General features: G+C 41.2%; 37 protein-coding genes and 1 long non-coding RNA gene across 84 annotated transcripts in view; 20 read left to right on the top strand and 18 right to left on the bottom strand.

Annotated features, from left to right (window-relative positions):
• unc79 (unc-79 homolog, NALCN channel complex subunit) overlaps positions 1–8,964 on the bottom strand; it is a 33,214-nt gene extending 24,250 nt beyond the window's left edge. For 6 of the 9 annotated variants that reach the window (XM_019279529.2, XM_019279531.2, XM_019279532.2 and 3 more), the window contains exons 1-8: positions 8,624–8,963; positions 7,027–7,147; positions 3,575–3,888; positions 2,636–2,806; positions 2,329–2,424; positions 2,186–2,241; positions 1,078–1,207; positions 880–944 (exon numbers count right to left, since the gene is read on the bottom strand). In XM_019279529.2, the coding sequence (XP_019135074.2) occupies positions 880–944; positions 1,078–1,207; positions 2,186–2,241; positions 2,329–2,424; positions 2,636–2,806; positions 3,575–3,888; positions 7,027–7,147; positions 8,624–8,645 (975 nt within the window). In that variant the 5' untranslated portion in view covers positions 8,646–8,963. Of the gene's footprint in view, positions 1–879; positions 945–1,077; positions 1,208–2,185; positions 2,242–2,328; positions 2,425–2,635; positions 2,807–3,574; positions 3,889–7,026; positions 7,148–8,623 lie in introns of those variants that run through there. The other 3 variants (XM_019279534.2, XM_010748933.3, XM_027275196.1) reach the window with 3 other exon arrangements.
• A 4,499-nt stretch (positions 8,965–13,463) lies between these two features.
• btbd7 (BTB (POZ) domain containing 7) lies at positions 13,464–35,029 on the top strand. Of its 3 annotated transcripts, XM_027274657.1 has the most exons (12): positions 13,464–13,573; positions 13,748–13,827; positions 19,060–19,287; positions 21,102–22,238; positions 28,318–28,526; positions 29,090–29,165; positions 29,593–29,753; positions 29,872–30,015; positions 30,483–30,672; positions 30,810–30,988; positions 31,158–31,562; positions 31,704–35,029. In XM_027274657.1, the coding sequence occupies exons 3-12, from the start codon at positions 19,206–19,208 to the stop codon at positions 32,481–32,483; spliced, it is 3,363 nt and encodes a 1,120-aa protein (XP_027130458.1). In that variant the 5' UTR covers positions 13,464–13,573; positions 13,748–13,827; positions 19,060–19,205; the 3' UTR covers positions 32,484–35,029. The 3 variants fall into 3 exon arrangements, with proteins under 3 accessions (XP_027130458.1, XP_010747236.1, XP_027130459.1); XM_010748934.3 differs by having other exon boundaries at positions 13,470–13,827; XM_027274658.1 differs by lacking the exons at positions 13,464–13,573; positions 13,748–13,827 and adding an exon at positions 15,384–15,486.
• A 446-nt stretch (positions 35,030–35,475) lies between these two features.
• On the bottom strand, positions 35,476–40,969 carry LOC104933477 (putative E3 ubiquitin-protein ligase UBR7). Of its 2 annotated transcripts, none has more exons than XM_010748935.3 (12): positions 40,842–40,969; positions 39,324–39,444; positions 38,813–38,946; positions 38,652–38,712; positions 38,455–38,550; positions 38,292–38,351; positions 38,078–38,183; positions 37,810–37,958; positions 36,394–36,588; positions 36,066–36,222; positions 35,887–35,948; positions 35,476–35,665 (listed from the first exon to the last, which is right to left on the bottom strand). In XM_010748935.3, the coding sequence occupies exons 2-12, from the start codon at positions 39,435–39,437 to the stop codon at positions 35,582–35,584; spliced, it is 1,218 nt and encodes a 405-aa protein (XP_010747237.3). In that variant the 5' UTR covers positions 39,438–39,444; positions 40,842–40,969; the 3' UTR covers positions 35,476–35,581. The 2 variants fall into 2 exon arrangements, with proteins under 2 accessions (XP_010747237.3, XP_027130460.1); XM_027274659.1 differs by having other exon boundaries at positions 39,324–39,441; positions 40,842–40,910.
• Positions 40,970–43,147: 2,178 nt separating this feature from the next.
• On the top strand, positions 43,148–72,257 carry itpk1b (inositol-tetrakisphosphate 1-kinase b). Of its 2 annotated transcripts, none has more exons than XM_019277126.2 (11): positions 43,148–43,278; positions 43,876–44,042; positions 47,565–47,589; positions 55,331–55,456; positions 58,935–59,052; positions 66,430–66,528; positions 66,769–66,809; positions 67,141–67,306; positions 68,542–68,609; positions 68,696–68,858; positions 69,568–72,257. In XM_019277126.2, the coding sequence occupies exons 2-11, from the start codon at positions 43,948–43,950 to the stop codon at positions 69,885–69,887; spliced, it is 1,221 nt and encodes a 406-aa protein (XP_019132671.1). In that variant the 5' UTR covers positions 43,148–43,278; positions 43,876–43,947; the 3' UTR covers positions 69,888–72,257. The 2 variants fall into 2 exon arrangements, with proteins under 2 accessions (XP_019132671.1, XP_019132670.1); XM_019277125.2 differs by having other exon boundaries at positions 43,181–43,453.
• On the bottom strand, positions 72,198–78,754 carry plk4 (polo-like kinase 4 (Drosophila)). Of its 2 annotated transcripts, none has more exons than XM_019277084.2 (15): positions 78,534–78,754; positions 77,551–77,646; positions 77,114–77,209; positions 76,600–76,714; positions 75,513–76,494; positions 75,342–75,433; positions 74,757–75,094; positions 74,570–74,674; positions 74,327–74,429; positions 74,085–74,234; positions 73,762–73,990; positions 73,562–73,664; positions 73,346–73,483; positions 73,152–73,258; positions 72,198–73,017 (listed from the first exon to the last, which is right to left on the bottom strand). In XM_019277084.2, exons 1-15 carry the CDS (start codon positions 78,561–78,563, stop codon positions 72,906–72,908), a joined length of 2,796 nt encoding a protein of 931 aa, XP_019132629.2. In that variant the 5' UTR covers positions 78,564–78,754; the 3' UTR covers positions 72,198–72,905. The 2 variants fall into 2 exon arrangements, with proteins under 2 accessions (XP_019132629.2, XP_019132627.2); XM_019277082.2 differs by lacking the exon at positions 78,534–78,754 and adding an exon at positions 77,741–78,119.
• Positions 78,755–79,985: 1,231 nt separating this feature from the next.
• hspa4l (heat shock protein 4 like) lies at positions 79,986–87,742 on the bottom strand. The gene is made up of 19 exons (XM_019279519.2): positions 87,315–87,742; positions 86,217–86,274; positions 85,912–86,052; positions 85,515–85,637; positions 85,329–85,428; positions 85,051–85,184; positions 84,719–84,963; positions 84,541–84,617; positions 84,295–84,446; positions 84,044–84,150; positions 83,719–83,852; positions 83,143–83,339; positions 82,739–82,807; positions 82,179–82,322; positions 81,784–81,909; positions 81,567–81,674; positions 81,297–81,416; positions 80,976–81,137; positions 79,986–80,873 (listed from the first exon to the last, which is right to left on the bottom strand). Exons 1-19 carry the CDS (start codon positions 87,419–87,421, stop codon positions 80,685–80,687), a joined length of 2,493 nt encoding a protein of 830 aa, XP_019135064.1. The 5' UTR covers positions 87,422–87,742; the 3' UTR covers positions 79,986–80,684.
• A 3,064-nt stretch (positions 87,743–90,806) lies between these two features.
• On the top strand, positions 90,807–94,350 carry chmp3 (charged multivesicular body protein 3). Its single transcript, XM_019277087.2, has 6 exons — positions 90,807–90,973; positions 91,450–91,510; positions 92,487–92,666; positions 92,807–92,928; positions 93,089–93,203; positions 93,351–94,350. Exons 1-6 carry the CDS (start codon positions 90,929–90,931, stop codon positions 93,488–93,490), a joined length of 663 nt encoding a protein of 220 aa, XP_019132632.1. The 5' UTR covers positions 90,807–90,928; the 3' UTR covers positions 93,491–94,350.
• Positions 94,351–95,968: 1,618 nt separating this feature from the next.
• Positions 95,969–104,328, top strand: reep1 (receptor accessory protein 1). Of its 4 annotated transcripts, none has more exons than XM_019277144.2 (9): positions 95,969–96,105; positions 97,394–97,429; positions 97,666–97,738; positions 97,854–97,930; positions 98,065–98,185; positions 98,588–98,701; positions 98,963–99,125; positions 100,626–100,888; positions 102,103–104,328. In XM_019277144.2, the coding sequence occupies exons 1-9, from the start codon at positions 96,074–96,076 to the stop codon at positions 102,172–102,174; spliced, it is 951 nt and encodes a 316-aa protein (XP_019132689.1). In that variant the 5' UTR covers positions 95,969–96,073; the 3' UTR covers positions 102,175–104,328. The 4 variants fall into 4 exon arrangements, with proteins under 4 accessions (XP_019132689.1, XP_019132688.1, XP_019132690.1 ...); XM_019277143.2 differs by having other exon boundaries at positions 95,970–96,105; positions 100,620–100,888; XM_019277145.2 differs by lacking the exon at positions 97,394–97,429 and having other exon boundaries at positions 95,971–96,105; positions 100,620–100,888.
• Positions 104,329–104,376: 48 nt separating this feature from the next.
• On the bottom strand, positions 104,377–106,823 carry mrpl35 (mitochondrial ribosomal protein L35). The gene is made up of 4 exons (XM_019279517.2): positions 106,688–106,823; positions 106,314–106,479; positions 104,715–104,859; positions 104,377–104,624 (listed from the first exon to the last, which is right to left on the bottom strand). Exons 1-4 carry the CDS (start codon positions 106,716–106,718, stop codon positions 104,436–104,438), a joined length of 531 nt encoding a protein of 176 aa, XP_019135062.2. The 5' UTR covers positions 106,719–106,823; the 3' UTR covers positions 104,377–104,435.
• Positions 106,824–108,316: 1,493 nt separating this feature from the next.
• Positions 108,317–114,176, bottom strand: LOC104921597 (laminin subunit gamma-2). The gene is made up of 9 exons (XM_010734183.3): positions 113,928–114,176; positions 112,356–112,523; positions 111,997–112,135; positions 111,807–111,895; positions 111,510–111,573; positions 110,469–110,557; positions 110,255–110,367; positions 110,018–110,174; positions 108,317–109,075 (listed from the first exon to the last, which is right to left on the bottom strand). Exons 1-9 carry the CDS (start codon positions 113,983–113,985, stop codon positions 108,918–108,920), a joined length of 1,035 nt encoding a protein of 344 aa, XP_010732485.2. The 5' UTR covers positions 113,986–114,176; the 3' UTR covers positions 108,317–108,917.
• A 408-nt stretch (positions 114,177–114,584) lies between these two features.
• On the bottom strand, positions 114,585–119,557 carry cfap99 (cilia and flagella associated protein 99). Its single transcript, XM_027275262.1, has 16 exons — positions 119,542–119,557; positions 119,235–119,386; positions 118,898–119,042; positions 118,716–118,810; positions 118,508–118,614; positions 118,253–118,430; positions 118,018–118,098; positions 117,664–117,732; positions 117,208–117,294; positions 117,022–117,110; positions 116,616–116,820; positions 116,070–116,211; positions 115,838–115,989; positions 115,548–115,753; positions 115,234–115,426; positions 114,585–115,122 (listed from the first exon to the last, which is right to left on the bottom strand). Exons 2-16 carry the CDS (start codon positions 119,346–119,348, stop codon positions 115,012–115,014), a joined length of 1,974 nt encoding a protein of 657 aa, XP_027131063.1. The 5' UTR covers positions 119,349–119,386; positions 119,542–119,557; the 3' UTR covers positions 114,585–115,011.
• A 2,257-nt stretch (positions 119,558–121,814) lies between these two features.
• Positions 121,815–146,105, top strand: zfyve28 (zinc finger, FYVE domain containing 28). 3 transcript variants are annotated; one of them, XM_010734182.3, is made up of 14 exons: positions 121,816–122,285; positions 135,930–136,070; positions 138,674–138,811; positions 139,005–139,207; positions 139,352–139,441; positions 139,569–139,658; positions 139,755–139,856; positions 139,948–141,495; positions 141,770–141,865; positions 142,327–142,490; positions 142,579–142,695; positions 143,732–143,833; positions 143,969–144,072; positions 144,203–146,105. In XM_010734182.3, the coding sequence occupies exons 1-14, from the start codon at positions 122,250–122,252 to the stop codon at positions 144,332–144,334; spliced, it is 3,063 nt and encodes a 1,020-aa protein (XP_010732484.2). In that variant the 5' UTR covers positions 121,816–122,249; the 3' UTR covers positions 144,335–146,105. The 3 variants fall into 3 exon arrangements, with proteins under 3 accessions (XP_019132656.1, XP_010732484.2, XP_010732483.2); XM_010734181.3 differs by having other exon boundaries at positions 121,817–122,285; positions 143,729–143,833; XM_019277111.2 differs by lacking the exon at positions 141,770–141,865 and having other exon boundaries at positions 121,815–122,285; positions 143,729–143,833.
• A 1,968-nt stretch (positions 146,106–148,073) lies between these two features.
• LOC104921595 (fibroblast growth factor receptor-like 1) lies at positions 148,074–179,347 on the top strand. The gene is made up of 8 exons (XM_027274519.1): positions 148,074–148,099; positions 149,373–149,725; positions 150,499–150,594; positions 167,481–167,753; positions 174,156–174,242; positions 174,828–175,112; positions 175,819–176,172; positions 177,310–179,347. Exons 3-8 carry the CDS (start codon positions 150,513–150,515, stop codon positions 177,750–177,752), a joined length of 1,524 nt encoding a protein of 507 aa, XP_027130320.1. The 5' UTR covers positions 148,074–148,099; positions 149,373–149,725; positions 150,499–150,512; the 3' UTR covers positions 177,753–179,347.
• Positions 179,348–179,762: 415 nt separating this feature from the next.
• tacc3 (transforming, acidic coiled-coil containing protein 3) lies at positions 179,763–186,899 on the bottom strand. The gene is made up of 17 exons (XM_010734178.3): positions 186,748–186,899; positions 184,610–184,775; positions 184,119–184,243; positions 183,989–184,035; positions 182,828–183,902; positions 182,681–182,723; positions 182,426–182,582; positions 182,176–182,234; positions 181,939–182,069; positions 181,682–181,769; positions 181,421–181,549; positions 180,877–180,944; positions 180,755–180,798; positions 180,496–180,656; positions 180,281–180,387; positions 180,077–180,197; positions 179,763–179,984 (listed from the first exon to the last, which is right to left on the bottom strand). The coding sequence occupies exons 2-17, from the start codon at positions 184,772–184,774 to the stop codon at positions 179,919–179,921; spliced, it is 2,586 nt and encodes an 861-aa protein (XP_010732480.3). The 5' UTR covers position 184,775; positions 186,748–186,899; the 3' UTR covers positions 179,763–179,918.
• Positions 186,900–188,223: 1,324 nt separating this feature from the next.
• kif15 (kinesin family member 15) lies at positions 188,224–198,207 on the top strand. Of its 3 annotated transcripts, none has more exons than XM_019277089.2 (35): positions 188,226–188,378; positions 188,605–188,635; positions 189,361–189,547; positions 189,669–189,745; positions 189,846–189,883; positions 189,971–190,068; positions 190,171–190,350; positions 190,619–190,828; positions 190,926–191,051; positions 191,158–191,280; positions 191,399–191,546; positions 191,722–191,813; positions 191,901–192,110; positions 192,241–192,418; positions 192,505–192,637; positions 192,853–192,994; positions 193,083–193,250; positions 193,349–193,477; positions 193,612–193,717; positions 193,825–193,990; positions 194,078–194,228; positions 194,333–194,418; positions 194,508–194,586; positions 194,687–194,773; positions 194,864–194,968; positions 195,090–195,212; positions 195,336–195,482; positions 195,575–195,670; positions 195,773–195,937; positions 196,119–196,213; positions 196,300–196,366; positions 196,451–196,488; positions 196,612–196,744; positions 197,459–197,590; positions 197,683–198,207. In XM_019277089.2, exons 1-35 carry the CDS (start codon positions 188,360–188,362, stop codon positions 197,755–197,757), a joined length of 4,140 nt encoding a protein of 1,379 aa, XP_019132634.2. In that variant the 5' UTR covers positions 188,226–188,359; the 3' UTR covers positions 197,758–198,207. The 3 variants fall into 3 exon arrangements, 2 of the variants coding, with proteins under 2 accessions (XP_019132634.2, XP_019132633.2); XM_019277088.2 differs by having other exon boundaries at positions 192,502–192,637; XR_003461690.1 differs by lacking the exon at positions 197,683–198,207 and having other exon boundaries at positions 188,224–188,378; positions 192,502–192,637; positions 196,451–196,487; positions 196,610–196,744.
• Positions 198,208–199,516: 1,309 nt separating this feature from the next.
• On the top strand, positions 199,517–218,370 carry tdrd9 (tudor domain containing 9). 2 transcript variants are annotated; one of them, XM_027274687.1, is made up of 35 exons: positions 199,517–199,739; positions 205,654–205,724; positions 205,828–205,895; positions 206,359–206,580; positions 207,566–207,688; positions 207,994–208,074; positions 208,155–208,319; positions 208,446–208,549; positions 208,638–208,757; positions 208,905–208,989; positions 209,066–209,123; positions 209,263–209,367; positions 209,456–209,553; positions 209,638–209,769; positions 210,313–210,475; positions 210,649–210,712; positions 211,232–211,295; positions 211,405–211,432; positions 211,690–211,745; positions 212,101–212,217; positions 212,323–212,430; positions 212,592–212,692; positions 213,174–213,344; positions 214,027–214,135; positions 214,259–214,474; positions 214,615–214,704; positions 214,796–215,053; positions 215,662–215,829; positions 216,276–216,346; positions 216,444–216,553; positions 216,726–216,822; positions 216,900–217,038; positions 217,267–217,385; positions 217,473–217,545; positions 217,643–218,370. In XM_027274687.1, the coding sequence occupies exons 1-35, from the start codon at positions 199,612–199,614 to the stop codon at positions 217,739–217,741; spliced, it is 3,981 nt and encodes a 1,326-aa protein (XP_027130488.1). In that variant the 5' UTR covers positions 199,517–199,611; the 3' UTR covers positions 217,742–218,370. The 2 variants fall into 2 exon arrangements, with proteins under 2 accessions (XP_027130488.1, XP_019132644.1); XM_019277099.2 differs by having other exon boundaries at positions 199,518–199,739; positions 211,405–211,449; positions 211,692–211,745.
• Positions 200,356–204,483, bottom strand: rd3l (RD3 like). Its single transcript, XM_019277100.2, has 3 exons — positions 203,721–204,483; positions 202,662–203,004; positions 200,356–202,118 (listed from the first exon to the last, which is right to left on the bottom strand). Exons 2-3 carry the CDS (start codon positions 202,973–202,975, stop codon positions 201,752–201,754), a joined length of 681 nt encoding a protein of 226 aa, XP_019132645.2. The 5' UTR covers positions 202,976–203,004; positions 203,721–204,483; the 3' UTR covers positions 200,356–201,751.
• rtn1a (reticulon 1a) lies at positions 218,250–237,807 on the bottom strand. 3 transcript variants are annotated; one of them, XM_010734170.3, is made up of 9 exons: positions 237,208–237,807; positions 229,808–230,554; positions 228,513–229,196; positions 220,680–220,887; positions 220,443–220,581; positions 220,195–220,264; positions 219,825–219,871; positions 219,666–219,724; positions 218,250–219,101 (listed from the first exon to the last, which is right to left on the bottom strand). In XM_010734170.3, exons 1-9 carry the CDS (start codon positions 237,395–237,397, stop codon positions 219,059–219,061), a joined length of 2,187 nt encoding a protein of 728 aa, XP_010732472.3. In that variant the 5' UTR covers positions 237,398–237,807; the 3' UTR covers positions 218,250–219,058. The 3 variants fall into 3 exon arrangements, with proteins under 3 accessions (XP_010732472.3, XP_010732473.1, XP_010732474.1); XM_010734171.3 differs by lacking the exons at positions 228,513–229,196; positions 229,808–230,554; positions 237,208–237,807 and adding an exon at positions 225,773–226,078; XM_010734172.3 differs by lacking the exons at positions 228,513–229,196; positions 229,808–230,554; positions 237,208–237,807 and adding an exon at positions 222,674–222,774.
• Positions 226,314–228,412, top strand: LOC113744567 (uncharacterized). The gene is made up of 2 exons (XR_003461643.1): positions 226,314–227,889; positions 227,973–228,412. It is a non-coding gene; the product is annotated as an uncharacterized LOC113744567 (long non-coding RNA).
• A 283-nt stretch (positions 237,808–238,090) lies between the features above and the next one.
• lrrc9 (leucine rich repeat containing 9) lies at positions 238,091–252,405 on the top strand. 8 transcript variants are annotated; one of them, XM_019277107.2, is made up of 32 exons: positions 238,091–238,581; positions 238,695–238,913; positions 239,120–239,260; positions 239,484–239,547; positions 239,671–239,741; positions 240,749–240,931; positions 241,409–241,564; positions 241,718–241,926; positions 242,078–242,209; positions 242,291–242,470; positions 242,577–242,694; positions 242,910–243,045; positions 243,148–243,288; positions 243,378–243,502; positions 243,739–243,924; positions 244,013–244,132; positions 244,302–244,493; positions 244,586–244,711; positions 244,850–244,990; positions 245,192–245,369; positions 245,469–245,689; positions 245,785–245,907; positions 245,999–246,129; positions 246,211–246,319; positions 246,415–246,548; positions 247,019–247,155; positions 247,601–247,818; positions 248,614–248,682; positions 249,508–249,633; positions 250,711–250,900; positions 251,334–251,490; positions 251,580–252,405. In XM_019277107.2, the coding sequence occupies exons 1-32, from the start codon at positions 238,525–238,527 to the stop codon at positions 251,623–251,625; spliced, it is 4,536 nt and encodes a 1,511-aa protein (XP_019132652.2). In that variant the 5' UTR covers positions 238,091–238,524; the 3' UTR covers positions 251,626–252,405. The 8 variants fall into 8 exon arrangements, 6 of the variants coding, with proteins under 6 accessions (XP_019132652.2, XP_019132653.2, XP_019132651.2 ...); XM_019277108.2 differs by having other exon boundaries at positions 242,574–242,694; positions 251,592–252,405; XM_019277106.2 differs by having other exon boundaries at positions 242,574–242,694.
• A 3,319-nt stretch (positions 252,406–255,724) lies between these two features.
• On the top strand, positions 255,725–265,134 carry pcnx4 (pecanex 4). Its single transcript, XM_010734169.3, has 11 exons — positions 255,725–255,890; positions 257,029–257,803; positions 257,879–258,058; positions 258,445–258,986; positions 259,089–259,189; positions 259,418–259,540; positions 260,530–260,890; positions 262,388–262,491; positions 262,578–263,683; positions 263,774–263,960; positions 264,122–265,134. The coding sequence occupies exons 2-11, from the start codon at positions 257,106–257,108 to the stop codon at positions 264,371–264,373; spliced, it is 3,654 nt and encodes a 1,217-aa protein (XP_010732471.3). The 5' UTR covers positions 255,725–255,890; positions 257,029–257,105; the 3' UTR covers positions 264,374–265,134.
• A 9-nt stretch (positions 265,135–265,143) lies between these two features.
• dhrs7 (dehydrogenase/reductase (SDR family) member 7) lies at positions 265,144–269,341 on the bottom strand. Its single transcript, XM_010734167.3, has 7 exons — positions 269,072–269,341; positions 267,703–267,855; positions 267,426–267,532; positions 267,018–267,257; positions 266,788–266,910; positions 266,460–266,675; positions 265,144–265,522 (listed from the first exon to the last, which is right to left on the bottom strand). Exons 1-7 carry the CDS (start codon positions 269,199–269,201, stop codon positions 265,481–265,483), a joined length of 1,011 nt encoding a protein of 336 aa, XP_010732469.2. The 5' UTR covers positions 269,202–269,341; the 3' UTR covers positions 265,144–265,480.
• Positions 269,342–272,231: 2,890 nt separating this feature from the next.
• On the top strand, positions 272,232–292,858 carry ppm1aa (protein phosphatase, Mg2+/Mn2+ dependent, 1Aa). 4 transcript variants are annotated; one of them, XM_027274701.1, is made up of 7 exons: positions 272,232–272,730; positions 273,573–274,427; positions 274,536–274,653; positions 276,221–276,332; positions 276,438–276,495; positions 290,832–290,873; positions 291,169–292,858. In XM_027274701.1, the coding sequence occupies exons 2-7, from the start codon at positions 273,591–273,593 to the stop codon at positions 291,202–291,204; spliced, it is 1,203 nt and encodes a 400-aa protein (XP_027130502.1). In that variant the 5' UTR covers positions 272,232–272,730; positions 273,573–273,590; the 3' UTR covers positions 291,205–292,858. The 4 variants fall into 4 exon arrangements, with proteins under 4 accessions (XP_027130502.1, XP_027130503.1, XP_019132650.1 ...); XM_027274702.1 differs by having other exon boundaries at positions 290,832–290,929; XM_019277105.2 differs by lacking the exon at positions 290,832–290,873 and having other exon boundaries at positions 272,233–272,730.
• A 3,215-nt stretch (positions 292,859–296,073) lies between these two features.
• Positions 296,074–380,908, top strand: mnat1 (MNAT1 component of CDK activating kinase). The gene is made up of 10 exons (XM_010734160.3): positions 296,074–296,282; positions 324,671–324,755; positions 348,341–348,431; positions 356,024–356,176; positions 356,565–356,638; positions 357,923–358,026; positions 358,227–358,367; positions 359,581–359,712; positions 368,784–368,905; positions 380,463–380,908. Exons 2-10 carry the CDS (start codon positions 324,707–324,709, stop codon positions 380,581–380,583), a joined length of 987 nt encoding a protein of 328 aa, XP_010732462.2. The 5' UTR covers positions 296,074–296,282; positions 324,671–324,706; the 3' UTR covers positions 380,584–380,908.
• Positions 309,554–312,766, top strand: six6a (SIX homeobox 6a). The gene is made up of 2 exons (XM_010734163.3): positions 309,554–311,364; positions 312,278–312,766. The coding sequence occupies exons 1-2, from the start codon at positions 310,793–310,795 to the stop codon at positions 312,441–312,443; spliced, it is 738 nt and encodes a 245-aa protein (XP_010732465.1). The 5' UTR covers positions 309,554–310,792; the 3' UTR covers positions 312,444–312,766.
• Positions 332,035–334,466, bottom strand: LOC104921583 (homeobox protein six1b). The gene is made up of 2 exons (XM_010734162.3): positions 333,574–334,466; positions 332,035–332,762 (listed from the first exon to the last, which is right to left on the bottom strand). The coding sequence occupies exons 1-2, from the start codon at positions 334,131–334,133 to the stop codon at positions 332,468–332,470; spliced, it is 855 nt and encodes a 284-aa protein (XP_010732464.1). The 5' UTR covers positions 334,134–334,466; the 3' UTR covers positions 332,035–332,467.
• Positions 340,197–346,864, bottom strand: six4a (SIX homeobox 4a). Its single transcript, XM_010734161.3, has 3 exons — positions 345,949–346,864; positions 343,527–344,230; positions 340,197–342,542 (listed from the first exon to the last, which is right to left on the bottom strand). Exons 1-3 carry the CDS (start codon positions 346,680–346,682, stop codon positions 341,935–341,937), a joined length of 2,046 nt encoding a protein of 681 aa, XP_010732463.1. The 5' UTR covers positions 346,683–346,864; the 3' UTR covers positions 340,197–341,934.
• Positions 380,909–380,938: 30 nt separating the features above from the next.
• On the bottom strand, positions 380,939–386,026 carry trmt5 (tRNA methyltransferase 5). The gene is made up of 5 exons (XM_027275160.1): positions 385,951–386,026; positions 385,254–385,834; positions 383,625–383,749; positions 382,904–383,540; positions 380,939–381,005 (listed from the first exon to the last, which is right to left on the bottom strand). Exons 1-5 carry the CDS (start codon positions 385,956–385,958, stop codon positions 380,944–380,946), a joined length of 1,413 nt encoding a protein of 470 aa, XP_027130961.1. The 5' UTR covers positions 385,959–386,026; the 3' UTR covers positions 380,939–380,943.
• A 6-nt stretch (positions 386,027–386,032) lies between these two features.
• Positions 386,033–396,708, top strand: slc38a6 (solute carrier family 38 member 6). Of its 2 annotated transcripts, XM_019277102.2 has the most exons (16): positions 386,033–386,359; positions 387,934–388,064; positions 388,162–388,235; positions 388,989–389,041; positions 389,150–389,189; positions 391,135–391,213; positions 393,149–393,234; positions 393,320–393,378; positions 393,458–393,529; positions 393,972–394,028; positions 394,289–394,368; positions 394,447–394,547; positions 394,638–394,762; positions 395,084–395,228; positions 395,616–395,710; positions 395,800–396,708. In XM_019277102.2, the coding sequence occupies exons 1-16, from the start codon at positions 386,279–386,281 to the stop codon at positions 395,881–395,883; spliced, it is 1,362 nt and encodes a 453-aa protein (XP_019132647.1). In that variant the 5' UTR covers positions 386,033–386,278; the 3' UTR covers positions 395,884–396,708. The 2 variants fall into 2 exon arrangements, with proteins under 2 accessions (XP_019132647.1, XP_027130960.1); XM_027275159.1 differs by lacking the exons at positions 395,616–395,710; positions 395,800–396,708 and adding an exon at positions 394,977–394,983 and having other exon boundaries at positions 395,084–395,222.
• A 9,080-nt stretch (positions 396,709–405,788) lies between these two features.
• prkcha (protein kinase C, eta, a) lies at positions 405,789–426,453 on the top strand. Of its 2 annotated transcripts, XM_027274923.1 has the most exons (15): positions 405,789–406,063; positions 406,164–406,514; positions 410,492–410,555; positions 413,891–414,044; positions 414,139–414,173; positions 414,268–414,350; positions 414,982–415,111; positions 415,215–415,348; positions 415,450–415,584; positions 415,692–415,865; positions 418,377–418,531; positions 421,646–421,784; positions 422,406–422,594; positions 425,340–425,486; positions 425,572–426,453. In XM_027274923.1, the coding sequence occupies exons 1-15, from the start codon at positions 406,061–406,063 to the stop codon at positions 425,719–425,721; spliced, it is 2,043 nt and encodes a 680-aa protein (XP_027130724.1). In that variant the 5' UTR covers positions 405,789–406,060; the 3' UTR covers positions 425,722–426,453. The 2 variants fall into 2 exon arrangements, with proteins under 2 accessions (XP_027130724.1, XP_010732458.1); XM_010734156.3 differs by having other exon boundaries at positions 405,789–406,514.
• A 4,676-nt stretch (positions 426,454–431,129) lies between these two features.
• Positions 431,130–444,289, top strand: hif1aa (hypoxia inducible factor 1 subunit alpha a). Its single transcript, XM_027274652.1, has 15 exons — positions 431,130–431,429; positions 438,197–438,387; positions 438,698–438,849; positions 438,942–439,026; positions 439,736–439,845; positions 440,574–440,773; positions 440,947–441,053; positions 441,177–441,324; positions 441,462–441,775; positions 441,880–442,064; positions 442,151–442,273; positions 442,362–442,618; positions 442,698–442,797; positions 442,883–442,970; positions 443,067–444,289. Exons 1-15 carry the CDS (start codon positions 431,398–431,400, stop codon positions 443,228–443,230), a joined length of 2,256 nt encoding a protein of 751 aa, XP_027130453.1. The 5' UTR covers positions 431,130–431,397; the 3' UTR covers positions 443,231–444,289.
• A 114-nt stretch (positions 444,290–444,403) lies between these two features.
• Positions 444,404–450,901, bottom strand: LOC104921575 (serine protease HTRA2, mitochondrial). The gene is made up of 8 exons (XM_027274653.1): positions 450,233–450,901; positions 448,038–448,242; positions 447,116–447,310; positions 446,814–446,846; positions 446,433–446,541; positions 446,250–446,319; positions 446,059–446,154; positions 444,404–444,903 (listed from the first exon to the last, which is right to left on the bottom strand). The coding sequence occupies exons 1-8, from the start codon at positions 450,670–450,672 to the stop codon at positions 444,738–444,740; spliced, it is 1,314 nt and encodes a 437-aa protein (XP_027130454.1). The 5' UTR covers positions 450,673–450,901; the 3' UTR covers positions 444,404–444,737.
• A 737-nt stretch (positions 450,902–451,638) lies between these two features.
• Positions 451,639–457,541, top strand: mis18bp1 (MIS18 binding protein 1). The gene is made up of 16 exons (XM_010734153.3): positions 451,639–452,484; positions 452,568–452,702; positions 452,785–453,080; positions 453,235–453,308; positions 453,501–453,622; positions 453,768–453,858; positions 453,977–454,098; positions 454,556–454,716; positions 454,817–454,886; positions 454,972–455,707; positions 455,818–455,996; positions 456,237–456,376; positions 456,482–456,624; positions 456,713–456,800; positions 456,896–456,950; positions 457,208–457,541. Exons 1-16 carry the CDS (start codon positions 451,788–451,790, stop codon positions 457,303–457,305), a joined length of 3,207 nt encoding a protein of 1,068 aa, XP_010732455.3. The 5' UTR covers positions 451,639–451,787; the 3' UTR covers positions 457,306–457,541.
• Positions 457,542–458,497: 956 nt separating this feature from the next.
• On the top strand, positions 458,498–465,351 carry tpp1 (tripeptidyl peptidase I). Its single transcript, XM_027274777.1, has 13 exons — positions 458,498–458,583; positions 458,977–459,051; positions 459,507–459,646; positions 459,781–459,931; positions 460,683–460,804; positions 460,897–461,081; positions 461,185–461,383; positions 461,625–461,813; positions 462,393–462,465; positions 462,599–462,719; positions 462,813–462,974; positions 463,065–463,190; positions 464,035–465,351. The coding sequence occupies exons 1-13, from the start codon at positions 458,573–458,575 to the stop codon at positions 464,173–464,175; spliced, it is 1,695 nt and encodes a 564-aa protein (XP_027130578.1). The 5' UTR covers positions 458,498–458,572; the 3' UTR covers positions 464,176–465,351.
• Positions 465,352–467,025: 1,674 nt separating this feature from the next.
• yy1a (YY1 transcription factor a) lies at positions 467,026–471,674 on the bottom strand. Its single transcript, XM_019277081.2, has 5 exons — positions 471,009–471,674; positions 469,027–469,177; positions 468,708–468,768; positions 468,307–468,465; positions 467,026–468,065 (listed from the first exon to the last, which is right to left on the bottom strand). The coding sequence occupies exons 1-5, from the start codon at positions 471,505–471,507 to the stop codon at positions 467,883–467,885; spliced, it is 1,053 nt and encodes a 350-aa protein (XP_019132626.1). The 5' UTR covers positions 471,508–471,674; the 3' UTR covers positions 467,026–467,882.
• A 1,348-nt stretch (positions 471,675–473,022) lies between these two features.
• degs2 (delta(4)-desaturase, sphingolipid 2) lies at positions 473,023–478,351 on the top strand. Its single transcript, XM_010734149.3, has 3 exons — positions 473,023–473,177; positions 475,583–476,325; positions 477,042–478,351. The coding sequence occupies exons 1-3, from the start codon at positions 473,096–473,098 to the stop codon at positions 477,183–477,185; spliced, it is 969 nt and encodes a 322-aa protein (XP_010732451.1). The 5' UTR covers positions 473,023–473,095; the 3' UTR covers positions 477,186–478,351.
• Positions 478,352–478,814: 463 nt separating this feature from the next.
• Positions 478,815–512,923, bottom strand: evla (Enah/Vasp-like a). Of its 5 annotated transcripts, none has more exons than XM_019277130.2 (14): positions 512,434–512,923; positions 491,223–491,391; positions 489,864–490,044; positions 485,804–485,861; positions 485,602–485,663; positions 483,802–484,719; positions 482,305–482,558; positions 482,038–482,153; positions 481,785–481,812; positions 481,054–481,087; positions 480,896–480,956; positions 480,581–480,638; positions 480,434–480,491; positions 478,815–480,280 (listed from the first exon to the last, which is right to left on the bottom strand). In XM_019277130.2, the coding sequence occupies exons 1-14, from the start codon at positions 512,436–512,438 to the stop codon at positions 480,243–480,245; spliced, it is 2,040 nt and encodes a 679-aa protein (XP_019132675.2). In that variant the 5' UTR covers positions 512,439–512,923; the 3' UTR covers positions 478,815–480,242. The 5 variants fall into 5 exon arrangements, with proteins under 5 accessions (XP_019132675.2, XP_019132674.2, XP_019132673.2 ...); XM_019277129.2 differs by lacking the exon at positions 512,434–512,923 and adding an exon at positions 507,660–507,893; XM_019277128.2 differs by lacking the exon at positions 512,434–512,923 and adding an exon at positions 503,378–503,532.
• A 1,357-nt stretch (positions 512,924–514,280) lies between these two features.
• Positions 514,281–565,624, bottom strand: eml1 (EMAP like 1). 8 transcript variants are annotated; one of them, XM_019277116.2, is made up of 25 exons: positions 565,456–565,624; positions 533,687–533,869; positions 533,421–533,474; positions 531,232–531,370; positions 529,711–529,758; positions 528,120–528,248; positions 527,952–527,980; positions 526,292–526,318; positions 523,321–523,450; positions 522,297–522,446; positions 520,905–520,974; positions 520,610–520,720; positions 520,401–520,496; positions 520,171–520,305; positions 519,963–520,062; positions 519,658–519,809; positions 519,033–519,158; positions 518,453–518,584; positions 517,803–517,870; positions 517,534–517,622; positions 517,184–517,281; positions 516,798–516,885; positions 516,518–516,613; positions 516,308–516,438; positions 514,281–516,221 (listed from the first exon to the last, which is right to left on the bottom strand). In XM_019277116.2, exons 1-25 carry the CDS (start codon positions 565,481–565,483, stop codon positions 516,096–516,098), a joined length of 2,535 nt encoding a protein of 844 aa, XP_019132661.2. In that variant the 5' UTR covers positions 565,484–565,624; the 3' UTR covers positions 514,281–516,095. The 8 variants fall into 8 exon arrangements, with proteins under 8 accessions (XP_019132661.2, XP_019132657.2, XP_019132658.2 ...); XM_019277112.2 differs by lacking the exon at positions 565,456–565,624 and adding an exon at positions 552,671–553,353; XM_019277113.2 differs by lacking the exon at positions 565,456–565,624 and adding an exon at positions 552,671–553,353 and having other exon boundaries at positions 520,610–520,717.
• Between the last annotated feature and the right edge of the window lie 3,140 nt (positions 565,625–568,764).

The raw sequence follows: 568,764 nt of genomic DNA, 5'->3' as shown, positions 1-568,764 counted from the left end.
AAAAATGGTACCCCTTCCCCCTTCCCCCTTCTCCCTTCTTAATTAAATTAATACTTAATTCATAATTTTCTTACAGTTCCTTAGAATAGCATGCAAAACACTACATTTAATGCAGCTAACATTTTCCATTTGTCTCTCTCACGTACTACTAGTATATGAGGGTAGTACATCACAGTCTTGCCCAAGAAATCATGCCACACCTATACCTGTCTCCCCACGCCTCTGTGTGGATGGCTGCGTGCATATGCTGCGCTCTGTTCTCTTGCAACCTGTGCCTGGCCCTGTGCTAAACCTCAATGCTCATGGCCTCAATGTTCAGATGGCGCACTGTAATTTACTGCGCTCACTTGATGCCACCCTACCCTCAAGGGCTGCGTGGGGTCATCGCTTCCAATTAAGCCCCCCTCCCCCTGTGCCCCCCTCCCTGCTCCTGGTAATTGAAATCTGGCCCCTGTCCGTGCCCCTGTTCCTACTCTATTTGTCAGATTTGAACACAGTTGAGTAAAGGCAGGCGGAGCTGATAAAGCAGAGCAGCAGCAGCAGCAGGGTCCGGTGTAAAGACGCATAGAAGTTGATATCATTACTCCATTCCCACAGCTGCCTGGGCATGCACTGATTTATTTACAGAGGGGTTCACAAAAGTAAACAGGCCTATACGCTCGGTTGAACTCTGCAAGGCAATCTGGCACATGCCCCATGCATCCCAGTTGAAGCTCTCTAGGGATGCAGCTTTTATATACACAGAGCCCTACTAATCTATCCTCTTACGGTAACAAGGCATTGCAGACGGCATGTGGGATCTTTTTTTATGCAATCAACAGCCATAAATGCAGCAGTGATTTAAGAGTTAATGTTTAATATATTTAAGACTGAAGTCACCTTGACAGCAGGTTTATTGATGGCATTGTGGCACTCGATATGTTGACAGTGGATGGGGTTCCAGGCTGATCCAGGAAATTAAAAAGAGACAGAAGATTGGCAGTAGGGAATGGGAAAAAGGAGAAAATAGGGAATAGGTTAGACCTTTAGTCAGCTCAAGGACAGATCAAGCAGCAGATGTGACATTAAGAGTCTGACCTGTGTACTGTAGCCCCCTGTATTCACTGATGGCTCCTGGTGGTTTCAAGTTGGGCCAGTAATGAAACAGCATCTGTACTGCTGGAGGCTTTACTTGGGATGGGCCATAAGATATGACATAAAGAAGGTCCTGGACACAGTATGAAAACATCAACAGTAATTACAAATGCAATGATATTCAAATACATTTGCATACTAATAAAGGCAACAATTTAAAGTTTTTTATTTCATTTTTTATTATATCCATTAGGTAAAGACTAAATGTTGCCTGAGGACATTCATTGCTCAATATATATGAAACATTGAAGTCCATACTGCTCTCATGTCTCTAAATATGAAGCTAGCACCAGGAGACCTTTAACTTAGCTTAGAAGGTCATGTACAAACAAGTTCTGGATACTTCTGGGCTGTTTTTTTATACTTCAGTTTTTGTGTATGGGTTGATTAGCTTTTTATTTTTTACCTTTAAACACAGCCAGGGTAGCTGTTTCCTCCTCTCTCCAGTGTTTATACAAAGCTAAGCTCTTCTGACTCAAGCCTCATATTGAACACACATTTGTAAGATCTTCTGTTTCAGCAAGAAAGTGTGGATTTCTCCAAAAGTGAACATAGTTCACGTGAGCAATACGATATTGTGTAGAGAGTTTTTATATTTTGGCCAGGCAGTGTTTTCAAAGATATTTAACTAGTTAGTGAAAGCATGAAATTCCAGGTTTTGTTCCAGATGTAAGATCTCATTTAACTTCATTCAAAGTCTCGGTGATATTTGTTAGTACTCTAATAAGTAAAATATATTGCCCATGAAGACAGCCTTTCTTAATAGTAAGTAACGTAGCTTCCTTCATGTGTTTTTAGACAGTTATTTAAAACCTTTTTAAAACTTACTTCATTCCTTAAATGAAGTAGCCATGCAGACTTGCTTATAGTTCTTTCATTGGCGCTGTAGTTTTTTCTGGGCTCACATGGTAATCATTGTTTAACATTGTTAACCGTTTTAATTTCTCATAGCAACCGCTGCAATACACACATCAATATTTGTCTATAGAATATAGAAAGTAAATCCCAAGAACACAAATGACTGTATGTCTGCATTATGTGTTTAGAGTACCTTCCATACTTCCTGTTTGTGCTTCATTAGACACTCCAACAATTGACAGTGATATACTAGAAAGAAGTAGAGAAGAGAGCCGTTACTACACACCATTACAGTGTGGGGTGTATTTGTACACATGCTTCAAAACAATGGTTTACCTGGATTTGAGGTATACTGCATTGCAATCATGAGCATGGAGGAGGCAGACAGATTGACATAGGCTGGGACTCCACCCTCCCGCCGAGTGGAGCCCACTACAGACATGCAATGAAGAGAAGGAGAAAAAGAATGGTAATTACTAATGATTTACGATAGTAGTATAGATGCTAGAATTGATTTATGTAACTCATGTTTAAGTTTTGGGTTAAATATCAAAGCTTATTGCTTGATAACTTGATAGGACTTAATGGCATAACATTTTAATTGAATAAATCACCAACTATCTTTTTTTTCATTTATACTCACATATAGCCATGGGGAGGAAAGAGGTGCTCAGGTACTCAATGATGTCTTTGTGGAGGAAAGGGGGAAATGTGGCTAAAGTGGAGATCATAGTATAGGGCAAAGTGCTGAGAATATCATCACTGAGAAAGGGCAGGAGGCAAGTTGTTGTGTAAAATATGGACTGTCCCAGATCTGATGAGAAAGTGAAAAGGCAAAAAAAAAAAAAGGAAAAAAAAGACAAAGAGAGATACACAGACACTCATTCAATTAACGGTACATACAGTATTCACATACTGTATGCAGCCACAGATGTCAAAGTTACATGACATTTCAGCCATTTAACAGTATAACAGTGGAAAAAAAAGAGAACATCTGGAATATGAGGTTCAGTTAAGGGCGATGAGCTTTCTTTAAAAGCCACTGAAGTAAGGTTTGCCCTCAGGAAAAGTAGAGCATTCTAGTCAAGGAGATGGGTTTTCATGCTTTTGAGCTTTTTTTAACAGTGGTAAAATATTCATGAAAAACAAGAGCACTGACTGTGATGCAGCCTTGAGCCCGTGGAAAAACAGTGTGGAAATATGTCATTCTCAGCTCTATTCTAAATGTATTAAAAAAAAATAAAACATTACATTTGCCTATGTGTGCTTCTTCGTTTAACTTATATATTTGCACATGACAACATAATTAAAACATTTCTCCCACTTTACATAACAAACATGCAGTCAAGTATGATACACAGAAGAGAAGGCCTATATCTGGGGTATCCAATGGCTTATGAACGATTAAGTTGACAGGATCCAGCGTGCTCCCAATCACCCCCATGCATCCCTCAAGATCCTCAGCAGGACTTCTCTTCTCCAGTTACAAAAGAGGCCAAAAAAGCAGCAGTGGCTTCATGCAGAGGCCAGACGGCTCGGGGATGATGATGACAAACAGTGGTGCACTGGGGCCTTGACTCACCATGCTGACCGTGCTGCAGCAGGGGCACCAGGTCAAGCAGGGTCACGAGGGTCACATAGAGGCCCTGATAGTCCAGAGAGGGGTACTCTGAGAGCTGAGCGTCCCGACTCTGCTGCCCCTGCCCCCCGCGGTCTGACGGGGCATCGCGCAGAACGCTGTAAAGGAGGGAGCGAGTAACTGTAGGGTTGATGGAACTGACTTGTGGTCTTAGAGATGGGGTGAGTGGGAATGGCACAGGAAAAAGACACATGGTCATGGGCACGGCCAAATTGGAAGCTTCCTGGTTCTCCTTCCTGCCTGTGCGGGACAGAATGCTGCTCCGGGGCGGGAGGGGAGGGGAGGGAGGGTAGGGGAAGGGAACAAGGGAAAAAAAGAGACAACAAAGACACAAAAAAACAGCACATTACATTGAAATGGCACTACAGAGACAGCGTAAATAGAAAAAAACAAACCCAGATAAACCCCACATAGGATGCAGTGTCTCACTATTTGACTGTATCACTGAAGGCACGGGCAATTTTTCCCTGCTTTGTCTGTTCAGAGTGACTTTAAATCAATTTATCTTGTTTTGTCTATCTTTGCACTTGGAAAACAAAAAAAACATGAGCACAAACTGCAATGATCACTGCATCTCATGCGTATCTGGTGACAAGGAGCAAAAATATAAAAAATGGCATGTTTTCAGTGGCAACCCCATACTTCTCCAAAAAGGTACAGTGCAAATGACTGTCCCTCGATGGCTGCCATCTTCCAATCAGCAAGGTCAGAGGCTACCATGCGAAAAAGGCCAATGAGCCGTGGAATTTGAAAAAAATAAAAAATAAATTTCCTTGTCTTTAGTGGGGCTGTCAAGGATGGGCGTGACACCAAATTGGTTCGGGAAAATACAGAGGTGACACTTTTGAAACATGCTTCAGCCAGTAATAAACATGTGTGTGAGGTTAGATCAAGTGCTCCTAGGTCACAGCACATGTTTATTGCACCAGAGAAATAATGTCCGTATGCATACGTTATGATACTGTATCAGTATCATCAGGAGAAATAATGAGATCCAACAGGCATATGGATTCAGGTTTCTAAAATAAATGTAACAACTAATCTACGGTAGAGGAAAAACTATAATGACAAAGGAATAGGTTGTATCAGGGGGAGATGACTGGTAGCATTATGTTTGTGAGCTAATGCAGGATGGACAATTGTGTTTGCTGTCCCCTGGGAAAGGTGGTGGACATACTCAATTTTAAGAGAGGAAAAACAAAAGGAAAAAACTAGTTGGGTTGAGTGTGGAGCATCTAGGGTGGAGGAAGGGGAAGGGGGGGCCAGAGAGCATTGCTCTTTTTACTGCACATTATCAAAGAGCTAAGCTGTTCTATCAGGTAAATGATTGGGATTTATCGTGAGAGCCCAGATTATAAATGCTGATGTACTGTTTTGTTTTTTGTAGTTTTAATTTGAAAGGTCACTCAAAAAGTAGAGTTACAGCATTCTCGGCAAGTGAGAAAGGGGATTTCATTTCATTTCAAGATTTTTGAACATATCATTAGCTTAACAGTTTATACTGTCAACAGCAGAATGTAACATTTTCTGACTTATCCCCTCAAAGTTATACTCTGTAAGATTTTAGTCAGTGTAGATTCACTGATAAAAGCTGCGTTTATTATGCAGCTTAAACTCAAACAAGACTTATTCACAACAACAGACTGTATCTCAGAGTATGACTTTTTCACTGCCCATTTCTCATATAGAAAACATCATTCTTTTGAACAATGAACAGACATAAACAGACACACTCACACGCACACATTGAATATATACACACGAAAGACATACACATATGTGCACACATACATACATACATACAAACGACACAAAAATTTACAAACATATACGACACATAAAACACATGTAGAAATGCACTGATACAGACACATGACATACGTTGACTGTCAAACCCTGCGCTGTCAGTACAAAATCATTGACTATGTGTGTAGCAGTAATTCAAAGCATGATCACACTTTCTAAATTAGCAGATTTTCAGGTGTGTGAGGTGGAAACAAAACTGTGCCACATCTAAACCAATGTCAGACAACGCTACATATGATTTCTGATCCCTACAGTCAGTTCTTACAAGTGATACACAAAGTCAACGTGGCTCAGTCTGACTGACAAAAGCCTCTTCTTTAAGGAGGCATATATAATTGTCACTGAATAGAAAAACTGAACCCTAAAATCGGTGGTATGAATCAACAACAAGCTCCTTTGGCCAATTTAGTGTTTCTTTCCAGAAATATGACTCACTTTTCAAGGCTCACTACTCTCACTTCCTCTCTCTCTCTCTTTCACTCTCTCTGTCTTTCTTTTTCTCTCTCTCTTCACACCAAACTTCAGAAGGCACAAGCGTATGGATAATCCTAGAGTCCCTGCTGGGGAAACCAGACCCCTCTAATGGTGGGAGGGAATTATTTGCTTTGCATATCTAAAGCTAAGAGGCTCTGCTTCGGGGGGTGGGGAAATATCAAGGAACTGTTAAAAGTGCCATCATAGCGAGTGATTCCTTTCGCACTCAAATGACACCGAAAATCACTCGAGTTTACACAGATTTCCCACAGTCCTGCCATGCTCCAAGACATATGAGAGCCCATGTTTAAAACACTACTGGTGCTGTGCAGCTCTTCGGCAAAGCACAAAGTAACCAGGATACTCTGTGATCATCATTCAGCAGAGAAATAATCCTTCTGGAGCAGAGGCATAAAGTGTAGAATTGAGGCCGACTGCCAGTCTCAAATAGATTGCACCATAAGCTGATAATAATGATAAAAGTAGGACATACAAGTTCTGCCTGCAGTAATTCAAGCCTTTTTGTAAATTAGCTCGAATAAGTTAGGACACCGCTAAACCAAACCATTTTAAATACAGACGTATCCTTCCACCGCAGTGCATTTAAATATAGAAAGGGAAAAGACACATCATGAAATAAGATGTGTCCAAAATGGCTGCCTACTTGACCTGTGTTGGAGGAGGAAATAACATGCTGTTCCTTCCTTAGGCTTCCACAGCACCCAGGGGAGCAGGCTGACCCTGCAACAGCCGAGCTGGAGGAGCTTCCCTCTCCGTCAGCCCCTCTGGGAAGGACACAACAACAGGCTGCCCCAGGGAAATGTTTGTTCATCTAGCAGCCGTCCACTGAATCAATAAACACTGATCCATCTATCGCTGCTTTAACAAAACACCATACCTCCATCCTACAGTCTCTATGTTCTACTATCTGTCAGGCCACTTCACTAACTTCCTTTTGACATGCGTAATTCACATTATCCCTTTAATGGTGTCACTGTCCTTCCTTTCAGAAAGTGTGTCAGCTACTGTCAGTTTTCTGATCATGAAGGAGGCTAAAATATCAAACATTCTACAGTCTGTTACTTCACCTGTTGGCTCCAGAGCAGGGTACTTACCTGAGCAGGGTTTGGGAAAAGTATTTCAGTGTGTTTGCAATGTCTGTTCCGGAGGGCACAGGGTAAATATTGTGTTGCACACGGTTGTGATACTCTTGCAAGTATCGTATCTTAGAGGCAACTAGACAAAATAAAGAGCAGAGTAACAAGCAAAATCAACACTAGTGAGACTATCATCAAGGGTAAAAATATCTGAGCACAGAGACATGCATGAAGCTTCTGTTGTTGTTGCCTGGCTAAAATTAATCTAAGACACCGTGCAGCATATAACGCTCCAATTATCAAGTCAAACAAAGAGTCTGTGTTCCCATGGCTCTCTGGCCTTCACCAGGTGACCTTTTTGGTATACTAGTGAGGTCACAGGAAGCCCCAGAGGAGGCGGTGAACTATTGCTTACAGAAACAAGCTTGTGTACAAAAGGTTGCCAGTTCAAGTCCCAAGACAAGCTGGGAAACTCTGCTCAGGGGGGTGAATACAAGAGAGGGCTTACTCATCCCTTAACAGATAATGCTGAGGGACATTTTCAGCAATGAGTCCTTTGCTGCTTTCTATATTGAACCACTCCCTCAGGTCACCGGTTTAGGTATGAATGTGTTACTGGTTCTTTTTGCTTTGCTGAATGCAAGTTAAAATAAGTTGGAATGGGTGATCGCTGACCCAATTTCTGTGACTTTGGGCAGTAGTGTTTAGCTTCTTCCTTGACCTGTAAATGACAAACCCTAAAATAAAAAATAACAGCTGCAGGCTTTGTGTGGTAAAAGCCTGTGCTGCAATACACACTACAGCACACATGTTTCTATTTTTCTTACATTTACAGCTAAAAATTGTTATATTTTTAAACACATTGTGATGCCTAAACACATAACAGCTGTTGTAATGTGTTGTTTAACAGCAGAAGTGTAATCACACGAGCAGGGTTCATCCTTAGCCGGATTAATTCTTCCATATACTGACCACTAAACAAAATAAGCAACACACAACTTTTAGCCACTTGAGATGGAAGCCCCAAACACCAAGTTTGACCCCATATTTTATGTCTAAGATGATTGAGAAGTGTGCAGAAATCATTCAGTAACATGGAAGACAATCTGAACACATAGGCTGTATTCCACCTGTTCCAAAGCAATCGGAGGAAAGAGGAGCAAGGTGTGATTAATCCACATTATTGATCAATCTAATGCCACCATATTTGTTCGCTAAGAAAAATAAATAAATCTGCCAGGTCGACCTTGAATCCAGCAGCACACCTCGCTTTTCGCACGCACCTCATCCAACCACGTCAATCAAAAAAACAAATAATTAAATAACATGACGACTGTGCTATCTAACACATGGAATTGTCTCTCTAAATATGCCGAGAAATACACAGATATATAGCCTATACAGTGTGTTCCTCTGTGCTTTGAGCCCTCCAGCCATCCTCTGCAGTGAGAGGACGTGTTGCAACCTGCCATGGCAACCGCGGTTTCATCACCAAGGACAGCTCCCCTCATACGCTTTTCTTGGTTAAAACAAAAATCACATTTCCAGTTTCCAAACCCCTATGACAAGACAGGAGGAAAAACACACACACACACACTCACACAGCCGTACTTACACTGCTCTGCCTTCGTAGACATTTCGCAGACACTTGGTGACACATAAAACCCAGACTGTCAATTGTTTTAGTGTTTTTTTTTTCCTCCCCGGCGTTGTGTTTCCCTCAGTCGTGAAAAAGTGAATATACCCCCCTTGCAGCCCAGGCTCGGCTTGATTGTACCACTCTGCGCGATGGATTTATACGCTGTGGCTTTTTTAGCGGTGGTGCGGTCGTTTTGGCGAGCTTTTAGAGGAATTGAACCGAAGGAGACCCATTTTGAGAGTCGTTTTTTTAATTCTAAGAATTTGATTGCTCCGTGGCGGTAGAGAAATGTTCGTATACATCTGCCACAGTACACCTTTCCAAATGGACTGATCCGGCTTTGACAAATTGTCATTCAAGAAATCCAACAACCCTTTCAGCCCACTGTGAAGTGATTATAGGAGGGGAAAAAAACACCGACCTGAGTGTATTTATAGAGATATTCCTGCGCATTTGTGTATATGTGTTGCATATTTAAAAAAAAGGCTAAACATGCAACAGATGGTTGTCATTGTTATAATCGTAATCGTGACATATCCTGGATGACAAATATATCTTCACATACATTTTTGTTTTCATGTTTTAGGAATTTAGATTTTTTTCCTTTCCTTTTTCTTTTGTAAATATTATATTACATTTTCTAATTGTAATAACAAGCAGTGACTAAATTAATCCCCATGATCACCTGAAGGTCTTAAAGAATAAATTATCATTAAATGTATTTATTTATTATCTATAAAGTCACATATATTGCATTCTTTATGTCTGCTATAATAGCTGCCTTTTCTAAATTAGGTTCTGTATCATTTTCTAGGAGCAAAACTGAAAGATAAACAAAGTTCAGTGTCTTGAACACTGACAGACCCTTCCCATTATAGTTTCTGCCAAGAACTGTTGGAGTGTTTCCATTTCTTCTCCAGCTGACTGGGAGCAACATCATGTCACTGCAGTCAGGACCCAAAATGACCCCACTGTGCTACTGTTTGTGTTGAGGCAAATATTAAGCATTGTCCAAACATTTCAGTAATCAGATCAGTCAGCAATTGTTTTGTTAATTCACTTATTTTAGAAATAAAACATACCACAGCAGTTATCATATCAAAGTCTTTATACAGAGGGACATTTTCATCATGCTTCAGACTAATAAAACTTTACTTCTCTTTATAAAACTTTACACATTGGTGGGATATGTACACAATATTTGGTTGCACTGGTGTCTTCCTGAATGCAGAGTTCTTGCAGAAGTCATGGTCTGGGACTTGATCTCTGCCGGTACTCTGAGACGTTATGCATGATGCATCCAGCCGGGGCCAAGAGAGCCAGAGTGAACACACATAAGGCAAAGACAGATTGCTGTAAGAAAGTCCATCAGAAGATATATAAATAGAAAGAACATAAATGGTCAATTAATAGATATTATGTTTTTTTGTAACAGACTTAAACAACTGCACGAAGGATGACATATGGTGCACATTGAAAGGCACTGTAGCTCACTCCTGTCATCAGCTACACGTTAGATGGAGAGCACCAAACACCTGACTCCAGAACAGAGATGCCCCAATCTCAGTGACTCATCCAGTGATGTCACAGCAGTCACCATTTATATCTACCTACCATATTATTCCCTGCGTCCCTCTGCACTTTGATATTCCTCACTTGAGCCAGGCTTTGCAAAAGCCCCTGTGCATGTCCCAGAGGACAGATCAACAGATTTATATGGTATAAACACTAGCCGCTATGTTGCAGTTTCATCATGGGATCCCTTTACAGAGGCCAGAGCTTCATACTGACTTATAGATAAGAAATGAATAAACCATCTATTCCACTCTGCAGGCAGGGAAACACAGTTCGCTTGAATTCCTCACATTAGTGGCAGTACAGTGAAGTATCACAGATACTAGGCTAACTTTCTTGCACTGTTTGTATTATTTGTGTCCCAACATGGGCTTGACAGTTGGATTTACTGTAGTTTAGTTCCCAGTTAACACAAGAACATTATACATATACATGTTGATACAGTTAAACAACCTGAAGATGTCTGTCCATTCAACTTATGCTATACAAGTACTAACAAAGATATTGAGTCCTACCACTGCCCCGATCCTTTCCTTTGGTGGCTTGCTGTAGAGGGATGACCTTTGATTTTCTTGAATAGATTTTATCAACCTGGGCCGAGTCAGCTGGGTCAGTGTGGGTCTCCTTAGTACAGAGAACATCTTTCTGCTCACGCAGTCACTCTCCTCTACTGTACATAAATGTTTCTGTGGAAATATCTCCTCATATCCTGTGAGATGTAAACAGTCACAACTTTTATCTAATTCCCATCACTGTTCCTGGGAGGAGTTACCGCCACGGGCCAAAGACACTCATGTAAACACACTGACCAAGTTCTCATCAGGATAAAAAATCTGGCCTTGTCTGTGACAATACAGGTTAAAATGAACTGAATTGGAAAAACTATTGCCAAAAATAGTGATTCTACATTATGATGAAGTCTCTGTTGCAGTTTTTTGAAGAATGCAGTTGTACTTAAATTAATAGCAATCAACTGAGCTGACAGTTCTTAAAAATTACTGTTTTTAAAAGTCTATATGGATCAAGTAGTCAATGTAAGTTTTCAATAGATAGTCAGTATTTTTGACAATAATATAGAAATATTTGCGATAAAGAAACAGCTTTCAATAACTACATGAGTCACCACTCAGATCATGAAGAAACTAATTTTACTGAGAGATTTATCATCAGTGTCCAACATATTATAGATATCAAGTTTGCGCATAAACTACTGCACATAAAAATGGAAATAAAATGCCAAAACATTCAGGGTCTGAACTGAATTACTAGGCATGCCCGCCGACTTGTGAGGGACATGATTAAGGATAAAAACAGCTGAATTATCTGGGGAAAATGAGGCCATGTGTTCTAGATAGAAATATTTTTTTCAGGTTTGCACCAAACCTGAATACAAAGTGGAAAAACTTCCAAAGAAAAACTTTAGGTCCTTTATCATCCTATAATCTACAAAAACAATTAATATAAACATAGGGTCACTCAGTTCTCCAAATGAATGACTCATATGTTTCACTTAGTCTGTAGATGTTTCACTTAGTCTGAAGATGTTTAACAGATTATCTATGAAATATGTGATGTGTGACAATGAATGAACATAACCAGGATAGTTAACTAAACCTTAACCACAGTGGAATTATATGAGAAAGTGGTTTTATTTGTGAAGCTCAGCTTATTAGCTGTTGAAATATTACAAATACTCTATAAACTATCTGTCAGCGGACTATCTAAATAAGGTGTTACCCAACATTTGAGGCTTCTTTCAGGAGTTCTTATTTATTATCATAATTACACTGTATAAAATCATGACTTTTAGGCTTTTTTAAATGTATACATTTTCAGAATTCTGTTTATAGCAACTGCAAAAATTTACTTGAAGTCCATGATGATATGATTAAAAAGAAAAACCATACTTTACAGTGTGTGCCAAAGAGGCTTTGGCCTACATTAGATGTATTATGTCGCCCTCAACAGGACACCAAAGGAACTTCAATCAGCTGAAGAGCATCCAAAGTTTTGGCCTGAAAGCCTTTAGTAATAAAATAACTTCCAAAATCATGACCTCTGTAACAACTTAATGTGTTACTTCATTAAGAAACTCTCATAGCACATTACACTGCAAAAATCTTCTACATACTGCCCCTAGCTGCATGGAGTATATAAATTTGATGGTTTTAAGCTTCAGCATAAATGTTCATGGGCTAAATTCGTAAAATATCTTATAATTATAGTGATTTCACGCAGACAGACCTCTGAGAAAGAGATAAAAGCTGATAAATAATAAAGAAATATGATGTTTCATTAGGGAATTATGTGGGTTTTTTTTATTTTTTATTAAACTATACTTTACTTTCCACCATAGTAGTTCATCACTACAGTGTGACCGCTTAGCCCTCTATAAAATTAAAGATATTCTCATCTAAAGAAAAACGTAAAAGAAGTTTTTATAAAATATGACGTAAAAGTAGGCATCTCTCATAATTTCCACTGCCGCAAATACACCGCTAGAGGGCGTGCGCAAATGTATTATTGCACAAGATGCTCGGAGTACTGACGGGCCTCTTGACCAGTCGGCGCACAGCATTAAGAATCCATCAAGCTAACCAAAACACAGGAAACAGAGTTAATACACTTCCAAATTAATTAGATAGATAGATAGATAGATAGATAGATAGATAGATAGATAGATAGATAGATAGATAGATAGATAGATAGATACTTTATTTTTCTTTATACTTTATTTATCCCAAGTTGTGAAATTACAGTGCAGCAGCAGCATTACACACAGTGACGATAGACAACATGAGAATAAAAATATAAAGAACAAATTATACATAATAAAAAATATCAAAATAGCAATAGTAAATACAATATATTGTACAAAAGTATATACAGCAAATTGGCACTGTTGATTTAGTGCAAAGTAAGAAAGGTGAAAATGTGCAATGCGTGTTATTGTGTGAGGAAAAATACGCAGTGACTGTAAATTATGACGTGAGTTTTTAGCTGTTATTATACAGTGTGATGGCATGTGGCAGGAACGACTTCCCGTATCTGTCCCTTTGACAGCGGAGTTTATATCGTCGTGTGGGCTTATTTACCGAATGGTGGGTATTTACATCCTTTCACAACAACTCTTTATTGAAATTACTACCATACATGAGTCTGGAGCGGCTTTTATCGGACAAACGGAGAATTGTAATATCCCCACGACTTTATTTTGAAAGTCTCAACCGGAAGAGCGGTTCTTATTTTGGCGAGCTTGAAACGGTTTGCGTTGGGATAGGCCATAACAACCACCCAACAAGGCGTTGTGCTACTATGGGGAAATACCGAACCGAACCGAGACTAAAAAAGGTTTGGGTTTAGTTTTTAGTCGAGGTAAATGTTTGTAAATCCGCCGGAAAGTCGACGCAAGTGGAAACTATCGCACATTGGGGATCAAATGTGGACGTTGACGTCGAGCCGTGCGTAATGAGCAGAGTTGGAAAAAGAAGGTGTTGAGCTGCATTTTTTCTCTCTCTCTGCCAGGGACAACTTGGGTCGGAGTACCGCTTAAACTACGAGGCGATACGAAGAAAAATAATGCCCACGAAGCTCTCCACTTTCTGGTAAATGTTTTTCAAACGCTCGCTTTTTTCAACAGTTTGCGTCGCATCCTGCTCGAAGTAAATATCTGTTTCCGACGGGGGTAAAGTCAAAGCGACACAGCAGAGATAGCTTACCCTAGCCTCTTAGGATATGCTACTAATTACAGGGCTGTGGTGAATATGACTCCTCTTGCTTAGGCTGTCGGGAAATATTTGGATACTACTTCCCATTTTTATCAGCTGAGACAAACAACCTACTTGGTTTTTCCTCTTACAGGCACTTTTTCACCCAAAGCTTCCGCTGAGCAGCGATAGCCCACCAAGCCAGCCCCAAAGAGCAACAATAGCTCCGCGTTAACGTAAGGCTAACAAAGCCACTGCAAATGATTGATTTCTGTATGCACCGGGATGCAGATGGGATTACTTATTTTGGTATTTTCGTGGAGGCTGGATGGATAGAAAAAGTTCTGGATGAAAGTGCGTTTTCACTTTGCGGATGAGCCTACATGTTGCTGTTTATTGCCTCTGTGTCAGATAGTTGTTGATAGGTTGTGCTATGGCAACAATGTGGCCTGTCAGCAATCTATAGCTTATGTGTCGATTTGAGGCTATATCAAATTCATATAGTAATATCCAGTATAAATGCTCAGGTATCTTTTCTGTCATGTGTAGGCACCCAAAGAATCTTTTCTGTATCTCCATCCCAAGGAGATTTGTCCAACAATGTATATAACATTTGTTGGTTACACCATCTGTTTAAGTGGTGAGGAGCCACACTGCACACTGTGATAATCCTTAGGTAATCTCACTGAAATTCTGGTCGGACTCAGCATTTTGTACATCCTGCTTTTCCCTGTGAGTGTGTGTGTGTGTGTGGGTATCTTTCTGTCCTTTCATTTGGAAAAGATGCTTTCAAATCCCCCCCTCCCTCAGCATTTAAAGGTTGTCATTTGACCAGGTTAAGTATTTGTGTCAGTGCTCCAGGGTCGTATAATAACATGTAATTATTGGAGTTACATGCTCAGAAGTCCATGACTGGCATGAACTGGCCTGTGAGCTTGCAAGTACTTGCCACAAAGTAACTTGAATGAGCTGGACTTTGGCCTGGATGCTGTTTACTCTGGCTTGTTGGATGGAGAAGTCAACCAGGAGCATTGACAACTCACTTAAAATAAGCACTTATTGTTTCCTGGGCTGCCATTCATTCTCTGGAGATTGACTGCCAGCCTGTGTTTGTGCACACTTAACATTTCTTTATTGAAAAGATGGCCCTGTTCAGTGTTGTCTTGCGAGCAGAAGCTAGAGCGCTTCATTTTATCGTTCACTTTGGGTATCCTTGTGCTTTTACCCCCAGTTGATGCTGATGATTATGTTTGATATCCACGTTTTTTGTGTCTTCCAGAGTAAAAACAATCATCAGCTGACCGTATAGTGTGTCAAATGTCAAATATGCAGCACTAAGGTTCATATTGTTGACTAATCCAGAGGCTGCCTACCATGAGTCATCATTGTGGGCACTTTTGTTCCCTCTGTCTGTCTGTGTCATTTCAGTATGTTGCTGTTTCTAGCCTGTTCTGATTCCTGTAGTTTCCTGTAGCTCTCCTGGCAGAGTCTGCAATCAGTCGAATGGCCTGATTAACTGTTATACTGATTGACCTGATTGGCAAAAACACTGCAGAGGTAAGCAGTCTGCTCTGCCACTAAATTTTGTCTTTCCCGCTATCATGTCAGACAAAATATAACGTCGTTATTATTATTTTCGCGGGAGCCGTTTATTTTTCCACTTGCACATCTTGCTGTGCGATGGGTGCAGACACATCAGTACTGCAGAGGTCATTCTGTTAGCAAGTTCCGGTTTCTGCTCACTGCTGCATTGCTTATTATGACCCTTTTTAAGAGTGCCTCTGATTGTATCAAATATCCAAAGAGGCAAACAATCTATACATGCTGTCTGCAGTATTTTTTGCCCAGCTTGGTTAGCAAGGCACAGCAACTCTCCTCGTAGGTCGTTTTAACAGCTTTTGTGACAGCAGAATGTTTTTTTTAGTTATATCCTCCTAAAACCGATAACAAGCTGCAATTCTTACAGGATTAGTTCACATTATTTAATTGTATTTTTTAAAATTTTAATTGGACAAGGCCTGCATCTTTTTATTTTTGTATGCGAGTCAAGAAAGTAATTTATCTACATTTCTTCTGGGATCAGTGTGACTGGGACTTCATGCGATAATAACATGCCAGCAGTGCACTGATAAAAATTCCCTGTTGAAGAAATTAAATTGAAGAGCTGTATATTTGAGAGCTCTGACACATATAGAGCACTTTGCAGCTACTGTGTAATTTTAGACAGGGGTGTGTTAGGGGATGTGTTTTCTTTTCTTTTCTTTTTTTCTGTTTTGCTGTTTCTCGAGTTGCTGCCCTTTTATTCAGGACTGACTGTGATACTGGCACTGTGATTGCTCTTCAGAAGATTAGGGCCTGTGTCATTGAGCCTAACTAAAAGATAACTATCAAAAGGTGACGCTTTCATAAATTCATTCATAATATTCAGACTGGGACCAATAGAGAACACAACACTTGGGTTACTTTATACCAGAAATATGAATTTCTCAATCATTTGCTACACCACGCAAGTAATTATCCACATCACTTTTGATTGTTGCCGTCATGGCTTCACGGCCGTCACTTTGATTAAAAATGTTGACTGTGTGTGTTTCATCAGCAGAGCTTTGGTAAAAGAGAATGACCTGTAAAAACCTGCTTTAAAATAGTAAGAATGTGCTGTCGAAATTCAGGGTTGCTGACAGAAAAGGAAATCCAGATACCTACATCTTCCCCTTTTCTCTAGCCATGATGAGGAAATCCACATAAATGATTGATAAAGTGCCGTCATTTGAATAATACATCGGTCCTGTTCTTGTGCCAAGCATTTTTTGTATGGTAATGTTCTCTGGGAGGCAAGTGGCTGATTTAAATAAAATAAAATGATCCAAACGACTGAGGCAAGGTGAGCAGTTTGAAAGAGTGCGTATGTTCGTGTATGTGTGTGTCTGTAAGGAAAGAGAGAAAGATAGGTGGGGGCAGGGAGTGTCTCCTGTCACCTCTCATTAGGGACGTATAGTCCAGCTCGCCCGGCATCTGCCTCCCCTTCCTCCCCCCACGTCTGTGGCACTGCCCTCCTCTGCTCCCGGCCCGAGCACAACAGAGCAGCGCACTGTTTCAGCCTAAACTGCGGAAAAGTGTCTTAATGTTCGACATCATGAAGATTATGGCGGAGATGCTTCTTATTGAACGGTGTGAGTCAGGTCTCAAGGAAATAACTGTCCTAAATTATGCTTTTAGAATTCTGCACTGCAGCTGAAGTTAAATTTGGTTCACTCATTTGAGTTGAGTTAAAGCTGCGAGTCTGCCTAGCTGGGAGTCAGCGTATTGTTCAAATGATGTGTTGGTTGCTTTGTTTTTGTTTTTTCTGCCTCTGCTGTGCTCCTTTGAGGAACGGGTGGGTTAGGGGACCCACCCTTTGCCACCCCCCTCCCCCCCTTCCACACCTTCTTTTGTAAACAAGACAGTATCTCAAGGGCTTCCTCCTCTCTCCTCCATATTCAGATTCAGTTTCTAATTTTGTCCAAATGAATTCCCTATGAAGATGGGGCTTATTTAAAGCCGTCTAATGAAATAAAGATCAACCAACATTTTTATTGGAGTGGTCCAATGTGACTGCTTGTGTAGAGTAAGAGGCTGTGGTTTTCCATTGAACCCATGGGAGGTTATGGAGTGCTGCTCTACAGGGGCAGACACAATGATTTATTAGTATGGTAGGCAAACTAGCAGGCTGAGATAAAACGGATCTACCATCACACTCCAGTACTCAGTCTGGTCTCACAAAGAAAAGAGACAGAAAAATATAAATATAGATAAATATTGAGTTATTTTAAAGCTGCCAAGCAATTAGAAATACATTTCCAAGTCTCTCAAGATTGTTCGTAAGAAGGTATATTTATGCAAAGATATGTGAGTGCCATGGAAAATTGAGAAGTTGCTATAATCAGAATAATCTACTTGCTGGTAGAAATGAAGCCAGATATACTTAGTTTGTAATTAATAGCCTGATGGGTTGAAAGTATGCTTAATTAATGAGGTGCCCTGTTTTATGTTAGATCGTAGCCAGTGACAGTACAAAGGAGAGAGCACAAAAGTTAGTGAGGGTGCCTTGACTGGTGCCATAGCTGGCAACAAGAAGCTGAGAGGAAATGACTGTGTGGAGCTATTTGCAGTTTCTTACCTCTGTCACAAAGTGTTTTTTGTCTTGGAATAAAACATAAATTACCAGCCACCTAAAATAATCTCATTTTGTGTTCACCTTAGGAGTTTGTGATGGGAATTAAGTCCTCTATCAAAGTATATGTAATTTCATATCACGATATCTATATATCTGTAGGTATTGTACATTTTCTGGAGACTGTACGGCATTTTCACAGAGAACATTTTGACACTGCTGTTAACCACTGAAGTTATCACAGCTATAAAGCAGTATTTGGTATGACTGTACTGACATGAACTGAATAGAGAATCAAAGTTTAAGAATTTGAAATAAATTAGTATGTTTTACTAAGCTGCTTGGCTCTAAGTGGTTTGACCTTGGTCAAGGAATTGTCACTAAAATTGCAGTTTAATTATGCACGGCATAGATATATTCACACTGAACAAAAAGAAATATCAAAATTATTCACTGGACTACAAATGTTTAAACTATTAAAATGGACACGGTGTCTTCCGCCGAACATCACTGTACATCTGCATTAGATTTGTTGACTGCCAGTCAGTATTTCCTTAGGGCAGAACAGAGGAAGTCTCCTTTTAACCTAAGTCATCATTAAAGATTATAGATAAAAGCCTAAAGACTAAGTTTTCAGATAAAGACTGCTACTCTAAAATAAAACAAAACAAAACAAACACAATTTTTAGTACAAATTCTAGCAAATTGCCAAAGCGACAATGATTCATGATTGCACTGAAATCATTGTGCCTGAAACGGTGTGATTAGATTGTAATAGATGTCCCTCTGTTCAGCTTCCTTAACATTGAAGCCCCTGGCCATTCATTATCTTTGACAGAGTTCAAACAGCCCAGACTCATCATCAGTAATCCCTGTGAGATGTTGGTCAGCAGCATTTTAAAAAAGCATTGACTCTTTGACTTGAATATCTCTCTTATGTTCTTTCTGTCCTCTTTCATCCTTCTCCCTCCCTCCAGGCATGGCAGGCTGGCCTCGGGGCTCTGAGGATGCTTCAGAGGATCCGCGCCAGACCCACGACTGACGATTGAGAGGAATACGTTGTCTGAGCAGAATGACTCAGCAAGAGGGGGGACCCCCATATAGCAAGTGAAGAGAAGTGAGGATGGGTGCCAATGGATCCAGCTATCCACACTCATGCTCCCCGCGCATAGGGGGAAATTCACAGACACAGCAGACTTTTATAGGTAGGTATTCGATTTGTGAGTGTTGTGATGGGTAGCACAGTTAACACAAAGTCAGCTCTGATAGATGATTCTGTTTTTTTCAGTTAGCAAATGATAAAATACCTCTTTCCGGTGAACAAAGGTTCAGGAGCGTTTCCCACTCTATTCTGAGCTGAAGTGAAGTGTTCAAACTATATTTCTGAACCCATTTTGGCATTGCGCACCCCTGCTATGAACACAATGGGAGTCCAGCATGGCCAAACTCACACTTTAGATTACATTAACCCGCTTCCATGACAACTAATGTTACAAGAGGTGAACATTTTTGTGCCTGAGAGCTCTTGAACTGGGCCACTGACTCATGCAGTGGACACAAATACATTAAAAAGCAATCTGCATCTGCAAAACATCCACTTTTCTCTGCCATATGGATTTTATAAAGTATGAGAGGCAGATATGCAAAAAAAAAAAAAAAAAAACTTGTGTCCAACGTGGGCGGTAAACCAAAATCACATTAAGTATTTGCTATCAGAGTTTCAAAGTAACTCTTGTCCAAAAAAAAAAAAAAAAGTACCAGCCTTGCAGTCATTCTCTTCTTAGCTTTGTTGGTACTATGCTCTGGTGGTGTGATGTATTTTATGACAAGGCTGCTGGCTATCAGACAAGATAGTGTCATGGTTTTTGTCCCTCTGACCAGCTATATATGCTGCTTGTTAGACTGTCACTGACTGGCATGACAGCTACAGCCTGAGACCTTTCACTTTTGTTCCAGTTTCAGCAGATGTTGCTGCAGAGAACATTGCTCTGCTGTAGTTAGCATATCTCTGTAAAATGAACCTGACATATAGTTCTATTCGTATGTGTGTGTGTGTACATGAGCTCACTCTGTATTGTTTACATTTAGGTTTGATTGGTTGTACACTCTATGAATTATGTTCCTATTTGATTCTCCTAAATTATCATTGGAGCATTGGAGTTGTTCTGGTTTATGGTCTTTAAATCTTTCCCTGCAGCCCTCAGTGCCAGGGGGTTTGGAGAATTGCTTCAAAGATGAATTTAAATAAATCTTTCCTTAAAAAAACATTGTTTATTTCACTTTCAAAATGGTTTTGCCTCTGAGGTTTTTCATGGACTTCTCTTTGAAAGTGAAAGTATTGTTAGAGCCAAATTATCTCTATAGCCCCTGAGACCTCTATAGTTGCTTTGGTTGCTCTGGCTTGGGCCACAGCTGATTCACAGTGTTAGAATGATTACTATTTGGGTCACACTGATGGATGCTGAGAGAAGGGCAGGCAGAGAGGATCTCCTTGGCATAGCTTCGCCTGACGTACCAATCCTGTCTTTCAAGCCAAAGATAACTGCTATTCAGTATAATTGATTGGACCCAAGCATGCAAATGAACTGAAGTTCATTGAGAAGCACAAAGCAGGACATAGACTTCTGTGAGCTAATTGGTTCTTGGGCTGTGATGGACCATAGTTTGGTCTAAATCAAAGCAAAATTAAAGGACTCTGTCTGTTTTTTTCCACTGTTGAACTACATCCAAATACTTTGGTAGCTGGGTCAGGGTAGTGTGTGCTTGGCCTGACGAATCTGGCCACACCACAGGGGTGCTAGAGGCAGATTGTGTTTCTAGCAGTCTGCCCTCAAGAGTGAATTGGTGTTGGGGTTAGGAAATTAATGTCTCACCAGAACACCATTTTCAGGAAATGTCTAGGAAAAACTAATTTCATAGTTATTTAATAATGTTTATATCCAGAATATGTTAAGATTTCTATTTGTTAAAACACAAACCACGTCTTATGAAGCTAACCTGCATTGTGGGTTTATTCCAGGGACGTCATCCTACTCTCAGCAGGGATATGGCTGGGAGTCCAAGCTATACAGCCTGGAGCATGGCCATGAGAGGCCTACAGACAGAAAGAAGAAGAGCCTTGGCCTGGCGACCCTCAAACGGAGGTTCATCAAAAGGAGGAAGTCCAGCCGATCAGCAGATCATGCGCGGCAGATGCGGGAACTTCTGTCGGGTTGGGACGTCCGTGACACAAACGCCCTGGTGGAGGAATACGAGGGCACGGCAGCCCTCAAGGAGCTAAGCTTCCAGGCCAGCCTGGCACGTGCTGAGGCACCCAGCCTGCAGCGGGATCTAGCTGCTCTCTACCAGCATAAGTACTGCACTGATGTGGACCTCATCTTCCAAGGTACTTGCTTCCCAGCTCACCGGGCCATCCTAGCTGCCCGCTGCCCCTTTTTCAAGACTCTGCTGTCCTCATCCCCTGGCTATGGAGCAGAGGTTCTCATGGACATTGAGACGGCAGGCATTGATGTGCCGATGTTCTCTGCCCTACTTCACTACCTGTACACTGGGGAGTTTGGGGTGGGTGGAGTGGAGGATACCAGGCTGCAGAATGTGGATGTACTGGTGCAACTCAGTGAGGAGTTTGGCACACCCAACTCCCTGGAGGCTGATATGAAGGGCTTGTTTGACTACATGTGTTACTACGACGCTCTGCTCAGCTTCTCTTCGGACTCTGAGATGATAGAGAGCTGCAATGAGCGAGGGGCTGCAGCACCAACAGGGGGCTCGGGAGGCAACGGGTGCCCTGGGACTCCGGATGAGGACCTTAGGGCTCATAAGGCTATCCTCTCAGCACGTTCTCCTTTCTTTAGAAATCTCTTGCAGAGGCGCATCCGCACAGGCGAGGAAATGACAGAACGCACATTGCAGACTCCCACCCGCATAGTCCTGGATGAATCCATCATCCCCCGAAAATACGTGCAGGTCATCCTCCACTGTATGTACACGGATGTGGTGGAGCTGGGGCTGGTGCTGCGGGGCAGCCCTTCAGCAGGCAGCCTCGGCGAGGTGCAAGCCTTGGTGTCTGGGGGCCGTGGGGCTAGCACACGCACAGAGGAGGCTATGGAGCTGTATCATATCGCTCTGTTCTTGGAGTTTAGTATGCTGGCTCAAGGTGAGTCACAATTGCACACATTTTCAGAGCATACACTCACAAATCAATAGTAGTACATGATAAGATAAAAAGAAAGACATCTTTTGATTACAGCCACGTCATCAAGGCTTAGCGGTGCTTCTGAGAATATGACTGTAAATCTATATGAGGACATATTATCAGATTGACCTTCAGGCATAAATGCGATAGTATTATTTTTATACATCGGTGTATGTTTCCTCGCTCATGTTGGCCCACTTCTCATATGTATGTCCTGCTGTATTACAGTGAAGGATAACTTAAAGATTCTGGACTATTGGTTGAACTTATCTTTCATCTTATATGGCGTTTAATAAAATTTCAAAGACTTTATTTTATTGAACATCTACAGACAAAGTGAAACAGTTAGAATGTTACAGATACTGTATATAGGTAGGCAGACTATTCAAATAAAATGTTGGCAAATTTAGAACAAAGATTCATAATGTTTTTATCAGTGTGACATATTTGTTAAATTGTCCAGTCTGCCTCATAATTTAGTTTGCTTTCATTCTTTAATAATGTGTCCACTCATCATCGGCTTAGACAAATTGTTTTGTTTTTCTGCGATAATGTAGTTCGATAGCCTTTACCATAGATTTCAGTGATAATTTGTCAGTGCAGACTGTCATAATTATAGTGTCTGTTTCTGTGGATTCAATGATATGAATTGAATGATTTTGTCACAACTGGCTGGATTTTTGTTGAATTAATGCCTTGCAAGACTGAAACCTATTTTAATCTCTCCCGCTGGGCATTCATTTGATGTGTCTCACACCCATAGTCTTACTATTCCCTTTCGTGACACTAAATTGTGCATATGTTGGCATATGTAAAAAAAAGAAAAAAGAAAAAAAAAGGCTGTGGAGACCATGCAAGTGTTAAACAGCTTGGCTCACTGTGATGGGTAGCTGCGGCTGCCAGTAACAGATTGATATAGGCTGGAGGGTTTGTCTGTCTCCAGGGGCAGACGGCTTACTGTCTGATACATGAAGCACATCTGAGCTTCTGTCAGCAACTCGTCACTGGTTGTCTATTTCGTCACCGGTCTATCTTTACTCGGATGACACTGTCTTTTTGGCTCTTGCCACAGTTTCAGAATGACCTCAGTGACATACCAAAGGTTGCAGATATGGTTTAAAATGAGTCAGTCACTTTGTCACTCTCACCTCCTCACACATATCTGAGCGCTGTCCAGTTTCCAACACACCTAACAAAGCTCCTCTTTAATCAGAATGACCTTTTGTATTATGCAATACTTAAAGCAGTCTTTTACAAAATACACAGACAAAAAGTACTGCATTTGGTCATGTCATGACTGTGTGGATCCGGAGAAATTCTATGCCTGAACACGGTTTGTATCCTGTAACCATCTTAACTTCCATAGAGCAACAATTATGGGAATTAATTTGTCAAATATTGAAGTGGTGATTTGAGATGCTTTAAAAGATTTAAGCATACAATTTCACTGCCTCAGGCTGTGTAATGAAATCCAAACAGTATTATTTCAATATTATTAAAACGCCAAGTTACAATAATATTCAGTATATCCAAAATGTACGCTGTAGTTTGTTATGACTCAAAACCTTTTAGTGAAGCTGTTTTACAGTTAATATCATCTGGTGAGGGGTTGTCGGTTAGCTCAGTTGGTAGAGCATCCACCCTATGCACAAATGCCCAGTCCTTGCTGCAGCGGCCCAGGGTTCGGTCATTCCCCATCTCTCTCTACCCACATTCCTGTCACTCTTCAGCTGTCTCTATACAACAAAGCTTGAAAAAGCCAAAAAGAAAAATCATCTGGTGACACCTCCTTGCTCTGTGCCTTGCCTTCATCAGATTTTCTGTGAATTAAATGCTTATACCGTGAAGCAGCTGCAGTACGGTGTTCATTTTAGGACATCCTCAGATCTCAGACTCAAACGAAAAGGCATCAGAGTCGCCTAAAAGTCACTCAGTCTCAGAAAAAACCTTTGTCATCTTCAGATAAAACGGCGCCATCCTCACCCAAAACGGCGTCATCTAAAACGGCGTCATCCTCACATGAAACGATGTCATCCTCACATGAAACGATGTCATCCTCACATGAAACGACGTCATCCTCACATGAAACGGCGTCATCCTCACATGAAACGATGTCATCCAAAACGGCGTCATCCTCACATGAACCAAGAAACGAAACCGGAACCACACGTCTCATCAGTCAACTTAACGCACAAAATCATAGCTGGTTCCTAGTCTTCTTGCAAATTCACATGGATTGCTGAGAATAGCTACAATATTGTTGCTGTTTAGGCGTCGCGTGTTGATGGCGTATTTTGATTCTTCAGCTGAGTGTTTGTAGTCTCCAAGGCAACCGGAGGACTGGAGGATAGACGGCCGTGTTGATCAGAGACGGTTGATCATAGTAAAAAGTCTCTGCGGTTGATGAACTGTTTCTGAAAGTTTTCACGAGTGAAATAGCTTGCAGAAAATAACGATTTCCTATTATACCACAAATATGTTGGCTTGCTGTACCAGTTAACATAAACAACACCACAGTGTCACTGTAAAAGCTGTTGGCTACTTTTGCTAATTCATTAAGCTATTCAACAGCTCCCTCCTCTGGCCCATAAAGGGTTCTTACGAAAAGACACTGGCTCATAAAGGGTTCTTACGAAAAGACAAATGATTTTTTATTTTAAAATAAATAACCCTTAAATAAATTATTTAGTATTTATTTTGGTCTGTTAGCCTAAACAGCAACAATATTGTAGCTATTCTCAGCAATCCATGTGAAGGAACCAGCTATGATTTTGTGTGTTAAGTTGACTGACGAGACTTTTGGTTTTGGATGACGCCGTTTTGTGTGAGGATGAGGCAAAGGTTTTTCTGAGACTTAGTGACTTTTAGGCGACTCTGATGCCTTCTTGTTTGAGTCTGACACCTGAGTCTGAGATCTGAGGATGTCCTAAAATGAACACCGTACTGCAGACACACTACACACAAATCCTGGTTTGAATTCACAAATGTCTAGATTCATCTTTAAGCAGATACTGCAGCCCTTTACAAAGCATGTGTGTGCCAAATTTTGTACATTATGTGATCTTAATGGGTGTGAGTGTTTGACTATTTAAGCTCTACAACAACAAAATCCCGTCCATAGGAGGAAGCTATATGAGCAATGTAAGACATTTCTGGGACACAATACACTCTGCAGGGCAGTCGCTGAAATGACTGTATTGACTGAATGGCCAAAATCAATCACCATTTTAAGACCTGTGCAGCAATCTGTGTAGCACTGTACACACACACACACACACACACACACACACACACAGCTGGTCAGACACCACCTCCCACTCTCGAGCTCTAGTGTCACTCTCAGGGTCACTCTGGCAGCTTAAGCAGACGAGCAGGCAAATAGTGTCATCCCCACACACCATCACCGCCTCTTCCTTCCCATCCCCCATCTCAACAAGCCCCTACTTGAGGGTATTTTTATCCCCTCTTCTCCCTCTCCCACTGCGCTGCACCACTCTAATCAGTTCCCATGAAACCTCAATGTGGAATGTGGTTTAGATAGTTGAGGTTGACCCCGTGTCATTTTATCCCAAGTCCCCTTCTATTTGTCTATTTTGCAACTTCCTGTTATTATCCTTTTTAGAGGTCGCTCTTTATGCCCTTTTGACATTTAATTTCAAAAAATCTTACACTGTCAAGTCTATGAATTGATTATGAAATGAGTCCATCCCACCGGTGGAAACTTCAGTAGCTGCTAAGTCACTTCAGTAGGCAGCAGAGAGCTTAATGTCTGGGGTTTCAGATGGAGATAGCCCTCTCATCTGTCACACTGTCTCTTTCCCCTCGTGTGCTCTTCAATTGCTACCCCCGGGCTGTGTGAAGTTTTGGCCCATAGAGGTTTTTTGTGGAGCGCTTGAGCTCTCCGTCATTTGTCCTTATTAATTCTCAGGATGTGTATCCCTTTATGACTCCATCTCACTCAAACAGCAACCAATATTAAAAGCCTTATTAATTTTTCAAGTGCACCACAGAGATATTAGCCAGTTGGTGTTGTTTCATCGTGTGCACTGTAGTACCTCCTCTCTCTCTCTCCATGCTCACCGACTGACCAGAGCTTTCATTGCCCTATCTTGTATTTGCAGTATGTTGACTGTAGTCCTTGAGTGATCATCAGACATGATTTACATCCACGGGATTGTTTACAGGACATGGAGCGCAGTCGATGTTTTAAGTGGCTTTGGAGACTCTGTGCTCCATAAACACAGAGCTCCAAATAATAACAGCAAGACAAAATGCATACGTCCTCCAAAGTCAGTGTAGTGTAGAGCTGGCTGTTGCTGTCCCTGCTGTTATGTTGATATTCTTGTCAGCCGACTAAGCTTCAGTGAATGTGGTGTACCACCCGTGGAGAGAAGGGGAGGCGGGTTAGTATTAGATATAATGCTGATTCTAATCTCCAGCTCATAATAAAAAAGGGCTGCGTTTTTAAAAGACTGGCTGTCGCTGTGAATTCTAATGGGCTAACACAGAGCAGAGATGTTTGCTTTCCTGTGCCACTGGTCCCAAGTGGGGAAATTGTCTGCCTTTTGTGCCTGCGTGTCTGAGGGCAAAGATGCAAAGGTGAAAGACTGACGTGAGCAAAAGCACTTTCTAAGAAGACAGACAGCACAGGGACGAGTGTTAGAGACGGGAGGCACAGATGTCGGGAATCCATTCCCTCCTTTCAGTCTGTTTATAGGAGATAAAAAAAGACAAAGTGCCTGGATCCACATTTCAGTTTTATTGGTCTTCTTAATGATGCAGGATTTTCACCCTTCGTCTTAAACAAAGCAAGTCTCTGCTTTGCATTTCTCTGACTTGCTATCACAACTAAAATTGCCCAAAAGGGGAATTGCATCACAAATGTTGCATACATACATGAATGTCTGTATGCGTTTGCATTATTGCTTGTATGTGTGTGTATCTGTTAATCTTAAAAATGTGTGAGTCGTGCTTGGATGGATATGAAGCCTTGCTTTCAAAAGGAAAAGCATCGCTGGAGCCATCTCACTCAAGTCTGGTGTCCAGTTTCCTAGAGTGGATGTTTTAAAGTGGTGGTTTGGGGGCGGAAAGGCGGCTCAGATCTTCTAGTTTAAGATAAGAGTTTCCCAGAGGAGTGTCGCTACTGGCCTAGCCTTGAGCTGATGGACAGGGCAGTCTGGAATGAGGAAGTTGGCAAGCTTGCTTTTCAGTTCAGAGCAGCTTTAACTGGACGTCAGTCAGTCTGGCTTTATCTCTATGGATGTCCGTTCGGTATTAATCGTTATTGATCAAAAACAGTCTGAGAATAAGAGCCACTGACGCTCTGGCATGTCAACACTTGGCATAGATAGCTTGACCTAGTCGATAATAAGTTGATCTGAGACATTGTTAGGGAGTTAAATTCTGCCTAAAGAGATCTCTCCTAATATATGTGTGAGTTTGAGTGCCAGTGTTGGCTGACTTTTCAAAACTTAGCTCTTTTTTTAAATGGCTTGAGCAGCAGGTACACAATTCCCTAAGCCTTCTGAGAAATTTTAATGAATTACACGCACAAGTGTGTACACATTTGCAAAGCGTGTGTGTTTGTGCACCGGCAGCACATTTCCTCGGGCTGCTGTTTACTCATCACGGTTAAGAGAAGGCAGCTTGAGACTGAAACACATCAAGGTATCAAAGGCATTTCTGTGGGTTGGTGTGTTACAGAGTTAAACCACTGCCTGCTGTTCTGGTATGTGCTCTGATTTAGGAAACGCAGCAAGGAGGATGTGGGGGCTAGGGGGAGACTCCATGGGTCAGTGAATACGAGTCAAAACTACTGATGGTCTGGCGGTGGCTGCAGAATTACCTCTTGTATTTGAATAATAATTTAGTTAAATCATATTCAATTATAGTTATTTTCTTTCAGCGTTTTTTTTTAAAGATGTTATTTCTTCTGGCTTCAAAATATGTGCTTGTTTTTGGAATATGATACATTTCATACCCACAAATGTGATTTGATATCAAGGTGTAAATTCCTTGTCCGCCTCATTTGCTCTCCCAGGTTGTGAGGACATTGTTGTGGAAAGCCTGTCTCTGGACTCCCTCGTGCCCATCCTGAAGTGGAGCTCCCAACCTTACGGCTCCAAGTGGGTCCACAGGCAGGCCATGCACTTCCTCTGCGAGGAGTTCAGTCAGGTTGTCACCTCAGATGTTCTCTACGAGCTTAGCAAGGAGCACCTTCTCAGTGCGATTCAGTCCGACTACCTACAGGTATGGAAACTGAACATCACCTGTCAATCTGTAGTCACTCTATGGCATCTCACAATGTGGAAGATACATTTTCTGGTGTGAACTTTCACTAATGAGTGCCTGACTTGTTCATGCAGCATACACACACATATGCATTAATACAATCTCTGTCTCAATCACACACCATACACATGTACACATGCACACACCGGTGACACTCTGGGTTCTCCAGGGTTGAATAACACCATTCCCTGGAGGGAAATGTCTTCAAACCCAGAACCTAATCAAAGCTGAGCTGTCATCTGCACTGCCAAGCTACTCTGGCGTCAGACCAGATGGTTGAGGTGAAGTGTTGTAATCGAACTACACAAACAAACCAACCAGGCCGGAGCTGTGCTGGGACATCAGCTGAACATATTGCATTTTCACCTTATCCTCGTTTAACAGCTTCCCAGTTTTGTTCTCCACAATATCTAACCTTGTCCTAATAATACTTTTATGCCGTTCTTTCTCTGTCCTATATCGCTCTCTCTTTCGCTCTCTCTCTGTCTTTTTCTTTCTCTGTATCTTGGTCTCATTCACAGGCGAGTGAACAGGACATTCTCAAGTATGTTGTTAAGTGGGGCGAGCAGCAGCTTATTAAGAGGATGGCAGACAGGGGTAAGATAATACAGACTATAATTACCCTCTGAGCAGCCCCCATAATGGCTCTGAGGAAATTACCCACTTACCAAAGCCTCCAAAATACATTTAAAAGCATTACAAAAAGGAGCCAAAGTTTACCCAAGTCAGCAGAAAGTGGGGCCCCCTAGTGATTGGTTATGTCATTGTGTGTTCTGACCTTGTATGCAGTTGTCTTATGTTGGGTTTATGGTCAGCATTATTAGTCATAATATTGTAAGCTAGAGCTAGAAACCTGCAGGCGATGCAGTATTTATCCGTAATTTGTTCAATTTAATTGCCTGAACGATGTGAAGTATAGCCAGAAGGTTGATTTAAAAGCATAATCATAGTTTAATAATAAGTCATGGTTATATGCATTATATTAAAAAGCTGCTAATGGCTATTCTTGTCCTCATTTACCCAGAGCCCAACCTGTTGAGCGGCACAGCCCATAGCGTAAACAAGAGGGGCGTGAAAAGGAGAGACCTGGATGTGGAGGAGCTAAAGGAGATCCTGTCTCCCCTCCTGCCCTTCATCCGAACTGAGCACATCTTACCTCCCAACAGTGACGTCCTCGCTGACGCGGTCAGTACTCCTTGTCTGCCCTTTCTCTGCTGCTGTGTGTGTGTGTGTGTGTGAGCACCTGAGTCACTGTGACCTTCATAAACTGAGCATTGATTCACATTCTTCACCCTGTTCACAGCTTAAAAGGGGTTTGATAAGCACCCCTCCTTCAGACATGCTACCCACAGCTGAAGGAGGGAAAGCCAATGCCTGGTTAAGGCAGAAGAACGCCGGCATCTACGTGCGCCCCCGCCTCTTCTCTCCTTATGTGGAAGAGGCTAAGGTATGGCTCATTCACTTCTGATTAATGGAGCTTCCAGACAATGCAGGAAGCAGCGGATTATTTGTACCCCATATAGCTATCATCAAAGAGAGTAGAGGTTGTGTGAAGATGACAGGCTAAACATTAAGAGCCTCAGGGAAATTGGACCTGTTCATAGATGTACTAAAATAATCCATGCACAGTTGTTGCTATGCATACTCCCCATTTTTAATAGTTGCCTCCATCATCTTGACTGAAATTCAATTTATGTCCATTTGCACAGTTTTCCTAATAATTTATACAGTAGGCCTTCCCAGCGCCATGAATATTTATGAACATATCCCCAGACGAGAGAGAGTCATTATTAGATGAAGTGTCAATCAAGTGGAACTAATTTGCAAACCCTCCATGTCCTTGAGTTTCACATAGGACTTTTATTTTTTTAGAAGTTCTGGTCTAACTTGCCATCTCTGTCTACCTGTCTTTAGTCTGTGCTGGATGAAATGATGGTGGAGCAGACAGACTTGGTGCGTTTGCGGTTAGTGCGCATGTCCAACGTCCCTGACACACTCTACATGGTCAACAACGCTGTGCCTCAGTGTTGTCACATGATCAGCCACCAGCAAATGGCAAGCAACTCAACCACAGCTCCATCAGTTGTGGCCAATGAAATTCCAGGTAAGTAAATGGAAACTAGCATCATGTCAACAAATATCCAAATTGCTCAACATGATGCTGTTCTGTAGCTGAATTCTTGTTTCATCGGATCCTGATTAAGTGAAAAATCCATCTATGTACGTGTTTATATCTTCCAGTGCCTCAGCTGTCGGTGGTAAAGGACATGATCCGGAGGCTGCAGGAACTGAGGCACACAGAGCAGGTCCAGAGAGCTTATGCCCTTAACTGCGGCGAAGGAGCCACCGTCAGCTATGAGCTGCAGCTGCGTGTGCTGAGGGAGTTTGGTCTGGCAGACGGAGCCACTGAGCTACTGCAGGTTAGCAGAAAGCAGAGTTTTTTCCCCAGGGGTTAGAGGGAGATGAGGAGGCTAAGGCTGGGATACTAACAGGGATGGTACAACACACAGACCTCAGTAATGCAGAACATGCTGACCTTGAACAAGCCCAGGATGATAAATCTTAAGAAAACTGTTTCTTGTTTTCCAGAACCCATATAAGTTCTTCCCCGATGAACGGTTTGGAGATGAGAGTCCAATTCTGGCTCTGCGCCAGGTGGGTCGGTGTCGGGTAAACAGTAGCCCAGCCATGGATAGCATGTTCACAGAGCTGGAAGGGGTAGCAGGCTTCCACCCTCCCCTGCCTCCTCCACCTCCGCCCTACCACCCCCCTGCCACACCCAGCCATGCTCAGCTCAAGGGTGCCTGGCGACCTCGTGTGCCCATGCCGACCCCCACCCGATCCTTCTCCTACCCCTGCAACCGCACCCTGATCCAGCGCCATGTAGCCACCAAGCATGGCAGCACAGACTACTCCTCTGTGCCCAGGCAACAGCCTCCAGACTGCACCAACCCGCAGGCCAAGGGCCGAGCTTTGCTTTCAGACCGGCAAGCGGTGAGTGTGTGTGTTACTCCCTGGAGTCCTTGTGCTACTTTTTTTGTCTATTCAAATTCGGGCTTCATGGTCTGTACCTGGGATCATGAATAGCTCGATTGCCAGGTAACATCACACATTTGTATCTGTTTTCCGATGCAGATGAGCATGGAGCCTGTTATGAGGGAGTTCATGCCTGACATTGCACTGGGTGTCTCAGTCATGACCCTGAGGGAGCAGCACATGGCAGAGATGGACAGGGAAGGCCCTCACAGCCCAATGGGCCCCTCAGGCCACCATCTGCCCCATGGGCCTTGCCCTTCTGTCCGCCTCAGCCATGGCCACGGTCCTGGGCATGGCCACTCCTGCAAAAGACACGCTCCTGAACCCAAACTGGAGGCTCAAGCAGAGTTCCCTGACCTGTATGACTTCTCCTGCCGACCTGCAACCCCGACCTCCTCTCACCCTCTTCCCTCCTTTGCAGGACCAGACCTCTACAGCCACAGCTGCACCCCCTCTGGCTCTTATCCACCCCCATACATTTCTGACTCTCAGTCCCAGGGCCACCCGCAGGGACGGACTGCCCCAGACCCATTACGTCTGGATGTCCTCAGTATGACCTCTCAGAGGCATGATGGAGTCCTTGCCAGCCCCTCTGGGGCACAGCCTAGGATGGGACACATCCCAAGGGGGCGATCAAATGAGACAGACCTGACTCATGGCTTAGGCCATTTACGGTCGCCCAGTGGGAACATGGACAGCTATGAGGAGAGGCACACAGGACCTAGAGATGCTCCAGAGGAGATGGTTCTAGCTGGAGAATCATCATCAGGCCTGGGGCCTCTCCAGCAGCCTCACAGGAACAGTGTCGGTGAGGAGATCGCCAGAGACCGCAGGTCACCCAGCAAGCCTGACTACCCTTATAAGAAATCTGCACTTTAACCCCAGTTGAGGACCAGGGGTTGAGGAGTTAAGAAAAGGGAAAGCATGATGAGTCCATCACAGTGGATGGCAAAGCACTAAATGTGTGCCTGCATATATATGTGTGTGTGTTTGAGAGGAGCAGCGAAAAGGGGTGGTTGATGGTTGCTATTTATAGGATCTGTCCTTTTGTCCTACCTCTATCACACTGTGCTATCCATCACACAGTCAGAGTATGGAAAGAGTAAGTGATGTAGGTTAATTGTTGATGCTTGTAATTGATCTCTGCAAGCCTGCTTAGTCCTGCTGGTTTAGAGGATGACTCAGGCTCTACTGGGATGGATTGATCTTTTGAGTTTGATTGTAAAGAGGTTAGCTCTATGCTGTGTGAATCCCGCACGAGGAGGTCACAACTCTAGATGTAGCTCAGTTATAAACTGATGGTTTAACAAAGACTATATCCATAGGTTCTGTTGTCTCTTGATTTTTTTTTCAGCATAGAATGGGGACATGGCAGGATAGGGATCTCAGTTTACACAGGCATACAATGGCATCCAGTCTGGGACAGAGAGTATTGTGATAAAAATCATATGTAAATTTGTCTGGCTGCATTCTTTTTCCTCCATTTCAGTATTTCCATTTCTTCCTGTAGCATGCCTATAGCAACCTCCCTGACTAGTGTTCCCCTCCTGGTTCTGCAGTGCAGATGAGTAATGGGCCAAGGCTTGGTCACACAAAGCAGGAATTGGATCTGACAGGAAGTAGGTCATCAGAGCTCGTCATTCTCCTGTAACCCAGTCTGATAATTGTGTCAGGCTTTAACTATCACAGCCTCTGAGTGTCTAGCTTAGAGGCAGAAACCTGCCGTTTTCAGAGAGAGGGAAGGCGGGCAGGCAGGCAGGAGAATCACAGGTAGGTTCATTACTGAGATACAGTGGAAAATATAGGGGTGCCATGGCAACTGACATACAGTGATCAAGTGCTGGGGGTTTGTTGGTTTTTCAGCTGGAACAAGTGTGTGTGCGTGTGTCTGTGTGCGAGGATAACTTTGATACACACAGGTGTTTAGACAATCTCAGTACTGTACACTCCCATCTTTAGTCAGGTCTGTTTGTACATATCAGAGAGTCTGAGAGTGGCTGTGTGCTAGAGCTCCCTCTTGTTCTGTTTAATCCAATAGCATCAAGTAATCAAATCGAAAGCCTTAATCAGTGCTTGGAATATTCAGTTTTAGCTACCTTTTATTCAATTAAGTATGATGTCATTATATTGCAGCCCCTGTTAATTGCTTATTTGACTGTTCTGTTCAGTACGTAAACATTCACTACAGTTATTTTCTGCCTGATAGAGGTGGATTTCACTCAACCCGGATGCTAAAAACCATGTATATACATCAGGCTTCCATCTCGCCACCTCATGGGAAACCGTGGGCCTGCATAGGCAGTGTTGATACTGTTAAAATATACTGTTAAGGAGCCACAGCAGCTGTAGCTCCAGAACCCTGCAAGTACACATTTAAGCCTGTTACAGCCAACAGCTGGGATACAACCTAACATATGAGTATCACTGCACTGTAGGAGCCACCTGTCTGTTAGCTGAAGGGAAAAGAACAAATGAATTTCGAACAAAAGGAATCTTATATTGAAGAGAAGTTGGCGATTGCTGGCTCATATCTCCAATGGAAATTGTATATAATGAATTGCGTTCCACATGTTCTGATGAATTTTTAATGGTTTCTATCACATTTTAGTGGTCGTTGAAGGTTTGTGTTTTTACTGTAGTGGACAACACTGTGTACTTGTCTTTGTCATGAAATCTCACTAAGAATGTGTGGTATAAAACATAAAGATTGTGTCTCAAGATCTATTTTGTTCTTAAATGTTGTGCATTAGGGCAGTTTGTTCAATGTTGTAGGTGGTGTGGATTGGTTTGTAGAGATGTTTTTGTTTTGTTTTTTTTTCCTATCCCCTATTTTCCTTTTACTTTTAAAGTAACGGGAATATGTAGAGGATCTGAAGACATTAGCTCCCAGCTTAGCAGTGATGAAGTTGCCAAGCAGAAAAATCATTTTTCCATCTAGGTTGCTTCATGGGGAAAAAATGCAAAACTCAAGATTCCTCCCCATGTTCATGTTGGGTAGTTGTTTTATTTTCCAGGACAATGTTCCATTGAATAAAAGCCCTTGTTTTGCTCTTTGCTGTAGAGAAGTCAGTGCCTTCCCCCGCCTGCGGCTGGGCTTTTATTGGAGAAGTGACTTTGATGTCTATGCAAGCTCTTTTCTACCAGCTTACCAGCCTGCATCAAATAGTTCTCTGAAATCTCATGTAGCTCGTTTTGTGTACAGTGTTATTTAGCACCTTTTTTTGAAATTGAACCATCTGATTGCTTGTGTTGAATTATAACAGGTACATTGTACTTGTATGGTATCACAGAAAACATGTTTGTAGATTGATATTAAGTTGCATTTAGTTTCACTGAATCTATTTTTCTACTGTCACCTCAAAAGGTGCGTAACAGTGGTCAACTGGGCATCCTCAAAATAAACTGGTTTGATATTACGGAATTCATTTGATCTCGGCTGGGTCGTTTTGTGCATTAGAAACATGTGATAACTTTATTTTTAACATGATTCCACACAAACAGTAACATTTCTTCACATCAATTTTACAAAACAAGTTTGTCTTAACTGGTCGCCACCAGAAAACCACTTAAACAAAACAATGGCATTTAGTTCAGTCAAAATATCATACTGGACGCACATGTACATATGGCAGCATCGTGTTCGTGTCAAGTACTGCCATCAAGACAATTCAATCTATTGAAAGCATAAAGTGCTGAAACAAACTTTTTGTTCAAGTAAACTTTCATTAGAAGTTTCAAAGTTAAGGCATCATTTCTAAATCAATACAAATGAAACTAAACCCACAATCTTTTATCCTAGAAGAAAGTCTTTACAACAATAACTGAGTCAGTGTTCTCTGCACTAACTGTTCAAGCTTTAGAATCACATTGGTTGCAGCGAGAAGACCTTTATTCAACAAAGAAAAAAAGGATCATCTTCCAAGTTACACATACATTCAAAGCACCATATGAACCAGACACATGATATGGCATCCTTGCTACTGGTATTCTGCATTGGTTCTGCGTCTTTTTCTAGCCTTCAGCTCCTCGAACAACTGATAAACAGCTTCAACTGTGACCTCCTGAAAGAGACGGGTAAAGAATGGTTCAGATTTGGGGCTCGCACACACAGATATCAACCAAACATGATTCATGACTGTGAAATTGCACATTTTTGTGCATGTAAAATGAAACCAGCTTCAGTCATGGATAAATAATTAAATACTAATGGATCAAATTGCCTTATAGGTGTTATGTGTCATTTAAACTGTCCAGACTTTGCACTTTGACATTTGTTTCTCACCTTTTCTTCAGCAGCACACTGGTCTAAAAATGCACTGATCGTAGTTGTCAGCTCGTTGACACCTGCACGGGGGGGACAAAAAAACAAACATGATTAATCGCTCCCAATTGATTGCCTCTTCTACAAATTTCACTTTACAGGATTACATCCGAAGAGGAAAACTGACCCCATATGCTCACCATAAATGACCTCCAGCTGCTGTCTACGGTCCAAGGAGTTTGTCAGTGCCATTAGCGGGTGCTGTCCAAATGGCTCATCCAAGCCCTTGTTCTCGTAAGCCAGAATGGTGTCAGACTCATCCATGAGAAACTGCACCTCAGCAGCCACATAGGCTTTCTGTGCATGCAACACACAATTAAGAAGCATTCATTTAAAAAAAAAAAAAGAAGGAAGCCTGAGTACTTCATTACACGCTTACATGAACCAGGTTTACATACAAAGCCAACAACCGCAACGTCTTGGGCCAAAACCTACATTATAATCTGAGAGCTAGTACTTGTGAACTACCTTGCAGCTTATGCAGGTGCAGAGCTTGGCGCGCCAACTGTAAGGCCAGAACACAGCTCCCTGTCTCAGCCTCTCCAGCCCCTGGACCTGCAGCTCGTTCAGCCTGCACGCCACAGTTTTGGATGTGGCCTTCGCCATGCTGCCTGTCATTTCCTCATGGGTCCGTTTGCAAGGGGATCTCCGGTTTGCCCCTTCCTAAGATACAAATGACAACATATGATGGCAAGTGTTATTGTGTTTAAATGACAGGCAGGAATAGCAACTGATAACACCTGGGCTTTTATAAAACATCTCCACACACACACACACACACACACACACACACAGCACTGCAGATTCATCCGGGGAAGTCTCGAGGCGACTGACACGATGAGATGATTGGGCGATGAAAATCACCAGTTTACAGTAAGCTGTCCTGTGAAGCCTGGCCAAGGCAGTCTACAGAGCAGGAGAAGCAGTGCTTCATGGGTCATTTCTCCCCTAATTACCCAGAGGAGGGGAAAGCACGTTAACCAGAGATGTAGCCTGCTCTATAATCTGCCCATTACCCTCCAGCTCCATCTTGTGGCAATAAATAACACCAGCTGCTATGGAGGGATCATGCACAGTGAAGGACTTTTACTATGAAGAGGGTATGACTCAGGGGTGTCAAACGTCTTTTACTTCACAACTAAATTTGATCTCAAGTGGGCCGGACCAATAAAACCATTGCACAAGAACATACAGATAACACCAGCCCATGTTGTTCCCTTTCTTTGTGAAGAAGTCTGTCAACATTCACAGGCAATGAAGCTTCAGATGATAAACAACCTGAATCTGAAGAAAAATAATAATTCAGCAATATGTCAACATGTGAGTTCACACTGAGTCAGTGCACTGTCATTACTGTGTGCAGATCACAAGCACGTTTAGTCACATGGATTTTGGAGCTGAACAACAGTATTGCTTTTGTTTTTTACTTTTTTTTTGGAATAGTGATGCATTTTAATGAACATTTTTAATTAACGACTACTCTGCAATTTTCTCACTTTACAAAGGTCATGCAATGGGCCGGACTGGACACTATGGTGGGCCGGTTCTGGCCCACGGCTCATATGCTTGACACCTCTGGTATATATAATCAGATTAATTGTCTGAAGTACTCATCTTAAATAGGAAACATCTGTCAACACTGATACAGATAGACACAATGCCAAAACAAATAATTTAAATTAATTAAAAGATAAATAAAATGCATTGAAGAAATTTGAGCATACTGTAAATATTTTAGAAACCCCTCACACATTTAAAGGGAGCTCATGTCTTATTAAAAGGAGCCAAGCTCCCCCCTGGCTCACACCCTGCATATATTCAACAAACCAAACAAACATGGTGTTATATTATCAATCAATATGTCCTACAAACTCTGTTACTCACCTCCAGCTTTGTGTGCTCAGCACTGGTGGACGGCTCCTCATCTGTACTTTGACTGGGCCCAGAATCTTCCTCCTTTTCTGCTCCTTCCTCGACTTCTACCTCCTCCTCTTCGTCCTCCTCAGAGGGACTGACACTGATCACGGGTGGAACTACAGGGCAAAGACAAATGGAAAAATCATTCTCTAGATTTTACTGTTAAATGCTTGCAAAGTTAGACATCTGGGTTTGTCTTTTCTGTCTGTGACAACTGCTCAGGCTAAAGCATTACCTGCAAAGTGTGCGGCGTACGTCCACAAGAAGGAAGCCTTGTTCATGCAGGCCTCACACACCATCTCTAGCACCTCTTCTGGTTCCCCCACGGTGCAGCCAAGATGCTGTCAAAGACAGACAAAATGATAATGAAGATTTATAGCAGTGATAAAAATGTAAATCAGAATCAAAAGAAGAAAAATCTTTTATTTCAGTGACAAGATTTATCTTACTCTGCTGTGGAACCAGTCCTCACAGACAACACACTGAATCATCTCATCATCGTTGTTGTTCTATTGGGTAAATAAAAAGGTGTTTTATGTAGTGACAGACATCAACATCAACAGCAGATTTTCTGAATTACACGAGAGTTCAGAGATAAAATAAAAGTAGTACCGGAGTCTCTGTGTCTGGGTATGGCCGCTCACACGTGCAGTAGCAGCCACTGAAGTTATGATTGTAGATATTTCTAATGTTTTGCTCATCTTTGGCCTGTGAATACAAGAGATGGAGTAACTTTAATATTCAGGACATGAAGAGCAGAGCAATCTGGGGGACACAGATTCAGTTGGTATTGAAACCAGAGGACTCACAGGCATTAGTTGGCACTTGAACTCCCCAAACTTGCCATTTCCACAATCGCAACGAAAATTTCTACAGCAGGAAAACAGGAAAATTAGCAAATTATGAAAGGAAAGAAGGAAAATGTGTGAACCAGTGTACAGTCAATACACAAAACACTTGAATAACATACCTTTTGGTATACAGTTCAAAGACATCATGTCCATCGTGGCATTTATTGGCACAGGCAAGACAAACCCCTGCAGGCTCTGCAGTATTGGGTGTGCAAGTGTTGCAGGCAAACACAGCCTGCCTCTTCACATAGCCCTGTAACAATACACACAGGAGGTATAAATATACTGCAGTGCATATATATTATTGATGACACATCCCATGCAATAAAATAATACAGTTATTAGTCTCTGATCAGCTATCAGGGAAGATTAGAAATGCTGCAGTGATACCAAGCAGGATGACAATGATTGCACAGTAGTTTCACTCTTAAGTGGTCCCGTGCAGCTACAAACCCAGAGGGAGTCATCACAACAACACATTAACAATAGATTTTCTGCGCTTGTGGTACATGCAGTCACATAAACGCACAACATTACATCTAAAATTGCAGTGCTTGTATCCGTGAAAAAAAAAAAAAAAAAAAAAAAAGGCGATGGCTGCAGGGATGCGGTGCAGGAAGCCTTTCTTACCCGGGAGTAGGAACACTTTTCTGAGTCGCTTCCAGCCAGCACATAAAAAGCCTCGAGCTCCTCCCTGTTGGCGAAAGCATCGTCAATGTCGGCCTCGTTTTTTTCTGCTGCCATTCTGCTGCTAAAAGAGAGAGAGCGAAGAGGACACAAAGGCACACAGACAGACACACTGGGTGAGCAGCAACACAACAGTGTTGACAAATGACTGTTCCGGGCGGGAATTTGGGCCGAGACCACGTGGAGGAAGTGACGCGAGATACTGATGCGCGCGAAACACCTGCTTGCTATATATATATATATATATATATATATAATAAAAATATATATATATAGATATATAATATATATATATATATAATAAATATATAGATATATATAATATAAAGATAAACCCCACAGCCACACACTGACTGACAATGCAAAAACGTTTTGCTGCATGTTACTTGGTTACTGACATTTGAAAAATAAACAACAAAATACATTAAGACACGACAGTTAAATAACAGTACACATAAATAAGTCCTAGATAAATCTCATCTTCAGCTGTAAGTCTTTGACCTTATTCACAGTATGTCTATAGTGTGTGTATATATATTATATACTTTATTTTATAAAGCACCCTTTATTTAAAGAGAGAGAGCCACTAAGTAAAAGTTTTGGGTTGTCACTTAGTAACAATTTGTTAATGAATTTCCAACATTAATGTCTAATAAAATCAGAATCAGAATCAGAAATACTTTAATAACCCCAGGGGGAAAGTATTTAAAAGGAATAAATTATTATCTAAAAGTATTATCTAAAAGGATGAATAGCAACCAAATCAATACATTTTTACAACATAAAAACACAATATTTGCTATTATTGATTGATATTATTGGTTTGTAGGTGATCTATAGCGTAAAGTAAATGTATGACCCATTAACAAAATTATTTATTACAGCTAAGTGTAAAAACCTACAGAGGATGCCTTATTACAAAGTGGAACACCAGGGTCATTTGGGTGTTCATTTTTTAAAAATGGTATGTGCTGCACAAACCTTCTCCTGTAAAACTATATGACCAGGAGCACAAATTCAATATTTCAATATCCCAGTAGTTTCAATGTTCAATATTTTTCCAGCAATGATTTTGGTTCAAGGCTCCGTGACCCTGATGAGTAGTAAGTAGTTACAGATAATGCATGGGTCGATTTTAGGTCAAACACTATGTTTGACCTAAAATCGACCCAGGCTTCACCACCAAGACCACACAATTCAAAACTGCATCTGCATCCTTTTAGTAGACTACAATCACATGATGTGTCTGTATCAACATCCATCGCATGTTTCAACAGACACAGATCTTCTTATAGTGGCGTGCAGTTAACAGAAGTCATATTCTTACAAACATTTCTACCGGTGCAATACAGTGAATATTTACAATAAGAGAAAATCCATCAGTGTTTTTTTGGCGAACCCTGACACACATCATCAGACACGACAGCACACATGAAAAAGTCTCAAGTTTGAGGACGTTACCTGGATTGGAAACTCGTTGGTCTGTCCTGCCTGCAGACACTTACACAGCGTCTGTGCTGATGTTTATTTTTGATTTTTTGTTTGTTTTTGTTTATTTTTGTTTTTAAAAACTATATATATACACCCACACACTATAGACATACTGTGAATAAGGTCAAAGACTTAATACATCTGAAGATGAGCTTTATCTAGGACTTATTTATGTGTACTGTTATTATATATATAACTGTCGTGTCTTAATGTATTTTGTTGTTTATTTTTCAAATGTCAGTAACCAAGTAACATGCAGCAAAACGTTTTTGCATTGTCAGTCAGTGTGTGGCTGTGGGGTATTCTATATTTTTAAAAAGATGCACTTTTTAATTGATCCCACATCAATGGAATTTGTGTGTTACACCAGATTACACAAGATAGAGAAGAAACATACTCACGAATAAATATATAATATTTGAATAATTCATTTGTGGATCATGTTGGCTGTAGCTCTGGAAAGAAACTGCTGTATGTTGTATGTTGCAGTGTTGTTCCAGTGGATGGCGTCACTGTGACATGTTTCTCTGTGCTGCGTGCTCAGAGATGCGCTGAAGACAGCACACTTCTGCACGAGGCTGCTCTCATTATGCAAACTGCAACTGGCCTATAAATGGCAGATCCGTTAATTATGCAATCTTCTGTAGGCTTGGATACAAATTCACAAACCAGTTCCCTGTTCTACATTTTGTCTTGAACTTTAACTTTTCTGGTTTGCAGGGTGACTTGACAGACAGTCTGGCGGGTGCTCGTCGTGAGCACACTGAACTTCTCTGACCGCATCCCCGTTGCCTTCAGAGGCTGTCGGAAATATTCTCGAACCTTCACTCAGCCCAGAGTGGTCGTAAGTGTGCAGAGAAAACATGAGGAGTTCTGGATCCTGAGAGAAAAAGTAATAGTAGTGTTAGTTTGTAGGAGCCTTAACAGGTATCTTCCGTTAATTTATTATTAAAATGGTTATTTAACATTTATAAGTTTATATAAAAATGAATTACATGCCATGATTCATATCATCCATTCTCTGTTCAGCGGGACAAAATGCTTGCTTTACTTTTATAGAGCAGAGACTATGAGTTAATTAATCACTTAGTCAACAGACTAAAATAAATCATTTGCAGAATATATCTGATAATTGATAAGAAGTGTTTGAGTCATTTTTCAGCTACAAAGTTAAACTTTGATCATGAGGATTTGCTGCAAAACAAGATACTGTGATTGTGATGGACATGTGTTATATTTGACTGATCAATAACATTTGTATATAAAAATCTATTTCATGCCAGATTCATATCATCCATTCTCTGTTCAGCTGGCAATTTTGTGTCTTTCTTTACATATATAGACCAGAAACTATTAGTCAATTAATCAATTATTCAACAGACTAATAAAATAAATAATTTACAGAATATTTTGATAATAGATCATAAGTGTTTGAGTCATTTATCAGCAAATAAACTAAACATTTGCTCACCCCAGACTCTCCAATATGAGTATTTACCGCAAAACAAGATATCTGTGAAGAGTATATTTGATATTTCACAGGCAACTCGAATAACAATATTTTAAATATTTTTTAAAAACTGGTTACATGCCAGATGTCATATCCATTTTCTATTCAACTGGCCATTTTGTGCTTTTCCTTTCCTTATACAGGGCACATAGTATTAGTCAGTGAATCAAATATTTTGATAATTGTATTTGTGTTAAGTCGTTTTTCAGCCAAAGAGTTAAATGTTTGATAGTGAGAATTTGCTGAGATATCAGAATTTACAGAATATGTTGATAATAGATCTGCTGAGATATCAGAATTTACAGAATATGTTGATAATAGATCATAAGTGTTTGAGTCATTTATCAGCAAATAAACTAAACATTTGCTCACTCCAGACTCTCCAGTATGAGTATTTACAAAACAAGATATCTGTGAAGAGTATATCTGATATTTCACAGACAACTCGAATAGTAATATTTTAAATATTTTAAAGTTCATAAAGGTCATATGCATTTTATATTCAACTGGACATTGTATGCTTTTCCTTTCTTCATACAGGGCACAGATTATAAGTCAGTGAATCAATTATTTTGATAATTGTGTTTGTGTTGAGTCATTTCGCTTGATAGTAAGACTCTGCTGAGATATCTTTGAAGCTGTGATGGGCATATGTGGTATTACACAGAACACCTCGATTAATTGATAACCTGTGAACCTAATCTCTGAGTCAATATATAATGGAAAGCACGGCAGCACGTGAAAACCATGCGCGGGCTGTGATTCGTCAGTCGGTGGTTGGGTATTTTCCGAGGTGCTCCTGAAGGCAGCACCATTCTCCTGGATCCTGGGTGTGTGCGGGTCCGCTCAGCGTACAGAGACTGAGAGAGAGAGAGAAAACACCAGGAACATCTCAGCGTGAGTCCAGCTGTGCCTGTCACCTGTCACCTTGTTAGAAAAAAAAAAACTTCTTCTCCAGCGGGACGGGACCGAGAATGGGAAACTATCCGAGCTAGTTTCTGAAGAGGACATACATTCAGAAAGAGAAAGAGAGAGAGGAGGGAGGGGGGAAGACTGTGGCTAAAATTGCCAGGTTAGTTAATGGCTAGCTCACCACAGCTCTCTCGTTGACGTACTTCATCTGTTTGTTTTTGTAGCTAACTAGCTCGTTGTTGGTTTGATGTTTGTATCGCGGTGTGTGGACCTCTTATCTAACGGAGGTCAGGCTTGTTAGCAGGCTAGCTCCACGGGTTCATCATTGCATGCCATCGGCTTCCCAGGCTAGCCAGGCTAACGTTAGCAGCTGAGGGTTAGCAAAAGGGGGTCAGTGTGTGTTTGTGTTGATGCTGAGCCACAGCCACTGTGATATTACATTTAAAAAGTAGATAAAATGAAACATGAAGGGTTAGGCTAGTACAAACTTGAGTGTCCCTCCCTCATTCCTCATTGTCGGCTGTGCTGCGAGACTAACGTTGCACGGTGTGGTTTCCTGTTTTGTTTTTGTTTTTTTATCAGCCGGTTGCAGGTTTGAGACTTCTCAGTCAAGACTATATTATAAACCGGAGAAGGAACCGGAGCACGGTGGAGATGCAGACCTTCCTGAAAGGCCGGAGAGTCGGCTACTGGCTCAGCGAGAAGAAGATGAAGAAGCTGAATTTTCAGGCCTTTGCTGATTTGTGCAGGTATGTTTTTGGCTTTTGGACACCAATTTTTCTTTTCCAGTTTTCTTGACATGCGTTCACACAGTAGGCCTGCCATCATTAACTATTTATGTCTGAGTGAATTAGGAGGTGTGCTGGCACTGCACTTCCTCTTAATGACTCTGACAAAAGGGGCTATCACTCACCATCCTTCTCCTCTTACATTGAATAGCTCCTTTTTAGAGTTGAACTTTCTCTTTCATACTTACACACAGCGACTCAGGGACTCCCCTGCTCATGACTGTTAACTCTTCGAGGTTGACCTTAAAAGTACAGTTGATAAAACCCTTTTTTAATGTATGTATGCATGCCCCAAGGGAAGCTGTAGCTGGCTAAAGTCAATCCAGCGTAGTAGGTTTTGTTTGCTTGAGTATGTGCTTGTTGAGACACGGTGCGAGGAGTGTAAGTAGGATAATGTGAACAGCGTGGCCTCGAGTTGAATGTATTACAGATCGAAACTGTGAAAAATGCTGCTCTCATCTGAGTAATTGTCTTGAAGCGTGATGAGCCGGGTTTGTTTGGGCTGCAAAAATTTATCTACAAGAAAAAGACTCATCTATCCGAATGCATAGTCATAACAGGAATGTTCAAGGATGTATTCCCACCGTAGTTTGTGGAAGAGTGTTTTTATGTATGTTATCTTGTTGTAGCTTATTAATCTCAAGTAAAGCGTTATATAAGATGGTCTAAATTCCAAATCTGGTTTCACAATAGTTGTTATACTGCATGCTTGGATTGGGGAATTGCTCCAAGGTATGGCAGCAGCCTTATCATCTCTTGTTGCAACATTGCCGAGGTGGCTGCATTTATTCTGAAAACACAAACAATGGCAGCAGCCAAAAGTGAGAGAGAAAGAGAGAGAGAAAAAAAAAGAGAAACAGGCCAGGTGTGTTGTCAGTGTGCAGGCAATTGCTCAGCAACCATTTCACATTTTTTCTTTTTTTTTTTTTAAGAGGGTTGTTGCCTCACAAAGCTGCCCGGTTGCACCAGCGCAGATTACCACTGTAACTTTGTAATCCACAAACATTTTTTAATCCCTTCGCAAACCTAGTAACTCTAACCTAAACCCCCTTTTTTTTTTCTTAGTGTTGGACTGATGGCAGTTTCATATGAAGGGCGAGAGGCCAAGTGTTTAGAAGTGGTGCTTTTGACAAAGATCAAGCCACGTTAACAGCCTTTATACTCAACAACAAGTATCGGCACATTTAAATGGAAAAGAGCTACAAAGTGAACGTGGGTGTGTCATGTATATGATCACAGCATGACTGCTTTCCTCCAGTCAGTCACTGAAACTTTTGGTTCTCCTTTTCCTGGCGTGTTTCCCCTTATCATATACCATGTTAGAAAGCAAAAGGCTTGTTTTATTTATGAGGAAATGGTTTCCTCAGCAATGTGACGGCCTTTTGAATTTCATTTCACGCACCTCGTTTTTAAAATCAAACTTAAATGTTTCACTTTAACAGACTGTGTGCGTATCATTCTGTAATAGTGACCAGGTTTTCGCTCTCTTCATGTGGCATGCAGCTGACACTGTGAGTGCTTCAGTGTGGAGTATGCCCTGTCTCATGCAGCTGGACTTAAGGGATTCCTGCTGGTCAGATACACTTATGTTTGTGTCTCATAAGCTTGCACAACAATTTAGAGGCTTCCCACTGACTCACATATGCCCCATTTAGAAAAATTGCAATGCCCTTGAGAAATGCCAGCCTGAGCGTCATTTGGTATAATATGAAAATATTATCACTTCATTCTGTCAAGGCAAGGCCACTGCACTCGACAAGTCTGATGAGATTAAGTTGAGTTACACCCACTGTATACAGTCTTTCACCCAATGCAATTTACTACAGTGACTTGACGACCGTGATCATTTAAAAGCTGTGGCAAGTATCGCCTTACTTGTATGTTTTAACATGTAAAAAAAAAAAGATTGCTGTTTTTCAGGAACAGATAGAGAACGGTTTTAAGCCAAACTGGTAAAACGACTTCACCTGGTTGATCTACTTTATCTGTCTCTACCAGGTGTTGTCCATGAGAATGCTAAGTCATTCACAGTGTTCTAAATCAATCACCATAGTTACTTGTATTGATTGATTTAACTATAGTGCCACACCTAAAACAAATGTTTCCCCTCCAGATATCATATTGCACAATCTGCACGTCATCACAATCTCAAATACACCCACTTGTGAACTTTGTAATCACATCTATGGTGTCCCATAAATGCCACAGTTTAGGGTTAGAGTTCGTGGATATGTAATACTGTGTGATATGATGTGATAACCACCTCACATGTTCTTGTGTGTCAATCCTATTCAAAAAGTTCAGATCCTGGCCCGCTTTTCTGGTGGGTCTTGTCCATCTCATGGAATATAGGAGAGCAGACGATCTCCATATCTGAGATCGGATAAAATTAAAGGCCCCATTCACACCACATGAAACACACCAGCTGCAGTATTAAATATCCACATTGTTGTGAAGCAGTGAATGGCTGCACGGCTGTTACCATGGGGCCGTAACCTCAGAAACAACTGGGCTGGACAGGCTGAGTTGTTGGTAGCATTGAACTGTTTTGTTTTTTTGTTTTTTTTTTTGGTTATTGTTGCTATTGTATATATTCCCCCAGCTTGTTTGGGCCATTCAATTTCTATTTTTTGCTGAACTTCCCTAATTTGTGCCATGACGCAAGATAGGATAGTACTTAATAAGACAGTTTTCCCAGAAATGAGTGTTTTCATGTGACAGTCACCTCACATATGATCAGCTGTGTGATGACATAGATAAGGAGAAGATTGTCCACGTTATTCATGTGTACACTTTGGTGGTGCACTATGTTATAATACTCACCTCTACCAGCAGCTCCACTCTCTTGTAGTGGTCTGCTGGTTGCCAAGCAACAGTTTTTTTGTCTGTAGACTAGTATTTCGGTGCCATTTCTGAAAAGTACAATATTCTCCAGCTCTGGGAAGGTATTTTGGTATTGACAGTCACAGTGTCCCTACTTTTGCTATCAGAAAATGTACTGAATAATTCAGGTTCATTGTTTGTTTGTTTGTTTGTTTGTTTGTTTACATCCAGGCACAGGTAGTCCTGTGTCAGTAGCTCATATCTGTAAATGTTCTCTGAGAGTTTTTGTTTAAATGTTGTGGGCAAGAACAGTTTTGACATTAAAACTTGCTAGTGAGGGCAGCTGATGCAAATACATGTTTTACATAGCTTATATTTCATAACATGAAAATAAATAAGATGTCACTATTTTACTATGTAAGTCAAATATATTTGTTGCGTCAGCTTTGTGTTCTTTCTTCTTTCTCCTCTCTGGGTTCATTTGTTTTTTTCTGTTTTTGAATGCTGTAAACAGAGCACAGACATCCTCACCTACAGTACCTGATATACATTTACATAACATCTTTCCTCTTTTAGCTTTTAGGTCCTTTTGATACATTACATATTTAGAAGTGATATTTTTGGTCAAATTAATGACATTATTTTTGTCTTCTTTTTCAGGAAAAGAGGAATAGAAGTTGTTCAGGTAAGTGAATGCTGTTCTTGTTCTTGTAACGAGGCAAAATTTATTCAGAGTTATTCGTTGTTTTATTTGGGAAATCATAAATGTGTGACTTGAGTTGCACCGACCACTTCCTACATGTCAGTTTTTCAGAATTCTGTTGTGAGTTTGTTACCTCCTACATACCTAGTTGCTTCACAGCGTTTTGCTATTGCTATTTTTGTTTTGCTATCTTCAGTCTTTAAGCATTCATCAGCTGCAGTCTACCAGATCAGGCTATGTTCAATGTTAAGCTGTGATGCAACTCATCCGTGTAAGATATTTCAACACCTGGTCTCAACTCGAAAAACCGTGTCTTACATAAGAGGAACCTAATCGGGTTGAAAACACTCAAAAGCTTGGTGGTAAATAAGGTTGTCACAGTTTCTGACATGTCGACTACATGAAGAGAAATATTTGCTATAATATAAATAAGTCGGAGCAGCTCTTTACAGATCACTAATTACAGTCACTTTGAGAAATAATAGTGTATTTCCACTGAAGTAAAGGACAGGTGCTCTGTTACAGTATGTTCATTTAAATGGATGCCCCAGGGAAGTAAATGCTGTTGTCATTAATGGATATTGCACAGTACACAGCATTTAGTAAGTAAACGCAGCAGCATAGTCACAATTGTTACTAAGTCCTGGGAGCTCAGTGCCGAAAAGAGCTTGTCAGTTAAAGTGCTTTCTGCAGTTTAGGAGGAAATCGTCCAGCCTTTTCTGCTTTTTGCTGTTTTTTTAATGCTGTCTCTTGTCTTCTTGGGGGGTTCCTTTTTTCCCCCCCCTTTGCTTTGAGGTTATTTTTTTCCCTCTCACTGTGCTGACGATATGAGCACACCCAGAAGGAGCCTTGTCCTGGGAATAGTCCCAAAGTAAGCAGGGCTTTGTTTCCCACTGTGTTTTCAGCCCCTCCTGGGAGACAGCAGATCCTCACAGACCCTAGGTACCCAGGGACACGAACAGCCCTCTGGACTTCCCCATTTCTCTTTTTCCAGAACTACCTGTTGTCCTCTGAGTTATTCTCTTCCTGCAAATCTGCATAAACCCTCTTTATTTTTAGCTGGGCTGTCGCTGCCAATTGAGAAAGCTCAGTTTACCCAGATACCCAGAGGTCCTTTTTAAATTCACACCGGCTGCCTGAGATGCACCCAATGCCAGTCAGTGCCTGTACTGTCATGGCCGCATCACAAGTGCAGATAATGGTAGCCATTGTAATGCTCTGGCCTTATTATACTGTCTGTGTACGAAGCTGTCTTCTCCTATTGCACTAGTGAATTCTGAGCCCAGCAACCCTGAAGGCAGCTCCACATCATCAGCGGTAAAACCGCTCTGTGCTGGCCATGCCATTGTTTTCCTATGGACAGAGCGGGGACGCCCAACTAGGTGAAGCTCTATCTTGGCAATGCTCATACATATACGAGATACATCTACCTATGCAAGCAGAAGAGGTAGAGAGCAGAGAGTTAAGGAAATGAAACCTGGCTCAACATTATAGCACAACATTAAAGACCTACCACAATCTCATCAGGAAAAGTAAACCATAGCGAAATGTCAGTAGTCAAATGGGGCAACTCCCAGCTTTGTCAATGGGCACATACTATACAAACTTAAGTCTACACAGCAGCAGTGAATCACATGAAGTCGCTACATAGAAATTCTGATTTGTTTTTGGTGAAGAAGAATATATTTTCATTGAAGCGCCGCACTTTGTCTCTGCAAGCACAACCCTCTGTACTCGAGCAACTTTCTTATCGCGTGAAAGCCACTCTAGACGGTTATCAGTCATGCCGTTTCTAATGTATTTGAAGCATTATTATTCTATGTAGAGACGGAGATAAAGAGAAGAATGAGGAAGTGATAAACGACACAGAAAACATCTAACCATGAAACCTGACACGCTTCAAAAGGACAATCATTTTTCACTTAATATGAAGTGTTCGCCTTGAGTGTTGTTTATTTGTTAGTCTCTTATGTTTTTTAAGCCATGCGGGTGTGTGGGAGCATTGTTGTCATGTGGATATCGAGTCTATTTAACCTTCTCTAGAAGGCTGGAGTAGGACATAGCCGTAGACTTATCTATTGCAGCCAATTTATTAATCACCTAGCCTTGTCCCCGTCGTCTGGCAAGACTAGATGATCCTGATGATAACAGCTCAACCTTGGAAATCCAAATAAATGAATCCTAGGCTTAGCAGAATCATAGCGTGTATGTTAGAGCTGAAACAATTGGTTGATATCCAGAAAATTAATCTGCAACTATTTGATGGTCGATCAATCTATTCATGGTTCAGCTCCAGTGTGAGAATTTGCTGCTTTCTTTTTGTCTTATGTGATACTTAAAATAATCAGACGATTAAAAAGAATCGTCAGTTGCAGCCTCATAATCCACTAGTAAAAAAAAGACCTATTTCTTATTGTTATTCCACCTAGCTATATATTCTTTTTGTGACAAGAGGTTGGAACCGCCAGAGGGCTAGCAGTGGTTATGACGTCAACCTGTGTGAACAGATCTTTGCTAAATTTGGCATCCCTAGGGACTGAATTTTATATTTCCACTTCTAGTGTGGGAAAACCATCTACATGTATACCCATCTGGGCTGACAGAACTGAAAAAGAACATATGGTTTGTTTGCTCCTTTAGCCTCTAGCATCTTTCCACTCTAGCTCTTTTTCCAAGTAACCCATTATCACATTCACCTTGTCTTTACTTTTCATCCTCCCTCTCCTTGCTCTGAGTGATTTTTGCATCAGCTCATCAATACTGACCCTTTATCCCTGAGCTCATGAGAGCCATACTCTCGAGGCTCTGTACATTAGCCTCTCTGTATCACAGAGCTGATGAGATTAACTCACCAGCCTCAGCCTTGAGGAAGCCAATGTTCGCTTTCAGAGAGAGAGAACCTATCACAGCAAATGGCCTCGGTTTGAATCAGCTGTCCAGGAAAAGTTATTGATTTACCGTTTTTATTATATGATAAGTGCTTAGGAATTTAAAGTTAACGTCTGGCATGCTACTGTATCTCACATACATATTGAATTTGTGGAGACTGACATACAAGAGATGGTCTTAAATGGTATTTATTGGTACCGTAATCTGAAGAAAGCATCATTTGCAAATTTAGCATTTAGTATCATTAGCTAAGATGAAGCAGAACATTATACATCTGCAGAAGGCTGGAAATTTGTCTGTCAAATTAGTAAAAGGAAGTGTCTTAACAATTCTAACACAATTCTCAAGGAGTGTGTGGAGGTTTATTGTTTTATGAGTCTTGAAATCTGGGTGGGGATGATGACAATGAGATATTCATCAGATTAACTCCACAGTTTTCTCATTTAGACTTGGTAGTATTATGACGTCTCTTTCCATCTGAATCACCTCACTCACCTCAGGTATGGGAATCGAGAACCGGTTCTTGTTGAGAACCAGTTCCGTGTGTTTCAATTCCATGGGATCGTTTGGCAGTTTATCTAACGATTCTCTTTATCGATTCCAGAAAGCACAAATTACGTCGCGTAACTTCTGCAAGAAGTTATGCACGCTCGATTCCAGCACGACAAATTATGCCACGTAACTTACACAAGTTTCACACGTGCAGTGCAATCCGTAGTAAACAATGTCACCCACTCGGTTCAAACGCCCCAAAGTTTGGCTGCATTTTACCAAAACAGATGGCAACAAGACGACTTGCAATCATTGCAAAGTGGGGATAACAGCGTCGGGAGGGAACACGACGAACATGCAGAAACATTTGCGCACACAAACATGCAATATTTTTAAATGAATGTCGTGTTTTTGACACGCTTCAGACTGGAGATTAATCTCAACCTCGCAGCAGCCAGGCTATGACCACCTCTGCGGTTACTACAGAAGGTAAATAACACACTGCCTGCCATGTTAACGCGATGTGCTGCTTGGTAAAACATGCTATAACAGTTAACATTAAACGAATGCCTTCTGCATTACATTTAGAAGATGACCATGACGAGAGAGAGTCTGGCTGGCTCCGAGGCTGGCAGCTGTACTAGTACTCGCTCCAGTTCACTACCTCCTCTAGATGATGCTGATCAAACAGTTTGTTCTCCTTTTTTCCCCAAATGAGAATCGATAAGAGAATCGATAATGGAATCGATAATGAAATCGGAATCGTAAAAATCTTATCAATTCCCATCCCTAGTCTTGAGAAATGTTTTTTTATTTTTATTTAAATGTATTAATGGTTAACCTAATATTAACTTTATACTCAATAAAATATGTATTCATGTATTAATTGATAAAAGCTGCAAGTTGAACCCCTATGCTTCCAGTACACATCATAGTCACCAATGAGGACTCCAGGGATGCTGAGAGAATGGCAATTAGCCTAATGAGCTCCCAGTTTGACCCTCCATATGGTTTTCAGCTGTAGATTCAGAAATTTCATGTTGATCTCTTCTCATGTTTAGTCTTGTAATTCATGTGAGTTGTGGCAGTTTGTCTCAGACAAGTATGTTTCTTTTATGCCATGGTATCAACTGATTCACAGCGTACAAAATAAATCATTCATCATGTCTGTCTGCACCCTGCACGCAGTTTATCTCTGGGCTAGCCTGACAACAAAGTGAAAATGAGGGGAGATTCGATCCAGCTGAGGGCAACTAGAAAGAGACAGCCAAAGGGTGAAGCGGCTCCATGGCCAGGCACAGAGACAAATAACAACCTCAAATAACTGTTCATATAGTTTGTGTTTACCATACTTGTACACAACTATGTTGAGAACTGGTTTACACATATAAGCTCTGTTCATGCTGTTTGCTATAAATCATGGTTCTTAGAGCTCCCAGGAGAATAACTTGGATCTACTGTGACGCTACATCAAAGCTGAAAATATATTGCCCCTGACCCTCACTCTCCCTCCAGGATCCAGCGTGTTTTCTGTTCTGTCCATCACCACTGTGGCCCACTGCTAGCAATCAGTCCCAGAGGGACACGCAAAGACGTCAGCTGACATTTCTGCTTTTAGCATTTAGCAGGACATCAGTGACTTTACTGCTGGGTTTTTGGATGAGCTCTAAAGTGGGGTCATTCTATGCACTGGGAGAGGATAGCGTCATCCTCTGTGATGTGTCTTTGCCAGTGGGTGTTGACCCCCACGATGTTTAGTCCTGTTTTTGTGGAGGGGCCAGGCTGTGGATGGGTCCTCTGTGTTGTGTAAGAAAGAGATTAAAAGCCATGCCTCGGTGGAGTACAAATTCCCTTCACGCTGACACTGCTAGCTAGACAGAAAATTAGATCAACCGCTTCGGTTTTTACCGGCTTGTCATGGAAGCTACTGTTAAAGACCCAGTTTACCCACAGGTGACAGCCCATTTTATGAGTGTTGACTTACCAACACTGTGCAATTAAGGCTATGACAACATGTTTGTGTTTTTTTGCATATGCCATATGCTCACACCTCTGTCTACCACACCATTCCTGATAAACCAGCTGGACTGCCGAGATACTGAGTCACCGAAACCTCTTCAGTGTTTTTAAACCGGGGCTGTTTTACACCCATAATGGATTTTCTAGGTTTTGTAATATTCTGAGGCCATGTTAATAATTTTTATGTCCATTTTATATATCCAGATCCACACCTAACCATCCCTCCCACTCACTCGTACAGAAACTGACAGTGTTCTGAATGTGTAGAAAACATGCTGGAACAGCTGGATTCTTTCAGCCTCCATAGTTGTGTCGTTTTTTTCGAGGCTCGAGTTGGTATGTCACGTTTGAGCTGACGGGCGTGTTTCGACAGGCAGGAGGAATGGAGTGTGGAGGAGCAAAATATCCAACAGTGCTAAGATGGGCAAAGAAAGACATGCCGTGTTGATGTGGCATAATGAGCTCTTAAGAGAATACAGCATGACTTGAAGACTACAGGGTGTGCTGGAAGTTCTTTGCGTGTTTGTCGTATGGTGCCTGGAGTCTGCTATGTGTAGTATAGTTTGTGCTGTTTCCTCATAGAAAAGTATATATTTTCATGCCAAACTGAGATGAGAACAATGAACACAGCTCTGTCAACACAAGGTCTTACCTTGGACATTTTGTTCCTGACACAAGTGCACAGTACATGGTATATAAATCATCTGATATTTAACAGATTTACCACTCTGTGCAATTGACTTTTCAGGCCAGGACCAAGGCTACGCTAATTAGTCAACTATCCATCGCAACTCTTGCAATTATTAACCATGAAATGACTGGCTTCGACTGTGGCCAACCCTAAACTAACTGAAACTCGGTGCAGTTTTACAGTTCTTGCATTGATCCGCACCAGTGTGACTAAGATGTATTCACCCTCGGTTTGAGAACTGTGTGAACAGTACAAAGAACAGCGGGGTCCTGCCCGGCTATGGCATATTTGCACAGGTGTTGCTGAATTGTCTTTTGTCTGTGATGATCAGGTGATCCCTATATGACTTAGTGTACAACTGCATTACGCAACAGCAGCACTGCAAACAATTGAGCAGTTTCGACTCTGAGCATCCTTTGATTTTTTTATTTTATTTTATCTTTACTACAACAACTGAACACACTTGGCCAGAACAGAGGCCTTTTGTGAATTGAACTCGCATATTCATCCACATACCACTCAGCACTGGTAACTAAAGCCTAACTGCTCTCCTTCATCTCTTGTGTAATGTTGCTACATTTCTGTGTGTGTGTGTGTGTGTGTGTGTGTGTGTGTGTGTGTGTGTGTGTGTGTGTGTGTGTGTGTGTGTGTGTGTGTCCAAGCGCTGACCCACATACGCCTTATCACACTTGGAGAGCTGCTTTGACTACTTGTGAACTACTTGGCCAGTGCAGTCAGTGTTTCGGTTGCGATAAACTTCAAACGAATACTAATTTGGCATTTTTCTCAGAGGCTGTCGAATATGTTCAGCGAGACTGGAGGTCTGGCCAGAGGGAGAGAGCGTTTGTAACTCATGGTACAATAGATCGCAGAAATCCAGAAATAAATCCCAATGGTGTAATACAAAACAAATAAAACGTAAACTCTGGCTGCACCAAAGTTAGGAGCTATAAATAAAAGAGGGAGACGATGATTTAGAATCAGCCCTGATGCTGTTTTTAACCAAAAAATGCCATATGTCATGTTCAAAAAGCAATTCATGACACTGAAAAATAAACTTTAGGAGTAATTACTGCTCTAATGCTAGCTTTTGGTGAATGCTGCACTGTTACTTGTACACTAGTTGCTTTGGATAATAAGGCCTATGCAGCCATGATCCGTTCTCATACATATGGTAATTTCTTTATATCCTAGACTTCCTCGTCAGTTCCGCCTCCTACAGTATCTGAGCTGCCAGCTCACTGCACTAGTGCATGTATAAGTTGGTCTATAATAAAGCAGGCTGATACATATGATAAACCTCCCTCTTGCAGTTTTTTTCAACATGCATATAAGTTGTGTGTGTAATATATAGTTATAATTTTAGTGTGACAGCTGTTAAAAGAGAAACAATTCGCCCAAAGGTCCCACATAAAACTAGAATTCATATGACTTTGTTAATTAGTAAAGGAGACTGTGAGGAAAGTGGCACGTTCTGACGAGAAGCCTGAACAAACTAGCGTTGTTTTTAAATGAATCAAATGAATACTTTCACTTGTAATGGGGAAATAATATGTCATCATTTGTCATTATTTTACACATTTATTGTTTAAGAAGAATAACCGTAACCCATGGCTATCCTTCTTTCCTTAGCTGGACCTCAGCCAGCCTCTGGAGGAGCAGGGTCCACTGGACGTCATCATCCACAAACTGACTGACCTCATCCTGGAGGCTGACCAGAATGATTCACAGGCTGTGCTGCTGGTCCAAAGAGTACAGGTATGCATCTTTGTCTTCCCTTGTTTCCCCTAAGGAAGTAGAGAGGTCTTGAAAAGTGGGGCAAGTTAAATGAATCATTTTCACTTCTTGAAAAACTTGAAAATATTGTGCTCAACTCTCTCTAAACATTTACATGATTCTTGACCTTGGGAACAGTATGTGTACAGTATCTGCATCCCACAGCCTTGAGTAGGCATCAAATGAAAGATTGGCTTAACTCTTCAGATAGTTTTGAAATGAAGTGTGAAACTCTGCAGCACTGCTACAGGCAATAAACATTTATGGATAACAGAAATTCATGTTTACATATTTACAGATTCAGACAGACAGACCAAAGGTAACCATAGCGCCAGAGACATAAAGGACAGTAGCAGCTATATTTGGGCGTGTGGTGACTCATAAAAAACTTAAACGCTGTCACTAAAGGTACCTTAAGAGTTTTTTTTTTTTTTGTTCTTCCTTAAGTGAGAGAAATCTCACACGGACAGCAGGTCACAGCTCCAAATGTGGCAATGTGAACACACTTCAGAAGACTGCTGTGTCTGTCTGTGTATTCATTAATCTGGCAATGCATGCATGGTGTGAAAACTAATTTATTTTCCACCAGCTCCATTCCCTTTTTCTTTCTCTGTCTGTCTGTCTGTCTGTCGCTCTCTCTCTCTCTGTCTGTCTGTCTGTCGCTCTCTCTCTCTCTCTGTCTCTCTCTCTGTCTGTCTGTCTGTCTGTCTGACTATCCCTGTGAATGACTCAGAGGAGCTGTAATCATGAACGCCATGTAATTCTGTCAACATGCTCTTGACTGCCCATTAAGAAGGAGCAAACAGGATGTCAGTGTGGAGCAATCACTAAAACAGCAGAACCCAGTTAATATTAACTACTAATATTAACATTTGCGCACTTCTATGGTGCTCTAGGCCATTCTGAGCACTCTGGACAAAGTATAGATCCCCCACCTTCTACAAAGATGATCATGTGTGTCTTCAATGTGCTTCAGTATCATAATTTAAAGCTTTCCAACAACTCTTAAAGAGTTAAAATGGCACTCAGGAGAAAACTATGCACCAGTGCCAACTAGTTTAACTGGTGTCCATCCACAAGCAGCAATTTAATAAAGCCGTGTAGTAACTAAAAAGTGTTCCTGTTTGTGTCCAGCATCAGCCAGGTTTTCTCTCGGGCACACCCTACACTGACCCTTACACTCAAGGGCCTCACCCAGCACAAATAAGATATCTGAAGAAGCCACTTTGGTTGTCGTAAACAGTTAAAATTAATCTCAAGATTCATCAGAATGAAAATAATCGTTAGTTGAAGCACCATGTTTCTAGAGAACAGTGGAAACTTTCCTTCAAGGCCCTTTACTTCCTGTAAGACTTGCAGTTCATGAATCATGACCATTAATAGAGCTCCCTTGATTGATCTTTGAATCTTGATTAGACCTTTTTTATTCACAGCTATGTCGCTAAACTCTTTTAGGGAATCCCCAAGCACCCAGTGTGTCTGATCCTAAGCAAAGATTTCCTCCCACTCTGTGCTGTGTACATTACATCTCTAAAAGCTGGCACCCTGTAGCATGAATACCAAGTACCCAAATCGCCCAGGCAGGCTTTTTCTCAGAGAGGAAAAAGTGGTTTTAGTCTAACATTATCTTTCACTCACCATCTGATGCTTGTGAGTGTGGTTGAACTTTGGATCCACCTGGAAAATCAACAGCTCAGCTTTGTGCCTCAGTCCCATCTGTACCTGGACACAGCTGTCAAATGTGTTTACATTTTCGGTGAGATGTAAGCGTTGGTGCATTTCTAATATGACACAGATGTGATCGTAGATGACCTTTTGTGTGATAGGCTCCTCTTTAAAATACTTCTTATTTAAAAGAAGATGTGGGCTGAGATTCACCCCGATGACCTGAGGTGTGCAAACGTTAGAACTACTAGCATGATTATTGGAGCGTAGTGATGATCATATGATCTGTGTAGGAGGCTCTGGTTTAAGGAAGTAAATTAGTTGGCTGACCTTTGTATCCTTTTATTAGTATCTTTGGCTATTACATGTGGGAGTACTTTTTTTTTTGACTTGCTGCCATAAAGGTGTAGTTTAATGCAAATAGTTTGTAGTGTACTGGGCGTCTCTGTGATCGCCAGCTTATGTTACTCGAGCTGATGTGGTAAATCACATCCATCTCGTATTAGTGCTGAAAAAATATTTTACACTTCAGGTTTGATGCCTGTGGTGTCACAGGCATGGCTTACGTCTAGCAGTACAGATTAGATCCTCTGCTGACCATATTTTCTAAGACTTTAAACCTTTTTTTTTTCTCCTATGGAAACAAATCTGCCCAGCAAAGCGAACAGAAAATGTGCAGCCCCAACACCCACGCTCTTGCACCCACACTGACATGTCTGGCTCTTTTTCTCTCTAACACCTGCTAGCTGGTGCTCATCTCCTTCTCACCTTCCCCTCTTGTCTGTGTTTAAGTGTATTTTTTTTTTTCTTCTGAGGCACAGACATCAGCAAGTGACAGTCCTTATCAGTATAGGATTCCTCTGAACTCCTACAAGATTAATTTGGATTTATTTTTTTGGCAGCAGCATGTTTGAGTTACATAACCGCTCAACTGGCTTTGATCAGCACTGCCCGTTAGATCCCGGCAAATCCTACAGATGGGTCCTCCATGTCCTCCGAGGCGAAGGCATTTGTTTATATGCTGCCTGCGTCAGTATGCGTACATGTGTAATAAGATTCCTTTTCTAAATAGGCGTTTTTGTTCCGCTGTATGTGTTTCATTGGCCGTCATTACCGCATGTGTTTAATTTCATGCAAACGTGCGTGACAGTGGTGCTGTGGTGTTTTCTTTTTGTTGTTTTTTTTAAAGGGCTGCGATGTGAGCAGGCTGCCTGTCTGTGTAATGTACAAGGCAGCCTGCTCCACCTGACAGCGTTTGTGAGTTGGTAAAAATGGCTCGGAAGGAATGGTTGGCAGAGAAATCCACAGAAGCAGATATGGAAATGTGGAGAGCGTAGAGAGCGTGGAGAGGAGGTGATGTGGGGACAGAGCCAGAGGAGAGCAAACAAGAGAAGAGAAGATATGGGGATTGCAGTTATGTAAAATAGCAAACCTCACGCTGACCTAACAGCCGGCCATGCAGTGATGTAGTGATGTAACCTACACAGACCCGCTGGCATACATCTAATGCTCCCTCACATGTATACAGAGTGAGGCATGTTGACCTTTCAACTCACTATTTGTATTTGTAGTTTGCCTACTTCAATATATTTATTTAACATTTCTAATCTGTACGTATTTGCGTGTCATGTGTTGTTGCAGACAGTTGCACGTGGTTTGCAATCCTCCTTTTCACACACTATATTATGCTCTAGTAACATACCCGCATATTCCCATCATTTCTATTATTGATAAATCTTAGTGCCTTTTTAACAGTTAATTGTTTATGAGAAATTTTTGTGTCTCTGTGTTTCAGGACTACATTGACGCTCACCCTGAGACCATCGTCCTGGACCCCCTTCCTGCCATCCGGACTCTGCTGGACCGCTGCAAGTCCTACCAGCTCATCCACAGGATAGAGAGCTGTATGCAAGGTAAGATGTTTGATGTCAATTTGGTGACACTCGTTCACGGCAATCTCCCGCCGTTTCTTGTAATTATTGCAAAGTTGCAATTAGAAAATTGACTCACGGCGGGAAAGTAGATTTGTGTAGCTTTTACATCGAAGTCACATTTGGTGGAACAAATTAATATTATTGACCGCGCTGACCCTGTGGTGAACAACGGGAACTAGAAATCCAAAATGGAGGAAGCTGTTGAGTTCCATCCATTTGTGTATACTACTTCACAAAAGAGATTCAGCATGGTATGCCGTTAGCTGTGAGACAAGAGTGAATGGTACAAAAATATAATTAAAAATTAAACTAAAAATAATAGTTTTAAGGTATTCACTATGTCAACAAGTTTTTAGCACCACTTATTTTTGAAGACATGTAAGTTTACACAGTCGCCTTTTTATTTGATACCCATATCTAAAACTGTCTACTACAACAATCCTGCAATAAATCCAGCCTTCATGAAGTTTATAATATTCAGCCTTTTGTTGAAACCGTTTTCTCGAGTGGTTTTGATTCAACTTAATGGTCCTTTTGGCAGCTGCAGAATTATACCACGTAATGATGAGAGTTTTCTTCAATGTTTTCGACAGGTAGAGACTCAGTATAATGCTATACATTTTAACAGCACCACAAACTGCAGCCATCAAAATGTCCAGAAAGTTGAATTCAACAGTTTCAACAAAAACTAAATGTTAAAATATTAATGAAGGCAGAACTTACTGCTGCACCATGGAAGCATTCGTAGAATTTGTTTTTAGCTGGTTGTACCTGATAAACTGGCAACTCGGGTGTATTTTGCTCTGTCACTTGAAGTGTGACCAAGCTTTTAGTCTTTGTATAGAGTCAACACACACCCTGTCAAGGGTCCAAATTATGTAAACACAGTAGTGTCTTTTGTTCCTCTTCCACTCCTCGATATTCTATAAAAGCAGAAGTTGTCTTAAACAATAAAGGATGTGTTGATTCCATGGACGCTGCACTGTATCTTACTTAACATGTGTAGTGTTACTAAAAGGACGGAGTTATGATAACTGCAGGTTGTCTGTCTTTCCTCTTCACTTCCAGAGGGGACACGTGGAACAACATATGACGCCCTGTCACTCCGCGTTTGAATTATGTTACACAATGCTTCCGAGCAGATGTTTAATTCTTGCCGGTAGAGCACTACGCCGATATAATTCCTCTCCTCCCTTCACGCGACAAAAGCGCCTCTCCATTTCCTCCCGCTTGAACCCAGCGTGAACTTGCGCTCTGTGTGTTTCTCACCAGAACCAGAACTTGCCTTTTGAGTCAGTGCAGCAGCACCTTCCTCTGTCGATCAGCCCGTAAACGAATCAGCAAGCAGTGCCTTTTTAGCTGGAGGCAGACAAAATGTAATGACGACAGGAGCATATTCCCTACCCACGCACACTGTAAACACACCTGTGACTCATCCACATTTCCTTTACCCCCATACATGGCACGGAGCGTAAACCTTTTAAGTATTACTTCGCTGAGTGTCCATGACTCTGTGAGGGGATGCAGTGTTGTGTCAGAGCAGTGGATCAGAGGCATTTCAGCTTGTCGACTGTGTCCTGAATTTCTTAAAATAGAACCACAAGAAGATGTCTTTTTGTCCAAACAGACATGATGGCTGTTACGTAACAAGGTAATAAGCTGCGCTTACATTGTGTATTTCCTTTTGAAGAGGAAGATGACTTATTGGCTGAGTTTATAGATTTGCTCCCATTAATGGTGTTCCCTGCTCACACTTTGGCCTGCATACCAAACCGCCCTGACAATTGTGGTTGGTTTAGACACAAGCATTGAGTGTAAGCCATTATAATCCTACACCACACCACAACATGTGACAGAGGATAAATGTACTCTCAGAAAAAAGAAAAAAAAAGGTGACTGACTGACTGACTGGAAGAACTGGGTTAAGATTGGAGTAATTTAGAGGCTAGTGCAAGAGTGTGGAAAGTGTATTTTGCTTTCTTAGCAGCAGCCACTTCCTCCTCCTTATCAGCAGAGACCACGGAGTCCTGGAGCAGCTGCCAAGGCAACCCAGTACTAAAAGGCCATAGCAAGCCTGCCATGTTTCATAGTCTGCATGACTCAGAATAGTACTCAATAGGAGGAAACACTTGAGGTACACTTGTGCTTTCTCTGGAAAACCTTATTTTATCACTCAAGTGGTCGCTTGATGTTAAATGGCCCCAGTTACGGTACATTTACGTGCACTGCGCTGAGTTGTTTAAATTAAAATAAACTGAAGTACAAGAATTGGCTCAGCTTAATGTTATTTTTCATAGAAAAAATAGCTCGACAAGAGCCACACGAGTACTTATGGATCAGTGTCACTGATTCATAGTTGTGCTTATTGGGATTTCGGCTCTGCTCTGCTGTTGTCCAACACAGTTTTGTGTTTCCTGTGTGAGCAGAGCAAGGTAACTGTGTGTGTGTGTGTGTGTGTGTGTGTGTGTGTGTGTGTGTCTCTGTGTGTCTCTGTGTGTCTCTGTGTGTGTCTGTGTGTGTCTGTGTGTTTTGATATCTTGATATCTTCCACTGTTTTTATAGACAGAGACCGTCGTCAAGTTAAGTCTTCTATAAAACGAAAGCCTCTGTGTTTTTAAGCTTATTCCTCTCCAGCTCATGATAAAAGAATTCTCCTGAGCGGATTCCTCAGGGTCAAACTGAACCCTTCCTGGGTTTATTCGTAAATTAATCAGTCTGTGTTGAGGTCCCTGTGCTAATATTAATCCATGCCTCTGCAAGGACCAGCAGAACAAGTGTCCCGTTTATGCAAGTGATCAATATTTAATCATAGTTGCAGCATGAGAAAGACAAACACTGAGGCACTTTAAGACCCAAACACTCGTCCAAGTCCAGTGAGCCAAGCGGACTGAAAGAGTTGCTCCAACTTGAGTGCAAGATTTCCTGTCAGGTACGATGCTTTGTCATAATCATTAAAGGATTTATATCTTTTCTTTTCGCAATAAAACGACTCATAATTGCAATGAGAGCGTAAGCCTCTTAGGGCACGATATTGAGACTGGCATTGTTCTCAGGGCATAGCCGTGTTTGGAGTTCAATTTAAAATATTGAAAATCCTGCTGCTTTGCCTCGAGGGGTACGCAGTGCAAGCAGTGAGAGAGGATGCTGGGGTTTCTAGGAAACAAGCTCTAAATAGCAACAGGAGAGTTCAGCCTTCCGCCTAAGCAGCACTGCACTTTATGAAGCTTAATGTAACTCTGCTCAGTGTTGATGCCTCTACCCAGAGGGAAGATATGTGGTGTATGATAGGTGTTATAACAGGCCTATTGAGGAATTCCTTCTCTGGCACGCCAGTCATTGCCTACAAGTTCAAGTTCGGACAGAGAAGGAAATGCAGCGGATGTCCAGATAAGCTAAAACAAGAAAAGAAACAAAAAAAAGCAGTGTAACTGGATAATAACATTTAAAAAGCATCTCATCGTGGAGTCCTGTAAACGTCGTCCTCGGCTCCGCCGGGTCTGCTGTGAGCATGCAGTGTTTAGACAGAGCCAGAGATTGATCCTCCCCACCCGCCCCTCCACCCCCTCATCCCTAAAGTGTCAACCAGAGCCAAGCATGCACGCTATTACAAACTTGGCCACACTCATTTATCCACCATCCTCTGGTCTCTTTATTATAAATCCTTAACTTGGAGCTTTAAATGTTTTCCATTTGACAGGGTTTAGGTCTTTTGATGGTTTTTTGTTTGACAAAATTGAACGCCATCAGTCTTTGGGAACACTGTGATGTAATGGGGATATTTTCCCTATCAGACTGTATTCTGAAAGACATTATGGTCCTATTTTTGTCCTGGTAAAATAACAGCAGTACGACGAGCATGGCTGTAGACATGACTGATGGGTAACCGTCCAGGCTTCCCCCTTCCCCCCCAAAAATGACTGGTTGCAGAACCAAGACTGGAAAAGCTCTACAGAGAGAGGTTGTAGACCACAGAACAAGTATCTGCCTGTGACAAATAATAGGGGTGTAATCTAGTTCGGTTTTGGCCTGCTTGTGAAGATGATTTTTTTTCTTTTTGAGGTAAAAAAATAAAAGGATTCCTCCTTTTTAAGAAATTAGTTTTTGCTCAAATCACATTCAGATGCAGTGGATCAATTCTTTGCTGGAGGCCACATCATCAAGGTGGATACTTGAAAGATTATTCCAGCTTATCATGTCTTAGGTGTTATTTCCATTGCTGTGTTCATCATTTCAATCAAATGTGATTACATTGTACTCACCAAAGGCATTGACGGGATATCAAACATAGCAACATTGAGGTTAAACCAGAAAGAGCGTGTACGGTATCTGTTACTGTTCTATTGAACAGAAGCAGTTCAATGGTTTTAGTATTAACTTGACTGTTCCCCTTCATTTTCTCTTTCAAATAATTCAAATAATAAAATCTAACCTTTTTTTTGTTTTATTATTGTTTAAAACCTTTATGATCAGCTGACTGTTTATGGTCCAGTTGGAACATCGACCCATTCCCCGATCACAGCAGTTCACTACATGAGTACAATGTAGGGCTGAATCACTCATTATCAATATGGATATGTCAGTTATTTTCTCGCAGTTAATTATTTTGTCTATAAAACGCTGAAAAATCTTCAACTCTCCAGAACTGAATGGCACGTCTTCATGTTGCTTGTTTTATCCAACTCACAGTCCAAAACTAACCAAAACCGATCGAGTAGCACGTTGATATTCAGTTTATTGTCATAGAACAAAGAAAACCAGCAAATAGTCGCATTTTAAAGGACAATTAAACAATGATTAATCAGTGAAGCTGTTTTTCCCCAAAACGACTTTAAATCTAGTATCGAAATTGGTACCAATTAAGTTTTCTGTCAATTAATCAACTGACTGTTTGTATAATATTATTGTTACAAATAGGGCTGCCACAAACGATTATTTTGATAGTCGACTAATCACAGATTATTTTTTCGATTAGTCGACTAATCGGAGCCGCACTTTCGAGAGAAAAGCAAAGTAAAAAACAAAAACAAAAAAAAAACGATGCGTCGACTACTAAATTACTTGTCGACAATTTTGTTTGTCGACATAATCGTGACTAATCGACTAATCGTGGCAGCCCTAGTTACAAATATAAATATTATTTCTCCCGAGTCACTACACCATCCTGCACCACTATTACAGTAACAGGATCCTGTTGTATGTTCAGCTTCATCACATCACACAGCCTGGAACCTGCTCGGCAGCTTAATGTCACTAAAGAAGTTCCTCTGATAACCTTTGGGCTTTTAAAAATCTTTTTTTTTTTTTTTTCTCCTCGCGCATCAGCTTTCACTGTAGGATTTTCAAAAACTTATTGTGAGTATCTGCAGTGTCTGTCTGCTGTGGGAGCTGTAGTAGATATCTATGGGGCCCAGTGTACACACAGAGTTCAACACTCAGCACTGGAGTAAAATGTAGGCAAATGAGATTCTCCTGACCTCAGCACTCGCAGGGCTCTTTGCTCCTGCTAGTGCTGAGGCCCACAGCACACAAAGACCGGCGTGTTTCTATTGTGTTTTTTGTCATTAGCAATTTGCCAGCTCTTGGTTTGGCCCCCTCACTGATTTCCTGTGGTGATATCTCCAACCAGCTGCCTTATCGCCCCCATGTACCTAAAGTAGAGGGGAAATTACAGAAGGCAGAACATTTAATAAAGATGCGTCCTGAGCCCTGATGTGGTGAAGTATGATGCAGGATGTTTGTTATTTTCAGTCTTATCGGAACTGACTGAGCTGCCGCTACAGGATGTGACGTTAAAAATATGATGTAAACAAACATGATGTGATGTAAAAACATGGTGGAGATGAGTGAAGAGAGGCTGAATGTTTCTTGTGTTCAGTTATGGTAGATTTGGGTTAATATTGCGTCCTTGTTCCTTTTTTTGTCTGTGGCTTGTCAACTAGTGCTTTATCATGCCTGTCAGTCAGGTGATGTATCTGATGACTCTGTAGGTCCTCAGCTGGTTTGACTTGTCTGTAGTTCCTCGTAAGATTACCTTCCTGTATTTCAGCATTTTCCTGTGTGCGTGTGTTGTTTGGGAGGAGCAGAAGGGCCTGGCAGCCCTCTGCTTTATTTATTTGGACAGGAGTCATTTGTCCCCCCAGGCCTCAGATGGCCTCTGCTGTGTTTGTTGTCTAAACCCTGTCACAAGGATGACACATAAATATATAAATACGTGGCTAAATCAAGTTAAATAAGGTGTGTGCCTGTGTGAGAGACTCCTCTGCTGCTCAAAAACAGGTCCTGAGTCTTTTTGCTCACACTACAGTAGGATGTGTTGCCCTTTATTTTTCCTAAGTAGGCTACGGACGATAACAGAAAGAACAGCTCTGAGTGCTGCTATTTCAGGAAAAAACAAGGAACATTAATCACCATCTTGTAAAGCTGTTCACTTGGAAGCAAGGACTGACAATAAACCTGTTTTTTTTTTATGTTATACTAAAACAAGTTTTATCTTCTAAACCCCAGCAGTCGTGACTGTTCCAAATCAGAAATTTCACCTTTTTGTACAAATAGTGACTGTTCCAAATCAGAAATTTCACCTTTTTGTACAAATAGATTGTCGCATTTCTTTTTCTCCATCCACAAATGTAGCTGGAAAAACATCATGTCTAATGATTGATCATAGACATTCACCATTTCTTTTTCAATTTTATCAATACATTAGATTATATCAAAAATAATTATTAGTTGCAGCCCAAGCAACAAGTATATTTCCCTCTAGGCAAACATTTATTAACATTTATTTATTCTCTATTTTTATTTCTCCTTAGCTGAAACTTTTCAAGAGACATTGCGTATAAATTGGTAATTCTGCAATTTTTGTTTCATAAAGCTGTCGCCAACAACCACAAACATGTCCTCTCTGGTCTCTTCGCCCTTGTCAGGATGTCAGTAGAAGCTGCTAAGTCTGGTTATATTGCCCGGCTCCAGTTCTGGCACGGCACCGGCTCCGCTCTCCTTCAGCATTCTCCCATGCCCCAGACCTGAAAATCTCCTCTTCCCAGTGGTCCTAAACACCCGTTTTACAAACACTAACGCTCCCCCAGTGCTCAGAGCTCACAGCCCGGCTAACAAACTGAGTTAACATTGGCTAACAGCAGCTGTAGTTTCCAGCAGGACACTGTATGTCACAGATAGTTGATGCACAGCAGCCAGAGGACATCAACAGGAAAACCAGAAAAAAATTTCTCCGTTAAATATGATCCAGTTTCACCAAAATCAGTGAAATAGTTGGTGGTGTGCGACTTACTGCTGTAAAGTGTTACAAACTTCACTCTACCAATTCCCACCATGTTCTTTTGCTTCTCTTTTTATTAGATGAGAGGATTTGCTCTCCTCCATTCATGGTCCTTAACACGGATTGCAGCCCAGATATGCTTGAGCAGATTCAGAGGCAAGGACTCACATTCCCCTTCAGTAAGTATTCTTTACCTCAGTCATCTTCTAGTTAATGAGGGCTTAAATTTATATTCAACATTATTTAGTCCTGCACTCTTAGCCACTAGTTTGAAAATGCTGTATATTCGCTACCTATATTCATATTTCTGTGTTTACCGTCAAAGTGAGATGTTTGCTTCCCCTGCTGAAATGCCATCACTGCATTTCTGTATTGCACAAAGTTAGTTTACCTTGCTAACTCTTTTGTTTCTTCCTCAGTTTGCAAAACACGGGTGGCTCACGGAACCAACTCCCATGAGGTAAGAGGCCACAAGACTCAGAGGTCACTCACACCCTACACAGTTTGCTTTGTGTAAACTGTAACACTTGTCCTGTCACAGGATTGTCATTTAACTTAGGTCCAAACAACCAAATCAGATAAAGTGCCGTGCCTTTGTGTATCAGCTGAAATCAATACACCTGTCAGGCTGACCAAATAGTCTTCATTCCTCCACACTCGCTTTATTGAATTTTGTCATGATTTAACCAGACTTGGGTTTTTTTTTGGTTTAACAACGGCTTTGATTGATAAATATTTTCCTCTCTCTAAGTTTAACTTTTTTTTTTTCTGTGTCCTCCTCCTGTCGACAGATGGCCATTATCTTCAGTGAAGAGGACCTGAATGACGTGAAGCCTCCTTGTGTGATCCAGAGCTTCATCAACCACAACGCAGTGCTCTACAAGGTGTTTGTGGTGGGAGACTCCTACACCGTGGTGGAGAGACCTTCACTGAAGAACTTCCCTGCCGGACCGGCCGGTGAGGAGACAGACAGGCGGAGAGAGAGAGAGACGGGTGGGGAAGTCCAAGGGCTGCTAACAACCATATTGGCCAGAATGTACAAGTTGTGCAGCTCCTCCAAATTAGCCAATAAAAGCCCTCATAAAATGGCTTTATAGTCCCTGTGATTGGACCTATTCACCCTTTTAAGGGACGCAGCAGAGTGCAATTGTGTTTTGCCCTGTTGGTGCATGCTGTTGAAAATAAACAAGAGGAGTAGTGTTTTTCTCCATAAACATGTCAGAAGCCAGGGTTGTCCCCTGACACAAGTGACTCCAGTATTTGCATGTGATACAGTAGAGGCTCTCATGCAAACCAGGTTTCAGCATCAGCGCAGTAGTCTGCTTTGTGTAACCACGCCGAGAGAACAGTTGCTTTCAGCCTGGAATGCTGAGTGGTGCAGCAGAAAAGCACAACCCTTGTCAAACACATAAAGCCACATACCACTGTGTTACATCTGTACAGGATTTAGATGCGCAGCCCTTTTTAGCTTTACGCAATGTTCTTTGTGTTCATTGAGTGGATGGGGATAGGCTAGATGAAAGAGTGAGGTATGAACATAAAGGGAGGGTAGAAGGTTAGTGTTTGGAAAGAGCTTAAAAATAAAGGTGTGAGAGATGGTCGGTCCCGTCCAGTCTTTCCTTCCTGTGCTGCTGTCGAGTTAAACTTGTGTTTGTTCATCCAGCCTGGGAATGAACAAGCCCATCTGCGTAACACTTCATTACCACGACCCTCTACAAGCCAAGGGGCATATTTATTTGGACAATGGTGGAATTTACTTTTTCCCTCCGCCTCCCACCCGTCTTCCTTCCCTCCGACACGCTTGAATGTTAATCACTACAATGATGACAAAGAAAAAAGGGGCAATAGATTTTGTAATACATCCTGTCACGTGTATCACTGCTTCAAAGAGAATCCCTCGCAGGAGGAAAACAAATTACGCAGAAGTGCAAGTGAACACTCAGCACGACATGTTAAATGTTAAGACTTCACACCGAGCCGGTTTTGTTTCTTTATAACAGGTGTAAGACTAACAAATAAAGACATTAAGTCAGTGAAGCTCTGGCTGCCTCATTTCACTGTAACCAGTTGATCTTTGCTGCCACCTAGTGCCCAATATAAGAACTGTATATAGATCACTGGTGGAACAGTTCAAAATGTAGTCAAAGCTCGTTACAATTCAACCTCACCTTTTTCCTATGTTTCCTTTTCAGACAGGAAAGCAATTTTCTTCAACAGCCACAATGTCTCCAAACCAGAGTCGTCCTCAGACTTGACCACGGTACGTCCGAAATGTCACTGACTGCTTAATCTGTGTGATATTATTATGAGTATTTGTTGCTAATACTTTAAAATATTTGATGTTAGAGAGAGAACGTAGAGGGAGTGTCTCAGCCACCCAACGATGATGTCATCAGAGAGTTGTCCAGGTCATTGCGGCAGGCGCTGGGCGTGTCCCTGTTTGGCATCGACGTTATCATCAACAACCAAACAGGACAACATGCTGTCATTGACATCAATGCATTCCCTGGTAGGTCTCATTCACAGGGTTGGGTTGTGTTTTATTGATTTAAATAATTATTATTCATTCATTTAGCTTGTTTATTTTATCTGCACGTTAAGCAATTTCTTACCATGCTGACCTGGTTCTCAGGTGTCACTCCTCCTACTGCCTTTGTCTGAAAGCTGAGGGACGTAGTGATGACATTCCTTTGTGAAACCAGTTCTGTTTCCCTGTCACCTGTTTCCTTCTACTAACCATATTTTATGACTAAATTGAGACAAACAAGACAGTATTGCAGTTTTAGTCACACTGTAGAAGAAAACTGAATTAATGTGTAAAAAAAATCAGAATAACTTCACTTAGTAAAAACCAAGCCATGCCTTGATATTGCATGAAGACACATTGCTCTCAGTTTCTTCAATTGTTTTTGTCATTTACAAGTTTTGTTAGTTACACTTAGTTGTCTGATTTGACTGTTTATTGACTAAACATGTATAAAAAGCTTGTACAAAGCAGCAGTTCCACCGGAGAAATTTTCCTGCGTTTTTGGCTTTGGACCTCACTATTAATATACCATTTATATTTAAATCTGGACTAAAGCAGTATATATGTATAGAAAAAGACATAGTTACATAGCTTGTAAACAGGAATATCATTTAAATAGTCCCAGAAACCATCGTCAGCATTTAAATATGATCATAAGCTGAACTGGCTGACTGTCTCCCTCTGTTCTCAGGTTATGAAGGCGTCCCAGAGTTTTTTAATGACCTCCTGAACCACATCACCAGCGTGCTCCAGAGCCACAACCCAGATTTTGCCCCCACCAGCGAGCAGCCCAAAGGCCTGCCGGTGAGCACCACGGTACCCAACGCCGCCCCGCCAGCCCCCGGCTGCTGCAGCATGCTGGGAAAAGAGGCCGGCAGCAGCCCCTGGATAGTTGAGGGAGACGGAGGGCTGAAGGGCCCACGTCAGAGACTGGGCTGCAACTCGGCCATGTCCCCCAACTTCCAGCAGCACTGTGTCTCCACGATAGCTACCAAGGCTTCCTCCCAGTGACTGATCCCCCTGCCCCCACTCCGTTTGACCCCTGAACAAAAAAACGGATGATAATGGTGACAATAATAATGAATAATAATCATAATAATTATGATGTTAATGATGATAATATATCTAATCAAAAAACAGGCCTTTTCCTATATAGTTATTGAAAATGATGATGATTGGGTGTAAGCTTTTTTCTCTCTGCCTTTTTGTATTTTTCGTTTTGTCTAATGAGACTTAACAGTACTGTAATGTGAACTTTTGGGAACTTTTGCCTAATAGCTGATTTTATTTTTCTCTCTTGTGTGAGCTCTCTGTAATGAAAGGGTCCAGGTGAGGTAGCCAATGGGAATGGCCAAATCAGGACTGGAGAAAGATGTGCCACTAGATGTGCAATGTATGATCCCGTTGTATCTCACACAACACACACACTCATAAACACACACACACACACACATAGGTACGTTTACGTTGTGCCAGTGATGTGTGTTTGTATTCTGGTCAATACCACTGACTCCTCTGCACAAAGTGAGGGGGAGAAAATGTGGCTGGACATTTGAACACTACTCCACAGATCCCAGGCTGCTATGTGACAGTGGCCAACTGATGGCAGAGGACATGATGAGTCTGAACATGAAATGACGAAAAAGGTTGATTTAGGGTTTGTTAGTTTGAACAGTGCCATCAAATTTACTTCAAGAGTAGAAAGGACACCTGCAGAAAAAAAATCTTGAGAGGTTTAAAAAAAAAGGAAAGTAAATCTCCACAAACATGTGACCAAGTTTTTTTTTTTTTTAAATGATTGTTGTTGCACCAATGTTTATAGGTGTTTGAGTGTTTTACTGTATGTCAGATGCCGGATGTTAGGTGTTCAACAAACAGACCGCGTCCTTGTTTGAGTCGCTCCAGTTGCAGGAAGACGAGGATCACATTCCTTTTTGTGTTTGTGGATGTTTCCAGAGAATTCCATGATTTTTATTTTTTATTTTTTTTGTCAGAATTCCAGTGGGATTGTGTGAGATTTTCTCTCATTATTTCATGGGTTTGTAACCTCCTTAAACAGATTCTCCATGTATCTGTAAATGTGAGCAAACTACTCTCCAGAGGCCGACTTGACCCATCAACAGACTTTAGGCTGCTGTGTAGCTTGTCACTTTTTGAATTGAATTGTTAATCAGAAAATCAGTTATTCTACTAAAATGAAGGTTAACTGTGTGTTTAAATACCCACAGATTGGGTAATAATTATTTTGATACCATTAGATGACTAGATATTATTGCTCAACATGATTAAGTCTCTCATTTACAGTTAAAGAAACCTTAAGTCCAGTCATTCGCTTCAAGCTTAAATCCTCCGATCTGTCTTCTGTTCCAGCTGCTGTATTTGTGTCACATGTTAACATCATTTGGAGGGGAAGTGGGAGAGATGGTCCAGCTCTTGTTCCCAGTGTTCACTGTGAGATTTTTTTACTCCAATTTTGTTAATATCTTTGTCCTGATATCTACTAAGAGCAACTTTATTTTATTGAGATTTTATGGGGAAAAATGTTTTATATAAATGAAAATGAAAGCACGGGATGTTTTTGAACAAACGGTGGATATTTACTAGAGGTATAGTAAAAAAGAAAAAAAAATGCTGGGTCTGGTTGTACAGGTGGTGTCAAAGGGACAAATGAGCTTGTGGTTGACGCTGTTGTCTCCCTCTAGCATCTAGTGGGAAGGAGTGCCAACCTGCAGCGCATACAGATTATTGCATTCCTCTGAGCCTGCTTCGTCTTCTTTTGTCCCAGAGAGCTCCTCCTAGCTGTTTTATTTCCTCCATCGGTATCCGAGGGAACTGACTGTCCTCTTGCTCGCCCTGTGATCATAAATAATAGTGTCAGTGCAGCCATGCCACCAGAATCTCTCCGGGACAAAAGAACACCAGCGACAGTCTGACGCTAGACGCATCATATTGTGAGAATATTTCCATGGCACAGTTATTAAATAAAAAATGAATAAATAAAAGGTGCAGCAGGTTCATTGGAATCTTTCACATCCATCTAGAAGTAGGGGCAAAGTTGAGGGGAGTGTCCCTGGTTAGGCTGGTATCTGTGTACACCACTATATTGTGTGTCCTATGTTGTGTTCCTTATCGTGCTTCTAAATGGGAAATAAATGGTTAATCTTACCCGTGGTCATTTCTGCAACCCAGTGTCATGATGCTCCCAGCTTCCACCTGAATGTTTACGTCTTGGGTGTCTTGTACAGTACATGTATATATGCCTAGGCTTATATCCGTACAGTATGTTTTGTATCAGTGCTGTAATTGAGAGGAATCCACAAATTTTTGACCTTTTTTTAATTAAATGGCCAAAAAACAACAGGGCGAAATAAACATGTGAAATCGTATCTGGCTGTTTTAATTCAGCTTTGTTTCCCTATATGATCATTTGTGGATAAATGCTTTGTTTAACGTTATTTGTCTCTTTGAATTTAGGACCCTTAAATTCATGTATAACTCTGGAAAGCTGAAATGTCTTAAATTTTGCTCGACCTGTTCAGTTTAATTCTTACGGCCATTAGCACACAGCTGATGTTCTGCATGTGTAGCAGCTTCCTCGATGTATTACTGAAACCATAAGGTAGCTCTAAATACTTTAATTTCTTTCATTAATATATCAGGTGCAAAGAGAAGACTGCAAAACAGCTGTGCAGCATTTCTCCACTCAGCCTCCAGATGTTTATTGCCTCAGCATTTATGAATCACACATTTCATAGAATTGGAGATGAAGTAAAAATGACAGACACGTCATGACACAATCGTTTTCAACAAGGCCAACTGAGACTCTATACAAAATGGGACACTTATTAAAATAAAATATATCTTTTCATAATCTTAGTCTTCTGTACATGTAAAAAGGGAAAACAACACAAAGATATATTTACAATGACACCAGGCAAACAACGGTATAAAAAGGTTTCTAATGCTACTTTCTGTTCGCTGCCAATCCTCTGAGCTGCTTTCGAAGTTGTTGTTTTTAAACATGGAGTGTTAATGAGGTTGTAGATGATGTGCTGTCGGGTTGGCCAACAGTCCTAGGATGGTGGAGAGACAGTGCAGCTTTTCCTTGACATGTTCTGGTAACTTCTCGTTCTCTTTATACCTGTGAAGAAGAAAAACATCAGTGAGAGGCAGCTGGAAGTGTCACATCCACAGTTCTGCAAACATGAAAGGACAAAGCTGATAAATACAAAAGCATACGAAGTAACAGAAGAGATTTCTAAACAGGTTTTGTACCTGGTGATCCTCCCGTCTGGAAATGTGTAGGTGATGCAGGAAACTCCAGCTTGAACCACCAGCTGAGACCCGTCATTGAACTGCACCCACACCTCTCCGCTCGTCAGCTACACGTACAAAAGATTAAATTCTTTAATCACAAACAGAAATCCTGTGCGATTAGGGAATATTAGTTGAATTTATTTATTAATTACCTGGGATGCCCATCCAACATTAGGCACAAATATCGACTTGACCACTTTTCCTGTGCTTTGCACCAGGTCCTGTCGCACAGGGGAGCTTTTCTTACTCAGGCTGGCCGTGGTGAAATCAGACCCATCGTAGGAAATCATCTGGAAAATACATTTTGAAAAGTTCAACATAGCCCAGCTGTTCATATGACCTAAAGTGTACAGCTGTGAGACACTCACTGAAGGAGTGATTTGTGGAGGTTGAGGAGGTGAAGCTGCATCAGGAGGCACGGGGTGGGAGGGCAGTGACGATGAGCACAGGGAGTCTGGGTTGACGGGTTTCCTAGGAGAGGAGGGATACACAAAGTTAACATTAGCCACATAAGACATGGAACAACAATGAAACCAAGAACATACGAGTAACTGCCCGTTCTTCTCACCTTCCGATAGTTATGGGGAAGAAAGGGATGTTCTTGGTGCTGCGCTGCTCCTCTGCTGTGATGGCGGCCTCCAGGGAGCGACACATGTTGTGACCCTCGTCAGACAGCTCCACGTACATCCTGCTCTCTGGGCTCAAGCCGCTCAGCCCCACCTCACCCTTCACGGTGTACGACTTCCCGCTCTTCTCCACCACTCGCACCAGCTCTGATGTTTTGTGGGTCTTTGCCCCTGCAGGTGTTTATGGAGGCATTACATATTAACTCAAGAGCTTTTTTTCACCCTCCGTGGAATTCACATGTTTCAACACACACATTTCACTCACCGTCGTAAAAGCAAACTTCCAGGTCAGCACTGGGAGAGTTCTCCATCAGCATGACCTTGGCGTATTTGGTGTAAAGGGTCACTTTTGGAGTCTTGGATTTCACAAGCTGCACAAACTTGGAGGCGTATTGGTACTTCTTCCAGTATTTTTCTGTGAGATTTTTTTTTTTTTAATTATTTAACATACAACTTCTCATCTTACATAAGCTGAATTAACTTGATATGATGCATCCATCAGAATACCTGGAAGATCCTCGTAGCTACAAATCAGAATATCTTCTGGAGGAGCAGGAGGACAGTCCAGGACAGGGAAACCCTTTCCACCATTAGGCTGGTATATTGTCACCTACAATAAATGATAATAATAATTAGCTTTATATTGTATTATGTTGCAAGCCTGGTGTCATATTATGCTGTTATACTGCCCCCTACCAGTCACAAATGGAAGATGTAGAGAGGATGACAATAACAGTAGAGTGAGCTCACCATTGAACCATCGCAGGAAATCCGAAGGACTTCCTTGACCCTTTCTTGACCACTTTGGCATTTTAGCAGCTCCATACACACTTCACCTGTGTCCAGGATGCTCACCTGATACAAGTATACAAGCCATTTTAATTACACATCAATCTACACAGTGAAAATTAACAAATAACAACAAGTATGATCTTACAACAGCGTTTTTGGTCTTCTGTCTGATAGGCTTCAGTCTGGACGCACACAGGGGTGGGACAATGTCTCGGAGTGTTTTCTTCTCTTTGTCCATGCTTGGCTTGGCTGCAGGGAGCTTTAACTCTCTGCTGTGAGGAGGTTGGAAGTCTGCCCCGGATGTATTTTCCCTGTATGAGTCAGAGTTGGAAGGAAGGTTGTGGTGCATGTATTGGGGGTTCACACCTCGGCCTGTGGGCTTGTCTGTCCAGGAATTGTGAACCCCTAAAGGTCCTCTGCTGCTGTGGAAGCTGCCGCCGCTGCTGCTGTGGGCACTGCTGTCTGTAGGTCTGTGCCCAGAAGCTGAGAAAGAAAAGCAAATATTTGTTGATTTTCATTGTGTTCAGATAGTTTAAAATCCTTAATTTATATTCAGCTTCACCACGGTGGCTGGAGCCTATAGTGGACTCTATATCTAAGGATAAATCTGCTAATAACAACAGAGAATTTCAACCAAAAGTTGCTCTGAATGAGATCATTAGTCGAGTGATGCAACAGTGCTGAAATTCATCAGATACACGCAGATCATCAAATACAAAAAACTTTTTACCCTCATTGTTGAGCCAATTAGTAACTCCCTCTAGGTCTCGATATTGCAGGCTTGGTGGATTTGCAGTCTGTGTGGATAATGAATACCCAGAACTGAAACAGAAAGTTAGTCTCATTAAATTTGTAAAAAAAAAAAAAAATCATGAGGATCGTGACTAGAGAGAATTCTTACTTTGCTGACTGTTTGACGGGTGGAGAAGGGAGCCTTCCACGCTCTGAAAATGGGAGCTGAGTAGAGGACATGGGGAAGACTGATCCTCCTAAACCAGTCAGAGTCTCCTCTGAGTGACATCTACTCAGCTCAGTGTGGCTCAACCCTTGGCCCGATGCAGAAGAGCCAGAGCGGTCTGAAGAGTGAGCCCTCCTCAAGTAGCGGGAATGAGGCAGCACATTCTCTCCACCATGAACCCCCCTGCTCCTGCCCTCTCTGTGAAATCTGTCTGCTGGATGCTGCTGCTGCCACTGGTCTCCGTCTTCAAAACAGGCGCTGCTGGGCTGGTGTGGAAGACTCGGGATGGGTGCCATGCGATTAGGCAGGGTAGAGCCAATCATGTGCCTGGTTCTCCTCTGGAGGCGGCTGCTGCTGCTGGCTGAGGTGGAGGAGGTGCAGGCTGTGGAAATGGTGGCAATGCCGCTGTCAATGGATCCTTCATCGCCATGCCCCAGCTCCTTGGTCCTGACCAGCAGGCTCTTGGTCATAAACGGGTGGTCCAGCACGGCAGAGAGGCTGGGCCGCTGGGCGGGATCCCTCTGCAGAAGTTGATGGATGAGGTCCTGAGCCTCTAGAGAAACGTGGCTGGGCATTTCATATTCCCCGAGAACCACTTTAGACAGGGTGTGCTTGACTGTGTCTGTGTCAAACGGAGGGCGACCCATCAAGAAGGCGTAGAACATGCAGCCCAGTGACCAGACATCTGATTCAAGACCATGAGCGCTGCGAGTGGCCACCTCCGGGGAGATGTAGTTGGGTGTCCCACACATGGTGAAGTGCTTTTCATTTGGGAGTTTGAGCTGAGTGGCCAGGCCAAAGTCTGCTATCTTAATGTTCATGTTGCTGGTCAGCAAGAGGTTTGACAAAGTCAGATCTCGATGCAAGATGCCGTGGGTGTGTAAATACAGCATTCCTTTCACTATTTGATGCATGAAATGTCTCGCTGTAGAACAAAAACAGTTTTTTTTAAAAGTTCAGGACTGAACCGCATTAAATTTATTGCACGTTATTTTTATTTAATTCTCAGAGTAAATTAGTTCTGCCTGACCTTCATCCTCAGAGAAAGCCATCTTCCGCTCTTTAAGGTACCGACTCATCTCTCCATTGTGGCACATCTCCAACACCAAATACACATAGTTGCTGTCCTCAAAGTAGTTGTACAGCTTAAATAAAGACACGATATGGAACAATACTTATTAGCACATCGACGAAAGACATAAAAACATGAGTGCAATAATATCTAGAATACATGCGACTGACTGGAGTCTAAATGTATTGTATTGCTGTGGTCCAGAACTAAACAATTTAAAAAATCACACCGTGTCTGAACAAAAGAGAAGAGTCTGCTCTGAGTGAAGTGGAAAAAAAGAGGAAGACTGGCGATAACAGTGATCTCAAGTAATTACAGGAGGTAGGGACAAGTTCTCCACGTTACATAACCATGACAACGATAACACAAAGCCGTTATACACAGACGACACACACAGATTTTTGGGAGAAGCTGTAACACAGAAAAAAAAAGCACACCATCACAAGAAATGAATGGAAACTGCAAACGTTACCTCAAGTATTGAAGGGTGTTTCAGTCGGCACTGAATCTCCACCTCATTTGTCACACGCTGGACCATACCAGCTTTGTGCATCGCTTTCTTGTCAATCTGCAGATGGTAACAACAGAGATAATTATACACCTGCCATTCATGACATCAACACGTGATGTGGTACAGCGCTGCTGCACAGTGGTTTGAGTCTGGTGGCTAATAGTCAATCTGTCGGGCCACAAAGAAACGTTGGACTACTCAGATCTCATTTGTGGGGAGTCGAGGGACCACAAGAAGCCCCTGGGAGACAAGTGATAATCCACCAGGTCCAGAATACACATCAACTGCCAGTCGGTGGCAACAGCTTGGGTGTTGTTTAAATTTCTAGAGGTTAAGTGTGCTATAATTACCTCAAACACTGACATAAGAGAGAGAAACGGTTGTTGGGGGAGTCTTACCGTTTTGATGGCAACCTCCAGACCAGTCTTCTCTGACTTTGCCCGGTAAACACATGCAAAGGAGCCTTTACCCAGGAGGGTGAGGACCTTAAAATCCTACATGAGAAGAACAAATAAAGAAACATTGAGTCAGTATATATATTGCAGACAACATATTTAAAAATACCTCCCATGAAAGACAGCAGGGTACCTCGATGCTGAGCTCCTGAGCATAAGACAAACTTCTCTCCTCATCTCTGCAGGCTTGAGTATCAGCAGAAAGGTTTTGAAAGAAATAGTGAATGACTTGATCAAACATTGCCTGCGACATGCTGTGGCTGTGCGGACGGACCGATCCGGCATCTAACGACTTCACGTCGGACAAATCCTCCCACAACAAAACGTTAACTGTCAAACAAGCCACCAACACCTGACGCCGTCATATGGCCAACCAGAAACCTTCAATTATCCCGGCTCTCTTCCCGCTAATGAGGAGCACTTGTAACCACCGTTTCCAAGCAGCATGTTGGACTAACACAAGCAAAACTGAAGGAGAAGCAACAGTTTGTCCCGGGAGAGGCAGAGGTACACACCCAGCTACAACAACAATGCAGACAACAACAGACCAATAATAATAATAATAACACTAATAATAATAATAATACTAATAATAATAAGCAAGTTTAAATTTTAAAAAACAACAACTTTCAGAGCATATGAAGCAACAATAAAGACGATGAAGAAGCTATCTCATCGCTAATGTTATTGGCTAATTAAATGTCGTTGACTTATAATCGGAGCATAACTAAACGTTTGACACATTTCAGTTAAATGTATCGACCTGCATACTGTCTTAACGCTTTCTTAACTTAATTCCTGAAGCGACAAACACCGTTCAGCCCCTCAGCTTAACTTTTCTTTAACTCCTAAAAACCCTTTAAATGTTTTCAAACGTTGAGTTAGCTTGTGGGCGTTAGCCCGAACAAAACAAACAAGCCGCTCACCTCGATTTTATCTCCGATGGAAACACTCATCGTGCCTGTTTTTCCGCTTCAAAATGCATGCAGGTTTGTGGATAATATTCCTCTGTCGGCTGAGGGCATCGGTGGTCGGCACAGGAGTGCTCAAAGGGCAGATAAATGTTGTTTCCCCGTTACCCTCCAAAACTTTGCCATTTCTTCCATTTTGAAAATATCCGCCCGTTACTCCCGGACGCTACGTCACACGCCACGTCACATGACAACAACCTGGGTTTGCCACGCCCCCTTTAAGAGCTCTAATGCTGTCATTGATAAAAACTGTAAAAAAAAACTGTATTAAATCATTTATAAAAGTGTGATTAAAGGTCTTTGTACGCATTTAAAGCGTATATGTGTATTATTATTATTATTATTGGACTGTAGCATATGTACAATATACACCTCCAAGTCTGTTATACTGGTGTTTGTCAAATTGTTTTGTCTGAACATACTGCACTTTATATAGCTTTTTTGTATTGTGTGTTGTAATGTGTGTGCACTTTATTGTAGCCCTGTCTGCACAGTGTTTAATGTTTCATTTAGTACCATAGTCCTGTCTTGTTTCACTGTGTGCTGTTTATATGCTTGAAATGACAACAAACCCATATATTCATTTAGTTTAAATAAGTTTAAATTCAAAGTATGAACACAGGTTAAGCATTCATTCTATCGAGAACTCTACTCTTAATCTTTCAGCCTAATAAAATGTGTGGAAATGAAAAGTACTCACAGTTCAAAGTGAGGTCTTTAATTTCTAATGATATAAAACACAAATGCAGCAATTTCTAATATTAGAGGAGCTAAAGCCAGGTTAATGTTTGACATTGCTGCTTCAAATGATTAATAGACTATCAAAATATTAATTTGCTGTTTAATTTTCTGTCAGTCAACTAAATATGTCTTTTCTAATTTCCTAAATCACAATCGCATAACTGGCTCTGCCATGTTTGTCTTGATAGAAAAGTGGCATTATGATCCAAAGGAAAAAATGACTGTTAAATAATAACAGCCTTGGAAAATGTTGAAATAAAACTACTGGAAATAAAATAAACAGGATGAAATGAATTGTCATTATAACATGGGCTTTAAAAATGTATTGGGTCATATTATAATTTCCTGATTGTTATTTCTTATCATCTAATTTATTCGTTACATTTTTAACACTTTGGGGCTCCGTAAACATTATGGGTGTTCACAGTTGTGTGTATGCAGTCACAGTCTTCAGTTCTTCTCTGCAGTATAGTTTTGTCAGCAACAGCATAATCAAGGTCCCTTTCATTTTGTATTTTTTGGAAGAAAATCAATAGTAGTTAACGTCCACACTTCCTACAGTATCCTGATCTCATCCAAGGACTTCATTCACACGTCACAGTATAGATTTAACTAATTTCTATCAAGCTCAGTCACAGAAAATAAAAAAGAATTCAGACTAAAGAATTTTTGTCTGACAGACAAATGTGTTTATTTTTGCCATCTTTAAATCCCACTACTTAAATATGGAAAAAATGCAAGAAAACAAAAAAGGAAATAGGCAACCAATCACTTACTAAAGAGACTTGGTATATTAAGCATTGCCATTGTACCAGGAATATGTTCTTTATGTACATATATTATATATGTTGGCTGCTTTTATTTACTAAAATAGTATTTACAGTTTCTAGACATGGACATCATTTCAAACTCATTAAATACAAATATAAATAATTTGTATTATTGCATACAAACTAATAGTTCCGCAGTAGCAATTATTTGGACAGCACTATCTACTTCTCTTTTGAGTGATATTATTTACTGCTGATACAGGACGCTTATGAGACACATGGAATGCAAACACAAAGGGTACCTTCCTGTACGGTACAGTGGAAACAGTTTTACGTCAGAATCAGTTGAATCTATTGCATCATTCTTTCATTTATTAAGTATGTCAAACCTTTGAGAGTAAAGCACACCATTGCCACACAGAGGGATGAAAACAAAACCCTTAAAAGGTAAAGTCCAATGGGGGAAAGGGGCACAAAAAAAAAATCCACAAAAGTGGCTGGTGACAATGGAGAAATGGTCCCAGGTACTGATGTTTCTAATGTCTAAATGGTCAGTTGTAGTAAACGCTGTGATGGTTGCAGAGGTGCACTGATCTCAGTCCACCTCCATCTCTTTTGTGCCAGGCTTTGTCTGCTGGCTTCCCTTCGTGTCCCCCTTCCCTTCTGCTCCTTGCTTAGCTGTCGGACCATTATGAGCTCCACTGTTTTGGTCATTCACCTCAGGGGCCTCCTCCACTGTGGGCTTTGGCCTGTTGATGACTGGATTACATACATCCTCCAGTTCCTGGTGAGTAAGAGATAAAAAATGTGTTGGCAAAAGAAAAAACGCAGGTCTTGTCACTGCAATTGAAAGCAAGAATTAAATCTGAAATAGACCTTCACATACCTGTATTTTGGCTATGATGTCTGCTACTTTAACAATGGGATCTTGAGTAATACCAAGTTTGCTCTGTGCATTCATTTTGGTGTTCATCCAGCCCATGTTTTCACTCACACACTTCTCTACAGTGCTCATTTCCTCTACACTCAAATGCAGATATCGCTCATCCTAGGGAAAAGTTTGAGAAGAAGAAAGATGTAGTAAGAAAGTTACTACAATTACATAACAATTAAAAAAGAATTGTTATAAACTAAACTTAAAAAGGCAAAAATAAAAGATTTTGTTTATTAAAGAAAGTCATTGCTTCCCTACACCAAAAGTATTCACCTTCTGTTTAAAGCAGTCCACAAACTTCATGTAGAGTTGTAGTTTCTTTCCCAGCTCATCAAAAGCCCTCGGTCTGTCTTCGTGCTCTCTGTGCCTGTCCTGAATGGGTTGACCCAACCTCTGGAAAATAACCAAATTTATGATAATGTTGTTATACTCACTTTAATCTTAAAAACGTATTAGAGCTCAGCAGGTTGAAGGAGCAGTTCTCTAGTTGTTTGCAAAATTCCTTCTGGAACTGAAAATAGAAAATCTTCCTTGGAAACAAACCTTGAGTGCATCTAGCTTCTCCTCATAGATATGTTTTGGTTGGTCCTCTCCATCCTCATACAGCCAGTTCTCTGTATCTTCCAGCATCAGTGTCAGCCGGTGACTGTCCTGTTATAAGTAAATGCATAAATGTATCATTTGCTTGTCACTTATTCTCAACTCAACTACAATACTCTTTACAAAAATTAATAAAGGTATGTAAGAAAGCAGCACTCACGTCCTCAGTGATATACTTTTCATAGATACCACAAAGTTTGTCCCGCAGATCATATACATACTCCTCAACAGCATTTTTAGCATCGTTCAGCTCTTTCACCAGTTTGTCCTGGATAATCATCTGACGCTGTGAGGAAAGACCACACAAAAACTATAACAGCAATACCTTATATATAATATATCTTATTATTATTTTTCTTATTATCATTATTATTATTACTAATCACACAGACATACACTGGCACATTCAGCTCAAATCAAGACATTTAGTTAGGGGAGAATTAAACAAGGGGCTACATGTAGCAACAAGTCATTCCCCTAAAACAGATTAGACCAATCAGCACACATTAAGCAGACCATGACTCAGCCTTTCCAAAGGCCAGTAGAAGTACTCACCTCATACTCCACAAAGTTGTTAAGGACATCACTGTCGAGCTGTCGAATGTTGTTGGCCTTGATGGGAAGATCAATACTCTTCACCTTGACTTTGGGCTTGCTTCCCCCTGCTGCTGGGTCCTGCTTTTCACCTGCTGCCCCCTCCTGGATTTGGAAACCAGAAAACACAATTCAATCTTTCAGCTGTAGTGATTATAAGAATCATTTTGTAATTCTGCAGTTTTTAATTAAATGCTGATATATTCTACAGCATAATTAACATGATTTTGTTGTTCTTGTAGTGATGCATTAATATGCACTATTACTTCAGTCAGTATCTTAGAAGTTGCATTTTTGTGACATTTATTTCTGTTTCTTTTGAGAATGTTAGTTAATTTAAGTTAAGTAATCAGAATCATTTTTTTAGGAGAATTTTAAAACATCTAAAACACTCTCAAGATGTGTATGTTTAAAAGGCTTATAGTGTTTGGAATCTGTATCATACAAGCATGAACATACAGTATACTGGTATTGGCTTAAAAAAAAACTACAGCACATCCATAACTTTAAGTCTAACTGACATTGGGGCTGTTGTCCTCATTCTGCTGGTCCCCCTGGCTTTGACCTTCCTGGTCCACCTGCATTTTGGTCTGTAACACAACACACATTTAACAATTTTATGTAAGATTATATATAAATAACAAAATATTTCAAAAAGTTTATTATAATTAAAGGGACAATATAAAATGTTACTGTGCATTAGAGAAATGCAAATGTACTATAAACCAAATGGCAATAAAACAACACAGTCTGCAAATGATTCAATATAAGAGAAATGTTGATCAATAACTAATCTATAGGCTATATGACATCTCTGGAATCACCATATTTCTAAACCAGGTTGTTTAAAAGCACACATGATAGAGTCAAAGTTGAGCTACCAGGATGCCCGTAATAAACTTTTGTTGACGAAAAATCACCTCACCTGGTCCTCTGCCCTGCCTTCATTCTGCACCATTGGCTCTGAGTCAATTTGCATGTCCTCTCCCTCTCCTTTCTGCTTGTCGATCAGAGAGGCGCTGGACACGCTGAAGATGCCGTGGACATTAACTCGCACTTTGACCTTCACTTTAGAGCTGTCTCCATCTGGCTGGGGGACCACATTCTGGACCGAAAAACATCCTGGTGACAGATGGAAACAAAATGAGTGGTTTGTTAATGAGCTTTAATAATATGCCCTCTATATATTCCCCTAACAGACAGGTGGAAGTTACAAGCTGATATCCCACCTGAGAGTGCAACCCCACCCCCTGAGACACACATGCACAGACAGAAAATGATAGTGTTTAGCTTGCTTATTAGGACCCATCTGTGGAAGCCTCATTCCTAACTCCCATCCAGGCTGTAGATCCCTATAGGGACTCAGCCACAAATGGGCCACTCAAAAAACTACATGCACATGCATCACTGACCTCTTTTGCTGAAGACCAGATATCCACATGATGTTACATCCTAAAAATCTGTGGATTAGTCTCTCAAGGGATTCAGAGGGCAGACTTACCTATCCTGTGGTCTGGGTAGGGGAGCTCTTGAGGGCAGTTGTAGAAGGCTTCAAGGTCGAAGGGTTCCTTCTTGTGAAAGGTGATCACTTTGGAAAACGGGGCAGCATGATTCTTACTGAAGACCTCACACTCCCTGTGATAAAAATGCAGTGAGAGGAAAAAGCAAAGTCAGACTTTTGAAACAAAGTCAGCAAATACTGTGTCTCAGAGAGTGACCTAGCCTGATTTACCATAAAGAACAATGACTACAGAGAAATATAGTTCCTTGTTTGATGCAGTGTTATTGCCTCATATGGCTGATTAAAGATGTTAAAACATCCTCACCCCTGTCCATCCTCTGTTGGTGATTTCCAGCGAAGAGTAATAGGATAGGGAACCACGTCGGTGATGGAGAATTCACGCACCTTAAATGCTGGAGATAAAATCGCACACTACACCCAAACAATCAGCGCACGCACACACACACACACCACGCAAATGCATTCACTCCATTATATTTTATTCACTGCAAAACATTTCTGGAGTGTATCAACTTAAGAAGACATTATCTGTCAGTGTCAAGAGGAGAGTCACACCTGAAGTGCAGAGCCTCTAGCGACAGCTTCATCTGCGTTGAGTGTGGTGCTGATGTCTTTGCAGAAAAACTTGCTGATTCTCTCTTTGATCGATGGGATTCTTGTGGCTCCTCCGACTAGCTCCACTGCGTAGATGTCATCCCGGCTCAGCTCTGACAAAACACACACAGGACTGAGTGGATTCTTCCTTCATAGAGTCATAAAACAATATACCTTTATAGATGAAACCAAATTTGAGGGACATACTTGATTGTTCAAGGACTACTTTCAGTGGCATATCTACTCTCATCAGATATTGAGCACACATGTCTTCAAAATGGCCCCTGTGAGGAGCAAATAAACAAGAAAAATGCGTATTTATAAAAACCTTCATACAGCTAGATTTCAGTTTTATAGATGCAAGATTAAGGAGTTGAATTTGTACCTGTTCATCCTGCTGGTAACGTCAATGTCATTCATGAAGCACTCAATGTTCAGAGGCAGATCAGAGGAATTAGCACTCATGAGCTTCTTCAGTTTCTCACACTCTTGGTGCAGACGCAGCAGAGCCCTTGGGTTGTCCCTCACGTTAAGCTTGTACTTTCCCTTAAACTCCTCGCAGAAGTAATCTACCAATACCTCGTCAAAATTGCGCCCTCCAAGGTAGGGATCAAAAGCGGTGGCGAGGACCTGAAAGACCACAATTGGCATGGAGCTTGAGGTTTAAAGGTACGGTGGTAAGTGTGAATGAAGATTGGAAAGAGGTGAGAGACTAACCTTGAGCTTGCCTTTGTTGAAGGCAGTGATGGAGACCTGGAATGATGAATGTCCCATGTCCACAAATACCACATTTCTTGGCCTCTCTTCTAGAGTAGGAAGATCCTGTTTGTATATGCCATAGGCCAAAGCCACTGTTCAAAAGGGAGACATTTAAAGAGTTAAAACGTACACTGTTTGTACTAATTTCTTGTATTTTTGGAGAGTATATACTGTGTATATATTTTTAAAGTAACAGGCTCAGGTACTGTCTAAACTATGCATGACTGAACACTGACCTGCAGTAGTATCATTAATTAGCCGTAAACAATTCAGCCCTGCAATTTGAGTTGCATCAAACACTGATCGTCTTTCAGCATCTGTGAAAAAACTTGGAACCTGTTAAGAGAGCACAAATCAATATGTTTAACTGAACCGCTTGATGAATTACACTAACGGTCCTCCGTAATGTTTTCATCACTCACAGAGATGACACAATCCACCACCGGCTTCTTCAGGGCCATCTCTGATGTCTCCTTCAGCTTGTTGAGCAGCATCCCTGTGATCTGCTCAACTGTGAACACTTTGTCCTCGTCTAAATAACGCACCTGTAAACATGATACAGTTCAGACCTCCTGGGCTAATTAAAAACTAGGGAGTAAGGCATGTGAAGCATGAAGTCAATGTGTTGTTCTGGGGTGAGCTCCAGGAAAAAACAACATCATCCGTGCATCCCACTCACTTATCGGGGTCAGACATGGTTGAATTTAAAACACAAAGGTGTCCAATGACAGTAGAGAATGGTCGGGGTCAGAGGTAAAAAAGGGGGTAAAAACAGAAAGCAGTGAAGAAGAACATGCTGGAAGTTTGTACAGTGTTCACCTTAATTCCAGCGTTCCCATTGGCCAGTTTATGTAAGCTGTAAGGCAGTTTGGGCTTTTCCACTTGGACATATGGGTCATCAAACGCTCTGCCGTGGAACTTTTTGAAGCCATGGACTGTATTTTTGAAGTTTGTTATCATCTAAAATAAAAAAAGATGCTCATTATCATATTTATAGAAGCTATTTTGTAAATATGAATTGCAAAGATTATAATCAAAAACACAACAGTTACAATTTATGTCATCATTTTACTGTGTTTTGTTGCTTTTAGTAGAGGAATGAGACAAACTATCATGGATCTTACTTGACTTTTGGCTGCGTTTCCAATCATGCGGTTTTTGGAGGCCAAAGACACACAAGCCCTTGATGGAAGACAAACACATCAGCAAATTAGGCAGGCTACAACAGAAATAACCCAGTTAGCAGACGTGGCAGACAAGGCAGAACTGTAATTGACTGACTGTTGCAGACAGACTCAAACGTCGAGCGCAAAAGAGAGAGGCACATTTCGATTAAGGAAATTTCACAGGGGAGTCTGAGGACGAGCCACAAACTAGGGCAGTGAGACAGAGCGGTTCACCTTCAAAAGTAAGCTCATCCTGCCTGTCCAAGAAAACAAAAATCACCTTCCACGTTTAACTCTTCTTTTAGCAGACCAACAGCAAACCATTGTGTTTACTGACAAAGATGAATGCTTCTAGTCATACAAGGTTTAGAGGATCCATTTCACATTGGCTGGTGACAAGTCACTCCCCGGTTTCACCTTGCCACAGAAATATCCCCACTCACTTAAAGGTGCAATGCTCATTCTCCCCTTCCCTGCTGCACATCCCTGTTTGCAGGATGGATGCTGCAGCTAATGAACTCCAGAATCAGAAACCCACATGGACATTTGTTAGTATTGCAAGATTAGTGCATTCATTATATTTTATGGGAATAAAATATTATGATAAAACTGGGGTTGACTGCCCTGTCATCTCTGGGCTGTAGAGGTTTAGGATGTCGCGACAAAGGCACTGTCACCTATTTATTTCCCTTAAATCACACAGTACACTAACATATTAACATGCAATATCATCTCCTGTCTTCATTAAGTTGCGCATCACAGGAACTTTGCGGTGCACTGCGCAGCACTGTACTGCTTATCAGGAGATATGTCAACTGTCTCCTGATATGTAATAATAATAATAAATGATCATTTCAGACATATGCGACATTTTGACCTACGTTAACCTGCTGTGGCGTTGAATAAACCAATAGTTGCAGGCCTCATCACAGCCGACACCACCATCCCTGATGTGTCTCTGTACCGTCAGCGCTCATCCAGCGCGTCTCCGGTCGCAAACATTGCGTAACAAACTCACATCACACGGTGATGATGCCTGTCAATATTTATACTTACGGTGTGCATCTGTCACTGTAATCATTGGCAATGGTTTCAATGCCGCCGCTCCTGGCCACAGCGATGTAACAGTTTTGGAAACCCACATCAATGCCTACCACTGACATAATGAGCGCTCTAAAATTCACCTCTTGTAAGTTATCCTACCCGCAAAGACCGCACTTGACACCTATGAGGATAAAAAAAATATTTTTTTTTTCTAATGGCTGTTTCTTCCACACACACACACTCAAAAAAAAAATGCAATTTAAATTAAGCGTGTCCTCTCCTCTGGAAATATACGAGACACCAAGCTGAGGGTGCGCTAACTGAATTACTAGCTGTTATGTAAGTCAAGCTGTTTATAGCAAACTCATTCAGAGTAATCCCGGAGAGCAATGGTGTCCAGAGCGGATTCTCCCACTCCAAGGCGGCCCTAACAATCAGCCAGCGGCTCTGACAGACTGATGCGCTAAAGCCCGCCCCCTGGCCGTCCGTGATTGGCTGCGTCACACCCATTGTCCTTACGTGATTGGTGCCGCAACCAATCCATAACAGAAACATCTAGAACTCCCTGAAAGGGGACCGTGCACTACGTCACGGCCACCGAGCGGCAGGCACAGCAGCGGAAAACACGGACCGCTTACCCCTCAGTTTGACCTGTCAGGCGGAGACACACGTCACATTATTACATTATTACTGTAATATCCAAGAGGTTACAGTTTCAGATATCTCATTATTATCTGGAGACTGTATGAGGTGGCACGCAGCTCGAAAGCAAGATTGTCCTGAAAGACCTGAGAGAGGGAATTAAAGTCCCACTACAAGTGAGACAGGTGTGGTCTGGCCATAAGATGAACTATGCATCCATACTTTAATATTTATTAATCATCCTGAGCATAGGAAAGGATAGGATAGGATAGGTACACAAGGTTGATACCTATTTACTAATTATTATTTATAAATAAGAAATATATAGAAAGTCTGGCCAAAAGATGAACTGTGCATCCATAAATTAATATTTAATAATCACCCTGAGCATAGGAAAGGATAGGATAGGATAGGTACACAAGGTTGATACCTATTTACTACTTATTACTCATAAATAAGAAATATATAGAAAGTAAAAATTTATCAACAGTAAGACAAGCTTGTAAACAAAATCAGCTGTATTACATGTGGAGTAGAGAACGGCCTTAACACTTTCCAGGGACGGCTGACGAGCCTGTAGGGAGGGTGAAGAAATAACATGATGTCTAACAGCAAACAGCAAACAGAGGTATTCTTTAAACATTTGTTTATAATTGTTGACATTTTGTAATATAAAAAACAATAAAGAACGTATTATTATACTTAGAATAAATATAATATTACTGTAATATGTATATTCTTGAATTATTATTACTGAAACATTAATGTGTAAGCTATATTTTAGTGTTATTGAGTGCTGTTTAGTGTTGTTTTATTAATAACAACATTAAATTTGGGGAGGGAATATAAGTCTTGAGGAGTATAAAATGGTCCAAAAACACAGGTGTTTTTACTGAACCTGTTGTGTGGATGTGTACAGACTGTGTATGACTGTACTCTTCTGATACCTTTGTTGTATTAGTCAGGGCAGGGCCACTTGACATGTAACAGTGGGAAAAGCACTTGTGTAAAAATACAATGAGTGATGGTATTGTCCATGCTGGCTCACTGACAAACTGTCATGGCTTACTGGGGACACTTGAATAGAGCCAAAATGGCCTGTTATACTGGTACATGGAGTTTGGTGACTTTATGTTAATCCCAGCATAGCTCCACCCAACATCCATCCATGTAATCAGACAGACTAAGAGAAAACACCCGTGGGAGTGTGCAGGGTCTAAGTAAAAGTATCAATACCACACTAAAAGAATACTTATTATTATTATTATTATTATTGTAAAGAGCATTTTAATGTTGTTGTTGGTCAATGATGAGCTAATGTCAACTGTATCTGCTACTGGGTAGTGTAATTTTTATCAAGGCATCATATTTTATGAAGCTGATTAGATAATTATTATGTTTAGTAAAATCTACAAAATAACAAATAGTAGAAAGTGGAAACCCTCTAAACTTAATGGCCTGCACACCTACACCAACACCTACATGGGTGATTTCACTTTAGGCTGGTTACTGTAAGATACTACACGCTGATTGGCGTGTGGAACAAGTTACATCTTCATCATTAGTTGAAATAATTTGGTGACCTCACTCACTGTGTGCACCTGAGCAGAGCAATCAGCTAGAAAACATTTGTGGAGCTGAGCAAAGCCTTTAAGTGCTCGAGTAAATGTACCTATTAATTTAACAAGATGAATAAACATAACTTTTATTTATTTTTCATAAAGAAAATGAGAATTTGGTTCAGCTCAACTCAGGCAAAATGTTTTATTGACATACCTGACTCTTACTCGCTCAGAAATATGCTTTTTTCAAACAGAGAAAAATGTTTTTGGGTAACTCAAAAGCCTAGCAAGTAGTTTGACATAATCTATAACATGTTTGAATTGGCAATAACTGATTATAATATATTGTCATGGCTATTTATATTTTTTTTGTTGTGTGTATTATTTGTTTTGAAGATGTGATAACTTTTCTTTATTTACTTTTTAAAAAATAGTATTAACTGATTTACTTAATTTAGGTTTGATATTTGTTTGTTGGGTGTATTTTGTAAGAATTGGGCAGTACTAGGCAACTCCGACTTGCAGAAAGCTCCAGTAAGACACACAGCTTGCTTTCTAAAGATAAATAAACCCCAAGAAAACACAAACACTGTATGTATGATTGACTTCTTTTGTGCACAAAACATCCAGTGGCTTTTTGATTTCAGGTTTTATTGTGATTATGGATAAATAGCCACAGACTAGATCTCTTTAAAGGAACTTTGACTCATAAAGTTAGTATAAATGTTGTTAGGTATGTTGACTTTAGTTTTGACTAGTAACTACTACTAGTAGTAGACTAATTCCAATATCATTAAATGTGTTTTTATGATCATAATTTAAACATTTCAAGTCAGAATTTAATTAAATATACCTTAAATCTGAAGTTTGATTAAATGTCACTGTAGTGAGACATAACTTGAATTAAAGGCCTGACTGGTCGTATATAATCCTAAATATCTTGAATGTGAAATCCTTGAAAATGTTCATTGTTTTATTGGTTGTATGTCTGGTTTCAACTTCACTTGAACACTTGTTTCCTTGTCTCCTTGTCTCCTTGTTTTCTTGTCTCCTTGTCTCTTTGTTTCCTTGTCTCCTTGTCTCCTTGTTTTCTTGTCTCTTTGTTTCCTTGTCTCTTTGTTTCCTTGTCTTCTTGTCTCCTTATTTCCTTGTCTCCTTGTCTCTTTGTTTCCTTGTTTCCTTGTTTCCGTGTCTCCTTGTTTCCTTGTCTCCTTGTCCCCTTGTTTCCTTGTCTCCTTGTCTCCTTGTTTCCTTGTCTCCTTGTCTCCTTGTCTCCTTGAGGAGGATCACACGGAGGGACCTTCCCTTCATGTTCGTACGCAGCCCGGGTGAGAACAGGAAGCGCTAGTTGAACAAACTGAGCTAGCTCGCTAGTTTTAGGTCAGGGTAGGGTTAGCTTGCCATTTAACTCAGTAAATCACAATGGGGCTGTTCGGCAGGACACAAGAGAAACCACCGAAAGAGCTGGTGAGTGCTGACAGCTGAAGACGAGGACTGTCTTTGAGAGATTTGTCCGAAGTGAAGAAAAGAAAAGGACGTCGTCTTTTGCTAACCTCGCTAACGTTAGCCGTGAGCTCGTCCAATCTGTTGCTGCTTGTTGTTCGCTGAACAGCTGTTGTTAGTCCAGTTAGAAATAAAATAAGAGTGTCTGGTGTTGACCTGTATCTTTAGTGTTTTACATTTCTTTAAACGTCTCATGATCCGATGTTATTTTGGAGTCTGTACAAGTTAGCACGCAGGCTAATGCCAGCCTGCTTCAATGTAAACAAACCCTGATTTGTTTGAGCTGACACGGGGATCGGCTCACAGATGTCATACACACCTTTAGTCTGATGTTTTTCTCCTAATGCTGTATTTAAGTGCACATTGCAAACAGTAACAGTGACGGCTGCGTTAAGTGTTATAACGCAGTTTTGTATTAATAACTTCATGTGTCGTTTCAGATCACCGAGTGGTCTCAGAAAATCAGGAAGGAAATGAGAGTGATTGACAGACAAATACGAGGTAAGACACTGGACAGGTTTACACAATTAAACTTAAATATAAAATTAAGTCTCCTAAAGAAACAGAAAAAGTGGCACTTGGCTTTAAAAGAAAATCTTGCTACACATTTATTTGAGACTGCTGAAGATGCTCCACAGTCTTTCCTACCTGTGAGCATCAGTCTGTACAACTCCTCCCTCAAAATATCAGACACTTCAAGTCAAGTCCAGTAGCTATTGAACTGGCTACATAAGAGAAATCTGCCACACATGCATACTGCACTTTAACAATCAGTGTATTCTCTGTACAGTCTCTCAAAGACTAAATTCTTTATAAGGTTTTAGATTTACATACTGCATCGTTCACTGTTACTTGTTTTTTATTTTACTGTCACTGGTTTTATTTAACTGTTATTTATACATGTGTATATAGTGTCAAATTAGGATATCAGATAGGTGTATAGGGTTAAAGTTTTGTTTTCTCGCTATCATTTACTATCTCACTTACCGTTTAACAAAAACAATTTCCCGTAATTCAGATTCAACAGACTGTATGATTTTATAACACACCTAATGTAAGTCAGAAATAATAATATATACCTGTGTATACACTGTCCGGACTTACTATAAAATATGATCCAATACAACACCTCTGCCAGAAATCCTACTTTTATGAAGCTTATAATGTTTCAGTGTTTGTTGACACTGGTAGAGAGGTATTAATTGGACTACCATGTTTACTATTGAGGTTGTATTTCGCAGTAGTGTTAAACTGGAGGTGTTTCTAATGTTAGGGATCTCTCATGTCTGTAAATAGCCCTACTGGACACTATAACCTTCAGAGAAAACACAATAGGTGAATTTGTGCCCTAAATTATAAGCTAGTATAATTTATGGCAGAGTTGTTGTATTGGATCTCATTGGTACAAATGAACCTAATGAAATAGTCGGTTGGTGTGTATGTTTTGTGTAACGGCACTCTGTAACTTTTGTTTCAGATATTCAAAGGGAGCAAGAAAAAGTTAAAAGATCCATCAAAGACGCTGCCAAAAAGGGCCAGAAGGATGTGTGTGTTATTCTCGCAAAGGAGATGATTCAGTCAAAACGAGCCGTCACAAAACTTTACGCTTCCAAAGCCCAAATGAACTCTGTGCTACTCAGCATGAAGAATCAGCTCGGTGAGTTTGGGACTGCAGCAGCTGGGTCATTAGAGAGCGGAGATTTGTCTAAAATTCTTTATTGTCATCGGTTTGCTTATAGATCATTGAACTTCATGTTCTGCTGTGGAGTGTCAGTGACTGTATTTGTGTGTTTCTAGCCGTACTGCGTGTCGCTGGAGCCCTGCAGAAGAGCACAGAGGTGATGAAAGCCATGCAGAACCTAGTCAAAATCCCAGAGATCCAGGCCACCATGAGGGAACTATCAAAGGAGATGATGAAGGTCAGCAGCAATGTCCAACATAAATCATATACAATCACTAAAAAATACAAAATAAGATTTTACTTTCCATCAAGTACAGTAAAGAAGCCTGCGACTGACTGAACACCATCTACTATTATTTCTTTATGGTAAAAATCATGTGCACATATTTGTCTTTAAGGCTGGCATCATTGAGGAAATGCTGGAAGACACATTTGAGAGCATGGAAGATGGAGAGGAGATGGAGGAAGCAGCAGAGGAGGAAGTGGACAAGATCCTCTTTGAGATCACAGCAGGTGAAGAGATTTGTTCAGCTAGATCATCACAATATATTGTTACATTCCTGTGTCGATATCATTTAAATCTAAACCACCACAAAATGAATTATACTGCAAATTAGTGACGCCATACGTTGTGTTTCGTGGTTCTGTGTGCCTCATTAGGTGCCCTTGGCAAAGCGCCGAGCAAAGTCACAGATGCTCTGCCTGAAATGGAGCCCGCCGGAGCCACAGCAGCTTCGGACGAAGAGTCAGAGGAGGACATTGAAGCGATGCAGTCAAGACTGGCAGCTCTGAGGAGCTAAGGTGAACTGCCACTGTTCTGTCAGAGTCAGTTTGTTCACTCCAATAAGGACAATTCTGCTGCGGGTTTCACAGTACTGAGCATCGTCTCCGCTTCATATATAATTATTATTTCACATAATCAGTCGAGGTTAACGTTGTGCTATTGGCAGTTAATGTCTTTAAAAGGTTTTCTTTTCATAGAACGCTTGGTTTACTCAGCCAGAAGAGAGGGTGTTTCTGATTTTTGTCTTTTTATTATCAGGGTATCCCTAGGTAAGTCTTTATTATCCAAAATCAAACAGGAGGTTTAAGAAAGTGTATATAATGTAAGTATGAAAAGCCTGCTGTGCCTACAGTGCTTCATCATCTTCTTCTGTCCTAAGTTATGGACCGGTGGTGGGGGTACTATGGTATTTATAATCCAAACAAGGACTGATAATGAGAGCCACCCTGCACTTAAATCACATCTTAGATCGCTTCACTTCAGCAGTTGTTCTAATCTGTTTAGGGTACATTTTTGTAAGCGACAGCTTTTCTGTTTACTGGCAACCAGCCCACATTATCTGAAACACTAGGGGTGATGGGTGGTTTTCTCTTTTGATAGTTCATTTTCTGTACAGTTCGACATGTATGTATTCTATATGTGGTCATACACGTAAAGTACACTCGTCAAAAAAAAATGCGCATACTATCCTAACCCATTTTTTTGCATTAACATTCAGCTTGTTAAATGTTAAATGACTGAGTTTTCAGCAGTAAGATGCAGAGGAAATGGAAAAGGTTGGTTAGTGCAGAACATATGTATTGTGGAAGTATTGTGTGTATATTTTTTCTATGTGGATGGGAGTAAAAAGATAAAGAAATAAACTTTTAAGAACGACTGTTGCCAATGAGAAGAATGTATTAAACCTCTTTCGGCTCTCAGCATCTATCTCATTAACTGTATAACATTACAGTAAACACTAAATGCTCCTTCTTCTCAGGAATTTGGGGAACCTGCCGGCTTGCCACAGCCCCCTCAGCAGGCCAGAAACTTGTACTGCACAGAGAATCTAGAGCTGGTGACACAAAGAGTTAAATGACTGAGAGTGCTGCTTTTTATCACTCTGCACTTCAGGGACTCCAACTTCAACCCATGAGATGATGGGAGCATGAATACATGTTTATGTTGATGTGTAAAGTCTGGTGGTTCATTTTTGTCACCCTTGTTTTGAAGCCAAACCTTGGCTCCAGAATGGACAAAAGGATTAGATTTCGACCAGCCACGGCCCTCCCTCAGCAGCTTTTTGCTGTACTGTAACAAAACCTTGCCTCTGTTCTCTGGCTTCAGTATGTAGGCCAGAGCCTGGACGAAACAAAGGTGCTGTAGCGTCGAGGGAGCAGGTGTTCTCAGGTTTGGTGACCAGAGGTCGGGAAATTGCACGCCCGGGCAAAAACACTCTCTTTAACATTTTTTAATCCCGATTTCTGCAGATCTCCACGAGTCAGTAGTTTCTCCAGTACTCAAAAGAATAAGTGAAGCCTAAACTCAGCTGTTAAAGTTACTTTATTATGTAGAGTTAATGAAAACAAGTGGCTCAGTTGCAAAGGCCTGAATATTTCATTCACCTATAGGTTGTTTTGTTTTGGATAGCTGAAACAATTAGTTGATTTATTGTTTAATAAATCAACAGGAGATTAATCAGCGACTTATTTGATAACTAATCATCACACTCATCGAACAAACAGCAACAATTCTCTGGTTCCAGCTTCTCCAATGTGAGGATACGCTTCTTTTTGATAGCACTAAGCCAAATATTATGGTGTGTTTAGACTGTTGGCTGAACAAAACACTCAAGTCACTTGAGTTTTAGGGAGTTATGATGGATATTTTTCACTATTGTAGCAAATTTGCAGCAGATTTCTGATAATTCTGATAATGAAGACAATTGTTAGTTGTAGCCCTTCTTGCATGGTGCGTTTTTCTTAATAAAGTTGTGTTTCATCAACGTTACCACAGACTGGCTGACACAGAAATTTCACCTAGGAGTACTGGTTAGTTTGTGGATCTCTGGGCAAATAATAAGGCTGCCATGTAGCCTAGTCTGCTGGTACACTTAATGGAAACATAGAGGGATGGAGTACGTAGTGTCTGCAAAGAGGAAGGTGTGAGGGTATCAGTAGAGGCCCCAACAGAAGATAACAATCAAACTTTATTTATATAGGAGGAGTCAAATGTCAAAAACATTTAAATGAGTCAGATAAAGTAGAGATATAATATAGCAAAACTAATAAGAAGTGCAAGTCATAATAAACACAAAGTCAGGCTAAAAAGAGTGTTAGATTAAAATATTTTCTCCAGGATAACCAGGCAATGCAAACAATCTTATCACATCTGAACACACTTAGAGCCAGGAAAACTCATCTGAAACCACCCTGTATGCTGAGTATCTATCTGTGCAATGCAACACTGCCATCTATGGACAAGAGTTTCAGTCCGCTCGCTGTTTATCCTGCATCACGTTGCCGCCTGTGTGCGTTCAGACGCAGCCGCTCGGACGCGCCTGTCATCTGGAGGAAACTCCTCCCCGCAGTCAGCGCGTCCTGTCGCCTTTTCCAGCGCAATGGTCTCCTGGATCATCTCTAGACTTGTGGTGTAAGTCTTTTTTATTATTATTATTTATTATTATTAATCACAGAGTATGATAATAATGAAATGCGCTTTCTGGTTATTGCGGGTATTTGAGTCGCTCATTGACGGTGCAGGAGCGGCGCGCTTTAGAAGCCCCCGCAATTTGGGTAATATTTAATCAGAATCAGACGTCAGTGTTCAGGGACAGAGCAGATGTTGGTCTATTAATTTTTGACTGGAAAACAGTCTGAATTCATCCGGATTGTACTTTGCCATTTGAGCAGGAATGCTGAGCTCGGCCTGTATTTGTGAACAGGCTGGCAGCGCTCAGTAGGCTGACACTCTTTGTGTTTATCAAATGCCTTTTTTTTATATTACAGACAAAGAGGTGACGTGATGGGCTGAATAATCTATTACCATCTATGCAATGATTATATGAGTCAGATCCAGAAATCAGAGCCGCCTTTCATTGGCACAAGCCTAAATGTCACAGAGTGGCGAGGTGACTGAACAACAGGAGCGGTCTTTGAGTGGAGCTATATTCTCTGTTGATGTCCCATATTGGGAAAAAAAAACAACAAAAGGGATGGGTCAGCCTACTCAGGTTACAATGCAAGTGTTATTCATATATATCCTGATATATTCCCTTATAGCCATGCATTTAAAAGAGATTCAACAATAGGGCGACGTTTATTTCTGAAAGTTATGGCTATTTTTACATGCACAAAGTATGAATCAGCGGTATTGCAGACCGTGTGGAGTATACCAACAGCAGCAGGCCCAACCTCAAAATAGTGAGGCAATTAAATTTAGATTACAAGATCTTGTTGCAAAGATGGGGAGTGTTTCAGCCCTGCTTGTTTACAACCTGCTTATGTGGGGTCTTTTTTTTTTTGGGTCCACAATCCAACAGAAAGGCTTAGTTAGTCGGTCTCCCACGGATGATACAGGCTGCTCAGCCTATTTTTAGTGTCCTTGTGTTTCTACACCCTGTTGAAACACAGTTAGCTGGCCAAGCTAGAGAGGTGCAACATGATGTGGGTCAGTAATTTGATCAGGTCACACTCACAGCTGTTGCCAGGCTGTAGCACTTGAACAGAAACCTGTCTTTGGAAATGTCTTTACTAGAAATGTAAAGAAAAACAAAGGTGAGCTAATTTTACCCCATGTCTGTAAGTTTAGCACCTGGACAATGTCAGTCAAATCAGCCAGAGCAAAATCTTTAATTTAATAGTTTCTTTTAGGAAGGGAAAATGTGCTGCACCTTCTCTGATTTACCTTGATCTCACCTGACATCAATTTATTTATGCAGGCTGCAGCTCAAGAGGATCAGGGACAAAACTGTATTGTATGACTGCACAACTTTACATGGATTAATAAAGGCAGAGAAAATATATTTAAAATGCCAGTCTGGGTATTTTTCCAGAGCCTTATAAGAAATTTCTGTTTATCCCAGAATATATTATCCACAATCATGATTTATTACATTAAAATGTGTTATTACTGCACATTTTAAATATCTGTTGGACTGCGGTGTTAAATGTTTTGTTTTTGGAGTTAACAGGCTCTTTTTCTGTCTTCTAGACTTGTGTTTGGTACACTATATCCTGCATACTCATCTTATAAAGCTGTGAAGTCAAAAGATGTGAAAGAATATGTGAGTATATTATTTGTATTTTTAGTTATCAAATGGGATCAGGCAGTGTTGTCTCCATAAGTGTGATTCTACGAGGTGTTTTGTGTGGCCACTAACTATTTCTGTTATGTTTTAGGTGAAATGGATGATGTACTGGATAATATTTGCCCTATTCACGACTGTGGAAGTATTTACAGATATGTTTCTTTGTTGGTAAGTGACCTTTGTGATGATATTATTTGATGGAAAACTGGTGACTGTGGTTATATTACATATAATAATTTGTGTCTGACATGTGAAGCATGTGATTTTTTTGTTGGCTTTATCATTTTATGTCGTCAATGCAGGCTTCCGTTCTACTATGAACTGAAGATAGCCATTGTGGTGTGGCTGCTGTCCCCTTACACTAAAGGCTCCAGTGTGCTATACAGGAAATTTGTTCATCCCACGCTTTCCTCAAAAGAAAAGGTGAAAACCCTTCCTTTGTTGGACCTTCCTTTTACTTCCACTTATGCGGTTCAAGGAAAGGCTTACGTAGGCTCTATGTGTGGTTTTGTGCCTAATACAATTTGAACTTTCCAGAGGACAAAAGTTCCTTTGTGCCGAATCCACTTTTCCACTTTAGCTGTTAAAGATGTGTTTGCAGGACAGGACACAGGAAATGTTACGGTGTTCCTCTGTTTCTCCTTTCCATTTTCCTCCATGTCTCAGTCAGGAAACACATTAGAGAGTTGGCGAAGACAATAACAGATCCAGAATTCAATCAAAATGTAATCAAGAAATATGAGAAACACCATCAACAAAGTGCATAAAATGAGTTTGACTATGACAATCAGAGATTTTATGTGTTTATTTTTGTACTTGTCACAGGACATTGATGACTATATTGGACAAGCGAAGGACAAAAGCTATGACACACTGGTGCATTTTGGAAGAAAAGGGCTGAATGTTGCAGCCACAGCCGCAGTCATGGCTGCAACAAAGGTAATGCATGCTCTGGGTTTTTGTTTAGTATTGACCTGGGGGTAAAGAACAGGGTCATCAAGCCGGTTATGTTGTGTGCTACTCACATAATGAAGCAGGAATATTGAATAAAGCTTGGAATGTTTGCTTTTAAAGTAGAAGATCCAGTAGCTTACTGTAATGATTGTATCAAATGATTTATGCCGCTAAACATGAATCATCCTCCAACTGTCACACATTGCTGCTGACGCTAAAATTAATATCCGGTGTTACCTGTTCTAGAGCCAAGGGGTCCTGTCAGACAGACTGAGGAGTTTCAGCATGCAGGATCTGTCTTCCTATCAGTCTGACCCTGTTAACACCGGCCCCGGCGTTACACAGCCTGCACCAACGCAGCATCGGACCAAAACTATGATGCGCAGCAAATCAGAGAGCTACAACAAGGGTGAGTCGACATTACTCACGCCAGCACAGAAAACGAAAAGCCACTAAAGAGACTGACTTAATCCAGCAAGCTTATATAAGCATACTAAAACTCTTTGGTGCTGTTGAGAATATATTAGTTTAATAAAACACTGGGTGGGTAACAAACTGCCTGTTCACAGAGAACATTAGATATAATGGTGCCATTGCCAATGCAGTAACAATGACTAGTTCGTTTGTGTGAAACAGATTATCATGTAGATTTCTGTCTTCCTGTTAAAGCTTGTTTAAGCTGACAGATATTGTTCTGTACCTCAGCTTTCCTGACTGGCCCCCTAACCTCAATCCTGCCTTCCTGTTTGGAGCAGGTCAGGCTTTACAGGGCTGCCAGGCTAAAACCATCCTGTGATAAAACTCACATGTAGCTTGGGGGATATGTTCCCAGTTCAACATCATGTGCAAACACTTGATGTTTGTTGGATTGGGTTTTTTTTCCAGCTAATAATTATTCCATTGTATATAAATTTAGACACAACTATTTACACCGGACTGAAATATGTGTACAGATGTATGCACAATTAACCTTTATATCAAACAAGGTCACTTCTGTTAATATCTGTGTATAGATCTCAGCATAGCTGCTCTCATTTTATGAGTCATACTAACTCATAAGTCTGGTGTTATTTTATATGTCTCTTATTGTCAACAAATCCCAATAACAGACCAAAACAACCCATGTTTTAGTCCGTCTCTAAATACTTCCTGACTTCCACACCCTGTCTGTGGCTTTCAGCGCCAAGCCCATTGGTTCCTACTGAAGATGTGAATCTTGAAAAGCAGGTCACAAATATATTTTTTACACCAGCTGGTCACTGTAGTTTTGAGGTAACATAATACACAGGTGTAAACAGTACATTTGCTGGGGGACTATTTTCAGCTGTCGATTAATACACATTTGGTGCCCCAGTGAGTATTTATGGAAGCAGGATGGTGTATGTGGGACTGACTCAAAATAAACTACAGTGCCATGTTCATTATAATGAAGGGACATGTCGCAGAGTGCAGCTGTGTGGTTCACTTATGTATACGACAACCCTTGAAGGGCTCTTGTAAAGGATAAGCTATCGAGATCATTGTTAGTTTTGGTCTTTTCGGGGGATTTGTTGACAATTTGAAAAATATTATTGCATTAAATGACATAAAAATTTGCCTGAGTGGAGACAATTCTGCAGTTACTAAAATGAAGAACAGAGGAGGCTTCATAAAAACAAGCTTGTTAGGCTTATTTGTGCTGTAACAAATTGGTTCCTGCTTATCATAACTCCCTGCTTTGCCTCTGCTCTGTGGTCTAAAGAATGATAATGCATTACGATATGAATGTGCACAATCCCCAGTGGCCAAAATCTGATTCCACTACAGCTACAGCAATTACACAAAAAGTACATGGCTTTCAATCCAATAGACCAGAGATAAAAATGTTCATGTTGTTCATCCCTTCCACCGACCTTTCTTCAAGGTACAGGGCAGGATTTTGACATTGCTGACTATGAAGTGTTGGGGTTAAACCAATGGGACTCCACGGGGTTACTGTCCCAGGACATTTCACCATCTGAGTCTGAGTCCACACCCATTACGCTTTCACTGACACCCCAGTCTTCCCCACCTTCCACACCCTCTCCACCTCCCACTCCTCCAGCTCCGGAGAAGCTTGAGGAGATGGGTAAAGGGGTGCAGACAGCAACAAGCTCTCCACAGCTCAGGCTGATTAAGAGGAAGGCTCCTGAGGTATACCGCGCCGTCAACGTGGCTGCTCAGCTGCTGCCTGCCCTTGAGAGTGGTGATTTACTCACCGATTCACTAATTTCTATTGCTGTGTAGCTAAATAACTTGTCATGGTTCAGCACTTCTGCAACTGAGTCTAATCGGATTTCTGCACTGATGAAGCTGAATCATGCGTTAACGTTAGTGGAATTATTGTTTTGTTCGAATGAATGTGTTCTGGCTCTTGTATGATTGCAGTTACTCACTTGTTTGGAAATGTAGCATGGGAAAAAGTCCAAACATGACTGTTATGTTGGCGTAGGTAGACTTCTGGTGTATTTTACCTCTGATAATAGCTTCTGCTTTTGATGTAGTGTTTATGGAAATGATTCAGCATAATCAGGCTGTAATGAACGGGTATTTGTGAATAGATTTCAACATCTATTATCAGTTTGTTTGGCATGGCACTGTTTAAAGGATAATTGCAGTAAAATTCAACACCTTTGTTTTTGTCAACAAATCCCAAGGAAAAATAAACAAAACTAACAATGAACTAATCCTACCAACCAGTATTGTCCGTATAGCCTAATATAGTTTATTTCTGTGTGCCATTGATATCTATCTTTGTCCTGATACTACTAAAAGCACAGCATCCTGCTGCCATCAATACTTAACAGGGAGCCAAATGTGAATTAATCCGCACCTGAAAATAGTCCCCAACAAATACACCATTTATTCATGTTTTAGCAATGATTCCAAAAAACTACAGTGCCCGGCTGGTGTAAGAAATTGACTCATTTCTAAAAGTTATTTGTCACCCATTGGTTTGTAGACAATCACTTTCAAGCCTCAAGTTTGTCGTTGTCAATCACAAGGTAGCCACGCCCTAAAGCATTACCCTGCTTTATCATATATGTTACTCTAAATGGGACCATAATTTATAAACTGAACATCATGCAGTATGTAAGGAGATCTGAAACTACGGACCCAGAAGTTCTGTCCATTAATACTGCCCAGTACAGTCTAAAGTCCATTCAGAACAGGAAGCATTGAGACAGAGACAGAGTAAGACATTGTTAGTTTTGGTCTTAATCTTGGAATTTGCTGAAAATAAGAAAAATACAAACTAACTCCAGCCGCATTCTTTAGATACTGAGTAACTCATTGTAGCTATTAGCTAACTAAACTCTCGTCTCTCTCTTTGTCCTTGTCTAACATAATCTGTTCTCCCTTTCCAGCCACCTCTTAGAGTCTTAAGGCCTCTGACAAGATCCAGGAGTGCTCTTTCTTCGAACAATGAAGCCATGTGAAACTAGTCCTAAAGACTACTCCAGCTGCCTTTGCTGCAAGAAGTGAAAATACTGAATGGCCAAAATCTACATGACTGAAGCAGCCTTGCTTTGGAAAAAGGTATTACCAAAGTGACCTATGATGACCCCTCTATATTAGTATATAGCTCGTGGCTCACGATAAAAATAAAAATGAGGTTTGTGACATCGAGATAGATTGAGTTAAATGAATGAATGGGCTCCATGCTGATAATGACATTTTAAGTTTGTGGGTTATTGAATATGTATTTATGTACAGTTTGTGTGTACTTCATCTTTCTGATTTGTTTTTATATATCAGGTTTGGGTAGGCAATTGCATGTGTGTCTTCCTAGTCATTAGTCCGCTGGTTATTAAACAGAATGTACTCTCACTGAATACTACAGCTGGCATTGAGAGTGACAGAGAATGTGTTAAAAGCCAAGGATCGAAAGAAAAGGCATGGCTGTTTTCACCCCTCATTCAATCTGTTGTGGAGAAACGTGTGAGAATTCTGCACTGATTAATTATCATGTCATGGTATTGAGAAATCAGTCGATTCCCCAAAAAACATATTCTAGATATGAGATAAGACAACCTTCCTTTGTAGTAATGAAGTCAGACAGCAGTGGCAGACAACATTCTGTTATTTACCTCTTGATTAAAGCCTTAAAGAAAGACAGACACTAAAATATAAAATGTCTCCTCGTGTGATTCAAGTAACACAACTATGTTTTCATTAAACAATAATTTTGCACTATGTTTAAAATATAAAATCACTGCTCTCATTACTCTGAAATGTCCAAAAATGACTAAAATAAATAACAAACTAGTAGCTGAATATCATCACCACAATTTTTTTTTTATCATTACTGCATATTCCCTGTGTGGTAAAGAATGTCTTACTTGTGTAACAAGTAACAGCAGTCGCATCACAGATACATGAAATAAATCACAAGAGGTTGTCTCAGTGGAGCAGACTGTTTTTGACAATCTACTGTTCAGTTTGTATGCACAATTAATTGACATTTTATTTGGCAATTTAAAGCCAATTTGGAATATGTCACTTTCAGCTGTAGCAGAAATAAAATATAACACGAGTAAATATTTACTGTATATAAACATGGCTCTGTTTCCATGTTTGAAATCACTGTGTAATGCTCTGCTGTTAACTGAGCAACACTAAACCCAATGATCTTACCTTCTACTCGCTTCTTTTATTTTTTAGGAATTTCATTAGAGTGACTTTATTGGTTTACAAACTCACATTTAACTTAATATTGCGTGGCGATACACTGTATGTTTTCATCCTGTACTTTCATTCACTGAGCCTGAATTATAGCAACATTTTAAAAGTATCACACAAAATGTTGGCTGTCGATGGGTGGACTTGCGCAGTGGATTTATACTTTTCATCATTGTATCTGTATCATTTACGGCGGTTTGAAGTTTGAAACAAAAGCTTCTCAGGTACAACTGTTCTGTTTACACTGTCATTCACTCTGATGTTGTAGATAGACTTGTTATGCACATGAAATGTCCTTTAAGTGGATAAATGGTGAAAAAAATCAGATTGTGTTTCTGCGTTAGTAGTATCAGTGTTAGTGTTGGAGGTGATTTCCTTCTATTGAAATACATGCAAAGTAAAATGGAGAAAAAAAAACATGTTGCTAAGTAGCAGATTTGTATACTTGTATGTAGACTGATAAACTCATCACTGCATGATGTTTGTTATGAATTTGTATGAAATATGGATTTCTTAAATGATTCTGTGTGAAGCTGTCGGCCTCTTCATGATGCCTTGCTGGTAAACGATGAATTCTTTTTTGTCATTTGCAGTTGCTTTGTAGTGAGAATATAAAAATGTTATGATGATGCGTACATGTTGGCTATACAGATATATGAATAACATGTCTTATTTACTGATCAATTAACCACTTTGACTTATTCCATGAAGAGACACCACTTTACTAAGTTATCCTAAGAATTTTTGTTCTGGCAGGCCAGAATGTCAAATTAATTCAATCTCAACTTGATTGTGAATTATAAAACAAAAAGCGGTGAAGTGATGACATGATGGTTTATGGCAATTTATCGTCCTACTACGTTAAATATTTCTGTTTAAATCAATTTACATCCATTAAATATGAAGCAAAACTTTGGTTGTGTTTTTTTTGTCTTATCTAAAGAGCATGTCAAGACATATGACTTTGTTACATATATAACTTTATTACATTATATTTAAAACAGAAAACAAGGTGTCATTACAGTTTGAGGTTGACCCGATCGTGGTACTTCAGGTATGGATCATCAACATACCAGTTCCTCCTTCTCCAAAAAGAGGTTGTCATTTTATCCAAAAGCTTGCTTTGTGTTTTGTTACAAAATACATGCTCCCTCAGGCGCTTTCGTCTGGCAGGACTCTTCTTCCACAGTTTCTTCTTGTATCCGGCCTGTATACACCCAAGAACAAGAAGTCAGATTGGAAACACTGTGCTTTAAAAAAAGGTGAAAAAGACAGTAAAACAGTAAAAGGCTCGTACCTTGCGTCTGATCCAAAGGCCACAATGCAGCCTCATGAACCTATCCGTCACAGATTTTATGCTCTTTCTCTTTCCCTTCTTCACACTGTAGTACGTCAGACTTCTGCTTGGTTGCTGAGTCAGACTAGGAATAAGTGCCGACACCCTGCAACAGCACAGAAATGCAGAGTAGGGAAAGGGCAAAAAAAGGTTTTAGTCACGTGAAAATTACAAAACATTTTATCACCTAACACAAATATGAATCAATAACAGGTTTTGATATTTTCCTCTGATTTCTCACTCCAGATACAAAAAAACAGTGATTAAAATTACTTATTAAAGTACATATTCAATCATCACAATAAACTAGTTTTTAACTGACAGGAGGAAATGGATATTTAACAAAGTATCTTTTTTCTTGCACCTGACTTTAGCCACAACAATCCTAACCCTACACCTAATCCAGATTCCCAAAAACATGGAGGGGGAACTTGAGAGAGCTACAAGAGGATCACTACAAAAATTTAGCAAATAAAGAAGTTCAGTAGAAGTAAACAGTTAACTTCTACTAACAGTCTCTCGTGTAATAGGAGATCAGCATTTGATCCACTGCATCTCTCCTATTACTTTTCCCTTTAGTGCAAGATAATGTTTCACATAATGTTTATGGGAACAGTCAAATGGGTTCTGATCCGCTAATCCACATTACATGGACAAATGTGTTATGGAATTTTCTGTCCTTAGGTTACATGAGGTCATGTGTGGGCCTTGAGGTCCTCAGCAGTATTAGTTGTTTGACTTTGGTTGAGAAGAGTAGGTGCCAGTCTATCTCAACACTGTGGTGGCCAGAGTCGAAGAGACCTATTGCTGCCTTCCTAGACAGATAGCTTGCCGTTGACGTTCCAATCTGCGTAAACAGACATCTGTGTCTCCAGACTAGAATATGCTGACAATAAAAGACATTCTCTTTGACCAATTCTGGGCGTGTAGTATTTGTGGTGTGATCTTTGAGTTTAAAGTCTATCCACCAGGATGAATTGGGGCAGAATGTGAGACCGACTCAGGCACTTCTGATGAACTTTGACAGTGTCTCTAATTCTCCTTGATCAAGCGTCAATAAATAATACAGCATAAGACATCAGAGGCTCCTGAACACTTTCTTCCTTCCTGACCTCACCATTGACTTTTGACTTCAGCAATTTCTCCACAACAACATGTATGAACATTCATCTGCTGCTGTTAATAGTCTCCTCTCTTTTGGGAAGGCTTTCATTAAGATTACCATCGAGCATCGTTATCCATTTCAGCTGAGTTTTTATACACCAAAACTCTGAGATCTACTTCTTTATCAACTTCAAAATCACGTTAAAACAGACCAAACTGATGTCACAATATTGGAAGTGCACATTATATGAAATATTATGATTATATGTTGTAAACATTTAAAAAACAGCTCCAGACATAAGTAACACACTTCATAATTTGTGGTCCCTGACACGACAGGAGACTTATTAAATATGTTGATATTCATCTTGCTATCAAGTAGTTAAAATAAATATTGTTATAATATCCACTTGATAGTTTTAAAACCAGCAGCTTAGTCTCTTGGTGGCCTTTTACCGTTGCAGGATGTTGTACCGCGGTGCCTGGCACACTGCAGCCCGCAGAGGAGCGCGGACGGCGGCTGCGGCAGAGCTGCACAGAGGCGTGGGCTGGATGAGGCTGGAGAGCTGACAGAGCTGCGGCGTCCTGGCACACAGAGAGACAGACAGCGGCCTCAGGAGACCTGACAGTCAGACACAAGGACATCAATACAGACGACAGGAGGACACCTAGCACTGTGAGCTAAGCGAGCCCAGCTGATGTACTATTACACTAAATAACTACACAAATAAAACACTGATCGGTGCGTTAAGCGCGCATAAAATACTACAAATCAACAGAATGAAGAGAGTGAAATGAAAAAGTGTGAATGTCATTTTATGTGTACACACCGGACACCCTCCTCGCCAAGGCGGCCGCCATGCTTTCTGCTGAAGGCTGCAGACAGTACGGAGTCCTGTTGGGACAAACTTAATCTGGCGTTACACTGCACAGAGCATTACCGCCACCTAGCACCTGTCCCTGGACCTCTCTGTGAACAACATATCCGAGACTAATATCCACATAAATCCAAAATGATATAATAAAATACAGTTTTATGTTACGTGTGTTTACGTGCACACAAAGAATAATACACATACTGACTGATTTTTATTCTCTGCTGCACTAATTCTCATTATTTTACACTCCTCTGCAAAGTGCTGTGACTTTCATTCATTGTCTACTACAGCCTAATTTAATTCTATATAGTTTCTTTTTATCTATATTTGGAGTTCTACTCAGAAGGGCTACCTTTTTAATATTTTAAGGACTTTCACTTCCACTAAATGTATTTTAAAATGCAATATTGCCATTTATAGATTAATGCAGCCAGTCATTAAAATAAATAAAAATCATTGTAACTTTTCAGTCACAATAAATTCTGTTATGAACTCCAGTATCTACTTTCTGTGAGTCAGTCTTGAATGCAGCTTTTCGTCTGTCTTTGTACTGCGTAGTTGTGTAAATTTGTTTATCTGATCCTGAGGTTTGCCATTTGTCACAGACTCCTGTAGGATGTTTACATAACGTGGAAAGAATTGTTCACTGCTGTGGGACCTAACCTCAGTCTTATTCACCTATTCACTTCTCTCTTTTCTTTAGTCCTGCAAACCTAAAGCAGGAAATGCACAGGAGCAGCTAGTAATATGAATCCCTCTGAGTTTACAGTATGTGTACATATGATGGGAATATGAGTTAAATCTGCAGCCAAAATACCATAAAACCATACCACAAAAAATAAATACAAAAATAACACTACAGTGGCTATTTAACAATTTGACACTCTTGAGCGTCTTACTGCCTTCAAAGAATACTTCCAATGAACATCTATTCCAAAAACATTTTCTTATGTAACTATGTGGTAATTTGCCCAGCAATATAATCAAATTAATCAATTTAGTCATGAGTACTGCCACACCGAAAGAGCTTGTTAAATCAGTATGTAAATTTCCTTATCACCCTTGGTTGTGCCAGAATAAGTGTGTATCAACTGAGCTGTGTTGAAAGGGGGTAGAAAATAGTATACCAGACAGACATTATATTGGGTCCTGCCTACTCCTGGAATGGCATATAGCAGTAGACTCATCACAACAGTAACTAGGTCCAGTTTATCTGCATTGCAGATCCATGAATTCCCAGTATTTACTTCAGAAATGATTATTGATGATCAAAGTCCAACATGACTGTCCTGTTTTACTGAGGGCAGGCTTTGTTGGGACAAAGTGCACAACAACAGTCGTCACTACACATGTGGATCCTTCATATAGAGGCAATACTGTTGTTATGCTTGGCTAAATAACCACATATCTTCTATGCACAGTAACAACTTGGCATCCACAATTATTTGAGGGCAATAAAAAATACCAAAAAATTACCAATGTTATATTTTGTTGCATTGCTTTTTTAAACTCTTCTAATTTCAATTTAAGTTTGCAATACAAATTCAAATGTGATTAGGTACAAGAGAGTAAGAAACAAAGTTCACGTTAATCATTTTTATTTCTTTTCCTTTAAAACATACAAATAACCTTACAAAAGCAGATTAAATACATGAAGCAAATGTATCAATGTAACTTCAGACAACATGATGCACAGTAATCAAATGCATTAAAAAAAAGACAAGGCACCACCCACATCTTACAAGTCTCTGTAACCGTGGAACTACACGAGTTAATGGAGGCACCCACGTGTCTACCAACACGAGTGCAAAGTAAATCAATTACCTCTGTAAAAAAAAGTGCGTTTCATAAGCGAGAGAGAGGTTCCCACCCAGTCAAGGCATGCATCTCATTGCCATCGTTCCAGCATACTTCTCATAATCCAATAAACTAGTTCACAAAAGAAGAGTTGAAGAGAGAAGAGAGTGGAACGACTGTAACAGTGTCAAACTACGAGAATTCACAAAAGAGTGAAAGTCCATTTTTCAATAATATATTCAAATGTACCACATAAAAAAGTACTCTTAAGGCACAAGTTCAGGATTTTAGTTCTTCTTCTATCAGTTCTTTTGCCTTTAGTTGGGACCCATATGTACGTAGAATCAGTCCACCAAGCACTAAAGCTAATCTGAGGTCCTTTGGTTCACCAGCCAGCGTATACAGGTTCTGCATCACACGGGATCCCATAGTATCGACCTTGAGGTCGCTCTTTGTGTAATAATGGAGCTCGGGCGACAGTCAGCTCTCCGTCAGTGTCTCTCCGTCGTCGTAGTACCATCAAAATGATGAAGAGTAGAGCAACTGATGGGAGAGAGGAAAAACACCAGAGGATGTTACATGAAATGACCATGTACACAAGAGCTTATTACACACAATGATATGTGTTTTATGTCATTATGTCCCGTTTGTGCATGATGTGGTCTCGGTGTAAAGGAAAAAGAATTATCTGTTTCTAGTGTGCAAAAAGAAAAATGTTACTGTTTCCACAAGGCCAAATGACCCAAGAGTCAACAGTCTAAAAATTAAAGTGTCATACAGTTCAGGCATAAACTTTGTTCCCAACAAGACCTGGCTGATGTGTGAAATTTAAAGAGAAAAGTATATTATCAATTTAAATGCATACAGTAATAAACAAAAAAATTACATTACATTACGACAATAACACATCTCTATTTAATTAGTTATACCCACTGAGTGGACTTTATTCACAATATATAACATTTATTTATACAGTTATATAATTTTATAGTCCTTTCTGATCAAATATTGCTAAGTCAAGAGTGGAAAGTACCTCAGCGTTTCCTAAAGCTCCACTGCATATTCAGTTTGTCTGATCTTTGCTCATATCCTTTTATGAGTGGAAAATAACAAGCTCTGTTGAGCTATAGAAAATAAGCATGCCTAATATTATCCAAAGGGAGCTGTGAACCATTACTGTATCAAACATCAGCTATTAAAACTTTCAAGAAACTCTTCTGCCTGTAATCATATCAGCTAGAAGCGTGTCAACTTTAAAGGTAATCAGTCTGAAAAGCAGAACTAATAGTCCAGTGCCTTTAACGTGGTAAAGATAAGATGCATTACTAAAGAAGCTCTAACATATCAGAAAAAACATACTAAATAGCCAATACAGTAATAACTTTTAAACAAATATAGAGTAAGAGCAAGATTGTCTTTAAATATTTCTTCATTTAAATTAAAAACACAAAGGATTATTTTATATTTTCCAGCGTTGTTACTTACCTCCACCTCCAATGACTAAAAGAGCAATAGTAACCGGAGCCAATTCACAAGTGTCCCCTGCTTTGCGGAAGAAAGTCTCCATGCAGTAGCCTGGAGCCAAACTGCCCTCTGGACAAAACGCATCACTTGGACACCGAATGGGGTTCACGTCTGGACTCTGAGGGAACAACACACTCTGTCACCACATGTTTTCACACAGCTTCATTTCATACAGAGTCTGGAAGGTGCAGTACTCACAGGGCAGTAGTGATTCTCTGGGCATATATCACAGTTTTCTTGACCCCAGTGGATCTGGAAGTAGCCACTGCCGCAGATTTGACACATAGTATGATGGGGGGGCTTGTGCATGCCTGTTTAAAACAAGAATCATCACCTGAATGGATATTCACGCATCCCTGTTTACTGTACTTATCATGGGCCTGCAGCTTTAAGCTTGCATGATGTGAGTTACCTGGCCGACATGGTGTGCAGTCTTTGGCAGCGGATTGTAAAGATTCTGTTCCTCCAGGACACGTCTGGCACTGGGAACAACCAGAGGAGCTGTCAGAGAGAAAGAACACTTGTTTTGGGCTCCACATAAACAAACTATTATGAATTCAATGGTCGAGACAAGTATAAGTTGATTTATTTCTAAGCTGTTGTTGCAGCTTGGTTTCACTAACAGCCATAGGAGCAATACTTTGAATAATAGACGCACAACTTCATTATTATTAAAAATAACAATGTTTCACCTCCAAGTTAGGAAAGAATATGCAAATTGTTTTCAGTGTTTCAGTTGTGTGTACAATTAAAGCTATTTGGACATTTAAATAACCTAAAGATTTAATATGATGGCCCCGGAGAAGAGTTGTGGATTGGTTTCAAATAGTTACTGAACTGTCACAGTGAAGTTCTTGGTCTACCAGTAGATCCTTCCTTCCTATCCTCACGTGTGGACATTAGCTTTCAATCCCAGTTACCAGATTCCAAACTCATTTTCCTTTACAGCATGTGAGACACGAGGAAGTAACTGAGAGTTGCTGTCCTTACACTCTCCCCTCATTTTCTTTGATCAAGATGCCTCTAAGATATCTCCCTGTGGAGGAACTCTGGATACTTTAACTGGGACTAGAGCCCAGAGTAGACTGAGAACACACTGGAGGGACTGCATATCAAATCTAGCCTGGGAATCTTCAACCCAAAAGTCCAGTTCTATAAGCACCATTCATGTCTGCTGGGACATGATCATACATGCCACTTAAATTTCCATACCCTCTGCTGATTAATCAAAGCGACAACTGTGTAACCGAGCCTTGTGTGTGTGTGTGTGTGTGTGTGTGTGTGTGGGTGCATCTGTGCTGGCGAACAGAACCATGGGTTGAAAGCATGTGATGTTCGATTTGGTTGTTGGATGAAAGTCACACACTGATTCATGGGTCCTAGTTACAGGCAACAGAAATAAACAGAAACAGAAATAGAAACAGAAACCCAGTGTCATTAAAGTGCAGCTTACTTGCAAAAGCTTCCTAGTGCACAGGGTGTACATGAGGTGGAACTCTGCAGCGAAGAAAAGAAACCTGAAAGCAGCAGAAAATAACTCAACACACGTGATTTGTGTTTTCTCTCAAGCTTTAGATTACATAAAACTCTGTTGAGATTGTTGCATGTAAATTAGAAGTCATACATTTTGTAAATAGATAAAGTAAAGTCTGATTTCTGACTACAAGCATATTGCTGTTTTTGTCTGAAAGCATATCACTAGTTACTGATTTACAGCAGTGCTATGAGCTGAGTCTACAGTTAAACACACCTGGTAAACAACTTGTGCAACTCTCTCCACCAGTGATATTATTGAAGGATCCAGTCGGGCAGGGTTGACATAATGGACTTCCAGTGAAACTGTGGAGCAGTGTAAGACAAAAGAAATGCATCAGTGAAGTAGTCAGTAGAATAGCCAATATCATTAGAAGTACATTTACTGGCACACTCTATGTCCTTACTTTGTGTAGAAGCCACGGTTGCAGGGCAAACACTGCTGCTGTCCAGCTAGTGGCTGATAGAAACCTCTGTTGCACGGCAGGCAGGCTCCAGGAAATAGACACATCCCGGGGTCAGAACAGCATGCACACAGCAGGGTGTCTAAGGAGGGATAGACAGTTATTTCTTAACTTTAATGAACTTAATTGTCTGTTTTTGCTGTTTTAATCACTGCAGTATTAATTCGTAGAGGATATGTTTTTTTCTAAATAGAGAGAAGGATGAGTTAAGATCCCAAAACAAAAGTTTCAGTGATCTACTATCACACCCAAAAAAGAGTAAACTGGTGGCTCCATGTCAGATGACACGGTCATTGACTCACTGTTGTCATACTGTGATCCTGGTGCACAGGGCTCACAAGTGGAAGTGTTGAATGCAAAGCAGCCCGGGGTCGTGCTGCTAAGGATCACAGGAGTTGGAGTCAGAACAGTCGCATTCTCAATAAGAGTGGTCACAGCAGGAGTAAGTGTGGTCTGGCTCAGCACCATGCCTGGAGGAGAAGGACACTGGATGATTAAAATCTGACTTCTGGAATTGGACTGATACAGGTCTGCAAGCAAACTCACTAATTAAATTTGCCTAAAATTGTTAGTAAATAAAAACAATGATCTAGGTCGGTCTGGTAACTATGAGCTTCAATGTCCTAGTGTTGGGTGTTGTTCCCCATCTCTCTCTTTCTCCTCTCTGTCCTATCTAATATAGGAATAAAAGATCCCAAAATATGTTTTTTTTAAAAAGGGAGGAGAACTGGTGATTTGACCAGCAGCTATCTATCTATCTGAAAAAGATTTACAGGGCTGACCTGAGCTGTTTTGAGGACAAAGGTTATTTGCCTTAGGGGTCCTCCTTCACATTTTCAAATACATATGACCAAAGTAGATCTTCCTCTGTTGTGTTGTCAAGCAGATATTTTGTCTATGAGAGAGTGTTGTGTTATGCAGAAGTTACATTTATTAATTTAGTTATATTTTCAGTAAATAGTTGATCTAAGTAGATTCAATTCGTCTCCCCTTTTCTCAAACATAACAAAGATATGAAAAACCCTGCCCTGCATATTTGCCTCATAAAAAAGCTGTTACGGTGATATCTTAAATAGAAATCTTAAGTATACCAACCAACCATTCAACACGATCTAACCACTGAGGAAAGGGGAGAGGGCAGCAGGCATAAGCACAACAACCAAACAGAGCTCATATTGTTGTAGTAATCACATTAGCCATGTGCTTAAGTGCTTTCTTGAATATGAGCCATCCTCCTCATGAAATGTAATTATTCAGAAAGGAGGGGGTCATGTGATTTCTCTGGTTCAGTCTGTGCTGGCAACATTTCTCTCTCAAACTTTTTACACACAAGCCTCTGTTAAACTGGCAAAAACAAAAGCTGTAATCCTGAAAGTCTAGTAGGGTCAGGTTTAAATGTCCCTAAAGAAAGATTACTGCAAGATACAGTATTAATACCACTATTCAGTATCGCAATTCACAGAAACACTGCTTTATATCAATTTCTAGCAGTGATTTTCCATGTGGAAGAAGTTTGTCTGGAGGAAGTCTGGATGCCAAAAAAAAAGTGATACAACTCTTTAAACTTTGAATTAGATGACATTAAATTCCTGCTGAGCTAAGTTTGACAGGTAACTCATGAACTTAAAGGTTAGAAAGCATTTGTCACACAAATTTAAAATAATATGTAGTGTTTTACATAATCCACAACAAAACTCCACAGTAAAATTGATCATGAGCTATAACAGCTCATTCCACTTGGGACTGTTGTTTTTTAACTGATAAATTAACATTATGGTGTCTATTATATCTTAGTCATATATATAACTCTGTGCTCTGCCTGATGTTTTGTAGCATTACATCAGTTATTTTCAGGAATAAGAGTTTAAACTTACCTATGAAACAAGCGGCGCATATGGCAGACAGAACTCCCCGGCAGTCCATCCTCCACATATTATCGAGTACAACCACCGAGCAATGTCAGGCTACAGCATCTCATCCATGACAAGTGGTCGACTTGTCTTTGTTTTTCACAGAGGACGTCAGGGACGCTCGCTCCCTTTGCTCGGTCGCTGGCTGTGGAATCACTCCTCTCATCAGTATCATATGACAAAATACACATCATGTGATTTGGCTTTAGAGGGGAAAAAGTGAGCAAAAATGGGCTGGATACAGACAGATATGGTGCTGTTACACAAAGCAACCAGCAGGGACGCTACTGTCTGTTGTATGGTTCACATAGATAGATAGATAGATAGATAGATAGATAGATAGATAGATAGATAGATAGATAGATAGATAGATAGATAGATAGATAGATAGATAGATTAATGTTGCAGCTGATCAAGGTGGTGTTAATCATATATATGTCAATATAAAAGCTGGCTGTCAAATAAATGAAGTGGAATAAAAAGTACCAGTATTCCCTCTGAAATGTGGTAGGTTAGAAGTATACAGTAGTAAAAATAAAAGTTAATAGATAGATAGAAATATTACATTTATATCAAGACTTGTGTTGTGCAAGCTTGCCATAGTTCTGCTTTGCCATGGGTATTTCCTAACATGATATTGGTGCATCATTTTTATTCTTGAGTATTGATGATTCATATCATGTACAGTAACTTGTTACCAAAACATGCAAACCACAGAAATGACTCTAACAATGGTTTGGGGAAGGGACTTATTTTTTGTAAAAGTCACAAGTTGAAGATCTACTTCCCTTTAAAACAGGTGAGTGGAATTTACTTTGCAACACTTTGAAATAAACAACATTTAATGTTTTTATTATACATAGATTGAAGTCATAGGTCAAGATATGCAATCTTTGATAATGTAAATAAGTCACAGTGGTACTCAATCACCTTTACAGCTATTCTAAAATGCAAAATATGTCAAATGAAGACAATAAAAGATGATAACTAAAGATCCTCCTGATCTGAAATGAAACATTCACAGGCCTGTGGAGCATCTTGAACGTATTTATGTCTGAAGTGTTTCTGTCGGAGAAACAACATAAGGAGCGTCCTTCTGCTGGATATGATGCTGTAAGCTCAGCTCCAGTTCCTCCCAGCTTTTCTCCTTCAAGATTTTCTGGCAGAACAAGAAAATTATTTACTGCCACCAGCATGAAGAATCCCAACACTAACAAAAACAGTGAAAGCTTACAACTGTTAGAATTCAGTTCCTCTTTGTTGTACTCACATTGTTGTGTGTCTCTGTGTTTCTGACCGTGTGTGCTGCTGTCTGTTCACAGGTTTTGGCCTTCTTGCTTTTAATTTGCTTCAGTCTTTGGCGCTCTTGTTTTTTCTCTTCGAGCGTTCTCTGCAGAGCCAAAACTGTCTCATCCTGAGTCACTGCCTGCTGAAAACTCTGCCTGGCTCTGCTCTCCTCTTTCCTGCAACATGCCAACACTCTCATGAATGTGTGTGTAATACTTGTGTGTTTGTGTATGTATCTACTTCAGCCCACGTTTTCCTACTACCATCATCAAGTCAGTGCCAAACATTCTCTCTGACCTGATGGCAGCAGCCTGTGCCAGCACTCTCCTGTGGAGGTCGATGGTGTCCAGCTGCTCCAACAGCAGCTGCTTCTTGTACTGCTTCTCCTCCAGGATGTGCTCCCGTTTCTCCTGCTGCTCTGTTTGCTGTGCCTCCCGCAGGAGGGCCAGCCGCTCCTTCAGTTCAGCCAGGGACATCTCTCCCAGCAGCTCGTGGCCTGCAGTCTGACATGGGACAACATAATAACCATGACACAAGAAGCATGTGAAAGTATGTCAAAGGGGAGATGACATCCATACTCTGCTCACCTCGGTGTGGTCAAAATTCCTGATCCTAATATGAGGTAGCGATTCGATGGCACGGATTTCATAGATGATTTCAAATCTCCTGCTGAGCTCTGCCTGTGCCTCTTCTAGTGCTTGACGAAGGAGCTCTCGACTCTGCTCTGAGACTTCTTTCGCTGTGAAATTTCCATGAAATCGATGAGAACGGAGGTGAAATCAAGACAAAATCATCACTGTACCAAACGAGGAGGCCTACCTATGCTTTGCTTGAATTTCAGCAGCTTCTCTTTAGCTGCCTTTGAGTTCTTGTGGCCTTCTGCCACTTGTTGAACCAAGTCTCTCATTTCTTTTTCCTCCTGCAATCTCTTCTCAGCGTATCTCCGCATCAGCTGGGCTGTCTACAAGAAACAACAAAGCAACCATAAAAACACATTTTTCATGCATAATTGTAAACGTCTTTAAAAACAGCTAGTTGAGTCTGATTACCCGTCTTGTTACACACTATAAAATGCTGCGTAATCTTCTGTAAATGCTTTTAATCAGCTGTTGAGCAGGGGTGTAAATATAGACAGGCAGTGTGGTTGCACTAGGGCCCGTAGAGAGAACAGGCCCTCCAACAATGTGATAACAAGCACTAATGAGTGAATTAAATAAACAATTCCTTATTTTCTTTGGTATTTTTGTCATATACAGATATGCAGTGATGATTGCTGGGTAATTTGTTGATGTTATCATGTGACTATTTGATCATGTGAAGACAGCAAAGACCCATCATAACCAGATGCACTCAATCTTCACCCACCTCCTCTATCTGCAGCTGAGCAGTCCTCTGGTTGCGTTCCATTAAGTGTGTGCGGGCGATAGCTGCCTTCTCATAACTGATGCGTCCCTCCAAGCGCCTGCGCTCAATCATGGCCAGCTCCTCCTGCAGGTCCTTCTCACGCATTTCCTTCTGCCACTGTAGAAAAGACGATGGCTCACGCGTCCCCTCCACCAGACGCTCCACTCTGCGTGACAAATGCAAACATAAAGAATGACTCTTGGCTTGTGTAACCTGAAGTCTCACTGAGATCAACATCTTCTTTGCAAGAGAAGAAAAAAAGTACATGTAAGTATTTTAATGTTGCTCAGATTTAAAATGGTTTGCTGTTGATGCCACTACTGTCTTGTGCAGGACACTGATTGTGTTGAGATGTATAATAATCCACCTCTGCAGCTCCTCCTCCACCTGACGGTCATATAGTGCCCCCTGCCTCAGGATTGCTGCACTGTTAAGCTTGATGGGCCAGCTGTTAGTCTGAAACAAAAAAATACACTCATGCCAGTGAATATTATACCTACATGAGTGGATATGCATCACTGACGAATGATCTACAGAAATAATTAGATCTCACCTTATTAATGGAAGATGACCCAGAGGCATGAAATGAATTAAATTTGAGTTTTGAATCCAGATCCTCCTTAATCTGAGACATCACCTTCTGCAATACAAATGATGGTTCATTGGGAATGTGAACTGACTCTGAACTCTGTACTAACAGGGTGAATTTAGTTAACAACAGAGGAGAAATCAACATTACGCTAGTCAAGTGACAGTGAATTACTAAAAGGGGAAGAAATCACAGGAAGAGCAGCAGAGAGGAGATTCCTCTATTCCTATTTATACACATCAGATTAATTGTGGTTTTATTTTCACTGATATCTTTGGAAGAGATTGATTAATAAAAGTTTTGAGAAGGTACACTTTATTTTAAGAATAAATCACATTCTCACAATCATTTCATGAGAAGAGGTAAAAATATTTTATTCCAACTTTATGGGAAACAATGAATATATACAATGTAACCTACCTTGGTGTGTTCAGACTTGTGTGGATTTACACATCTGAACTGTTTCATATTTGCCTCGTACAGCAGTTCCTTTGGAGGAAAACAGACGGGATGTCATCACAGAGACATGTAATAAAGCCTGACAGTATAAGGTATAAGCCTGATGATAATAATGTGATAGTAATCATATATGGCAGAATTATTTCAAATGAGCAGTTCAGAATTAAACACACACATTAAAATTGTGTTTAATGCTCTGTAATTACCTGTCAAATATGCCAGATGTCCTTTTGTCTAACTTGTTTTCTTCTATATTAAATTAATATAACAGCCGTTTAAATATCATAGCAGATGAGAATATTACAGACATTGTACCTCAGTCTTTTTCTGGTTCTGTTGTTTGATCTTCTCCATGTTCTTCAACTCTTTTGGAGCCTTGTATGTACTATTTGGTACCTATAAAGTAAGTATGTGATGAGTCTTGCATCCATCGCAATTTCAACACAATACACGCAGCTGAATGGACGGTCTTAAGGTACAGCACACACATAAACTAACTGTGTGGACATGCTTGAAGGAAATATTGTTTATAACTGTAAATGAGGCTGACTGGTTTGCATTTTTCCTGCTGTGGAATGAGCTCAGGCTTAGGCACGGTTGGTGATTTAGGTTTGGTGAGCGAGAACTCCCGGGGCTTGGTGGTTTTAATTGGAGCTTTCTTGACCTGACTCCCATGAGATATTTTGACAGCAAGCTGCTCCAAGAGAATGTCGATTTCAGGGCGCCATCTAAAGGACAAACAGACAAAGGCTTTCACTTCTTGCCTGTGGACTAACATTAATTGCCTGAAAGATATTTTCCTCACCTCAGTAGAGGGCCAATCCACTGTTTCTCCACATAGGCAGCATCATATATATTATTCCACCCCTCTTGTATCCATGTGGTGAGGTTTGTGAAGAAGAAAGTCAGGAACTACAGCCAAACACAACAAACTCTTACACACAGAGCACAGACATAGATGATTGTTGGTTATTTCCAATGCAACAACTGTCATCAAACACTGGGTTTCTTACCATGTGCATCTTCTTTATGTCCAGTGATTTGACGACGGTGCTGAAACACTGAAGTCCAATGTCATCAAGAGCAAATGTGGCGAGGTAACAGATGACTAAAGAACAACATAACACCATAAATACATTAATAGTAATCTTGTTTTATTCAGAGTAATATTGAACAAGAGATTGCTTAGACTTACTGACAAACTGGCTGCGATCACGTCCGGATAAGCATTTCCCATTCTGTCCATAAAAGACACTGATAACTACGTCCAGTAACTTTTTGTACTCAGTACATCCAGAAACAACATCAAGTATGAACTTCTTATGCAGAGTATTCATGTCCTGCAATAACAAAAACAAGATGAGATAAGATAGACTTGAATGATCCCACACTGGGGAAATTCACTTATTATATCAGCTCACATAGAAAAGGTGGATTACTCACAAATAAGAAATATATATAAAAAGTCATTAAGTCATGCTGGTGTTAAAGTCTCTAACAGCACATATAGCATCTAATCTGAGCCCACCTACCTGCAGATCCTTTGAAACATCTTCAATGAAGTCATCCAAACACTGTCTGCCAGCGCTGAACTTATCGAGCAGCACACAGGCCTCCTTGACAAGCGATCCATAGTTTGATGTCATTTTATATCGACCTGCAGAAAGCTGCTGGGGATTGATAACTGGGCAGAAAAGAGAGAGATACTATTATCAATAGTAAGGTCTGCTTCTAAAGTGAGGCGGCAGAGTGTCTGCTTTTTTTTGAAACAAACAAATATTCAGAGTAAATTTAAAGTAAAGAAAATCCAGCGCGTTGTTTTTCAGCGCGAGTCGTTACCGTGTCCAGTCGTTGCTTAGCAACACACTAATGTAAACACAAAACAGTACCTGACAGAAACAGGAAACGTCAGCTTTTATTTGAATTAATGAGGCGTGTTGTTTTTTTTTATATCACTGTTATTGGACTGTTTTGTTCACCGTGTACCAAAAAAACATTCATGGTTTTAATCCGTCGGATGCAGATTAACAGTGTGACATCCTGATCCTTTGTTGGCTGCCATAACAATAATTATGACGTAGCATATTGTGACGTCTGTGCCAGCCGTGCGCTGCCTTCATGTGCGGTTGGGAAATTTGCAATGTGAACATCAACGAGATCAATACAATAATTATATTGTATTATGTATTACAAATTGTGATAGAAAGAAGAGACTATCTTTTGAAGGGTTAGTGGGGAAAAGCTGATTACTAAGCAAGTCACATGCCAACTGGGGTTTTAGAGTAGTCTCACAATGCATCGTCTGATTTCCTGCCATAATCTCATTAACATTAGTGGATTTTTGTGGGCCTGTAAACAAAGTTTTATTGAGCTGTCACTCTGCGGTCACAAATTCAGTTTTCAAAAAGATTAAAGAGGCTAAACATTTTAAGTATTTGTCAACTGTCAGCAGACAGAGAATGATCTACAGATGTAGTTGTAATGAGCGTCTACACAGTTTCATTACAACTGAGCAAACTCAGCTATCAGCCCTATGTCAATCAAGACTGTGTGATTGGGGTTGAAAGCTCCGGAACAAGACAGCACTTTGAGCCGAGATTGTTTTGCCAGGTCATGATTTTATGACATCATAACTAGTCTGGAAGCCAATCATGATTAAGTTACACATGTTTGATGTGAAACTTCCAGTGTACAATGTAACAATGTATGAGACATCTTGAGTAAAAAATAATTTTAACATTTTTCAGATTTTCGTCTTTTTATCTTATTATCATCTTTTTAATCCTTTTACCCTTAACCAGACCTGCCTTTTTAATGTCAGCCTTTCCCTTTCTATGTCCCCATCGTATACATGTTTATTACTGTGCTGCTATTCTTTTATTTCTATTTTTTTAGAAATCAAACAATATCCAGTTTTTAATTTTCTATCACTCTGACAGTTTCCTGTGATTACGACTACGACTTGTGTTTTACCATTTATTTTTCTCGATCCTAACTTGCTTGGTCTTTTATTGGATCCTCTGCTCTGTAAAGCACTTTGTAAACCTTGTTTTTAAAGGTCTAGTGTGTAGGATTTAGTTGCATCTAGTGGAATAACTGCATTGCTATTTCCTCACCTCCACACTTGAAAGGCCCTGGGCTACTGTAGAAACATGGCATGACAGTATAAAGTATGGACAGAGCATGAGTGTGGATGTGGATCATCGGTGGACCTGAGGTGAGCCAAATGATGCCTGGGTGCTCTAATAAGCCATATATAACAGCATATGTGTCAATCAAAGCGGCAATGCTGTTAATTATGCATAACTTTAAATCTTAATATAATTTGAACAAAACCATTTTCTGTACCAGGCATGTTTATTTCTGCTGTGAAGTTGGACATTTTAACATGGGTGCTTATGGAGATTGACTCACTTCTGCAGCCTGTCTCAAGCTGGCTGGTTGAGGAATTACAGTTTTTCAGCTATTCTGCACTGGCTTCATTTCCCAGCCGCTTCTTGGTTTGAACGTGGCTGCCTACATTCCCACTGTAGATATAAAAGGCTAAAACAACAATATTCTTATTTTCAGGCGATTATACAGACCTTTAAAGGTGCTATGTAAATGAAGTTGTTATTATTATGTTAATTACGTTATTCTTATATTCATATATTATTATTAGTATCTGGTGGCTCAGTAATCAGAATCAGAATTAGAAATACTTTAATAATCCCAGGGGGAAATTATTTTTGTTACAATACTCCAGGTTATGTTAAACAAGTAATCATCATTTAAGAACAAAATAGAAAATATATAAGCTATATATATACACACACACAAGGCATATACAAGAACAACAAAAAAACAGTAGTTAAATATTTGAAAAAGAAAAAGAAAAATGCATATCCACTGGATCTATACATAATTTTGAAACATTTCTAACTGAGTAACATTCTTTTGTGGAAGAAACATAAATACACCACATATCAACATTATTATTAAAAATGATTCAAGCATAACCCGAGTAAACATGCCTGCCTGGAGAGGATCACATGTATAACACTTACATGGTCCACATTCCTGACCTAAGGCGTGTGGGAGTCACGGTATTTGGGAGCAGCACTTGAAGGCATCACTCGCTGGGAAAGTGGGAGGTGAATGTTGTCAACGTGACTGTCATCGAGCAACGTTCGCGGGGCAGAGAACAGCGGAGCCGTCGCTGCTCCGCCAGTCTGTAGCGTCGGGACTTGGAAAGTGGCCGGGCGGGGAAGAGAGGGAGAAGAAGAGACAAGGCAAGCCGACCTCGGGGGGATTCAGGGAAGATGGAAATAAGCCGTCGTTTTCGAATATCGCCTTTCATAGACGCGTTGTAACGTTCAGGACAACTTATCGTGTTTTTTTTTATTATTATTTATTTTGTGGGGAGCCAACCAGCCGCTAGCTAGCGTTAGCAAAGCCAACGGCTGCTGCTCCTGTCAGACACGCACAGGTACAGGAGAGGAGGAGAGGAGGAGAGGAGGAGAGGAGGAGAGGAGGGGTCGGTGACAAAGGAAGGTGGCGAGATAACGATGAACCGCTTTCGAAAGTGGCTGTATAAGCCCAAGGTAAGTTATCTTGGATTCACATGCTGTGTCAGCTCATTTTTTTTTTTAAATATGCATAGCTTTGGAGATAGCTAGCAAAAAAAACAAAACAAAAAACCCAAAAACCGGATCACTTCACACAGCCACACATCTGCTAACGTTAGCCCGTGATCCTGATGTTGTACACTGTATGAACCAGCTGCAGCTCTCCCTTTGTTGTTGTTGTTGTTGATGCTTTTGTTTTCAAGCGCTAGTCAGGGCTAAACAATGCCACAGCTGGGCAGTTTACACTGAATTATGGTGACTGTCTCCAGCTGACATTGTCATTAAATGTGAGGTAAAGTGAGTTTATTTTAGGCGTTTTTAGTCTTAAAATCTTAATAATAACAATAAGATTAGTGATAACGAGAACAGCAACAGTGATATAATTAAATAAAAAAAATAATGGGGAGGAAATGAATGATAAAATCATTTTCAACAATAAGAGATTAAAATGAAAATAGGTATTAAGCATTTTTAGGGCTGCGACTAATTATTATTTTCATTATAAAATGATTTGCTGGTTACTTTCTCAATGAATTTTTAATGGTGCAAAGTACAAATATATTTACTATCACGTAAGACAAAGTAAAGCAGCAATACCTCACAGTTTAGAAGCTGTAACCAGATAATATGTCTGCCGTTTAAGCTTTATTGTCAACATTTTTGAATGATTTCATTAAATGACTAATTGTTTCAGCTCTGTAGCGTTTGAATGTGTTTAATTTGTTTATTGATATCACCCCCCAAAACTGGATAAATTGGTGTTAAAAGCATGAAATCAGCTGCAGCTCGGGCTCTGGACAGACAATTTGTAGGCAAAATCGTCACCTTTTTTGGAGGAGGGGTAGGGGGGGTTTGCTCGTAATGGATGTGCTGTGATTCTTTAAATCAAGCTCACAGTGTGGAAACATGCCTGACACAGCAGAGGGAGTATTGAAGGCTTGGTCGCTTTGTTAAATGAACAGTTTAATATGTGCCAACTGCAGCACTTTTTAGGATGAATATTTCTCCAGGGAGAGAATTATTGTCAACTTTTAGGTTTTGGGTAGAGGGATTGTCAAATACTGTGCTTAATGCGGCACAAAACTGCATAAATCTGAGGCATGTTGTCATTGATCGGTATATACACTCTTATAGTGCCGTCACAGATTTTGTGCTGAAGTTGGATACAATTGAGATCCTCCTACATGGTCTGCTTCTAGAGAATTCTGCTTTCAGTGTTGTCATATTTGACGTGGGTTCACAGTTGCTTGCTTCACAGGTGCTTCCTCATAACCATGTCCTGATTACTCATGCGCTCTTATGAAAAGTTTGTCGGGAAAAGATTGAGCAAAATATTCCATTGAAATGCACTTTGTGAAATGATACACACCACTTATACTACTCAGTATTCTAATGTCGCCTCTTGAATGGGTACAAGAAGGTTATTATTATTATCAGCTGTAGATTATATAAGAACATTATGGAATTAAAAAAAATGATTTCCTTTGACTTTTTGTACTCGATTAAAAACCCTGACTTTTGATAAAGCGGCTGAAGGTGTAAAGCTTTCTCCTCTAATCCGCAAATCAACATGCCTGACTAACATTTGATGACAGTGTGTTTAATGTATGGCGTCCTTTCAGTGTATTGGCATAATAGCTGCACATAAATGGTTGACCTTGCGACCATAACTGCTGTAGATTGTAAGTTACGAAAGCAGATTCTTCTACTGTGGAAAATATATTGAAGAAGCTTAAACAAGTTGAAGACAGTGGTGCGGTGTTATATAAAATCACAGTCTTTTGCTTTACTTAACTAATGTGTGTCAGCATGTATTTCTAATTGGCGGTATAAGATGATAAGTCAGTTTGTCTGGTAATAGAAGACGAGCGCCTTTCCATATCAAGCGATAACAGTGTTTGGAGTTTTTGCAGCAGTAATGTCAGACAGGGATCAAATAAAATGCCTGTGATTATATATTACCTACCTGCTCTTTACCACGTACACGCACCTGCGTCATTCTTCTTTTCTCTGTTTGACCATGTTTGCTGTCGCAGCATTTCGGTATTCCATTGTTGGGTTTAGGCCTAAGTGTTTGGGGTTCACCAGAGTATTGTCACATTCATGAATGACTACTGACTCTGAAATGCTGAGCTATTACATCGGTGCCTTTTCTGCCATATCACGGCCACGGTAGGAATTAGCAGAATTACACATAAGTCTGTGGGTTTTTTAAATGACCACTTCTTGCCTTAAAGGAGCCCATAGAAAAGTGCTAAAAGCCTCTGTAATTATGCCAATCGGCCTCAAAACACAACAGTAATGAAAGGAGGGTGCAGATCACTTTATGCTCCTGCTACTGAGCAGCTAAGCTCGCAAGTCTTTTCTCTCTTTTCGCACAGGGAGAAAATATATTTGTGTTAATTAAAATCTGTGCCCAACCCACATATTCTGGCATTTATAGTTGAACACTGCATAGCGTTGTCATTTTGCATCAACAGTAAGCCATTTATTATTGAACTATATTCTCCTGGAGACAGAAAAGTGTCGAATCAGCATGTTCCCTTGACTGAAGCGGAGCTATTGATATTTCCAGAGCTGCTTTTTACCTCCCCAGATAAGTCCCACTGAAGAGGACTTTCTTTTGCCCCCTGCTACACAATCCCTTCCTGGAATGTGCAGCTCTGTGCGGGACATAATGTACCTGTCTATTCTGCCTGACTCTGACATCAAAGTGCCAACTTATGGAAAAAGATGAACATGTAATCTACAGATTGTTCCGGGTTTCTGTAAAGCTGTTGAGGAAAAGTGTAATGGTTAACTCGCCCAACGTGAGGATATACCTCTGGAACACTTTCCAGAGGTATATCCTCACAGATTTTTTTTTTTACATTCCCCTGAGGCCTTTAAACTGGTTTGGCTGGTTTTCGTGTTAATAGTTAACCCTATTTTCCTTATCCTTCTGTAGGCAAAAGTTTGAAAGCAAAGAAGCTCTTGAGAGGGTGAAATCAGGGGAGAAGTATTCATAAAAATCTGCTTCATCACACGTCCCCGCAGTCTCAAACAAAGACGAGACCTGGCTCAGGTTTCCGAGCAGCCAAAATGGCCACTGTCTCCTCACCCCTCGTTCATCAGTGGCAAACTTGCAGAGTGACTGATGGCGTGAGAGAGAGAGATGTCAGGAGGCTAAACCAGTACACTTCCTCTGTAGCTCTGTGTTCCTCTCATGGTTGTTATTCCATCAGGCGTTCAGGAGCTGACCTTCAGCTCCACACCGCCTCATCTGTCAGTGTGACGGGCTCTCAGCTCACACCAGGCTGGGCACACTCGCCTCCATCTACAGGATGCAACTAATTTGCCTCTCATTCCCCGTTTCTCCCCACCGGACAGTTTAGTGCGATGGGAGCTCGCCTCCTCCTTATCGAAATGTCAAACAGATATCAGCGTGTAACAATGTAGGTAGGAACATATGTAATGTGAACGCCCGATTGCTTGGATAAGGTCATCCAGCATCTGACAGAACTAGGACAAAATGACATCTTCATTTTTGAACAATAGAATTGTAATTAATGGTCACGAAATCTTTAACAGATTAGATCATAAGAACAATTCTTTAACTTCTTAATTTTACCCTTTTATTTCGCTAAAAAAATCTAAAATCTATTTATTTATCACATCATTTTAATAGACGTTTTTCATAGAGTGTAGCTCAGTTGGTGGTGCCTTATCTCCACATGAAGTGCATGCTTATAGATTTGAAAGAATTTGCTTGTAACGCAGCTTTAGTATCTTCTATTTATCTTTTAGTATAGTAAAATTTGGAACGTATTGGCTCTTGGCTTGTAAAGGCAAACGTTTTTCCCGGCAGTACATATGACTGCACAGCACAGGAAAGTAATAAAAAGTTGTATATCAGTGAAGAGATAATAGAAACATTAAATCCATACTGTAGTGGACACAAAAACAAACCCTGTACAGTATAATGCAAACCGTACATACAGTAAGACAATATTGAATGATTTTTTAAATTATTAGTTAACCTGTAGATTACTTCCTCAGTTAATTAAATAATCAGATATTCTATGACATGTCAAAAATGTGGAAAATGCTGATCTCAATTCCATAAAACCCAAGAAAAGCAGTAAATACATACATTTGATGAGCAAGAACAAATGAATTTGTGTATTAAAAATAACTTAATCATGTAAGTTAATCATGTATTAAAAACCTTGTTGGGCTGATCATTTCAGCTCTAAACAAAAGCTTAATCTCCATATATTTACTATTTTAAGGCCTAATCACATCAAATCATCTGTTTTTGTTTAAAGAAACTAAGACATGAAATCATTTCGACACGTTACTGTAACACAACAAGGCGTGTAAGTATTCACTGTGGTCATAAATCATTGTCAAGCCACCATGAAAGATGCTTTAGTGATGTTTATCCACTGTCAGGGAGAAAACCTGACATGTTGACAGCTGATGGTCTTGACAAAGCAGCACATTTTTTATTTATCGTTCACTCAGGAGCCAGTTTTGCTCCTGTTTCCAGCTGTGTTGATGCTTAAAACAGTAAAGGAAACTGTAACTATATGTCTGATTATAAACTTACTAAAATCTGTACAGATGTGGAGACGGGGTTGTTAGATAATGCTTTTAAACAATCTGTGACAGTGCTAAGAATTTTAAATAAAATATTTTAAATAAAGGATTTTGGTCTGTTCTGACAGAATACTGTATGTCACTGTATAGAAAAAAATCTTCTTTACATTTAGGTTGATACACATTAATTCTACGACAATGAGTTAATTAATTGGTTAGTCAGTTCACAATCCACAATTAATTTGATTATCAATCAGTTTGGTAAATCCCCTGGTTCCAGCTGTGTGATTTACTTCTTATCTTTGTCTGTGTGATTTTAAAAAAACTGAGAAATCTTTGAGCAATTTTTAGATTTTAGATTTATTAATCTGCAGATTAATATGAAAATAGTCATTAGTTAGAGCCCCAATTGATTCAGTTTAGACTTGATGAATTTAAAATGAATTATTGTTGTCAATATTTAGGTACTTCTCCAAGTTAATAATATAAAATCTTTACAGAAATTTAAAATTATAGACGAATATCCTGGATCGTCATGTACATTTTCATCAGCGCTTTTTTGTCTGATATATTTTATCAGCTCTCAGGAACTGGTGAATCATGGCAGTTTGATTTCCTCAGTAATGATGCGCCACTACAGGGTATGACTGGCCTAGCTGTAGTCGGTTCTGCTGTTGTTTACATGATTTATCTTTTGTCCTTCATTTGTCATTTGTCATTACCCTGATTTGTTTGTGAATATTGCTAGGATGCAAGCAGAAGAGCCAAAACCAGATTCAATTAGGATCTTGTCTTTGCAGAGTTGGTTCTGCACAGCTGACACGTTGTGTTGACGGAAGAGAGAACAGCAAACTGCTGAGCAGTGGGCAGCGTGGCTTCATATTTAGCCCCGTTTCTGGAGTTCTTGGTGGATGCCCCATTCTGCTTACCCACCAGCCATGCGGTAATTGATTTGGTGTCAGCTGCCGGGATTTAGAGAGCTGACCGTAGTGCAGATCGAGACAGGCCAGGCGATTGAAGGCCTTTTTAAATTTATTGCAGGATTGGGGAATCAGGGCCCACTGTCCGAGGTGTGGGGAAGCGATGATTGAAGGAAAGTAGCTGTGGATGAAGAGGTGAGATTTAAAGGTACCACAGAGAATCAGCTAGTCCTGGTATCGACTGAGAGGCTACACTCATTATCTACACCTGGTAATAATTTATACCCTCCCTGATTTTAAAATCCTTCCTTTCCATTTTCACCAATGATAAACATAAAGCATGCACTCAAGGTGCCCTTTGTCTATATTATGAGTCTGACTGTTCCAGGAAAAGCCAGAGAATGAAACGCCACCCGTCCTGCTCTGGGCTCTGTCTTAGCAGCATGGGAGAATGGGAGGGAGAGGAGGAGAACAGTAGGCTTGTATTTTTGGGATTAGATTTTGGCCTTGCTTACAGTTGGCAGGGGATAAGATGAGAGGATGTCGCTTTTTAGCAGCTCTAGCGTTTCTCCGTACTGGATTCTAGGGCTGGGATATTAAGAAATCCTAAAGTACTGACAAATTGAAACAACATTTTTAAGAAACACTGATATTCTAGCTCACATTTTAATGGAAAACAGTGTGTGTTCAATAGGTGAACGTTAAAAGATGTCTGTTATTTCATCTTATAGTTTCATGTGCCAGAGAGAGGAGTGACAAACGTAAAGTCAGTAATGTCAAGCAATAACACAAGTGCCATCTTTAGAAAAAGACTGGCGTTTGCTGAAAGATTATATTTGGATTAGAGCTACGCAAAATATATCTTTGCTGTGGGTATAAACTTATTTGGACAGGTAAAAAGATCCATATATCCGTATCTGCTGCTACATGTTTAATAAATGTGTATTTATTTCTTTTACTACTACTGATTTTGCTACTCTGGTTGAGATGTTAACAGCGGTGCAAATTTAGGCGCAGTCCCAGTTGCACAAGCGTGTTGACATGCATGGATTTAATTTCCACAGATAACAATCATAGTTGCGTGTTTACTGTCCACGGCTGTCATCGTGTGTAATTTGAAAGAGCCTGGGCAACGCCAGCTCTCAGTCAGTGTTCATAACGATGAATGGTGGACAGAATAAGCCTGGCCTGTGAGTCATGCACTCAACCGTGAAATGGGGATGCAGGTCAAAATTGCACGTAGGAATCATGACAGCGCATAGGTGGGTTTGTTTTGAGTTTCATTTGATTCAGTAAGATGCCAGTATTTTCCATCACTGGAGTTTTTGGATAAAGACAGTCGACATGCGTCTCATACACTTCATGAAAAATGTCAAGTTGGTGATTTTGTAAATCAAAATTTCCCCTCATCCCCTCTGTAGCCAGCTCTGGATTGTATAACCAGATTATTCTTGCATAAGAACTTCCCTGTGGTTTGCTCGGAAGAGGGGTGTCCCCACGTGTCACCACAATACCATCAGGGGATCCTGGACACGCTTTGTACCCACCTAAATCCCCTGCGCCCTCCTGTGTCACCTCGGCCTGTCGTGCTAAACCATGTGCCAGGCACATGCACAGGTCATTGCTTAGTCCAAATGCCAGATCAGGGCATCACTCTGAGGAGACAAGCACACAGATTATACTATCAGTCCAGATGGGCAGACCACTCTGAATATATTGAGTCAGTGAGCTGAGTTAAGTCTGTAGTCTGCTGTGGATCCAACTTTGAGCTGGGTTGGTGCAGAAATGTTCCTCAACAGTCAGTGATTACTTACATTTATTTAATTGCACTTTTATCAAATATATCTGAATTAAAATGTGAACAGAGTGACTTTAAGACAGTTGGAGTTTATGCCTGAAAGGTCATCATCAATAACTTAGCTTAGTAGTTGCGGAAAACAGCACAGAGGTGAGGCGGGGAAAAAAACTCCTGATGCAAGCTGAACATGAAAGGAATGACTCAACACATCCGAAGCTACTTCAGCATAACACTGCATTCTTAGAGAGAGAATACTTTTTATTCTGCCAAATTTAATATAAATAATGGCCGAGGAAGTTTCCTTGTTTGTTACCAAAACGATTGGCTCGCTCATGCCAGGGCTTTTATGCTGAGTCCTGAATAATAAATAAGGTGATGAACTGTATCCGGCTGCTTTTTTGCCAGTCTGCCAACTGACTGGATGAGGCAGAGTAAACTGGTTTCCCCTCTACAATATTTGCCTCTGATCCTTGGAAAGCAGCCAGAAGGCAGCAAATTGAGCCTGCAATAGAGTATAGAGGGCAGAGGCAAGGTTTCTCATAAGTCCCTTAAGTGGGCTCAGTGTGCACGCACCGATGCTGTGGACGCTCATGAAGCATTAGCCTGACGGCCTCCATCATCTGCACAGTCTGAATAGAAATGAAGCCTAGAATCGGCGGCTCAAGGAGAAAGCTGAATGAGATGATGTTCATCGCAGCAGCAACGGGCAACTCTCTGTAACACGTTTCAATAAGAGTCACACTGTCATCGCCTGTTATTGATTTAACGTTAAACAAAAAGGGGCAGAAATCTCACCAAGTCACTGTGAAATGTTGTGATTGAGGGCGCTTAACAATAATTGTCACCCTGGATGAAGTGGTGGGAGCCTAATAGTCTGAAATGATGGGTTTGTGACTGTATTGGACAGAGTTTTTGAGTCATCTCAAAGCGAGGGCAGCCAGGACAACTGACAGCAGGAGTATAACAGGAGAGTGGCACACCACAGGGGACGAGAGCTGAATCTGCTGAATCATTTCCTCCCTTACGCAAGGTAGAACTGTCATTGGTGGTGATGACACAACTCGCAAGTTCAGGAGTCAGATTTCCAGATGTTCACACACTTACTTAAAACAATATAATCTGCTCGTAGGGAGGTAGGCTATTGTTTTTCAGTTTCTTCAATTGATTACTTGTTTTTTTTAGGGTTTTTTTTGACTTTTTCATTCTGTGAGTGTAGATGGAGTAGAGTTGAACTTTTTAATAGTTGCAAGTTATTGTAAGGCCATGTCTTCTTTTTTTTAAACCGTTGTCTGTATGTGTAAAGTAAATGTCAAGGCCCATACTTCACTCTTTGCCAACCCAGTGTTATGTAAGCAGATGAAAACAGGCACTTGTTTCAAAAGATAGCTTGCCTTTTTTGCTTTTCAGAGTCCAACATTATCAGTGACTCATAGTCCACGTAACAAGGTAAACATTAATGTTAAAGGCTTTACATTTGAATTTCAAACAAAGGATTAGGCTGTATCTTATCACATGCATGGCTTTATATCTAAGAGACAGTTATAGCCCTCATTATTTAGAGGCGTTAAGTGTGCTTAATTTGATTAGATAATAAAGTAGCATTACTGCTTTGACTTTTGCCGTGACCCAGGACACTTCGGCTTGTAGAGGCTTTTGTAACGTGTAAATCGGTTGCCAGGAAGCATCTGTAAGCGCTGTTGACTCAAAAACAATCAGCTACGTAAACAGGATGTCCCTGTAGTATTACAAGCTGTAACATACCTGCCAAATATAGCTTGTTGTAGGGGGCCAAACAATATATGACACGTTACTGTAAATGTAGGAATTACTTTGTTTTATTTATCTGTGCATACATGGAGAAATGTTTGCGTTTAAGAGTTGGAATGAGTGAGAAATATTTAAGTATGCTAACTTCTATTAAGTTATTTGGTATTTCAGTTAACCATGTTAAGTTGTTGCTATAACTTTTGCATAATACATAATGTAATAAACATTCTAAAACGATAAAGCGTTATAAAGTTGTGTTTATATATTGACCATTACCTCTGTTAGTCTTCACTTTAGATGCTAATGTTAGCTTTGTAACTAATCTCTGAGTAAGAACTAGTTTGTGTGGTTCAACCCGTTTTAAATCAAGTGACGTTAATCTTCACTTTATAACTAGGCCAAGGTTAAATTTATGAACAGCTGGTGCTATCGGCTCCTGGTTCCCACACTAGTGTCAGAAATAGAGGTGAGGTAGACATCTCCTGATCATCGCTGACTTATCTTTTCATGCCTTTTTTCTAATATTCGATGAATGACGATTCAGCTGTGCACCAAACTTGTCGACCAAACAGCTCAAGACATGCTATCTATAAGTAAAACAGCATGTCTCGAACATTGCCTGCCTTTGATTTTTTTTCCCCGTGATGCAATGCTGCAGGAATGTTCCCTCTCGTGTGAGGAATGCAGCAGGAGGAGGCTATAGGATGCCGTCTGTCTCAAATGCTTCTTTTCTTCCTCCGTCAGCTTTTGGCCTATATGCTTTCGGAAATCTCAAAATGAATGCCGCCACTCTTTGGACCGTGTTGTGCCTGGGCTAGAAAAAGGTCTTTCACTGTCTCCCCCTCCTGTTTCCTGTGTGGTCGTCATGACATTTGTATCATAGACTCACTCATTGTTGGGAAGTTGTGCAAAGTTCGGTCAAATCTGAGTCCTGACTGATGATATCATTGCTTTTTTCACTGTCCAGAGATTAAATATGGACATAAAGAGAAATAGATGATGTTGCAGTGTTTGTTTTTTGCTTCCTTGTATTTAATTAAGATTTCCTTTGTGCTCATTTCCCCATTCATAGAAACACACTTACGTTTATTCCTATTATTATAATACCAATGCAATTATCAATATTACTATTTACAGCCTTCTCTCTGCTGATTATTTGTTTTGGTCTTGTGTCTGTGTATTTCTTCACACATTATATATATACAGTATAGAGCATTTATTTGACCTTGTTAGGAAATAACTTAAGAAGAGTGTGAAAAACTTACTATATTTGCCTGCTGTAAAACTCAAGAGTTGCCTGCTTTAGTCTGGAATACATGCCTTTTCTGCATTGTTCTTCCAAGAGACATCAAAATTCACACACAAGCTAAATGTGCAGGAATATTATCGATTTTGCTCTGCGGGACACACTGGGTTTTATGTTGGCAAGTAGCTGCTCCACTGAAGTGTTTTTGGCCAAGAACAGAAATGGCAATCTGCTCTAATCCAGCGCTGCTGTAGCTCTGATTTACCAGTGGGAAAAAAATCACACATTAAAAGGACCATACTAGTTTTTTTTTTTTACAAATGACTAATTATCCCTCTTGCAACTGCATTAGCACCCAACAAAAATATGACAAAAAATAAAACTTCAGATATGTTGATTAGGCTTTAGTCCTGTGCTGTGACGTATCTCAGGCCTCTATATAACCTTTATTATATTCAAAATATGTTTTCCCCTTTACAGTAATAATGTGACAAGTACCCAAGCTGTAGTTTATATCTCTGTGTTTTCTCCTTGCTGTTTGTTTCATTATTAATGAGAGGGAGTGAGGGAACAGCACCATGTATCATATTCAGAGAGTGAAGGCGAGGGCCCACAGAGGGAGCATCACGCAACAGGAAGCACTGCAAACTTAAGGGAAAGAGTCCTGTGTAAGAGGTTTCGGTAAATACCAGTGTTCAGTTTTGACTTCACGAAAACCACTTCCAGACAGTCGACGTGAGGCAGCCAAACCAGCCTGTTTACCGGTGTAGCTCTCCTTTCTTCCAGTCTGTACAGTCATGCTGTCCTTTTAAGCTCCTGTACCGTCACTGGGTCCATGTGGTTTGTGATGATGCACGTCGGCATGTGGTCGCCATTTTCAAAACCATTAACCTTTCGATCAACGCAAGCCCTCCATGGTGTGTGTGTGTGTCTGTGTGTGTGTTTGTGAGAGAGTGCATAAAGTGTTTGGTATCTTGCTTGACCTGTAAAATTGTATCCAATTATGAATTGTTGTGTTCTTTTATGCATCACTGTCTCTTCCCTACCTTGTGTATTGTGAGGGGAGCATGGTGGGAGATAATCCTCCACCATAGCCAGGCTGTTTAATTGCACCTACAGTTCTGGGGAGCTTTCACGCTATATTAACCTTTGTTAACTCCTCTTGTGAGAATTAACGCCATTTATTTTCCTATACTTGTTGAAATTTTGTTCTGTATGAATGTAAATTTGTGTTAACCCACGTCTTGTCTTTGCCCATAAATCACCAGAGTACCTTGGCAAATGGGAGAGCAATCTGTTGTTAAGCTGGCCTATACAATGGCCTACTTACCTGATTTTATTTTTGTCCCTACAGATCGGCAGTATGTTGCTGTATTATGCAGCTTTGGTGTTTGTGCTGTATTGCCTTGACTTGACTGCTCTCTCTCAGTTGCGTGATTTATTTGCATGAGATTAAGGTTTATATCCCCAAAGCAGAAGATGACTAAAAGCATTAGACTCAGACTTTTGGTATATACAACTGGAGTAGGTGAAACCCTCCACCTGTTAGTGCTGCAGTAGCAGATTGTTGTTGTAACCAGGAGACTTCCTAAACATAATAGGAAATTCATGTGTTGACTTGCCCACAGTTAGAAAACCATGTCAAGCTGGCTTTCTGGAGACTACAACTCTCCATGCCTGACACTTTATTTCACTCATGCAGAGCTCTAAACAGCATACAGATCAGTTCCCCAAAGGACAACACATGGAAACTAGTGTAATGAATGAACACGAGTCGTTTTCCTGAGTAACTAGTTGACATAATGGTTAAAAAAAGAGCAGATGAAGAGTGTATTGTGTTGTACTCGCTCTGTGTTGTTGCTGGATGACATCAGTTACTAAATTTTGCAGCTGAAATTAATAATTGACTCACCGCATAAGATCAACAAACAGGATGGACACTGGGGAGTTTATTCACATCTCTCACAGTTAAACAAGACATGAGAGTTATCCTGGCTTAGCTTGGCCTAGACTCTGTTTATAGTTAAATAGAAGCCTTGTTTGCTTCTATATTCGGTCATTTCCTCTGTAAATATTGTGTTGTTTTGAAATATAAGTTTGGGTCATGTGATTTCACGGTCATTGATGCTTTGATATTTGTGGCCACAGCTTAAGAAGCACTTAGGAAAGCACACTAAACCTTTTTGTACCGCAGGGCTTTGCTGTGATCGGAATGAGGTTCACTAAATGAAAGATGTTCCGAGATGTTTTAAATTTGATGGCAGCCTACGGTCCAGGAACTAAACCTTTCGTATGTCTGTGACTGAGACTCACAGAGACTCGAGGCTAAAATTATGAGATGCTCACATTTCTATGAGTAGATACTCATTTATCTGTGGACAGAAAACCCCAATATCAAGTTTCATTTTTATTTTTTTTGTAAAGAATGATGAAAAGAAACCCAGAATGAGAACACAGACTGTCTGGCTGAGGCTACATGTATATTAAAGAGGGGTCAGGCTTTTGTTGTGGGATGATTCAAAGTCAAAGCAAAATGAAATACAACAAATAAGCTTAAGGATATTGTGGGATGGCAGTAGATCAGTCTGTAGGGATTTGGCTTGCGAACCGGAAAGGTGGCCCATTCGAGTCCAGCGTTGACCAAAGTATGTAGGGTATCTCTCCACATTTGCATTTTTATGAGCCCTTTGTGTGTGTAGTATATCGGGTAAAATGTAAAAACTTGAGTGAAAAAATAATTTCCCCTCGAGGGATTAATAAAGATTTTATTCTATTTGTGAAAACTAGGGCTGCAAACCAATTAATCACTTACTCATTTAACAGAAAATGAATTATTTTGATCATAAGTTAATATCTTTGAGCCATTTTTAAAAGAAAAAAAATCCAAATTTATTTGGTTTCAACTTCTCAAACATTCGTTTTGGACTGTTGCTCAGATAAAACATGACATTTGGATGTCATCTTTGATTTTAGGTTTGATTTTGTAGACATTTTAATCGATTCAGTTAATCCATCATGAACATAATCAACAAATAAAGTCATTATGAAAATAATGGTTAGTTGCAGCAAACTACTGTACGTTGTGGTACAGGATGTTAAGAAATAAGTCAATGAATGAGCAGAGCAAACATACAAACTTGGTCACACAAAACAAAGAGAGGAGGTAGACTATATTCAAACCCAATAATTCATCATCACTAATTTTAATTTGTAATGTGCTGTTTCTGTGCATTGCGTCATCTGTATCATAATCAGCTAACACCCGTGTTGAAAATGACCTCTTTGTGTCTCTTTGTGTTTCTGTGCAGAGGACGGACCCTCAGCTCCTGGCCCAGTTCTACTATGCTGATGAAGAGCTGAATCAGGTGGCCACTGAGCTGGACGGCCTCGATGGCAGGAAGGACCCTCAGAGATGTACCCTGCTGGTCAACCAGTTCAGATCCTGTCAGGTCAGCAGAGAGAAACCAACATGCTCAAAGTCAACATCTTTCTGTGCCTTTGATTTCACTGACAACACATTTCGTTCTGTTTGAATTACTGTTGATGTTTCATTAATTCCTTATAAATAATATATGAAAATAGCTCCTAAGTGAAGCACAGCTCCTCCTTTTATATTCTAACCATTAAGAGATCCATTCTTATATGCATTCAGTTGAAGTGATGGCAGGACAAAAGCCACACTTCAGATAAACTTTGTTTGAACTTTGAAGCGACTATGGAGTTTATAGATTATTTTTATTAACATAACCACCTGACTGGACCTTAATTTGGCCTGCAAGATTAAAATAGACAACGCCCTTCCTAGAAACAGGCGTGGTAAATATGACTGTTGCCTTACAATCATTTCTGGGTTCTTCTATTGAGCAGCTTTGCTGATAAGATAAGTAGACTTTGTGTATCATGTGGTCATTAGTAAATGGTTAAAAGAGCAGCTTCATCAAGAGGCATTTTATAACTGTAGCTTTAAATGAGATGAATGTTTGGAAGATGAACTGGTTCAAAGATTGCTTTCTGTGTTTTTTTTATCTTAAAGGTGCAATATGTATGAATTTAGGAGATTAAAGTGTTCAAACATTCAAAAGAAAATATGTAGAAATAATAAGTTTATATACTGTGTTGCAGAGATATCTACTGAAGTTAGCAGCTAGTGTCAGCCTGTCCTGTCTCATAGTACCTCAAGAGGCAATACTTAATAGTATAGCTCAGGCCTCCCCCTTATAGTTTCAGCTGGGAGATGTCTATGAGTGGTGAGTTCAAGTTACCCAGTTACAAAGTTTTAGTCTAATAAATAAACAAAATAAACTCACAAAATGTCAAGAAAGGAAATATTCTTACACATATTTTCCTTACAAACTTTGCTGTCACAGTTTCTGTTGCCTGCTCACCTGACTCCAGTCCAGAGCTGCACGGCTAACTGAGCTAACTGTTAGCAGCAGTTATGACCTGATATGTTTTCCTCTTATGTTTTTTGGAGTATGAATCCGACAGGTGGAGACTCTAGTCTCAATTTTTACATATTGCACCTTTTTTATGATGACTGTATGTTAAGTCTATGTGGTGATAAAAGTGATTGTTACGGGTCTTTACGTGGTCAGGGCTGAGAGAACCTTAGAAGGTGATGCTGTGTGCATGAGTGATGGCTGCCATGCTGTATCCTGCTGAGAGAGCTGGAGGTGGTGGAGGGGAGGTCGTCATGTGGCCCGTTGTGCCTTGGCCTCCCCCCACCGCCACAGCACACAGGGGAAAACCACTTAATAAGGTCATCACTTACCCCCCTCCATCCCTCCCTCTGCCAATCTGTCACCTTGTTTTTCTTCTCTATTTCTCTGCCTTTTTGTTGTTCTCATGCTCTTCATCCTCTTTCTGATTCCGAGTTTATTAAAAGGCTTTTTTTCAGCCCTTGTGAATGACTAGCTCTTGTTAGTTAGGATGTGTCCGTACCTCGGATTAGTCACACCCCACAAGTTGTCGTAAAAATGTTTAGCGGCAAACTCTCAGCCCTTACTTGTTCAGAGAGGAGTCTCTTCAGTGGCATGCCTCCTCACGAGTTTCAGAGAATGAATTAAGCAGCATGATACCCCACAGCTCCAAAGCCCCAAGAATAGAAGACAAGTGCACTCAAGCCAGAGTTTTGCACTTGAACCTGCCACTGCAGCTATCAGCTCTCATTCATGGGCCTCTGTGGGGGTTGCTGGCATGCTGCTCATATTATGTTGGCACGGCTGTTCTTACAGTGTGGCCTGCTGGAACAGGCGGGCAAGTATGTGTATGTGTGTGTGTGTTTATAGATGGACAAAGATTGAGTTAGACGGCATGCACAAGAGAGAGGAAGGGAAAGAGAGAACCTGAAAAAAAAAACAGAATTGAAGCCAGTTTTGTGACTCTGGCGTGTCAGGTATCACACTGGAGTCACTACCTCTGGATGATTTGAAACCAACAGTAGTGAAGGTTATCCCTGTCCCCTGCTGGGAGACGTTCGCAGACAGTGGGGTGATACTCAGACCGGGCCAAGACACACACATACAGCACACAGCCTTAAAAGAATCGGTGGTTAAGCTCTCCTTCTCAAAGCTTTTTAATCTTTCTCCTCGGGGCGAGCAGAGAAAGACGCAGTGCTGTGCCTGACAAGATTACAGTCTACAGTGCAGCTGTGGTTGAGTGAAAGGCTCATTGTAAGTCATTGTTATGGCTGTTGTACATGCCAGCGGCACATAAGCTCTTGATTAGCTCTTGCTGTGTGTGACACTGCATTTTCACTGCTGGAATTATGGGCTTAAGTTTAGTGTTTTTATTGAGGGAGAATGTAACTGCGAGTACCGTAATGGTCTTGTGTGCTTGTGTCAAATTGTGTTCATTCACTCCCTAATCAATGGACTTTAAACACTGCAATACAATGGCCTTCTTGAAAGAAGTGAAGCTTGGATCATTAACCAAACATTAACGTTAATCAAAGTAAACACTGAGAAAATTGCTTTCCATGGACTCACTCATGTTTATCCCTCTAACTAGTTTGTTCAATTTTGTTTTCTGTCACTCTTGTGCTCATCTGCAGGACAATGTGTTGAACATTATCAATCAGATCATGGATGAATGTATCCCCAACGACCGGGCCAACAGAGACTTCTCTGTCAAGTTCCCTGAGGAGATTCGTCATGACAACTTGGCTGGGCAGCTGTGGTTTGGGGCTGAGGTAGTGTATTCCCTCCAGTGTCAGTCTGGGAGCAAACAACCTTGCTATGTCCCACACATGTGCATAGAAATGCTGTATTTCATTTTTACAATTGTGGTGTTTTGTGATTGCCAAGTTTTCCATCGTAGGCCTAATTTTCTCAGTTTGATTTTCTCTACAAGGCGATATTATTCATGTACATGTTCTTTTGCAGTGTTTGGCTGCCGGTTCCATTATCATGAACAGGGAGATAGAGAGTATAGCAATGAGACCCTTGGCTAAGGACCTTACTCGCAGCTTGGAGGAAGTACGCAACATCACCAGAGACCAGGCCCTGAGAGACCTCAACTTGTACACGGACCGCATGAGGGACGCATTGCGACATTTCGACAGCCTTTTTGCTGAGTTTGAGCTCAGGTAAATGAAGGAGCAGACGTTATTGGCAATTGTAGCAACAAGATTAATCCACATTTATCATCCTCTCAAGGATTTGTTGGTGCAAGTTTGCCAAAAACTTTCAACAAAGCTGTGATTGTCATTACATTCCACTTTCTTTGCCAGTTATGTGTCAGCCATGGTGCCTGTGAAGTCTCCCAAAGAATACTATGTACAGCAGGAGGTGATCGTGCTCTTCTGTGAGACTGTGGAGAGGTCAGTTTACAGAAGAACAAACTAATTACAGCCTTTAGAGAAATGCTGACTTCATCTGAAATTTACCAGAATCTAACTAATATGTGGAGATGAAGGGGTTCATTTTTTTATTGTGCTGTTGTCTCAGGGCCCTGAAGCTGGGCTATCTCACACAAGACTTGATCGATGACTATGAACCTGCACTGATGTTTACAATTCCCAGACTAGCCATTGTGTGGTAAGTGTTGCCTGTCCTCTCTATTCTTTTGTCCAACTCTTTGCTTTCTAGTCCCTGCTGCCCTCTTACAGAACTTTAAACATGTTTGTTTTTTAGTGGGCTGGTTGTGTATTCAGATGGACCTCTCAACCTCGACCGAAAGTCAGAGGACATGTCTGAGCTCTTCCGGCCTTTTCGCACTTTATTGAAGAAAATCAGGTAACGTCTGTAAATATATTCTAAGAATATAGTTGAATCCTTCCTAAATGATCTTCCTCTTTCATCAGTATGTTACAATGATTTCTTGCAGAGACCTGCTTCAGACCCTGACTGAGGAGGAGTTGATTACACTGGAGAGAAACTTGTGTATCTCTCAGGACGGGGAGCTGTCCACAGAGCAGGAGCTGGCCACAAACAGCTCATCAGCTCCGGTCCAAGAGAATCACTCGTCCTGCAGCCCAGCTAATGACTCCTCCAAGGGGGAGAGTGGCGGGGAGCAGGAGCATCTGGCTGTGTTTGTCTGTCCCAACCAGGGGGATGAGCTGGCTGAAGTGGAAAAGGGGTGGGAGGAGGTGGAAACCGAGAGGGGGGAGGAGGAGCAGGAGCAGGGCCTGCTGTGTGAGGAGGCAGAGGAGGCCGAGTTGGCCTGCTCCATGCAGTACGATGAGGAGGAACTGGAGCAGCTCAACATGATGGTGTACCGCGTGGGAGACGAGATGTCCACCCTGCTGTCGCCTCCCAGCCAGGGTCAGTCCCCAGCGCACCAACCCCACAGAGGGGAGGCAGGAGGCTCAAGTGGGGCTTCCAGCACTGAGGCCTCTCCCCGCAGGCTCTTGGTGAGCCGGGGAAGGACAGGAATCTATGTAGAGGAGGAGGACAGGGTCTTCCTTATAGATGACCTGGACGCGGCAGGAGACAGCATAACCAGCATCTCAAGAGAGGCCTATAGTTGTGTCGCCTCTCCTTCCAAAGCACCAGAGTCTGTTCGTCCTATACACCGCAAGCCGGGACCACGGCCAGACTCTACCAGGAACGGCTGGTACCCTGAGGCCCAGTCAGAGCAGCCATATCCACAGCCACGCAGCCAGAACACACACTGTCCAAAGGCAAAGCACCCTCCTTGCACCTCTGCTCCTGGCTCTGAACCTCTGCCTTACACAAACGGGTGGGAGATGGGTTTGGAGGGGACAGCGTCTGAAACAGCTGAGGTCGTCGCTCACCGTATGGGTGGGATGAAGCTGTCTGCCACAGTCATCTTCAACCCTCGCTCCCCCAGCTTGACAGAGCTGGCCGTGGACAAGCTACTGCTGCCACGGCCCGCTCCCTCTGAGATTGAGCCCTGTGGCCCCCTGGTGGCCACTCACTGCCTGCTCAACTCCTGTGTCTGCTGTGGGAGCTGTGAGGATGGCCACGAGGATGCCATCACCACAGAGACCACGGGACTCGGATTAGGCATCACCCTAGGATTGGACAAACACTGTAAGACAGCAGCCCCCAGCTCTGTCATCCAATCTTCTGCTTGCCGGCTGCCCCCACGAGGCCACGAGCCTCGCAGTAAAGGTGAGCTCGCCCAGTTGACTCCCCCTTCTTCCCGCTGCTCTGCAGAGACCTTGGAAGAGGATTCAAACTTCCAGCTCTGTGAGAAGTGCCTGGTGGTGGCTCCAGGGCCAGGGCATCACTCTCAAGACTGTGGCTCCAGTGGAGAGGATGGACCCTCCTTGTGCAGCCACCAGCTGGGGACTGAAAAGAAGCAGCAGGCCAGCGGAGGTCGACAGAGGGACAAGGAGATGGAAAAGGAAAAGCCAGTAACTAAAGACTCGAAGAGGGACACCAAAGAGGACAGCAGGAGGAGCTCTAGGTGTGATGTCATTTCTTTGAGTCATTTTTCTAGCTTTATTTCATGTGATCTGTTTTCTTTTGCGGACATATGACCCTGACACAGTCTTGCATCAACAAAAACATCAACAAAATAATTTTATTTCACCAGATTTCATCATATATTGCGAATTATTCTGTTGCTTTCATCCAGTGTTTGCACGTCACCTTATGTGTTTTTTGTTTTTTTTTACCATTGTGTTTGTTGTGTTCTTCTTTCATTTCTCCATTTTTACTGTTTATTTGGTTGTTTTTAGTTTTCAGAACTCTCCTCTCAGCTCTGTGTCAGGTAGTGACTGTGAGAGTGTGTCGGTCACCACATGTAGTCTGTCAAGCAGTGCATACACTCCCAGGTAACCAATCATGCATGAAAGTGTGTGTTACTGTCATGTGTGTGAGTGGGTTTTTTTTCCTGCCAATGCTCTGTGATCGTAACTAAAATGTCTTTGTGTGATAGATGAAAAGATTGTCTTTATGCTGTCCTTTGTTCACATTCAGCAATTGATTGAAGTGTCATTCACTCACTCACTTTCTGTATGGGCTACAGATGACAGCATTAATTTGCCTCCTGGCGTAGACTGTAGATTTAATTAGTCAGATGTTGGCAAGTATATTTAATATATAACAGGAAATACCCGGCAAATTGTAATGTGCATACAAATAGTAAAGAAATGTGTGGTGAATGGATGAAAATCTTCATTTTATATCCTTCATTAGTCATGTTATCTTAAAGATTAAGATTAAATATGAATTGTAACTTGTATTTGAAGAGTTCGGAAAAAAATAATATTGATCTTGCCCTTGCTCCCTCCAGCCCTGTCAGCAGTTTGACTCCCAGCTCGGGGACGTCAGAAGATCTGGACCATCAAGAGATCCAGCTTGCCATCCAAGATGCTAAGATGGCAGCCAGGAATAAGATCCGATCACGCTTCCACAGCAGCAGCGACCTCATTCACCGCCTCTTTGTTTGCATATCAGGTAAAAGCTCTCACTCTGTACGTCGCTCTCCCTCCATCTCTTTGTCTCTCTCGTGCTGATATCCATTATGTGTTCTGGCATGATGCAGGTGTTGCTGATCAGCTCCAGACCAACTATGCTAGTGACCTTCGCAGCATCCTCAAAACTCTGTTTGAAGTCATGGCAACCAAGTGTGAGCAGGGTGACAACGATAAGCAAAAGAAAGGTGAGGAATATGTCTCGGGTTTACAATACGTCCTCTCTACCTGATTAATATAATGCAGAGAATTCAAAACTGCCTTTGTGTAACTAAGAGTGTTTTCATTGGCCCAGATACTGTACACAAATCGACCCTGTCGGTCAAAATATTTAATGTACTTGTAAAGATTTTATATTTGTCTGCAAACTTTATGTTCACTGTTATTGTTAAATCAGCTATGATGGATATTTTTATGATAGCGATGTAATAAATGACAATATGAATGGGGTCCCTCTTAGCGATGAACCCACAGAGAAATATTACCCGACTCTGCAGCCCCCATCAGTTTTATGGAGCTGTAATCAGTTTCACTTTTTTAGCTGTCTTTCAACTTTACTGTTTTGATTTATTCCCGTCACTTTCATTGTGTTGTTTTTGGCCACAGCAGGCAGCTGCAGCAAAAAAAAAAGCTCTCTAAAAACCCAGTGTACACTACCTGCTCATCACCAAACAGCAGAGAGACACCGTTAGGTGACTATATTGGAGCATTTAGCAGCTGAAGAGACAGATATTTTCCTCCGGAGTAGGCAGAAACCAAGAACAGAGCTAAAACAGTGACTCACATTTGCCCGATGGCAGAAACATCGCTCTAAATGGATGATAATATTGCCCTGTGTGTGCTGGATGTGTAAATAAACAACTGTTTTCTAACTTCACCACATTAACCTAAAAGGTTTTGATATGTCAGTGGTGTTTCTGCTGCCCCCAAGTGCCAAAAAATCAGTTATTGCAGGTTTAATTAAGTTATAAAGCTAAATACTAGCGTTTTGTTTGATAAAATAATTATCTGATTAGTTTTTGACTCTAGTTTAAATGAATGTAAAATCACTCATGCAGATGTTGCAAAATGTTCTACTATTGTAATGTCTCCTCGTCTGCCTCAGCTAGTCTGTACTACATTGTCTCTGACTAGTTTATAACTCTACTGTAACACAAACAGTAATCAGTCACACATTTTACACTGTTTATTGTGTTTTATGTCTTCTTCTGTGGTCTCCAGTAGGTCCTGTTCTGCGTAGTGCAGTGCTGGAGGACTGTGCTCTCTGCCAGGAGACCATTTCTTCATCGGAATTGGCAGCCAAGGCGCGGGAGGGCCAGTTCGAAGGTCAGCAAATCCACAAACAGACCCACTCAGAGTTTAGCTGAAATGTCAGCCTGTTCCTTTCCTCTGCAGCAGATGTACTGATGACTAGTGACAGGCCTACTTTGTGTTAACGCGTTTCTCGTTGGCTCTGTGCAGACCCTCCAGACTGGGTGCCTGATGAAGCCTGCAACTCCTGCATTGCCTGCAAGGCTCCTTTCACTGTCATCCGTAGGAAGCATCACTGTAGAAGCTGTGGAAAGGTACAATGACTGATGCAGCCCAGGTGGCAGAATTCTCAGTTTAATGCGTATTTGATGAAACTGTTGACTCATACATTGTGAATCGTCATTATAGGTAGTGACTAATACGTAGCATATTGTGTCATTTCAGATCTTCTGCTCTCGCTGCTCTTCCCATTCTGCTCCTTTGCCTCGATATGGCCAGGTGAAGCCTGTCAGGGTTTGCACACACTGCTACATGTTTCATGTCACGCCCTTCTACAGCGACAAGGCCGGCATCTGACCCCAGATCATCACCGAAAGCACACAGTCCGCCACGGCAAGAGCATATGCAACTGACAGATCCACAGCTGTGTACAAAGCAAATGCCACACTGCTCTGGTTAAATTTAATGGTCGCCATCATACCCGCTAAGCAAGGCTTCAGAGTAAGGCTGTTACAGATGACAGAGCAGAGAGACGACAAGAGACACGCAGCCACGAGCGATGATTCTGTTGCTTCAGAGAGACTGGTGCATCCCTGGGAACCAAAGGGTTTGATTTCAGTGCGCAGCCAACACACACAAATTATTCACAAATGCCTGCCTGACTACAGTGGTGAAATAGGGAGTGGGGATGAACAGGCAATAACTGATTTTGAACTGGCATTGTGCAACGGTCCTCTGTAGCAGTTTGCAGCACAAACTGAGAACAGGCCACCTTGTTTGTTTTGTTGCTTTACGTGTAAATGAAAGGACTTGTGACATATTTTCTTATGCTTTAGCGAGCTTCCTACGTTTGTGCCAGAGTTCCCACGGGACTCGGATTACTCAAAAGAATGTAAGTCATGATAACCATGTAAATAAGGATAATTCTGGTAATAGCTACACTGCAATGTCTTCAGTAAACGGTTACTGTTTATATGGGAGCTGGGAACGCAATGTCCACCAGGTTACCAGTCCCAGTAAAGCAAAAATGAAAAATGGACAGCTTTTATATTGGGATTCCTTCATGCTTTTAATGGCAATGAATGTGTAATTATCACTTGAAATGGGGTCTATGTTCCAACAAGTATGACTGTTCACCTCTTAATGGCAATGGGCTGTGCCCTTTGCTTCTACAGTTGCACCATAGCATGTTTAGTTTTCTCTGGGGACTCCGCTGCACTCTGAGATGGATAAAAGGGATTCCTTAGTCATCGCTGTCAGGTCTTTGAAGGCCCCCTAGTGGAGAGTTGACCTCTCTTCGCTCAGTGCTCTCATCAACATATTGTGAACAATTTGTTCTGAACTAGAGGCCTTCTCAGGTGCTGGCCTACAGACTACAGGCCGATTATTACCCACTGATTTCTCTTCTCTTTCAATATAGTGCAATATTGTGACTACTAACTGCAATGGTCCTGCACATTTTAGAGACAACCCTTTGCTATTTGGATTGTAGTTATATGCCATTTCTCAAGGGAGAAGTTTGATTGGGGTTTAACTAAATTATTTCTCTTTGGCTTTGGCAGTACCATCGGACAGGAACGTATATTTTGTTCTCGCACTGACTTCCTTTGTGCTCTTCAGTCTGCTTCCATTGCAACAACAACATACAAAGTATCTTCCATGCTCATTATATATTACAGTTTGTACATCTGAATGGTTTGAAGTGGTCGATCTGCATATATGGACCTTTGAGCGACATTAATGAACTATAACATTATGTCCATTCTGCTCTGACGTAAAGCAGTTTCTCAGGCATTACATAATCAAAATCACTCACCTACTGTTGGATCAATTTTATTTTCATCAAAGAACATATGAACTGACTTTGAAAAGGTATGTTTTTTTTTTCTTTTATAAAGAACAAAAATAATGTATGAAGCTATACTTACTTTTATGTAAAATACAAGGAATCATGCAGTAATTAAAGGGCGGGATATCCTATTATTGTTTCAGAGCTGCGTCTTATTTTGTAAAATTACAGGACATTTACATGATAAGAGCTGTGTGAAATATTCAAACAAACAAATGATGTTATATAGTTTTAAATGCGATGTATATTGAAATAAATTACTTTTTCCTGTTTAAAAAATGTCGACTGAAAACTTCTGTTACAGCAAAGTAACACCGAATTTCTGCCTTGAAATATGTCAATAGATTTGTGTCCTGGATTGTTTGACCCGTTTTTTTTCTGTCCTCTGCCCCTTTCAGCTGTAATGTCATACAGCTCCACATGCTATGAGCTTGAGACACTGAGCACAGATGGCTTAAAATTGTAATAGTTGAGTGTTGATTTGATTGATTTGAACAATTACTGACTGAATATTCTCCAAAGATGCATCACTCACAGCTATTTTAGTAACTATTTGTCAGTTGCCACTTGAGTAGGCAGTGTTAGCCTACTCATCAGATGAGCAACACCCTGCTTAACTGAATTTCTGAGTTTTACAGAGTCGGAGTGACGCATTATTGAAGCTGCATATTTTTCCACATAGCTAAAAGGGTGCTACGCTGATTAACAGAGAAAGATCAGTTTGCTTGTCATGAGAAACCACATCGTCCTGTGAGCACAGATGTTAAATGTATTGTGTGGCTCTGGAGGGAGGTTTTTAAATCTCTCTGCAAGAATTTGTAGGAGTCTTTACCAGGCATGGACGGTCTAATGAAACTAAGGTGTTGGTTACATTATGGGAAGTCTTGCATTTTTTAAGCTTGAGCCACATTGGAAACTAAAAGTCAGACTATACCTACTTTGAATTTGAATTTTTGCTTTTATCAGACTGTTGAAATACCTCAGCTTCATGGAAATGCAATACAAAACTGCCTTCCGAGTGAAATAAATAGGTCACCCGGAATTCCTTAATTTACAGATTTAGGCAAAAACAGTAGTATGCTGCTAACATACACTCATGGGCCACATCATTACAACAATCTGATGTGATCCAATACAACACTCTGCAAGGAATTCTACTTTAATGAAGCTCATAATTTGTCATTCTAGTTGTTTTTGTTGACAGTCATAAAGGTAATGATTCTACTTTACAGAGAAGAGTTAAATCTGGGTCAACTGGACATCTGTGAAGATGTTTCGCCTCTCATCTTCAGTTCTGACGTCTTCACGGATCTACAACGAAGTCCAGTTGCCCCAGATTCTCTTCCCAAGTAAGATGACCTTCATGACTGAGAACCTTTACGTAATTCTACTTTATGTTTATTATTTAGGTCATGGAGGGTGGTGGTGTTGACAGCAATATGTTGAGAGCTGTTTGTAATATCATGGCTCTCACATTTATGTAAATGTATAGGCCACAATATTAGAAACGCCTCTCAAAATAATGCAGTCAAGTTCAACAACACTGCAAACTACAACCTCAGTAATGAACATATAGTTAAATTATTACCTCTCTGACTGTGTAAGTCAAAAGTAAACATTATAGACATTGTAATGGGAGAATTTATAGCTGTTGTACTGTGTACCTAATGTAGGGGCTGGTGAGTGAAACAGTCTGCAGTGCATAGTGTTAAGAACTGATCTGATCACATAGGGACCACTAGGTGGCAGCAATTGTTTATATGGTGGCATTAAAATGGTACTTAACGGTCATATCCCAGTGAAATACAGCACTGAACCATATATTTTAATTTATTTACCCTTAAATATAGAAAATGATGTATTCCAGACGTGGTTTCAGAAACAACTTTTGAAGTTAATACCTTAATAATACTGTGTGGGGATTTGAGTTTGTGATGGCCAGCAGTAAGTTAATAAGTACTTTGTTAAAAGTGTTTAATCTCATGTGTAAGAATCATGGACATGGGAAGTAGGGGTGCTGAGAGGGCTGCAGCACCCCCTAAAACCAGACATAATCAGTTAAACGTATGATCTTTCTCTTTTTATAATTTTTTACTGGGATTTACTGTATAGGCAGTGTGTACTAGTATTTGTGGTAGAGGTTTTATTATTGTTTAGCAGTAATATGTCTATAATACTATCACAACCTTATCACAGAATCAAAGTGACCAAAGATGTCAGGGCACATGGTCAGACAGACCCGGAGAGTCCAACTCAGTGTCAGAGTACATAAGGTAACTGCAATTACTGTCATGCACAGTGACACATAAAGGCCATTAGTACAACAAGGTGTGTGATTTGGTTATAAATCTAAGTAATGAAATGTTTAGTAACTAGAGCTTGGCCATTTACAGGTGTTACAACAGGTCTCACATGAGCAGTCACGTCGCTGATTAAATTATTTAGCTTTGGTAGATCAGTAGTTGTTTTTTTAAATGCATTATTTCATGCATTGTTCCTGCCTGTGTTGTTATTTTGATATTCAGTATGTAGGTGTTCATGTTTGTTGTCTGCCCGTGAAACCTGTAAAATCATAAAACTCTCAGCACTCCCGAACGTCCCTGATTAGCAGTAAACTCTAACAATAACTTACCTTTAAAGGTCCAGTGTGTAGAGTTTTGTGGTTTTGTGAGTGGTGAAGTTGCGGATTGCAACCAATGGAATACCCCTTACCTCACCCTCTTGTTTCAAAAACTGCAGTTCCTCAAATGGCCACTTGAAGCTGGCTCTAGGACAAGTCAATCTCCATAAGCCCCCATGTTAAAGTGGCCAACTTCACAGCAGAAATAAACATGTTTGCAGCCTGGTACAAAAAACAGTTCTGGTCTCTATAGCTAGTTTCTGTTCTAGACTTATTAAGGCTTAAAGTTATGCATAGTTAATAGCATGGACGCTTTGACTGACAGGTGGGTGCCGTTACAGGTGGCTTGTTTGAGCACCGAGGTGTCATTCAGCCCACCTCAGGTCCGTCGATGAACCATGTCTTTGAAGTTTTTTTGATTTTTAGAAAGGGCTACCAAGATAGTGACGACCTGAGCCACCACACCCTAAGCTTAGGCATCCATTCTTTATACAGTCTATGTGACAAACATATAAGGTCCTATGTGGAGCCAGTGTTTGTGGTGGTTTGTCCCTTCTGGGCTGCTGTAGAAACATCGTGGTTCAACATGATGACTCCCTATGATGACTAATGTAAAAGCCTAATTTTAAAGTAACAAAGACATTGCTGATTACACCACTCATGAATACATAGTTCCAAATATTATATTCCCTTTCTGTCAACAGATCCTCTCAAATGTTACACACTGGACCTTTAATATAACCATAAGGACTTAATTTGGCAGTGATATTTGTATTGTATCCTGCTCCAAACTCTACAGCTGTTATCTGTTTTCTCATACATTAAGCTGACAGTGGTGAGATATAATGGCTTTGTGATGAAGAGGTTTGTGTGTGTGTGTGTGTGAGAGAGAGAGATAAAGAGTTAAACGTGTCCGGCCTCTGCAGGCTGTGATTGGCCCACAGCTGCAGCTCTGGGACGGGCAACAAGTCTCCGCTCTGTGCTCACTGGAAAAGTCACTTGGTGGACGAAGCGGACTACTGAAGAGGATTGGACTGAGTGTTTTTTTTTTTACATTTTTTTTTTTTAAATAAATGATAACAAATGGGACTTTTGTTGTGATTCCGGTTTTTTTGTTACCGACGTTTGAATCCGTTATTTTATCCCAGAGGCGAGCGCGTGCTGGTCCGTTAGAGGTCGGTTGAACAGTCGACCACTGACACTTTTGATTCATGGACTCAACACGGACTTTAGCTGAAAGCATTTCTGTCAAGATTGACTTCATTCATTGAATATCCAGGTATGTTATCGACACATTTATAATGTGCTTCCCTCCATCTTTTTATTTATTTATTTATTTAAATGTTTGCAGTGATATTTTACCAGTGCAGCCAAGATAGAACTAGCGAAAACAGATGTTTACATGCACAGTTGGTGTTATATCTATGAATATTCAGCATATATATATGTTATATACCTGTTAACTATTACATTAACTATGACTTCTTAAACTTTACGACACCCCTAAAAGAGCCCAATGTAAAGTCCCAGACAGACCCCGAAGTCTCTGACTGTACTTGGACTCACATTGTGTTACTAACTTATTGTGAATATATTATAATGGGATTTATATGGATTTCTTTTTGTAACACTGAGATTAAAGTGAGTCAATTTGGGATTCTTTAGAGCCTACAGACCCCAAACCTGAGTGTCTGGCTGTACTTGGACTCTGAATAATCACCCCACACATTGTGTGATTGTACTAACTTATTGTTAATATATTAAAATGAGATTTATATCTTCTTTTAAAAAAAATATTGACATTAAACTTACTTCATTTGGGGCTCTTTTAGACCCGACAGACCTTCCGATAACCCCAAAATGTCTTAGGAACTCACTAAAAGACCTTTATCCAGCCAGAAAGTGCCAGAAAGAGTCTTTTAGTGACATAAAAACTTGCATATAACTTGATGTTATGTTTCATATAAGAACAAAATTTTATTTTTGATCATATTGTCTGGAAATCCTCTGAAAGGTGGGTGTATAAACCCTGTATCACTGCATGTCTTTCAGATTAAGGGAACATCATGTTGTCTTTGGACAGTATGAGCGTCCTGAAGATTGTGCTGTTTATCTTTGAGGCTGTTTTATTGACCGACTGCGCAAGAGGTGAGAGCTGCTTCATGAGTCATCTTTCTTTCCCATTAATGTTGCGTGTTTTAAACCTGGACGGTAAAACCAAATCATTATAACTCAAGTTGACTGGCTGCGTTCTTGTGAGCATGAAGAAAGTCTCTTAGCGTTTTCACACCGAGAAGTAAGAGACGGAAAACTAAGAACTAAGAAATCTCTAAACGGAGCCCAAAATCAACACAGGGCAGAGGAACGAGAGAGGGCAAGCCAACCCCTACCCCCAGTTTGTGTGTTTCAGTCATGGCTGTGTGTGTGTGTGTGTGTGTGTGTGTGTGTGTGTGTGTGTGTGTGCGTGTGTGTGTGTGCGTGCACATTCACTACAGCTAAACCAAACAAACATCATCCATCAGCTTCCCAGGGTGAAAGAACACAAGTCAGTGTAAGAGTCCAGCTCTCCCGTGGCTGGCCAAGAGACTGTCTCACATAAGCCTGTGTATGTTTATGTGCATGCAAATGTGTGTTCCTGACCGAAACACTGAGTGGAGAGTGGGAGACCTCAGTCTGACCACAATTCACTGCAGTGTTTATTGTGCCAGTATCAATACTTTGCTTTATAAAGATAACTTACAGTGAGCTTGTCAACAGGTCATGAATAACTGTCCAAGCAATTTCTATGATTTCATCCACCATCACTGACTACTGAACCATGTCTGATGCAATCCAGCGCCGCGAGTCAAAGGACCGAGGCAAAACTTGAAACTACACTCCGGCTTTAATGAGAGAAATCTGAAAGCCAGACACATTTCCCCGGAAGACCATGCACTGGCAAAACAAGCAGGCTCCATAGCGCTCCTTTTATTCTCCAGCTCAGCGTGGAAGTGATTTCAGGAGGCGTCTGATAGCTACAATACCTGCATGTGGCTATCAGGGCTCAAGGTAGAGGGGGCAGGAGGAGGGCTGGCGGCAGTTTAGAGGGGGAGATTAGATCTGTGGGTCTGCAGACAATGCCTCATTCACAGCGTGGCAGCCGTGCCTTCACGGCACGACTAAACCAAAAAGTAAACAAGACGTGAAGGCTAAATAAGATTAGACAGGCAATTTTGTATGTTTACAGATTAACAGATGTCAGTGAAGGAGAAACCCAAAGGAGAATCCGGTGGGATGGTGGAGAAGCGGAGGTCCAATGGGCCTAAACAGATTTCATGTCAGACAAAAGGAGGAATTTACAGCCTGTTTTTCATAATTTGTCTGGGAGTGGTAACAGATGCACATCAGCAGATATGTAGTTGGCAGGCATGTGTGAGTGAGATGGTTTTGAATGATGCTTGACAATCTGTGAAGTGTAAATATCCCACAGTTCTCCCAGCAGAAGCAGCAATACAGTGAGTTCTGTGTTACAGTCCAAATGCAACAGCTTGACTCTGACATCCTGTGAAATACAGTCATGGGCTTTTTGACTCAAAACGTGTGCTTTTATAGTAAAGCCAAGGCCAGAAAAGCTGTAAAGCTGCCCCTGTAAAATTTAACAATGTATGATGACATCTTTGACAAATGTAAATTAAATTATAAAGGACATGCCGCCCCTTTGAGTTACGTGTGAGACAGTAAAAACACAGAGGAAGTGTTACTTTACTGCTCTTATCTAAACATTTCAAACAATACACCTGAGAAGACAGTAGGAAAGTTTGGGTGAACGATTTTAAGCCTGTTGCTGTCAGTCATCAGGCGACATCTGACCCTGGACCCCCTGCCCCTTGTGCCACACACACACACATATGGACCCTCCCTCTCTCCGCTACTTTGACTTTGCGACTGGCCAAGCAAGAATTATTTCTTAAGACCCCCCTACACCCGCCCTTCCCTTAGGAACCCCCTGCACTTCCTCCGTCCCAGCGCCTTCTTTCCTCCCCCTCCAGTGCTCCGCCACCCCCAGCAGCTGGAGGAGGTGCTCACTGATGTGTCCCAGCAGAGCCTCTAATGTGGTGACAGGCCCGGGGACCACTGGGCTCCACTAACAGAGGAATGCAGCAGCCTGGACATATGGATCTGCAGAAATGCACCCTGGGAGAAACAGAGAGGCACCAGGTGTCTCGGTTATGCACCAGGACTAGCTAACAATAAACACACACATTGAATGGTACTGTTTTGATGCATTTTAATTAGAAACAGGCATCAAATACAGTCAGGTCTTCTTGCACATGTATGTGGCTCTGATTTATTCCTGTTTTCTAACACCACACACATGTTTGCTTCACCTCTGCAGCCATCTGGTGAAGTTTAAAGCATGCAAAATGCTCTGCAACCCTGTTGGAAAATATACATTTTATAGCAGAGTTACATCATGGTTCCATAACAAGAAGGTACTATGAGATAAATTGTATGCCAAGGGCTTTTAAAATCACAAGGCCATTTGGCTCCCAGATAGTTTTCCATTTCCTTTTACCGTAATGAGGCTAGTTTCTCAGTAACCAAATGCCCCAAAGTCCTGTTATTTTTTAAATAGCTCCTGAATAGTAAGAAGGTGTAACAGTGGTGTTCTGACTCGTGGGCCAAGCTGGTGAGACCGCGGGGAGAGAAGAAAAGGAGAAAGAATTGTGCTGAAAAAGCTTGCCTGTGCTGCTGTGTACCACGGTTTTTAACGATCCGTGCACAAGTCACACTTTAATGCTCCATTTAGGTATTAGAAAATAAAAATCAGTTTCGTGTTACGTTTTGTTTTTCAGCCCACACCAAACAGTGGAACTCGAGGGAAGTCAAACATCTCTCGTCTTCTACTCCAATCTGTGCAACTCATCATGTTGAATTTTTCAGACAACCAGCACTGTCTGCCACCCTTCTGACACGTCCCCTTCGTCTTTCCCTGCATTTCCTCCTCTTTATTACCAGTGTAAAGTTGAAGGAAGTGAGTTAAGTTAATGTGCTGTCGTTAAAACAAGGCATGAGCTGACCTTTACTCCCACCCCAGCCTTTTCGCAACCCTCCATAGCCCCTTATTTACTGAGTCTGGGTCCATTTGCGGAGAACAATGGCTGGATTATTACGTGTGGCTGTCCCCCAGGTTGGACAGGGCAGCAGTGATTAATTTTAAGCACTCCTCATCCCCTGTAGACCACACTTATTTGCCATCTATTAGAGCTCACAGTAGACGGGGGACTTTCTTTACTGAGGCTCTGCCATTTAGAGGTGCGTGAGAAGAAGTTACGAGAGTGAACGAGCGCTGCTTTCGTGCGTCTGAATATATGCGTGGGTTTTATTAAGCAGGCTGAAATTACCCTGAGAAAAGTCATGATAATGAGACATCCAAAGGAGCACAGGGCAATTTAGAAAACCTCAGAGGTATACCAACAACTATTCAGCTCCACCTCGTTCTCCTCTAAACCAGGTGGAAATAATATTACTCCTGCTATGATCCCTCTGTTTCTATCACGGAAATAATGTTACCACCGCTATAACAACCCGTGTTCCCCATCTATCAGCACACACTGCTGAACCCTGTCAGTTCAGGAGGAAACATTCGGGGAGAGGAATGTGTCAGACTTCACCCCTGCGAAGGGAAAGAAAGAAAAGGGCCTGTAGCTGTGATAAGTAGTCATAATGGAGGTCAGTTGGTGTTTACTTTAGCAGGGTCATATAATCCCTGTGAGCAACACTGCCCTCATTGAGTGACTTTAATGGCCACTTCAATTAGCATTCATGTGGAATTTCAACAAGGCATTGTCCACTTTCAGTGTGTGTCACCGTCAGCTGTATGCTAATGCTAAGACGAGAGGAATTTCTTTTTTTGTTTAATATATAATATGAGTCATACGAAGGTTTGTGTGTGTGTGTGTGTGTGTACAATGCTCATTAGTTTGTTGGGGCAGTTGGCTCCGGCTGTGTTTTTCAGACCACACACACTCTTCCTGCTGGCTGAATGGATTTGGGTTCAGTTAAATAGAATTCCTTTTGCTCCTATTAACCTTCACAAAACTCATGTGGCTGCTTAAAGAGTGCACAGAGGTGCCAGACTGTCACCATTCAGATGATAATCAACTTTATGTGCCTCCCTGGTCTGACTTGCAAGAGTTACCAGACACATGAATAACAGATTGTTTTAGTTAATTGACAGCTGTTTGGTGTTAAATAAGCATCTGATGATACTGGACAGTGTTTAGACTCAACAGTTCGAGCTGCTGTGTTACACCCTCAGCCCCAGAGGAGAGAGAGAGCGAGACAATGGACTGAGTGACTGGAAGTGAGCCTGTAGGTGGGGGTGAGGGTCCACCTCACTGGAACCTTACAAGTGACCTTACAATAACATTTCAGCTCCACAGTGGGAAGTGTTTGTCTTGCGCAACCCCTGTTTCTAAGCCTCCTTCATTTCTCCAGTTGCTCTCTGTTTTCTCTTTTTCTTTCGAGGAGCCAAGTTGTGGAGAAAGGGAGATGCCCCCCTCCTCCTCCTCCTTCTCCTCCTCCTCCTCCTCCTTTATCCCCCCCTCCTCTTCATTTTGTGCTCCACAGATGTTCACATTAGTGAGTGAAATGATGAGATTCCAGTTGTTCTCCTCTCTCACCCCTCAACAGGATAGGCTGATTTTGTTTTCCTGCAGATTTCTAACTTTGAGATTTATGATTCGGACCTCGAGTCTGCATCCAGCTGCAGACGAGAGGTGCAGAAATCTGAACTTTTTTTTCTTCCACTGCTTCTTCATAGCTTTCATTCAGCACTGGCTCCTTGTTGCATATCCTGCCCTTTCCTTAAGCCTACTAAAACCTACAAAAAATGTGCCATGACAACCATTTGTTGTCTCCGGAAAACATATCTATACAGTATTTATGCCATAGTGGCCTTTGGGATGTTGCTGAGCAGGTTTGGACAAGTTCAACAGTTGTCATTGTGATGTTAGTGAATTTAAACAGCAGGAATATTATCTGGCCCATCGCACTGTACTTGCCACAGCCTGCTTGAATCTGTGCTGCCTCAGCCTCATACTGACTTATCAGAATACCAAATCAGGCAGCCAGGAGGTACCTGTTGCATGTACCATGATGATGAGCTTCCTCTTTTATTTTTTTTCCTTCTCCGCCATCAAGTTGTTCATTGTTTACCTTCTGTTTTTGATTTTGAGGAAGCAGTTTGATGCTAATCATCTTTGTAATCTGACATCTGCGCCTCACTTCGAAGCTTTCTCTGTCTTTCTTTTTCTTCCTCCTTTCTACCCCCTCCCCTCTCTGAGGGTTTTATTAGAAATCACTCTGTCCCCGACAAACCCTCACACACACACACAAACACACAAACACACATCAACCCCGCCGTTCTGCAGTTAAAAGGGTGATTGAAAGTTATGGTGGTGGCAACAGCGATGGCTGGCTGAGCCTGAAGAAAGCCGAGCCATGGGACAGCTGGGATAACAAGCTCTGAATGAGGCCTCCGCTGCCTTCGACACACACACACCCCAAGACCCTCCTTCCAGTTGCTTCCATCCTCCCCTTCTCGACCACCCCCCTCCTCTTTCAGTTCACCTCCGATGAGCTTCAATGAGACCCCACATGGCTTTGTGGCTTTTTCACTTCCACTTTGTTTTTCATTAGCGATTCTTTTGAGCGACCTCGGAAATTCTATGAGCATTGTCCCCATTGATTGAGCCCATAAAGGGTCCGGTTTGGGCGATCACTTGTCACAGTACATCAAAATAGGAGTTTTCATTGCGAGCGCATACGCTGTCATGATGGAATTTGTTTGCATCCATTTCGAGCAGCAGCAGTCTCTCTCGGCAAAGATGTGAGGAGGCAAAGAGGCCCTGATTTTTCATTCAGGAGACCTCTGTAATGAATGGAAAAATATGTCCCCGCTTTGACTTGAAGAGTGGAACGGGACAAGGGGAGGAAAAATCATTTCAGGAGCAAAGAGTATAATCTGTCATATTTTATAGCAAGGCTACTGCTATCCCAGACTGGAATTCTGCGCCATGCAGTGAAACTGATTTGATTTCCTCATGCACTGGGATGTGAGTTTGGACCTTGGATCAGCCCCCAGCTTGGATGTACTTGGAGTTAGAGGCTTGGCACTGGGCACTATTCTATTCATACAGCTATTCTGTGTCTGAGATTGAATATCGACTAAACTCACTGTTCTTTTTGTTTATTTTTAGCCATGCTAGCGGCATTGACTCTAGGGATGGCAGTGTCTGGCTTGTCTGTTGGTCAGCTGGTCCATCACTTTGATTCAGACTGAAATATCTCCACAACCAGTAGATGGATTTCCATGAAACATTGTATAGACATTCACAGTTCCCGGTGGATTTGATGATCCACTGACTTTTTCTGTAGCGCCACTAAAAGGCTGACATTTTTTGGTTTTCTCAACAACTATTGGATTGATTACCATAATTGTTTTCTGAGACATTCATGTTTCCCAGAGGATGATTTGTAAAATTCATCACTTTTCATCTATGGCCATCCTCAGGTCAATCTTTATCCAATATGCAAAACTAATGACATTCCCATCAGCCTCAGCTGTACTTTGTGTTTCATGCACTGACAGTATAAAGAATAGACGGCGTATGCGTCACCCATACATTTTGAAGCTCAGAGTGTGGTGGCTCTTGCCTTCTCTGTGTTGTACTTATTAGGAAAATATTAGCATGCTAACACGCTAAATTAAGATAAGAAACAATGCTAAACATCAACATGCGTTATCATTGGAAGTATATTAGCATTTTGATTAGCGAACACTGTTGTGCCAAAGTATAGACTCAAATAGGCTGATGGCACGACTGTAGACTCTGTTCTTGTTTGTTATTTTTAAGGCATTTTTACATTAAGTTGAAAATGAGATGCTTCATTGATGTAACAGACGTCTATTGTGGGCGTCAGCTGCCTGTTCCTGTGCAGGTCACCTTGATATAAAGGACTTTATGGCTCACTGTGGACAGTTGATTAACAAAGAGAGACAGCCAGACTGGCAGACAGAGATGGATAGAGGGCAGTGACCTTTGTACAGCGGAGTAGTAAGGTGAACTGAGAAAGCACTGAACAAATTGTCACTGTGAAAGGGCGAGTACCACATCGTAATGACAGGCTCAACAGCTCTATGATGACAGATTGATTTCAGACAATATTCCTGGATTGTCAAGAGGCCCCATTGCTGTCAGTGAGAGCTTTGCCAGTTCCTCCACCCCCTCCGTCTGTCTCGGCTTGCTTCTCCCCACTCTGTCTCATCTCTGTCTCACCCGCCTTTCTCTTTCCCTCACCCACTCCTCTACTAGCCTCTCCCTCCCTCCCGCTCTGGTCTGAATCGCTCCATTCTGCCCAAACACTCCTGCTACATCGCAGTCTGTCATTGGCCCTCTCCTGAAAAGATCTTGTTGACAAAGGCGCTGGTGTAAAGCGCTTCCCAGTGTCATGGTGATTGGCTGATCCTCGGACTGTACGCTGGTGTAGGGTTCCTGGAGACGGAGAAATGAGGGGCACTCATTGCCAGGCTCGGCCATCATCATCATCATCATCATCATCATCATCATCACGCAGATGTAACCACAACACACACTCTGGTTCGCCGGTGACAGCATGTCTGGCTCAAAACGGTCTTGTTTATAGCCTCTGTGCTTCTCTGCCAGTCAGGAGAACATCAGACCGACCCAGAGCGACAGTGGCTCGACTTAATGAGACATCTGTATCTCATTCAGCACCTCCAGACTGGACTCCGGCTGTGTCAGCTGTACACAGAGAGACAAACACAGGTTGGACAGATTTTTCCCACTATGGAATGCAGGAAGGGTGAAGGAAGAGGCATGCAGGGAGTGGCAGGATGCACCTCACTGTTGACTGACGGTGATGATGATGACCATGTAACAACATAAACAATGTTCTTGTTTATGTGGAGATGATATAATTTGCCCACCTGAGCAAATAGAGCTGCAACAATTAGTCGATTAACTATCAACTATTCAATTAATCGCCATTAGTTAATTGTTTTGAGTAATTTTCTCAAGAAAAAATGTCAAATTTTCCCTGATTTTAAGTTCTCAAACGTGAATATTTGCTGGTTTCTTTGAAGATGTCACATTGAGCATTGGGAAACAGTGACAAACATTTTTTTTGTACATTTTATAGACGAAAAAAGAGGGAGAGCTCAACTGGTGGAGTATGCACCTCATTTCCGAAAGGCTAAGTCCTTGCTGCCGTGACCCGGGTTCGACTCCGGCCTGTGGTCCTTTGCTGTGTGTCATCCTCTCTCTCGCTTTTCTCTCTCTTCTCCCCAAAAATGCTAAAGAAAAAGTATAATCAATCAAGAAAATGATCGACAGATTGATTCATCATGAAAATAGCTGTTACAGTAGTTACAGCCCTATGATTAAGTATGCTCTGGAGCAGTGGCTTTTGTAATCTCTACTTGTGTCCCATCATCATCTGTTCTATAGAACAGCGAAAACTGTGAACTTTTGACTCGTACAGCTGCTTGTGCTCAACTTTTAACGCTTTTTTCTTGACAAAAGACTTTTGTTGAAAATAGTTTATATTCGTCAAAAAAAGTATCCTATTGAGTCATGGGGATCATCATATCATCTCTCTCTCTCTGTTTTTCTGTATTTGAATCATTTTTGAGGCCCGACGAGGTCAAATTAGTAAGTAATTCATAAGTAAATCTAAAGATTAGATTAGATAAAGATTTTGGCCTCCAGCCCCTTAAAATAAAACGTCTTCTAATCACAGTTTATGGTCTTAGTTTGGACATAAGTTGGGTGCAGATCAACCAAAGAGTGAGTTTTCCCTTTTTTACACTGTATTTTTTTGGAGGATTTTTACAGGTTTGAAGATGCACATATATTCAGTATTTCACAAGAACAAAGCAACATTTGAGAAATGTCTGCTGGAGTATGTGGTTAAATACTACAACTACTAAAAAGAGCTTTAATCTTTAACTCATCATCTTTGGCATGAGGACTACAGTATAGCAAGATGCAGATACATTTTTTTTCCTCCAAACTTTCATATCTGTGTGTGTTTGTGAGAGAGAATAAGAGACAATACACAGGCAGAGTAGCCAAACATGTGTGAGCGTTCACACAATGTCCCTTTCAGTGCCAAGTGGTCGGCTTATCTCCAGTGTATTAGACAGACAGTAATAAACAGGTGCTCGTTGGTGCCCTGCTCTGTATTGGAGAGAGGGAGAGAGAGAGAGAGAGGTCTGTTTGAGTGTGTCATGTGGCTGAGGCTGAGCCCGGGCCAGGGAGTGGGGTGTGAGATTGTTGGGATTCCTGGTTACTGCCGCCTGGGCCCACCTAATCCCCCTTCACTCCCCCATGCAGCCCTCCTCTTCTCATGAGCTGTGTGTTAAAGGAGGCCTCTCTGCCATCTTAGCCTCTGCTCCCTGCCACTCTCTAAATCAACTCTCCTCTCTTTAACCCTCACCCTACTTCTTTCTCCATGGCTATTTATTTATTTATTTATGTATGTATGTATTTATTTCTCTCCCCTCCTTTTTACCCATCTTTCTCTGTCTCTGTCACTCTATCTGGCCTTTCTCTCTCTTCCTCCAGCCTCCCTCCTGTTGCCTCTCCCCTGATAAGTGGCCCTAAGCACACACTCAGCCCCTGTGTGTGCACCAGGCCTTAGCCTAATGGAGTGAGATAAAGCGACTAGAGTGCCACTCACTGTGCACTCTTTATTACTGACTCACATCTGCATGAGAAGTTATGCTACTACTGAACTGGTGTTTTCTGTATTCTAAGGATACTTGTACCATCCCATCAGAAAAAAGAACCGTCATTAGATACCAGATATATACCTAATATTCAATGTATTTCTCACTTATGATCTTGCATTGTCCAGTCCCTCCATTTCTTTTGAAGTGGACATACACCTAACCAGAAAAAACAACACATATCGATGATAAGTTTGCTGTTATTCTTTATTTTTGACCAAAACCAACAACAACGTAACAAAATTTTAATACTTTATGACGTCTCTAATCTGTCTGTGGCTCCCAGCCACAAGTCTTCTGGTTCATACTGATGTAAATCTTTAAAAAGCATTTTAGAAATTAGAATTAGCTGGGCACTGGTGGACTATTTTCACCTGGGGATTATGACACATTTGATGTACTGACGTGTGTGGGGTGTCTCAAACTAAACTGCATGGCCATAATTATGGTAGTTAAGGAACATGTCACCCAGTGCAACAGTGTGGCCCTTTAACATATTTTTAATATCTTTCTGGCAGCATGGAACACAAGAATAAGCTATACAGTATAAGGCTTTGGCTACACGTGCACTTTATTTGTAGCAGTTGTTTTTCTTTTCATAAAATTAGTTGACAATTAGACAAATATGGAATATTGCCACCTTTACCCTTTAAAAAAACGAGGAAAAGGAAACAAAAAAAAAGAAAAATGAACCAAACTTCCACTCCAACTCAAATCTAGAAAACAACGGTCAATGAAGTACTGGCACGTCCCAGAATTTTATGTTTTAGCAGGGTGAAGAAGGATTTTATTTAATAATAACTACCCAAAATGGTGACAACTTTGAACAGAAAATACCCAACTCTCTGTACAGTGGTAGACCAGGTAAAACATCGGAAAAGCAGGTTATAAACTGTTCCAGCAGTAAGACAAAATGGCCACTCCAAAAACATTATATGAAAGGCCTCTATTAATTCAAGTTAAGGACTTTCCATAAGGACTGCGTACTTTTCCTGGCTTGTAGACGTATGGAAAGGTACAGAGTCCTCCGGGAAAAATCCTTAAACTGAATTAAAAGAAGCTTTTCATATAATCAAAGTACATATCAATAAGTTCAATTTATGATGAAGATAATGACTTAAACAACAGCCACACTTACTAAATCTACTTTTTCCTGATGGATAGAGTTTCATACACTTACTAAATCTACTTTTTCCTGATGGATAGAGTTTCATTTCATTTATAAAACTAATAATAGTTGTCCAGTTTATTGAAACTGATTTATTTTGGGTGGTTTTTGTGTTACTGTACCAACACATGATGGTAGTCTACAAAAACACACACATACACACACACAAACACACACACTGCTTTTCCTGACAGAGGCAGCTGGGGCCGGGAGAAGGCAGTCAAGTTTAATGAAATATAGCAGCTTAGAGTTCAAAGGCTCCACAGTAGGCCCTGCTAAGGGTAGGCCGCGTGATGGAGATGTTTCCAGAAGCTTTATGACGCTGGAGTAATTTCTCTCTGTTTCTTTCCTGTTCTTTTGATGAGGGGTCGGCAGGAGCCTGTTGTTCATGGAGCCATTAGCAGAGGAAGCAGACTCACTGCGGATTTACTGCAAACAAGCGGCAACGTTATTCCTGCGATTCAGCTTGAATCAGATAGATTGACTGGAGCATCTTATTCTCTTTACCTCTTTCTTTTTATTCCACCCCCTCCTGCTGTTTCTCTGGTCCCTCATGTCACCCAATAGCTCCTCCTGTACCATTCCCACCACTGAAGCAGTTGCTATTCAGCCTACATCAGATGGTGCCGAAGAAAGAGCCATTGTCCTGGCTGGTCTTACCCCGCTCTTATCTATTGATTGGAAAGCTGAGAGGAGAAAATAACGGGTATTGATTACCACACTGGGTGAAGTTGCTGGGCAGGACGTCTGGAGGGGTAAGAAAAGACGGCATTCTTCACCCTCCGCTGCCCCGCTGCTGTCAGAACACCGTCCACGGCCACTCCACATATCCAGTCCCCTTTCACCCTGTCACTGCAACCCCCACCCCCCTCCACCTCCTCCCCCCTTTCCTCCCTCACCTCACCTCCTTTCTTGAATTGCCAAGGTGGCTCTCCCCTTCTCTTTCTCTCTCACTGTTTTATGCCGATTTTTATCTCTGCTTGTGAAATGTATAGCCGAGCGCAGCAGCAGGCTCTGCACAGAAGCTCCGGCCTTTCACACACTCCCCGAGCTGCGGTGTCCACCTCACCTTTTCGCCTTCACCCAGCCCCTCCAGTCTCAAGTAAACTTACCGGCACTGGATTTGGTTTCTAGCTTTCATGTAGTTTTTTGTGTGCATTTTTTCCCCCCTTCCGACTCATGTTCCTTGAACTTTACTTACTCCCCCCACCCCCACCCATTTCGTTATATATTTTTGTGTTATGCAAGTGTTCCTGAGGTTTTAAAGGATGCGTGATAGAAAATTTCCCTGCAAGCGCAGGCTCCATTAAACCTCTCTTATGTTCGAGGTCTGTCTGCTCTTGTATGGTCTGCTGAGCTAACACAGTGCTGCTGAGTAGGAGGAAGCATTCTCTCGCTTGTATCTGTCTCTCTGTTTCTTATCCTTTATGTAAATACTGTGCATTGAAGACACATTCACTCAGATCAGTGTTTATCTTAGTAATGAATCACTGCCGTCCTGGCAGAGGGCAAAAGCCTTTTGATGCACAAGAAATTCTTGCAGTTGGCTTAAGATTAAGGACCAAATCCTTTTTTATTAGATGATGTTTACAGAGTTGTTTGAATAACTATATCCTGTATTGGGTAGACGGTGTTGCGTGCATTATCAAGTTGTTCTCATTGCGGTTGGTTAAGTTCCAGGTGTTCGCTATTGGAGCTGCTGTCAGCAGCCAAGCCAAACCTTTATTGACATGTTTGCAGTGTCTAGAAAGACCAAAGCACTTTGTATGGGGAAGGAAAAATGCATGTACACATCATTACAAATCCACAGGTGTTTTGTAAAAGAGAAAATAAATGAGCAGCAAGGGACCAGCACATCTGAACATAGCTCAAATCTGGCAGCCTTTGTAGTTTGTAATTTTTTATTTATTTATTTATTTTAAATCTGTGCTCCTCTTTCCTACCATATTCCCCTCCATGGATGCCTGCACGTTAGATCAACAGTTCATTAACCCACTCACAAGGTTTCTTGAAAATGTCTATATTTAGTCTGAATCACAAGAATGCCTCTTATTGAATGTGCCCCTTTCTCTTAAAATAATCCATCACCAAATTGAGCAAAGAAAAACAGAGCTAATTCTGAGAGTCGCCAGGCCTCCTCCTCCTCCTCCTCTTCCTGCGCTATGAAAGATTCCATTCACACATGGGGCTCGGCTATAATAAGGAGCGCCGTACCAACGCTGCAATACAGGAAAGCCCATATGGTCATGTGTATCATTTTCCATTTAGAGAGCAGCTAACAATTCAAACAATTTGAGTAAACACTCACCACTTTGTCAAAAATCTGCCAGATTCCCATTCATCATAGCCTCTGTAGAGGACCATAATGCTTAATTCAGCAACCAGGAGAGTGCCTCAGAAGACTGAAGCTAAAACAGCAGAGAAAAGTGCAGCTATAGTCCATTTTACCTCCAGTATGGTGTGATTATATGTTCCATTTGTGTGTCTTGGACTATTTATCTTACAATCAAGCAGATATGGGAATAATTCCCCCTTTTTTTTTACAGAGGGCCTCTGTGTGCTAGTTTCAAAGCTTTCAACTCGAAGGTTAAGAGAACCTGTCCTTGAGAGGGAGGAGGAGATTCCCCACTGAAGAAAGGATGGTGGTCATGCACACAGCACAAACACTTATTAAGTTATTCAGGCGATGTCCTTGATTTCAACACCTCTTCATGCCTTGTTTTTCAAAAGGACTTCAAAAGGTTTTTTAAGAGCGGAGATGGAGGGAGGAAATCATTTGTTGCACATTCCTTGCACTCAGAGCACCAGCCAAAGCTTTCTAGTTTATTAAGACAAACTGCTCAGGAGCCGGAATCATCCTGAATAACCTCAGGATCACACAGACCTTTATCACGATTAAAGGAATGGCTGGGCAGTTTGTGGAATAGCCTGATTTGATTTTTGCAGAGTCGATCCAAATTAGAAGATTGATGCCACTCTTTTATGGTTGAATATAAGGCTTCAGCCAGCAGCCGGTTAACTTAGCTTAGCACTAAAGAGACCAGGGTACTCGGCCAGAAGTGCTTGATGGTCGAATAGCTTCGGAAACCCCCTCCTCTGAAACCCTTCTCACGTCGGAAACCAAAGATCCGACATTTACACCCATTTCACGCCATGATTGGCGAGCTGTGCAGAGGTGAGAAATAAGCCAGAGTTTGAACTTCTCTCTCTAGCTCAACTATTTCTGTCATCTTAAGTCGAAAAAGCTTTCCAAGCAACTCTTGTCTGTAAATGTGCGCCATTATCCCCATTTTTACCTCTGAAGCGCAGTCATTCACACGTTTACTGCTGCAGGCCGAGGCTTATATTTAGTGTACAGATATGAAGGTGGTATCAATCTTCTCACCTAGCTCTTGGCAAGAAAGTGACTATTCTTTCAAATGATTAACAACAGTCACATGGCAAAATGAAAAAAAAAACACTTTAAAGACACACAGTGTTATATATTTTTATGAATGGAAAAGAGAATTCAGATGTTCCCCTATCTCTTTTTATGTTCTGGATAACTCTCCAGAAATGTCCTTCGAGCTTTCAGAAAATCTTTGTTTGACAGAAGCAGCATCTATGCTGGGTCATGTGTTTTGACACATTGCTTCAGCTGAACCTTTGACATGAATCAGGCCTTGTTTTTCTGTGTCATTCCCCTCTGTTAATGCAGAAGGAACACATGGCTCGCAGGACCATAAGTCAGAAAGAGATAACTGAAGCCTATTTGTTCAAGATTTAGCAGAAATGTATTTATGTTTTTAAAGGAGGTTCAGTCTTTCAGGATCAACTCAGTCCATGTGAGCTCCTGCAGCATTACGCCAGTGGTATGGCTTGTTTGTGGTCCTAAGGCAGAGTCTGCAGTGTCAGAATCTGAACAGTGAGCGCCTCTGTTCTGCTTTCCCTGGTAGCAGAGGAGTGAGATATGGGCCAGCTGACAACAGCCAAAAAAACTGTGGTCGCGTTTTTTCTCCACAGACATAAACAATGACACTTCCAATTTCCTGTGCATGATGTGGACCAGGAAAGGCCATCCACACAGAGGAAGGAAAACTCTTGAGTGTGTGTATGTGTGTGTGTGTGTCCGTTCATGCATGGCTGAGAAAGACGTGGAAACAAAAAAGGAAGGAGTTTTTCATCGGTTCACGCTCACAGGTTTCACTTTTTTTCCGCTGAGTTTTGTGGCATGACTTATAAACTTTTTTTTTCTTAGAAAATATGAGTAAGTCCAGCTTTTTTAGCATCGGAGGTCAATGATACAAACAGCCCAGATGTTGTACCTGCAGCTGAGCTACATCTGTTGACAATGTGATGGATAAAACAACCAGATGGAGTTACCTGTGTCACCTCCCCCCACTGCAGCCCCATCAGTATAATGAACTTCTTGTTTACCATATGTGTGAAATGCACCAAAGGAATGTGACTGTGTGTGTGTGTTTGAGCGTGTGTGTATGTGTTTGGGAGAGGCCATGTGTACTTACCCTCCCCATTGTTTTTACTGCTACCAGACCGGCCATTTGTTCTGAGGCACAGACTGTGCTCTGTGTACTTTTGAGGGCTGTTGTAGGTATAGGGTTTGGTTGCATTTCCTCCCCCTTCTTTCGCTGCCCCCAGTCTCCTGTTTCTGTTCGATGTCTGCTCAGTAATTCAGGGTTTTGTTTAGTTTTTAGTGGGGGGGTTAGTTGAACGCCTGGTGCAGCACAGGCCTCCTAACACCATCACAGGGTGTTTCGGCCCGCTCCACTTCACCAGATCTGAGGGAGCAGACCTGAGCCAATTAAGAGCAGGGAGAACAGGCTGCTGTCCGTCTCACTCCAACCCGCCCCCGCCATCGCTTTGATCCCTTGCACGCTACACAAAACCAGAGCCAGAACACTTCACCATCTCTGCACAGGCAGTGGATGACAGGCCATGTCCAATTATTACAATCGAGTTTCAACATATCTGGGTAATCAGACAAAAAGATGACAAATTACCTCTTCCATCTGCACATGTCCAAGATGTTTTTAGAGATGTTTTTTTTTTAATCAGGATTCAGATGTTTTATTTAATGATTCCAGTACACATTTATTAGCTTAGCAGACTACTCTGATGCACTAAAAATATTTATGCAATTTTTATTGATCAGAAAACATTTTTTAAACTGAAATTATTGGAAGTGAAACTTCTCTTCCAGTTTATGTGGTTATTTAGTTGCTCAATCATGCTTATTATATAGTAATTTTTCACTGATGTGCTTTAATGTACACACCCGGTTGCTCTTAAGAGGTTTCCATATTTCCAAATGTTTGTAATGGAGACTTGAATGTATTGTGGTCTAGATGAGTAGTTCCTAAACTGGGGATAAAAACTCCCCAAAGAGGAAGATGATTAACAGGAAGGGAGAAAAAAAATATATCATTTCTGACGTTGGAAACAGCTGTTGGCAAAACTTTGTCCTCATAGGGTCCATTCAGTAGATAATCTGGGGCTTTCGATCGAATGACACGATCTTTATTAGCAGATGGAGTTTTCCAGATGTCATGAAAAATGTATGTAGATGTTTGAATTTCTATTCCCACAAGCACTTTAAGGACTTCTTACCCATGTTGGCTTAAATGTTTAGATTACACCTCAAGAACAGCTACTGAAAGAGCTTTTGATTTTTGTCAACTAAAAAAAAAAAAGTATTTATTTATTTATTTTATTTATAATTTGTTTTAATCTTTCTTTTTTTTACTTGAGTATTTATATGAATGAATTGTACCTCTAAAGATTATTAAGGAAAAAAGATAACAACTGTAAGAGGTATGGAGCCTTTGACGAGGGGTTGTGAGTAAACATTACATTATTTAATAGGGTCATAGATCAGAGACGCTGTAAATCACTGGTCTAAATGTTTCATTGTCTGTCCCTGACCCTGACAAGAATATTTTTGAAACCCATTTTTTTATGTTATTTTGGGCAGATTCAAACACAAAACCTGTTTTCCTTTTACAAAACCGTATTAAACTTTTTAAAATGTGTTCCACGCAATTCACCATTACTGTGTTTGTGTGTCCTCAGGACCTCCACGGGTGTCTGAGAAGGTGGCTCACAGACAGTCGGCCCGGCTCGGGAGCGCCATTAAGCTGCCATGTCCAGTGGAAGGGGACCCTCCGCCCCTTATAATGTGGACCAAAGACGGGCGCAACATTCACAGCGGCTGGATCCGTTTCCGTATCCTCCGCATGGGCCTAAAGATCAAGGAAGTGGAGGCAGATGATACAGGGACCTACATCTGTAAAGCAACCAACGGCTTTGGTAGCGTTAACATCAACTATACCCTCATCGTCATCGGTGAGTGCAGATGAGTTGTTTGTATAACCTGTTGCTCTGCGGGTTTGTGAGATTAGATCATAAAGCATTGTAAAATGTGTCACTCTTGTTAAAAACTCAAGCTTAATTAATCATCTTTAAAATATGAAGCCACCTGTCTGGTAACTCAAACCAGAGGCCGTGGCAGTGATTCAGTCTCCTGATTTGTACGATCAGAATGCATCATCTTCCACTGTGGTGATTTGGAGCCATATTCCTAACACTTTCCTGCAGTCAGAAATCTCACCACCAGTTCAAATGTTAAAAGACAGCATCACTTACAGAGGTCGAGGTCTAAAACAAGTGGATTTATGGAGGTTTAGTGGTTTATCCCCTCATCTATTGTATGTGTTACAGCCCCTGCCTCTCCTTGCCCAAAGTCAACAGCGGAATGGGATGATGTTTCATACCCCTTCATCCTCTGTGACTCAATTGGATCTCAAGCTCTTCCTTTTCCTTAGGCTACACTCTGTGGAGGCAGGAGGTCTGCAGCTCTGCAATAAGAAACACATTCAATGTAATAGTGCCGGTTTGTCTTCAGACTCTCGCACAGCTCTTGAATGGGGCCTGGAGGATTAAGCACGGTCTGACCGAGTGTGTTACACTGTGCGTGTGCATACAGTGTATTTCCTCTGTGTGAGAGCGGAGCATGATGAATGAGCAGAGTGGAGCGTGAAGGCTGTGTTTAGTCTAATTACTCTAAGATGCCTAATTAGGGCCAGAGTCTGTGCTTGCTCGCTCTCTCTCTCTCTCCCTCTCTTTCTCTCTGCAGCCTGGTCTTCTGACAGCCGGCCTTCAGAAGAAGAGCCATAATCAGGCAGATGTGGAAAACACAGAGCACTTCAAAAAAACTGTGCTTTTTGTTGTAAATCATGCTCATGAGTTGAGAATAGACGGAACCAAAGTTTATTTTAGGGTCCCCCTCAATATGAAATTGCCAGTGAGTTCAAAGAGAGGGTGTCTGCTGATTGTGCTAAAATGAAAGGTTGGAGACTGAGGCACAGAGCCAGCTATAATGTCAAGGTTCATACTACAGTTGTGCTATATAGTATCAAAGTCAGACGTGGCTATGTCTGTGTCTGCGTTGCACTTAAAGGGCACTCTGAGTCTTCACACACACTGTACATACAATCAATCATGTGATGGATAACAACCACCGTGTCATTTTAGGTTTGTTTCAAGGCTTTCTTGATTGGATACCATCACAATCCTTTGTGTGTGTTTTGATGTGATGGATTAAGTCTATTCGTAGACTTCAAGATTCTTTCAAGTGGGGAGTGCAGGCAATGTGAATAGGAACATAAAAGCAGATAAATACAACTCATTGAATAAATTCATTTATGTAACCTCAAAAGAAATGATTGGGGTTTTATTTTTGTTTACCTAGTTGCAATAGTTGTATTTGAAGTGGAAGTCAAGAAGAACTAAAGGAAGTCAAGTGTACTGAAAGGAGCTGAAATGTTTTCTTGACCACGGTTTTGTTTTAACATGTGAGGCGGCTTATTGAACCAACAATAACATTTAAAAAATGTAAGTATTTGTCGCTGCAGTAGTGCCAAAAACTGTACAAGCATGGATTTTACTGTTGATTTAAAGATGGCAGAGCTAGGATGATGATTTTGATCAATTAAAGCTGACCTACGCTCACACACACACACACACACACACACACACACACACACACACACACACACACACACACACACACACACACACCACACACACACAGTCAAGACACACACACACTATTAGCCAATTCATCTTGGTGATAGATAACTTTTTGTCTGTGGTTTGTTATGTGACAGATCATTTGTCTGCTTTGGCTTCTGCTGCAGTGTGACTGAGTGAGAATGGAGACTTCAATGAAAACAGTTTCAGACCACTGTGATGAAGCTGGCAGAGACCATTGGGAGATCAGTTCAACCTGACTGTATGCGTTGCTCTACTCCCACTCAGTGATTAGGTTAGGAAAAAATACCATTGGAAGTTCAATCATAAGGCCTTCTTGGAAGCATATTTCCATGCGATTTTTATCTCACTGTTTTTGTCCTTTATGGAGTAACCTAGAGACGTTCTGGCCAGACTCTTAATCCTGATCTGGTTTGTTCCATTTCCTTTTTGTCCTCTGGTGATGGTGAGTGCGTGACAGACCGACTCTAAATGATCAGTCTGCATCTCACAAAAACACCCCCAACCCCTCTTTCTGCTCTCTTGTCCGTCATCCCATTAGGTACTGGCAGACCATCACCACAGCGTTTGTTTTTCTAGGTAATTGTCCCATCAGAGCTGCATTGCATTCTGGGTGCTTTTTTTTGCCACAAAGATTAGGGGGGCCTCATTGTCAAAATACTTCCAAGACTGAAGTCAGCTTAATACAGCCAAATAGTACGCAATTATCATGAGCAACACTTTCCATTAACGTTGAATCGCCTAATTGTTAGTCATTTTAATTGAGTTGCATGCAGTTAAATTTAGTGACCTGCTGGGAGGCCCATTATGTTGCTAAAAAAGATCAGAGGAGAGATTATTTATTTGAGATACTGTAAATGAGGGGTAGCTCCCAACATAGCTCCACATACAGTATCCATCATGGCGGTTTATTATTTTTACTGGATCACAGAGGGAAAAAAGCAAAAGAAGCAACTGCAGTCAGTTATAGTGCCGGTCAGGGGAGAAGGGTCGACGAAATCCTGGCAGCTGTTCAAGTTCAAGGCCCGATGTGGAGAGTATAACTTTTTACACATCGCCTGGGACCCGGCAGAGAAGCTGAGCAGAAGACAGACAGTAAGATAAAGAGACAGCGAAGACATGGGGTGAGATTAGAGGTGAGAGAGTGAGGGTTTTGCAGGGTGATGTAAGTAGGAGGAGAAGGAGGAGGAGGTGTAGTGGGTTCCACTGCGGCTAGAGAAATATCCCTCCTCCCATCTGCCAGCGGACAGCCTGTCCTCCCCTGAGCTATCTGAAGAATCTGGTCAGTCATTGCAACATGGCGCCTGCTCAATCCCTCCAGCTGGTTGTTTGGGCCCTGTTTGGGGTGGTCTCTTGACAACTGGCCCCCATCACCTCCCAGCACCCCTACTAGGAGAGACCGATGCGTGCAGCAACCTCTTCATCCTCAGCTGCTCAGACTACACCAGGCTTCATATTGGCATTAACATGGGATTGTCATATTAACATTTACAGGATTGGATGTTAATGTTTATGTCTGCACAGATAATATATTACAGGGCTACTACACAACTGGCAGCGCTCATTATGTCTACATGGAGATGTTGGCTTTCGCTGCACATTTTTCATTTTGTTGCTCTCTGGAGACATTGTCAAGCCAACTGTTGAATAAACTGCCCTGTGTGTGACTGATCACATGTGGTAGCTGTTTGGAGATTTCCAAGAGTGTGATGCAAGGCCACTGCGCATAACTTTCCCTGGACATTACAATGTCCCCAATAACATCTGGAGCTCATTGTGACCTCAAATCATCAGGCCTTTTCCTGTGATTCAGCTGGCACAGGAGGCCAGGGGAGAGAGTGTGTAGTGACCTGTTTCCTGTGGCTGGATTTGTGAATGAAGTGGGAGGGGATGGCGTCAGACCCTAAACACTGTAGTGAGGCCATGAATGGATTTAAGTTGTGTCGAAGGAGCGTGATTGCATTTTGAAAAATTTGATACTTTCTCGTGGAGCATTTAATTGCACATGCATGCACTTGAATCACGATTATTGTAATTGAATTTCCGTTTGCATAACAAACCTTTTGATTTCAAACAGTATGTATTTGTATTTGTTTGATCAGTAATTCCATAATAAGTTGCAGCTTTTACTTACACAAGAACAGCCCTCTCATATATCTGGAGGACTTGATTATTTTATTTTTCAATCCCCCCAAAAATAACAATCATATGGGAGCCATACCTAGCTGCCTGTCTGCAGTCTAGTGAGCCAACACTGTGTAAAGACAATAGTGGCAGGGGATAGCTTTAACAGGACAGACGTATAAAGGGCGCCATTGTTCCTCAGAATCGCCAAAAAGTAGAGAGGAAATAGATTCAGGAAAAAAAAAAAAAGTCAAAACGAAAACCCCGGCAGTGTGGGACCAAGTTCTGTTTGGATTGGGAGGTTCAGGAACCGGGAGGAATGTGGAGAGTCCAAGTGAGCAACAGAGAAATATTTCTTCCAGTGGAGGCTGTTTTTTAAAGGAATGGGTTATTATAGTTGGCCAGTTAAACCCCTTCAAATAGCCATGACATCATGGCTGGGCTTGGTGCTGCAGGGGACAAACAAAGGAGGGTTTGTACCCAGAGAACCCTAGAGAGCTTTGAGGGTTTCGGGGGGACTCGGAGGGAGGCAGAACGAGGGGGTTAGAAGTCACATCTGGTCTCTTTACCTGACCCAATCAAACCCTGAGAGGGAATCAAGTGTGCCAGGCTGAATCTAGAAAAATCCAACATGAGGCTGCAAGTACGAAAGGTAGGAGACTGCCTGGTAGTTTTTAAAATTTGTATTGTTATTAAACCATTCATCCACATCTTTCTCTTGACGTATGATTAGTAGGTTTGTTAGAAATGCTAAGGCTTAGACTATCATATCTAACGTAAAGTGACAGCTCAGTAGTATCATATAAAATCACGTAACAGCAGCCCCTCTTCAATAATCATCTGCTTAACGTCTCCTCCTGCACAGCGTGGCAGATATTGGCGTGGAACCCGATCCGCTCTGTTAATTCATCAATGCTTAACTCGAAAAGTCGATATGCATCACAAACTGTCGATTAGGTTTCACTCATTATATTTTCTCTAAGCCCTGTCTTAGCTCTGCTGCATGATGTCAGCCAATGACATAAACTCCACAGCTGTCTCCTGGAACTGGGCTTATGAAAACTTATCATATTACTTCCAAATGCTGCAGAGTGTGACCTGAGCATGCACCCAGCTCAGAGGAGCCTATCTATAAATGCTAAATTTACTCAGATAGAGCCAAAAACATTTTGCTGGGCCTGTTTGGTGCTGGGTCGCTGCCATATGAGCTGTGACAGTGACACTGTCAACAATTAAGATCTGCGGTGTGATAGATTAGGTTAATACAGGCTTTGAAAGTAGGAATATAACAACAATATCATCGGGTACACTGCTCCTAATATTGCCATACAAACTAAAAAAATACATTTATAGTGATCTAAGAAGTATGTGGTTGATAACACTGGGGAACACAACTTTTGTTGAGTTAGGTTCTGGCAGCTGTTTTTAACTAATTTCTGGGTGTGGAATCCAAAACTGATCTCAGTTTTTCTCTATCACGTCAAGTTTTTGAACTATAGGATTCCCCTTTTCTTAAAAAATATGACAAATACTGTACTTAACAGATACGTGCTTGTTTTCACTAAACAAAAGTAACAGTCTGTGCAATGATTTTTTTCCTTTCGCCAAAAAACCATGGGGATACCAAATGCCAACTTTTCACGTGTTCTTTGGTCCACATCCGTAAACTCTCGACACACTGCTTACACACTTTGTGAGGGGCCCATGGCTTGTCTTGATCACCGAAAACTACAAAAACAGCATAAAACAAAATAGAACTTAAAACGGTATGCCCATGGTTACAAGGTTAAGAGAAAAGCCAGCACAGATCCTCTTAATTCCTACTATGCTAGCTTTCTGTTTGCAGATATTGATAGTACTGACCTATTGGGAGCTGCACACACCTCTCGCCGCACCGTCTCAATTGTGACTGCACAAACAAGTTGCCACGTAGCTGTAGATGAGTCCATTCGTAATCAGCTGGCAAGTCTTACTACAGCTAATCAGTGGAATTTTGCTTATCTGGAGGGTAAGCTGCAGAGAAAAAAGCATGCCAATTTTAGTTTTAATCAGCATAAAAATCGAACTCAACAGATTTTTTAAATAAATTTTCCCCAGTGTAATAAATCACCATTTAATCCTTTATTTTATTGTCAGTGCAATATACATACATATATTACACACCAATGATCTATCTGTTTGTGTGGAAACAGGATGGATTTTGAGGATGTAAGTTCATTCTTCAACATGAGAAAATAATCTTTGCATCACAAGCTCAACAACCAGAGTTTGTCGCAGTTCAAAGGCCTAGATTTTCTTACCTGGACTTGGAAGATGTGGAAAGAAAATACAAAAAAGCCTTCTGACATCTGTAATTGAGCAGCTATGATCAACTCAAATAGCTGCACATCTTTATACAAGTACATGATACACTATACAAAGTCATGTAGTGCTTTGTGTTAAAGCTGTGCTTTTGTTTTGTTTTTTTGTTTTTTTTTTACATTACTTTGAATTCTGTCCTTCAAGATGTCCCTAATATTCACTACAAAAGAACCAACATCTAACAAACTGTTGTTCTGCTGTGTTTAACAGATGACTCAGGTTCTGATAAAACTGGACCCAGAGCAGCTGATGGAGCAGAGTCTGATCTAGGCACTGATGGCTTGTCAGAAAAATTTGGTAAGAGCTCTGTTGGCAGTCTATCAATAACTCAGTGGTAAATGAAAGGACTATAACAGTGGTTCTGCATGTTTTATCCTATTTACTACAAACCACATGTACTTTACATAACAGCACAAACCATACTGCTGTGTTTTTATAATGCATTTTACCCACAGGCAGCCATTTGTTCCCTTTAATCTCTCTGTGATATGAAACTCTGTTTCACGATGTCTGCATTTAATTTCTATCAAAGTGACATTATTGTTGTATGGCAGTTTAATTTCAGATTGACAAAAAAAGTCTGCATTGTTTTGATATTGCAACTTTTGGCAAAAATGAATACAGAGTTTGGTGTGATTGATTAGACATCTTGGACCAGTTTCAGTAATTTACCATGTCATTTTAATAGCACATGCAAAAGAATAAAAATCTATTGGGATCTGTTAAACATCACAGCATTTATTAAAGGCCATCAAAAGTGTAAAATACTGCACTTATGTACTTAAAAACATTAGATTTTTTCTTTAAAATTAGCAATTTGTCAGCTCAAGTTATGCATCCACCGATAAGTTACTAAATTTTTCCTCTTCTTTCGCCCTAAAGTTCGTCCCCGCTTCACCCAGCCCGCTAAGATGAGAAAAAGGGTGATAGCTCGTCCTGTCGGCAGCTCGGTGCGGCTCAAATGCATGGCCAGTGGAAATCCTCAACCGGACATTGTGTGGCTGAAGGATGACAGGCCACTAACGGAGCAGGAGGTCGGCGAGGGCCGTCAGAAAAAGTGGACACTGAGTCTGAAGAATCTGACGCCAGAGCAGAGCGGCAGATACACCTGCAGGGTCTCCAATCGAGCGGGGGAAATCAACGCCACATATAAAGTTGAGGTCATACGTGAGTATCTCACAGAGAGCCTGAGCCCATACCAAACATTTTCACCGTGAAATAATGCTAAAAACAACAAATGAGGTATTAATTTAAGTGATTACTGCTGCTTGTGTGGATCATTTTCAGGATCTTTTGTACATTGCTACGGGAAATTTAAATAGTGTAGGAAGAACTGTAACCTTTAAAAAAAAAACCTCTCTCTGATCTACCTACTCCTGACGTCTGATTGCCATCAGCAGGTCTTATTCATATCCTTGCTGCATGGATGAATGTGCTTGTGTAATCATGTATATGAGAAGCATATTGAGGAAGCAAGCTTGAGAGTGAGGCTTGTATCCTGGTGTTTGCATAGGGGGGAAAAAGAGGGAGAGAGAGAGAGAGAGAGAGAGAGAGAGAGGTTGTTCAACTCAGAGACCCTCCACCCAATCTGGAGCTGATTAAAGCCCAGCTGTCTGCCAGACCCACTGCCCCCCCACCCCTTCTACCCATGAGAAATGTGTGCTGTACAACCAGGAGCAAAGAAAGAGAGGAAACTAATCACACATACTTCTAGTGTTACATGTGGTATTCCTCCCTCTCTGTCAATTATAAGTTCTAAGCCTGAGGCTAATAGTGGTATGGACAACTAAGACCTCTTCTATCCGCAGAGGGCCTGTCATGTCAAAAGATGTCTGTGTGTGTCCTGACAGTTTTTCTCTGTCTGTTTATGCAGAGAGGACGAACTGCAAGCCTGTTTTGACGGGCACTCACCCAGTCAACACAACGGTGGACTACGGAGGCACCACGTCATTCCAGTGCAAAGTGAGGAGTGACGTTAAGCCGGTCATTCAGTGGCTCAAACGGGTGGAGTCTAACGAGGAAAGCCGTTATAACTCCACCATTGAGGTGGGGGACCACCGATTCGTGGTGCTGCCCACGGGGGAGGTGTGGTCACGACCCGATGGCTCCTACCTCAACAAGCTGCTCATTACGCGTGCCAAAGAGGAAGACGCTGGCATGTATATCTGCTTAGGCGCCAACACCATGGGCTACAGCTTCCGCAGCGCCTTCCTCACTGTGCTGCCAGGTGAGGCCTGGGGAATGTCTGTCTACAGTGTACTGCCGCCACAGCAGCAGGAAGTGTTACAAATATACTGCAGAGGAACGAATCACCAGCTTGGACAAGGATCTTTGTTATCATCATTTATGCTGCGGTTTATTTTAAGAAGTCTGCAGTAGTGCACATAGCAGAATAACATCAGACAGAGATGTTGGACGTCAGTCAGGGGTGCTGAGAGAAACTTAATGATCTCACACTGTGAGACACTCTAAACTCCCTAAAACAACTCAATGTGCTCACATGTGATAGATTCAACCTATTATGCCTTAATCTGGGTTAGAAAAAAGGTTGTTATAGACAGATTATAGACATATTAGAATAAATAAAATCAGTCAAGCCTCTACCACAAACACTAGTGTACAACCCATGTGCCTGAAACTGTTTTGATTATCAATTAATTCAGTTTTCAGGTAAAAAAAAAACACAAATGTGAGCGTCTGTGTCGTCCTCAGTGGAAGAAGTTTGGTTGGTTTACTTGACATTCATTCAAATTAAAAGTCATTCTCATTAATGTAGAGAGAACAACAGAATAAATGCATACAAAAAATAATTAACAGGAAAAAAAACAAACAGACAACATAACATAAAATAGTTTGATTAAAGAGCAGAGGTTTTAAACTGACCTGCAGGTACAAGTGTGCTAAGTTTTAATGTGTTTTGTAAAACGTTCCAGGTGTGTGCAGAACAAAAACTAAAAGCAATTCACCCAGATTTAGTGTTTGCATGCAGGACTTTGAATGTTAGCCAGACACTTGAACACTTGAATATTCCAGTATAATAAGCAGGTAATATATGTTGGTAAGTTTCCAATAAGGGCTTTGTAAATAAATGAAACAACCACAAGACTTGATTGTGTCAAGACACAAGAGATTGTGTAAAAAAAAACAGCTGGTCGAGTATGAGAAGATTCAGCATTTAAAACATCTTTGGACTGTTCAAGCATTTTATTTACTGAATGTTGAATCCAACCTGATTAATTGATCGTAAAAATGATCATTTGTTTCAAGCCTTAAGCTCTTCACCTGTCTATTTAAAACAAGCTCTTGGCAACATTCAAGCTTTGGAAACTTGTTTTGATTTTTTTTTGGCCCTCTTCTTTTGCAGACATGAAGCCTCCCATCACGCCCATTTTCTCACCAGCCTCCAGCTCCCTCCCCTGGCCTGTCATCATTGGCATCCCCGCTGGAATAGTGTTCATCTTTGGCACCGTGCTGCTGTGGTTCTGCCAGAGCAGAAAACACTGCCCCCCTCCCAGCGCTCCAGCTGCTGCCGCACAGGTACTGCAGAGCTCCCACCGGCTGCCCTATCGAGAGCGGGACAGGGGCTGTGTGGCTCCGTCGTCCAGCTCCTCCAGCCCAGAGAAAGACTGCATGAGCTCCATGAACTATGAGGAGTACCTGGCACAGCAACAGCTCCTCCTCACCCAGGGGGGACCATCGATCCCTCCTAAAATCTACCCCAAAATCTACACTGACATTCACACACACACTCACTCCCATGTGGACGGGAAAGTACATCAGCATCAACACATTCATTTTCAGTGTTAGCCTCAGTGCCAAATACCCCCCCCCACTGACTCCTCCAGTATCTCAGAGGGACAATGAGCTGTGGAACAATGTGAACAGCAGCTCCCAACCTGGCATTACTCTTTTAAAAAAAAAAAACTCTTCTCATAGCTGGAGATTGCTGGGAAGAGTGAGCGCGTGGGGAAAAACAACAAGAGGCCAGTGATATACACCTTGTTTTTTTACATCCAAACTTCCATATTTGGTGCTTATTTTTCTTTCTTTTTTTTTACCTGTCAGATCTCACACCACTAAAATCCATGAATCCTTGTTGTGCACTTAATACAAAAAGGACAAGGGACTTTTTTTTTTTTTTTCCCAGTGTGTGAGTTTAAACAAAGCTATTCAGGCCAGCTGAAAGGTCTTCCTCAGAAGTTGAATTTTTGCATTTTCCTACTTGAGGTGTAGCAGAAAATGGAGGTTCGGTTTTAACTTTCACTTGTTCAGCTGTTGGGAGTGCAGAGGCTCTATGTGTCCTGCCTGGTAATAAAGATGAAAATGGTACTCAAGATTTACAAAAGGGGGCCGGATTTATGCTCCTACTCAGGTAGTCCTTTTGTTTGTTAAAAATGCATAATGTTCGGAATGCTGACCACTATCCTTTGTTACCTTTCTCCATCCCTCCGTTCAAAGTGATAAAGAGTAGACTGGTAAGTTTTTTAATAGCCTTTCTATGGCATGCAAACCTTGCCTAAGACTGCAAGGGATGGATAAAGTGTGTTTCCACATTAACTGAGTTGGTCCTCATTATCATTTTAACTTTTTTGTTTTGTTTTTTTAGGTAGGTTCCCATCATCAGTCAGTAGCATGTTGAGTTAAACCAACAGAGGATACATTTTTTTAGACCACCACCTTATCCAACCACAGGTTATGAAGCTGTAGTCATTTATAATCAAGTTGAGTCATGAATATTTAATTTATTTTGCTAAAAAAATGTATCAAAAGTTTATTTTTCAGAGTAAGGTGTTTTACATATCTATCTAATGTTATTAAAGTATACTGTTGTTGTGTATAGTACATTTTGAGTACTTCGTCACCCAGTTTAATCACATTTAGTTCATGCCAATATTTAGGTATTTCTGTATGTAATTGGTTATATTTGACAATCTTGTATGATGTACTCTGTTCACGGCTGAAAAACTAAATCATCTTAAACTGTGATGGTTTGGTAGTTTGATTAAATGACCTGAAACTAAGTCGTCAAGTGCTTAAAAAAAAAAAAAAAGAGGTTCATCTGTTCATCACATGAATACTGCATGACTGCTCGCTAACAAAGGCGTAAAAGTCCTTGTGAATGAGATAACGGTAACAGTGGCTGAAAACATAAGGGCCGGGTACAGGCAGGTCAGCTTTCTTCTTTTGAGCGAGTTGAAGTGTCTGCTGAGGGTGACACAGAGGGCAGCCAGCAGAGGGACAGAAGTTGCTGGGATGAATGACTGAATAGATACCGTACAGACGGTCTCACACTGACTCTTTTTAGATGAGTGACGGCCCCTGCAAGACTACACCGAGTGACCAGCATCTTTTCCCTCCCCGTTTAAAGTGAATCCACCCTCTCCACTGCCACCACCCCCCGGTCCGCACTACCACCTCATTCAACTCCAATCTAGGTAGGATTTCCTTTCACCATTTAGGAAGTGCATTGTCCTGCTCTGGGAGTGATGTGACAGGACCCTGTGATTGCTCAGGAAAGAAGGGGAGCATTGTGTCAGGTGAGCTCTTGTTTTGTTGTAAGCACTGCAGGATGGGGATGAGCTTTGGCTCCAGACAGATGAGGGGCGAGTACGTTGAATAGATTTGAGTGTTTAAAGAAAAAGAAATTCTACACAGAAAACTTTTTTTCAGGCTTCAAACAGCTATGTTATTTCTAGATCCATAAATAATACTTTAAATCCAAAATGCAGACGACAACATTATTTACATCATCAAGACAAACACTGCCCCCTAGTGTTTGTAATCATGCAGAAATTAAGACCAGTGTTAATCTAATAATTGTCATTAAGACTGGCAAACCTTTAAATCTTTATTAACCTTTTTACAGTATTGTAAAGAACATTGACAAAGACAAACAACATACTTAACAAGGAAATCAGGACACAAACAAACAAAAAAAAAGTAATTAAAATACACAGTATTTACAAAATGAGCTCAACCCTTCTGGACTTTGGTGATAAGTTCATCACAAAGTTTGGTGAGCTCCTCGGCCTCCTTCGACTGTAAAAAAGAAAAGAAGAAAAATCAGAAAAACATGAAGATAATATATTAGAGCTTATCTTGAAGTATCTGTTTCATTATTTTCCACTCACTTTCTGGTCCAGGCTCTTCTCCAGTGACTGCACCTTCAGTTGCTCCCGGCGCAGCTGGGCTTGAAGTGCAGATATCTCAGCCTTGTTTTTGGACCGCACCTCTGCGATTTCTCCGTTTGCGCTGAAAAAGAACAACAAAACGTCAGCGAGATGCTTGCGCTGCTTGCAGTCTACACCGTTAAGACAATAGTCAAGCTCTCTTACTGGCCAATTTTCTCCTCAGCGTGGGCTTTAAGGGTCTGGTAGCGCTGCTCCTCCTTTTTGATCCTTGCCAGATAGTCCTGAGCACAAGCTTTCAGTGTCTCTTCATTCTGGAAAAAAGTCAAAGAAAACAGTTTACCAGTCAATCTGCCACAGGTTTTGTTAAAGAGAAAAAATGCAGTATTTCTGATTTATTAACAGGGCTCATGTTTTCTAACCTTTTTGTAGCCCTCAATAACGTCCTTATACTTCTCCAGTCTCTTGAAAAGGTCGGAGAAAGATCTCTCCATGGCGTTCAGGTCACTGGACACCTGCTCCTTCTCCAGCAGGGCCTCATTGAGCTTCATCTGGGACAACTCCCTCTCTTGCTCTTGATCAGCTGAATGATACAATGATTGTTTTTTTTGTTTTTTAAATTAACACCACTAGATCAAAAGTCCTTCAAAAAGACTGATGTCCATATTTATAATAACTCACCCATCATTTTTGCAATCATCAGCTCAAACTCTGCAATGATTTTTCTGTGTGGAAGACAAAAAAGGTGTCAGATGTCATCATTGAATTAAAATCGATAAAGACCAAATTAAACCACAGCTCACCTCATTTCCTGTCCATCGTCGAGAAGCTTTTTATACTTTGCACTCCACTGCTCCTCTTTTTCCTTTGCCTAATTGAATAATAATGATTTTTTTTTTAAAAAAGCACAACCTTTCAATGTCAAAAAATTATTAGTGATGAACTGTCTGTTGATGTACTGAATACTGTCCCTATTTTAAACTTCATATTTAACAAAAGGTCTGTCACTTTTTTTTTAAGGAAATATTAACCTCAGTAAATGGAAAACTCTAAATAAGGGATACTTTTCTACACAATTTCTTCCTTTTGAAACAAAGTTCAGACAACCCTGCAAGCTTAAAAAAAAAGAAAAAAAAAGAGAAAGAGAAAATCATTGACTGTTAAACATGTTTCTTTGATATTAGATGCTGCATTTACTCCAGAATGTGCTGTGGTTGAATCAGATTACGCCCCAACTGCTTCAGGGACTGTTTTGGAAAAACCACAGTAACCATGCTATCGATGGAAAAAAAAAAAAAAAACCTCTGCTGTCATTTGTCAAATCACAAAACACTGAGCAGGACATACCTCCGCCTGGACCTTGGCGATGGCTGCATCCATGTCTTTCTGACTGTACTTCAGCACCTCAATAATGGCATCCTCTGTGTTGGCTGGCTGGTGGAAAGGAGGGATGAGGCCCTCAAGGATCGGAGGAGGCTAGATGACAGATATAATATATAAAAGGAAACCAATGAATGTTGTTTCCAAAACAGTGGAGAGACACTTCCAGTTATTTTTGGCATCAAGTTAACAGGCTCAGTCAATAGCGGTGCTTTGAAAGTGACTTACTGGTGCTGTAGCATCATCAAACAGTTTGAAATCATCCTTTTGTGGTCTGTTTGCAGTCCCTTTTTCAGCCATCTGTGGAGTTACAAGCCTGAATTGTGAGAGAGAGAAAAAAAACAAAAACTTGTGAAGTGGTCAAAGTGGTTACGTTTCAGACAAATCTCATTCTGTTGTACAGGATGTCCAAAGCAGAACAAATTCAGCTTTAACGCACAGTGACGGCAGCAGTCAGAGTAAGTGAAAACAGAAGTACGTCATACTGTGAAACAAAGGGAACGGGGCGAGGGCCGTGGCTCTGAGCAGCCGGGCCTCCAGACTTCTTTGGGCTCTCTCTCAGGAGGGGGTCAAACTTAAGGTACAACGATTGTTTCCTCAATGCAGACTCCTTGAACTGCAAACAAAAAAAATGCAAAATTAAACATTTAAACATGTTCAGGTCATGCATCAACAAGCCAAGAATTTCATTATTTGACATCCATCCACAAAGAAGCACTTACACTGCTGGACCCAAACTGCTCGAGGTAATCGATTTGTCCGTCAAAGTCATTGGCCATGACTGGAGATAGAGATCATGGGTTAATATTTTAAAACGAGTTTCCATTTAATAATGCTTCACAAAGAATACATCACTGCTACACACAAGGAAACAATTCTTTGATAGAAAGGTATTCTGACTTCTATTCATAAAACCATAAAAACTCCTTGTGGAACTGGACAAAAATGAGGTTATAGCCAACGTTTACTTACACATAGTTCCAGGAACAAACTCGTCATTGAAATCTGACATGGTGTCCTGCGACTTCTGCTCAGGTTGACACAATTCAGCAAGCTCAGGGAGACTCTCTGTGGGTTTTTCAGCTTCAAGTTGAAGTCCCTGGTCAGGGGCAGCCGTGTGTTCAGCATTCTGTCATTACACAATGACATTTATTCATGAAAAAACACACACGGCCAAAGGAAAGTTAAATGGAAAAATGTATTAAGAATATATCAAACTTTTCTTACTGCTGCAGGGTTGGGTTCAGCAGCTGGGACAGTCTCTCCAGCACTACAGAAGGAAGAAAAAAAATTCATACCAACGGACAGTGAAAATGTTGCCGGCTACAGAAAATAAAAGATGCTTGATACACTCAGATAAAAAGGTTAGCCTACCGTGCTGGTGATATGGCTTCCTTCTCCACAGGCTTGTCTGTTTGCTCTGGAATTGAGGTGTTGCACTTTGGAGAGTTTGTCATGTTCACTTTTGTGCCAAATGGATTGAAGTTTGGGTCGTCAAACTTGTCAAAGTCAAATGAGTAAGACCCTTTGGGAACTGGAACGTCAGCAACATCGCTTGTGTCGGGCTCGGGCTTCACCGGAGGGGTTTCTTTTGCTGGTTTGACAGCCAAGGGTTTTCCTGCTTTAGATTTCAGACCAGGTGGTCTTTTGCCAAATTTCCTGGGTGGTGGTTTCTGCTTGACCTCACCGTCATCATCGAAGTTGAACTCAAGTTTGACTGGTCCCTCCTTGATTGGGGCATCAGATGGCTGGGACGGCAATTCAGGAGCATTAGCTGGGATTGGGGCCACAGCGACTACCGGTTTCACCTCAGGCTGTCCAGGCACCTCTTGGGCCACATCAGCAACATTTGTGGGGATGTTTTCCTTAATTTGCATCTCCTTGACAGGCAAGTTATTGTCTGGCACCTTTCTCCCAAGGACAGGGGAATTCTCAATCTTAGAGCCACCGGTTTGGAAAGGATTGATTGCATCGAGGTTGTCAAAATCCAAGTTGTAGGCACCTTTCACTGGCAGCGGAGCGTCTTCCACAAAACTTCCAGACATTTTGTCTTCATCCACACTTTTAGCAGGTTGTTTTTCGTCAAGTGTGGCAGTGCATGAATCCAGTTCCTCAAACGCTGGGACCTTCACCACTGTGACCACACTGCTCTCAGTGGAGCTGATGTCGGTGGAGGCGTCAACCAGTGAGTTTTCCACAGAGGGGGTGAACGGAAGTGTCTCATCTAGTGCGGATTCGATTTTGGTAGGCTCCTCCGCGGCGTTCTCTGGTTTTGTGTGTTGAGGCTCGGTTTGAAGTGTCGGAGGGTTTTCAGCAGCGGGCCTTGCAGGGGAGAGGACCATCTTATTAGATCCCTGAAATGGATTGACGGCATCAAGGTTGTCGAAATCCAGCTGATAGCCTCCTCTGCTCTGTATCGGCATGTTATCATCAGGATAAGACGACACTTCTGTGTTAAAATGAAGAAGATTATCGTAAGTTTTTTTATTATTCAGACATTCAAGGGAAAGAACTTTGTAATGTTGGACAAATCACCTTGTTTGGGCTCATCAGGCTGCTCAGTGGCATCTAGTGGCAGAGTACTGTATGAACAAAACAGACTTGGTTACTGAAATCGATCAAGCATTTCATTGGAGGCATGCTGCAGTATCAGAATGTTACTTACTTTGCTTTATCCAAATTTAAGGACTCCAATGCTTTTGTACACTCGTCCACACTCGTCATCTTGACAGACTTGGGCGATAGGATTCTTTTAGTCATAGGGTCTCTTCTTGGAGTCTGAAAACAAACCTACACACAAGTGATTTCATCAGTACAACAGATGTTACCTTGATACAAAAATATCTACAGAACAACAAGAGTCATTAAAGTACAATTAATTATAATGTTTTTGTAGTTTTGTCGACCAACACAAGTCTATACTTGATAGCAATAAATGTTGTTTAGAGCTTGGTCACAAATTCATTGGGGAGGGTCAAATTTTAAATATTTAAAAAGGTATTCAAAACTAAACTCAGTCTCTCTGTCTACTGTAGATTGATAAGATCTATTAGCTGTATAAAAAGGCTCAGCTTGGTGACACTGGTGCCAGTGCAGTATGTGAAAATATATCAAGACAAGAAAAGGAACATCTAAAACAGTGAGCCGATTCTGCACCTTTGTCCCCTTTGGCATCGTCTTGCTGGGCAGGTTCTCTGTCTGGCGCAGGATGGAGGGCCTCCCGGTCGGCTGATCCAGGGCAAAAATGTCGTTAATTGTGGTGTTCTGCTTTCCTCCAGGGCAGACGCCACGATTCTCATCATTCACCTCGACAGAACTCATCCTGGTTAAAAGCAAAGAGACAAAATACAAATTACAGGGCTGAAAGGACTTGACACTCTGAGGGAGGAGTCATCCTGAAAGCTGCACACAGCTGATAAGACACTTTTGGTCGTGGGGTTTACTGATGTGTGAAAACGATCATCACAGAGAGATGACACAAAGTTAACAGCAGAATCAAGACAAATGTGACCACTACGAATGTTGATGAACCTTAGTTTTGAACGTGCATACACATTTTCATTTTAATACACCTTCTTTAGGTACTGATTGGTTTTGCAGCTAAAGACTTTCTGTTGAAGACCTGAACAATGACCCATCAGGTTAGACAAAAGACATATATACATATAGAAACAATAGCCAATGATGCCATGTGCTTGGCAGATATTTAATGACAGAGAAGTGTGTGTGTTGGCCAATAAGTAACAGAAAAATTGCAGTACAGCAATGCCTCAATGTCTAAGGTAGAAACAGTGCCTGCATTACACAGTTTTCCCACCAGAGAGCACTAATAGGTTCATTTTCAATGTGTGTAATGTCCAGTTCATTACATCTGTCGGTGGGGGATAAAATATAATTTAGCCTTGATTAAACAAAAAACCTTTTCATAGACATTTTGACTTGACAAAGCACTAAGCACTGGTGTAACTAGTTACTCTGTCCCAGTAAGTCGTGCTAGTGAGCAAGCATGCACAAAACAAAAAGGCCCTGCAACTATATTAATTTTGGTAACATTCCTGACTTGTACTTTTCATACTATTACATGCCCAAATGTCTGCTGTGAAAAAGGTGAATTAATCTTATCAAAGGGCAGACAGTTGAGTGAATGACTGAAGAGGCTGCAAAATGACTTTGTGTGAATTTGCACCAACCTATGATGGGTTGACAAACTTGCCAGCTCTGTCCTGGACTGCCCCCTAGACTCCGTAGATAAAGTGGGGGAGAATAACTCCTCTCACCTCCTGCAAACAGCTCCTTCAGCAGCAGACACCATAAGAAGGAGCAGCAGCAGCTGTCAGACTCTCTAACACCAGCATGCTTTAATGACTTTCTTCTATATGAGCATTTCTTTCCACCTTGTGCACTAGAGCTGCTGAGACAAGTGAATTTCAACCAGTGTGTGACCATTTAAGTCCATCATTACAATGATTGATGTTGATTAATATGCGATCATTTGGTCTTAAATGGTATATTACTATTTGACTAGATATTAATAATATTATTTGTATCATGGTCACTTTTACTATATGTATATACACAATATTTCTTACACTATGGTCACTTTACATTACAATACTCTTTTTTAAATTATATATCATGCCACTTTTATCCTCAGTACTTGTCTGTTTTCAAAAGGTTGATCGTTTTCCGTGTTTATTGTGTAGGTTATAGATATTTCTGTCTGTTTATTGTGTTTTTTTTTTGCCTTTTCTACTTTTTTCTAATTCTGTAGTGTATGCTACACTTTCCTCTGCTGCTGTAACAAGTAACAAGTACAAATTTAGATGCTGAAATATGAATGTTTGGGCGCTTCTCTGGATTTGCTGGTAGTGAAGGCCAAGAACTCCCATCTTTGTCTTACTGATGTCTTGGCACTAATGTTGCTAAAGTTTTCCATCCATTTTTAGCTCCTATTTTACTAGATTTTATACCCGGCGTTAGTGTCCAACACACTCAACGTGTAACGTTATTTTGCGACCGTTAGTCACTGATGTTACCAGACGTTAGTTTGACATTTGCCAATAAGAGCCACAACTAATTTGGACAACATTAACATTAACATAACATTACCATTAACATTAAAATTAACATTAACTAGCCACCACTGCCAGTAAGTTGACAACAAACGGCTCGTTGGCGAAGCTAACTGAGGTTAGACAAAGTTAACGTAACGTAAAGTTGTCTGTTTTTTTTATAAACAGACAACGAGCATTAGGCTTACGCTGCTACATTATCACCGTACATTCACCACCTACCTCGAACAAATGCAGTTTGCCGAAATTAAAACGTCTTTCGTCAAAGCATCCGACTGCTCGGTGGCTGAGAAGTGCTGCTGTGCTTTTTGAATAAACCCTCCCTCGCCTCGCTCGTTCGTGTGACAACCGTTTGGAATTTAAAAGTCTTGAAACGCACCAATGAGATCACGAGAAACATTCAAAGGAAATGCGCTTCCGGGTTAAGCAGCCAATCGCGTTAAAATGAGCGGATATGATCCAATCGACGACTGCGCCCTAATATCGAAGATGATAGAAAGGGGCAAGATAGACGCGTCGACGCCTAAAAACGTAGTTACAGCGATCATGCGCACTTCAGACAACTTTAAGACAATTCAAATGGTTTCAACCTTGACTTTTAATTGTTATCAGGACATGAGCTACTCTACTAACCACTACAGGACGCATAGGCATAAACAAACATGGTTTTGATTACATAGGCTGAGTGTATAACGGCATTGAAAGCGAAGTAGGAAGTGAGAGTCAGAGACTTCTCTCATTCTTTTTTTCATTTCGAGCACCATAGAAAAGTCACGAGTCCTTGTCTGCTTGAAAACAAATTTAAATCTGTGGCTCCAACGAGACAAAACAGTAGTCTGTGAGTCACAAATACAGTGTTTGATTTGAGTATACATACATGCATACATTGTAATGCTCATGATATGATTTATTTTTGTGTCTTTTGTCTGACAACTGAGCTACAGGATGAAGTCTTGGTATAAACTGCTATGAATCAAGACAATCTTTTATGCACAACGTTTGTTTTTAACATTAACCTGGCAGCTGAAATATCAAAAAAAAAAAAAAAATCCTGTCAACAATTTTGTCCTTCAACTGAAATAACAAATAAAATATTTGATTCATACATACTTTCAAACCCTTCATAAGATGTTATTATTAGCAGTAGTAGTAGTTAATATAACATATTGTGGTTTATAAATCTGTAATAAACTATAGATAGATAGATAGATAGATAGATAGATAGATAGATAGATAGACAAAGTAATATACACATAAACTCTTTGTGCAATAATTCTGTGCAAAAATGTGCATTGTACTATCTTATTCAGAGAAAGAGTCAGTGCAAGTTATAGCTTTGCAGCTATGCATTACATTAGCGCACACCTTTTATTCAACATCTGTTGGACCGCCCTGGTGCAAAAAAACTGCTCACCTTTCATTTTAGAATCATATTGTGTTATATAATATATATATATATATATATATATATATTATATTATTATATGATACACACACTTTTTTTTCTCTTGCTTATATTTTAAACTTAATATTTGTTATGCATCATTAACACCAAAACAAATCCCTGGTATGTAAAAACGGGCTTTACTTCTACACCTGATGTTGATTCTGCTGTCCAGGCGCGGAGCACTCCGGTGCAGCAGGTGGCGCCACGCACCGTCCACGCTGGTTTCCACGCAGACACTAAACATTTAGAAGAAGAAGAAGAAGAAGTGGAGGCAGACCTGCCCGCCAATTTTAAGGGATGTAAACAGTCCCGACAGAGCTTTTCCGTCTGACTCTGCTATGAAGAAAGTTAGTTTTACCACATAACGGCGATTTTTCTGTGTCAACAATGAACTCCAGTGGAAAAGGTAGCGCACCACACATGTATTTACTCGGTTAGCAGACTAATACGTGGCTGTCATCCTCCAGACAAACTTAAAGACGCGAACAGTGACTGGTTTCAGTAACCTTAGCAAGCTGCTTAACAGTAGACCGAGCTAACTAACTCACGTTAACTAGCTGTTATATTGTTATCTAGACATTTTGACCGCACTTAAATACGTGTAAAAACAAATGTTTTAATTTTGTTTACAGGATCTGGTGATTCATCCCAACTCGCTGCCAGGTAATGTACCTTTAGTTTCTTTGCCACGTCACTTACATTAATAGTAATATAGCCCATATATCTTAGTATAAGGAATTGGACTGATAACACAGATGTACAACAAGTTATCTTTTTCTTTCTAAGGTTATGTTGTGGAGAAATTGCTGAAGTCAAAGGTCAATGGTGAGGTCAGGAAGGAAGAAATGATGATGTCTTCTTCTGCCTCTGATGTCTTATGCTGTATTATTTATTGACACTTGGCCAAGGAGAATTAGAGACACTGTCAAAGTTCATCAGAAGTGCCTGAGTCGGTCTCACGTTCTGCCGAACTCATCCTTGTGGATAAACTTTAAACCCCATGATCACACCACAAATACTACACGCCCAGAATTAGTCAAAGAGAATGTCTTTATTCATGCAGGTGTTATTGTCAACATATTCTAGTCTGGAGACACAGATGTCTGTTTATGCAGATTGGAATGTCAACAACAAGCTTTCTATTATGTCTAGGACGGCAGCAATAGGTCTCTTCGACCGTGGCCACCACAGTGTTGAGATATGGTGGCACCTAGTCTAAGACAAACAATTAATACTGCCGAGGACCTCAAGGCCTACGCGTGACCTTGTGTAACCTAAGGACAGAAAATTCCATAACAGGTTACAATGTACACCTCATAGTCAATGTACAGTAGGAAATTAACAGCTCAATTTGAAGTGTTTTTTTTTTTTTGCTCCTGGTCTTGCAGCAGTGACAGCGACTCCATCAAAGTGTTTGTCCGAGTGCGACCTCTGACCCAGGGTACTGGACTGACCACAGATGGAGATCAGGGTCTGTGTCTCACTGTCACCTCGCCCAACACCATCCGACTGCTTTCAAAACCAGAACCAAGAACCTTCACCTACGATCATGTCGCCGACATGGATACGTCTCAGGTTTGGAGCATGTGGTGTTTGACTTATCAACATATCAACGACCGGCAAGGGTAAAACCTTGAGTGATCATTATAACCTGTATGACTCATAAAATGTATCTTTATTTGTTGTTCTTCAACAGGACTCTGTATTCGCCAGTGTGGCCAAGAATATTGTTGAGTCTTGCATTAATGGATATAATGGTACTATATTTGCCTAGTAAGTGGTCTTTATGTTTTTTATGTAAAGTATAAAATTAAGAATATTTTCAGGCGCAATCACTTCAATTCCTTTTCTCGTTCCTCTCTTGTGTCTGCAGTGGACAAACCGGCTCAGGGAAAACGTTCACCATGCTCGGTGAGAATTCAAGATGTTATTTACATTGTGTATTACAAATTCTTTAACATCCAGCAATAGAATAATTTTTTCCTCCTCTTGCCCTAGGACCATCTGAGTTGGACAACTTCACAGATGAACTAAGGGGGGTCATTCCTCGAAGTTTTGAGTACCTGTTTTTTCTCATCAACAGAGAAGTGGAAAGGGTGAGCTGTAACATTTCTTCAGCACAAAAAAGGGTCAATATCAGTCAATGTTTCATGTTTGTTTTCTAATGAATTTGTTTTGTTTGTTCTTTTTTCTTAAAGTCTGGGCAGTCCAAGAGTTTCCTTTGCAAATGCTCATTTATTGAGATATACAATGAGCAAATTTATGACCTTTTGGACACAGCATCAGCCAGCCTTTTCCTCAGGGAGAACATCAAGAAGGGTTTGTTTGTTGAGGGAGCTGTGGAAAAGTTTGTCAACTCAGCTGCCGAAGCCTACCAGGTATAAATCACTTGCTTGTTTTGACTAATGGAAGGTTATTGTACTGACTATAATTATATTATAACTCTCATGACTGACTTTTACATTCCTATATGCTGTACCTTGTATCCTGTTCCGTCAACATAAATAATTGTGTGCAATATACAATGTGTTATTTATTAATTATTGAGCAGTGCCAAATTATTAGAGTTGAGATGGCCTTAAATTGATGCAGGTGTCATCTTATGAAGAATGAGAATGTACAGAATATGTGTTTAAAACCATTTAGGTGCTGTCTATGGGCTGGCGAAATCGACGAGTGGCCTCAACCTCTATGAACCGTGAGTCTTCCAGGTCCCATGCTGTGTTCACCATGACTTTAGAGTCCAAAGAGTCCGTCAATGAAGTGGTGAACATCCGAATGTCACAGTTGAACCTGGTAGATCTGGCAGGGTCCGAGAGGCAAAAAGACACACATACAGAGGGGTCCAGACTCAAGGTGACGCTTTACCCATTAATCCAGTCTCATACTGAGGTGCTAAGTTTATGATTTATGCTGTTGCTGACAGCTGTTTTCTGCATTGCTTCTCTTTCAGGAGGCCAGCAGTATCAATCGCTCTCTCATGTGCCTTGGTCAGGTGATCATGGCACTGGTTGATGTGTCCAATGGGAAGAATCGCCACATCTGCTACAGGGATTCTAAACTCACCTTCTTGCTGAGAGTGAGTGTGGTGGAGAATAGGTTATGTTGCTGTGTAGCATCTTCCATGCAGTTATTCATAATCTGAATAGATATTATGCACTGCAACAATTGTATTGATATTTCAGGACTCTCTTGGAGGAAATGCAAAGACTTACATCATAGCCAATGTACACCCCGGTTCAAAGTGTTTTGGAGAAACGCTGTCCACCTTGCAGTTTGCTCAGAGAGCAAAGTTGATCAAGAATAAGGTATCTGTCATCAAACACAACGCTATGTTGTATTAAAACAGAAGTGAACTAAGTTTCAAGAGATGAAAATTTGAGTATTTTCTAATCTAATCCCTGTGCAATTATTCTGTTTTGCCAGGCTATTATCAATGAAGACACACAAGGAAATGTGAGGCAGTTACAAGCTGAGGTGAAGAAGCTGAAGGAGCAGCTCGCACTGGCACTGTCTTCTCAGCCACTGGACTATGGGAGAGATGTAGTGCAAGGAGGACCTGAACTCCCCATGGGTAATGAAACATATGGGTCAAACATATGTTATCATAACCTTAATCTCAAAGTAACTTTGAACCATTTGCAAACATTTGACATGGAATACAGTAACTGTATTACATGCAAGGTTACATGTTTGTAAAGAAAGTTTTCTGGTATGTTGCAAATGTGTAAATCAGCTTTTCTCATCAGGTCCATCCAAAGAAATTCAACATAACGCTGCATATAAAGCAAAGTTTTTGGCTGCTGTGCGTCTTTGGAGGAAGCGAGAAGAGGAGAAGAAGGTATGGGAATAAACTGACATTTGTTTTTGGAAATGATGCTCCTCTGTTGGTGCAGGGAAACTTACAGTAATGTTTGACTACACTCAGGTGCTGCTTCAGAAGGTGGCTCAGCTTGAGGAGGCCTGGGCCCAGAAAGACAAGTTCATCCATTCCAGCCGAATGATTGTCAGGTTTCGAGAGGACCATATTTCTCGCCTTGAGAAAAAATTGAAGGAAGGACAAGGTTTCCTGTCTGACATTGAGTCTCAGGCTCTGATTGACCAGCTGAAAGAAGAGATTAAGATCTTGAGAGATCAGGTACAAAATCTAAAAACATTTGACTGCTGCTGATGACTATATATGTCTGTGTAATATGTGGATACATGGCTAGTGTCATCACTTATTCTGAAAGGCACAATTTTTCATGTACACACTTCTTCCCTTTTAGGTTGAACATCATCCAAAGATGACTCGATATGCAGCAGAGAATTTCAGCCTCAGACAGGAGAACCGTCAACTCCGTTCTCTTGAAACGGTGGTAAAAGCCGAAGAGGCTGCAGCCACAGTTGGTGCTGAGCTGGAGGAGATCTTCCAGAGAGTTATGGAGACAGAAAGACTCACAGAGAGTAAGATTTCATCAGAGAAGAGGACAAGTAAATGTAGTATATCCTATATTTGTGTACTTTTCAATAATATTGTGTTGCTCCAGCAGCCTCTTCAACCCCTGTGGCTGGAGATAGTGTCTCGGCAGCGACAAGTGAGAGGCTGAAGGCTCAGCTGCTTCAGAAACAATCTGACCTCGCAGCTGCCCTTCAGGCCTTTGAGGAGTACAAAGAAGTCACCAAGTAAGCAGGCTATTTAATGTGGAAAAACCATATTAACATGGGCATTATCCAGAAAAGCTTAGCAGATGTTTAGCAACAAGCTCCTTCAAAAGCTAGAAAGGTGTTTTTACTAAGACTGCTAGAATATCAATATTTTTCTTTATTGTGTGGCAATAAAAGTCTTCAATGCTTATGACAGAGTCTAATTTTTGTTTGGATTGTACTTTGTGTTCTAGGAAACAGATGTCTCAGCTGGAGTCTGAGAAAAGATACCTTGACAAGTCCAACAAGCATTTGGAAAACATTCTGGAAGCTACGAATGCTTATAAAAAACAAGAGGTCTCTGAGCTGAACAGAATTCACGTTGAAACTATAAAGGTGAGAGGATGTTTAAATTTCTATTAATTCTTACAGATTCTTTAACAAGCATTGTGAAAAATTATTCTTCTTATATCTAATCTACCAGATTCTCACCACGCCCACCAAAGCATACAACTTGCGGTCCCGTCTCGTGCCTCTCTCTAGTCCGGACCACCTGAACGGGACAGACGAGAACGTAGAAGACATTTGGGCCGAGCAGCCTCCTTCAGACATGACTGAGATGGCCTTGACTGAGGAACTACGTCAATTGCAGGTACAGCAATGTTGATTTATCTTTTTAAATGTGTCTACAAAAACACAAAGTCCTCTTATTCCCCTCATACTTTCTCTATTTTTTTTTCCCCCTATCAGGAGCAAACTAGTCGTGTCCAAACACAGCTGAATGAGGAGGAGCTAAAGAACAGCAAGCTGTTGCAGCAAATTGCAAAACTTGAAGAACAGATCACTGTGATATCACAAGAGTCTGTCCACAAGGATGAGGTAGAATTTCCTCTTGTTCCTCATTTACTTCTATCATATCAAAATGTATTTTTATTTGATGTGTGGGTATTTCAAAAAAACATGCCCCTAACTCAACTATTGATTTTTCTAATTCTTCATCACACCTAATGCAGCTACTCTCTACTGAGCGAGCTAACAAGAACAGAGATCAGCTCAACCTGCAAGAAACTGTCAGCGAGCTGCAACAGAGCCTTCAGTCTGAGCAGAAAGCCGCAGAAGGTGAATATCTCATGTTTCTCTTGTATTGTTATCAACTTCCTTTTTATGTCAGATGGAGGTAGGAACAAGAGTGCCAAGGTGATGACTCTTTCTTGCCCTCCTTTCAGTGCTGAGGAGTGAGATCCATGATTTACGCCTGGTCCTACAGTCGTCCGATAAGGAACTGGCCTCTGTGAAGAACGAGCTAAGAGACAACCAGAGCGAGCAACAGAGAGAGACGAGCGAGCTCTCCAACAGTCTGATCAGCACACAGCTCCAACTTGACAAAGTCCAGTAAGCATGAGACTAACACCGCTGCATTGTGACTCTCCTTAAACCGATTTCATTTATGTGCTCACAACTACCGTGTCTTCGTTCCAGGTTGGAGTGGGAGCAGCTACTGGAGCAGCATCGGACTCTGCAGGATGCATTTGACCAGCTGCAAGCGGAGGCCAAGTTTGAGGCTGATCAGGCAGGACAACAGCTGCAGGACAGACAGCAGGAGGCTGACAAACTGAAAACACAGCTCACGGTTGGTGAACTCATAAACTCAACTACAGCCTTTTTTACCCTGAAATGTTGGCTATGATCTCTTAGCTGTCTGCATTTTCTTAGATTTGTTTTCTTCTGTTATAGGAAATGAATAATTCTCTACAGGCTGAGCAGGAGCGCTCGAGCACCCTGATCTCCCAGCTAAGAGAAAACAGAGAAAGTACATCAAAGTGAGTTTTGCCAGTGTGTGTCCGTAGTTTCAGTTATCAGAATTTAAAATAACTATATTAACGTAAGTAACCTTGGTGTATGTCTACAGAGAACTTATTGAAACTGTGGAGCAGAATACACAACTTAAGAAACAAGTCTCAGAACTGACAGTACAAAACCAACATCAGGTCAGTCCTAAAGATGTGTTTGAATATTTAAACTATTTAACATAATAATTGCAGCTCGATAACTAAATCTAGTTGCCTGATTTTCGTTGTTGTTGTGAAGGCACATAGAATTGTGGATCTTGAGCAAAGTCTCAACGCTGCCAATGAAACGATGAAAGGCTTGGAGCAGAAGATTGAACAGGACAAGGCAAGTCTCAGTGAATAATTCTTTCCCTAATTCTTATTCGTTCAAATATAAATTGCAGCGTGTCTGAATCCCACTTTTGTATTTTGACAGGATGTTGTTTTAGACCTGATTAACCAAACCAGAGACCTCCGCTGTGAGCTGAGCCAGAAGGACCAGACCATTGCCCACCTGTCTGAAGAAATCAAAGACATCACAGTAATTTACTTTTCCTCCTATTTCTAATGCTGTTTGGTGTGGTTACATATTCCTTTACTTCATACTTTTCTTATGTTGAATCAGTCATGTTATGTTAATATTTATGCCATTGCTCTTCTAGGCCAAGTACAATGCTGCCTGCCTTGAAAGGGAGAATATCAGAGAACAGAGCCTCAAGATGCAGACCGATATCTGTGACCTGAAAGAAACCTTAGACCGGCGTGTAGCATCCAACCAAATAGAGGTAAGCCTGACCATGTTAGGCAGCTTTTTTAGAAATTACTACAAGTGATTTAATGTTTTTAAGTTCTGTAGATGGCAAAAATGAATAGCGAAGTTACTATATGCATAATGTACATGTCTTCAGGTCGAGGTGTTACAGGAGGAAGTTGCTTATGCCACTGAGGAGGTTGAGAGACTCACTAAGGTCTTGGATGAGCAGAACAGCCTCCTTCAAGCATCTCAAGAGCAAACAGCACAGAAGAACATCATGATACAGAATCTGCAGCAGAAGGTAAAGTTGTTTTAACATCTCACTACAGAGCAAACAAATAATCCGTAAGTAAAAAAAAAAAAAAGTGACACCAAAACTCTATTTTCTACCAGTTGCATCAACAGCAAGAAGCAGTTGAAAGAACGATCAGGAATGGAAGTTTTAAGCCCCTCGTTGACCTGACAGTCACTCCTAAATCGTTACCTCGGGTAAGGCTTTATTCTTTATTCACATATAAAGCATGTGTAGCATTTGCTGTGCTAATTTGCTAAATTTTCTTCTTCTAATCTTTAATTTCTGTGTTTCTCAAGACACCTCGCACCCCAAGCAGCTTCAACAGGGACCTGACCCAGGTACTAGAGAGCCAGGAGAGGGAGCTGGAGAATCGACGCTCCTCCATGATGTCCATGGAGATTCTTTTAACTGAGCTGAATGCCGAGAGGGCTGCCAAGAACGAGGAAATCCAAAGGCTTAAGGTAAATCTTTGTACAAACGATAAATTAATCTCTAGCCATTCATCACTGGACTTTAATCTTCATTCTTCATGCTTTAATCTTCTAGTGTAGTTGCTTTTTTTCTTCTCTAGACTACATTTTTAAAAGGTTTAATAGACTTTGAAGTCCATCAGTGTTGATAATGTGTTTCCTCTGCTCTCAGACGCAGCTGACTGAGAAAGAGATGGTCCGATTGGAGATCCAGAATTTACTTGACCAGTTTTACACCAAGCAGAACCAGAATGGAAATGATAAAAGGTTGAGTTGATTCACCCACAGCCCTAAGATATATCTGATCTTCCATCCTTGACGTGAAATGAGTAATGTTATCTTGTAATTCTTAGTGGGGAGTTGAACGATGCCATCAAGCAGTCCATACTTAAAGAGCTACAGGAGGAGAGAGAAGAGAAGGTTTGTATCGTATCTGCTGCTTTTATTTCTTTTAATCTTTATTGAATAATCAATTTACTATTTGCTCCTCTCGTTCATTTACAGAGCACAATAATGCAGAAGTTGTCTGCCACTCAAAAAAGGTAAGCACCTGTGTTTCAGTCAAGTAAATGAATCAACATTTTGTTATTGCATGTTATTCTGGCCCTTCGTTAATGCTTGACATTTAATAAACTCTGTTTATTGTTGTTTGTGCTGTGTATCAGACTGCAGGCGCAGGAGTCGATGTTGGGCCAGTCTCAAACCTGCGTTCAGGAGCTGACGACTGAGCTGAGGAACCGCTGTCTAGAGTTAAGAGAGCTGAACCACAGGATGCAGGATGAGGAGAAACTACTGCAGGTCAGAACTTGGATGAGTATATCTCTGACTACGGGTAACATTTTGGGATGATATTTTACTCTGGAACATACTTTAGCCTTGATACAATGTAAAAAGCACGGCATTAGATAGTCTTTCCTCTTTGCTGGGTCAACAATGTGTACAGACACACTTTTATGATGAGGACACTTCAGGCCAAGTTGGAGGACCGTGTAGTTATACTTGGACAGTTTGATTTGGCTTGAGGAGACCTGCACAAGGACTGTCTAATAACTTGCAAAGTTAGCACTAATATTTAGTTCAGTCTATAAAATATAAGAAAATAGTGAAAGAATTGATGCATTTTGTGGCTTGAGGCTTTACACGTGTTGTAGTAGGGAAAGCATAGGTGTTACTAAAAACATTTATGATGGCTTAGTTTTGTCCAAGTGAGCCAGCATGTACGATGCCAAAACCCTGAAACCAAAGTAGATGGATCATTCATTTTATTATTCAAAATATCTTTGAAAGGGTGCTGTTGGAATATATTGCTGTTATTGTCCTGAAGCTATATTGCTGTTATTGTGTTAAGGTATTCAGTTTACAGTACTATAAACAGAGAACTTTTTTCATTTTCACTTGATTGATTCAGTTTTAATGTTGATCTATAAGAAAAATTGTTGCCTTTTTAATCTTCTGTTGATCAAGTAATTGATTATTTGAGGTGTAGTACTGATATATTTCATGTTTTTATAGGAGAACGAAGTTCTCCGTAAGCAGAACGTTAAGTTGTCGGAGGAGAATGGAAAACTTGTTGGACATAAGAACCACAAACAGAGGATTGAATATCTGGTGAAGCTGAAAAAGGAAAACACCCAACTTCAAGAGGTAAGAAACATATCTGCCATCATCAAAAGATGCCTCTCTTTGGTCAGTTTAATATTGTTAACCCATCACGTCAATCAACTTTTGTTTTACAGGAAAATGAAAAGCTCAGAACGGAGATGGGTTTAATGCGAGACCACATTGGATGTCCGCCACTGGAGATGGAGTAAATCCCTGATTTTTAAGTTGTTTCAATGATGAACTTTCATCCTTGCCAGTGTAGAGGTTTTTATTTTTTTACGGTCTTAATTTGGTTAACTACAAAAGCCATTGTGATCCATGGTTATTGTTTATTTTTCAGTCAGGGAATGTGTGGTAATCATTTTGCTTGTGACGTGTTACAACATTTTTGCCTGGAGCCATACTGTACATTGATCTGCTCGTACATACAGAGACCAGCTGTGATACAACATTCATTTAGTTCAGCTCCATTTCTTCTTAAAGGTTTCTTTACATGTTCGTCAGTACACCGAGTCACATTGTTTTCAGACTACAATGGAAAATACAACAGTGCTGAATAACTTCATAATGTGAAAACTGAACATTTTTGTGTTCGTAACTGTTAGGTGCTTATGTCCGGTCCTGTGATTGTTGACTGACCATCTTAGGTGTACCCATGGTATATGATTTGTTATATTTTTCCATTATAGTGAGGTGTATAGCCAATACCTTTTTTTTTTTTTTTTTTTTAGTACAACAATGAACTTTTCTTTGTTTTATGACTGTAATTAAAAAATATTTTCAAAACCTCTCAAAAGCTTCATGTAATGTTATTTTTCCCCCTAAAAAGGTAAAGTAGTGGGACTGAAAATTTAAACTATATCCTCACAAAAACACAAGAAACCAGGTTCATTTAAACTATATCCTCACAAAAACACAAGAAACCAGGTTCAGATCTTTGCATATCTAATCATAATTGATTAAAAAGTTGAGGGCCAGTTGTCTTTGACTTTGCTTTGACTCCTTGTGGTTCCTATACTGTAGTTTCCAAAAGTAGATTGGGAGTCAGAGCCTTCAGCTATCAAGCTCCTCTTCTGTGGAACAAACTACCTTTCTGGGTTTGGGAGGCAGACACGGTCAACACCTTTTAAGAGTAGACTTAAGACTTTCCTTTTTGATAGAGCTTATAGTTAGAGCTAGCTCAGGTCATCCCTTAGTTATGCTGCCATAGGACTAGACTGCCGGGGGACTCCCCCTCCCTCCCTTCCCCTATCTCTCTTTGTCTCTTTCTCAGGGTTATACCTAGTCAGGCACAGTATTGGTTGAAGATGCAGTCACATCTCCCCTCTCTCATTAATGCATGTTACTAACTAAACTTCTTCCCCAGAGTTTCTGTGCTCTGTCGTCCAGCAGGTTCTCATGGATCGTGGCTGCTGCTGTGATCCTGCATGACGCCCACTACACATATTACCACTGTCATTATTGCTGCCATATCTCCATTACAGCTTATAGTTAGTTGATGATCACAGGTTCCACTGCTACTGTAATCATTTTATCATTCATTGTAATGCATTGTCATTTTATCAGTCATTGTAATTGTACAATATGTGTGTGTTGATTTGTTCTGTACACGTGACATCTATTGCACGTCTGTCCGTCCTGGGAGAGGGATCCCTCCTCTGTGGCTCTTCCTGAGGTTTCTTCCACCTTTTTTCCCTGTTAAAATGTTTTTTTGTGGGCAAGTTTTTCCTCACTCCAACCGAGGGTCTAAGGACAGAGGGTGTCACATTGACTTTGGGCTATACAGATAAAATCTGATTTGATTTTGATGTATATCTGGTGCTGGGATGTTTATATTTAATATTACTTATATGCGTTGACATTTTAAATTCGGGGCTTCTGATTGTGTATTTTATGAAGTATATTTAAATACTAAATATGCTGTATGTTTCACTGTTGCCTGTTTTGTTTGATGTTTAATCCAGCCACCAGGGGCGCGCGCGGTGCAGACTCCTCAGCGGCGGTTAACGGTTAACGGTTAACGTTTCTGTTGGAGTGCTAACAATATTGTGAACACCTGAAACATGAAGAAAGCCTTTACCGCCGAACAAATCTCGGGCTGGTTCACCTCCGCGACGACGTTTGCTAACATCAAACTCGCAGAAGAGGTGGTGGAAAGAAAATCTGACGAGCCGTCGTCGAAAGAAACCAGGTGAGGCCAAAATAATGCTAACGGTTAGGTTAAAGTTAGCTAGTGACGAGCTAGCATCCCGCCTCACCTGTAACGTTGCAGGTGTCACTTTCTTTATTGTAGCCACAAACCCTGACTGATTAAACGCTATAAAACGTTATAAAAATGTAATGTAACGTAGTAATTCACTGTATGCGTCTAAACCAACTTTTTTGGGGTTGAAGACATTAGCTGGAAAACCTAAATAAAAGTGAATACAGAATAAAATGAAATGGTTATCTACTTACTAATCCTTAAATGTCACCTTTGCAATTAATATAATCTTTAATATGTCCCACAGTTAAAAAAAAAATAGATTATACTAAAGAGTGACTGTTGCCTAAATTAACACAGGATAAAAGATTTCAAATTCTGAATAGACAACAAAATCTATTTAATTTAGATGTAATAAGCTGTTTTCACCAAACACTTCAAAATGTTATTTTAAACCTTCTCTACACTTCCAAGAAAAAACACCAATATCAGTTTAAATACCGCCCGTGTATAATTTTAATATCTCTTAAATGTAAAATGTTCAAATTCCCACAGAATCTGTCAGTAGGATTTTGGCACAGGACGATAAGATAAGATAGACTTTATTGATCCACACCTGGGAAATTCACTTGTTACAGCAGCTCACAATATACAAGGTAAGAAAAATACCCTGCCCTGGTAAAGTGGGCTGAGTCCTTCCAGCAGTGACCCGGCCCGTGGTCCATGGATGTTTCCTGTGCTGTTTGTTGTTCCTCCTCTCTCTCCCTGTTTTCTTGTCTATCTTCAGCTGTCTGCTAAAGTTAAAAGCCATCCAGAGTTCATTCGGTCACGTCTCTGTGATGCTATACTCTCCATACTCCCTCTGTAGCCTTACTGGGGTGAGATCTTGCATGCCTTGTGATAACATATGGTGCCAATAATAATGTATTATGAAGTAGTCCGTATAACAGAAAAAGAAAAAGGCGAATCACTAATCTCCATAGTTCCAAGCCCGTGTTTGCACACACAATGGATTAGAGATTGGTGTCAAAAAAAAGTACTAGAAATACTAAAAACACACAGAAGTGTTCAGAGCTGCCAACCACACGGGCGCCATGGCAACAGAAGTGTTGTGTTTTCCGTTTGTAGTCCGTGTAGTGTTGACTATTCAGATTTGATTAGGCTTTGGTTGCATGCAAGTAAAAAAATCAACGTGAAGAACACAACATTGACTTAAATGCAATCTCGAAACCCATCAGGTATCATCAAATGACAGTTTAATGTTTCTTTTTTTAAGTTACCTGGATTCATGTGCAGATATCTGTGTAGAGATTAGCAGAAATGTATCTTTCTCATTATTTTCAGGTATCAAGTTGAAAATCTGACTGCAGAGGAAGTCTTTGCTCAGATATCCCCTTTTCTGGATATCCACTGGCTACAGAAACGTTGGCTGCTACCGCTGCGTTTCGAGATTGCATGATGATTAACAAGTCAGGAGATTAGACAAAAAATCTGTTACACAAATTATGTTAATTAGTTTTCTATATGTTTTTTTTTAGTATATATAATCTTGTTTAAATACTTGGAGATATAGAAACTGTTAAGATAAAACACGGGGTCATCACTCTTTGGTTGAACTGCTCCAAACACTGACATTTTCAGCCTGTGACAAGCAGTTGCAAGCATCTCCACTTCAAAGACTCACAAGCCACAAAGGCTGGGACACATTAATCCAGGTCACACACGTCTTCACATCACAAAAAAATACATGCCGGACTGCACAAGGTCTAACTGAGGTTTGTAATCTGGACTACAGAAAAGCGGTCAGTCCATTAAGTAAGGATTAAAAAGTGCAGGTGACAAACTACTTCTTGTAAACGAGACAGTTCAGTACATTGAGTCTTCACATTTTTTGGTCACAAGCTATGATTTATCTAAAACTAATACAAATAATAGTCTCTATGAACAGTTTTTCCTTGTGTTAACCACAAGGCCCCAGAAGTTTTGAGCAGTATCTCCTCTCACAGCGTCGTGCTGTACGCTCCTGTGGGCCTGAGAGGAACTGGGTAGTAATATGGAAGGTCCCAGTCCCTGTTAGACCCTGTGAACGAACTGGAATGCCGCATGGCCCGGTCCACATATCCAGAGATTGTTGGGATCTCCTCCCTTGGGTGGTCACCACAGTTGGGGACAGTGGGTGTGACAAAACCCTGCTTCATTTTGTAGCGACTGGTCCAAGCCTCCATTGGTTGGATCTGTGCTGGCTGCACTGGGAGGTCGTCCTCTTCATCGTATTCCCTTTGGCTCAGGAAATCCCTCAGCACCTGCTTGAAGACTGATGCCAGCTCCCAGGGCCTTATGTTGTTAATGGCAAGCACCTCACGAAACCTGTGGAAGGACGCAACCAGTAAGTTAATTAAACGCTTGTTGAAGAATCGTCAGCAGTGTCAGCATCCCACATTTTCAAGAATGACACATCTGGGACAACAAGAACAGATTTTTAGAAATGATACAAACACATTTCTGACTAAACATGTTATTCTTTGGTAATGTGGTTATATAAGCACACAGTAGTGACCGCCCAGTAGTGAGTTTCATAGGAAATAAGTAGGTCGCAGTGCTCAACCATGTAGAACATCCCTTCAACCTTTTTTATATCACTATGGCTAATGTAGACATGCTAACCCTGGCAGTCTGGCTTCGTTCAGCCTTACAGGGCGTCCTTCACCTTCACATGTTCACACACTACATCGCCTGCCTGTGTGACAGTAACACATAATGGCTTTTTGGCAGCTCCCCCTGCCTCTCGTTCCTTTGGGTCTTCTCTGCTTTGCCTGCTGTCAGGCCTTGTGCTGATGTAGCAGCAGCTAGCCACTGTTGACAGCATCCTAATGTGAGGACGGAGCATATAGCATGGCCACTACCAAACACCTGGAGAGCACGGTGGCTGCGTGGATGGGTGGGATCTGTGCACACAGGAACTCCAGCTGGTGTAGCTCTGATGTGGGGATGAGGGTCCGTAACCTGGGGTACTTCTGATACCAGCGGAGACCCAGGGCACTGTGGACCATCCTGTGCTCACGCTCAAGCTCCCTCGTCAGCTGCTCACGTTCCTCCATATGCCACAGGAGCTCTCTGATCAACATGCGACTGGGCACGACCCCCGAGGTCTTCTGAGGGGATGCGTCATCTTGATCCTGCACTCTTGTTTCATGGGACCATTTCATCCAGCTGAACAGGGGCATGGCAGACGCGGCAGAATATCGCGGAAACACTGCAGAAACAAGAATGGTTTGTTATTCTTAAAGCCATGAGTTCCCCACAGCATTGTTTTAACACATTTAAATATGTGTTGCTTCAGAACAAGAGCTAGCTGCTCAAAGGCAAATTAAGCAAAAACTAGATCTAACATGAGAGAGAGAAATGTAGTAACGGAAGATAGAAGGAAAATTAATGTAATCCCTTTTCTGACATAATCTTGCACTTGTACTGAAAATTAGGTCACATTTTCAGCTTCAGAGACCACACATGTAAGAAAATTTCAAACCCCAGCTCTGAGTGACAAAATGTTCCTTCTCATTTATCCACTGTTATAATTCATATTTTAAGGTTGACAGTGAAAGATTATCACCTCGTAACCAAGCTGACCTCTGGTCCCTGCCTGATTGGTGCTCTTATTGCCTACAGTTCAACTTAAACTCTGTGAAGGACGATGTCCCAGGTGTGTGTAGCTTTTTTTTCCCCAGACTGATGGATTCAACACAGCTTCCACCTGGGATTTAAATGGATTGCACAGCCCGCAGGGTCAGAGGTCAGCTTCACAGAAAACAAACCATTGTGTGGTTGCGAAACAGCTTCTCAGGTTTCTGATTTGATTCCTGCTCTGTGCTCTGAAAAATAATCAGCTCTTAACCAATTGTTAGTCTTCAGTAGGAAGGAATTATCAAGCTAACATCTAGCTGAAAATTGAAAAGAAGGTTTTGTACTTACAGGTAAAAAACAGTTTAATCAGAAATTGGGCAAAGATAAGCTTCACAGAGTACAGTCTCCAGTTCCTTGTCTTTGTGGGTCAGTCCAAGTAAACTTCATTCCTTCACTTGCTGTCAATGATGTTCCTTGGTGCCATCAAAAGGAGCACATCACTCGATTGTCGACAGCAATCCTGCAACGTCTTGTTTGTTGGAAGCGTTTCCCTTTTTGTGTTGCAGTTATTGTCTTGTTCTTATCATCCATCCAGCGCTCCTGTCATGCAGACTTTTTCCAGGAGAGTTAGTCACACACTGCTGTCACCTCTCCTCTCCTTTCACCCCGCTCTCCTCTGTGTGCAGTGTGCAGCTCTGTTGTAAGGTCAGCTGTTTGGTAGCTTGCACGAAATGTGTTCATCGGAGAGAAAGGAAGAGGGCGAGAGTGCATGTGTGTGCGCACGAGCCGTGGGTGTGTAGTATTTGAGCTCCTCTTAGTACTGTCAGAGTTTGTGCCTGCTGTTGTGATAAAATCCTGCCCTCGCCAAGAGAGAGAGAGAGAGAGAGGGTGAGAGGCAGAGACAACCGGGAGTGCTCCCCTGAGCTACAGTGCTGTGGGCCTGCTGGAGCTGACCAGAGGGAGAGACAAGAGGAGCCAGAGGCTCGGGGCAAAGTTCATGATGTAGGCAGAGCTGCTGCTATGTTCACCCACTGTAACCTCAGAGTTAAAGTTTACTTTTAATAATAACTTGAGTGTTATTTTTACTTAGAATCAGTGGTTTTATAATGATTATAAAACAAGGCCATATTATTGGGTGTGTTATGCTTTCTGAGATTAAACTAGATTTTTTTTTCACTTATTCATTGCTATAAACTAGCATTTCTCAAACATCTTTACACCATGTACTGCCTCAGAAAATATTCATTCCTCCAAGTACCACCATCATGACAGCGTGATCTGGCCCTGTTACTACTACAGCTACAGACAGTTCACAAGAAGCTTTTTTACTGTTAACCTTTGTTGAATCCTGATCATAACCAGAGCCACTTCTCTTCCTAATATTTCACATTTGGAGCCACGATTGCAGTGTTTTTGAACAGTGTTTTGTCTTTTTTATCTCCTCTCACTGTCATCACATTTAGCTCATAATTAATCATGGATGTCTGCACGCTACCTGCATGACTGTGAGAACAGAGCAGCCTGAAACAAAATATTACAGGGAATGCAAAATGTATTTTTTCATCTCACAACTGAACTATTTTCATTCAAAATAAGTATTAAGGTAACATTTCCCTATCGTTTCATATTATCCTCTATCGTTTATTTCGTTGTGACATAAATGGGTTTACAGCAATGTTTTCCATCATTTGGAGACGAGCTGCAGGCAGGACATTTGCATACACAAACAAGCGTGGATTGGAGTGAACGTGACACAACTAGTCCTCAAAACAAACCACCCACAGTCAGACATGGCAAGAGGCTTTTGCCTGCTGCACATCATACGACAAAGAATCACAGAAATAAAGAGATAATGGCTGGAGTTGAAACTTACATCTGCAAAGACTGTTGTAAGTGTAAAATGTAATAAGAAATAATTCTTTCCATGATAAGATACAATATGTAGCCAATAAAACAGTACAGTAGTAAGCCAAAGACGCAGTAATAAACTACATACTACAAAAATAAGCAAGATGTAAAATATTTTACATGCCTTGTGAGATTAAATCATTAAAACCATAAAACCGTATTCATTCATTGAACTTACAAGAAATGTGCACCATGTATGTATTATTATCTGGATATGTAGTTACAAATATCGGGATATGAGATTTTGGTCATATCGCATACTCCAAGTTCATGTTAGGTTACTGTAGACTATCAAAGTTTTGGTGTTACTGCAATTTATTGGTAAATAGACCCACTAAAATGATAAACTGCTTAAAATGTCATTTTGTTTCAGCCCGACAAAGGGCAGCCTGAAAAATGTGAAAGTTGATGGAGGGCAGCTCCAAAAACCAGAATCTGCAGGCAGTGAGTATTAAACTTTGTCCTACATAATGAAATATACAGGAAGATTCCTTCAGCCTGTAATGGTTTAACTCTGATTCTTTTGCATTCAATTCTGTGTCCTTAGGTACTGCTCCTCCTCCACTTGCCAGCTATGAGTACCCTACCTTGCCCATAACAAAAAACAGACAGGAGGTACAATCTGTACACAAATACACCCAAGCACACATCCTGATGGTCTGAAAGTGCACTTTAATTCTCCTGAAGTATTTTATCTTTTGGTCATGTTGGGGGGGTTTACTGAAATTACTATTATGTCCTCAGGACATTGGTGCACTTAAGCTTTTATAGTTTACTTAAGATGAACTCAATATGTTGGAGCCGAAAAGCTAACTACTTTAACTTTTACAATTTTCTGTTGACTAATGAAGAGGTTTGTGTGTTTATTTTAGGAGCTCATGTTGCCGTTTAAGCTGCAGTTTGTTAATGCAGATTATACAGTGTGGACTTCCAGTTATAAATCAGCTTACCACATCCATCTGCTCTACAATTTCATAACTTTATTTTTATATTTCTTTTTTATTTCAGTGATATGGTTCAAACAGGGTTTTAAGTGTGCACGTCTCTGCTTGTGTTTTGTGTGTGTGCCTGCTTCCAGCTGATTTCTCTTGTAGAAAACAACTCTGTAGTGATTATTCGAGGAGCTACAGGCAGTGGCAAGACCACCCAGCTGCCACAGTTTATTCTGGACCACTACAGTGAGAAAAATGCCGCATGCAACATCGTGGTCACCCAGCCACGCAAGATTGGGGCCAGCAGTATTGCCCGATGGGTTGCCAATCAGCGGAAGTGTACCCTGGGTAGTGTGGTGGGATATCAGGTTAGTGCAACATTTAGACAGAATCCGATGTACTTAAAGTGTGCACTGTATATGAGAGTGACACTGTACGGACCGAGGGTTGACCTGTACTGATTCACCCTAAAACTGTGCATAAAAAACACTGTGAAGTGAAGTATGTGTGTGTTGTTGCTAGGATGTCTTGCTGTGTTGTACAGGGCTCTGAAACAGCACATCTAATAATAACTGTTGTCTCCTCCGCTTGGTGCAGGCCTCTGGAGTTTAAGGATGATATCACTGACAGTGGGAGCAATGATAAACAGTTAATGTTAGTAAGAGATATAATGCAGCATAACCGGAACATTATGTTCTGTATTTTCGTACCTCAAAGGCTTTTTAAGCTTTGTCCTTAGTCCATCTGAAATATCTCTATTTGCTTTAAATTGAAAGCTCTTTCTTTGTTTTCTTCCCCTTTTGTTAAAGTTGTACACAGTGAATGAAAAGTTATTTTGTGCTCAGTTAAGTTGACAAACCAGAAAGTATTTCCATGAGGTTGGGAAATTGTCATGTTGGCATTGTAGACATTTTTTCAAGACACTAGCAAAAATTGAGGACTCTAAAAGGAAGAAAATTGTGACCCCCTTCCCGTTCACCTTCCAGTAGAATGTAAACTCATTGACAGGAAGTGGATATGATGAAGATTTCTGTGTATTTGTGTTTTAAAAGACAGGAAAGAACTGTTTGATTTGTTATTAGAAAATATAACAGTCTTACATCAACATATAACATCAAAAATATTAACGGAAGCGTTAAACATAGATGATGTGGCTGCCTTTTAGTCATTTTCATGCAGCTGCCTTGATAGACTAACCATCTCATCCCAACAATTCATTAAGCAATTAAACCGCTGTTGTAAGTTGTAAGTCCTCAGTAAAAAAAAGAGATAATTGTAATTTTCAGTGTCAGAATAAAAGTATGTGTGGTGTTGTGCAGATTTATGAAACAGCTCTGCATATTTGTGTTTCAGGTTGGACTGGAGAAGATGGCTACGGAGCATACCCGGCTAATCTACATGACTACAGGAGTGCTGCTGCAAAAACTGGTTTCATCCAAGTGCCTCACAGAGTTCTCCCACATTTTTGTAGATGAGGTGCATAAACGTGAAGCATGTTAACTCGTATCTTAAAATGAGTTTTGTTTTTTCCCTTAATTTTCGGTTAATGGTAAAAAATGCAGTTCTATCATGTTTCTCACCTTATTTAGTTAAAGTTAATTGTTGTATTATATGTTAAATATTTTATCATAGTTTTTTGCTGTGATTTCATCAGTATTAAGCTGCCGCAGGGACCAAATTTCAGTTTAGTTTCAGGTTTCATTTAGTCCCATAATCTAAGTAGTGATTAACTGACTATCTGGTCCAAATTTAACAGTTTAACTACTCTGCTTTTGCCCAAGGTTCATGAGCGCAGTGAGGAGATGGACTTTCTCCTGCTGGTGTTGAGGAAACTTCTTCATTCCAACTCTGCTGATGTCAAGGTAATTGCAAGACCAAGTAACCCCCCCGTCCTCCTGTATCAGTTGAGCTCTCAATAATAGGACATGTTATTTATTTTCAGATCGTCCTTATGTCAGCCACCATTAACTGCAGAGAGTTTGCTGAGTACTTCGGCACAACAATTCAGGGCAAGATGAACCCAGCCTACGTGTTTGAAGTGGAGGGGACACCCTACGCCATTGAGGAGTTTTACCTGGATGACCTCTACAAACTGTATCCCTACAGGGTAAGACTACCGTCAAGCTTTGTTAACGTTTCTATGTATTGAAGCCAAATAGTTGATTTGTGAATTTTGTGTGTGTGTGTGTGTGTGTGTGTGTGTGTGTGTGTGTGTGTGTGTGTGTGTTAACAGTTTGACCTGCTTCATCCGGATGACCCTCGTATTTCAGAGGAGATGTACGATCTTGCCTTCAGTCTCATCCAGAGCTTTGATGAGATGGAGGGCAAAGATTCCAGGCAAGGCTTCTCAGTATTTCAGCACATTTGAATGTGTTAATAAAGACACACAGAGTAATTATTATCATATGTGTTTGTGTTTGAGCAGCCAAGCAGACAAAGGAGGTGGCATGACTTCATCAGAGCGCGGCAGTGTGCTGGTTTTCCTTCCTGGTTTACATGAGATAAGCTACATGCAGGAGGCCTTGGCCAAGCTGGTCCACAAAAGGTTTTAACTTATCTCTTTGTTGAATCTTCTCGCTTTTGTCTTTTTGCTGGATTCCTTTGAAGAGAAGTCTTGTGTGTCAGTAATCATCATCAGAATTGGCTTCTATGAAATCCATAGTGCTTGTTAACGCGTGTTTCTAATGTTCAGACTGCAGATTTATCCTCTTCACTCCACTGTTACTCTGGAGGAGCAGAATGGAGTGTTTCTATCACCTGTCCCTGGATACAGGAAGGTAAAAAAAAAGATCTTATTCTGTCTTATATGTGTTCTTACTACCTGCTCTACTGATGGTCTCCTCACCTTCACAGGTCATCCTTTCCACCAACATTGCTGAGAGTTCGGTGACTGTTCCAGACGTCAAATATGGTTGGGTTTTTGTTTGTTTGTTTTTTTTGCCTCAGCTTGGTTTTATCTCTTAGCTTAATGTGTGTATTGTAATGAAGTTCTTAATTGAAACTCTTAATTGGTATTTTTGCTTTTGTTTTTTTTGTTTTTGTCATCACAGTAATTGATTTCTGCCTGGCCCGTCGCCTGGTATGCAATGAAGAGACCAATTATCAGTCTCTGTGTCTCACCTGGGCATCCAAAACCAGCTGCAACCAGCGTCGAGGTAAATACTTACATGCAGACCTTGCCCTATAAAGATTAAGTATCCTTTTATTTCTGTCTTTTTTACACTTATTTCCTCTCTCTATCAGGTCGGGCAGGTCGCGTGTCTAAGGGCTACTGTTACCGTCTTGTTACCAAAGAGTTCTGGAAGAATGAAATCCCAGAGCACATGATCCCTGAGATGCTGGTAAGAGAATTAAGAGATTTTTTAACAATATTTTGACCCAACTTTCACAAACAATTCATGCCATACTGTTTACCTTCCTCCCAGCTTGCCCCATTGGCCACCATCATGTTAAAGGTGAAGTTGCTGGACATGGGAGATCCCCGCTCCATCCTCTCCACAGCCCTTTCACCCCCCAATCTTCGTGACATAGTGAGGACAGTGCTCCAACTCAAAGAGGTAAATAAGTGTAGATTAATGATTCTTGTCTTAGAGAGCCATTAACATCTAGTTGAGTACATCTGAGTGTGTGGCTGTGATGATGTATTTGGATGGGCAGCTGACCACTCAGCTCTGTCATAGACTATTAGACCAGGACCTCTCTGACAGGAGCTCTACATCAGCCAGCATTAGCATCGTCAAGCCTGTTAGGTGAGGGTAATAAAGGGCAGTGCTATGTCATTATATATTTGTGAGAAAATCAAAGACGCGTTTGTTCATTCTGGTTTTGTTGACTGACAAAATATACACATTTGTTTTCATAGTATGTTCTAAATTTGACTAAAATGCAAAATCAGAATTTGAAAATTGTTTTTTATTTTTATTTAATTAAGTACAATATGTTTTCAACACTAAAACAAACAGGCAAATATTGAAGAAACTGTTTTCTTGTCTAAACCTTTAAACACTGAAAGTGAAACTGTTGTTCTGAGGTATGTTTAGGAGTTGACTGAATGTGTAAACAAAGTCTGTCTTGTCTTGACTGGATGTTTTATCCTGTAGATGGGTGCGCTATCTGCGAAAAGTTATGGCAGGGGGCAAAATGAGGATGGCGAGCTTACGTTTCTGGGTCGAGTGCTGGCCCATTTGCCTGTGGACCTGTACCTGGGGAAGATGGTTGTCCTGGGCCACATCTTTGGCTGCCTGGATGAGTGCCTCATCATAGGTCTGTCTTTTATTTTAAAACAAGAATGGACCTTAATTACTGCATGCACAATTTAACAGTTGTGGAGACATGGTGTACAGATGTGTCCTGACTGCACTTTTGAAAATAGGTTTGTGTGCATGTGAGATGTATTTGTTTTCACAAACTACAATAACAACTTCTCTTATCCTCAGCTGCCTCGCACTCTCTGAAGAGTTTCTTTGCCATACCATCCATGCAGCAGCTTGCCGGCCACAGGTGAGTCACATCCAGCAGACTGCCAGACTGTCAGTGTTGATCATTTACCTGTCACAATATATTTGGGACATTATATTGTCATGTAACTCCATGAAGCCCAGTCCATTCTGTCTGATCAGCTTTTACGTCTTTAGTTCCGTCACAGTGTTTTGTTGCTAATGCGATGCCCTGCGGTAGAAAACAGATGCAGACAGTCCAGACACGATGCTTTTTGTGGATATTCAAAACACTGAAATGTGAATTATTTGAAGAATTAGCAGAAATTGTGCTGTCAAAGTCTCATAAAAGTCACCATCATAGCACGTCATGCACTGTTCTCCTTAATTCTGGTTTTCCCCATAAGATATTTGTATGTTTTAGCAATTTTTTTTCTGGCAGTGCCCATGTAGATTTCCTACAAGGCCCAGGCTTAAAACCTGTGGGCTATTTTAACCAGACTACTTGCAGGCCAGAAACAAATATCAGTTCTGTGTATTGTGTGACTTTTCTTTGTGCGCTGAATAATATTTGTTGTTCCAGGAGCAAGTTGGCCTTTGCCCGTGGCACACCAAGTGATTCCATAGCTTTTGTCAATGCCTTCAAGGTAATGTGTTTGATGCCAAGTCAACAGCAAGTTGTGGTGTTTGATGGATTTACATATTTGCCTGATGGCTGCTGTTTTAAACCCATTCCCTATTGTCTCTTTCTGTTAGGCATGGCACTCAGCCAAAAAGAAAGGACAGCTGAGACACCCGAAGGTGAATAAAAACAAACATGAGGTCACTGAAAATATTATGCTGACTTTGTTTTTCACAGGTTTAAACATGAATAAACTGCTGCTGTTGTTGTACAGAGCCACCGCTTGACACCCTGCAGTTATGCATCTTAGACATGAATGTGTGAACATGGGCACTTTTACTTTGGACTGTTCTTTAAAGCTTTTAGTTTGAGCATTAAGATTTTTTTTATCAAAGTGCAAGATTTCTTTTCTCCTTTTTAGGACGAGTTGAACTGGGGAAAAGAGAACTTCATTCAGATCAAGAGGATCAGGGAGGTACAGAGAGATACATCAAACCACACTACCAGATTTCTTTGTCATCACCAGTCCTAGTTGAACGATGAACAACAATAACGTTAATCTTGTAGATTGTAGTCACGTGTAACCAAGAATGAAACTTGCACAGCCAACCGGACAGAACAAAGTTTATGAATTGAAGTTTATGAATCTTTAACAAGATTTAGGCAGCCCAGTCATAAAGTAGTTGTTGACAAAGATTTAAACTCAGTATTTTTTTACAGATTTCAGCTTGTTTTCACATCTTACTCTTTGGTGCATGGTGATTGTTTCATGATGAATACTATATATAATATAGTGGCTCAGACCTCCTTAGCAGTAACTCTCTGTCCAGGCTGCTGAGCTGTACGAGGACCTGAAGAATCGAGTGAGCCAGTTCAACATGCGTGTGCCAGAGAACGCTCAACCCTCGGATTACACCAGCACACACAGGCAGAAGTTCATTCTTCAGGTTAGAGTCACTACTACACATCATGGGATGTACAGTAAAGAGATGATCTCCTGGACCTAGGTGAAGTTACACAGAATCCAATTTAGGGTTCTTTCTCTCTCTTAGGTTGTCATTGCTGGTGCCTATTACCCCAACTACTTTGTTCAGGGGGAAATAGATGAAACCCTGGCCTCCAGAGAGTTGAGTGGCTTCAACCCCAGAACAACAGTGATGGTATGGCTCCTATGACAATTACCTTTTTTTCTGATTGACCCCTTCCTGGTGTGTAGGACCATCAAAGCCCTTACAAGGCTACTTGTATAGCGATTGTCTTTTAAACTTGTTATATAAGAAGCATGGGTTTTGTAAAATGTAAAATAATTTGTTGTTTTCAGTTGAGGAAGCTCCCTCCATACAGTTTCCTGTATTACAAGCAGCTGCAGTCTCTTTTCCGCCCGTGTGGACAGGTCAAAACCATTTCCTTTGACAGCTCCAGGTAGGGTTTTCCATAGTATAGATATTGTTTCAATACCATGTGTTAAAAATGATGCAATCTCTGTTATTTACACATTCGATAACATCTAAAGGACTGAAGATATTAAATGATGCAATCGATTAACTTGGTACGACACTGGTTTGGATTAGTTACGTTATTAACAACAAGGCTCCTCCACGAGCAGCGAACCAGCTGCTGTGAATTGTGTGTGGGGGAAAAATGCAGTTTTTTTATTCTTAGGCGACTTTTTTTTTGCCATGGTATTGAAAGAGTTATCAAGTGTCATTTTTTTATACTAGTATTGTACTGAAGTTTAAAATTTTGGTACTGTGACAACCCTTAGCTCCATGCACTGAAGGCCACTAACAATCAGACATCTTTTTTCAATCCGCTATCACCATTTTATTCAAAGAGCATTGAAATGTTTAGACTTAAGATTGTCTGGATATAATTGTGTACGTCTGTGGGTGTGTTTGCTCAGAGCGTACGTGGAGTTCTACAGGACATCCCAAGACACGGGGGTGCTGCTTGAGGTGTCCCTTGCTCTCCTCATGGCACAGCTGAGCAGTCCCATGGAGCTGTCCGTCTACCCTGTTGAACAAATAGAAGGCTGTACTGGGAACACAAACATAACCCACATGAAATATGCACGGTACGACTCAACTGTAATTCTTTCCCTGTCCAAGTGAAATAACTATGTGAATTTAAAAAATATAAATCAATGAGTATTTGTCAAGTATGCAATGGTTCAACTGGGTCTGTATTTTCAAGGCAAAAAAAAAAGTCCCATTCTTGACCGAACCCCCTGCACCACAGACTGCACTGCTCAGTGCTCCAGCACCCTAATGTAACCTGACATCCTCGCACTCTGCGTGACTCTCTCCAGCTCTCACTTGGACTCCAAGGGGAGAGGTTTTAGGCAGAGACAGCTCCAGCTTTTTGTGAAATGGGGTGACGTTGCACATTATTAGCTATCCAACAATAATACAGCTCGCTCGCTTTGATGACCTCACATAGATTTTATGTTGTGATTCTTATTTGGCATGATTTTTAATGCTGTACCCAAACCAAAGGAACTGGATTCAAGCCCCTGTGCTGACAAGCGTCTACTCTGCTGAAGTACTCAGACAGTGTTGGGAAAATCATCAGTTCTCTGATCAGTATTAAACTCTGAATAAACTTTCATGATTACTTCATTAACATTTGTCAAGCAGCTCTGTTAACTCACGTCATGACACGAAACGGCAAAGCGGTTTCCACATCGCTCCCAGTGTGAGTGTAGTGAAGATGACGTGCACATGAAGTCCAGTTCTCTGTGTGCTTCTGCTGTGCAGGGTGAACGTAGACTTCCAGAGTCACTCTGTCTGCCCGGTGGGAATGTTGAGCAACATTGACCCAGACAAGCTGCCTCCCAACCCCTTGTTTGTGGTCCACATCACAAAGGTCAGTCCATTACATTAAACTTGGCCTAATGAAGCTAAATTTCAAAGCGTTACTTTTGTTCTTGGCTGAATGTCTGAATCTTTAATTTAGGACGTAATCCTCTCTTAACTCTGATCTCTGCAGGTGCTGGAAGTGGGTAATTTCTGGGGCTTCCGGGCAGATGAAGCCAGCTTGGAGAAGCAACGGCATATGACGGCAGAGATCAACAAACGTACGCTGAAACCTGTAACTGTGTCGCTCTATCCCAACCTGCTGTGTCTGGCTCCCTTCTCCGAGTTCAATGACCAGAGCATGTACTACCGCGCCAAGATCCTGCACATGCGTGGCAACTCAATAGAGGTAAATATGTGCTCACACCCGCCAGTTCTTTGGTCTCTTTATCTTCTCTTCTGTCCAACTTTTAGTATATTTTCCCAAGCAGTTCTCTTGTTCTTTTGAGCAGTTTCTTCATGTACCAGGATAATGTTGTTGTCCTGCAGGTGTCGTTCTTGGACTTTGGCAACACAAGTGTTGTTGCCAGCAACAGTCTCCGTGAACTTCCTTCTGACCTCCTGTCCCACCCCTTCCAGGTAGGAATACGTGTGACACCATTGGTCAGAATGAATGCACCTTGCTTATCTGCTCCACTGTTACACACAAACACTCTGATTGTGGTCTCAGGCTCAGGAGTTCCAGGTTACTGAAATGTGCCCTTCAGCCCAGTCCATCATCCTGGGCAACCAGTGGAGCAGCCAAGCCCGCGACCGTTTCATCACACTGGTGAAGGGTCATTCGCTCCTTGTGTTGCTGTACTCCATCCTGCATGATGTCATGCGCGTGCAGCTGCTCATCAACACAGAGATGACAAACAGGAGCGTGGTAGACATTCTGGTGGAAGAAGGACACGCTGTGAGGGCTGAAGAGAGCTTTGACTCCAAGGTGACACAACAGTTGGGAGCTCAGGTTTTCCCACATGAAATGTATTAGACAGTGTGCGATATGGAAATAAATCAAGACGTGCCCTACTTAAAGAGGCAACTCACCTAAATTTGTCCTTTTAATACCAACGCCGTTTCCCCTGCAGGCTTGAAAGGTGTTTGATAAAAGTTGGTGGTTGCCTTCTTTAGTGGCAACAAACCAAAGTTTTCATGACAAACAGCATTCACCGAAACCGCAGCATATTCTACTTATTGTGTCTAGCTTACAGATTGAATATGACAGATGATGTATTCTGTTTTCTCTTACAACATTGTGTTGCTCACACAGTGACACTTCCAAATTTTCCTCTTCGTGTTTGCAGTACTGATTCGTCCCAGCAGATTGTGGTTGGATTGTGTGAGCAACACTGAATCGGTGTCAGTGAAAATAAAAACATGAATCATGAAGTTAGATAGAGGTTTTGGGTTCGAGCTTGACTGTAACGCACGACTGTTGAGACAAACCTTAAAAGATTTTTAAGGTAAAATATGCTAACCCAGATGCAGAAAGACAGATAACACTGTGTGCCTTTCTCAGTCTAGACGGTTTATTTTTGTGTGCTCTTGCAGCAAAACCATGAGGCACTGATGACACTGTACAAGGACATGGAGACAGGTAGATATGTCCCCAACTCTGGCGGCAGTTCCTGGAGCGGTCGCAAGGAAGAGGAGAAGCAGCTTATTGACAACCTACTCAACGAATTTTCCTGGAATCGCCATCCCTATTCCAAGACCAGGGCAAGATGCACCGCAGCTTACAGAACATTTATCTTCATATTTGTGCTAAAATCTTATAGCCAGATCATTTTTTGATTGTGTAGCAATTTAAAAAGCAATGTTACAAACACATGAAATGATTACAGTCAATTAAGAGAAAGCCTTCAGATTAAAATGGGCTTCGAGGAGGGATTTAGCAATCTGTGTCCTGCTAAATAGGACACAGACCAAGTGTCTGAGATGCCGATATTTTAGGATGATGGCATCACCTCTGTCTGCTGTTCTCAGTCTTGTCCAGGAGATGGAGCCACAGTGTCTCAGTTGATGTGTTGGTGGTCGTTTTTAGAGGCACACCCATTCTGTCTGATGTGCAGAACAATGATGACAGGGTGGCTGTAGCTGTGAACCACATAGACCGACAGATGTGTCGTGTGTGTCTGACTGCCACCTTCCTCCTGACACCACAGGCTCACCCTCGTGGACCATTCAGTCCTAATAAGATACAGTTCCACAGCTTGAGCCGCAAGGCCCACTACAAGTAAGCACTCTGTACACCACTGCCAAATTAAACTTGCAGTTTGTAAACACGCCCCTTCCCCCTCATCATTTCTTATGAGTGTGTCCTAACCCTGCAGGACGGTGTGCATTGAGAAGAGCAGCATCAACTCCTTGGCCCTGAGTGATACCCCTCACTACAAACATCAGAGGGTGCTGGTGGCTGGGACTGTGTCAGTGAACCCCACAGGTAGATATATGTCTCCTCTTGGGCATGTGTTTACACCTTAATGCTCTACTAATCAATATTAAATAATGTGAAAGTCAGTTGCTTGCAGTTAACGCTGTGATATATTAGGATTGAAATTCTTCTACATGTCAGAATCAGTTCATGCAGTTTTAAATGTCCAGTTGTGTTGCAGGGACACGGATCCTACTGAAAGATACCACCAACATGCCAGACATCCCGGGACTGCCTTCACTCATCACCATGCTCTTCACCCCTATCATGGAGCTACGGTCAGTCAGACACACAGACTCATCAGTGCACACATTAAAGGCAACACATGTTAATATATTTATTTATTTTTTTGTAGCACTAACAAAGAGAGGACCTGCTACACTGGCGCCCTCTGTGGCTTGGGCTGGAACAGTCAAACGAACGAGGCCATTCTCCCCGAGCACGACATCGAACTCACCTTTGACGTCAAGTTTGATGTTGAAGACATCACTGAGGTAACAAGTGTTGTGACTGGCTGTAGTGAGGAAGTAGGCAGGGATGTCAGATGCTTTACATCGTGGTGGTTTGACCCCCGATTCGTACTGTGTCTTAAGAGTTTTCACCTCATACTTTTTAAAAAAACTGCAATAATTTAAGCACTGGGCCTTGTGTTTATTACGATACTTTAATGCCAGTATTACATGACATAGCCTACTCACTTTTGTGTTGTCCTTCTTTTTCAGATCAATGCTTTGCGAGTGGCTATAAACCGTCTGGTGTGCGAAGGGCTTGGTGGCTCTTTGCATCTGGGGCCTGAAAGGACCAGCCACCTGCAGGAGGACTGCAGGGACCGCCTCATAAGGTCACTTACATACACCAACGGACATGAGTAAGAAGTTTAAAATTCAATCAATGTATTGAGCTGTGTTTTTATATATATGTAACGCAGACTGTTCACCAAGTCACCGCCAAGGGAAGCGGTCACTCCAGTGTACTACGAAAAACCTGAGAAATGGAACCAGGTATGATACCAAATAACATTGATTTATAGTTTTTATTTGATGATTCGCTTCTTGCTGCTCTGTGTGTTTTAAAGCGTTTGCGTGTTTGTTTCTGCAGGTGGATCCCGCTCTGAGGATGGATGTTGTCGAGCCTGGACATGGAAGGAGCAGAGTTGTTCTCTTCCAGCTGCATCCTGTCACTCTCCTCAACCGCTGAAAGGCCGTTGTGCATGTTTTTGTGTTAAAAAGGATCTGATGTACCATGATTATTTACATGGAATTTTAATTTAGTTATCTTCAGAGGAGTATATTTTTTTTAAGTTCAAATGGGACTGTCGATTTCAGCACAGTAAAATCCTCAATCCTTTTATTTGTTGTTTGTTTGTGCTCCCTGTTCAAATAGGTGGCTGTAAAGGTTCATCCTCTGGGGCCATTAAAAATAGTGGTTTGCAACAGATGAGGCTTGTCAGTCAGTCTCCATTCAAACATGGTCTCATTGTGACCCATGAGTCAGGTTAAATATAAACACACGCACTAAACTCCTACTACAAGTAAAGATGTGTGTCCGTGCCAGAATTCATTGGCTTGTATTTATAGCTCCAGTTTCAAATCCAAAGTGTTACCACCTCAAACTTAGCCGTGGTGTCACACACAAACACATCTTCAGTCATCAGAAGTCGTCTTATGAACGTGAACTCGTAAGTAAAATGGCTGAGGAGATGTCATACATCAAGGTACATTTATTTTTCTTATTCTTGTAATTAAATACATAGTGTAAGTGCAAATAGTTAGAGAGTCCAGGGTCTAAAGAACTACAGAGTATAGTTGAACATAGTACAAAGTTGGACAGTTATTCAAACAAGCTAAATATCACCAGATACTCCTTGTCTTCATAGTAGTTGTACAACAGTACCTAAAACATGAGCGTGTATTGTTCCTTATGGTTATACAAAAGCAAAAACCCTACAATTACCACATCTAAGACGCATATTGTTAAATTATTTTGTGCTTGGAAACACCAAAAGGAAATCATTGTTGATATTTATATATATTGACATAGACTGAGAGAAGCCCTGTCTGCTAACTCAGAAACATGAAGCAGTATTTAACATTGGCAGCAGAGCACGTCTGAGGGCATTTAGCTTTTTTGTGCCGAACCGTACAGTTTATGGTAAGCACCGCAAAGCAAAAATGTAGCGTGATTTTAAAAACTGCACAAAAGATATCAAATATTGTTTACCCAAGGCTCGACTTCATGCACTTTATAATAAGCAACACAAAAAAAGTCAGTTTCTTTTTTTGTTTTCGAGTTGTGTACTTCTCTACCTAGAAACAGGATTATGTAACGTGTGAGTGTGTTAGTGTTTAGACTGCTATAGACAGGGTGAAAGGCTTCTCCAGTGGATGCGTTTAGAGAACACCAAGATGACATAGCACTACGCCCCACAGATGACGACCAGGCTCTTCGACGGTGAGAGAGCTGCCTGACTCTGAGCTGGACTGGACTGTCCGCTTCATGGTGAGACAGACAGGTCTACTCCTCCTTTCTCTTGGCTCCGGGGATCTTCGCTTGGATCCTGTACAGAGAAAATAAGGTTTGATATCATGTGTCCAACAAGATATTTATTCTAGATCAACTTGTTCTAACCTCTTGCTGTTTTTGTACTCGCTCTTTTTATGGCTGTCCATCAAACCAACAAGTGTTGCTAAAATTGGCAAACTGACCGTGGTCAGTTCAAAAACCGCAGGCAGACATTTTAAACACCTTCAGACAAACTTCACTCTCGAGTTTTCTGGGTTAACACTGGACTCAAAAACTGCAAATTGGGAGGTTTAACTTGCTCCACACCTTCACAGTTACACAAATACCTGGAAGCTATCCAGTAAAACCGCAGTCTTATCTGCTGGCAACTGAGCAGTTCCACTGAAGGAGGAGTAAGGATTTAGTGCCTTGCACAAGGGCACGTCTATATCAAATAAGAGCACGTGTTGCTCGTTCAGTTTCAAGTTAAAATCATGATGCCAGTTAGTATTTGTGAACAGGGTGCACTGTTTGAGTTCCTCTCGCGTGGCTTGTGTTTTGTCTTCTGCATTGTTTGTATATCGTTCATGAACTTTGAACAAGAACGACAAACACTCACTTCCCCACCACCGAGTTGACCTGGGTCCGTATTAGTCCCACATATTGATCAATCTGTGCCTGGAAACAAAAGAATAAAATATAAGTTATAAAAACTAAACAGCATTTATTAAACCAGGCTTGACTCGAGTTATCATGACAGATCATGGCAGATTCCTACCTGATGTTTCTCATAGACCACAGGCATGGTGAACATGGAGACCACAGCTGCAGAGAGGCATGGAGAGAGCAATGTTAAAGTATTCTGACCTACAGTGGGAATATGCAAACAGGAACACAGGGCCCCCAGCGCTTATCTAATGTACACTGGAAAAGTAAACAGATACTGCACACGTTCAACTGAAGTTAACATGTCCAGTAAATTAATTTGGTTCTGGTGCAGAGATAAGGACGTAGTGTTCTTCTCATTAAAAGACACAGCTCTGTTATATAGCTGTGTCGGTCAAGTCCTCTGAACACTAATGAGTGTGTGTGAGTAAGCAGCAATGCTTGGAAGTTGGAAGCTGAGCGAGATTTCGGGATGACCTCACCTAGGATGAGCAGTGTCAGGCCGTTGAAGAGAGCGCCCACGTAGGTCAGCAGCCACATCAAAACAGCAAACTGAAACACACAGACACGATTTTAATCTTATGTACGTCTATTACAGGATGGTGTCGGAGTCACAAAGCCCCACTAGAAATCCCAAGAGGCAGCTCTGATCTTACACTGTAGCTAAAGGCGGTGCAATTTTAAACTGATAAATATCGTCATCCCTTGCTAGTGATGCCAAAAGACAAACCTTCAAGGAGTCGACCAGATCTTGTACGAGGAACAGCCTGCGGAGCTCCTTCATACAGGTGTTGGTGTACAGCAGGATTTTGTCGGCATATTTGCTAATCTGGTCCTGGGATAGAGCGATTTCCATCTCCAGGTAGGATCTGGTAACAGACACAGGGTCAGAAACACAGACAAGACCTTTCAGTAAGTAAACCATAAACCGTCTCGTTCAACGGTCTCAGTCTTCTGTTTTACTCACTTGAATGGATGTCCCTCATCGGTCTTCTGCACAGCCTGCAGCACAGACTTATAGATCCTGAAGCTGATGGTGGCAGAGAGGGCTGCCAGGGCTAAGTAGGCTCCGACGCTCACCACGCTGAACTGGGTCAGGGAGAAGAGGAGCAGAAGCACGCTGCTGAACACGGCCCCTGACTGCTTCACATTCCTCCAGTAGAGCAGGTCAATCGCTGTGTGGTGGAGGGGGAGTAGGACAGAAGAAGGACAGACAGGGTTAGGACCCACAATGACCTGACCTCTCACTCTGACATGCAGGCCTGGACATCCATAGCTGTATCCTTTTCAAAGTGGATCGGGCTGCTGCGCACTACGCACCACACATTTGGGTCAAATATCTGGAAGCTGTTCACAACTCGAGGTCCTCAGAGAGCTTCGGCTGTCACGTGAGGCTGTTATAACCCAGCTTCCTAACCCAGCTTTTCATTAGGTTAGAGTGAGCTGAAGGTGTCTGAGTGACGATCCGTCAGTTCAGTTTCTTTACTCCTATATATAGAGCGACCTTTGCAGAAGATAATAGCTGACTCTCACTTGTCGAGCAAATGCCTCAGTTTGTGCCGCCACACTCTGGACCAGTGGAGCTTCTTATTTACATCTGACGTGTGCTTATCGCCAGTGGCACCTGGTCTGGTCTCACACGTATACAAACATACATACAAACAGAGACAGCAGAGGGAACCACGTTACACTGAAGGTACACCTGCACTGACGGGACTCAGAGCTGAATTAATGATTGACCTATAGCTCAGTGAAGGCAGTAGCCGAAATAGAAGCACTATCAGCAGTTCAGAGATAACGGTTCAATGTGACCTGGCCAGACAAGCAGTTCTGTGGTCAGTGATGAAGGATGACGATGCTTCAGTGCAGTGTCTCATCAGCGCAGTCCTAAAACGTCTCACTCCTACAGGAACAACTGTTGAAATGTACAACAACCAACGTGTCTGCAGGCACTTGTATATCTTGCTGCACCATTTTAGTTCTACTCTGACATTTTCTCACTTCTTCGGGTGGTCGGGCCTGTAATTCAAAGCCACTGAGCAAAGATGAGAGAGAAGTGAAAACTGAGGATTAGCCCAGTGTACCATTACAGCTCCAGAGGACGACATGGTCCTCCCGCTGGCAGTCGTCTGTGTCGACTGGAAACATGGGCCCGTTTCCATGAGAACTGTCGGGTGCTTGTTTCACCTCTGCTGAACCAGCTGCCTCCCCCACCACCACCACCACCAGCACCACCTACTAGGATTTACTGTTTATCTACTGGTGCCGACAACTGGAAAACCATCCTGTCACGTGAGGAGGTGAGCAGCAGCAGTACGTTAATGTCAAGTTAAGAAGAGAGAATTGCGGCTGTGGTCTCTTGGGTTTCTTGCTCTTCCTCTCTGAGCTGTCCGCCAGCCTGCCAGCTCTAATTTTAGCCGTGGAGCTGTGAGCAGCATAGTGATGACGGCCATCTTTACTCTCCACTAAAAGGCATCTCTGGATGCCAAAAAGACAGGCCGGACCTGGGTGGCAACAGTCATTGTGACTAAGTGAATCTCTGCTATGTACACACTGATTGTTTCTAAACTGTAAAATAACACATATATAATTTATCACTAACCAATAGTGATTTACGGTACCTACCAGCCCCCCTCCACGCCCCCCTGCTCACTGTGAAACCAAAGACACAATTCATTCAGAACCAGAGGGATCCATGTGCCTTTGCTGCTGTACATACACCACTCCCCACAGAAGCCATTGTTGCCACTGACAAACTGTCCATGTGGCTGGTGGTTTGAATGGAGATGCTCACACACACACACAGACAGGCACAGGTAGCACACAGCTGTAACAACACACAGACCTGTCTCTCAGTGCCAGAGACAGGTGTTGACCAAGCGACTGTCGCCTTGTGATGTGCTGCACAGGCTGCACGCAGACTGAAAAGCTTTAGCTAGTGCAGTAGAAGCGTGTACTGACCTGCGGCTCCCATGGCTGAACAGGGAAAGAGGCAGCTGCTTTATCCACGGACAAAAGGAGAGCAGTGAAGGGGGGGAGTCCCCCCTCCTGCCTGCACAGGAGGGGATGGGCCACAGTCACACCAGCAAATCAGCATCCGCTTGTGCAGGGAGGGAGGCAGGGAGGCAAGGCGGGGGGGGTGATGTCTACGGGGTGCGGTTGCCAAATCACAATGCAATCCGACACACACACACACCACACACTAACACACAACATGCAAACACTCTCTCTCTCTCTCTCTCTCTCTCTCTCTCTCTCTCTTTTATTCTCAGGCCCTTTAAGTGCAGCCCCGCTGACACGTGACAACGACTGGCAAGCAGCGACTTAAATAAAAGAGAGTGCATCAAAATGGAAAACCTTTGTGAGTGTAAAGATTGCATCATATGACTTAAACCAGCGTAACGCTGCACGTTTTATAAACTGTGCAGACTGTAGACGGTGTTCCACTGCTCCATTAAAATGCTTCGGTGGCAAGGATCTGCCGAGCACCTGCCTGATGCAGTTACCATAGTTACCATGCTCCATTTTCTTCCCCACCACTCACTGAGAGATGGAGTGAGGGAGGAAGGGAGGGGCCGAAAGAGCAAGAGAGGGAGGGAGGGAGGGAGGGAGGGAGAGAAGGGGAAAGAGAGCGTTCCTTTGGGAACAGAGAGAGATTCATTTGCTCTGAATCTGGGGAATCAGCGGCACATAATGTGTCTCCACACCCCGACATATGAAGACAGCCTCTGCCTTTATTGTGGAGCACAAAAGGACAATGGCAGGTCTAACACAAGGCCGGGTAGCAGTCAAGAAAATGAGACAAAAAAAACTGCGTGGATACAGGTCTAAAACTGTTACATGATAGTGTCTCACACAAGGATGGATTTATCCAGGTCTGATTTCTGACTGATTAACAGAAGATTTGTATGCAGCTTGATTAAAAGCTTAACCTGACATTAACTTATAATAAAGCATGCACCATATCCAGAACGGCACAGGTGACATGCAGGATGTTGAATCAGAGAACAGAGGAAGACCAAAGCCTGCCAAGCTCTGTTTGTTGATACGACTCTTGTCTCTGATATTTGACACATTCAATGAGCGAAAACCAGAGCAAATGATTAACACCAGTGACAATAATATGATTCCTCCTCCCCCTTTTCTGTAGTGAAACTAGTTTAGCCTGACCTCATTAAATCACTGAAGACATCCTTGTGGCCTCAAACAAGCCATCAGCCGGAGTGAGCAAACATGTAAAGAGATTCAGGAGTCTTAGACGTGGAACGTGGGCTTTGTGGTGATCGGTTTATGCTATGACGATTATGCCTATCAGATTTATTATATATATTAGGGTCAGTTCAGAGTTACTCGATACTGATGCATAGATATTTGCTAGTGTAGACAGAGGTATCTCATCAGTCTGACAGCTTATCCAACAGAAAATGACATTTTAAACCGAAAGCTTCAATGTAATGTAAAGTCGCGTCTTCTCTCAGACCTCTTCATATCATTGAACTTATTTGAATAGATTCACTAGTAGTGAGTAAATCATACCACGTTATGACAAACTGAACTCTGAACTATGCAAAAGTTTAATTTTTTCTGCCCCATAATAACCAAATAACGATTTAAAACAACCAATTAAATGACATAAAACTAACTATGCAACATAACACCGTTCTGACCTATGTATGTTCATGAGAAACAACTAAATACAATGTGGTAGACTTGAGTCTGTAGCTGCCATACTTACAAAACATTTGTTGAATAAATATGGCAGCTACTGTATATGTCTGTTTGTTATCTTTTTATCTGTGTATTTAAGAACATAGATTTACAAACAGTAGTGCAATAGTAAGTTTTGACCTGTAGCATGTCATCTTGAGCCCAGTTAATGTTTATTTGGAGTAAATCATATATGCATGACTCAGTTTTACATATATCTTCACATCAGTGTTTGGTCATTCTTGAGTGTCTTGATGGCAGTGACTCAGTGTTGTGCATGTGCAGTGAGAATGACTAAACATAAAAACACCTGCATCATCAAACTGATGTGCAAACATTCAACGGCAGAAAGTAAATCCGCTCAGTCTCATCCTCAGCTGTGCCAACTGTATCAGCTTAATTTGATGCCTAATATCGTGGACAGATCGCATCAAAATAGGATATCGTGTTACACAGTCTCAGACATTCGTTTTGGCCAAATAAAATAAATAATGACTCAGGAGAATATTGACAAATGGATGTTTGTCATCAATGTTATTTTTACCAAGCTGCACATGCAATGACTGTTACAGTCTCTGTTGGGACGAATAAACAGATTATTCTGTTGCATTTTCACTGCTGAGCCAAACCTAAAAACATGGCAGCAATGGATGGCAGATAATAAACCACCACCAGTGTGGAGAAAGGGACGCCATTTTCTCTCCTGGCCCTGTCTACGAGCCCTCCATGCTATGGAAACAGACAGACGGAGGATGCTCTTCTCCGGCCCAGGAGATAGGGCTGATGTAATCAGGATGGGTGTGCCCTGGTTACCATGGAGACAGTCTGTCAGTGCCGTCCGGATGCACAGACTGCCTCGTTACACAAAAACATAGCATACGCCATAATAATAAAAAAAAAGAAAAAACAGCTTCCCTGCACGGCTGCAAAATGGGGAGGGTAATAACAATGACACGCCTTAGTTCACAACACTGGCATCCATATTAACATGCACCCAAAACAGATGGCTCCCAGCACGCTGCTGGTGTGTATTCGCTTATTTTCCATAACACCCACCAGCGTCTCTCACCCCCTCTCCTCTTTGTTGTTTTGGGTTTTTGTTTCAGATGCACACACATGCAGCAAAAAGGATCTGTCATCAGGGCGTGTCCGCATGAAAGGAGGCACAGGTAAACAGCTGTTTGACTCCCACGACACGATTAAGACGATAAATGTACACATGCAAAGCACACGGACACACGCCTATAGCGTCATGAATATTTAACCTACATGCAGAGATAACAGTCCATCTCTCACAGCCACAAAACACAGACAAACTGACTGACGAGGAAATCACAGTAAACGCATCAGTACCCTGGCCCCTCCAGCTGCTCCAGGAGCTTTCCTTCTTGGTCACGTCTGCAGTGGCCTGCATGCTGGTGATCAGTTCTGTCCCTGTTCTCTTTCTTTCTTTCTCTCTTTCTCTTTATGGTCTCCGTTCTCTTCTTTGTCTCCCTCTTCGGTAGCACCGAGTCACTCAGTCATCCCAGAAAGGCATGAATGGTCAGAAAAAGGATGCGGAGATGACAGAGAGAGAGAAGGGAGGGAGGGAGGGCGGTGAGGGAGGAAAAGGTTTCCAAGGTGCTGCCGGCTCGCGGAGCACACAGACTGATGCTGTGGAGCGATGCTGGCTAGAAAAGAAGGAGCAGGGAAAGTGCGTATGTGTATATGTGTCTGTGTGCGTGTCTGTGTGCTGGGGGAGAGAGAGGGAGGGGGTGGGGGTTAAATTGTAAACACCATACCACAGTTGCTGCTGCAGCAAACCATCCATGCTATGATTAAGAGCCTAAGGGGTGTGACAGGGTGGGTGGTGATGGTTGGGAGGCTCAGCTTTTTTCTTGAAAGGGAAGGGACACTAGCTTTCAAAATAAAAGCCCGAGAACACGCTGGTGATAACGGGGTTAAAATCAGTGGGAGGGTTAAAACATGATCAAATCATTGTCTTGTACTATGCTGCTCTGGCTTTCCTTGTAGCTTGTAAAAGGATCCTATTTATTTGTAATACAAGCTACAAATATGGCATTCTGTGCACCCTAAAAGAAGAGCATTCATCATTTGAATAGTCTCCAGACACAGCAATATTATCTGAAGGTTGAAAATAGCCAGACTTGAGACCATGTTGCTAAGCAATAACATGGCAAACATCCAGCTCAGTTGTTCTTTGTATGTACAGAACAATATTTATGGTTGTAGCAGAGACTGAAATAGCTGTTTCCACTATGACTCACTGATAATTGAAGAGGCAAAGTGCTCATTCTTTAATAATTCATAACCAAAGACACCAAGCATTAACAACACAATGCTCCTTGTTTAGTACCCTCAGGATATGTGTGTGTGCTTTACCATTTCCTGCTTAGAATACATTTGTAATGTAAATGGAGCCGTAAAGAGACCCACGGCTGAAAAAAAAAAGGAAAAGAAAAAAGGATGCCTTAAAGCGGAGTGCACGAGAAACAGCACTGTCACTATGGTGTCAGCACTGAGCGGAAAACAATTTCGTTTCAGTTTAGGACTAACATCATTTTTTAAAAATCCCATCAAAGCTGTTCATCCTTTCAGCCGCCACCCCCCACCCCTCCACCCCTGCAGACAGCCACACCTCACACCTTCTGCTCACTGCAGCCGTGACATGCTTCAATGCCAATACCAACCAGGAGGATTGGAGGGAAAAACAGATTTCTTCTCCGAACCAGACTGACCCCCCCACCCTTAATCACTGTTGCCATGGCAACTAGTGCTCAGACTGATGAAAACAATATCTGCTGGTCCTCCAGCAGAGCAGCGATGACAAAGGTGCACTGCGTCCTCTAGTGGGGGAGAGAAAAAACAGACGTGACCTGCTTTTTAGCATTTCCAGAACCTTCTTACAGCTATGAGTAAATCAAACAAGGACAGCCTCTCTATTATTTACTATTTAACCACACTGGCTCGTAATATTATCCATTTTTATATTAGATACTATTCACCTGACTCAGTCATTATGTTCTATTGGACCAGGGTGCATCAGTAGCTGTGAGTCCATGAAACAAATACACCTTTCTTTCTCTTTGGAAGGAACCAAAACCGACACATTTATTTAAATGTGATTTTTTTTTTCTGCTTTGTAATGATGTGAAATTCAAGAAGAAGACTTCAAAGCCCCGAAGTAGGAATGTGTCCCAGATTTGACATTGTGGCATTATGTAAACACGCTGTTTACAAGGACAGGGGGAGAGCAGAGCAGGAAGAGCAGATAGAAGTCAAAACACCATCTAATGTGCAGCTCAAACAGCATTAAGTCCTGCTGACTGCGACGGGCATGTCTGATTTATCTCATCACAGGATGTTAAAGAGTGATCTAAGGAGCCAGATGTTGCCACCATGCAGAGATAGTTTTTCATCAACATTTGCAAATCCATTATTTGTGCTGAAGCAGAGAGCAACATTTACAGGTCAGACGGGGTAGCTGCTGAGTTTTGGTCGTCATGCTTTGCCTTAAATGTGAATCAACGCATCCTTTTTTTTTTTTTCTCAGATGTACCACCAGGGGGAAGCAGACCTCAGGCAACAGCAACACAAGCACTTCCCACCCACCCCTAGCAGAGACACACACACACATAACAGTGGAGCATCCCATTTCTCTCAGCGATCCTGTTTAGTTTGCCAGCCTTGTAAACAAAACAATGTGAAAGGACACCATGCAGGTAGCTACCCAGGAAGTAAACAAATACAAATATGGTGTTAGTTTTATGACTAGAAAAATATGCTGTCAATAATATTCAAACTGTTTTTATCCCTTGATACGACGGGGAAGGTTTTGAACATAAGCGTACATGCGGTAGCACACACAACACTACCTGTTCCACAAGCTGGCAGCACTATTTCTGGAAAGCCAGTACTCAAGATAGTAGCTTATAAGCCAAGGTGAAACCACTGCAACAATGAAAAGATCACAGGGTCATCTGAGGCAGTAATGATGTACATTCTTACATTTTTGCGAAGAGGTGAAATATGTGCTGCTTAGAGAAACACCAAACTCTGAGTAACAGTTAGAATAAAGATTTAGCAGACTGACCTTTTTGTTTATTAAAGCCAGGGAACATTGATGCACTGGGTTTTCCCAGGTCTCCTTTGCCCTCATTCGTGTGCTTGTGCATGTCGTCTTGGTTGGGTTTCTCCGATCGCACTTCTGGTGGTACGGCGGCAGTGGGGGGCTTGGGCTTGGTTGTGCGATCTTCCTCTGTTTTCACTGGGGTCTTGATCTTTTCTGTGATCAGGGCCTCGGCTGGTGCCGCTTCAGCCATACTGCGAGGAGAGACAGCACTGGGAATCAGGGGAGAGGGGGGGCTGACTCCCGGTTTAGGGCCACTGAAGCCCTGCTCTCTCTTTGGGCTCTCTTCAGACGCAGACTCGATGAAGAGATCGCTGTCAAGCTCTGCCTCTCTCTCCTCCCTCAAAATGCTGTAGGCTGTGGGTGGAGCGTGGTTGCCAGCCAGGCCAAAACCACCCTTGGCGACTGGGGGATTGTCAAAGGGGTTGTTAGGCTGGCTGAAAGTGCCCTTGCTTTTAGGTGGCTGGGCAAATGGGTTGCTACTGGCCTTTGAAGGCTCCTCAGACACCGGCTCAATCTCTGAGTCTCCAGACTCTGCGCTGCTGCCGTCATGCTCCCTGCTGCCGGCCTTTGTGCTTGGAGTGCCTTTGGAAGCTGCAGGCTTCACTGTGTCAGCCTTGAACATGTCATGGGAAGCGAATTCTTTCTCTGTTCACAAAGAAACACAGAGAAAAGTGGCCATGAGAGTCTCATACAGCACACATAGCTGTGGAACTAAATAAAATGACTTCATAAGCAATAAAACACACGCTTGCATGACTCAGTATACTCTGAGTTTTTTCTGCTACACCCTTACTTGGTCTGGTATGACCTGTAGCTTACGGTGGCTAATTTTAGCTAATGTTAACAAACTTTTAGATAGTTATCGTATAACTGCACATTACTGAGTCAGTCTGCTGACTTCATGACTCATCTTTACTTGTGCTACTGCTACGCTACAGTCTCACTTTAAAGACAAACACTGACTTTAATACAATTCATTCTGACATCAAATCTGACATAGGACTGTGCGACATATATAGATATATTTGTAAGATTTTTGGGATGAAGTTCGTTGATTTAATTCACTTGCACACAAAACAGACATTCCCATCTGGTTATTTTTTAACAGTTTCTCAACTGATTTAGCAGAAAATGTCCTCTACCCTGATATATACTGATATCACAACATGAAACCACATACCCCATAATGCAGGATTTTATCAACACTTCTATATCTGACTATATGACAGGTGTGTGTGTGTGTGTGCTGTGCCTACGTGTTGGTGAAGCATTGGGAGTGGAGGCAGGGCTGTCATCCTCCGGCTCTGATAGCGTCACAGTAGGAACCCCCTGTAAGCCCACACTGAGGACGTTTTCACGCTCAGACACACTGACTGGAGGGGGCTGTTGCTGCGGCTCAATCTTGGGGGCTGGAGGCTGCGATTTGGTCAAGGTTATCTTCACTGGGCTGGCTGTCTGCGGGGTGCCACCCAGATTTCGATAGGAGTGGTAGTCTGACAGCTCTTCATCAGATGGCTCCTCCACGTAGGGGAAAGAGTGGGAGCCCAGTGCTGGACCTAGGTTTTCATCCTCCTCTTCTTCCTCGTCATCCTCATCTTTTCCAGGGTTTTTATCTATGTAGCTGCCCAATAAGTCACGACCAGTTGAGGCTGTGTCCACCAAGCTGTGCACAGCCACACCCTGTTTCTGGTCACGGCGCTCATCCCCGTGGCTGATGTCCATGTAGTTGTAGGATTCTGTCTTGTCTGAGCTGAACAGGGATTTTGGCATGTCATCGGCCATGTCATAAGTCGTCTTGGTGGTCTTGGTGGAGCTGAAGCTATAGGTTTCGCTGGTAAAATCATCCAGGGCAGAGGAGCCAGAGGACGGCTTAGCCGGTTTCAGGTCGTCCGACAGGTAGGAGGCTTCTCGACCTGATGTGAAGCTCTGATTTGACAGCAGGGAAGTGTAGACATCGCCGTCGTCGTTCATCGGCTTCCTAAACAGGCCAGACATGGGGTCATCTACAGAGAGTGACAAGAAGAGAGAGGACTGAAACTCAGTGAGGTTCACACATAAAAAAAAAAAAAACTGATAAAGAAGAATGACAGCTCTCTCTGTGTCACACGATCATGAGCTGTCTGATTAATGAAAACATCCAGTTAAACAAGGCCGTGCTTCAGCTGGCGCAGCTTCCAGGGAGAGGCTGTGGCACTGTGAGAGCAGCACAGTCTGACAGGGTGCTCGGCTGTGAAGATCAGTGAGGCAGCAGTAACAGAGGGTACTTGTACCCGGTATGGGACAAAGGGGGATTGTTCGGACCTCCCCAAAAAAAACCACAGTGCCACAACCAGAGTCTGTTCTAAAATCATGCAGGAAAAGGGCTTTCTCTAGTCACATCTCTGCTCTGTAATCACTCATCCAGCGTCTCCCCTGACAAATTAGTGTAAAAACGAACATGCAGAAATAAAATATGAACAATATACTGTATGTGCAGGGTAGTATCTCTAAAATGGTGCTAGATTGACAAAACTGTTCAATGATACATAAATATTTGAAACACAGCACACCTATTCCTGGTATTCAACCACACAAAGCTAAAATAATAATGAAAAATTATACAATTTTCAGCCACTATTATGAACTGACATTGTTGGTGTTATCTGTGCGTGCCCTGCTGTAAAATATCACTCAACATCTCACTGAATAATTTGTTACAGTGCCGCAGGGAAATGCTCGTATTACATATGACTTGCAAAACAGGAAGAGACGCACTTGATAAGGATGTTATTTTGAATCATCAGGTCAGAAGTCAGAGTCAAGTATTTCAATTTGTTGACTTTATGTCCAACTTCCAGTCTTCTAGTCATGCAAACACACACTGCATCCTGTTCATGTACACAAGCATAAACACAGTACTCACTACACATCTGATGCTAATGTTTTTGTTGTGCTGTGTAGTCAGAGTTTATACTCCTACAAACCGAGCTCCTCCTCGCACTCTCTAGCCCTGCTTCTCCCAGGGCAGCGGTGGTGCTATAAATAGGCTGCGTCCAGCTGCTGGGCTGGATGATGGGGGAAGATAAAATAGAAGCCTTAGGGTTAGATCTGGAGGATGCGGACTGACTGACAGAAGGCCCAACAGGTCAGGACGTCCCGTCCCTCCCTTCACTTCCTCTAAAAAGCCCCACCACCCTTCCCTTCTGCTGTCCTTCCTACCGCTGCTCCCTCGGTCATTAACAATACATCATATCGCTGCACAAAACAAACACTGCACACCCATGCTGGGACACGGGGGGAGGGGTGACGTGACCTGGAGGAAAAGCAAAGCAGGCCCTGACACTCCTGAGTTTTAGATTATTTTATATTTAACAGACTCAGATGTCTTGTGGAGCGACATCTGAACAGCCCTTGGATCCAAGCGGTGTGCAACATAGATGGGCACAGCTGTTGAGTCGAATTCGGTTCAGTGACATGAATGCCCTTGATGTCCTACTAAAGCAAACCAATGTATAATCCTCTTAGTGTACTACCGTTGTATAGGTCCCATCAGCCATCGCTCTGGCAACACCATCATAATCTAACACTCACTCACTCACTCACTGATCCACTGTACTACGTGTGTAGATGTGGGAAGCACTCAGAGCCACTACAAAATGTGAAGAGAGGTGTTCTCTGGAGCTGTGAACTGCCAGTACTCCTGTTGACTGTAGGCAACACCCCCAGCCTCCATAAACTCATTCTACGTAACAACCCAGATAACTCAACCGCAGTTGCATAAGACATCTGCAGCAATAATGAGGCTGGATGCTTGTCTTTAACTGAGCAGCAACTTGACAAAGTTGGTGTGCTGAGGGCATTTTCACTCTGCTGATATGGCATAGCACACAGACACTGGAAACGGAAAAACCCCCACAAGGCTGAAACAAATGCTCTGCTTAGCTCAGATGGGATTGGACGTGACAACAGAGGAATTCTCAGCTCACACTGGAGCCGCACACAACATAATCATGTCAGTGAAAGGATGGTGCAGTTAAATAAATAAGTCCTGGTGGATGGTGCTGCGAAGGGGGCAGTTCTTTTGTTGTTTCCTCTGTGCAGCCAGTGCAGCTCCGAAACTAATGCAGCCTGACAATCTGTGTTGTGTCAAGGCATGGGCTCCTAATTATCATCCTACAGATGAAAACATGTGAGCACAGATGATATCAAAAGAGCCGGAGTTGCAAAATGAATATATTAGCACTTTGAAATTAAGGGTTTATTGAGCTGCATGTCGGACTCCGTGCACAGCAGGCTGTACTCTCTTGAAGACACAGATTGACTGCAGCTATCCGATGTGGATTTAAATGAATAAACTAATGCGAATAATAGAAGAGGATTTTAAAAATCACTTGAGCAGCTATGTTTGGAGAACGTCATGTTGTCTTACTTCTTGCATACAGGAAACTTGCACTGACTTGTAAAGGAACAATCTCTGTCAGTCTAAGTAATTCAGCTTTACTTTTAAAACGTTGTGTGTTGATCTGCTGCACTGTAACGACTCCATTACTCCATCCATGACCCTCTGAACTGTGGTGTTACCTTTCAGAGGTCCTCTTTCACTCCATGACCTTGTGGAAACCAATCCATCAAGACGCTTTCTGCGCTCTTCTTTCAAAGCCATCTGTGCTTTAAATACGCTGTGTCTTTATTATTTTAGCTATAGTCCTTTTTACCAGGAACAGTACAATACTTTGTTTAGAAAGATGGAAGCAGAAATTGATTTTGTAATCATGGATGATGCACAAAGACTGACCTGGCTGTGTATGTATTATAAAACAAAGAAATAATCAAATTAATGCTGACAATAAAACTCATTTTTGTCTCCAATATTAATCTGGAAGACAGAAATAAATCGCTGTTTCAAAACATAATTCCATTGGAGGGTGTTAATATAATATAATATTAGATTCCTTTATTAAGTCTCTTACTTCCTGTGTTTGTCACAGTTTAACTGAAGCACCACTCAGACTCTTAATGGTCTCTGACTCGGTTATAACTTTTATGTTCATAATGTACTGATTTGAATATCTTTGGCCGAAGAAATACATGAATACTAGTTGCTAACTGTCCCGCTTTAATGTCGGTAAAGATGAAGAAAATAAGAGAGCACAAAGGAAGTCTATACTAAGAGCTAAGGTACCGCAAAGCTATCAGCAGAAGTCGATCGGAGAACAGCTGTGCTGAGGGAATCGACCGCCCTGAGCTGCATTGATCCGAGACAATGAGGACATACAATTACTGTAAGAAACGTCATCTACCATTCTTTAAAAAAAAAAAATCACTGAAGGCCACACAGGACAAATGTTGTTGTTCCAGCAGCCTTTATCAAGGATGAATCAATGCAGAGCCAGTTTAAATAAAAGCTAATCTGTCCCCATTCAGATTCTGAAGCTGTGGCACATACAGTACCTGTCTTCCACTGTATTGATTGTAGTTTTCTTTCTCGGATAGAGCTTTATGGATGAATGGAGAGGATGTGGGAGGATCCAGACTAAGTGTCTGCAAGCTGTCTGCTTTGGGTCAAAGCTGTCAACTCAGTGTGACTTTAGATTGGCATTTCCTTTTCAATGCGCAGGCAGGTTTTGGCATTAAAGAGTACAGAACGAGCAGGAAGGCGGGCATGCGTAGGCTACAATAACCTACACAAAACATTTAGATGGATGTTTTTAAGCGTCTCTGCTGATAGTAGCTCTAATCCCCCTGAGCAGGTTTGCAGTACTCTGCTCAGGGATTACTCAATGTCCACAGGCTAGCTGGACTGAGGCTGTAAGATCGTAACCATAGCATCATATTTCACATGCTGCTGGCTTTTAATTGTTTTCAGGGAAAACACAGGGGATCAAGGAACATGAGAAACTATGATTTATAGATATAACATAACAGTAATGCTCTGTTATTGTCCCTCGCAGTGGTGCTGTTTGGACTTAGTGTGTCTCGCTTTTATCTGTCCTTTTATCCCTCAGCATTAGCTAATTGGTCCTGGAGACAGATGAAGATGAATGAGATTGGAAACCTGGCAGGTAACACGTAGGATGAGCACTTAAGCCTAAATCATTGTGGAGAGCAGACATGCTGGTGTATATATATATATATATATATATATATATAATTATATATATTATCTCTATTCTATATATCTTTATATATATAATATATATATATATACTGTACACAGTTTAAGCCTTGTTTAATTATGTATGGTGCTGGACAACACATTTTTAACTACAATAGCTAATGGATGTACACACAGACTCCCGGGAGCTGATCTACTGACCACTGACATCTGGATGATACTGAATTAAAGTCAAAGACAAATCTGTATTTCCAGTTTTTTACCGACATTTAAACTAGCAGCCTTTTCCTCACAGCCTCGCCTCTTTTGTCATTAAGCTGCTTCCCTCCTCCTCCTCCTCCTCCTCCTCCTCCTCCTCTACCCCTTTATTATCTTGCATCTTTATCATCTAGTCTGAAAAGACCTAGCACTGCTTGCCCCCCCTGGGAACCGGAGCAGAGCTCTCACCACCAGCTAAAGGCACAAATGCACTGTGCTGGCTTTACGCAGTCCAGCCGAGTCCACTAAGTGCCTTCTCCATCTGAGAGATATGGAAAAGACCCAGCCAGACATATGCTGTCTCATCCTTGTCACTGATGATTTGCTGAAAAGGAGAAAGACTCGAGTCTAATCCACCTATCGGAGACTGGATTGTTTCCCCATGACTGATGCACTTTGTCAGGCCTTGATAAAGTGACTATTATAATGCACTGTAAGGACAAAGAGCTTGTTGGGAAAAGGAGATGTCACTGTTTGTGTACAAAGCTGTTTTTCTCTAGGCCAGAGAGCAGGGGAGGCTAGTAGACACACTATGTGCTAAAAACAAACATGACCTGGTCATGAAGTGGCAATATCTTCCACAACTTTCTTTCTCATGTCTCTTGAATCCCGTACACGATGGTGAACTTTAAGGATAAAGGAGGCTATACTGTACTGTACTGTCCGTGAACCAAAGCTAAGGTTCTGTCCTGTGGTAATTTAATACAGCTGAAATCAGCATTATCGGCGTCCTGTGGGTAGATCACTGTTGTGAACAAGATTTAGGACAGGAATGGATCGATTACGTAGCGAGGCAATTCTAGACATCTTGAAGAGATACTATTTCACGGTTTGTACTCTTTAAAGCTTGAACTTCTTTCCTGGCTTCAGTAAACAAGAGCAAAGTTTTCCAGAACTTGTAATATTATTTTGTGACGATCCACCAGCAAAGCAGAGATGGAAAATGTTTTAAGAGGTGGGTGTTGGGGGTTGACAAAGATCAGAACAGACTATAAGATGTCTGGTCAAGAGGAAAATGTCCACTCTGCCCCGCTAGATGTGATGAGAACTGTACTGTTCCAACCAAGAACGTAAGTGACAGAGTGAATTACTTCACTGGTATGGACACAGCTCAGCTGGAGTCCTAGCAGTTCTTTCTTTTAAGAACCAAAACATAATAATAATAATATGCTGTGTGCCATGTGTGTTTGTGTGTTTGAGCTTGTCTGGCACACAAAGAGCATGTGCTCTGTTTGTTTGTTTGTTTGTTTGTTTGTTTTTTGCAAAGCCCGGCCAAACACTGACTGACCATTTTACATATATTTATTACGTTCAGTCTGCAGCTTTTGTGGGTTATGTAAATGTTGTGTTTCCCAGAGCAACCTTAATGGTTTAACATCCAATTTATGCACTCAATATAATAAAATATATTTAGTTTTCTTGTTTTGGGTCAGCAGCAGCCAGTGAAATGAGAAAGGCCCGAGCATGCAAAGAGAGAAGGAGAAAGTAGGTGCCTCTTTTTTTCTTTTTTTTTCTAAAACATCTTTTTCATGAATTTTTCAGTGAATTCGTGAATGAAAGTGCAGGGCTCTAGTTTTGCTCGCCAAAGCGAATAGTGAGCCCTGTTCCCTTCAGGATTAAAAATAGCAGCATGAGCTGAGCTGTGCTGAGGAGAGTGACGGACTTAGAACCGAGGTCTGCAGGATGTTCCCACAAAAAACACTGTGCCTCCAGCATCCAACAACATAATTATATCATCATCAACAAAGAATACCAAGGCAGGAGGAGTGTCCTGTCATCACGGAGAGACTACTTGTTACAGCAGGACTAATGAAGTCTTCTTGTGTTGATAAACTGTAGGATTTAATGATTTTCTACCCGGTCACTGGCTATGCAAATTAATGGAGCTTAGGCCTGTCATCTATTTAGCATCCCTCAACCCTACCACATCCAAAATGCAGGTATTTTACTGTAGGTATAGACCTACATGTGGGAGTGCATTCAAAGTTCAACAGGCTATTTGTTATTACATGCTGCATCCCCTCTGAATCATGCGTACACACTCATAGTTGATGTTTCAAAAGCTCTAAACAAGAATGGATTAATTTAATTTGATTTCCTTTCAGCATCACTGTTGTGATTCACTATGGAAGTTACTCGCTTGTTTCTATGTTTTCAAGCCCAGAAGTTTTAACTCAGCTGACGGACAGGGCCGCAAAACACCTAAATGTGAGGTTAAAAATTAAAACCTAACGTGGCTAAATTATTATTTAAAAATAAATAAATACATAAACAACAATAATTACGATAAATGCCCCGCTTTACCTGTAGATGCAGTTTCCATAGCAACGGGAGGCCTTTTCCCGTCGTCCTGGAAAGGATGAAATTGTTGATCCAGGTCGCTCGCCACCTCGCCGAACCGGGTCGTTGTGTTCCCAAACAGGCCGTTCCTCTCATAGTCATCCCCAAACCACTTCCCTTCGGAGCCTAGCTCCTCACTGGGCTGTGCGGACATGCTTTTTTTTCCTGTTATCGGACACAAGATTATAGCTTCTTCTTCTTCTTCTTCTTGCTCTCTACCGTTATGTATAATAATAAGCGGCGGCGGTGGCGGCGGTGGTAACCCTTTTGCGCTAAGACACCCGTACACAACAATGCAGCTCCTCGCTTGTTGTCGGCGTGTGTCAGCGTGAGTGTTGTTGGGGAGAGTGTTAGACGCCACAGATGAGGCGGTGCGGTCGGTTGCTCGGTTGGTCCGTCGGTCGGTTGGGGAGCAGCGGGAGGAGTGAGGTTGATTGTTTTAGTTCACTGCTCCAACGGTGACGTCATGGTGTCCGCCAGGCTCACGGTTGGCACTTTCTTATTTGGGGCAGAGTCAAATATGAAAGACAGTACACACACACACACACACACACACACACGAAGTCAAGTGTTTGACATTGACGTGAAGTGAATGACACCGAAATGATGCTTAGGGGCGGTAAAACGGCAACTCTCCATGTAGGTAAACTGGACGCGGAGGAGAATATTAAATAAATATTTTATATAAAATATTTTATTTTCAATAAAACTAGCTATAATTACAAGTGTAAGTGTAAGCGCAAGTGCGCTTATAAAAAAAAGAAAAAAGTATTATGTAAAGTTACGTTGCAATGTGGCGCCCTCGTGAGGTAGTTCAAAATATGACCGTTAAACTGTCAACATGGCTCCCTAGCAACGGGACGCTCCTGCCTGCCTGGATACAGACTTGTTGTCAAACATCGCTGTACTCAGATGGGCCAAAGAGTTTCTGTTTCAAGCTTTCAAGTGTTTTTTGTTTTTGTTTTTATCTTCGTGGTAAATGGTGTTAAGATATATCTGCCATGCGAGGTTTTAATTTAACACGTTAATGTGTGTTAATACTTAACTGAAGTGAGCTAAAACTTCACAACAAACTGCGTAGCAAAGGCTAGCGAAGTTAGCATGAGTGTGTGGCGTCGTTTACACTGTTTGCTCACTAATCTTAGTTATCATTTGCCATATTTACGCCATGACCTTTTTTTTTTCTTTAGTCTCCCTATAGAGCATTAGTGGGATAAAGTAGGATACATGCATTATAAGGGCAAATTAATTAACTAGCGTTAGCTCAGCTGTAGAAACATTATGACACAGAGTGAGAAACAAAAGTATCGTGGTGATGAGGAGGTGGTCAAAGAGTTGGTGAGTATGAAATTGGTTTAAATGATCATTGGTGTGTGTATATACCTTTTTATCACTCTTACTATTATTATTTCCCCCTCCAAATGTTGACTATTTACTATATTTCTCAACAGTGCATGGCCAATGGAGTGTGCTATGAAAAAATTGCACAAGAGGGAAGCAACATCAGCTCCTTGGAGATCTTCTTCTCTGGGTTTCCTCGCATGGTTGGGCTTTCCTTCTTCCCAAGGCTCTGCCAGCTTACCATAGTGGGCCAGAACATAAAACACATTGAAGCACTTGAGTGCTGTCCTCAGCTTCGGGAGCTCTGGGTAGTCCAGTGCCATCTGACAGTAAGTCTGATATGCTGGTAATATATTTCTGATCATCATTAGTGGTGATGCCACAGTGTAATCAGTTGCATTTTATGATAATACATTTTACATGTATGGACCACCATTTATAGGTCACAACCCATAGTTTAAGCAAAGCAATCAAATTGTACAATAACATGTTATGTAAATGAAACAATAATTTGTCCCATCTTCTTCTTTTGCAGGGAATATCTGGACTACAGAATAGTCTAGAGCTAGAGAAACTCTACCTTTATGATAATCAAATCTGTAACATAAACAATTTAGATCTGCAGATCAACCTGGAAGTCCTGTGGCTCAACAATAACTGCATAACTCAGATACAGGTACAAACTTAAATCATAAATATAAATAGAATCTATCTATCTATCTATCTATCTATCTATCTATCTATCTATCTATCTATCTATCTATCTATCTATGAATTGCTAAATTATTACACAATTTATCATATCAGTAAATATGACTGCATGTTTTATCAAAGTAAAAGTAGCACACTCATTTTTAATCAATTGTCTGTTGTGTGTTTATATATGTGTGTCTCTAAAGGGCTTGAATGCGCTTCGAAATCTCAAAGAACTAAACCTTGCTGACAACAATATTGAAAAGATTGGTAGGTTTTCGGAATCCTCTGTATTTCCTGTGGTTTGATTGTGATTCAGTGAGGTGTTTGAAAAAATAACAAAATAAATAATAATCAAATATAATAATCAAATAATTCTTAACTTCTTTTAAGGGCATAGCCTTGATCTGAATGCCAGCCTTCAGAATCTTAATCTGTCCGGGAACAAGATAAGTTCCTTTAAGGTAAGATTAAAAACAGAAATATGCCTTTTTAAATTCCTCTTTTAAAAAGTTTTCCTACTTATTTTGTAAAATCCTATTAAAATCCTTGGTCTGAAGTAAGGGCATTTACAGTTTTTTGTGAAATGTTGGGGTCACAGCCAGTTCAGATTTTCAATCAATTCTACAATAGACTGGCTACACAAGACCTTCATTGCGTTACTGGGCAGCATAATTTCAATAATATTCATTTATTATTGCATCTTTTTAAAAAGGATCTTAGAGGGGTGTCATTTAGCTCAGTTGGTTTGTTGGTGGTCAGTTCTTGCTGTGGTGGTCCAGGGTTTGGATCCGACCCGTGGCTCTTTCCAGCATGTCATTCCCTATCTCTCTCTACCCACATTTCTGCCTCTGTCAAATAAAGCTAAAAAAAGCAGACTTTTTTGATATACGTTTACATATGCTGTGGCTGTCTTGCTCATTCAGAGTATTTGCACTGAGTCATTGTCTTGTTCAAGGTAATTCTGACAACACAAAAAGTTTTGTTGCTCTAGCTTTGATTGGATTAATACCAGAGATCCTATTCCTGCCATCCGCCTTTTGTAATGTTGACATTTCTTTTTACATGCTACAGCAAGTGTGGAGGGGGGAAAAATCAATGACACGTTCCAAAAATAAGTGTTTAGCTCTTTATGGCATACTCCTTTTCAGTGTGCAATCAGCAGTACATGGCCTGTGTATATGCATACAGGATCTATACATAAGTTGTAGCTGTAATAATGCAACATTGCTGGAACATTAGTTTGTCCAAAAATAGAATAAAAAATATTCTATCCACAGTTCTGTCATGCAGGTAGAACAATAAAAGTTAGACTTCAGTGATATCTGCATCAAATTAAGTAAAGTCTTATTTTTTTTGGGAAACAGTGGTGTTTTAAGGGCACAACTTGATTTATGTAATTTGAGCATTTGATTTTAAAGCCCTATAAATGAGCTAGCCCGTGTGTTTTTGGTTGCTGTCGTTATAACAGGAGCTGACCCATCTTGCCCGCTTACCCCACCTGAGAGAACTAGCACTGAACGACCCCACATCAACCCCAAACCCAGTGTGTCTGCTGTGTAACTATGCCACACACGTGCTTTACCACATGCCAGGCCTCCAGCGACTTGACACCTACGACGTCTCAAACAAGCAAGTCAAAGAAGCAGCTGAGGTATTGAGAGGACCAGCAGTACCCTGTGTTACACTAATTAAGCTCACATTAGTCTTTTTTTTGGCTCTGGAGCTTTAGCTTTGAGCATAATTGTTTACATTTTTTACCTTCTGGGGTCCAAAATTGCTAAAGCAATTGATAGGACCATTGATAGGAACCCAGAGGGTTAATAATGTTTCCTTTAGCTAGATTCAGCGATAGTAAAATATTGCAACATCACATATATTTGTTTTTCATTGTTGTGGTTGTTTTTAGTGGCGTTACAGATCATATTTATGAGTGAAATATTTAAATTTAGGACTTAATTTCTTACAACATTTTTAAAATGATTCCTTTGCATCACAGACGCACATTGAGTTTAATTTAGCTGGACACATTTATTTACCGTGGAAACCTTACTGAGAAATTTAATTGCATAAAATGTCCATTAAAAATAAGCAATATTTTGTGTTTTGATTGCCTTTGTTTTTCTTTTAGGCCACAGTAATGAAGAAAATGATGTACTACAACATGCGTGTACGGAGTGCTCAGAGAAACCTGGCAGAGACCCGGCTCAGTCTGACAGAGAAGGAAAAAACTATGTTACAGCTACCCGAAGAATGCATCAGGACACTCCATCACACCCTTAAAAATGTATGTGCAATCTTTGGAACATTTCATAAAATTAGTTTAGCAGCTGTGACAAGAGTACCGGTTAAATTATTTGGCTGTAATCTCCAGCTGCAGGTTGCTTTTACTGCACACTGCACACTACTGAGAGCTGTTTTTATCTGGATTCATACCTAGCTTGAACGGGAGCTCTCCAAGGTGGCAGCTGGTTGTAAGAAGTCTGCCTGCACGCTGGGAGATGAATTGATCCACCTGGTTGAAGGTTCAGCAGACAGAAATGATCTAACAGCTGACATCTTTCAAGATCCCGACATGGAACGCAAAATTCTCAGCAAGATTGAAGCGCTGAAGGAGAGATTGCTGCTATGGACGAGGAGACTGAATGAGTCTGTATATTTGAACAAGACACAGAGAATTTCACAATGCTTCACACAATTTAGTCCCATGCTGCACAGCACGTGTTTCTACATTAAAGCCTCTGATAAAAAGAAACAGTCTGGATTTGAAAAAAAATAATGTTTCTTCTACTTTATTCAGGACTGAAGCCTGGTGTCAGCAGGATTTGGTCCAAGCCACAAACATGATGGAATACACTATCCAGTTTCTGTTGATGGAGCTAGAAAGTGTTGGAAATATTCGTTTGGAGGAGGGTTGCTCTGCAGATCCTTGGTATTATTAAGAACAATTACATTTGTCATGAAATTCACTGTTACAGCCGACAAAACAGTTTCTATGTTATGTGCCCAACAGGTTTACTTCCTGTGGCGACCTCCTGCTGTCCCGCTTCTCTCATTCAGACTTCAAGGTTCATGGCATCACTGGGATTAAGATCAACAGAGTTATCCGTATCCACAACAGTGCCTTGAGGCTTCGCTTTGAGGACAAACTTCACTCGCTTCTATCCAGTGAAGAGTCTGCTACCTTTTCACAGTAAGTTAAACTGTAAAGAAAAGTGATAATAATTGTGTCGTCATCATTGTAACAGTAACAAGGCCAACCATTATTAGACTGAATCTAATGTAAACCATTCAAGCAGGAATTACAGACGTCGGCTGGAGCACTTGTTCTACATCGCTGACCCGGAAATAAATAATGAGAAGGAAGAAATTTTGTCCATTCTAGAGGAAGGCTTCAAAACATCTGAGCAGTATGAGGTGTGTACACTGCTGTTATTGTTAGTCACTCCACAACACTCAGTGCCATCACCCAGTCCACTGAGTATTAAGAAAGACTGTTATTATATACATGTAACATAATAAACAGCATTTGCAAAAATTAATTTCTATTTAAGATGTTTGTTTATTAAGCAGACTGTACCCAATAATAGAATGAGGTAAATGTTCTATTAACTGTGTTGACGTTGAACTAGGCTTTGCAAAGAGAGGGTGCTATCCCATTGTCCAACAGCCTGAGTGTGACCGAACAGCCCAGAATTGAACATGCACTGCGCCAGGCCAGCCGAGGCAATTCTAAACACAGTACAGATACGATCCCCTTCAGGCACGGTGAGTTAGTTTTGATCATAGTTTTATTTCCCTTTATTTCCCTAAACTGTGACTCTTGTTTTGTTTACTCCTAATAGTTAATAGCTTTTTTTCCCCCTGTAGGGCAGATAATTGTTTCAAAAGTGTTCGTGGGTCACAGCATGCCTATCCGAGCAGGAGATCCAGTTGACAAAAGCAGTTATCCTAAATCCTACTCTGTGTACCGCTATGTGGACACTAAGCACAGAACTGCAGTGAGTGAAGGTATGTGGTATCTCTCAAGGCATGAAAACAATCATTTTTCATTCAGTATTCGTACAATGTCATTTCCTCTTTGTGCCTTTTTCATTCAGAGAGACCACATTCCTCCAAAACACACACTGGCCCTGAGTGCAGTCCCCGACGAAGACAGTGGTTTGTGTTTGACCGTGAGCTTGTCCTGCCTGAGTACATCATATATTTTGACTATATCACTGAGGTAATTAATACATTGTTCTTGTTTTTGTCCATCCCAACTGTGTTGCAAATCAACATGCAGCCTGCCTTGAATTTATTTGAGTACAGATCACAATAGTGAAAAAACCCTCACAGATGATAAAACATCTAACGTGTCTTTTTTTCTTTTGCGCTCTTTTTTATACATTTTATTTTATTTAACACCCACCACTGAGTCAGTAATTATAAACCTCTTGGGCAATAATTTGTTGTTGCTAGGATCGAGAACAACCTTCATTGCCTGGCCACAGCACAGGCCGAGGTAATACTCCTTCCAACGATATCATCCTCGACAAGGAAGTCCTCAACATGGAACCTGTGCTGAAACCAGAGCCCAGGTTGTTGATGTTAGATGACAAAAGTCTGCTTGATGTGGCCAGAGCCAATGTCCTCAGTCAGATCACTGTAAGTATTCTGCCGTCTCAAGTGACAACTTGACTTGAAGCCATTTCATGCATTCACAATAACTATCTTTGATGTGTTGAATCTCCAGGTGCTGAACCTACATGGCAACAGTCTAAGTAAAATAAAGGAGATTTCCCGCCTCGCGGCTCTGCGGCATCTTACCATCAGTTTCAATGACTTCACGTGCCTAGATGACATTTCTCACATGGTAAGTGACAATAGAAAATATTATTATGAGCTTAAACTAACTAAAGTCATAGAAGAACAGCATCTTAATAGTAACTCACCTCTCTGATATTGAATGAAATTAGATAGTGGTTTGGCATATAATACACCTTTACCATCTATTGTCTCTCTCTCTGTTACCTAAATCTCAGCCCAACCTTGAGTTTCTGGATGCTAGCTACAACCGCCTAGTAACCCTAGAAGGGCTGAGGGCGTTGGGACAGCTCAAACAGCTCGACGTACGCTGGAACAAGTTGACCAAGGCCAGAGAGGATACGGCTGTGCTGAGGAAACACACACCTGCTCTTCTGAAGCTTGACACCCGATACAACCCCTGGAACAGGGTGTGTGTACTGTCATCAAATAAAATCAAATAAAAGATATTGCATAAGGCACAATGAGGAGGCATACAGTAAAGATGTTGTTCTTTTTCCAGCCAGAAGCACTTAGAATGACCATGCTGGGCCGTCTGACGACCCTCACACACCTGGACGATGTGATGGTAACGGAGGAGGAGGCTGCTGAAGCTGTTCACACAGCTGCAGGATCCAGAATTAATCAGGTTAAGTTCATACAGATACAGAAAGTTGATTTATTGCATAAGAATAAGAAGAAACGTGCTCCAGTGAAGGACTTGAAGGACCTGTATGCTCTAGGATGTGCTGTAAGTCAATCAGACCTGTTGACACTCTGCTCACAGGCATCCCTGCTGGCTCACTCGCATACCAACAGTGACCGTCCTCGCAGTCTCAGTCTGCTATCAACAGCCCAGCTCCTATGTCATCTCAGTCCTGCACCCTGGGGCCTCGACCGAGAGCTGGAGGTAGACTGGACCGCACAGGTGAGCAACGGGCATGTGGGTTTGTCTGAAAAGAAGTGATTTCTGAAGATGCATTTGTTTCAAGTTTCTCAAAAACACTTACTTTAAGGAGTGACCATGCTGCGGGATGTTGATACAGTCGCAATTGTAATTGAAGTTGTAATACGTGTTTAATGTTTTTATCCACATTTTTTGCATTTTTTTGCCCTAAATTCTGACCAGATCACCGCGCTGAACCTTGACAGCCAGAGGATTTCCAAACTGATCAATCTGAATAAGCTGGTCAACCTGCGTTGGGCCTCCTTTAATGATAATAACATTTCTAAAGTGGAGGGTCTTGATAACTGCTTGAAGCTGGAGGAGCTTTCCCTCAACAACAATAACATCAGCACACTCAGTGGTCAGTCACACTGTCAACTTGACAATGATGTCGTAAACCATTAAGATCCATCAGAGCCGTCATTATTTCTGTGTCTGTATTTGCTCTCTGTTTCTTCAGGCCTCTCAAAACTGCATTGCCTAAATAAACTGAGTGTAGATGGGAATCAACTGTCCAGTTTGGATGCCTCAGTCCTAGATCATCTGCCCAATCTGTCCTTTCTATCTGTGGAGAACAACTGCATCAGTTCTTTGCGTAGCATCCAGAGAGTTCGCTCCCTTCTTGAGCTCTACATCGGCAACAACCAAATTTCGACGTCACAAGACATCTACTTTCTGAAGGCAAGTGGAAGAGAAATAAGGACAGCAAGTTTCAGATTTTCCCACAATTTATATTGCATTGTGTGAGCTTATATGCTTTGTTGTTTTCTTGTCAGGGATTAACAAACCTCATCATTCTGGACCTTTATGGGAATCCTTTATTGGAGAAACTGGAAAACTATCGAATTTATGTGGTGTTTCACCTACCCTCCCTAAAGGCTCTGGATGGCATTGCAGTGGTATGTACCAACTAACAACGGCAACCATTCGAGCCTCTGAGATATTGTAGTAATGAAGGCATAATGACATCCAGTGTTTTGCTGTTTTTAGGAGGTAACTGAGTGTGAAAGTGCAAAGGATATGTTTGGAGGAAGACTAACCCCTGACATGGTAGCAGAGAAGCTGGGCCACTCAAACTACACAGACATCACCTATCTCACCCTGCAGTCCTGCTGCATTAGGTAATAGCCTGGCTATGCACACATAAACACAGTAGTGACCATAATTATGCTAATTAAAAGTGTTTTGTGTTTCACCCGCAGGATGGTTGATCTGTGTCCAGCAGAACTCTTCTGTAGCCTGCGCAGTGTCAACTTAGACCACAACAACCTTACCTCCTTCTCAGGCCTCATCTACCTGCCCAACATCAAAGTACAAATTATACTGAATGTCTAAAAATCAACAGGCTTGCTTTAAATGCACCTAAGCTGTGGACAAAAACATTATTCCCAGTGTCTTCTTCACAGGCTCTGTGTCTGAACTACAACCACATTGAGTCCATCCTGCCCAGACAGAAGACTCATCTGACAAACAGACAGATACTGTACAGCAAAGTTCACTCCAGTGGTTACGGCCAACAGAACCCATCTAAAGGCAAAGGGTAACACACTTTTCATGTCAATAATTTATGCATTTTTCCATTTTACAATGCCAAGTATGAGCTTCAGCTGAATGTGTGGACTGTAACCATTAGGGGGCAGCACTGACCAGACAATGTTTGAACTGTTCTTAACAGATTTTCTCACTGTTGTTGCCTACAAACCCAAATAAAAATATAGTTGTAAACACAGTTTCAATATATTGTAATGTAAAAATAAGTTAATAATGATTCTTTCTAGAGATATTATCCCTAAAATTAACCAAACTTTGAAATCATGTGAACAATAATCCTCCAATGACATTTTTCTTTTCATAGAAAGCGCTATGACAGCCATGCTTTTGTTTGCCCAGACTGAGTTTGCCTTTAGGTGGTCTGCACCTGTGATGTCTGACCAGTTAAAGGAGGCAGCGGGAGGGCGAAAGAGATGTTTAACCACTGAGGTAAACTGTCATTCTGTGCCTGTGTTTAAGGGAAACTGGGCCCACTTGCAGTCTAGAGCCACTGATGAGCAGCCTTGAGGTGCTGCATTTGAGTCACAATGGCATCTCCAATATGGCCAATCTGCAGCTCAGCAGGCTCACCAATCTTAAAGCGCTCTTTCTTCAAGGTACGTATGGTTGACGTAGCACCCCTCCCACGCAAAGCTTGTTAAAAGTGCAGTGTATAGAGCCTGTGAAAAGGCAAAGTCTCCCATAGACCTAAGGCCAGGTGGGAGATGAGACTTGAAGAAAAGAACGAATGACTTTCTTTTCAACAGCTTTTGATGGTTTCTGATTGAGCTTTGCTTTGTCGGGTGATTTGTCCCACAAAGCAAACCTTACTTGGCCTTTCTTCCTTTTTGCTTATAACCTTTTCCAAACTGTCTCTGTAATTTCAGTGCCTTTTACACCAGGGCCAAACAACAAATACCCGACAAATGTTTATATTCCCTTAAAACACTGCATTTATATTGTTTAGGGTGTGCAATTGACTCTCTCTTATTTTGTTTCTAGAAATATCAGACTATTATTTGAGACATCTTTCCATTGTTCTGATAAGGTTTCTCTCCATAGGTAATGAGATCAGCCAGGTGGAAGGATTGGAGGGCCTTCAACAGCTTAGAGAGCTTGTGTTAGACAAGAACCGGATCAAAGCTCTGGCCGAAAACTCTTTCATAGCCCAGAACGTCCTGCTAGAACTTCATCTAGCAGAGAACCGGATCCGGGAGCTCAGCCATCTAGATCCTTTGACTGAGCTCCGCAAACTCTTTCTTGGCATGAACAAGCTGCAGGTATTATATTTATGTTTAGGTTTTCAATAAAGTTTCCTCAATGACTCCCATTATGGTGATTTCCTGAGGTGACCACCAAGGACACAGTAAGCATTCAAGCAGTTTTTTTGTTGTTGTTGTTGTTGTTTTTTTGATTTACCACCGTGGTTCATATGCAGACTGTTGAAGAATGTATTCCATTCAGTGTGCAACCGTATTACTTTTCCCTGCATTTGCAAAGTAAGACATGAAGTATAGTAATCATGAGTCATTACCACCCCACTGTGGCATGCGAGGGGTAGCATTAAGGAGAATCAAGTTTGATTGAAGGTCACGGCCATGTGTATGAAGAAAGAGGTGAACAATCAGGACAACGTGTAATCAGTTTCTCAGTCTGCATCTACTTCTCACCCAGGGCAAGTGATTTGCACTTTTGTTGCCGTTTCCTGCCTCCTTTCACTTCCTTAATGTTTTCATGCATTCAATTAAGACGTAAAATACAGCAATCATCCCGGCATAACAGCTCTCACAGTGGGGGCGTCTTTGAATAACAGCCAAGTGCAACCATAAAACCTGAGAATGACAGAAAACATCCCCACGCCCTGTTGCGTGCCCAAACTCTCTCATGAGATTAATGAGTGCTCACACATGTAATCTCTCCCATCAGCTGTTTCCATCCTCTCTACACCGATTTTTTGAGAGGTTCAGCCCTGATGCATATGTCTTCATTATTCCCACACTACCAGTGGGAAAGAAAAGTTAAATGAGTGGATAGTGAATTAAAAAGAATTGTTTTGTTTTTTTTACTTTTTGCAGGACATCACAGAGCTTGAAAAACTAGAAGTTCTGCCTTCGCTGGTGGAGCTCTCTGTTGTTGGCAATCCTGTGAGTATTACAAGCGTTAAACACAATAAGGTGAACTAGGGAACAATATCATCCGAGTTTGTTTTGCTATTATGTTATTATGAACTAGGACACACTTTGACCTCTTTCACCTGCCCTTAAACGATCAAAAGCACGCTCACAGGCTCAATTTCTCACTTGCACAATCCAAAACACGATCCCAGTGTAACTCTGTGGTTCCAAATTAAGCGATTACACGATGGCCCATCTGCTGTGCCTCAAACTGGCCGGCATCAGAGACAAATCCGTTGACCAAATGGCAGGGCGCTTTTGGCCCCGTTACATCACCCATCTGGAGCTCATGGATCAGGCCTGAGCATAGCCTGCAGCCCAGGGTCGCCCTATCATCTACAGGGCTATGCTCAGCTGTGGTAGCTTCTATGCTGCTTGACCCCATCCCCCCTTCTCTCTTCCCATAGGAGGGGTTAATCCTGCCAGGGGGTAGAGGCCAACAGCCACCCCAGAGACAATACCTCCTGCTGTTGATGGCATGAGATTACCTCACCCATGTTCCCTAGCCAAAGTCTTTTCCTCCTCTCCACTGGACAACCATTGGCATGCACTCACAACTTAATCACAGCAGCAGTCTCTTATAGGAACAATAACTTCAAGCTGAATTTGTACCCTGGCCAGAGGGTGCCTTCAGCTGGGCACAGAGCTATCTTCTGCTCTCAGCTGGGTCACTGGAAATCTATTGGGAACATGATAAACTACATTGGGACCCACGTAGCATGGATGTTTGTTAGGGTCAGTCTAATTTATTACTGTGCTGTTTTGTCAGACGGGTGGCTTTTTTTTTTCTTCCAGGTGGCCAGAAATTCTCTTCACAGACCAGCGGTAGTGCTCCGTCTGTCCAGGCTACAGGTCCTGGATGGAGTGATGGTAACACTGGAGGAAAGGACCAGGGCTGAACTCCTCAGCAGTGATCCATCAGTGAGACCTGCACACAGCATGCATACTGTGTCTACTCATACAGGGTTGTGGCTATCATCGAGGACACAGAGATCATGTCCTTTTTTTCCCCTCAGTATATTTTCCACCTGGGACAAAAAAATGAAAATAATTAATATCACAATTTATTCCCCATAATGTTCTTCTTTGTGGAGAAGGCTTTGAAACACAATTTAGACCTTCAGATTGGGATATTAATTTTGCAATTTGAAAGTGTTAGAGGGACCTGTGACCTCAGTTTCTTAGAAAAATCCTGAAAGAAACTGTTCATTCCTGCACTATTTTACTCTACTTCCTTCTTTGTGTTTCAGTATGAAACTGACTGCAAATGAAGCTCACAATGGGCCTCATCACGTAAGATATAGTCCGACTGAAAGAAACAAAATGACAACAACCAAACCAGACCGAAAAAGAGGGAAAAGCCTGGATCAAACTCTTTAAGTCTGACTGATTTGATGTTCATGTAATGAGAGACCAGGGAAGTAATTCCCCTGCAGCTCTGAATTAAAAGCAGCCTAAGCCTGCTGGCATCATCCTGCTGATTAGATGAAATGTGCCCGGGCCGATAATGCACCAGTGGATTTACCCCCTATTAGCCAGGTCAACACGACCCCCTCTGCTTGTTAATCGTAGATGTGGAAATGGCAGAGCAGAGATCCTGGGTTTTCTCATTAAAAACACAAGCACAAACCTCCCCCTATTGATGTTCGTAACTGCCATCTCAATTGTCACTCTCAGTTTATGCCTGCGACCGCTGCTATTTGAATTTGAACATTGTTATTGATGAGTAGTAATTACTATTCCCCTGTAGGATGCGTATATACATGGAACAACAAGCAATTTAATCACCAATCCCCTGCTAAGTGTGTGGGTGGAGAGGACACACTGTACTGACAGTAGTAGCCATAGGAACATAGAAAAAAAAGATACAAATACAGCCAGGTCAAAGACATTGTGCTGGCTCCGGATACACTGAAGAGATTATTTTGACACATCACCTGAATATCTGCTTATCTTTATTTATTTCCTTTGTGCTCCTTATTTAATATTATCTTAAAGTCGTACTGCCAGTGCCCCGGAGCTTCTCTTCCTCCCGCTGAAATAAACCTACCTGGACTGCTACCCCTCATGCCTCGACAAACTCCTCTAAGAGGAATGAGTATAACTGGAGCACTACAGAACTACATGCATGGGCACGATGTCCTGCCAAGTAACACGGATGAGGCCCAATCTCATTACACATACAAGCGTAAGTATGACATTTCCCCTCTTGATGACCGTTCATTTCTTGAACATATGATTGCGCACACCTTTAAGGACATGCTTTTTAGCTTAAAAATATACTAATAATAATAATATATAGGGCCTGTTGCAAGAAGGTTTCTGGAACTTTCCTCACACAGTCCAAGACATGCAGGTTAAGTGGTGACTCATTATGGTCTATAGGTGTGAATGTGAATGGTTATTTGTTTTTATGTGTCAGCCCTGTAATGAACAGGTGACCTGTCCAGGGTGCACCTGCCTCGCGCCCAGTGCCAGCTGGGATTGGCCCCAGCCCCCTGTGACCCCGATAAGGATAATCTTATGTTATGGAATAATATATAGACTGTGGTGCATTAAAGCGCCTGCTGTTTTGGTACTTTCTGCTCTCTAACTCACTGTTGTATTAATTCCCTATACAGACAAGAAGCAAAAGCACAGCAATGCTGCTCGAAGTGGCCAAACTGACATTACCTTTCGACACATTCGAAGAACAGGAAGCAACCTGACAACCACAGGTCTCCTTTCTGATGGGAACAGAGTCATCATCACGTATCCCAACCAGGAGCAAGACAGCAGGTTGGTAAATAGATAAACACACATTATTATGTTTGTTAAAAATCTGTTTAAAAGATAGTAATATACTCTTTGATTGTTTCCACATACTGGTTTTATTCCAGATTTCCAAATGGTGGCAAACCTCCACCCATGTAGCAGCCAGAAGAGGCGGAGCATACTCTGATACTCACAGAACACAATCCAAAGGTGAACACATGCGATAGCCATGACTGTGGTGTGGTCATATACCATGGAGTTTTAGGATATTTGTGTGTATTATATTAATGTGTATGAGCATATATGTTTCCATATTTAATGAGAAAAACGTCCAAACAAAGGAAACTGGTTGGACTTTGTTTCTTTTTGCTGTTTACATCTTAATAAATCACCTTTGTACCTTGTTGAATTTTAGTTTAAACTAAAACATGTTTAGAGTTAAAGATTTGGGCTTCTTTAACATTTATTCAGATGCATTTATAATGACTGTGACCTTATTTTCTATCCACATATGTGGATCACTAACCATGGTAATCTGAGGATGAAAGGTTTTTGTGTCACTTCTACTGCTATCCCACCCTTGGCCCCAAACAAGTGAAAAAACACCCACAGATGTAAGGATGTGTGAGGCTGGCAATGGGTCAAATGCATCCCCAACAAGTGGATAATCCGGCTTTAGCACACCTCTCTATGGACAATAATCTGCAGTCACTCAGATAAAGATGTAATCTTGAATGATGTCCAAATGGATTTTAGAGATGTCATTTCATCATGTTAGCCTCTTTTCAAAAAGCCCAGCACAGTTTTGACTAATAGGGCAAATCTCGCATGTTGTAACTGGAAATGAACCTACTCTACTTGATGTTTATGATGTTAGTTCTGCTGAACATGAGATTATAGTTTAGTCTAGAAATCTAGTTGTCCTGTAGTTAATAAAAACACCAGTCTGCGCCCTAAATATGGAGGCTACAGGCTATATTATGTGACCTAAAGACTTCTGGGACCTCTAAAATGATAATTATAAGATGAAATCCTCCATGTGAAAAGATCTAAATGGGACATGCATCAATGTAGGCACAAGTGTTATATAGCAGGGAAGGAAAGCCATTCTTACTGTCACAGAGTTTTGTTATCTGCCTCTGCAACTTCTTGTGAAATTAAATGTTTTACTTAACCTGAGTATTCTTTCATATTTTTTCCACCAACCTGACTTATTGATTGAGTGACGTTAACGTGACCACTAGGTGTCCTTAGAGCTCCATTAGCTCTCCGTTTACGAGGCTGCTAATCAGTCCTCGATGAATTTACCACCTGCAGTGTATGTATAAGTTGAAGGCGGTTACGTGTGTGTGTGTGCTTTAGTTTTGTGTTTTCTGCCTGTGCTGAACATGAGATAGCAGCCAGTCAGCTTCCAGGCAGCAAAAGTGAAAAGCTCTCCCCAAACAGGCTCCCTCTAATGCATGCACTTAACTTCACTTAATTTGTGTTAATTCCCAGCATTAAGCGGGGCTAATGACTGTGCAAGTGAGTGCACTGTCATTACCTTGCTCTGCCTGACATCAAATGGCTGCTGATGGACTCACATTAAAAAAAAAAACAACAACTCTAATGCACAGATTTGGGCGCTCAGTGAGAGCTCTCTAATGCATTAGGTATTGCAAAGGATAATTTCACATTTTATATTTGTGTACAGTATGCGCAGTTTGGATATGTTAGAGGTATTTCTGTGTGTGGTGTGAGCATACCACTTCATACTGTATGTTTCTTTTTGCGTATCTGTCAGTATTTTTAACATTAAAGTGACATTAGCATATAGATTGTGAATAATTCATCAGTTCGGAGTGAAACCAGATGCATTGCTCTCTGTCTCTCTCTCTCTGTCTCTCCCTCTCCTCACTCCTCCATGTGAGTCGACCACATGGTCCGTAGCTGGTTTAATGGGATGGAATGTGACAGGTTATGTTTTCATCTGCCTGATATGGAGCCCGGCTCGAGCGGCAGGGAACAAGAAGGGTGATAGAGAGCCAGAGAGAGAGAGAGGGAGAGAGAGAGAAAGAGATAGGGAGAGGAGTGGAGAGGGAGAAGTGAGTTGGCCTCTACAGTTGGTAGTCTGGATTCATAATTAGACATGCTTGTGGTAGTAGTTGTGAATCAGTTATAGATGATGCTTTTTCCCCCATACCCACCAACACACACACACATAGAAAAACACATGCTCTGTATGGGGCCATTACTGCTGGTCCACTAACTCCCTACATTTGCTGTCTCTGTGCATTCAGAGCACCATTAGTCCAAGACTCTGTGAATAATCTGCGACTGTCCTCGGTAGAGGTTACAATTACATCAACATCACCACTTGACTTTGAATCGCTGTTGTAAAAATGAAATGTTTTCTCCACGTCTAGCTGCTGATGGCAACCAAACCGCAGGTCGTCATCAAAATATAAATTATTTTGTTTTTAAAAGGTGCATATTATGTCCTGAGTTCATTTTTCATCCCCGACGAATACGTTCTCTATTCAAAAACAATCTTGCCATATTGCCTCTCTTGAATTTGTCATTGAGTTATTGTTGTCACTTGTCATTTTCCTGTAATTTGTTTCCCGTGAGGCTCCCTGGAATACAGAATGAATAGAGGAAGCGAATGGGGAAAACACAGATAAAAGAATGCAGTGAGAGTGACAATTAGAATGAAAATGCTTTTATTTTGTGTAAACATTTTGGATGAGAGCACGCCTCGCAAGAAGCATTAAATCTTAACTGCTATTCATTTCTAGACCTGTGTTGTGATTTATCACATTATTGAACTTGTGTGTCATTTATCACATTATTTTAATCACACAAAGCGCATTGCTTGGTTAAAAAAATGGCAAAAACAAGGTAACAATAACCAAACAATTCAACAGAATTCAATTTTCAGAGCGACGTCAGGTGGTCTTTTGTAGACAGGTTTTATTTCAGCTCTTTTATTTCATGATATTTGCATTTTCTGCTTTAATTCCTGTAACGACTTTTAAGTCTTAATTCAACTTGGTAATCTTTGTCAGGCAGCTATAACAAAAATGGAGCAATGATTTTAAATAAGTGGTGCTATGGGTGGATTATAAAGTGCAATATATGATGTCGTGACTGTCGTGTTTTTCTTTTGTGATGGTTTACTGTGTCCGACACAGAGCAGAAAATTGTTTTTTTCAGAATGACAAATGAACACAACCTCCTATCCACCCTTATCCCCTCACCCCCGGTGAAGAATAACAACAACAATTTAATCTCCTTGGCTCGAGATTATTATCTTTCATTGTGGTGATAGTGTGGCCTTTTTAGTTGATCACTTCATGATCCTCCTTTTTTTGCCCTCCTTCTCAGAGGCAGATACTTGACCACAATCACTTTCATTATATTGAAGTAATAAAATACTTGTAGGATTTGCTCTTTTTTGTATTAAGAACATGTATTATTAATATTTCTAGTCCTGTGTCAGTTTTAGGGTCAGCTAAGCACATTAGATGTGGGGATTGATATTGGCAAGAAAGAGGTTGAAAAATGATTTAGGATGAGGAGGATAAACAGCCAGGTGTGTCATTTGATATAATTGCAAAGAGGGATGGTCGTTTCATTGTTCGGTGTTATCTATCTATCTGTCTGTCTGTCTGTCTGTCTGTCTGTCTGTCTGTCTATATATTACTTATTGAAGAAGGCTGTCTGCATTTTTTACTTGACTCTCTGTTAATGTAGTTTTACCAACTTTTCATACAATGACAGATTTTAGTAAAGCTGGTTTGGAACAGCTGACTGTGATCGCCACTCACACAATGACAACCACAGTCCACGTGTCCTGATTTATATGAGACTGACAGAACTGCTTTATCTTATACGTGGATACGATAAGATGTAGATTTGCATGTTCTCCCTGTGCCAAAAGTTAAAGTCAGCCTTATCTTATCTTATACACATATAGAATAAAGCAGTTCTGTCAGCCTCATATAAATCAGGACACCAACCAGCCTTGTTTAAAATAGATAGATAGATAGATAGATAGATAGATAGATAGATAGATAGATAGATAGATAGATAGATAGATAGATAGATAGATAGATAGATAGATAGATCCTCCCTCATAATCACACATCAAACATGGATTTGTGATGTGTGTTATTCCTTTGTGTGTGTGCGTGTGTGTGTAGTCGTTGAAGGGGCGGGTTTATACGCGTTTAAAGGGCCAATCAGAGGACGCGCTCTCCTCCTGTCTCCTCTCCCATTGGCTACAATCCGCCTGTGTATCATGCCGATGTTGCTCGGCTCTGAAGCGGTTAGCTCGCAGCTAATGTTAACGCTGGCGATTTCCGCCCGCTCGCCCACAATAGCGCCCATATCGTCAAATATCACACAGAGCTCACCTGCGGTTGACTGTCCTGCTGTTGGCGGTAAGTCTGTCTCACACCGGGGACCCCGCGGGTCTCTGGGCTCGCTGTTTATTTACCTCGCGAAGCTAACGGAGAGTCAGGCTGGCATCGCTAGCTAACAATAATACAGCTAGCTGAGATAAAGACACAGCATCAGTCACGGAGAGGTGAAGAAACACGCTCACACGCTCACTGCAAGTGAATTACCTGTTTTTGTTATTGTCGAGGTGTGACTTACAGTCAGACATTAGCGCATCCACAGGCTGCTGCCTCTGTGATGTGTTTTCATGGCAACTGGGCAGCTGTTGCTCCTGTGTTTGTCTCATTTTTGTGCTGCCTCTGTTATTTATTAAACATGTTTTTAATATAAACTCATTGTGTATAGGTGCTAATTTTAGAGAGAGTTTCAGGGATGCTCTGTCAGTGTTATGAAGAGAGATGAGGAGGTGCCAGAGGAGACATGCCTCTCCTGTTATTGTTAAATGGCTTTAAAGATTTTATTTGGGAGTATTATATTAGCAATAAAAGTATGTATTATATATACTATATGTGCTGTGACTGAAGCCCAGTGTTCAGTGAAATCAAAATACAGGCTTGGATTTTATTATTTTATTATACAGCGTCGATTCATAACAAAAGTTATGGGAGATATAGAGCAGGTCAACACTCTTATTATCTTTATTATCTACAGAGACCCAACAGTTCCCACCAGGAGCAGAACCGAGCTCATTGGATCGGTGGACGGTCGTCCGTAGATGGATAAATCGAGAGACACACATAGTTATAATAACTGTAGCTATAAACTTTAATAGAGATATGACTAAAGGTAGCAATAATATTAATATATGTAGGGGACGTCGTGCGGGAGCGCAGCAGCAGCCACAATCCATGAGAACCTGCGAGACGAGAAGGCACAAAAACTCTGAGGAAGAAGCGAAGTTAGTAACATATTAATGGGACATGAATGTTCACAGATACAGAGAGAGAAAAGAGCTCATGGGACATAACTGAGGGACGACCTGAGCCAGCCCAAGTATAAGCTCAAACAAAAAGGAAGCCTACTCTTGGAGACTAAACTCCAAAAGTACTTGTAACTTAAGTTACTACACTGGAGCTACTGCTGTCTCCGTTGCCTAACTGAAGCTGTGCTTTTTTGCAGGCAGCTTCATTGTGTATGGGACGATGAATGGACGCCGTCCTTCAGCTGTGTGGAGATGACCTGCCACCCCTTCGGGAATGGTCAGAATGGGGCCAGATGTGCCCCTTCTTAATGAGTACAAGCAGGAGTTCTTCTGGAAGCGCTTCCCCCAGACGGTGTTGGGGGGTCCACGCTTCAAGTTGGGCTACTGTGCTCCACCATATGTCTACGTCAATCAGGTAGTCTTGTTCTTGACACCATGGCTTTTTGGGGGAATCGCTACTCTGCTCTGCCAGCTGCAGCTGCTTCAGGAGCTCCACGCCACAGTGCTCTCTGGTATGCTTATGTTCGGGGCTGCAGCGGGTGTCCAGGCCCTGGCATTGTATGCCGCTCGGAGGAGTGGCACAGTGGAGAGACTTGGTGCTCCCAACATCTTGGTTGATGAAGAGGAAGTGGAATTCACCAACTGCGTCAGCCCGGAGACGGTCCGATTTATTGCTCCTGGGAAAAGGTTTGGGCTCAGTGTGGTGCTACACACAGTCCTTGCTGGGGTGCTCTGCGGCTTTGGGACATGGTATGTTTTCCTTGGCAGACTGACTGCGCTCTATGGCAGCATTGGCGTGTCCCTGGTCGTCTTTGTCCTGAGTTGGGTGACACTGTGTATAGCTGAATATTCCCTCATTGTAAATACAGCCACAGAGACGGCCACTTTCCAGGCACAGGACACTTATGAGATCACACCACTCACCCGACCCCTCTACATCTTTATTTTCATTGCTGTGGACTTGGCTGACAGGTGAGCAAAAGTCCTTTTTTATGTTTATTTAATGCTTGCTGCCACAATAAGTCTCAATAACCTGCTCTGATTTAGGTTCTCGGACCCCGTCCCTGAACTCCAACTGGCCAGCCAGGTTCTCCATGTGCTGTTTCTCTTCCTACCTCTGCTGTGGGCGCTCGGTATACTGCCTCCCCTGGACGCCCTGCTCCTCTGGGGCATGGAGCAGGCTCTCGTGTTTGGCTTAGGAGGCTCGCCCATGTCCAGCAACCTCAGGTAAATATTGCATGCAAACATGACTTAAATGTCATCTGTAGTTTTACACTAATATAGGCAAATGTAAATAATATAATAATAATTTCATACAATATGTCTCTTGTACTACACTGTATAGTGCTGCAGTTTCTTTCATTATCAGTTAATCTAGAGATTATTTTCTAGATTAATCGATTAATCTTTTGGTCTATAAAACCTCAGGTGGCATATATACATTACTTCAATGCACGTTATCTAAACTACATATAAATCCATTCATAATGTGAGCCTGACACTTAAAAGTCCTGTCCTCAGTCCTCATCAGAGTCTATTAGTCCCATTAATTTGACAATTGTGACGCCTGTGTATCATCCGCTCTGACGTTTTGTGTGCGCGCTGTCCCACAGGCTGCTGTTGATGTTTGGTGTATCTGCCGGCGTAGCTGTGTGCAATTATTTCATTCCCTCAACACTGGGTGTGGTTCTCTTCTCCATCTCAACGGGATTTCTGCTGAGTCTGGATCTCAGCCAGGTTGGCACACTCTGCAGAGGTCCCAGGGCAGCATTTGGGGATCATGGATTTCGCAGAGGGGGGTCACCACCTCCTCTTCCTCGCAGTTCCTTTGGCTGGAAACTGGGCTGCAGGGAGATGCTGCTATATTTGAGCCTGCTACTTGTGGCGATGGCAGAGGCAGGGGTGTTGCATCACTTTCTTGGTTCAGCTCTGTCCCACAGCTTGGTTTCAGGACCCCAGGCTCCAGTCAGCTACCTCCTCCTCGTACTCTTCTGTCTCTGCTGGGGTCTCAGAGAGATCCAAGGGGCCTACGTATTGGGAGGAGTGTTCCTCAATCCCCTGTACCCTAAGGGCATGTCCAGTGTGCAGACTTTCAAGCAGAGAAACAGAGGCTTATATGTTGCTGCAGCCATCAGAAGAGTCCTTCTTTATCTTGGTGAGGTTTTTATTTTATTTTACCATACTTTTTAGGTGTGAAAACTACAATGCTCTGTATGTGAATGTGTTTTTGACCCACGTTTACTGTTTGACTTCACAGTGTCTCCATTTGCAATGATTGCTTTCCTGTCCATGGACAAATCTCTGCAGATGCTCCACACGGCTTCCCTCAGTGTGGGATTCACACGAGCCTTTAGAGTGGTATGCTCACACTCTTGCAGTTCTTCTAAGTATCAGTGTGAACATAACATGCAGAAATTAATTATTACAATGAAAACGGATTTCAGGCAGAGTCTTGACAATGAAAAACGAGTCTTCTTGCACAACTTTTTTTCCTTCTTAAAATGCACTGTGATTTATCCCAGTATGTGTTTTGCTTGATTTTTTTCTGTGTTGTGCTCACACTGATCGCTCTTTGTTGCTGTGCAGGTCTGGCAGAGTTCAGAGGATGCTCTGCTACAAATGGTGGTGGTGGTCTTGATGCGGTTTGCAGCTGGAAACAACATGCTGCTGTGGTGGGACAACCTTGGCACTGGAGTTCAGCTTCTTCTGGTGAGACATTAGATCCTCTTGTATATTATATCTGCATAGGTTTAAATTTGTCCTAACAGTCCTACTACATCTTTCAATTGTTCACACTGTTTTTACACAAAATCATCATGGGTACTGTGTCTTTTTTTTTCCCCAACATATTGCATCTTTTTATTTTTTAGGTACACCTGTACAATGTAATCCCATACAACAGATCTGCCACCACTTATACATTGTCCCATGTGTAGAATTTATTAACGCTGTCAAGAGAGGTGTTTAATACTGAGGTTGTAGTTAGTGGTCGCTGTCAAGAGAGGTGTTTAATACTGAGGTTGTAGTTAGTGGTGGTGTTGTACTGGACTGCATTATACTAAAATGTGTAATAGTCTTAATAGTGTGTGTGTGTGTGTGTGTGTGTGTGTGTGTGTGTGTGTGTGTGTCTGTGTGTGTGTGTGTGTGTGTGATAGTGAGAGTTTCTCACGTACGTTTTACCACGTACCACCTCTGAAAGTATTCATCTCTCTAAGTACCACTATTTTGAAAGAAGATTATTTATTGTTGACTGTTGTTGAATCCTGAACAGAACCGCTTCAAGAACCAGAGTTAATTTGGTGTTAATGGGGTTCCCCTGATCCAAATTCCTAATATTTCCTGTTTGGAGCCACAATTGCAAGAGTTTTTTTTTTTTACTCGTACCATAGTTTGAGAACCGGTCCTCTTATACAAAAGTCCAGGTCAACACCACTGCAAATTACAGCCCCAATAATAAACATATAGTTAAATGAACAGTGGCAGTGTCAATTAAAACTACACATTATTATCCTTGTTAAGGTGAGGTTTTGTTTTACATTACATTACATTTTATTTTACAGGTGTACCTAATCAAGGTGTATTTTAATAATGCTGCAGTGAAATTGTTCCAAACTCTTGGTTTGGTTAGCAGATATTAAAAAAGAAAAACATAATTAGAAGTACATAGAGCGCTCTTCATGTTTACCTTTCTGATCCAGGTGGGCCTCCTGATCGACAGACTGACCCAGTTCTTTGCCAAGCTGAAGTTCACCCTGACTGTGTTGGTGACATCTTGGACAGAAAAGAAGCAGCGCCGCCAGTCGGCTGGAACTCTCTTGGCTCTGAACGCCTCCCTATGCCCACTGCTGCTGGCTGTGGTGACCCTATCTGCCTTGTTGTCCGCCCCTCTACTGCCTCTCTTCACCCTGCCCATCTTCTTAGTGGGTTTCCCCAGGCCTCAGCGCAGTTGGCCAGGCCCCGTAGGTACCGCCTGTCCCTGCCCAGACTCAATCTTCTACCAGCAGATGAGCGGAAGTCTGGCCTCTGCTCTGAGGACAGCCTTTGCAAGAGGGTCACTAGGTTAGTCACTTGATCTCACCTTTCTCTTTGGTGTCTTCCTTTTTTAAAATTATTCTCACGTTACAAGTAAACGGTGATTACGATTTTAGCATTTGCAAAAATCTGCGGATGTTTTTATTAACAAAGAATTCTCTCTTTTTGTTTGACCAGTCAAGTAGTAGCTCACAAATGATATTTAACGTCACTAAATAATTTAGATTATCAACTGATAATCAAAATATTTGGAATAGATTTTTTATTTCCTTAACTAGTCAGCTAGATTAATCAAACGTTTCTGTCCTTTATCTAAAATTAAATGTAATATTACTGATTTCAGTTTTTACATGAAGTATTTGCTGATTTTGTTATTTACACTCCACAACAGTACACACAGAGGTCAAACAATATCAAAATAATATGTTTTTTTTTTTTTTTACTACATTGTGTTTTGACTTATACAATAATTACAAGGACCGAATCTTCCTATAGGTCAAGTAGGGACAGTATGCAGTTCAAAGAGCACTGAACCATCACCTCATATGGTTTAATAGTAAGAGGAATGTTGTTGTGAGGCGCTCTTCGGTATTGCTGGCAGTAATGTGAGCTCGCATGATCCAGTTAAGCTTCCTGTGAAGTGACCCAAAAAAAATAGCGCTGATCTGTATTCATTACATCCGAATGTTTCCGCACCATTAACCGCGTAATACTCTCAGGCCAAACGGAGCTGCTGCTGCTGCTGCTGCTGCTGCTGCTAGGATTTTGTTCTGGGTTTGTTCAGAAGGGGGCAAGAGGGGGAAAAGAATGGTGCAAGGAGAGTATCATTATTTATGGATTGATGACTCAAAATTGAATAAAACTGCTGAGGTGATGTCATTTTTTATGTGAACTTGGGTCACTGTAGCTGTGACGCATGTTCGGAAGAAGTGCTTGTTGGCTAGTTGTTGTTAGCTGTTGCTTTGCTCACACTTGGGGCCGTGGAGCAGCGAGCAGGAAAGGAGCCTGCCCAGCGTGTCACTTCCCATCATGAGGTAGAAGCAGGGTCTATTCTGAGATGTCGTTACGAGACATGACATTATTCATGAGCCAAGTAAGCACTATCCAACCTAAAAACACCAAGACATTGCTGTTCATCTGTGTTGGAATAAACGTCTGTCCACTGTCTTCTGGTACCCAGAATAAAAAGCTCAGATTGTATAAAAGAAGTTTTAGAGGCCAAGAACAGATTCAATATTTAGATGTCTGTGCAGTCAGCCAGTTAAAACAGTATCATGACCTTCCTGTACAACTGCGGTGGTACACGTCTCCCTGCAGCTCATCCAGTAGTCGTGTTATCCACACAGTCAGCAAAGGGATGCACAGCTGATGCAAAATGAAAGAGATGCACCCTTACTTATGTGTGTTACATGATGTGTATACATATTGTGTGTTTTCCTACCCCTCTTGCCCTCAATTTACACATCACATCTCTTTACACGATAGACGCATGAGTGGTTGATGATTTTCTCCCCCCGTCTGTAGGTTCTTTAGCCCCAGGCTCTCATTTTCTTGGCCGCTTTCAGGACCGTATGGTTTGGATAATGATCCTGGAGAGAGGATACGGCTACTGTACAGTCAACATTAAGGTACTGTGTCTTCTTATTTGTCTGTTAAGAAGAATCACCACAGTCATATACCACAACATTACATAATGCGGTGTGGTTTGTTGCAGGGTCTCGAGCTGCAAGAGACATCGTGCCACACAGTGGAGGCACGGAGGGTAGATGAGGTGTTTGAGGCTGCTTTTGAGCGGCCCGAGCGGCTCGGTTTCACCCAGGGCTTTAACCTGCATTGGGGAAACGCCCTCACCCCTTGTGCTGCCCTTGCAGTGCGAGTCTACTCTGATGCCCGAAATGTTCTCTCTGGCATCATTGACTCTCACGACAACTTGAGGAAACTTCAGGACGACTTTCTAAAAGCGCTTGTCTGGTTGCTTCTCCGATATTGTGTGCAGAAGCATAAAGGGTTTCTGTGGAGCAGTGAAGAAGGGCCAGGTGTTGGAGGCAGGAAGTCCCAGTCTTCCCAGTTGGCCCAGACCACATGTAACCAGCCACCTGAGGCGGTCATGGTGGAATCCAACGTGTCTTCTCTCAGGTTTAGACAGGATAGCTCCAGTTTGACCTCCTTTGGTGATTGGTCAGATGAGGATGACTTATTTGGACCTCAGCCAGCCAGGCGGACAGTGGCATTAGTGACTGCAGAGGCACAGCCTGGAAACTCGGCGATGCAGACAGGGGCCTCTCTGCCGGGCTCTGTGGAGATGGACAGTCTTTTTGAAAACATGGCTCTCTCTGCCTTGCAGCCACTGCAGCCTCTGGGTCTTGGCATCGGGATGCCAGTAGTGGATAAAGGCTGTAACCCGGAGGTCTTCAGAGAGACTCCTGGTTCTCTTCCTCAGCTGAACTTCAGCTGCCCCCAGTCGGAGGTATTTAACTTACCAACTGGGTGGAGGACAGCACCTTTGCTACCATCTCGACTGCTGCAGCTCAAGCCTTTGTTTCCTGAGGACTGGTTTCGGTTCACCTTGGGGCGGTTTGGGCCTGCTGTGCAGGGCGAGACCCCAGAGGACATGACCAAAGCCCTGAAGGAGGACGAGGCCTTGAAAGAGCTGCATGCACAGGTCGCACTTTCATGTCTCATCTCACTGGGGGCAGAATCTGCCTTCACTAGTCCCAGTTACGTCTACAGACTCTATTGTGGAGATGTACCATGGACGGAAGGACTTGACTGGCTCTCCTCAAGTAAAGAACTTTACCAGCTCGCACTTCGTGCTTTCAGGTAAAATTGGTATTTGGACTTTATACATTGTGGTAATTCTGATCACTGACTTCAACTGAATTCTTCTTGTATGGTTTTGTTTGCCATCAGGTTCAGTTTCAAACTGCTCTTTGATCAAGCAAGTCTAGGACCCATGGAGTCCGCTGAGGAATTGTTCAGCACCTTGGAGGAATATGAAAGGGACTGGTACATTGGCCTTGTGACTGAGAAAGGCTGGCACGATAGTGTGCTTCAGGAGAAACCCTTCCTATTCTCTCTCGGACATGACCTCGCTATGGTAATTACACCCTCCAGTCCTCATTTACATTCTGTCAAAGCTCTAAAATATAAAAAATCATCTGTTGATACCTTACAACTTATTCGTGTTCAGTCAGTGGAGTAAAATTGAGGTTGTCTGTGATATGCACGTCTTGTATAATTGACTGTCCTTGTCCATAGGGTACCTACACAGGGCGAGTCCTGTCCCTGCAGGAGCAGCTGGTGCATGTGGGCCATTTGAATGGAGAGGGGGTGAGAGGCCAGTGGGCAAACCTTTCCTGGGAGCTCCTGTATGCTACCAACGATGACGAGGAGCGTTACAGCATCCAGGCTCACCCATTCATGCTGAGGAACCTGACTGTTCAAGCAGCCGATCCCCCTCTAGGATACCCTATTTATTCCTCAGCCCCCCTTCACTTCCCCTGCCTCTGACCTGCAGCCTCTTCTGCCCTTTTCTGCTGAAAGAAGATGCTTTTAAGTCGGTACTACCACGGCAAGATCAATGAACAAGAAAGAAAGAGAAAACTTCTATCAGTTTTGGAGATTTACATTTGAAACTGTTGACACACATGATTTCAGGAGACTAATGTCTGTACGGGAACCTACTTTGTTGTTGTTGTTTTTTACGTTAATTTGATCTGTTTGGTGCTTCATTTCTTGCACCACAGAGGAAGAAGAAGCAGTGGCATCACCACTGCTACAGTTGTACAAGTTGCGAAATCTTTTAACTGACGATGGTGGACTACCTCCTTGAGCAGAGCATTAAAGAAAAAAAAATTGTATCATGAAAGAGTCCCTGATAACCGAAGCACACGTTTTGTGGGTTGTTTATTAATGTTTGTGCTTTAAAAAAAAAAAAAAAGTGACTAAATTTGCCCACCTCCCCTCTAGAAGACACCTGATAAATACCTCTGGTTTTATCGTCCTTTTTAGATTTCATAATTTTCAGGTGATTCCCCTCCCTGTCCTCAAAAACGGGACAAGAATTTTAATGTTTTGTTAAGATATCGAGGATGTGCCTTGGGTATGTCTTGTTGTATGTGTAAGGTGTTCAGTGCTATTGTTTTGTTTACAATTCACTTGTTTACAATTTAGAATGAAGCGTTAAATGAATTTGTCCATAGTCTCTTGTACATATTGTTGATTTTTATATGTGTAACTATATATACTTATAATAAAATAGCTTGGCAGAAGCAGTTTTGTCGTGTTTACAAGATATATTTTATTAGTTGGTACAAATGCTTCATTCCTACATAAAATCCACCATTCTTGTTACAAATATACATAGGCTCTCGACCAGAAGTTACAAGTTACAAGATTTGAGATGAAAGCATAATAAAATAAAAGAGAGTACCCATTCCTGTTAAAATCCGCCATGTGTTAGGAACAGAGCTCTGAGCTGTTAAAGCAGTTGTGTCCCTCAGTGTTTTTATTCCAGATGAAGGCAAAGACCCCAAAATTTTGCAGAAAAAAAACTCCATCACTTTTCCGATCGAACATTAGGAGTGCAGTAAACGTGTTTCCTCTTCAGGGTCAGGTTCAGTAGTTCTTAGGCTTCCTGAAGTATGAAGAGTCTGCATCCTGTGAAAGAAACAGGCTACATGTTAGCACTGATGTTTGGCATCCCTGTGAGATTTGTGAATCTGTAGTAATTGTGTGTTGGACACAAGCATGACCCTGACATTTTCTTAACTCGAGTCACTTCACTGTAGAGTTTGTATAGTTGTATAGGCTGCAGAGAGCATTTCTTTTATTCTCGTCTCAAAAGGATACGTCACAGACCTTACTGAAGACGAGCATGTGATGCTCCAGTGTCTAGCCTGTTGGAACATGACCTTTCTTTATGGCCTTCAGCTGTCACTGTCCAGCAGAGGCCAACAGACACACCGACTCAAGCAAAGTCAATAACAGCCGAGACCCCAAGCTCATAAGAAACAGCTCTGCGTAGTGTCTGCCACGTTTTTGAGCTTTGGCGATGAGAATGTCCTGATCCCAGGTCGGACAGAGCAAGGTCAACCGTGCAACATACAGAAACAACAAACTGATCCCTTCACAGACTCACTTTGTGTCACCTTGTGAGTAACGCAAGCCTTATATCTGAATTAGACCAGGAGAACATACGTACACCTTAAATATGTAGATTCATTTTGCAGTAGTCAACAGGAAGTGTTTCGTTAAAGGTCATATGTACTCAAGGCACACACAAACAGGTGTTTTCATTTGTTTTGGATGATTAAATCTGCACATGGGACTGTGCAAGCATGTGGCTGACTTGCTACAATGTTATATCTGTGAAGGTGGGACAGCATTGAGTGACCTTGAAAAGAACAGTTGAGAGTTGAGTTGATTTTCACGTCCGTAAGGTAAATATATATGGTAGACTAATTAAGTCAAAAACATTGTAATGTCTGATTTCTGCAGCCCTACACCAGGTGGACCTCCCAGCTGATTAAGTGTAGCCTATGCTTAAGGTGAATATTAACTTTGTACACATGGATTTCCTGAGATGAAAACCTACCAAGCCAGCTTTGAAATTCTGCACCCGTTTTCTGCCCAACAGGTTTGTGATGAACCAGGCAATGGTGGGAGTGTACTGCCACATGTAGCAAAACGTTAGGAAGGGTTGATGTGTGATCCACATTTCCTTAACGCCGTTGGAAATTCCCACCAGCATTAAATGGACACAGCGACTTGTTGACATCTTGTGCTCCTGATTACCAGTTACAGCCACAGACTGAGATAACAGAAGGAAAACGGGTTACTGAAAGAAACTGAAGTCACATGTCAAATATTTGTTAAATATCAGATGTTTTGATTGAAAATCAAAAACAAATAAAATACATTACCTTGTTCAGTTCCTCTGTGAAAGCATTGTGGACAATTTCTGATTGTACAGGCCCTGGACACACACTGCTGATGAGTATGTTTGGAAAGTCAGCCAGCTCCGTCCGAAGGGAATTAAAGAAACCCTGTAGATAATATGATAACATTCAGAAACAGGGTGTACGTGCACCCAGACAGGTAATCAAAGAACTGTTTTACAAGTTAAATCAGGTTAGGTGACTATTCTGTTCACCTGAAGAGCATGTTTGCTGGCAGAGTATCCTGTTGCAAGCGGTGTCCCAGCTAGGCCAGATATGCTGTTGACGGTCACAATGCTCCCAGTGCCTTTCTGCGTCATGTAAGGCAGCACCTGCTTGGTGAGGGATACCGTGCCCAGGTAGTTGAGCTCTATCAAGGCCTGATACACATCAAGGCTGGTCTCCACGCACAGAGATCGCTGGGTTCGGCCGCCATTGTTGATGAGGATATCAATCTGAAAAACCATGGAAGAGTGGACAGAAAAGAGAACAAAGTAAGATTATTAAGATGTATTTCAAACAAGGCAAATATAAGATGCACCTAAAACTAGATAGGAATGTTGCAATGAACCCAGCACTGTGTTATAAAAGAGCTGTTTGCCAACTCTTTGCCATGACCTTACATGTCCAAAGTACTTGATCACAGTCTTTGTTTTTTCCTCATGTGATGTCCTCTCCAACAAATCAAGTGGAAGAACAAGAATATCTTCATCCTGGAGGCCGTGGCGCTCTTGAGGAATACATGACAAAAAGTGAGAGTGACTGAAAATGAAGCAAACTCAGGTGAAGTATTGATTGTAATGCAATGTAATGTCCTATGGAAATATGTTATTACTGTGTTATACTGCAGCGTTAAGAGTTTATGTCAAAGTATCAAACATCAACACCAAATCCTCTCACCCAAACAGCAACGTTTCACCCTGTTTAACTCATCCTCGCGTCGAGCAGACAGGATGAGACGTGACCCACACTTTGCTAGCTGGTAGGCCACCTCCTCTCCAATACCACTAGAGGCTCCAGTGACCCACACCACCAGCCCTTTCAGCTTCTTCTCTGGTTAACGAAAAGACACAACTGTCAACATTTAATATCACTTATTGGGTCTGTGAATACTCAACGTCAACAAGAGCTTCACACAGGAGTTTCTTTATGTCTATTAAACCACCACTTCTTCTTCAGGTCTTCACCATGCACCTTCAACAGAACCCAGAAAATACAAGAAATACTTTTTCCTAATTTTTGCTGTAACATGTTTACACTCATGTCATGAAGGGGATGAGAGTCATTGTCGAGCATAATGTTGAGCAGTTTATTCAGCAGTAAGTATTTGTGAAGCCTGCAGCTTTTAAACACACTGATGTGGACTGACGTTAAATAAAAATAAGACATTGGTAGTATAATCAATAGTAAATCAATATGTTGTTTTTTTGTTGTTGTGATTGTAACATTTTTAGTGTTTTAAAAAGATTAACTCCATAAGCATTAAATGAAACATACTTTTAAGCACTGACTATTAACGGAAGGTGAGAGTTGTTTACATGTCATTAGTAACTCCTGAAAAGAGTTACTTTAACTTGAGTGAATTTGATGGTCTCACATGCTCAGACTGGTTTTCAGGGTTTACACAGTGTGCGATGCACAGCCTGCTTAGGACCAGTGTGTAGGATTTCGTGGTATCTAGTACTGTAGCTGCTGATTACAACCATCTCACCTCAACCAGTCCTTCGTGGCACAAAAGAGTGACTACAGTGGCTGTGAAACACGAAAATAATAAAATAAAAAAGATCTAGTGGCAGCGTTCAGTTTGTTCATTCTGGGCTACTGTAGAAACATGGCAGACTTCATGGAAAAGGACCTGCTGTGTCTTGTAAATATAAAAGGCTTCTTATTCTTATTTCTAGGTGATTAAAACCTAATAAAAAAGACATAGTTAGGAATATTATATTACATTTCTATGTAAAAAAAAACAAACAAACAAAAAAAAAAAAACCCATAAATCTCACAAACTGGACCTTTAAGTTAACAACCATGCGTAATGACACTGCGCCTTGGAGAGGTGCGCCAAAGCGCATGAGCGGCTGTAACAATGTGTGTCATGTGAACTATCACCTACATGTCGTATAGACGACATGGATCAACATGACACGAATTGTGCAACATCATAGAGGGCTCATGGAGGAATAACGCCATTGTCATCACCTCATACTCATGCAGCCCCTTTGTTTGTAAAGAAACTGGTCTCAATAAGACATTAAGAGGATGCACTCACCTGGCCGGTGGCCGAACAGACTGGCCCACAGCAGAGTGAAGTCTGCATCCCCGAAAATGAAGAACAGGAAGTGAATAAGTAAATAAAGTGGTATTAAACACCACAGCGCGGAAACAATGCAACAGTCCATCTGTAGAAAATGAATGAATACACGTATAACGTAACTACTTCTTAACTAAGTAGCAACTATTGTGTTATCAGGCTTCTTAAACCGAAAAACAACTGCAGCTAAAGGGTAACAGCGTCACTTCCGTTCTGATATTTTCAAAATTAAAGCTCGGTACTTTTCAATTTAGGAAAAAGACAAAGCCATTCATCTGCAACATTGCGTGAAGTTTTTCTATACTTATAATAATAATTAATAATGCATGTCATTTTGTTAACATCAAATAATTTTTTTAATCTTTTTTTTTTGCATTGGATGTCAGCTTTTTGTAATCATGAACTTCAACCATAACAGTTGCAGAGTTTTCCGCAAAACAAAATTCTCTTTGAGAACAGAGACGGAAAAAAAAAAATTGACAAATGGGCAGCAGTGTAACACAAAAAGTCAAGAATGAGATGGAAAATGTTGCAATGATGCACAGATAAACAGAATGAACAAGCTGAAAAGGTGACATGACAATGTATAAAAAGAGAAGTACTGTGTCATGGTAGCTAAATGGTTGCAGCACATGCCACATAACAACCATGTTGCCGGTGTGATTCCCTTTGCCACATACTGAAATACTAGTGCAGAACTAGTGCCTCATTTTTCATTTCATCCCATTTTTACAGAATATATTAGGCAGCTCAATGCAATGTAAAGAAAGAAAGGTTGTCTAATTTAAATCAGGAAACATCTGATCAAAGAATCATTTTAAAAAAGCCAAAGAAACTTGAACTCATGACCTTAAATTAATTGGAAAGGAAAACTGTATCTGACGTATATAAATTATAAAAGGATACAGCCATTGTTGGATGTGTATCAGGAGGAAATGAGCCGCAGTACAGGTTATCTTTGTCAATGGATGCAATCTCAACCAAGACGAACAGACGATCTCAAGACGCCTCAGAGACCACACCAGTGAACATTCAGAGATTTGACATGGAGATGGTGGGAGCATACAGATACCTGTGTGTTCACCTCAACAATAAACTGGAATGGTCGGACAACACAGACGTCCTGTACAAAAAAGATCAATGTGATCTCCACTTACTGAGGAGACTCAGGTCCTCTGGACTGTGTAGAACTGTTTAGGACTTTCTACGACACTGAAGTAACATCTGCCTTGTTCTATGCAGTTGCCTGGGACCAAAACACAGACTAGTCAAGAGGGCCAGCTCTGTCCTGGACTGCCCCCTTAGATTCCTTAGAGGAAGTGAGGGAGAGTTGTTCCACCATGAACAACTCCTCTCACCTCCTGCATGAGACTGTGGAGGCCTTAAACAGCTCCTTCAGCAACAGACTGCTACTCCCACCATGTAAGAAGGAGCGCTACCACAGGTCCTTCATTCCAACAGCTGTGAGACTCTCTAACACCAGCATGACTTCATGACTTTAACTATATGTTTCTTTATTTTTTATTTATGAGTAATCAAACTGTAACAAGTGACAAGAGGGATCATTAAAATCTTATTTTATCTTATCTGACACAGTCTTCACTGACCTTTTGGCACTGCCTTGCACATTCTTTTGTTGCATTTATGTGACATATGTTCATCTATTTATTTAGATTTTGAACCTTCTATCATTGATTTTCTAATTCTTATTTTTCATTATTTTAGTACAAACTTGGACACATAGTACACTGCATAACACTACACATATGTATATGACAAATAGACAAGTGAGTGTCTAAATTAATTCTTGAATTTCATATGTAACCTCACAATCAGTAGCTCAGTCTGTAGGGACCTGGCTTGGGAACTGGAGGGTGGACTGGTAGCTGGAGTGGTGCCAGCTCACCTCTTGGGCACTGCCGAGGTGCCCTTGGGCAAGGTACTGAACGCCCAACTGCTCCCAGGGCACCGCTGTGTGTGGCTCAACATCACACTACCATCTTTCCACATTTGCATATCTATGAGCCTTTTGTGTGTTTGTAGTTGTATTGCAGGTAAAATGCATGTAAATAATAAACATAAAATATCTATCTACATATTTATACAATATTCCTTTTTGCACATTCTATTTACATATTCATATTCGTAGTATGTTATTTATAGCATGTAAATCTTGTATAGTCACGTATTTGTTATGCATATATTATACACATACTATACATCTTATCATATCTTGTGTATATATACACATATTTATACATGTGTACATACTATTGCAGTTATGTATGTATGCACACCTTGCACAGGCTGACACATTTCTATGTGTATCTGTTGTTGTTGTTATTATACTATACATACTGTATATACTGTTATTATTATTATATACTGTTATAAACAATAACAATACCATCAGTACTATTACCATCATCTTTCTACTGCACCTATCTATGTATCTATGTATCTATCTATCTATCTATCTATCTATCTATCTATCTATCTATCTATCTATCTATCTACTAAAACATGATAATGAGATAACCGGATTTACAATGTATTATTAATATTTCTAGTCCCGTGTCAGTTTTAGGGTCAACTAAGCACATTAGATTTGGGGATCTATCTATCTATTCTTCTTCTTCTTCTTCAAAACACAGTCATCCACTATAGGACAGAGGAGCAGTGCAAGTGTACTCAAGATGCAAAATATATTTTTATCAGGGCTACAGTCAGTCCAAATACAGATCTGTAACATGATGTGCATGCTGTCAGACTGTGTACATGCCCTCTGCGTTGGTTACAGCCACAACTCTTCAACGATGATGTCATGTTTTTTTTTTGTTTTTTTTTTTTTTGGAGTACGCAACCTGCAACATCCGGGTCAGCCGCATGCGCATTTGAAATCTCCTTTTACTCCCTCCTCCTCCTCCTCCTCCTCCTGCTGCTCCTCCTGACAAACACAGGAGCGCGGGATTAAATGTTTTAAATAAGTGCGGCTTTTTTTCACAGAGTGGATGGGTGAAATTATGTTGATTAAAACAGCATCGCTGTGATGTGTATATGTATATATGTGTGTGTGTGTGGGAGAGATAAAAATGCTTTATGAACCAGTGTGTGTGTCACGTGATGATCCTGGAAGTTGTAATAGCCCAGTGTAGCCACAGCTGTCTAGTGGAGAGGCTGGGGCAGACGTTTCAGCTTCAACCCCCCTCCACCTCTCTCTCCTTCTCTCTCTCTCTCTCTCTCTCTCTCTCTCTCTCTCTCTCTCTCTCTCTCTGTGGCCACCATAAACCTCCGGGCACACATATCACCGAGAAACCCTGCTGTTAGATTACACTTAAAAAAAACAAAACAAAAAAAAAACCCATCGCCAGCTGAGATAATGTAATACATCACGGGCAAAAAAGAGGGCGCGTGAGCATTTTATATGAGTCTCGAGTGAGTGACGACTGCTCGTCGCTAGCTAACTGGCTAGCCTAGCCTTAGCTCTCAAACCGCCGCAAAACCGTCAAGTTTTCGTCGGTGTACCTCTCCGGTGTGACCGGCGGCAAGTCAGTCATCGCCACTGTCGCAGTTTCCATCGCTGTCAGCCGGTATAATTTCAGTTTTGGGGATATTCGGTAAGTATTTTTCTTTAAAATATATATAAATATCTACTCTTGTGCCAGCAACCGTTGAGAACCGTTGGGCTATCTTAGCCGTGTTAGCATTCATAGCAAGGCCGAACATAGCGTCAGGGCAGGCCTGTCAAAGTTAGCTGACAAGGGTCAAGGCCCAGCAACAAGGCTGGCAAGGTTTGTTTATTTGGGTTTCGGTTTGGACTTGTCACAGAGCTTCTTTTTTTTTTTTTAACCCGTTAATTCTGTTATTTATTTTTTAAATCGAGCAGGTTCATGTCGTATCATTAGCTCGTTAGCCGTGCCGCTAATGTTTCATTTGTCAGATCTCCCTTGACTGGTTAAGTCTGTTAAAGGCTAACATTAGCTCCTTAATGTTACACATTTTCTCGCCAGTTGTGGTGAAGTTGACTTGCGTTGCGAAGGTCAAGAGAGAAAGAGAGATGCTGCCAAAACTGACGCTTGATTCAGATCTTTGTTTTTTTAGTGTTTTAACTGGACCAGTCAGTCGTTTGAGGGCGTTTCAATCTGATCCTCAGCTGCAGTGCTCCTAATATGTAGCCAAAATGTGTACACAGGTCCACTATTTTTAGATGTGAGCAGGGGCCCATGAACTGAGCTCCAAGATGCTAATCTTTTGCCAGAAATAGACGGAATACAGGCGATATGTTTTATCATTTTAATATAGAAAGTTGTGTTGCTCTGTTTTTAGCTCTAGACATACAGTATGTGTATATTTTTAGCTGATTATAAACTGTGGCAACATAGTTTTGTCTATATTTCAGGACACTACATTTCTGCCGTATTGTGTAAACAAATTTCTTGTCTTTTAATTTGTGTTACAGGTCTTAAGAGGGGAAACAATGGGTGCATTTCTGGACAAACCAAAGATGGAAAAATACAATTCCCGCGGTGAGGGTAACAACCTGAGGTATGGGCTGAGTAGCATGCAGGGCTGGCGGGTAGAGATGGAAGATGCACACACAGCGGTAATTGGTCTGCCTCATGGTCTTGACCCCTGGTCGTTCTTTGCTGTTTATGATGGGCATGCTGGCTCTCAGGTGGCCAAGTACTGCTGTGAGCACCTGCTGGAGCACATCACCAGCAACTCAGACTTCCAGAGTGCTCTGCAGGAGGACCCCTCTGTGGATAGCGTGAAGAATGGGATCCGCACGGGATTCTTGCAGATTGATGAACACATGCGAACCATCTCCGAGAAGAAGCACGGCGTGGACCGCAGCGGCTCCACTGCAGTGGGAGTGATGATTTCTCCGAGCCATATCTACTTTATCAATTGTGGCGACTCGAGGGGACTCCTCAGCCGAGGCGGAGCTGTGCACTTCTTCACACAGGATCACAAACCCAGCAACCCTCTGGAGAAGGAAAGGATTCAGAATGCCGGCGGCTCAGTCATGATCCAGCGAGTTAATGGGTCCCTAGCTGTGTCTCGGGCTTTGGGAGACTTCGACTACAAGTGTGTGCATGGAAAAGGTCCGACAGAGCAGCTTGTGTCTCCTGAGCCTGAAGTTTATGCAATAGAGAGATGCGAGGGAGAAGATGAATTCATTATACTAGCATGTGATGGCATCTGGGATGTCATGGCCAATGAGGACCTGTGTGACTTTGTCAGGTCAAGGCTAGAGGTGACAGATGATCTTGAAAGAGTCAGCAATGAAATTGTTGACACCTGCTTGTACAAGGTATGGCATGTCCACTATACATACACTGATATTTTGTTACACACTTGTCTGTTTTGGCATCATGGCTGATTTACAAGACATCTGTTTTTGTTGTTTGTTTTTCCACAGGGAAGCCGGGATAATATGAGTGTTGTGTTAATCTGCTTTCCTGGGGCCCCAAAAGTTTCTCCTGAAGCAGTGAAACGGGAGGCTGAGCTGGATAAATACCTGGAGGGCAGAGTAGAAGGTGAGGGAGAAAATTTATATTTGGGTGTTAGTAGACCACCATAGAAAGTGAAATGATGACATTATCTATTTGGGGGTATGAACTTTTCCTTTCTTCAGTCTAAACCTCATGTTTTACTTTGCTTTTTACATTACGTTTTTAAATAAGGTTATTCCTATTTACATCTAGTCTAATGAAAATACAACAGCTGTGTGAAAAGCCAGGAAAGTACCCAAAAGTTTCTGAAACAAGTCAGTTGTTTTCCTATGATTCACTTATAGTATATAAATGAATCATAGAAATTGTAATAGTTTATGGTTCAGTCTAATCTAGGTATTCAAATGTGTGTGATTTTACATAATCTGAGGACTTTCAGACCCTTTAATTAGATCAAACATAACATCTTATGTTAATATATGTATATATTGGCAGTGCATTATTAGTGCACCTCTGAGGTGTAAAGATTTTATTTAAAATGCTTTAAGCTTAAAAGGCTGTTCTATTGGGGGATTTCTATCAGACACTCAGATCAGGCAAACCTCCACAGTCAAAACAGTGGCACGGAGAAGTTTAATTTGGTTTGTGCCCGATGGTTTGAGAGACAGAGTGAATGAGGGCGAGCAGCCTTGATAAAGCCGGTTAATCAGAGAAATAAAATGTTATTTCCTGATTGTTTCACAGTGGTTACGTCCAGCACAAATAGACACACCCCCAGCAGCCCCCTTCACCCCCACATACTTCCACACAGCGCCTGATCCTGTCTGAATTCACCCTAAATGTCAGGTGAAAAGAGGCAAGGAATACCCCACACTGTTGGACTCACTTTGTTCAACAAAATGCTTTGCTCAGAACACTTTCAAATAAGATTAGGGGCCAAAGGTTTAAAAAAAACAAGCCATCAATTTAAGTTACACTTTGTGTGTTGAATGAAGAATGAGTCATAATTTCAATGTTGTGTGACCAGTTTTATCTTGAAATTAGACTGAACACACGTTCAATGTTCACTTGTAAAGCCAGTAAAAAGTTCCCGTCTAAAACCTTTTCCTGGTTAATATTTTCCTAGTGTAAGGTCTCAAAAAATACTTCCTGTCACTGGTACACTACTGAACCCATATACTTTACTTCACAATCTATAAAGCATATGAACGATCTGTCCTTAGATCTTTCATTCAGATGAGGAAACTACCCTGATAAATCCCTCAGTGGGGGAAAACATGCAAAACTGTCACTGTTCTGTGTACAGAGAATTAAAATTAAACTATAAGGTATTTTCAGTACCAGTGACTTTTTGTTTGTTAACAATGATTGCTGCACCTCTCTCTATGGAGAATGGAGAGTGTTACTATAAAAACAGTATTAAATCAATATCAATAATAGAGATGGTATTCACTTGAAACCCAATGCCACCACCAAACGTCTATGCTTCAGTCATAACATGATAATATTAAGTAAAGGAAGTTTCATTCATAATATTTCTGTATTGTACACATATTTTTAAAAAAATAACATTTAAATGAATTACACATATTAGATTTAGAAGCAATTGTTGTGACACAGTTTAAAAGAATTTGATTTTGTTTTCCAACAGAGATCATCAAGAAACAGGGGGATGAAAGTCTCCCAGATTTGGTCCATGTTATGCGGACGTTAGCATCTGAGGCCATCCCTAACCTCCCGCCTGGAGGAGAGCTGGCAAGCAAGTGAGTGAGCTTTGTGGCAACTTCATAAACAGTGGCACATTTTTTTCTTTCTCATAGTGACTGCCACTTTTAATCTAACATTTTAATACTTTGACTTCCCTTCAGACGAAGTGTTATTGAAGCGGTGTACAACAAACTCAACCCCTACCGAAGTGATGACACAGTAAGTATCCCAGCTTGTCTTTTAACTCCCCTGTAGGCGTGCTTGGCTTGGAGCATGCATGCTTTTTTTGATGTGTGGCCAGCAAAATTGTAACCAATTTTATGCATGTCATCAGTATTCAACAAGACGGAACAAGGAAACATCCTTGTCAAATTAATTTCACTCAAAATTGAGGTTGTCTGGTTGACTCTGCAATGACTCGGTGACCTGTTCAGGGTGTTTCTTTGCTTTCTGTCCAGTTTATGTGAATCAAAAAAAAAAAGAGAGAGAAAATGGATAAAAGCACCATTAACTATACATTTTCTGTATGGCTGACACTGGTAGAAAATAGTTTCTCCCTTAAGTAGTCTTAGCAAAACTTCATTCGCATAACTGGGTTTCACTTTGACAAAGGACAACATTTGCATTTCAAGTCCTGTGTCAAAAAAAAAGGCTCAGTTTTGTACCTCATGAGCTTATTTCACTGATTAGTGCTCCTCAAATCAAAGAGGAAAGAGCTAATAAGTGAAATTGTTTGGTATTTGTGTGGATGAAATTAAAACCTACATTCTCTCAAATACTGGTTTAAAAGGGACGTTGCTCATCATTCCTTTGTATACAAGCAGACCTCAAAGCTGTTGCCCTTGTCCACTCAGATATCATGCTTTTAAACTGTTATCAGATAAGCTCACTGCATCAGCTACATTTTAATTGTGCACGTCATCTCGTCCTTGACAGTGAAAATTAGTACTTTGTTTCAGTGTTATGTTCGTACAGAGATGAGACTTTTTTAAATTACCATCACACTTTGAATTATCTCGGAAATTAGGGTTATCTTCATAACTGCCAGGCCCCTTGACTTCCTCTGTATTATGTGCTGCCGCCTGAATACAAAATTTGCCACCAGTCTACACAAAGCTTTCCATGGAGAAAGTAAAATAATATTCTGTTTTTAAATTTATACAAAGTTACTCAGAAATCTTATGCAGTGTTTGTTACTGTATTTTGTCTTTAGACTGAGCATTCATCTGACTCACCTTTGGCAGCAATTGCACAGTTATAATATCGTGAAGTTAAAAAATTGATTTGAAACGTATACATTTTTCCTTGAGGAGAAATGTTTTGCAGCTCTCCATGGATAGACGACTACTTTTATCAAGTAGCTACACTTTTTTACAGAACCTCCTCCTCCTCTGGTTGTATCCATCCAGCTTCAGGCAAGACCTTCACATTAATATGTAATGTTTTGCTGTGTATAAAATATATTTACTGTCAGATGTCAAAGTTGTAGATCTGGAACAATAAATGTTTTTAAAAGCCCATTATAAAGCCATACTGTAACACCATACAATACAGAAGAGGTCAGGGGATTAAATATGTTAGTTAGTTGATCACCTTTAGTAAATTTATGGTGGATTGTTAACAGGATATGTATCATTCTGGTTAATACTGTGCAAAAGCACACCATGTGACTAACACGTCTACAACGAAGAAGTAGATCTGAGGCAGTGTCCTTCTTTTTTTTTTTAACAAAACAGTTTCACCACCAAACGCCAACCAATGTTTCTTTGTTAGTATGAAAGGTGAGGGCAGTCATATTGGAGAAAGATAGTTCATTCTTATCCCCAGGTCATCAAATACCAACATAAATGGGAAACAAAGCAGCTTGGAGAGAGCCACACAACACAACAGGTGGTGTTCATGCTCTCAGGTCAACAAATACGGACACTTTAGGTTAGTGCCTCGCAGAGTCTCATTACCCAACACAAATGCCAGCTATTGTGTTTCGTGGCTCACTCCAAGCCACATTATTTGTGTCAGTATTTGATGACCTGAGACTCAGCAATAAACTATCTTTCTCCTGTGTGAGTGACTGATGGAGAACATTCGTCAGCATAGTAAATATTCCTTTATCACAGCGGTGCAAGAGAGAATAAAGATTTTAAAAAAACACATCGAAAGTATCTGGTATAATAGACAAACAATACATTTTATCCATAAAGAAATGTATGTATAAAATGTTATTCTTTATATCAGTGTGTAAATAATTTTGAGATCTGTTGTTTTTGGCAGTTTATTTCTTTATTTATTCGCATTATTTGTAGACCTTTATTGAAACTGTAGTGACAGCCTAAATCAATGATCGTGTCTGAAGTTAGGCAGGTAAGTTATGGAGGTAATCTCACCCTATGCATAACCAATTGAGAGGTTGCAATCAACTTTATTTATTTTCTTAACCTGGATCCAGTTTTAAATATTGGTTATCTATAGATACAGTGAGGCCAATATTTATCTAAATGACAAAACTACTCAGTGCACACAAAGCGGAAATCTCTGACTGAAGAATGAAGCCAAAAGCAGGTCAGTCTCTGCAAGTCCCCATATTAAAATGCCCAACTTCTTTAACAGTGGAATTTGTTCCCAGCTTGGTGCAATGCTTTTGATCCTTTTTAGATTAGATGATGAGATGAGACAGAACTTAACTCATTCTGAAAGAAAGTTTTGTGCCAAAGATGCTCAGCGTATGTGTAAAAATTAATGTATACATGGCATCAGAGGATACGCACTGTTTATTAAATACATATTTGTTACATTAAAATAACCGTTGTATCCAGATGGGCACTTAAATTTAGAAAAATACTGTTTCAAAAAATGTCATTAAGTTTAGATTATTGATATGATATAAATTAAAATAAGAGAGCTCCGGAAGTTGAATTGATGCGATCAGATACAACATTTTACTAGCAGACAAGAATAACTACAGAAACACAAAAATAGTACAGTGGTATTAGAGGAGCTTCTTCCCCTGCGACTTTCACTCACATATAGGACAAAATGCTGTCACTGCAGTACAACAGTTATAAGAATACATGCTGTTATTGTGAATATATGCTTTAGGTCAGTTAACTAGAGAAATTTAATTTCACATTTATTGTTCCGAACACAAAGTCAGTGCCAAGTTTGTCTAAAATCGTCGTGAAAGGTTTGTGTTAAATAATCTGTCTGAACAACATGTTTTCATAATAACCTCTTCCTGTGGCTGGTTACATTGTTTGTCAATAAGAGTTACCAAACATTGCCACTTCCTGACAAACCTAAAACACCCTGAACCGAAACAGAGGTCTTAAATAGATGGAAACATCAACAACTGCTTTATCATTTGGTGACTTGCACCTTTCTTTTCTATCCGTGTTTGGTTGTGAATATCTCTATGAATATATAGCTGCGTTTACGTGATGATTAGTCTGTGTGAATTTGGAACTAATTATTATGTCTTCCCATATAGTCATCAGTTTATCAGCTACACAAACATGTACATAACCAAATATTTATTGCTCAAATTAGAAATGATTTGCAAATTTTAAAGTGCATTCGTACAGAGACAGAACATTTCCCTCATTTTTATTGTATAATGCTTTTTCAGCTTGTCTGATGTTCATTATATCTAAAGACGGGCATTTTGAGCAGTTTCATTTTAAGCAAAAGCACTTAGATTAAATTATCATTGTGTACTTGAGTACTCCCAAAATAATAAACCTAAGAATAGAGTCTGAAATTAAGACCCAAGCAAAATTCAAGAGGGGTAATGGTTATCCGGCCTCTCTGTGCTGCACAGACTGTACAGATTACCCAACATGGGGGGAAAAAACCATTCACAACCATTAAGATGTTGCTAAACAGTACATTCATTTTTCTTCAGTGCTTTGCAGATCAGTCCTCAGTTTATAGTACAGAGTAACTATACTCTTGCATATTCTCCACACTTGTAGTTGTTGTTTGTTGTGATGGTAGCTTGTAGAAGAAGAGGCAGCGTTCACCTCACAAAGGTTAACTAGAGCATAACTACAGTCACTGTTGTTAGTGTGAGCTGGTTAATCTTCTCTGCCATGGTAACATCACTGCAGCACTTCCTAACAGAGCCTACGTTAGCAAATGAGGGTCTGCCTGTTAGCCGTCTCCAGCTGATTCTCCTGCTTAATCTGAAAATAGTTAATAATTGAACTGGTTGTTCTATGACACACAAATTTAATGTTACTTAGCTTGCACTGCACGTTCACATCTCTTATTTTTTCAAAATACTATTTGTGGGCATTCTGCCTGTGATGCCAATAATTTACGCGTGACTACCTGCTGCTTCACCTGCGCAGACTTAAATTACTTACTTATCTCCATCCCTCTTTAAAATATATCAGAATACGTTTACTCTATCCGATATCTAACTAAAATAGGAAGAGTCTCTCTGGTTGTATGTCTGTCTTTGGTCATGAACGTATTAATTCTTTGGTGTATTGCCGATGACCCAAGGAAGTGTGTCGAGAACAAAGTTGTTTGGGTGATTTCTCAAGAAAGCTGGAGGCAAAGCAATTGGCCAGGCGTGTTTTGAACGGGCACTGCTCTCGTGAATAATAACACATTAAAACTATGTATATTCAAGTATACTTACGGTCAGCAGATTTAGTTTGATGTGCAGTATCAGTGAATATTGGTACTCACGAGAGGGTGCTAAAATAATTATATTTACCTGAATTGTAAGCTCTCATTTGTTCTTGTTATTAGAAAAAATAGACTGTACTAGTCACTTTTAATTATTTTACTTTACTTTCTGTAGATTTTGTATCTGAAGCTTCAGACTGTACTTGGTGCGTGTTAAGTAAACAATGATACAGGACAAGGTGGCTTTTTTAAACCAGACTTTAGACCTGTCAACCAATGAGTAGTGTTTTCTGCATTGTATATAGTCATGTGTACAATGATATACTGCTTCATCTCCAGATTATCTGTAAAAGTATTTACAGTAGCATCACAAAAAACTGGAGGAAATTGATTCACAAATATCTCTATCAACTTCTGGAGGAAATTATGTGTCAGTTTGTGTAATACATGCTTAAACCTGTCCAGCTCTTGATAGAGATCTGGTGGATGTAGAGCCAGAGTCTGAAGGGTTTTTCCTTCCTCTTCTCTCTTATCAAGGACTCTGCATCCACAGACGACATGTGGTAACACAACCTCCTACCACTAACACAGCATAGAGTTTACAAACCACCATCCTCTCAAGACCCACAGCAGCTCAGCTCAGCAGTCTGTCTCTCCGTCACTCTGAGCTTTTGGTTTCTAAGAAGGGAATTTCATGGGAGGAGGAGAAGGAGAAGGAGAAGGAGGAGGAGGAGGAAGAAGAAGAAGAGGAGTTGCATGCACACAAACCTGGAATAGTGCAGCACCCGTCTTCTCTGGGGTTCCGGATCCCTACCGTCTTGTCTCCCCTTTTATGTTCATCTTCCTTAATACTCTCCTCTAAAGTAATCCATAACAAGTCCACAAGGTCTTCTTTCTTTTTGTTAAATAATCAGCTTAAGTAGTAAGATTTTTTGCTGTAATTAATTTGATTCACATTTCCTTGTGTGTGTTTGTATATTTCTGTTTTTGTGAAGTGCAATTGTCCTGTACAAACGGCCTGTATTTAATGCAGCTTGATTTTAAGTTAAAAAATGAAAGAAATGAAAAAGAGAACCTTTTATGCACTATCTGCCTTTTCCTGCTCTTCTGGAATTGTAACAAATGTCTATTCAGTGAATATTTCTGCTTGTCCTCCAGGCACAGTGTCTCTGCGCTTTTACATTTCCTTTCTTTATTTTATTTTTTTTCAGTTAGTCTATTCTCCTTTAAGAAACGGGTAAATTGTATAGTTGACAGCACAGTAAGCTCTCTATCAAACCATTTAAATCCTAATTATTTTTTTTTCCCCTGTGCTTTTTTTTTATTTTTATTGTATTTTATTTTTGTAAGTGGTCTTCTGTACATGCTCATAATAATGGCAAAGGTGTTTCTCGGTCATTTTGGAAGTGTGAAGTGATTTTTTTTTTTTTTTTTTCCCCCTCTCTCTTCATTTCAAGTCATCTGATTTGAGAAAAGAAAAAAGACCGCTGTTAACACGTTTGTCTGTGCAAATAGATACCTGCAAGCGTGCGTGGGTGCTTGTGTGTATGTATGTGCGCACGTGTGTTGGTATAAAGGCGGATCTGTATGTGCAACTCTAATTTAAATTTTTCGCTAAGGTGGTTCAGACAAAAAGACCAGGCTGGAGTTTAAGAGAATCGCTCGCCCAAAGCTTACCCAGCTTTTTTAAATTTTATTTCAGCCAGTGTTCCATATCAACCCAACATAGGCTTTCACTACTTCCTATTCCAAAAAAAAAAGCTTTGGATAATAGAGTTTACATGCTGTTACGCTATTTGAACAACTTCAAGCTATATATCAAAACTATACTGCAACCTGAGATGACACAAGTAGTTCAATATACCCGTCCTGTGCGACGGTTTGCAGCTAGTCAGGTTTTGACTAGCTTACACATCTATTGTGTCATATTTAAATATCAGTTTCTAAACATGCATTGTTACCAGTGCCCACTGTGGGTGCCATATGAATTATAATTCAGCTTTATGACAGCCTATGCCAAGTTTTTGTTTTCCTCATGAGATTCAGTTTTTGTATGTGGTACAGATGTTTTTAGCTTCTTTTTTTCCCCCCCTTTAACACCTGATAATTTGACTGATGTGAACGGTTTAAGCACTGACTATTTTAGAGAAAATCACCCATTACCAGTCTGTTGATAGGAGAAACTGTTGAATCTAAATCGTACAAGCCTATTTTTTGCCCCCCCCAACATCGTCTTTAGAACAAATCCGCTAACTGCAGTGAGTTCTCCTGGTTGTACAGCACCTTTTCATTCCCATCGGGTTTGCTCTGCTTAAATCCTCCTCCACTGCACCACAAGCCAGAGCACAATACAGTTCGCTGCTATACTGTATGATCTGTGGGTTGATAATTATGATTATTTTTCAGTTAATTTCCCCCCTTCTAAAAAGATGAATAGTCACCAACTAAATCTGTATTCATCACACACACGGTAGATATTTGTCTTGAAGAGAAGTTGTTTTATTTCAGATTTATTCTCTGCCTTTTTTTTTGTTTGTTTGTTTTGTCTAAAATTGCATTGTTGGAAATTTATGTATGTATATATTTTTGACTTAAACTTTCAAGGAATAAATCATGTCGCTTGAGTTAGTTTTTTGCTATGGGCAAAATGTGATTCTGGTTTGTCTCGGGATGATTAGTACAACAGCGGTTTCCCTCTAATCATGTTGGTGTTGCTCTGATTAATACTCAAGGTTTGAACAGGTTCATTTATGTAACAGTAATAATGGACTAGATTTGTAATTCATATATTAAAATGACAATCCTAACTATTTCACCGCATTTAGGTTTGTGGTGGGTAGCAAATTATTTAATCGCAGACTTTAACTTTGACTAGAATCCTAAATTAGCTGCTTTCTAATATGCTGTAGTGGCAAAAATGCCAAAGACCACTGAAATTTTGTAACTGCGAAGTCCATATCGCAATATAAAGGAGAACCTAGCTGTAAACCACGTAAAAGATTTTGTAAATGTTAAGCTATTAAGAGAGCGATGTTCACTTTATTTTGAGATTCCCATTCACCGTTAGTTAACGTTTAAAGGTACTCTGGAGTTTTTTTTTGACCACTGGTGGTGCTGTAGAGAAATGTTGGATGAGCACAAGGATGAACACACAAGACAAAAACACAAAGTGATGATGTGAAATACACTTCTGACTGCAGGAGGCGGTAATGTGTATATTAACAGTTGGTGTTAAGTGAACCAATGAAAGACGATAAGACCTCAAGCTGATCTCAAAATCAAATGTAGGTTTATGTGACATTAGGAATGGCATTGAACATGTTTGTTTGGCCTTAAAGACACTCAAAATACATTTCAGTAAGAAATGTTTGAATGTAAACCTAACTTTGTGTTTTCAGTGGAAACTCTATAGGGTACCTTTTAAACAATCTGTCACCCCAGAAATTACATAAATAACATGTCAGAATTCAAAAGATATCCTGCCCTGACGCAACACTGTAAACATGTCAGATAGAGAAATTAAATTTATTCCATGTTTGCATGAAAATGTGCGTTTAAAAACTACTTTTTTATTCCAATAAATAGCTAAAAAATAAAAAAAAATTGAACAGCAACATCTTTGATGATGGTTTAAAGTTATAGTATTGTATTTCTATCACAATACTTAATACTTACCTACAAAGGAAATCCAGTCAATTTATTCTGTTTTTTTTTCTTTATAAATAAGCAGTTTTATTTTGCGCTGCATTGCTTGTGTTTGTTAGTGAGTGCACTAAATGTCTCATCAGTTTTCAGCATCAAGCTGTTTTTTTTTTTTTTTTTTTGCAAACCTAGTTGGATGTTGATGACTCTTGAAAGCAACATTTCATGCAATTTTTCTTAAAGCTTAATAAGGAACAAATATTTCTTTATATCTCCAAGTCATTGATACACCCACTCCCCTGGGCTGTCCTGCATTACCCCAGAAGTTTAATAACTCGATGTGACCCCTTTACATACGTGCATATTCCATAGAATGAAAAATGTAAAAATTTGCTTTTTAATACTGAAAACTGCTGTATAGCTGGAATGCTAGCCGATATTAACAGCGACTCGGTTGTGATTTGTCACATCTGGGTGTTTTTCTATTTAAATTATAACATTTCCTACCATCCCTTTTACTCCCTCATCAACAACAACAAAAAGTGAACAAAAACAAAGAAAAAAAAAACGAACCCAAGCATCCATTCCCCTCTTTTTAATTTTTTATGAACTGAAATACCTCATAACGTTTTGTAGGAAGTGTTTTTGTCTTGTGTTATGTAGATCCAAACTGTTCAGAAAACAGTTCACGAATGCGTTTTTTTTTTTTTTCTTGTGGCTCTCCCCCCGTAGAACTTCTTCTTGATTTTAACACTGATCTATGTGAGTGGGATAAGCCTGTGCTCATGTACAGTATTTGACTGAATTGTGCTAATTTTAAAGAAAACAAGTAATGATTTTAAGTGGCTACTTCAAATGACAACATATTTTAGTAACTAGGAACACTATCGGCCTTGTTGTATAAGCTGATGCCCGCCCCCCCCCTTCGACCCTCAAAATGCTCACCTGTGTAATTTCCCATCAAACTTGTCCACTCGTGTGATGCTCACTTATCTAATCTAATCTAGAATTGTATCGCGAGTTCAGGGTTTTTAGAAGTGTGAGATGTGTGACTAAATGGCAGTAGTCATATGCACTGATCATCTGTATAATCAGCTTTTTTTTTTCCATAAAATTGTTATTGTAGAAAAAAAAAAGATTATAAAGCTATTTACAGAGTTACCTTTGGTTGCCTGGAATGCATCCTGTATATTCTTGTACGGAGGACTGCCTGGCAGAAGTTGAAGAGATTTTTAAATGCTTGCGCCCTCTTGTACATATTGATGTACCTCGGTTGTGGCGTTTACTGTGTCATCCTTTAGCAGTGGTGGTTTATTTGTCCCCTCACAGGGCGACCTGAGCCTCACTTTGCTGACCTTTTTCAGCTCATAAATAAGCTCACCGATTTGCCTTACCCAATCTCATGTTGCCCCCTAAAGTACTTGTTCAACAAAACACTATGAAGAGGAGTGATGCCGCTGACATTACACTCTTATAGATTAAAAAACTGTCCCCATGTTAGGGTACTTAAGCTATTAACAAAGTGACTTTGTCCTGGTTGTCACAAGGTACAACTTTTCAACCATTGCTGGTTTGTATGCTTTTTTTTTTCTCTCCATGTTACCTTCTTGAATCTCGGAAAAGCTTATTTAATTTTTCACTGCAGATGATGTCATACTTTTAACAAATGCAAGTGTTTTAACATGGTAACCTCGCAAGCATTCAAAATGTTCATACATACATCATGTCTGCTATATTTATGGTTACATTCAAGAATAGCTTTAGAGTGCTGTAGATAAATATTGTCAATGTTGATTCAAATGCTTCTCAGAGGCCTCTGTGAGTGATTTTACAAAGTTCAATAACTGTATATTTTGTATTATGTTTTAGCTCCAAAGGAATGGCAGAAAAAAAAAGAAAATGTTTAAAAAAGCTTTGTTCCCTGAACTAAATTGTACTATTTGTGTTGTCGATTGAACAAATTGCATTCCTTGCTTGTGAATTGATGCATTTCTCTCCCTGCCCCTTGAATTTTCTCCCCTTCTTTCCCTCCTTTCTTTCATTTTTTAGCCTTTGAAGTTTGAATAAAATTTCTAGTTTGCAGAATGTATTACTAAATAAATGGGTTGTCATCTTGTACCTCTCATTTCATCACTTCTATTTTTTACACTTACTGTTCGGACGTGTTGCACAAGTGTAACTTTCTGTGACTGTAAATCAAAAAAAAAAACATGACAGACATAAGTACAGTTTTTACAGGGACATCACATTGTTAAAATAAAAAACATCCTGCCTTAGAACGTAGATTACAATAACTTTTAGACGTACATGAGGGTACTGGTGTGTGGATCTGCTGCACAGTTACACCAAAGGCATTTTATTTGTGACACAACTCTAAATCTTATTTATAATTCTTCTTATATTGTCTGGTAAAGAAGTTGCAAAACACGTTATTTTACGTTATTTTTTATGGTTAAAATATAGAAGGCCTCTCATGTATTACCATTAGGTTTAAGTCACAGACTTCGACACTAACACTAAGCATTTCTCCAAAAAATAAACACCTTTGCCATCTTTGAAAAGTTCATTTAACAACTCTTACAGCTATTCAGAATCTAACATCTGGTATAATGCTGTAATAGTTTTGATCAAGTACACCTTAGGTTGCAGGTATCATAAAATACAACTGGACAAATGAGTTACATCGTATAGTGAACTGATCCAGATGTTAAAAGAGTCTATAAGAGGTCTGGAAGTACCTTAATCACAGCTGTAAATGGTCTTAAATGAACTTGAGGCTTTTCCAAACATCGCTGGGTAATTATTTTTCAGGAAATCAATACCGAGCTCTGTGACACAAATGTAATGTTAAAACACGAGAGGCACAAACCATACTCGTGTGTGACTTAATGCTTCAGTTTGTGGTTTGATAATCAACAAGCCCTTTCATCGCTGCATGTTTTGGAGCCCCATGAGCTTTCTGAAGCACAGAGGTGTTGTTGACTTATCTGGGTATCGGAGTCGTGTTTGTCTGCCTGCCATTTGTGTCAGTGTGTGGTAAGTGCATGCAAGGGGCTTGAGCTCAGGGGATGGGTCAGGGCAGTCCACGGCCACTGGGATTAAGAACCGTGGGAGGGATTACTTTAAATGTCAACATAATGTCATGAGCTGTGTTAGAAGGTCAAACGTTCAAACGGTGCTCAGTGGCGAGCAGTTAATAGATCAGGTACAATTTGGATTGTTGTGGCTCCTGTGATGAAATGACTAGCATGCTAAAACAAGCTATTTGGCATGGTATAGTGCAGTCGGAACTTTTCACTCCAACAACTGTTAATGCTTAATTACATGTATAGGTGTGTATTTTATGTGTGGTTTTTTCTCTTCATTCATTGATCTGTTATTAGATATGCAGCAAAATTGTGTCTCCCATGCTATAGCTTTGTCTTTTTACTCAATTTCTGACTGATCAATGCAAAAAACAACATCCTAATGAGACAGTAGTCAGCTAGCCAGAGGGGGGCAGTGTTAACAGCTGTAGCATGCACACACACACACACACACACACACACACAATTACAGAAACTTCTATATAAAACCAGCTTTTTTTTTTTTCTTTTTTACTTGTCCATGCTGCCCTTTGAGCCATTTTCACAAGAGCTGCACGAAATATGACTCATTAGATCTCGGGCCACCTGTGCACCCCTAATGAATCATGCTGCCTTTATATTCCTCCACATCAAAAAATCTACAAAAAAAAAAAAGCCGCCGTGTTGGCAGAGGCCATCATCAAATGGAGCTGGCTCGTCATCTGCCTGCCATTGTTTAGCGCATGTCATGCTCTGCTTCTCATGGCGGAAAAACCCATTTGAGCTTCACTAATGCAGCCATGCAGACGCAGCAGTAAGAGGTGGGGGTGGTAGAGCACACCGCATACTCTGTGTGGATGGTCTCTGCACTGAGGTCACTGAGCTCCACATTTGCTAATTTGCTTTGGAGTGCACTTGGAGCCAGATTTTTCTTCTGTTTTTTTTCAGGGTTGCTCTGTAAATTGGGTTTTGGGATTGAGTTAAGCACAGGAGAGCAAGGGGCATCTTTGACGGGTGTTTCGGGGACAAGATGTAGCTCGATAAGGATCAGATCTGACAACGTTTACTCTTCTCTATTTCTGCTTCTTCTTCTCCACCCCTCCTCACCCACCCGCCATGCTTTCCTTCTCTGTTTCCTCTTCCTGTGAGTGCACTTGTTGCCCGAGGTCAGTTTGTCACAGAGAACACAAGCTTTTCTCACTTGGTTGCAGCGATTCAATGATTGGTGTGTACAAACAAGCATATCAAGCAAGGATGACATGCACCCACCTCCCCCCCTTCTCACGCCCTCCTCTCTCCTACAGACATCAAATATGTCCTTCCTGCTCCTCTCTGCTACTGTCTCACTCCTCTCTCTCTCTCTGTCTCTCACTTACACCGAGTGTCCCCTGCATGAGGTGGGTTACACAAGCTGCTGCCCTGGGAATCCCAGGCCAGCTCATTATCCCGCACCCCTGAGACACAGCTCACTGTAAATTAGGACATCAAACGATGCAGGCTTGTTAGAGAGCCACAGATACGCTCATTAGCATCAGCACCTTTCCTTGTTAGAGCCTGTATCAGCATCCGCTCCCACCACCATCACCACGTCGTGTCCTGGCGTTCCTCCACACTGACTGGAAGGTTTAGGATTAATGTCAGCTCTAGCCAACAGGTCAGTACTGCTGTGGTTCAGATATGCGACTGATGGATCAGTGGTGGCGGGAAGCTGTGGAATTTGTTGACAGTTGCTGACTATCCCCACAGATCTTATCCATATTTCAAATTGTGGAAGAGGATAAAAAAAAAACATCTCTCAGAATAACTCGTCTGGCAAGTGGCTGAGTAATTGTGTGTCATGGCTTCAGGGGATGGACAAAAAAAATAACAGACCTTCAATACAACATGTTCTACAGTAAACCCATGTTGTGTGTTGATCATAAGGTCAGACCTGGATTAAGTTACCTCATCAAGTGGTTAAAAAATGTCTTCTGTAGCTCTGGACAGAGCTGAAAATGTATCCCTGATGATGGTTTTGACAGTCCAACAAAAGATGTTCACAGACAAATTTCCTTGGAATACAAATCACACCACAGTTCACATCCTGTGTCCCATGTGTGTTTACATTTAGACAGCAGAAAAATGTCAGAGTTTTGAACTGACCTCTGTGCTTTAGCATAATCATAAACAATTTATTAGTCACTTTGAGAGGAAGTTCTGATATTGTCAACAATATTTCCTCCTTATGTTAATATTAAACAAAATCTTCTTTATGTGCCCTTCAAAATATCTGCTGTTGCATATTACTTTTTCTTATAATTGCCATTTCTGAAGACAGCGTTGCTGTCAGGTTATCTCATCCTCTGCTTCTTAAATTTACCTTTTTTTTTTAAAGTCATGTATTTTAGGACTTTCCCACATGGCATCATTTTGCTGTGTTTGCAAGTGATGAACAAGCAATTGAGGTGTAAATCATGACAAAGGGGATCTACGAGCAACATATATTAAAATAATATCGATTAAGATATTTGATTTGCAAGATTTAAAGAGCTACCTACAAAATCCAGTATCCTATTGATATTCATCCCAATATGTTTTCCTTGTAGATTCCTATGTCATGATTTACACCTTAATTGCTGGTTCATCACCGAGCGGCAACCTCTGTAGCTACAGAACTAGTCAATCTCCAAGTCCCCATATTAAAATGGCCAATGTTAGGGCTGAAATAAATATGTTCTTATCTTAATATGTTTTGCTTGTAGATCCCTATGTCATTATGAGTCATCGCTTGCAAACGCAGCAACATGATGTAATGTGGGAAAGTCCTAAAACACATTACTTTATTACCAAAGATGAACAGTGGTCACAAGTGGATGCAGCAGTGACTGAAAGGTACTTAATGATAGATTTACTGCACAAAACACAAAGCACAGCCTCGTGATGACTATTGAGGTCTCAACAAAATCCTGAACAATTCACCACCACTCTATAGACACATATGAGCGAGCTGGGATTCAGCTTTGTCTGTGAGACGTAGGGTAAATGCCCAGTCAATGATAAGTGTTATTTTCTGTGGTTAGGCACTTCTAAAGGTGTACAGTATTTGTTCAGTACCTGCGTCGCTGTCTTCTGTCAATCCATACCAGCAAACTCTGTCTAAAACCAGATATTGTCTTTCACTGTGAAAATGTATCAATGCGACTGATAGCAAATTGTTTTTCTTTTGTACCTGCGCAGGCTTTTCACATTTCCAGCATGCTGTGTAGTCATTGGGCTGTGGTGAGATGGAAATGTTCCTGACTGTCTGTAGGGGTCTTGTCATCATGCCATCTTCAGTGAGCCCTCAACCATTAGTTTTTTTGGGGGGGTTTTCTTAATCATAACATCACAAGGTGTTTTCGTCTTTTTTTCCTCCTCCATACTGATCTGTCTTTCTTCATCTGCGCTGCATGCCGTCTGACATCTGGTATAGCATGCAGCCCGTGGGTGATCCATTCCTTGCGCATGCCGTTACTCTTCTTCATCTGTATCTATAAACTTCACTTCATCTGCATCCTGCTCTTCTCCTCCCCAGGACCCAGACATCCTCTTCTTCCGTGGGTTCAGCTAAAACAAGAACTAATCAGAGGATGTCAAGCCAAGCCATTTGTTACCTTGTATTTGTGTCCATCCCCATAATTAAGTGTCTACTCTTACTTCATCAATTATTGAATGTGGTTTTCATCCATGTAGACATTTGATAGGCCCAACTAGTCATTCTTAAAATGAACTTATTTATACCTCTCTCGGCCATCGTGTAACATCATTCCAAACAGTGGCTTAAATACTAATTTAAATACTCTTAAGACAATGTGTCCTCTACTACAAATCTTATTGATCTTAACCTATTGTTAAATTATAATGCAGATAGATAGACACATCAATGACAGCATTATGTAGCAGCAAAACATTAGAAAGATTTCAGATTTCTAGGTTGTTTGTTTTGAGTCTCTGTGTTTCCATTGTTAAGTCATTGTCTAATTGGAGAAATTCATACATTTATGACCTTCGCTAAGATTTCACTTTGAATTTTGGTCGTCACACTACCTGGTAATGTCTCGTGCAAAGTCGACAGGATTGTGTTTTTCGATGTTGTATAAAGATAAAAGCAGATATGTGCAGAGGCCTGAGGCTTAGAATGAGGCAGTTGTGCAGCCCGAACCTGTGAAATTCACCTCAACAAAAAGGAAATCATAGAGGACAGCATCATCACGGCCGACTAAAATTAGGAAAATGACACCTGCAGTGAAAGATTTGCCCCATGAACTCTACATTGACTTTATTCCATTCTCTGACTGGCTTAATATATTCTTTCTTTGCAAGAGCAATTTCTGACATTTCTATCAGTTATCACACTTCAAATAATCCACAAAAGATCATATATATTCAAATTCCCAAATGTTTTAACGACATGGAGGTGCACGTGATGTTTTGGTGCTCTTATGTTTTACTCATGTCATTTAAAGACCCCCACTTTCTCCAAATAATCTTACCAGTTGGGCTCGGTTTATAATTATTTTAGTCTTTTGCACTCACGTGTTGCCTTTGTTTATGATCAGATCAGAGCTTCTTTCAGCAGATATTTAGTCATTTTAGCTGTGTAATTTTCCATCTCTTTCCATCCTACACCAGAATCAGTAAATCCTATTTGAAAGGAGCCAAGCCAGTTGTAACAGTAACGTTTGTTGTGCCTTTTCATAGCTGCAGCATTAACTGTTGCAGCTGTGTTTGCCACTGTTAAAAATCATTATCTTTCCTTTCTGACAGTGTATCCGATCTTCACGCGTATGACTTTTTGACATCAGGATGAGTCCATTCAAAAGCTTTGTAAACACACTGTATGTTAACGGGCATTAAGCGAGGCTTTGAGCTGTCCATCCACGCTGCCAGTATGTTTGACTCGAGAGAAGTCAAGTGGGTTGTGCTCCTCTGGTTTTTCTGGTCCATCACACAACTCTTCACTGAATAGTCTGTGATAAACAATGGTGCTGAGCTAAGATGCTGATTCTAAGGCTGAAGTGAACAGGGAGCAAGTGTTTTTGCTCCTGCTATAACGACCACAGAATATATTTAACCAACACAGCCTGTGGGTCAGCACCTACGAGTCCAAAAGTTAACACTGAACTGTGCTGTATATCTCCAGGCCATGTTTGTGTCCTGATAGGAACATCTCCAACATTGTTCTGTGTGAAATATGTGTCCATCAATAAAAACCTTGAAACACAGCTGTCACTCTATTGTATGTTGTGTCATGTGAAAGCCTTTGTAGGCAGTCGTAGCTTGGTTTTAGGTGACATCTCATCCTTTAAGCGGCATCTAAAAGGTTAAGTGCCTTCAGTGTGCATTGTCTCTGTTCTCTACCACTATGTCTTTGCTCCTACTTAACACAAATACACGGCACACGACACGGCAATTTGCACGTGCTAAACTAAGCAGGATATAATAGTGGAAAAGGTCATGAACTGAGCAGTGTGAGTTTTCTGAATTAATTTATATGTACTGTATGTTTTCATTGTGTAAAAGTACTTGCTGAAACACAGATAACACTAAATGGCAGCCGTAAAGTACTCACTGCATATCAGTGAGATCATTTTTGTTTTGTTTTTGACTACTCTCATAGTGAGCATATGTAGTACAAAACATGTAGTTGTCTTTGTTCCTGTTTTTTTTATAAAAACACTACAAATCACCACATTTGTCAGATAAGAACTTAACCGATTTAGTTTGGCTATATGTAAAGTTAAAATATCCTGGACTGGAGTTTTAATTTGAAGCTTTAACAAATAAAAAAATTCAGCTTCAGTCTTAATGATTTTCAACATATAATGTAAAAGTAGCATTACTTCATACCAAAAGCGACATATAGTTCAAGTCCTTGATACCAGAAAATGAAAAAATTCTCTACATTTGTTGAGCTTAACGAGTTTCACGGCATTAAATAAACCTTCTTTCTCAGAGGGTTCATGTATGCGAGTATGAATGGTGAGGCTAGAACGTGGTCGTTTCCAGTTAACTCGTCAGCCTTCAGCTTATTGGAATTGCCAATAGCACCATGAAGTGAACAGTTGTATAATGTACTAGGAAATTTACTTACATCTTTACAATTTCGTATAGTATTTTGTGTTAGGGAAAAAAACGTTTACCTTTTAAACATGAAAAGCAGGTATGTGTGGCCTATTTGAACAGACAGAACCTGCGTTCGGAAAATATCTTCAGTCAGTTTTTCTACTGCAGAATTTATTTGATAAATAATAAGAAGAAATCAGACATCTGCGTGCTTTTTAAACTCTTTGAATTTAACTTTTAACCTTGTAATCATAAGCATCCAGCTAAATCCCCAACACAAAATCTTATAATACAGTTTCCAGTCTCCAAGGCAATGGAGGTTCAAAAAGAATATTTCATTTGTCAAATTTCATATTAAAATTAGGTGTCTCTTTTTTTCACAACACAAAGCAGAGTAAAAGTTGCAACATATCAATGAGTTTTTCAATTTAAAAGTGAAATCACCACAAAATGTTGATTGAGTGAATATTCCGTGTATTTAGTCATGTGATTGTATCAGATTTTGCACAAATGGCTCTGAAAACTCAAACATAAACTGAAGAGCTTAGGTGTGCTTGTGAACCTGTTAAGGGAAACGTACTGACCGAACATGACTTCCTATATTGTTCCTCCATTGTCGGTATAACTGCATGGATTCATGGTGGGCAGCCTGTGTTGGCAAGAAATTTGGCACCATTCATCCACAAGCCACACAGCACAAACAGGCCATTTTCCCGCAGTCATTGAGGCGTCTTATGACTTCCCTGCCCTAACAGGGGAATTATTTTGTTTGTCAATGATGATTACTCTAATTTGGCCACAAGCTTTCTTTGCTGTTTTTGTGAAAGGGTTTTTCCTCATTCAACACTAATCCATGTGAGGAGGAAACGCACTATTTTGTATAAAGACACACGTGTTGTTGCCCTGTCTGAGGCTTATACACAAACACAATTCATCAACAGGTGGGGGAGGATTTTTTTTCTCTCTGCAGAAGGATGTTACATTTGGAGTGTGTGGGGTAAGTGTGAGAGAACAAAAGTCGCTGGCAAGGGGGCATTCAGTCTGCAGGAGGATTTCCTCACTGAGCAGAGGACAGAAGAGAGGGAAGCCTTGATATAGCTGGTTGTGCAGAAGCATTTATACAGCTCAATTAACTTCAATAAATATTGAGATGTGTTCATTATAAAGTCGTATAAGAAGAGCCAGTTTGATTTTTTTCCATATTTAATAGCCACCTTCCCAGCCTATAGTACAAGAAATGTACAGATGGTGAATGTAATGTTAGTCGAGGTTTGACTTTTTCTTCTTTCTGTTTCTTAAAGGCTGCAAACTTGTCTTTTACAATGCACGGTGGCTACAAAAGGAGGAAATGTTTAAGTACCGCGTATGCACTGAAATCCATTCATGTGAAATCTTGAAATGTACTTTGAGCAAAGATTAAAGTTGCTGCCTTGGCTTGGAAAAGGTGTGACTTGAATTGGAGAGGAAGATAATGGGGAAGGTAGATGAATCCGTATTAGCGGTGCGTTGATTTGTAATGGTTTTCTTTTAATCTCTTTGATACCTTTCATTTCAGATTTGGGATGCTTGGCCTTGCCATCAGGAATATTTTATATATTTTTTTTTTTCCAACATCATGCTTCACTCCCCTTGAAGGATGTTTTATGTAAAATATGCTTTTTGTACCCTGGAAAGACATTTAATCAAGATTAACCTTGGTATTTTAGTAGCCAGTGGTCTAGCTTTGTGAGGTTTATAATGGAAGACAATTAAGCGCTACTTTCAGTGCTGAGGATCTACTCTTGAGGAAAAAAACATATATTTATAGTAAAAAATTTTAGGAGGTTTTTAAAGGACTCACAGGGGACTTTTTTTTTTTTTACTGGGTTGAATAACCCGACCTATAGCAAGACTTTTTTGTTACATTTAAGACTTTATAAAACCTTGCTTTGTATTAGATAAATTGGTCAATTATACGGTCTCAGCTTTAATAGAACAGAAAGTTATTTCAATAAACTGCCTTTTCTTTTAAGATGAAGGGATTTTTTTTTTCATTTAAATTAATGTCAAGGCCAACGATTAATAATTATTGTGCTTTATTATATGACCAATAAACTGAACCTCAATTTGTAACTTCTTATGTCCAAGCTTCACGCAAACAAAAAGAAAAGAAACTTGTAGGGACTAACTTCCAATAAACTGTTTTTTTTTTTTTGTCCAGAATACTTCACCTTTTTTTGAATTACTTTAATCAGTACTTGTAGCAGAACATTAGCCTGCTGGAAATGTGGCAGCAGGGTAGCACTGCTCTTGTGAATGTTCATTCATGGTTTTCAGAGCATGGCAGACTCGAGTATCCTGACATTGTGTGGTTAAGAAAGTGCAGAGAAAATAGTTTTCCTGGGTGGTCCGACTCATTAATACACTCTGCACTTCTTGATTTACGGCTCACAGTTCAACTGCTGCCAATTAAAACACATAAAAAAAAGGTGGGGGGATACAGAGGAGGAAGGAGGAGAAGGAGGAGGAGGAGGAGGAGGAGGAGGAGGCCGCTGAGTTTACTCCACAAAACCGAGTCAGGATGAACCTGCCCGGCGCATCAAGGTAGGAAAAACAAACGTCTACGGGGTTAGCCTGTTAGCATGTTAGCACACTTGACGGTTGGGCTAACCTGTTGCTAATGCTACAACGTTAGCTCGTTAGCTGTTGAAAAAGTTAAACGAAACTTAAGTTGTTTTATTCTTTATTTTAATGACACGTCGTTATTTTTGTGTGGCTGTATAAAATATTATACATTACATTATATATATATATGTGTGTATATATATTTGAATGCGGTTACTTATTGAGGCAAAGTAGCAAAACAAACGTTAAAGCTACAACAGACAAAAATGTTTGTGGCTGTTTTTATGAAATTGTCCTTTCTTTTTTTTTAAAGAAACATATCCGTGTATTTCGTTTGATTTAATTTATTGTATGTGTGCTCTGTGTTTCTGTAACTATAAAGCACGTTTTTATTCCTCATCTTCCCCAAGTGTTAAAATACAGCTAATTAATATTCGTATTTAATGCAAAATAAATAAATAAAATGATTGCATAAACAAGATATAGATTAAAATGTGGTTTCATGTGCTGTGCTTCAAGTTTGTAATACAGTATTGGGTGTAAATAGCATAATCAAATTAAAACAGCCATTTTAATTTTTAACTGTTACTCTAAAATTACAAAAAATAAAATCTGTTAATTAACTCTGCACCAACACTTTAAAAGACAATCAGATGGAATTATGAAGCAGATTACTATTTATATATTTAATATTTATTTAACTGACGTGAAGGATACAGTGTTCGGGTGTTTGTGTGATGATTTTGGAGGATGTGTCACGAACTGCAGCCTCCAAAATGAATCTGAGTCAGGGCCTCTTTAAAACAGTTTAACATCAGCCATGCAGGTAGGGTTTAATGTTTTAATGAATATTTCATCACCCAGCTTCATTTCAAGCTCAAACTTTTCCTATATGTGAAGATAATCTGGACAGCAGTGCCTGGTGTGATTATGAAACACTTTAAAAGACACTCTTTGAATGCTAAAGTATAAATATATTAATCATTTAACAGGCATAGTGCAAATTAAATTGTAATGTTGATTTATATGTAGGTCATTTGGAAGGAGAACAAGTTTACTGTTGTTGTTATGTTACTGACTCAAAGTGTTTCTGTCTGCACTGACCACTGTTTTATATATTTTTGTCTCAGTTTCTGCAAAGTGATTATCTTCCTTTTTGTTTGTTTTCATCCCAGCAAAATAAGCAGCCTCCTTGTTGAGGTCGTGCACTGATGCACGGTACCCTGTGACCTTGTCAAAAGCGATCACCGTGGCAACGCGCTGGCTATAGTTTTCCCTCTCATCTTAAGACATAATCTGTTTAATTGGTGTCAAAGTTGGGATCCTTATGGTGAAAGTCCTGAAAATACCCACACAGACAGACAGACTCGCTCACTTGTTGACACTTAAAAACAAAACTAATGCAACAGGCGCTCGTCAGTGTGCTGCTGAAACTTGTTAATCTATGGTGTGTGTGTGTGTGGTGGTGGGGGGGAAGTGTTACTGCAGGCCCTCGAGCCACTCCAGTCTGATAAAATCCTTCAAGTTAAGTCAGTCCCATTTGACCCCTCAGACTATTCAACCCTTCCTCTTCTTTACACCTGCTCAGTCCCAATAGTTGGGACGACAGAGAAGATTTGCTTTTAATCTCGTAGGAAGACATTTATCTCATCCTGTTGTTCATTTGGTCTAAATTAGATTTGGGTTAGATATACGGTTAATTTTTTATTAATGATTCATCTACCAATTATTTTCTTGATTGATTGATTAATTAAGACTTTAACAAAGGTTACACAATAATGCAAAATGCTCATTATAATTTCACAGAGCTCAAGGTGACTTCTTTAAATAGCTTGTTTTGTCAGACCGTCAGTCAAAGTTATTACAAAGATGCAAAACAGCAAATCCTCATAGCAGGAACCAGAGATTTGTGTCTCACTGCTGGTTAATTGAATCTGTCCCTCTACAAATCAATTAATAAACAACCTGTTTATAGTGAATTGATTAGATACTGTGACATAAGAGAGTCCACATTTTGCTATACTTTCCTCCAAGGTAGTTTCAGTGTCTCTGCTTGATAAAGGTAATGTGGCAAATCAATGAGCAGGAGTTGTAGGATGTATCACAAACTGCAGCCTCCAGAATGACGAGTCAACACGAGCCAGGATCATGAATGGCATTGCACCTGTCGACAAAGGAGTTTGATGGCAGAGCCACAGGTCAGCTTCAGGGTCACATGAGCCGACCTCCTATCCGCAGTGTCCTCGACAGAATATTGAATATCAGTGAGCAGAGGTCAGCGCTGTTTCTTCTCACCTGTGAGCGCTCCACGTGTTAAAGCGTGGGGTTTCCTGGGGATGCTTGTGAAAATGGGAGCCCGACTTAAACTAATTAAATCACTGAATAGGTGTCCATGGGAGGGTGAGAGGAAACCTAGAGAGAATCAAAGACGTGTCGGCTGCTGACATAAATCGTATGTAACATGACATTAAAAAGTATCAAAGAACAGAACTGTTAGGCACAAAACAGAAATGTTGTCATAGTGCAACCTTCTCAAACAATTAAACCAATTGGTCTTCGGCTTGGAGCTCTTTTTAAATTTTCTCTTCCGGGCTTAGACATCCACCTGAATGCTCCTTACCTTTGCCACAGGAGAGCAGCGAGGAGTAAAATGGGAAAGCCAGATGAATGTGGAAAACACACATTAATAAAACAGGAAATTGGGGGCTAAAAAGTGCAAATAATCACTGGATGTGAATGTGTTCATTGAAGCACTCTTTTTGGGTGCTAGCCCGATGCTCCCACTAATGGTCTGTCTCACTGAAGTAGCACCAGGAATGCTAGCCTCCTCAATGCTTCACAACTCAGGGCAAGCATGGCAGCACTCCCATTTGTGTATGTTTGTGTATGTGTGTGTGCCTCGCTGTCATTATCCTTTCTCGAGGCGAGGGGGGGGACCCCAAACCTTGGTCTAGCATACTCTCCCATCCTGTAATGAACAGGGTCTACATATTTATGTTTTTGCCAGAGAACACTTGAAACACAAGAGGGGTTAAAGTAAAGAGTGGGGAGGTCTTTGGACCATTTTCAATATTTCCCCCCTCTGTGCTCCATAGGGCAAGTGAGGGGTTGCTTCTTTACAATAATCAGGTGACCAGAAGGAAAATAGTGTGGCCTTAACAAGCCCAAATTAAAAAAGAACATCATTTTCATTATGCAGTCAAACACAATTACAAGCAAATGTTTTCTCTGTGGAGCTGCCCCTGCTTTCAGGGTCTTTGTCCCTCTCTCCTTAGTGTGTGCAGAGAAAGGCCCCGGTGGTCAATGGGCAGCTGAGTGGCGTGTTCAGCGGAGGCCCACATCCTTTAGCCCCCAGCGCAGAATGCGTTTTGTTAGAAGAGCAGCCATACATTCTGAGCAGATTTGTTGAATTAGAGAGCGCAGCAGGAGACGGGGAAGCGGGGGGTAAGTGATGGGGTGGACTTGTTGCTAGGTGACTGACATACAACTGCAGCATGCTGCAGTTGTATGCCCCCCCCTTACCTCCTCATTCCCTCCCTGCGCCACCCTCCCCATCAATTCACTTGTCTAGCTCTTCTCGTTTCTGAAGAGTAGATAATAAAATGAAGAGAAAATACACAAAACAGGGTGAATCATGGAGGCTTCTACAGTACACCTCTAGCACCTACTAAGAATCCAGTCATCAGGTTTTCAACTGCGGCAATACTTAAAAAACTGTTAAGTGTTGTGGGAAAAGAAAAAATGCTTTTATGGTAAAAGTAAAGGTGAATTCCCTCTTTCCTCTTTCTAATGTGCAAGTTAGTATAGAATCTGACATAAAGCATTAGCCTCATGAAGACACTTTGCGCTATCAGCAAAAAAAAAAAAAAAAAAGGCTTTTCCTGGGGCTGGTAAGTGACACACAAGGACAGGCAGGATTTCTCTGAGCTGCTACATCCCTGAGTGGGAGATTTGCCATATGAAATACTGATATTTTCAAATATAACCTGTGATCCAGTCCAATAATTAGAGGATGGAAGGTTATTTTAGATTTTGACAGACCTCATTGAATTTTCCTGAGCAAACACTTCTTCTTCTCCTCCTCATTCGATAAGTGTGCTGTCCATCCTCCTGACTGCCTGACTTAGCAGACCACTTACCTTGTCACTTGCATGTCAAGCACCTCGGCCTCATGCAGCCACACTGACCCTTTGAGAGGACCTTCAGCAGACAGAAGTTAAGAGTAAGGTGGAAATGGAGCCAAAGTCTCTTTCAGTTTTGTTTCTGGACTCCATAAATATTTACATGTAACGTCTGAAGGTGCTGGATTATATTCTGATTGAACATTCTGTTTTACATTAAGCTTTCGTGACAAAGGTGACAGGTGACATGCACGCTAAGCGTGATGCATAATGTATTTTTGATTGTCAGTTTTGTATCGGGAGTATTCAAAATCAAAAGAAACGACTGCAGCTGCTGGTGCTGGCGATTGTGGAGAGGCATTACCCGCACACTTCGTCTCTCTGTTTGTCTGAAAATGTATTACACTTTTTTTTTTTTATCCCCACCCCCCCACCCTTCCCATTCAATTTTGAACATCACATATTCATTCTATGCTAGCGTAAGGTGTAGAGATTCAGGGTCATTGGGAGTTTTGATTTCCCCCTCGGTGTCGCATTTATTTGAAGCTCTGTCTGAAGGTCAAAACCAAATACACCCAAACGAAAAAGCCATTGTTGATCTGTTTCTCCACCTCGTGCTTCCCTATTCCTTTTCACCAAGAAAGCATCTTTGCTTCTTTGTGCTGCCGGAGGCTTATGAGACTATCAGGGCACACCTGTGCCCTGAGGAAAATTCCTCTGCTCTCTCTAAAGCTGTATTATTCAGCACAAGGCCACGACAGACAGTGTTCCTAAAAGCATTTGGAAGATTGTAAATGGTGTTGCTAAAAACTGTCAGGAACCCACCGTGGTACAAAAAGAAGAAAGATACCGTATTCAATAGCTTCCTTTCATGAGTGCTAAGCCGAGAAATTATCTGGAACAAGATATATGCTTCACATTTGGTAGTGAAATAACCCTTGATATATCTTCCATAAGCTGAAAAATGGAGTAGCTTGTGTTTTTATGAGACGATGCTGTATGTTGTTTCTGATATAAATAGTACCGATGACACTTGTGGCAGTACAGTCAATATACGAGAAATGTATGTTTAGATTCTTAGTCATTTTTCAGTTTGTTGAGACGACCACACAAATCTCGTTATGTCACGACGCAGTTAATTGGTCGATTAGACCTGTAAAATTTTATCATATGATTACAGTCAGTAAATTCAGTTTATTTCAATGTATGATATTTCTGAACAATTAAGAAGCGATATTTTGTTAAATATGTACGAATAATTCACTAAAATGGTCAGCATTACTCTTAATTAAATGACTAATTAACTAGTATGTGAAATATGTTTGTGTTTTGTAGCAGCTTGAAGTTTTATTTTGTAGATTTTAAATTCATGGACAGGTTTCAAGTGTTTGTGTGTCCCACATATTTTTAATTATGAGCTGTGCTTTGCATTTCTATGTTTGTGTCTGTCCACCTGTGTATGAACGTGTGTGTGCGCGCGTGTGTGTGTGGCAACGAAAAGAGCAACAGTCATTGATTAGCTCAGCTCAAAGCCTATATGGACTTAGCTGATTAAATTAGCAGTCACATCTTTCTCTCTCTTGTTGGCCAGGCTCCACATGACTTCCAAACTAAGGCGGCGTATTAACGCCGTCTCAGGTTTTTACTGCTGGCTCAGCCTCCCTGTTGCCGTCAGTGCTGGCGTGCTGCAGCAACGTGCTAAAGTATTTGGCAGGACTTGCAGTACATTTTTTAACAGTTAATGTGTTCAGTTTTTTGATACATTGATCTCCTCCAAATGATTGAACCCAACCTTTAAACGGAAATGTTAATTACCAAACTTGAAACATCTGAATTAGTGCTGCCATATCACAGGACTCACAGCAAGGGCTTTTATTGATCATATCCTCTTCTTTTGTGTGATATTACTATTTTTGCATCCTCAGAAAATACACTGCTGACTCTGGTGTCTTACAGCTCACTCATTTACATTGACCCGAATCCCCCAGCATGTCTGTTAAGTAGAATGATTTAATCTTCCCTGGCAGGAGCACCCAGAGCACCCCTCTGCTTACCCTCCAAACATGCATTTTTAATCAGTATATTAAGATGTCACATAACAGTCTGAGCTCATCACCAGTGCCATTGGCCATAACAGATATGGATTCAGCTGTTTAGAGTGGTTTTATACCCTACCTGCTGGCTGTTACTGAGAAATCACTGAATAAGGATGTGTATTCAAATACAAGAGCCATACCTACTACCAATCCAGCCTCGCATAAAATGTAATCTTTGTGCCTTTTTTAAAAGCCACATTTACTGCGCGATAGAGAAGAGCAGCGACCAGCGAGGTAGAAATTTGACTCATCTTCTCAAGGTCTTTGAAGTCTCCACAGGGCCTTGTCCTTGTAGCACAAGACTGCTGATGCCACACGGTGCACTGAGAGGGGCTGCGCACAGATAAATATTTGAGTATGTGTGTGAGTGGCGAAAGCGAGATGACTCTCAGCCTGTCAGTTGTGCTTGGAGTTGTGGCATCAAGCAGGGGGGGGACCTGCTTAGTGACACCGGCTAACTCAAGCAAAGGCATGAACACATACACATATACTTTCTCTCTCTCTCTCTGTACTCCCATCAGCCTCCTTCACCCCCTCTCTGTGTATCACAGATAGCCCTGTCAGCTAACTCCTGTCAGAGGCATCACCCTCTAGGTACAGTGGCGAGCTTTGTGCACACAGTGATCAGGCAGCTTGCCAGCTCTGCCTTCTCCTGCCTGTACCTAGACAACTCCCTTCATCCTAATGAGCTCTGTCAGAATGGCATTTGACATAAGCCATCAATAAAGCACAGCTGACAGACTTTCGAAGTCCAGAAATCCATGATATCCCTGGACTCTGCTCTCCGTTGTGTAAACAACTCCCAAATACTGAGTTGGAGCTCCATTTGCAGTCAGAAGGACGTTGATTACATTAAAGTTTTGATCTGATACAAGGCTAATGGATATTTCTGACGTAATCCTTAATTGACTTTGTCAAATATATAATTAATCATAAATCTATAAGCAGTTTTCACCCTGATGCAGATTTTAAAACAAGCTGCTTTAAATAGAGCACTGTGTGTTTCCGGATGAGAATCATTGGTGTTATATCATTTTTATTTCAAACTGCACTGAATGGATTAGAATGTAGAATGTATTAGAAAACAACAACTTTAACCAATGAAAACATCTCAATCTTTTCAATAGACACTGAAGGTAATTGCTGCATTGTACAATCAGCGAGCTATGGCGAGACTCTCCTCGGAGTGAGTCTTGCTGTAGCTCCCAGTTTGCTGCTCGTTTGTGTTCGGTACAAATAGAATCACTAGGTCGGTGAAACAATTGTGTTTTATGGAAACTAATGAACTTAAAGGAGCCGTTTTTATCTTTTCAGTATAGGAGCGTGTAATGCAGGGATGAGTGTACCATTTACAATAAAGTAATTCTGAGCTCAGGGTGAAGTTCCTGCGCTACGAGGGGCTCGGTATGAATCATCCCCCGAGCTAATGGACACAATACAGGCTTCTGTTTTTATTTTATTTGCCTTCGCTGTCAATTTGCCTGAACACGCATGAGTAATTATTAGGGCACTGCATTAAAATAAATACATGAAATTAATCTAGCATGCCATATATGTACAAGTAAGAAAGAATACGTAGCTGTTTTTATTTTTCCTACTCGCATACAACACATTCAATCGCACATCCTAAAAAGACTATGTGTAAAGGTCAAGCTGCGATAGTGTGTACAAAAGAGCAAAGTCTGTTGCTAGAAGAGACGTTTATTGACAGTCATCTGCTTGTTTGTGTGTGTGTGTGTGTGTGTGTGTGTGTGTGTGTGTGTGTGGTGACTACGAGGCTCTCGGACAATGTGAAGTGGAGGTGAGGCCCAGGCAGCATGGCTGCGGCGTTGTGACCTGTGCCCTGACTCACGCATCATGTAGCTTCCTGGCGCCAGAGGACCTTCTGACCATGATGAGTTTTGACTCCTGTCACCTTTGGGTGTCGTCAAGATCCCCTGACATGGACTGGATGTTTTTATTATGATTCTTTGCAGAATAAAAATCCTCTACGGGTGACCACTGTCTCCCACCAGTGAGGAATAGATGAGAGAGGAGACGCTGAGGAGGCTTTTCAGAGTACACACACCAAAAAAAAAAAAAAAAAAAAAAGGTTTGCCATTGTCACACACCAGCAGAATAATTCTTTAGAAACCTGCTACTGTTACGTTGAGAATAACGCCACTACAAAATCAGTCGAAAAAGTTCAATTCACCAGTATCATAATAGACGGTTATACAATGAAGATTAGGATCTTTGAGGTGTTCTGTAAAAACTCTGTTTGTCTTCTATTGCAGGCAGAGTGTATTGTTAGGTGTGTGTGTTCGTGAATAAGATAGAAAAAGGGGAGACAGAGATAGTGTGTGTGGGTGGCTGCAGAGGAAAAACAAGCATTCAATCAACCCACCTGTTTTGACAGTCGGTCTGTAGCTGCATCAGCACTGTACAGTGAAAAAGATTTTTTTTTTTTAATTATTGTAATTTGTTAAATATCTTCTCATACTGTATTCTGGTTTGACAGACTCTAGACAGTTTGCTTTCTTTCACCGTCACACTTGAAGGTTGCAGTTTTAATGTGGCTGTAAACACAGGAGAGGCACCACTGGATGCCAATTTCATGTATGGTTTTGTATGTGGAAAATTACTTACGGTTCAATTTCAAGCATGCTCTATATGATGTCTATGTGCGTAAATTGAGGATTTTCAGCTAAATGCTACCTCGCACACACACTCACTTTGTTGTGCAAGTGCTATAGGTGATGCATGCATTTGTTCATTTGCAATTTCTTATTGCTTTTGCTTGGCCTCTTACACATCACTCACAAACACAGGTAATATATAGCCAGCGCGGCGTGCAACATGCACTCTGCCTAGTTTCATTTAGCCCTTTATCTGGCCAGAAATTGACTGCATTCAAGAGTGGAATGGATGTAATAATTGCATGCACTCTATAACATGCCCCGTAAATGTGTTTTCCAGAAGAAAAAAAAAAAAAAGAAGAAGAGGGTGGAAAAAGAGCTTTTTTTTTTTTGTCAAGGATTTGAGAATTTTCACTGTATTGTTTGTTTTCAACAGCCAGTCGTAGTTTTCTTAGTTTCATTTGCAGCCTGTGGGGAGGATGAAGCACGGAGATTCTGGTAAACCTTTGTTATAGAGGCACTCACTTTTCTGTCGCCTGTTGCCGGGTTCAATTAAGTTACATTTGCAGGTCATAAATGGTTGATATATGAATTGTATTAATGTATATGAATGAGCACGGCACATCATTTTAACAATAGAATATCTATTTGAACAAGTTGTAATGACAGACATACTTTGACATGGCCTAACCACTTCATGCCATTCAGTTGGTAAGATTACTCTTTTCACATGGCAGCATTGAGAACGTACACTTCAGGGTAAATATACAATGCTACTGTCAATCTCATCAGTTTTGAATTGTACATTGTGGAATACTCTGGTCACCAATGTGAATTGGCTTAGTGGACATAAGGTCAAATATCACGTGAACTGATTATAATAGCAGTGGTGTAGTGTATGCATTGTGAAACAAAAGCTTGGGGGGAGGAGTATGTGTGTCAGGGCAGGGTTGGCCATGTGTGTGCGCCCCCACACTGACTGCTGCAGTGTATTGGCTCTCCTCTATCCATGTTAGCAGGGATGTGTGACTGAACGGCACTGGATTATGTACACTGGGGGCCAATGGGTCAGTGGATAAGAAGTCTTCTCTGTTACCACAAATCCGCAGATTAAACGCAACGTCGAGAGCAAGCGCTGCCCCGAGGGCAAATGGGTCTGAAAACACAACTCTCTGAGAGCTTTGGCATAACCCTCCTGTCACCACGGAGCCACAAGGCAACGTATGAGTGAAGTGACTTCTCTTTAAGTCCCACCACATGAGCCTGGCCTTTAAATATATCCGGGTCATCCAGGGGTTACGGGTAGTGTTGCTGACATGATATCTTAATTGAAAAGTTAATCCTGCTGCTGGGACAGCTGACTCTAAGTTAAAACAGTCTGTCGTGCCGAGAGAAGTCAACAAAACACCGAAGTCGAGCAGGCAGCCTGCGAACAAACACAGTAATATTTGCACCCTCCATCTTTGCCTAGGCGCCCCAGGCAACTAACAGCATACATTAGCATTGTGTGGCAGTGTTTTACATCACTCCCTGCCTTCGCCCGATGTGGTTTAAGTGCTTGAAATAGACTCGGCGCCTACACAGACAGATCAGAGGACATTTACAGTAACAGAGCTATCTAACATATTGGTTTCAGATCGGCTTTTGGCGTGGGAACTCTTTGGTGATCATGTTTACATACTTGTCTGAGGAGCAGTGATGTAGGAGAGTGAAAGGTGCTGTAGATCTGTATGTTGTAGTGGCAGGATGGCTGTTGGTGACAGGCTCTTGTAGCGTCTGGTCTGCTCCACTGATCCTAGGGAATCTGGGTCATTTCCAGCCTGTTCACATGTAACTGTTCCCCACTCCTTCCCTCCCTCTGCCCAGGGCAAGCCACGACCCAGCTACACGGTAATGATGACGCAAAGTAAATGGACTTGTCTCTTAAAATTGAGGGGAAACTGAGCGGTGGTCTGCAGCGGGGTGCACCACACCTCTGCTGCTGTATCACTCTGTCGTCCCTGATGATGTGTTGAGCTTTTTCTCTTTGGCACTAATCTTCTCAAACTGTTTAATGCAGCGAAGCAGTAACTGCAGCTATATAAGCTGCTGGTTGTGTCTGTGAAGTGCTACTGAGCCTTCAGTAATCCTCATAGTGTTACAGCCCCTGTAGTCACAATAACCTACGTGTAAGTAATAATAATAGTAAACAGGAATCTAATGTTATTTCACTTGAATTTGAAAGCTAATTCATATTTTTGAGGCATAAACTCTTAACCATGAAAACAGCAGCTGACAAAACATTTTCTCTTACTAAAGGTCTGGAGCTTTCAGTCATTTTGCATGATCTACAACTACAGATGGAGTTTGACACTGAAGACTCCAATCTTTCCACTTATAAGACCTCTTTTTGTTAATGTTTTGCTTCTAAATTAAACCTAGTGCTTCTGTCTAACATCTACAAACCGAATTACAGGAAAATCTGACAATATAGAGCAAAGTGCAACTCTTTCTGCAACACGATCTGTCAGAAAAGTGTTAAATTATTATTTATTTACCATCATACTCTGAGTTGTGGTGGATTGCATTGTATTGTCAGGTGTCCCCTGATCTCCAGGGTTTTTATTACTTTAAATCTATATGTAAATAAACAAGGGAGTCTTTATTAAAATATAAACCGGAGATCATTTAAAAATCAAACATGTCTAATATATATATTTAAAAAAACAGCCTCAGAATCTGTTTTGTGTGACAGAAGACTGGCTGCAGATCCATGTAACAAACAAACAGACAAAAGGAAGAAAAAAAAATAGATGTTTGAATGAGATCCACTGTGTTTCTGTGCTGCGTGTGCGGGGATATTGGTGTCAGGAGGCCTGCTATCTCCTGACACAGTGACATAGGCCTGGACTCATTTGGAGACAGCAGAGTTCATTCGGCTGTATCACAGTTTATTTAAGATGACATAATATTTTTTTTAAAAAACGATAGGAGCATTAAACGCCAGCAGGCGTGCGAACAATTTAAAATAATAAGCGTCTTAAAACTGGCTCTTGTGCGGAGTTTTCCAGAAGATTAACACGTGCAGAAGTGACCACTTGTTTATTAACACGAACTCACTGCGAGGATAAAAAATGTATCCAAACCTCTTGTTTATTTTTTATTTTTTATTATTCTATAAATGTTTAAACACACCCTATAAACCCAGACGTGTTGCTTACAGAGCACAGTCTACAATTGTTATTTCCAGCCCTCCGTTTAAGAGATCCAAAACTCAGCTATATTTTATTGATGCGCTCTTCCTAGAGGAAAAAAAAAAAAGAAGAAGTATTGCGGCTTGTAAATTTAGGTTGGGACTGGCATGTCTGCAGGGATGAAATATTCACAGGAAGCTAAATATTTCAGATGAGCACCTTGTCAGGCGCCCTCGCAATTTACTTCCACTGCTGCAACTGATGGAGGTTTTGTTTTGTTTACCAATATTTACCGCCTGGCGTATAATATGGCTGAATTAATGATAGTGACCACTATCTGCTATAGTTTAAATTAATAGTTTAATTAAGATAATGCGTTGACAAACAAATATTAAGAGATGATCTGCAAATTCTTTATTATTATTATGATTTTTTTTTTTATATCTGTAATATGATGGTGCCGTCTCCAGTAAACCAGCAAGAGAATGAACAGCTTCCTGTGCAGAAGGCATTTCATAACCCCGCATTAAGAGTGCATAATTCATGCAAAAAGAGCCCGAAGGGGGTTCAGCTCGGTGTGTGCGTGGTGTGCGTGCATGTGCACGCATGCATGTGAGAGAGAGAGAGCGGAGAGAGAGAGTGTTTGTGTGCGTGTGCGTGCGTGGGGTGAGGAGGAGGGGTGAGCAGGATAGGAGGAGGGAGGGGTGTGTGTGTGTGGTTGGGTGTTTGGGGGGGGGTGGGGGGGGTCCCGGTGGAAGATAAATAATATCAGGCTTTTCCGTCAGAATGAACTTTATTACTGTATCCAGCCATGAAATAATCTGACCCGACACTTCAAACCATCTGCGCTATCTATCCGCCCTCTTATTTACTAAATCAGCCTGTGCACAAAACGGAGTGTGTCTGATACTAAAGCCGAGTAGCCATGACAGGGCCATGATAATCCTATATAAAGGATACACAAATATAACGTTTCTCTCTCTCTCTCTCTCTCTCGCCTGCTCTGTTTTACAGCCATCACAAGTCTGCAGGCATGTAGGCAGCAGCCTCCACCTATACGCTCTCATGCTGTCCGCACCAGTACAACCACAGCAAACCAGTAAAATAAACCAGGCTGCACACACACACACACACACGCACACACACGCACTTAGTCTAACTCTTCAATTAGCCTTTGTTTTCCTAAAAAAAAGACAATGTATTCATGCCCCTCGAAAAAAAAAAAAAAAAAAAAAAAAAAAAAAAAAGAGCAGGCATCATCACAACTCTGATATAATTTATTATGTTTAATAAATTATCACTTTGTGAGGTTGAAAAATGCGGGGAAGCCTCGACTTGCTCTGTTCAAGGTTGCGCGTCTGCATTTGATTGAAAATTCACAAGTCCTGTTGAAATAAAAGGCCACGATGACCCTTTTCAAAGATTTCTACAGCATCGAAACACATCGGTTTATATGGTTAGAAAATATGTATTAGACATAACGAAATACAGGCAAAAAACTAACAAAAAACAGCATATATTAAAAATGTTGTAGAGAGCTGTGTAAGGACTTATGATGGGAATATTATAGGAGTATTATAGGGCCTGGTGATACGGGATTAAAAAGCCTATCATAAGTGAGGTCACTAGCCTATAAAAAGACACATTTTATTAGGCCATACTCATACAATAAATATGATATTGTCCTAAAATTATTATTATTATTTACTGATTATTGTCGCCCTCAGGGTTTGACAGGGTAGGGTGTCATTTTGCGGCGTAAAGCCCGTTTGAAGAGCTCTAAAAGGAGGCTGAGCTGAGCGCGTTTGCCTGCTTTGGCACTTCACTATATAGAGTTAAGGGTCTTTCTTTAACACCGCCCGCCGCACAAAGGCAGAGGGGTGTTTGGAAAGCACGGCGGGGCAGCTAAACGTTTGAAGACACGAAGCAAAAAAAAAAGAAAAAAGGTCAAAATGTTTATATTATTTTTGAAAAGGGAGGTGCTGAGATCTCCTTTTACGCCTGATTGGCCGAACTTGACAGTGATTGACGTGCATCCATGGCAACCGGGCAGCCAATCTGCCAAGTCCAATAGGAAATCATCGGAGGGGGCTTGACTGTCTTTTTCTCCCCCCTTAAAAAATACATCTCGGCTCCGGCTTTAATTCTTTCGTACTTTCAATCCCAGCCTACCTTGAAAATACGCAGCGGCTCCGGCTTTAATTTCCTCACACCTTCAGCCCTTTGCCTGCCAAGTTTGCCAAGCCTGAGGATGCGGTAGCCGGTCTTTCGCGTAGCATCGTTCCTCCTCCGCAGTGTTTGCGGGGTGTTTTTTTTTCCCCCACGGCTGGTCAGACGATTGGTTCGGTAACTTTGGGATTGCCTTGTTTTTCTGGGTGTCTTGGACCGCCTCGGCGCACGGAAGGAAGAAACGACGCGGAGGAGAGAGGGAGCGAGAGACAGGAGAAAGGAGGGGGAGAGGGAAACACAGGAGAAGCCTCCATGTTTCAGCTGCCCATCTTGAATTTCAGCCCCCAGCAGGTCGCCGGGGTCTGCGAGACTCTGGAGGAGAGCGGGGACGTCGAGCGCCTCGGCCGCTTCCTCTGGTCGCTGCCCGTCGCGCCAGCGGCCTGCGAGGTCCTCAACAAAAACGAGTCGGTGCTGAGGGCCCGGGCCGTAGTCGCCTTTCACACGGGCAATTTTCGCGAACTTTACCACATCCTGGAGAACCACAAGTTCACCAAAGAGTCGCACACGAAGCTGCAGGCGCTGTGGCTCGAAGCGCACTACCAGGAGGCTGAGAAGCTGCGGGGACGCCCGCTGGGGCCGGTGGACAAATACAGGGTGCGTAAGAAGTTCCCCCTACCCAGAACCATTTGGGATGGAGAGCAGAAAACCCACTGCTTCAAGGAGAGAACCCGGCACTTGTTAAGAGAATGGTATTTGCAGGATCCATACCCGAATCCCAGTAAAAAGAGGGAGCTTGCACAGGCTACAGGACTTACACCCACACAAGTAGGAAACTGGTTCAAAAACCGCAGACAAAGAGACAGAGCAGCGGCTGCGAAGAACAGGTGAGCGACCAGCATCCTCTGGATGGTTTCTGATCATGATAGCGACAGAAAAACAAATTATTTTTGGCATAGTAGAAAAAAACAACAACAACATGCATCATGCCTCAGTATGTGAATCGTGTTATTTAGCGGCTGTTCACTTTAATATAGAAAAACAGGCCCCACTGTTCTGTTGTAATAAGTGTTACTCACGGTGTCTATAATACCATATTTTAATGCACAAAATACGCAATAAATCTCTAATTATCTTTTTAGATAGTTGTGAGAACAAAGCTTTGTATAAATATACTTTAATTAACATCATGCAGCCTTACAGAAGCCATATTTCCACGTTATTTTATACTTATTTGTTTGTCAGTGCACCCCAGTAGGCTGCTTGTACGTCTGTAATGATAATAATATAATATGTTAAATTTAGTTTAATAGATAAAATGCTGTAATTTCCACTTACAATTGTAGTCAATCCGCTGAGAGGCCTATTATCACCGTGTGGGTCGAGGTCACACTGCTGCTGTTGGTCATGTTTAATACAGATAAAACAGCCCATAATTTTCCAGGTGGTATTTATAGTGAGTGGTAAAAAGCTACAGTAATTAGTGAGCTCTTCCTGATATTATCCTATTGTCCATTTTTATTGTAAATAACCAGTCTTGCTGTGGTGTACAATAAAATATATTTTTTATTATTTTTATTATTAGAAGAGGTGCACGTAATTTTATTGTAATGTGTAATGTTTTTTTAGGCATTTAAATAATTGAAACAATGAAATAAACGGCAGAAAAATATAAAATACAAAATAAAATGATAATTTAACCCAAATAGTTTTCAGAAAATTAATAAAATAAATAAAAAGGTGATGGTTGAAACGTGTTTTACGTCATCTCGTCCCGTCTCTCCGTATCTATCCGCGCAGGCTCCAGCAGCAGGTCCTGTCCGGCGGTTCGGTTCGCTCCCTGGCTGACGAGGACGGCACCGTGGACCGCCTGGGTAACTCGTCCAGTCCGGAGGCCAGTCTGTCCAGCAAAGCAGCCGCCTCGGCAATCTCCATCACCTCCAGCGACAGTGAATGTGACATCTGACGGGCAGATTGAGGGTGTTGATGAATTTAAAAAAGAAAAAAAAAAAGAGGGGATGCGACTGAAAGACAATCTAATAAAACAAGTCATAGTGCCTGCGATGAGTTATAAAAAACACACACACACACACAAAGTGACATTTGACGGGTGCCAAAACATGAAGGGATCTGTGATCTGCGGTGGACTGTCCGTCCTTATCCTGTTAGGCCTACATTGTTTGTTTGCGTTTTACCCACGTGTGGATAACTGAACTTAATACGGACGAAACAACATATTTGACGGACTAATAAACCAACCAACAAAAAAGAAGAAACATTTAAAAAAAAAAAAAGATGAAGGCATCCGAGCGCCTAACCTGCTGTTCTCTGTGGGTATTTCATGTTGAAAAAGAACTGTGATATTTTTACTTTACTTTCAAAGTTTTATAAATAATGTTTATTTGCCTATTTAAAAACGATCTGCTCTGTCTCTTCTGAATTTCATATTCATTTGCTTGGTGTTTTTAATACTTACCTTGTACACAGGTGAACCTGTTGAGCATGCGCGCTTTAGTGAAAATGTGTTTCAGTAAAAGGAAAAAAAACCCGTAAAGATAACTTAATAAAAATAATTGTTGGTCAAGAGAGTATAAAGTTTAGTCTTATTTTTGGGGGGTTTGCTGTGATGAAGTGATGATTACAGTTTTAAAATATTCTTTATATATATTTATATTGGTGATTCTAACACTTTAGTGCTGTATTCCCTGACACGTTTCAGAGTTAAGGCATAATTGGCTAACATGCTTTACGCCCTGTAATGCAGGGTGACAGCGAGAGGTCACAGAGAGGCCGACTCACTAACCCGGATGATCTGCGAGAGAGATCATGGAGATCAAAACACAGCAGATTGTGGAAATAGGCTTTATTCGGGCCGTGGAGGAGGAGAGACAATGTTCTCACATCTTTGCAAGTGTCTATTTTCCCAAGACTCCCTTTGTTTTAATTTAGTAAATAGGCCGTGTACACGGTGCAAATTAAATTAACATAAAAATGGCTGCAACTCCTCTTATGATGGTTGATTCAACGTAAGATTTTGTGTTGCATTAACGCACACATTTTAACTGATTACATCTGTTTGGGAAAATGTAGTTTATTGTTTTTTTATTTACTAATTTAATTGACTTTGTGCTCATACTTTAAAAAATCAACACACTTTTTGTAGAAAATTTTCCCCGTAGTGGTTTAAAGCTACTCATTTTTATTTCCTGTAGTAGTCTGCTTTTTTTATTATTATTAGTAGGCTATTGTTTTTATTTGCTGTTAATGTATGCAGCGTCTTCACAAGCTTAAATCTGGAATTACAACATCCCTTTGCAGCCTGAAAACAATTTAATTAAAATCTATTTACCAAACATTTCTACTATAAATAGACATTAAATCCAAACAAACTGCCTACAGTGAAATCTTAACAGGATAAGAGCAAAGTGAGCAAAGCAGGCTGAAGCAGAAGTTAAAGCTGAGCTTTTCCAACTGATGGGACAGACACCTGGTTTCATCCAATTTGCAATTAATTAGGCTACAGTAACTTCTGAAACACACAAAAGCCTTTCAGCTTGAACAACACAGAAGCTAAATCTGTATAGAGAGCGAGAGAGAGAAAGGGGAAACAAGTGAAGGGGTTGTGAGAGGGGGGTGGTCTTATTTTTATTTTTATTTTTTTTTCCTGCTGCTGCTCCTCTTTCAAACCGCAGGGACAAAATGGCTGAATATTTCCGTTTTTTTCTATTGAAAATAAGGACGGCCGGGAGACTAGATGAAAAAGTCTTTCTCGCAGTCAATAAGGTTGTCAAACTGGTCAGCGGTAATCAGTGCTAATGATGGGTCTGGGGTCCCTGCTCGGACAAAAGGGGCCCTGCTGCTGTTTTGTAAAGGGAAGCGACTGCGGGTCCCTCTCCAAAGAAAAGCCTCCTGTGAGGGTAGTCTGGGGCACGGAAATCACAACTTCTTCAGTGTGTGTGTGTGTGCGTGCGTGTGTGTGCTACTGTGTGAGCTCATGGCTTGGCCTATTAAAAGGATTTAATTACCAGTTGATTGTTTTCTGACTAGCCTACTCATATATGCAGCACATATGTTTCAGTCATTTTATAAATGATTGTGCTGCTGAAATAACAGGCTTCATCTGTGTTTTTTTTTGTATTGTAGAGACAAGCATTTCATCTTGTATTTGTCTGAGTGTATGGTGGGCTGAACGTACTGCAGGTATTTCAGCTTCACAGTATTTTGACAAGTTAAAGGTTGTCAGATAAGTGTGGTTAACTTGCGCGAGTGGAGGTTCAGCTTCGGTTGTGATATGTGTTGAAGGGCACGCTGCAGCCTTGACTACACTGTGCGTCTTTATTGTTATTGAATGTGTCAGTGTTGTACGAGTGCAAGGACTCTGAAGCATACTATAGTTTGTCAACATAAAGGTATGCACAGACGTGGCAGCCTGATATTTGTCTGCAGAGCTTGTATTTTAGCACACTTGGTAAAGCCTCAAACTTTATTTTTTAGGAACATGATATAAAATGAATTCAATTTTAATAATAATGTGTTTTTATTACATGGCAAATTGGGTCATCTTCAGTAAAGAATGTGTGAATGAGTAAATTTAGAGAGGGCACTTTCTACATGGTCTTCTCTTTGCAGTCCAAACAGGAATTTCTAAGGTGAGAAGTTCTCATGACAAAATGACAAAGGAAGGACTAAAAAAAAACATAGCTATAGAGTGAAAATAACTTGTCATCCTGAAGAAAGAAGATCACATATACGAGATGCTGTAGAAACGGCCTTGTACAAGCGTCTTCTTCAGTTTTTCATAGAAAACTTGGCACTTTGTACTACAACAGTTTTATGAATCATTGCTTCTTTAGTCACATCAACAGACACACAAAATTAACTGTTTAATGAGATTTTTTTTTTTTGACAAATGTTTGCTATTAAAAAACAGTTTTTAATAGCCTATGCAGAAAGATGGTGGAGTCAAGCATCTTTGAAGCATCTTCCACCTTTTAAGCATCACACCTCAGCGTCTGAAAATCAACCACCACGATTTGCTGATGTTCAAAACCTTTTTTACCCTGTAGATCTGTCCTTTCTCGCCACCGTTTGGGGTGATTTTAATTATTTGAGATCACGACGAGATGATCTGTTGAGATGAACTGTCTCTCCCCTGTGAAACCTGATTCATGTCTGTCAGGTGGTATAAAATTGTAAATGACATAGTAAAAGATTCATTACAAAAGTTCATCATATGCTGAGCAGTCGTTTCAAATTTAATGGACAAAATCAATGCTACTAAACAACAAATTAGAGCTTTATGTAGTCAAATGGTTCATCATTCAAACTCAGTAACAAACGTCATGATATATGTCACTGTATAATAATGGACAACTGGAAACATGCAGATAATTTGTTCAGAAACCAGTTAAAAATACAGCAGATACCTAATCTGGACTTGGTCACTAAACGTCAATAAAATGGAGCTTTTTTATTAATCTGGGAGTAGAGTGTCGTCATCCGGAGGGATGTGTTTGTTTTTATACTATGTGATGCTCTGCAGATACTTCAGTGGTGGAATGTAACTAAGTATATTTACTCAATTATTGTAATTGTATTTTTAATTCATACTTCTTTATACGTCTACTCTACATTTCAGATGTAAATATTATGTTTACACTCCACCAGGTTACATTTATATGCAGATTCATATTGTAAATACAAGATACACTCAGTGTCCACTTTATTCCAATACAACAGTTCTGCCTTGAGGTCTGCTTTCATGCCTATGATGTTCAGTGTTGTTTGTTTTGACACTGTCTTCATTTTAAAAAAAAAATAAATCATATGTTTTAGCACTGAGGTCATAGTTAGTGATATGCTGTGCTTCATTTTGTTGACGTGTTTCTAATGTTCTGCCACAGGACAAAAAAAGATAGAAACCCCTTTAAATATAATTCAGTCCAGTGCAGCAGCTCCTTGAAGTATGACCTCAATAATAATTGAATTTACACAAAAACTGAACATTATAGAGAATTATAAACACATATGTTATAGCAGAGCTGCAATAGATTGTGCAGGTGTATATAATAAAGTCAGTTTAAAATCAACCACTTACTCATGATGTATTGTTATAGGTGAAGCTAATATATAATGTAGCCAAAATGAGCGGCTGCAACATTAGTGATGCTTACATAATACATGATTTTGAAAGGGGCCATTCTGCATAATGAGTAGTTTATTTTGATGCAAATACTGCTGTCCTTTTTACTCACATTTTTGAATAATGACTCCTATTTGTAACAGAGTATTTCTACACTGTAGAATACTTTTACTTATAAGTAGATCTGTTCTTCTTCCACCACTGGATCCGTCCACACTGCTGTGTGTGTTTGTTTTTGTGTTTTTTTGCACGTCTACAATAAATAAGTACTGTTGCATAATAATAATAATAATATGTTTTAAAACTGCAACAGTGGAGGGCTAACTCTGACTGTCATGGCGTCACATTTTCCCTCTCAACACGCCTCCTGAAGTGGTCGAGGTCACTCAGCAGGGGAAACTTGTCCTTTTCAGTCTGGCTTTTGTTCTCCACCCTCTTCGTTTTTAAACCAAAGCACTCTCCATCCTCTTCCGCACTCCAACAACTTTTCTTTTTTTTTTTTTTAAACCCCCATTGCTTGTTGTTTACAAGGTTAAAGCAAAACTCACTGTGTGATCCTTTTGAAATAAATCACCATCAAAATAGTTTGTTCCCGGGAACAGGGGTAATCAACAGCGGTCTACTCGTGGTGCGAAGGCCATGAATTTATATCAAAATATTAATTTGAAAACCCCTATTTTGCCCCTCAGTGTTTCCCAATATTGCAAAAACAGCTATTTCTTTAAAGGCCTTGTGTGTGCTCAAGTGTGTGTGTGTACTTCATCACCTGGCCGATGTTTTCTTTTCAAGAAATAAGAATCAGTCTCATTTATGATGTGTAGCTGCATAATCCTCTGAAGGCTTCACTGAATTGAAATCAGGATAAACTGAAAAATGGAAACTGCATGCTTGTGACGCCCCCTGGTGGTTGTGATTTCTTACATAGCTCCACAACTTAAAAGAATCCAATGGTGTTAATCCAAAGTAAACAAGATAAGATGTAGTCAGATATTAGATGCAGGATATTATACTAAAGTCATATTTCAAGATACTAACATTGAACTGAATTAACAACACTGTTGAACCTCACTGTGACCTCACTGGCAGATTAGATTCTGATTAGATTCAAAGAAGGAGGTTGACATAATAATAATAATAATAATAATAATAATAATAATAAGAAGAAGAAGAAGAAGAAGAAGAAGAAGAAGAAGAAGAAATTACTTTAATGTGGCAAACCTAAATTGATTAGTTTTTCTGATTTTGTAATTTGGTTGAAGCTTTGTTTCAACTTCATTTTTCTGTTTGGAAAAACTTCACAGCTACATCAAGTATAAATTATAAAAACCTGACTCTCAGGTTAAATGTCAGTCAGTACAATATTTTCTTCAGCCACAATCCAATATGTTACTTAATGTGACTATATAATAACATTATTTTGCTTTTTTACAACTTAATTTTTACGATGAAGCAAAGCTGAATGATCTGTTATATAAAAGTAGAAATATTTTGTTAGTCATGCTATAAATAAAGACTTTTTCTGCTATGTACACAGAAGCAAGAAGAAAAAAAACACCTATATACTGTATGATTGGTATAGAATATTGTGGCCTTAATATTAAAGTGGCAAGTGAGGATAATCAGAGCTTCATGAAACTGTACAGCCACAGAAAAGACACCAAAGGGCATTCAGAGGATGGATGGCTAAGGGGAAATCTGGACCATTTACTGCTCAACATCCAACCACCAAAAAAAGCACTTGTTATATCTGCAAAATGTTTTGTTACCAGTTTGCAGCATGGCTTTTTCTTTGGTGTCCCTCAAGATCTTGGTATTGTTTTTTGACCATTTTTTAAATGACTAGAAATACTTGAGCTGCATCTCAAAGACACAATTGGTCTATGTTAGGGAACGGTGGTTAAGGCAAAATTACATACCCAGATGCATGTGTTTGTCCACATCTTCCCCAAGTTACACAATAAGGCACTTCAGCGTACACTCTTTTTGGATTCATCTCGAGGCTGTATGTAGTGCAAACACACATACAATTTAAAACTACGCTGTCTAATTTTGCTACTTGACTGAAGATGCAAACACTACAGAATGTACAAATGGGCACTTCGAGTTACAGCAATTGTGATTTACAAATGCTTTGAGCGATCAGGTTAAAAGGCATGTCAAACTCAAAAGATATATCTAACAGTCGGCAATCAAATGTGTTTTTATTGCTTATATTTTCATTGTTACGACTTAATTGATATGAGGCATTTTGATGTATTGAGTGAGTACATAACTGATCAAGAACTTTCAGTCTGTTCCACGTCTTCTCTCTGAGAAATCCTCCTTTGTTTCTGATCTCAGTCAGTTTGCTGCAGTTGAAGTTAAACAGTTCTCAGAAATTCAGCATTGACCTTGAACAAAGAAGAACATGCAAATGTTTAAGGTGTTCCAGCTGATCAGTCACTGATCATTATTGGTCAATATTACGTTTCTAAAGAGCATTTGTGAAGCTCAGTCTAATGTCTCTGGCTGCCACCGTCTTGGCAATTCTGCCTCTGCTGGCTCCCCATTGGTGGAGCTGAGTGGGGTAACTGAATCCTGTGTGCTCAAACAACTGCACCCACCTGTGAATCAAAAGACCCACAATCCTCAATTTAAACTTTAAACTTTAATTAAGAGGAAATGTTTTCTACTTTCCTTCTCCTGTTTTCTGGCTCCGCCTCAACTCTCGGTTATTGACAAAGTTTCCTGGCAGACAGTAAAGTAAACTGCTACAAATTATACCTGGTGTTTGCTAATGTTTGCTCAATTTGAGCCCGGCTGCTCGGATTGTGAGATCAGAGCACTGAGGTATGTTAGTGGTTGTACCACAGGCGTTTTAGACCACTGGGAAGAGGGCACAGGCGTATGCCGACTGTAAGTGAAGACAGTGTCGTGCCAGAACCGGAGCTGGGCAAGCAGGCAATGTGACAGGGTTCAATAGCCTCTATCTTCTGTGAAAAAACAGAGGATGATGTTGACAGAAGAAGCTAAAAAGACAAAACGGAGAAAAAGCAACCGAGTAAGAAGCCTCCCAACAAGAGTCGATGAGAGCTTTGTAAAATACTTGTTAGCAAAGTCGTCACCTGGTCACCTGCCTCCTTCTGATCAAAATATAATCATAACAAATACATTTTACAATTGTGTATATTTATGACAGTGTTACTGCATCTGAAACTGGGGGATCTAAAAAGCAAACGGGGGAAAAGGGTTTCTCCAAACTGTGGCCACAAAATTGTAAACATCTGAAATATAATTGTAAGCTTTAACATTAAGGTTAATTAATGCACTACAAACTGGGGTGTCCACATACTTTTGAGAGTACAGTTATTTCATATGACAGTCTTTTTGTCAAATCCACTTCTCAACATATTAACCTGTACTAACAAGCTGTAGTAATGATGCATACTTTAATATTAATTAAGTTAAATTTGTAATTGTCAGTGCTTCTCTGCTATTTTGGTGCTTTAAACCAACGCATGGACTATATATATTTAAAGATTTATCTACTGAATTGTAAATTATGATTACATTTGGCTTCTGTTCTTGCTATAACAGTGCTTAGTAAATCTCAGTATTCTTAATGCACTCATCGACTCATTTAAAACAATAATTTTTTTTACAGAAACTCTCTGATAGTTTACTACTGGGAGCACTGTGGTTGACTGCCTTGTCTTTGACTATAATCTTTTAGTTATAATTGGTTATAATTATAGTGTCTTTTATTAGGAGAATTTTACCTATAAATAAAAACATATTTTCTTCCTCCCAGTGCAAACAAAAGCCTGCAAAGTTCATTGCTTCGAGCTCACAGGAATGAATGTAATCAAATCAAATCAAATCAAAGTTTATTTGTATAGCCCAAAGTCACAAAGTACATTTGCCTCTGAGGGCTTTACAATCTGTACAGGGAGTGACACCCTCTGTCCTTAGACCCTCAGTTCGAGTGAGGAGTAGAAATTATGCCCCTTGCCATAGCTTCTCTAAAAGTCTTAAATTCTCTCTTTATAATTGCCCTGCATGTGGAATAAATCTCATATCGGACTACTTATTGATCACATTCTGGTTCACACAGTGGGGTTGTTCAGGTACGAACTTCAGGAGAGCTCTGTAACTTGGTCTCAAAAGACATTGATTGGCCCAGTTTAGTTCTGCTTCAGTCACGTTCATTTCAGACATCGTACATTTTTGCAGGCGGATCAATCAATCAATCGATACATCGCTCCAACCTTAGCCCATCTGCGTCGCTTACAAAGCCGCTGTTTGTTAGCAGATACAATGCAGACAATGTGAGGTAATTATGAGTCCGGTCAGTCAATGTTTGTATGACCAGGCTGAAGAGCAAGAAAAAAAAAAGTTTTAATCGAAATGTCAATACAACAGTGCAAAAATACTGCACTGAAGCAAAATGACTGATTAATATTAATGGGAGTAAAATGTTTAAATGTAATCAGTGAGGACTTTATTTGTAGTTTTTGTGATTTACTTTCATATTTTGGGGTTTTCAGGTCTTTATCTTGAAATGTTCCATAAGATAAAATATTTTAGGCCTGTTAATATTATAATATATATAATAAGGCTTCCTTTTAATGTTACAGTATATGTTGTCATTCATTCTACAGCAATGTATCCAGATGCAGGGCTAGATTAATCCACCAGGGGGACTCAAAGTGAAAAAGGGGGCTATGGGACCCCCAGGTCCCCCCATCCCTGACCTCAAGTTAGCGTGCAGTCATTTCATAAAACAAAAATTTACTTCAGCTGAAATATTAAAAGTATCGACCTTGTGCGTGAAAAACATTTTGACATGTCACAGTAAAAGAAAAACATGCGTAACTGATTAAATTAATGAATCACTGTCTCACTGGGGCACTTGAATAATACAGTCATTGTTAATATTATTGGCATCACTTGAGCTTTTCCTGCTATAACAAGTGAAACATCTACTATGAAAAAAAAGCCTATTATAACTAGATGTGACACACAGCCTCTTTATAAGAAATGGCCTCCAGATTATGTTTTGAGCCAAAGGCAGTTGTCCCCTGAAAATTGCATTATTGGTGAAATTCAATTAATAATTCGTCATATTTCATGAGCTGATTTTTGGTGTTTCCTCCAAACGAAAGATTTGCTGTGTAGTACTTTATAATTCACACGTGGAATTGGAAAGTTTTTTGTGACACATGTGAGCAGTACATATCTGTTTCACACTATTTTACAGTGAGGACAAAGTATAGCCCAGGCATGCCAATGTGTGGTAGTTATTGCTTAAACTTTGTGTCAGTTCAGTGGGTGTAGTACTGTGTGTGGCCTCTAAATGGAGACAGTGACTAAAGAAAGAGACTTCCCAAAGAACTCTATATTTTATCCTGATATGAGTCGAGGTCTTATTATAAAAAATATGCTTTTTTTCTGTGGCACATTCATTAATATTCAAACATGTTTTTCACAAACTAAAACACTGTAGCTGAATATGTGATTCTTTAATTATTTATGTACACCAAAAAAGGATGACGTGCAATTACTAAGTAATACCTTTTCATAAAGAAAACCAGTGTGAACATTTTTTGTTTTGTTTTTTCTCTTTTTATGATCAACTGTGATTATTTTCTTCTTAAAAAAAAACAATGTGCCTGAGATTAAATAGTTTTCTCTTCTGCTGTGAGTTTATTTTTATGCTATTTTTATATTTTTTAAATTGTATCCATCATGTATATTAATTAAATTTTTAGTTCAATTATTCATTTTATTTTGAATTAAAAAATATATTTTGTTAAATTCAGTATAACCACTGTGACAAATAACAATGAAATGAACACCAGCATGACTTAATGTAGCACGGTTAAATTGCCCAATTACTTTTTCCTGTGTTAATCATTTTACCATTATATATAGATACAGTATATATGTGCATGATACAAATTATCCAACATGCATTTCCAAATACCTGAAAGGTATATATATATAACGGTTTGTTTTATTTCATTATTACTTATTATTTAAGACTATCTTACATTTTTTTCTATATATTTTTCTTATTTATGAATATTTTCTTATCCACCTTGTGTATTGTGAGCAGCATTAACAACTGAATTTCCCCCGTTTGGGTTATAGCTCATCTTATCTATACATATCAGTGTGTGTCTGTACCTGTATTTCTGCCTTTGGCCACAAGGTGGCGCACACGATCCACAGCAGAGAGGAAACAGCTGCAGGGTTTTTCCTCTTGTCATGTATGACTGCATGAGTAGATAAAACCGTATATGAAAAGCCTCACAATTAATAAATCAGAGCACATTTGCCTGAGAAGTTAGACGATTTGAGTTTTTTTTTAACCCATTCAGGCTTATTTTAAGCCTCCAGTTAATGAGCGAACAGTCAGCTCGCATTCAGAATAATACCAACAGTAGAAAGAGCTCCTTAAATATATTTCAGATGTATTAATAACATGTATACAAACAAACTACAGGTAAATTTGGACCTGAGTGTAAATGAGCGTACAGCATTACTGAGCAGAGGGTGTGAATGTACATGTGTAAGAAAGTGTCGAGGCAGAGCAAGGGCACCAGTTGGGATTTTAACGGTCTATATTTAAACTCTCTGGTCTCCAGTTTCTGCAGCTGTCGCCAAGTTTAAGTTCAGCACCTTGAGCCTTTCTCAGCCATGTTCTTGGGTCATAGTTATAAACCTGCCAAACTCAGAGACAGAGAGAGTGAAGCGGAGACTCTCGCCTGGCCTTCAGGGTCATATCTCCTGCAGCTTCAGAAAGTCCAAATTGTCCCTGCCTAATTATCAGCTCATCCTTATCTTACACACTCGGCATGACTTTACAATGCTTCACGCTATGTCACAGTGTTCCTGTACGTCTTCTAACATGCTCCACTGTTTTATTGTTAAAAACGTGTTTGGATCTTTGTCCCCCTCTGTTAAAATCACATTACTACTCATGATTCAGCGTGTTTCTGTGCTATACTTCATGATTCTGCTTTCTAATTATTAATTATAGAATCAAATAATTATTATAGTAGATAATGAAGTTGCAAGCCGCCCCCAGATTTCCCCAAAGTCATACAACATGTTCATGTAGCTGTTTATTCTGTCTGTCAAACAATATACAATACAACCAACACCACCATCCACCAGCATTATATTTTTTTACATGTTGTAAACATATTTATAGTTTTAAGTCATAAAACTGAACTCAATAATGTCCATAAACAGCTGAACTGAATATATTATATATCAGCAGCAGTAAGTGAAACGTTTAGAGGTGATGACCGTAACACACACTATGCTTTTCATATACTTTCCCATAACAGGTAGCAAATAAGCTAATAAAACACAAAAGGAAGTTACTGTAATCAAATAACCTCTGATCTAGGTTTTTACAATTGTTGTGAGTTAAATACTGTTTGTTTAATAAGTAATATTACAAATATGGCTAATAGGAGCACAGCAGTCTGAGCTGTTGTCACTGGACATGTGTTACTTTAACTTTTAGTGTTTTTATCCTGTATCATGCTTCAGTTTAGTGCACAACATTTTATCTGTGTTATGTGCTGTTTATGTTCGTGTTTTAGATTGCTTTGAATCTGTTTGTGTGTGTTTGGGGGGCTGAATTAATGAATCCATAACACATAATGCATAAACTGTTGTTAGAAAATTAACTGTGTTACATGATTTTACATAGTGTTTTGAGATTCATGATGAAGCAACTGTATTTTTATTGTACACTGATTTAGTTTATAAATGACATTCAGTACTACTACTCCACATTATCTTATCAATTCAATTCAATTTCTCACACAGTTGCATCGCTCAATCTTAACTAGTTGCTATTTCTTTAATCTTCAAACTAATATTTATGCGTGAATGTTTAGCAAAGTTCTTTGTGTGGGTGTCAATTTATAAAATATCTTCAAATCCTTTAAATTAAAGTTGATTCCAGTCAAAGCCTGGGTGTGCTGACGTGCTGAATGTAGCTGTTAAATCTTCACGGTGCCTCTAACTCATCTGCCACTTCTCCTCTGCAGGCACCAGCAGTCTGTTTGAAGACATGTAGTAGGAGGATGATGAGAAGGCGTCTTCTTTTCTTCTTTTCCGACACTCCTTTGATGGGTGAGTGGATCCACGTAAATGTTTTTCCAAATGCAGCTTCAGTAAAGACGTTTCACTCATTTTGGTAGAGCATGCATAATTAGAGCTGACACATATGATAAACATGTTGCCCATTATGACAGAAGATCCTACTAATCTAACGCTTGAGGCTGTATTTTGTAAGTAAAGAGTAAGATTAGATAGATAGATAGATAGATAGATAGATAGATAGATAGATAGATAGACTGACTCTCTCTGCTTAAGTAGCGCCTACTGTCCAGTGGCAGCTCTGTGCCTAATAACAGAGCTTAGCTGGCATACCAGAGCCGGTGGCACATTGGTGTAGCGGTAACTCAGACAGAGCCTGGTAATTACCACCGGCCGCTGACACCATGCTGCAAATGCACCAGTCAGCAACTGAGAGGACCAGTGGAGCATTTATACCTCTCCCTCTCTGCTGCCAGGAGGCCCTGGTGATCAGCCATGGCACACATGGTTAAAGGGAAGAAAGTGCCTCTCACCAAACTGCAGAAAGAGAAAGTCTTTTTTTCCCCTGTCGCTTTCTGCATCATTAATAAAAGTCTGAGTGTGGGAAGTGAGTTATAATCTGTTATTTTGCCCCTCTTTTGTTGTTGCACATCAAAAGTCACCCCCCCCCCTTCTCTCCCTCTCTCTCTACCCTCATCTTGGACACACTCGACTGGACCATAAGCACCGAATGAGGAGTCATGAAGGCTTTCTCTCAGGAGAGGCCCGCTGGAAAACATACTGCAGGGCCGGAATGGGAAGTTTATTTTGCTTGGTGCATGAATATCTGTGGGATGTGGGGCTCTGTGCACAGAGGGGCTGCACTCTAGTTTCTGCACAGAAGAGTTCATCACTGCAGCACCCTCTCCTCCTCCTCCCTCCTCCTTCCTCTATCATTGTCTGAGGAAATAATCTCAGTTCATCCTAATAACTCCTAATTCCTCACACATTTTAATTTTACGCCTTCTCTTTTCTCCTCTCCTTTCCCTCCCTGCTCTTCTATCACATGCAGGCTAAAATAGACCCGGCAGGATTTCTCTGGGCCTTTTGTCCCTGCTCAGGGAGACGTTTGGCACACAGAGGATCGTGTTACAACTTTCATTTCCTGAATATTTTTCTTTTCTTTTTTTTTTTCCCCCTGCGTGGAACCAAGAAGGGCATTTTATCCCTCTCTGCAGTATGAAGATGAAGGGCAAGGGGAGCAAGATGGCAGCTCAGATTCGGGCTGCTGTCACTCCAACTTTCGGCAAACAAATAAAGTACAAACTGCGTATAGCTGCAGGGTCCTGGTGGAGGGTAGCTGTGGCTCGGGCACAGCGGGGGTGTGGATCATAGTGTGTTAAGTTAGGGGGGGCTCAGTTACTTGAGCTATTTGGGAGCCCCAGGATAGGTGAAGTGGTGGCCCTCGGGAGCGTGAGGTGTATTTCATTATCCCATATCCCATACCACTTCCTCTTGTTGTGTCTGCCATCCCCTGCCCCTCCCCAAAATCCCCTTGAGCCTGGAGCAGTGATGTGTCTGTGTTTAGACTCATGGATTTTTTTGTTGGCTGGGTATAGAAGCAGAACAACAAGCAGTATAGTGGTAACAGTCTGCAGAAGTATCAATTATTGAATCCATTGTGAAATTATGCCCATAATATGATAATAATCTTGGTCGTTAATGCTTTAGTTACGTCTGGCTCCTTAAAATCATCCGTCTAGGCTGGTTTATGTTCAGTGGATGATAACAGACAAATCTCTGGGTACAGTAGAATAGATGTCTTTGTTAAAAAAGGTTAAGGTTAATGTCATATACATATTTTTAAGTCAGTAAATTTCTTTAAAGGTTGAAGTTTTCTTATTGTCAACAATGAGAATAGACGAACATATGTATAGTATCATATCTTAACACTATGGGACCTTCTTTCTCCGTTTGTCGCTCTCAGCTCGAAGCCCATTTGTTCCTACTAAAGACGTAAACCTTTAAAAGCAACTTGCAAATTCTAATTTAAAAAAAAAGACTCAATAATTTCCCCAAACATCTCGACGCTGTGTAGTTTTTATCAAACGTTACTCAAACAAAAGTAAATGTTGCATTTGTTAGGGACTACTTTCAGTCATTAATTACTCCATCAGAACGGCATGTGTGTGTGTTCACACGTGTGTCCAGTGTCACAGTGTGGCTCATTGAAGTGTGTTTTATGGTTTTTGCAGTTTTTAAGCTCGAAGGTATGGAGGAAAAAATGTTGGTTTTAATCTTTTTCATGGCATTTGTTGACAATAAGTTAAATAAATGTTTACATGTATATAAGAATATCACTACACTTATATTATAGTATAGATTTTCATCATATTTCCATTTCCAAGAGAGTCACTCCAGGAAAAAGAGCAGTGTGGATTTATTTTGTTTGGATTCTTTATTATCTCATTTCCACTTTTTTTGCATCTGAATCTCAATTTTTGAAATTCATACTGTTCATACGTATTGTGTGCGCCCTGATAACATCTTAATCCACTGTGTCATTAGGTCTCATTGTCATCCGGAAATAATTGAACTGCAAATAGTGTATAAACATATCAATGCTGACATGCTCCTTCACTAACATGAACATGTGCACTGTAGTTTATTTTGAGTCAATTCCAGATACACCTTCCTGCCACAGTAAACACTTACTGGAGCTCCAAATGTGTATTAATCCATAGCTGAAAATAGTCCCCCCAACAAATGCACAGTTTACTCTTGTTTGAGTAAAGTTTGCTAAAACATGGGCTCAGATCTGAGACAGTGACAAATATAGAGAATGAATCCAGACTTAAGATTTAAACAATTCGCTCTTCTTTCAAATGTAAATCGGTAACATTTTCTTTGAAAGCTTTTTAAGAAAGCTGTTTTATTTTACCTGGATTGGTTATTTGTAGTTGTGCCTTTATTTCCACTTAACCATCATAGTAAACTACTACTAATTATACTCATTATAGCATTGTTTTTAACTGCTATTGCCACCTTAATGACTTAAATCTTCTCTTTGTATCTGCTTTATGAGACATCCACATATCCCATCACACACTGGAAGAAATACTCAGTGAAATTGTGAAGCAAAGTCTGTGGATCTGTTTGAATTTGGCTTTCAAACTGAGGAAATCTGTCATGTCCTCACAAAAGTATTAAAAAAAACATCCCATACTGAAGTCACTTTCCTGATCAAACATATGAGACTAATGCCACTATCAACTTTCTCCCCAAGCTCCAAAAATATACATATCTGATTCTCAGCAACCAGAGCTGGGTTTTGTCTCTGGAAGAGTTTGTTATATGAGCCCGTGCCTCCTGGCCACATTTCTTTTATACAAGTCCTCTTTCATAGACCTTACACACACGTCTTATCTTGTCCTTTGTCTTTTCCTCTTGTAACGTATTAGAAATTTCCCCCCTTTCATCAGGTAATGTATATGATGCTGTCCTTCATTTGACATACAACATGCTATTTAACACCCTAATAGGCAGGGATTGTCTGCAGAGTCTCCTCCTTCTCGTGTCTGAACTCTGGGTCATGCATCACTCATCCCGGCTGGAAGAGAGAGATAAATATTTCTTTCAGCTCTGTCACATAGAAGCTTCCTGTCGGACGAAAAGGCTTCCTATGCTTGTGAGTGGAAGCTGTCTTTGGCCTCGCTGCTCCTGCATCAGTATAATTAATATTTTTGTAGGCAGAGCAGCATAATCCCCTTCAGATCTGTAATACGCTTATGTCATAGAAATATAGCAGACGCCTGCGGCGGAGAAAATGTTTAGTCAGTTTTACTTTAATCAGTTGTATTTCCTCAGATATACACACTCCATGTCTGGTACACATGAGTACACACACACACACATACACACAGCCTGCATCTGCCTCTGGGTACGTCCAGGCAGGAACATTGTCAGATCCATGCATCATTGGTAAGAAAATCTCTCTACCCTCCCTCCCCTCCCTCAGCGCCAGCCCTGCCCCTCTGAGGCAAACCTGAAAAGATCCTTTTGTCCCTCATCACCCGCCTGCCCCCCTCCCCTCCCCTCTCTCTGACACACACACCCCTCATACAGCCTGTGGTTATGGATACCTGGGACTGTCTCGCACCCGGTCTCGCATGTGGGGTAAAGCTACCTGCAGGCACCAGACCATGGAAAGGCAACCAAATGTTCCTCAGCTTTTGGGATTTTGTCCTCTATAAGAGATGCACGCTGACTCTGATGCCAGAGAAAACATTAGGCCAGACGGCGCAGACTCATGCAGGCTACTCTCCATGTTTATTTGCACGCGTCAGGGCCCTTCCTGCTGTTGATTTAGAGCCACTGCCACTTATGCCTATGTCAAATGAAATGCCCTTTTGATGACTCGCACTCTGTTTGCTATCAGCAGCTGTTGTTACTGGCACCGGTGTGCTTTAGGCTGACGTTACCTCCAGCTTTTGTCATCTGGTCTATAGGCTGGAGCACGCCTACTACTTGTTGCATAGCTGATGAGAGGGAGACGCACAGGCTGATGCAGCAGATAGATTTATGGCTGCAGACCTTGTCCCACCGGATTCGGAAGCGAAAGATTCGGGCATGATTAAAAGCACTGTCAGAGTTTCCGCGTTGGATTGATTTTAGTCTCTCGCACATCCTGAAGGTGACTCTGATAGCCTCCCTCTGTCATGTGGCACAGAGCCTGTTTAATCCTTGCTGTGTCTGTACCCTGCCGGACATGTTGTCATTAGATTAACAGGTATGAGGAGTCACTTTGGTGGCTTTGTGATCACCTGTTTGTTAATTTGTGAATATTTAGACACACTGGGTGCCAAGAGTGAAGGACACGTGCTGTGGCCAGAATTATATTTGATCTACAGGACCTCTGCTCTCTGCTGACCTCTGCTGAATGTGACATATGGGCAGTACTGTAGGATGGGGTTAGGTGTAGGCTATCATAATAAACACATTTATTTAAATATACTGCTAAATACAAGTTAAACCATTTGTATTTTCAATAAATCGAATTGTCCGGGCTGCAGAGGGCTATAATGCAAAATGCTTCAGTGTACATCAGTGGTGTAAAGTACAGTAACTTAAAATTAAAGTACATTTACCAAACTTAGTAATATATAGTAATAATAAGGCCCTGAAAACATGTTTTCTCCACCAGTTTCAGACTATTTTCAGCTAAATTTAGAAAAAAAAACACATAAAATATTTATGTTTTTGTGTTTTTGTCTTTTGTCTTCTCTCTAGTTTAAAGTGTTCCAAGTGTTAAAATGTGATGTCACATATTTAATTTCATTAAATCAGGATTTAACAACATTTGAACAATTAAAACCTGCTGAAAGTTTGCAGGCTGCTGTCTATCAGATCCGATCAAACCACACCCACGAAGCCCTGATGAGTTTTTAAATGTGAAACGGTTAACAGTGAATAAACAATACCCAGCTGTGTTTTATCAAACTTTAACTTAAATAGCTACAGAGAAATACTTCAGATTTTAAGTGTCAAGAGTTTCAGTACAATTTGGAGGTGTTTGCATTTATTTGCATTTTAACTACTGTACACTTTTAGTCCACTACAAGTCTGGGGGAAATATTACTTTTTATTGTAAATTACTTTTAAGCTATTTGGACTATTACGCACTTCCTCTCCACTCCACTTCATGGGGGAAATATAACTTTTTACTGCTACACATTAATCTAACTCTTTGTAGGTTTTTTTTCCAAATAAAATATCATAATTTAATAAATATAGTGCATTATTATACAGTTGTAGATTAAACAACCACACAGTACATAAAGTAGTTTCACATCTGCATCTAATCATCCAATAACATCATAATAATAAAAGACTGACAGGGACTTTAAAATGCTATTTTTACTCAAGGAAATGATCTGAGTATGCCTTCCACCGCTGACTCTTGCTTATTACATTAAATAATATAAAAACAAGAAACACTGACCAAAAGCCTGCTGATGTAAGGTCTGTTGAGGACAGCCAGACAGACACATCACTCAGACAAGCCATATGGAAGTCTGTGGGTGATAGATGGGGAGCACAGGCCCGGTGTTTTTAGTAGACCTGAGGGGCTCAGACAGAAAGAGAGAAGGAGGCCTCTGGGATGCAGAATACCTCAAGGTCCCTCCACTGAAGCCGGGGCGCTGCAGCCCTGCAGCCCTGCAATCTTCGCAATCAGGCAGTAATGCTAGCAGCGACTGTTTCAGATTATGCTCAGGAAATCCTCTGTGCTCTCTGCTCAAAACAATTTACCCTGACATGAGCCCAAAGAGAGAGTAGGGGGTGGGGGAAGAGAGAGAGAGAGAGCTGTCCTCACCAGATTCTCAGGCAAACATATTCCCATAATCTGTCTTTATTATTATTATTATTATTATTATTATTATTATTATTATTATTATTATTATTATTATTATTATTGCTGTTGTTTATTATGGTGACATCTCTCAGAGTGGGAGTGTCTGATTATTTTAGGAATTATATGTTTAGAATCTATTTTTAAAGTCCTTATAATTTGTTTTGTTTGAATGCCAGCTATGTTAATTTAATCAGGAAGTAAACTATAAATATATATTTTTTTCATATGGGATGTTTGCCATCTATAAATATATATATGTATATTGTTGTCAGTATATCCATAGCTGGTATAGGTTGAGGGTTGAGTGGTGGCTCTTTCCCATGGCCCGGAACCGACAGAACAAACTCTCGGAGAGAGCAAAGAAAACATGGCAACAAAAAGCCAATGATCCGCAGCAAGTCGAAAAAAAAAAAAACCCAACTTATTTCTCCTTCAGCCAAACATGTTTTATAAAACAGACAGACACGATATTCAAAGGAGCCAGAAAAAAAAAAAAGCTGCTTCGTTCGTGTGTACACAACAAGCCTCCTGACAGACAGCTGCTGATGTTGACTCACATTTGTGTAATTAAATTTTCCTTCATGACTCTGTGTTTTGAATTATGTCTTGAATTACGATAATTATTGTTAAAAAAAAAAACCCGTAGAGCAAGCTTTAATCTCAACCACAAAATGACTCATAATATTTTGGTGGAGATTCATGTCCCACCTTTGTGTGGATTTAAATATATTTTCTACATTATTAAGGCAAAAACATCAACACACAGCCCCCAGAAAAACTGTAATAAAAAATAAGTTATGATTAATTAATTTTACATTTTGAATTATTACATTTCGGATTCATTTGTTTTAAGCAAAATCTATAGATTAAACTCTATTTTTTTCTCTCTCTTCTAAATACACAAATAACACAGAGACAAATGTATTACTTTTGTTTTATTGGAAACTAATTACCATGACTCTAATGAAAACGTTACCTCTTAGTTTCCATCGCAGGAGTTTGCTATAATTCTTTTATCTCAACAAAATATCATAAATTAAGCAAATGGGCAGTCCAGTTAAGTGTTTCGTTGAGTTAAGAGTTTCAGACAGGTCATGTTTGTGTGTTTCCATGTGCAGGAGATCAGAAAACCCTCCTGTCAGGGGTGGTGGGGTGGGGGGGATCATATACAGGTTAAGCGCATAAAGGAATTTTGTTCTAACCAAATTTAACGACAGACAAGTCAGTCTATATTATAAGGTAGGCTACTATAGTGTTATTTCATACATGTACTCAATCTGATACACTTATCAGTCTTCTTTTTTTTTTTTGTCTGGGTTTTGTTTTTGTAAAATAGAATAATCTGGCAGCCTCTTTAAGAGCCCAAATCCACAAGACTGGAGGTTAGAGGTCCCAACAAGGAGTCCTGCAGTTGGTGCGGGTGTCCGTGCATGCTGTGCACCGGCTGTGGCGCCCCCAGGCCGGACATAGGGTAAGCGGAGGCGCCCGGGTGGCTCATGTTGCCCTGAAGCAAAAGCGCTGAGTTCTGGTCGGGACTCTGAGGTGGAGAAAACTCGTCCTCCGAGCTGGACATGAGAGACTTTCCACCGTCCAGCGGGGACAGCTGGTTCTGTTTGTTGCCGCCTGCGTTGCTGTTTTCACTGTTCTCTCTGGAAACAACAACAACAACATGGAGGGAGAAAAATCAGTGAAAAATACACAAACGCTTTGCATGATGGCATTAAATCTGTGTGTTCGGCCTGGCTGTGGGTGACTTTTTTTTTTGAGCTGTATATATATTTTTAAAAAAAGGCAGCCATAATTATTTTAGCAATGACACCAAAATACAGCAGGCCTGGGCCTTAAATCAGAGAGGTTCCGTTATTTATCTCTACAACTGTGCAAATAAAATGTTTTATTTCATGCCAAAGAAAAACGTAATAAACAAAGTGTTACGAGAGTTATTATATTCCATTATAAGCGTATCTTAAAAGTTGAAACATCTCCAAAAATCTGTATTTATCCATCATAATTAAACACCACACTGTCCTCATATTTTGACCCGGATGTTTTGTGTACTTTGGATTATAATTCAGGTTGAGACTCGTTAATCTGGACAGATTCTGGAGGAGAAAGTCCATCATTTGTCAACAACACGCTTCTGTTTACTACCACTTGCTAGCAGAAAGACATGGCTGCTTTTGGGTGACTAAACAAAACCAAAATGAATAAAATAAGTTCAAACTTGTATCTGAAATAAATAGATTCATCTCAGAAATACTCGTAATTTAATTTCCCTGCTTTTCTCTAAGATCTGACACTCCTGGACTTTGTTATACTTTAGTTTCTTGTAGCCACATTTTGATAATCTATCTCTGATGTCCAGACCTTATTTTACTCTAAAAACATGCAAAACAAAAATAGGTAAATGTCTTTCTTTATAAATTAGAAGCAGCTCCGGGGATGTGTGAGTGAACGTACCTCTCCTTCGCCTCTGCGGCTCTGTCCCGCTGCCGTCTGTTTTTGAACCAGTTGCTGACCTGCGTGGTGGTCAGTCCTGTGGCCTCGGCCAGCTCTCTCTTTTCCCGCGGGGACGGATAGGGGTTATGTGTGTACCACTCTCTCAGGACGCCCCTGGACTTCTCCTTAAAGCAGTAGCTGGTCTCCTCTCCGTCCCATATCGTGCGGGGCAGCGGGAATTTCCTCCGCACCCGATACTTCCCTACAGCTCCGAGCGGCCGGCCGCGCAGCTTCTCCGCCTCCACGTAGTGCGCCTTCAGCCAGAGCTGCTGCAGCTTCGGGTGGTTGTGCGGAGAAAACTGATGGCTTTCCAAGATCTTGTAGAGCTCTCTGAAGTTCCCCCGATGAAAGGCCACCACCGCCTTGGCTTTGAGGACGCTTTCGTTCTTGTGAAGGTGATCACAAGCGGGTAGAGACCACAGGAAGCGGCCGAGCCTCTCTAGGTTTCCACCCTGCTGTAGCACCTCGCAAACGCACGCCACTTGCTCCTGCGTAAACCCGAAGGACGGCAATATAGACATGATGTCCGAGCTCGGTCCTTCGTCCAAAATGTTGGTATCCAAAACGATAGCTGTCGTTTATTATATGTGTTTATTTTAGTTTCGCGATGCGATGCAATCCCGTGCGATCCGTCCGCTCAAGCACAGGCCCTATAGGCTATCCACTCCACTCCAGCCCCTGATGCGCGCAGCAGATTGGGATGTTGATTGTTGGGACAATTTGTTCCTGTTGGAGATATGTCAGGCTTAAAGAGAGCCTGTGCGTTTCGGTGATTGGCTCTCCCTCTGCCCTGCACCGTGTACAGCAGAGCAGGACTGAGTTTGCAGCTCCGTTTCCTCCCCAGAGGCAGTGCGTCAGGGGCTGAAATAGGAGCGCTCCCACCTCCCGCCCCCACAGTCCCTCTCCCGCTTCAGCAGAGGGAGCAGAGCAGCACCTAAACACTAATCAATTATTACAGACCTCTTAAAAAGCCTTATTAACATGTTCTGAATATACATCTTCTACAGTGGTGGTGGTGTTGGTGGTAGACTCTATAGGCTTTGCCACGTGGGGCAAACCGCACACTGCATCTCCACGCGTTATCAGTAATCACAGTCAGTGGAGGGTAAACCCACAAAAACACAAGGCTTATTTTTTATTTGTGAAGGAAAAAGTAACCTCTTTAAAGGCTCAAACATCAACTCAAACAGGCCACACAGCAAAACAACACAACAACTGCCACGTTAAACTTCAAATCTTCATTTATTTTCTGTCATTTTGGTGCGTTTTTAATTTCACCAGCTGGAGCTCCGGAGGTTTATTTATCATCACAGCTGATCACGGTTGACGCCCACCACCTTAATTGCATGCAGATTTTGTTGTATCCCACCTTTTCCTAGTCTATTAATTTGCTGAAGCCGTTTATTTTACGAGGTGATATAATTTAATAAGGTCTTATGATAGTGGAGTTCATACGTGCCATTACGCACGTCTTTTTTTCTTTTATATGAGAAACCTGTACTACCTGCCAGACGTGTTACGGGACATGGACCACCAATAGGAAATCAGCCACTGTGTGAGTGTGTGAGCGTGAGAGTGAGAGAGAGAGGGACTGATATGAAATGCCACATGGTCTAAGCTGGATACACAATTTGACAAATATCTTCAGGATTAGAAATAACAGACAAACACATAGCTCTGATTGAACAGCCTTCACACTCCCCACACTCAGTAGTCTATACACTGGCCAAAGAAAGGCTTCATGTCAAGGTGCAATTTTGTTTATTCGTGAGAGTTTTGGCACCTTTTTCTGTGTGTATGGATCTGAAAATGAATCTCGTCTGGACAGACGCAGCCCCCCCTCCCTCCCTTCTCGCCCTTTTTTTTCTGTTGTTTTATGCATTTTTTCCTTGAATCATCACGTGTTTTTCCAAGAGATCCTTCTATCCTGTAGACTACATGTATATTTCAAGGATTAGATGGGCACCACATTGGCTCCAGTGTTTTCTGTGGGGTGAAACACTAAACCAATCCATTAGTAAATGAGTTCTCTGCGACACTGGTTCATGGTGGTGCAGTTGTTGGTTTGAGCCATATAGATCACATTTCTTTATCTGCACCAAGTCTGAAACCAAACTCCCATTCAATATGTTAAGAAACAAGATTTGACCTGGAAAAAAATAATATTTAACCTAAACAAATTCTCACTGAACGTTTAGAGAAGATGACCTCTTTCCTTAAAGGGTTTATTTGTATTATTATAAAGATAAAATGCCTTTTGTTTTTGATCTAGTCTGAACAGCCCCACACTGGAATATGTGGTAATTTAACAACAGTTTATAGACAGATGTGGTTAAGATTAAAGAAGCTCAATATTAGGGAATGTGTAGACTGATGAATAAAATAAAATTCAGGCCATAGGTGTGAAATAAAATTTAAAAATTAAAAAAAACAGCAGGTTTATCATCTGTCAACTTTTGTTGGTTTGATTTGATTATTTATCAGATACTAGACTGGACACAAACAGCTGATATCCTCTTAAGTGGTTGACTTTTATACAGGAAATATCAGATTATTGGCTGAAACAGAGCTTGAATCATTGTTACCTGCCAGGTTTAGGGGTTCATTTCAGCCGCAGAGGAACAACAGATCACTTGATAATAATGAATTAAAGACGTTGTGTTACAGGCTTAAATGTAAAGATGAAATAAAAACAAATACACAGCTTAATTTTCTTTGCTTCTTCAGGCAGCACTGGCTCAACAGAGCCATTCATGCTTAAACATGATTCAATTAAGAGGCCTTGCATCTTTCCTAATGTAAATGTTGAACCGTATCTTTAGTGGACACACAGAGAGGCTCTCAGGCCACTTTAGCCCGGGGTCTATAGCTGCACTCTGTGCGTAAAAACCTCAGTGCTTCAGTAAATGAGCTGTCTGATGAGCGGCTCTCGGGTTTCTCTAATATCTCTACCACATTGCGCCGCGCCTCCTCCTTTAACCCGAGCAGCCCGGGGGGCGAGATTATTTCAAGATGTGGACTCTCCGCCTCCGCCTCTTGCCACGGCCAGTGCTGGGCTCCTCATACCCCTGAGAAGTAATGCAATACTTAGGTAGGCTATCACTCGTTACTCCTTTCAAAATGGGCCTTACAGAGGGGGGCGCAGAGGTTCCTCACCCTCGTTATAGACGTTTCTCTCTCAAAAAACAAAAAAACAAAACCCACAATAAGTCAGCTTTACCTCAAGCTCAAGCTGTGAAATGTCACGGATGATCCGAGTTTTAGTCATTGATTTTCTGGAAAACTCAAAACGAGTCAAAACATTTTTGCCATATCTCGTTATAATGGCTAATTTGGAGGTGAAAACGACTTATTAATTATTAATGAGCAGCGTCCCAGCTGTTAGAGTTTGTACATTAAGACAAATGAAACATAACAGCGACAGTCCAGTCCTGTGTGTGTGTGTGTGTGTGTGTGTGTGTGTGTGTGTGTGTGTGTGTGTGTGTGTGTGTGTGAGAGTGTGTGTGTGTGTGTGTGTGTGTGTGTGTGTGTGTGTGTGTGTGTGAAAGAGAGAGAGACAAGAGAAAGAGGCTGAAACACTTCATAAAAATGTCATCAAAAAAAAAAAAAGCCCATGTTTCCTATTGGAGGTTTTATTTTTTATAAAATATTAACGAAAACTGAAACGACCACTGGCTCACTGAACAGATGGTTTTCACTCGATGCAAATCCTAAAGTGCTATTTCAGCTGTATGGACTGGAACAAAGCCGATACTGTTTAAATTAAGTGAGAAATGTCAGATTTAGTCCCCAGGGCTTTTTTTTTTTTCTTTAATTATTATTTTTGCTGCACTGGAAAAAAAACAACAACATATGAAGAATTAATTTATTCAAAACGTCAACAAAACGACACATCTCTCACACACCTTCCCCGTGAAAATGTTTATTAATTTTCAATATAATAACACAAAACTCTAATTTCTGACACTTTTATCGATCTGATCGACAGTGTGTCACTGGCTTATAGTTTCCGTTTAATTAAATCCGTCCTTAAATGTGTCTTTAATTAAGATTTAAAGCGTTTTTTTTCCGGTGAGGTGAAGGCAGCTCCTCTCAAAACAAAACACAACTGTTGACATGAGTGAGTTAAATGAAATTGGAGCTGCAATTATCAGCTTAACAGAGTTTCCTGTCATGTTGGAAAATTAGACCTGGTACAAGTGCACTGGGGTTATAAGCCAGCCCCCTTCCCCATCAAAATCATTACGCATTTCCTCAGAGGACCACCTCCACAAATATGCAATTACGGCCTCGGCTTTTACAGTGCGCTCTGCTCGGTAAACACGCCGCCGGCATGCAGATGAATACATTTCTTTTATTTATTTATTTAGTGTGTGCTGCAGGTTTTTAGAGTAAAAAAAACAAAGCATGCTTGCAGATAAACACATAAACAAACAGGAGTGACTTTGTGTGTGTGTGTGTGTGTGTGTGTGTGTGTGTGCGCGTGTGTGTGTGCGTTTCAAACCGCGATGTTTGCTGCTGTCATGTGCGCCTTGCTGGCAGGGAGGGGGCGCCATGACAATGCTATCATACAAAATCCAAGAGGAGGATGAGCTGCTGAGTGTGTTTGGAGCAAATGATGAAGTTTTAGAGCAGTTGAGCAGCAGCAGGTGTGTGTGCATGTGTGTGCATGTGTGTGTGTGTGCTCTTGTTACAAAGTGCTGTTTGGGAAATACTATTAGTCACTGTGGATGCTGCCTCCCAGCTGCTGCCTCTGTGTGTGTATGTGTGTGTGTGTGTGTGTCACACACACTTGCAACTCTCCTTATGATTTCTCCGTCCTTGCACTCCAGAACAAACTGGTGAATCATGCTGGTTCCTTCTTCCCCACACTGCATGACGAAGCGGACATGTGCACATACCTTCTACTCTGCCAAGCAACAGCTCAATTATTTTAAGTAGGTAAGAGAAGAATCTACAAGGGTTGAGGACATTTATTTCCCTTCTACTTCATAAACACCACATACTTTCCACAAGTTTTGGAAGAAGCAGTCGTAGATTTAGTTTCTGCCAGGAGGGAGAACTCCTCTCCCCCATGCTTTGGCCAGTAGTGGTGGGTCTTTGAGAGCAGGCTGGTACCCGCTGACCCCTGCCCTCTCATTAGTGGGACGTGGAGCAGTGGAGTACCGTGCTCCCCAGGTCATGTTACATATGGCTTGCAGTCTGCTGCGCCGCATTAAATGTCAGCTTTGAAACCATCTGAAAGATCAGAGGTCAGTGTTTTTAATAAGGCCAGAGTTCTGGGGGAGTTCCCTCTTTTTTTCTTTTTTTTTTACTGCACACTCGATTATGTTTTACGTTGCATGTTTGAAATTGTGGACAAAATGATCCGCTGCCATTTAGATATGGGGATGTCCTGATTTTCACACATAAAGGAAGCTGTAAAAAAAAAGTGAAATTCAGAAACGAACTGTCCCCGGTCCTTGTGTAAAATGTGCTACACATCTTCTGAGAGGGAACAATTGTGTGCGCTCCTTTCCTGTCTAATTTATAGGCACAATACAAAGGTGGAATTTGGAGTTTTCTGTGGCCCCCTCCCCGTGAGACCCATGGACCATGGGCTCCTGCTGCGAATGGGATATTGTTCTGGGCTCCAACAAAGCTGTTTTCACCCTCTTCAATATTACAGGAGGAGTTACCTGATACCTAACAATCAGCTAATCCACTGCCCATGGCGACGAGGTCACCTGTGCACAGGTAACTTTATCCCGGTTGCCTGCCTCTCCCTCCCTTTCCCTCTAGTCTCTCCCATTTTTTCTTCTCTCTCTCTGTGCCTCAACAGTGAGCACAGACAAACAGCCTCTGTTTATTTAGGTCATCAGTTAGATCATATATAACTCCTCCAGCCAGGATCCGCTGAGAGGACTACTCCTATAATCCACCATTGACACACTGTGAATAAAATAAAATCCCCTGCTGTTCATCCATTTGTCAAACTTTGTCTCCATCTTATCTCTCCTCCTTGCTGGTTTGGTCGGGCGCCCACTGAGTGAGCAAGTATTGGGTGGAAATTTATGAATTTAAGGAGAATCCCCTCAAGCCGTGAGAGGAGTTCAGACTCTTTTCTGGATAGAGAGATAGTTTCTGTGAGTGACAGCGCCTCCGATTCATACTTTCATATGCTGAAAGTAGGGGTGCTTTGATGGAGGTGGGAGGGGGTTGGTTTGTTCGGCCTTCGCTCGAGGAGAAGGCCATTGGATTGGACTTAGCTGTGGGGAGCTGCAGGACCCCCCACCCAAACGGGGTTTTACCTCTGGAAATCTCATTGCTGTTTATTTGAATTACAGGGGCTGAGATGAGAAAAGGAGGGCTAATGAACTCCAGGTTGCCAGGCATGTGCAAACGATCACTGCAGGATTGCAGAGAGCAGCACCAGGCTCGCTGGATTACTGAATGCCACTTTTCCATCCTCATAGTTTGGCTACATACGACTCTTAAAATGTTGGGAAGACATGTCCTTTTTGTCTTGCAAAAAAAAAACCTTAACATTACACACATCTTTATACTACATTTGTTACAAAGAATTAAAAAAAAATCTTTTATGTTTTTATAAATATAAACTTTTATTGCAGTATGGAGATTTAGAAAAATACATTCACATAATTTCAGATAACAAACATATAATTCAAACTAAGATTAAAAAAAACAAAACAAAAACAAATGACCATCAGTTTTACTATTTGCCCACGACTCATTTTTTGGTATATGACATTAAAGCACTGAGAATACTTTCACTAAAGTGTCCATTCAAATTGATGGGATTATCTTGACAGAGAAAAGATTTACTAGTCTACGTGTATGAAGAGGTGTGATGCACTGATAGATGTGCATGATTTGGGGAGTTGGCTGTGAGACTAAAATGTGCTATTAAGGTCACGTATGACAGCGAGGAATTAGGCTCCTGTTGTGAAAATCACCGGACACACTTGACAAATGGGCTCCACATTCTCTCGTCTTTTTTTTTTCTTTTCTTTTTTTTCCTTTCCTCAACTGACACCCGGCAAATGTGCCAGTGACCGGCAGCGGTAAATCTCTTGAAGCTGCAATGTCACCGTCTTGCACACCAATGCGAGAGCTACGACTGAGCTTACTTTCAGTGTTATTCACAAAACAAAAGTAAAAAGGCACTAGTGTCCAAAAAACATTATGACGCCATGCAAAGAGAAATTATTACAATCCCTTTATAGAAAAATATCATTCATGATTACTGACATTTGGAGAGACACATCAAAATGAAACAGGATATAGTATAGCATCATCACATCTAGTTAACATACTATGAGTTGCAGCATTATAAACAACATATTATGGACAACGTGTGAAACCGACAGCGATTGTCGTTCATATCTTGGTCTCACAGGTTGATGATGAGGCTTGAAATATGAGTCATTACTGAAATAGTGTGCATTTGTTGAGGGGTGTCACACGTGACAAATCCTCCAACACGAAGGCTGTTTGAAACATAACGTCATTATGGTAGTGCAAATGCCAAAACAGACCAATGCCATTGTGTATTTTTTAAGTAGCAGGAAGGCACATTCGTCTCAACTCTAGTCCCATTATTTGACTCTCCTAGTTCATTTGGTGTGATATAAAGCACAAAAGCAGGTTTTTGAGGTGACTTGAGAGGCATTCAGAGGATTAAACGTGATTACTGAAGGACACTTTTCCCTAAATCAGCAGCTTTCTGTGTGTTTCATGACCAATTCTCCGTATGTGCACGCAGTACTTTACAGCAAAGCTGTCGCTCTTTAGCTGACCATTTTCACAGAGGCTCTCTCTACCCCTCTCTTCCCCCTACTGAATGACCTTTTTGGTTTGACCCAGATGACGCATTTAGTTTGGAGGAACATCCTGGTCACATGACTCGAGGCATTCCAGCACCTGCTTCTGTGGATCAAATCCACTCAACAGGAAGTAGCAGGTGTTGTCTATAAAAATGCACGTTTAAACACGCCTCAAACACATACATCGACTTCTTCTGCGAGCACGTAACAGTCGTAATGTTCCTTCTAATGAACGGGGCTTTTAAAACACATCATATACTTAAAAAAAAAAAAAACTTTTGATAAACTGATAATGCCCACCCACTGGGCTCCTCTCTGACTAGAGTGCATTGTAAAAGTCAAATGAACTACAAATAATTTAACATTTAAAGGAGATGAATAGTAAAAAAAAAAAAAAAAAAAAAACGCACACACACGCGCACACAAAAGTAAAAAGATTCACCATATTGCTGCTCGGGGCAGACATGAGTGCTTCTGCGAGGAGGGAGGTTTGAGGTTAAAGGTCAGCCATGTCCTCCTCCATCTGCACTGTCTGTAGTTTGGCTAGCTCCTTCCCCTCCACGGCCTCCATCTCCCCGCACATTGCCCGCACCATCTCGTTCACACTTGTGCCCGTGCCGCCCACCTTGTTCTCTGAAAGGTTCATGTAGTTGCTGTTCATGCCAGAGCCCATCAGGTGCGAGGACGGCGGGCCCCGGACCTCGTGGCCCCCGAGATACTCTGTGGGTTGGAGGTGGTGGCTGCTGGGGTCCGTTTGGGCCATCAAGGGCGTGCTGACGGTGAGGGTGGTGTAGACCTCTGGCTCAGGGCTGGACGAGCTGACGGCGGTGACCTCTGTGGTTGAGGTGGGACCTTGGCTGGAAGGAACCTCTTCTGAATTGGGGTTGGTGTAGCTGAGCTGACCGTTAGGGTCCAAGTGGAGCCCATGGTGGTACGAGGAGTAGACTCCTCCCTCCAGAGGCTCTTTCTTGATGGACGGCTGGCCAGCGTTGCTCATGTTATAGAGGACTGTGCTGTGGTGCAGGGACGTCATGCTCAGCTTGTCCTGCTGGAACGAGTCGTCATTGGAGGAGCTCACTGCTACATTGTTCAGAGGCATGGTACCTGTGGTCACAGAACAATGGATCAATACAAACAGTATCTCTACTAGTTTAAGCAGATCCCATTCCCACTGCTGGATCCCCTTCTCATTCCTCACAGTATTATAAGTTTCATTTACAGCAGGCCTTGGCCCCGAAATTGCTGTTTTGTGTCTCACACACTTTGTGCTCTTTAAGCTCAACCCTGTGGTGCCCCAGAGAACGAGTGTAAAAGCTTGCCAGGACTCAACAGCAAGCTACAATTTTCTGTTTTTCCTTCTTATACGCGCTGGTGTAGATTCTCTGCTTCATGTCAAAGTAAGTGCTGCAATGGCTGATTCCCTGTTAGTGCGTTTCATGGCCTCTGATTGTCTGAAACATATTTCCCCTCCTCCCCGCTCTGCAGATCAAGAGTGCAATGATGATGAGTGATGGTGACTTCAGAACTTGTTTTTATTCATCTCTGGGGTTTTCAAAGGACCACCTCTTCTGTGTGTGTGTGTATGTGTACGTGTGTGGCCCTTCCCTGTTTTTTCTGTTCTACGTTATGTGTAGTATCAGCCCTTTGGGCTATGGCCCAAATGCAGACAAGCCAAGAATAAAGCAGCTCAGATATATTAGGTGAACGTAGTAGAAACCTGTTGACAAACCACCATGGATGTGCAGCAATGGAGTGGAACATTTAAAGAGAGAAAAGGGCAACACTGATCGACTATCTAGCTAGAAGACAAGATATATTTGAGTAGAGTAAATAATGTTTTGGTTATTATAATACAATGGTGTATCTTATATTAGTCTTTTTCTGGTCATAAACTTTAATTGATTTACTTGACTGCTTAAAAAAGGGGGAAATGAACAGCCTTACATCTCGATTACCACACTATCTTGCCTAAGCCTCATTAAGAATAAGAAACGGTCACATTTTTAATAAGATATTAAGTCAAACATATGTTTTATTTTGTCCTTGAATCTAGATATAACCTCTAAGTAAATAATCTTCTGAACCCACCTTGTTGTGTGATTGCTGAGGAAGATGAGGCAGAAGAGAGCTGCAGTGGAGGAAGACCTACATCGCTGCTGAGTAATGAGTTGCCATCGCTGTCTGGGACTCCGCTCGGTACCTGGACCAGACTGTAGCCACCCAGCTGGAGGGCACCTGACGAGGAGCTGAACGTGAGCACAGATGAGCCCCCGTTCTGGGCAGGCATGGTGTGAACCCCCTCCAGCTTCACCTCCGCTCCATTCACACAGCCTGAGTAGGAGGCGTACTGCAGGGCTGAGTCCTCAGCAGAATTTCCCAGTCCCTTCTCCTGACCTGTCTGCATCTGCATGTCCACTCCCGACCCCCCCAGCAGCACCCCTCCAGACGGCCTCAGAGAGTTGAAGGCCAAAGGCTGGATACCCAAATTGAGACCGTTGAAGAGGATGTTTCCAGGTGTGTGGAGGTAAGACGAGCCACCGTTGTGAAACACGGTGGAGGAGGTGTTACTGGTCACTAGACTTCCGTTGTAGAGACCACCACTGCTGGATCCGGGGGGCAGTTTGATGTCCCCGATCTGTTGGATGACCACCCCACTGTCCAGAGGCCCTGTTTGAATGGGAAGGGTCCCATGGGAGATCACCCCATCTGAGGAGTTAGAGAGGGGCCGAGGAGACAACTCCTCCTGGCCTTTGCTGGACTCATCCTCTGTGCTGTGGTTTCCATCGGATTCACTGTGGAGAAAACAGACAGAATAAGTGAGAAATGGTGTTTCACGAAACAAAGGAAAGCAAAAGACAGGATTATTTGTAGTAAATTACAGTTATAAGATGACTTCAAGACTTTTTTTTTTTTTGGAATAAAAATATGCATGTCCCCAATTTCCCTAAGTATTATTCTGTCATTCTTTTTTGGCAAAGAGGAAACCCACCAACTAAAAACTAAATTCAATAATAATACACTTTTATATATTGGCCTTTATTTCCTTTCCACCCACATTTTGCCTGTATTGAAGAAAGAGTAGACAGAGCCACATTTTTTGCTGTGTTATTACACAACTTTAAAGAGCAGCAGCCTGTGTTTGTGAATGTGTAGCCCTCTCTTACCTCATGGAGAGCTGCACTGACAACAACCGACCAACGTCAACAACCGTGCAACCATTTGCTGCAATAAATTCTTGGTGTGACAAAACACCAGCACTGGTGGCGTGACAAAATAACAAATGGTAGCGAGAGAGAGAGAGAGAGAGAGAGAGAGAGTCTTTATTTGAATTTCTTCCTCCAATTTAACACGGTGCTGGAATTTAAAACCCTCAGTTTTTTTCCTCTTTTCATGAAGTCTTTAACATGATATAGATGAAGCTGATGCAGCTTATTTACTCTCTCTCTCTTTTTTTAAGATTGATTCAAACAGCTGCAGCCTCTCTCTACGCACACACACACACACACACACACACACACACACAAAAAAACGTCTCATCCCCCACTTACAGGAAAAAAATATATAAACACTAGTTGGTACAAATATTTGTTCAAAAATATCCACAGGTTGTAAACTTAAAAGTTGTTTCTGAATAATTTTAGTAGCGACTTTAAGGCAGTTTATACTAGTCTAGTGTGTGTGTGTGTGTGTGTGAGAGAGAGAGAGAAAGAGAGAGAGAGGGGTCACCTCCACCAGGTGTGCGTCAGCTTTGTTCACAGACAGTGAAACATGAAAGAAGGTATATTTCTGTGTGTTTGTATGTGTGTGGAGGATTATGAAATGAAACGCTGGTAGAGACTCTGAGAGCATTTTTGTTTTTCGAGAGAGAGAGAGGAGGGGGGGGGCAAAAAAGTGATAATGAAAATGATTTATGTGCTGGGTTAGGGGACACGTGCACGCGCCGGTGTGTTTGTGTGTGTTCGTGCACGCACACACACACACACACACACACACACTACAAGTAGATAAGAAGAAATTAAAAGGAACTCTTCAAGTCACCTTGTTAATTGTTTCATCAAAGTCACCGGCTCCTCGTGTCTGACAGTCAAATTACTGGAGTCTGGGACTTACTATGTTATTTTGTTGCTTATGGTTTCCATGCCCCTTAGCACCAACACACTTGAAACCGGATCTGAATGGCAACCGCTTCATATTTCAAAACATTAAAAGCGTGCTCCAAACCCTTTTTACGCATACTTTTCTTTGTTTCTTAATCATCAACAGTTGATGATTTTCATTGTCAAATCCGGGGAGAGATTTAGAAACACACACACACACAGAGTATTGTCAGTCACTGAGGGTGAATGGTTATAAACTATAGGCGCCCTTCCTCCGAATAAGCTTTCAAATACTTTGTTAAAATTAGCCTGGGTCTATTTTAATGCGCCTTTTACGCACAGCACCCTCGGGGAAATAATTGAATACTGTGGTTAATTGTTAAGACTTCTGTGATTGAAATGTGTTGCCTCACCTTTTTGATTGTGCCTCGGACGGGTTTCTGTCTCTCTGTCTCCTGTTTTTGAACCAGTTGCTGACCTGGGTCAAGGAGAGTCCTGTAATCTTGGCGAGATTTCTTTTCTCGGCTGGAGAGGGGTACCTATTCTGGTTATACAGATCCTTCAGCGCGTTTCGGGACCTCTCCTTGAAACAATACACAGTCTCCTCGCCGTCCCAGATAGTCCTGGGGAGAGGGTACTTTCTCCGGATCCGGTACTTGTCCACGGCGCCCAGGGGTCTCCCCCGCGCCTTCTCCGCCTCGGTATACCGGGCCTTGTACCACAGATCTTGCAGAAAGGTGTGGTTGGACGGACTGAAACTGTGGTTCTCCAAAATACTGTACAGCTCCTGATACCGAGACTGGTGGAAAGCAACGAGGGCTTGGGCTTTCAGGATGCTTTCGTTGCCGCGTAGCAGGTCACTCTGTGGCAGGGACCACAGGAACCTGGCAAGCCGGTCCACATTGCCTCCCTGCTGCAAAGCTTCGCAGACACAAGCCACTTGCTCCGGGGAGAAAGCCAGAGAGGAAGCGGCGCTCACCAACAGCTCCGTGCGCACCGCGTCCGTGTTGGGAGTCGTGCGCTCCATGGACAACTCCGCCGCGTCCAGCGCCACAAGCTTGATGCACTCCCGCGTATCCACCTCCTTCACATTTTCCCTCTTGATGTCATTTGCTGTTGTGACTTCTCCGGCAGAAGAAGAAGACATTTTTTTTGTTCAAGCCTTCCCTGGTAAAGTCACTCCTCCCAGCTCGATCAGGTTACCTCCTCGCCATGCGAATGCGATCGGATATCTGACAGCAGCTGTAAGTAGATATCTCTCTCCCCTTTTCCTTCCAACGTGACTTTTACTCTGCGGGGACTGGAGCTAGAAGGAGACACACTGGGGTCTATCTGCAGGAGAGCCACGCTATTGGCCGCCGAGGGCCCCATTTGGGAGGAGCAAGCGGGATTCAGACACGAATGTTTGGTTTCCAGCTGTCAGTCATACAACCTACAGTATATTCCCGTAGCTCACCTGTGCAAGGTGAGTGCTGCTGGGTTCGTGGGAACGGGATATCGTTGTTGTCTGTATTGTCAGGAGCTGACTTAGCTTTATGTGGAGACATAAAGGCATTTGTTATTCCCATATGGAGGTATGGAAACCAAGAGGAATATAATCCCCCGCCTATTGTCGCTCATTGTCTCAATATAATCAGATTTTTACTGTTTTTAAGTGAACTCACAAAACATTTAATAACATCTGGGAGTGAGACTTGATTGGTCTGATACTCCAAAGTGATCCACCTCATCATTATTACACTGACGTTATTAAACTTCCAGTACAGCTCCATGATTTTGATTAAAATAACAAACATAATGATCCCAATAAGCAATCTCTGATCAAATCCATATAAACAGAGAATATTTAGTAATGACTCCAGAAAAGAGACCTGCACATTCAGACCATTCCCTCAAACAGGACATGAAGTATGTGTGCTGTGTCTAACCCATCTGTCTTCCATGAATATCATTTAAAATATTTTAGCACCTTTTAAAATAAATATTAGTATTCCACTGAAGGCCACACCTGCGTCTGTCAGAGCATATATTAGTCCTGCAGCACCATACTACCCTGTCAGAAATTAAACTTGAAAAGTTGTCTTTTGCAAAAAATACTTGTGAGTCTAATGTGGCACCTTTCTGTCTGACCAATTACTGACATTTATACATAGTCAATAAATCAATTAGACACACACACACACACACACACACACAGGCTAGGCCCGGGCTTTTAGTGGCTATGGAAACATTTACAGAGTTAAAGCCTAGATTCAAATGTGGATCAACTCACCCTGAAGCTATAGTGTTAGTGTTTCATCGGTATAATACACCTTTTCTGTCTTCCTACATTCATTTAAGATAATAAACCACATCATACATCCATCATTATCCCCCCCCCCCAAACAGAAACTATATGATGTCAGAAGCCCTGGAGAAAAACATCTGGGCTGGTTTTTGGTTTTAATTATATTTCACTTCAAGCTTACATTAGATCATGGAATATATAGGAGACAGTGAAGCCTGTAATCAAAACACATCCTCTGTAAATACCTTTGAGTGTGGATGAGTGAAAACAAACCACTCAGCTCTTTATTTCCCTTCTTTACCTCAGACCCCTGCTGGGACTCCTCAGGGACTCCTGGGCGCTTCAGTGGCCACCACCTTCATTAAATAGGAACTACTCTTATTAGTCGCGTTTCCCCGTCGGACCGCATTCTGTGTAGCGCAGCGGTTCGCCGTCTGGAAGCTGCCTTGTTGTTGTTGTTGTTGACATTTTCCTTTTTCTCCCTGTCAGACTTTGTGTTTTTGTGTTTGCACACACAGAAATGGACGACCAGGGCTGCCCGAGGTGCAAAACAACCAAATACAGGAACCCGTCGCTGAAGCTGATGGTGAACGTCTGCGGCCACACGCTGTGAGTGAGAGAGAGAAAAGTTCATTTCTCTGAGCACGACCGGGTTTTTACTTCAAAATGTGCAAGTAGACACACACCGACACAAGAAACCCTCACATAAACCTGATTTTAAAACCATTTCCAGCCGTGTTATGCTTTATATCGCCTCTTGCGTCCTAATAATGGACGTTTATGACGCCGAAAAAGACATTGGAAACATTCCTTAGATTAGATTAGATTATACTTTATTCATCCCACCACGGGGAATGTTACTTGTTACAGCAGCAGAGGAAAGTGTAGCATACACTACAGAGTTAGAAAAAAGTAGAAAAGGTAAAAAAATAAAAAAAAAACACAATAAACAGACAGAAATATTTATAACCTACACAATAAACATGAAAAACAATCAACCTTCAAACACAGACAAGTACTGAGGATAAAAAGTGGCATGATATATAAAAAGAGTATTGTAATGTAAAGTGACCATGATACAAATAATAATATTATTGCAAGAGTAGTGACCATAATATAAATAATGTTACAAAAGTAAGTGACCATGATATAAATAATAGTATAAATGAAATAAAATAGAGACATGAACAGACTACAACACGATCAGGTGGTGCAGGTGTTGTAAAGTCTGACAGCAGCTGCTCAGGGACCCCACAGTGTCATGTGTAATGTCCTTTTAAGCTTCACGAGCTCTTAACGGTTAACTGATGATGTCACAAATACACAAAGTTGTTGTCTTGTTATAAACCTTTTTGTACTTATCGCTAATGTAACATTAATGCTGTTTAATTATGACTAATATGTTAAACTTGACATTAGCTGGAGGGCTGGTTGATAGCTGTCAGTCTCAGTAAACATTTTTTTATTTTTTTAAAAGATTTTTTTTTGGCCTTTTATGTCTATATTGATAGTACAGCTGAAGATAGACAGGAAGCAGGGGGCAGAGACAGGGGGAGTGACTCGCAGCAAATTAGCTGTCCGATGCGGGATTCGAACTGGGGCCAGCTGCAGCGAGGACTATAGCCTCCACACACGGGGCGGCCGCTTAACCCACTGACCGACCATGGGGATACCAAATGCCAACTTTTCACGTGTTCTTTGGTCCACATCAGTAAACTCTCGGCACACTGCTTACACACTTTGTGAGGGGCCCATGGCTTGTCTTGATCACAGAGTTTTACTTTAAAATATGCAAAATATGCTTGTTTGACAAATGCACTGATGTTTGCCCTCTGACTTGGACTTGACTTGTTTAGGCATTTACGAAACAAATATATACCTATGTAAATAAAACACTAAGATGGAATAGTTACAAGCTTTGAAAACTACAAAAACAGCATTAAACGAAATAGAAGTTGGAACAGTATGCTCATGGTTACAAGGTAACGTAGATACAAACAACCATTCATACCTAATTTAGAGTCACTAGTTGACCTGTTAAGTGTCTTTGGACTGTGGGAGGAAGCCCACATGCAAACTCCACACAGAAAGCCGAGGTTTGAACCGGGACAGTGCTGTTGGCAAACGTATGATATTCAGAAGTATGTTTTATTTATGTATAATCAGCTGAAAATAATGATTGTTGTGTTTTTGTTACCTATATATACAATACCAAGTCTAAACTTTTATATAACTGCCCCGCTTAAATTATATTAATGCTTAAAGTTATGCATAATTAACAGCGTGGCCGCTTAATTGACATGTAGGTGCCGTTACAGGCAGTTTGTTAGAGCATTCAGCCCACCTCAGGTCCACCGATGATTCACAAGCTGATTTTTAGATTAACTGGGAGGTGGAAAAAGCAGGACTACCAACATGATGATGACCGTGCTGTGTCACAGATTTTGAGCACAAGCATAGACTTCAAGAAATGCAACCCGGACTTCACCATCTCAAGGTTGAACCCTAAACACAACCATTTCTTCTCACTTATTAAACTCCTCATGGGAGATAACTTGTCAGTTACAGGAGATCTACTTACAGTAAAACCCTGGTGTGAATCTTAATTTAGCACAAAACAGAAAAAAAATGCTTACCAGAGCCAAATGTATTATTAAATTAGATTTTAAAAAATAATTAAATGTGTACTAACATAACACAAGTGAAGAAGTTGTCAAAACTACCAGCAACTATCTGGTAGTTTTAGTTTAAAATATGACAATTACTTTTTCTATCACAAGTGAGACTCTATTTTTTATTATTATTTTTTATTTTGATTGACTCAATTTCTTCATAAAATTGTTCTACTGCTAGTTTACACTAAACCTCTTTATTATCACGCTACAGTTTTGACTGTGCGTCATGCTCAGGTCAGTACTCAGTAAAACGTGTTTGCAGTTTCCATTAATAATCAACTTTGTCATCTGTTTAAAAACCTGAGCATTTAAATGAAGAGCGTCATACAGTGATGGTGCTAGGCTGATGAGTGCATCTTTTTTTTTTTTTTTGTTGACCCTGTCTATTTATTGACCGTACCATCAGGAAGTGGCCATGCTTTGTCATCAGGTCAGCAAGCTCATAACTCACCGCCTCTGTCTGGATGCAGGGCTACACACAGAAAATTAAAATGATTCTGCAATGAAGCAATTTGGAGAGATGTCCTAGCCCAGGTCACCTTGGATTTGTTCCTCGGAGCCGGGGCGATGGTGAATTAATGCACCACTTGGAAACTGCTGTACTCTCTAACTGTATTAGTATTTTCATCACTGATGTCATCTGCCTTTTTGTTTCCAGCTAGAGCTTCCTCAAGAGTCAATAGAAATGGAGACCAGTACTGGTGTGTGAGAAATGTGTTTCAATTTCACAGTTACTGATTTCTCGTTTGATGTAAGCGGCAACTCTATGTAGAAAAGGTGAATAAGAAAGAAAAATCTGAAATTAGAAAGGCAAATGTGTAAATGCACATGCAGTATGAATACGAATGCCTAAATCCACAACAAATGAACACAGAAATGATTTTAAAGACGCATCATTATATACACTTTACACTTCTTGGTTCAGTTCTTGGTTTCTGCCAAACTCTGCAGAGTAGAGGATTTTCTCACCATGTCTTGGGTAAAGTTTGACATAACAACCTTTGAACTCTCTGAGAAGTGAATACCAGCCATGCTGTCCATTTGTTGATCTTGGCTGTATAAAGTAATGGACAGTGCATGCATAATGGTTTGATGGTCATAATATGTGGCTCTGGTTGCAACCATATTGGTAACCGTGCCTCTTCGCCTCCTGGCTAATCTAAAAATCAGCAAAGATGTGCATCATTGGTCGGCCTGAGGTGGGCCAAATGACGCCTGGGTGCTCAAACAAGCCATCCGTCAATCAAAAGTGGCCATGCTGTTAATTATGCATAATTATCCATCCTTGATATAATTTAAAGGGGAGAGTTAAATAAAATTCACTCTCTCTACAGTTGTCATGAACAGGGACATTAGTTATAGAGACCAAAACTGTTTTTTGTACCAGGCTGTAAACATGTTTATTTCTGCTGTGGGGTTGGACATTTTAACATGGAGACTTGTTCTGTAGCCAGCATCAAGTGGACATTTGAGGAACTACAGTTTTTGGCACTTCAGCATTGGCTTCACAGCCACGGAGGTTGCCTCTTTGTTGAATGTTGTGCTGAAGCAACAGATCAAATAGCTGATTATTAACTCTTCATTAATCAACACTAGTTCTGACAGTCTATTCATACTCTATCACACAAAAAACAAGTCACCTCGGGCTCTGTTGTCTTTTCTCTCTTTTGTGAATACGAGCTAAATGATTTCATTAAATAATCAGTGCTGAATGGAATAATCAGCTGCAGCCCTAGTTGGACTCGCTACACTGGTTCATTCACTTAAATAACTTTTAGCGTCTCTCTACTTTGGCCCGTTTGAGTGGCCATTCCAGACTAGGCTGACCAGGCTCCCTGGCCTGACAATGCAATGCAGTATTGAGCTTCTTCACCTCCAGCATGCGTCTAAATTTAAACCCCACCACAGCACATTTTCTATCCCTGTCACCACGGGCATTTGATGTGTGTTATTTATTACTTTTGCACAATGACACCGGGTCCGTGTCCTTTAGCATTTCAAACCTCGGCACAACGAGGCACTAACCATAGCAGTTTCATATGGTGGAGATTAGAGGGGGTCCACTCTCTATAATGAGCCAGACAGAATACCTCATTAAGCAGAAGCGAGTTTCCTGTACCTGGTGGATGTATGTTCTGGGTTGATATACAGTAGTGAAGTGGGGAAAGTTTTTTCAGGTGTCCCTGGTTCCAGAAGTAAAAGCTCTGTTCATTTTTCCATAGATACTGGGAAGTCTGGGAAACACACATGTTGGTTTAGCATAAAGAAGCAGAGAGAAACAGCTATCCTGGCTTTATAGGTAAATAATAATGCCTACCAGCACCACTAACCCCCTGTATAACTTGTTGTTTTTCCACCTCAGGTGTTAATTAGCGAACTTTACAGGTGTCGGTAGGCACATTTTAATGTTTTGATAGAGCCAGGCTAGCTGTTTTTTCAAGCCAAACTAAGCAACCACCTCCTGGCTGTAGGTTTATACAGATAGATAAGTGTAGTATTGATCTTCTCTTGTAAGTCTCAGCAACATTTCCCGAAATATCGAAATATTCCTTTAGGAGAGAAGTTCAATGGGGCAGAAGAGCCAATTAGCAAGCTAAAGACTGTGTTGCGTTTGCTGCTACCTCAGGGTTAGTTTCTACTTTTAGTTTATTTCTCCACAGTATCGTTCCATTTTTCAGATCTTTGGTTTCATTTTGAGGAACATTGAAATTATTATTTAAAAACTTTGGAGCCAGTGTCTCTGCTCATTTTGTTTCTCTACAAAGTACACCAAATCTAAGCTTTATTTTTTTAAGATCACACAAGCCTGTGCTGGCTTCCTGTGTAAGCAATCATACTCCCGGGCCTCAGCATTTTTTGACTGTGCTGCTGCAGGTACTGTAGGTCATAAAGCAGGACAGAGCGTGATAGCAGGTCTAAATTTGACACAAAGCCAGCTCCGCTCTGTCTGGATGTAGTCATTTCTCTTTGAAGATCATCAGCTTTGTGGCAGAAACAAGTGAATCCAGCTCCTGTGTTATTTTGTTTTCGCTCTTTCTTATAAAAGGAGGCAAAGATGCAGGCAATGTCACCAAGGGGCGGTGGGGGTTTGTGGTGGTGTGGAGCCTTCTTTGCTGAGCCAGGACCCTGTTTACCCTCCTCTTACCACCCCCTTCTTTGACCTGCTGACAGCTGCAGATGGGAAAGATAGGAGCCTGGAGCTCTGAGCAGGACAGGTGAGAGAGGGAGGAGTCAGGAGTACTCAGTCAGCGACAACAGCCCAGGGACACAGAGATGGCAAGCTGCTAGAGATCTGTCGGCTTGCTTGAATGTCTGTTTAGTATGCCAAGTAATATAGCGTAGCCTTGGCAAGAGATTTCGGAGTCCCCCCTTTGATTACAAATTGCAACAGGCACACAATCCAAAAGCTGTCACTTAAGAGAAGCCGCATTTCAGAAGAAAGATGGCAAATTGACTCTAAAAGTCTCCTCCCTCCCTCTTTAGACGTTCACCTCTAGAGTTACACAGGATTTCCCCTTTAGAGGGTTCTGTTGTGTGGTCCATTTATGGGGCAGGGGGCAAGCTACGCCCCACTCCTCGCCCGTGTTGATGAATGGGCTCTTTGTGGGCCTGTGGAAACAAGCTGAATCCCTCCATCTACCTCCATATGGCCCCGGCCTATACATCTCCTGTAGCCTGGGGCCACAGTGAACATCTGCCTCTTCCAGGGCGCACTTGGTGCAGGGGCTCCTCATGCTCTGAAGCACCAACTGGACAACGCAGATGTTTCTGGTCGGTCAGCTTTCATTTTTATTTCATGGCTTCATTGAAGCCAAGCTGAAGTGGCACGTTTGTAAGCAAAGCTTCATCAGAGTTGTCTGTTGCACGGCTGTGAAAGCTTGGTGTCATTCTTGGCAGGTTTGGCTTGTTTGACCCATATCTAAGACGCTAGGCGTAAACAGCCAAACTCCATGGCTCTGCAGTTTCTCCTTTAACTGCTTTTTTTTTTTGTTTTGAATGCTGCTGATGAAGCGAAATGTCTTGCATGATGACTCTGTCATAATTGTTCTAATAGGCTCCGTCCCCTGGAGAGCTTTTGCCTAGGCACCAGTGTGTAAAGCCCAGGCCTTGACTTTGGAAAGAAATGACTCAACCATACCATCAATGACGTACAGTGAAAGAATCTGGCTTTTCCCATCAACTTTGCTGTATTTTATTATGAAAACTGTTAGCGCTCAAAAGCAGATAGTGACATTTGGAAACCAGATGTTGTCCATTTTTGTGAAGGTGGTCATAAGCAGGAAGGTGAATTCCTGTGGAAAAAAAGCTCCGCAGAGACTTAATTAAAAGAGCGTACTGTGCAAACGTTTATCCAGGCCCTCCACCCCATCAGGGGAGATTTAGCTACATTCCCATTGTCTTCGCCGTCCACTCTTCACTTGAGTGTGACTGATGAGTAAACGCCTACCTGCATAAAGGTGTGATGGATGGCTAAGCTCAGGGTTTGGCCCTCAGGTAGGTTTGCTTGGGTTGCCATGGAGTTCTGTCGTGATAGTGAAAAAGTAAACCTTCCTGTTTGAATCTGAAACATTTTCTCAAGAGTGTTTTGGTCTTTTTTTGGTTCAGGTTTGGTCATGGGTGGAGATGCGTACTCTTTACTGATTCATTGGAGTTCATATGAGGAACCAAAGGCTGTCTGAAAAACTCATCATGACTGTGCTGTACTGCTACATATTTTGTCTTGGAAAGTAATTATGTCCATTAAAGAGATTTACAATAGATACTTTGATCAATAACTGCCTGGATTTCCATGGTATTTAAAAACACAGCTTAAACTTCTCCATGATGCAGCTCTTTTTTATTTAGGCACTGTGTCAGGAATAATAATGATTTTTTTTTTTGGCAGAAAAGGAAGAAAGGGTTGAAAGTGCACGTGGACAGACTGATGCTCTTTTAAATGTAAAACTTAAGCACAAGTGACAATTCATCTTAAAATACTTAAATTTACCGATGAGGTAAGGAATACACAAAACGCTGCAGTTTCCCATCTGTACTTCTTTGCTTTTCCCAAATTACATAAGACTTAGTCCACTCTTCTAATGATAGACTACATTTTGAATTACTGAGCTGGATTTTATCATATTATTGCAACGTGGCGGAATGACTGAGGTCTGTTGAAATAACAATAAAGCAAATGTTTTTCCAGTGCAGACAGACACTCCACTGATGGGGTGTCAGACTAATTTCCTCTTGTCTGAGAGTTGGAGGCAGCCTAATCGACATTCCTATCATAATTCCAGCCATCTTTGAGCACTTAGAGGAAATATTCATATGCCCCATTATCACCCACTGCGCCTGATGATAACTTACAGACACAGAAAAAACACAAATTTGCTTTACTGTGAGGAAAATTGTATTTCAGCAGCCACATACGCCTCACACGTGCTCACAGCTGACTCTCAGGCCTCTCTAGGAGGGTCACCTGTGGAAACATCCAACTCAGCTTCATGGTTGATTTCAGTTTTTGTTGTTTCCTCTCCCGTGCAGATGCGAGAACTGTGTGGACATGCTGTTTGTGCGCGGCTCAGGTAATTGCGTGCAGTGCGACACGCCCCTGAGGAAGAGCAACTTCCGCGTGCAGCTCTTCGAAGACCCGACCGTAGATAAGGAGGTGGAGATTCGCAAGAAGGTGCTGAAGATGTAAGTGAAGGGGAGGGCAGGGGGGGACCGGGAGGGTGAGGGGTGTGCCTCTGTGTGTTTATGTGTCATCTCATGCCTCCTCCCACTTCTTAAACCACCTTTGTCTTTCTCATTACACTGTTTGTTTTGTAGACAATGAGTCTCCCCAGGGGGGCTCAAACGGGAAGGCTCTTTCCCTGCCAGGTTTTTACTTCTCGGCCCCTCCCTGCCTTCCCTCTCTCCCTCTCATCTGTTCTTTAATAGCCCCTTAATTGACATCTAATGTGTGTCTATTAGGCAGTATGCAGACATGGTATTATAAAATGGTTGATTTAATGGAGGCTATCAATGTCAGTGCATATTTTCTTTCATCAGGTTTTACTATTCTGTTCCTATTCCTTTTCTGCAGATACAACAAGAGAGATGTTGACTTCTCCAATCTACGAGACTATAACGATTACCTGGAGCAGGTGGAGGACATAGGTAGGAGCACCAACTTGGAGGGCAAAAGTGATGCCTACTAGTGTAATGAGTTCTCCTTGACTCTGGGATGTTTTACAGCCATTAGTGCCAGCCAGCAGAATAGATCAGGGAGTCACTCCTGCCAATGCTAACGCGTCTTGACTGACAACCCAGCATGGATGTATTAGGAGAGCTAGATATGACCAGTCATCCTCACTGCTACTTTGTCTCAATGGCTAACTGTGCTGCTGCCTCTTTTCTTATTGCTCCTTGTATTAAACATATTTGGACTGCAAAGGTTTAATATTTGCTAAACCTTCCCAGTGCTTAGAAAATGTCCACGGGACAGGGAGGGTGGAGTCAGGAGAACAGACACTAATATGAATGTCAAGTACTCAGTTCCTATAATACGCTGATGGCCCTGAACAGAATGCAGAACAGCCCCTGTGGTAAAGGTCATAGGTTTGGTGCTTGGAATTTGGACCAGTGTTGGTTTTTTTAACGTTTTAAACCCTAAAAATCTCCATAAATGTCTCCTTAAGCAGTGTTGAAGTCAGACCCTTTTTCCACTGTTTGACTTCGCTTCTAAGTATATATTTTCTATCTGTTCATTCCGTGTGTGTGTCAATGAAAATCTACTGTATCACATGTTGAGAGAAATATTGAATTACCAGATGCCATTTTTTAAGGCAGCATTTTTCCCTCAAATGGAAAATTGTGCATGAAAATCATTTCACACACTTTTTTTTTCAGCTGGACATATTTGTTATATCTGGAACTCTATGGATCTGGACTATTACTGATAATAATAGGTATTGTGGGTTTAAACAGTGCTTGTCTTCACAACATGACGTTGTGATGATGGACCCACAAAAGGCTCTCTTGGGTTGAAGAGGTTAAGGGCTGGGGTAAACTCTGTCAGAACTAAGTTAAACGACGTGTTCGTAGTTGCTCCAAACAGCCACAGTAAAAGGCGGCGTGTTAGAGAGAGGACGGGGGTCGCGCTTTTTCTGGGAATCTCTCCTGGAAGACATTGACAGTGTTGCAGACATGAAAAATGACACAAATAGTTGTGTGAAAGATCAAGAAATAGAGCTGAGAGAGAAGTTCAATGCCTTTGTTTCTTTTTCATGTCCACACGGCTGGCTTGTAAAGTGAGTCAACGTCAGATCGTTGATTTCAGAAAGTTACAGAAATGGTCAAGTGTGGCGAAGAGGGTTCCTGAAACTATTCAACCACTTGACGGATACTTCTGATGGAGTTTACTTGTCCCACTTAACTCTGATTTGTGTCTCCTCCATGTAGTGTATAACCTGACAAACAACATTGATGTGGAGAACACCAAGCTGAGGATGGAGCAGTACCAGAGGGAGAACAGAGATATCATCCAGAGGAATAAGGCTAAACTTGTACGTACCAAGCATGCATAATACTTTTCTTGGTCATGATAATTTGGTCCTAAAATAAACACAGTGAAAGAAAACTTCCCCTCCTCGGAGAAGTCAGAGTGTAGGGTCAAGTACAGAACAGTATTGTTGGGGCTGGTAGTGATTCAGCCTTGTGGTCAAAGATGTGACAACGTGCCTGTTTTCTTTCCTGCACGCCTCAGACGCGAGAGCAGGAGGAGCTGGAGGAGCTGCTGTTACTGGAGCAGCGCGACAATGAGCAGCGGAGACTGGTGGTGCTCCAGGAGGAGCAGAGGCAGCTACAGGCAAAGAGGAAGAACAAACAGGCCCTGCTGGATGAACTGGTGAGATCCTTACTGTACTTCTACATATGTGCATTGTCCAGTAATGCAAAAAGTCACATTATGACAGATGTTCCAAGTCAAACACACAAACACACACACACCCTCACCCTGAGGGTTCATGGCTGTGAGATCATTAAGAGCTTATTACCAGTCTTTGTGCTGTGGGCTGCATTGTTCTCATTCTGTGATTCCAAAGCCTTTTGGCTCCATTGTGTTGAGCTACAGGCTTTGGAAGTGATTGTTCCTGCAGAGCAGGCTGCTGAAGGACCATCGCAGATAGCAGGCTAAGCTGTGTGTTTGTTTGTTTAAGGCACAGGGCCTGTTGACTGTAGGCAGATGAGATCAGCTCTCACCCCCTCACCCACCCACCACCTCAGGGAACTGACCCAAGCTCTGACATACGTACATCTCTGTGGTCAGAGAGCTCACACTCACACCAACACATACATTTAGATTCATTCATGCTGTTTGCTGAAGCAGTGGGTAATTAATCAGTAAAATAAATTACCGGAAACGTGTAATTCACTTCTTTATTCAGTATTGTTCTTATCAAAGATAAATTTGTTTCTTGAATATATCAACAGAAATGAGAAGTATAATCATGCAATGTCATCCAAATAATGTAAAATCAACTATCCAAAATAAGTGAACGTGCTACATTTTTGCAGTCAAACCAAGACTTAGTGATGGAAGCTGTTAAATCGCTTTTGGTTTATTGTTAAATACTAAGACACCTCTAGTCTGTCCTACCATTGCTGTCCACCCCATCAAAAATGTCCTACCTCTTTGGTGCACAAAGTGTCCAAGCTTGTGTTCTTAGACCTCTGCGCTTGGCAACACTCCACTGGAGAAATTGAAGCGTCCGACCTTGCATTTAATGGAGGTGAAGGCGGCGCAGTGCACTTGAACGTCCCCTGCAGTGCCACAGTTTTGTTAATATGGCTTGCATCAATAATGTGGCAGCTAGCCTGAAAGCACCCTACGCTGATGGTTATCCAGTTAGACAGAGATGTCTGGGTTCACTCGTGTTCTAATCTTTTCTCAACATACAACAGTCACAAAGGGAAAAGGGCTTCAACACGTACAGGTGTCAGCTGTTTTTGCTGAACTGAAAAGTTCCTGATGAAGCACTTTGTTGCATGTGTCTCACACACACACACACACACCTAACATTCACTTTCTAAAATCCCCCAAATCCCATTTGTTTCTCCAGGAACAGTCTCAACTTCCTGCCACCATCTTGCTTGCCCAACACAAGGTCCGTGCTGCTCAGCTGGAGACGCAGATCGAGCAGCAGAAACAGGCGGTCAAACCGACAAATCTATTTTCGACTGGAATACATATGGTGAGTGCAGTGCTTAAGGCATATTAGCTTTTTAACCACAGTTCATACATATGAATTCAAAGTGACAGCCTCTCTGAAGCCTGACTCTTCTGAGTGTGTTTAAGCACATAAGCTGTTAATTTTCATACTGGCCAGTTATTTTCTCCCTTTGCCTCTGTACTCACACACACTGAAGTCGTGCTTCCATGCATCCATGCATCATTTTTCTCATTAAAGTCCCAGTAGCTCGTTAAAGATTTATCATAGTGAACTGGGAAGTTGTTGACTGTGACGATTAACTTTCCGTCCATCTTGTTTTAAGTGCTCCGTGTAGTTGAGTGTAAGCAATGGTGCCTCAGTTTCCTGAAGGAATCAAAATGTGTGTGATTTGTTATCACTAGTTGTTGATAATGTGTGTCAGAGTGAATGAAGTCGAACCTCTTTCAACTTCCCAAGGTTGTACCACTGGACATCGTTTACATTTGCATTTAGTCATTCAGCTGATGATTTTATCCAAAGTGACCCACAAGGACATGTCGGTGCACTAATAAATACTGTGAGAGCTCTAGAGGGAAGTAGATTTGTCATCTCCAGTTGATGGTAGTGCTAGGAGAGGAGGTACTCTCGGAAGAGCTGCATCTTCGTTTTTTGAAGGTAGAGAGGGGCGTCCCTGATCTGGTAGGAAGTGGTAGCATTGGTTCCGCTAACGGGGAACAACAGACGTCTTGAGTCACGGTGGTTGGGTCCAATTCACAATACAACTCCAGTTTGCATGAGTGAACAGGAGATTAGTGCACTTTCCTTTTATTAGGCATTCAAACAATGTTTAAAACATGCACGGCGCTGCATTGGTGATGGTGCCTTCTCTGGTACTGGTGAAATAACAAATCAGCATCCAGGAAGTCCAGTTGAGTGAAAGTTTGAAAGCGTAGCAGATGCCAGAACACTCCACAGTGGTTTATCATATCATAAGGAAAGATTTTACAACTCAAGACAGTAATTTTTTTTTGGCTGCAGTAATCATGAGATAAACAGAAGAAATACAGCGTTCACGACACAGTAATTTACCTGGAATGTGCAAAAGCTGGGCCAGGTCGGCCTTTTTGACAGATGATCTTATGATTTTTTTTTTTATTATTATTATTTTTTATCTGCTTGCATCAACAGAGTGGCCCTTATTCAACTGAAAGCGCTTGATACCTTTTTTGAACACAGCCTGTCAGACCGGGCTTTGCTGCTTCAAGTGAAAGCTGGTTGAGCACAGTGTAACGGGAGAGCTTGAAGAAGTTTTACGTACCATAAATAACAAATAGCTACTATATTTACAATGAGCACATTGAGAGGTTAATGTCACGTGGTTGTATATCTCTATCCGCTGGTGGTAAGGTGAGTCTGAAGAGTCGAGGCCTTGGTGCGATTTTTAGTTCATTGCTAATTTAAACTTCATGTGGCATGCTTGTTGACAATAAAGTGATGATAACAGCCCCTTCAAAGGGAGGACGTTCCTCTGTGTCTGGTGCTTCTTCAGTGTGGGAACAGGCCCTCACCCCTTCTGTCATGTCATAACATTCCTCTGGGCGAAAAGGTAAGATCCACAGAGAGAACATGTGGGCTCATGGCTCTGGCTGTGTGCTCACCGTGTCTGGAGAGACCTTCCATTTGGCCGTCGTTCTGGTTTTCAGTAGTTTATTTTCATTTTACTGTGATGAGATAGGCTGTGTCATCACCCCCAACCCCTCCCTGACAGCCCTCATGAGGCATGGTTTCCTTCCCACAGTTCAGTGGTGCATGAGAGAGATATCTGCTCACCTAGTCTCAAGGTAGAGAGCTAGGTTTTGACACTTGTGCTATAAACTACCTCTCTCTTTTCCCATCGTTGTTTGTCTGTGCGCCCAATTTCACTGTAGTTTCCACTGACATAGCTCCTGGTGAAATCATCTGATGCAGTGATAATAAGAGACTTTACAAAAACATTAATTTACTCATTTAACTCCAAAGAGACAACTGGCTCATCCATCACCAGTGGAAAAGCATCGAATTGATCCAAATGGGGGGATGTGGTGCTCTGACTCTCACCCCCTTGATATACAGCATGAAGTTAAACTTGCTGATGGAGAGAGAAACAGCATGATTATGTTGCTCTTGGCTTCTTCCTTGGCTGTTTTTCCTCGCTCCTTTCTTCCCATTTCTCTTTATCCTCCCCTCCCGTCCCCGAGCTCCTGTTGGTGGAGCTGAGCTCTCACCATGCATCTGCTGTGTTTTGGACTGGAGAGACTCGAGTCGGGGGAACGTGTGGGTTTGGATTTCCCTTCACCTCGGAGTCCATAAGAATGACTTCTGTTTGACTTGGTGGCATTTCAACACAGAGCGGTGGATTCCTGCAGATTGCTGGAATTCATTTATCTGCTAGGTTGTGGTCCCGTGTTCCAAAGCAGCGTTTCAGTTTTTCTTCAGCAGAAATTAGGGGAGGCAAATGTAAAAACACATTTCGAAAGCTGAGCCACATTTCCACAACATGCCTTTTATTCACATTTAAACTGATTTGCGCTCCTCTTTGCACTGACAGGGATATTGATTTGTGCTGAAATGCTTAATCATTGATGGATTTGTCACACAAAAGAAAATAACCACATTTAAATTTTAGTCGTTTATCAAGTAAAAATCTCTGTTTGCATTATTGGAAACAGATTGTGACTTTTTTTTTAATTATTATTTTTTATACTTATGGTGAGACAGAACAAGCAATTTCACCACTTCACTTCGTGCTTGGGGAAATGAACAGTTTTTACAAAACTAAACATTTTGAAATGAAAATATCCGGTAGTAGAAGCCGCAGTATCAATACTTTGTTGTGAAGCACGTACACAAAGGAGAAACAGATTGTGACAGTGATGAATGGACACTGGGCTGATTCATGACCCCTTTTTGTTTTTTCATCTGGATGTTTTCTGTGACGTGCAAGTTCACCAGTCACACAAGCAGAAATTCACGGTGCCTCTAATGTTAGCCCCCCCCACCACCACCTGCCCCACCAGCACTTCAGCCAGCTGCTTCACCCTGGGCCAAGGTGAGCCGTCACCAGTGGAATGACATATCTGTCTGTCTTTGAGCCATCCCATCCATGGAACGTGAGGGTGCCAATTCTTCCTCAGCTTCCCCTGATGACTGCCATCTTTATTTAAAGATTGATCTAACATCGCATCAAGTTGTGTCATGTTGTTTACCGGGAACATGCAAGTGGAGGGGGGGTGGGCATCTCAGCCATTTTGGCACTACTCTTTGCCTGGGTGATTTTTCCAGGAGTTCGGTGAAGGGGACGCCAACCCTGATCCTGATTATTCCGGTTGCGTGTTAACAAGTCGTCGAATAGATTCTTGAGGAATTTTAGCCGATCCTGAGGGAAAGTAGTCTCGGTCCAGGTGTGATTTGACGTGGGATGGGCCTGGTCTTGCCTCAGGAATGGTGCGGAATCACTCACTAATCCCTCACTTTGTAGAAATCCTATTGAACCGAGACACACATAGCTGTGTGCGGGTGCATGCACACACACACACTCCCCTTACCCAGTCTGAGTAAACATCCTTTGAAGAATAAAGTGTCTTTCTAAAATAGACGTCCGCTGATATCAAAAGCGGCTCTCCGTGTGGGAGGGAGGCAGATATTCACTGTTTAAACAGGTTGCTTGTTGTTGTCTGACACATAAGACCGGCCCCAGTGCCAAGCCCGATGACAAGAATCATGGCACCTGCTCAGAGCAAAAACACGGACACGAGTTGAGGTTTACCATATAAATTATTTTTGGTTTAAGCACAGCGTGAGTAATAGTTTTGACAGTATTTCATCATGGTTTCTTTGTTTGTGTGTGTAGAAGTATTGTGTTTTCTAGTCAAAGGGTCTACATGTGAGGCCGGGAATTGTCCTCAGCTGCTACAGTGGTCCCATTCCTGAAAGAGGTTGACCGATGGGGAATCTCTCCACCTTGGAGCAGCTTTCAGCGCCATCTTAAATGAAAGGTCCAAAGTTCCAGCATTGCTGGGGCCCAATCCACTACTCACAGGCGGCGGTAGCAGCTGACATACCTGACGAGGCCGGCATGGGCACCTAATGAAAGCAGGAGGCACATGCACATAAACAAAGTCCAGCTCGCGCAGATAAATGTGGGCGGAAAGTTTAGCCCTAAACATAGATGTGTAGCTGTCTGAAATAACCCCCGGGTTCTCTCTGGCTTTATTCCATTCTACACTTAGGCACAAGAATTTGACTACCATAGAAAACACTAGCACAAGTTACACACTCAGAAACACACACTCATGCTGTGAACTTGTTTGCTTAAGCCTGATTTACTTGGTTAAGTTGTCCTCTGCGGTGACCTCTGCTCGGTAGACATACTCGTCAGCGCAGGCCTTACTTTACTCTGGCAGACTGGCCTAACCTGTTTAGCCTGGGAGCTTGTCGCTATGCACTCCCCCAACCCCCACTCACTCCTTTCACTATCTTCAGCTTTTCACTTCCTTTATTCACACTCTTGAGACAGATAGTGGCAGACAGAGGGATATGGGTTGCGTTTACATAAATGTGTTATTGTTTATACATGTTGACATATAAAGCATTCACAACAAACCAATGATGGTGGATTTTATGTGGGAGAGTGCATCACCCCCTGCACTTTGGCCTTTTTCCTCTTTTTATTGGATTGCTGGCGTGTAGTTTGATAGCTGCAGGGGAGAGTGGGAGAGGGGGTCAGCTCAGGGGGTAAAGAGAACTGTGAGCCCTGATTGGCACCAGCACATGTGGGCATTCACACCTCTGCCCCTGCCCCTGGCTTGGCCCTGTTTAGGTTGGCCTCAGCAACCCTTTGCCCACGGGCAGGCCGGCCCAGCCCAGCGGAAAAAAAGGAGTTGTCAGCTTTAGGGGCTTTGCGCTGCGGCAGCTGCCACTGGTCAGGCAGTTATATTTAAACTTGTAAGGTGAGGGGAGGCACTGTGCGGGCAGCAGCTTTTACACTTGCTACTTGCTGCTCAGCGGGCCAGTGGGCAGCCCAAAGCTCTTTATCCATACAGAAGCACTGGCAGTGCCAGGGCAGTAGGTGGAAGTGAGGGCTGACGATGGGGTGGCACTAGGCTTATTAATTTGATCCCCTATACAACGCTGACAACTGTTTACCTTTCCATGTGTTCTCATTATCACTTTGTGCATTAGTGACAAAGGCCTCCCTGCCTCTGGAGCTCTACTTAAGTTAGCAGCGACTCCCCAAACCCTCGGTAAACCAAGCAAGTGCATATGTGGCTTTGTGTGTTTGTCTGTGGATGTTGTGGGGAGGTGCTGATGGAGAGGTTAGTCTCTAAGTGACCTTGGTGTGTCCTGCTGAGCTGCAAAGTCAGGAGAGATTGGGTGGGGGGGCTTGAATAGTGCTGATGATCATGCAGTGTGTGTGTGTATAGCACGTTTCTGGTGGACTTCTTAGTAGTGACCCCTGATTTGGGCTCGTGAACATTAGATGAGACCTCCTTCAGTAGCACTTTCTATCTCAAACAGAAACTGTCATTGCCTCGGGGGGGCAGACCTCTCATGTCTTATAAGTGATGTGACTTTTATGAGACCCCTGTCCCATAAAAGTCACACAAATGTCTGCCGTATCACTCTGTCAGATGGGTTAACCCTGTTGCTTTCCCAGATGGTCCCGTTAAGACGGACAGCAGAGTTAAGAAAGAGGCACATCACAAGACGAATTCAACCTCCTCCCCCAAGAGGCGTAGGGTGCTCAGCAGTTTTCCAAGCCAGCACACCTGTCCCCTCCACCAACACGAGGACAGGCACCGGTGACGGCGTCACTCGACCCTTTTCAAAAAAACAACTCTACTATAAATTCAAGCTGGTATTAGCCAATCATTACAACTCTATCTGGACCTACGGAGGTCGATGTAGGAGAAAGAGGACTACTCCCTCTGGCGCGATGGTGATTTCCTCAAATCATCCTCCCCTGCGGTTTTATTAAGATTGATGGCCCCCAGAGTTTCATTTTAGTGCCACAGGGGTATTGTACGAGTCTTTAATACCAGTTATACACAAACTTGAAAGCGTCATGAGGACACACATAATGTTGTGTAGGTAGGAAGATGGGCCTCTGTGATGTTAAAAGCAGATGTTTGCCTTGGCTCTTTGAGCGATGTTGTTCCAATGGCCCTTAGTCCCTCAGCCATTTCTGCTCAGCTGAGCCTGGCTGGAGGTCCTCTCTCTCTCTCTCTCTCTCTCTCTCTCTCTCTCTCTCCCCCCTTCTGTTGCTTTCTTTCACATGAGCATTTGGAAAACAACATTCATATGCTGTAATTCACACACGCTTTTAATAGGACGCGATGAGTTCATGATTAAAAGTTTCAGCATTATTATTAGGGCAGAGGACAGGGCAGGTCTTAGAGGGCACAGTTCATGACACAGACAGCTTGTCTTGTGTCAAAGCAGCACTACAACAAATCATTAATTTACACAGAAAAGTAAAGATATTCAGAGGAGCAAAGACTAGTCTTGTGTATGCATGTCTTATGCTGTGTTTGCTCATAATAATGTGTCTCTGCCAGTTTTCAAGGTGCCCTTGCAAAGGAATGCAAAAAAAATTTCTCCTAGACGGGAGTTTGGCTTTGTTCTGTCTGTCGCTTAAAAATCTGATTTACTGCCCTTTAGCTATCTGCAACTCCCAATTTGCTGCTCTCTTTCGCTGCCACTCCACTGTTGTAGACTTTTTCTTCTTACGCTTGCTCCCTCCGCCCCCCGTTCGTCCCACTGCGTCTCTTTGATTGGCGCAGTAGGGGAGTTAAACAGTGCTGAAAGTCTAAAAGAAGATGGATGGAGAGGCTGAAGGAGTGTGAAAGTGAGGGAGAGTGACTGGGTTTGGGTTGGTTCGTCTGGGTTTCATTAGCTTGTGGTGGGGCTCCACTGTGTTGGATGAATGGATGGGACAGGATCGGGGATCGCTGGCACCTTAGGGTTAAAGGTTGGGTGAAAACCAAAAAGAAGTGTGTCGAGTGTTTTTGTGTTTTGAAGGAAAAATACAACAATATAAATACAAAGTATTTAAATAGTTGGGCAACAGATAAATAAATATAATCTGTCTTAGATCCATTATTATTTGATTGGGTGTTTTATTATTATGGATATAGCAAGTGGCCAAACATGGATAAAGGTTCCTTACAGTGAAAGAGAAAGATTTTGATGTGACTGATGTGATTTGATTAATTATTTAAAAGAAATCAATCATGTTAGAGATAATAAGCAGCAGTAGTTTCATAAGCATAAAGTAATGCTGTCAAAGACGTCGTGTGTGTGTGTTTGAGTTTAACCTCTTTCTCTGGAAAAACCCACTCACTCACTGTCTGTATACTGCCACCTGCATGTATTAACCACCGCTGAATGCGACAGGTTCAGACTCGTTCTGTTAAGGTGGTTTAAAGTCATTCTGGGAAATAGGATTTGATAAAATCCTTCGTCACAGTATATGTACATTTATGTTGCAATATTGATCGTTTCATCACCACCGGTGTGATTTATGTGACAATTAAACTGAATTCAAATTAAACTCATTGAAATTAGCTGAAAAATCTACTGAAGAACTGTTTATGGATAAAACACGCGGATAGAAATTAATTAATTTAGCTGATATAGTGAATTCAATACTTGACATAAATGTGCTTTTGTACGTTATTGCTAAAAACACTACATATGATGATATATAACTGGACAAGACTATAGTGAAGGTTTTCTGTGTGTGTGTGCATGTGTGTGTTTATTGTTTTGTCTGTGTAACTATTCTACATGCTGTCCCGGTTACGACAATTACCACCATGTTGTCTTTGGCAGAGAAACTCTGCATCCTTTGCTGTCTCAGTGTGCATCACTTGGTGCTTTTGTAACTTCCAGCTCAGCGTTGGTTGCTTTATTTCCCTGTGGGTGCACTCGCATTGGGCCAAAGCATGTGTGAGGGCGGGCAGTCTCAGGCCACGGGGCACATGTTACTCGTTTAGTTTGGTTTTCATCAGCTCCCCTCTGTGTTCTGTTGTTTATACTCCCCCCACTCCTCTTTTCTTTTCTCTCTCCCTTATCTTTGTATCTCCTCTTTGTCTCTTTGCTACCCTCTGAAAAAGTCAGTGTTTGTTTAGACATCTTTTTAATTCCAGGTTTGCTTCATCACTCTGGCTCGTCTTCTGAGTCTCATTACTTTAATTCTGGAGAAAACATATCCGCCTGACGTGACTGTGTGGAAATTCCCCTTTGATGGCAGAGTCCCAAATCGAATAATTCTACAGTGTCCTTAGGAGGCATCAGGTTTCTCACTCGATCACCACGGTCAAGAGCATTAGGAACTGGAGTGGCCTGACTGAAATCTCAACTTTGAGTAATTATGGATTGAAAGGGGTTTTTATAAATCAGACTGCAGTTTTCAGTCCTTGACGCAGCAGATCTTTTGATTGTACGAGCAGTGTAACATTTGCAAGTTAACAATCCTGAGTCTGAGGATTTGTGTAGCTTCAGTGATATTCAGATTCACGACATTGTTTTAGGTGATTCTTTGGAAAGATGCAAATTACAACAACAAAGACACTTTCACTAGTCTGCAAGCTTTACGCTTAATTAATTATCGACTTTCTCTTATGCATTTTTACAATAAACTACTCTCTGTTAACAGGAATTATATTTCCGTGTTAATCCCACCGCAGGTCTCTTGTATGATGTTACGTTTGTTTCTTCTTGGTCAGATCAGATTTCCATCAGAAATAGTTGTCGAGTTGCCAACAGTACTTTGACCGCTAAAAACATGCTCAGTCATTGTCTCGGTTATATTTCTCCAGTAAACCAGCAGTGCCTGGGGAAAGTGAAGATGTTGTCAGACGAAACTCTTATTTCCAAACCAGTCGGTCAAGAACTGGTGGTTGCTAACGTACAGTTTGATTGACGTTAATCCTTTACTAAATAGTTTTTTCCGTCTATGTCATCCTGATTGTGCCATAGCCATAATTTCCAGTGTTGCATGGCAGTAAACTGAGACAATGAAGGTTATTGTCCTGTTGTTGACTGTTGTCTTTCTCTCTTTTGTTTTTTAGCGTCAGACGGTGTCTCTCCAGCCTGTGCCTAAGATAGCTGAAGTCCTGTACCACTATAAGCCCCTTCAAGTTGAAACCTACGGACCACCAGTACCTGAACTGGAGCAGCTGGGCAGACTCGGGTACAAACTTCACATTTCCTGTTTTAAATTCCTTCAAGCCGCACATTATCATATATATATGTTAGCATATCATCAGGTTGAATGACAGAAGAATAACCCTCCAGGAATTTTTTTGTTTCCTGAGAACTTCTCTGGAAGTTTTCTGGAAAGAAAAGAAAGTTATTTTGTGCCAAGTAGGTTTCAGGAAATTATAAAAAAAATAATTAAATTTGTGTCAAAAAACTCTTGATTTCCAGTGAAATTTGAATTGAGATTTATAATTGAGAATACACCAACGGGACAATAGGGTAAAATAAAGTGTTTACCCTTAAAGGTGGAGTGTTATTCTCCACATAGTTGCAGAAGTGTATTGTAAAAGTTTAGATGTAGGGTTAGAGAGCTGCTGGAAAGTCTGTCTGCTTGTGAAGCCTGGCTCGTCTCACTTGACTCTGCTCTGATTAACTGGGAGAGTGAAAGCAAATGAGGAGGAGGAGAGAAAGAGAGAGAGAGAACCATCGCCCTGCCACAAGCCGCCACAGTGCCTCTGCAGGAGCGTCCATTAACACACACAGGAAGTGCTTTCCCCGACGGCCCCTTTGGGCCAATCAATCCACGACGCCATTGGTCCAGTCCTCACCGAATGTAAGCGATCCATCAGACAGCCCAGCACCCAGCCATCTGCACTGCAACTGGCTGGCACTAAAGCCTGCCCACACACTGAGAACGGCCTGCTTTTATTGGGTGACAGGAGCAAAACAGGGTCATATTCTTTTGGGGCGAGCTCGTTGAGTTCAGCACGGCTTCACCCTGACAATAACCTTCAGTTGGCTGAGATGTGCGGATTTGAACACAATGTCAGCATGTTTAGGGTAAGGGATTACTAGTTTATTCTTCTTTATTCCACAGATAAAAGTTGCTATTGACTTTTGTTGCACAATCACATTTACCTAATTACCTGGAAAATCACCTACTTAAGGTGAAATGTTTTTTCCTTAAAGGATTTAAGCAGAATAACTGGTACTTATTTACATTATGTATTCAGTGAAGTGCTGAGGTCCTATTTCTTTTGGCCAGGCTGATCAATATGCAGATGAAACGCATCTCACAATTTTTGCCGCATGCTGGAGCTCAGGGGAGAGAAGAGGAAGAGGGGTGGGGGGGAGGCGGCGGCTCAGTGTCAGCAGTTCAGGGGTCCAGGAGGACCGATCCTGGAGAGGAAGGGCTCTGCCACGGAGATAAATGAGGTTCAGTTCAGTGAGGAGCTCCAGTCCCACTGGTGCAGGCCGCAGGCAGCGACAAAGACGGGGCCCCATCAGACAAACCACAACTCCCAAGATGCAATGTGCTGTTAAGTAAAAGCAAGGATAAGTGCTGACACTCCTGCGCGGTTGGCAGTTTGTGATTTCAGCTCAAGTTTGAGGTTTTGTGCATGCAAGCTCTGATAGACTTCACACACACTTGCATACATACAGTCCCTTAAACACTTTATACATTTTGTGTCACACACACCCCCGTTATTGCAGCGTGTGATGTGGTTAATATTCACAAGTGTGTGCGCAGAGAAGAGAGGAGGCAGGCAGCACTGAGTGGGTGAAAAGTGAGTCCCTGGTGTTAAATGTTGGACTACAACTCCAGCTCTATGACCTGTGAAGGGAATATGCTCGAACGTGTGAGGAGACATGGATGTGCCTGAGCGTGGATGAGGTGAAAGGGGCTGCGAGGGGGCAGGTACTTATTTTAAAACATGGCTGTTTGTCTTGGTCAAGGCCCACGGTGACAGCAGCACCACTGGTGATTTGTCTTGGAAACAGCCATCAAGTGAGGCTGGAGAGTTGAAGCTCACACACCCCCTCCCTGGTGGCTCCGGGGCCTCTGGGGCCCGGTCTCTTGCACAGGATGTCCAGTCAACACAGGACTGACTGGAGCCGTGCTTTTTTTTTTTTTTTTTTTTTATTTAATCTCACTTCTTCTCTTGTGCGCTGCTCTCTCTAACGTTCACCCTCAGTCTCAGCGTCTGTGTCTTTTTCGCCTTGTCCCTTTGCCCCCCAAAAAACCGCAGGAGTGCTGCACGGCTGCCAGGAAAAAGAAGGGCCACGCCTCTTTCACTGTCTCTCCCTCTCTGTCAGCTGTACCTGAATAAATATGGGCTGAGCGGAGCTCTTATATTAAAGACAGCTGCCTCAATACTGGAGCAGAGAAAAGGGCTGCATGTTCAGGCAACAGGGGCCTCCAAAAGTGCCCATTCAGCTTCCACCTCAACATGCACCCTCCTTCACACAGACATACATAACCAAATGCTCCTCCCCTGATGTGCATAGGTGCGTATGATTTGCCACAGAGAATAAGACCCCGACTGTGTGAAGTGTCTATAATGGCACTATAGCTCTGTCCTTCTCATTGATTGGCACATACCCAGAACCGTGCGTGAGCCGTAAGAATTATGAGCCGACTATGAAGGTAACATTACAGCCTGTACTCCAAATGTCCTGCCATGGCTCTTTGCTTTTATGTTGCCTTTAATAAACAAAATCAAAGCAGAAGTAAATACTGCTTTGGAGACACAAACAGAAACATATGATGTTTACGTTGACATGGCTGTGATATGAATCCCAGCGCACAGAGACCAGAGCGGTAGCTGCTTTAACTCCTGCCTCCTCGCGCCGAGCCCGCTACCGCTGATGGACATAACCTGAATGGAAGCACTCGCATACATCGAAATGCACAGCACCAATGAAGTCACGCTTGTGTTATAATTAAAAACGGGTCTGTGTTTAGGCACACGAACTCATGTAGACACACACCGACAACCTGAAATCAAAATATTTACGTTCTATTTTTGTTTGCGTTTGTGTGTGTGTGGATGAGCATCTGGGTCAGAGTTTGTTCTCTACAAGAATACTTTTTAAGCTCCGGCTGCGTAGGCGATGAAAGACCGACTGGGATCTTGGACAAGGACAAATCATATGGGGGGAAAAATAGGGGAAAGAGAAATTGGCTGCGGAGCGTTGAAAAATTCGACTCAAACCTCAAGTGCTGACAATGAAAGCTAGCCAGAACAGTTGTTTGTGTTGGCACACGTCGCCCTGAAATTAGCCCATCTCTCTCTGACAGAGGTTGCTCAATGCGCTTCGCCAAATGCCAGTGTGTATAATATTATGAAGTTTTGCCTCCTCCCCCACTCCTGCATTGCATTCTATAATTGGTGGAAAAAGTGAGGTTTTCTGTTGGGAGCGCTTGTCAAGCATCGTCTCTTGTCGGCGGGGTGAAGGGGAGCAGCTGAATGAGCGGAGTGTTTAGTCTGGAGCTCCTCTCCTGGGGATGCACTCCTCTGCACGAGGAAGTAGTCCTCAGAGCACTTTCTCTCACCAGACTGAAGGGTTAAATAGTGATGGGTAGTTGTTTTCATCTCCTGGAAACTGCCCCCAAGTTTTCATTTAAAGTGGCTCAGTCTTTTCATTGACGTGTACGTACACAGACACACAGAAATAATACGTAAATCACTTGTGTGTGCACACACACACATATATACATATATATACTAGCTATGTTTAACGTGTACTTGAAGGATGCCTGCTCACCGTTCTGGTTGGGAGCCAGGGGTTAATGGGTCTCTGAGTGATGCTCTCCTCCTGCCTGTGTTCTTTAGCTTTCCAAGCATCCCTTGGCGTCTGCGTGTTTATGTGAATGGTGTGTGTATCTGTCTGTTTGTTTGTTTGTGTGTTGGCTTTATACTGCATGTTAAGTGCTTTGGTGGGAGGGAGATATCCAGAATAGTCAGTGGGCCATCACAGCACCCTCAGTTCCTGGCAGTCGACTTCGCTAGCCTCTCCCTGCCTGGTTGGCCTGACTCCAAGTCTGAACTCTCCATCTTTCCAGCTCTGGCCTAGCTGGCCAAGAGCACTACCAGTGACCCTGGATTTGGCTCTGAGAGTTAGCAGGACCACTAAACATGGTCCGTAGAGTACTCTTGAATCCATTTCTGCCATCACTAAATTAGAGTATATGAGGTTTAAATTGCATACAAATCATTCTTTCCTTCCCCTGCCTTCCCCTCTCACTCTGTGATGAAAGTGCAAGTCAGCCATGATATTCTTCGTTTTCACTCAATATGTGGAGAACAGCCACTCCAGAGGAATCTCTAGAAAAAAGAAAAAAAAACGGACCATGAATAGCTTTTCCATGTATCCCAGGTTCTCTGATCCCTGCAGGGCACATATCCATCTGATGGGCCTGACGGGCCTGGAAGGGCCTGGAGGGAGGTGGAGGGGGGTGAAGGGATCAGAGGTCACTGACCGCGGGGGACCTGAGGTGCAGCACTGGGACGTCAGAGTGCTGAGACTGACGGGAGCAGAGTGATGGCACCTTGGAGAGATGGGTCTCGTATTCTTGGCCTCAAATAGTCGTGCACTCACACACACACACACACACTCTCTCTCAAACACACACACAAACGCAGCTTTGATGCTGAAGTTATGAGCTGGAGACTGAGGCGCCGGTTAGCATGACCTCAGATGAACTCCCTGAAGAGCATTCGTCTTTGATCTACTTTTACTACTATTAGATAATGTCTCAGGGCTCATATTTTGCTCTCATTCAGCCAATTAAAATATTCTGTGATGTTGCCAAATAGTACCATTTATGAGAAAGTGGTTTATCTGGCTCTTGCGTAACAGTAGGGCTTTCCCTCAAATACTTTGGGGTTGCCACCATAACCAAGACCTAAAGCTGAACTTGGTTTCTCAGATATCTGATATGCACCATTCTTCCACACTACACACTCATTGCGCGTGCCAGTGTCTTGTGTTACTAGATCCAGCATAGCCAGTAACTATAGACTTCAATGCATCGCTTCTCTGACCATTTAAGTGTTTCCATAGCTTAGATCTGAAAGCTTGACTGCAGCCGTGAGGCTCAGATTTAAAAATTTGCATAGCCAAAAGAGAGCGCAGGCATTAGAAAAGTGTGGAGCTTCTTAGTCCGGCTATTTGACTTGCAAACCTGTCTGTGTCAACTGGATGCCCCATCTTTATTCACAGCATACAGCCACAGCCTCGCTTTGATACTCAGCTCCTCTCCTTGTACTGTATGTGCTTTTACTCTCCTCGGTACTAGATCAGAAACAGAATGGAGTGTGGCCGCCGTCCGATTCTCCACCAGCCCCCACCCAGGCCATTATCCCGTCTGTCTCAGTAAACAGACCATTAACAGACAGAGCTAGTGGAGGCCAGATCGCTATTGTTTTCCCTCCCATAGATCTGTGCAAATATTGATCTTCTCTTGAAGTATGAGTCAAAATAAGCACGCGCTGTAGTTGACTAGAGTCTTTTTACTTGCGGGTGAGTCATTTCTGACCCAAAGAGCGGGGCGGAAACAGAGGGAGCATTACAGAATGACAGAGCAAGAGAAGCATTTGTCTTGTGTGTATTCTGGTCATCTGAAAGAGGTCTGCTTTTAGTGTTATTGTTTTCCCTCTGCGGGCTCCGTGCCAGACAGACCAGCAGTCTCCTCCCGAGATGAACCCAGGCTGGGCCAACGCAGGCCACTGCCAGCGAAGGAGACACCAGCGGACAGGGAACTCCGAGGATAACAGCCCTCTCTCTTGCCTCCAGGTTTATTTGTGTCACAGCCTACAAGCGGCAGGGTAAACACCCTGGTGGAGGGTGAGGTGATGTCTCCTGACTATTTTAAAACACACTGATCTGCATAGGGGTTTGCTGTCTAGGGTTGCGTGCTTTGATTTTGAGTCTGATGATACTCCTAGTTAGGCGCACGCTCAGTTTAAAGTGTGTGTTATTTCACGCAAACCCCAGCAGACCTGAGCACAGTGCCTCTCCCCTGCTCTTCACCCCTTGGGGCAAAGGGCCCAGCGATGTACAGGGGGATTAGCTGGCTCATTTTCCCCTCTTAAGTGCTGGAGAAAGAAAACAAACTCCCGTCATGTGGGGCTTGACTGTGGAGACTTGCCACACACACCTCATGGTAGGAGGTACTTCTCCACTATGTTGTATGAATTATCACCCTCCCCCTGCTGCTGTACCTTTCCCTGCCTTTTTTTTTGTTGTTGTTTTCATCCAGCCCCCCTCCGGTGCTCCTTTCCCATCTTTCACTCTAATTGAAATCCTCTTTGCCTCTCCTGGGTGCTTGAGGTGCTTCAGTAACTGATACCTGTGGAGGCAAACCCCCTTGCCCCCTTTGGGAAATCTCTATTCTTCCTCTGTGTATCGGTGCTCTATTCCCAGAGTGTTATATCTAACTGTCAGGGCTCTCCTTTGCTGTGCATATGGGTGTGCCTTATGCTAGCAGCCATTCACTGAACAGCACATGTCCTTCCATTGTTTACGGCCCCATTTGGTTAACGATGACACTGATGTCATGCCATTATCCTCCCCTCTCCAGTCTGGTTTGCCCCCTCCTCCTTCCTCTCAGCTCTCCAGGGGGGCAGAGTTATCAAGTGGCAGCTCAGGAGACGAAAGAAAGATGCTCTCTGTATCAAGTGGCTAGCCGGGTGTGTGATGCCTCTCCAAGCCCCACGGCTGCTGCTGCTGCTGCTGCTGCTGCTGCTGTGGTTAGACGTGAAGCCAGCGGTCCAGCCTGTCAGCCAGCCTCTACTGCCCCCATCAGGTTGGACAGAGGAGGTGCAGAGCCAAGACACACGAGAGAGAGAGAGAGAGAGAGAGAGCTCTGGATGAGTAGTGACAGGTGACGCTGAGACCAGGAAGTTCAGTTGAATTTGGCCACATGTAGCACGAAAGGCCTTTATCGTGCACAAACACAAAACAAGCGCACCCCTCAGCCATTATCACCGATTCTGACGAGCTGCCTTCTCGAGGACGGCTCACCACACGTGAGAATGTATCCCTACATGCGTTAATGTCAAGTGTCACCCACGTCTTCTGTTAACACTCCAAACATGTTCTCCCCTTAACTAAGTGTTAGCGATACATGCCTCCCTTCACCTCCTCTCTTTTAGGGATGCAGAGCCCGCCGGTGGTGATGATAAGACACATGATAATGGATAAGAGGGTCTGCGGGCTCGTGAGGATATGATGTAACTGCATCGAGTACAACTTGAGATAATCTGGCGGACAGTGGGTTGGCTAATGGCTGAGGATCGGTCTCACACACTCGGCACGTCCCAGAGGAAGCTGCGTTCACTGGAAAAGAGTGTGACCTATGACCCGTGGCGATGAAAGACCGCTGTTGACAGATATAGTATACCTGTGAGAGCCCCTCTGTGTTTGGCTTGTCTGCGGGGGTTTTGTTTCTGGACCGCAGCCTCGACCGATTCACACGTTCTCCGCCAGTCCATCGGTTCTCTGTCCATCGGTATTGATACAAACAGCCCCCGTCCTTGGATAAACATGTTTTCACACACATGTGAATTGTGTAGACACACACTCGGGGGCATGAAGCACACATCGCACATCCACACAATGCGCTCAGTGTGCTGTGTCTCTCACAGGGGTACATTTTCTCTCAGGGTAGAGTGTAGAGGAAGGAGGGGCAGATGGGGTAGCAGTGCTGCGAGTGAAACCGGAGCCGCTTGAGGAATGCAGGGGGTGTTTTTGGAGAACTGGAGTGGAGTTTGGGGTGGGGTGGGGGGTTGACTTGAGGGGTAGGATGGGTGATTAGGGGGTGACAGCTGAGTGCTGACCCCTCTATAATGACAAATCATCTGGCAGGTGTGTGGCTCTGCAGCCTCCCCCTCCTCCTCCTCCTCCTCCTCCTCCAGCCCCCATCGTTTCCAGGCCAGGAATCCTCCACCGCTGCCGGAGCAGAGCGCTAAAGGAAGACTTCCGGACATCCACACTGCCATCCAGCAGTCTCATGACTGGCCTTTCAGAAGCATGGGTCAGCCTCGGTTCAGATATAGCCTGCCCTGTGCTCGTCAGCTGCCCTCTTTGTGCACTCAACACACCAGCCTAAGCTCCTCCGCTTTATTAAACATAGCTAATGAGGCGTCAGTCCTTGGAGCGCTCTCAGGTAGGGTAGGTTTTATTGATTATGGATGTCATTTTTCCTTCCAGTGTTCATTCAATACAAGTTTATCTCCCCCTCTCACACAAACTACCTGAAAGTCAGCGTACCCTGTTTGGGTCATGAATCATGCTGACGTCAAGCCGAATCCAAAAAGCTTCTCATCTTTTGGGAAATAAAAACAAATGCTGACCCCGGATCAGCGAGGGTGCTGTGAAAGCGGACAGGTGCCAAGCTGAGGCTAAGTCTCAGGTCAGTGCTTTGAAGGAAACGTAGGAGAATTTATGGATTCTCCCAGAAAATCTCATCGATTTGGACGTCGCCTCGTGTTTTCTGTTCCACTGAAGGAGCCAGTTTAGCTTCTTTGAACTCACTGTTTGGTAAACAGGAAAAGTTAAGTCCTCGTGTACAAAAGCAGCCAAACCGCATACAGTAATTCTGCAGCGAGCGTTGTTTAAAGCTGATTCACATCGCCATCCATTGTCCCGCGCTCCATCTCTGTGGTTTGCATGTTGATTAAGTGTCTGCTTGCTGAAATAGCCATTGTAGCATTACAGGCCTCTTTTCTTTTCCATCAGGCTTCCACAGCCCGTCTTAATCCAATTCCAGCCAACACGAGGTCTAGACGAGAGGCCCAACGCAGCTTGCACCTCTGTCTGATATCTGCTGTTTTCCCTATGGAGTCACAACCTCGCAAATATTTTTCCTGAAGAACCCTGAACGTCCCCCCCCCCCCTCCCTCCCTTTCTCTTTCTCCATCGTTCCACAGCAGCATCGCCGATCCAAGCGCACAAAGAGAAGCCACACATTCTCAGCTGGAAATCACGCAGAACCCGCCGGAACATTTCGACACTTATCTTTTCACTTTGAATTAGAGATGGGGCTGTGCGGTGTTTTCCAGACAGCCGGAGTTGGAGGGGGGAGAATACTTTCAGGGTCCCGTCAGGAAAAAAAAAACTCTGACCGTTATTAGCATTAGCAGGAGACATTGCCCAGGTATTCAAAGTTCCAGACCCAAGTGGAAAAATGCTGTTAGCTCTGAACAGTTTTGATCCAACTGCACATGGCTGTTTGAAAGAAATGGGTAATAGCAGATGGTACGAATGGAGGCTCAAAGCGAGCACTCTGTCCTCTATTATGCTTTTGAGAATACGCACACAAAAATTGACAGCTGTCGATTAATATTACAGCAAATCATGCAGATAGTTTATAAAGAAAGAAGCTTGTATCACTCCTTTGAGTGTGCACTAATGGAAAACCCCTGTCATGTTCCCTTGTGGCAATTGCAGTCTGACACGCACACTGTCATGCGGTGTCATTCAGTTGTCTTCATCACCTGCACTTGTCTTTTCCCACTCCCCCCCCAAGCGACATAATGGGCCAGTCCAAAGTGACCCATATTTACCCAATAATACGAGGCTTTGAAAAGACCCATATCGAGTTGCAGCTAATGCTCCAGTGGGGCCCGGAGAGTGAAAGATGTTACCGGCCGAAACGGCTTGGGTTTCAGGGCCCTGCCGAACAAAAGGCAGTCCAGTCCTCAGAGGGAAAGGGAGAAAGAGGGGGATGATGGTGGTGGGTGAGGAGGTGGAGGAGGAGGAGGAGGGCATGGGGAGTGAAACAGTAGCGTCAGAGTGTTGTCTGTTTCAGAGTGTGTATAGTGTGTGTCGTTTTTTATGATTGAAGGCAGTGTTAAGGAGTCTGCCTGTTTTTGTAGGCGAGCGTGCCGCACACGTCTTTAATGCACTTCATGTCGTTGCACGTCGTAGGTGTCAGCAGTCCACTGTTAATGTTTCAGAATCGTCAAGTACAGTCATGAAGTGAGCGGAGTCGAGTTCAGCTGCACGAACATCCATCCTGTGTGTGTGTGTGTGCGTGTACATGTATGCGGATGCGGATACAGCCGCCGAGTTAATGGAGCAGAACTGAACTAACCTCTGGTGTTAGGGGTGAGCAGAGGGCAGACAGGGTTGGTTCAAGAGAAGAGGGTTTGTGTGATGATGATACCCAAAGGTGATTTCACCTCATATCCGCCCTCCTCCTCCTCCTCCTCCTCCTCCTCCTCGCTCTCTCTACTTCCCACCCCTCCCCCCCACTCACCCTCTTCCTCCCTCTCCTTCATGTTGTCTCTCTTTGCTCTCTTGCTCTCTCTCTCCTTAGGGGCAGGCAGGTATAAAGTTACACAGAGCTCTCAGCTTTCTTGGAAGGAATGACCACATGAGTAGCTTGGGGATTAGATTAGCAGGAAGAGCAGACTTAGCCGGGCTGTAAATAGCCCACTTTTTTCACCATTAAAAAGGGCCCAGTACAATATAATCAATAGATAGCACTCATCTGATGCAGGAAGCCATATGAGAAGACCTCCCTCAAGTGCTCTGAAGGACAGGCTACAGCAGCTTGGGCTTAATGAAGTTATTATTAATCACTGGGCCTCCTGTTTTGAACTTGCGTGTTGTTTCTCTAGTGGGTGATGAGTGGTCTTTGTGTGCAGAACCTGACTGACATCTCTAGCTGCTCACTTTCACCGTCGATTGAAAGACAAGTCAAGGTCATCCTGCTCGATGTTCATTAGTGTCACAGTCATGCCGGCGAACGCGTTTCAGCTTTTATTTTCGGCGAAGGTTTTCACAAAAGCGCCTCGTAGGTATCATAAAACACCAACGCAACAATATGATCTTTTCAGCGTGCAGTCTCACCGACACCTTTTCCTCCTCCACGTCCATCACGCACACACACACACACACGCACACACTTCAGCTCTCTGAGGCTCCCCACAGGTGTTAGGTTACTCTGTAAAGCAGCTTGAATGGACACAGAAATCACAGAAGGCTGTCTGTGCTCTTGATTTCCGTTTCACTTTGAAGTTTCACCTGGCTCACAGGAACAGAGGCCACAAAGCCAGACTCGTGTGAGGGCTTTAGCGCTCTCTGCCAGGACTATGATTTCTGCAGGGTGGGGGGTGCGTAGGGCGAGACAGTATCGACGGGCAAGGCTACGTGTTGTCTCAGTCGCTGGAGGACTTAACTTTGTAGTCAGATGCTGCGAGAAAAACAGTACAGAACATGTGTGCGGGTTTTCTGGCGGCACAAAACAGTGGAGGAAGGATTAGAGCGGGCGGGGACACAGGTCAACCCCCCCCCTCCCCGTTACACAAACAACTCGTAGGAAAGAGGGACATCTTTCGATGTGGGGACTAAATTAACAGCTTGACTGTTTTTCTGTCCGTGCACGAAATGTGAAAATAAACAGTGACTTTTGGCTTTGCTTAAGAACCTGAAAAGAGGCTTTGGCAGGATACATCTGTAAGCACTTAAAAAATAAAAGACACCCATAATACTTTAATAGAGCCATGTTGGAGAGGCTTTTAGGCACAAGGTGTTCCAGTGTTAGTGTATGGGCATGTCTGTCTTCGTTGATCTCATCAAAGGGCCAAAGGGTCGCGGAGAGCCAGAAAAAATAACTTCAAGTGTGGATTTAATGAAGAATAAACTTAAACTCAAGTTACACTCGGAGGAACTTTTGAGACCGGCTGCCAGTCAGTCACATTATTTACAAAATACCTCACCGCCGTCACTGACCAGAGCTCTGTGTGTGTTCTCAGGTATCTGAACCACGTGCGGGCTGCCATGCCTCAGGACACAGCTGGAGGATACACCTCAGCTCTGGCGTGTCATCGAGCAGTTCAGGATGCTCTCAGTGGGCTGTTCCTCGTGACGGGATGAACTCCGCTCCGACTGTGACTGAAAGGACTGAAAACCACAACGCTGCTACCACCACGGAGAGGGCGGAGGCTGCTGCGGTGAACAATGGTCAAATGTTTGTGTGTTTATATCTTGTGTTAATTTTCTATTTAAATAAAAAAACAATGAACACAGAGAGTCTGTCTGTTATTTTATAGATTTATTTAAAAGTGAAATTAGGATGTCTGACGTCCAGCGTGGAAGAATAATCACTCTAATACATTCATTAAAGCAAAGCTGGGTTCTTATGACAAGATACAACAACATCTGTAATAAAAGTGTCATAAAATAATGTTTGTAAAAAAAATAATAATTAGTTTCCTTTTCAGGCTGAGACGATGATTATGTTGAATCTGAAGCTTCTTCACACTTCTGTCTCTTTGCAGCTGGTTCTGCTGAAGACTCTGTGGATAAACAAGATGTGCTGAATAAAAACAACACATTTAAACGTACAGTACACACAAAGCACATTTAACAACAGTGACTCCGTGACCCCCCCCACGTGTCACATTTTAAGCTTGGCTTATAATAACTTTTATATTTACCATTTGTTTCACCTTATTAACCTATTTATATGCTGGGTTATTAGCCAATGTGTGTTTATGATTGATAAAATATCCATGAATGGAATAATTTATAAATAACACTGGGGAACAATTTGAAAAAAAAAATCTGAGTTAGATTTTTATGCTGATTAAAACTAAAATCGGCATGCTGATTCCAAAATTGCAGTCAGTTTTTTTTCTAGCACGTCAAGTTTTTTCTCCGCAGCTTACCCTCCAGATAAGCAAAATTCCACTGATTAGCTGTAGTAAGACTTGCCAGCTGATTACGAATGGACTCATCTACAGCTACGTGGCAACTTGTTTGTGCAGTCACAATTGAGACGGTGCGGCGAGAGGTGTGTGCAGCTCCCAATAGGTCAGTACTATCAATATCTGCAAACAGAAAGCTAGCATAGTAGGAATTAAGAGGATCTGTGCTGGCTTTTCTCTTAACCCTGTAACCATGGGCATACACTTGTAACTATTCCATCTTAGTGTTTTATTTACATAGGTATATATTTCCTTTGTTCCAGATCATGTCTGCTCCTGCTACTTCTCGTCGTGAATGCCTAAACAACCCTGACTCCTTTTGCCATATTTGTGGTACCACTCCAAGTCAGAGGGCAAACATCTGTGCATTTGTCAAACAAGCATATTTTGCATATTTTAAAGTAAAACTCGGTGATCAAGACAAGCCATGGCCCCCTAACAAAGTGTGCAAGCAGTGTGTCGAAAGTTTACGGATGTGGACCAAAGAACACGTGAAAAGTTGGCATTTGGTGTCCCCGTGGTTTGGCATTACTTTGTACTTTAATTAGTGAAAACAAGCACATATCTGTTAAGTACAGTATTTGTCATATTTTTTAAGAAAAGGGGAATCCTATAGTTCAAAAACTTGACGTGATAGAGAAAAACTGAGATCAGTTTTGGATTCCACACCCAGAAATTTGTTAAAAACAGCTGCCAGAACCTAACTCAATAAAAGTTGTGTTCCCCAGTGTAATATATAAATAGTAATAGTTTTTGTCAAAAGCTTTTTATTGTATATTAATGCTTGCAGTTTACGCTATCATTTGTTATATTTCCTAATTCTCACAAATTATTTTGATGAAAATTGACGGACCCCCTAGGGGTCACGGACCCCTAGTTGAAGGCCCTTTAGCTTTTACCCCTTGCAGCTCAGTGTGTCAGTCTTCAGCTAGCAATCCTGCTTTATCGCTAGACATCTGATATCCGGCTTTATCACCTCAAGGTGCTTGTAACTTCTCGTTTTGTTAATCGAGCAGGTAGGTATCATTATTTCTTATTTTTGTGACAGGAATGTGTCATTAAAATAAGATTTTGTGTTGCAATGTCAAATTATTAGTGCTAACAAACGCGTCTTATTCCATGTCTTGCTCAACAGCGCCCCCACTTACGATGATTATTAAGTAGTAAATATTCACGTCACAATTTCTCAGAGCCAAAGCTAGAATAATGAAATTCTTTGTTTTGTCCGACTGATCAGTGTAAACGATCGATACATTATTCAGCTTGAAGAATCTGGAAACTGAGAATATTTGAAACGTTGGTTTGACTCCAACAATTAACAGACTATAGAAAATAGTTGTTTAGTTTTGTCGATTGATTAATTGGCCAATCGTTTCAGCTCTACTCTAACTGGTGAAAAACAATAAACAACAAGCATTAAAACTGAGTTTCTACTGGTAGGAGAAATTATTCCTTACATGTGTTTTGTTTGCTGAATGAGTTCTCACCTGTCTGTTCGCTGCTGAAGAGGACTTCTTTAGGGACAGTGAAGCTCACACACATCATATCTTTGTTGGGTGCTACATTACGCACAAAATGCACAGAACATCGGTTCTCCAGAGGGACGCCGAGGCTTTGGGAAGCCCTCTTCACCACGTCCGTATCAGGGTTGTCATCTTTAGTGAAACCGTAGCAATGCACTGTGGGTAGGTTTTCATCAGAGGAAGGCTCCTCGTGCAGCAGCAGGCCTCTGAATGCATCCAGGAACTCCAGAGCCAATGCCGGCAGGTTCATCACCACGTGAACGCCGGCTTTTCCCTTCATCAGCGCGGGCAGCTCCTGCTTCACGGGTCCCTGGATGAACGCTCTGCCGTCCAGGTTAAAGTTTCTGACTCTCTTCTCCACCTTGTTGAGTTTGCAGTTGTGCTGCAGCCATCGGTAGGACTCAGGGTTGAGATCGTTGGCCAACACGTTGGCGCCTGAGCGTGCAGCGGGGATGGCGAAGGGTCCGACACCAGCAAACACATCGAAGACAGTGTCCCCACGTTTGACCAAGTCGACCACACGCTGGTGCTCCGTGCTCAGCCGAGGGTTCCAGTATACACGAGAGAAATCAAACTCATACGTCACCCCGTTTTCTTTCACCTGCAGCACACGGAGGAGATAATACCGACCAGTGAATCATCTGAATATAAGTATGTGTGTGTCATTATTTGTGATTTCACCTACTTTGGCGACCATGTTCTCCTCGCCGGCGAGCACCTCCATCTTGAAGTTGCGGTAAGTGGTGTCGATGATGTTCGTCTTGTTGACCACACAGGTAACACCGGGGTTTTTATCCATGATGACTTCACCTACGATGGAAGCAGCCTTGACGTTAGAAGTGAATATGACCTACTGTCTTGTTAAAACACAGTCTGATAAGTCAGCTACTAATCAGAAAACGACACATTTATAAGAGTTTAACCATGAAAACAAAAACAAGTCTTTGTACTTGACATGTTATATCTGTGTTTGTACAGGAGGTAAAACAAAAGATGTAACATAACTGCAGGTTTCTAGATATACATTAGCACTCCGTGTAATTTATGTACAACTGGATATGAAGAGATTTGATCAAGTCAGACATTTCCTCCTCTTCAGAATTGATTCACATCACATTAAGTCACAGTTTGAGGTTATTTGCCTGACTATGAATGAAGGAGACAAAACTTCTGAGATGTGTTGGAGGGTGTTATGAAATTTTCTATCCTTAGGTTACATGAGGTCATGTGTGGGCCTTGAGGTCCTCAGCAGTATTAGTTGTTTGACTTTGGTTGAGAAGAGTAGGTGCCAGTCTATCTCAACACTGTGGTGGCCAGAGTCGAAGAGACCCATTGCTGCCGTCCTAGACATAATAGAAAGCTGGCCATTGACGTTCCAATCTGCGTAAACAGACATCTGTGTCTCCAGACTAGAATATGCTGACAATAACACCTGCATGAATAAAAACATTCCCTTTGACTAATTCTGGGCGTGTAGTATTTGGGGTGTGATCTTTGAGTTTAAAGTCGATCCACCAGGATGAGTTGGGGCAGAATGTGAGACCGACTCAGACACTTCTGATGAACTTTGAGAGTGTCTCTAATTGTCCTTGATCAAGTGTCAATAAATAATACAGCATAAGACATCAGAGGCTCCTGAACACTTTCTTCCTTTCTGACCTCACCATTGACCTTTGACTTCAGCAATTTCTCCACAACAGAGGGGTTGTGCGGGATTTTACGCAAATATTTTGGATTTCACAGAGATTCTAGATTTCGAAACATGTTTTGTGTATTGTATTTGTGTATTGCACATGCTGGGTTTAGCTGTTGACATTAAGAGTCAGAACTCTAGTCACCTCATTTTTCTTTTTGTACTTACTGTAGTATAATTTGTACTAAATGTATGTATCCGATGCTTCACGTTGCTCATGTTTCTTCCTTTGACGAAGGAGGAAGAATTGTTTCATGATAAGATGTGTGGACATGATTAAGTGTAGCTGCAGAAGCATCTCCTGTTGTATGTTCCTAGTGTATTAGTTACATGTATGTCATTTTATATATGTGCACACTGTAATATTTCAAAGCTACCAAATTATACATTTAGTCAAGAGGCTTAAAACATTGTGCCTTGAAGTTACATCGCTGCAAACGCTCTTCAACTTTGCATGGATTTAACTTGCTAAACATCGACTACGATGTGTGTTTTTCAACTGTTTAGAGAGCTCTGAATGCAGACACAACCTGGACATAAGACGAGTTAAAGAAGAAACCCCAATAAATGAGAGTCTGTGTGTCACTTTGGACTTGAAACCCTTCTGATGCATCGCCTCACCGATCAGGTTCTTGTACGGGAGCTGGTGGTCTCTCAGGTTCATGTGTGCGATGTGTCCCACCCGGCTGAACCCGGAGGTCACATCCTGCCCCTGAGGGAGCACCGCCTCCAGCACTTCTTCGCTCTTCAGGTTGTGGTAGGTGAGTCGCAGCTCGTAGTACTGCAGCTCCTCACACACGCCGAAAGACTTCAGAGCCTCGGCTTCAGCTTCGCTGAAGGAGCCGGATGAGGTGACTCTGTGCGGGTCCAACAGGACCAAACGAAAGTCAGTGCTCTGATCTTTGTCTTGTACCACTCTGGGCACGCCTGGGCGCTGGATGGCCGACTTCCTCAGGCTCTTCACCACTTTGTTCAAGACCCCTGTGGGCACCCGTAGAGCTGGCACAGTGATGGTCTGCGTGAAGGCCTCTTTGTCCAGAGAGGTCATCCCTCGCACCTCTGGAGGGGGGCGGTACAGCTTGAGCTCCATCATGGGCTTCACAGCAAAGCCAGGAGCAGCTGGGAGCGGCAGAGAGGCTGCAGAGGACAGAGCTTTGAGGTTTGTCTGGGGTCGTAGTGGAGCCAGGACTCTGGAGAGGATCCTGTTCAGAGGCAGAGCAGCCAAAAACAAATCTCAACCATCAACAGATCAACTCCCGGCTCAATAATCAGGTTTTATTTTGCTATAATCTTCAAAAAAAATTCACGTGCGGCTCACCTCAACATCCTCCGCTGTCCGGCATGCTTTGATGTCGTCACGAACCAGCAGCAGAGTCGGTTTCTGATTGGGCGGTTTCTCAGTCTGACGTATCAAATGCGACGAGGAAAGAGAGAGAGCGTGTCACGTGTCACGTGGTTTGAGTGTGGACAACAACAGCTGATCAGCTGATCAGCTGACGAGTCGATAAGAGGAGAGTTTAAAAGTGATTTCAGAGAACATGGACTCATAACTCTGCCGGTGTACGTCGGCACGCTAACGGGAGCGTTTGTAGTTTTTGTAGTTTTTTTTGTAGTTTTTGTAGTTTTCTGTCTCGTAGCGTTAAAAAATGAGTATTAATGCAGATGTATACAACGCGTGCGACTCCAGGGACCCCGACAGAGACGAAACGACACCTTTACTAACAAATGTAAGTACCACGACACAGCAAAGCGTCTTTCACTGAGATCCAGCTGCTTACCTGCGCAGGTAAACCAAGCTGAGTGACGTCAAAATGATGGGAAATCACAGACGTCACGTGCTGCTTCCCTCTTTGCTTTCTGCCTCTGTCAGCGTTTAAAACAGAAAGTCCACCTTAAAACAGGAACAACACAGTGTCAGAGGGTGTATAAGTGTTTATTTTTATGTCTTATGTCGGTAAAAGTCACTTCCACATGTCAGTGTTCGTTTAAAGGTGAAGACATGTCCATGATTAGGACCACTCAGCACATAAAAAGAGTTGTATAACATGTCCTGTAGCTCTGGAGAGCCTGCATACTAACTTTACTTCACACTTATAAGGATGTTTAGTCTAAAGATCACCATCAGCCCTAAAATCTAAACTTATTTATTTGTGCTGGCTCCTTCTAGAGTTGATAAAAGTGTTTTTAAAAATTCTCTTCTAAATTCATAATCCTGGCTTCTGGACCTTGATGATATGTATCACATTGTTGGTCAGTGTTGAGTTGTTCAACAGTTGAAGTGGACATTAACCAGCGTAGTTTTTAGTGCTGGTCCATTAACATGACACCAGTGATTGAACAGATACTTACAACACAACCACAAATAACACCCAAAACAACACTTTTTCTCACACGTATATCTCATACGTGCAGCTCTCACATATCGTTATCGAGGTGTTAAAGAATTTCTGTCCTAACTTGTTACTTTAATCGTCTTCTTAAATATTAAAAATGTCTCTTTGGGAGCTGTCAGTTGTCTCTGGAGAAGCTTAAACATCTGACTGTGAGGGACACTGACACGTCGTCTGTGTCTATGATGTTGAACAAAGGAGTTAAGAGTTTAGATAAACAGGCTGTTTTTAAGTATGGATTCTCAAATCAAGCACAAGACATAAAATAGTTAAGAAAGCAGAAGAGATGAGCTGTGGGTTTACCACACCGTGACAGCGAACATGACTCAGCTGCTTATAAATACATCTGAGCGAGTGCATTTGTTTGTTATTTATTTTCAAAGTCACATTCTTCATATTTTCTCAGCATTAAGTTTAATTATCAGTTTATTTTCATCTGGTATCGTAGATGACTTCCTGTCTTTCAGTACTGTAACTCAGGGTAAATCAAATTCAGCAGCCTGCAGGTCAATCCAAGCTTGTTGTGACACTGACACCAGAGTTGCCACTCGTTCTCTTCAGGATATCCCCTATTAGAGAGGTCAAGCAGTTTGGGCAGCTCCCCTTATCCTGAGCTCAGGCAGCTGTCCCACAGCCAACAGCTCAAATCCCACCCCATACATTCCCATTTCCATTGCCTGATCCTGCATGCCACTGCAGTGTTGCTTCATGACATCCATCATCGCGGCCAGCCAGTTGTTCTTAATACTGTCAGGAGCAATTCTCTCAAAGCTCTTAGAAAAATAATCAGATTTCTCCTGCTCCCTTGTCTTCACACTCATTGTTTACCTCTTTATCTTCTATCTAAATGTTATCTCTGCTGTGTGTGTGTGTGTGTGTGTGTGTGTGTGTGTGTGTGTGTGTGTGTGCAGGGATCAGTGCCGAGCAGGGCTAAAGGAGCTTCCTTTGCCTCCTGTGTCTTTAACCTGATGAACGCCATCATGGGAAGCGGTATACTGGGTCTAGCTTACGCTATGGCGAACACTGGAATAGTTGGTTTTTGGTAAGAATGCTCTGATTGCATCTTTTATCACAGTGCTGTTTCATTATCTAACAGCTGTTAAGATATGTGAACTAATCTCTGCAACGTTTGTCTCCAGCATCCTGTTGATAATCGTGTCCAGCCTGGCAGCGTACTCTATACATCTCCTTCTGAAGCTATGTGATCAAACAGGTGAGAGATTAACCTCTGTGTACTTAATCATTCATCAAGGTCTCGTCACATTTTTTCTTGAAATTCCCCTGTTTGTCACTCATAATTAGATAATTGATTGGCTTAATGTGTCTGTGACTTTATTTACTTCCTAGTTGTGATTGAATGAGTCAATCTTTAAAAGATAACGGTGTTGTTGTTGTTGTTTATTACATAACATCCAAATACTGTTAAGAGTTTCCTGAAGATGAAGGACATCCAGTCCTGATTTTTAATTAACTCTGAAAAGAAAAAAACCTCACCAACAACACCGCTTTAAAGGTCCAGTGTGCCTCTATTTTCAGAATAAGGCAGACATGGAAAATAATATTCATAACTATGATTTCACGCATGTATAATCACCTGAAAATATAAATCTTTTAGTTTTTGTTACTTAAAATCCTTTTATATCTACAGTGGGAGCGGGTCCTATTCCATGGAGGCAGCCATGTTTAAAACACCATGTTTCTACAGTAGCCCAGAACAGACAAACTAAATACTGACTCTAGACAGGGCCTTTCAAGTGTTGCTTCTCTTTTCAAGGCAAAGGTGATGTGAGGAGACTGCAATGTATTAATTACACCACTAGATGCAACTAAATCCTACACACTGGACCTTTTTTAAAGCGTTTAATTTCACTGATATCACATGAGTGTTTTGGGGTTATTACAGCATTTTATTTTATTTATTTTATTTTGATTCTTTAACTGTCCGTCTGATGTGTGTGTCTCATAGGTATCAATTCATATGAAGACCTTGGAGGGAAAGCTTTACAGAAACCAGGAAAAGTAAGTGTTGTCTTATGGATTAGTGTGCGTGTTTGCCCTCGCTCATATTTTCAACATGACCAGGAAACGTATTCACACTAACCACTTTTTCAAAAATCCTTTTTCTAGGTCCTGGTTGGAATTACTATTATCATCCAAAATATCGGTGGTAAGTCGGCTGTACAGTTACATACATTGTTTTTGACATTTGTTGGACGTAAAACCGATTTTGTGGTCTCTTAGAAGCACAGTGGTGAAGAGGGTGCAGAGTGCTGGCAGGGTCAGACTATGGCCAGTTTGTTTTGGAGGCAGGTAGTGCCTCCTACTGGTGATCCGTAGCCTCTGTGCTCGGTTTACTCCCTCCTTCCTGTGAGGCTTTTACCCGGACTCCCTGATAACCTTTGATCCTGTAGCCGCTCTCCTCTCTGCCCTCTTCCCCCGAGCCTGAAATCTGACTTCTCGTATAATTGATCACTGATGGTAAACCCACCCAGTGTTGAGTAACCTAATGGGACCCCTCCCTTTATTTCCTCCTCCACCCCTCCCCACCTCTTTCTCTCTCCTACTGCCATCTCCATCCGTCCCTCAGCCACAAACAAGCGCTCCTCAGACAGTGCAGCGCTGAGGTGATAGCTCCTCTGCAGTCATTAGTGGCACGGCTGAGTGGATTATTGCCGTGCCCTCTGGTATGTTTGTGGTTTTCCCAGCATGGGGCAGTATGTGTGAGAGTGTGAGAGCAAGCAAGCACTCCAGCATGCATCTGTCTACACCCCGGGCCTCTTTTTATAAGAGTGCAATTAGCCTCACTCTGGGTAAACATTCATCTGCACTGCCAAAGCCTGATGGGCCAATTGACCTTAATTACTGACCAGCCCAGGGCTCTCTCACAGACAGACTGCCTCTTCCACTCACTCTTAATAAAATGTGCCTCTGTCTTATGTTGAACATAACTTCTCAATGTTTGCTGACCACACATGTCAAACTTCCAATGAATTTTTATATGAATGCTGATTATTAGAATATGTTTTCTCACCACACGGGCAATAACTCTCCTTTTTTTCTTCACTCAAAGGTTTTTTATTTTTGTTTAGAGATGTAAGTATTCTCTGACCAGGAGATCCCATGAAAATGTTGTTGTGATTACAGTAACCAGCTGCATGAAACTAAACCATTGTGTCATGCCCGCTGTGTGAGCCCCGTCAGGTTTGTGTGGTTGAAAAGATTTTTGTTTTGTTTGAAACACTAAAGCCGCCTCAGAATAAACTCGTATTGACAGATTTTTAGTGCTCATAAACAGCGTTAGTTTTTCACAGAGTGAGTGTCCTTGTTTCTGTGTGGGCTGGAGGCTTATTGGGGGAGTTTTCTTTTATAAACAAAGACAGGATCTGAGGGATTATGGTCGGGGCTTTTTTAACGGCGAGTGCAAGACCTGCCCCCTGAGGCAATGAGCTATCCCAGCTAACTCTGGCTCTGCCTCGCTTTACAAACTTAAACCCCTTAACATTCCCTCCCTTTACGACGCTGCACCACCAGAAAAACGTCCTCTCCACCTGTCTCCACCTTTCCCATTTTCATCCTGATGCTTTTGAGTAGCTGGTATAACCCTCAGGATGTGACCCCAATCCCCTTTTCTGATTGGCTTTCCGTGAAAGGATGTTGGAGCCCGTCGGAGGCTGATAATATCCTGTTTCCTTGTGAGGTGGGAGCGGTGGGAGAAATACCTGGATTAGCGTCAGAGATCATTATTGTTAGCATTCCTCCTCCTTGCCCCCCCCCCCCTCCCCTCACACGTCTTCATCTCGGCTGCTACTCCTGGTCTCCAGCAGTTGGAAGATCTGCATAATGTCTGCTCCTCTGCACCGAGGGCTTTGCTAGTGATCCCCTTGAGCTGCTTGCCCCACCCATCTGCATTAACTCAGAGCCGCAGCACCCCCTCCACCCTGCCTTTCCATTTCCTCGCTCTGGAAAACTCACACCATCCCCACACAGCGATTTAGGATCGCTCATGACAACATCCAGTCATCTGCTGTGTTTATGATTTAGTAGTTTGGTATGATTGTGTGCTTTTTGTTTGCTTATATGATTTACTTTTCCCCCCCCCACTCTTCCCATAGCCATGTCATCCTATTTGTTCATCTTGAAGTCGGAGCTTCCTGCAGCCATCAGCAGCTTCTTGAGTCCAGACAGCACAGGGTGGGTGCTCCATCTCTCTCTCTCTGTCTCTCTCCAATGAGGAAATTTGGTTCAAAATCTGTCACAGCTGCGGATAAAACCGAGCTATTCTTTTAGATTAGCTGCACTGAGATAAAGAATGAGTCATTCCAGTTCCCATGATGTTATATATTATACCTTTGGCCCTCAAATAAGTCAATTTTGACACTTGTGCACCACAAAGCTACACAAACTGGGGCAATGAGAAACGTATGAATAATGCGGTTGAAGAAGATCTCTCACCAAACCACAGTACACAGCTAATACTTTGTCTGTGAGCTTGCGCTCTGTGTTGCATAGCCCAGAAGGAGGAAATGTATTTATGATCGAGGGCCATTCGTCATCCGTCATCAGCAGCCCGTGTCTTTCATTGGCCTACGTGGACGAGCCTGCAGCTCCTTCGCCCTCGCAGAGAAGTCCCAGGCCAAGAATGTAACTTCTATCACTTTATTATTGGCCACACTGGTTTAAGCAAGAGTTGTAGCTGCTCTCAGCCCAATCCGTCAACATCTGAATCTTCCACACACAGCTGCTTTGTATTAGTGCTCTCCTTTCACCCCCAAATCTCTTGCACATGTTCCCCCGGAATCAGACTGATACAAGGGGATATCAGTTTTGCCATTCTAATTACAACTCGCTGCTGAGGGAAACAAAACATTTCTGTTAATGAGTGGCTTCGGGATGTTAACAGACACACACAAGATTCCATCAAAGCCCCAAAATAAACGAGTTGTTTCATATTAAAACGCCTTTCTGTTTTTCTGCCTCATTTATCATGATGTGACAGAGCGAGAGTCGTGCTCAGTCTTTCAATCTTTGTCTGTGTTAATGGACTGCGTGTCCGTGTTTAAGTTCAGTAACAAGGCAGCAAGACGTGGACAGCTGTGGATTTGTGCTGCGTTGGCCAGATTTATGCTGATCTTCAACACTATGAGCAGATTGACTCATTGGCAGTCAAACTCTAACCTTAACTGAGCTGAGCTATCCTGCATCTTGTTATAGCGTGAAATGTTCCACATTTCATGGGTTGTCTAGGTATCCTGCGCCTTTACAGTAAGCCTCAAGCCGAATCCTAATGGTGGTGGAGATTTTCTTTTTGTGTGTCTGTAAAAGTGGAGAAGGGGGTTAGCTAAGCTGCGGTCGAGTGCTTCAGCTAAACTTAGGTTAGAGTAGAAGTGATTGGACATGAGAGAGTCGAGGGTCAGAGCAGAGGTCTCCCTGACATCCAGTCACAGGGCAGAAACGGTGTAGACGCACAGACAAATCCATCAGCGCCTATGGTAACGCCACAGCTGTGAAACTGCCAAACAGGGGTCAGTGGGTGTTGATGTGGTCAGAGCAGGTGCTGCTGACTGTGGGAGCCCCATAAAGAGTGGTGGAGCCAGTACCTCATGACCCCACGTTGCAGTCCAACATACAGCAGCGCCAGGCAGCACCCTTCCCACCCCGACCCTGACCCCAGCGGAGCCGGCATGCCTTCCACATGTGTCACCTCCAACACTGCCCCTCCTCCTCCTCCTCCTCCTCCTCCTCCTCCTCCTGCTGCAGCTCCCCAATCCCATATAAACCACAAAGGCTATCCCTCAGCAAAGGAAAATATTATTCCCCCCTCTCCAAAACCCGGCAAGTGAAATGTGGTCTCGAATGACAGAGCGACACAACGTTTGCATGTGAATTACATAATTGTTATGGTTTGCAAGAGCTAAAGCCCTTAATTCGTACCACATGATGAATCTGTCGCTCTGTATTTGAGCACGAAATGGAGACAAATTTCCAGAGTCGGTCCACTTTTTTAAGACATTGAAGATTAATTTCTGCTATCCATGACATCCAATGCAGAACCAGGGAGATGATGACAAGGACAAAGTGATTCATCGTTTGGCATTTTTTAATAATTCATGTTCACTTGTTTTCCAGAAATGCCTGGTATGAAGATGGCAGGTTGCTTCTGATCCTAGTCACTCTCTGTATTGTTCTACCTCTCTCCATGTTGCCTAAAATCGGTAAGTAGGTGGATCAAGTCTCGATTTGCTGCCCTGACTGAGTGATTGTCAAGTTTCTCATCAGATCTGTGTCGATCCCTCGCAGGTTTTCTGGGCTACACAAGTAGCGTCGCCTTTTTCTTCATGCTGTATTTTGCAGTTGTGGTGAGTTTTAATAAAATCTTTTTTTTGTTTTTGTTTTGAATGTTCCTGCTGTTGACATATTGTGTTGTCTCCTCTTCAGATTGTGGTCAAAAAATGGTCCATCCCCTGTCCGCTGCCTCACAACGTGACCACATTTTCGGGTGCCTTCCAGGTAACAACAACAACAACAAGCCCAATTTCCTTCTACGTGCACACAAACACACATGCATGAGATACCACAAGTCTGATGTAGGTAGTCTGGACTAGACGGTCACGGCCGCAGGATTATGAGGAAAACCCCACGAGAGTTTACTGATTTGTGTCGACTGTGCTTGACGAGGACCAGAGGAGGAGCTGCGTATGGTGCCAGTCCTGAGGGGGAGGAAGTCCGGATGACCTTGCATCAGTCTGGAAACGACCTCTGGCCTTTTTGGATTTAAACAAACTGTCGTATAGCGTTCAGACCTGGCGTGGTTTACTCAGGCGGTTGTTTTCCTTTTGGCCAACTGGAATCCAGCTCCGTGTTTCTCCCATTTTTGCGGCAGCACTGCAATAGTCACCACCCCACCACCCCCAGAAATAACACGGCTCCCTCTTTCTCTTTGTTTCTCCAGATATCAAATTCCTCTGACTCAGAATGTACGCCCAAACTCTTTGTCATCTCCAGTAAGGTATGTGTACGAATCCAGCCTTTTGTTACTCTCCCTCTCTGCTGCTGCACATGCAGGACCTTTTGAGGTGACAAGTCACACTCCATGCATGCAGAGTTACACAAAGCACATGTTTGGTCCACTTGATCTTTGCATCGTTGCCCTCTTGCAACCCACATGGTGATTACTACACCTTGACCCACGTACCCGCTCACTCCTGTGTAACAGTGTAAGCTGATAATTTGTTAATGACAGCCACACTCTGACTCTGTGTGTTGCAGAGCGCCTACGCCATCCCCACCATGGCCTTCTCCTTCCTGTGCCACACGGCTATCCTGCCAATCTACTGTGAACTGGACCGGTGAGCGCTGCAGCCTCTCTCTACTCTTACTTATTATTTCACCAGCTATGTAAACATCATGTCCTTGTGTCTTTTCAGGCCGACTAAGACCCGTATGCAGAATGTTACAAATGTCAGCATTGGCCTCAGCTTCCTGGTTTACCTCATCTCCGCTGTGTTTGGCTACCTCACATTTTATTGTAAGCCTGCAGTGACACACTTTACTGAAGCTAGCTCGTCCTGTCACATCTGTTGTAACCCTTTACTCTATTCTCATCTCCCGCTCATAGCTCATGTGGACTCTGAGCTGCTGCTTGGCTACGGCACGTATTTGCCCCGGGACATCATGGTGATGACGGTTCGACTGGCTATCATGCTCTCTGTGTTGCTGACTGTGCCTCTTATTAACTTCCCTGTGAGTACACTGAACATTCTGTTAACACAAGCACCAAAGTACCAAACAGTTTCATCATCTGTCCGTTTTAATGGTTGTTATTGTTAAGTTTATTAGTTATTAATGTGTGGATTTGATTTTAAATTAATGTCCGACATTTGCTCGATTCCTGTTTTGCGACATGGTCTTCCCTCTAATCAAAACACCGCTCCACTCCCTTTCTATCTCCTTCCAGACATTTGGTGAGGATTGTTAACACAGTACATCTTCTCTGAGTGTGTTTGGCTACACTGAGCCTTGTTTGTGTGTGTGTGTGTGTGTGTGTGTGTGTGTGCGCTGCAGGCCCGTAAAGCTGCGATCCTGCTGCTGTGTGGAGGACGGCCCTTCTCCTGGCTCATTCACATCATTTCAACTCTGACAATCCTGGGAGTGGTGCTGCTGCTGGCCATCTTTGTGCCTGATATCAGCAATGTGTTTGGAATAGTGGGTATGTGACATTTGTTTTCTTTACAACATCAGAAAAATCAGACAGATTCAGTGAACTCTTTTAAATCAGTGAAATCTTTTAAAGGTGCTATATAAATAAAGTTATTATTATTACTACTTCTATTACTACTAAATGTGATCTTTGTAATAATTTAGCTTAACTGTGACCTTTGGATATCATCATGCAGCAGACGTAAAAAGTAAAAAGAGATCTCGGCCTCGTTGTCAGTCATTGCACGGTTATTGATCGTGGATGGCTAAAATCACAGTGTCTGCTCATACATAATTAATCAGTGCAGTCGGGCTCAAACTGTTCATGAAGCTGCTCCCATTATCAGACATACAGTATGTCGTCTGTGCAAAAGTGACTTTTCTGTTTCTTTTCCAGGATCGACGACGTCCAGCTGCCTGTTGTTTGTTTTCCCCGGGATTTTCTACCTCAAGATCAGCAACCAACCACTCAGATCCTTCGACTCCATCGGGGTAATTACACAAATTTATGAAATACTTTTAAATGTCCTTTTGAGCTAATGATACTAACTGTTGTTGTTTATGCTTATTTGTGTCTCTAGGCTGGATTCCTGGTGGTGTTTGGTTTGTGTGTGGGACTCGTCAGCTTCGTTGTCATTATCCTCACATGGGTGCAGGGCTCCTAACCCTCTCTTGCAACAAAACACGGGATAATTGTACCAAAGAAAGTGAAAAAAAAACAAAGATGCTGATCAGCATCACCTCGGGAAGATTATTCATGGTGAACACTAGACTCAAAGAATGCAAAGACTTTCACTCGTACACGCTGGAGCCTATCCCAGGTGGTTTAGGCGGGGTAACAAACAACCATTCACGCACATTCACACCTACGGCCAATTTAGAGTCACCAATTATTCACTAAGTGCATGTCTTTGCACTGCGGGAGGAAGCTGGAGAGAACCCACACAGACACTAGGAGAACATGCCACACAGAAAGGCCTGAGTCGAGGTTCAAACCAGGAACCTTCTTGCTGTGAGGCGACCACCGTGCCGCCCTCAAATTGAGTTCAATCTTTTGTTTTTTTTTTCAAATGTTACTGTAACGAAAGACAGATGAGGTTTACCGTCTCAAAACAATTCAAGAAAGCATCAAGCAAGTTGTGTATTTAGTTGATTTTATGTACATTTATTTCTTTTATAAGTCTTTATTTTGTTCTGTGTGAATGATCATGCACCTTATATAAATCTACTAGTTGTCTGAACTGTAAAATGTGTCAGGCACTGCTTCCTAAAATTATAGCACATGAGTTTTAATTCCCCGATTTTTGACCAAATATTTTTATTCACTTTATTGTTTTTAGATTTTTCTTTAGGCTTGTCTTTTTGATTTTCCACACCATGTACAGTCCAAACCTCAGGGGTTACTTGAATTTTTTAGCGTTTGGATCAATGTAAAATAATATTAATGTTCAAATTACTGGCATTTAATTAAAAGGGAAATTGTTTACATACTGAGATGTCAGTTTGTTCATTAAACCACTAACATGTCTGCTATCAGTGTTGTGAAAAGCTCATCAGTCTAACATGTCACAGTCATGGCGGTGTGTTTGATTGGCAGGCGCAGTATTGATGCTGAGCCCTGCTCCTCTGTGTTGTGCTGTGGATTCAGCCTGTAGCTAATGAAAGCCATATGCTCGGTACGTTTCTAATCATGATGCTGTTTAGATTGTCTTCATGCTGCCTCTGGAAACCTACAGGCACCCGACTGCTGCTTTTAATCGAAGGAATTAGGCATAGCCTGGCCCCACCGGCCCTGCAGAGAGCAGCGGCTGCCCGCTCTTCACGCCCCCTCAAGGGAGGTTCCCCAGTGCAGGAAATTTCTCTGCCCTCCATCCTCTGCACTGAAGGACACTCCTATGAAACCACAACTACTATCAGCATTGAATGTACAGTATATCTGCAGAAGTATCATCAGAAAAATGTCTAAAATATCAAACTTGAAAGCACTTGTTCTGCAGAAGAATAGCAAAGATACGTTTAAGTTTAACTAAATAAAGCTGAGAGAGGAGAGGAAATGACTCTACTCTCACTAGTTAAAATAGTTGGCTAATTAAATAAACAGTAAAAATAGTTAGCTAATGAACTCTAAAAATATCTAGCTAAAACTAGGCTTATACAAAACTGTTAAAATACTAAAAATGGCTAATGGGTAAACAGTTAGTTTAAAATGCTTACGGCACATATGTAAAACATGACCTGTATTAATTTTTATTAGTGCATTATAATTTATCCGGTTATGTTTTTCAATGTAAATCTGAAAAGTAAGTGCTGTCAGATAAATTGATGTTGCTTTGAGCACAAAGCAAAACAGTAGTGGAGTAGAAACATACTGTAGCATAAAGTGGAAACAAGTGAAGTGCAGTCCCTCTCTGATTTAACATCATCACCATCATCATCTGTCTGTCACCATATTTGACAGACAGTCATGAATTAAAACAGCTCTGGCTCCAATATGTGGGTTCCTATGGGAATCACTGAGGTAAACCAATTTGCAACACAAGATTACCACCTAGTGTCAGATTGTGTTCACAGCAGTCTCTCCTCGTTTCATTGGCATTCCTCTCTTGGTTTATGAAAACCTAACTAGGAAGAGATAACCAGATGCTCTAGTTTTCTTCCAGCTTTATCATGTGTTAACGTTAACACAGACCAGAGCTGTTTTTATGGAGGTCTGACTGGGGCATGTGTCCTCAGCCTGGGGTGGGAGTGTTTTTGTTTAGTTAAACTCACTTGCACTCTGGGCCCATGTCCAGCAGTATGACAACACCATCTCCCATGGTTAAAAGATGAAATAAGGCGGAGGAACGATGGTGGGCTGAAATTAATGCTCTGTTGGCAGCCTCTGCTCTCGTATTGTTTTTAGAGGTGTTGGCTGTGTTCTTTGAAAATTGTTTTCTGTGGTTGGAGATCAGAATTGTGGGGTAACAGCTGGGTCTGATCCCATTGTCTCTACTCTGACCCTTGACACATTTTGGCATCTTATTGTTTGATTGCACTGCCTTCATGGAATAGTTTGGGATAGATGATCCCAAACTATTCAAACCAGGAGCTGTAATACATATGCTGGTCCAACATACACTGTGTCTGACGAAAAGGGCTTTCAAACGGGGCATTTTCTGGACTTTTGTGTATTCAGGATATATACAATACTTATACTTCATTTATTCAAGTTTGCATTAATGTGTGTGTGTATATATATATATACATTAATGCAAACGTGAATAAATGAAGTATAAGTATTGTATTAATAAGACATTATTTGTATCTGAAAGGGCTAGTGGGTGTACGTCTGACAAAAATGAAGATCCACTGGATTAGATCATCTGCAGCTAAATGGTTGAGTTTGACTTTGTGGTGAGGTAATTGCAGCCCTCTACAAATTAGTATTGGCAGAAAGCAGAGCCAATGCAGGATTTGACTTCCTCTTCCTGTTTGCGTTTCAACAACCAACATCAGATGCTTTCGTAGGTAGAGGACGTCAGACTGCAGCCGAGCTGAAACATGCACATCTGTTTTCTGTTTACCCGCATAATCTTGTTCAACAGGCATTCCTGGCTTGAAAGGTGCTTCAAGGGTCTTTTCACATAAGCCTTTTAATGCTGGTTGGCATGATGAGTGGTTTTACTTTTTAGTCATGGTGGCGGACTGCAACTCAGCAAATGCCATCGATACGCCAGTGTCATCACTGATGTAGTGCTCTCCATTTGATTTTTTTTTTTGTCTTCCAGTCTCTTCGTTCCCTCCGTCTTCTATCACTCCCTGCTGCTTTTCTGCTTTTAATCAATTTCCATGCTCTATCAGAAAACATGCACTTTGTGTCACAGTAAGAGCATTCCTCGCTCTGAGGACTCTTTTGAGACGACAGATGTTCTGGCCATAGTTGAATTTTCTCTTTTTTAACACTCAAATTTCTTCATGCTTCTTTGTGATATTGATTAAAGGCCCAACATGGAAACACTATAAACTTCCTATGAGGACACTATCAGCTAACAAAGCATGACACAAATGTTTGTAAGAGGAAAGAAGGAGCATTATCACGTACAGTGACAGACTGTCTTTATTTTCAGTGGTCCATATGTGTGTCATGTCCATATGTGTGTCATGTGTCATCAAATCATGTTTCTTGATGTTGTCATCTGCTATGATGCTAAAGTATAATACTGTTAATTTAACAGTTAAGGTTGGCGTTTTATTTCATATTTTACTGTATAAATACAAGTTTCTTCCATCAAAAGAAATGGTGTTTTACAGTAAACACCTCAACCTTTATTTATTTATCTGAATAGTATTTTAAATGACAGACTGTTAATTGTACAGTAAAACACTAATAATTAACTTTTAAAAATTTAATAGCAAAACCTTAATATGGTATTTTCATGTCAATAATATGGCAAAACTGTGTTTTTTACAGTAAAACTCTGTCATATTTCATGGTAAAAGCTTTATTTATTCAGCAACTTACGGAAATGTATATAGAACAAAGACAGTTTAAAATTGTACAATAAAACAATGTAAAAATCAACAGTACTAATATCCTTTTACTGTAATATTAGAAAAAAGGCCATATTTCATGGCAAAACCTTTATTTACATGGCATTTTAATGGAATTTATACACAATAAAGTAGTATTTTTTGGTATTCATGTGGTATTTTCATGTTAATTGCATGGCAGTTTCTTTTGATGATACAAACTTGTAAAATATGAAAAAAAATGCCAACTCTGCCCCAAAATACTGAAAACTCCAGTGGTAAACTATTGTGTGCAGCAAACACGCTGCTGTCTTGAATAGAGACCCTTGAAACAGCTTTTCTGGGGAAGAATTGTCTGACACACTCATCATCTGTCAGTCCACATTTAGCACCAACACAATAGAGGCAACACAATGACATAAAATAGACTTGACTCCAAGACTTGACTCAAGATTGCTGTCATTATAGCCACCAAGACATTAGCCTTGGAGAGAGAAGATTGTATATTGTCAGCACAGAAATCAAGGTTGAGAGTGAAATAACTTGGTTTACGAGGTGTTGCAGGGCTTAGTTATTTTGGCAGATGATGAGCAGGGGTTGAAGGATGGGGAGGCTACTCGTGGAGGCCCAGTGGTCAGCAGCGCAGTAGGAGGTTCACTCTGTATTTTTGGGGTGAGCTTGTCTCTGCGATCCCATCAGCCTTGGGCTGAGCTCTTAATGTGGCCCTGACGCCTTGCTGGCGCAGGGGCCATGCTGCCTCACATCTGGAGCCAATTACCCTGGAGGGGCTGTGACAGAAACCCCCCCACCACCCATCCACCAACCCCACCACCACCCTCTACGCACTGCTGCACTGTCCAACACAGCTTCGACCACTCTCACAGTTACAATCCTCCACTTTTCATAACAGCACTCTTTATTTTTGTCCTTGTTTCCTCTTATTCACTTTGCCGTGAGCAGCCTGCACCAATCTGCACAGAGCAGCTCGAAAACAGAAACAACATCAAAAACACAGAAGGTCCAATGTGGAGCCAGTGTTTGTGTTGTCCCTTTTGGGTTGCTGTAGAAACATAGTGTTTCAACATGGATGTTGGCTGTTGAATGTTACACACTGGACCTTTAACTATGCAGAATATTTACATATTTAGAAGCATGACAGGTTAACAACAACCAAACACTCTTCTGAAACGTTCCTGGTAGAGTTTGAAGTCATGTGAGCCCTTGTATGTGGAGCAAACTTCAAACCTTCTGCACTTTTAGGGTGATTTATTGTCAGAAATGAGATCTAATATGCATGAATATGTTTCCTGTGATAAATAAACACCGTATAAAATGAATCAATATCCATAAAATTAGCCTTTTTATCTGCAGGTCGAAATACATGACCATCTACGCCACATTTGTTACAGTATCCCTGACGGGCAAAGGGAGGCGTAGACCATGTTTCACAACTACGTTGGAGAATAAGTAGAAAAAGAAGAAAACAGACCATTCAAATTATATCAAGACCTAAAGTTATGCATAATTAATAGCATGGGCACAACAGATAGATGTCATTACAGATGGTCTGTTTGAGCACCTAAGCGTCATTCGGCCCACCAAAGGTAGGACTACTAACATGGTGACGGCCAGCGCCACAGATTTTGAGCTTCAAATGGCTCTTCAGAAATGTAACAGTGACGTCCATTCTTTATACTGTCAGTGTTTGCATACTGTCCTCTCTCTCTTCCCACATTTTCTCATAAAGCCTTTAAAATGGTAAAATAGTGAGAAAATACTGTTTTAAAAAGAGTATGATCAACTTAACACACAGACACACACAAACTCATTTGGCCTTTTTAAAACATGGTGGTGGAATTTCTGCAGAATCGTAAGTCATGTTTTCCTGTGGTAGAGCACCGGCAGTAAACACCACTTGTGAATAAAGCACATTTAGTACCAAATCAACGTTTACAGGCGTGATTTATGGAGTGCCTCTGCTTCCACACAGGAGAGCCCCAGGGATGTGTGTGTGTGTGTGTGTGTGTGTGTGTGTGTGTGTGTTTGCATGTGTGGCTCTGTTTTTCTATACAGCCTCACCTGAGGAGAGGTTGGGGTCTTGTACGATGGGGGTTAGTTCTGTGGAGGCGTGGTAGGGGTGTATACTGGTCCCGCAGGATTTCTCTCACCGGGGTCAAAAGTGTTGGGAATGGGTTTCACCATATCTGGGCCATTCTCTCCTTTCCCCACTGCCCTGTTTGGCACCAATGCTATGGTCCATTAGCTGCAGCTATAGGGTGTACCTGGGCAGGGAGCCAGAGGATTGAGTTGTCCTGGGTTACACGGACATAAATTGGAGTGCAGACTGTGAAGTGAATGTGGAAACTCTACAGGTGGCTGAAATTAAGTCGTATACAGAGAATCAGCCTGAAATATGGGAGGCTTTTGGTAGCTGGCTGTGTGTGCAATAAATATTTGGCATATTGAGGAGATACATCAGAAGTATTGTGTGTATTCATGCCTGTGTGCGTGTCTACGGCCTGCACGTGTCTATGTGTGTACATGTACACATGTAGCCCACAAGTATGTGTTCTCAGTTAGGTGTCTAGAGTCATGTGAAGTTGCAGACTTCTCCCATGGGTGCATAATTCAAGATTTGGCCATGACAACCTCTTACACAGAGAAAGTTAGAGTGGAATGAGGAGGAAGGGATGCAGGGCAAAGAGCCACAGAGATGGCGACCGCAGGTAGAACAAAGAAACAAAACAAATCATCCTGCGCCGTAAAAATGCCAGATCTGGCTCCGGGGTAAAACAAGGGAGAGAGGAGGAAACATGTACATATTTTTTAAAGCTGCTTCATCATAAGAGAGGCAACCGGTGAGGGAGAGGAGGGTGGAAACCAGGAATTTAGCAGTCTTATCCTGCCCTCTGGTGGACAGTTTGAAGCTTATTAATGTATCTTTATACTCAAATTGAGCCTCTGTGAGCAACACTATTCACAAGACCTCTCCCATATTATACAGGCATAGAAATACCATTAAAATACCTTGAATTCAAAGTGTTTTTGGTCAAGGTGCATACATTTTAAGTGCAAAATATTTCACCATAATTCATCATGTCAAAAAATTTCCAGCATTTGCCGCGGATATGTGTGAGTGTATTATTTACACTCCTGCACCGAGGCAATCCACTATCTGCCTGCTTCATCATTACGACCTTCTCTGCTCAGTAAGGTCACGTCTGAGACGTTGTTTACAAGACAGTCTGTATCCCAGGGATGTGTAAGATCTGGGACCATGGCTCTTTATTTATAACAGCTGGAGCAGAGAGATGTGGAGCGCTGACATTTGGCAGAGTGGGGTCAGAGGTCAAGTCTAACACCAATAAAGTAGAGACTTTGATCGTGGCATTTATGGATGGAGCAGGCACAGCACCCTCACAGAGAGAGAAAGGGAGAGGGAGAATGGCATTTAAAGAAGAAAACAGAGTTCCGGGGAAGAAAAAAGGAAAATAATCAATTTATAATGTCTATCTTTTACTATCACCTCAAGATTTTCCATCAGCAGCCAGATTTTATTTCACTACATTTACTTTTTGCAATTAATGAATGACCAACAGTCCCCACATATTCAAACGAAGGCTGGAACTAAATGATGTTCAGTGTTTGTGTTTGACGAATGACTTAAATGGTAGATTTTCTGACTCATATCAAGGTTTTTTTTCCCAGATTCGTGACTCATGTAGCCCACACATTTGGACTTCCCCAATGAGAAACATGTTGAGGCTAAATTTGAACCACAAAAAACTGACACAACGAATCCAAATCCTCACACTGTCACTCACTGTTTAACCATTTGTTTTGGCATTTGTCTTTTTTGAGTCCCCCTAAACAATATGAATCATTAAATCACTGGCGTATATGCCTTTAAAGTTAATTTACCCTTTAATTTCCAACAGGATGAAAATCTCAACTGTCAACTGTTGTTGAACACTGTTATTATGACAGAGCTGCCCCATTAGGGTGCTGACAGATACATGGCTGTACATGATAGTAAAAACAAGAACCACCCATAAGAGTAAGAGTAAGAGTAAGAGTAAGAGTATATACATATATATTTGCAGATTACAAATCATCAATCACTACCAGGTTGTGAAAACCTCTTTGGTAAAATAACAATTATGATGGTGATAATTAATAAATGCTTATACTTTTGTACTTTCTGATAAACCATCATATATATCACACACACTATACATATGTGTGTGTTTGTTTATGACACTGTCACACACTGTCACTCACTGTTTAACCATTTGTTTTGGACAGACCGTGGTGGGACTGGTGTTAGTGTTGGGAAGTTCGAGTCTTTTTACTGACTCAGATCACTGACTCTCGGACGGTAAATTGAACTAATCTTTTCGTCAAGTCATTTCGTTCATTTTAACTAGTGCGTCACTGTAGCCCTCTTGTGGGAGGAGCACAGTTCTCAGACACTGAAGGCAACATGGTTTGCTTCAGTTAACAAAGTATAATACACAAATGCCACAAGCAATTCAAACCATGTGAAAACCAAGGAGGTGCAAAGACACACCACAGTAAAGTGACTTGTGTCATGTATCCTCTCTGCCATTGTTGTTTAAGACACAGCACAACAGTGCCAAACCAAAGACAGATCCGTATGAACAAACCGCTGTGCTGTCATCACTGCTCATCACACTGTCATGTGGCTGAGCTGCCTGTCATGTGACAAATGAACGAGAGACTCAAACTTGAGGACACGTCATTGAGTCGTGAACTAATCATTTCTGTTTCCTGTTCTGACTGAGCTTACGCAGCTGCCACATGGCGAGGAAACTTACTGCGTGAAAATGAACGCATCACTCACTGAGACACTGAGAATACTCATTACTCCAGAGTCATATAAAAGATTAGTTCAAAGTGAATGATTCGTTCACGAATGACACACCACCACTAGCTGGTGGGATTTGAAATATTGATGGACCTTCTCTCTGGGGCTAATATAATATAATTAATTAATTAGTCAGCATTATAACGTGAAAGTTATCAGTTCCTTCAATGCAGTATATTGATTTTAGTATATTGTAGCAACATACACTGATTCAATAGTTCTAATAGTTTCTTCTTCTTTTTTTTTTACACATGCTTTTGATTCATTCTGTCAAAATAGGACATATGTGATGTTGAAACTGAAAAGATTTAAGTCACTATGACAGTATCATTTTAAGTAGTTGTTACATAATATGTGCAAAAGTTCATATTAGTCAAAAGTATATCAGTTTAGTAAACTCAAAACAAGAAAAAAGTGACTTGCACTCAACATGTTCAAGTTAGTTTAACTTCTAAGTAAGCGCTACTCATTCCAATTAATTAATTTCAGCATTTAGGTTTACAGTATACTGTATCTCTTCATATGTATGCCGTGTATACTTGAAAGGGGCATAATAGTGTATATATTTATATATATTATATTGTTTATATTTTATATATGTGTATAGTGTATATATTTTATTTTGTTCACTAGTTTTAGTATTTCTTGTATATCTTTTTACATTTATTTACTGTTTGTTTTCTGATTTATCACTCTGTCTTGATCAATCTTGAAAATTTCCCCCGTGTGGGCTCAAAGTCTATTTTATCTTATGTCTTCAAATCTTTATAAAGGGTACAGTTAAGAAATTATATTATATGATATTATATTATATTAATTATATTAAGATTATATATATTAATTATATTATATATTATATTAGTTAGAAAGACATTCAGTCTAAAATTAACTACAAACACACCGTGAGTAATTGGCATTTATTTATTTTTGTATTTATGTATTTAACTATGTAGTTCAAAGTGACAGCCAATGGTTGGCGGTATTTCCCCACTCAGGACAGGTGAGCACCACAACACCTTCACAGTGAACAGAGCGATGCATCATGGTTAGTGTAGTACCAGAAAAACAAAAAACAAAAAAACTACAAATTCAATCATGTGACACAACTCACCAGTGACAAGTTGAATAGTTGTGTGTGTGTGTGTGTGCGTGCGCGTGTGTGTGTGTGTGCGCGCGTGCGCTCTGCGTGCGCTCTGCGTCAAGTTATGCGGAACTTGTTGCTCCTCCTCGGCGTGTTGTGTTGTGGCTTCCTACTTTGCTCAAACTTTGTGAAGCAGGTTCTCACGGAGGCTGCCGAGCGTTTTTTTTTCGGGTCTGACAGTTGAGGTGTGAGCGGTGAGGCGCCGAAAGTTACCGGTCAAACTCAGGATGAATGCATGAAGCAGGAGAAGCTGATCCCAAATCAGTCCAAGGATTATAATTATGAATTTATTACAGCACTGTAGATGGTCAGTTTGATATGAAGTGACTGTTACACTTTTTTAAATACTTTTTTGTTTAATTTTTGAGTGTTTTTTTTGTTTTTTTATATCGCGCGTCTTAATTAAGATGAAGTTTAACGGATACCTGAAGCTCCGGATCGGCGAGGCGGTGGACCTGAAGCCGACCACCTTCTCCCTCCGCCACTCTGTCATCTTCAACAAAGCCGCTCCGGCTCTGGACCCTTACATTGTGGTGAAGGTGGACGACTATAAAATAGGACAAACTCACACCAAGCAGAAAACCAACACGCCGACGTACAACGAGGAGTTTTGCCTCAACGTGAGCGAAGGTAAACAGATCGAGATGGCCGTTTTCCACGACACTCCAATCGGATACGATGACTTTGTGGCCAACTGCATCCTGCAGTTTGAGGACCTCATCAAAACCTCCAACACGGGAGAGACCTTCGAGGGATGGGTGAGTAAAAAGTAAATTTAAAAACAAAACAAATAAACATGTTAAATCCTGATGTCTGTCAACAGGGATTAATATTTATCAGGGTGCCTTGGGGCACAGAGCTGTCCCAGCTGATCCATCTCCACCCTGCGACCCACGCCCAGAGAGGGAGGGTAGATGAGACCACAACATTGAACTTTGTTGTAGTGTTGACTAATTCCTATAGACTGAAATGACTGATACTGAAACTTTATATTGTATCCAATAAGAAGCTGAGAACAGCACGTTATTATCTATGTATCCCAAGCATTAAAACACAAGACCCCAGACCCACAAGCAGGTTGCACCTATTTCTTATTAGGTTAAAACCAACTTTATTGATGAATATGTCACACAATATCAACACATACGTATGAGGTGAGAGAACATGACATGTCGTGACATATATACTTTATCTGGTTGTTTGTATGCAGCGACCTGAGCAGTGGCTCGCTTTGTCCTGATCCAGTCCTGACCCTAACAACCTCATGGATCCACTGAGCATTAACAAATGGGCCCACTGGATCCAGTCATAAGGGTCCTAAAGAGACCGAGCGAGGCCCTTATACCAGAACCTTTCCTTAAAATGACCGTACTGAATCTTTCTTAAAAAGCCAACTAGGGATTTCAAGATTTCAAGTGTTTTCTTGTACAGGGATCTACTGTCTTCAAATCCATCCATGAGTAGGCTAATAGTATTCCCCCTGTTTATTTTTAGAAGAATACCTTAAAACAGCAAACAAAGAAAATCAAATTAGAAAGGCTAACACTGAAAACAGTTGTAGTTTGTAAATGAGAGTTTTGACACATGCTGATCAGTATTTGAGAGTACAGTAAACAAAAAAGCTTGAGGCGACATGTGTCACTGACACTCTGCTTTTTAGCTTTTCCTGTTTTTCTGCTTGAAAACATCAACTTCACCTTGTCCGCTCACTCATAGGAGACCCAACCAACACACATTCTTGCTAAGACATGACATGTCATAGTGTGGGTAGCGTGTACTGGACACAGACTTCTTCATGTTCTGCACGTATCTGCCTCAAAGTTTTTACTGCAAATTATCAGCAAATGTGGTCTGAAACTACGAATACCACTGCTGTGGCATGGTGTTAATTCTGCTTGCAGGGTGCACTAACAAACTCACATTGCTTGAGCCTGCACAGCATTTGACCTACCCGTACAAACACATGTAAGGTCATTAAAAACACCAACATGTCTCCCTCCAGAAGTTGCTAGAAGGAAGTGACGACCCCATTTGACAGATGTCATCAAAGCTCAGATTAAATGTGTTTTTTATATATATATATATATAATATATATATATATATATAGATAGATATATATTATAGATATATATTAGTCTCACTCTCTGCCACTTCAAACTGGAGTTTCCCTCGTCTGACTTACTTTCATCCCTCTAGGACTATAAGCCACTGCAGGTGTAGTTAAATGTAACCTAAACCGGTTCAGACCTGGAGCAGACTGAGGTGGTATCGACTATCTACACTCTGATCACATGTAGATATGTCTCTCTTCTAGAGACATATTCACCACCAACTCCACACAAATTGTCAAAAATCAACTTTAAGTTAATAAATAATTCTAATAATTAATGAAATCACCCACTGGGTTTAAAAAAAAAACTTTATTTTAACTGTTTTTAAAGAACGTATTTCAGAAGTAAATAAATGTAGCTGCCTTTTTCGTGACACGATGCTCAGGACTTTAGAGTAACGGCAACAGAAGTCTGAAACAGATCAAGCACAGCATGAAAGCTCATTCTACACTGTACACTGCAGAGAAGTGTACAAATTTACATACATGGCACTGTGTTTGAAGAAGTTTGTAATACACTTAATTAGAGGCGATCACAGAATCAGAATCAAACCATCGCTGACTGAATTTATAATTTGCATAAAAGGGATTAGAAATGCTTTATTTTATTTTTTTTGTGCTTGTGAGAAAAGTAGGCATTGATGTACTGTAAGATTGAGCATTATGAGTGCCCACAACAAGACCCTCCAAACACTGACAGGAAATGGTACGGGGCTCGGCTTGCAAGTTTTAGAAGAGGTAATTAGTTGTTCTCACTTCGAGGCACAAGCTTGAAGTTGCTATCCGCTTGATCTAAACTGTGAAGTTTTTTTTTTTTTGTGCTTTGTAGCACAGGAGAAACGCTGGGCTGGTTTGTTTCACACATGAGGCTGAGACACAAGCCTCCACACGCCCACAGTGCTGTTTATCACAGTGTTCTCACCATCTGATCGCAGCTTAAGGGCTCGCTGTTAAAACTCTTATTCTCTATTGGCTGTTAGCCAGATGCTCCTCTCTCTGTTTTCAGGGTGTTCCAGTCTGATGCACTTAAACCCCACAAAATGTCTTACAAGCTCAACTTTGGCTCAATTTATTAGTCACTCAACTTCTTCTTTTAACTTGGAGTAACATTAACGTCAGGGCTGACATCATCTCCTCCTTATACACATGAACCTGGTGTCATTTGCCTCCCACCCGTTCCATTGACACAACAAGGCACAACACAGTGACATCTTTGACTCAGTTCTTCGAGCTCTTTGATTGCACAATAAGTTTCCTATAATCTGTAGCGAGCTGTCTGCTGTGTTTGAGTTGCTTCTTAAAGCTTCTAATGATTAAGTCCTTCTGAGATGAAACTGAAAGTGGGTTAAAATAAGGACCCTCAACATTTTCCAGTCAAGTGTACTCATTGCGTGTTCAAGTGAAACAGGCCCTGTCCCCTGTGTCTAAAAAGAAACTTCCTTCTCGACGATGCAGCATTAAATGTTCTGCTTTTAAAACTCCACATCTATTTTAGATACGATCAGCTCCGCTTGAAAAAATAGGTTCACGTTTTTTAAAACAATGCCCACATGTACGTGTTTTCATAATTGTTCTTCCTGTCGTTTTCTTATGAACTGAGAAATTTCATCATAAGTGATGGCGTGTAAAAGACCTTGAAAGTCAAGCTTGTGATTATCTTCCAAATTTCCATCTCTGTGTTTTCACAGTCTTTCTTTGCTGAGCTTCGACAGAGGGGTCGTAACACAAACTGGGGACAAAAACAGTCTACATATGGACATGTGAATGTTTTCCACGTCTGAGCTTGTTTTATTGGATAAAATTTCAGAAATGCGCTGAAGCTTTTTCGCTCAAGCTTTCCCAGAATGAGCATTAGTGAAAATACCAAAGATAACACACATAGAGGAAGTCTTCACAGTGGACAAGTCAAACAGGCCGTCTAGACTGTAGAAAGAGACACAGGATATGAGCAAGCACCTGAAAACAAAAGTAGAGATGTTTGAGCTGAAGTGGAATTAACGCTTTATATTAAATGTACCAACAACGTGGCCACAGTTTTGTGGGCAGTCAGTCTTTTTCCAGGTGTGGTGTGCATGTTACATAAATAGATCCTTATTTAAGCGCGCAATGACCTAAGTTTCCATTCAGTGGTTGCTGCAGGAAGTATGTTTTTCTGCATGCTTCTGTCTTCTGTATGTATTCATATTTGGACACTGAAGTCATTACTCACAGCTGAGCATCAGGTCACAACCGACCTGCCAAACCTGCTTTGTTGTCTTCCCGTCACAGTGTCCAAATTCCTCCGATGTTACATACACACAAAAGCATGCACAGATATGTAGCAACATACGTATGCATGAGCTAAAGGTGTAATGTTCCCATGTCAGATACTATCTCACATGCCATTTTTAAAGCAGTTGGTGGAACAAAAGCACCAACAACTCTTTGAAAGTTTCAAATACCATTTTCAAAATGTTTCTGATTCCCTTTGTGTGTGTTTGTTTAATATATGTCATAACAGTTATAGATACTTTTTAATAATGAATGTGTCCTGTATAGTTCTGCTTGATGTTGATACGTCTGTCCTGTTTCTGTCTAGTTATTTTGAGCATGCAGAAAGATAATTCTTGTTTGTGTGTTTGCAGATGGACTTGGAGCCAGAGGGCAAGGTTTATGTCCATATTTCACTCACTGGATCCTTCATTGACGGTAAGGCTGCTCCTGTACGCTGAAATGCAGCCCAGTGTTTCTTCTCATACGTAAAAAACACTCTCTTTCTTTCACACACAGTATTAAACAACAGCACTAGCCATTTATGCCAAATGAGTTCATCTGTGTCTTGTCTGAAAATCTCTGTTTTGAATAATTACCGCATGTGAGTCATTTATACCTGTGCGATAATGGAGGCACTAAAAAAAGGTGTGCACACATGTTTCTGCTACACTTGAATAGGCTGGTATGTGCCAGGTATGCTGGTTTGTTTTCGTCAGATGTCAGACAGCTTTGAGGGGATCCGAAGATTAGACATGAACATAGTCATTTAAATATTATGCGCTGAAGTGATCTTGCAGGTCGTTTAAAGCGGAAGTCTGGTTAGCTGGTGGATAATTGCACCTCTTGTTAAGTTCCCCTTTTTTATGTGCCATTTTATTTACTCGTGAAGTACGTGACTTGTTTGGTTATATATGTGTATTATTTATTTAAACAAAGGTTCACTCAGTGTTTTCCCCTGATGTTTATGTTCGCCAGCATTTTCTGAACTTCCAATAGCATTTTGGCTTTTTGGCAAATTAATAAAATGAAATTAATAAAATAAAAATATATATTATTTTTCTGACTATAGGTTTGGAATTCAGCAATGTACCATATGAGAAAGTTTGGCTCCTGTACTTAAGTAAAAGTACTAATACAACACCGTAAACATACTCCTGCACTAAAGATGTTGCTCAAGTAAATGTATTTAAATATAAAATTTTAAACTATGTTGTATAGGCAAATGATGCCATCAGGAACAATGTTTGTTTTGTCTAACCATTAGTCCTAAAACGCTTTAATTTTTAGGACTAATTTAATTTCTAATTATATTTAGAAATAAAAGTAAGTTATACATTAAGTAGTAAGCATACGTTATAGTAGTAAAAGTAGAAAAGTAAATCTTCACATTTGAGAAATAGAAAAAGTGAAATATTTCCCTCTGAATTGTAGTGTGTGGAGTAAAAGTGAGAAGTAGCTCAGTACTTGAGTAAATGTACTAAATTAAAATTTCACCACGGCCACACTGTCGCAAGAAAACGCGAGATGGTACTTTTGCTGAAAAAACTGATGTAGGTTCTGGCTCTCATATCTGTGTGAATCCGCCTCAAAGGGGATCTGAAAGTTTACAAACTGCACTGAGCAATGAAAACTTCAAACTTCAAAATATTTCTGGCTTTTTGATGCTGAAAACAATTAAGAATGTCGATCTGAATATATATACCTGATTATAAACCTTTCCCATGGAAAAACAAAGTCGACGTGCTCATGGTGTTAGGCTTAATGTGAAGCCCCCATTTCACACTTGTACCACAAATATATCTGTTGTTTGCAGGGGGATGGTGGGGGCTCAGCACGTAGGTTTCCGTAATGCATGTGTGGTTTTTGCCTGACAAGTAGCTCCATTGCACTGACTTAGAGCTGTGTATAAATTGTACACACTGTGTGCAATGTGTACAAAAGTAAAGAGAAAGAAACAGAGTTTTGTTCATCTTGTTCAGTGAGTCCCAAGTTAAATTGATAAAAAAAAACTAAAACCTTACTGTGGCATAAAAACTATTCTTTTGTCATTCTTTTGTTAGTTTAGATGTGGGAAATCATTTGTTAAACAGTAATTTAGTTTAGTGTTTCTCAAACTTTTTATACCATGTACCACCTCAGAAACTCTCCAAGTCCCACTTTTTTAAGACATTAAAATCCACAGCATAGATTATATATGTTGAACACCGGATCGAGAACCAGAAAAGATGTTTTTCTGGTCTGCACTTTTCTTCCTAATATTTACTGTTTGGAGCCACATGTGCTTGGACTACGTGAATGAACATGACAGCGTATCAAGCTGATACTGAAACCCATTTTAAATAACATTCCAGAGATCTCTTACTTTAATTTAATTCAAACTGTCTTTATATTAGTTTATTCAGAAAAAAATATATTTTAGGGATTCCTAAAATGAAGTACCAGTACAGGAAGGTCACGAACTATCAGTGGTACTCGTACCACAGTTTGAGAACCAGTGATCTAGTTGTTAGCATTAAGTCAAACAAGGACCTGACATTGACAAGTATTTATATAATCATTCTGGGGAACATTGACCTAGCACTGAGTTAGTTGATTATTTGATTTATCAGTCTGAAACTTCAATATTATTCATCGGTTTGTTGTTTAAATTGTTCATATGAGCAGCAACTATCCTGTCCAGAGCTTTGAGGGGAGAAAGAAGGTTGTGCTCAGCAATGTGTCCTGGATGGGTGGCAAGGAAAGGTTTCTTAGCATTGTCTACCTCATGATTGGTTCATTGTGCGTTGTCATGTCCATAGTCATGCTCACTGTCTATACTAAATTGAAGTTTCTTGTCACAGACTGTAGTCACCTGAATGGTTAAACAAGCCTAGGAACAAGCTGATTTTCTACTTTTCAGTGTTTTATGTTAGTCTGGATTGAGCCACTGTCACACTTGAACCCTTTGACAGTTTAACATGTCTGATTAAGTGCTTCAGTCTTTCATTTTTACATAAAAGTCACAACAGCAATTTTTGGTTGGACAAAACAAGCAGCTTGAGATCTGGGAAATTTAAGTGGGAAGTTTAAAGACTCAACTAATTCATCAGTTTTTTAGATTCACAGTACAGTACAGGAAGCTTTGAAAATAACACTGACAAACCACTTTTCAAGAAGTTGACACAGCAAAATGAATAACCAACAGTTGGAGATTTACACATTAGCATTCATTTCGTGCTCCATACCAACTCCTGTGGAAAATATCTAGACATTTTAGCCGCTAAGTGCTCCACTGTGTTCAACAGCTAGTCGCTAACTTTGGTGTCTGCTATCTGCTGTGCTTTTCAGCTGAGAACATCTGCCGAAAATATGACAGCAGCGTAAACCAAAATAGTACATCTGTGGGTCACAGTACCAAAGCGATGAACTGAAGGATGATTTGTACTTTGTCATTTTTTTTCTCATCATATCTTTTACTTTTTATCCCCTGTGTTTATTCACCTTATTGGTTTTTAATTTACTTTTTTATTGTTGTAGTTTTATGTTTACTAAATTGGGCTTTAATTTTTATGCAGTTGTTCTTAAACTTCTTTTTAGGTTTTTCAAAATTTTATAATTGTATGGCATACATTTTTTAAAGATATTATCTATTCTTTTGGATTCTATTCATTATTGTCTATTTTTATTTTGCTCTGTGCATTTAAATTCAAAGCACTTAAATAATGCACTTACATAAATAAATCCAGTTTGTTGAGTTTGTTTAAACTTTTGATCTCTTTATTTTCTGTCAGATGACGCCATTGTGAAAGAAAAGGCCTTCAAGCAGTTTACAAGAAAGCGGCAGGGGGCCGTGAGACGGAGGATCCACCAGGTCAACGGACACAAGTTCATGTCCACTTTCCTCCGCCAGCCCACCTTCTGTTTTCACTGTAAAGAGTTCATCTGGTGAGAGAACCGAGCAAGGACGAATCACCACTGCTCACACGTATCTGTGTGGACTGTAAACTGGATCTGATGGTCTCTCTGTCTCTGTTTATAGGGGTGTTTTTGGAAAGCAGGGCTACCAGTGCCAGGGTGAGCAGACCTTATTTAGTCTTTCTGCCTTTTGTCACAGTTCCTTGAACGTCAGATCACAAGTTTGACCTCTGGTGGTTGTTGTTTTTCTTAGTGTGTACCTGTGTGGTTCACAAACGATGCCACCAGCAGGTCGTCACTGTGTGTCCACGCATGAAGAAGTCAACCAAAGAGCAGGTAAGACACTTAAATGCGCTCAACAACACTCAGTTACGACCAGATCTCAATAGTTCAATCATGAATTAATCATCGGATCAGAAGGTTTCAGGCTCTCAGGCATGTTTTTTGTCACCTCTCATACAGTTTGTGATGAACACAGGATGTGCTGAAGATAGCAGACATGTTAGACAGCCCCCTCCCACACACACACACACACACACACACACACACACACACACACACACACACACACACACACACACCTGCAGTGATCAACAGACTGTACAGGTTCCTGTTTCTATGTTCTGGTCACTGAGCCAGAACACTGTAGTATACACCACTCTAATTTTCCACATACGCTTGTTGTAACGTTTTCTTTCTATAAATACATAAGTGCTCATTTTAGCATGTGAATGTGCCATTTTTGCCTTGTTTAACTGTATTTTGCTGAGCATTGCAAGTTTCTCTTCCTTGGGGAAGTTCACAGAGAAGCAAATACAGCAATAAACCGAAACAACGGCCCACTATGACAAAACTGTGAACTTAACATTTTGCACTCTGTGTGGAAATTAAGTTATTTAGAATATGGAGTTGGACATGCATGGTTCAAGAGATTGTGGTTCTTTTACATTATGTGTTCTCTCCGCAGCCCGTAACCCAAGGCTTCAGCATTAACGTCCCTCACAAGTTCAACATCCACAACTACAAGTCACCGACTTTCTGCGACCACTGTGGCTCGCTGCTGTGGGGAATAGTCAGGCAGGGGCTGCACTGTAAAAGTAAGACTCGGTAAAAATTTATCTCTCAAATTCAGGATCTAAAATGTCCCACTTAGTGTTTTTTATTGAGTGTTCCTCCTGTCTATGTGGTTTCTCTCTCCAGTCTGTAAAATGAACGTTCACATCCGCTGCAGAGGCAACGTCGCTCCCAGCTGTGGGGTCAACAGTGTGGAACTGGCCAATACGCTTGCTGCAATGGGTCTGCAGGCTGGAGGAATCTCTAAACGCAACTCAATGGTACAAAGGCTGAGTGTTGCAGAATGAGTCAAATGTTAATTGTACTTCAGTACTAAGTGGTGTGTTGTTTTTGTTTGTTTTTTTGTTTTTTGCCCCAACAGGCCAGAAATGCAAGTCAGATTAGGGCGCCCTCTGAAACGAGGCAGAGTACAGAAAGTAAGCAGCAGCGAATCCCTCATCTGGGCCTCTCAGACTTCACATTTCTTCAAGTCCTTGGCAAGGGCAGCTTTGGCAAGGTGGGAATAACAAGAGACGATAGTAAGAAATGTATAATGAAATGACGAGAATTTGGAAAAACCTGTGAATTCCCATCTGTCGTACTCTGTGTGTTTTGTATCTGCAGGTGATGCTGGCAAAACTTAACGACAGAGATCGAGTTTTCGCTGTCAAGGTGCTGAAGAAGGACATCATCTTGCAGGATGATGATGTGGAGTGTACCATGACTGAAAAGAGGGTGCTGTCTTTGGCACGCTGTCACCCTTACCTCACACAGTTGTACTGCTGCTTCCAAACACCGGTCAGTACAGCGCACACATGCACTTGCATTACGGTTCAACAGGCATTTATTGTTTGGGCAGTCAGTGTATGCGTGGTATAAACAAGTGCTGTTATTGAAAAGAGCACTATGCAAAACAAAGAGCCCCTTCATCACGAGATACAACTCTGATATTCAGAAACACCTTCTATGCTGTTTTGGAACATTTCCTCCCCGTCCTGAATTGCTAAGCTAACGTTCAGTATTTTTTTTATATTTCAGATATTTAATTTGCACATAAACAACAACGATCTTTTTAAAAGAGAATTATTATTTAATTTAAATACCAGTTTAAAATCACTTTTTGTTTACCACTTATCACATAAAAGATATAAAAAGTTCCCTCCTATGTTTGTACATAAATATATAAATATTCATCTTTATATCACCTTTAAATATTTCCTCTAAGTGCTCTGTCTTGCGTGATCAGGTCAAAAGTGGACAGCTTTGACGAAAAGTTTAAACGACATGACAAATTGTGTTCAGATCACTCCACTTGCCAAGGTGTTCCAGGAAGCATTTTATGTTTTGTGTAAACGCTAATGTGTCCCGGGCAACATTGGGGCAAGGACTGCCTTAATTTTAGTCTGATGAATGAAGCAAGTCTTACATTCTTGGCTGTTGATCGGTGTCCATCATTGATGAAGTACACATGAAACACTCGACTTCATCTCTTACCTGCCAAGATAAGCAGCAGTTGTTTGTGAACACGATGTTTCCACTGAGAGTTGCAGAGTGTGAAGAAACTTAATAAATGTTGCCAAAACATTTATGGCAAATTCTTAATCATAAATTTCTTTCAGCATTAAATGCAATACATTAGGTTGGAACACTGTTTTTCCATCGCATTGCTGTACCGGTTGCTTATCCATGTCTGAAGTGCGTCTTACCTGTCGACCTGTGCAAACACCTAGCAGCTCAGTGTTTGAACAATATTTACTTTTATTTATTTATTTTGAGTTGGGAAGTGAGATCTAATCACATAGTCACTTGAGATGCAGATTCATGTTAATACCAGGTGTAAAAATGCCCTTAGATGTACAGTTAGTATGTAGGACACAATCGTTGTAATGCATAAACTGGTCAGCAGGTGACAGCAGTTTCCCAGTTTTGTGTCTGAGAGGTCGTAAAGGCGGCTCGGCTAACCAGAGCTGTTCTTCCTGGCACAAACAGGACACTCCTAATCTGCTTTTGTTGTTTGAATCGCTCCTGACCTACTTTGGCTCGGATTAACAAAGAGCAGCATGAAGTGAAGAATTAACTCAATGAGCTGCTTCCCTGACCCATTCAGACCCACACAGAATAACTTTTGTTTCTCCGTGGTTCCTCATCTTTTTTTTTTTGTTGGTGTCTTGTTGCATTTCTCCTGAGCAGGTAGCTTTTAAAAGCACCTAGGAACATTTCTAAACATTTCTGCAAACAAAAGTGTTACCTGTTTTTAAAACTACTTTGTTAGGATCATTACTTGTTGTAATTTTTGTAATTTTGCATCAATGTTGAGCTTCTCTCTTGTGATTTGTGAATCATTTGGGAGAGGGGATGAGTAGAGCTGAATGCTTTTTATCTTTTAGTCCTTAAATATAAAAATTTATCATCAGCCGCTCATCCTTAAACATTAATTAAATCTGGTCTTGCATCACCAGACTTCACAGTCATCAAGTTCACGGTGGTTTGGAGAAAGTCTTGCAAAATAATTAGGTTAACTAAACTTTGGAAGTTCCAGACGCAGCTATTCATTGGCTGTGAATTAGAAATGACCACCCCTGGAAATGGCTTCTGTGGTTACTTTAATGTTTAAGGAGAAACAAATTATGCTTGTGGATTTTCATTTAAATAAAGCAGCAAGCCGGAGTTATGAAATAAATAAAAATGGTAATTGCACCTCGGAGCACAAAAAACAGTGTGACTAGGTTTTTAAAATGTATAACTCAATAAGACTCAAGCAAAATGTACGACTAAGAAACTGTTCCAGTGTGGGTTTAACTTAAGATTCCCATAGCGTTGGACCACACACGTAGCACTGCCTGCAGCTTCCATTACTATTAAACATTATACCTGTAATCGCAGCGTAAATACCAGGCCACTCTAAACCACAGAGCAGTTAAACCGAGTCAGCTGCAGACGATCACTTCAAGAAACTTCATGGGCAGCAGATCTGTACATCTCGTTCTCCTGCAGAGTTGCTTTTTTCCCCTGCAGGCTCTCATTCTTCGAGATCACATATTGACCACAGCCTGTAATGAGAAAAATGATTTATGGGTTTGATCAGTATTTTTGTGCCCCACTGGCTTTCCACTACGGTTATTTGCTCAGGAATCCATTAAACAGACATGTTAAATTTATGAGATGCCGACATGTATCATCCTTGGAGCAATCTCAGCATGCCCACCGTCATGGGCTCTTGGCCTGTTTAATAACACGGGAGCCTCCTTGAGGCTGGTGTGGGTTTCTTGTGCACATGTGTAAATGTCATCTCCTCGCTGCTTTCTGCAGGACCGTCTCTTCTTCGTGATGGAGTTTGTGAATGGCGGCGACCTTATGTTCCACATCCAGAAGTCCAGGAAGTTTGAAGAGCCGAGAGCACGTTTCTACACGGCAGAGATCACCTCGGCTCTAATGTTCCTGCACAGCAAAGGCATTCTCTACAGGTCTGAATCGGGAAACAAATAACAAATACATATTTCACTATATATTTTGTGTTTAAATGAGTCCTAAAACATGTCATAAGATTCTCCCTTGTCTCAAAATATTGGCAGTCTGTGGAAAATTAGGAAACCTGCAATGAAAACAAGGAAAAGTCTCACCCAAATGATTGGATTGCTTTCTTGTTTTAAGAAAAGCTGGGATGGCTGATTATTATAATGAATTGCTTGCTAAGGGAGAAGCCACACTTCAAACTAAGATAACTAGTCCTGGGGGAAACACAGCATGTTAAAAAACAGCTGTGTCATGTCTTACTTTGTCTGAGAAGATAACCCCTGATAATATAATCATGTTTATATGTTGTTTTGGTTTTGTAGACTACAAATTTACTACAGAAAACCTCTCTCACAAGTTTGGCATGAAAAAGCGTTTATCGAACAGGAACTAAAAGACATTTTTATTATCAGGAGTAAAATTCAGGATGCTGTTTTTTCTGGCCTCTGTTGCATCAATTTGTTTAATCAGTCTTTTGAGAATCATCCAAATTCAAAATTGCTGGTATGCTCCCTGAAGATGGATGAGTTTCCCCTAATGAAAATTACACTCAAGCAGCTCACTTGCTCTGTGCATCCACTCATTATCAGCTATATTTCTCCCAAGGCTCTGCTCATTTCCATACTTTAAAATAGCAAGCACAGTGTAACAGCAGATTGCCATGGAGCGTTCACTATAACAGTATGGTTACAATATTCATTTTGTGTGAACTATACTTTTAGTAGTACACATTAATGCTCTGATTTTTATATGGTAATCACGTTATTGCTCTTTCTTCAGCATCAGATATTTGAGCATAACCTTTGACACCTCTTCAGGATTCTGTTGGCTTCTTGTAGGCAGCAGGCTTCCTGCCAGTACATGATGATAAGCATGGGTGGCATCATGTGAGCTAAATGCTGAGTTATATTTAGCAGTTTGTGTGTTCTCTGTCAGCCTGCGACACATAGCATGACAGTTAGTTTAAGAAGCCACACGCAGTTTGCATGCTCAAACTAAAATAACAAGGCGAACAGCAGCATGTACCTCAGGACAGTGTTAGATGAGCACAGCTCGTGCTGCCTCCTTAAAATATAATTGTAGCCTCAGTCATTTTGTTGTATAATATGCATGTCTTTTTGTAACTGGAGTGTGGCTCGAGGTACAGTCATGCTTTGAAGCTTTTCAATTGATGCTACAGTGTGGCTGAAGGTCAAAGATGTTGTCTTAAAGAATGCAGTGGGCGTTCATAACATTAAATACGTCTGGGTTTGTGATTAGGCTTTTGACATTTGCAGATTTAATTTCAAACTATCTGAACCCAGACTGACTGACTGTAACAAATTTAGTGAGTCAGTGCAGTTAGTAAGTTTACTGGGGTGAACGCAGTATCAAAAAACAGCTGCACAATGTCATGCAACCCAGTACAGAAGCCCTTCATGTAACACTTTCTGTGTGAGGCTCTAAAGGTTTGTTTGGGACAGTGCTTGAGAGGTGTTGTGTTGTGGTGTTTCATTTTGACACTCCACCACCCTGTTTGAGAAAAAAGCATCACAGTGTTATAACCTTATATTCATGTGTTTGTATAGACTTCAGAAGGCCGTTTTACAGATGCACTCTTGCACTTTAACACAGTCATCAAAAAAAAACCCAAAGAAAAAACGATGACGCACAGTCTTAGCGTCACCGTGTTTGTCAGCATTTCCTCTTCTCTTCTTTGGAATTTTTCTTCTTAGTAATAGCTCATGTTCTTGTAGCCAGTGAGCTGTTTTTTGTGTGATAAAGTTCAACACTGTCAGTGATCCAAATTGTCCAACTGACCCATTTCCCATGTAAAGAAATTTAAAGTCTAAGTCAGACTTGTCTTTCTTTTGCGATGTGTGGATGATTTAGAAGTACAGCAGCACTAGGTGCACTGGGTTATTTGCATTGCAATGTGTGGCCCTGTGTAGCTCAGCGATAAGAGCATTGTAATAAAAAGATGAGGGACACATTCGTACTAAAATGTACAGTCACTTAACTTACTGGTCTCTGTTTACTGGGTGCATTAAGCTATTGCAGACTCTAAACTGTGTACTGTACAGCTGAGTGGTCTTGTGTAAGCACCAGTTCTCTTTTGAGATGTTTGTGACTGACACTGTAACCATGAGCAACCGACTGTTACACAATTTACTTACAGTTGAAACCAAACCAGATTAATCCAACCAAACCAGTTACTTGCCTACTTTACATTCAGGATTTCTGTTTTACTGTATTCATCTTCCTGTTTGATTGAATCACTGATGAGACTTTTTTAATTTTTTTTTATTTGTTCACTGAAAGAAGGAAATAAGTTCCTCAACAGTTATGGAGGCATGCACAGTCAGCACAGGGCGAGATACTTCAGACATGACATTATAATACTTTTAATTTAAATTTAATTCATGTTGAGACATGATGTTATAATATACATTCATCAATTATGAAACATTAAACTGTTTTCAGTCTGGTAATAAAAGGTGTGTCTTGTTTGACGTAATAATCAGGGTAGCTCGGAAACACCCAGCTCTTCTATTGGAGTTTTATTTCATAATTAATTAATTTCAGAAATTTAAGTCAATCTTATTGATATTTGCTTTAGAGGAAAAAGTGTGTATGTATAATAAATCATAAACAAAAAAAAATGTACTCATCACTTTTTAAATACCACCACCACATGTGACCACATCCACTGTGCTATGGTGTTTCAAAATAAAATAAAACAATAACTGAAGTTTTTCCTCTCCTGGAAGCAGAATAAATATTTACACCATGCCTTTTTTTTCCATCTTGGCAGCCGCAGTGGTCATCTGAACGTGTCAGACTTTTCCTGGCTGCCATTTAACGGTCAGGGAGTTGTCTGTCAGAACACTACAGAAGACCTTTTCTTTTTTGTCTCACCACAAATGTCTCTGCGACGAGAGACTGAACACAAGCATGTCATTTTTGGCTCCAGTTGGGTTTTGGTGGCTGAGTAGCCTCCAGTCCTTTACCATGCTCCATTTATGCCTGCTGCATAACAATACACCAAGACAAATGTCTCATTTTCTGTTTGTCTTTCCTTTTAGGGATCTAAAGTTGGACAATGTTCTTCTTGACAAAGACGGTCACTGTAAGCTGGCAGACTTTGGCATGTGCAAAGAGGGCATATTTGAAGGTGCGGCCACAGGAACTTTCTGTGGGACCCCAGATTACATCGCTCCTGAGGTCAGTTGCTACACGTGATGAATAAACACAAAATCCATAACTACTAATAATGAGAGACATGCGTATCCTGCATCCACCACATCTGTCACACAGGACAAATGTTGGTAATATTTTATATATATTTCAGTTTTTAACATTAACAAATTGCAGCAAAGAATAAACTCAACCACAGTTAGCTTCCTGCAGCCCGGGTTGTCTGAGTTCATATGATGCAGTTCCCAGTCCCATTCCCTCTGCTTCACACCACCTCACTAAAAGCAAACATTGTGGTCACTGCCAGTCACTCCAAACTCCCTCCTGACTAACTGGAAGGCAGCGTACCTGTGAGGTCAGCTCGTGAATGGTGCTGTTGACTTGACAGGCCCTGATCCCCCTCATCCCTTTACAGGCATGCTTGGTTTTTATAATGAGGGATTAAGATGGTCTCTGTCCTCATATTTGAGAGATTTTTTTTCTCCGACCAAGACTGTGTGTCTGGATTTATGAAAGACTTCTTTGCTGCACTCAACACTTGCTCTTCAGTGCAGCCTCGCTATTCCAACACAGAGTATTTTTAAGTTTGCTTTTGGGACTGTGTAATGCCCTCTGTGCTGAGATGTATGCTGTGACATGTTTCCGCAGATCCTGCAGGAAATGTTATATGGGCCCTCTGTTGATTGGTGGGCCCTCGGGGTGCTGCTGTATGAGATGCTGTCAGGACACGCCCCGTTTGAGGCTGAAAATGAAGATGACCTCTTTGAGTCCATCCTAAATGAAGAGATCGTTTATGCGTCTTGGCTGAGCACAGAGGCGGTGAACATACTCAAAGCTGTGAGTGTTTTCATTTTGTATTCACAGTAAGTAATTCATCAACTGTAAAGATAAAAAAAAGATAGATGTAGTTGGATGAAAGCCAGATGTTGTTGTAGTCTGTCTTCCTGGCAGACTAAGTTTTACAATTGAAGGAAATGTCTGTGAAGCTTTTTTTAAACGGAGATAATCATAGAGGAAATCAATTTGTCACTCGATTTGTGACCACTATTGTGGAGAAAAGCCAATAGGATATGTGAACAGTCACTAAAAGATCAATGCCCTACGTTCCTGCACTGTGTACCATGAGTCTGCAGTGTGATCTTCTCATATTAAAGGTCTGAACACACCTTTGTTCTGGATTTCCATGATCAGTGTTAATTTGCTGTCCTTCAATCTGACTAAGACTAACTGGCAACCCTACTGATCTCTGCCAGACAGTTGTTTGGCGCTAGTCTCTTACATAACTATATTAAGGCATGGTCCACTGCCCGGCCACAGCACCCAAACTATAAATACGACGACAACTCCTCCTTCCATTCCTCTACTCTTTGCTCCCTGTTCACTTCCTCTTATCCTTGTTGTTATGCCAACATGCTTCAGAAGGCACTGGACCAATCCTTACCTCGTGATTTACATCACCCCTCCCAGTGTCGCATGTTATGTAAAGATGCATGTTGGTGTGAGTGAGTGGATTTAAACACAGCTGCGCTATTTATAGTGAAGGTTGATCCGTCGAAAGGTTCTCCTAGTTCCTATAAGTAAGTTCACGGTGTGATTTGCATAACTGTGTTTTCATTACTGTATAATCACCTCAAAATAAGACTTGTTATGTTTTTATTACTTTTAGAATGAGCCATTTATATCTACAGACTTCCACAGAGTCCACCATGTTTCTAGGTTATTATTTCTAACCCAGAACAGACAAACTAAACACTGGCTCTACATGGGGCATTTCTTGTTTTTCATGCATTTCACAGCCACTGTAGTTTCCCCTTCTTGCTAGGAAGGAACTGGTGAAATGAGAGAGTTGCAACTCAACAACTAAATGCCACTAAATCCTACACACAGGCCTTTTTAATCTATAAAAGTATAAAATGACCCTAATAGCACAAGGTGACACAGATCGATGGAGTACTTTATTGATCCACAAAGGGAAATTAGCAGTTACAAGTATTACAAACACAAAACAAGCACACAATATTTACAAAAGGCATGAGGTATATCAATTTAAAGGGCCTACAGTATAAATAAAATAAAGGGAAAACATATGGCTCTACCATATAAAAAATACACAAAAGAAAATATACACATAAATTCTCTTACAAATAGCTTATTTTGTCCAACAAAAGCATTCAAGACATAAAGATGTTCACTCATATTGATATAAAATGCAAATATTTTTCTTTATAGATGACTTCAATAATTAATTGATTCAAAAAATTGTTGATCGACTAAAACCCTCAGAGCACTTCTTTGTGATAACTTTGTATCTTTCCGCTGCTGAAGTGGAGAGCAGCTTCTTCATGCAGTAATGCTGACACAGCAGGTCTGATGCTGAGGATGGCACAGCTGACGTGTAGCCATGGAAAGATGGCATCAACCATAGCGGATTAGTTTCTCTTAAGTTTTGTGGTCTGTGCGCTCCAGAACTGATTGACCCCTGCCAGTCTGTCTAACTCACTTATTTCCACTTCAAGGACCATACTGGTGTACTGGTGTGGTTTTTTTAATGTGTTTTTTTGCCCATTAACTACAAATCGCGTCATAAAAAGTAATGCTCACAGCTGCACGAAAACACATAAGCATTCAACTGTTATGTTTCTCTTCCCTGTTTTGATGTTAACGTTTATTCAGGCGTCAAGCCGGATTCGTGTCACTACATGTGCATTACATGGCATCATTGCTCAACAGCATGTGAGGCATGTGTAATATGAGTTATTTGACTAAACGCACACAGCACCAACAGTAAAGCTCAACTGCTCCTCTGTCCTTTAATCTCTCCTTTATTGCTTCTTTGTCTCTTTAATCTCCTTTCTCTTTCTTTGTGAAGTCTCACTAAGGCATGTAGCAACATTTAGGCCTCTGGTGGTTAACAAGACAAACTCATTTTTCTAAATACTTTGGGTTAAATCAGAAATTGTCACCGTGGAGACGGAGACTTTATTGGGGGACTGGTCTGAATATCACCGCCAGCCCTAAGGTGTCTCCACAGCCGAGAGATCACTTTCCAAAAACGTTTTCAGTTTCCTTCCAGAGGCAAGTTAAAACAAAACTCACTTGCTGGCCTCCATCACAACATACTACTATTTAGGTGGCACAGAAACACTTTGAGTTCAACCGGTCCGATCACCTCTGTTCTATTGTTTTATATGTACAACACCAGGAAGTTAAGTAACCTCAGTTGTACTTTTGAACTCTTACCAATTCAGGTGCTGTGGGAGGTGCAAGACATAATCTAGGGAGTGTTTTTTTTTTTTTTTTTATGAGTTGGGAGGCGGGGATTGACGGTATGTTATCCTGGCTTGGATCCAGTTTGGCATTGCTCCACTACAAGTCTGATCTGATCTATCTCATTTAAATTGTCTTACAATTCCAGATCATCGATAAATAATCTGCCAAAATCCAAAGAAACTAACGTCCACTTTGTTGCATAAGCTCTTATCTGTTATCTTATCTCTAAATATTCTTCATAATTTAGTGTTTTTTTAATTCCTTATTTAGTCTTACGCGTGTGCAAATTCAATCATCTTTTGTTTTTCACAGTTCTTGACGAAAAACCCGGCCCGGCGTCTGGGCTGCGTGGCCTCAGAGGGGGGAGAGAGTGCCGTGATCAGCCACCCCTTTTTCACTGGCATCGATTGGGAGAAGCTGAATCGTAGAGAAATTGAGCCACCGTTCAAGCCCAGGATCGTAAGTCACATTAATTACTTCCATGATCGTGTGTGTATAAAAGATACATAAGACCCGGCTCTGACTATGCTTTATCCCCCTCCAGAAAACTCCGGAGGACGTCAACAACTTTGACCCAGATTTTACTCAGGAAGAGCCAACCCTCACGCCCATCGATGACCCTATGATCCCATCCATCAACCAGGAGGAGTTTCATAACTTCTCCTTCACTTCGCCTGAACTGCTGGAGAGCTAAGACTCTCCCTGTTGATCACCAGTCATCTTGCACTTGTCCGACTCTCTTCTCAGTGTGTATGGTTTCGTCTAAGACAGTTCCCAGTGTACGTACAGTATGAGGCTGTCACATTCCCCAGAGACATGAGGGTGCAAAGTGCTGAGGAGTCAGCTGGACACACGCTCGACGAGAAACAGGGCTGCACCTGATGAATTCTTAAGCACTCCTGTGATTCCAGAAAAAAGTGGCGTATGATCGTCTTTTGAAATGACATTTAGTTTTAACTGTGCTGGGACACATTTATGCAACTATCTGTGCAGAAATTGTGATTTTGACATGTTGATGTGTTGCACACTTGTCTGCCAAAAAAGTGTATAACGTCAGAATTTAATTGTACATTTGCTCTCCTATGGAATGATGAATTTGCTTCCAGTTACTATAGTCTGTGTTTGAAATTTTTGTTTCAGCACTGTACGGAGAAAGGAAGAACCCAAGAGTCAGTTTTAACCAGTCTGCTAGAGATTCCCAGAAACGTTGAACTGCCAGTTAAAATCTTGGAAGGACTGCGTAAGCAGATGAAATACTTTCTCAATGATGTGACCCTTCTCTGGAAAAGACCCAAATAATCATAGACCCACGACTCTCTGGCTAAATGAGACTTGAAACCCTAAACTTTCAAAATAAAAGGATAAAACGTAAATGAGGCTTGAGAAAGAGCAGTGTGTGTCCTGCTCAACTTAACATAAAAAACATCACATTAGGTTTAAACTTGGATTTTCTCTCTAAGTTCAGACACTGTTTTTTCTCTGTCAAACCCCTTTAACAAAACCGTGGCTTCTGTCTCAGTGACTCTGCCTCAGTCACTCTGTGTAATTTTATCAGCGTGTTGAGGATGATGCAAGATTTCATCTGAGGTCTGTGCATCGTGGTGATTCATGGTGACTGTAAGATATCCCGAATTTCTGAGATTTCAACACACAATTGTCCTGATCATAATAAGATTGCCATTATATAGTGTTTGGCAATTGCCAGAAACAAATGACCTTGGCCAAAAGTGGAAGTAATCTCTCTCTCTCTCTTCTTGCACACACTCTCTTTTTCTTGACAAACATAAATAAGCCTTTGAAACCTTCCAGGTTTGCGGGCAGACTGTCAGGGTAATGGGAACTCACACAGGGGCATTTTTAAACATGCAAATCCGTGTTAGTTATTGGATATCCTTCCTGCTGAATACTGAACAGTAAACCAGCGTCTCTGTCAGAACATGAAATGGAAACTAAGAGGAGATAGACAGACACGCACAGAGAGCTGTAAACCTCCAGTACAGCAACATTTGCCAGGAGGGCGCCTTTAGTAGTTCCTCTTATCATTGTAACCCAGTAGAGAATAAAAAGGAAACCGCACAGCATTGTTACTGACGCCTTTGATAGAAACAGGAAGACACGAGAAGGAAATCATACTTCTGAGACACATTTAAAATGATCAATTCAGCACGAGAACACTTCCAGTTCAAATTGTGCAGTCGGTAGCAGAAATTTTAATTGTTAAAACAACAATACAGTAAATGAATCTCGTGCTCGATGTTGAACCTGAGCGCACACACACAGCCTTGACTTCTCAAAATGGAGATGGACTCTTCCTGTTAGCTTGAAGGAGGAAATCTTCAGGCTCACATATGTTTATCTCCTCAGCCTCCCCCAGCCTGTGGAGGATTATGCTGCTAAATACCGTAAATTGGTAGGTTCGGAAAAAAAAAAAGAAAAAAAGCTTGTGTATAATTTAAAACTTAAAACAGTGCTCTCTCACACAGCACAAAACAAAGAGCTACTCTGCTAATGCAAAGTGTGTGTTTGCTTCCTAAAGTCAGCAGAGGCTATTGCTTTTGCATACTGTTGTGCTTTAATCCCCGTTAGGTCTCTGATTCCGCTTCAACATCGTTTTAATTCAAGCAGACAACTAATTTACTTTAAGATTTCTCTTAACAAAGATGGTCGGCGTAGGCTATACAAAGAAAGGGACATTGGATTAAATGACTTTTTGTTTACACATTAATGTGACCCCATTTGGCAGGTTTCCTCAGGTGATGTCTGAATGAGAGACAAGATTTAAGAGCCCTGTCTCAACTTTCATTACTGAGACTTACTGATGGTTGCCAGCAGTGTCTCAGCACTGGTTGATTTAATCAGTGTTTGACCCCGCTGTCCTTCCTATATGATAGATACCCCCCACCCCCACCCCTAAGGAAGAAGCAACAGCTAATGAAAAAGACTCTCCACATCAAGTAGAAAATCTTAATTTGTCTCACGTTAATCTTAATTTGTCTCACGTTGTCTCACATGTTTTTTCATCACTGGGTGTCCATTATTACAGGGACAGCGCATTTCAGCATTTCCCTTTCATATCGGCGTCAATGGTCTTACAACACAGCGTCCCTTTGGTGTGTTTTAATGCTTCTAGGACGAGTAGGTGTTCGTATTTATTTGCACACATGTGTTACCCAAATGGTAATCTCACACAGTCTGTTCATACAGAGATAACTGGCATATTTAAGGTGGCACTACACACTGAAAGGTGTGGCCAGCACTTTACACAATTTCCAGACAATCATAAAGTACTGAAGAATGACTAAATAAGTAAACAGTATTTGTTATGAATGAGTAATCTCTGATAATATGCAACACAGTGTCGACATGATAAATGCGGGCATAACCAGCTCAGTCATTTCTGCTGAAAAGCAGCTCACAGCAGTTCCAGTCACACTCTGGTTTACTGGCCTGGTGTTGAGGCCCTCACCAAGTATATGCACAGCTACACAAGGCCTTCCTGCCTCGCCGCCTGCCTGCCTGGTCTTGTATTTATTTGCCCTCATGTCAAAGTCTGCAGCTTTGCCACTCTCACTGACGTGTCGTGTCATCCAGCCAACAGTTCTGGGAACCAAACCTTTTCTCAGCCGTCATGTAACGGCCGGGATGTAATATGATGAAGAATCGTACATTTAATGGAGAGTGAGGTTTTGTGAAGTAATTTTCCTTTCCTTTTTTTTTTCCAAACTAAGATCCGAATGCCAGGGTACATGGCTACCTGCCAAACAGGAGGAGGAGCATGACCGGACAAATCCCCAAAACCAGTTTAGGAAAATAACTAAAACCATCTCTAAGCCAAGAGTGCAAAGTGATTTTTATTAAAGGCCCTCATTTGCACAAATCTTGGTAATACTACAAAACTGTACAGTACAAAGTGTACTCTCTAATTACAATGATACTGTATGTCAACACACTGTGCCATACACACTGTTTAGAACTGACTCTAACATTAAAAATGTTGACAGTCTGGTGGAGTGAGGTGAAGACATACCAACACACGAAATCACTTTCTCCTTTCTGTGATCAGCTCATTCGTAAACATCTGCTTTAATTCACAACAATACACAACAAGCTTTTGAACTATTATTTGCCATAAAGCTTTACAATTTTGATATCCACATATTTACAGACAGGGTAGAAAATAAAACTCAGAGAGAGACACGACAGGCCGAGGGGTGTATTTGATGGATAAGACACTGGAGGGAAGAGTCAGACAGACATAAATCTGATAGTGTCTCATTTATGTCTTCTTGGTAAAATCACTTTTGATTTTGCCATTTAAAAAAAGACTGTGCAGGTATTTTTTGTACTTTTTGGAGGTTTTACTTCACTTATTACATTATACTCATATTATTAATACAAAACATAAATCAACAAATAATTTGGATTTAATATTATAGATTAAGCTACCAGGCAGTATATAAAGTAATAAAATGAGCTACACTTTTGCCAGCTGCAACATTAAACTGATGAACAAAACATATATATAATTATACCGACCGGCCTCTTCATTAGGTACACTTGTACAATCCAGTGTGAACTCTAACATGAATTCAATGTTTCAGTTTTAATTGACAATGTCTGAGAGGTATTCATTTAACTCCAATGTTTATTATTGAGTTTATAGTTTGCAGTAGTGTTAAACTGGGCTGCATTATAAGACATCTTTCAGTATAATGTACTCCTGTACAACAACACCCACTAAGATCTCAATAGACCCCATCCGTTATCTGTAACAGCTCATCCTCATTAGGGTCACGGGGCGACTGGAACCAGCTGACTTTGGTCAAGAGGTACAGGTCACCAGTTCATCACAGGGCACATGGAGACAAACAACCATTCACACTCACACCTATGGACAACTTAGAGTCACTCATTAAGTGTGACTGTGGGAGGAAGCCACACAGACACGGGACATGCAAACTCCACAAAGAAAGGCCCCCCAAAGGTTTGAACCTTCTTGCTGTGAGACGATAGTGCTAACCACTACACCACACACTCAATAATAAACACAAAACTCACCAGTTCAGATGATATTAAGACTCAAATTTGTGCATAATTAACAAGGTGACCACTTGATTGACAGGTAAGTGCTGTTACAGGTGATATATTGGAGCACCTAGGTGTCACTCAGTCCTCCTCAGGTCCGCTGATGAGCCACACAGTACATCCAACATGGGCTACTGTAATAAACATGCCGGCGCAAAATGGTGGCCCCTGTGTAAGAGGACCCGCTCTGCATGTAGATATAAAAGGCTAATAAATAAATAAATAAATATAAATATTATAAAAACAAAGCTGCAGGCTACATGAAATCTGAGGGGGCCGGACTTTGGACATGCCTGCTTTAAACATACATTAAGACCAGGGGCGCTGTATAGGGGGGAAAAGTTAGGACAATTCCAATGGCCCACGACTGACAGACAAAAAGTAGGTAAACACCAATATTAAATTATTAAACCATCATCACTGAGTATAGATATATCAAATATAATAATGAAATTAATTATCTCTTTGTTTTTACGTGTTTTGGGCAGTAAAAGTTAAATAAAAAATGGCCCTTTAGCACATTTTTATGGTGGCTTTTAATCTCGCATCAAATAGTGAACTACACTGCATACTGTATGCAGACTTGCACCAGCAAGTACTAGTATTGAACTACAAGACGCAAAACAGTTGCAAGCCTTTGATTAGAGTTATGTAAAGCTTTTTGATGGGATAGTTAGGTCCTAGAGATGTGGTGACAACAGCTGTGCTTTGTCATGGGGCCCAAAATTAAGACTATATAATGAAGAAACATGTTAGAATAAAAAAAGATAAGTTGGTCTCTGATCTGTATAATCGTGTATTTTTGGTGTAAACAGGCTTATAAACGCTGAAACTTCAGCGCCAATTTTTGGTGTTTGGTCGGTGAGTCTAGCCAGTGCGCGTCCTCGGTGGTGGAAAGCATGTGACTGCGCGTCCCCGCGGAGGCAGTGGGGGGAGCCTCTACGACGCAACGTTGTCCTGGAGTGTAACCTCTCTCTCTCTCTCTCTCTCTCTCTCTCTCTCTCTCTCTCTCCAGCGTGGCACTGTCTTTGAAGAAGAGGAAGAGTACAGACGAGTGGGCTGTGTGTGTGTTTTTTTGTTAGCGGATTAAAAGGCTCGGCTTTTCTTTTCTTTTCTTTTTTTTTTGGCGAAATATACACCGTGAGAACTCGTATGCACTCGTATTTTTTTTAAAAACAGGATTCATAAAAAAAATCGTGGGATTTTTTTGGTTCATTTCCTCGACGGGCCCGGATACAGCTCGATAACCCAGAGAGAGACTCAACTCAGGTCCTTTCGTCCTGACATGGACACAGGAATTGTACCAGAAAAGAAAAGGTAACGTCAACGCTGAGCTAATGCTAAAGTAGTAGCGGGCTGTGTTTGTTTGTTTGTTTGTTGTTTGTTGTTGTTGTTGTCGTCAAATGTGTGCTCTAACAACTTTAATCATCATTTGTGGTTTAATTGGTCGTTTTGAGTGTGAAATTATCGGTTTTATTTCGAGGTGAGCTGCTCGTTTGTCGGTTTACTTCGACAAAACGTGACGGTTATCGTTAGCACACGTAGCTAACGTCGCTAGCTAGCGGGCTAGCGTAGAATTTAAAGCCGTTGACGTTCAAACCGTTTAATCAACGTACGTTATGATTAGCTTATATGGATTAATTAAATGTATTTAAAGGTTGTTTTTTTTGTGCTAAATCTGCTTTTTAAAATTAAGATCGAGCTCCAAGATGCCACATTATTTCCATGTGTTTTGAGTGTGACATTTAGCTGTGTGAATATCTACGCTCTATTAATAGTTTGTGTTTGATACGACAACCTTGACAGCGCTCATGTGAGCGGAGCTGGAGAGAGAGTGGTGTGAGGTGTCTGATGAAATATTTAGGCTTCAGTGAAGGTTTGAATTCCTCTCATTTACTCGCAAAGGTGACGGTTTATTACAGAAAACACCATTTTAATCGATATAGCGTGTATAATTGTGTCTAAAGTTATAAATGACTGCCTTTACAATTACATATAACTTAAAACAAAACAAAAAAGACCAAAGCTAAGTGCTAAAATATGATTGTAATGTCTATTAAGCCATTTGGGTAATCCTTTATTATTTGGAGGTCTATTAACTTAAACTAAACCAGATGATGCAACGTATGACACAGTGCAGGTTTCCTTAACTGGACAATTTGTTCAACATTTTAATAAACAATAAAGTAACTATAAATCAAGTCTTCAAAAATATAACCATTTTCATTACTCCTGTAGTCTGTAAAATGTTAAAGATGATGTGATATTCACATCAAAAGTTACCAGTAGTGTGCTAAAGTTGCACGTTTAGCCTCCAAACAAGTAAAGACACCAAAGTTATGATTATTTGAAATCCAGATGACCAATACATTTAGAGCACACATTGTAAAATTTAGCTAGATAAATGGATTTAATGATTAATTGACCATAACAGATAAGAGTGATTGTTTTGTCTGACTAATAAGGGAATCGATTGGGATTGTATTGACTAGTCGCCGTAAGTAAAACTATTGATCAAACCTGGCAAGGACATCAGAGGTGACCTTCATATTGTTTCTTGACATCTTCCAGTGAAAACACACTGATTAGTATCGACCGTAGTTGAAAAATCTTTTACCCTGATGTGCCAAAACTCTGCATCCAGCAAATCGCTGAGCCTTTCTATCATTGACAAACAAGCTAAAATGATGAAGTGATGTCAAGTTGTGTGCAAAACTTTGCCACATAGTAGTCCAGTCCTCCCAGTTTGGGCATATGCTCCCTGTACAGATTCAGCTGGTCCTAATGGTCAGCGCCGTTGCAAGACTAAAAAAAAGTCATCAGATAAACAGAGACGATCCTGAGATGTCATAAAAATGATTAACCGGCTGTCTGGACAGGGGACTCATCTGTCATCGGTTGATGGCAAATATCTTCCACAGAGGACGTCAATAGACATCTTAATATACAGTCAATGAAATGCTGCTGTAGTCTCATATGCATATGGTGTCAAAGCTTGAATCAAAGCTTTCTTGTATATCTGAACTGATTTACACGTTAAAATTGATGTAAAATACGAATGTATGCCCCTCTCAAAGTTGCTCAGTGTTTCAACAGTTAATAATTGGAGAATAATACCAGCCTTACATTTGTTCCATAGAGATTACATCATATTTCATTCTGTTTCATCCTTTGCAGCCTTAATGCACTTGTTGAGTGGCACTGGTTAACCTCTAGTTAAATAATTATCATGGACTCAGCTTTTCTGTTTGTAGGAATCATCCCATTTATGGTGTTGTTGTTGTAGACTGCATTCAGTCGCCCCGTGGGCTTTAATCTGCTGTTAGTGTGAAATGTGGCACTTAATCTAGATTTGGGAAATGGATCATTTCCTGTTAATCAAAATGTGTTTAGTTTGATCTTTCTAGAAAAGAGATCAAGATCTGTTGTCTTGTTTGGTGCAGTTTAGACTGGTCTCTCTCTGAGGTGGCATGTTATTATTTCTGTCTCATCTCTTAATCACAAAGGTTTGACGTCAATAAGGAGTGGCCAAATGTGTGTGGAGATCCACTGCCTGCCAATTTGCAGGTTGCCTTGAGGCATTCAAGTATGATTGCGGCTCAAGTGCGGACTAGTTAGCATTCGAAAATATGATATCTTGCTGGCACGGTGCTGTTTGCGCGCCTATTACTTCAGCTTCATGTTTTGTGTTTGAAAACAAAAATCAGAGCTAAATCACTGCCTTCTGTGGATGGTCGTTGTTTCAAAATCTTTCAACTCCAGTGAGGATGTCGGTTAGCTCAGTTGGTAGAGCATCCGCCCCATGTATGAAGGCTCAGTCCTTGCTGCAGCGGCCCAGGGTTCGAATCTGACCTGCGGCCCTTTGCTGCATGTCATTCCCCATCTCTCTCTCCCCACATTCCCGTCACTCTTTAGTTGTCTCTATCAAATAAAAGCTTGAAAAGGCCAAAACCTCCAGTGAGTGATGTATATTTAAAGCAAAGCAGTTTAGCCTTCATGAGCTTAACGTGTGAGGACTGATTGACTGTGAAGGAAGCTCAAAAGGATGCCACATAAGAATGCATTTTGTAGGCTTGTGTTGTCCAGTAAGAATTTATCTGTGTAATGATGCATCTTTTTTCACTTTCTTTATTAATTAATAAATAAACCACCATACTAATGGCTTCGACAGAGTGTCTTGTGAACAATTCAAGGAAGGAAGTATGAAAACAATACCTCATGTCCTCACCAAAGAAAACATCTAGACTTCCAAAGCGTGCCTCTCCGTACATCCTTTCTTTGCATTGAACTCCTTGTTCACATCTAAATCATCATGTTAAAGAAAAGCCTTGGACTTGCTTTGAGGTCAGCAGTGTACTTATGTTTAAGTGAAGTGTAATGTCTGAGTGGTTCACCAAACTCAAGATAGCGCTGTATACCTGTCAAGATGGTGCCATGTACCTGTCTTCAAAATCAAGCGTAAAAGCTTTTTTGGCTCTATTCCTCGCAAACCTACATTTGCAGTCATACCCAGAAGCACACCTTTTTATGAACGTCTGCTGTTTTAATAAATCATTTCATATGAGCCACGCAGAGTATAGGTCAGTTTCTCCGAGGCACCCCACTTTTATCAAATCTTTTGCTACAATGGCAGCACACAGAAAGTCGGAAGAAGCCATAAGCTTGATTATCTGTGCAGTCAACATCAGGTGAGTCATGTTAGCCTCAACTCTACTTTTTTTTTTTTTAAATAATGAAGTACATAAGTGGGACCTATACGGGGCCAGGTGTAATCAGTTGAAGTAGTCTTCCTCGGGAATGTAGCACAAGAAGAGGCCATTTCAATTAGCCTATATTAGTTTGATGAATAATTTATTTTTGGTCATTTTGTGTTCTCCATGACCTCCCCACGGAGAGGGACAAGCGTTCTTATCTGCCACTTCTACGGAAAATCCCAGATGCAACGACTATTATATTATGCATGAGCATAAACAACAACATGTTTTGCCTCATATATAATTAAAGCTGCCTACATAGAGTTCACACAATGGTGATTACATCTGCCACCGTAGGGTACATCTCCGTGTATTTCCAGTGTACCGGAGCTTTGAAACCTGTATGTCCCCGGTGACACACCAGCGTCGTTTGCCAGGAAGGCAGTCAGAAGTTCCACACTGCAGGCTTAAACCAGAAATCTGCAATATAACATGTGACAGGCTCTGGTCCGGTGACTCCCCACACTGCAGGAATAGCGACTTTGAAAGTAGCGGTTTGGCAGCTGGTAATTATTAGTATTCCATATGCTTCATACTTCTCATCCTGTATTAATTTAATCAGCACAAATGTTAAATTTCCAGTAAAAGTTTCAGTATTTTTTTATTATTTGATGATCCAATATTTATTTAGTTGCGAAACACAAGCTCCCTCTTTGTTCTACTTCCAAAATAGGTTGTAATATTGATTTTTATCATCCACTACAATGAAAAAAATCTCTTAGTAATACAATAATTGCATCATACTCTTACATTTACGGGAGACCCCTTCTGTGTTGCTTCTCAGAACGTAACTTAATGCAGCTGAACGTTGTGGTTCACTGGTCCATAAAAGGTCTTTGTTTTCAGGCTCGCTTTGCTTTTCTTCCCATACTCGGTAGTGATTTTAGTTGCAGCGTTTTGCCCTGAGTGGAATATATCATAGATTAGACGATGTTTACTGTCACACCAAGCGGGACTGAAAGATAGTGAGGGTGTTTCTGTAAAAAAAAAAAAGGTTGGGTCTTGGTAACAATACACACAAGCAACTGTGGCAGCACCGGAAACTGTGATTTTCACTGTGCACTGGTTTGTTTCTCCATTAATCTCTGATCTCTGCTTGTTTAGGTCTCATTAAAGGTAGTGAAACTGCGAGTGCAACTGCAGCGAAGCACTGTTGGGAGAGGACTGCTGGGCATGCACGACCATGTGCATTAATAGTGGTTACATAATGGTGGCCTCTCTGCTTCGACATTGTTTAACACATCAAAGACGCTGTTTTGTTTTCAAGTCAACAAATGAAAGTTTTCCACTCTCTTTTGTAAGTTTAAAAAAGGTGAGATGAGTCATCGTATAGCTATGTCAGAGTAATAAACAGTCTTTTATGATCTGTATCTTTAGATAAGTTTATTACGCCTCTCTCAGAGGTCCGTAGTATTTAGAGCTTTAGTATCGTAGTAATGTTCAGTGGCTTAAACGCTGGATGTACGCTTAGTTAAATGTCATCTTTGGCTTCGTACTTCTGTGTTTAGTGGCGGTGCGTGACAGCTGAACTTCATTTGGATATGATTTGCATGAAGAGATAAGCCACAAAGGAGTACGACCACTACAGAGAAAAAAATTGTATACAGGCTCGTACTAAACAAAGATCCAGCCTCCTCGAGCGACCGTGGCGTGTAATGATGCGTTATCTGTCATTAGCTCATCAAGAGCTTAGCGAGATACGTGTTCCCAGTGTGGTACGGCTTTGTTGTGGTCATTTCACACTGTGTTGATAGTTTATATATGAACGTAGGTTGAAGGTGAAGGCGCAGAAACAAGATTATACAACACAGAACTGGTTGCGTAATGCCGTGATCAGCTTTCCTGATGGCCAGGCTGCGTCCTGTGGGGCTGACAGAAGATACTGTAAATATTTGCCATTGTGACTGACAAATGTGCAAACACATGGATGAATATATGCATGTGTGCACAGTCTGGGTAGAAACCAGTTTATATTACCCGACATGTAAACCTGTTTAAGAGGAGGGGTTTTTTGTCATTAAACAGCGATTAGATGAAGGAAAGATGCACAGTGGAGTAAAGTGGTGGAGACGTGATCTAACAAGGGGCTGGGTGGGTTTGTTTTTTTGTTTAAATTCCTTGAGGTTCAAAGTGTTTTTTCAGTACACTCTGCCCCCTAGTGCAACTACTGTTTACAGGGAGGCGCCTGTGCAACATTCTGCACGGAACTTCCTCATGAGTTTACAGGCAGACGGATGATTTCCTCAGGCTTGGGTCAGTGCCAGGTTTTGGGATTTTTCAGAGGAGAAGGTCAGGCTCATTTTGTTGGATTTTGTGGAAGGTTGTGGTCTAAAATCAATCGACTCTGTGCTCTGAAAAAGTCTACAGCCGTGGCGGGTGATTTGGTACACAGCAGGCTAATTTTACTCACCCGTTGTCTCGTAACAACGCGGCCTTGGTTAATGTTGTAAATGCCAAACGGATCAATTTCAATTAGGTTTATATTTCAAAGCCGAGGGCTTGAACTACCATTCATTTTGATGACTCTTCTCCGGTGTCTTCTAAATGCACGTGACGTTACGAGGTGGTGCTTCGGGAGTGGCACTAGCATTAAATTCAGCAGCAGTCAGGTGGATTATTGACCGCTATAATTATGTTGGTCTATTTATGTGAGTGCTCATGTGAGCTCCACATATTACAAATAAAGTACAGTTGTAATTAGTGTGAAAGTCATGGTGTCAAAACAATAAGATAAAGTGACTCGCACAAATCATTGTGTCCTTTTTAATGTCTGATGTGCTCGTAAGATCTTGTTTAGAGTGTTGTAAGAGTATCTTCGTCGGATCTTGGACAACTGCCTGCATAAATACTGGAGCCTGTACAAGTTATGATGGATGCTGATGTAAAAGAATAGAAAATATGTTGGTGAATATGGCTCAGTCTGCTTGTGTGTTCTCTGTGTTATCACTCTCTTCCCTGCAGATGTGTTCAGCCAGGCTCGTAAATGTCATGATGATTGGTATAGCTCTATAGCTTGGTCTCACACACACACACAGTCCATGCTCGACTTCTCAGCCAATCACACTGAGGAGGAGGACTCCATTTCTTTTGTTCAGCAGCCAATAAGATGGTGGCAGATAGGCACGTATATAAACGAGACTGACGGTGGTCCGGACAGCAGCTTGGCCGTGAGTTTGCGTGTTGCGGACTGTTGCTGCAGCCTCTCCGCTGAGGGGAGCCAGTGGTTGACCAGACTCTGTAGGGAGGGATGTCAGCTCTTGTAGTGTGCATAGTGGGATCCAAACCAGTTTGCATGCAGGGTGTCGCTGACCCACCACCTGTCTCCCGCAGGGTGAGTTCGGAGCGGAGAAAGGAGAAGTCCAGGGATGCCGCACGATGCCGGCGTGGGAAGGAGTCGGAGGTGTTCTACGAGCTGGCCCAGGAGCTGCCCCTGCCCCACAGCGTCAGCTCCAGCCTGGACAAGGCCTCAATAATGAGGCTCACAATCAGCTACCTGCGCATGAGGAAACTGCTCAGCACTGGTCAGTATCTGTGCTTTAAATTAAATAATAAATAAGTTAGTGATGAGGAAAAGTATGCCCTGAAAAGTGTAAAAGAAAAAAACGAGCACAGTTTGAGATGCAGAGAAGAAAACCGTGATAGATGGTTAACCACCGAGTCAGATGCTCTAGGACATCGACTCAGACATGGACAGATAAAGATCCTTTTGCAGATAGGCGTTGGTAGTGTGTTTCCTGTGTATCGCAGTATTATGCCCTCCAAGCATGTTCTTTGACAGCAGGGACTTTTGATGCCCTGTGCCTCATTTCTTCTTCTTTTTTTTTCTTCTAGATGAGCCAATCGCAGAGGAGGAGACAGATCTTGATTTCCAGCTCAATGGCTCCTACCTAAAGGCTCTGGACGGCTTTTTCATGGTGCTGTCTGAAGACGGAGATATGATCTATCTGTCGGAGAACATCAACAAGTGCCTCGGGCTGGCACAGGTCTGTCTGATGTACTGTGTGTCTGCATTAAAGTGACTATAGAAGAAATAAGAAGCAGAAATTCTAACTATATATAACTCTTTCTGCTGCAGTTTGATCTGACCGGACACAGCGTGTTTGACTTCACGCATCCCTGTGACCACGAGGAGCTGAGGGAGATGCTGATCCACAAAACAGGTGAGCAGCGCCACACTCGCCAAAGGATACACAAACGCTCCGTCAGGTTGTACTAGTGGTCCAATTAACAGGGAGTCCGATTCACTGTGAGCTGGCAGATTGAGAGCAGAAGGCTGTCGAAACAAGTTATCACTTTCCTCTTCAACCCCGAGGTCAAACTGATCAGCGTTCACTTGTGTTTACTTCACTGACCTTTCACACAGCGTTACTGGAACACTAACACGTTTTCGGTTTTGTTTTTGCGCAACATAATTTAGTTTTTTCTTGTGTCTTGTGATTTAAATTTTACTTCTTCATTTGATTTCCACTCATTTAAATTCTTGGAAGTAAATCAGTTTAGCTCAACCGTCTCAGTGCTTCCATCCGAGATGTTCATAACATGATTTGTTATCAATACACGGCCATTTAAAGCACTTTAGCACACACTGTTATCTAAGCTGCAACGGCTGGTTACTCCACTTCCTTTATTTATTTCGCTGCATCTGACAACAGTTCAAAAACATTTCAGCTCCTCTGATTGCAAATGTGCAAACTGCAGACAATTGGCAGATGTTTACAATAAAACACTGAAATGAGAAAAAAAACAAAACATGAAATGACAGCTGTAAATGCTAACATTGTTGAAATGAGAACATACGAAGCTGGTTTCCTCTTCTTCTTCTTTTTTTTTTTTTAAACGACAAGTCTCTTCCTGCCCGTGTGATTACAGGCTCCAAAAAGGCCAAGGAACCAAACACAGAGCGCAACTTCTTCATCCGGATGAAGTGCACTCTCACAAGCCGCGGCCGCACCGTCAATGTCAAATCAGCTACATGGAAGGTAAGCCATGGGGAACACATTGAGGAAATGGTCTTGTGTAATCTTTTAAAAATATTTTGCTAATGTTTAAGTTGTAGTTGATTAATGTTGGCGTGACAACTTATAAAACTTAGACAAACTGCTTTAAAGCGGATGTCTACATCAGCGGTAATCTAATGATGACGAGGAAATGGACCATCACGCTGGTCTGGTTACAAATGAAAGTGTCTGCAATTAACATACAGTCTGTACATTAGATGTAGCTATTGCTTGATTGCTGAGCTCAACGAATAATATCAAATTTCATTTTATGGATTTAAACTTTAACTCCTGTTACTTTTAAAATTGTATTGTATTACATCTCATATTTCCTCTCAAACGTTGCAGTATAGAATTAGTGTATAGATACATTAAATTATCATCTCGTAATGGATGATTTTTCACAGCCGTCTGTAATTTTGTCACCAGTGAACATATGGGGATAAATGTCTTTCTCTTATGTGGAAGTAAAAAAGAAGGAAGACAAATCCTGGGGTGTGTCCACACAACATATTCTCATGTAACCAGCACAGTGACACAGTTACTGCTGCAACTCACACTCCCGAAACCACTTAGTTAGTTATTTAATTATCTGAACCCATTTATTTATTTATTTACTTACTTACTTACTTACTTACTTACTTACTTACTGTATGAATGACAATTATTTGTCAAAACAGTGTTGTGACCCTTTCTTCATCTCTCTCCAGGTGCTCCACTGCTCAGGTCATGTCCGTGTCAGTGACAACCGCACCGAGCAGACAAACGGGCAAAAGGAACCACCCGTCCCCTACCTGGTTTTAATCTGTGATCCCATCCCACACCCCTCCAACATCGAGGTCCCTCTGGACACCAAGACCTTCCTCAGCCGCCATACAATGGACATGAAGTTCACATATTGTGACGAGAGGTGAGTTTTCCCACCTGAGAGACGAATATACGCTTAACACGCCTCACAAGCCACCTGTGTAGTACTACTGCGCTCATGAGCGCAGTCACACAGAGCCACCTAGTGTTCGGCGTGGATACTACAGAAGCATGTCAAATGTCTGAAGCATCTTTCTCTTTTGTTTGCTTGTCCAGGATCACCGAGCTCATGGGTTATGATCCAGATGACCTGTTGAATCGTTCTGTGTACGAGTACTATCACGCTCAGGACTCAGACCATCTCACCAAGACTCACCACAACTGTAAGCACAGACACCAAAAGTGTTTATGGAGCTTAAATCAAAAGTCCAGCTGTGTTGTTGTTGCCAAACCTTTTACCAAATGTCTCATTTTGATTTCCCCCCTTTTGTTTCTCTTTCCGTTAGTGTTTGCAAAGGGCCAGGTCTGCACAGGCCAGTACAGGATGTTGGCCAAGAGAGGAGGCTTTGTGTGGGTGGAAACCCAAGCCACTGTCATCTACAACAACAAGAACTCTCAGCCACAGTGTGTCGTCTGTGTCAACTTTGTGCTCAGGTACTAACACGCTTTGAAGAGTCTGATTTTCAGAAGAGATAAGAGACAGAGTGTCACGTACAAAATGGATGGATTGCAGTATGTTATGTGGCCACTGCGCGGCCCTCAGTAAACTCAGTCTTATGGCTCTGTTACAGTGGCATCCAGGATGAGAAGCTGATCCTGTCTCTGGAGCAGACAGAGGATGTGAAACCAGTGAAGGAGGAGCTGCAGCTGGAGGAAGAAGAGGCTGTAGTGGAGAGCAGCCAGCCCGAGATGTCTCCAATCCTGCCGAAGGAGGAGGTGGAGGAGAAGGTCTCAAAAAGCGATGTGATCAAACTGTTCACTCGGGCAATAGAGAGCGAGACGCTGGTCAGCCTGTACGACCAGCTGAAGGAAGAGCCCGAGGCTCTCACCCTGCTGGCCCCTGCTCCTGGAGACACCATCGTCCCCCTGGACTTCAGCTGCTCTGGTTCGTGGCCTCAGATACTCGAACAATCTCTGATTTATGCTCTGTAAAAAGGTTTTCCTCCCGGCTGATTTTAAAACATTCTGTCCTTCCTTCACCTGGCACAGATCCAGAGATCCAGCTCCCTCTTTACAAAGATGTAATGCTTCCCTCCACCAGTGACAAGCTGGCTCTGCCTCTTTCCCCTCTGCCACCCAGCGAGCCTCTCCACGTTACCACTGCCACTTCTGAGGATACAAAAACTGAGCGCTATGATCCATCCCCTTCCACTACAACAGCTAGCTCATCAGAGGTAAGAACAAGTGAATTATAATCAGACACGTAGTATACATCAAATGTTTTTGGTCTGTTCTCTAATATAACTTCTCCTTTCTTTAGGCTGACAGTCCACTGGACTTTTGTTTCCCCATGGACTCAGATATGAGCTCAGATTTCAAACTCGACTTGGTGGAGAAGCTGTTTGCCATCGATACAGAGCCCAAGACTCCTTTCACTACACAGGTAATAATTCAAATCAGACAAACCATTAATCCAACTCAGTAAAAACCTTTCTGGATTCTGATTAATCAGATGTTTTTCTCCCCTTTAGGCAGTGGAAGACTTGGATCTGGAAATGTTAGCTCCCTACATTCCCATGGACGACGACTTCCAGCTACGCAGTCTGCCCCAAGAAGAGCCTCTATCTTGTGGACCAGTCAAATCCCTTGACAGCTCTCCAGTCTGTGTCACTAAGGACATCCAGAGCTATCCCAGCTCCCCATTCAGCTCACCAGGCAGCCGCACGGCGTCCCCAGCACCACCAGAGCCAGTTAACACCTCTCATCTTGCCACCATCCTTGCTATGAGGTAACATCTCTCGCTTAGGTGCTCCATATTTATGACACATCACTTTTTGAGTTAGCTAATAGCTCTTATTGTGCTGCAGGACCACACAGCTGGGCAACGAAGTCTCGCTTCGGACTTTGGCAGCGCAGAACTCGCAGCGCAAAAGAAAATTATGTGACATAAAAGAGATGATTGGACAGGTAAGGTCTCGACATGCGATCATGGTTGTTAAATCTCAGTTTATATTTGGAGATTTTGAGGGTCTGTATTTGATGATTTCCACAGGGAACTCTGCGCCAGGAAGAGCTGGAACAAGGCAAAAAGCTGAAGGCTTCAGAGTCAGGAACAACGACCATACTGTTGCTGCCTTCAGGTAAACAAACTACACTTGTAATAAACACTCACTAACACTGTCGCCTGAAATGAAGCAGCATCATAACTCTAAACTCTCTCGCTCTCTCTCTCTTAGATTTGGCGAGTCGTCTGCTGGGAAGCACGTCAGAGAACACCAGTTCCCTCTTCACACTGCCGCAGCTCACCCGCGACGACTGCGAGGTCAACGCCCCCTTGCAGGGTCGTCAGTACCTGCTCCAGGGGGAGGAGCTGCTGCGCGCTCTGGACCACGTCATTTGAGTCATTGCTTAGCCTGCTCACTGCTGAACTAGACTGGACACTACAATTTCTCCCTCATATTGTCGTCCCCTTCCCCTCACCCCCCACCCACCCCGACTGCCCCTTATTTATGTATCTGAATGAGTTCGACTATAATTTGGCTGCCGTTTGTGCACATCAAGTGATATCTGCAGCATTCCACCGTGACAAACGCCATAGCAGCATCTGGGGTTTTTTTTGGTGCAAGGGATTCAGGCATCATGAGATGTCCCAATTGTCATTTTTCTTCGTTGTTTGTTTTTTTCTCCCTCTCTCTTCCGGGGAGTCTCTCAGCACACAGCGCCTCGACAGATGACCCTTTTCCAGCAGGTCACCACAGAACCTGGCGCTACTGCCAGCAGTGTATTGTAAGCTTCAGTCGCACAATTTATATTTTCTTAAAAAGAAAAATATTACCAGCAATATATATTAAGCCTTTTTAGAGTCGTTTTAATGGGATTTGAACAATTATTTTTCCTCCCATACTTGTATGTTGTAGTACTCGTACCTAACAAGATGTCTTTAGTCCAGAATTATGAACACATTGTTTAAACCTTGGTGGTTTGAATGTTATCTCCATTTAATAGCTATCAGTCTTTGAGGTAAATACATTTAATTGTGTAGCAGTCCAGTACAGGTCACTTTATTACTTTACTGTAAGTGTGTGTTACTGTACATATACCAGGGAAAAAAATTTAATTTACTCAGTATGGCTTCACGGCTTTAACTCTCAAAATGAAATGAGTCTTTACTCTTTTTTTCTGATTACTTCTCATCATGGAGGATTGGCATTTCCCTCAACATGAAGTGACTTCATGTTTCTTTTTTTTTGTTTGTTTTTACTGTGTCACTTACTCAAAAGAGTCAGTTTAAAATAAGTGGGTCGCAACAACAAATTCATATTTTAATCGTGTGATCAGTCATCAATAGTATCATTCGTGAGTTGTCAAACTTGTTTGCTCATTTAATGGTAGTCGGTTTAATACCATTGTTGGGTCTCATGCTTCTTGTTGCTGTCTAACATTAAATGGCTTTAATAAAGTGTATTGTTTGAGGTTTTATTAAACTTGTGGTTTACAAAAACACACTTTAAGATGCAGAAACACAACAACTACATTAGCTACTGTGCCATGAAATAAGACACAAAGCATTTTGTAGAGGTAGATATGTAAATCTTCTGTTTATTGTTTTTGGAGAACATCTGAACTGTTTATCGAGCTAAGTCTTTAGCTGCCTGCAAGTTCATATAACAGTTAAAATTTGAGAAATTGACATCTGAAATCATTAATTATGCACACACACACACTACTTCAGAGAAGCGATAAAACCTTTAACTTTAAGCTGACACAGCAGGCTGGCCACTGTAATTTACTTTCAACAAAATATTTCACAAAAGTCATCAATACAGTGTTTTTACACAGTTTTCGTCTCTTATGTACATTAACTAATCTTGTGTCCATCAGGTTATTATGAAGTGGTGTGGTTACTGTCACTCCGTGTACTCTGGAATCATTTGCAATCTAAACAACTCCTCTCCTCGCTGCACCACCATGGTGATTTTGTCGCTGCTGTGGACCGCGTGGTAGATCTCCTCGGCGGTGTTCACCTTCACTCCGTTTATCTCCAGCACGATGTCTCCTGACTGCATACCAGCTCTGAAACAAGCACAACAGTACTGTGTGTTCAACAATATGCTGCATAAAACAGATAATTTGTCATTTAAATAGTTTCAAAACCGCCAAATTCAATGTTTCTGATGATTTCTTTTCGATTGAAGAACGGAGAGATCTGTATTTCTAAACCAAAAAACAGTAAGTCCATTCATAATACATAAACCTGGCTATCTTGGAATAACCTTTCACCTAAAAAAACACCCCCGTCAACACATTTTCATGATGATTCAAAAGTATATTCATGCATGTGAGGTTCAGTTTTGAGGTTTTTCATATATATGGTAATGCTCTTCACTGTATCGACTGCAAGTTTAGCCAAAATTCAACCTTCAAAACCTGCAATGCCTGTAAATTATGTACAGCAGCGTCATATAAGTCTGTATCAGCAATACAAACTCCAGCATATTACATTATATTCCAATTAGTCATTTAGCTGACGCCTTTAAACAAAGCAATGTACAAAAAAAGGAAACAATCATGGTACAGTGCGACAAGTTCACGTTAGTGCAACAATAAGAACTGTGACGGCTCGAGAGGGGGATAGACTTATCATGTCTAACTGTTGGTAGTGATAGGAGAGGAGGTGCTCTATGATGGTAGAGAGGGACGCCTCTGATCGGGTATGAACTAGTACCAACAGGAAACAACAAACGAGGCAGATGTGGCAGAGCCAGGTGTCGTTCATTGGAGGAATGTAACGGGCGTGAGGTAACATATGTCTGTATAAAAAGGTATTCAAGTAAATGGGTGCAGAATTGGAGACTACTTTGTAGGCAAACATTAGTGATTTGAATTTAATGCTGCTACAGGTAGCCAGTGAAACTTGATGAGCAGTGGGGTAACGTGCACTTTTGAATAGACCAGGCACACTGCCACGTTCTGGATCATCTGAAAGTGTTTCACTGTGTGGGAGGCCCGTCAGGAGGGCGTTACACTAATTGAGTCATGAGATGACCACAGCCTGTATCAGGAGCATGCTGATTTTTCTAATGTTTTAAAGTGCAAAGTGGCACGGCTGGGCAACTGAGGCGACATGAGATAGAAACATTCAGTGGCTGAAAGGAAACGCACCACCTCCAACACTTAAAGAGCAATAAGGATCCTTCACCGTTCACCCACAGTCTCTGATCTGCTCACCTGTTGGCCGGTGAGCCCATGATCACTCTGTGAATCAGGATGCCGTGTGTCACGTCTGGGAAGGACGGATCTCTCAACTTCAACTCTGCAATGATGCTGAAGCAAAGGGACGAAAGAAAAAAAAAACATCTGGTTTTAGTCGCAGTGCTGCCAGCTCTGCTTGCGGGAGTTTCAGACTGTGAAGCGCTTACCTCGGCGTCAGCGTCAGCATCATAACGCCGATGTACCGCCGCTTTGACTCTGACCCGCCAAACCAAGAACCTTGAGGAAGACACACAAAAACGGGAAGTGTGAAATTATTTCTTTAATAAGAGAGAGCAGCTGGACGCTAGAGAGGATGTGGACGACGGGAAGAAGGTGTGGTGTGTTCTTACTCTTTTTCTTAGCCGCTTGATCAAGAAAAACTCTCAGCCGATCGGATGGAATAGCAAAGGAGATTCCTGCAGTGACCTTCATCGTGTTTATACCGATGACTTCACCATCCTGATGAGAGGACAGAGAACACAGTCACATATGGTGTTATGCATCATTATGTCATTTGGCTGCCAAAGTCCAAGTTTTATTGATAGTGACGATGTTGCCTGTTGCTACGAAGCAACTTTTAAACAAACAAGAAACAACAGACACAGTCTGTGATACTACGATCAAACAACCTGAATATCTCCGGTCCATTCAAATGTTACACAGCACAACAGTCAGAACAGGTTTGTTGACTTGAATATAATGAACGACCTTTAACCAAACTAGTGACTCACCAAGTTTATCAGGGGACCTCCAGAATTTCCAAACTGCAAAACAAATCAGTTACATGTGAAGACAAGAAGCATCATATGAGACATTTCTGAATCACAGTAGACTTGTTCTTTCCTGATCCGTTTAACAAGTTAGTTCCTAACATTAAAAAACAATATTATCAGGTCACCTGTGAACTGAAAATAGGCAAACACCCTCAGATAAATATATAATAAATAAGAAAGCACGTTCATATAAAACCAAAACGCTCGAAATCAGAAAGTCATCGTGTACATAAACCTTTAAATCACTGCAGAATACTCACATCAATGGTTGCGTCAGTCTGGATGTAATCCATGTTGGAGTTGGACAGGCCCAGCTCTTTACTGCCTCTCTGTACCGAGCTGACGATTCCTGACGTGATCGTGTTCCGTAAAGAAAACGGACTTCCCATTGCGACCACAAATTCCCCCTGTCGGACGTCAGACGACTGGCCAAGGGTGAGTGTGGGTAACGGATTCTACAGGTCAGGGCAGAGGAAGGGAGAAAGAGCAGTTCAATAGTACATCGTCACTGCTCGCAGGTCATTTATATGATCTAAAGAAAAGAGCTTCCTGTTTTATTTATGACCTATTTTTCTTCATATAAACGTCCTGCTCTATTATAAAGAAACTGGATCAGCCTTAAGTTCTTCTGTCACAGTACTGCTTTCAGAAAGGAAAAACACAGGACTATTGATGGGTTTTGCTCTAGTGGTCTGTCAGTAGACTGTATGAATTACAGCCTTGTTGTTCTCTTTAGGAAAACCAGGACGCCTAGACTCAGACAAAACACACAGCCATTCCTCACAGTAAATAATAGAGACATTTAAGGAAGATTAATTGTCTGATATCTGTGAGGATCTCGACTTTAAGACTTGCTTTGTACACAGTATACTGTGTAAAGGCACTTTCTGTCCTCTAAACATGCCATCTTGTGGTGACTTGTAGCAAAACACTTCTGAATAAGTTCAAATTCAAATGAATACAGTCACAAGAATGAAGTTTGAAGGTTGTCTCATTACATTGAAATGTTGCTATTCTGATCAAATTGTGGGCTCGTTGGTGTGTTAATATAAACCTTACTGTTTAATTCTCCTGGTTTCCTGTTTGTAAAGAAACAACGCGTTGTGTTCTTTCTCTTGTACTGTATTTACTTCTTGTGATAATCTGCAGGTAGCGGGGGGATTATTGTAGTTTGTTGCTCACACTCGGAGTGATTTTGATGGTGGCGATGTCTGCCACTGGATCCACATCTTGCACAGTGGCGTTGTACACAGCTCCGTTGGTGAGTTTCACACGGACGCCTCTCTTGTTGGCCACAACGTGAGCATTGGTGACAATGAGACCGTCACTGCTGATGATAAAACCGGAGCCATTCGACACTGGGACTTCTCTCCCTGAAAATGGGTGTCTGTAACACAGTAAAAAAACACACAAAAAAACAGTTGATCTGATTCAGAAAATGAAACTGCAAAACAGGAAGCTTCAACAAGGTCACCTAGACCACACACTCATATTTAGGAACTACACTATAGTTACTAGAAGTGAAACTTCACTCCCTGTCATGTTCATGGTTATGAAAAAATACAATCATGTGCTTAAGTGTTTTGTGAATTAGTTGATCTTTTTTTTTTTTTTACCGTACTTTATCACATTTTACTTTGATAAACTGTGTCCACATAATATTTAGATATAACTCTATGCTGCAGGCTGGAGCGTCACAGCATTCAAAACTTCTAACAGTCTATTAACTAATACTTTAATATAAAAAGGGTCACATATTTTAATTAACATCTATCAAAAAGTGTAACTCCAAATACTGTGTTAGTCACATCGGTCAAAATAAGGCGTGTAAAAATGACAGTGGAACTTCCGCCTGAAACAGAAACAGACATTTTTAGGCCGGTCTCCACAGCCAGAATCTCTGATTCACTGGAGGCCTTTGTCAAAAAAAAAAAAAAAAAGTAATGTCTGGAATAAAGAGCGCCCTTTGTTTTGAAATCTAGCTCACAGAGTTCTCAAACACTTTATACATGGATTAGATATGAGATGATAGGAGTTGTCGGGGAAGACAAACAGATTTAAAACAGATTTTTGACATCATCTTCATCAGATATTTATTGTTTACTATAATTAAAAAAAAATTTTTTATCCCTTTGCATATTGGAGGGGTTGGATTTTTCATATCCTATTTTATTCAATTTTATATTTCTATTTTTTTTTTTAACCTACATTTTTATAGTCAGTCTGTACAACTCCTCCCTCAAAATATCACACACTCCAAGTCAAGTCCAGTAGCTATTGAACTGGCTTGTACAATACATAAGTGAAATCTGCCACACATGCATACTGCACTTTAACAATCAGTGTATTCTCTGTACAGTCTCTTTAAAGACTGAATTATGTATAAGGTTTTAGATTTACATATTGCATAGTTCACTGTTACTTGGTTTTTATTTTACTGTCACTGGTTTTATTTAACTGTTATTTATACATGTGTATATAGTGTCAAAATAGGATATCAGATAATACTCGGATATATATGTATAGGGTTAAAGTTTTGTTTTCTTGCTATCACTTACTATCTCACTTACCATTTAACAAAAACAATTTAAATAAAGTATTTCTCATTCTGATTCTGATCTGATAGCATTGAATTTGATTCTTAGCTTATTTTTATTCTGTGTAAATATAAATATGGCAAATATACCAGTATAAACAGTGAGATCTATCAAAAATAAAAAGATGTGTAAACAGTTTAAACGTTTTTTTGAATGGTGTCCAGCAGTTGACTGGGTTTGTAAAAAGATTTTTTAAAGTTTGTTGTTGAGAGACTCTAAAAAATAAATATTAAATCGGGTCTTAAATGTGATAAAGATTGCTATTATAAATGTGGAATTTAACCACATTTATTATTTAATTCTTTATAAGGTTTTAGATTTACATACTGCATAGCTCACTGTTATTGGTTTTTATTTTACTGTCACTGGTTTTATTTAACTGTTATTTATACATGTGTATTAAAATAGGATATCAGATAGGTGTATAGGGTTAAAGTTTTGTTTTCTTGCTATCATTTACTATCTCACTTACCGTTTAACAAAAACAATTTTCCTGCGGGGATCAATAAAGTATTTCTCATTCTGATTCTTGAATTTTATTCTTAGTTTATTTTTATTCTGTGTTGCTCTTCTGCTGAGCTTGTCCAACAAACGTCACTGCACTGCTGACCCTGTGTTAACGCACACATGGCAAATAAACCTGAAACTTCAGATTGAGCAGGTAATGTTCATTTGTTAATGTTATACATAATATAGATATATATTTTTTAAAATCGCAATGGCAACATGAATGTTGTCCACACTTCACATGAGCTGGTATAACACATAATGACCTCTCACCTGCCCACGATTTCAATGTACACAACAGCTGGAGTTGACTTTTCGACCACATCTGCAATGAAGTTGTATTTATACCGCGGGCTGTCGGGTTTAAAGACAGAAGCACACTGAGCTGCTGGCAGAAACAGTTCAAGACACCGCCCGGTGATGGACACTCTTCTGTCCTCCTCTCTGTCCTCTGTCTGGCTGTCCAGCAGCGCCGCACCACACAGTCCCAAACCCACGGACAGCGACTTGAACAGAGGCGAGCTGCCGCTTCTCCTGTCCCGCTCCTCCCCCGGAGGTCTCCTGTCCAGGCATGTGTGTCCCTGGTTACATATCACCGCAGAGGACACTCGGCTGGCCGTCCTGTCCGCCACAGACTGAAGTCCACCGCTCTGACTCCGAGCGTGTCTCCTCAGCGCCGACAGGAGACATCTGCGAAGAGGAGTTGCTGCCATGTTGCATCACTTCTGTCACAGTTTTTAAGACAGCTTAACAACAGGTTACACCCTGATACATTCACACCAACAACAGCTCAGTTTGTTACACATGTAACAGCCACGCTGTCCACCTGGATAAAGATGACACAGTCCTTTAAAGTTTGACGCTATCACGAGACAGCGACAGAAACTACAACCCAACACAGGAAGTCTGACTCTGACGCGAGCATGCGCACATCGCTGCTTCTTCTTCGAGGGCTGTAAGCACGCGCCACTTGCCGCGTGCTGCCCCTGTACGTCATAATAATGTAATTAAAAATTTAAAGTAGCTATTAAAAAAAAAAAGGTGATGTGGTTGATTTTACATAAATACAAAAAAAGAACAACTGAAATATATATAATGTGTTAAGGTTTAATATTTAGGTATACGGTAAAAATTGTTGTACGGGACATACAGATAAACAATATTTATATAATAATAATATAATAATAATAAACAATATTTATCCCCGGTGCAAACGACAATATACATTAAATATAAAATATAAATGTAAAAAGAGTGTTTTAAAGTTTGTTGTTGAGAGACTCTAAAAAATAAATATTAAATCGGGTCTTAAATGTCATAAAAATTGCTATTATAAATGTGGAATTTAATCACATTTATTATTTAACTTAATAATATATAATAGTTATGGAACTACGACGGAGTATTAGGGCCACATTTAAATAAAAAATGTTTTTTGGAATTAATTACGAGATTAAAGTCGTTATTAAATATGGCGAGAATTAATTACTCGCCATATTTAATAACGACTTTAATCTCTTTTTTTCTTTTTTTAATTAAAATGTGGCCCTAATACTCTGTCGTAGTATTTAACTGTATAAATTCTAAATATTTATTTTATTTATTTTAAATTAAGTTTATTTACCAAACGTTAATAAAATCTTAATAAAATCTAAATAAAAACAGAGACGTTAGAGAGCGGACGTGACGTATGCGTTTTGTTCGTACGTCACTCGCTTCCAGCCAAACGCGGCAGTGATGGGAGATTTGAAATTTGCGGGCTAGCTGCTAGCTGCTAGCGTCTCTGAAGTTTATTAACTAGTTTTATTTATCTCGTTTTTTAAAAAAAATGGCTTCGTATCATCATTTATACGCCGCGCCGCGCTTTGAATCTCCCGCCAAAGTGTTTGCTAAGCTCAAATCCAAGGTGCAGAGAGAAGAGTTGTGCAGCGTCAGAGAGAGACATGGAGCAGAGCTCAGGACGCCCAGGAAGAAATCCGAGAGCACCTGGACCGACGAAGCGCAGGCTTTGACCCTGTCACCCATCTCGAGTCCGCAGAAAACTTTCGGGTATGCAGACATCAGCAGCACGCAGAGGCAGAGAAAAGGAGCCTTCCTGGAGTCCACTGCTGTGTCTCAGCTTTCGTTTTTAGTCAACAGAAAGCAGATCCACACAGATCCACCTCAGTTCAGAGACATGGGTAAATTCAACGCGAGCAGCAGGACTCCAGTAAAGATACAACCAGTAAACAATGACAGTGTGGGGGAAGAGTTTGGGGAGGCGTCTCCAGCCTTTAGGTTTTCCCCCATAAAAAAGAAGCTGAGGAAGAGGAAATGTGAGCCGCTGGAGGTTAACATGGTCAGCAGCAGCACGAAGGAGTTCAGCAATGAAGCCACAAGTCAGGCACGAGAGATGGAAACCTCCAGTGCCTTCAGAGAGGATGACACCCACATCGAGGCTTGCATGGAGGACTTGGGTCCTGTCAGAGGATTCACTGCTGAGCCGTCAGAGATGAACCCACCACCGAGATCCATAGCAATGAAACGTGAGAGATTATTTCTTTCTTCTGTTTTTCTCTGCGTCATCATTTATAGGAAGAAGTTGTCTGATCATTGCTGTTTTGAACAGATTGTCGTCTTATCATGGAAAGACTTCCTCTGATGTCTCCAGCCAAGATGTTTGCGTACATGAAGGAGAGGGAAAATAAATCGGAGCAGCAGGACGTTCAAAAAGTCAGCAGCAGCACGAGGGATCTCTTTGGTGGTAAGAATCCAGAAAAGTGTATTTTATGCTGTGTATGTATGCAGGCATCATTTTACATTGTCTGTTATCACTTCCCCCATAGATGATGTCAATCCATACAGAGACACGCCTCCCTCCACAGATCACAGTACAGGTGAGACAGAGGATGTCACACCAAGCGTTTCGCAGAGTGTGGGTCCTGCCACCCAGTCCGGAGTAGATTCAGCTGACAGTCAGTCGTACACGGATCCCTCTGAGGACACCCTGATCCCTGCTGTGCAGGCACAGCCTATTTTGCTGGAAGACCCGCTTGTACTCAATTCGCCACGGGTCTCTATACCAAAGAAAAACGATGCTGTGTTCAAGCGTAACAAATGGCCCCAGCGCAAATTCCCAAGTGTGAGTATAAATTCATTTAAAGTTTTATCTCTTAATGTAGGTCTGTGATAAAAGGGGTGATAGTAACAGTTAAGGAGCATTGAACATTCAAAACCAGAGCACTGATCTCTTTGACAGTTCGTCCTGACTGGTCCTGTGTTTTCCTCTTTGATAGGAGAGTGTGGTTTATCTCAAAAAGTGGTTCCTGAGGAGGGGTCCTACAGGCCTGTTTGTTGATGGAATCCACCGGTAAGTGTTTTTTAAAAACATCATGATTCAACACAACACACACAAAGGTTATTATAACTATATACAAGTCTATTTGCTCACCAAGTTACTAAAACAGACGTGTTCATGCTTTGGATTTCAGATTTTTAGGCTCACTTTAAGACTTTTGTTTGTGTGTGTTTTTAAATGTTGTTACTTGTCTTTTCCACCAAGGGAGGACAACATACCATGGAACAGTAACATCATCGTGGAAAGGTTTTCTAATTACGTGTTGAAGACCGTTACCGGCAAGGTTTACATCCTCGTTGGCAAGATGAACTTGGGTGTTGACTCCGGTAAGTCAGATTCGGTGTGGGTAGATATTTTCCACTGAGAATTTGTTTCACTATGGCAGAAAGAAGTTCAAAAATTAAATTAAATAAAGCGTATGGAAGTGTGCATTGATATTTTTTTTTCTTCTATCTTCCACTTTGCCTGCAGGCTTGCCCAAGTGGTTTCTGAAGAAGTTTGTTAATGGCTTTCCTCCAAACTGGAAGGAACTTTATGAGAAGTTTCTGTCAGAGTCAAGAGAGTAAGAATATTTATTTCCCTGCTGCAATAAGTTCCATGCTCCGTACAGATACAAGACTGTTTTGTGAGCTGAAATGGCTACTGAGTTTTTTGAAAAGCTAAATTTTGTTTTGTTGCAGAGGCCAGGGCAGAGAAACAAAGATGAACAGTGAAGCGAAAGACATCAAGGCAAAGACAAAATCTGAAGCGTCCTCCATGAACATTTCTATGAAGCGACACAACCAAAAGACTTTTATGACACGTAAGTCAAAGAGAAACAGCCGAGTAAATAAGTACGACGATGGGATCTTGTGTCCCAAAGATATAACCATCCACAGTACCCATCCTATCCATCATTCATTGGGTTGAGACTATATCTATAGAAACTACTCTTTCCCCAGTTCTCAAATACATGTACAGTATAATAATTTCTATTTGTTTACACATGTACAATGCAGAACGTTATATTGAAAGTACAGATACATTAGAGTTTTCAGTCATGCTGGTGTTGAATGAGCTGAATGCTCATGTCAGTTTGTTGACACTGCTAACATGCTGAAGCTAAGCAGGTATATCAGCAGGTCGTCTGGGCACCATGAATATAATGTACTAGCACACTTTGAATCTCCGGTAGTGTGTTAACTTTCATATCTGAATCCACAGCGCCACTAAAGTGTTAAACTTTTCTGTTTCTGTACATTTGTTCTCTTTTTCTGCAGCTGATTTTTGTCCTCCTCCCTCCTTGTCCTCTGCGAAAGTATCTCGAAGCGGTCGTGTCATCAAGCCACCTCTGGAGTACTGGAAAGGAGGGAGAGTCACTCTGGACGCAGACATGAATGTTACAGTCCACGAAAGTTACGATACCACCATCTGCAACCCTGTAAATTCAACTCACGTGGATTACAAAACAATCCAAGAATAATGTTATTTTAGCTATGTACAAACTGACTGTGACTGTGTTTTATTTCGATATCTGACAGGAGGTCACGACACAAGTGTCTGCGAGGGCTTCACAGAAACCTGCCCGTGTGTTCCTGCCCTGCAGCGAAGGTAAAGATAACTGTAACTGTAGTTTACATGTATCGTGAGATAAGTTATGGGTTGCATACAGACAAACTGTCCTCTGGGTTTTCAGGCCGTAAACAGTGTGAACCATCCAGTGACGAACAGGCATCAGCACCAGTGAGGAAGGTCAAGGCTCCAGTCCACAAACGCAACAGAGTCAAGGCTAAGCCTGACGATAAGCCGACCTATTCACCTGAGCCTACTGTGGAGACACTTAGTAGCCCTGAAGAGTGGTCTGACAGAAGGACAAGGTCCAGGCAAAGGTGTCCAGGTCCAGAGAGAACATTTTATGTGGATACTGCCCCTCAAAAGCAAAACAAACCTGAGAAATCTTCAACACAGAGGTCAAAAAAACAGACACACGACACCACAAGGCCTTCAGCGAGAGTCTCACGGAGCAAACGGGCCATCACATCATCCCCAGAATCTCCCTCTGTTAATGATAAAATATCAGAACAGCTGTCATCAGATGAGGACTTTTCCATTGTGAGAAAGACGCAGGGCAAAAGTTTGCACAGGAAGAGAGGTGAAAAGTCACAGCCAAAACACAAGTCTCCTCCAAGTGAGTCAGAGGGGAGCGGGAAGGAACTGAGGATGCAGAGTAGAAGAACAAAAAACGGAGATGCTGCAAAAACACAAACAAAACATACAGAGGGCAAATGTGCCAAGACATCACAACCTGAAAAGCCTAAGCCTAAGTCAAAATCCAGCAAGAAACACAAGGCAGACAAAGACAAGAACAAGCTGATTCCACAAGAACAAGCTGAGGACAAGTGGACAGAGACAGAGCTTGTGAAGCTACAAGAGTAAGTTTTGTCTATCGACAGAAAGAGGAAGTTGTGTTTAGCAATATTACTACCGTATTCGTGAATCATAACCTCATGTTCATGTATGGGTGCGTGTTTGTGTTTTCCAGGGCTGTGTCCTTCTATCCTAAGAATATAGCAGGTTACTGGGCAAAGGTGGCGATGGTTGTTGGAACACGTTCTGCAGAAGAGTGCCACAACCAGCACACAGCTCAGGGAAGCTCCGAGGCTCCGACCACAAAAGCCAAGAAACCCAAAAAGAACAAGGTGGAAGCACCGAAAAACACAGGTACAGAAGGGGTCTTTGGGATGTAGTTTGTGCTGCCTCATAAGTAGACTGGTTAGAAGAGAGCTCCACTGAACATCGCACTCAGGATGAACAGTTTAAAAGAAGTGTCACAATCGATACCGTAAAACCAGAGATTTCTTCTTCCCTGCCAGAGATTCTTCTTTAATAACTGAGATGATCTATGTTTGTTTGTTTGGATATGATTAACCAGAGATTTAACTACCTGTAATCTGCCACTAGTTACAGATCATCCTGTCATATCTGCCCGAGTGGGGACTTTGAAGAGAAAGCAGCAGGTGCGTGAGTTCCTGGAGACCATGCCCAAAGAAAACGTTGATGACGTTTTCAGCTCCGCGTACATGCAAAACAAACGATTTGAGGTTTGTTTAGTGTTTGTATCATGCAAAAATAAGATGTTTTGTGACACTTTTACAAAGTCAACTAACTAACATAACTGTTCCTTTTGTGTCTGCCTTGATGCATAGATTCCCTCCATGTGTCCGAGCGAAGACCAAGACTTCTCACTGTCCGACATGGAGCCCCTGACTCCCATGTCGACACGTTTCCCTGAAATCAAGACTCCTCAGTGTCTGCATATCACTCCCGGCATGATGGGCTCTCCCAACAGGTGAATGATCTCGACTGATCTACTTTCTAACTTGTAAGAGCTGTTTGCAGCTCAGTAACTGACTTTAACCTCTTTCTTGATTTCAAAGGAGCAACAACGACAAGTACGTCTATCAACTCCAGAAGCGGATGAAAAAAAAACAGTTTAACGCCTGCAAACAGGCGTCTACTTCAAAGGTACTGATGATGAGATTCTTGTTCTCTCAAAACTGATAGATTATTGATTTTTAAATATTTAAACTATTTCTTTCTGCTTTTTTTTCCTCTTTCAGAACTTCTCACCCACGCCATCAGTTAAACGAACAATGCAAAGATGTGTGAACACCGGTAGGTTTCCTGAGCCGGTCATGAGTTTACACAGGTTATAAAGCCTGTACTATACTGTAAGGTTTTGTTTTTGTTCTTTTGTCCACTGCTGTATGTAGCTGTGCTCAGAGGAGATTTTCACAATAAGATTTTAAGTAGTGACAAAGCTGTAACTGAAATATGACGTAATCTGAAAAAAAAAGATTTATTGCCATATTTTATTTGTGACAGAAGTCTTGTTGTGTAACACAATCTGTTTCTTCCCCTTTTTTCATTAGAAAACGACGCCTTCGTTGTTTGGGAGATGTTCCCTGGAAAAGATGGAGCGCTGTCTGAAAGCGGAGAGGAGGACTTCTACTTCTCAGACAATGACTGATTGGAGTTTAAACATTTATATATGGATGTTTTCTTTTTTCTTAAAAAAAAAAATCATTATTCATATAAATTGAAGTCAAGTACCTTGTTTAGCTCGTCAAATCTGAACAATAAAATGTTTTGTTGTGCTTTCCTGTCCTTCACGTGTTAGAGATTCTGTTATTTTATGTGTAAAAGCCAGTTTTGATCTCATGTGGTATGTGATAGTAATTGCTATTGTAATTACTGTAATTGTTTTTTAAACAACATATAGTGGAATGTATAAAAATGTAAATTGTTTTGAGACAATGTGGCCTTTACTAAAGTTAAATGGTTGGAAATTGTTTTATAATTTTAAAATGTAACATGCTGTCAAACAGACTTGTGATGCTGACTTTCAGTGTGTTCCTGTAAATATAGTTTTTGTTTAAAGTCCTCGTTCCAAGACTCTGTAACTATTCTTTTAATAAACATTGTTAAAGTTTTACTTATGGTTTATTAGTGTTTTTTAATATATTATACAAAGAACAGATGGAGTAGTTTATTGATCCCTGAAGGGAAATTCAAGTGTTAGAGCTGTTGTTACATGCATTACAACAAAACAAGCATAAGGTATGTACAAAAGACATGAGGAAGAGGTTAAAATTTAAAATGACCCCTCAAAATGAACTCTGATCACAGAGTTAATTTTAAATGTGATAATGCAGACATGAAAAACACGATTGTCCTTCTCAGATTGATTTATCTGGAGTAAAAATGAGAGACAAGCCAAGAACATGAACATAATTTGTGTAATAGATTTTTCTTTTTATGTTCTTTTGTCACACCTCTAATCACCTTGAGACCCCCCAGATTTATGTCGTGGATATGCCTCAACCTTTTGTAATCTTAAATTTTACTCATAGTGCATGGAAGTGATTTGTGATTGCGTAATGCTTAATAAATAAAAATCATCATTTAAAAACACTTTTAAATTTACTTGGGTTATCTTTGTCTAATATTAACATTTGGTTGATGAGCTTAAACATTTAAGTGATAAATATGCCAAAAAGTAAGAAATCAAATTACTCTCTTAATAAAGGAAGAAGTTTCTACTGACATTATATTGTGTATACTGTATTAAAGATGTTAAATATTAAGTTTAAGGGTCGCTGAGGTAAACTTCACCTCACTGGCATTTTAAAAATATTTTTGAATAACAAAATCACGTGAAGCCGTGTCACGTGACTGCTGCGTCTTTAACAGCCTGCCTGGTTTTTCCGGACACACCGGAGCGAGCGGAGGACACGATGCGCACACTGTGAGTGTTGATCTGTGTGCGTTTTAATGGAGACAACAGGAGACAAAGACAGACAACGTGAACTGTTTTCAGGGTGTCTCATAACGCTGCGTCTTTTTATTTTTATTTTTTCTGTTTTTCTCTTTGCGGTGACCTACATGGCTGCCGCCTGACACGTTCATACAGCGTTAAAACAAACCGCAGATAACGGCGTCTTTGTGTTGTGTGCAAAAAGTGTGGAGCAAACCGTATGCGTATTAAGAAAGGAGTTTAATTTGAGCTGCAGCTGAGACTTTGTTTTGTTGTGAGAGGACATGTTTCAGTGTTTTACAGCTGTGTGTGTGTGTGTGTGTGTGTGTGTGTGTGTGTGTGTGCTGTGTTGATTTACATTTTATGTTTTGTTTCTCCTTCCAGACTGACCTTGTCCATCACCTTGTTGTTCAGCTCGTTGGTCTGGAGTGGATATCTGGAATATAACCAAGATGTCCTGTAAGAGCAAATCCGCTTTATTATTAAAATCATGTTTGTATCTCTGCTTGTCCAAATTGTACAAATGTGTGAAGTGCAGCTTCATTGACTTATTTTTTAATTGGTATAGATCAGCCCAAATGTGCAACAAATACTTAGAAGGAAGGAGAACTCCCCCTGCACCTATTATGTGAATAGTTTTTAAGGAACTGATATGTTGGGGACTTTCCATTTCCAAGTGCTCAGTCCAGAAATCAGTTGAGTTTGGTCTCTAGGAGACGTAAAGTCTGTCTATAAAGAAGTGCACTCCAGATAGAGGGGTTCTGGTTAGAAATATTCACTGTTTGCATAAAGGTTTGACTTCCTGTAGATGCATGACTAAGTTGTAAACTTGAACATGTTGGTCAATATTTACATGTTTGCTTTCACAGTGTTGACTAAAGCGAAGCCTTTCTTTTCCTTTTTCCTCCTCCCAGGATACCAGATGACTGGACTCACGTGGGCCGAGTCGATCCCTCAGAGGAACTCGAGCTGACCTTTGCCTTGAAGCAGCAACATGTTGACCTGCTGGAGGAAACACTCAGACTGGTGTCAGACCCTGACTCAGCACAATATGGTATGACTTTGATAACCGGATGCTGTACTGAAGTTGCAAGAGTCTAAAAAATCTGTTTGCACTTCTGCTTTTTACTAAATATGACCATGTCTGATTTAAAAACAGTCTGGATGTTCTCAACTTGTCCTCCACAGGTAAACACCTCACCCTGGAGGAAGTATCCTCACTCCTGCGGCCGTCTGAGCTGACCCAGAAGGTGGTGCGTCAGTGGCTGCAGAGTCATGGGATTACAAACTGCCTCACTGTTCACACTCAGGACTTTTTACAGTGCACCATGACTGCAGAGTAAGCATATCTTTTTAAGCAGCATCTGTTCTGCTTACTCGACGGTCAGTTTTACTTGCTCTTGACACCAATAAATGACACAAAAAAGTACCGTTACTGCTCAACTTCCCTCTTTGTGTAAACTATGCAAAGGATGTTCTCCAATCTTGAGATGGTTCCTCATTTGATGTATAAAACTTTCAGTTTTAGGATTTTGATTTAGGCCAAGATCATTTGATTGTTTTGTTTTTTTTGTTGTTTTTTTAAAAGCCCCAACCCTCCTGACTTGTGTAGTAAATTTGTTTGTTTCTTAAATATTTAGTACTGGTTTGTGGTTTTGCATCCACACTAACCTAGGGGTTTTTTGGCACCAACTACTCCCACTTACTTTGTCCTATAGAAACCATTCAAATATCCCAACGTTCAGCTCATTTAGGACATGATGACTTTTATTTTACTCATTCGTACCAATCATACTTTTAAAAAAATCTTCAACCTTTTCCACGTTCAAATTTTACGTTAAAATGAAACTAACTTCAAATCTCAAACCTTCAGCACTCAACTTCCACTATTCCCACATACTTTCAGCTACAGACTTCATGCAAACTTTTTTTAAATAAACTTTATTACAATATTCTACTGTTTTTCAGCTCCTTTCACATTTGTTTGCATTTTCTTCAGGAAATGCAGTTTTCTAGTTAGACCTGTAATTGCATGTTTGCATGTGGGTTTGTCGACATTTAGGCTGTTTGTTTTTGTGTTGTGTGTTTAGGGTTGCAGAGACGTTGCTTCCAGGCAGCAAGTTTCACCGTTACACCAGAGACAGCCAGTCTGTAGTGAGGTCTTCAGCTCCGTACTCTGTGCATGATGCCGTTCACCAGCACCTGGACTTTGGTGAGAAATATTTCTATGTCTGTAAAAGGTTCAGCTGTTATCTGTGATTGTTGTTAATCTATCATATATAATATATTTTTGTGCTTCCACAGTTGGAGGGCTTCACCGCTTCCCTCCTAAAGTGCAGCAGGAAACCAAAGCTTCTTCCAACCGGAAACAAAAGCAGTCTAAGGCAGGCGTGCACCTTGGAGTGACTCCCGCCATCTTGAGGGCTCGCTATAACCTGACAGCAACTGATGTGGGGAAGGCTCACAACAACAGCCAGGCTGTAGCTCAGGTGTGATCATCCCAAGGGTTCATAATACAAACGTGTACATCAGCTCTGACACTATAATCTCACCATAACTCTCTCACTGTAGCTAGCTGTCTTCTCTTTGTAGTTTTTGGAGCAGTACTTCAGCCCCGCAGACCTCGCTGAGTTCATGACCTTGTTTGGCAGGAGCTTCCCGCATCGCTCTCAGGTGGACCGGGTTGTGGGCACTCAGGGAGCAGGGAAGGCCGGTGTGGAGGCCAGTCTGGATATAGAGTACATCATGAGCACGGGGGCAAACATCTCCACGTGGTTGTTCACCAATCCAGGTCTGTAAGAGAGAGCAAGGCTTAATGTTGACAGTAAATCTAGGGACACTAATCATATTCAAGCGTTTACAGTTATAGTAAAAGAAAATATCAGGGCTGTAGCAGCTAACAATTTCATGCCATAGGACGCAAATCAGCATAAAGTTAAAGGTCATATTGTCGGGATTAAAAATGCTTTGCTGCGATTAGCCATAGTAGTAATTTTCACAGTCTCACCCCACATTTCCTCATTGTCCGTCAGGTCGTCACGAATCCCAGGAGCCGTTTCTCCAGTGGATGGTTTTGCTCAACAACATGACGGATCTGCCGTGGGTTCACACCATCAGCTACGGAGACGATGAAGACAGCCTGTCTACCGCGTACATGATGCGCATCAACACAGAGTTCATGAAGGCCGGGGTCAGGGGAATCTCTTTGCTGTTTGCTTCTGGTCAGTAAGGAACACTCACAAACACATGATCTGTACTGTCAGCAAAATATGACTGACAACGCCTTTGTTTACCTCCGTTTCAGCCTGTTTTTCTGTTTTAAAAAAAGAGTGATCTATCACTCCTTTTACGTGAAATGACTGTGACTCACTTGTGTCTAGTTTTGTTTTTAATCCACCTAGTCCGCTCTCTAACAACAGTTCCTGTTTTCAGTGCTATCAGACACAAAAGACAATAGTCAAAGGGTTAACTGCAAGCTGTAATTTTAACTGTCTGAGAGCTCGTGGAAAAACAAGGCGGTCATTTTGTGACAGACTGTGACGTGGCTCCAGTCAGATCGTTGTCTCACTTGAAACATGAATACACCTTTTTATTGTTTGCAAACAGCTGTGATCTGGAAAAACGTGTTTACATGGCACCTTTTTTGTCCTGTAGCTTTGCAGCAATACACGAACAGGCTGCCACTCAGATGTCAGATCATGGTTACATCATCTTTAGTCTCTCTGATCTTCTTTAATAAGTAGATGATCCGATAAACAAGTACATGGTTCTTTACCTCTGTGGTCTTGTTTCGTGTTCAGGTGACAGCGGAGCAGGCTGCAGACATTTCGGTAAAGGGCAAAACACCTTCAGGCCAAGTTTTCCTGCCTCAAGGTAAAACACTTGTACATTTCTGTAAGCAGTCCAGTTTCTCTACCTCTTATACATACTGTAACATTTCCAATACAAAACACTGAAATGAATCTAAACAACGTCTAACACTCTACGTCCTGTGTCTTGTTTCCAGCCCATATGTGACTACAGTTGGAGGAACCTCATTCAAAAACCCCTTTAAGGTCACATATGAAGTTTCAGATTACATTAGCGGCGGTGGCTTCAGCAACATCTTCAAGATGCCTGACTACCAGGTAACAATCATCAGCTCTTATTATCTCAATTAATTATCTTATCTCAGTCATCAGCAATTATTGCAGACTGTTATTAATGACGTGTTCCTGTAGGTCAGTGCAGTGAATGCATATCTGAAGACTGTGGCAGCAACCCTCCCTCCTCAGTCGTACTACAATACCAGCGGCAGAGCCTACCCAGACATGGCAGCCCTATCTCATAATTACTGGGTTGTCGTCAACAGAATACCCACCCCCTGGATATCCGGGACCTCGGTACAGTTTATCAAACTTAACTTCCTTTTTGGTGAATCGACAGTGCTCACTTGATTGCACTTCATCTCATTGATTGTTCTCCCTGTCCAGGCGTCAACTCCTGTGGTCGGAGGCATGCTGTCTCTCATCAATGATCAGCGGCTGCTAAAGGGCCTGCCTGCACTGGGCTTCCTCAACCCTCGCCTCTACAAGCTCAAAGGACAGGCACTGTTTGATGTAAGCCAAGTTATTATCGTGTGCTTGCTTTGCCGAGATTTATTTAACGATACATTCCTGTCACAAATGACTAATAACGAGGTCCGACTTTGAGGTGATGAAGTCGGACATTATCTCTTCGCTGAGGTTAGATGTATGCTCGCTGAAGATTTCGACAAAGTGAACTACAAGCTGTAAAAGCTGAAATCATGAACGCCGCTGCCATCAGAGCCAAAATTGAGCAAATGAGGGGAAACATTAAACACAAAGACTAAAGATAAGAAAATAATCTTGCAGTCGTGACTTAGAGTATTCACACAGTCACTGTTGTTGAAGTGGTTACAGATAATATATGGATACAATTCAGTAAATCTCTGCCATAAAGGTTGTTTTTGTCAGAAATGTGTAAATTCAGTTATGTTTATTATTGAGGAGGAAACAGTTTTACATAATATGGAGAGGTGTTTTTAATTTTTTTACCCCATTTATATACATTAGGAGCAGAATATTAGACTCTATGACCCCAATGCCTTTTATGATGTGAGCCTATGAAGTGAATATCATAGGTTTCCTATTATCTGTAAAGCATTTTCCCTTGGAGTAAAGTTGGTGTACAAGTGAAAATTACATAATCCAATGACTTAAATTGGAGAACTTTAATTCCATTTTCAGGCACTTGATGCAAAATAACTACATTTGTAGTTATTGTGTCACATGTTGTATGACTGACACAAGATAATGCTGTTTTATATTTTGTTTCTTCGCTTCTGTAAGTCAAGGTTAAAGGACAATTGAAGGAAACCCTTTTCCAATACATTCAGTAGTCATGGTGTGGTTCCTAAATGCCTTGCATCCTTGTCTCTAGGTGACCGAAGGCTGCCATCTAGGCTGTCTGGATGAGCAGGTTCAAGGTGAAGGTTTCTGCGCTGCCCCGTCGTGGGACCCAGTTACAGGCTGGGGGACACCAAACTACCCTGCACTGTTGGCTGTCTTGCTAGCTGAGTGAAAAAAAAGCTGCAGTTGATTTTAAAACTGGGGCAAATCAGGGCGGTCTCTGCTCTGAGAGCAGGTACTTATACACTCATTCGAACTCTTGATCCAGGTGCCTGATACCAAAGGCTGGCAGGCCTACACTAGATTCATGCCTTGTTTTATCCGGTTAATTTGAAGTTGTAAGTCTGTTTATCCAGTATTCAGCGATTGTTTTATGTCATCATCACTTTTTTCTTTTTAAGGATGTGTTTTTATCAGTATCATTTTATTTTCTCCAAAAGGCTTTAAACTGTTTCCTCAGATATTTTTAGGTCGGGGATAGGGGTGGTTTGGGATTTTCAAGGTTACACTGCAGTTGCCTGTTTCTGCTGTTCACTGCATATTTACTGCCCCAGATTTCTCTGAATCTCTCACACAAACTTACAGGTAGACGCAGAGCAATAGTAAATGTGGGTAAACTGTTTGCTATGCATTAATAACATAAACATACTAAAATACACACCAATCACCTCTTAGATGTGCACATATCTGAACATTTGTTTCATATGAATATTGTCTAATATTTTCAATATAAATCAGAAATCCATATACAAGTTGCAATAATTTCATCAGATCACAAAGCATGTAATCGGACACAGGTTTAGTTTGTAGTTAGACTGAGGTGTGTGTCCATCATAATCTTCAGGGATGAGTCGGTACACGTCATCTTTTCATTCTATAACAAATATTTGCATGCAATTTTTAAAACTGTGGCTCATTGATTTATTTTATTTTTTTTGTAGTAAAACGGGAACAAACGTCACATGGTTTAAGATCAAACAGGACAGTTACTTTGGTTTCGCCATTCTGTTCTGCGGCTATGAACTAACCAAATGCACTGTAATATGTGGGTTAAAAGTGATTCAGCTCTTCTACCCACCAGCATTGTTGCACTTGTTTTTAATACTCTGACCATGTAAATCCTCCAATCAGATCTATTTAATGTGAGAAAGGTTGTCTGTGCTGTGGTGTTGTTTTTAACTGTATTAAAGCTGGATTTTTACTTGGTAATGTGAGTTTGATTGTTCAAGAGTGTGAAAGCTGTTTTTGGAAATGTTACCACATGTGAAAAGAGTGAAGTGTTGTTCAGGACAAAATTGAATGGAAAGTAAAAAGAAAAAAAATATATTAAATCAAAACTGCCAAAACATTTCCTGGCTCCTGCTTCTATTTGATAATGTTTTACGTGATTGTAAGCTTAACATCTTTGTGCTGTTGGTTGGACAAAACAATTTGAAGTCACCTTTTTCACTCATTTGAGACTGTAGGTGGCAAAGTGAATTTTCAATGCAAATAGGAAACGCAAATCCTTCTGGTCTGTGTTTTGTCTTTGGTGTCTAATAAAAACAATGAGTTGAAAGTGTATTTAAATCACTGCCACAGAATTTGCCAGCTGCAGGATGTCTCTTATTTCAGTGGCATCTAGCAGTGAGGCTGCAGACTGCAACCAGCTGAATAGTGCTCCCTTTTCCAAGCATGTAGGAGAAACAACAGTGGCTGTAAAACTTGCGAAAGGCAAGAGTCCGTGTTCGGTTTATTGTAGAAATATGATGTGTGGAAGAGAACCTGCACTTTCTGGAGATATAAATGATTCATTCTAAAGTTACACACACACAAATCTAATTTCCAGGTGATTATACACAAATGAAAACATGCCTATGAATGCTGTAAACAATTTCTACCAAGAGCACCAAGAAACCAAGTGGAAACAAAGGCCCAGTTAACGAGCCCACCAAGGCGAAATACCCGGGTTTCTCCACCAGTCAGAACTAAAGAAGCCTCTTAGATGAAAGCTGAAAATGTCTTCACATTATTATAGTCTAGTTGCCCCAGATTTAACCCTTCTCCCGGAAAGATGACCTGGATTAGTGAAGACCTTCACCGACTATAAATAGATCTCCCTAAATGTTAGACACTGGACCTTTTTAGATGTGATACAACTATCAGTCAAAAGATTGTTGTACTTCCTTGTTCTAGTCTCCATTTTACAAAAAGGAATATAGTCAAGAAGTTAATCAAACAACCATCAGAGCGCCCAGTATCCGGTGTCTTCCTGGTTATGTAACTGTCAGAGGCCTAAATGGGAACTAAAGCACAGCAGTGACAGCGGACACTGCAGCCACTTGAAATACTGAATGCAGGGCAGCCTGTTTGAGAATTCAAGCTGCAGAGCCAACCTCAAATACTGGTGACTCATTCTGTCAACATTTAACTACATATGTAATGTTTATTTAGTTTCAAGATAACTCCTTTTAATGCTGTATATATTATGCTACTGTAATGACTTAACCAACAGGTTAATAATATTAATAATAATAAACTGAGCACATATTATAAAAGGCATTCAGAAAATGATTGATCTTTGTGAAGATGGAGGTTTGCTTTCATTTGATCAACTGTGGCTGAGATGTAAAAAAAGATATGATGTATATGATGCGTCTCCCACGGACAGGTGGCGATTTAATTTTTCTGAATTAATGTTTCTGGACAAAAATATATATAGATCTTGCACGTTAAGTGCCTTGATTTAATTTTGGAAAGTTAACTGGAGATTTCAGTTCAATAAACCACTTCATAGCGTCTCTGTGTGTGCTTATTAAAACGCTGCAGTTTATCTGGTTAAAAGGAAATGAACAAACGATTAGCCAGTTGAGTGTCTGTGTTATGTAAGTACGTGTAGTCACAAACTGTATTGTTAATGTATGTTTTCCTGATGGGATGAAAATGACAAACATCCACTGACTCAGATTTGTTTTAAATGTTCCATTCTTATGTTTAAAAATGGAAACGCCCCCAAATCCCAGTAAAATCAACACAGTAGCTGTAGTGACAAGAGTTTCTTCATTGTTCATGTTTGACACATTGTTACTAAAACAGCTGAATAATATTATAAAACAAACATGTGAATTATAGTTTGAGTTTTAATTGTTACTGTGAGAGAACAAATTACACTTTCTGTATTGGTGGTGCAAAGGGGAAAAACATTTTAATCTGTGACCACTATTGAAAATCACATGGCTATTATCTACATTATTCTGATATTGCCTTGTACAAAATGAAAATATGCAAAGACCCCCCCCACCCCCAAAACGCCACCCCGAAACACACTCATATGAAGGGGAGAAGGGAAAGTAAAACAAAAGTCTCTTCCAGGAACAGCTACAGGAACAATATGACTACACACATTACCACAGGGCTCAAGTCAAACCGTGTACAATATGCACACTTTGGGGAGATGGGGGGGGGATGGGTGGGGGGAGTACAAAATTGAAAAGGTGTAACGGCTGAGGATCGATGCAAACTTGTCTATTGCAAAAAACTTTTTAACTGGCTGTGTTAAGGTATAAATAAGTTTTTTTTGTTTTGTTTTATTTGGTGCAGATCCATGAATTAACATCTTCACAAGAAGAAACCATACGTTGTTCCATCCAGGTAACGCCAAAGTAGGGTAGGATGCCTGAGGGGGGTCGGGGTTCTCACGAATTCCTTTGTTCAAACCTCCATACGTATATCAAAAAGTTTGAGAAAGAGTCATTTCTCTGTTTAAACCTTTTTACCTAGAGATGATACAAAGGGAATCTCACAACAAAGCAGGCCACGGGACATTAGTTTGTCAAGGAGCGGAGATGCAGGTCAAGTCCTCCAGTGTATGCTCACGTTGTTGTCGTTAGCTGGGTTCGATCACTGGTTGTTTTTGGCTTTGGCGTGTGTGAGGATGTGAGACTTCAGGTTAGTTGACTGGGCGAATTTTTTGTTGCAGCCGTCGAAGGGGCACACGTACGGGCGGTCTCCAGTGTGAATACGCACATGTGTGCGCAAGTTAAAGTCCAGAGAGAACCGCTTGCCACAGCCCTCGAATGTGCACTGCAGACGAGAGAGGTAGAGTTAATAACACAGCTGCAGGTCTCAGCTCGGCTCACAGATCGACTGATATCTTTCAACAGCAGGAATCAGACATGGTGTGTAAAGAGCTGCTCCGGCACGAAGCCAGTTGGGCAAAGTTTACATTTCAGTTAATATTGACTTACTGCTGCAAAAATGAAGTTATGCTGCTTTCACCAGAACAAGGAAAATAAAGTGTGATGCTCAAAGTGAAGGAGCTCACCTGGAAAGGTTTCTCTCCTGTGTGTACGAGTTGATGCCTCTTCAGCTTCGAGCTCTCAACGAAGGCTTTACCACATTCTGCGCAGACGTGCACACGTGGCCCGTGGGTATGCAAGTGCTTTCTCATCGCCGAGTTGTCCCTGAACATCTTGGTACATCCCTTAGAGGCAGAGACACAAGATGAGTCACTCACTTGGGACATATTTACTTTCAGTGACGCTTTGGCAACATCACCTCAGGATGTTTCAAGTGTTCCTCGTACCAGTTTGATGGTTGCATGCATGTTCTTAGAAAGTTAATGTCAACAATAAAAGCAAACGACACAACAGAGCAAGTTTATATTCGTGTGTTTACCTTTATGTTCCGTTTAAACTGGTGAAATAAACACAACACTGCACTCACTTTGTGTGGACAGGCTATCGTCCTGGGTGCATCGTCTTCTTTTACTTTTCTTGGCTTCATTCTGCAACAGAAATAAAACAGGTCGCATCATTATAGACGGTCTGTTTCAGGAGCGTGTGAACAAGCACGAAGGTCTGTTTATTTAAAAAGGGCCACACACCCATTTCATTCCACACAATGCTGACATGAATACAGTGTACAATGGTGGTTTCCCCTCTTGCACCATAACAAGATTCATACTGTTCCTTTAACTGTTTTTTAGTGAAGCAAACTGTTGTTGTTTTTTTTGGCTTGAGTGAACATAAACATTACAGCTTACCGTGCAAACTCTGCCAGCTGTTTGGGGTCTGACAAGTCGATGCCTGGGATGCCTCCAGGAGGAAGTTTCTTCCCCGTCATGTACTCTGAATAGTCTGGAGGCGAGTTTTCACCTGTGATTTGCTCCTCGTGGTCTATGTCCTTCTTGTCATCTGAATGAGAGACAGACATGTGGATAAGTCAAACAGTACCTAAACATGTGAAATGATTAAAGTCATTTAGAGCAAAAGTTAAACTATTATCACACCGCCTCCACCTCTTTTAGTATCTCCTGCCAATCTATGGTTGCTTATTTTCTAAAAAATAGTAAAACGTGACAGAAAATACAAGTTTCGGCTTTAAAGTCTATATTCAAAACACTTTGTAGACATAACAATAAAGCTGTCATGGTGCTTTTTTAACCCTCATGTGTCACTGTGGACATTTTTATCCATTTGGACAAATGTTTCCTCTTTATCTGAGCATCATTTTGGCTGTGTTAGTGCACATGGCACAGTTTTTTTGTAACAAAGTCGCTCTTGACAAATTTTGGAAAGCAAATTTTATTTTTTCTAATAGATCAAAAGAAAACTGAATACAAATGTACTAACCCACTGCTATAAAAACTTTACAAACTAATATTTTTACTAACCCACTGCTATAAAAACTTTACAAACTAATATTTTTGTTTTTTTTCCCTGCATGATTCTCATTTCTAAAACAAAACAACTCCAGCCCTGCTCAAAACCTTCAATCATTTTGAGGATTTTAACCCTTTAAATGCCAGTGCTTGATGTCACTGTTGTTATTTATAAAAAAACAACAAAAACAATGAATTGTTTCCCCCTTTTTTAATTTTTTTTTAAATTTTTACAAAGTAATCAAAGGGTTAAACTCCTCAAAATGGTTGAATGTTTGATAGTTTTGAGCAGGGCTGAAGTTGTTTTGTGCATTAAAAAACATTAGTTTGTAAAGTTTTTATAGCAGGTTTTTGGAAGTGGACATTTCTGTACTTAATGACTTAAAATTAGTAAATTAAACTGATACATTTGGGTTAACATAGGTAGTGGTAATATATGTTTCTTGTCTTATTATGGTGTGATAAAAGGATTAAGTGTTTAATATTTTGCTACAAAAAAAACATGTAAATATACCTTGCAGTTATTATTTATATCATGGTCACTTACTTTTGTAATATTATTTATATAATGGTCACTACTCTTGCAATATTATTATTATTTGTATCATGGTCACTTTCTTTGCAATATTTCTTACACTATGGTCACTTTACATTACAATACTCTTTTTATATATCATGCCACTTTTTATGCTCTGTTTTTAAAAGGTTGATTGTTTTTCGTGTTTATTGTGTAGGTTATAGATATTTATGTCTGTTTATTTTTGCCTTTTCTACTTTTTTCTAATTTTGTAGTGTATGCTACACTTTCCTCTGCTGCTGTAACAAGTAAATCTCCCCGTGGTGGGATGAATAAAGTATAATTTAATCTATGTTTACAAACACGTAGCTACACTTTAGAAACATCTATAAAACAAAACAGCGATGTTGGACAATATTTTCCATAAAAAAGGTCTAAATTAAATAACATAAGTGGCTGGCTTGCACATATAAGGCCTCGGAGGTGTAAGAGTGCGCTGCTCCTGGAGGCAGCGCCACCTCCGCCACAGTTGAACTGCGCCACAGCGGCCTAGCGGAGCCAGCTGCACTCGCTCCCACTCCGCCGCCATCTTCGTCGGCCAAATAAACGCCATTTTTTCGGGCCGCCATACTTTCTAGACCGGGGAAATATGGCGGCGCCCATCGACACATAAAACATGGCTTCCCATAAAAACAAAAACATTTCAAATGAAGTAGAAGTGGCTCAGAGTTGGGGAATTATTCCCACTTTTAGCGGAGGACCAGGCCCCGGCCGGGCCCCCGTCACACGGCACACACGCTGAGAACAAAGCGAGCTTGCAGGAATTCACACAGGACTCTGAACTTACCCGATGCCCACATCGTGACTGAAAACTCCCCCTCCAAAGTCTTTATCTGGACCTGCTTCTGTTCCCACTTTCTGCCCATTTCACCCCCGCTCAGGTAGCTCTTTTTGCCCGCTTTCTTTCCGCTCCCAGCCTTCTTCATCCGGCCTGACGAGGAGCTTTTCCCGGCCACTGTAACGAGAGTCTGTTCGATAAAGTCCTCCTCCACGGCGGGCACCGGGATGAGGATTTGATCCTCAAACCCGTCGTCCGTGTGCAGTTCAGAGTCATCCTCGCCCACAACTTCTTCTCTCGTTTGCACCAAAATCACCTCCTGGTGCGGGTGAATGGAGTGAGGATCGTCCGTGTCAAGTGGCTGTAAGGCGATCATCGGCTGGTGCTCACCGTCGTCTCCAACAACTGTTGTCTCGATTGTCTCTACTTCGATTTCGTGCAGTTCAACTATTTCGGCTGGCATTTCAGACCCGTCCGTCTCTATGTACAGGGTGTCCCCCGACGCCATGGTAACTGTTGTATTTCCTCCAAGTTGTACGCTATTTGTTTTTCACACTGTCGCTTTCCCTCCTGTCTACACTCAGCCTTCCTCCTCCCTCTCCGACAACAACTCCACACAACTGTAGTCTCGTGGCCACAACGCTCCAGTTTTGAGGTCTCGCGTGATTTCGACCCCTACAAAAGTCTCTCTTTATAAACATCATGTTGTTCTTCTGCATCCTGTAAAATGTGTCCATAAATAAACAAATAAATAATAAATGTGTGAGAAACTTTGTCAGTGATGTCAAGATGTTTGATTTGCTTTAATTTAATTTAATGTGTAATGGCAAACTAAAGTTGTAAACTTGCATATACATATAGAACACGTTTTCATCTTTTTCATGTACTATGTTAGTATATTTTGTATTACTCACATCATATTTTAGTACATTTTAGATTTTTTTACATTATATGTTAGTATATTTTAGATTTTTCACATTTTATGTTAGTATATTTTAGATTGTTCACATTATATTTTAGTACATTTTAGATTTTTTACATTATATGTTAGTATATTTAATATTTTTCACATTATATTTTAGTACATTTGCTATTTTTCACATTATATTTTAGTATATTTTATATTTTTCACATATTTTAGTATATTTTATATTTTAGTACATTTTATATTTTTCACATTATATTTGAGTACATTTGATATTTTTCACATTATATTTTAGTATATTTTAGATTTTTCACATTAAATTTTAGTACATTTTAGATTTTTCACATTATATGTTTGTATATTTAATATTTTTCACATTATATGTTCGTATATTTAATATTTTTCACAGTATATTTTAGTACATTTGATATTTTTCACATTATATTTCATTTTATTTTTTTACATTATATGTTAGTATATTTAAAATTTTCACATTATATGTTACTATATTTTAGATTTTTCACATTATATGTTGTACATTTTATATTTTTCACATTTTAGATAAGATTGACTTTATTGATCCCAGTCTGGGAAATTTGCTTGCGTTACAGTCATAATATACAAAGTGTATAAGAAAAGTGCTCCTAAATAAAAAATAAATAGAATATATATATCGACATTACTAGCACAAGTTAAAAGTAAAATAATAATATAAAATAAAATAATATGATTTATGAACACTATATACAACTTTCAAATGTGAAATTATAACATATTTCTGCTATGACATTTAACAGGCTTGTGTAAAATACAAAAGAAATTCAAACATATTTATTTGTAATATTTATAAACAACTTTCAGATAAGGTTGGAAATCTGGACTTTATTTTATTTTATTCCTTTTGTACTACCAGTTAGCATTCATAGTAACCCTTCAAATATACAATAAAGTAAATAAAGTAGACATGCAGTTGTCTACATGCTGGAGAGCACGAAGTTGCGTGTATTTCAGCATGTCTTCAGCCAGCTTCGTCCCTCTCTCTGCTCGGAGGAGGAGCCTGTGGTCACACCTTGCGCCTTCAGCCTACAAACTCTGCAGGTGGGTGTGCCCAGATACTGTGTTTGATGACACACATAACGCCACACTTGCCACAGTCACAGAGAGGATAGTCATGGGGAAGACAGGTGGAAGAGACGACTTTGAATGGGTGTACAATGACCAGCCGCACACTTCAAGAAGAAAAGAGATTCTGGGTAAGAAAATTTTAAAAAAGTTTTGTCAACACTAACAAGTTAAATTTTGAATTTCGGGTTAGTTTATGTTATAAGGTATAAGAGGCGTGAGTTTTTTTTTTCTCCAGTCCATCGTAGCCGGTTAAACCTGTTTATTTGCTATTGCTTAACAAGCTTTTAGTCAATGTAGACTATGCAGGAAAAATGTAGACATACATTTAAAGGTAAACATGATTTTGAATAATTGACTTACACATTGATGGAAGTTACAATATCACTTTAAATTAGGAGTGAAAATATTCTTCTAAAACTCTCTTTAAAATCGCAGAAATTTAAAGTAAAGATATCCATAACTTGGTACTTTACACGGATTACCTGTAATTTCCTTGAAAAATAGACTCCTGTGTTTGAAAGCATACTGCATGAAAGGCTGTTTCTGACATTGCTCTATCTGATTGTTGACTCACCATGGGTGTCTACATGATTTACAGTTTTCTTAGGTGTGATTGTAAGAAAAAGCACAACCATCAGCAAATACAGTGGATTAAATTACCTAACTACTCATTGCAAAAGGAAACATACTCATTCGAGGAACTGTGACTGATAAATACCAGATGATTAACTGAGTTTTGCTTTGAAATCTCATGTAACCTGTTCTTTTGGTGTAAACCAATCTGCCTCTGTTATCCATTTTTTTCTCTCTTACTCGTGAGGCAACAACAGCATATTGATAGCAGGTGCAACTGACAATACCCCTGGGCTTGCTAGGTAACAGGACACATTCCCTGCTCATGACAAACACAGATGCAATGCTATGCATGAAGTAAGACGAAAGGCTTTGTCAGAGTCAGCAGATCAGGGAGGATCCTAGAAAGTGCTATTCACCAAAATCAGCTGATTTATATAAACTGTGGGTTGTATATGTGATCCTTCTTACTTCTTCAAGGATATCAGGACGTTCTTTTGGAATCTGATTTATCACGTAATTCAATCCAAAACCGTTTAGATTAACAAGATCCAACCCGTTTATGTATATTTGATCATTGCTTTGTCCAGATGCCGCATGATTGCAGGTGACTGGTTGCTTGACACCATCCAGACATAAATTATTAAAGTGTTTTGTTTTAATTATCCTCGGCCCTGCCCTGGTGGGAGAAGCGTGTCAGAGGTGGTTGAGTTTTACACCCATGTGATGTGTTGTTTGCAGATTTTAGATTTTGGCTTGACTTGCACATTGTGACCTCATCTCTCACATTCAAAGCACATTTCTGCCTGCCATTACAGTAATGTGTGAGGTCACGCAGATGATCAGTGATGATTGGCAGCAATAGAAATGTTTGTAGTTCTGAACAATACATGATTGAACTGTTTATTTAACTTGTATTAAATACAACTAAAATAACTTAAATCATTTTAGTTAAAGGTAAATTAAGTGATTTGTTGTCTCTGACATAGTGAAGGTAAAACCCAGTGATGGCTGTACAGCATGTTCTGCACACAATGAGTTTGAACAGATAATTTTATGGCACCTGGTTATTGATTTCACTTTATACCCTGTGAATGGGCTACAACTTAAAACATCATGGAAAGGTGAAAAGAACATGAATTCCTCTTGGCTAAACATTAACTGAATTAAGAGGGTTTGGTCACTTAAGGGGAGACATGCAGCAAAATGCCACCAAAAGGCTCCAGGCTGTGGTGTATTTAACCTTTTAGTGACTGAGGCAAGTCTAATTTGCATATGGAGCCTCATTTGCATGATACTTCATCTACTGGTAGATCACTTTGCATCTCTCATTCAGTGCATACTGGGATCAGCTCAAGATGTTCTTTTCCCAAATTTTTTTTAACCTGTGCCGTAAGGTGTGGTCAGTGTAACAAACCAGGGCATGTCTGTCCTAATGAGCAGATTAAGTTGTAAATGTTTTATGAACTAAAGCTCTTTTTGTACGAGTGAATGTGTTTCAACCACTCCCTTATATCACCCGGAGTTTCAAGTCCCTCAGCAAAACAACACCTCTGCCAATTAGAAATGACTTTTGTCAGCAAAGCTCTTCCCAGGAGAAGAGCTCATACGAAACTACATGCTCAATTGTGTTCTTTGGGATAAACAGTATCGTGTCACAGGCACAGATAAGCTCTTGAAAACAACAACGAGTGAGTCCTGATAAACAACTTTTACTGCTGGATACATGTCAGATATTTAACTTCCTTTACATCCTATGTAAATATTTTTAAAATGAAAGTAATTTTATTTTTTTCTCTCCCCGTCTTCCATTATCCACTATTTCCTTTTTCTCTCCTTTTACTGTCTGTTGGTTTTAAACCCTCAACTTTTGTCTTTCCTCCTCATCCTCATCTGCTCTTGCTATGTATGTTCATCTTCCTCTATCCATGTCTCTTTTCCTCTCTGCTTCTTTCCCCAGCCAAATACCCAGAAATCAAGTCTTTAATGGGCCCAGACCCCCAGCTGAAGTGGGTGGTATCGGGCATGGTCCTAACCCAGCTACTGGCGTGCTACCTGGTCCAGGACCTCCCCTGGAAGTGGATCATCTTCTGGGCTTACGCCTTTGGAGGCTGCATCAACCACTCCCTGACTCTAGCTATCCACGATATCTCTCACAATGTGGCCTTTGGCAACAAGCTGGCCAAGTGGAACCGCTGGTTTGCCATGTGGGCCAACCTGCCCATCGGGTTGCCTTACTCTGCCTCCTTCAAGAAGTACCACGTCGACCACCATCGATATCTGGGTGGAGACAAGCTGGATGTTGATATCCCTACAGACGCTGAGGGATGGTTCTTTTGCACCCCAGCCAGGAAGATCCTCTGGCTCTTCCTCCAGCCCTTCTTCTATGCCTTTCGTCCATTGGTGGTCAATCCTAAGCCAGTGGGTAAACTGGAGATCCAGAATGCAGTTGTTCAGTTCACAGTAGACTTTATTATCTACTATCTATGGGGGGTGAAGCCCATTGTTTACCTTATTGCAGGTTCTGTCCTGTGTTTGGGACTGCATCCTATCTCTGGACATTTCATAGCTGAGCATTACATGTTCTTGAAGGGACACGAGACATATTCTTACTATGGACCACTGAATTTGATCACCTTTAATGTTGGGTACCACATGGAGCACCATGACTTCCCGAGCATACCTGGCAGTAAACTACCTCAGGTAAGACTGCATGTGTTTGTGTGTAAGATAAACCATGATTACATTTTCAATAGGTCAACTCTTGAGTCATTTTTTCCAAGACTATTATTAGTTGTGAGCGGTAGACAATGAGGACAGTTGCAACACTTAAATCACCACCAGGTGTGGGTCGATAAGAAGGGCCCCTCCCATCTAAACAAAAAGGTATTGGCAAATATCACATGAGATTTTTTTTTCTATCAACTGCAAATATTTATCAGATGAAAGGCCAGACTTCGTAACTGATTAACCTCTGCCTTACTAGCACCACTAGAACATGAAGAGATACCTGACTTTTGACACAATGACAACTGCTTCTGTTTGAAATTCTTTAGTTTTTCAGCTATTTTTATTACTAGCAGAGGAAATGTGACTTTTTTCATATTAGAATAAGTTGCTCTTCAACTTTTAAGTGATACATTTACAGGATTTCTCAATTCTGTACTCCAAACTGTGCCTAGTGGTAGAAGAGCCTTTTTTGAGCATAAACTATGCAATGTGGTTTCTTATTGAACAAAGCAGCCATTGTGTCTGTATCTGATTGTCCCAGAGAAATAAGGTGTCATGTTGAATTAGACCTGAATTAGTCCCTGAGGTGCTTATGACACCTCACACACAGAATATATTTGATGTACCACTTATATTTTTATTTTTTTAAGCTCTATTTCTCACTTGTGATGTTTTCTTTTTATATTTAGGTCAAGCAAATTGCAGCAGAATATTACGACTCCTTGCCTCAACACACTTCCTGGACCCGGGTATTATGGGACTTTGTGTTTGACGACAGCATCGGCCCATATGCAAGAATCAAACGGCAGTACAAGCTAAACAAGCAGGGATAGATCTATGACTTAAATGTGAATTTCAGTTGTTCTCTGTAAATCTATGGCCCACTACAAAATATAATTATATTCAGCAGTTTAAATGTTGTTTTTTATGTAGTGTGTGGTCGCCACTGTAAGTACAATCATCTCAAATCAGTCAGGAAATGGAAAGAAAATTCAGATTCAGCTAGATGGCCTGTCATCGTGACACACTGATGACATTGGATGATGACCCTTATCTGCAGTTGTATAAATTCCAAAAGAAATATGTAAAGATAATGGTCGCCCACATCCTCACAAGGCTTTACAGAGATGTCACGAGCTCTGTGGTCTCCGTTTCCTGTCTGTAATAATCATCATGTCAGGCTCACAAGGCTCAAACAGGTTACCTAATATAATTTCACATCATCATGCAGAACAGTGCTGAGATGGAAAATGAGCATTGAAACTTACCTTTCAGTAAGAAGAGCCTTTTCTTCAGTGACGCCCCATTCTGCCTGTTTGCAGCTCCGTCATGCTGTAAACTGTTTGATTACATCTACAAGGAGTGGACAAAATAACAGATACTGTTTTGTTTGTTTTAATTTGTTATAATGTTTGGAGTTTTGTTGCTGAACAAACTGACTATCACTATTAAGTCTCTTTCAGTCAGTTTTTTAGAGGGTCTTCTTGTGAACACTGGTCCTCCATGCTCACAAAGTTTTCCTAAATGTGGCCTCATAAGTTTAGATATATAATGTATATATGTATTTTTTTAGCAATCATGACTGATTCACCTGTGTGCCAATTTCAAAGGCACAAAGTGAGACATAAGAGTTTTTTACATTGTGAGTACCCAAGGCAAGACACGAAATACTGTACAAATAGATTAAATGCCTGATTTTCTAGTGCGTCCAATAAAAAATAAAATAAAATGATATGCAGTGAAGTGAGGAGAAAACCTTGGAAATTATGTGGACAGAGGCCAAACAAATGAAGCAGTGGTCACAAAAAGAGTCTTAATAACCTAAACTACAGCAAATCAACACTAATCATGTTATTTTGTCCACACTGAATGAATTAATCTGTGTGTTGTGATTCATAAGTATGGTCTTTGTTGTGTCTATTTAAATGACAGCTGTGTATGAAAACAGTAAAATATCTTTATAAGAAGAAACTACTATAAAGAATCAGTGTTTGTTTGATTTTCTGTTTCCTGTCTGTTTTGTACTTAAATATTAAAATCTGCCATTAATTAATTTTTTTTAAAGGACCAGTGTGTAGGCATCTTCTGCCTGTGCTGTAGTTGCTGATTGCAACCTCCTTGCCTTACCCCCTCCTTCCGAGCATGAGCAAATATGGTGGCAGAGAAATGCACGAGAAACGCCCAGTCAAAAGCGAGTTTTAAGTTTGTCCATTCTGGGCTACTGTAGAAACATGGTGGACTCTGTGGAAGAGGACCCACATTTCAAGGTAACAAAACCAAATTATTTTAATGTCATCATACACAAAGAAGTCTGTTAATTCAGTTCAATTTCTGCCATGTTGTGTAAATAGTGCCCTCTAAATGTCACACACTGGACCTTTAAAACTTTCCACATGTAGCAAAACACAAAGGAACACACACACACACACACACACAAAGACAGCAGAGTATTGTGTAGATGGTTGACACAGTCTATTGTTTTTGTTTGAATGAATTTACTTCCAGCTTTTAAATCAGAACGTAGTTGAGAGCGGACAGAGTGGATAGAATGCAACAACCGATATTCAACCAAATCCTTCCTGCAAAGACACATTTAGCTACCATCACAAAGGCCTACCATTCACTTTCTGCACATTCTTATCTAGGTAAGATCTGCATATTGCCAGAGCAACCCCGTCAAATTATTTTCACATTGCTACCATTATCAAGTTCAACATCTCATATATAGAAAGGGGAATCTTCATGGAAACAACCCACTATGATAAATGTACCACCCTTTGTATTTTTTTCCCTTTTTTTTAAACCAAATAATAGAGAATGGGGGTTTCATGCATACTTGGGAGGTTCACAAAGCATAGATGACTAATAGATAGTACTACATTGTTTTATATCTAGGTAAAACCAGGTGGCACATTTACAGTTATCGGCCTGTTTTGTGAATGATCCCCAAGTTTTAATGATCTCACACATCTGAACAAGTAGAGAGAATCACGTGCCTCGGTCACACTGGAGTTGTGGACTGTTATTGTGTGTTATTTGATTAACTCGATTGCTCACTTTTAATGTCTTACGCCTTGGATGTGGAGGAAATTTCAGTGGCTAATTGTGGTTCAAACATTAACATCTCTGCAGAGAAAAGGTTAGACACACAACACCAGTATGAACAAGGTCATAAAAAGCCTGTTTTTTGTATTTGTATTTTTTTATATGCCAGTCAAGGGCAGGTGAGTCTGCAGCACCAGTATACCCATATTGTGCTTGTTATCATCAAATAGTTAGGGCTAAACTAAAGAAAAAAATGACAGAAAATATAAAAGGCTGACATAAATGGTGTGAAAGATTCCTTTTTCCTTCTATAATATCAATAAAATACTCATTGTCATCAACAGCATCATCATTATCACCACAGTTTTTAAATAATAAAACAGTAAAAACTTAGAAAACAAAAATATTTTCTCCTTAAGACTTGGACTGAACAGAGAACAAAGAGCTGCAACACTGGGCTGACTGAGTCTATAGGTGCACAGAGAGGACCACAACACCAAACTCAGCACGAATGTCCGTCCATCCCTCGATTCATCTTTTAGTATATTTTTCCTCCTCTGTTTGAGTTCATCAGTCCTTTTAAACTTTCTTTATCCATCTTTCCGTTTCCTCTGCTCCGCTGTCTCATAAACCCACTTTCTCCTCTTCTCTGTTTTTCTTTCTTCCATTTTCGCTGTCCAGCAGACTCAAATGTTGGCACAACATCTCTGCAACTTGCTTCGTGGCATCGCGAGGTCACAGAAACATTGAGAGAACATTCCCCTGGTCCTCGTGTCTGTGCATCTGCATGTCCATCCTCCTCCAGCTCCTCCTCTCGCTCTCCTCCTACTGTTGCTCAGATGAGATTAGGATGTACTGATTCTGCCGATTTCTTGTCTGATGGCTGCAAGACAGAAACGCAGCATTTCAGAGAGTTTTGCACTCAACAATAGAAGTTCCATGAATCATTAAAGGTGTCAACAAGCTTTTTCCTGCTACGATTTCACTCAAATATGAACATTTTACTGCTGGTGTGTGCTGTGTAAGCCCTGCTTACCGTTAATGATTTCATCTTTCACTTTATGCAACTCACGTACAACTTCATCCAGAATTTCCTGCCAAACAAGACATACATGTGTGGAAAATCATCTGCCCATTACAAAACCAATACAATCCTTTATGTAATAAAACACGTTACACCAACCTGTTTCATCCTGTCAAATTCTGTGTCTGATTCACTAGTGCTGCCAACGGGTCTCACTCTGCAACACAAAAAGGATACGCTGATTGAATATGAAAGCAGCCAAGCCTTATGCGTACTATGCACTACATATCTGAGGATTATGTGACGTTAAACGCAACAACAACATCACAACATTTTTTTTGACTTGCACGACTGCCTGTAGTGCAAAGGGTTTATGATTTATGAGATTTATGCTGAAATCCCTGTGGTCAGTGAGGTTTTCTGTTTGATGTTCTGACCACACTCCCTTCACTCCTATTCGTCTTATCTACAGACCTGGACACCAGTGAGGACTTGTCTGCAGAGTTGGATCGTTCCCATGGCTTCTTCACAGCATCTGGCGACGGGGAAAGAATGAATTACGTCAAATGACTCTGAAACCTGCAGTTTAACTGTGTTAATAATTGATAATCAGCAAGTAGGCTGCTCTGTACCTGTTGAGTTCTGCTGTCGACCACTAGAGTCGTCCTGCAAGACAGAGAGGAATGACTTATCGTTACACCCTGAGGTTCTCAAGATTTCAGAGTCAACAGCTCCTGAGAGTAATAAAGTTGTCACTTGTGCCCACCCCCATCTTCACAGTCAACATGTCAACAATAGATACAAATGCATTCTCATATTACTGATGTAACTAGGCCTGTTCACATGTACCTCTCTTTCCGCCCTGCTTGCCACAATGTTATGTTATTTTCCACTCCATAACCATTTGGCGTCCACTGGAAGTTATCTCACGACCAACTTGGGGGTCCTAAACCCAGGTTGAGAACTGCTGCACTACATAATAGTAAGTCAGCTTTACTGTATCCCGTTTCCCAAAGAGGTAAAGGATCCATACAGCTGTTATATCAGCAAAAAGTTAAAAGCTAAAAGTCAGTTAACTTAGCACAAAGACTGGAAACAGGGCGAAACAGCTAGCCTTGCTCTGTCTGAAGGTAACAAAATCTACCAGCAACTCTGAAGTTCACTTATTAACAAAAAAACGTAGAAACATTACAGGTTGTGGATTAGACAAATGATCTTTACAGATGCTTGTTTGTGGATTTTCTTTCCTCTGGACTGAGACAGAGCTAGCTGTGTCCCCCAGGCTCTAGTCATGACATGAGAGTGGTATTAGGCTTCTCGTTTAACATCGCAAAAAAATATTGCTTTAAGGCACAAGACTTACTTCATCAGGTTTCTCTGAAGCTTTCCGTCTATGAGAGGGGGAAATGAGTATGTGAGCAAACAGTGAGATATTCATACATGGATAAGATCTGGTACAAGAACTTATTTCCTTTTTAAGATAAACATTTGCAACAAGTAGAGAAGAACAAGGAAGAACAAAATAAAAATGCTAGTATAACGTGGGCAAAGGGCAAAATAGGTATTTTCTTGTGCATGATTAATTAAGGGAAGGTTTACTGGTGTTGCTGTTTTACCTGCGAGCTAGTAAGGCATTCATCTCCTGCATCAGTCCCTCCCCACCGCCACCACTACCACCACTAGACCGGTTGGAGTCACTTTTGCCACCAGACCCAGGCGGACTGCTCTCATCCTGAAGAACACATTACGGGTGTCAGTTTTGCTCTAGGGGGGTTTATGGAGAGTGTTCTTTGTCCCCTTACCCTCACCGCCATAAAATACACAAAGAACATTTAACTACTGATAAAACTGGATAGACTTGATCTTTAACCGTGGAGGCTCACCCTATGTACTTTACGTAATTTGGCTCCAGCCAATGCTGCAGCCAGTCCTGAGGGTTGGTGCTGGACCCCAGGCGGGCCCCCAGGAGGCCCACCACCAGTGGGCAATGGAGGGGGCATGGGTGGGGGCACTGCCATTGGGGGTGGTGGACCCGGTGGTGGCGGTGGGGCTGGAGGACCAGCCATGGGTGCTGGAACTGCAGCTGGAGGAGGTGCCACAGAAAGCATAGCTGGGTGACCTGCAGAGACAGGGGGGCCTGGGAGGGGCAGAATTAGATATCGGTTAACGGCGGTTTGGGTTCATTTAGCTTTTTTGCCCCTTTGGAAGGCCCCGGCCTGAGGAATGATGTGCACGCTCACTGTATGACAAACAACTAACAACTACTTCTTACAAGACTGCTGGCTGGGAAAACAGTAGAGGTGTTAATGGCGAGGGATAAAGGAACTAATTCTAAACAGGTAAAATGAGTAAGAGCTACAATTTTTAGATTTCCTACTTTACAGGCAGCGGTTGATTTTATTTCATTTAGTGCAGAATGAAAGCGGTGGTTTAGTAAGTGCATGTGGGAAACTTAAATACCTGAGACGCCTTAAAGAAACACACTCTTTAACCTTGCATATTACAAGTGCTTGCTCACGGTGGGAATTGTTGGGTCTCTGCAAATATCATAAAGAGTACAGTCTTGTTCTGCTTTTTATGGAAAGTGTCACGAGAGAACTTTTGTTAAAATCTGACACACAGCTTGTGAGAGTGACACATAAAACAATAAAAGCATTTGTTTGATGTATCTGTAACTGCATAATCGTGATAAACATGTCACTTTGATCATAAAGGTGACAAAATGTTGACTTTGATCAAGATAAGTAGGTTCTATAATGTTTGCAGGACGACTCGCAGAGCATAATTAAATGAATGGACATCTAAAGCTGTCATATTTTAGTATTAGGGCAGTGATTCATTGTTATTGTGCTGTCTCTGCTGCACCCATTGGATATTAAATAAAACAATGACTGAGGAAAAGTGCTGAGCTTTAATTTGGGGGTGTCTGTGTGTAAATAAGAACCTTCCTTCAGTTTCGGGGTCATGCTAGCTGACTGTCATACCTTCATGTCGTACAGTGATGCTTAAGTAGACCGGAGCCATTGTTAATGTTATTCATAACACCTGCGGTCTTCCCACGATGACAAGTCGAAGGCCTTTTGTTCTGTTGAATTGTGGTGAAACGAGAGAACTATGCACAAAAAGGTGGATGAGTTCAACACTCCGCACATCGTACACGGGCGCTCCAGTCAGATTAAAGTTTGGTAGAAATATTCTGGGAAATTACACGTCACGAAACTAATAGGACTGATCACAGCTGTCTCAGGTATTGTGTGCATATGAAATATTATAGGTGAGGGGCATTCACTAGTGACACACACACACACACATACACTACACACTACACACGTAACATCCCTCTGCTGAGAGACTACCTCCTCCTCCCTCCTTATACTTACTGCTGCTGGCCATGGGGGCCTGCTGGGGGATGGGGGAGGGGGTCTTCTTGGGCGAGCCCCCGTCAGACATGGCAGTGTAAGAGGGGGGTGAGGAGGAGGAGGAAGAAGTGGTGGTAGGGGGCTGAGCTTGCTGGTAGTACACCTGCTGTTGTTGCTGTTGTTGTTGTTGTTGCGGATGCTGTTGCTGCTGAGGGTGGAAGGTGGATGCATATTGGGGCTGTTGGCCGGGGGCTGCCTGACCTGTCAGAGGAGGCAGGGGGACAGCCTCGCAGTACTGCGGGGTGAGTGGCAGATGCTGGGAGTGAGGAGAGTAGGAGTCGTCTGGCTGGCCGTTGGAGTGAGGGTGGGGCTGATACTGAGGGTACTGGTGGGCGCTCGGGTCAACAGGTGGGGGCTTCATCCTAGTGCTCACTGGCGGGAGGGGGTGAGCCATTGGGAGAACGGGCTGTGGGGGAATACCCTGCTTCACAGGCATAGCCATCATAACTGGAGGGGAGGAGGACTGGGGAAACTGGGCATACATTTGCTGCAAATGGGAGGCAGACCAGGTGCCGTGTTTAGGGGGGAGCATGATGTCTTGTTGCTGGAGCTGTTGTTGAAGGTATAGGTGGCGGGCTGCTGAGGGAGGAGACAGGGGGATCTGACGGACCTGTCGGCCCTGGGTGGTCACTCCTCCCTGGACTGGGGAAAAGGCTGAGGCAAGCGAGGTGGAGAGCTGGGAGGAGAGCTGGGCCTTGTCCCTAGCCACCCCTGCCTCTTTCTCCTGAGAGGGAGAAGAGGAGGCGGAGGAGGGAGGAGAGGAAGAGGCCACACGGACGTAGGAAGGTGGCAGTGTGCTAGCCCTGTACTGTCTGTACTCAGGAGGAGTGTCTGGGTGGATGGGAGGGGTGGAGACTTTATATTGGAGTGTGGAAACGACTGTGACAGGCAGAGAGAGAAAGACAGAGAGAGGAGAGAGGTAGAGGAGATGCAGACGAAGGAGGGCAACAAACAAAGGAAAACAGAAAAGAGAAAAACGTGAGAAGAATGAAAAGCAACCAACTGAGCAACCAAGCAAGTAAAGATGAGAAAATCAGGAGCAATCCAAAAAACAGAAGCCAATAGCAAATAAGAAAGAATCAAAATATCATAAAAAAGAACAAGCAACAGAATGCAACATGACTGAGCCATGGTCAGAAAGCATATGGCATTTCCCCCCAACGGTTGCTGGAAGAAAGAGATGGCAGTAGAGCATGTTGCAGGGACAGGGGGGTACTGATATCGCCACTGACAGCGGGGACAAAGGAGGATGTTTAAGTCTGTATGTGAATTTAAGGGGCAGACTTGAACATTTATATGTGTGCATGGATAAAAAAGCATAAGGGTGTACAGACTGGGGAGTAGTGGTTGAAACTAAAGCAAGGAAACACGAACCACACTGGGGAAGCCTCTAGGAAACCTACCGTATCAGGGCCTGGAATCTGTGGTATTTATTGAAGATGAAATCACCTGTTTGCTGTTGGAAAGTAAAGTGTGCTCTGCCTGACCAAACACTGATTAGCTTCCTTCATTAAAAAGAAAACAAAAGCAGAGCAAACATCCCTTCGCTCCCCCGCGTGGTTGTTTACTGACAGCTGTGAGGTTTTTCGGTTGACCGTTTTTCTTCGGAAACATTTGTGTAGCTGGGAGCAAAGGCTACGTAAGCCTTTAATTCAGTTCGGTCTCCAGAGCAACATTTGAAAATGAGAGAGAGAGAGAAAGTGTGTGTGTGTTTGTGTGTGTCAATACAGTTGGGTGTGGATGTGTTTGTTTAAGCCTCACCTGATCCCGATGTTCGTCGCTCCCTCTCCTTGTGAGCCTGCATCTGATGTTGCTCCATCATCCTATGAATTGTAAGGATGTTACAGCTCTTTAAGATTCACTGTCCTCAAATTAAGATCTGAGTTTGCTTTGCTCTGTGTGTTTGCTTTTCTGCACAAAGACAGCTTCTTTAAATGTGCGCTCTTGTTTACAGAAATCATACCTCCTCTGAGCTTCGCTTTCCTCCGAGGAGGGCCCATTTTGGCGCTGGACGACTGGACCTGAAAGACATAAGGTGGAAAAAAGACCACAACCACATAAATAAACTCCACAGGATCAATCCTCATATCAGTCAACATGTTTAAGGAGAGAGTCTGTGGGCAAGCCCTGATACCACTCAGGCCTAAACCTCCTGTCCCTTTGAAGTTGTTACCTGTTTCACTTCTTGTCTTTATTCTGCTTCTACCTTGTTTCTGGTCTTTCCTTCTAAGGAACGCAATTTTCCAGATAAAAACAGAGCGTATAATACAAGTACGAGATAATATGATCTTTCCTTCTCTTCTGTAATCTTTTCTCCTTTCTCTTTACTGGTGATCAGTGCTTTTCTAGGTTTATTTCCTTGTTGCTGCTTATAGTTTTCTTCACACATCTGTACCCTTTTTAAATAGGAATTATGCTTGTTACACACATAAAAGTACATTTCTAGCTCTGTTATTTCACTCTGCACTGTGTGCCTTTACATCACTCTCTACAGCTGAAATGTGCAGTTGGTTTTGTGTCTTTCTGTATTGTTTGTAAGATTCAAAACAGGTCTAAACATGGACAACACGTGTATGTAATCCTTCACTCATTGTACAATGCATATGAGATGAATAGAGAGTAATTATGGGGAACATTTTGATCTGTAACCAAGCCCTGAAAATTATAATCATCTCATATAAAATCGTCCCAGTAGAGTGCAAGAGGCTGAGTGAACAATACACAGCAAGCATCATGTGAGGTACTTTGCCCCAGAGAGGCAACAAGCTGTTTATAATGTAATTTGCTCAACATGTTGGCAGCCACAGGAATTTTAACTGTAAACCACAGCAGACAACGATCAAAGCGAGTGGAATAATCAGAAATATCACAAGAATATGAAATCAAAACACATTTGAGCGACAGTACAATAATTCATGGGGTTGGTTAGCAATAAAACTGCATGTAAGTCACAGTGTCAACATTGTTTCATGAAGTTCCCGTCAGCCACATCTCAGTTTAGCACTTTGCTTGTTGACCAACTACAGACAGTCTTCAGCCCCCCCCCCACCCCTGCTGAGTGACAGAGTTAGAGCCTCATTCTGGGGCGGCTATTAACAGGGAGCCTCAGGCAGAGAGCGCTGATCACATATCACCAGAATACCAGTCATTAAACTTCACCGCCCATCGTGACATCAACAACACCCACGGGTGATATTTCCGTTGACTGTGTCTGGAGCATGGGGGTGGCGGGGCGGGGCCATGGGGGCAGTCAACATGAGGCAAAACTGCCGCTTCAAAACGAGGTCTGGATCACAACAAGGCTTTAAAATGATGATTACAGCTTTTTTTTTCCAAGTCATTTCACTGTTTCACACGGAGCAATCAAAGACCTAAAACGTGACTCATTCTAGTCTTTAATGTACTTTACTTATATGACATGCTATCAAACATTAACCAGTCAAAGCAACCACACTTTATTTGATGGTACCTTTCATACAGGTTAGTGCAATTATAACTTATATAATATAACACATTTAAAATAATAATAATATATATATTTTATTATTGCATATATTTTTTCTTCAGATTCTGAGCTGTACAAACAAAATTGACTTTTGCTCCGACCCTTTTACAACATGTACGTGGTATTGTTTCAGCTAAATGCTAGCATCACTTGCTCATAATGACACACTGCAGACCCAGCTGACCTGGTTGGTGGATTTCTTTTGTTGTTGCTTCTATGAGACGCGCAAGAACAAAGAAGCGAGGGCTGAAAGATGCCTCGTTTCCCTCGCTCCTCTACACTCCCCTCAACTCTGCTCGTTAGCTTATGGTAATTATGTTTGCTGCTGGCAAAACAGTACATTAAATTTAGCAAATACTGCAAGAGCAACCCCGACAGAGAAACCCCCTTCTCTCTCTCTCTTTCTCTACAAGAACAGAGAACACTGAAATAATTAATTTTGATCAGGCTCAATTAAACATTTTAGAAGCACGATATTGATCATGAATGAGCAGATTACAAGAAATGCAATGCAAAGAGGGAGATGATGGGTGACAATAGAAATGTTTGCTGGCTTTGTAAACACAGAGTTTCTGTTTAAGTATCAGCGTGACACCCAGAAACACATATCTGCATACAGATACTGATACAAATACAAGTAAACATACACACATGGCTTAACTACAAATATTTTTTTAGGTGATATTTCAGTGATTCACTGTTAAAACGCAACCCAGGGCCTAATATTAACACTTCACAGCCTCCTGCAGACAGAAACTAAGTTGATGTGATGGAGATGTTGTGTCTGTGTATATATATGTGTGTATTTGTGTTCCTATTACTGACGTGGTGTATGGTATACGGCCCTGCTGTTGCCATGGTGAGAGTCAAAGAACAGGAAGCCCAGGGGAAAGAGGGGTGCTTGATCAGACTTGTAAGCATTTGATGGACCCCTCTGAGACCAGCGCGTGTGCGTATGTGTGGGTTATTATTTAGATGTGTTTAAAGAAATATCAATGATTCCTCCCTTTTTTGTAATTACTTTGGCACTTTCACTTAAAATGACACGTTTCAAAGTCCACTCTGACTTTTATTCTGATTCTGCGTGATCTCCTGACGTCTGTTGTGGCAATAAAACTGTCGATTCTCATAGTTTCGCCCAAATCATACAAATACAAATGACCATAAGTTCATTACTAATGTTAAACCTCCTGGTCTGAACAGATTTTCAGGCAGACTGGTACATCCAACTTTATCATAAACGACGTCAGCATCAGTACATCAGTACGTCAGTAACAAGCCAGTTTCTCTTTAAATCTTGGGTAGAAAAGATGAAAAAAAGCTTCTGCTACACAGATTTACATTCATATTTTCAACATTTCTGTAACCTTTGCTCTGGACATATTTCTCTACAGCACTTACTGAGGATGATGATGGCTGATGAAACCCTTCTGAGAACACCAGGTGAAATCTCTTGAGTCAGCATGATGAGAAAAACTTGCCCTATGACAGCTATATAATGTGTTCTATGTTACTTCCTTCAGCAAGAGTAAGAAACGCGTCTAAGTAAGTAAAGAAGTGTTTTCCATGAACAGAGACACTTTTGCCTTGCATGACGAGGTCCATGATCCCACATCCAAATGCACCCAAAAAAAGGAGAGCTGCTATGTGAGAACGTTGGGTACGACATTAAGTATGGGATATTTTAACCACCAATAGGAGAGTCACAAGGATGAGATGGGATGACACCGAAGTTAAACACTCACAGATATTCTCTCTCAATATCTTATGCAGACACACACACACACACACACACACACACACACACACACACAGCTTATAAGTAGCTTGTAACCAGAGCTGGTCAGATGCTATTTAGTAAACCAAGAGTAGGAGTGGGTTTGGCTTCAAATACAGTTCAGGGTTCAAATTTAACTGAATTTATTCACTGTTCACTTCAATGTTAAAAACTAAAAATACACCAGTTTATAAATGTCTCTGGTCACAGAGTTTTACTTTAAAAAGAACAGGAAATAAACATAATAATAATAAACATCAGAATAAAAATGAAAATGCCAAAATAAATCATCTTTAAACGAGGACAAATTTTAATCATTAACCCAAACGCTCCTGATATTGTTGTTATTGTTTGTTTCAGTGTGTGGCGTATACCTGCAGTAAGTGTTACTAACCAGCAGAGGGTAGTACAGCTTAGTTCAGTAGTTACACTTCATAGGCTTTGAACACTGTAATGTGTTGAATTAAGACATATACAGTCAATCAACAATCATGTTCAACACATTTATCCTAGCTGTATACATTGGACATCGTAACAGATTTGAAGTACCCACAATTTAAGATTCAGAAACTAATTTCTCTGCTGAGATGAGACATTTAATTTGACTTGCACATTCAGAAAATGTGTCACGACCTGCCAGGAAATCCGTGCCTCAGTGCTTCATGAAAGACGTCCAAATCAAAAAGGTAATAAAGCGGACTCCAAAAAGATTAATTTATGTCATATGTCATGAATGCTTACCTCCACTGTCAGGTGAGCTGAGGACATTGAGGGCGAACAGCATGGCGTTGGAGAAGGTGGTGGCCTCCTCCTTACTGGCAAAGTTCAGCCCATAGACCTGACGGGCGTCACGCCACTGATGGAAGGTCGGGGTTGCCTGATTGTATTTCAGGCCCTTCACTATGGAGTAGTTGATCACCACCTTCAAGAGGGGGAAGGAAAATGAATTAAAATGTTATGTAGATTTGATAATATGCACCTGGCTGACTCATGAAGGGAAGATGTGTTGATTAAGGATTTCACTCAGTGTACTTCAGCAGCTGGTGTTTAGGGGGTGGAAAAAGAGATTCATTCTACCGGCTGTTTGGAGATTTAGATTCCATAGTACAATACTTAGAAACCTTCTTATGATCACTTTCTTAGTGATTAATAGATCAGCTGTTGTCTAATTTCAATCATCAGCATGTTTTTGAGTCAAAACAAGTCAACAACAATCACATTAGACGTAATTCAGAGTTTCCCGACTTGTAAGTAGCGTTTGTTACTTCTGAGTCACCATTATGACTCACAAAATTGTTTAGATTTTTCTGAAATATCTGAAATATATGGCATGGATATGGTTTATTGTTGTCAATGCAAAGTATTTTAATCCTTACATGACCAACACTGTGACCATATCGTCTTGATCACGTGAACACTCTTGTGTTGTTAACATCTTTCTCATTCATCAAGTCTGTGTGAAGGCAATTCTGAGATTTCTTTCAAAACACATTAAATATGTTCGAAAATAGTTGCTGAAAACACGTGACAAGACTTTGAACGATATATTACTGACGTGGCGTTTCAGTTTTCAGGATTTTTGTGGGCGGTCCTAAAGGGTGGCTCGATGAGGCCACCCTGAGCATACCCCTGCACCCCTAGCAGAGGGATAGAGATGAATTCATCTCGCTCAGTGTTTCAAAGTTAGTCGTGTCATTTTCTGAACTTATCTGACACGTTTCAGTCACTTTAAAATTGCTGCTTGACTGCTCCCACGAGTGGGTGTGGCTTCAGCACATTCAGTAGACACGCCCCACTGTCCTGGAGCTGAGAATACTGTTTCATTATTACCTGATTTTGACACCTAATTTCATAAACTTGTCAATATTGTTAATCATTCAAATTTGGTTGGGTGGTTAATAACACGTTCTTCTTTGGTCTGACAAACTCAGAACACATATTAATTCTTACTTTACATGGACTTTAACATGAATAAGGTAATAGCACTGTGCATCATGAGGGATCCTTTAAAGTTATCGATTTAAATTGAATGAACAAGCTACAAACAGTAATCTATAATGCTTCATCATGAAATACGTGATACTGATTGTTGTCTCTCACCTGCTGGTCCTGCAGTTTGACGCCCACCACTCTGAAGGTGTTGTTGGCAGTGTTGTGGTAGATGTTGATGCGGCTGAAGCCCTGCTGCCCGGGCTTGATGGGCACCCACTTCTTACTGGCATCGTCGTAGACCATCACAGAGGCCCGCGCCTGGCAGATACTCTGTTCACTGGTGGGAGAGAGACAGAACATCAGGAGGGTCCGGTCGAAAACTGAAACATCATTCTGTAGTTTTAGAGAGATTTTATCTGTCAGGACAGGAGTAGCTACATGTTTCTGTCAGTAGACGTAGTGCACAACTAGCTTTTGAGATTCATGAAATGAGCTTTTATGCTAAAATAAGTCAGGTAATAAAAGCTAAGTGAACAGAAAATAACTGGAAAGTGGGCAGGAACAAAATATTGGATTATAGAGATGCTTTGTTGCACTGTTAATTCACATACTGTTACTGCTGACCAGACTTGTGTAAATGTGATGGTAGTCAATAGAATAAAACCAATGACACAGAGTTACTGTATGATTATCTGGTTTGCTGAAAGGTCACTGGGGAGCCACACCTTTCTGCAGCTACTGCTACAAGTCACCACATTAGGAATAACATACTACCACTATGGGAATCTGACAGCTTGTGTGAGCCGAGGAGCCATTTTTAAAAGCTATAAACAAGACCTCAACCTAAATCTGAACCCTGGAAAATTCCCCTTTCCCTCCTGGCCTTTACTGTGGCATAGTAACATAATCACTGCACATTGAAGAAATGTTTAGACGCACAGTGCAGTGCAGAAGGGTGTGCACAATGTGTCGGGTAATGACACAGTGTCATAAAAACGCAAAAAAAAAAAAAAAGTGTTTGATCAGCAAGCGTATCGCCAGCTGGAGACTCATTTGGTAAAAAGCAAATGAAAAGTCACACACGAGCACACAGATACAAGGAAGCGTAAAATAATCACGTTCACAACCACAGAGTTAAAATCAAGTTAATGCAATAAAAAGACATTTAGCTGCTGACTTATGTGGTTCAGACACATCACAAAATTACCACTTTCAACAGATACATCTGGAGTTTATAAGATGAAGAGCCATGTGTGTTACACGTGACTGCCACTTTGACCTTAGCACCATACGTGCCTGAAGGTGTTAAATTTGCCTCAGTATGGAAACACATAACAGCAGGTGGAGGGCTGAGTTGGACGGCTGGAGGTGAGGTTAAGTTGGTGAACCTGTGAAGTGACTAAATGCTTCTCTAATTTTCACTTTCAACACCTCGAGGACCAGCTCTCTGGCATCTGGCACTGAGACTCACATTAGTAGCCCGAAAGCACAAAGGCCAAGACAAGCAATCTAAAGAGCATTGTCGATGTGCCCTCCGACTGTCACCGTATTCTACCGTAGTGCCTTAATCGCTGCAAAAAGATGACATAAAATGAAAATAGAAATTCAGTCACTGTAGCAGCAAAAGAGCTGGACTATAATAACAAAATTTATCAAGGCTGTAACTTAAAATCACTTCTATTATCTGTTGATTCTTTTCTCGATTAACCAATGAATTGTTTAATCCATGAAACGCCAAAAAGAGGTGGAAAACACCCATCATCATCTTCCCGGAGACCAAAGTATCATCTTAAAATGTCTTGATTTGCCCGACCAACACTTGAAAACCTAAAGATATTATATTTACCATCATATATGTTGACAAAAAGCAGATAATTGTCACTTTTTTTGTCATTTCTGCTTTAAAATCTGATAAATGATTCATAAATTTTGAAAATTAGATGTATTTTCCTCTGATTGACTAATGTTGCACCTTTAATACATACACTTGGGATATGCTTATTTAGAAAGGTTTCTTTGCAGCATAATACTGTTGTATTACACAAAATAAATGGGAGTGCTTGAGAGCATGAAAAAAATCTAGAAATGGTGACAAGGCTCAAAAGTATAATGAATTGCTTTATTACCGTCTGAGCCTGAAGTGAATGAGATTATACAGTGTAACATTACACCCGTAGCGATTTAGTGCACTTACATGAACAATAAAAATGGCAGAAATAATAAAATGAGATATGTGAGTAAGCAGATAATGAGGGTTTGTTTCCACGGCCCAGAGGACAGCAGTAACATTCAAATACCAACATGTGACCTCCCTCCTCCGACAACCTTTCCTTCGATGTGCCGCTCTGCAGGAGGAAGTCAGCGTGACACCTGAGAGACCCGCCCCCACCCAAACCCCCACGGACACATGGCTCGGTGTCAGCCGGCTTCCTCTCACTTTCCTGCCATCATCTGCTCTCCGGTTCCCTTGCGGTGGTCTGAGCAGCCTCAAATAACTCAGCAGTGATGAGATAGCAGTGCTTCTATTGGCTTCACTCAAACGCTGTACATCTGATGCACACATTACATATTTACAGCGCTATAAAATAAGAGATGTCAACATACTTTCATTTACAGTTTATTTTCCATCTTAAAATCCTCTCATCATGACAATCTGTTTGACATATGTCAGCCGGACAGTACACAGATGTTGATTTCCATGCAAACAATATAGGAATGAGTATAAACTGTATAGCAACATCCTCAGGGAGAAGCCTTTAAAGCTCACATGGCAGATGGATCTCAGCAACAACTCCCACGATTAGAACCAACCTCCCTCTGTCCGATATCCACCATTCCCCACTGCACAACTGTTGTTGAGTTAATTCAGCAGAAATATCAATATCAAAAGCTACAAAATACAATTTATACATGACAAATAGTCAGACTGCGAGTTCAGATGCAGATGCTGATGGCTGGAAATGGTTACACAATCAATATCCTCAAACTCTGGACAAACAGGAACTTCAAAATCAAACAGGAAACACATCTGTCATCAACACAAACACAAATGCGACTGAGCGGTTCCTCAAATACTATACATGCAAACATGGCACACAATCTGAACTCAACAATTCACTCCAGATAAAATCCTGTTTGACAGCTCTGACACAGGCATGTTACTCCTCATATCTCAAGATTAAGGACAAAAACAATCCTTTCCAGTGGAAAATAATAATCAGTTCATCTCTGCAATGTGAAACGTACAGTACACTGCCTCCTATTCTAGATGCATAACCATGAGGGATAACTACAGACATCATGTTTCCTACATCTCTAAATAAGTTTGACAGACTCTCTAATCACATAACAGACACTTCTCTCCACTTCAGAGACCCGACAGACCACCGGAGTCTCACTGGGAGGGGAAAGCAAAGGGAGGGGAGAAGGGAGGTGGCTGCATCTCTGTCATGGATCTTCTTACAAAAACAGGCCCTATTTCTGGAGCAGTTTGGGCCAGAGGGATGGAGTGACTCCAGCTTGACGCTGACGGTTTCAGTTCTCTTCAAGTAGTCAGAAATAAAGCGGGCGTCTCATCTGTTGCTTCTTTACATACAGCACGTTGCCCAATCGACACATCATGGGATGCAGAGCAAGAGGAAAGGGACGGTGATCTGGCTGAGTTAGCTCCTTCTATTAATTAAAGTAAACCTATGACCACTTCTGACAGTGTGTTAAATGCTCCAGTGTGTGATCTATTTACTGAAGATGGCGGACTCTCTCCAGGTCACATGACAAAGAGGAGACAAGGCACAATAGGGCACATGATAGCTGCTCAACATCACAGCTGCTTCTTTAAAATCTGGAGGCCCATTTTGCTCAAACACTTGATACATTCAGCCGACAGAAAGAGTGATTGAGTAGAGCGATGACAGAGATGATGGGCAAAGAAAACAGAGTGACTTAGTGTGTGTGCGACGAAGGGATGGCGTGCATAATCTGAGATAAGGTCAGTCATAGCTGAAAACAATCAGTGACATTAAAACAATGTGATGAATCAAATTAATGTTCAGATGAAATGTACATAACAGTAAGAACCGAAGGTCAAAATAAAGAACGAGAAAACGTGATTTTAGATGATTTTGTATAATAAAGATAACGTCGTTTCCTTCAGTGATAGATAAAGACAAAATAAAAGGTGCTGAATGACACTTCTGTAGATGACAGTGATGAGCAATAAGTGAAAAAACAAGACAATATCAGTGGAAGATGATACAGAAATTAAACCGTGCTCTGTCAAGGTGATGTAAGCCTCTTTTCACGGCAGACATTTTGACATAAATCATAACATTAACGATGGCTCATTTCAGTCAGCAAACATGCACAATAGCAGAGCTCTGGACGTGGAAAGCAGCCATCATTAATGTTATTAATTCCACCTGTGCTCAGAACAAGCTATAAAAAAACATTTAGACATATTATCACCTTCTAAAGTTTATGTGGCTTTAGCAAACAGTCACCTATTCACACCTCCAGGAGACACATTATAAATAATTTGAAGGTGTTTCTGTTGACTTATGTAAGTCTGATATTCACTCTCCTTTTGGCTCTGTTTGGGTCTCCATCAAGTCCTGACTGAACTGATAAAACTGATCAAATCTATGTTAAACGGACTGCGCCTTTCTAGTCTTCTGATTACTCAAGGTGCTTTTACACTACATGTCTCATTCACTTATTCATACACTGATGGCTTGGCTGCCATGCGAGGTGCCAACTGCTCATCAGTTTTTGGGAGCTAAACATTCAAACACATTCACACAGCATCAGGAGCAATTTGTGGTTTAGAATCTTGCTCAAGGACACTTGGACACGCAGACTGGATTGAACCACCGTTCATTTGATTAGTGGACGACCTGCTCTACCTCCTGAACCACAGCTGCTTACTGTGGATGTTCACTAGCTGCATAGTTGCCAACATCGTTTGAGTGGTGTTTAGTGCCAGCCTGGTATCATATTAATGCTTGGAGCTTGAAACAGCTGCTGAAAATTTAACAGACGTCTTAACAATGAGCTAAAAGACTGAAAAAATTTGAACGAGAGGGAACTGCAGAGTCAGGTTGTATTTCTCTTTGGATTCAACACTAAAACTGACCCCTTTCTCATCATGCGAACCACTGTTAAAAGAAAAATACTCTCTAAGTGTTTGATTTGGACAGTTTCTCTCTTCAGGCTGCTCAAATCCTCTGAAGGTTTAAACCTGCTGGTATTTTCCTTCGTGTACTTTATAGACTACATTTTTAAAAATGCATGAGCGCGCTTCCTCACCAGCTCATGAATAAAAAAAGAAATACTGCACGTTTCTCACATCACACTGACAGGCTAATGAGATGAGCACAAATATTTAAAAGTCTGTTGTTTTTTGCTATTAGCTGACAATATATTTGCATAGAAAACACATTTGTATCTTGAATTTAAAGTAGCTACTAGTCTGCTTCTTAAAAAGGATCTGCTTGATTTGATTTGAGCATTTCACCTCATTTTTTGCTGGACTAAGCAGATTTCTTAGTGGTGTCTCAATATTCACCTCAAAAAGGCAGCCTGAGAGGAGCTGAGAAGAAATAAAAAGACGAGGGGATAGAGAGCACAGAGAGAGAAGGAGATGAATAGACGGCAGAGACAAAAACAAGGAGAGGTAGAGGATATGAAGGCTTCTGCCACACTGAGCACTTCCTCATGTCAAATAAGCCTCATAGGCGAGTGGTGAAAAGGAGGCCACATTCCCAGGCTTTTGAATTAAGCAAAGCACTTCCCTGCACACATGGTCAGACATATGTGCCTCCCCGGCCTCACCCCACCCTCCTCCACACAAATCCTATACAGACACACTCTATATGTAAGCGTCCCAGCTGTGTGTTTTCCAGCCATTAGCAGAGATCTCAGTGCGGGAAGAAATGATGCCTGAACCCGATCCTGTCCGACAAATTACTGTAGACATGATAGGGTGCACATTTAGGGACAGTAGTTTTACGAGATTCTGCAGCATCATGATCAGATCACAGGGTGTATTCAGATGGGGAAAGTGTTGGGACGGGGTGGTGGAGTGTATGTGGAGTTCTCTCAAGGGCAAAGTTTCTGTTATCATGGCAATTAGCTTTTGTTGCTGGGGTAATTGTTTCATCCTGCTGGTTCACAGTGGAAGGCACCCGAACAGACCCGAACAAATGATGAGTCATTCAACACAGCCCCGCACGGGCAGCTCATGAAAGTAGTTCAGATTTGTTAGGCTTTAAAAACACTATCAACGGCTACCAACGCTGCAGAGAAGTGCACCGTCAGCAAACATCTATACATGTCGAACCATTGATACAAAAGGTAGTGCAGTATAGTGTATACTGACACAGATAGTCATCAGTGTGAGAGTCCTCATGGTTCAGCTTTTGGGGTACAATGCAGCCTAGCTTAGCTCAGCTACATGATGTTTATGTGGTCAGGTGCTGTAGTTAAATGCTGACCTGATAAACTACATATCGCCATTTCTGTATTCGTTTTAATAGTATGTCATGGCTTTATTTGACAGGAGATGACAGGATACATGGGGAGACAGATGGGAAACTACATGCAACAAAGATCCATGACTGGACTCAAACTGGGGACGTTCATGGTCTGCAACTTTCCACCAGGACGGCTCTCCATTTCTGCACTCTTAGTTGATGATTTTTCTCTATTAGGTCTAAAAGGTCCAGTGTGCAAGATTTTTTATCTACAGGTGCTGCAGGTTCTCTTCCACAGTGTCCGTCATGTTAAACCAGCATGTTTCTACAGTGGCCCAGATAGGGTCTTTTACATGAGGCCCACAGTCCTAAGCACAGTTGTTTCTTTAACCAACAGACACCCAGCTAAACTAAACTAATGTAACAGTTTTATTTACAACCAGCATTCAAATAAAGAAAATAAGCTTTTCTGAGTCCATTTGGCATTAAATCAGAGTAGGAAAATATAGAAATCCTCACAAAACAAACCAGAACCAAATCTTTTTATCCCCCACATAAAACTTGTTAAATATGAGGAGAGTTGAGGGAGGGGGTGTACTACTAAGTCTGTAAGTTCAACACAGCCAGGCAAGACAAATTCCAGGATTTCTTCATCAGGCTTCTGTGCCTGTTCTTATAGAAAGGGGCGCTTTGCACATCGTTTAAGTCTTTTGCACAAAATTGACCAATCGTGTTGTGCCTACTTTGGTCAAATCAAAACATAATGGAAAAAATATAAGACAAATATGTAATTACACCAAAAGGCAACATTGTTACTGCAAAGAGAGGCATAGAGGAATGCTGGCAGAAAATTGTTTATCCAGTAAAGTTATTATATTTATTTTACCACTAAATGCGCTTTGATAATATGCTGCGTAATATTAAAAGTTATAATATTAACTGAAACAAACAAACTTTACCTCCCGTGTGCTATGGTCTTTAATATTTCTGTCAATGCTCTACTATCTAATATGGGCAAAATGGAGGCCTAAAATAATGAAAGGAGACCTGATAGTTTGATGAATGCAAACAGAAAATCCTAATTAATCCCTTTCTCAACTGTCACATCAGATAAAGAGACAAAGGCGAAGAATTAACCCTGATTATTTGCTGTATCTTAGAGGTGCAGCAGCCAATCCTTCTACAGCTTATACCCAGTTAATCAATTCATTTCATGCTAATTAGCTAACTTAAAAAATCATAACCTCCTGTCCAACGAAATCCAAGCGGGGAGACGAAGGCAATCCGAAGAGGCTTCCTGTGCAGCAGGAGTGATAATTACGCAGATTTATGCATCCCTGGTACTTGGTACTAATAAAGACATACAGCCACTCAGGGAGGGTTTATAACTCAATCCAAGGTTTGGTTAACAAACAATGGCTTCTTTAGATAGACTGTGTTTCTCTCAGCAGAGCTATGTGAGGCCATATCTGAAGTCTGTCGGTCTGGGGTGGCGAGAGACTCTAAACTACGTCTACACCAACTCAATTCACTTCAACTAGTATAATAGGCATGTTGCACATTATCCACCTTCTCTGGGTTTATCCAGAACATGAGGAGAGATGTAAACAGCTGCTGTGAAATGTAAAGCACAAACAGAAGTTCGAGCGGTGCTGCAACTCATGGCCTCATCTTGCTGAGCCTGAGGCTGTCAGCTCAACAGGAACAGAAATATATAATTATACACCCACACACAGTATATTATGGTAGCCATACTGTACGTACACCCAAAATAACGGTCACAGATATTTTTAGTGAAGGGCCAGCTTAGGGCAACAGAAACAGAGAGGCCCACATACTCATGCAGACAAACGGACACAGGCCCCTAGCCCTGAGTTTACCCTTACCTTAACTCTTACCCTAACCTTAGACCCAAGTCTTAACCTTAAAATAATACTTTAAAATAGTGAAAATCAGCCAGAATGTCCCCACAATGCACAAATGTCCTCACAACGATGGTTTTAAAACTGATTGGTCCTCACAAAGATATCATTAAAAACCCCCACTCACACACGCAGATTGGTTACTGTGTATGGATTCGGTTAGTTGTATGTTATTATTACACTCACCACGAGGATTTTAGCCTCAAAGGATCACTGGGAATTTTGGGGCAAGGCAAAGCCACTATAGTATAGGTGGGGTGTATACATTTACAGTATGGATGCCTGTGTGTTTGGGTGGGTACTGGGGTCCAGCTGACAGAGGGAAGAGGTCTGTCTGACTTGCTGGATTAGAGACAGAGCCTGGCAGGCAGATCATTACCTCACTGCAGTCTTAAATCTAAATTAACCAGGACTTAACTCTCGTACAAGACCTCTAATCTGCTCCACGGGGAAAGTACTGTTCACAGGCACACAGAGGGAAGGAGGCCTGCGGGAACTAAAAACAGCACAAGCCAAGTTTATTGCCGAGGAGCAGTGTGAAGCCCGGTCATTTGTAAGTGAGCAAACTAAGCACAGTTAGCCTGTTTGAAAGAAACAGCAAGAAATGAGACAGATGCCAGATTTCAGGGGTTGCAGTAATGTTGCTTCATGCGATGTAACACTCTGCAATGATAATTAAAATGAAAGAAGAGTCAGATGCAGTCATAAAGAGTTATTATTAATATTCAGACATTAGACATTATTATTAACATCCATGCCATTTTTCTATACGTCAGATTAAGTTCAATCAATACTATAGACCTTTTTCACAGCAGCTGTTTTGACACGACATAGTAGGTCAACGCAGGTGTTTCCAATGATACTAATTAAGGTTCGATTCCATTTATTGCAGCAGAGACTTTCCAGTGAGCCAACATGCACACACACAGCAGCACGCTGACTCTGTTTGACCTGAATGGAACGAAACCTTAATTAGTATCATTGATGGGGCACCGGTTAGCTCAGTACATAGAGTATGCGCCCAATGTACAGAGGCTCAGTTCTTGCTGCAGCGGCCCAGCGTTGGACTCTGACCTGTGGCCGTTTGCTACATGTTGTCCTCTCTCTCTCTTTCTCTAAAACTTCCTGTCACACTTCAGCTGTATGTCTCAAATAAGCCAAAAAAAAACAAAAAAACAAATATCTTAGTATCTTTGGTAACTTGTGTTTCATGTCAAAATGGCTGCTGTGAAAAAAAGTCTATTGTTTGTTTGTTTTTGCGTTGCATGGCCACCACTTTGGTCCAAAGTGAAATATCTACAACTGTTGGATGAATTGTACGAATGTTTTATTCTCTAGTGCCTTAAATAATACTGTTTGTCCCTCAGTCAACTTAATCTAGATATTTCTATTACATTATTTGCTGGGAAATTGTGTGACAAAATTGATACTACGACCACGTTTGGACACTAAATATGTAGCTGCAGAGAGCTCTGTCCAAAGGGAACAAAATCTGCTTACCACCAAATCTAAAACTCATTGATTAACACACATCTCATTTATTTATTCCTTTTAAAAAGGAGGCACATAATAACCCCTCGTAAAGACATGAGAGTGGTATAAATCATTTAATGTTATTTTGAACAAGACAGTGAATAAGCACATTTACCAAAATGAACTATTTCTTTAACTTTAGTGAAAAATATATATTTTTATATATTGAAGTTACTCTAAAAACTAAAATCACATGTTAAATATAGCATCAGCTCACACAGCAGGTTTTTATCATCAACATATAAAACTTGACTATACTCAGAGTATTCGAGTTGCACTTTTTCTGCACCACAAACTTATATTTCTTTCATATTTGCATTTTTACTGTAAGTATGAATATGTATGAGACTTCTTTGTGGGTATGAGTTTGGGCATGCTTTAATAGTACTCATGAGGATTCAAAGAATTTCCAACTACACACTAATGGCATAAAAATATCCTCCACTAATGTATATATCTATACAATGTCATTAAAGCTTCAACATCCTTAATCCGTCATGTTGTCCAGATTGTCATAACTGTACTACACCAGTGTGTTTATCTAACCTCTGCTCCAGTGACACAGTCCAGTGAAATACTGCAGAGGGCTAAAATTAAGCCTCAAATGAGAGAGAGAGAGATTAATGGCATTAATGCAAACCACATTAATGTGCTTATGTTCTTAGTTAAATGTCCCAGTTGTGCACAAAAAGCTCAGCTCGTGCCACGATGTATCACTTTACATTGCTGCTACACATTCTCACACACACACACACACACACACACACACACACACATACACACACACACACACACACAACACACACACACACACACACACACACACACACAGTGGCAGAAAATGAACGACCTATATTCTGTCTTTTGTTGACTGTGTGATTCACATGTGTATACGATATATACTGAAATACATGTAAGTGACTCTGCTTACAGGCGTGACTGACAACAAAATATACTTGACAAAAATGTGACATTCATTTAACAGGGCAACACAAGACATGTTAACGCCTGTTAACCTATTCTGAATATTTATTCACTGTAATTACACCTTGAGGTAGACGGCATGTCCACGCCTGTACTTTAAAAGTTTATGAACTTTTATTGTCAATCAAATTTATTCGTCTATTTAATATCCTACATCTACATGTTATTTAATGTCTTCTTTAATTGCAATATACCACATTTTCTGAAAAATTAATTAAAAAGAAGTTTATGGATAAAATAACAGGGCAGGAATGTCAGTTTTGGTCATCATTTCATCATCTTAAGGTATGTCTCACTGTATCGCCCATCCTATCTTATAAATATGACATCTGTCTGGTGTCACACACATTGACTTTACAGTTGGTATGAACAAAATGTATACAATTATTGCTGAAATCTAAATGTAGCCTGACTATCAGTAAAGCGAATCATGTCATGATGTGGCTCTTGTGTCCGACATAGTGAACGGTTCAGGTCAGTTTTAGGCAGCAGCTGCACATACAGTACACATAAAACCTCATTGTCCTTTATTTTTAAAATCGACCCCCCCCCTCTCTCTTCCTCCTCTCCCTCATGATAATAAGACAGCCAACAGAGCTGTTTGATCCCTCAGTTCTCATTTGGGACAGCAGCCGCGACCAAACCTCCCTCCTTTCTCTCCACCTCGTCTTTATATCTTCCATCCTCTGAGCAGAAAACAGACAGAGAGAGAGAGAAAGAAGAAGGGCACTGGCCCGAAAAGCTGCAATTTTAGCCAGAAGCCATACTGTCTAATACTTGTTTGAATTAAACATGTATAGAGCACCGCTATTCAGAGATGCTCTATGTGAGGCTGTCGCTTAGAAAAAAAGAAGATGATGGTGTAGTGTTTGCACATCTCTCTGGCAGCATCTCTGGCTTCGACTGAAAAGATGCGACCAGGCGAGAAGAAAAGAAAAATAGAGGATCATCTAAATAGATCAGTCACAACTTCTGACACTTAACTCTTAACACACACGATACTAACGAAGAGCTGTTTGGTTTGCAGTCTTGTGCCAAATCAAACTATCCACGCACACAATGACTAATCCAAAATAACCTCAATTCTGCGTTTGTTGAGGGCAGATTAAGATTACAGATTAGTATTTTAGCAGTGATTAAAATACAACGGGGAAAGATTTGTCCGTCTGTGCTGCTGGAATAAAACAACAATTTCTTTGCATGCAGTGTTTGAACCAAACTATCAGATGTCAAGTGCACATATTCTGAACTTTCCCTATTTATTTGAAACATGTTTTCATCTCTTTCTTTCAGTTTACTCCCTGCCTTTGACATTTAACTTCCACTCGTCATTTATCGGAAGTAGAAATGACCACACACACACACACACACACGCAAACACTCACACACTGCTGTACAAAGTGTGGGTACAAACCTGGCAGCGATGTGGCTGTAAAACAACCCTGAGTCACTGACACTCTGAGGGAGGCAGTAACGAAGGACTTGGAACCGATGTATGTCCATTTTGGTCAATGGGAAAACAATAACAAGCAGCAAACAACGACGGTCTAAGACACAAACTCCCTCTTGTGCTGTTCCACTACGTTAAAACTATAACTCATTAAAGGCAGTTCAATCCTTCAGCATGGCAGACAAATTACAAAGGGAAGGCGGACCAAAAACATCCATGTAAAAATTGTCCCTCAGTTGCACTGCTGCATCCACTGTGATCCATCCGACAACAAAGAAGAGACTGATGGACAGACTGGCAGAGATGAAGTCATTGACCAGCCTGTTGTCTGACCGCATAACAGATGAGCATGTGTGTGTGTGTGTGTGTGTGTTACTGAACCTCTGAGCTATTGTCATACTGTTAACCCAAGGGAGATTACCTCATATCCGTCTCAACCAGCTTCCCCCCCTACCCCCAACCCACTTGATCAAGCCTGCTGTTGCCATAGTGACCCACTGTTAACAGCCACGGCCAGTAGTAACATCCAGTGGTCCATACTGTGGTTAGCGCCTATCGACTGGGATGCCCTCTACCTCAGAGGACACATGTAGATGGTGAATACACACCAACATGTACAACATTAACTGGAGGAGATGTGCGTGTTAAATGTCTGTTAACAGTTAAGTCATCAGCTTTATCGCTGGCTGGAGGCGTTTTGTCCATATTGTAGTCCAGAGCTCCGTGTCTTAGCTTATTGTGGATTTAATGAGGTTTATGTTGATGTGTCTCTATCGCATAGTTTGTCCAGAGACCACTGACTATTTTTAGCCATGCTAGCTGCATAGCTCTTTGTTCAGTCGGTGCACCACTTTGGTTAAGACTAAAATATCTCAACAACTATTGTATGGATTAAATCACGCCAGGAAGGTTTTTAGTTCCCAGACCATACATCCCATTTACTTTGGTGATTTACTTTCCCTGTGGGGCCATCATGAATGTTGTGCCTTTGAGTGACAGTGGTTGGATGGGTTGGTATGAAAGTTGGTGCATCAAATTGATGTAATCTGATGTAATCCCCTGATTTTATTAGATCAAAAATTTTATTTGTCCAAAACTTTGATTTCTGATGATTACTTACTTAAAACTGACAGCTGAGGCTATTTTAACCAAAATAAAAACCCAGATCAAGACAAAGATACACCCACTCAGATTCACTCTCTCTCACTGTTAAACACACACAAGCACACACACACAAACACAGTGACGTTTACTGAATATAACTGTTTGACCTTTGACCTCTGGTTCACCGGCCTCCGCTCTAACAGCTGACCTCATATTGCCGCAGTGACAGCAAACAACACAGAGTCACACCGCCATGAGGAGGGACGCGACACTCTGCTGCAGGGAAATGTCACTTGTGATTGGTTTCAAGGGTCACAGTCAACAGTGATTGGTTGAACAGAAGTGCCAGTCAACAGTGATTTCGCAGTTGTGCCAAGCTGAATTTGTCTGTGCTCAGCTGGACTGTAGGACATTTCTGTGGCAGGCCGGGCAAATGTTAACAAGCTGGATCTGTGACAGACAAGGGTCTGTTGTGCCCTGAGGGGGGAGGACGCTGCCTGCTCACTAACATTTAGAAAATGATAACTAAACTGCTGCAGAGCTGTGATCACCCTGAGCATCAAACATGTGATACTGTGGATCTGATTCCACTGTTATTATTAGAGATATATACAGCCTATATACTATGTTAATAGTATAGTTGAAATTTAGGTCATGAGTGGAAATATAACAAAACAGCGTACAGATGTGGGTGCTAAAAACAGAATTGAGTACAAACAAAAAAAGAGGAAATGAAATTTAAAATATTTCAAATTGAACTCAAGGTAGTTTCTCAAGGACAGAACTGACGTTTTTCAGACAGTTCCTGAGAGATACATCCCAATCTTAACAGAAGCTGATAACATGTTGTTCTCCAAAAATATAAATGTACACCCAACTGCAACAGCAGGAGTCTTTACAGCACATAATGTCCCCAAAAGTTCACCTGAAAAGGGAAGAAAAGACAACAAGTGTATGTACTCCAGAACTGATTTCTTTAGGGACTAAACACGCTTTCTCAGATAAAGTCGTGATACTTCCCTTCAACTGTGTTATGTGTCCACTGTTAAAGAGCACTAACTGAGTTTATTTATACAGAAAAACCAAGTGGCGACCTCCATGGCTGTAAAGTGAAGCCAGTGCGGAAGTGCCAAAAACTGCAGTTCCTCAAACATCCACTTGAGGCTGGCTACAGAACAAGTCAGTCTCCATAAGTCCCCATGTTAAAATGTCCAACTTCACAGCAGAAATAAACATGTTTACAGCCTTGTACAAAAAACAGTGTTAGTCTCTATAGCTAATTTCCCTGTTCATCCTTTACAGCTTTACAGTCCGTACAGCATACAACACCTTCTAGCCCTCTATGTTTGATTTGAATAAGGAGATACTCCCAAAAGAAATCCTTGATCCTTCTTCCAGGATGGAGTAGACGGGCATACAATAGATATTGAATATGTGCAGAAAGCATAAATAAAATAAACATGTTTACAGCCTGGTACAATAAAACCATTTTGGTCTCTATAGCTAATATCTGTTCAATATTAGAAATGTTGATATGATGATTAAGCAAGTAGAGCTAAAGCTTTAATGCAACAACTGTTACTCATTTAGACACTCATTGGTTTTATATTAATACACAGTAACAATATATCGAATGAGGCTGAAGGACTCTTCATTAGAAATCATTGTCTTAATATGAGGAGTTAATTAGATGGCATCACATCCACAGCTAGCAGCAGTATCAGCATATTGACGCCCATGTCGACATCACTTATTCATCACACACATCTATAGATGCCCGTTAGCCCTCAGGCTAATTGTCATGGACACATACAGTACAATATGGATAGCAACCCCCACTTCTATGCAGACCCCTCCCCCACCTCTCCTCCTCCTCCGCCTCCCTCACTCCACCTTCCTCAACGCTCTCCGGCTGGCGTCTTGTCACTAATCCTGATCCTTAAAGGGAAACGCCGCTAAATACTCAGCATAGGATACACAGATAGAAAGAAAATAAGCCTGATCATATTTGACAGAGTCATTTCTCAGTCAGTGTTGTAGGTATTTATTATTTGTACCCGGTGTCATTAAGTGGAATATGTTCTGTTACCGATGGTGCTGAAATGTCTGGAGGATGAACTGACAGCTACATGTGAAGAAGAGACAACATGATGGTTTAAATGAAGAGCTGATAAAAGTTAGTTTCAGGAAACAGCTAGCTGCAGTTTTAAGTGAATATTTTTGATACATTTTGACCAAAATGATGCTGTAATGTATTTTTTAGTTCCTTTTTTGCTCTAATACAATCCGAATGACCACGCTCGTGTGAGCAATCCCTCATAAATAATGAACATACTGTGTGAGAGGTTTTCCCTCTGATGTGCTGTACTTTACAGTAGATTACTAGAGTGCATGCAGCCATGTGTAAACCTCGGATGTTATCTCTTCGGCTCCACATCTGTATTTGAGCTTCAACAAATCACTGTGTCCCGCTGTAATCTACCAAGGCCATATTATCCTAAGATCCCTCATCTGGCTTTTGATAGTCCCACTCATTCAGCCATTCAGAGATTAGTGCGCTCTATCCCTTTCTTCCTGTCGTTCTTTCTCACACATGCAACGAGTCAGATGGGATCCATCCTGTGAACGACGGAGCAGCTGAGCGGACACACTGACAGACAGCGAGGAACTCATTCCTTCTTCCCAGGAACCAATGAAAGATACGCTAAAGTATAACCAATCAGGCTTCTCTGCTAACAGCTGGCTCCAGAGAAAACACAGACAGAGGGGTGGAAAGAAGGAGACAGACGAGAGAAAGTCAGCAATTCCTAAAGGAGATTTTCCTCTCTCTTTTTTCCTCGATTTCTCTCCAACTCAAAACCAGTCGCATTTTTCAACATCATGTAGGGCTGGAACGGATGATACATAAAGAAACATACAGGTTTTCTTGCTGACAAACAATCTTAAAAATGCTGTTTGAAGAGGCAAACTGATTCTGCGGTCTGAAAGCTGAGCCAGGCTTTAAACAGAAACACTAAAGAGAAGAAGAAGAAGAAGAAGAAGAAGTAACAATAATCCAAAAGCCAATTTTACTTTTACTCACACAACTCCAAAAAAAGCTAGAGGAGACAGCGAAAGGGAGAATGATGAGGAGTCAACTTACCCAAAATCATCCAGGGAATACATGTCGCCGAAGGAGACAGTCCAGTCCTCAGGCAAAGGATGAAAGAAGGTATAAGAGATTATGGAGGAGAGGGGGAAGTGTCAGCCTGAGAGGACAGAGCGGCACACATGCTGAAGCAAACTCAACCTTTCCCCTTCTTCACATCCTCTGAAAACGTTTAAAAAAAAAAAAAAAGATCCACTACGCCAACAGAGCAGACAGAGAAAGACTGAGACACAGAGAAAGAGTGGGAGGGAAGAAGTGAGAGAGAGGATGAGGAGTGTTGCAACAGAGTAAGGGAATGTGTGTGTGAGAGAGAGAGAGAGAGAGAGAGAGGGAGAGAGAGAGAGAGAGAGAGAGAAGATCATGTGACCCGTGCAGACCAGTCACCTCTCTCCGCTCTCAGGATTGGAGTGCCGTCTTTCATCCTCCAAGGAATCATTTCCACTGGATGGAAATTACATGTTAGGCTCTATAGGAAACAGGAGTGCTTTTACAAGCCGCCAGAAAATCTAGAGTGAAGCTTTAAATAGATTCAACAGTAACTGTAAATACGCTATAACTCCTAATTACCAATTAACTATGAAGTGGGGAGACACACAGCAACACAACAGTTAATTCATTCAGCTCGGCTTTCATAAAAGGACACAACATTAAAGCACGAAATTAAGCACGCTGCAGGAACAGATGCAATGATTAGTCTTACTTTCTAGCAACAAAGGGTTTCATTCATCTAATGTAACATTTGTGGTTTCCTTGTGGTTTTCTCAGAATGTATCCTCACTGGTGGTCCATCTGGCTGAAGCAAACTTAGACTATTAAGCCTCTTTGCCACAGCGAGCCGAGGTGTGGGAAACAAACAAAGAGCAATCTAGTCCTCTAAAAGATTAGGAGGCTTTGTGGGTTTAGACAATAGTAAGAAACATACAGCAGACTGTAAAAATGAGTCTGGAAGGTCAGTGAAATACAAGATAATCTTTTTTTCCCCCCCAATCAGGACTTGTATGAAATAGGACACTGTGATGTGCATCCAAAATAAGTGGCTGACGAAGCTGCAGAAGCTATGCATCAGACAACGTTTCAAGGCCAAACTCAGCTTCTTACTGATACTGGCAACATCACATCACCTCAATCTTGGCTTCTTTCCTTCGGCTCCCTGTTCGTTTTATAATTAGTTTTAAGATTCGACTGATCCCCTTTAAAAGCTCGTCTGTGTCTTGTGTATTGTTCTTCCCCCTGCTGTGTATTTATCTTTCGCTTTTTATCTTTTTTAATTGACCTTATTGGCTGGCTTCCCTACCGAGTATCCTGTTCTTGCTTTGTCTATCAAAGCACACTGTAAACTCTGTTTTTAGGTGCTATATAAATAAAGTATTATTATTATTATTAAGTAAACTGCGACTCAAGACTACAGAACATACATTACAATATGAAAAATGGGGTTAAACTGTAGGATGCTCAAGAAGAGATAGAGAGAGAGAGAAGGTATGCTTCTCTTAGTGTAGCTGTAAATCTGATACCGGCCAGTTTGACCTCCATTAAGTCAGCGTATGATGTATGGGATGTGATAGGGAATGACCAGATTACAGTATGAAGTTTATGTACGATGGTTTGTGGCGTTTATATTATGTGTAATGCATGATAAACAAAGAGCAGAAAATCAAAAGAGATAGAGAGAGGAGGGTTACACTGGGATCATGTGTTGTCTGTATTTGACTTGCAGGAAAAAAAACAATGTCTTCATGTTATAAGCACATAAAGCAAAGAGTCCTTTTTTATTTTATTTTATTTTTTTACAGTTTTATCTGAATAATTTCAGTGGTCCGAAGAGGTAAAACTATCCAGAAATTCACATGTGGAAAAAAAAGAGCCGATCCTAAAGACTCTTACAACCTCACAGATTTATTTTGTGTGATATTATTCTGTATTCTCCATATTAACGGAAGCGCTCATATGATCTTTTATATTTGTGCACAACGCAATGTGCTTCACAGATCATTTACTGCTGACACCTACAGGAGGCAGACAAAACAGCTTCAACACTTCTTAGCAGAGGACTTTGAAGAAAGAGGAAGATCAGAGTCAGGGACGCCGTGGTAAATAATGTTTCTCCTCATTGACTGATGATGATCAGTTGATCTGAAACTACACTACTGTCTGAATATTGCATTATGATTTTCATATGACTGTTTGTTAATCCACTGTGCACCTGAAGATAATTTGACGTCATTTTGCTTTAAACAAAGTTCAGAGTCTTTGGCCACAATAATGTAACATCAAAATAAAATGATGAAAATGTTTAGCTTATAAAATGTTTATAATTCACCATGTTCACTGTCTTAGTTTGCACATTTGCACAAAACACAGTGCAGCTGATGCTGAGTGGTCTGTCGTTTGCTTTGAAGGACAAATAAATCTTTACGGGGGGGATGTGACTCTCTGCCAGATTTACTGCCAAGTGACACAAAACCACAAATGTCAACCTCATCGTGGCATGAGAAGTTGTTGTTGAGCTATATCAGTCTGGTCCAAAGTGGTTGACCAGCTGACATCCTAGCCAAGCATGTAGCACGGCTGAAGAAAAACAAAACAAAACGCCCACTTAAACCTGAGAAATGCTTCAAAGTCGGCTGCAACCTGATAATATGATCCACCTTTGCTTAACACTGAGTACTGAACCTCACTTTAGTCTCCTGTCCTTCAATATTGTACGGCATTAACTTGTTAACATCGATCGCAAAGTGTCAGATTTAAATTTAAGCCGTCAGTTTCAGACTATTTTATAACATTTTATAATTTATCTTCTTTTGTTAAATAAAAACATCTTTGTATCTCCAGCCCGGTGTAATTATAGTCTAGTCTAGCCTTTTAGTCTACCTGAAAGTAATACTATACATCATTCCTGTCAATGAAACCCTGGAGAACACGAGTGTTGTGAATGTACGCGGTGACGCAGGCTCATGTGGAGCTGCTCTATGATCAGCCCAGAGTGCAACAGCAGCCTGCAGTAAGATGCATAACTCAGCGTTTTACCTTCCACTGGCTGCACTCACTCACTCACTCACTCTACCTTTCTGACAATGAGTCAACATAACGAGAGGTTCAGAAATCAGCCTGCGCAAACAGCACAGGACTCCCATAATCCACTCTGCCAACACACACATGACAGCAGCCAGTCTGACAAGGAGGACAGAAAGGAAGCATCGCACGATGAAAGTACTGTTACCAGACTAAAAATAACTCGAGCACTCGCATTGACATGGTCATGCACATACATAAATGCACGTGCATCCTTCACAGTGGAAGCGGTGATGCTGAAATAAATCTTTTTTCTTTGCACTGCAGGTCTTGTTTGTGAAGATTTAAGACTTCCCTCTTGGGCTTGAGTCAAAGAACAGATCTGCCTCTGGCAAAAACAAACGCACAGGATGGGGCACAAGCAGCAGTACAGTACAGTAAAGAGGAAACGCCATGCTCATCCAACTGGACTGGGAGAAATGAATCTTACTTGTTCACTGTCTGACAGCAAACTAGTTCAGCTACAGGCTTTGAGTTGTGTGAGGTTTCAGGAAAAGAAGGAATTATTTGGATCAGGACATGTAGTAAAAAAAAAACAGTAACAACAAGATATCCAGATGTGAGAGCACATACTTTCTCTTTTTAACATTTCTGTCTTTGCCTCTCTCCGTCTCCTTTTTCCTCTCTGAGGGCAGTAACAACACAACTACACACCCAGACAGTCTCTCACACACACACGCACAGACACACACTTGCAGACAAACACCGGTAGCTACAGTAAAAAGCTGAGAGAGTGCACAGTATCTGAGCTGAGCTGTCAGAGTAAATCTGAAGCCATAAAACAGAATGGTGCAGGCTGCAGCTACGGAGACGTGGAGGAGTCAAACTAAAGGCAAATATAAAAAGGAGTGTTTCATAAATAGATGAGAATACAGAGACTCTGCTGCTGCTGCTGCTGCTGCTGCTGCTGCTGGGGGGGATTTGGAAGTCATTTGGCAACCATGAGCAGGGGAAGAGGCTCAACATACCATCCAGAGCCATCCGGATAGAGACAGAGAGGATTTTCTGGAACACATGAGACACATTTTCTATAGGCTGAGTGTGTACATGTGGGGTAGGCTTATGTAGGTGTGTGTGTGAGGAAGGGGTGGTGGGGTAGACAACAGGGGGGCTGGGCTGGGCTGGGGTGTGGGGGGGTTTGATAACCTGCCTGGCAACCACCAGAATAAACACCCTCCTCCTCCTCCTCCTCCTCCTCCTGCCTGTGCAGTCACACACATTAACGTTATTTATTTATTTATTTATTTTTGCTCCAGGTGCAAAAAGAGTGAAGAAATACATGATGCTGTCGTTTCCATGACAACATCACCCTGTTTTAAAATCCTCCATTGAACAATTGAACACACACACACACACACACATACACACACGCACAGGGCGGGTCCGGCAGCAGTGACAATAGAGGACTAATAGAGTCTAAAACTGATGTGTTGTGTGTTAAAGAGAATGGTAAAGGACGCCTGTGTGGAGCTGAGGCCCGGTGGGTGGGCCCCCCTTTGGATTGGATTTGACTGGATGCTCTAATACTGTACGAGGATGAAAATGAGCCACAAGATGTCTGAGAGAGATTATTAGCTGTTTTATATTCTCATGATAACATAAATGCAGATGTAGGCAGGAGGCTGAGGGTTGGAGTGTCGGTGCGCATCTGTCACGCCGCGTCAAACAGAGCGCATGGTGCTTGGCCGCCTCTTACCTCATTTTTCTCGCCTTTTATCCAACCGGAGATGATGGCACTGATGAGGCGGATGAATTAGCACCACCAGTCCGCTTATTGTTCTGTATGCACAGTCTCGGGAGAGGCTTGAATCAGCTTCCCCCCCCTTGTGCGCGTCTGTAGAGATATATCACAGCCTTGAAGATGATGATGGTGATGGTGATGATGGGTCGTGTGGCACAAAACGCTAAACACGAGCGTTGTCTCCCATCCGCTTTGTGCTCCGTTGTCTCTGCTCTGCTCCACACGCGCCGCCGCGTCTCCTTAAGTCCATGTTCAGCCGCTCAGGCTCGCGCTCGGTAGAAGACGGTGAACGGTGGTCGTCAGCCGCCGCCTCCCTCATGCCATATTTTCTTCCCATTCGGAAGTGTTTTGGTGAGGTGGAGAGGATTTGAGGGGAAAATGCTAATAGTGCGTGCGAGGGAAGAGGGGAGGAGGAGGAGGAGGGAGGAGGAGGGGAAGGCAGCAGACCTGCTCAATGCTGCCCATCTGTGGCCAAGACGCGGCCATGCAGCCCACTGACCCCCACCCAGAGACCACCAGCATGCTTTTAGGGATGTTATGGTGGTCTGTAGAAGCTTTAAAGGTCCAGTGTGAATTTCTTTGCAGGAATGGAATACAATATTCATTAGTACTTGTCCGTCAGCTGGGATAGGCTCCAACCAGGAGAAGCAGTTACAGACAGGGCCGCTGCTAGACAATCTGGTGCCCTAAGCGTAATCGCTTTGTGGTGCCCTCACAACAACAAAATAAACAGATGAAACATTACTCAGTCATAATGGATGGATGTTTTCATTAGTGAGAAACTACAGTGGCTGCAAAATGTGTAAAAAAAAGTTTGTCCCGCTCATTTTAAGGTCATCCATCCATTTTCTGTAACCGCTTGCTTGTCCTTATCAGGGTTATCAGGGGGGCTGGAGTGGAGCCTATCCCAGTTAGATAGCCCAGCTGCACGAGAGGCGGGGTACACCCTGTACAAGTCACCAGTTCATCACAGGGTTGACACATAGAGATGACCAACCTGAAGGAGCCAAATGTGTATATGGCTTGTGTTGTTTATTTGTTTAGATCACTGTCATTTCCAGTAATTGGCACAGGTTTGTGTGATTTCACCTTATTTTACCTGCTCACTTGGTGGCTGGATTCAGACAAAGAGGGTGAGTTAGGCTTGAATATTTTGTGTATATATAAATATATGTATATGTATTTGTATGGTTTCGTCTGATCTAGTTTTGTCACATTAAGGTTTTTTTTATTCCTGTGTTTGATAAACACCATAAAATATGTCTGACGTGACTGTGGACCTTTTAAGTTTTGATTTGAACAAGTCACATTAAGAGCCTGCTTAGCCTCTTAGCTGCCTCTTGTAATTGATAGTGGTCACTACACAACCACTGAGGCAATTTAGAGACACCAGTTAAACTATTAAGTGCATGTCTTTGGACTGTAAACTGGAGTACCCGGAGAGAACCCATTGAGAGCAAACTGGAGAAGAAAGGCTGTTCTGCTGTTTGAACCAGGAACCTTCTTGCTGTGAGGCGACCTCCGTGCTACCCTCCCACAAAAAAATAATCTTATTTTCAAATAATTCCCCTAAATCACGCTGGATCTTTAAGTTTGGTCATTATAAAGAAATATAAACATTGCTTTGGGAATTATTGGGTCTCTGTAAATAACATCATAAAGAGTACAGTCTAGACCTGTTGGGATTGAATTGCGAGTATAAAGTATAAAGGTGTGTTACATTTCCACACGTAACAGACAAAAAAAATTAAAATAAAGAAACATACCACACAAAAATGTGTATAATATAAGACACAGCCTCATGGGAATTTCATGTTGCATTTACTTTCAGACATATGTTAAATGTTTAATGGTATTCTGCAGCTTCAGGTGTTTAGTGTCAAGACAAATCATGTTACATTCACCCTGTAGGGTGGTGACTGTTAGAAGATTTCACCGATTTTTATTTCCTGATAACTCCGGCAATCAAAACAACACCAATACGCCTCATATCGGTGGCAGTTGTGGTCATACTAAAATCTGCTGAACCTCAATCAAAGAAATCTCATTTATTCATGCACGTGTGTAATATTGGTTTGTTGTTAACCATAAGATGAGGGAGTGTGATGTGCTACGTACAGTACAGCAGGTGTACGGAGAGTCTGGAAGGTTAAAACATTGGACATCATTGGTTCATGGAAAGCTACAGTAAGTGCTAAATGGTTGATTTGCTTGTTCAGTTGTGCAGTAGGACACACCTGCAGTCTGTTCATCAGGCTGAAGCAGTGAATTATAGTAAAAAAAAAAAACACCTCAAAAGGTTCATTTCAGTTAAATATCTTGCCAGTGACTGATGGTGCACATCAGACGTAAACAGTTACAGTGTAATGGTCTCACCCTTCCCCCTTCCTAAACTGATCTGGGTGCAGATTTGAAAAGGCTTCACATCACTGAAAAACCCCAATACAAGCTTGAGTTTCATTTTCCTCGCACGTCAAGGGAAAAGAAAAGACACAACAACTCTTTTCAAAGCTCTGAAACAGTTTCAAATACTGCATATTCAAACACGTTTTTGCTCGTGTGTTTCAAGCCTCTTGGTGTATTTGAGCAGGGATTTATTTTAGGTATATTTTAAATTGGCAGTGAAGGATTTGACTCATGATCAATAAATAATAGGAAAGGCGAATTTGTTTTAAAGAACTGGAAGCACAGAAAAACAGATAGTGTTGTGGAAAATGGTTAAAATCTTAACAATGAATCCAGGTATTTTTCATCTACAGTATTCTTCTCTCTGAATTCAATTACTATGTCCACCAAATTCATCATTTGCTTTGCTGTATAGGTGGCTCTCATACACAATTAGTCAATGCAAATAATTCAATCATGGCTTAACAATTTAAAATTAGCTTCACTGCATGTTTAGGTGTGTTTAGGGCTCGTTCTGATATGTCAGTGTTAATCAAAGGGAAGAGTCCTGCTTCACTAGTGCTTTCCTGAGTTGTTAAATACAAAATAAAAGAAAGTTTAACAATTAGAAAATCACTATGTTCTTTCTTTCCGTACACAGTTTTTGTTCCAATACTCTCCAGCGCGATGATCTTCACCCGGGAACCTCCCCAGTCCGTTATCTGTGCCCAGAGTGTGCGCGATAAAAGAACAGCAAAAGCCAAACTGTACAAATGCAGTCAGAAAGTCAGAGCCTTTGGTTCTGTTTCGTTGGATTTGATCCGTTTGATTTGTTTTGTCTCATGTCATTGGTGAGTAGGCTAAAGTACATGAGAGGAAGAGAGCGAGAGAGAGAGAGAGAGAGAGAGAGAGAGAGTGATTTGTTTTTTTTTACATGTAGCGTGAAGAAAGAAAAGGAGAAATATTCAAGATTTTTGTATTTCAAGCAACCGCACGTTACACCTCCAACAGTTCATCTCATTCGGGGATCTGAGAGCAGATCAGGAATAGAAATTTCAGGTTCCTCTTCTGTCAATTCACTTCAGTTCAGGCAGGTCCACTTTTGTTTTTAGCATCTGAGTTAATTTAAGTTTGGTTCGGTTCAGTTTAGTGCAGTTCGGTTCAGTTCAGTTGGGTTTCAGGCCCCCTGGCAGCAGTAAGAAACTGACAGTATCTGTTTCTGTCTTGCTCCCTCAGACTATCCTCCACTGCATCACGCTCATGTCCTTCCCACCAGTCGACACCAGGTAGCTGTCGTCGTACAGGAAGGTCACGTTGGTGACGTGACTGCTGTGGCCGCCGTAAACATGGCTGGGAGCCTGGAAAGAAAATAATTTCCTTAGCTTAAACTCCTTCGTAACATCACTGAGATGTATATTTTGCACAAAAGCATACAGTATCATACCCTGAACTGTGAACAGGGGTATGAGAATAGATGGACCTTCCCGAAGTCGTCTCCAGTGACCAGGAGGCTCTTATCATTAGTCCTGCAGGAAGCGTTGATGTCAGTGCCATCTGAGCCGTCGGGCCACAAGCCTGAGGAGCAGAAGTTCAGTGGTTAACGTCTATTAAACGGACATTAAAAGTCAAAAACACACATGAGGCTTTTATTTACCAAACACATGGAAGCCCAGAGTGCAGGTGTAGGTGGCCCACTCGATATCTCTGGTGGTCTCCACACTGACCACCTGTTTACACACTGACGGGATCCCTGAAGAAATACACACAAACACAAAAATACACATATATTAGTATTGTATGTACTGGTACTTGGACAAAATCAACACTAGGGTAGTGTTTATATGTTGAGAGTTTTCAGCAATTCTTGTTGTAACGCTACACAATCATAAACCAACCAAAACAACAAATAAGAGGATGAGAGTGATCATACTTACAATACAGTATCTCATAGTCCCCTGAATTTGATACCAGGTACTGGGAGTCCACTGACCAGTCCAGGTGGGTGATGAAACTAGAGTGACCCTGAGATATGATACAAAAGTTTGATTATTTATCTTTGCAGACACTTTGCATTATTCCTTACATTGAAGCAATGTGGTTCTTCAAGCACCAGAAATAATCCTAAAAATTTGGATTTGAATACCATTAAACATTTATCATTTTGCAGCTTCTTTATCAACACACAGCGAGGACAGAGTGTACAGAGTCCAGAGGCCCAAATATAGAGCTGAGGAAGGAACTAAATATAAAGCTGATGCGAGGAGGAACTAAAAATATAGGAGACACAGATGAGGGGGGGATTATAAATACAGGTGCTCACCGAGCACTTCCCCACTCGGCTGTACTTCCTCCCGTTTTCCGCCACAGCGTAGATATAGATGTAGTTGTCGTGGGAACCGATGGCCAGGAAGTTGCCATCTAAATAAAATGAAAGAAGACAGACAGGAAGATTATTGGTGATCAAACAAAACACTTGACTTGTAGCTTTCCTGGTGTCAAAAACACGGCCAACAAATACAAGTTTTGCCTTTTTTTCTGTATCATCTGTAATATTTTTGCTTACATTCTGAGCTGCAAGTTTCCACACAGCTAAAGGACAAACAGACAGTGAAAACAACGCTTTGCACGCACAGGGGAAACACACTGTTTCAGCAATTATCACCACCATACCTGGCCCATAGCTCATCACAGACAGCTGTTCATTCCCATCTGTGTGTACTGTGACAAGATCCTTGGAGTCGGTGTCCAGCACCAGCCACCTGCAGGATCAACGACAGGCTGCTCAACAATCTGGTTCTTCATCAGTTTAATATAAAATTCAAATCTGCTCACGAGGATTGTTCCAGTAGCTGCTTTCTTAGATCTTTTTTTAGCTGAAGCAGTGAGGTAAACATTATATTTCTTTAGTGCTGCTGTCTTTTGGTAATGGGCTCCCCTACCTGCCAGTCTGGGTTCCTATGGAAACCACAGCTCCAGACGGGTGGAAGCCTGCTGATTGGGCAGCATCCTGTCAGAAACAAGAACAGACAAGAAGAGTATATTCATTCATTGTTATTGTTTCTTCACTTTGATGTTCAACCTTCATTGTGCAGAGTTTGACACTAAACATCTGTTTCCACCTTAAATCTGAGGTTTACATAAAGGGTACACGCAGGGTTTTGTGACGTCACAACTAGTTTGGAGGCCAATCAATAGTTCAATTTGCAATGTACACAAGTACAGACATCTTGTGTCAGGTACTGAAATTAAAAATATTTCCATATTCATAAATTCTTTCAATGACGGAGAAGAAATAGATGTAATTTTTAATGCGGTAACTGAGTTTTTTATGAGAAAACCATAAAAGAAAGCAGCATATGTCATGAAACATGTCTTAAGAGGATCTTTAATGTCAATAATAAAACAGAAATCTGTCCATTTCATGCAAAGCTGAAACAATGCATGTAAATTTGTACATTTTAGTTGATAAATGTGACATTTCTGCTGTTTTTCAAGGACATCTGATCTGATAAAATAATGTCCTGAATCATCATCATCTGTTGTGTGCTATGTAATTCTGACCCCAGGGGGCAGTGTTGACTTAACATACATCCATAGTCTTGGTCCAGATAAGCTGATGGGAACTGGAGTCCCACAGGCAGACCTGTCTGTCATAGCCACAGGTGAGGAACTGAGGCTTCCAGGGGTGGACAGCCAGACCCCACAACTCATCAGTGTGACCCTGAGAGAGGAGAGGAGAGGAGAGGAGAGGAGAGGAGAGGAGAGGAGAGGAGAGGTGTTACAACATTATCATACAAGCTTTATTTTGTTCAGTATACTTGGACATCATCTTATTAAAGCTGCAACAATTAATGATTATTCGATTAGTGGATTAACAGAAAATTAATCGGCAACAATATTGATAATCAGTTCATTACAATACACAATTATTCTCTGGTTCCAGCTACTCTTCTTGAGGATTTGTTAGTTTTTTTCTGTTATTTCTTTGTGAGCTTAATATTTTTGGTCTTTTAACTGTTGGTCAGGTTAAACAAGTCGTCACCTTGGACTCTGGGAAATGTCTTTTGACATTTTATAGGGCAATTAATCAAGAAAATAACATGATAATAAAAATAGTTGTAAGTTGCAGCCCTACGTCAAAGTGCAAATGTATCTATTTATGCATCTACCTGTGTAATAGGCGTGAATTCTCCATCCAAACTGCCTTGTAAAACAAAGTGCTTGGTGGTCCCGATAAGCACGGTCTCCCCTCTGCCCTCTGCTATGGTCCGGATGGGACCAAACAACTCAGGCACCTGTTGAGAAAATATAAAATTCATGTCCACCATCTGTTCACGTGGAATCCAGCATTAGGCAGAATAAACATCAGCTAATCTTTTTACTGTATAATGTGGTCGCTTTAGAGCAAATAAGATATGAGCAATGCATAACTCTCAGCACTATAAATATCTATGAATCTCAATGAGAGCACAAACTCATCTCATCCTCTGTAATATTTATGATACGTTGCAGTATTCGGAATGCATAGCCGCAGCCGCCTCGGGCAGGAAAGCTATTTCTGGCTAATATAAGTAACCTACTTAAAAAGAAGGCGCTCGATGTGCAGCTTAACATTTTATTAAAACATATTAAGAGCTGATCCGGTCATGAGGATGCTGTGGAGCTCTACATTTTAAATGCATGCATTTCTGGAAGTGTGATTTATTCACTTCATCCATGAAATTATGTCTGATAATATATATATATATATTTTTTTTTTTTTTTCAAGACAGAAGACTCTGAACTTTTTCTCACCTCCACTGCTTGTATCTGCTGGTAGCTGCTGTCCCAGGAGACAAGCCTGCGGTCTTTTCCTCCAGACACCAGCGTGCCGTTCCTCAGCATTGACAGAGCAAAGATGCTGCCCTCGTGAGCTCCTTGGATGACGTTGCTGATACGATTAGTGCCTGCATGACGGAGATGGGATGAGATGGATGAGACGGTTCAGTTGGATGGACATAAAGGTCGACTGCTTGACGAGGGCAGATTAATGGACAGACGGACAGACGGGGTAATCAATAGATGAATCAGTGACAGATAGAGTGAATAAATTAACATGCCTTTTCCCCACACCAGGATGTTCCCGCTCGAGTCTCCTGTGATGGCGTCGCCATTTTCTGCAAATGTCACACACAACACAAACTTGGGCTTCTCCTGTTTCTGCAAGAACACACAAGAACACATATTTGTTTCATAAACTGTCTCTATATCAAACATCATTGCTTTATGGTTTTGATCTAACACTTTGTAAACAGTCTGGTGTCCTACCTCAAACAATCCTTGCTTCTTGACCAGCACGCCTTTCTCCAGGTTCCAGAAATAGAGATGGGACTTGCCGCAGGTCACGATGATGTTGCAGTCTGTCGGGTGAAAGTCTGCAGCAAACACCGACTCGTTGGAGCACTGAACCGAAACACGTAAACAAGAATTAGTGAGGCGCTGACACTTTATATATACTGGCGTGTAATGTTATGGCTTATTTAGTCTATTTAACACACCTTGACCTCAGCCAGTCTGTCCTCTCTCTGCCAGTCCCAGACGGAGAGGACGTGGTCATTGGAGTCATCTACAACACACAATGTGTTTCCTCCATTCTCACAAACAGAAAAAGACACAAATCCATATTTATGTGCTCACAAAATGGTATCCAAGAGCCAGAGAACAGTCAAAAACATGTCAGAAATGGTCTTGTTAGGGGTTTCCTTACCGACTTGGAGAAAGCCAAGCAGACCAAGGCTCGGTCAAAGAAGCCTGTGCCAAGAACGTGGAGTGTGTTGAGGCTGACAGAGTCCCACACACGGACATGAGGAGCCAGCTGCTGCCAGGAAAATAAACATACAAACATGGGCACGACACCAGGAGAGGTACAGTACATCATCAGTATGATGCAATGTGAGGCTGAATCCACTGAACTGACGTGACTGAGAGTGAATGTGTGTCATCTTCTCAGTTGGGTAAACATAATTTCTTACAGTGATAAAATGACAGTCTCTCTCACTTACTTTCCCATCTGAAGAGGTGCCCGCCACCTGCCCGGTTGCTATGGTGATTTTATCGGGGTGGACGGCCAAGCTGGTGAAAAGGAAGATGTGAAAACAGACATGAAACCGGTTAAAAGCCTTTCAACATCAAAAGGAGTCCCTGAATAAAGATGAGCGACGTGCTCACAGGACTTGAAAGGGAACATTTGGCGAGCGAGGTTTTTAAAGCTGTGAATACGATATTCACTGTAGCTACCACACGCTGTCGGTGCTGATGTGAGGGAAATAAAACAGTTTAAGATAAACTCTAGCATGTGTAAAGCTCGAACATTTTGTCTTCAAAGGTTTGCAATTCATCATCTGATCAAATTGTTCATAATTAAATTAAACTTTTATTAACCCCAAAGTGTAATAACATAATAATAGATGTGGCTTTTTAAGGTTACCTTGAACTACACACTTTTTCACAGACATACTTCCATGCATGTGCATATATTTGCCGAGTTGCCTCAGTATATAGTCCCATTTCCAAAGAAGTTGCCGCGCATGTAAAGCGAAACAAAATATGAAAGTGTGCAGTACATCTTGAAATGAGCTTGGGCCCATAGGAGGCAGCAACGTTTCAGGATCTGATTGTACAGTTTCTCTTTTGCATGGTAGAAATTCAATTTGTATTTGGTGATGTAGTGACAAACTGTGTTCACAGACGACCAACCCGTTGTCCCGTGCACTCAGATTTTTTCTGAATCTTTTAATGAACTACCATGAAATTGACAGATTCTCAGAACTGTTGCATTATTTGCCAGCACAGTCTTTCACAGAATGGTGAACACCTCTCCATCTTTTTATACCCGGTCATGTTACTAACCTGTTGCCAGTAAACCATGTTCACTGTCAATCGTTCCACCAGGTGTTTCCTTTTGGCATTTCGCAACTTTTCTAGTCTTTTGTTTCCACTGTGCCAACTTTTTTTGGAACATGTTGCTGACAAATTCAAATTCAAAATGGGCATCTCTTTTTTTTTTAAACAATAAAGTTTCTCAGTTTTAACATTTGATAAGTTGTCTTTGTGCTATTTTCAGTGTTTTGCACATCTTCACATTTAGTTTCTATTTATATTTTTACACAGCGTGCCAACTTTTTTTTGGAAATGGGAGTTATTCTGCAGGTGTAGACAACAAGACTGGAAAGCGACCTCTTCTTTGTCCGACCATCTTTATTTGTTTGTATGTTTCTGCACTTACTAGGTTTAAAGAAAAGAAAATATGCTGTGAATAAACTCTACACTGTGAGCGTTTTAGAAAAAGGCTCGAAATATCAACTCTAACAGAGATGAAAGGTAGGCGACAGATGTGATATGAGTGGCAGCTGACTTCATGTAGTCCCTTAGGTTAGTGTGTGTGCGTCTCTCACCATTTGATGTCATCTGTGTGTCCAGTGTAATGTCTCTGCAGCTGCTCATCCACGTTGAACAGGACGACCACCGAGGCGATGAAATACACCGTTTCTCCAGTGGGCAACAGGTAAAGGTTGGAGCGACAGTCTCGGCCACGGTAACCGTAACTGGACAATCAGAGAGGTCAAGGGATGAAACAAGTAGAGGTGAAATCTGATAGTAAACTGAATATCTTTTGCTATTTGACCGCTGGATAAAAATAAAACTTTGAAGATAACAGCCTAGACTTCAGCTATTGTGACCTTTTGTACTCTTTATCTATGTTTTAAAGACCAAGAGATGAATCAGGGAAAAAAGTTATTAGCTGCAAGGTCAGAAACCACAGAAATGACATTAAAATGCATTCAAACTAATCTATCTACTGTGTGCATGTGTCTAATTTGTTTTTACTGGATTTAGCACACAAAATATGCAGCCCACGTCTATTTCTCTCTCTCTCTCTCTCTCTCTCTCTCTCTCTCTCTCTCTCCACAGATTTAATCTTTTCTTTGTCTCCCTCTGGCTTTTTCCCCTTAGGCTTTCTGCTAGACTGAACAACACACTACATTCATTCTTTCATCAACAAATGAAAGAAAGCGAGAAAGCACAAAATGAAACAAAATAAAACAGCACAAGAGGAGCTGCTGACTGGTTGTGCTTCAGCCTGCCAGCTGTGTTCAGGTTATTACTGACTGCAGGCTGCAGAGCGATGAGCCCGACTCTTACTGCGGCAGCGCTGCACGGCAGAAATGAACATCTGAACAGATCTACTCTGACAAGCAGGGAGAGGCGACGACACTTTTGTCAGCTTCCTCTCTTAACTACATAACAGGCCAATCTATAGTCACTCTCCTCAGGGGATTACTTTTGAAAACTTTCCAAATCACAAGCAGGCTTTTTATTTCTACTGAGAAAAAAAAAAAAGAGGTAAGTGGTATCACACAGGTAGCATCAGTTTTCTGTCTCTTGCTTTTTTTTAAACATGTTGCCGTGAAAGGATACACCCAGTCCAGCTTGAGTTTGTTGCTGGGCAGGTCTGCTTTGGCCTCCAGGCAGTAGCTGTCCACCTGCTCTTTGGGCATGAACATGGTGATGGGGCGACCCTTCAAGTACATTTTCACATAACCTTCCTCTAGAAAAAGCAATAGAAAGGAGCAGTGAGATCATATGCATGTAGGAGAACACAGATGTGATGGTGGGGTCATGAAGAGACATGACACATACTACAGTGAAGCATAATACAATGTGTTATTATGACGTGAATGACAAATGAATGTGTGACAAGATTAGAGGATAATGGAGAGATGTGATATGATGGGGTTTTTGCTATTAAAAGAGAAAAGGACAGACTTTGCAAACACAAACAAATCAGCTTTTTAACTGACTTTATTAGTCATTTCAAAAACATCTTTATGACAACATAGCGCAACATGAACACTTAATGAACAAAACTCATAAATATTCAGCTCACAGCAGAGGTTAACCAACATAAAATGCAGACACAAGCAGAGTTATGCAAATGTTATGAAAACAAACAAACAAAACGAACAGATCCAGGCTTAGAAAAGCGGATAATGAGAAATTAATTTAAAACATGTTAACACTAAAAAAGAAATCATGCAGAAAACATCAAGGGAACCAAAAGAAACAAACTTACATTTATAAAGTTCCCAATCTCACCCATAAGTCCATGTTTCATAAAGGACATGAGTGAGATTGGGAACATTGAGTTTGATTATTTATTTTAGATTTAGTTCTGCTAAGAAATACCTGCAATCTCTCTGCAATGTCTGGTATAAGAGGTTTTTACTGAGATATGAATTTGGCTCCGTACTGTCTGGCTCAGATGTTTTAAAGCTTGATAACTGGAATAATTATTCCTATTCCTATTACATATCTAGAGAGGTGAGTGTTGCTGTTCTGTGTTTCCAGACTCAGTAACAAATCTGGAAGTACTGGCTGGGAGACTTGATGGGGCTGCGATAACTGGGCGTATCGAGAGGAGAGTACGATGACAAACTTCCTGACTTTCTCAGCTGGATGCTAAAATTTGGAGTCTTTCTGGCCGCCGGCACCTTGGCGGGACCGCCCTTTTTGGCCATGCTTGCTTTGCTGCTTTCTGAGGTTTGTTGGGGGTTGGTTGCAGAACGGGCTGTTATAGCCGAAGCAACGGCCTTGCCGCTGGTCCCCGTCCGTTTGGCAGAGCGGCTGAGGTAAATCTGTACTGTGACTATAATGTAGGTGGGAGGGACAAGAGCAGAGGAGCCGATGGTGGAGAGGGGTGTTGGAGGTTGTCCAATTGGGTGGAGGGGGCCAAAGAGGGACAAACAGGGGCAAAGGAGCAAGAAATGTAAGGGGTGGAGGAGGTTGGTAAAATAAGTTAGACAAAGGTAATGGCTGTTTTTTTTTTTGTTTTGTTAAAATCATCATGAAATTGGCAAAACACAAACTATCAAAAGGAAACTAGGGACTCATCATCAAACACTAGGATCTTATTTTGAAAAAAGTAATAAAATGAAATAATTTTTTTCACTGTCTCTCATGAATTAGATGTTTCCTTGCTAGTCTAAATCAGTGGTTTCAAATCTCAGGGTCAGGACCCATGAGAGGGGCCACAAGATTAATCTGGAGATGATTAATGGGGCAGCAGAGAATTTTTTTTGGTATTTTATTTTATTTTATTTTACTTTATTTTATTTTATGAATCCAAGTAATTTCCAAAAGGCCTCCTGGAAAGAATATGCATGTCTTCTTCTTTCAGTTCATAAATTTGTAACTAATAGCCGGTGTAACTTCTTTTAATCAGCTGCACATGCAAAAATGTGAAATTTGTCAACAGGCAGCATACAATTCAACACATAGGGAGATTATCCAATAACAAAGGAGTCATAAATAAAGTATTTACTTGAGTTTGAATTTACTTTTTACTTTTAACACCAAATTACATTACGTTCTATTTTCAGTTTTCTATGACAATTCTTTGATCTGTGCTTTTGTCCTGTGAAGTGCTGCATCGTTTTATCTTTTCAGGAGATGGTTACAATACATGCTGTAGATGTATTGTATGCCGCATGTGACGAGCCTCTGCTCCATTTTAAAGGATGTTGAGAACCACTGGTCTAGATGCTTTCAAGGGTAAAAAATCTTTCTGTCTAAAGAATAAATTATCCTGTGACAAGACTGTGCAAACAGCAATATATGTGTGAGGAAATGAGCTTTAACTCTTATTCTTTTAAATTCTTGGCAGCTTTGTGACGAGGACTACACACAAACAGACAACACTTAAAGCCATGTGAGAAAACTACAAGTCAAACAGACTCAACAGGAGCTAAAAGATCCTGAATGTGTTTGTGATGCAAATTTTCATTTTGAGAGAAAATAAGAGCGGCGAAATCTACTTGCTCTCAACTACAGCGAGGAATCTCAGAAAAAGAGGATTTAAGTGTTCGCAGAAAAACTCAAGGCGGCTGTGAGGAGGCGAGTGTCTTCAATCTTTGTGTTGTTACTATGGTGACAGACACTAAATACCTCTAAAGTGAGCGAAAGCTGTGAGCAGTGAGCACACACGCACACACACACACAGTGTGGAGTGGACTGCAAACACTGCAATCACACTCTGATGCAGCTCTCAGTGGAGGTTAGGTAGCGTGTGTGTGTGTGTGTGTGTGTGTGTGTGTGTGTGTGTGTGTGTGTGTGTGTGTGTGTGTGTGTGCTGGTTTAAGAACAATACAAGCTAACTTTCACACACACACACACACTCAACCCACTCCTGCCCCTTGTCTGAACAGCTCCCTGATCACTGCACCGAAGGGAATCTCTAAATTTGAATGTTCAGGATGTAAAATCCCAAAATTTCAGAATAAAAGTCCTGTTTTTATCTTGTGCATGTACAGAGGTCAAAATCATCTGCAGTGTCCAGAGAGCTGTGTAGGCCAGGGGGCTTCAGGGGTGAGGAAAGGGGTGTGAAGCCTACCTTTGCAGTGGGTCACACGTCGCGTCCCTTGTAAAGGTCACAGAGAGAGACACAAGCACCAGGTGAGGGGTGGCATGTCTTCCTCACTTCCTGGTCTGTCCTAATATGAGCGTGCTCCCTGTTTCCTGCCGTTAATGAACAGCAGCTTCTGTCCTTAATGTTCTTAATGAATGAGTGCTCATTTCCTGCGTCATGGTGTACCACCCTCTTCTCCTTTGTGGTGAGTAATTAAATTTGTTTGTAGTATCAGTTGAAGCTCTTTGCATGGAATCACTTCATGTATAACAGGTAAGAATTACATCGGCAGAATTTAATGTTGCAATTATCATTTGTATTGGTTAAATGTCCCCCCCGCTGGCAATTTATGTCCATAACACCGCCCTGATCGTGCCACTTTGCAGTGGATTATTTGTCTGTAATTAATTAGAATGTCCAGTAAGTGCTGTAGCAGTAATTACCTCTGTGGCTCACTTTCTCTTGATAGTCAGCATCAACCTTAGAGATATTTAAGGCTATGTGGTCACATGTGATTTATTACTGGACTGTATTAGCATTTGTACTTTGTAATCTGATGGTGTACAAAGCTCTGAATAAGGCGTATTTGTCTTTATTTACTAAAGGTAGTTTATTTATTAGGATTCAAACTGTAGACAGGTAAACCAAATGAAAGACAGCAGCTCAATTTGCACAAAAATCAATAGCATGCTGGAGATGAAAATCTGATCAATACTCATTTCATTTCATATTCAGGCCCGTTGTTTTGTGTGTTTCCTGTTATTTGTTTCAAGAATAAACTGTGTGAAGGTTGTTTTGTCTCATCAGAATCTAACGGGGGTTATTTTAGCTCTTTACTTTCTGTATGGCACGGATCTTATGGAGCTTATGAATATCACTTGAACTACTGAAAAGATTTTTAAAATCTGGCAGAAAAATAAGAGGAATCATGAGCTAGGAATACCTTAGCGGGTTGTTGTCTTCAGATAAAGCGAGCTGTCACAACCTCAAGAGAAATTCTGGGCCGTTGGTATATTTCGGAAATGTGGACTAAAGCTAAAGGTTTCCAGCTACATTTCAGGTTTATGGAAATCATTTCACACATTTTCTGTAGATCCACATGCATTTAGCAACAATATCTCATCGATCAAGCTAATTTCTCAGAGACAACTGTTTGAAATGATTTATGTAAATAAAGTTTTACACACAGTTTTTACCAGACACCTTAAATTATAAACTAAAGTTGAACTTAAACAACACAGAAAGAGCTTTAAAAAGAAAAGATGAATGAAAGCAGAATGTGAAGATGTAGTAATGGATGAAGAATGGTTACTTGTGAAGGGATGGATCACGGACAAGATGAATGTTTAAGATACAGCATCATGTAGAGAAACCCTCAGTGGCGTCTCTGTGTGCAGAAAACAGTTCGAGGCACTGACTCAAACTGTAGTTGACGTCAGTTTCTGTCTTCTTTTGGGAAAAAAATGAATAAATGTAGTATTCTTGATTTTGACAGGTTGCCTCTAAAACCTAAAACAGGTTGACCTTTAACTGACACAGGGAGCCACTGAGTATTTTGTGTGATGGCTCTTGGAGGGTTGTATCACTGCATGAAATTGTCATAGCTGTCAGGCTACAGAGCCATAAAGAAGCCTCTAGTTCTTACCTGCATTGAACACTGGGTCCCTCTGTTTGCTGCAAAGTAAATAAGTAAACAAACAGCTGTCATTCAGCATCCTGCCTCCATATAAATTGATTAGAAAGTGCTTTACAAGAAGATCAATGTGTTCTCAGGTGAATATATCTAATAATAATAACTTTAACGTGATGTTACCTGTCACTTCTTTTTCCGCTGGAATTGCTGCCGGTGGATCCGGCGCGAGTTCGGTTGCCCTTGGAGTCGCTCGAATCTTTCCGTGTCAAAGTTCCCACATGCTCATTTGAGTTGGCTCTCCTCACAGTGCTGTGGTGAGGAGGGAGGCGGACAGAGGCAAAAACAGAGAAAGACAGAGTGGAGGGAGGAAGAAGAAGAAGAAATAGATCATAAAACTACTACCTGACACTGCTTTTCTAAAAAAATAAATAAAAAAAGCTCTTTTCACCAGGAAAGAGCTTTTGAAAGCACTTTTAAGAAAGATGTATTTATTTCATGATTCAGCCTCATTATTAAAAAAAGGAAAGCATGACTCTTAACAAGACTGTCAGGGAGAATTTGCACCAAAACATCAATACAGACATTTAATGATGCTGCGCGGCATTCATAGCAAACATGAACACCAACAGACTGCATATCAAAGCAACCACAGCAACAACACAGACAGGAACACTGAACTAATGCATAAAAAAATGACAGATCTACTGTTTTTGGGGGATTTAATTCATTATTTTACAGATCAGTTTTACAAATGTAATTTGTGCCATTAACAATAGTGTGTAAGTGATAGTGAAAAAAAAGAGTAACACCTGTAAATGGAGAATCAAGGCCGGGAGAGCACAGTACTTTTAAACCTCAAAAAATAAGAACAAGCTCTAGTTACCAGACATATTTCATTCCTAGTTGAACTCTCTGGGTCTGTCTGATCATGTGCCATGACATCTTTGCTCACTTTGATTCAGTGGGACTCTCTGAACTCCCTAAAACACCTCAATGTGCTCACATGTGATAGATCCAACCGGAGTTGCCTTAATCAGGGTTGAAAATAAGGTTGTTATAGACAAATTATTAACAAATAATAAATAAAAACAGTCAAACTTCTACCACAAATACTAATGCATAAAGCCTATAACAGTAAATCCCAGTAAAAAAGGGGAAAATCATTATAAATCTAATTGATGGGTTTCATTATGCCTGATTTTAGGGGGTGCTGCAGCCCTCTCAGCACTCCCCCACGTCCATGAGTACAGACCTGTGCAAATCTGCATATTAGTGGTGCAGACAGCCTGCCCATTCACAACAATGAAAAGGCTCCATCAGCAATCCAATGGCCAGTAGGCCCAGTCACCTAATCCACCCTATGGGAGTAAGGTCTATTCAAATCCTAAAACTGGCCGGTGGCCGTTATCCCTTCTGGAGAGCCGGTGTGTGTTTGTTCAGTAAAGAGCAGAATAGAATAGAATAGAATAGAATAGAAAGAAGAGAGAGAGCGAGAGAGAAACTGTTGTTTGCTGTGTTATCCCATGAGGAATCATAGTAATTGGGCCACAGGGCATTAGGGAAGGTTGACTGGATTGTGACCAATCTGCGATTTAGACTAATCCCAGACACAGTAAGCAACACAAAATCCAAAGATTCAAACAATAAACAGTGAATATTAGCAAGGATGGAAATGATGAATGTCGCAGTTAACTGATTTAATAACTTGGTTAGCATGTATCGGGGCTGTGATGTTAGTTATAGTAACCAGTACACTGTAAATTCCTCTCACCTGAGGGGCAGGTAGAGAAATCTAGAAGGGCGAGGCAGAGAAGACAAACTGGACAGATTGGCGGGACATTGTAGGTGGACGGGACACAAACAGGATCACAGGTGTGATCATGTTAACAGAACATGCGAGGAGACAGGAAGACAGACAGCACATAGATAAACAGAGGAGACGACTGATGACTCGAATCTTGATGAATTACCACTTTACAGTATTAAATCCATACTAATTAGATTTAATATCTCTATGAAGAGGATTGGAGATTTTACAGAGATTTTTTTTAATATTCAGTGTAAGTAAAAACTGAAACCCTCCATTTATCACAGCAGCAAGAAACTCAGACATTAGCTTAATTAACATCCAAACAGCCGAGCTCATGTGATTTGTATTTTTTCTGCGGTTTAAACAACCAGGAGGGAGTTAAAAACTTAGACAAAATAGACATTTTATTGTTGAGTGTGTTGACCAATAATTAAGTGAAAGAATAAACAATCCCCTGGGATTTGCTCTGGGCTTTGTGGAGACGGTTTTAAAACAGCACTAAAACATTTATGATGGAAAAATTGAGGAAAAGTTTGATAGTTGAATAAAACGCAAAAATCTTTATGCCTGTGGAGGTTGCATTAGGGGGGGCTGAGCACCTCTAAAAGCTCTAAACAGCTCTGTATCCAAGTGAAAAACTAGTCACGCATGATGCGACTGTAAAGTCGAATTACTTTCGACTACAAGCTCAAGAGATCATGGGGTAGAAGGAGTCAGTTAACCTTGAAACACAAGAAAACAGGAACAACAAAGAAATACACAAGAACAAATCACATTTTCTGTCCTTCTTGGTGTTTGGGGATTTATTCCTACCAACCATCCTCATACTGGTAACATTTCAATTTGCACAGCCATTTCTTTACTGTCCTCTCCAGTAAACCTCAAGGTGAGAGTCAGCGAGCATTAAAAGTATCAGTTCTCAGTATCGGAAAACAACCCCCGAAGCAGAAATAAAAGTACACACATGGAAAATCAAAGAAACAACGCCACAGGGGAGTTCACAGCTGTTTTTATTGGAGCTGGTCTCTGCTGTCTGCTGAGCTTTATCTGATTATGGTAATGTCATCCAGAGATGGGAAAAGGCTATTGTTCCCCTGACAGACAAGATTGATAACCTGTGCTCCACATGCATGTATAAAGACACACACACACACATAGCAGAGAAGCAGAGACAGTGATGACGACTATGTTTCTCTGTTTTTCAGCCGTGTTAAATGTCAGTTGCTTTGGCTGATAAAAAGCCAGAAGTATGACGATTTATGACTCAAATTAACGGACGTGGTGTGGACAGATGTGACAGTAAATGTCTCGAGACAAATAAAACGTCTGGAAAGAAAGACGTGATGCATGCAAGACCTCACAACCTGGCCTACACATTTACAAGAGTGTTAACAAGGCATGACGTTTCAGTAAAAAAGCACAACAAAATCTACTTCATTTTCCAAACAACCTCTTTAAAAGTCAAAATAATGTAATAGATACCTCTTGTTGGCTGGTGTGCTGGTGTCCTTCCTGGATCCAGATCCAGATGGGGAGGGCAGAGTCCCGCTGCCTTTCTTTGGTAGGATGGTCCCGTTGTTTACTGTGGGCCGTAACGGCAGGGTGGCGATCATTGGCCTGGCTGGAAGAAAGAGGACAACAACAGACAGTGTTCAGAATTTTTTTTTATATAAGACGGGTATCAACTGATGTGGAGTCATTAGAAGAACACGGACGGAGATGTTACAGAAGGCTGATCAAAATAATATACATATGTAAAAATCTACAACACTGTATTTAAACAAATTGTACAGTCCTAGTGTTGTGCAAAGCTTGCCAGCATGCACTGGGGTAACAGGTTTATAGACATCACTGTTTGTTTAGGCATGTTTTGAGTGTGCATGTTCCTTCAGACGTCTGTAAACGTGGTCAGTTATGAAGCTTTTAATCACTTCTGAGAAGCTCATTGAGCGTGTTGCTAAGCTGGAAGCCTTGATTCAGAAGAATTTCTTGTGTACTGTGGCCATAACGTAACATTTTTAAATGAAATGAAATGTCCACAATAATCATATTAAAACATTAAAAGGTATTTTTTGTTACAAACATTGTTAACTTTCTTATGAATACAAAAAATAACATTATTATGGTTCATTTTTTCCCTATAACCTTTCCTTTGTCTGAGATATTACTCTCTACTTGTGTCTGTAATAGTAATAAAAACTGAAATGAACTGCAACGCTTGGTCATTTAAATGTATTATTCCAGTGGTAAACACCATTAAAGTACTCATAAGGATCATAAGGATAAAGCAGAGGCGGCGAATGAGATTCCTATAATTCAAATGTGAATTATCTTAATTCAATGTTGTTTCTCATTTTATTGATGCTATTGTTTTGTTTAATCACTTTTTCATACAGATGATATATGTTAATTGTTTGCAAGAGGTGGTTTGACAAATCACACACGTACACACACACAGACACGCACGCCAGTCAGACAAGCCCAGAATAACAAAGCCAAGCTGCAGCTTTGCTGTGATAAATATTTAATAGACCCTGTTCATCCAGCAGACACACACACACACACACACACACACACACACACACATTGCTCTGTTATCTTTCATGTAGTAATTGTGCAGGGGCAAACCGAGGTTGTAATTTTGTTAGCATGTTAAAGAAGATGAATGTTTTTCTGTGTCTGTCCACGGCGATACAGTGTCTGCCTTCATGGGCTGAGCTTTGTTAAGCAGGTCATTGTGTTTCAGTGGGGAAGCATACAGCTGGCTCCCTGCAGCTGTAAGTAGAGAACAATAAGGTAAAGGAGCTCTGAGTCTAAGTCATCCTCCACCTCCCAAACCAATCCGAAACTTCATCTATCTGTTGTCACTGAAACTGGCAGCAGCTCAGATTCTTAACCTTTTACTGATTCATCATTCAAATGCACATTTGAGGACATTAAGTGCAGCTGATGTCACATGCAGATTACATCACTGTCTCGTGTGAAGATGCTATTTGGGAGACAGATTGTATCAAACACAACTCAGCTGAAAATTGACAGATGTATTATTGTTACCTACATTTCTCTCAGTGACTTTACTGAAAGTACAGACGAGAACTTGCTGCATTCAGCTGTGCGATATCAAGTGAGACTTGTGCCTCTTATCTGTGAGGAAACCTGCCTTAAATGAACTTAATTCTAGACTATTGAAGCTAAACTGAGACAGCTAAATGTTGTTTTACTCTAACTTAATGGAGTAATTTGACATTTCGCTTATTTACTTCCTTGTTGAGAGTTAATTGATACCAGAAGATAGCACTCTAATATTTGTCTGGTCAATAAAAAAGCTTTGTTAGCAGCAGCAGAGACAGGCAAGCTGCTTGTCTCTGCTGCTGCTCGACAACAGCCCTTTCTTTACTAAGACATAAACAGAACACGTGTGCTTAGCAGCTTACTTCACTAAGTTGTGACAGTTCATTGATAAAATTGCCCGTATTGGAAACATAAACACTAAAAAGATGCATGTTGAGTGTACATAACGCAGACACAAATGGTGCCACAATACATTGACCTCAGACAGTGCAGCACTTTAGGTTACTGTGTGTGTTTCCTGGTGAAATATGTACACAACATGATACCAGCAGGCAGTGACCAGGCCTGGTTAGTGCAGACAGACTCCACAGTCAGCCTACCTGGCTTCCCAACACTGCTGTCTGCTGAGGGAGACTTTTTCATCATAGCAGGTTCTATACACATAACGCACAACACGTTTAACAACACATCACAGTCCAGGAGAGGAGAGGACAGGAGGGAGAGGAAGAGGAGATCGGTAACTAGTCAGAGGAAGCAGGATTTGAAGGAGACATCATCAGGTAAGACAGAAAAAGTCCAAAAACCTGCTGACCCCAGAAGAAGAACTGAAGAAACCCCAAACATGTGTACATATACTTTATGTTACCTTTGGTGGGTCCTCTGCGTGACCCCATGGCCTGTTGCTCCTCAGACACGTTCAGCCGGCGCACCACGTCGGCCAGAGCGGACTTCAGAAGCTGGATCTCATCCTCCTGCATCTGGACCCTCTGCTCCAGGGAGGCAATGCGGTCAGTCACCTCCATACTGCTGGCTGCTGACGCACTGTCATCTGAGGGAACAGTGAACTCATGTCAGAGATGCAGACAATGCTGATACTATATCAGGGCTTTTTTTTTTTTTTAATGCCATATCAAATAAAGTTAGTCAGTCCTTTCCATGGTTTTGTCACATGTAGATATCTCCTTTTACAATGAATCTATTTTATCTTCAGACTCAGATCACAGCAGGGTGTTCATAAATTATTATTTTATTATATTAATATATTTAAATGATTTCCTCTCAAGAGTAAGACGAGAAAACTAAGTAGATGGTTAACATGGCTTAGCATAAAGATTAGAAAGAGGGAGTAACTTTAACCTCGCTCTGTCCGAAGGTGACCTTCAGAAGGAGCCAGGCTCCCTTCATTTCCTCTCTTTGTGTGAAGCTAAACTAAACTTTACTTTACAAAGTTTCATGTTTACTGTACAAAAATGCTGAGAGGAGAGCACATACTGGCTTACCAAGAATACACCATATTATGTTTGCGGATATGCGAACAGAAATAGGACGACAGAAAAGGTCATTTAATAATCATTGCCAAAAGATGCTTGTGTTTAGTGAAAATGCTGAATATAGGGAGCGACACAATGGGTCCTAGATTCTCATCAACTGTTTTTATACCCTTTATTCATGCACATGGGGACAAACAAAAGAATAGAAAAAGAAAGAAAGGATGAAGCAAGGGATGAAGTACAAACAGCAAACTCCTTTCAAACCATAATCCCACTTTGATGCTTTTAGACTTTCAGGTACTGTCTGTAAAAACTTTTGCCTTCATGATTCAAAGAGTCGACTTCTTTTCTATTTATTCATGAGCCTGTTTGTTAACGTCTCTCTGTTCTTTAGAGCTTAAACAAACTTAACACATTATTTTCACCTCTCCACCTGACACCCCAATCGAGGCCAAGCACCGGCCGCCAGGGTCCACTTCATTAATGACAACGCACACACACATGTACAGGCAGGGTCTCCTCCATTAAGACTTTGATGTCACCGTGGCTTGATGAAATATTAATGTAAATCGGTGCTGTGTTTTCCCTGCAGACTTGCAATAACAGTCTGATGCATTATGCATTAGGGAGCAGGCATCTGGTGATTAGGCAGATGTACAGTCTGTGTTCCTTCTGTGAATCCGAGCTGCCTGCTAACATTATGGAAATCTGAGCAAACGCTTGACTTCTGTACATAACATTCTCAAACAATCAAGTACAACAGTTTTTCAAACACACTGAAAAGTGTCAGATGTGCGTGAATTCAGACGATCTGCTGAAAGCAAAGTGGTGTGATGAGCCTCTGAATCTCTTAGATAAACAAGGACTGCTCGGGGGATTCAGGACACCCTGGATCAGAGAAACTCTACACACACGTGGAACAGAAGATTTAATATTGTAACTTTAAAGCTTGAAAGTAACTTGTTAACAAATATGACTTTCCAACTGAACAGCAAGCGTGGAAGAAACAACTATGTTGTGTATAATTAACCAAAAACCAACCACATTTTTCACATAATTCTTTAGGAAAATTCTTAATTGCTGCAAAAATTGCCAAACATTTAGTACATTCAGATAGAAAACCAAAGCAAGCAGTCAGACATTTTCAACCAGACAATCTAACAAATGTGGTTCTTGATGTTTAACCCTCTACACCCCATAGTGCCTGGAGTGCGGAGGAAAAAAATCCTGTATTACTATTATTCAATAGTTGAAGTTGTCATCAATAACCAGAACCAGAAATATACATCATTACGTTGATCATCTATGATTTTTTCCACCGTCATTCTAAAAATGGCTTCACCAACAAAGCATCCTGAGGTTTACAATCTTATGGAAGCTGTAACATTGTGTTGTGAGGGAGATCCTGACCCACCGCGCATAGAGTAAAGCGACAGAGTTCACCATCAGTAAACAGCGGGCCAGTAAACTGTTTGTTGATGTTTTCAGGGGCAGTTCACCAAAAAGTCGGTTGGGAGGACTGACTAAATTGACTTTACATAAATTCGAACATCTTTTCTCATGTAAGTTGCCAAAGACACTACTTATACTACCACATACTGTTGTTTGTTAGTAGCTGAATGGAGTTGAACAACGGGACTTAACAACTCCCAACTACTGCCGGAGACGGATCCACATATCCACATTTTTCCACATATAAATTGTTCTTTGTTTATATAAAGGAAAAAGCCATTTACAACTGTTTTAGTGCTTTTTTTTTCTTTCTGATGTTGAATCAAATTATGTTTAAAAAGCTAAAAAAATGCCACATATTTAGTATAAATTAAAGAGGAAGTTGTGTTTTTTTAAAAAGTTAAAACAACTTGGGAAATAGAGCTCATTTGAGTGACAGTTCTCTGTGAACTGTAGCAACATTTGAAAATTGTAGTTGGGTCTAGAGGGTGAAATAATTATTGAATTAATGTAACTGTCACACTTCATGCATCACAATAAATATATAGAAGTATATAACCCCATGAGGTCCAATAAGGTCAATTTCATTTATTTGGCAAACACGCCAGAAAAGCAATTTCACAGATTTGTTTACGAGTGGACAAATTCCATTAGAGAGCTGGTTATGAATTGTTTTAGTCGGGGAGACCCTCGATGAGACAGGATGGTAAATTAGTGCATTAGGCAGATGAGACATTTGACGCATGTAGCAGAAAATGGAAATCTGATCAGATTCAAACGGCTGACAACCAATTATTATTCACACAGAAACACACCAGATATAGGCATACACACACACACACACACACACACACACACACAAAGGTGTCCTCCAGTGCCCTGTTTTATTTTGCTTTAGTCACAGCCATTACTGTCTCTTTGTAATCAATACAGACATAGATTTGACTAAAATACTGTTTCTGGCTCCCCATCTGGAGAAATGGATGAAAGCTGCAGGTGCACACTCTGACACATTACACTTCCAGCAGTGAGATAAAATAAGAAATATGTCAGCTTCAATTCATGTTCTCATACATTCACTTACAGACAGATTTCTACTCAAAGGATCAAAAAAATGTATTTCATCACGACAATCTTACTCCTTCTTCTGACAAAGCCTCCTCCAGAGATAAAACTATATCTTAATAACTTTCTGCTCACCTGAGATGCTTTCTTTGAAGCGGCCCTTCTTCATATTCACATGTCACAGAGTGAATATCCCGAGATAAAGCTTCTATTATCTGTTCAGCATCTGTTACAGGTCTGCTTCCAACACTGACACAATGGCAGCATGATACCATCGGTCGTCGAGGTACAATGACTGGCTGTCACAGCAGTGACTCTGTGGCTCGGCACTAACATCCTCCGTCTGTCACCCCGCTCTCTGGTTTAAGATCTCTGGGGCAAGTTAACGCCCAATAACACGCTCAGAGTCAGAAAAGGTCAGTGGAGTTTGCCGTTTGTTTTCATGCAGAAGTATGGGTGTCGATACCGACACTGATGTGACTGATGTGTCTAAATTTGCTCTTGATGTGACAGCAGTCTCTGGGGTTCAGGTCACATGATCTCTGTCCAGAGAAGCCATATCAGTAAGATGTCAATCTTCATTTAACAACAAATCCATCACTACATACACCCTTGGACACCCGTGTCTCTCTTCAGCCCCCCAAAAGCAGATCATTACACCCCACCAAGCTCCTCACGCTCCAGTGCAGTAGCCACACCTGTCAGCCTGGCTGCTTTAAATTACTTCATTTCTGTCAGTCTCCTCTGTCAGAGCTTCTCCTTGACTGTCTTTTTCTGTCCCAGTTTCATTATCTGGTCAATATGTGGCTGGATCACAAATCTGAGACGGATCTCTGAGCCTATCTATCTGCTCACTCCTAATGCATCGTGACACCGCTGCTCCCTATTACCTTCTTCTGCAGGGCAATGTCTTTCTGGCAGGACCACCTGCCTGCTTAAGTGCTTGTCCATCACTTGAACCACAGGGACTCAATGAAGGGCAAATAGAAAACAGGCACAAGAGCCCTTCAGTTCATTTTTCCTGCTCTAAAATAACCACCCCCGCCCCTACTTTCATCTCTATCTTATTCCTGAGTCATTTACTGACCTCATCGCCATCAATAATAAACACTGGAGCGTGCACACATGCTCTGACCCATTTCCCCCCTTCTGCACTCTCATCAACCATAGAGATCAATACACTAAAGGAGTAAAAAGGCTAAAATAGCCCTAGGTAAATAAGAAAGCACTCTCACATTTTGAGCAACATGCATCTACATCAGGCGGTGTCGATCTGGAGCTGTATGGCTTTCTTCTTTATAGATTTGCACTTCTACATTCTACATAAACGCACATGGGGAGGATGTGAATATAAATACACACTCAAGGAATAACAGAAGATGACGTTAAGGAAATTCCCTGTGAGGAAATGTCATGATGCCAGCTGTCTCACCATGTGTTTGAGTACTGCACACTGACAACCAGAGTGATTGATGTCTATTTTCTTTTCACTCAGCGGTGCAGAGAAGTCAAACAATAAAACTAAATTGACTTGATGGAAAGTTCAGTGGCCAGGTTAAGCTGCACCACAATGGGGGTTTTTAGAAAAACCACAACCAGTGTTTGCAGAAAAACCAACAGATGAAAGAAACAAGAGGCTGCAGGAAACAGCCTGTCACAACATCATGACAGCAATTCCTGTTTTCCATAGACAGAACGTTAGCAACAATACCACACTGCTGGCACATCTATCCACTTGCTGGATGCAGATAACAAACAGCAGCTTTGCCAAATGGGTTTAATTTCATAACATGATTGCACATGGCCAGGTGGCGTGCTGTCATAATGCCAATTCAGCTGCCGCAACATTGCTGCGCCTTCAGGAAAAGCCATTTCTCCAAAGACCAATGTCACACTTATTAAGCAACCTGACTTCAATCTGCTGCTGGCTTCGCTAATCGAAGTCCAGACGTAATCATAATCAAGTGGCATGCAGGATTTAATTTCATGCCATGTAGTAAAGGAGGTTGTGATTTAGAGACAGACAAAGGAGTACGATGGGAACAAAGAGTGACTGAAGGCGGGGTGGTGAATAAGCTCGATAATAAAGAGAGTCTACAGACTAGTTAACTGTTTCACTATCTGCCTTCCACTACCATTTGCTAATTAGCAGTAAACACAAAGTAACCCGACTGCAGCAGATGTGACCTAGCGAGTCCAGCTGCCTCGCAAGGTTAAACACAAAGTACAGCTGAGGATTATGAGTACGTCATTGGTTTTGCAGGTGTTTGGTCCTAAACCAAAGTGACTAGAGGTCAATTCATAATTTATGTGCCGCATTTCATGGCAATCCATCAAGTAGTTGTCAAAACTTTTCACTAAAAGCAACATTTATCATGATCTCATGGTGGCGTTAGACAAAAAACTCTTGAGAAGTCTTCAGGATACATCCTCTCAGGAGTCAGAGGCCATGAATGTCACAGCAATGCATTCAATAGTTGCTGAGAACCGACAGGCATAGCCATAGAGTCACCTTCTAGCATCACTAAAATGTAATATGTGTGTTGTCTGATGCTGAATTTGGATATTATGTAGAGTACAAGACATGAAAAATGTCGTGCTTGAAATTGCAGCATTTAGAAAATGGAAGTCTGCCGCCGGCGTGACTGAAATCATCCATCAGGTACAGGTCAGCAGAATGAAAGATTGCAAAAAACGGCTGCGTTAGAGATTGGAGAAGAAGAAAAAGTAACTTAAAGTATCATCAATCTCATGCGTCACCTGCAGCGAGCAGTGGATGGCCTAACGGAGGTGTATTAGCTAATGAACTGGCCAGATTAGGGAGGCAGGCGCTTAGTTCACAAGCTGCCTCCGATGGCTCCTGCTGGCCCGGGGCTTAGGAGCTATAAATAGATAGAGGTGGATCAGAGAAGGGGAAACCCGCACATGACCTGAGAGGGGGATTAAAGAGGAGGCAGACAGACAGGGAGAGAAAAAAATCACAAACAAACACTGACAGAGGGATGTGAATGTGTGTGCACGCCATAAAGAGTGTGTGTCTGGGTCAAAGAGGAGCATGAAGAGAGGCCAAACGACCCCCACGAGAGATCATACTGTCCTTCTACGAGCATGTTAAACCCTTCCTGCCTCCCATCAGCCACATCCTTCCTGAGGTCAAACTCAGGTCAAATGAACAGCCCCCCTCCCCATCATCACACACACTGACACTCACACACATCAGAGCAATCATCAGAGACGCAGGGGTGTGTGTTTGTGCGTGTAAAACCACAAATACATGAGCAGAACCTGAGTGCATGATCAGATGATGAAATAAACACCATCAGCATCTCTGTCTGTCTGAGTCCTCAGGGAAAGTACACAAATTATTAGGTGGGAAGTGGAGGTTTTTGGTGAGGGTGACAAGAGAATGCTAAATTAATTAAAATCCTTTAAATCGTCCAAAATCAAATCATTGTACATGATCATTTTAGTGAGCACGGTGGGTCATAAAGGTATGTTTTACCCACATACAGAGGATATGTCTCTTTTACACACACTCTCACACTAAACGTCTCGACCAAAAGTAATTTCCTCTTTCAGTTTAAAGTAAAAATGTGTCAATTTGTAATTTCCTCTTTCAGTTTAAAGTAAAAATGTGTCAATTTGGGTTGTATTATGAATCAAATTCAGATTTTCCTAAATTTCTAATGTGCCTTTTTTTAGTTTATAATGGTTGAATGAGTTGTATGAGTTTAAAAAAAAAAGAGCAACTCTATACTTTAGGACTATATGTTATGATATAGAAGGAGGGTGTTGAAGACCAAATGAAATAATAAAGCTGGAGAGATGGTCTTACAATTTTAAAAATTGAAGTATAAGACTCATGGTGCAGTGTCTAAAGCCTTGCTGAGATAGTGTGAATAAAAAAAGAGATCAATGAGTTGGGTTGAGAGTAGAAAGACATGGCACACTGAGGCAGAATAACTCGAACACATACTATATATACACCAATACTTCACACCCTACTTTGACACACACACACACTGTTCTCTGTCAAAGAGGAAGTGTTCACGGTGTGGCGGAGGGATTATGCCGGATATGTGGAACAGATCTTGCTCAATGCTAGTGATCCTTATACTCAGGGGGTTTGAGCTTAGCAGCAGGCTGGATTTGTATTCTCTCCGTCTCCCCGTCTCTAACCTCTTTAACCTCTCTCTCTATTTGTCTGTCTCTTGTGAAGCTGTGGTAGGGTGGATGTTTGAAACAAGGCTGGAAATGAATTGACTGTGGGAGGAAAAACAGAGACTGGAGGATTACACATGAAGAGGGCTTGGCGGTCTTTCTCTAATATTTATTCTCTGTTTCTTTGTTGCCCACTCAAATGACATATTAGTTTCAGTGGCGGCTTTAGTGTTTAGGAGGATATGTAGACTTCAGTGGGATATTCGGAGCATCAATATGCTAAACTGTAGTTGAAGTCAGAAAATATCCTTGTAGTGGTGTGCAAAGTGCAGCCATTAAAGTATACTGGGTTTTCAATAATGGGGAATGAAAGTTTGGATTAAAATGTACATAGATAATGTGGTTAAAGGTTTAATCCTCACGATTCTCATTAAATCAAACCTTGTTGTTGATATTTTTTCCCATTATGGATTCAAATAGTTTCCCTGTGCATGAGGGATTCACGGAAAATGATGCGGCAGCTCTGCCAGCATGCAGAAAAGGTCAAAGCCTCTAATGCACTTTAGATAACTTTTTTTCATCAGGTGGACAGTGACAAAAAGGGTTTCAAACCTAGAAACCCAGGTGGGATGAAAAAGAACAGTTCCGAGAATAGTGACTCATAGTTTTCAGTTTTCTGCTGGGCCAAACAAAGCTGATGTGGCTAAGCTCACTTTGGACAAGGTTACATTACTGAAGCTCAGTTAAACAACATTTAGTTACAGCAAAGAAAAACGGTTTCATTACAAACACAAGGTCAAGCAGCAACATTGTGTAGAAATTGGTGTTTTAATGATTTAGCGCCCACAGTATTATACATGTATTCACATCAAACAGGTGCAACAACACAACGCATAGCAACCAGCTAATATTACTCCACTCCCTGTCAACAATCGCCCACGCCCCGGGCCTGAAAACCTCCTCTTTCCGGGTGGTCTAAAACTCCTCTGGTCCAAACACTAACACTTCTCTTGTGCAGTGAACTGAGCTAACATTAGTTAACATTGGCTAAGTTGAAGCAGATGGAGGACACCAGAGGGAAAGCAGAAAACTGTTTCTCCATAAAATATGATCCAGTTTCACCAAAATCAGCTGATTGCAAGTCAGTGTGGCATCGAGATGATTTTAAATCAGACAGAAAAGTTACACAGTGTTTAATTATTTATTATTTGACTCTGATGACTGATCAGACAACATGAATCATCATATATTTGCCAGATGACTGGCAGTATAAAAAGCCAACAGAAATAATTTCTGAGTAGTGCCCCCCCTTCTTTTCTTTTATTTTGTTTACTTTTCTTTTTTTATATTATTATTTTCTTTTTTTTTGTCAGTAGATGTTTAAGTACGTAAGGGCTTGTGTTGTGTTATGGATATTGTATGAAAAAATCAAAAAACTTTCTTCCTGTGCATTGATTGTCTTATATGTATTCTATCATGAATAAAAAGACCATTGCAAAAAAAAAAAAAAAAAAAAAAAAAAAAAAGCCAACAGATTTGCAGATATAGGTCTGGTTATATTCTACATTGTTCTCATAACAGCATAAAACTATAAACAGACGCTCCAGTCCCTGAATTACAGCAGAGCTCTTTGCTAACTCATCACAAATAGGGGTGCAGTTGTTATGGCAACAATAACCATCCAAACACCGGACTTTGAACTTTATATGACATCTCTGTCTGAGTTAGAGCTATACTAAGTAACAAACGACTGAAGAAAGACACTCTTCTTTATACTGTGACTTTTAGGAAAGAAACCACAGAAGCACTAAGTCATGCTTGGCGGAGACTCCGGTCTCTGACACAAGCCTCTTTCTCAGTCTCAACCTTTCTCCACATAAAACAGGGCTTTGTCCCTCAGTAACAAACAGCCAGGAAGGAACAGGAGGCGGGACACTTGTTCTCTCCAATACGTGTGAGTGTGAGTGTGTGTGTGTGCATTCGTGTTGTTCCATCCAGTAACAGTGTTGTTATGGGAAACCAGATTTCCATGGTGTGAGAATGGTCTCACACAAATACAGATACACAGAGTCTGTGTGCCAGAGACTGTCACCATCCTGAACATCAGCCAATCGTACATCTCCCATCTGGAGGGGAGAGAACATACAGTGGCATTGTTGGAAGACGAGATCATTCAACAACTAGATGGAAGAGAACTATTAAAAACAGATTTTAATTTAATTTTTCATCGGCTCTTCAATTCAAACCTCCAAAGCACTCGCACTGAGTAAGTTATTTTAGTGATTGTCTACTTCTGCATGCAGAGCTTTGACATGACCCAGAAAACACACCTGAGGCTGTCACCTCCAGCTATGTTCTGCTTGATAAACCTGCACAAGGCTCCATTGCATTCTCTTTGCTCTCTGTGACAACAGCAGACATAGATTAAGGCAGGTGGGATGTTTGTATTCTGCTTCACTGACTTATTAAATTAAATGCAAACATGCAAGTCACTGGGCTGTCTTCTTTCTGTGGCTGTTGTAAGTACATTTGAGAGTCTGTGTAGTTGGAGTCATGTTCTATTTAAGTTCTGGTTGGTTTAAATCATTTTGGGTTTTATTTTGAGTCATCATTTAAATTTTTCCCATAGCTCAATGTCAGCGTCTATGCAGCTCCTGGGTTTAACTGACTGTCAGTGCTGGTTGTCCAGACTTTAAGTATAGACAGAGTGGGATTCATTACGTCATTGTTAATTTATTGTCCTTTCTACGAGCTGTGTTTTATGTTACCATATTATCAGAATAGCATGCAGTTATGCCATGGTTGTCAGTAAGGCAGCATGCTTTCCAACTCTGGAGTTTTTTCAGGAGCTCAACAGTCAGATAAATAGTGACCTTCAGAGCAGCAATGGAAAGATTTGATACGGTGAACAAACAGAGCTCAAAGAAATACTGATGATACAGCTCAGCCCTCAATACGGTCCGACAGGAATAAGGCTGAGCCGACCAACAAAACAGAATCAGGCTGAACACTAGTTAGCTAACAGCTCAACGGACAAGACCCATCACTGACTGCTGCGTTCACTGTGTTACTGCTTGTCCCCAACATGTGTTCTCTCATCTCTGATACGCATAAAAACAAGACAAGAACCGCCTGTCTGAGAAATCAGATGTGCGGGTTGTGATCTCCCTCTGCAGATCAGCAACAAGCAGGCTCACATGTCCTACCATATTTTCCCCTTCAGGCTTAGAAAGAGAGGGTGAGTGGAGGGGTATTCAGTTGGTTGCAACTTCACCACTAGATGACACTACACTGGACCTTTAAATATAGGCTGGTTTTTAATTTTAAAGAAAATATATTTTACATATTAACTTATTAATTTGTATTCAATGTTTTCAATGTTGTAAGTTCAATATTTAGCTGTGAACTTAATGTTGATATAATTTGATGTAGCCTGACATGACATTTATCTAAAATTGTTTAAAACCGATGAGTATCTTTGTACACAGTTTCCTTTGAAGGGGAACGAGTTATACTCTTAGTGTGACAGATCTTACATTCTGATCTGCATTGCTCTTTACTGTCAAGAGAGAGGTCGGTAATTTCTTATCGTGTCGCATTTCTGCCTCATAACTTCTGACCTTCACATTTAGTGCCACTGATTTATGATGAAAGAAATCACACTGAATTGTAAGTTAAAACACGTGATTTAGTTTCAAACAAACAAATCCGGTCAATCAAAAGAAGGACTATTTGATTTAGCTTTGACCCCTCATTGAAACTGACAAATTGACGACCATAGAGGGGGAAACAAATCAAATACTGTCCGCCCTCTTTCCTCTCATCTCTGCACCTGTCTTCTTCATTAATCTATTTTTAATGGGATTCTCCACTTTTCCCTCTCCATCTGTTACAAACAAGACGAACACATGCAATGATGGACACACACAAACACACACACATGCAGAGCCAGGGCTTCCCCCTCGGTTCTTCCATTAACAGCAGATGTAGGAGACCAATTAGGGTGCTGTGCAGCCTCTGGGAGCTGCACCACGGGCACCGAGAGGTTAATTATATCTGTTTAGATCAGAACTGGCCAGATGAAATCCTGGCTTGCTTTTAAAGATGAGGAGCAACCGAATCAATGGGTCATAGGGCCACTAGAGACAGCACTCTCAGAGATAATTACCATAAATATAATCGAGTCAACGCTCACCTTGTCACAGTAATTTAATTAATCTTTAATTAATCTTAAACAGTTTGGTGACGATTAGAAGGGAGATTTATGCAGAGACAGCCATATGCATAGATATGCATGTACACACATGAATGCAGACACACATACCTGACACAGACACACACTGGTGATGATCTGTGCTGGAAATCATTTGCATACTAATCTGAGGCACATTTGAATACCTAACAGCGCCTTACAGCATATCCAAATGTAAAAACACATGATTTAATTGCTGTTTTCCTTTTTTTTAATGTGTCTCTGATTGGACAGAATAGCTTTGGTGATACTTTGAGCATCAAGCGGAGACTAAAAATAATGGCATCTCCCTGGGATTCTGCTGACTTGTGTGATTTATTGCTAGTCGCCCTCCCCCACAGGTAGAATCCAACGCTCTGTGAGCCACATTTAGTGTTACCATGCAGAGTAAAAGCATCCTACACAAGTCTGTATCTGGCTCTTTCATGGTATTTTTACACATCCCTGACATCCTGTTCAAGGACTCATGCAGCCTGCATGTCTCCTCTTCTGACCTTGATGCTATGCACACACACATACACACACACACACACACACACACACGCGTAGACAGTGAACTTGAAGATGGACAGGCGCACACGTATACAAATACCCTTACAGATAACCAGAGAGCGCTTCTCGTTTTCATGTTCGACTGCCAAAAGCGTTAGTTACACACACATGCGCAGAGTCAGTATTATATTTAGCACAAGAACTCACACACTCTTGCTTTACATGCCTGATTGTTTTAGTGGGTCATTGGATGAGGCTGTGTGAATGTGTGTCAGTGGAGGAAGAAAAAAAAAGGGAGAGCGAGAGAGAGAGAGAGAGGGGAGAGGAGAGGAGGGTGGAAATGCTCAGTTCATACAACAAATGGCAACTCCTGCCCGCTGGCTCACCAAGAGGCGATTTCCACGAGCATACTGACTCTGACCTTGTTTCTGAATAAAACGCAATGCATCACAAGGTTACTACACTATACCCAACAAAATATGTGTAAACAGAAGAAGAAATACTTGTTAAAGGCAGTTTTATAGACAGCTGAGATCAAGCAAAAGTGCAATGTCTGCAGAAAAAGAAAGAAAGTCCCTGCCTCAGAAAATATTATGACACTGACTGCTGCCAGAATATTGATAGACATATTTTATATATTGCAATGTTGACAGTTCGGTCCACCTCTACTTTACTGCAATAGTTAAAGATGCATTCAGCTCTAAAAAATGAGAAACAACAACAGCAATTTTGTTACAGAGCTCAAATATCATGACTCAGATGTGAATTTCAATTGTGCAAGAGCTGCACCCACAGCTGCCTCCACACATTAGAGAGTAGAAAAGATGACTCGATTCATTGTTCATTGTTTGATCCAGAGAAAATAAACTTGCCACTTTTTTTTTATATACAATAATCATTTCAAGTAAAAAGAAGAAAATCCTCTGCTTAAAACTTCTCAAATGTGAAAATGTTCTTTATTTTTCGAAGTTAGAAAAACAGAATATCTTTGTATTCTGGTCAACTTTGGCTCAGGGCCCATTTTTAAAACTTATAATAAAAGAATAATCATTGGTTGCAGTCCTAACACATTATATATTATCATGATATCTTAGTTTAGTAAGCAGATTATAACCCTATATACCCCAATATAGATTTGTGGGGTAGAATTAGCCGTAAATATATCAGTCTGTCCATACATATATTACTCTGCATATAGATAACTGACCTTTATTACTGGGGCTGTAAATTTCTGCTAAACTGACAACCTGCTATTCTGTATCATTTGATCCTGGCTCAATACGATCCTCCTGGCCTGTGGCCTCTATGCAAATAGCATACAACACAGCCACGATGCAGATCATTTTTTCTCTGTACAGAGTATGTATGCACTGTGCTGAATGCCCTACTTACAAGATTCATGAAGGGAGCAAGTTACCAGACTGGAGGGAACTACATGGATACCGGACTGCTTTTGTTATGTAACTGGCATCATTTCTCAACTGGCAACAAGAGAAGACCCACAAATCTGCTCTCCCAAACACACATGCGCACACACACACACACACACACACACACACACAAACACACACACTCAGCTTGACTCTCCTGCAGGACAGGATCTGCTATTTTAGACACCTCCACCACAGAGCCGGAGTCGTGGGGTATCTGCTGCCGTAGTCTACTGCACACACTTAATATAGACGTTTAATGAGCACACACTCAGTCACTCTGTGTAACTCTGTGTTATAGAAGCTCATGGCTCGCTATTCATCAGCATGAAAGAGAAAGTGCACGGCGAAACCCTTATCAGGAGAAGTGAGGGAGATAAGGAGTTAAAGGGGGGAGCAGCGAGACTCGTGACTAGCCCAAACCACCCCGCTCAATATCTGTCTGGAGATGAAACACAAAAACAGAAAAGCACTCTGAGCTCCACTTGGGGCACTCGCACAAGATCAAACAAGGAGCGTGAGAGAGTCTGACGTAGGGATGAGGTGTGGAGGGGAAGGAAAACGAAGAGAGCTTAAAGGAAGAGGAAAGTAAAGCAAGGTGAAGGACAGAAAGAGTCAGAGTGTTAAAAATGGAAGAAATCCAGCAACACCGAGGGAGATAAAAACAAGAAATAGAGAGCGGTGTGTGCTCTCACTGATACAGCAATAGGAAATCAATGACAACCTTTAAATGAATCAGCAGCAGTGGATAAGTTATCCCCATTCAGGTCGATATTTATTTAACTGCTGCTCTGGTACTTAGGTACAGTTACACATGAATAATGGCAGAGACACATCATTTCCTAATACCGCCTTCTCTCGCTGTTTCTCTACTGACATTTTTATGCACTGAGGAGGAAATATCAGAGTGCCAGCAGGTTTTACTAGGTATTGATAGATCATGTAAAAGAGGTTCAAATGAGGAAGAGGAGTAGATCTTCCGGTGACTATAAGTCAGTGCATGTGGATTTAATTTTCCCTGGAAAACATATTACAAAATACTTTGATCCCTCCCTTTAGAAAGTATTTAAACCAGGTCCACACTAACAATAATAAATTAATAAAATCAAATAAAGACTCTATTGATACTGTTCGAAGTGTAGCCTCTAAACTAAAGAAATCAAAAGTCAAACTTAGTCAAACACATACGCCTCCGTCTCTGTCCTTGGCTGCTGTGCTTGGTAACGTGAGCGGGGCTTTAATCCTAATCCTTCAACACGTGCCATCATCAGTCAGGGTTTGGATGCAGATATCCAAAGATGCGCAGCCAAGAAGAGGTGGAGACTAGATGGAGTCCTGTCACCTCCACTGTGCATCAAAGTCCCTCCGACAAACATCAAACGAGCCTCCATCTTTATTAATTTCCCCTCTCCGTCTGCCCAATGCATCTGCACTCCCACGGATTCAACCTTCCTTCCTTTCTTTACAATGCTCTGACTTTGCTGTGTCTTTGCTTCTGATTTCTCTGTCTCCCTCTTCCCTGTGAGAGCTGCATGGTGTGGGTGTACAGCATGAGTGTGGAGTGCAGAGATAAATGGATGTTTGATCCAAATCTGAGCAGACATCATTAGTTCAAAAGGTAAAAGACCAAATCTCACTAATGAATGCAGGGAAATGGATTTGTTAGGATGAACATGATCGTGTGGTCGTCAGTGTTACAGCACCGTAAGTGAGCCGGATTTACTTATTAACAGATTTACTTATTAAGCAGGAGCTTTTGGTGTACCAGGAGACAATGAACAAGGAATCACATTAATGTTTTTGCTGTAATGATTGTGCATGTTTTAGCTAATATTTCATAAAAGACAATCACTGTCCAAAGCTTGAGCTTTCAAAGCTTTTTAGAGAAACTCTAAAAAGGTTGCAGCTTGCAGCTTTGCTGTGATATGAGATCAGAGCTGAAATGACTACAATCAATCGAGAGACTTTAAGAACACTTTTTAATCTACAGCCATGTTAGCAGGTGGCTGGGTGTAACCACTGTGTGTATTATGAGCAAAATGCTAACGTCAGCAAAGTAACAAAGTCACAGTGACCATGCCAACATGCTGATGGTAAACAGATAATAATTATCCCGTTCATCATGTTTGTTTTGTGTGTAAACATGCTAACATTCGCTAATTAGTACTAAACACAAAGAACAGCTGGCACCGATGGGACTGTCTCTGGTTTTGCGTGTATGTGGTAATGAACCAAAGTATTTGAATGTGTTATATCAATCAATCAATCAATCAATCAATCAATCAATCAATCAATCAATCAATCAATCAATCAATCAATCAATCAATCCAGTAGTTGTTGAGACATTCAAACATCAAAATGGTGGAATGATTTTATAAAATGTGGTAGAAATAAAACAATAAATGATTGATAGAGTAACAGTCTAGTGAGACTGAACAAGGAGCTGACGTTGAAAACACTCCTTTGCATGTCAGATGCTCCAACATCTGACATTTGGGAGTCAAAAAGAATTTCTTTCATGTTGTGAATTCGAAGAGAGAAGTTGAGCAACAAGCAGACAGTGCAGAAAGAAAAGTCGGTACTGTCATCTGAATTCAGGTTTCAGGCATATTGCACAAAAAAAGGTTATTATTTGTGAGGTGAATATAAATCAATCAGGCCTTTGGATAATGGTTGATTGTAATGTAACAGCAGGCAAAGTAGAGACAACAACCAGGATGGTCCTTTAATGTGACGGTAACTTTCCTTTCCTTTGAAATGAACAACTGTGAACAATCGTAAATCGGTAAAAAAACAACAGCAATTTAATTACTGGGCGCACAACACGGACTAATCCAATGAAAAGTGTCCTTTTCTCCAGAACCAGACAAAAAGCCCGTTTCTGTCTGTAAGTCTAATGGGGCTAATTTTTAGTTAGAGCTAGTGATGACCTCCTGAGGACAAAGCATGTAGCCTGTGCGTGTTTCTGTAGTTTAGCTGACCTAGTCTCTGAACATTAGTCTGGTTGGATGCTCCACAACACACGGGCCGAGAGAGAGAGAGAGAGAGAGAGAGAGAGAGAGAGAGAGAGAGGGAGAGAGGGAGAATGAATGACATCATTGACTTTAGCTTTGAGCGGATCTGAGTTCAGCTGGACGGCTGCAACAGAGAAGTATGATGTCACTTTGGCCTACAGGCCCTGCACAGATAAACAGAGACAAACACATCCACTGTAGCTCCAATAGACTTTCAAACAACGAACAAGGCGCCGCTCCCTTGCCGTTGCAGGGAAGTGCGTTTGAGTTTTGTGTGAGTGAAGGAAATAGAGAAAATTCAGGGAGTTTGGAGGTTGGAAAATCCCTGGCAACATCTCCCGAGCAGCATGTCTTCATTTCATGAGCTTTCTCTCAGAGAGGAAACATGACATTATGAGGGATTACAAACAACCTCGCCTCGTCAGACAACTCGCAGGCTCTCCCACTGGTTGCTGGTCATGACATGACATGAAGAAGAAGGTGGGAATCTTAAAAAAAAAAAGACACTTAGGAGTTAAGTTAAGTGAAGGACAAAGTTAGGTAGGATTCTCCAGACCTGTGGGTAAAGTCGCAGTTACAGTCTCTCTGCATACTGAACCGCTCTGACACTAAACTTCTCCCACCTGTCACCGAACCACTGAGCCTCAAGGGTGACACGTATACAGTATACCGCGGTAATGAAATGCTGTACCTGCCACCGCACTGTAATTTCTGAGATTTTTAAAGGTCGGTTGTTTCCTCAGATGAAGTCATGGAGCTATTCTGATACTGTGAACAACTGCTACACCTGTTTTTCAGGTCAGTCCAACCGACCCACTTCAGTTGTTATCCTTAGCACAGATAGCTACATGTGAGTAGACAAAGTGCATATCTATTCCTTATCTCTTTATTTCAGCTTATCAGAAATCGGCACATATTCTGTGATGTTTTATAACCAGCAAACCAAGAAACATATTCAATCTAACACCTCACCCTTGTTACTTATTGCTACTTCCTTATAACTAAAGTCATTTATTGACCTAATGTATTAAGGGAATCCACCCAGGTGCAGGAAAACAGTCATACCTCTCTTCTCTACACTGAATATATAAAAGCATAGACAACTTTCACTTTTGCATGATCTATGACTCAACTAAAAGCTTCTCTCTTTGTCTGCAGCTGCTCCTTTGTGATTTCTATAAATTTAATGAGGGAAATCTATACGGGATAAAAGCTTTTCACTGGTTTCACCTCATCTGTCATGCCTGAAAGGCGTCCACAGTGGGAGATACCTCTTTGTAATTTCACATCTATGATTTGCTCTGCTGGACAAGTGCTTCCCCTATCCCCATCGACTGCTACTGCTTACACAGCGCAGTAAATTTTATTGATTATTTCATTATCCACCAACGGCAATTATAGGTTACTCTATGCTTCAACAACAAGGCTTATGCTCGCTAACAGCCGCAGTCACTGTAACTGCTAAGAGCATACTGAAAAATGTTAGGTGGTACATTAAAAACAATGAGGGAGATGAAAGGTGAGTCTTCTGAAACATTTAATTTGATCTTTATTGGATCAGTGAAGCTCAAAACAGCATTTCAGGCTGGTTCAAAGTCCCTTTGCCACAGTAGTAGCCGGTTATTGTGCTCAGGATAATCCCCTTTGTGTACGGGGCTCTGTAACTGTAGTTTGTCAGTATGCAGGCAGTGATGGTATCAACAAACTGAGCTTCATTCAAATGTAAAATATAGTTGGAAAAATCCTGAAATGTTGGAGCACTATAAGATCTTTTTGAGCATGCACTGTGCACATGTTTACTTTTTCAACTACAGCTTCTTGGAAATAAATCCTAAACTGATGTCATACTGATGTGTCATGCTGCTTTACTTCTTCCCTGAGTCACCCCCCTCTCCCGCCCATAATATTAGCAGCCTGGAGTATGGTTTCTCCCTCTGCCAGCAAAATGAATTACATTAGCGCAGCAGACAACATGAGCAATAAGAGTCCTGTTCTGTCATTTCTGTTCTGTCTCATTCAGCAAACCGATCAGCCGACGGGGGGAGAAATATATTCATAACATACCCCTCATCACATCAAGCAGAACCAGAGTAATCAAGGCAGCTGCTGTGAGCTAAAAGGTCTGTTCCTCATCCTCCCTCCTTCTTTGTTTATTAGCTCTCTTGATGACTGCTGGCTCACACACACTGTTGTCATTTTTCCGGCCTTGATTCGAGAAACTTCCCCGTTGCCATTCTTTAAATATTCACCAAAGCCAGTATGAATGTTTTGTCATTTACAAGAACATTAAGTCTGAGCTGAGGAAGCCCTATGCAGGCTAAAATAGCACATCTCTGCAAAACACACACACACACACACATTCACACACACACCTCTACTTGGTGTCAAGTTTAGCCAGTCAGCTGGTGACATGTCAAGTCCAGAGAAACAACATGTAAGCTGAGGGAAGACAAGGGAGGAAGGAAGGGTGAGGAGAGGATTAGTTAGTTTTACCGTTGCAGAACTGTAGCAGTGATGAGGTGTCATACAAGCTGCTGTAGCTGGAAAACCCGTCCTCCATTCTCAACCTCTGCTCCGCTCCTCTCTGCTCCCTCTGTTATCCTCCTCCTCCTCCTCTCTCTTCTCCTCTCTCTCTCTCTCTCTGTCTCTGGTGACTCCCCTCTGTTAGTTTATCGTTCACTTGGCGTCCAAGGCGCTCCCTCCATTCACTCTGCACGGGTCAGGCTCCCTGGGTGAGTCACCATGGCAACCCATTCACTCCGATTATGTCATGTGAACTCCAACCTCTCTTCTTTTCCACTCCCCTCTATAAAAATAAAAAAAACTAAAACAAAAAGTCCTGAACTATAGCAGAAAACACTCCCTGCTGAAGAATGACTGCACCGGCCACAGAGAGACAGAAGTTAAGAGGCTGGTGGTGGTTTTGTTTTCCCCCTTGAGCTCGTCCTCTCCTCCCTCCTGCTCCTCTTCTTCTCCTCCTCCTCCCTCTCTTCTCCTCTTGTCCTTCTGCAGAGGCAGCTGTGTGTCGTTAGCTCTCGCTGATCTCCAGCAGAAAAACAGCTTTAAGAGGGCTTGAGCTGAGAGCGCAGGCAAGCTCTGGCAAAGGCAGTCACTGTGTGTTTATGTGTGTGTCACTGTGTGTGTGTGTGTGTGTGTGTGTGTGAGTGTGAGTGTGTTTAGATAAAGCTCGGGACAGCCCAGCCTTCCCCTGTCACACACTGTGGACGAGTCAGAGCGCAGGGGGCTGGGCCTGTTGGATAGATCCTCCTCCTCCTCCTCTGCCAGAGGAGAGGAGAGGAGAAGACAGGGTAGGGTAGGAGATGAAATAAGGAGAGAGAAGTGAAGAGGAGAAGAGGAAAGAGGTGGACATGAGAGGACACAGAGGGGAGGAAAGATGAGGAGAAAGGATACAAAAGGAGGGAAGAAGGGGATAAGGTTGGGTAGGAGAACAGAGCAGAGGAGAGAAGAGGAGAGGGAAATACTGGATAGGGTAGGAGAGCAAAGGATAAAAGACAAGACATGAAAGGAGGGCAGAGGAAAGGAGAGATGCGAAAAGGAGACACAAGGAGAGGGAAGGAGAGGAGATACAAGGTAGGAGAGAAGAGGAGAAAGGTTACAAAAAAGGAAAGGAGGGTAGGAGAGGAAAGGAGAAAAGTGGAGAGGAGAAAAGATGTGATGACAAGGTAGGATAGGAGGACAAGAGGCAGATAAAAGAAGAGAAGAAGGACAAAAAAGAGAGGAGGGCGGAAGAGGGAGAGGAAAGGATAAAAGTGGAAGAGCAGAAAAGAGATGAGGTGAAAGGAGTGGGAGAGGAAAGGAGTTATGAGGACAAGGTAGGATAGAAGAGGAGAGAAGAAAGGAAGGGTAGGAGAACAGAGCAGAAGAAAGGAGAGAAGAAGAGAGACAAAAAGACAAGGAGGACAGACGAGAGAAGAGGAGAGGAAAGGATAAAAGAGGAGAAAGGAGGAGAGAAAAGTAGGCAGGAGGAGAGGGAACGAAAGGCGATGCGAGGACAAGAGGAAGAGAGAAGAAAAGGAGCGGAGGTTTGGTGTAGCAGAGATAAAAAATAAATCAGTGGTGGTTACACTTTGAGTCAATTTATATCAGTTACTACATTATTAGACTGCTCTTCACAGACTGTACACACACACAGACATATAACCACACACACTGTATGTAGCGGTATGGAGTCACATGGGGACGCACCATAACAAACCAAACGTCACATCTTTCCTGCAGACGAACATTCAGACATTGCCAGGGGATCTCTGCTTTGACTAAACATGATTATCATCCTGCCCTTCTGTGTGCGTCTTATCTGCCACGCTGCAGACTGCACGGAGACCGAGGGATCCTTAAAACAAGGACGAGAGGGGGAGAAAAATGAAAGGGAGACTAGGGGGATTGAGGAAAGAGAGAAATAAATGGGATAGAGGGGGAGGGGATGGAGAAGAAACAGAAAGACGGAGTGCTTGAGGAGGGTGTGGGGTACAGAGAGGAGGACCAAATTAAAAAGTGAGCCTGGTGGGAGTTTAGTGAGGAGGGAAAAAAAGGGGGATACCTCCCCAAAAAAAACTGAATGCTTCTTAATTCAAACTGGGGGTTTTGTGTGTGCATGCGAGGGAGGAGGGTAGGGGGTCTTTGCATTATTTATAATTCAAGCTTGCAGGGAAAAATAACAAGCGTAAGGAAGAGAGAGTCTGTGGCCTATATTCATGTCTGTAACATTCCCCCCCCCCCCTTTCTTGCGAGATCACAAGAGACGGAGCCGACAAAAATGACACAAAGGCAGGGACGCTCTAAAGAGGGAAGACCATGAAAGAATTCATCTGTTTCTCTCAGTGTTTTTTTTTATAGTAGCCCAGCAAGTGTGATATAATCTGTCTGTGCAGGTATCCCTCATAATGCCTGGAATAATGTAGTGGCCCGGCTCGCCCTGACCTTTAACATGAGGATGAAAGAAGACGCAGTGAAGCACCATATAACGCTTGATCAGTTTATGGTTCAAGGCCTCTATGCTGTTGACCTCAGAGCTGCACCACTCAACGCTGCACTCTGCCTCATTTATTACACAATAACTAAAAAAACCACCGATAGATTCACCGAGTTTAGCAGCAGCCCGGGATTATGTGAGAAAACAAGGCGCTCTTTGTAGGCCCGTGTTACATTTTCACACTGCGGTAATTGTTTTGTCAAATCACAAGGATATTACATTTGAAAACACGGAGAAAGTAAGATTGAGTGTTGACCTTTTACGCCACATTACAGTTGATGTTCTTATCTCCAGCTAGAAAAATGCATAGATAATAAATCTGCAGTCACATTTCAAATGTGTTTAACCACCCAAAGGTCAAAACATTGAATGTTTTGATTTGCTAACAGAAAGGTATTTCATGCAGCTCATCTGCAGAAGCAAGCAAGCAAGCAACGCACACTGTAAAGATCCTCTGTGTTTTTGTTCTGAGGGCTGTGAGTCACGCTGCTGTTTTGGTCTGAAGGGGTTCAGATTATTGCAAATCTCATTCTGGGGCAGATTTGATCTAGATTAAGGGCAGGTCCGGTTTTTGTGTGTGTGTGTGTGTGTCTGTCTCTCACGTGAGAAGCGGTCATTAAAATCTGTAGTATATTCCCTCCAAAATCCCTAAACCCCACCTTCAACCCAGAGGGTGGCAGGTGGTGGAAACACTGCTGCTCCACCACCACCCCTCCTCTCTCCACACCTCCCTATTGCCCCCCCACCCCCGTCAGTGAATCCAAAGGGTGCACACACACAACCACACCTACAATAAAAACAGGATAGTGCTGTGCACGCTATCTCACTTCTACTGCTGTATGTGCACAGCCTACAACACGCAATCTGTGTTCTAAAGATATTTATTCATCAATGAATTACTTTGTAATTTAATTAAATGTACTAACATTATGTTTACTATTTCCTTTAAAGCAGCTATAATCAATATTTTGTATAATAATAGTATGACAAAGTGTAGCTCGTAGTAATGAACCTTCAGAGAATCATCACCTGCATCTGCAGCTCCTCTCAGATTTATAGCAAGTTTCAGCTCATTGTTTCAGCTGTTCAGCTTCACTGTTTCTTCACTCATCACTCTCACAGCTTTATTTTCAGGCGCAGCAGGCCGCTGTTTTCAGAGAACAAGCTCCAAAAACATGCTGCTGACTACCTGCTCAACGGCAAACCACGGACAAACACAGCCACCATCTTGTGAGTGAAGACAGTGGAGATAAACAGCACTAAAAGAAGGGTAAATATTAGATTCACATTTGCCAGGGGATAGCGACTGGATATGTAAATAACATGTTTGCTGTCTTGATTTAAAAGATGATGACATGTCAGTGTTGTGTCTTTTTCTGTACAAACAAAATCAGTCATTGCAGGAATAACCTTTTAAACTTTGCCACTGGTTCCTTTTCTTTTTTAAAAGAAATCTATTTAAAATGAAGATACCAAAAGGTATATATTTTACACAAAAGGTATTGTATTTTACAACATGGTCTTATTGTAAATTTAAAGTGACTCGAGGGGAAATGAAGAGTTAAAACGTGTTAAATAGAAATCAGACAGATATTAAAACAGACTTTAAACAGTAAGAAGTTTTTGTACAACCTGCGTGGTCAGAGCATATCTTATACAGGTTTGGGTTAAGCCTATTTCAGCAAGGCTTTCTCACCTCACCTGTCCTGCTGACACTGTTTTTACAGTTTTGCTTCTCAGGAGACACTTAAAGGTCACATTCAAACTGAGCCGGTTCTTCTTCTTTTTCTTCCAGGGAGAGACATGGAGAAAGAAAAGAATCTGCTGACATTCATTTTATTCACAGATGATCAGTCAGTCTGTCAGTGGGCCAGGATTATACACAATCAAATCCAGATCTGAGGAGAAAACAAGGTCAATCCTCTGTGTGATCCAGCCACCATCTGTGCCCTGGTTGTTGGACTGTTTTGTCGTTTACACCATGAATTAATCCAACCTGAAGTCTTAATGATTCATATAAACACTGAATTTCAAACAAAGCCTGTGGAGGCGGTTTTACAATCAGTCAAGCTGGACAGCAAAAGACTGCACACAAATCTTTATGAAAATGTTTTTTGACAGTTCTGTGAAGGTTTGCTCCAACTGGTTAAACATTGCAGTGCACTAATGACACTGGGAATCATGCCAGGTTTACAGAGGTTTTACATGGAGACATGAAAATTAGATATCAAAAATGAATACACTGAAATAAAAAAATAAAAAACATCAAGTGTAGCCTGAGTCAAACATGACATTGGCACAAGTGATGTGAAAAAGGAGAGGTGAATGTGTGAACTCTAAAATGTAAATGCAGCAGCGGGTAACAAAGGTCACTCAACATGAGCCAACAAGAAAGAGTTGGCAGAATATCCTCACCATGCCAGCACTGTTATTCATTCATTTCCCTGATAATAAACATGCACATGAAGTTCATGACTTTAACAGCATGGTCGTTGTGCCGACATACAGTGCAAGCAAAGACTGCAAAGACTGCCACCAGCAGGTTGACATTTGTAGTTTTGAGATAAATGTCATGACAGTTTGACAGGAGAAAATTGGAGAAATTCACATTTTCATTAAGTCCAAATTTGGAGTTTGAAATACCTGCTAAACTAATGACAATCCCACCAGTGTAACTTAGGGTTAGTTGTGTTTAATGCTAATTAGCAAATGTTAGGTTTGGATAAAAACACAGCACTGCTGATGAGCACTGCGGGGGGCACGGGCACAGGGGAAAGGATAGATATAAAATCTTATGTTTAAGTCCTTTAATACAACCAGAATAGGTTAATAAAATATAAAAAGAATAATTAAAAGGGATGAAAGTTTCAGAATAAGTAAAATCAAAGTAAAAGATGTGTGGGGTTGTAATAATGCAACTATCCAGAAAACAGGCCACCAAACGGCTGAGTTGGCTCCTACTGTGACGTGTTACTGTCCAAAGAAAGTCCACGTTGTTTTATGTTTCAAGTTTTATGATGTTTATTAACCACAAAGAATAACAACAAACTTAAGTTGGCATAACGTGAAGAACTAAACAAGATGAAACCATACGATACGGAATGATGAGGTGTAGTGAAACATAATAATAAATAGTGATAGGTATTAACTGATGATAAGAAGTATTGTTTGGATTAACCCAAGACCATTTTTTAAAGGCATGGCGGTGGCATCCCATAACAGCAGCTGCACTATCGATGCACCTTGATGGTAAGAAAAGGCCAGAGCAGCAGAGGATGTAATGCTGCCTGTGACTGACAGGTTCACTCTTTCTAATAACTGTCTGGGCGAGAAAGCAGAGATAAGAGACGGCGTGAGATAGATTGAACGTGAGAGGGGAGAGTAAATCACGTGAGCGTGAAAATTCATCATTTCCAACCTGCTGGAGAAAATAACCTGTCATTTCTAATACATGCTTATCAGAGTAGGCGTCCAGCCCAGATTAAAACACATTTTATAACACTGAATTATGAACTCTGGTCCCTACACATCACACATTACCGGCTTCAAGAATCTAAAGTAAAGAGACAGCCTGTGTACTGTGTGTCAGTGATGAGTTGATGGTCCATTTATCACGGTCTTATCCGACATTAGCTAGGAGAAACATGACAGGCCACTATGTGCTGTGTGTGTACATGTGTTTGTGTGTGTCATAGAGAAACAAATGATTTTGTTTAACCCTGTAAAATAAACTAGAATCCATGAAGAAGAGCTGTTGAAAGTTTTTTGTCATCATGAATTATGTGGAGGAAATGTGACCTACTTTCAAAAAGGGAAACAAACCAGAAGGGGCTGCGTCAGGCAGAATAATGAGAAGAGTCTCATAGCAACATAGATGCTGGATTCAAACACACAATATGATACACGAGCTGTGACTTATCCCAATAAACCATCCACGCTCTTATCTGTCAGCCTTAGTACATCATTAGTCTAAATCTATGACTATAGGACCTCTTAGTCCCAACTTTTGCTTGCTGACAAGCTCACAATATTTACACTAACTTGTTGATGTTTAGCAGGTGTAATGTTTACCATGTTCAACATCATAGATTACAGTGTTATCATGATAACATTTACTAATCACCAACGATGGGAATGTCATTAGTTTGCAGGTATTTGGTCATACACCAAGGTAACGGACATGTCCTCATGATGGTGCTAGATGAAAGGTCCAGGGATCACCAAAGTTTTTACAATTCAACCTGAGGTGGATGTGAATGTGTGCACCACATTTTCATCTATTGAAGCTTTTAAGCAGAGTTACAGGAGCAGGATCACACCTCAACTGTGCAACTTCCAACATTCCTTTAAAAACCCTCCTACTCATCTCGTCCTCTTTGCGCTCTTGTATTTTGCACCCCTCCCGCCCACCATATTTCTTTCTCCTGTTTCTGTTTCTATCCTTCCTACTTCCCATAGGGTCTTGAGGTCTGTTGTATCCAGGTGCTACAGCAGATTACCCACCAAAACTTCACAAGAGTTCTCGCTTCACTCACAATCTTTCATTTCTTGTTGATATCGTGGACCTTGCTAGTGAAATAGTTGTTGATACATTTTACCTGCTGGTGGAACTGCAAGAAAAGTCAGAGAATCCTTAAAGTCATCATTTGGGAAACAATAAATTCTGTTAATCTGGCAGACCTTTAATAGTTGTTAATCATATGAGTGTGGCTAAAAATATTCGGTACTGTTATTATTTATCAGTACTTGTCATGTGGTGCTATCCGTTGTTCTACTTCTTAAATGTAATATTTTATATAACCCAATGAAAACAGTCAACTAGCAAAGATTGTGTAACATATTTTTGCTGCCAGTGCAGAGGAACAAGGCTACAAGATGAGAGCAAATGGCAATGAAACACTGCAGTACACTGTTGTGTTGCCACACAAGCAGCAGCAATGCCAAATGATGATGTTAGGGTTCAGAAAAACTGGGTCACCCACTTGTGTTTTCAGGGCAGTCTTCTGGTTATGGTCTCTAATAACATTATGCATGTAGAAATTCCCTGCCAGACTATAATATCTACAACAAAAAACCCACATTTCATTTGCAAGTCTAACTGTGTTGCAATAATGTGACAGATTTTAACAACAATTCTGATTCTTACCTGACTAATGGATGAGTTTGTGTTGTTAATGACAGCATTACATGGGTAAAATGGACCTGATTTATGCTTACATTATTAAAATAAATCAGTAAATACAGACCCGGATGTGGTGCTGCAGCTACAGTCACTGTTTGGTCAGTTAGGCTTAAAAACAGAGATGTCCTGTTAAGTCTCTATGGATGGCGTGTGAAGACAGAGAGGCAGAGAAGGCACGTGAGTGTAAAAGAGGAGAATCTGCTTCTGGGCTGCAAATAGCTCCTAATCCTGAGGCTGTGTCTTAGCAGCACTGAAGAATTATAGCGCACCCTACCACAACTTGTATATTATAAATATGTGGTTTCTGGAACTGAACATCTTAGTATCATCTGACTTTAATTCAATCAGTGCATTACGTTTTGTTGCTCAAAAACCAGGAAATGAGTCAGCATTTGTCAGCGTCTGTGTTTATGCCTCGCAGTTTCAAAATTTGTTGTTTGAAACATCTGTTGCACTGAGCAACGTGAACTTGTCCAGCGTTCATACCTGACAGACTGTCACTAGTTGTCATTGGCACGTGCAGTATGTTACACGGTGCTACTTCCCGTCACTCTTAATCCTGACCCTGAGCATCAGTAGTGCCTTAAGGGATTAGGTAGGAACATTTTGGGGAATACACTTGCTAAGAGACAGATGAGAAGATCCATAGCCTGCCACTCACATGTCATGCACAAATTATTGAGATACACTAAGCAGCAGGCTCTGTAGCTGTGAAATGAGAAATACCAAAAACTGCAGTTCCTCAAACGTCCACTTGAGGCTGGCTACAGAACAAGTCACTCTCCATAAGCCCCCATGTTTAAATGCCCAACTTCCCAGCAGAAATAAACATGTTTACAGCCTGGTACAAAAAACAGTTTTGGTCTCTATAGCTCATTTCCCTGTTCATCCTCAAAGGGCTTTACAGTATGTACAGCATTCAACACCTTCCAGCCTTCTATGTTTGATTTGAATAAGGAGATACTCCCAAAATAAATCCTTGATCCTTCTTCCAGGATGGAGTAGGCGGACATACAATAGATATTGAATATGTGTAGAAAGCAGGATTAGCTTTCTCAGGAGCAGACGTGAACAGGCAGGTAGCCAAAATCAGACGGAGAAACACTGAGATACATGGATGTGCCAGTAAAGAGGACCTACTGTATTATTGTCCAGAAAAGTATGACAGTTTTAACATCATATCAAATCATATTGTGCGGTATTACTTGAGACTTCATCGCTTCTGTGCCAACCCTCTTCCAGCCTCCTTCCTCCCTACCTGACCTTCTCGCCTTTACACTAATGACGTAGTACAAGTGGGGAAGAAGGGATATAAACCACCCTGATTCTCTACATCTAATCTATATGTTAATGAGGCATAACTTGGTCACATACGTAGAACAGGATTGTAATTCAGCAGAAAGGAGCCCATGAACATCTACTAAGGTGCCTGATGCTATGTATCAAAAAGCAGGACAGCACCTCGCAGGTCAACGGGAGAGTATAATTTGTCAACCCTCTACTGCTGTGAAAACGATTAATATACCTAAAAGACGGCGATTTTAATCCACCTCATCACTACCATGAACGTCCAGCAGTGCTATGCTGTGTGATACACACCCGCAAACTGTGTCTCCCAGAGTGCGTTCAGCAGGGCTATGTGTTCTCTCAAGCGACGACAACATTAATCACATCTGACTTGGCAGCTGAAACATCCATGTAGACCCTTCCCCCATTTCCTGTGCAACCAAGAACTCTGCTCTATTCTTTTCTGTACACAATTCCATAGATATCTACTGTGAATACACGCAAAACTCATCTGGCTATGGGTGCAAACACCCTTCAGCACACAGTGTTATCATTCACTCGCCTTTTACGCACCATCTCCCCAAGCTTTATGCTAAAAATTCCTGAAGTTCCATTTCATGTTATATGTTTTTTTCTTTACTGTTCCTGCATCTAATAATGTTTCTTCCTCCCCTTGCTGGTCTCTCCTCTCCTGTTCCCTCCAAAGTCAGAGCAACTCAGTCCTCCAATCAATACAGCTTAAAATAAACTCTGCTGAGGAAAATCTGGTGTGTGCTGCAGAGTTCTCTAATGCATATGTTGTGGCAGATCACACTCCTCCCTGCATGTCTCACGTACACAACCCAAAACTGCAGGTGACTGTGCTCAAACCCGCGTGACAAATGACCCATTTTCAGCCAGTTTGTTCACATGAGGAATAGTTTAAACACTGGCAAAGCTACATTGTGCTCATATTCAGGGCACAGATGGAGGTGTTGACGTCAGCGGGCCATGATGCTCTCTTCATCTCTCATCTGCATTTCTGAACACACTTGCTCTAAGCATGCCCTCCTCGCACACACACACACACACGCACAAGTCTCCATGTAGGCCTGGATTGATTGTGGTTTTTCTGCCACATAAAGGCTTGTCAGTTCCCATTGATGCCCTTATAACTCTGACACACCGCAGCCAGAGCTGCTTTTCATTTTTCACTGAAATGATCCCCATAGAGACAGCCACCACCTCATTCCTCCTCACTCCCTCACCCCTTTCCTCCTCCTTACCCTCCTCATCTCCCTCTTTATTCCTTACCTCCTATCTTCCTTGCTGCCCTTTCACTTCACTTCTTTTGTCATATCTCATTTCTCTCCACTTTTGCACCTCATCTCCTAATCATTTTTGACCATGTGCTTTTTCCGTCACTCCATTATCAGGACCAACATTCATTCAAGATGTGCAAATACTACCACCTGCAGGACAATTGTTGCACTGTCGCTGACTTTGGAACTGAAACAGTAAAATCTGATAATCAGCGTCTAACTATATATTGTCATTGCATTGTTAAGAATATCTTCCCTCAATCCTAAATACTGCTTTTTAAATAGGACAGAGCCATTGTTAATGTTATTAGTAACGCCTATGCTCCTCCAGCAAAATGTCTGCTGTGAAAAACTTTGTCTAAGATAACTTAAAGGATATTTCATATTTTAAGAGAGGTGTAAATATTGTTTTTGGTATGAGTGCCTTCTGTGATGCTAGTTAAGCGTTTACTGAAACTGAACTTGAATCCTTCCCAGAGGTCACTCTTCTAAACAGTTTACTTGCTGTATAAGTGCTGTTTCCTTTACGTGCTGTTTCCTTCAGATAACATCTTTATTCCCACACATCCTTAATGGGTTCACCATTACATTGTCAGCTTTGCACACAAACTTCTTGTTCTGTCGGTTTGAAAATTTTGTTTAACCTTTGGTGGGACCTTTGGAAGTCTCACGACATCATCAAGGATTACAGCCACCCAGCTCACAGATTGTTTTTCTTGTTACCGTCTGGCGGTCGTTACAGGAGCGTGGCTGCACGTACCACCAGGTTTTACCACCAGGCCTATTAGGACTAAAATGCCATGCCTGCTGCCACTATATAACTTTACTCTAACCCATAGTCCTCAATTTTCATGTATTTATATTGTGTGGTATGTTTTATTTATACGGTACATTCATGCTTATTTATACATTGAAACTTATTTAATACACTGTATAAATTTGTCACTTTTTCACAATATCACTTCACATTTATACAGTGAAAAGTGTACTAATAATACATATTCTAACATAGTTTATTTATACATATTTTATTTTGTTATATTTTATTTACATCATTCAACTTTTCAGAATGTTTAATTTTAGGATCCAAAGGTTTCTATAAATACAAAATGTCAGAATAAAAATATCACAATATTGTATTGAACGTTTTGTTCCTTGCCATGTTGAATTTAAATATTTAGCTCAAAATTTGCGATATAGTTTAATGGAAGAGATACATACAAATATATAAATAATATATACATAAATGAAATTGTCATCAAACAGTGTAAAAAAATACCTTTGTCTTTTGGTTGTAACGTCTAAAGAGCAGGGCTGTGTTTATATTTTGGTTTTATGGTGTATTATTGTTTTTTTGCTCTAATTATGTTTATTGCTCTAGTATCTTGTAAGTCTATGTAGGCTGCGCACTTTTGGTGCACAACACTTTTACTCTACCTGTATGTAGATAAGGAAAAAAGTTCAACGCTGGAAACATCAGGCTCAAGTTTTAACATAACAGCAGTGTAAGTTTATCAATTTGTGTCATCTGCAGGATAGGAGGACACAAACAAGGCAGCAACACTGAGTTTGAGGCGTTTCACTTCCAGAAAGTAAATCAGTGATTCAGCTTACTGATTCTGATGTTATTTCCTGGCAAAAACTTTAGCATGTATGATGATATGATCATCTGATAGATAATGCAGTGAGCACAATCTTGGCAGGAGTTGCTGTGGATTTTATAATTGACAACATCAAACTGCTGAGTCATTTTTAATTAAGGGGATCATGCTTGGACTGAGCCAGAGAGGGAAGGGAACAGGAAACAGGATAAGAAAGGACACAGAGAGATGAGATAGAGGGAAGGAGTAAAAAAACGAAACATGAGTGAGTGAGCGAGCAAAGAACAAGACAAGGGGACAGTTTCTATTTATAACTGATTGTTTTAGTTGGTCTGTCAGCCGGGCGGTAAAGGCTTTAGCTCCTCTTAGCTTGGCTGCACTTGTGGGAAATGACCCTTCACTTAATGCTTAACCACACGCACGCACACACACACACCTGCACATACACACACCACACATCTTTAGACCATTTGTCCTCAACAGCCCTGGAAAAGCCAGATCACATGCAACATTGTTATGTCCACAATCAGTGTGAGAGACTCACGAGAGGTACAACTAACCTCCCCAGCTCCACTCACCCTCTCTACATATCTCTGATTAAAACTCCTGCAGAGTCATCCTGCATTGTTTTAATAAAACCAGAGGGATTTCTCTCCAAGTTTCCATATAAGGGCCCAAAACTGAACCCGCTCCTCTTTGCAGCTGAATACTTGCTGGGTGAGGTGTCCCAGTGGAGGGCTTAGACCAAAACAGGGTGGGCCCAAAAAGAAAGACCCCCTCCCTTAAACATACACAGAAAATGCACATGTACAGACACACAAATCCAAACAATTTACAAGCAAGTATGCAGAGATACGCGCCTCATATATTACTCTTGAACACCGGTGCATGGTCACAAGAGTGCTTTTGCTTACCCGTAGGTAGCCCCTCACAGTCAGACATGGCTAGAGAGGGAAGAGGATCAGGAGAGTGTCTTCTCTTGTCAGCTGAGTCTCTGCAGGCTGCTCTGCAGTATCTGTTTTCTGTTTGCTTGACAAACTCTCTGTTTTTTGGCTCTAAGCAGCCAGACCCTCTCTATCACAAACACACTGTTTAGCTTTCTTACTTTACTTTGTATCTCCTTGTCCTCCCCACTCTCTCTGCCTCTTTCAACAATCTGACCAGTGGCTGGTGGATATGCCAATCAAACATCACACACTATGCTATTGGACACTAAATTTGTAACCAACAGTCCTCCCATGGGATACAGTTTCTCTTGAATATGGCAGGCCTTCTTAGATATACTCTCATGGACTTTCTCATATATTTACAACATAAATTTGACCACGACCAAGTCAAACAAAAGAAAGAAAACTGTTGTCCACAAGAATGCTGAACCCTGTCCTTACAAATTCACCATAACATTTTCAGAACCGCAGTTGTTGTCCCAGTATGAATTTCTTATCCCTTGAGCCTGTAACAGACAACACAGAAAAGAGACAGATTGGCCAAACCCTGGCATTACTTCAGAAAAACTAGCATTTTTTTTATTTTGGGCAGTAGTAGCAGTTGTTTCCTGTGGGGGGCGCTTGTGTCTCATTGAATAGCAGCTCCTTCACATCAGGAGAAATCCTTTGTTGTCTCCAATTCCTCCTCAAGTGGCCTGGATACCAAGAAATTTCCAGGGTCAAGTGACTCTGTGCTCAAGACTGCAATTTTGACAGCAAAACTTAATCTCAATGGTCTGTTTTATTTCTCATCGTAAAAAAGAGAAAGAAAGCCAGAGGCCATTTCTTGAGTAGCTACATTTGCTGCCAATTCTTTACTAAATGCAGACAGACAGGCGAGGGAGCAGAAAAACAGAAAGTTGTCTCATTAGTGGAGAGACGAGATGTTAAGAGTAAACATAAAGATGAAGAATCCGTGAAGAAGAAAAGATCACAGCCAGCTTCGTCTCTCCTTAAGTCCTTTCATAACACAGCAGACAAAGAAACACGCTTGCCAGGCACTTCACAATGCCGTACAGATTACTGGCTCACTCGAGTGCACAAATGTTCTGCAGAACGTACTTACACCCTATGCAGCTTTCATTAAGCTCAGCGCCAACCTTTCCATACCCTCATTCCTGAATTACTTTTCAGCCTACTCAGCTGACCCTTTGTCACTTGACTAGGAGGATTATCAAGAGGGAGAGGTCCAGCATGTGACTGAGTGGGGTCAGATGGTAACTTGTCCTGCAGTACCAGTGTCAAGAGAGGTTAGGATTTAGTGTCAGGGACTGGGGTTATCTGGAGATTTTGAGAAAAACACAGGTGATGAGACATTGGAGAGTTTCTTGCTCTGTTATCTGTCCTGTTAGTGACTTCCCTGCCCCCCAAACTTAACACAGCACCCCAGCCTTCACACAAGGACCACCTTTGATGTTTGATCTCCAACTCTTGTTTGCAGAAGAGCTTGTAGGCTCTTTTACAAACGTAACCTAAACCTTCACCCCATAAAGACCTCTCGACCCCTCTTGCTCTGGCAAACAGAAAGTGGACCATCCACCACTGTGACTGTTTTTACTCAGTACTGATCACATGCAATTACTTTAGGTGAGGTAATATACTCCAGAGTGTCCAAAATGCTGCCCAAATGATCCTTAATTAGACTGTAAACTAGTTTAATGTGAGTTTTCAGGACTTGGATTCTTGCACTGGCTATAAACAATATGATGTTTACCAAAAGACAAGAAACTATGTTACTGGGAGAAGTCAGGCTGGGGCAGGACATCCGAGTAAATATTTATGATCACTGCAATCGTAAGTTACTGTAAAACCTTCACTTACAGTTGGAGATTTTACCACTATTCATCAGGCTTATTACAGGTTTAGTCAATTATGACTCTATTACATCAACAGCAGTGATGTTTGCTGAAGTACACACACCCCTTGCGAACAGTCACAGTCAATGCTGAAATTGATTTCGATTCGGTAGCCTATGATAATAGATAAAACACACAATGGCTTTATCTTTACTTAAGACAGGGAATACAGAGAGCAAGAGGACAAAAACAGGTTGCAAACCAAAAGAATGCTACAGTAATTAAGTACTGAGAGCTGTAAAAGGACCAATCAGGAGCAATTAAGAGCCATGAAATGGTAGTTAAAGGTAATTAAATGTTACATGTTGATGTACACGTTAGGTCTCGTCCCACCTACTCTCTGTCTGAGTTAGTATTGTAGGGACTGACTGATGTCTCATCATGTATGAAGGAAACTTCTGAGGAAAAGATTTATGAATGAGACATCAGGTTACATATCAGGTTAATACACATAGGGGACATCCTCTATAACACTGGTTCTCACACTATGGTATGTGCACCCTCTATGAAGGAGGACTTTAAGGTTTTCCATTTCCTGAACTGTTTCACTATCAACCGGATTCTCAGTCATGTTTGTGCCGACAGAAAGACAGAAAATATTATAGATCCATGTCTGGTAAAATGTTTAAATTCAGCAAACAATTTACAATAATACTCTTAAATCTGTATTTGTTAGAATATTTTAAAAAACAAATCAAAAGTTATTTAACAACAGTTTGTGGTCAAACATATGAATTTCCTTTGATAAATTAAAAAGCGGCTGCACAATGCTGCTTATTATCTAGGGCCGAAGTTGGATTTGTCCTGAAATCGGATGGATAGTGACCATTTGTAATTTCCATCAAAGCAAATATAGTGTGCTTTTAACGTGGCAGTTACTTTACTTTACCATAAAATGTTCTTAAATGTTGATGCAAAATCAGAAATAATATCTTTTTTATATATCAGTATGAGTATATCATTATTATTATTATGCATCTGAATATTAATATTACTTTTTAAAATTATATGATATATGATATAAAATGATATATGATTTTATGTCTATGTATGTATAATGACAAAAAAGTATTTCCTCAACTATTTTATTTTATTTTATCTATTAAGTTAGAAAATCCCCATTGTGAGATCCATAAAGTTAATCTGCTCTTTCTCTTCACTTTATCCCTCTCTGTCACTGTCTCTGTTGACCTCTAGCTAAACCACTCTCTCCTTCTACAGATGTTTTTCTTTCTCTCCCCTCCCCGTCCGTCAGTCAGTTTCTGTCTTCCTCAGTTGCTGTCTCACTCAACAAGTTGCTACCACTTTCTCCAGTTCACATCCACTCAGTGCGGCAGCACTTTAGAGCAGTTTAGATGTGGATCACGTCTTATGTTAAATC

Source organism: Larimichthys crocea, chromosome XXIV (assembly GCF_000972845.2).
Source record: "Larimichthys crocea isolate SSNF chromosome XXIV, L_crocea_2.0, whole genome shotgun sequence".
NCBI lineage: Eukaryota > Metazoa > Chordata > Actinopteri > Sciaenidae > Larimichthys > Larimichthys crocea.
The sequence above is the reverse complement of the archived record's forward strand: the minus strand, read 5'-3'. Positions and strand labels throughout refer to the sequence as shown.

Coding starts and splice junctions, on each gene's coding strand:
- btbd7 (XM_027274657.1), top strand. CDS start 19,206: ATGGGTGCCAATGGATCCAGCTATCCACACTCATGCTCCCCGCGCATA. Junction 29,166..29,592: donor TAAGAGGATGGCAGACAGGG/GTAAGATAATAC, acceptor TCATTTACCCAG/AGCCCAACCTGTTGAGCGGC. Junction 31,563..31,703: donor TGCTTTCAGACCGGCAAGCG/GTGAGTGTGTGT, acceptor TTTCCGATGCAG/ATGAGCATGGAGCCTGTTAT.
- LOC104933477 (XM_010748935.3), bottom strand. CDS start 39,437: ATGGCAGCAGAAAAAAACGAGGCCGACATTGACGATGCTTTCGCCAAC. Junction 37,959..38,077: donor GTACGCCGCACACTTTGCAG/GTAATGCTTTAG, acceptor TTTGCCCTGTAG/TTCCACCCGTGATCAGTGTC. Junction 35,949..36,065: donor GCAGCTGGAGGTCATTTATG/GTGAGCATATGG, acceptor CCCCCCGTGCAG/GTGTCAACGAGCTGACAACT.
- itpk1b (XM_019277126.2), top strand. CDS start 43,948: ATGCAGACCTTCCTGAAAGGCCGGAGAGTCGGCTACTGGCTCAGCGAG. Junction 44,043..47,564: donor GCCTTTGCTGATTTGTGCAG/GTATGTTTTTGG, acceptor CTTCTTTTTCAG/GAAAAGAGGAATAGAAGTTG. Junction 55,457..58,934: donor TGCTGGTCCAAAGAGTACAG/GTATGCATCTTT, acceptor TCTGTGTTTCAG/GACTACATTGACGCTCACCC.
- plk4 (XM_019277082.2), bottom strand. CDS start 77,860: ATGTCGCAGGCAATGTTTGATCAAGTCATTCACTATTTCTTTCAAAAC. Junction 77,647..77,740: donor CTCAGGAGCTCAGCATCGAG/GTACCCTGCTGT, acceptor CTTCTCATGTAG/GATTTTAAGGTCCTCACCCT. Junction 73,259..73,345: donor ATGTTGGATGGGCATCCCAG/GTAATTAATAAA, acceptor TTGTACGTGTAG/CTGACGAGCGGAGAGGTGTG.
- hspa4l (XM_019279519.2), bottom strand. CDS start 87,421: ATGTCAGTGGTAGGCATTGATGTGGGTTTCCAAAACTGTTACATCGCT. Junction 86,275..87,314: donor TACAGTGACAGATGCACACC/GTAAGTATAAAT, acceptor TCTTCCATCAAG/GGCTTGTGTGTCTTTGGCCT. Junction 81,138..81,296: donor TGGACTGCTTTAAACAGAAG/GTGAATACTTTT, acceptor ACTTTTCCCTAG/GATGAGCGATATCTGCATTT.
- chmp3 (XM_019277087.2), top strand. CDS start 90,929: ATGGGGCTGTTCGGCAGGACACAAGAGAAACCACCGAAAGAGCTG. Junction 92,667..92,806: donor CAGCATGAAGAATCAGCTCG/GTGAGTTTGGGA, acceptor GTGTGTTTCTAG/CCGTACTGCGTGTCGCTGGA. Junction 93,204..93,350: donor CCTCTTTGAGATCACAGCAG/GTGAAGAGATTT, acceptor GTGCCTCATTAG/GTGCCCTTGGCAAAGCGCCG.
- reep1 (XM_019277143.2), top strand. CDS start 96,074: ATGGTCTCCTGGATCATCTCTAGACTTGTGGT. Junction 98,186..98,587: donor CGCTTTCCTCAAAAGAAAAG/GTGAAAACCCTT, acceptor TACTTGTCACAG/GACATTGATGACTATATTGG. Junction 98,702..98,962: donor CAGTCATGGCTGCAACAAAG/GTAATGCATGCT, acceptor TACCTGTTCTAG/AGCCAAGGGGTCCTGTCAGA.
- mrpl35 (XM_019279517.2), bottom strand. CDS start 106,718: ATGGCGGCCGCCTTGGCGAGGAGGGTGTCCG. Junction 106,480..106,687: donor CTTGGCGAGGAGGGTGTCCG/GTGTGTACACAT, acceptor TCTGACTGTCAG/GTCTCCTGAGGCCGCTGTCT. Junction 104,860..106,313: donor CGGTACAACATCCTGCAACG/GTAAAAGGCCAC, acceptor GTGCTGTTGCAG/GGTGTCGGCACTTATTCCTA.
- LOC104921597 (XM_010734183.3), bottom strand. CDS start 113,985: ATGTGGAGGATGGACTGCCGGGGAGTTCTGTCTGCCATATGCGCCGCT. Junction 110,175..110,254: donor CAGAGAATCACTACTGCCCT/GTGAGTACTGCA, acceptor TTGTTCCCTCAG/AGTCCAGACGTGAACCCCAT. Junction 109,076..110,017: donor TTTAGTCATTGGAGGTGGAG/GTAAGTAACAAC, acceptor CTCTCCCATCAG/TTGCTCTACTCTTCATCATT.
- cfap99 (XM_027275262.1), bottom strand. CDS start 119,348: ATGACATCAAACTATGGATCGCTTGTCAAGGAGGCCTGTGTGCTGCTC. Junction 117,733..118,017: donor AGAACCAGAAAAAGACTGAG/GTACAATGTCTG, acceptor TTTCCTCCAAAG/GAACTGCTGTACGAGGCAAA. Junction 115,123..115,233: donor ACACAGAGACACACAACAAT/GTGAGTACAACA, acceptor TTGTTCTGCCAG/AAAATCTTGAAGGAGAAAAG.
- zfyve28 (XM_010734181.3), top strand. CDS start 122,250: ATGAACCGCTTTCGAAAGTGGCTGTATAAGCCCAAG. Junction 136,071..138,673: donor ACCAGTTCAGATCCTGTCAG/GTCAGCAGAGAG, acceptor GCTCATCTGCAG/GACAATGTGTTGAACATTAT. Junction 141,866..142,326: donor AGCAGTGCATACACTCCCAG/GTAACCAATCAT, acceptor TGCTCCCTCCAG/CCCTGTCAGCAGTTTGACTC.
- LOC104921595 (XM_027274519.1), top strand. CDS start 150,513: ATGTTGTCTTTGGACAGTATGAGCGTCCTGAAGATTGTGCTGTTTATC. Junction 167,754..174,155: donor CTATACCCTCATCGTCATCG/GTGAGTGCAGAT, acceptor TGTGTTTAACAG/ATGACTCAGGTTCTGATAAA. Junction 176,173..177,309: donor CTTCCTCACTGTGCTGCCAG/GTGAGGCCTGGG, acceptor CTTCTTTTGCAG/ACATGAAGCCTCCCATCACG.
- tacc3 (XM_010734178.3), bottom strand. CDS start 184,774: ATGAGTTCTGTCGAGGTGAATGATGAGAATCGTGGCGTCTGCCCTGGA. Junction 182,583..182,680: donor CTGAACCCAACCCTGCAGCA/GTAAGAAAAGTT, acceptor GTGTAATGACAG/AATGCTGAACACACGGCTGC. Junction 180,799..180,876: donor GACGATGGACAGGAAATGAG/GTGAGCTGTGGT, acceptor TCTTCCACACAG/AAAAATCATTGCAGAGTTTG.
- kif15 (XM_019277088.2), top strand. Junction 189,548..189,668: donor CCGACATGGATACGTCTCAG/GTTTGGAGCATG, acceptor GTTCTTCAACAG/GACTCTGTATTCGCCAGTGT. Junction 195,671..195,772: donor CTCCTAAATCGTTACCTCGG/GTAAGGCTTTAT, acceptor GTGTTTCTCAAG/ACACCTCGCACCCCAAGCAG.
- tdrd9 (XM_019277099.2), top strand. CDS start 199,612: ATGAAGAAAGCCTTTACCGCCGAACAAATCTCGGGCTGGTTCACCTCC. Junction 209,124..209,262: donor TGTTCCAGACGTCAAATATG/GTTGGGTTTTTG, acceptor TTGTCATCACAG/TAATTGATTTCTGCCTGGCC. Junction 216,823..216,899: donor ACCCCTATCATGGAGCTACG/GTCAGTCAGACA, acceptor ATTTTTTTGTAG/CACTAACAAAGAGAGGACCT.
- rd3l (XM_019277100.2), bottom strand. CDS start 202,975: ATGCCCCTGTTCAGCTGGATGAAATGGTCCCATGAAACAAGAGTGCAG. Junction 202,119..202,661: donor GCAGCCACCGTGCTCTCCAG/GTGTTTGGTAGT, acceptor GTCCTTCCACAG/GTTTCGTGAGGTGCTTGCCA.
- rtn1a (XM_010734170.3), bottom strand. CDS start 237,397: ATGTCCGCACAGCCCAGTGAGGAGCTAGGCTCCGAAGGGAAGTGGTTT. Junction 220,888..228,512: donor TGGCTTTAATAAACAAAAAG/GTCAGTCTGCTA, acceptor TCCACCACACAG/CGATTGACCTGCTCTACTGG. Junction 220,265..220,442: donor ATCTGGTCGACTCCTTGAAG/GTTTGTCTTTTG, acceptor TGTGTGTTTCAG/TTTGCTGTTTTGATGTGGCT.
- lrrc9 (XM_019277106.2), top strand. CDS start 238,525: ATGACACAGAGTGAGAAACAAAAGTATCGTGGTGATGAGGAGGTGGTC. Junction 241,927..242,077: donor TGGACGAGGAGACTGAATGA/GTCTGTATATTT, acceptor TACTTTATTCAG/GACTGAAGCCTGGTGTCAGC. Junction 244,712..244,849: donor CAGGATCCAGAATTAATCAG/GTTAAGTTCATA, acceptor CTCTGCTCACAG/GCATCCCTGCTGGCTCACTC.
- pcnx4 (XM_010734169.3), top strand. CDS start 257,106: ATGGTCAGAATGGGGCCAGATGTGCCCCTTCTTAATGAGTACAAGCAG. Junction 257,804..257,878: donor GCTGTGGACTTGGCTGACAG/GTGAGCAAAAGT, acceptor GCTCTGATTTAG/GTTCTCGGACCCCGTCCCTG. Junction 260,891..262,387: donor CTTTGCAAGAGGGTCACTAG/GTTAGTCACTTG, acceptor CCCCGTCTGTAG/GTTCTTTAGCCCCAGGCTCT.
- dhrs7 (XM_010734167.3), bottom strand. CDS start 269,201: ATGGACTGTTGCATTGTTTCCGCGCTGTGGTGTTTAATACCACTTTAT. Junction 267,856..269,071: donor TCTGTTCGGCCACCGGCCAG/GTGAGTGCATCC, acceptor TTCGTTAACCAG/AGAAGAAGCTGAAAGGGCTG. Junction 267,533..267,702: donor GGTGAAACGTTGCTGTTTGG/GTGAGAGGATTT, acceptor GTATTCCTCAAG/AGCGCCACGGCCTCCAGGAT.
- ppm1aa (XM_027274701.1), top strand. CDS start 273,591: ATGGGTGCATTTCTGGACAAACCAAAGATGGAAAAATACAATTCCCGC. Junction 276,333..276,437: donor GGAGGAGAGCTGGCAAGCAA/GTGAGTGAGCTT, acceptor ACTTCCCTTCAG/ACGAAGTGTTATTGAAGCGG. Junction 276,496..290,831: donor CCTACCGAAGTGATGACACA/GTAAGTATCCCA, acceptor GTACCTGCGCAG/GCTTTTCACATTTCCAGCAT.
- six6a (XM_010734163.3), top strand. CDS start 310,793: ATGTTTCAGCTGCCCATCTTGAATTTCAGCCCCCAGCAGGTCGCCGGG. Junction 311,365..312,277: donor GCAGCGGCTGCGAAGAACAG/GTGAGCGACCAG, acceptor CTATCCGCGCAG/GCTCCAGCAGCAGGTCCTGT.
- mnat1 (XM_010734160.3), top strand. CDS start 324,707: ATGATGAGAAGGCGTCTTCTTTTCTTCTTTTCCGACACTCCTTTGATG. Junction 356,639..357,922: donor GGAGCAGGTGGAGGACATAG/GTAGGAGCACCA, acceptor TCCTCCATGTAG/TGTATAACCTGACAAACAAC. Junction 358,368..359,580: donor AGGCCCTGCTGGATGAACTG/GTGAGATCCTTA, acceptor TTGTTTCTCCAG/GAACAGTCTCAACTTCCTGC.
- LOC104921583 (XM_010734162.3), bottom strand. CDS start 334,133: ATGTCTATATTGCCGTCCTTCGGGTTTACGCAGGAGCAAGTGGCGTGC. Junction 332,763..333,573: donor GCCGCAGAGGCGAAGGAGAG/GTACGTTCACTC, acceptor TGTTGTTTCCAG/AGAGAACAGTGAAAACAGCA.
- six4a (XM_010734161.3), bottom strand. CDS start 346,682: ATGTCTTCTTCTTCTGCCGGAGAAGTCACAACAGCAAATGACATCAAG. Junction 344,231..345,948: donor TCCGAGGCACAATCAAAAAG/GTGAGGCAACAC, acceptor TTTTCTCCACAG/TGAATCCGATGGAAACCACA. Junction 342,543..343,526: donor CTCAGCAATCACACAACAAG/GTGGGTTCAGAA, acceptor CTGTGACCACAG/GTACCATGCCTCTGAACAAT.
- trmt5 (XM_027275160.1), bottom strand. Junction 383,750..385,253: donor CCCGTACAAGAACCTGATCG/GTGAGGCGATGC, acceptor CTTCCATCGTAG/GTGAAGTCATCATGGATAAA. Junction 381,006..382,903: donor CTTCAGCAGCGAACAGACAG/GTGAGAACTCAT, acceptor GTTTATCCACAG/AGTCTTCAGCAGAACCAGCT.
- slc38a6 (XM_019277102.2), top strand. CDS start 386,279: ATGAGTATTAATGCAGATGTATACAACGCGTGCGACTCCAGGGACCCC. Junction 389,190..391,134: donor TATCATCCAAAATATCGGTG/GTAAGTCGGCTG, acceptor CTCTTCCCATAG/CCATGTCATCCTATTTGTTC. Junction 394,548..394,637: donor TGGCTACCTCACATTTTATT/GTAAGCCTGCAG, acceptor TCCCGCTCATAG/CTCATGTGGACTCTGAGCTG.
- prkcha (XM_027274923.1), top strand. Junction 422,595..425,339: donor CGGTGAACATACTCAAAGCT/GTGAGTGTTTTC, acceptor TGTTTTTCACAG/TTCTTGACGAAAAACCCGGC. Junction 425,487..425,571: donor CACCGTTCAAGCCCAGGATC/GTAAGTCACATT, acceptor ATCCCCCTCCAG/AAAACTCCGGAGGACGTCAA.
- hif1aa (XM_027274652.1), top strand. CDS start 431,398: ATGGACACAGGAATTGTACCAGAAAAGAAAAG. Junction 431,430..438,196: donor ATTGTACCAGAAAAGAAAAG/GTAACGTCAACG, acceptor TGTCTCCCGCAG/GGTGAGTTCGGAGCGGAGAA. Junction 441,054..441,176: donor CACCAAGACTCACCACAACT/GTAAGCACAGAC, acceptor TCTTTCCGTTAG/TGTTTGCAAAGGGCCAGGTC.
- LOC104921575 (XM_027274653.1), bottom strand. CDS start 450,672: ATGGCAGCAACTCCTCTTCGCAGATGTCTCCTGTCGGCGCTGAGGAGA. Junction 448,243..450,232: donor TACATTGAAATCGTGGGCAG/GTGAGAGGTCAT, acceptor ACTGTGTTACAG/ACACCCATTTTCAGGGAGAG. Junction 444,904..446,058: donor ATGGGCTCACCGGCCAACAG/GTGAGCAGATCA, acceptor TGCTTGTTTCAG/AGCTGGTATGCAGTCAGGAG.
- mis18bp1 (XM_010734153.3), top strand. CDS start 451,788: ATGGCTTCGTATCATCATTTATACGCCGCGCCGCGCTTTGAATCTCCC. Junction 453,081..453,234: donor CCCAGCGCAAATTCCCAAGT/GTGAGTATAAAT, acceptor CCTCTTTGATAG/GAGAGTGTGGTTTATCTCAA. Junction 453,859..453,976: donor TTTCTGTCAGAGTCAAGAGA/GTAAGAATATTT, acceptor GTTTTGTTGCAG/AGGCCAGGGCAGAGAAACAA.
- tpp1 (XM_027274777.1), top strand. Junction 459,932..460,682: donor CAGTGCACCATGACTGCAGA/GTAAGCATATCT, acceptor TTGTGTGTTTAG/GGTTGCAGAGACGTTGCTTC. Junction 460,805..460,896: donor TCACCAGCACCTGGACTTTG/GTGAGAAATATT, acceptor GTGCTTCCACAG/TTGGAGGGCTTCACCGCTTC.
- yy1a (XM_019277081.2), bottom strand. CDS start 471,507: ATGGCGTCGGGGGACACCCTGTACATAGAGACGGACGGGTCTGAAATG. Junction 469,178..471,008: donor AGTCACGATGTGGGCATCGG/GTAAGTTCAGAG, acceptor TCTCTCATTCAG/ATGACAAGAAGGACATAGAC. Junction 468,066..468,306: donor CAGGAGAGAAACCTTTCCAG/GTGAGCTCCTTC, acceptor TCTCGTCTGCAG/TGCACATTCGAGGGCTGTGG.
- degs2 (XM_010734149.3), top strand. CDS start 473,096: ATGGGGAAGACAGGTGGAAGAGACGACTTTGAATGGGTGTACAATGAC. Junction 473,178..475,582: donor AAGAAGAAAAGAGATTCTGG/GTAAGAAAATTT, acceptor TTCTTTCCCCAG/CCAAATACCCAGAAATCAAG. Junction 476,326..477,041: donor CTGGCAGTAAACTACCTCAG/GTAAGACTGCAT, acceptor TTTTATATTTAG/GTCAAGCAAATTGCAGCAGA.
- evla (XM_019277128.2), bottom strand. CDS start 503,466: ATGGACATACATCGGTTCCAAGTCCTTCGTTACTGCCTCCCTCAGAGT. Junction 485,862..489,863: donor CAGCTCACCTGACAGTGGAG/GTAAGCATTCAT, acceptor TATGTCTTTCAG/GTCCAGTCGTCCAGCGCCAA. Junction 480,492..480,580: donor AATTTGACAGGATGAAACAG/GTTGGTGTAACG, acceptor CTTGTTTGGCAG/GAAATTCTGGATGAAGTTGT.
- eml1 (XM_019277112.2), bottom strand. CDS start 552,737: ATGGAGGACGGGTTTTCCAGCTACAGCAGCTTGTATGACACCTCATCA. Junction 529,759..531,231: donor AGCACACCAGCCAACAAGAG/GTATCTATTACA, acceptor CAATCTGTCCAG/TTTGTCTTCTCTGCCTCGCC. Junction 516,222..516,307: donor ACCCCTGTTCACAGTTCAGG/GTATGATACTGT, acceptor TTTTCTTTCCAG/GCTCCCAGCCATGTTTACGG.